This window comes from Malaclemys terrapin, chromosome 10, assembly GCF_027887155.1.
Source record: "Malaclemys terrapin pileata isolate rMalTer1 chromosome 10, rMalTer1.hap1, whole genome shotgun sequence".
Taxonomy (NCBI): domain Eukaryota; kingdom Metazoa; phylum Chordata; order Testudines; family Emydidae; genus Malaclemys; species Malaclemys terrapin.
In genome coordinates, this window is record NC_071514.1 from 71,596,324 (window position 1) to 72,142,944 (window position 546,621).

The window sequence follows — 546,621 nt, forward strand, 5'->3', positions numbered from 1 at the left end:
CTTTTCCACATGACTGGAATCTAATTACAATTTGCAATCTCCCCTCACTCCCCTCCTGGCTCACCCTACACATTACCAGTGTTTATTTAGGACTCTCTCACCACATCATCAACCCATCTGTGAATAAAGCCACTAAAGATGGAACTGCTACATGGAAACCTTTACCACAGAACAGTCATAGGTAATTCTATGCTGATTTGTTGCCTGTTTTGACTGGAGTCTTAGTAGAAATAAATAACCAATCTCTGTACTGTGTTGTACAGTTAAAATATAGCCAACAAGAAATTGGACCAGAGTACATACAATGTAATAGGTAGAAAATGGCTCTTTGTGCCAAAGTTTCAAAGGTATGCAGACTCACCTAAAGATCCAGATAGTCACTTAATGGAATTTTCAGAATCATTTATCTGCATCTTTAGGCACATAAATACCTTTTAAAATCTGACCCTTTGTATTTCCACTTGTAAATCTACTTTATTGATACCAACTTTGAGACTCAGCGACATCTCCTAATGGTGCAGACAGCAAAATCCTATGTGGAGGCTGACTGCCTGGATGCACATGATAAAGTTCCTTCATTTTAAATGATAAACAAAACAAAAAAATATTTCTTGAAGCAATTCCCTTGAAGAACAACATCTTTAATAAGTGGCTCCTACTGTAGAACAGCCCTCTGGCCACCTGTTAATATGCTACAATTGGGAGGGATGCATTTTAGTTCTTCATTTATGAAATCTGCAGTGTCCTTTCCTGAAGCTCTTTCATAAGCAGCTCTCCTTGTTTAAACAAACCCTCTGCCCATTCACAAGTCTATATAGTTGGCCCAAAATTCGACCCATTAGTAATAATGGCCTACATTTATACGGTGCCTTTCATCCAGAAGGATTTTATACACTATGGGTAAAAGCATCCAGTCAAATCTATGCCCGCATAATTATTTGTTGAGCCCCACTGGTGTGCTCAGCCCTGTATAGCATACAGAAGCAGTGGCCACTTCCCCACGGAGCTTACAGTCTGAACTGGACAGGCAGCACCGTGAATACAAAATGTGCTGCATTGCCAGAGACTGGAAAGTCCAGTCTCAAGAGTGAGGCAGAGTTGGCTTGTTTTCTTTTCCCTCAGCCAGGGCCAGCTCCAGGCACCAGCTTCTCAAACAGGTGCTTGGGGCAGCCGCTCCGGAGAGGGGCGGCACGTCCAGGTATTCGGTGGCAATTCGGCGGACGGTCCCTCACTCCGCCTGGGAGCGAAGGACCTCCTGCCGAATTGCCGCCGCAGATCGCGATCGCGTTTTTTTTTGGTTTTTGTTTTGGCTGCTTGGGTCGGCCAAAACCCGGAGCCGGCCCTGCCCTCAGCAAGTAATTTACTACAAGGGACAGCCATGTTGATATTTGCAGTGCTAAAAATCACAGGAAGATGCAGCACAAATTAGATAGAAAAAGTTGTTTTAATTGTCTATAAAAAGAGTTTTAACAAATAAAGGACAATAAAATGAAAGATTACTAAAAATAAAATAGTTTCCCCTTCATTTTAACTTACATGTCTGTTGCACATGATACTCATCCTGAGGTTGTACCTCTGGGATTTGTGAAAGAAGAAAAATATATAGATCTAGGCTGGAATTTTCAAAGGAAGGTAAGGGAGCAAGGCATACAACTCCCCTTGAAGTTCAGTGGGACTGGGCACTAACGTTCCTAGGCTCCTTTGGAAATCCCATCTGAACGTGCTGCAATTTTGCTACAATTAAATGGCCCTCTCAGTCTGGTATTGGAAATGCTAATAGAAAATACAGAGAGAAATGTCAAGTCAGAAAGTGAACCATCTGATACAGCACCTTGATAACAGCCACATTTTGGCAACTATTTAACATAATCCCCAAATGGAAAACGACCAAGAATTATTTTTATTAGAGATGGGAGCAAGCTGTAATGTTCAGATTCAGCTCTGAATGTTTACAAAGTTGGGGGGCATTTGGATCTGGGTATTTAGTTTGGTTTATGAAAACTGGATCCAGAGTTCAATCCAAACTTCCCAAAAGTTTAGAAATGTCCAGTTGTGGAGTTTTGGAGCATGGCTCTGAGCACCTGCTTTTCCCACTGAAGCCAATGGAAGTTCAAGGTGGCCAGGATCAAGTCCTTCGATTGGAGCCATCTCGTTTTTTATTTTCAAACATCAATATAAATCACTGGGCAGTGAGTTAGTGCATAAACTGTTCCACCTTCAGAGAACAAAACACAAAAGGCTGGCTTATTTCACATGTGGAAATGAACCATTTGGTGTTCTCATTTCACTCCCCATTGGTGCCCCACCTCAAAATGTTACTCAGTCTGGCCAGAACTGCAATCCTTGTTCAAGAGAGGCATAGCACTGGGATAGCAGTTTTGCTAGATGGTATTGCTGTTTTGCCAGAGTTATGTGTGGAAACTCGTTCTGGCAGCCCACGTTACACTTGGATCATCCCAGTGTCATTAGTCCGTCACTGCTAAATAAATGCACACATTTCAAAATATTCAGTACATTAAATGTGATTTTTTTCATAACAGAATTTTTAAGGTCACATCATTACAATTTAAAAAAGCAAAGGTTAGGAGGACAAATTCTTCATTCACTTATGCCACTGGAAAGTCAATGGAGTTACTCTGGATTTTGCACCCACGTAAAAGAGAGCATCGTTTGACCCAAAAGATTTAAGGGTTTGTTACCCCTCAATGCTAAATCTATGCAAATTACACTACTATGCAATTTACTCCTATTTTCTGACTAGTTTACAAAAGGCTTGTAACTTACACACACATTATGTCACCTGTGACTTTTGCCCATAATTCTCTTTATAAATTTACTCATGCACCACCTAGAGATTTAACAGTAAATTCTACTGTACCTCCTGTCTATTGCTTCTCTATACTGTACTAGCAGCATTACAAATGACTGTGCTATATACGTTCCCATGGAATGAAGAAATATTTAATTACCTGCATGGTATAAAATGTAGATGCAAGCAATTTTATAAGGCACAAATGCAGCCCCAAGCTTGGGACTCTTTCCCAAGACAAGAGCCATCTATTAACAGATGTGCAATCTATGCAAAACAGTTGGGTTGTTAGCATAGAACAGGAACTTTTCCTTACCTAGCATGTCACCCCTGGCTCCTTTAAAGAAAGAAAGAGAGGCTCCTTTAAAGCAATGCTCATATGGCTAAAAGCATGATTACCAGTCCACTCACCTACTCAAGACACAAACAAACCTCAGCACTGAAAAGGTTTGTCTTCACACTGGGAAGAAGTTTATCCCACTGGAATAAGTCAGCATGGCTCTAACCTAAGAGAGCCTTAGTAGAGAATTTATGAACATATTAAATCAGGAAATCTCCCAATAGAGTATGTGCAATATTATTTATTTATTTTTAAAGAAAAAACTGTTTAACGCTGAAGTTTTGGGTGAATCTCATGACCATCATAAACTGATAATACTAAGTCCCAGCATAGCAAGGCACTGAACATGATTAACTATTTACCCTTTTTGATTAACACACTCTAACTGTAACCTACAGCATTTCTAGCATTCCAGATTCAAACCTTTCTAGAGACCAGATGGATAGATGTCTGAATGATGGCGGTTTCATCATGCTGAGAACTGTCCCACTAGGGTTTAAATGGAGACAGCTATCACTAGTGACATGATACCAGATTTAAACTGCAGTCTCCACACTAGTGCATTTTACCACAATACCAATTAGCTCTCCACAGACATGAAATCTGCACACAGTTTTTCTGCTAGCTGTTACATTAGTGAGCAAAAGTGGTTTATTCCAAAGGATATCAAAATGCACAGAAATACATTTGTTAGTAACTTTACAAAACATTAGATGTCTGACATTAAAGAATAAAAGTAAATGCTGTATATGATGTAATTTTAATATTGGCTATTGAAAGTTATAAAGTACTATATTCCCTATGGAATTACTTCCTTTTCTTATAAAGAAATGGTACAAGAAAACTAAGCATGAACCATTTTCTTTCTATTATTTTGTCCTTCTTAGTATTGCAGGCTCTTGGTTTTAGTTACCAGCTGACCAGGAATCATAAACGAATTTTGCTGCCACAGTGTCTTCAATTGCCATCCCTGAAATATATAACAGAATTAAAATCACCTACAACCAATACTTCGGTTGAATGAAATAATTTAACTTCACAGGGAAACAGAATGACTAGACAATGGATTAGAGAATCTTTCACACCACAATCTAGGACACCAGTCTGGTAATGACAAGAAGTTATCACCATCAGATAGCTGTTAGGTGCCATGTGTAAAAGGAGTTTATTGGTTTCAATCCAATTCCCATTGGACATGTATCCATGCTGTAAAAGCTACCACAACTGGAACCAATGGATCCTTGCTAACAGGTCATTCAACTTCGACCATGGTAATCCAGCCTTCTGATCAGTTCCAATACCATACTTCTTTGTCACATCACCTTCAAATCAAATAGACTTCAGGGGCATCAGAGTAGGACATTCAGGTTGGAGCTATGTTAGTAAACAATGTAGTCATGAGTTGAGTAAATGGAACTTAAAAAAAATGGACAACATATTTTTCTATCATGTTTGCTTTCCTTTCAATTTAGATTTTATGAGTCTTGCTACATTGAGAAAGGAGGGAAAATACACATCTTATATTGTAGCTACTGTCCTCTGTAGAGTGTGTTGGGACAGCAGCTTTGAAGATCATCAACTTTCCCATGCAAGAGGGACTTAATAAATAACAAGGCATTGTTCCTCGTCAGATTTACACATAGGAGGGGGTTATTCTTACCCAGTGATTTGAACACTGTTGTTTTCTCACGCAAGGCTGGTTTTGTCCCTTTCACTACCTCCCCCAGCTCGGCAAAAATCTCTGCCTGTGAAACAAATGCACATTTAGGCTTGATATCCATGACAGCCATCTAGAGAAATAAACTGTTTTTTAAGTGATTTTAAAAGAAAGAAGACAAAAAATTGGAAAGGTTCTGTTACTGGGAAAACAGATCATTGTTAGGTCAAGTAATATAGAAACTAGACAGAAATTTCAGAAGAATAACATGGCTTTCAGAGAAAAATATCTGCCTGAATTTCATTACTCAAAATGATCGACCTGTTACCTTGCTGACAAAGATCAATTGACTTCCAGGTAGTTTACAGTTTGTTGGTTTCGCAGAGGAAACCTTAAAAATGAAAGCCCTGTCTGCTATGTGTGGACATTAAAAAAAAATATTATGGCACTTTGTGTAAGGGCATGACAAAAGGTCCCCTCTCCTCAATTTTGTGCAGTGTGACAGCCATCTGTTTGGCTGCTGGCCTCCACACATTAGAGGCAGTTCCAATTTAATTATGCTGAAACGTCTATCATGGGGATACATAGGTGCAACAGAGCAGAATTTGTCCCATTATGTATAAATTGCTTTGGGATCTTCTGGGATGAAAGTGAAAGATTTGGAATAATTTTTGAAACATTACACATTTTTAAGTGTAGATCTAATAAAGGATGGATCTGAAAGCAATGAGAAATGGCGCAATTCAAAAGTAGCATTCGAGGGGAGAAGCTCTAGCATTTAAGAAAGACTTACCCTTGATAATATAACATCTCCTGATTCATTCAGAGCAGCCTCTCGAGAATCCACATACAGGACAGAATTCTTCATCACTTCATCATTCAGCTCTCTCCAGTCTGGTCTGCTTGCCCCAACAGCTAAAAGATAAAAGTGATTAACTTCAGAGAGAAATATTTCAAATGGATTTAACAGAAACACATTTCTTGTTCAACAGAGGTGAATAATGTCTTTCCACAGCAGTGTCGTCACTTACGCACAAACAGCCTGAAATTAACCTTGAGGACAATTTCACTGATACAGAACAAGAACAGCCTGATTGACTAGGGGAAGTCCTGGGCTTCCGACTGAGCTGTACATTATGCATCTAGGGCTTGATCCTGCTGAGCACCTTCTACTCCCATTGATGTCAAAGCAGGATTGAGCCCTTAGGGTCCAATCCTCCAAAGTGCTGTTCCTGTTATGCCTGCTGAGCACCATCAGCCCTCATTGGGTCTAATCCTGCTCCCACTGAAATCCTTGTATTCAGTGACAACACGACCAAGACCACTGAAATCAATGAGTTCCCTCGTAGTAGGGGTGGCCAACCTGTGGCTCCAGAGCCGCATGAGGCTCTTCAGAAGTTAATATGCGGTTCCTTGCATAGGTGCTGACTCCGGGGCTGGAGCTACAGGTGCCAACTTTCCACTGCTCAACCCCAGGCCCTGCCCCCACTCCACCTCTTACCCCAAGGCCCCTGCCCCTTCCTGCCCCCTCCTCTGAGCCTGCTGCACCCTTGCTCCTCCCCCCTCCATCCCAGAGCCTCCTGTATATTGAGAAACAGCTGATCACGTCGGGCAGGAGGGAGGGGGAGGTGCTGATCGGCAGGGCTGCCGGCGGGCTGGAGGTGGTGGGGGGGGCTGATGTATTACTCTGGCTCTTTGGCAATGTACATTGGTAAATTCTGGCTCCTTCTCAGGCTCAGGTTGGCCACCCCTGCCTTGGAGAATCAGGCTGCTAGCAGTAAAATAAAACTGAGCACTGTGGAAGCAAATCCACAACGGCAGGGTGAACTCACAAGGGGAGCAGGATTCTTTGTTAGCGTTTGTCATTAGACAGCCTTTTCCTCTTAGGCTTGGCCCTCTTGCTTACATCTCTATCCTCTGGAAGGCTTAGCCAAAGAGGAGAGGTCATAGTGGAGGCAGAGAAAGGGAGGTAGTGCTCTGCATATCATTTACAAAGTAATCACAGTGAAATATCTGCCAATAAACCTCAAGCTCTTTGAGCAACATATGTTATTTGTTACAAGGATGCATTCCCCAGTTTGGCCTAAGAGTTTTATCCATGTCCAGCTTGTTCCCATTCTCACAGCAGTCAAAGACATTAACAAACTAATACAAAACCAGACAAGCCAAGTGCTTGGTTAGCACCAAGGACGGATGTACAACAACTACCCTTTCGCCCTTTAGGGCAAGTCTGACAAGGCAAGGCAACACAGGGAAGCTCACCCTGTCACTGCCTACGCTGTATCTCTGCTACAGATAATAAAAGTACTTAGTGCTCATATAGTGCTTTTCATCATAAATCACAGACCTTCAGTCTCAAAGGCTGCCAAGTCCAACCCTTTCTCGAATAACAAGCGTATTTATACAGTTGTTTAACTAACAAACAACCACACTGTACTATAGTTTGGTAGGCTGGCGCTATGCTGCTCTATCATATCCTCTCTTATCTTATCAGCCCCTTCTTCTGTTCTTCACCCTCTTCCTGCTGCTCCTGACAAAGCCCTGCTGGATGTTGTGATTGTAACCTCTTCCTCAGCAGGATGTAGACATCTACGTAAATGACCCAATCACCCCCCTTTTCCTATTATCTCTTGCCCCTCTCCACTTCCCTCTCCTCAATTCATTTGCAAAAGCCTTGAATTTCATAATTCTTTTTTATTAAGTGTTTTTGATCCAGACTGTCTTGATGTTACATGCCTGTAGAGAGAAATGCAATTAAAAGATCCCTCACTTATCCTTATCAGATCAGAACCAAAGAAGCAGTTTGCTGCAGGGAACTGTATGTGCAGACCTACGACTGAACATTATTATCTGGGATTTCTAAACCTGCAGTTTCCATTCTTTTCTTATGACTTTGTAAGCAGTACAATTGGAGCCCATTTACAGATCTTTACTTACCGAAACAGTTTTGTGAACAAAGGCTTATCATTAAAAAAAAAATGTAAAACTCTTGTGTTAGCAACTTCTTTTGTACAGAGAAACACAAATAATATTGAACTGAATGGTAAAACAATTCTTCTATACAACTTTACAGACAGTTGGGTTGTGAGAACTCCAGTGTTGTCTGAATGCCTACTCATGCAATAGGAATGCCTCTGGGGAAAAAAAACAAGGAGAGGTGGTCTTTGTGTATGTGTTGCCTCAGCAAATGAAGACACTAATTGATTCTGGTTGTACACACGGCCTTCATGCTGTGAGACAGCACAGATAACAATGTCACCGGCAAAGAATTAAACTGAGTTTGAAAAATTGGTGGGGTGCTTTTGAAATGTGGGAACTTCCTTTAAATTGTTCCCTCTGACAAGTTGCCTTTGTCTCATTACCAGACCACTTGGAAAGTGCACAAGGTCATCTGAACCAGCTCCAAATTAAATAACGTAAATAAATGCCAAGGAGCTCAGGGACTCCGTATGCTAGGGCAGCAACAACATCACCAGAAAACACAATTTAAAAACAGAACACAGCGAAGGGACCAAACCCTGAGGTTCTCTCAATTTTTACACGGTTCTTAACTCAGGCAAAACTCCCACTGAGATCAAAGGGAGTCAGCCCCAAAAGAAGAAATAAAGGAGTTTGCAAAACAGGGCAGTAGAAAAGATGATAAATATCAGGGAAACAGAAGTGCTACTAAAAAAATCACTGTGGGAACAGGTTTCTAGGGTGTTGTTTAAGTCTAAGACCAAATGGGGACATCAAGGCCACACCTTGTTGGCTACCATAGCAAAGCTGAGATTACCTGCTGCTCAAACATACAATAGCAGAATCCCTGATAGCATTGAATACAGACACCCTGCAGGACCGTGCTCAAAGAGGAGAAGTGATTATTCTGAGAAATCTAGACCATTCTGGGCAGAAACTGTCTTTGTGAGTATTATACAGCACAGCATTGAGCACATCAGAGCTAAATAAAATAATAATACAAATAATAGCAGAGAAACCCCCCTAATCAATGAGAGTCTGGCATACCGTTGATATGGGCACCTGGTTTTATCCACTCTCCAAATAAAATTGGCGTTGTTGCCATGGTGACCGTTATAATCACATCAGCTCCGGTGACAGCCTCCTGAGCAGAGGAGCAAACCTGCACTGGTGGACCCTTAACTGAGCGAGCAAACTTCACAGCATTCTCCTTAGTGCGATTCCATATCCTGACCTGCAAAGCAACATGGAAAGCATGTAGAGATTATATAATATGAGTAACCCGTCCTTGCAAAACGTTTTCTTCATTATCATTACTTATCCTGGCAAAGAACAGGTGAGTAGATTTTGTGTCTGGACTAGTACATCTTCATGATTATCTTGCAATGCTAGTATAACAGTTCATGGCATCTTTATATTTATAAAATACATTTTAAATAGAAAATCTGAACTGATCGAGGCTGCAGGAAACTTGTCCAAGAAACTTATATACGGTAGGATTTTTTCAAACAGAGAAAAGAGTAAGGCTGAAACTTGACTTTGTTTCCAGCATGTGTTATTAAAATGCTTTGAGAAGGGAGGAGGAAAGGCTATAGAAGTGCAATGTCTAGAGACATTTTGTTGAAATTTGCTGAAGCCATTAGATACAGCTTTACTGGTTATTATATACATTATTTGTTATTGGTGTTACTGAAAAAATAATTGAGAAAAATAAATCTTCTCCTTTGAGATGCATTCCTTGGCTTACCTCTTTAAATGAGAACTGCTCTGTGAAGACCTCATAATGGCTATAGGCTTGAACACCAGCTCCTAGAATGCACAGCACTTCTGAATCAGCTGGCATTAAGAACTAAAATATATCAAGTTAGAAAAGAAATCAATGACAGTAGTCATGGAAAAAACACAGTTGTGATGATGGATCCACTATTTAAATTAAAACCCCTCAATCTCAGGCACATTTACACTAGAGTGTTTATTTTTAAATGTTGTACAGAGGGGTCATTGATTCCTAAGAGAAACTTTTGTGGGTTTGATTCAATTTGCACTTTTGCATTTGTATTGATGTAGCTACATGTATGTAGTTACACCAGTATAAAACCCCAGTGCAGAAATGCTGCACTGGAGGTGAAACAGGGCTTACACCAGTGCACTGCATTGGCACGGAGGGATTGCACCTACATCAGGATAACTGTAAGAGTATAAATATCCCCAGGATAGACAGGACCTCATTTACAGGCATGCAATTCCATTGACACCACCATTTGCACTGGTATACTAGGGCAAAATGTAGCCCTATAAGTTACAATCCTTATCCCACAAAATTTTGCAGATTATACATTGTTGTTGCAGACACCACTCAAAGAAAGGATGAAATGCCTTTTATTTAGCAATCCTGTAGGACACAATGTGCATCCCAAAACTGGGGTAATGGGCTTGGAAGAAATGCCATGCCCCCAGACAGTAACCCGCTAATCTAGCCTCAGTCTGAGTGTTTGTTTAAAGAGTTGTTTATCTGCTCTTTAAAAAAAGGAGGAAGAGGAAGAAGAAGAAAAAGACTAGAAATGAAGCTTCCTACTTGTCACTTGTTCATATCCCTTTTTAAGCTGAGTCAAATTGCTGAAAATAGTACCAGTTTGGGACAATTGTTTTTCCTTCTAAACAAGAGAGATTACATTTCAGCCCTGGCCAAGTATGGCCCGTGTCTGACATCCTTGATTTAGAACACTCCAGAGAGATGAACTTCGCTAAGAACAGGATATGTGTCCACCAGTCAATATTTACAAACAAGAGTGGCTTGAGGCTCAAGACTTAAAATTCACTCCTCTGGTAGCTCTGAATTTCCCTGCTTAATCATCCTCTGTGGTTCACCAGGAACTGGGGAGGAAAAAGAAGGGATGTTTGAACCTAGCCCCAGCCACCTGCATTTCTTGTTTGTGCATTTACTATGGCCACTCTTGTACTTGAAGCCTTTGAACTATATGGGCTTTCAACGCCTGGTGAACTGACACTGCTGCAAAGAAATAAAAAAAATCTCATCTAGCAGATTTATCAAAGCTAAGAGCTCATTTTGATTCTTGTTACACTGACTCTGTAGCATTGAGATTTCAAAAGTTCCGTACATAAAAGTACTGGCTTATTGAAGAGGAACTGCCATAAAGAGGACAAGATGACAACTGAAAGCTGGGCTCAAACAGTCCTGAAAATCTCAGAGCAGCAGGTGACAGATAAGGGTCTGATCTGGAAGTTCTAATACAGACAAAGCTCCTTTGAAGTCACTGCATCTGAAGTGAGGTTTTTTTACCCCAAATAAATCTGTTAGTCTTTAAGGTGTCACCGGACTCCTTGTTGTTTTTGTGGAGCTTTGCTTGTGTAAAGTCTTCAGGATCTGGTTTTAAGGTGGGAAGGTCTGAGCTGAGAGCAGTCCAACAGTCTAACATCTCAGGAATTCATTGTGTGACGCATGGCTAGAAAGGGTTAAACATCCTGCAAATAAATAACCCTCAAAAGACATGTAGGGAGATAATGTTTGTGTTTTTGTGTATTTACATATGTATGATTAGGGTCCACAATGTAATCAACAGTCCCTGTCTATGCTGTATTCTGATATCATTTAAATGAATTATGAACATCTCTCTTTGAAATGTACTGTGAATGGTGAAGGAAAAAGCAAATGGCCTTATGTTAATTCGTATAGTTAAGTACCGGTGATGGACCTCCTTCAAAGTCATCCTAATTACCTTTTATTCCTTGAGGAATTCCAACTTGTCAAAAGACAAGAAATTGTACAAAAGATCCTTGGGTCCCGATTCTGTCATCTCAGATCTGCTTAAGCTTCTTCAGGGGAAGTTTGAGTCGCAAGATTGAGGTCCCAGTTATGCTGATATGCCCTGAATGTGATATTTGGACATTGGACTATAAACTAAGAACTATTTCTGAAATGTTTCAGAGTAGCAGCCATGTTAGTCTGTATCCGCAAAAAGAACAGGAGTACTTGTGGCACCTTAGAGACTAGTTTCTAAGGTGCCACAAGTACTCCTGTTCTTATTTCTGAAAGAATTCTTTGCAACTACGAAGCTCACCATCTCTGCTGTGAATCTGCACCTAAATGAATTGAACTCATGTCTGTATGTATATTGACCTTTTAACCATACTCTCTCTCTTCTGTTTTTTAATAAATTTTAGTTTAGTTAATAAGAATTGGCTGTAGCATGTATTTGGGTAAGATCTGAAACATTCATTAACCTGGGAGGTAATGTGTCTGATCCTTTGGGATTGGTGGAATCTTTTCCTTTTCTTTTATATGATGAAATAAGATTTACAGAAATTTTCATCATATTTTACATGGGTCCCTGGATGGAGGCCCGAGGCTGGATCACTTTAAGGGAACTGTGTTGTTTGGACTTCTGAGTAACCAGTAAGGTAATAAAGAAACTGTTCTATGCTGGCTTGGTAAATTTAAGTATTGGAATATCCACCAGCTTTTGGGGGTTTGGCTGCCCCATTCTTTGCAGTTCACCCTAATTGAGTGACCACAGCTGGCTCCCCACTAGGACCCCGGTCACACATTATTCGCCCCTTCTCCACTCCAAATGGAGTGGCTCTTGGGGATAGATACTCCACTTCTGTGTTGGCTGTAACTCCATTGATTTGGGTGGAATTACATCAGCATAAGACTGATGTACCTGAGAAGAGAATCTGGTCGTCAATCTAAAGCAGAAGAGTTAGTGGGCCAGGAAACATAGCACTTATAATGAAGAAGATGGGCAGATTTGATATCATTCTTGCGCTTAGAAGACTAAAACTTTCCTTCAAACTGATGGCCTCAGAAGGGTTATCTGCTTTATTAACAGACCAGTCAAATATTTTTAAATTAGTATTTGAAGATTTATTTGTATTAATATTCCTACTTTGAATTGGAAGTTATGTGGAGTGGCATAGTGGCCAGACTGGGGAAGAGGCTGTGTAGTCTAATCAGTTTTGATTTATCACCGCACTTACCCAAAGCCCCTATAGGTGCATACATAAAGCAACAAAAAAATAACTGAGCAAAACCACTCCAATATATTCTCAGATTCACAGAGTGAATCACTCCCATATCACATACAATACAAGCATGTAAAAAGCAACAGAGAGTCCTGGGGCACCTTTAAGACTAACAGATGTATTGGAGCATAAGCTTTCATGGGTGAATGCCCACTTTGTCAGACACATGTAATGGAAATTTCCAGAGGCAGGTATAAATATGCAGGCAAGAATCAGTCTGGAGATAACGAGGTGAGTTCAATCAGGGAGGGTGAGGTCCTCTGCTAGCAGTTGAGGTGTGAACACCAAGGGAGGAGAAACTGCTTTTGTAGTTGGCAACCCATTCACAGTCTTTGTTTAATCCTGATCTGATGGTGTCAAATTTGCAAATGAACTGAAGCTCAGCAGTTTCTCTTTGGAGTCTGGTCCTGAAGTTTTTTTGCTGTAAGATGGCTACCTTTACATCTGCTATTGTGTGGCCAGGGAAGTTGAAGTGTCCTCCTACAGGTTTTTATATATTGCCATTCCTGATATCTGACTTGTGTCCATTTATCCTTTTACGTAGTGACTGTCCAGTTTGGCCAATGTACATAACAGAGGGGCATTGCTGGCACATGATGGCATATATAACATTGGTGGACGTGCAGGTGAATGAACCGGTGATGTTCTAGCTGATCTGGTTAGGTCCTGTGATGGTGTTGCTGGTGTAGATATGATGTAGCAACACCAAAAAAGAAAAAAAACTTCAGGACCAGACTCCAAAGAGAAACAGCTGAGCTTCAGTTCATTTGCAAATTTGACACCATCAGATCAGGATTGAACAAAGACTGTGAATGGCTACCCAACTACAAAAGCAGTTTCTCCTCCCTTGGTGTTCACACCTTAACTGCTAGCAGAGGACCTCACCCTCCCTGATTGAACTAACCTCGTTATCTCCAGACTGATTCTTGCCTGCATATTTATACCTGCCTCTGGAAATTTCCATTACATGCATCTGATGAAGTGGGCATTCACCCACGAAAGCTTATACTCCAATACATCTGTTAGTCTTAAAGGTGCCACAGGACTCTCTGTTGCTTTTTACAGATCCAGACTAACATGGCTACCCCTCTAATACAAGCATGAATACCTTTTCTTTGATAAAATAACTGATTTTTTAAAATAAGGAAAATGAAGTAGATCTAATCTATCTGGCCTTCAGTAAGGCATTTCATATACACGGGAAATTAGTAATTCAGATGAAGAAGATGGGGATTAGGATAAGAACTGTAAGTAGGTTAAGAAACTGGCAAAAGGGGAGAAGACAAATGGTTGTGGTGAAAGAAGAACAACTGGGCTGAAGGGAGGTTACTAGCAGAGTTCCTAAAGGATCAGACTTGGGACTTATGACTTTGGCACAAAAAGTAGGAAGGTGCTAGTAAAATGTACTGATGACATGAAGTTGGGAGGCATTGTCAATACACAGGAATGGAATTTTATACAGGAAGAATTGGATGACACTGATGACCTGGAGTAATAGAAATGAGATGAAATTTAAAAGTGCAAGGTCATGAACATAAGAACTAATAATAAGAATTTCTGCTATAAACTGGGGACTCATCAGTTGAAAATGACAGAGGAGGAGAGATACCTGGTTGTGTTAGTTGATCACAGGATGACTATGTGCCGTGAATGTGATACAACTGTGAAATAGGCAAATGTGGTCCTAGGATATATCAGGTGAGGCATTTCCAGTCTCTCTCGCAGGCATGTATGGCATCTACAGAGTGACATTTTATAGATGCAGTTGTAGGTCCATAAGCCATTTCCAGGCCTCCTCTGAGACACTGTGGATATCATCCAATTCATCTTTGAATACATATTTGGGACACTATGTTCTGATGTGTTCATTGGTTTGGATGTTCTCATTGCAGTCACATGAAACAGAGTCTTTGATTTTCCACTTGTGCATCAAGTAGCCGCATCTTCCACTATTTCTTTGGATGTGGGTCAATGTGGTCCCAAGTCTGCGTGGCAGGTCGAAACCGAGGAGGCATTTGTTGGTTCAGTAATAATGTGCTTGTTTGGAACAGCAGATGAGGTCCAGACACTTTGCCATTCCCTCGCCAGATCCAGAGACTAGAAGTGATCAAGTGTGGTCTATAGTAGCTTTCACGATTTCAGGCGTGATGGGGGTATGTTATCCATAACCTGCCAGATGGGAGGTTCTGCATAGTCTTCGGCACATTTAAGTTCTTGTGCTGTGGCTATATCTCAACGGACAGCTGGAGGTTCGATGTTTGTCAATACAGAAAGCCACAGTAGAGGTGTTGATTTTAAAGTTTCCGTGATGATTTGCATGGTCTGATTCAGCTGCCTCTCCATACGCTGAGTATAGCAGCTTCTTTTCCACACCAGGGCACAATACTCTGCAACTGAGTACACAAGGGCCAAGGCCAATGTTCCTAGAACCAGGACAGTTGATCCCCAGCTTGTTCCCACTAACTTTTAAATAATGTTGACATGAGTTTTTGTTTTCAAGGCTACTTGCTTGAAGTGGTCATGAAAGGTCAGTGTGCAGTCAAGAATGCCACTGAAATATATTGGCTTTGGGTCGTAATGCACAGTTTCACATGAAACTTGACAGTTATGAGTGTTTTGTGCAATTCTATTGTCAAAGTGGAAAGTAGAGACTACCGATTTGCTTGGATTTGGTCTCAGCTTTTGGAAGTATTTCTCCATGAGCTTAAGGTCAGATCTAAGGGTCACTTCAAGTTCTTTAAAGCTACGGGCCTAAGTGGCGAGTGCCAAACCATCAGCGTACGCAAAGTTCTGCACTATTATTTCAGGCATATCGTTCGTGTATACACTGAAGAGTTATTTCCAGTAACGATAGAGAAGTATTAATGTAATTGTACAAGGCACTAGTAAGACCTAATTTGGAATACTGTGTACAAATCTGATTACTCAAGAAAGATGATCTCAAACTGGAACTGGTGCAGAGAAGAGCTACTAGGTGACCAGGGGCATGGAGGACCTATCTTCTGAGAAGACACTGGAAGAGCATGGCTTGTTTAGCCTAGCAAAATGAAGGATGAGAGAGGATATGATTACTCTCTATGAAGACACTGGGAGATAGACAACAGGTAGGGAGAAGAGCTATTTAGGTTAAAGGAAAATGTTGGCACAAGAATAAATGGTTACAAACTGGCCATGACTGAATTTAGGATGGAAGTTAGAAGAAAGTTTGTAATCATCTGAGGAATGAAGTTTTGGAACAGCCTTCCAATAGACATTGTTCAGATAAACAACCTAATTAGTCTGAAGATAGAGCTTGATAAATTTTTGAGTGGGACTATATGATGGAGTTGCATGCAGTGATGGGGGTTGGCTTGATGGCAAAGGGGGTTCCTTCCAGTCTTATGTCTTATATTCTTAAATCTCATGATGCAGGGCTTCAGTTGGTCACCTGTAGGGGTTAAGAAGGAATTTTTCCCTGTTGTATTCTGGGGAGTGGTTCTCCTTCCTCTAAAGCACTGGAGATGGTCACAGATGGCATCACCAGACGGGGTGGGATCGTGCTCTGATGTGGTACAGAAAAATTCTCTCTCAGATGCTTGGCTGGTGGGTCTTGCTCACATGCTCAGGGTCATACCAACTGCTATTTTAGGTTGGGAAGGAATTTTCCCCAGGTCATATTGGCAGGGACCTTGGGGGTTATTTGCCTTTCTCTGCGACATGCGACTTACTAGGATCATCTTGGATATCTCACCTAATCAATTCCCTGCTATTGCAGAGGGCTAGGTCATTGGTTCACATTGGTCCCTCCTTTTCGCTGTCTATGGTAAACAATAGTTTAATCTATTTCAGGTTATTGGGCTCAATACTGGGTTAACTGGGTGGAGCTAGTGGCCTGTGATATGCAAGAGGTCTGACTAGATGATCTGGTGGTCCCTTCTGGCCTTAAACTATATTACTCTACACAACTCCCTCAGAATTAAAATAGAAACAACCAAGTTTTAGGCTTTTCTTTGAGGACTGAACATTGTCATAAATCTAGTACCTATGATTAAAGAGAACTGGCATGGATTGAAAGCCTCTTAGATCGCATTCGCATCTGACCTCTAAGCTATTTTACATGATACCACGTCACAGGACAACTGGCCCAGCTCTCCTGTTCCAATCCAGATGTGCCCTAGTTTGGTGTAATAAAGAGGGTGGGACTGCCCCTGGGAATTACGAGAGACAGCCCAAAGGCAAGAGAGAGTCCAGAGGCTGAGAGAGAGCTGGCCCTGAAGGAATTAGCTGTGAGTTCTGTGTTGAGCAGTGATCCAGATCAAGCCAGTGAAAGTGGAAGGCAGTTGAGGAATTACATACAAGTTTCCCCAGGCCACAGAACCATGGATAGAGAGGGCTGAAGGCTGAGAGCGGCAGAAGGAGACACCTGCTGGCTAAAAGACCAGAGAGAGATAAAGGCTGGCAGAGGATGTTGCGGTGAGCTTGCTGATGTCTCCAGGTGAGAGCCAGAGCCAGAGACAGACCTGAGAATGAAACAGGGCAGAGAAGTAACCCAGGTTGAGGGGCTGGGATGAGGCCTGGTGAGAGATGCCAGAGCTGTACCCAAGAGCCTGAGCATAGTGAGAGACATCAGAGTGTACTTGGTATGTTCATGGACTGTTGTGACTTGAAAGATTGGATTTGGGAATTTGGACTGTGTTGAGGAATTCTGGATTACAATTTTGGGACTCTTGTAATAAATAAATGCTGGAACGGGTATCGGTACCTGGAAAGATTACCTGGAGTTACTGGGGACTCTGGATGAAAGGGGTAACTGTGGCAGGTTCATGGGTCATGCAGCGGCATTCTGCGGGAGGGCACCGGAGGAAGGGTTGCCTTGTCACACACCAATAATCTACTTCAACCCACTTTATAAAGCATCAGACCTACCTTGGTAGCTATCGCGGAAACTGCAGCAGTTCGTTTTGCTGTAATGACACTGCCATCCATGACCTTTTAAAGAAGAAAATCAAACAGACTGAAATGAACACCGAAAACATAATGCCAGATGCTTTCTCCATGTGTGAATTAGTGCTTAATAACTGATATATCATGTGAAGGGACAAGGAAAACCTGAGAGAAGATTATTATTAATGCAACACTTGCAAATATATTCTACAGAAAATTGGTAGATTCTCTTCCCTGCTCCACTCCTTTCATGACATTCAGGCAGCACAAAGCGAGTGGAAATTTGCCATCATCACAGTGGCATTGACCCAACATAAACATTTCTACACTACACTTCCTGGAGACCCCAGTACCGGGGGTGTTTCAGGGCAATGAAGGCATGTCCAGAACACGCTGCACTCTGGCTAGCACTGGGGACCACTGCAAGCAGGTATATGATGGAGCAGCCCTTAGGCTGCTCTAACCTATGCCAGGGCCCAGGTAGAGCACCATGGAGCCATACTCAGGTATCCCCCTACCTTGTGCTGCACTCTGGGTGGGCACTGGCTCTATATAGATTCTGGCTCTATATAGTCAATTATCATGTGAAAATGGATTGTGGATTCTCACTGAGAAACAGACACTTTCACTGTTCTGGCCCTTCTCAAACTATTATCCGCATTTTTAATTAAGAAAGATAATATCCCAAAATTCCTATTACAGCCCCCCAATCCCAGTCTCACAGAGGCAAACAGTAAAACTTGCATTGCCTTTAACAGTTCAGAATATTTGGCAATTTATTCTTTCCCCCTAAAATATCAGCTAAACATGGTGTCGGGGGAGTTCTTCAAATAAAGAGTTTCACTTCAAATCACCAGTTTCAGAGAACAAAGAAAGAAGGACAGATTAAAGAGAATGAAACAGACAAGCCTGAGGGCCAGATTCTCAGCTGGCACAAATCGCCATAACTCCACTGAAGTGAATGGAGTGATGGTGATTTACACCAGCTATGTCATCTAAAATCGAAGTATCATTTTGACAGACTGTTAACAAAACAGAATGCATCAATGCACGCTGAACTTACAGCTTTTAAAGAGCCATTTCTTGGGTCAAAGAGTAATACAGTTGCTTGGTGAGAGGGAACAGAAGAATCCTTTTTGTGTTCATAGAAGGTTACCAGTTTAGTTGTTAGAGCATCGTCCTTTGCACTGTAAGCAGGCATGACCCCTAAAAATCTTTGAAAGAGAAAAAATATATACATTTAACATGAAATTTTGTAATTTGTTAGCTAACTAGCAAGAAATTAATAAGCAACTGCTTTTGATCTCTAATGTAATAAATAACCCTCTCTATAGCCCTACTTTTTCTCTTCTCCACTTCTAAATTGTGTGACATTTTCTAGGCTATTTAAATATGTGTTTTCTAAAGAAGGATCTAATCTGCCCCCAATGGGAGTTCTGCCATTGACTTCAATGGGCCAGGATTTCACCCCAGCTCTCCAGTACAGTTTAACTTTAATGGTTTGCTCATTGACTTTCCTCCTAACCAGGCACTGTTAATGACTATTCACAGCTTTAGTTCAGAACTAATAGGGTGAAATCTTTGCCCTACTGAAGTCAATGACAAAACCCCCTTTGAACTCAGAGGAGGCCAGGATTCCACCCACAGTCTTCTCCTTTTCCTACTAATTATTATCCCCCTATTATCCTTGAAACACTAGAAGCCCCCACTTTCTTTCTCTCTCTGTGCAGGACACAGCAGTGCTTTATCCTGGTTCTGTAGAGGGCCGGCCCATGGGCACACTTTATAACAGCCTGGATGGCTGATCTTCACCATCGATTTTAAAGGACACAAAGCACTTTCCCCATTCCCTTTGCAGCACGACTTTGGAGCCAGCTCCAGAACTCGTTTGAAGGAAGCATCAGCCAGGGCCATCCTTACCCATACGCAAACTACGCAGCTGCGTAGGGCACCAGGAAATTTGGGGCACCTGCCTGCTGCTCCAGCTTGGTCGGGCACTTCAGAGAATGTAGCGATTTGCACGAGTGCTCGCTAGGAGTAAACGGGTGCAGGGGACATGACAGGAGAGGGGAAAGCTCGCTGCGCTCGGCCTGCCTGGTTGCTCTCATTGCAGTATCCGAGCTGGAAATCTCCCTAACCAGACACAACTGGGGAATATCACGGCAGCTGCACAAGGGCCAGCCAAGGAAGTCCTCACCGTGGGGAGGGACTGAGAAAGGGATCCCCTCCTCCCCCCACTCTGGCTCAGGACGAGAGGGGCGCCCCCCGAGGAGTGTCCGTGATGGGCCTCCCTAGAGCAGGGCCGGCTTTAGGAAGTGCGGGGCCCGATTCGAACAGTTTCGACGGGGCCCTGACAGGGACGACTAAAAAAAAAAAAAAAAAACATGTTAAAAAAAATAACACGTGGGGCTTGTACTCACCGGGCTGCGCTCCTAGTCTTTGGCGGCGGGTCCTTCACTCGCTCCGGGTCTTTGGCGGCACTGAAGGACGTGCCGCCAAAGACCCGGAGCAAGTGAAGGACCCGCTGCCAAAGACCTGGAGCGCCGCCAGGTGAGTAAAAATTAAAAAGGTGCCTCTAGCCAGGGAAGGGATTCTCTGCCACTTGCCCCCCACTCTGGGCAGCCCTGCCTCTGGCACGGGGCCCTCTTAAGCGCAGGGCCCGATTCGGGGGAATTGGTGGAATTGGCCTAAAGCCGGCCCTGCCCTAGAGTGTGCACCCCTCCCTACTTACCCGCTGTACTTCTGCACCGGCACCACGGTGCGCATGGGCTGCACGACGCCTCCCTCCGCGCCGCTGGAGAAATTGGCCAGGGCAGCTTCCAGCGAAGGGATCAGGAGGCTGGCGCGGTGCAAGTGCTTCTCCACCACCTCGGAGCCAAGGAAAACCGGCGGCGCAGCGCTCATGGTGACCAGCGTCCGGGCCGCACGGGCAACACACACTCTCGTGCACCTCCGCTGCAGCCTCTTGTGCCCGCTTGGCTGTAAGTATTGTCCCGGACCCCCGCTGCCACCCCTCTCGCCAGGCTGCTGCAACTGAGCCGTGTGGGGCGCCACCTAGTGGGTCCCCAAGACATTCTGGTGAGCCCATCCTAGCCTGTTGGGGCCGGTATGTGACTCTGTCGCCACGCCCCAATCCCTGTGGCCGTACCTCCTTATCTTGGAAAGGGGGGAATCACCGCGGGGGAATCGCAGAGCTACACGTCACGGGGGGGGGTCCTCATTTTTCTCATTATTCTAAGGAACACATTCTTATGGGGAACTCCTCCCATTGTGCAGCTCTGTCATTATTATCCCTTACTGTGGGGTGTCTCGCTCGTTGCGGAGGGAGGTCACCCGCCACCGGGAGAGGGTAAACCCACGGTGCGTGTGAGCAGAGGGTGACGTAATGCCTCATGGAGGGAGCCTCCGCTGTGGGAACTGCCCCCGTCTGAGCCCAGCCCTGCAGCCTGTTTGTTCCACGCTCTGGGCACAGGCAATGCGTTTCCCACACAGGAGCATAGTTTCCCACGGGATCCCAGTTTTTGCAACGTCTCTTCACTAACCCCACGCCCTGTGCTATGGGGTCACCACTCCTACCCCAGCTACTGAGGGATCCTACGAAAACTCCGGGTAGGCACAGCTATGAAAAGGGAGAATCCGGGCTTTGTGATGGCTATTTATTTAACCGTGGGGGACAGCTCCCGGTCATCCATGCGCCGCACAATCCACCCAAACAAGAACTGATCACTGGGCACAGCCCCGGCCTGCACCCCATAGGGGGCGCGCCTCAAGAGAAGGCGGTGACCGATGGAGAGCCGTGGGAGTTACTAGGAGTGGGAGGGGCTTTGCGCCGCCACGCAGGCGCACGCCGCACACCATTCGGACGCACTGACCGAGCAGTGAAAAAGGACCGTCTAGGCGTCTCGTCCAATCCCGAGCAGGGAGCAGTAGAGGCTGGTCGCCTGCAGCTAGAAGGTCAAAGCGACGCGGTGTATGCTGGGAAGGCAGAGTCGTCCTCCGGTGGCGCCATCTTGTTTCTCTGAGGGGGCACCGGGGCCAGCACGGAGAGGATGAAGGGGATCCCGACTATCGCGCGTTCCCTCTCGGTGAGTGCGGCGGGATGGGGGGCGGGCTCTGTTGGGGGGGGGGCAGAGCGAGGAGTCCTTGCACCTGGAAGGGGGCTGGGCCCGGGCCCGGGCCAGGCGGGGTTAACCCTGGCCTTGCTGTCGGGTAAGGGGACCGAGGACAGCCCCCTCCTCTGCTGAGGCGTGGAGCTGAGACCGAGGCAGGGGCGTGTGGGAGGATGGAGCGGAACCCGCGGCGGTGCCGGGTGTCCGGGGCAGGGAGCGGGGCTGAGCGTCTGAAGGTCACCTCGGCCCCAGCCCGGCACTCGGCCCTCGCTCGGCGGGTGGGAGTCCTCGCCTGTCCCCGGCCAGCGTAGCTTCCTTGGGGCTCCCGTAGGGACCCGCTACCTGCCCTTCTCCCTCCCGGAAACGAGCAGCCTGTTCCCTGCTGGGGGAGGCCGGGCTGGATAGCCTGGGCCCCGCTCCGAGTTCCCGTGGGAGCCGCGTAGTGAGCAGGTGTGGGAGGAGGAATTCCTCGGGGGGCAGGTGGACGGGATCTCCTTCCTTCCCTAGCCAGCGTTATTCCCTTCAGGGCCCTTAAACCTGCAGCCTCCCCTTGTTAGTGCCTTAGCCTGCCCGTTTGCTGTTGGACTTGACTTGTCAGGCATGTACTGGAAAAACTCTAACCATTATTGAGGGCTTACTGGGCAAGGCGCCTTGTCCGTTGCAGATAGTGGCACAGTTAGGCTAATAAATATCTTGGGAGCCCTAGTATTTTTCTGTATAAATTGTAGACATGTCTGTACTACTGACTCAAAGTAGGAAAGAGTCTGGAGATTAAGTAATTATCACCTTTGTGGTGATAAAACCTATATTGAAATACTAGTAGCTTCAAAATATATTAACCAGACCTGTCACTAAGTGAAAAGCATGTAATAGTGTAACTAGAAAGACATGGTAACTAATAGGGTAACTTAAGTTAATGGCCTAAAAATTCTATCAGATCCTCAACATGTCTGATTGGTTCATTTTTTTTATGTCACTTAATTTTTACTTGTTACTCTCAGGTTTTGGGGAGAAAGTGAATCTTTATATGAAAAGTAGACTTAATATGTGAGGAAGTGGGTAATAATGTTTCACACTTGAAGTTTGATTATACTTCTTTGTTTGGGGAGTTTTAGGCTGTGTGGGATGCTCTTCTGTCGTGTCTCTCTTCAGTTTGGAGGCCTTCCATTTTTGACTTTTGACTACTGCTGTAGTTTCTTTGCAGTCCTGAGTCGAACCCAGAGGTGCTCAAGCAGTGGGATGTGCTCCCCGGGGGAGGGGACACCACAAGACTATTAAGGGTGCAAGAACCTGATGGAGTGTGCTGAAGGGCCAGGGTCAGGAGGGGGCTCTGTCTATGGCTTCCTGCTCATCTCGCTGTGCAACAGCAGATATCTTTCTCTGCTGGAGAGGCTGCCAGGCCCCCCACCCTGGACTGCTGACCCCCTGCTGGACAGAACCCTCTCTTGACCAACAGCACAGAGCCCTGTCTGCTTTCCCTACCAGACAGAGCCTGTGCTAGGGAAGCTGTGGGGGCTGACAGGGCCACTGCAGGGAACAGAAGGCTTTCTTGACTGCCACATGGTGACTAGCCCCCCGGATATATGGGGGGGGTGGTAAATATAGGAAACGAATTTCCGAAGGGGGGCTCAGCTAAAAAAGTTTGAGAATGTTTTGTTCAAAGTCGATCTGTCGTCTATGCAGTTATTAGTGAAGGTGGGTCAGTTTGCTGGTAGGTGCTGCTCTAAGGGTAGGGCCACTTGTACCAAGGAGTTAAGAGCATCACTTTCACATGTTATATTAGATTTTAGTTAAATTCCATGTGATTAATTGTTTGGTGAGTTGCAGTAGTGACCACCGAGTTTGTTATATAATTTTCATGTAACTAAATATTTAATACAACAGTGCAATATGGCATCTGTGATAATAATCAAGGTCACAAGTAGTCTGAGACTGTAGTATTAATTTTGTAATTCTTAAATTTGTAGTTCTTCACCTGTGTGATTTTGAATGGGCTCCAACAGGAATGTGAAACTGCTCAGATTAAACCCCCAGGGAGTAAAAGATGTGGTGGCCATTCTGCCATATGGTTTTGAAATACATTAATTGGAAAAGGCGGGTATTAGTATTGGGAGATTCGATCATTAGAAACATAGATAGCTGGGTTTGTGATGGCCGGGAGAACCGTATGGTGACTTGCCTGTCTGGTGCGAAGATTGCGGATCTCTTGAGGCATCTAGACAGACTTATGTGTAGTGCTGGGGAGGAGCCGGTGGTCGTGGTACATGTAGGTACCAATGACATAGGGAAGGGTAGGAGAGATGTCCTGGAGGCCAAATTTAGGCTGCTAGGGAAGAGACTGAAATCCAGGACCTCTATGGTGGCATTCTCAGAAATGCTCCCAGTTCCACGCGCAGGGCCAGGTAGGCAGGCAGAGCTTCTGAGTCTCAATGCGTGGATGAGACGATGGCGTAGAGAGGAGGGGTTTACATTCATTAGGAACTGGGGAAACTTCTGGAATGGGGGGAGCCTATACAGGAAGGATGGGCTCCACCTAAACCAAAGTGGAACCAGACTGCTGGCACTAAACATTAAAAAGGTTGTAGAGCAGTTTTTAAACTAGGAGATGGGGGAAAGCCGACTGCTGCAGAGGAGCATGTGGCTCGGACAGAGACTTCTCTTAGGGGAGAGTCTAATGATAGAGAATCTCCAGGTTATAGTCAGGAGCAGAGGATGGAAAAGGATAAAGTAGGGGCCAGATCAGATGATAAACATTCACATAAAAAAGAATCTGATGCATCAGAAAAGGGCAGACAAATAAACAGTGACAAGTTTTTAAAGTGCTTGTACACAAATGCTAGAAATCTAAATAATAAGATGGGTGAACTAGAGTGCCTTGTGATAAAGGAGAATATTGATATAATAGGCATCACAGAAACCTGGTGGACTGAGAGCAATCAATGGGACACAATCATTCCGAGGTACAAAATATATCGGAAGGACAGAACAGGTCGTAAGGGGTGGGGAGTGGCACTATATGTGAAAGAAAAGGTACAATCAAATGAAGTAAAAATCTTAAGCAAATCTGCGTGTTCCATAGAATCTCTATGGATAGAAATTTCATGCTCTAATAAGAATATAACATTAGGGATCTGTTATCGACCACCTGACCAGGACGGTGATAGTGATGATGAAATGCTATCAAAATTAAGAACTCAATAATAGTGGGGGATTTCAATTATCCCCATATTGACTGGGAACATTTCACTTCAGGACGAAATGCAGAGATAAAATTTCTCGATACTTTAAATGACTGCTACATGGAGCAGCTGGTACGGGAACCCACAAGGGGAGAGGCAACTCTAGATTTAGTCCTGAGTGGAGCGCAGGAGCTGGTCCAAGAGGTAACTATAGCAGGACCGCTTGGAAATAGTGACCATAATACAATAGCGTTCAACATCCCTGTGGTGGGAAAACCATCTCAACAGCCCAACACTGTGGCATTTAATTTCAAAAGGGGCAACTATGCAAAAATGAGGGGGTTAGTTAAACAGAAGTTAAAAGGTACAGTGACTAAAGTGAAATCCCTGCAAGCTGCATGGGCGCTTTTTAAAGACACCATAATAGATGCCCAACTTCAATGTATACCCCATATTAAGAAACACAGTAAAAGAACTAAAAGAGAGCCACCGTGGCTTAACAACCATGTAAGTAAAAGAAGCAGTGAGAGTTAAAGACTTCCTTTAAAAAGTGGAAGTCAAATCCTAGTGAGACAAATAGAAAGGAGCATAAACACTGCCAAATTAAGTGCAAGAATGTAATAAGAAAAGCCAAAGAGGAGTTTGAAGAACGGCTAGCCAAAAACTCCAAAGGTAATAACAAAATGTTTTTTAAGTACATCAGAAGCAGGAAGCCTGCTAAACAACCAGTGGGGCCCCTTGATGATTGAGATACAAAAGGAGCGCTTAAAGACGATAAAGTCATTGCGGAAAAACTAAATGGATTCTTTGCTTCAGTCTTCACGGCTGAGGATGTTAGGGAGATTCCCAAACCTGAGCTGGCTTTTGTAGGTGACAAATCTGAGGAACTGTCACGAATTGAAGTGTCACGAGAGGAGATTTTGGAATTAATTGATAAACTTAACATTAACAAGTCACCGGGACCAGATGGCATTCACCCAAGAGTTCTGAAAGAACTCAAATGTGAAGTTGCGGAACTGTTAACTAAGGTTTGTAACCTGTCCTTTAAATCGGCTTCTGTACCCAATGACTGGAAGTTAGCTAATGTAACGCCAATATTTAAAAAGGGCTCTAGAGGTGATCCCGGCAATTACAGACCGGTAAGTCTAATGTCTGTACCTAGCAAATTAGTCGAAACAATAGTTAAGAATAAAATTGTCCGATACATAGAAAAACATAAACTGTTGAGCAATAGTCAACATGGTTTCTGTAAAGGGAAATCGTGTCTTACTAACCTATTAGAATTCTTTGAAGGGGTCAACAAACATGTGGACAAGGGGGATCCAGTGGACATAGTGTACTTGGATTTCCAGAAAGCCTTTGACAAGGACCCTCACCAAAGGCTCTTATGTAAATTAAGCTGCCATGGGATAAAAGGGAAGGTCCTTTCATGGACTGAGAACTGGTTAAAAGAGAGGGAACAAAGGGTAGGAATAAATGGTAAATTCTCAGAATGGAGAGGGGTAACTAGTGGTGTTCCCCAAGGGTCAGTCCTCGGACCGATCCTATTCAACTTATTCATAAATGATCTGGAGAAAGGGGTAAACAGTGAAGTGGCAAAGTTTGCAGATGATACTAAACTGCTAAAGATAGTTAAGTCCAAAGCAGACTGTGAAGAACTTCAAAAAGATCTCACAAAACTAAGTGATTGGGCAACAAAATGTCAAATGAAATTTAATGTGGATAAATGTAAAGTAATGCACATTGGAAAAAATACAACTATACATACAATATGATGGGGGCTAATTTAGCTACAACAAGTCAGGAAAAAGATCTTGGAGTCATCGTGGATAGTTCTCTGAAAATGTCCAAGCAGTGTGCAGAGGCGGTCAAAAAAGCAAACAGGATGTTAGGGATCATTAAAAAGGGGATAGAGAATGAGACTGAGAATATATTATTGCCCTTATATAAATCAATGGTACGCCCTCATCTCGAATACTGCATACAGATGTGGTCTCCTCATCTCAAAAAAGATATACTGGCACTAGAAAAGGTTCAGAAAAGGGCAACTAAAATGATTAAGGGTTTGGAACGGGTCCCATATGAGGAGAGATTAAAGAGGCTAGGACTCTTCAGCTTGGAAAAGAGGAGACTAAGGGGGGATATGATAGAGGTATATAAAATCATGAGTGATGTGGAGAAAGTGGATAAGGAAAAGTTATTTACTTATTCCCATAATACAAGAACTAGGGGTCATCAAATGAAATTAATAGGCAGCAGGTTTAAAACAAATAAAAGGAAGTTCTTCACGCAGCGCACAGTCAACTTGTGGAACTCCTTACCTGAGAAGGTTGTGAAGGCTAGGACTATAACAGAGTTTAAAAGAGAACTGGATAAATTCATGGTGGTTAAGTCCATTAATGGCTATTAGCCAGGACGGGTAAGGAATGGTGTCCCTAGCCTCTGTCTGTCAGAGGATGGAGATGGATGGCAGGAGAGAGATCACTTGATCATTACCTGTTAGGTTCACTCCCTCTGGGGCACCTGGCATTGGCCACTGTCGGTAGACAGGATACTGGGCTAGATGGACCTTTGGTCTGACCCGGTACGGCCTTTCTTATGTTCTTATTGTATGTTATGAATCATTGCTTAATGTGTTCTGTTAGATACTGTAGTGATATATAATTTGAAAGTAGAAATAAGTACCTCTTGAATCTTGCTTGATGTTATTTTCTGTTTTAGAAGAGGTTTTATTCTCTCAGCGTTGCTCCCAAAGTTGAAGCATCAGCAACTGCAGAGCGAGGAAAGTTACGTCTACAGCCACAGGATCTCGAGGTCAGTGCAAATGAATATTTTTAACTCTTTTTTTTTTTTTTTTTTTTTTTTTTTTTATTGGACTGAATCAGATCACAAAAGAATAGTGTGGTGACTGTATCTTTAATGAACCACTAAACCGTAATAGGTCTTTATTTTTCTTTATAATACAGATCGCAAAATTACCAAATGGTTTAGTGATTGCATCTCTGGAAAACTATTCCCCTGCTTCAAGAATTGGTGTGTTCATTAAAGCAGGTAGCAGATATGAAACCACCAACAATTTGGGAACCTCCCATTTGCTCCGTCTTGCATCAAACTTGGTAGGTATCTTTCCTCTATTTAATTCTTTGAAGATAGGTAAAATGATGAAATGCTTGAGATCTTTTAGAGAAATCCATGTAATTAAAATCTATGGGTACTGGATTGCTTAAGTGAATGATAATGATGTATCATTCCACCTCTGGTTTCTTGGTTCATATAGAACACAGGTGGCTAGTGAAAAAACTGTTGCCATATGATGACATTAGTTGTCTGGGAGAAATGAATTGATGACCCATACTTTCTAGTAGTCAGAAATTTGTCACAAACAGCCACAACCATTGATACATTAATTCAGTGTTGCTCTGTACGAAATTGAGTGATTGCACCAATCTTTTAATGAGGCTACACACAGAATGCAGTAAAAGATAAATTGAATGTTTAATATGTATTTACTATTTAATTGACTTCCAAATAAAGTTTTTCTTACTGATAAGAAAATCTTAAACTCCGGGGTGCCTTATGAGGTCTTACTGAGTTCAGTTTCACTCCCTAGTGAACTGATTAGTGAATAGGCATATCTGTGGTTGTAGATGAAACCATCTTTTTAGAGTACTGACCTGGTTATTAATTATAATTATAGACTTAATACCACTCATGCTGTTTTAGCTATCTCCCGCTGCTTAAGTGTGTTCGATAAAACTAATATCTTGATCTTTTTAACAGCATGTTAATTTTAGTTATTTGGCTAAAAATTCAAGATTATGAAAACGTGTTAGTACACACAAGAAAATGAAAAAAATATTTCTTGGTAAACAGACTGGAAATATCTAATGTTGTACCTAGAATTATATTTAATAACCTGACGCAAATAAAATTGTTCTTGGAGTACCTAAATGTGTAAAAACAACTTCTGTGTTTTTATAGACTACTAAGGGAGCCTCTTCCTTCAAAATTACTCGTGGCATTGAAGCTGTTGGAGGTAACCTAAGGTTTGTGACTATTATTTAAAGATAATCTGTATTGCTGAGAAAACAATGGAAACTGCAGGTAGTATGGCTAAAACTTCCATGTGCAAAATGACCCAAAGTGCCCCAAAAAAATGAATAAACAGACATGCCCAATGAACATTATACTACATGGACAGATCTGTCTGATGTGATTATATGTAAACTTTGATGTATGCATCTTCTTTTCATGCTTCAAAAAAACATGCTTTTTTCATGCTTCAAAAATTATCTGTAATAGACAAAAAATAACTTGTTCTCTATTCCTTTATCATAATAGAGCAAAATATTAAAGATAAATTATTCATATTCTTATAAATGAAAAAATTTGCAAGAGAATACAAGTGTACATGAATTTTAGCAGCTTTTGTAATTGGATGGTGGGGAATTTAAAGTATAAAAACTAACATTTAGAAATACAGAAGACTGCTGATTTTTGAATGCATTCTTGTATGTATTCTATTACAATATATCTTAAAGTTGCTCAGGGGCTATTAAGTTGAAGGCGGCTTGGTTTTTATTGAATATGAACAGAAAGACAAAAGTGAAATACACTTCTCTCTTTTGGCAAGTTTTCTAGGCAATTCTACCTAAATTCTGTTCAGTTTACAATTTAAAAATTTAATGATAAAATGTCAAATTATACCTGAATTACAGATGCCTCATAGCTATTGGCATTTTTCAGAATTTGTGTAGAGGTGGGAGATGTTTTTACATTAGCACTTTTTTTATCCATTTGAATGTTTAAAAGACCAGTACAGTCTTTTTTTAAAATGGAGTTTTTGCATTCTGGTCCAGAATTTGGGCAAGGGAATTTACATCAACAAGGAACATATGTTCAAATCCAGTATTTTCAACATAACTTTCTGAAATGGATCTATATTTCTTCTCATTTAGTGTAACCTCCACAAGAGAAAACATGATTTATTGTGTTGAATGCCTACGTGACTATGTGTAAGTATCCAGCTGTAACAATTGAGTTTACAGTATATTCTGCAAGAAACCACAGTAGTTAAGCTACAGAATACCATTATTTTAAGGGGAAGGCACAACATCACTTCTAACCTATGCCCTTATTGTTTACTTTGTCAGAGTATTAATGGTTTGACACTGTACTTGATTACATACGGTTTTGCAGTGTTCAGGTGGGTGCTTTGTAGCATGAAATTGGACTCTTACTATTGTACACAATGGTCTATCAATACAGTATATCTTGGATATGTTTGGATATTTGCTGCTTTATATTCATTTTTATTTAAAGAAATCTTTAACTAGATTCCTTCATAACTTTGCCTTTTTGTTTCAGTGATACAGTAATGGAGTACCTAATTAATGTCACTACAGCTCCAGAATTCAGACCTTGGGAAGTAACAGAGCTTCAGGCACAACTAAAAGTTGATAAAGCAGTTGCCTTTCAAAATCCACAAGTTAGTAAGTATGCTTTCCAGTGACCAGCTTTGACAGTTTCACAAGAATGTTTACTTACACACATACACTTCTTCTTCACTTAACTTTGAGCAATTTGACCACTCCCGTTAATTTTCCACTTGCCCCTCTGGAGAAAGTCATAGTTGTCTGTCTGTTCCTCCATGAAATCAGAAATGAATAGGGAGAGAGCACAGTAAGCCCATTTTATAAATGAAGCCATTTGCATTATAAAAACTTATCAGAAAGCTATTTAAGATTGAATGGATAAATGGCTTCTTGAAGTTCTATGGAATTTTACTACCTATGCTATATAAAACAACATTTTCATTAAACTAATCTAAATTGCAATCTAGTCTTACATCAGTATGTTTGTAGTAACCCAACTAAGATGTGAGCTTGTTCCAGTGTATCTGCATAACTTAGGGCTCAAGTCTCAAGATCTCTATCATCTAAGTAATACTAGTATTCCTGTATGACACTCATTGTTTTGGATCATTTAGTCATATTGAAGTCTCCAAACTTTCATGCCCTGTTGAATTCTGAAGTTCTGTTCCAGTCTCTGGGAAACTGGTAGCTTATTTTAAAGCACAGCCACTTTTCCTAAAACTCCAGCACATTGAAGAACAGGTGATGTTCAAATAAGTATTTTTTAAATGATAAAATTGAATCGTGTTAGTTTCTTTAAGCTTATCCAAAAATAGGTGGTTTGTCTGCAAGCCATACTTCTGATATTTTGATGAAACTCTTTTCTGGCCAAGATATTGAACTATTAAAAGCTGAGTATTTTTATACAATATTATTCATAAGGAGTAGTTAAGATAATTTATAAAAACATATATGTAATGTTTATTGTGCAAATATACAATTATTACTTTTGAGGAAACATTACAGCTTCTTCTGTAAAAGTACTACACTGCCTAAACACTCCTATTTTTAAAAGGGTTTGATCTACCAAGTCAGTTCTTAAAGAACATCTTTAAAAGAAAAAACAATTGGGTTTAAATAATATGGATATAACACCAAAAGCAAGAAAATATAAAGTTAAAGATGCACTGTTCTTAAACCCATTCTATTTATCATGAAGTCAAAATTCGGAACAGTTAAGCTCTGAAAGGGTTCAGAGAAGTGTGATAAATGATGAAAAAACTGGGATTGTTTGTTTTAGAAAGGAGATGTATGAGAGGGAAACATAAGTACACAAATTATTAGTATTATAAAAGGTAAACAGGAAGTGTCTGTTCTCCATGTCTCAGAACATGAGAACAAGGGACACTCAGTGAAATCAAGTGACAGGAAATCCAAAAGTGATAGAAGGAAATACTTTTTAACACAGAGCATAATGACTTCAGTTTAAATGCCATACTGTGCTGTTCAGGTGAAGAACTGAGATTCAAAGAGGGATTGGATTTCTCTATGGATAATAAGAATATCCAGATTTGTTAAAATTTAATGCTAAATATCCTTTTTTTTTAAAGTGATGCTTTAGGGTTTAAGACCATTTATAATATTTAGGGATAAAGTTGAGACCTCCTCTGGATTATTCCACCTCTGCCGAATACAAAATTTCTTGTGATTTCCTCTGAAGCATCTGATGTTGAATGGGAACTGGAGGAGACAGATCACAATGCTGATCCATTTTCGCAGTTCCTGTGTTCATCCCATCTCCACTCTTCAGTGAAAGTAGCCATTGAACTACATTTTTAGAAAGAGTCTGTTTCTTCTGTTCATTTTTTTTTTTTAGGTGTTCTTGAAAACTTGCATGCTGCAGCTTATCGGAATGCTCTTGCTAACTCCTTGTATTGTCCAGATTATGCAATTGGGAAAATTACACCAGAGCAGGTAGGAATATATCTTTCATATTGTAGCCACAGTATAAAGTCACATGTGAATCTGCCACTCTAGTTTCTTTTGTAAAACTATTCTCCCATGACACTAGCAATCACTTAAAGCAGCATGTTTGGCTTATTCAATTCTCCCAAAGTGAGACTCCTATATAGATTTGTCATGCGTCCCCATCTCAAATGTTAGTCTGCTGCTGAAGTAAATTCAAGTCTTTTTCTGACTGTAAATTCACTTATTGGGTATAAAATTTTCTTGTGACTTTTGAACTGTGATTCCAAAGCCTTTAAAAAGGCTATGTTGTATTATATGTGTCTGGCTTTCTATTACTTATCAATAGGACCCGCACTGAAGTGCAGATATCCATGTACAAAGAGCTAATGACTTCCACATAGTGACAGTAGTGTGCTTCTACCGCTACCGGGGAGAGTGCATAAAACAGTCTCTCCTGTAAGCAACTGCTGTTGGAAGCATCAGGACTTGCTGCATTCAGAATTACAACATTTGAACAATGGATACAGCTACTTACGGAACTGCAGTGAAAATTAACAGTAGTTTAACATCTAAAACTGCAGTTCTCTCAAGGGCACTCAGAATAAATAAACTAAATAAAAAATCAGGTGGGTCTGGCTCTTTCCAGCTTACGATTTGTGTGCATTTATATGTTTGGAGTTGTTTTAAGTTTATGCATTTAAGGAAATATGTTTATAATTTCTCTTGCAGAGATTGATGCACAGAATTTCCCATTAAGATTAGAACATAATTTCCTTTTTTTAAAAAGTATCTGCGCCCCTAAATTCTGTGTGACTGGCAACTGTTGTCACTTTTGCAGTGACAACAAGTGCTACTGCAAGATCAAACTTTATTCAAGGCTTGAGTTTTTCTTTCATGGTTTTTATAAAAATTGAACCAGTTCTGTAGATGACCTGATTCCTGGTAAACTTTGGAAATATTTAAACAGCACTCATTTGAGTCAAGGCAATTGTAGATACCATCTTTTTTTTTAAACTTCCTTATTGACCTAAGACATTGGACATCCAATTCTATTTGTAACAGCTCTTTCATGGTCGTAGCAACACCACCTTTGCTCTGTGAAAGAGCCTTTAAAAGCAGTGGTCACCAACTGGTAGATCGCGATCGACTGGTCAATCACGGAGCCTCTGCCAGTCGATCACAGTCTCCGGCCGCTAAAAGTCTGGTGGTGCAGCGAGACTAAGGCAGGCTCCCTGCCTGCCCTGGCCCCACTCGGCTCCCGGAAGTGGCCAGCACATCCCTGGGGGGGGGGGGATTTCCGCACTGCTCCTGCCTGTAGCCACCACTCCCACAGCTCCCATTGGCCTGGAACTCATTTGAAAAACTTCAAATGAGTAACCTGACACATGGTTATTGCCGCCTTTTTTTTATTTGTGGAAATAACCTAACGCGCACAACATTATTGTTGCAGCTGCACCAGTTTGTACAGAACAACTTCACAAGTGCAAGAATGGCTCTGGTGGGACTAGGTATGTGTGTTTAATTAGTGTATGTCTTATGTATCATACTGTGCATTAAAAGAAAACTATAGAAGTAATCAAACTTCATCTCTACAAGTAGAACTCTTAAAGTACATCTAAAGTACTTGTTAGCCATCTCTAGTTAATTTTCGAATACTGTTAATTTACATGTGATTTTTTTTTTAATAAAAATATTATATTGCAGGTGTAAGCCATTCTGAACTAAAACAAGTTGGAGAGCAATTTCTAAATATCAGGAGCGGGGCTGGTTCTTCTGGTGTTAAGGCCCAATATCGTGGAGGTAAATTCAGTCTGTGTATGTGTGAGGTGGGATTTTTTGGTAACTACAAGTTTTGTGCTGGTCTTCTCTATTAAGACTTAAGTATGACCTAAAGAGTCCAATTGAGATTGATCCTCCATTGTACTGTGTACTTTACAAACACAGGAAGAGAGATGGTTTTCAATGTAAATAGATGGGGCAAGACAAAGATGGGGAATGGTCTGTGGCAAAACTGGGAATTGAATCCAAATCTTCTAACCTCCAGTCCAGTGCCTTAACCACAGGGCCGTCCTTCCACTATACTCCATAAAGTGAAAACACAAAACCTAGTGGCACAATACCAGAATTTGTGTACTTGAAACAGTAAAGTGTCCCAGGGTGTGTGGAAGGTAACAAAGGGATACCTAGGAGTATTGAAAAGCTTACTTTCCAGGAAGGCCACTAACTCTGTCAAATATTTCATAACAAACTTTGAGCATCAGTTTAGGTCTTTTGATGCAGTATCTTGGACTAATATTGATACAGTTTCATTCTGCATAACAATCGGGTTACTTCTGCAACCAGCTGAAAACAGTGTTTAGTCAGAAAATTAGGAGATCGATACCTGGACTACATTTGGGTTGGCTAAAACATGGAATAACTAGTCTTTCCGACAGTCAAAATGTAGCTATTGAGTGAGAAATTGTTACCTTGGGGCAGATATTCAATGGATTTCGTAGCTTTTCTAATAGGGGAATCTAAGGGCTTGTCTATACGGTGATTTAGTGCATAGCAAGCTAGCGTGTAAATCTACAGTGCACTAGCCTGCTGTGTGCTAAATGACTGTATGAACTCTGCAGCCATGCTTTAAATCCATAAGTGCACTTTGACATACTTGTCAAACTTGTAGTGTGCAACAGCATGGTCTCCACAGCTAGTTAGTGCTGTAGACGCATACCCTAGCTTGCCATGCAGTAAATCACCATACAGACAAGCCCTTCTTAGACCATATGCAGACCTGGAATACGCAAGTATATCTCCACTGAATTTGGCTCTTTGTGATTGTGGGAAAGTTGTGAACAAGTAAGGCTTATACCTTTTTTCTGTTTTTATAAAACAAGGGGATGATTTTCCTTGAACAGTCAATGCTGATGTCCACTGTCAGTATTTGCAACAAGATCCTGTGAACTTAAAATTACAACTAAACTACATTAATGGCTTTTCTTATTTACTGACTAGAAATCACTGTTGGAGGTATATGATAGCAACTAATTCACATATTAAGTTTAATACACTATATTTTTAACTATAATTTCTTTGTTCTTATTTTCAGGTGAAATCAGGGAACAGAATGGTGAAAGCCTTGTCCATGCTGCCATAGTAGCAGAAGGAGTTGCTACTGGAAGTGCAGAAGCAAATGCGTTCAGTGTCCTTCAGCATATTCTAGGTGCAGGGCCTCTTATTAAAAGGGGAAGCAATATTTCCAGCAAACTTTTCCAGGCTATCGCTAAGGCAACTAATCAACCATTTGATGTAAGCCTAATGGTTTATTGCAACTTTCCTTCCCAAGAAAAAAAAAATGCAATAGAAAAATATATAGCAAACCATTCTTGTCCTTTGAGAGATTAAAGTCCCCTATGCTAGAATCTTTCTTTTAATCATTAGCACAAGAATTAAAAATATTTCATGGAATGTCTTCTACCCAAATTGGTTTAATTTCAACAGAAGAAACCCATCTTTCTAAACACTAGCATATTGGGTACCACCGGTAGCTGTTTTGTTGAAGGAGAAATTGAGCATCCAATCTTCATTATTGGAACAGTAACTGAAAATGTTGTTTCACAGGCTGCAGCATTTAATGTTAATTACTCTGATTCTGGACTCTTTGGGATTTATACTATATCCCAGGCTTCTGCTGCTGGGGAGGTAAGTTGCTGATTAGAATTTGTTGGTTTGATCAAATACATTGGTTTATTAAATTCTAGTTATTAGTGTAACTATCTAGTAGTTTGAACAAGAGTTTGAAATGTTTCCTTTGACTAGGATTTAAACTAACATTGCATTGATACAAGACTTAACTCCTCAAAGCAGGGAATAGGGCTTGTTTTCAGGAAAGTACAAGTACAAAAATAAAGTAGCAGTAGTGAATGCATTCTTGAGATTGCTGAATATAAGTGGGTAAATGTATCCATTTTTAAGTGGATTCTAATGAACTAGGCTGCTGGCAGGTTAACTGTCAGAAACCTGGCTGAATTGATCATCTCTGAGAACTGGGTTTGAATCTAATGGGGGAAGAGTGTGTGATCACATTTTATTTGGTGTAAGGACTTGGGATCATTTTGGAGGCAATATGAGATTCAAAGCACAGACTAAACTTTTTGGTTAGCTCACCTGACTGAATACAGTGTATAGTAGTTATTGGAGGAGGCTGTTAATATGTGATGAGGTTGAGAAGAATGATGAGCCAATAAAATGGAATGTGAAACAGGTGAAGCAGCCTTTCAAACTTAATGTCCTTTGTTTCTGCTCAGTAAAGAGAAGACGTCTTGTGGGTTGGGAATGATCAAGCCATTCGTGCCAAATTTTAAAAAAACTGCTTAACTTTTGTCCTAGGTCATTAAGGCTGCTTTGAACCAGGTAAAGGCAATTGCTCAGGGCAGTATCACTGATGAAGATGTCACAAGGGCTAAGTAAGTTGGTACAAAAAATGTCTAATAAACACTTTACCTCAGTGATACTCAGACTGGGGCTTTCAAGCTGCAAATGGCTCTTTAATGAATCTCCTGGGGCCCTTTGCTGCAGTTGATATTAAAACACTGATTTAATTGTTAACCAATCAGGATGCTTTCTGTTATTAACCAATTGTAGTTGATAAAATAATACTTGGTCGGTCATTTTTCTGTGAGAATTTATATATATTAATATACTGTTTAAATATGAATATATAGTACTATAGTAAAGGAAACAATGAATTCACACTACTGTAACTCTTTTAGATAATGTTGATCACTAGTTCGGCTCTGAGGTCTGTGCGTCACTGCTTTCATTTGTTATAAAAGTGGAGTTATAACATCACATGCTCAGCTTCCTGTCAGTAAGCATTTATAAAGAGCCTTCTGTAGGGCAACGGTTTCAACTGTGTAGGTGTGCAGTATAACTGCCTAGGTCGAGACTCATTGCTCTGTAATTATACCTAGCAAAAGCATGTAGGGATGGGAATGATATACACTCCCTACCCAATAAATCTTCTTTTTTTAAGTTAAAGTACTACTGTTGCTGTTAGGAAAATTATAGTAAATTCTATGCTAGCCGCAATTCCTATAGAAACTTGTTAAATCAGCAAAAAGTGTTCTTAAAGAATAACTTACTGATAACTACTTCTTCATTAGATATAAATGACAGCTGTCAGCAGAAGCTGAGATTCAATTTTAGCACACAAGAATATGAGATTCCAGTTTAAATACTTCTCTCAACTGCTTTATTTAGGAAATTCCCTACAAGATAACACTGAGATGATTCCCCAACCAGCAATATTTAGTATGCACTTACATCTTTAAAACACTAATAGTGAGGCCTTGCAAATGGTATTTTTAAAATGTTTTGAAAACGTAAAACATTAAATTGGTGGTGTTGCGTTATCCAAGGACATTAAGTATCTAATCTTGAAAGCCCTATAAAGTAGGAAAGTAATATTGCCACTTCTCTGGTGGCAAAACAAACAGTTTTAGAAGTTCCTGATTTGCAGGCCTGCAAACACAATAGCTAGCTAATAATACAGTGGGGTGCAACTGTAATAGTTAAGGTGCAGTTAATCTCTGGGATTGTATTGTGATTTTTCTGTTCTAAATTAAAGCAGTAAGATTTAACTACTATCCTAAATTACAGAGTATAATCTATATTGCAATTAAAAACCTGCAGCTGAACCTGTGCCAGCTGACTTGGGCTAAGGGTCTGTTTCATTGCTGTGTAGATGTTCGGGCTTGGGCTACAGCCCAAGTTCAGGGACCCTCCCAACTGACAGGATCATAGTGCCCAAGATTGAATGTCTATACCACAATTAAACAGCGCCTTTGCCTGAGCCCATGTCTGCTGGCACAAGCCAGCCACGGGTTTCTAATTGCAGTGTAGACATACCCATAGAGTTTAAAGCCAGAAGAAACTACCAGATCATCTAATCTGACCTTCTATATATAATGGCCACCACTACCACCCAGCACCTGCACATTAAACCCAACATCCAAAATTAGGCCCACGTATTACAGCCCACAGGAGATTCAGCTGCAGGCAGCGAATAGGAGTCACCGAGTCTTGCATATATAAAATCTATTTATTATAAGATTGTATGTAGAACTTTAAATTGGTATTACACTTTGCATGATTGCATACAAAACATGATAAACAAATGATTGTATCCTTTCTCATCAGCCAGCTGTTAAATCTTCTACCTGTTAATTTATTTATAGCACTGAATACAAATCTTCCTAATATATATAGATAGATAGATGTCACTACTTTTTTTTCTTCTGCAGTGTTTTTCTCTATATTATCTTCCTTGGAGTATGTTGCTAATTTTTCCTGTAGTTGGGGAATAGTTTAAAAAAAAAAAAAAAGTAATTAGTGTTTGATGCAAGTATTAGTGGCCCTAGCTGAATTCATTCGTAACATTAACTTTCCTTCTCAATTATAGTATGTGCCACAGATCACCATTTTGGATTAAACTGTTCCTATTCTACTTTTAAAATTAAAAAATAAACACTAACTTTCATAAACTAGATCGAGACTAGCAATGGGAATCTGCTTGAGGCAAATAAATAAGGGAACAAAAAGTATTATGCTACAATTCTTTAAACAAAGCACTAACCTATTGTACAGAAAAGTGTGAATTGTTTTTGTTAATTGTTTACACCTTGCCGTAAAACTACTGTCTATACTTTTCTAGATGAGACCTGATAATTTAGTTTTAAACCTAAAACCAGAAATCTCTAATTTTCAAAAAACTGCCAAAGCTAAAACTTGAACATCCATGGCTAGAAAATACTGAAATGATCACATTCTTTAAATTTGTTTGAAAGTAGCCCAACAAAACTTGAAATATTCACATTCCAGCCAGAAGCTTTAATAAAAAACAAACAAACAAAATCCCTAACTACTGGGGAAAAAGGGTACCTTGGGCCCTGCTTGAGAGTTCCATCTTTTGTGCCTGCCTCTAGTTGGTATCTGACCCTTGAAAGTTTTTCCAGAGCTTTCTGATCATTGCAGGGGGTGGGAGGTCTTCTGCCACATTAAAGCAAAAGTGAAGTTAAGAACCCCAAGTTGCACAAAACTGCACAACTGGGAGTTCTAATTTAGTCTATAACTACTGAGTAACATTGGAAGATTTACTTACTCAGATATTCTCAACACTTTGTTTGGCAGAAATCATCTGAAAGCCAGGTACTTGATGTTAGTTGAGACCTCAGACGGATTACTTGATGAAATCGGTTCAGAGGCATTGGCATCTGGTATATATACATCACCAACAGCTGTAATTCAAAACATTGACTCCATAGCCACTGCTGATATTGTGAATGTAAGTAAATGTGTCCATATGCATTGTTTACAGAATGATTCCATATAAGCTTTGCTATGCACAATTAAGACTAGCATACTTTTCTGGGTGTATAAAATATATATACAGGGACTCTGTAAAAAGTGGTTCTATGATGCTTACAAGTCTCTGCTAGCTATGCCTTTTGAGTTGTCTGCTTAGTTTACTGATGGGAACAATCTTTAATATTGTATATGGCAAAGTCATATATAGCTGTGAGAATTTAGCTGAATTCTACCATTACAAGTAAATGTAGAAACAGTTCCAGCTATTTACCTAATCATACAAAACTATGGTTAGGAGTTGTCCCACTGATGTCAGTAGAGAATACTACACCTGATTAAGGTTATGGAGGATTCAACCCTAGGGTGTGATTGTAAGAAGCAAAATGAATACCTCACAGTATTTTATTGAGACGCTGAGTAGTGGTAATGACAATTATAATAATCTTGATTTCTGAACTGAACAAATTCCATCTGAAAATCTAGTGGGGAAAACAAATCTAGAACATTCAAATCTCTTCACAAAGCTGTTATTACTCATTTGAATGACAGTAGTGCCCAGCGGCTCCATTGTGCTCAGAACTGTATAAACATATAGTAAGAGATGGTCCCTGCCTCAAAGAGCTTATAATATAAATAGACAAGACAGACAAACGGTGGGAGGGGCATAGAGTTCATAGAGCACCAAAGTGACTTGCCCGGGTCATACAGGTCGTCATTGGTAGAATTGGGAATAGAACCCAGGTCTCCTGACTCTCACTTCAGTTATTGATACACTGGACCTTTCTGCTGCTTTTTTTTTACCTGAATAGAAAATATTTTCTGTTAGGCATATGTATGACCACTTCAGAGAGCTGGGAAAAGTTGCTACTTTTCTACATTCTTCAGGCTGATATCAATCTGTCAAACTGAGTCAGTTTAGACAGCTTATTAAAAATCATCACTCTAAGAAATGATACCACATTGCTGATTCCATAAATCAGTTGAAGCTGGGACTCTGAAGCAATGAGACAAGCTTGTTCAGTGTGCCTAATGGAATCGAAGTGTGATTGTTTCCTTAATGTCCAATTTTTATTTATTTCTTTTCAGGCTGCAAAGAAGTTTGTTGATGGGAAGAAATCAATGGCAGCTAGCGGGAACTTGGGAAATACCCCTTTTGTTGATGAGTTGTAGTAGGAAACAAAACTGAGGCAGATTCAAAGTGGACTCTTCTCACTGTATGCCAATTATATTATACATAAGTTACAATCAACCTGTTTCTGAATTCAAATGTCAAGAATATGAATCTAGATAATTAACTTGTGGGCTTGCATATATTGAATAAAGTGCTGAATTCATATGCTTAGTTTTTGTTAATATATTTATCTACTGAAAGTAAGGTCTGTATAAGTATGGAAACATTGAACATTATTGATTAAAAATATTTAAATATAGTGAAACAATGAGTTGGCCTTTAGGTGTGTGCCTTACAAAAACTACCAGAGATTAATAATAGGCTAACTACATTCTTGATGCAGATTAAATTTGTAATTGCCACAGTTAATATCCCAGTTATATATCCTTAACACATTCAAGAATAGTTGTTGGTGTAAAATTGCCATTTGCACCATATTACCTTAAGTAAATTATCAGACTTACCTTTAAAAGCTGAAAGCAATATACTGCAGCTCTAGCACTTGCCTGCTGTACCTTGATCACTGGACTCACCGAAGCAGCATGTTTAATGTTCCCTTCACAGGTAGGATTGATGGAGATTTTAGCAGGTTTTTTCTTAAGATCTGGAAGAGTGGCTTTGGATAGCAGCTATCATCTTAGAATCCAGATTTCCAAATATCCTAGGCAGTCAAGGCATGCTATGCTAAATCTTCAAATTACCTAATTTCAAAATCAATATTTTGAAAGTGAACCTTCAGCTGATAAAGTGCTTCAGAAAAATCCCATTTCTGAAGGTTTAAAATTGGATGTGACCATTCAGTTATTCCAAAATACTGGCAAACTCTTCAAGCCAAAATGCATCTGATATAGAGGAAGAAGATGATGTTGATTCGCTGTCGTGTGTTTCCATAGTCCAGTATGAAGATCTAATGCCATCAGTAGCAAAGTCAGAACTATACCATGCATCAGAATCGTTATGAATTATAATGTCACATCCAATATCAGCACCTACAGTAAATGTGTGTTTTTTTCTTTTAAATGCATGCCAAGTTTTCGAAATTGATGGCAATTCTTTGGTAGAATCATAACAAAATGATTGTGTAGTTTTGTATCTAAAACTTCCATCAGAGTCTCCATCTTCATAATCATCACTGCTTGTCCACGTGTCATCTTTTGTCTCACTGTCTTTACTTGAAATGCTAAAAATATACAAGAGTTATGTAGCTTTAATTACAAGTTCTTTACTTGTGATAAGGGTGTCAAAATTGAAATATTATTTTTGTGTGTGTATTCTTCTGCTTGGACTTAACATAATGCTACAACATCTGGGTTTTAAACAACAAAAGGGAATGTCAATTTAAATATCTTTCAGTAAAATGAAAGCTATCCTTGTTTCATTCAGAATACTAAAGAATTTGACTTACTGACTTAGTTGCAACTAGGGCTGTCAAGTGATTAATCTGTTTAATCGCATGATTAAACAATAGAATACCACTTATTTAAATATTTTTGGATGTCTTCTACATTTTAAAATACATTGCTTTTAATTACAACACAGAATACAAAGTGTACAGTGCTCACTTTATTTTTTTATTACAAATATTCGCAGTTAAAATTCACTTAATATAAGTAGTGTAGTGCAATCTCTTTACCGTGAAAGTTGAATTTACAGATGTAGAATTATGTACAAAAAATAACTGCAACTCAAAAATAAAATGAAGTAAAACTTTAGAGCTTACAAGTTCACTCAGTCCTACTTCTTGTTCAGCCAATCACTCAAACAAGTTTAGTTACAATTTGCAGGAGCTAATGCTGCCCGTTTCTTGTTTACAACGAAAGTGAGAAAAGACTATCGTATGGCACTGTTTGTAGCCAGCGTTGCAAGATATTTACATGCCAGGTGTGATAAAGATTCATATGTCCCTTCAGGCTTCAACCACCATTCCAGAGGACGTGCATCCATACTGATGACAAGTTCTGCTCAATAACGATCCATAGCAGAGCAGACCGATGCATGTTCATTTTCATCATCTGAGTCAGATGCCACCAGCACGAGGTTGATTTTCTTTTTTGGCGGTTTGGATTCTGTAGTTTCTTCCACATTAGAGTGTTGCTCTTTTAAGACTTCTGAAAGCATGCTCTCAGATTTTGGACGGCGCTTCAGATACTTAAACGTGGGGTCAAGTATTGTAGCTATTTTTAGAAATCTCACATTAGTACATTCTTTGTGTTTTGGCAAATCTGCTGTGAAAGTGTTCTTAAAATGAACATGTGCTGGGTCATCATCCGAGACTGCTATAACATGAAATATGGCAGAATGCAGGTAAAATAGAGCAGGAAACATACAATTCTACACAAAGGAGTTCAGTCACAAATGTAATTAACACTTTTTTTTTTTAAACAAACATCAGCATGGAAGCATGTCCGCTGGAATGGTGGCCAAAACATTTGTATGCCCCTTCATGCATCAGACACATAAGCACCTTGCAAGGCCGGCTACAAAAGTGCCATGCGAATGCCTGTTCTCACTTTCTGGTGACATTGTAAATAAGAAGCGGGCAGCAGTATCTCCAGTAACTGTAAATAAAGTTGTTTGTCTTAGCAATTGGCTGAACAAGTAGGACTGAGTGGACTTGTAGGCTCTGAAGGGTTTACATTGTTTTTGAGTGTGGTTATGTAACAAAAAGGACAGAGTAGGCCTGTTACTCAATGAGGGGGGGAAAGACAATAATAGAATATGTGGAAATGGGAGAGGTGCTTAATGACTTCTTTGTTTCAGTTTTCACCAAGAAGATTGGTGGTGAGTGGACAGTTAACATAGTGAATGCCAGTGAAAATGAGGTAGGATCAGAACCTAAAATAGGGAAAGAACAAGTCAAAAATTACTTAGACAAGTTAGATGTCTTCAAATCACCAGGGTCTGATGAAATGCATCCTAGAATACTCAAGGAGCTGACTGAGGAGATATGAGCCATTAGCAATTATCTTTGAAAAGTCATAGAAGACAGGAGACACTCCAGAAGAATGAAAAAGGGCAAATATAGTGCCCATTGTGACAGACCCAGACCAGGGGGGTACAGGAGTCTGGTAGAGGGCAAATATACTGGTCACTGGATGAGTAGTTTTCTGTTCCCTGAGTGACCAGAGCAGGGGCTGCACTAGAGTAATCAGGAACCTGCTAGAACCAGGTAAGGCAGGCAGGCTAATTAGAACACCTGGAGCCAATTAAAAAGCTGCTAGAATCAATTAAGGCAGGCTAATCAGGGCACCTGGGTTTTAAAAAGAGCTCACTTCAGTTTGTGGTGGGAGTGAGGAGCACAAGCGTTATCAGACACCAGGAGGAAGGTCCTGTGGTGAGAATAAGGAAGTTGTTTGGAGAAGGCCATGGGGAAGTAGCCCAGGGAGTTGTAGCTGTCATGCAGCTGTTACAGGAGGCACTATAGACAGCTGCAGTCCCCAGGGCCCTGGGCTGGAACCCGGAGTAGAGGGCGGGCTCAGGTTCCCCCCAAACCTCCCAATTGACCTGGACTGTGGGTTCTTCCAGAGGGGAAGGTCTCTAGGCTGTTCCCCAACCCACATGGTGAATCTCTGAGGCAAGAAAATCCGCCAATAAGCGTAGGACCCACCAAGATAGAGGAGGAACTTTGTCACACTATCTATAAAAAGGGAAAGAAGGACAACCCAGGGAACTACAGACCAGTCAGCTTAACTTCTGTACCTGGAAAGATAATGGAGCAAATAATTAAACAATCAATTTGTAAACAACTAGAAGATAAGGTGTTAAATAATAGTCAGAATGGATTTGTCAAGAACAAATTGTGTCAAATCAACCTGATAGCTTTCTTTGACAGGTTAACAAGCCTTGTGGATAGGGAGGAAGCAGTAGATGTGGTATATCTTGACTTTAGTATGGCTTCTGATACTGTCTCACATGACTTTTCTCATAAACAAACTTAGGGAAATACAACCTAGATGGAGCTACTATAAGGTGGGTGCATAACTGGTTGGAAAATCGTTCCCAGAGAGTAGTTATCAGTGATTCACAGTCATGCTGGAAGGGCATAACGAGTGGGGTCCTGCAGGGACTGGTTCTGGGTCCGGTTCTTTTCAATAATTTAGATAATGGCATAGAGAGTACACTAAACTAGGAGGGCTTGCAAGTGCTTTGGAAGATAGGGTTAACATTCAAAATGATCTGGACAAACTGGAGAAATGGTCTGAAGTAAATAGGATGAAATTCAGTAAGGACAAATGCAAAGTACTCCACTTAGAAAGGACCAATCAGTTGCACACATACAAAATGGGAAGTGACTGCCTAAGAAGGAGTACTGCGGAAAGGGGGGTCATAGTGGATCACAAGCTAAATATGAGTTAACAGTATAACACTGTTGCAAAAAAAGCAAACATCATTCTGGGATGTATTAGCAGGAGTACTGTAAGCAAAAAATGAGAAGTAATTCTTCCACTCTACTCCGCACTGATTAGGCCTCAACTGGGTATTGTGTCCAGTTCTGGGCGCCACATTTCAGGAAAGATGTGGACAAATTGGAGAAAGTTCAGAGAAGAGCAACAAAAATGATTAAAGGTCTAGAAAACATGACCTATGAGGGAAGATTGAAAAAATTGGGTTTGTTTAGACTGGAGAAGAGAAGACTGAGAGGGGACGTGATAAGTTTTCCAGTACATAAAAGGTTATAAGGACGGGGGAGGGAAGAATTGTTCTTTTTAACCTCTGCGCATAGGACAAGAAGCAATGGGCTTAAATTGCAGCAAGGGCGGTTTAGGTTGGACATTAGGAAAAACTTCCTAACTGTCAGAGTGGTTAAGCACTGGAATAAATTGCCTAGGGAGGGTGTGAAATCATCATTGTGGATTTTAAGAGTAGGTTGGACAAACACCTGTCAGGGATGGTCTAGATAATACTTATCTGAATGCAGGGGACTGGACTAGATGACCTCTCGAGGTCTGTTCCAGTTCTTTTAAAAAAAAAAATCTACATTTGTAAGTTACATTTTCACAATAAAGAGATTGCACTGCAGTACTTCTATGAGGTGAATTGAAAAATACTATTTTTTGCTTGTTTTTACAGTGCAAATATTTGTAATAAAAAATAACAGTGTGAGCACTGTACACTTTATATTCTGTGTTTTAATAGAAATCAATATATTTGAAAATGTAGGAAAACATCCAAAAATATTTAATAAATTTCAATTGATATTCTATTGTTTAACAGTGCAGTTAATTTTTTTTGAGTTAATCATGTGAGTTAACTGCAATTAATTGACAGCCCTAGTTGATATATACGTTTAAAGAACTAGCTTTCCAGATAGCCCCCTTCTTATTCTTATTGCCTGAACTTCCTCCTTCATTATCACTCTTGTGCCCTAATCAGATGCTTTTGAATTTCCCATTCCCAGCTAACTTCTCCTCTGTAAGCTCCCTCATCTTCTTTCCTGTTCCTGAGCTTTAGTCTTCCCTCCTTACTAGAACATCTGTCCCCATGCCTTAGAAAAACTTTTACTGCCTAGTGTCCCTAGCATCGATTACTACTTGTTGTAGTGAGGCTTATTTTTAGGAGATGAGAACTTACGACCTTTTTTTAAAAAGGGCCTCATAATACTTGTCTTTATAGAAACTGAACATAACACTACACAGCAATATAAACATTTCTAGAAAGGTCAACTAAGAGGTCATGAGGACTAAACATAGTAAGCCATGACCTTATTGTTAATACGGTTGAATGACTAGTGAGCCATTAAACTGTTTATTTGGTTACAGGTCTCTGGTTACCTGCATTTTGTAACATCATATAATAATCTAGGTGCTCAGCTTCTATAAATAGGTGTAACTGCATTTAAATCAAGGAAGCTATGCCAACTTATGCAAGATGAGGTGCTCTCCCTTTGAGGATGGGAAAAGTCTGAAATAGAAATTTGGTGTTTTATCTTAGTACTTTTGAACAATGTATAGGCAACAAACGCTGGAAGACCTGTTGGCTTTTCCAGGGAGGTAAGTTTCTAGGTAGCTGCACTTCCTTCAAGATATTTCTAAGAGTAGGAGATGATTATATTGGAAAGAAGTACATTTTTAAAAGAACTCTACCTTTTATACTTGATTAGTAATGAAACTAAAACCAGAATGCTACCACATCATTGCCCTGTCTTCCTCAGTAGACTAGTATAACTAAACTCTATATTGTGAAAAAACCCATTAAAAATAGCATTTGTTTCTTACTCTGTCTTCACAGGAGGCTTTACTTCAGGAATTAATTCAAGTGCATTTTGCCAGTGCTGAGGTACTTCAACAAAATCTCTGTAAACCCTGATCTGTAGAACTGTTCCTATGGGAATATTGTGCAAAAGTTGCCAAAGCTCTCGCAGTGTCCACCCTAAAACGTTAGCGTGTCCAATTTTAATCAAAATATCACCTGCCAGGGGAAAAATTCAAGAGTATTCAGTATAAAAATCCCAACTCTATACAGTAACTCCTCACTTAAAGTCGTCCCAGTAAACGTTTCATTATTACGTTGCTGAGCAATTAGAGAACATTCTCGTGTAAAGTTGCACAATGCTCCCTTATAACGTTGTTTGGCATCCACCTGCATTGTCCACTGCTTGCAGAAAGAGCAGCCCATTGGAGCTAGCTGGTGGGGGCTTGGAACCAGGGTGGACCACCTCCCCCATCAGCTCCCCGCTCCCCTAAGTTCACTGTGTGGCAGCTGCCCAGCAAGCTATCGATTGCCAGGCAGTTCAGCTGTCCCTCCCCCCACTGCCTTGGAGCTGCTCCTGGGAGCCTCCTGCTTGCTGTGCAGACAGGGAAAAGAGGGGTGCTAATGTCAGGGTGTCCCCCCCTAGTCCCCGCTCCTTTACCCCATCTCCACAGAGCAGTGGAGGGACACAAGAGGGCTCAGGACGGAGGGAGTTTGCTGGCAGCAGCTGCTTTGCAACTTGCTGATTGACTTAAAAAGGTAGTGTACTTAAAGTCGGAACAGCGTACTTAAAGGGGCAATGTGCTTCTCTCTCTCTCATACACGGTGTGTGTGTCTCTGTCTCTCTCTGCCATGCTGTCTCCCCTCCCTCCGTTCGTGCTGCCTTGTAGAGTGTGAGGCTACATTAACAACAATGTGTTAACCCTTGAGGGCTCAGCTGAGTGCTAGTTCATCATTTAGCAGTAAGGCATTCCCTGGGAAATATCCCACCCTCTTCCACCCTGACTTCACCACCTCAACCAAGCTTCACAATCATCACTGCTGTGTACAGTATTAAATTGCTTGTTTAAAACTTATACTATGTGTGTGTGTATATATATATATATATATATAGTCTTTTATCTGGTGAAAAAAATTTCCCTGGAACCTAACTCTCCCTATGTACATTAATTCTTATCGGAAAATTGGATTCGCTTAAACTAGCATTTTTCAGGAACATAACTACAATGTTAAGCGAGGAGTTAATATATATCTTCTGTTCACAGACCATAATTTAAAATGGCTGCATGAATTTGATACCCCTGATTAAATAGTACCCTTATTCTCCTTTTGTCAAACTGTCTTAAGATATTTTCACTTTAGTTAGAAATGTTAACTACAATCAGGCTATTACTCAGATGACTAAAGAACTATTACATTTGTTCCAAGAGGCAGCATATGATGACAATCCTAATTTATGGAGACATGAATTTATTGTTTTGAAAGTCTTATGTCAAGACTTCTGACAACATGAAGAACAATTATTTGTTAAAAGCTGTCAGCTGTGAAAGCACATCCAGTGTCCAGAAAGGAGAAATTTTATCTACAGTAAAAGTGTCATTTTCCCATTCCTGTGCCCAAGCAAATGTTCATTAGAATAGGAGAGGGTCTACTTTTAAAAAAAATAAAATAAAATAAAAATCCCCATTTCAACAGAGGACCTCTCTTCATGAACTTCAGTTAGTGGGGTCCAAGAACCAGGAATAATAATAAAATAAAATATTGAAAGAAGTTCACAAGGGATAAGGACCAGGAGAACTGGAGGCTGCCAAGTTCAACTGCAGTAGTGAGATTACTAACATTTGCTGCACCCTGGTTCTCTTAGTATCCTCAAGGCATCAGGGCAGTAAGAGAGAAAAAAGGTGACTATGCTGAAACATCCAATTTTGTTCACTAAACCACTAGGCAATCCACCCTCTTTTGCCAAGGAAAGTATGGATAACCTACTCTAGGGGAAACAAATGACCTAATACGTATCTTTTCCATTGTTAATTTTTATGACAACCTAAGCTGGGCTTTGAGTGATTTCTTTTTTGATCTTTAATCCTTTCAGATTGCTTTATATTAATTATTTTATAGTAAAACATGTTTATAGATGCATGTGTAAGAAAACTGCACATTACAGCGCAGCTATGAAATATTAGTATGAAACACGAGTAAGAAATTTGTTTTGGTCTTGAATACTTAAAGTAGGATGCATAACACAATGTTCCAATCCCGTTTATATTATATATAAAAGTTTGTGCAATTTAGATATGCCTTTTTCTTAATCTAATTAGGAAATAGTCACCTCTATCAGCCAATTTTAATCAAATTAAGACAATAGGAATTTTAATATAAAACTGGACTGGCTTCATTTATCAGTTGGATATTTCTGTGACATGAGCCTGACTCTCATATTGCTTGTACCAGTTCTATGCCACTATAATTCCACTGATTTAAGTAATATTACTCCTGATTTACATCAGCATAAATTAGGTCAAAAGCAGGGCAACAAAGTATAAACTCTGGAATGAACATACCTATGAAATTCTGAAGATTAGGGTTGTGGTATTTTTTTTTACCTGGTTTGAGTCTTCCATTCTTAGCTGCAGAGCCTTTCTCAACAAGACTTGTCATCTGGAGATATGGTCCATTCTGAATTACTATAAGACCTAATCCTTGTTCTCCCATCTTAATATTGGTCTTTAATGTAGCACTCAAAGTATGTTCAGAGATCTTTTCCAGTGCCGGAAACTGCCCTTTGGAAAGTGAGAGGGACATTTTAATACTTGAAATTATGATATTGTGATTTTCTTACTCCACCATCACAAGCCCTAATTCAGCAAAGCAAGTAAGCAGGTACTTAAATCCATTCCATCAGCAAAGCACTTTACTCTCACATGCTTAAAGTTCAACATATGCTTAAGTGCTTTTCTGAATAGGGTGGGCTGCTGAATTGGTGCCAGAAAACACACCTATGTAAAAGTTACATTGTGTATTCCATAAATGATCTAAAAAGAAATATTTCTAAAATAGCTTTTTCTCAACACACTCAGAAGCCTGTTTCTAAAAGTTCACACACTGTATTGAGCAAAACAAACAAATATTGCTTACATTGTATATTACTTTAGATTCATTTTAAATGGCTGTATGCATTCAGGGAAGGAAGAGAACAAGGTAGAGAAATAACAGCACAGCGAGGCCACCAACTGTTAGAGCTTTCAAGAAAGCTGAAAATTCATATGAGAAAATTAATTTCCTGTGTCAATATTTTTGGATAAGATTCATATCCAAATTGCCAGCGGATGGGTTTTACACACTACTGCTTGCATGAAGGAAGGGACTGGTGCTTGGCAAATGTATTTCATTTCTTTAGATGCTATACCCTGGGCATTCACTAGCCATTAAAATGTGTAATATAAATAGTACACAATAAAGGACAGCTCATTCTAACTCGACTTCACCAGCAAACATAATGAAGATCACAAAATGAATCCTCCAACCTTCAGCTTGCCTCTGGACCAAAAGCCTGGAAAATGATGAGATTGCAGCAAAAGTATATTAAAACAAGCTTTCTGTTTTAAGAAGATGTAAGCTTTGGGCTTCTGTGGCAGAAATACTACTCCTTCTTTAAACTTACGCAGCACTTTCTCTCCAATGATTTCAAAGCACTTTATGAAAGTACCTAAGGATTACCACCATTTTATAGATGGAGGAGGGTAAAGCACAGAAAGATTAAAGGCATAATTTAAAATCCACTGAAGTCAATAGGAGTCTATTCATTGACTTCAGTGGGCTTGTGATCAGGCCTGAAGGGTATGTCTACACCTCAGCTGGGAGAGTGATTCCCAGCCTTGGTAGACAGACTCGCATTAGCTCCACTTGAACTAACACACTAAAATTAATGTTGACATTGTGGCACAGGCTAGCTCTCCAAGTATGAGTCCAACTAGCTCAGGTGGCTAACCTGTGCCGCCACCCATGCCACAATGTCCGCACTGCAATTTTAGTGCGCTATTTCAAGCAGAACTAGCTTATGTCTGCCTACGGAGACATATTCCCAGTTAGTGTAAACATACCCTAAGTGATTTGCCCAAAATCATAGAATATCAGGGTTGGACGGGACCTCAGGAGGTCATCTAGTCCAACCTCCTGCTCAGAGCAGGACCAATCCCCAGGCAGATTTTTGCCCCAGATCCCTAAATGGCCCCCTCAAGGATTGAGCTCACAACCCAAATCACATAGAAAGTCTGTACTATAATGAGGATTAGAATCCAAGTTTCCTGATTTCTGGCTCTGTATTCACTACACTAGATTACCCTGCAGCACATGACAGGAAGAATAAAAGCATAAAATAAGAGGGCCTGAGCCAAAGCCCATTGAAATGAATGGAAAGACCTCCCTATTGACTCCAATGGGCTTTGGATCACGCTCTTGATTCTATCCTCACCTGATATTGACCCATTTCCATAATCTCCAGGGAAAGTGTCTGGATTTCTTTTTTGTTCTGTAGGGAGAGAAAATCGGAAACTTTACAAACCTTACCCTGCAGCACCCTACATTACTCATAAAGCTCTGCAAGGCCAACCCTAAATTCTGCAGGTCTTCTGAATGAAGTAATATCCATCTCTTCCCCTGAAGTGACATTCTCTCCTCTGGCCATCTGCCCTGTATCCCACTCCAGATTTTATGAGAATGCAATATGTATCAAACTACTCAACCGTCCACCCCTCCAAAAGAAGAGGTGTCTCTGGATGCTGAGACGTGGGGTGACAAAGGTCTAGGAAGGAGGCAAGTAATCTGGTCATAGGTATAGGGGTAACAAGAGGATGCCCAAAGCTTGGAACCCCTTCAAATGCAGAGTTTGGGGCTTTCCTGAAGTACTGAGGTGATGGTGGGAAGATGGGAGAACAGGAAAGGACGCAATAGGTTGGGAGGGAATTAAAACTCATTTGGTTTCATTTTCACCGGCTGGTGTATCAGAAGCTTCTGCCCCTTCCATGGATCCCAGACTATAAGAGAAAATCAAATGGACAAATGTCTCAGGCGTGTCTCTTTGAAAGCAGCTGTCTCCCCATGGTGGCCTGTGGGGGAAGAACAGAGCAGCAGGGGAGGAGGAGTTTTCAAACACCCAGTAACTGTTTAGAATCCTAGGGCAGTCAGGTTCTGAGTCTCCCACAGTCCCCAGCTACTGGAGACCATAAAAGCCTCACCATGCAATAGACACACACAGACGCGCTGGCCAGGATTCAAGCTTTCAATATTCCCTTGCTTGGTGACAGATGTGGGGGAAGTTTTCGGTTTGGCTAGGTATGTGTTGCTGATTGCTATATTGGCTGGATTATTTCAGTCTAGCACAGCAACTTTGCCAATGGCTGCAGTTCAGACTCTCTTTCTAAAGTTCCAATCCTGCTAAACTCTTATGCACATATGAGCCACACAGAGTGTCACTTCTGTACCACATTGTTGAATCTTCACATATCCTTAGGCATGTATTCTTCTTCCAATAATCCTCAATTCAAAAATAATAGTCCATTATGATAATTTGTGACCTAAGAAAAGACAGTACTGGGACACAATTTATCTTAAAGATTGCCGAATCACATTGTTAATACATCATTTTAAATCCTTAGCTCTCCCATCTCTGCCACATACCAACTATCCCTACTCAGAAGGAACAATTCCAGGTTGTTGTTTTTTTCCAACAAATATATTACTATTTTCAATCCCTCTTAAATATCTGTCCGGAGCAGGATGTTTCAACAGAAGCTGAAGATAGATCCTATCCTCCTACCCTGGTCTGAAAAAAAACAACAGAAAACAAAACAAACAACCCCCTGTCCCCAATGTATTGCTTTTGAATGCTGTTTAGATGTTTTTTAGTAGTATCTTCTTTGTTATTGCTTGCTACCTCCCATCTGGCAAGTGACTTGAGCACAGTGATTGCTATTATTTTTTGGTTACATAGGAGATTCACATAATAGGCAACTGGATAACCACCTGCTTGGAGTTCGTATGCCAGCTATACTTTGTATAGGCCAGGATTATGGCTTCTCTGTAAAGCTGAGTGGGTGTTTTAAGATAGGCATTGGCAGGAAGGGGTATTTCTAGTATTTTCAGCATTTTTTAAAGCTACCTGTGGATTTTGGGCTGCTAGACTTTAGAATTTACAATAGCAATAATCATACAACATTCTCACATCACTGGGAGCAAGACTAAGGCACAGAGTTATAATTTTGATAACCAGTAGGACCAAGGGTGGGATGAATGCTCAGTTGTTCCAAGCATTCTCTTTTAGATGGAGTTACTTACTGGAAAAAGCATGTAATCAATAGTCACTGTATTTGGATTAGTTTTCCAGATAAGGTTAATTAGATTTGCTTCCAGACACCTACTAATACAGATAATAACAATTAGCACTTTGATAGCGCTTTACATTTTCAAAGTGCTACAGAAACATGAATTAATCAATCCTGACAATGCCCCAATTTTTATCCTTATTTTGCACATGTTGCAACTGTAACACTTTGAAATTAAGCAACTTGCCCAAGATCACAAAGTTTGATAGTGGTCAAAACTTGAATTAGAACCCAGGAGAAAGGGTGGTGGTGTCATTAAAGCACTGGTCTGTGATTCAGCAGATCAGAGTTTGATTTCTGACTTTTCTATTGCCTTCCTATACAACTTGAGCAAGTCACTTACTCTAGTCTCTCTGCACTTTGATTCCCCATGCATAAAATAGAGACAATATTTCTCTTACTTCATAAGGGTGTTGTGAGGATGTCTATTAATGTTGTGAAGTGCTCACATACTACAGTAATGGAGGTCATATAGGTAGACAGACATATAGATTTTCTATCTCATGAGTCAGTAGCTGTGGTAGATCAAAGCTCAATCCCCCCTAGATCACACTGCCTTCAGTTAAGAAGTACTTAACACTTTCGGGACATTACTGCACAGTGGAGCAAGCCAGGCAACAGTGCCTTGATATTTACATATTTAGGATGCCTCCAATTCTTTGATCATTGGGTACCAATCTCCACAGCCAAGCTTAAAGGATTATGACATGCCTGCTGACAGTGGGGAGCAAAAGGGGCAATTGCCCAGAGGCCCGGGCGATTTAAAAGGGCCTGGGGGCCCCCAGCCACCACCACCGGCAGCGCAGCAGGGCTAAGGCAGGCTTCCTGCCCGCCCTCACTCCACACCACTCCCAGAAGCGGCCAGAACGGCCCTACGGGCCCTGGAGGGGAGGGCAGGGGGTCTCCAAGTGCTACCCCTGCCTCGAGCACCAACTCCGCGGCTCCGATTGGCCAGGCAGCAGCGTGCAGAGACGGAGGTCCCCCGCCTAGGAGCCGCTTCCAGAGGGGTTTGCCGGTTGCTTTCGGGAGCTGCCCGAGGTAAACTCCAAACTCCTGACCCTACTCCTGCACCCCAACCCCCGCCTAGAGATAACACCCCACAACCAAACTCCCTCCCAGAGCCCACACCCCGCACTCCCTCCTGCACCCAAACTCTCTCCCAGAGCCTGCACCTCCTCCTGCAGCCCAACCCCCCGCCCCAGTCTGGTGAGAGTGAGTGAGGGTAGGGGAGAGTGAGCAACAGAGGGAGGGGGGATAATGTGAGAAGGGGCAGGGTAGGGGTGTGGCCTCAGGGAAGGGGCAGAGCAGGGGTGGGGCAAGGGTCTTTGGGTTTGTGCAATTAGACAGTTGGCAACCCTACTGGGCAGGCATGTGGAAACCCTGGCAGTGCCAGAAGAACGCGCCCAGCAGCGCAGCCGGCAGCTCACTGGGCACCAGCCAGCGCAGGTGCAGCACTACCCAAACGTCAGGTGGATCACATCCACGCAGGCGCAGCTTGTGCATACATGGGAGCCCATTGACTGTTCTGCCCTGGGGCTGGAAATTGCCCTGCAGGCCTGGATTATGGGGTGCATTGCCTTCATTTCTGCAGCAAATGCCCCAGACCTCCACCCCAAAGGGAGGAACTTGCCCCCTTCAGCACGAGGCCTTCACTCCCAAAACAGGAGGGAGTCTCCCCACCCCAAAATTAGAGACTCTCCCCCCAAAACAGGGAGTCTCCCCGCACAAATAAGAGCCCCCCCAAAAACCCTGTGGGATTCTTCCCTCCCCAAATACGAGCCCCCTTCTAAGAAAGCCGCCTTCCAAATGAGAGCCCTCCCCACACCAAAACTCCTCCATTCCCCAGCATGAATGGACTCTCCCTGCTGCAGCCCCATAATCCCGCCCCTCCTGTGCTACACCACTGGGGGGGAGAGGGAGAGGCAGCCACGCTCCTAAGGGCTGACAGCACCTCTTAGAAAGGCCCCGCCCCTACCTGCCCCAATACCCGTTAGAAACACCTCGTCCCCCCTCTCCATGTCTACCCACCCCTTGGGGAAGCCCTGTCCCTCGCTTGATCCCCGCCCCGCCCATTTTCAAAAGCCACGCCCACTACACTGTCCGTTCCGCCCCTCCCCCTAGAGAAGGCTGGTCTAGTCTCATGGGATCCCCGCCCCGTCTCCGTGGAGGCTCCGCCCCCTCACGGAAGCCCTGCCCCGTCTGGGGAAAATGTGAAGGAGAGTGGGTTTCACTTCCGGAGCACCTTGTCCCCACCCCCGGGTTCACTTCCGGTGTTGTCGGGAAAGGCGGGTCCCCGTTCTTGGTACTGCTGCCGGAGGGAGGGTGGGAGTTGAGGTCTCATGGAGCCGTAGCTGTGAGGAGTCCCCGGCCCGGGCCCGGTGTGGGAGCCGGGCGGAGGCTGGACACGGGAGCCCCCGGAGCCGGAGGAGATGGACAAACTGACCATCATCTCAGGATGCCTCTTTCTGGCCGCCGACATCTTCGCCATCGCGAGCCTGGCGAACCCGGACTGGATCAACACCGGGGAGTCCGCGGGTGAGAGGCTGAGCGGGCCTGGAGCGGATCAACAGCGAGGGGTCAGGGTGCAGCGGTCGGGGGCGGAGTGGATCAAAGCCAGGGCTCCGGGGGGTGGTGAGGGGGCCCGGACTGGGTAAGCAGCAGGTGAAGGGGGCTGGGGGAGCTGGATCGTTCCTTACTGGGGAGTCTGTGGGTGAGGGGCCTGGGGGACTTCGGCTGGAACTGGGAACATGCGGCGGGAGCGGGCGCAGGGCCACTGGGAGTGGGTCAGCACCACAGAGCCTATGGCTGGGAGGCGACGGGCACAGCCTGAATTGACACCAGGAGCCTTCGGATGGGGAAGCTGAGGGACGGGGACTAAGTCACAGGGAGCAGTCAAGGTGGAGTGGGGGGACCCTGCTTAAATGAATATGTGTGGGGAGTTCCCAGGTGAAGGAGGATGGTAGTTCTGAGTATTGGCGAAATCTGGACTAGATAATCTTTGGGGAGTCAGAGATGAGAGGGGCTTGGGTACTGCAGAGTCTGAGCTGAGAAGTTGATACTCTAGCTGGTCGGGACAGGATATATTCTGGTGGAAATCTATAGAAGGGCTCGAGGGACATGGGGCAGGTGAGTCTGGCCAACACGGGTCTGGATCAATGGGAGTAATCTATAGATTGGGTGAGCTATTCTGTGAGAGGAAACTCTGCAGGTGAGAGATTCTAGGGCACTGCCTGGCCAATTTGAACTGGATCAGTATTGGGGGAAATATGTGTGCATAGCTAGGCAACCATATTGGAGTAAAAATGGTGAGAGATGTGGACAAGAAGCCAGTTTGGTTTGGATCAGTGCTGGAATATCTCGTGATGAGATCTGAAGTGGGATCAATCCTGGGTAGTCCACAATAAGAGAGTGCAGATTGTTCAGCCTCACCAGCCCAGACTGGATCAAGACCAGGTTGTGGAGTCACAGAGAATACCAGCCTGGCTGAATTGGACTGGAGTAATAACAGTAAGTTCACACTGAGAAAACCCTGGGATAAGGGGCAAGATGGAGCCTGATCTGTCAACTCAGTCAGAACATAAGAATGGCCATACTGGTTCTGACCAGTGGTCCATCAAGCCCAGTATTCTGTCTTCCAAAAGTGGCCTGTGCCAGATGCTTCAGAGGGAGTGAACAGAAAAGGTCAGTGTATTGAGAGATTCATACCCTGTCCTCCAGTACCAGCTTCTAGCAGTCACAGATTTAGGGACACCCGGAGCATGGGGTTGCATCCCTGATCATCTTGGCTAATAGCTATTGATGAACCAGTCCTCCACGAACTTATCTAATTCACTTTGAACCCACTTATACTTTTGGCCTTCACAAGATCCCATGGCAACAGGTTCCACAAGTTGACTGTGCATTGTATGAAGAAGTACTTCCTTATGTTTGGTTTAATCCTGCTGTTTATTAATTTAATTGGGTGACCCCTGGTTCATGTTTTATGTGAAGGGGTAAATAACATTTCCTTATTCACTTTCTCCACACCATTCATGATTTTATAGACCTCTATCATATCCCCCATCATTTGTCTCTTTTCCAAGCTGAACAGTCCCAGTCTTTTTAATCTCTCTTTATGTGGAAGTTGTTCCCAACCCTTAATCATTTTTGTTGCACTTCTCTCTGCTTTTTCCCATTCTAATATATCTTTTTTTGAAATTGGGCAACCAGAACTGCATACAGTAGTCAAGCTATGGGTGTATTGTGGATTTATATAAAGGCATTATGATATTCTCTGTCTTATTATCTATCCTTTTCCTAATGGTTCCCAACATTCTGCTAGCTTTTTTGACTTCTGCACATTTATCAGATGTTTTCAGAGAACTATCCATGATGACTCCAAGATCTCTTTCTTGAGTGGTAACAGTTAATGTAGACCCCATTATTTTGTATGTATAATTGGGATTATGTTTTCCAACGTGCATTACTGTGCATTTATCAATGATGAATTTCATTTGCCATTTTCTTGCCCAGTCACATAGTTTTGTGAGATCCGTTTGTAACTCTTTGCAGTCTGCTTTGGACTTAACTATTCTGAGTAATTTTGTATTGTCTGCAAACTTTCCCACCTCACTGTTTACCCTTTTTTCCAGATCATTTATGGATAACTTTGAACAGCTCTGGTCCCAGTACAGCTTCTTGCGGGATTCTGCTATTTATCTCTATCCACTATAAAAACTGACCACTTATTCCTAGCTATTGTATCTTTTCCCTAGTTACTGATCCATGAGAGCAGTCATGGGATAAGGTCCTTACTTTGCTTAAGAGCCTTTGGCGAGGAACCTTGTCAAAGGCTTTCTGAAAGACCAAATACACTATGTCCACTGGATCACCTCTGTCCACATGTTTGTTGACAGCTTCAAATAATTCTGATACATTGGTGAGGCATGATTTCCCCTTACAAAAGCTGTGTTGACTCTTCCCAACTTACCGTGTTCATTTACAGTTTCAACCAATTTGTCTAGTACTGAAGTCAGGCTTACTGGCCTGTAATTGACAAGATTGCCTCTGTAGCCTTTTTTAAAGATTAGTGACACATTAGCTATCCACCAGTCATCTGGTACAGATGCTGATTTAAGTGACAGATTATATACCACAAAAACAACACAGTTAGTAGTTTCATATTTGAGTTCCTTCAAAACTCTTGGCTGAATACTATCTGGTCCAATTTATTATTGTTTAAATTAATGTTCTGATCTAATGCTTCTGTGCTGAACTTTGCTGCCATCCTATCTATGATCAGGGGTGGCTGCTGGTTCAGAGATGTTGCTGCATAATGCATAGTGCAGGGACAGCTGGACAGCAGTTTTTGGAAGAAAAGAGGATTTAGAATAGGTTACTATCAGCTTCTGTGTTATAAGTTTGTGCTGAGATTCTCTTTTGATTTCCCCCCTACCCCCACACAACTTTCACATCTTCACTGCTTGATGTTTAGGCCCTGCCAGAGGGTTTAAATAAACTCATTGAAATGTAGACTATTAATGAACAGTGGTGGTTCATAGATTTCTAATTTTGGTGTAGCAAAGCAATTAGAAACAAGTCAGCTTTTAGGGGTTGATTAATGTTTAGCCACAGGAGTGCCCAGTCATTCAATATGGGAGTTGGGGCGGCGTTTTAGGTACCCCTGTCTATTGTTATGGAAACTTTTTGCCCCTTGCTAATGGCACTGAGGAAAACAATAGGGCATTTTCCCCTTCCAGAGTTAAGCATGCAAGGACCTCCTAGCTGACTACATCACTTTTCCTATAGCTAGTTGTGATTATCTCCCTTATGCCTTGTCTGCGGGTCAGTTGTCTTCTGTTATAACTCTGCTACTACGCGGAACTCTAGGTAGTGAGCCATTGTGCAAGGATTTTTAAATCTAATAAAGTTGAATATGTTTAAAATATGTAGATACGTGTTTTTTTTTTTTTGTAAATCACTGCTCATGTTATTCTATCACACAGACCTGGAAGGGCTCAACAGGCTTCTGTTTGTTTCCTATCACACTGGACCCATGTGCTCTTAAGCTTTCCTTGATCTGAGTAGACTGCAGCCCTGTCTTTTTCTTTTGCTTCTCTGACATGCTTCCTTGATACAGGCTCTGTCTGTTACCCCTTCCTGGAGATGGAGCCCCAAGGCCCTGCCGGCTTAGGCCTCCAGGACTAGTGCTCCCAAATAGCTTAAGCATACCCTTTCCCAGAGCTCCAACCTTGTGGGTGCTCTTCAGGGACACATGGTAGTAGGGGGCAGGGTGGATGGGAAACAGACACAGACTTTGTAAGGGATCCCAAAACCCAATCATACTACTTTAGGTAGCACAAAAGATATATAGACCTTGGCAAAACAATAAAACATCTATATGCCTTTCCTTGTCTCAGTTTTCTCACTGCTTTTAGGTGTTCTTTGGCCTCAGGTCAGATTCGTCTAAGGCAATGGTTCTCAACCAGGGGTATGCAGAGATCTTCCAGGGGGTACATCAACTCATCTAGATATTTGCCTAGTTTTACCACAGTCTACATAAAAAGCACTAGCAAAATCAGTACAAACTAAAATTTCATAAATTTCTTTTTTATACTGCTCTATATACTAGACACTGAAATGTAAATACAATATTTATATTCCAATTGCTCTATTTTTGTAATATGGTAACATTATAATTTTCCAGTAATAGTGTGCTTTGACACTTGAATTATTATGTCTGATTTCGTAAGCAAGTAGTTTTTAAGTGAGGTGAAACTTGGGAGTAAGCAAGACAAATCAGCCTCCTGAAAGGGGTACAGTAGTCTGGAAAGGTTGAGAACCACTGCTCTAAGGAGTCTAGGAACAGCCCCCTCCTGCACATGACTTCTCCTCCTAATCACCCAGTTGCCTTCTTCCTCTGCTGCTTTCACAGTTAAACAGGATCCCCTGCTATGAAAGCCTGCCCCTCTCTCCTTCTTCCTCTTCCTTGCTCTGTGAGTTCCTTGAGTTTATAAGGGCTTGTCTGCATGGTGAGTTGCTGCGCAGCAAGCCAGAGTGTGATGCTACAGCACACCAGCTTGCTGTGCAGTAACTCACTGTATAGACATGACTACGGTGGCGTGTGGCTTAGTGTGCTACTACTTCAGAGTGTAGTATGCCAAGCCATGCTCTGGGACTTTCACTGCGCTGTAGCAATTTTATGGCAAATTACTGTGTGGCAACCTGGTGTGCTGAAGATTCACACCTTGTCTTGTGCAGTAACTTGCATGTAAATAAGCCCTTAGTCCTGTTACTAACACCTACTTCGTTTGTTCTGCTGCTGTAGAAATTTTGCTGCTACAAACCCCAGCCCACTTCATGGAATCTGGAGAAAACTGGCTTCCACCAGACTTTAGCCATCTCGTTCTCTCTGGGGCAGGTCTGCTCACTAGTAGGAGGCCCTTAGTTACTGTCTCTTTCAAAGGCAGACTTTGGACAGGGAACATGAGTTAAGAATATGGTAAATGGCTTAAGTATACAGAGTTCATAATATCAAACAAGTTCCTTAATTGCACATACACAGATTCCCTCAAATTGTCACCTCATCACTTTCTGTAGGACCTAAAAATGTTTTCACTTTCTCTGTTCCTGTGGAAACAGGATAACAGACACTGCTTCCAAACTATTCTGAAAACACAAATAAGCAAAGATCATGTGGATATAAAGGTGCTGCATACAGTACACTAAAACTCTTGTTAAAGAAACAAGCTTTATCACATCTCTATATAATGTAAAAATCAGTACTTGAACTGTTCTGCTGGGCAGTCATTAAATATTAGTTATATCACTGTTTATTACTTAAGGATCAGATGCCATTTCCATTCTAAATCTCCTTTTAGAGGTGCAAGTAAAACAGTCTTCATTAAGCGAAAGTTTGGCAAACCTTAGGAGTGCATGGATTTTTCTAACGCACTAGACCATTCAAGTAACGTTTTGACAGACTGAGATTCTTTTGTCGAGTGGTGCCAAAGAAGCTGCTGCGTAGATACAATCTTAAAAGAAAGTGGTTAGTTCTTTTCCTAATAAGAACGTTTCATAGATTTGTATCAACATGAAAAACAATGTATTGTTACAATGTAAAACTTTATTTTTAAAATAATTTTTTGTACTAAAAGAATAAAACATTCCAAAATAAGCATTTCATCTAAACTGATAGCGTAAGGAAAAAAAGAACTAAGGTGCCCATTATATCAAGGACTTATTGGGCTTAGTGCTGCACCTAGTACTTTTTAAGCACTATAATTACACCTGGAGGAATTTTGCACCACTGCGCAAGCGCAGAATTTATGGCCCCCACAAATATCTTTACTTTCCCACAGAAAAATGACTTTCTGACAGGGAAGCAAAGGGAAGCCACAAGAGCGGTCATGCGACCCTCCTCAGCAGTATGTTTCGGGTGCCCAGGGCAGCCAGCAGAGAGGTAAATCACTGTGGGGCAGGTGGCGGGACCGGGGAAGACCCAGCTGGTGGCTCCTACCCTGTGCTGGGCTTAGCTGCTAGTCCCGGCTGGGCTGGGGAGGACGGGACTTCATTTTCCCCTGCATGGCATCCAGGGCTATGTCAGACCCACCCCAGATTTCTCCCACGGCTGTAAGAAGCTCTGCAAACTCCCCTCCCCTGCCCCTCATGCTTCCTGCACCCATCACTCCTCAGCTGCAGGGGGAAGGATCGTTGTACAGGGAGCTGCTCCTCCATCTGCCCAACCTCCATGCATCCAGACCCCCCTCGTACCCAGACCCTCCTGATGAGCCTCCCCCCCCCCCGCACTCAGAACCCCCCCGACAAGCCTCACTTCCCCTGCACCTGGACCACTCTGATGAGCCACCTGCACCCAGATCCCCACCATACTGAGCACCACTCCCCCAGCATCTGGACCCCACCACTGAGTCCCCCATACCCTGATACACACACCCCTGCTGAGCCACAACCAGCTTCACCTGGACCCCCCTGCAGAGTCCCATCACCATTGCACCCAGAACCCCCCAACAAGGCCCTGTGCATCCAGATTTCTCCCCCCCTCCTCCTTCCCCCGCACCCATGTCAGGGTTGGGTGCAGGTCACCGCTGAATCTGTGTCTGGGGGAGAAGCTGCACAATGATCTCCCACCTCTGTTTTAGGGCGCTGTAGTAGTAGTCGTCGTCATCATCATCATCATCATAATAGTAAGGCATAGATGTGATGGAAAGCATTCATTATTTGCTTGTTTGAATTTCTGGTGTTTGGGCATATAGGAAGGACTGTTTTCTACATAGGCAGACTGTCTTAAAGGTAGATACCTGTTTCAGCCTAGTTATTTGACATAGCTAGAGGATGTATGAGAGCTCTGATCATCCTTTTCTGTTTGCTCTTTAGTGGAGACAGTATTAATTCATGTTTTTAAAGTAGCAATATATTTATTGCTGGCACACAAGGGTGCAAAATGTTGTTCCTGTATTTCCACATCTTTGTTAAACTATTCAAACTCTAGTTGGTTTTACAGAATCTGACATCAGGCCATCATTTTTCACTGAACACATATCTAGAAGCCAGTAACTTGAGTTGTTACTCCAGCATTATTTTTAAAGTGCCATAAAGTACTAGTTTGCTTTATTTTCCTGTTCACCAGTCAAATAAGTGGATTTTTCACTTTAGAAGAATCTAGCTACTATTGATACAATATGGTACGGATTAGAGCCTTTCTGATTCTAACAAGTGATTCATTTAGATATATAGTTATTAAAAGTAAAGCTCTTGCTTAATATGTGCCATACAGCTAGGATTCTCTATTAGCAAGGTGGATAAAAATCAATGATTTAAAAAAAAAATCGTTTTTTAATTTAAATCGGATTTTTTTATTTAAATTGGATTTTTTTGATAAAATGTTTTTTCCCTCAAAAAGCATCTAAAGATAAATACATTATAGCTCAAAGGTATCTCATCATGGAATAGGGATTCTAATTCCATAGTATGAGACAATATATTCATGTAATGTTTAAGAAAAGTTTTGTAAACGAGTTCCAATAATTCATGAATTAGGGACCCAATTTTATGGGGTTCCAGGGGCTTCTGTATGGAATATTTAGGTTAATCTTTCTATCTACCCAATGGGACTCAGTGCTCAGTCTAAACAGGGATTCCCAAACGTGGTTCACGGCTTGTTCGGGGTAAGCCCCTGGCGGGCCGTGAGACCCTTTGCTTACTTGAGCGTCCACAGGTACGGCCGCTCGCAGCTCCCAGTGGCTGCAGTTCACTGTTCCTGGCCAATGGGAGCTGTGGGAATGTGATTTTAAAAAACTTGAATGTTTAACTAAATTCAAAAATTCATATGCTTGTTTTGTTAAAATATTATATGTTTGCTGTTGAAGAAAAAAATCCAGAATACATAACGTTGTTGTTTTAGTTAAATAACACAATTTAAATGTCTGTCTGGTGATGTTCTCCTCCTAATACAGCATGGCAAGAAAATCCTCCAAATATTAATGATTAACGAACGTGTTGAATTGGAGATAGTTCACCTCCCAATGACTTTATAAATATCTGCTTCAATTATCTTTGGTAAATGAAATAACCAAACAATCATTCATTTTCTGATATAGCTGTAAAACTAATCTGAAAAGTTTTCAAAATAAATCACTTTAAAAACATATAGTTTGTACCTTCTAAAAATGAAACCTACATCTATCTCTGAGTTGTGAAGAATATGTATTAAGGGTATAACAACCAACAAGAATGCACTTTTATGTAGAAATCCATGATTAAATCGAGTCTTCCTGACTTTAAATCAATATGATTTAAATCAAATTCATCCTGACTATCAGTAATGTGCAAAATGGAATCCTGTTAATGACTTTTATGGCTTATTAAAAACACTTGTACTGTTTCATATTCAGTCAGTACTCACATATGAATAGCATTACATAAACTCAATTTGTATTTTTGCCAAAGTAAATATCAGTAGGTCAAACTTCTAAGCATGACCTACATTTTCACAGGTACTAGATAACTATTCTAGTTTTCTCTACAACTTTTTCTTTTCTGATCTTGGAGCACAGTGATGGGACCCAATTTTATCTTGTCTGTGGCAGAATGTAGGATTTGCTGTAACACATGGAACCACTTGTCCATTGAGTCCTGATATTCTTTTCTGGCAGCAGGTGATCTCTTGATACTTCAAAGAAGGTGACTTAGGTGATTTGTGGAATACAAAATGCTAAATGGAATAGAGGTTAGATGCTCCTATCTGAATTAGTGTCAAATACAAGTGGAGTTGAGGTGCTAGAGAACAGACATAACACTGAAGGGATTTCTATATATATTCTTTTTTAATAAAAAGAAATATGGTATGTGGGATAAGTTACATATGACATCAGTATTATTGTATTTCCATAGTGCTGATGTGCCGTACTCATGGACCAGATCCCATCATGCACGATACGGTACAAACAGAATAAAGAGACAGTGAAACTTCTTTTCATTCCCCTTCCCATGTGTGCCCCCTTCCCAAGTGTGTGAGACCAGCAAAATGGGGATATAGCCAACCAGAGGAGCCATGTGTGACAGGTTGGACCCCCCCCTTCCAGGGTGCCACCTGATGTACTGGGGTTTCACTGAGCCTGCCTGCTCCACTAGCCTGGCCTCCCTCTCCCTGTTTTGCTGAATCCGGCCCTCTGGCAGCACACAGACACAGGTAGGGATGCATCAGCTGTAGAATCACGCAGGGTCTACAAACAGCTCTCTATGGGAAGACTCCGCTAGGAAATTGCCCAGCACTCAAGTGCAGCCCTTCTCTGGAAAGTACACCCAAAATATTGTTTTGTGCTGTAGAGAAATCTGTACAACGTAAGCTCTTAAATTTGCCCCCTCCCTCAGTGTGGAGGAAGATATGCACAACTTCTTGCCCCAGTTATAAATTGCACAAACTGGGTTTTATAATAAACAAAAACAAGTTTATTAACTACAAAAGGCAGATTTTAAGTTGTTATAAGAGATTAGCAAGTAGAACAAAGCAGATTACTAAGCAAATAAAACAAAACACGCAAACTAAGCTTAAGATCTTAAAGAGATGGGAGTCAAGAAGTAATTACTCACCCTAAATGTTGCTTTTGGGCAAGTTGCGGAAATTCTTGAAGGCTAGCTACCCTGCTTGCAGCTTAAATCTTCAGACCCCGTATTCACAGACCAGATACCTTTTCCAGCCTGGGCTCAACTCTTTCTCTCTCCCCCCCCCCTTGTCTTTGTTTCTCAGATCTTTCCAGCTGTCATCTTGGGTGGGGATACAGTGAAGAGTGAACCAAGATCAACTTACTCCCCAGCCTTAAGTAGAATTTACATAAGGTGGCAACCTTTTGTTTCCCAGTCTTGATCTCCCCCTCCTTTTAGTGGAAAATCACTAGAAGTCCAAGATGGTGTTTAGTACCATGTGACATGACCACATGATCTAGTAGTGTCAAAGTAACATCCCAGGACGCTTCTCAGGAAGGAGAGAGATTAGTATCTTCAAAGTCTTATTGTTTCTTCCTAATGGCCCATCAAGGCTGATGGTCTGCTGTCTGGTAGGTGTTTCCCAAGTATACGCACAGTTGTAATTGTTACATAGTCAATATTCCTAACTTTAGATACGGAAAATATACATTTAGTAAATCATAACCTTTCCAATTATATCTCACATGACCCATCTTGCATAAAACATGTTATGCCATATTCATATCCTAACAACATTTCTATGAAGAATATGGGGTGTCACATCACACCATGAATACATGCTTTTGGGAGAAGGAATATGAAAGCAGAAGTTGGACCGGCAAAGCTTTGTGTATGATGAGTTAGGCAAGTATTTACAGAAAAATAAAAGTACTGTACAATTTCTGTGAGAAAGAAAAGAGAGCTAGATACACTTCCTCATTTCTCTTTACACCGAATCTTTTCTTGATGACAGCCTCTTAGTGTAAATGATTTATAATCATTTACATTTTAAATATTAGTCCAGTTGAATAGTGCTCACTTTAGGGCTTGAACCCCAGCACCAACATCTTTTCCTGCAGATGCATGAATGCTGCATTATCAATGCTGGGCTGTCCTAGTGCTTGGCATTTCAAATAGTTTTAGTTAATAATAGTAACATTAGTCACTGACAGCCAAAAGGTATGAACGAGCATGTTTATAGACAGCAAATACAAGGAGTCTAGCTTTGTGACGCACATCATGAAGATGACGGGCTACTTCTCTTCCCATTTTGTTTCATAGTTTTCTTTTTCCAGTGTTTCCCTCTCCTCAATCACTCTGTTCTCCCTCCCCAAGCTTTCTTGCCTTGTTTACTCTCTATACAGTGCTGCTCCACTTGCTGTTGCTGAACAATCCCTGCCCATACTGGTGGTGCACAGCTAGGATGACCATACGTCCTGTTTTGGCCAGGACAGTCCCTTTTTTAAGCCCTGTCCTGGCCCTCCCGACTTTTTTCCTAAAGGAGGCATTTGTCATGTTTGCTCTTGCTGACCTGAGCAGTTGGCAAGAGCAAACAGGACAAATGCCCACTTTTGTGGGTTTTTTTTTAAAGTGGGGTGCAGCTCAGAGGGGGTAAGTGGAGATGCCGTTTCCCTGCAGGGGGGAAGTAGGGCTGGGTGAGAGTGAGCAGCTTTCCAGCATGAGGGACCCCCACAGGGTTCCAGCAACCAGGCAACAGCATGGGGTTGGGGGAAGGCAGGCCCTCTGGCAAGCAGCTGGGGGTGTCCAATTTTCTCTTTGGGAAATATGGTAAATATCCTACGCACTGCACTTTTCTCTTTCTCTTGTTGTAGATGCTGTGAAGAGTATTGTGTAGTTCCATTTAGGGGAGAGGAGGGAGGGAAATGCAGAGGAAAAGGAGGACAGCCGTCAAACAGCCAGCAATGACCCTGCAGCTCTGAGACAGAAAAAGAGGCAGGCATCCTCTTTCCCAAGTGCTCCACTGCCAAGAGGCTGAGAATCCTGGTTTTTGAATGTCAGTAATGGCATTGGGAGTTCACTGATTTGCACACATTCTAAACTATCAGTGGATTACCATCTGACAGCTGCATAGTGGTATCTGTGAAATGAATTGGTGGTATCTGTCTAGTGCTTAGTGGAAAATGTCCACATCATAAACAACCTTCTTCCAGTTGACACTTGTTGGTAGTATCTGGAGCAGTGGTTCTCAACCAGGGGTCTCAGGCCCACTAGGGGGCCATGAGCAGGTTTCAGGGAGGCCACCAAGCAGGGCTGGCATTAGACTTGCTGGGGCCCAGGGCAGAAAACCAAAGCCCCACCATGTGGGGCTGAAGCCAAAGCCTTAGCTTCACAGGGCCCCCTGTGGCATGGGACCCCCGGCAATTGCCCTGCTATGCTGGCCCTGGCTTTTAAATGCAGAAAAACAGTTGCTGTGGCACAGACAGGCTGGGGGATTTTTATAGCATGTTGGGTAGCCTCAGAAAGAAAAAGGTTGAGAACCCCTGATGTAACCTGACCCTGTCTTCTCAGGCCATGGTGAGATGTGTGGACGTGTGCTGTTAGTATTGTGATGGTAAACAGAGACTTCCATATGCAAACTTGCGATACAGAGGAGACTTTCAAAAGCACCAAGGAATTGAGAAGTACAGTTTCCATTGATTTTCAGCGCAGTTTTGGTTGCCCCCTGGAAATAACCTTTCCTTCCTAGGTGTCATCTGTAAGTGCCTGCTGTTCAGTTATTCAAACAAATCATAATGGCTTCCCATGGCATAGGGTTATACGGTAGTTAAATTATTAAAAAGTTATAATGCAGACAGAACCAAGGAATATGCTGGTCCAAGAAAAATATTAATACCATATGTCTTTAAAGTATTATGAAAGTAGTCTTTTGACTAAAATTTAAAAGAATAAAAGCTGCAAAAGGAAATGGTTCTGTTTTTAAAAAGTAGACTTTCTAAGTCCATTGAATTGCACTAGTTACCTTACTTTGAAATATAGCTGGGTGAAATTCACTTTTTTGTGTGTGCAGTTTTTTACTCTTCCTCTTATTCAGTTTTGATAATAAAAGTACTCTCTTCACTCAAAAAGGCCCCATTTTCACTCTGAAATAGGCCTGAGTTTCAGAAACAGGTTAATAGTTATGCTCAGTGTAAACCAACAGCTTTTAAGCATGATCCTCCCTGTGTAGATAGGACCAAAGTGTTATAGCCAGGTAGAAATTGTGCTTTAAACTTGGTAAAGTCCATGTTTAACTGTTCTTGAGAAGTCATTTTCAGAGTATGCATGATCCTTTTTTTAAAAGCCTCCAGATTCTTCCTTCCACTTTTTGCATGTGACCGTTTTGGGAAGGGGAAGGAGGACAGAGAGTGAGTTTCCCTTGAAGGCAGCCTCTGTTGGTAGGCTTTTGAAAACAAGGACTTACCCTGGAGAAAAGGATAACAAAATATGCTCTGAGAGTGAGACCACCCTTAAATTTACTCCCTCATTTGCTCCCCTCCTTTGTCCTTAAGGCTCACCTTTGTTGGCAGCAAACCAGTTGCAAAACATCTGACATTTTAAACTTGCACGAGAAACTTTCAACAACCTTTTATATACTATAGCCAGTTCCCTTTTAAAAATCAAATGGGAAATTATACTAATATATTGTCTGTCCTCAGGGTGAGACACAGCCAATAACATTAATGGGAATTAGGTACATGTCCAAGGAAGAATATGCTCTCTAGTGGTATTGTTTCACATTTTGTAAAATAGATGACAGCCAGCATTGAACTACTTCAACCTATATCATTAATTGCTATAAACAGGTTGTATGCAGCTGTTCATTGACTTTGGTTTTTATTGCTGTTGGCTGTTGTATTCAACTTGAACTCTTACCTTGATTGCTCTGAAATAGGGGAAGCCATATGACCTGAGACACTTTCTTTAATTGGCAGAGGCTTGATGCCTTAAAGCAGTGTTTCCCAAACTTGGGACGCCGCTTGTTTAGGGAAAGCCCCTGGCGGGCCGGGCCGGTTTGTTTACCTGCCGCGTCCGCAGGTCTGGCCGATCGCGGCTCCCATTGGCCGCGGTTCACTGCTCTAGGCCAATGGGAGCTGCTGGAAGCGGCACGGGCCGAGGGACATGCTGGCCGCCGCTTCCAGCAGCCCCCATTGGCGTGTTGTGCTACCATGTGAGTAGACTATGACGTAGGTCAGTGCTTCTCAAAGCCAGGCCGCCGCTTGTTCAGTGAAAGCCCCTGGCGGTCCGGGCCGGTTTGTTTACCTGCCGCGTCCGCAGGTTCGGCCGATCGCAGCTCCCACTGGCCGCGGTTCCCCGTCCCAGGCCAATGGGAGCTGCGGGAAGTGGCACGGGCTGAGGGATGTGCTGGCCGCCGCTTCCCACAGCCCCCGTTGGCCTGGAGCGGTGAACCGTGGCCAGTGGGAGCCGCGATCGGCCGAACCTGCGGACGCAGCAGGTAAACAAACCGGCCTGGACCACCAGGGGCTTTCCCTGAACAAGCGGCAGACCAGCTTTGAGAAGCACTGACGTAGGTCACATAATGTCATTGTCTGATGTAAAAATTGACCAGACTTGAACAGTAACTTAGCAGAAGTGAGACTGAAATAATTAACAGGTCTTCATCATTCTTTCAGAGAAGCCCCCGGTGGTACTTTAATATGTGATCTATTGAGGAGTATCATTTTACGTTCCTGTCTGAAGCCAAATATAACTCATCAGAAGTTAAATGGCAGAACAGCTGTAGTATCATAGCTTCTGGCTTCCCTTCAAAAGTTAGGAACAAAACTGCAGCAGTTGATTAGAAAAATCACTTTAAATATTGGATACTGGTATAGTAAATATATCAATGTAGTTGCATTTAGGCACTTTGCAATCAAGCTTTCAGTTTTCAAGGTGCATGGGTTTGGCTGTTTGCACAAATTTTGTATTAAACGTGCAAGAAGAAAGTTCTTGTCCTTTCAGCCCAGTCACACTTTAAAATTTCTAAAGGTTCTAGTTCTCATTGACATCATCATCTTATTGTGGCAATGCTTATAATGTCAAAATAAACTACCAGAGGATGCACATTTTTAGAGATCCTGATTACGCACATTTTAAATAATGCTGTGCTATAAACTAGGAAAGATTACCCTTAGCATGGGCTGATTTCTTGGCTCTGGTATGTAAGAGCACAGAAGAGTCTTTGTTTTGTTCTTGGGAGAGCTATTTCTGTGTTGTTGCCTGAGGATAACTTTCTCAACGTGTGGTGGTCCATCTTGTCTAAAAATACATACATTAAATAAACTCCAATACCTGTGTGGTACTGGAAACCCAGAATGTTGGAATCAGAAAATAGACTAGCCTTAACTGGATCATATCCTCTTATTTTTAAGCTGAGTTCAATTAAAAATATTTATATGTGGGGCTCATGCATTTAAATGTCTGTTACTTGTAGAGGAGGAGTTTAAAGCTGGTCCTAGTGTCTCAGTAGCAGTGATCATTTATCTTTCTTACTTTTTAGTATGGTTTGGTTTTTTTGGTCTGAATTTAGCACTGATGCAAGGTCCTGCATCAAGAGCTCTTAAGACCTAAGTTGTCATCATAGCCACAGTATAGACACAGCATGGAGAGCAGCAGCAGGGCAAGCTTTCCTGCCTTGCTCTGCTAACATGCATCAATCCTAACTTGGAGGCTGACTTAGAATAGTTCAGTTTCAGGACTCATCAGTTCTTGACACATCTCCTCAGAGTGCCAAGAAGGATCCAGTCAATGCCACTGTGATTGTTTTTGTGATGTGGACTCTGAGATGGTGGTCCATCCAGACAACTTGCTTCATTGACTACTGAATAATAATCTGAATAACAACTTTTGGTCACTATCTTTGTGGACTGAGTTTGAACTAGTGACCTAGTGTCCTATTCTGAGTGTCCTAAGATGTCCTATTCTAATACCACAGACACAGGGTCTTAAGAGTTTTTAAGCATCTCTGTGGGAGGAAGGGGGCATTCTGTCATTAAGGGAAAGAATAGTCTTTATATAGAAGGGAGATAAGATAGTCTCTGTGAATTGGCTTCAGTGGGACAGTGGTTATTTCCTCACCTCCAAAGTCAAAATTCAGAGTGGAGGGGAAACGGTGGGTTTCGTAGCACAGTCAATCTCTCTGTGTAGCTTAATATTGATTTAACATAAGTTATTCTTAAAAAGATGACTTTTCAAGCAAACCTAAAGTCTGTGCCTTATCTGAATCTCTCTTAAAATTCTTTGAATGTTTTTTAAACTATTTTTTTTTCCTTACTCTGTGACTTAGGTGAACATCTTGTTATCTGGCCTTTCTAAAGTCTTAGCTCCACTTTCTTTGCTGGTTTACAGTCTATGTATCCTAATTTTATGGACACTTATAGTTTCTCTTAAGACACAATAGAAATAAAATCAAGCACTACAAGCTCCCGATGTCGTCAGTGGGAGGCTTGTGTGTAACGGTTATAGTCTTGGGCCCTTAGGGTATGTCTGCACTGCAGTTCAACGTCCGTGGCTGACTTGTGTCAGCTGACTCAGGCTCATGGGGCTATGGGGCTATCTAATGAAGATGTAGACCCTCTCCCCTCACAGGGTCCCAGAGCCCGGCTCTGGCCCAACCCTGAACACCTACATCTCAATTAAATAGCCCCATGAGCCAAAGTTGGCTGACATAGGTCAGCTGCATATGTTGAATTGCAGTGTAGACTTACTCTTGGTCAGCCAAATGTTAATTCTAGTTCATTGTTTTTTTTACATAAAATTGAAAGATAAATAGTATAACTATATTGATCACTAAAAACGAGGAGTCCTTGTGGCACCTTAGAGACTAACAAATTTATTTGGGCATAAGCTTTCGTGGGCTAAAACCCACAAAGACTCCTTGTTGTTTTTGCTGATACAGACTAACACGCCTACCACTCTGAAATCTATCTTAATCAGTGGAATTGATGTGATGCATAATGTAGAGTGTTGGCCTAGTTTATTTGAAACTACTTTGCAAAGCTTCCTTCAAAAACTGTGTCTTAGCAGTAGAATGAGATGTGATATCTCAGTGCTTCTCATAATGAGCTCCATGAACTGGAACTTGAAGGGACACTACTTTCTAAAGAGTTCTTCCAGAAAGGAAAATATTATGGGCAAACCCTCTGTAAATATGACATGTTAACAGAAGAATGTAGTCAATTAGAAATCTCTGTTTTTATGACCATAGCGCATTCTTACAGGAACAAATGGGTTCTCAGGCCTTGGGCTTTGTCCCATTAGTGTTAAAGTAAGGGCGGGGAGTGGATCAATATTGCAGCTGGACAGTCCATAGAATACTAGCCTACTTCAAAGGGAGACTGCTAGGCTTTTAGGCCATAGTTACAGTAATTGGCAGATAATTAAGGAGGAAAGACCAGAATGCTAAAAAAAAATTAGAATTTGCATCCTAAAGACAGGAAAGGTAATTATTCTAAACTCATATAAACATCATTTTGAGCTTCTGTACTTTTTTAGCATTTGCAGTAAATGGTTAGCCCTCTGTTTTGCAACACATTTATCACCATCTGAATTCAGCCTTCTGCATTCATAAATCTTATTTCAACAAGTCTGGACTTGTTCACCTTTCAGTCTGCAGACTGAACAACAGGCTTAGTATCTGTGCAGTAGAAAACAAATCTATCATGCTTCTTTCTGAATATTTGGATAAGAAAATTGAAGTCCTTTAGAGGCTTAAACACTAAATTACTCCCGTCGGACCTAACCTGTGAAGAAAATCCTTGTTTAAGAACAATAGAAAATAAACTACCTTGTGCTTTACTGGAAATGTTGTTTGCATCCAGATGACTCTAGCCAGTTTGTTAAATCCGTGTGCTACCTCCCTCTGCCTTACCATAGTGCTAATTATTTGGAGGTAAATTATTGTAGGGCTAAATTGTCACATGGCTTCATAGGTTAATTTCTTCGTTGAAATCCATAGTCGTCTCATCAGACAGCATTTTAATAATTAAAGAGAAGTTCCCACACGTCTTGCATGCTGATATGGGGTTGTGTACAGGGATAAAGTAACAGTGAATGTATGTATGGAAAGAGGAGGAATTGTTATATTGAGGAGACTTATTTTAAACTACTGTGAAATAATTTAGGAGTGGAGGCCTAGAACAGGTTACATATGTCTTTTATCAGTAGACAGAGCCAGGGAAAAATCACTTGCTTGGGAGAAGTGTGTCAGGAATCTTTACGTTGGGAACCTCTCTGTATTAATTACAAATATTTATTCTAACTTGCCTTTTAGGCAAAAAATAGGTCCTTAATTCTACACAACTGTAGATCCATCAATGATAGAAGCTGGACTTACACTGTGGTGGTGTATACATCTCAAATTTTCAATTGTAGGCACTGAAAGCCTCTATACCTTTCTTGTTGCAAAGCCTTCCCCAAAAAGAACATTTGCCCTTTTATATCATCCATACAGAGAAAATCTTCAAGCAGTAATAACAGAAGTGTGAACTGCTGTATACTCCCCCCACACTCTCTACCCGCAGGCTCCTCAATGGTTATATGTATACTAGAATATTTGGACCTGTAACTACTACCAAGTGCAACTTCATTGGCATCATTTGGAAGTGGTAGCATTGTTGTACACTTCAGTGTAGTCAGGGCTTGTGCATTTTTACTGCCAGGTCGTAGAGTATGATGTAGCAAGTCTGATCCCTAAGCTACGAGTAGAGCTGTAGCAGTTGGGAATTACGGATCTGAAAAGCCAGTTGTAGACAAGGCCAATAAGGTTGAACTTCAAAGCTTTCCTGTGAGTAGTTGGTGTTAACACACTTCATGAACCGGCAGGTTATAAAATTATGCTTTAATTGTGCAGGATAACCTATACCGCTCTATCACCTGTAATTTTGTAGGTATAATCCAGGTTTGGTTTTGTTGTCATGCTGTATGTAGTGAAGCAATGAAGTGAGAAAATAGGGGGTTGTCTGGTTTCCTTGTGAATCATTAATTATGTGTGTATATATATGAGTCTTTCTGGAAAATGTCTTGAGATGGCACTGCATATGGCTATGTAAATGTTTTTAAGCTAGGTCTATAACTCAATGGTCTAAGCATCAGATTTGGAATAACTAGATTCCCTTTAACCATAGACTCAAATCCTGATCTTTCTGAGATACAGAAGAATACCATGCAGTTTACTTTACAGGCATCTTTCGGTAAGACCTTAAATACAGATATTCTGCAATCTGAAGATATATAAAAAGTATATTTTGTAAGCAGAAGAGTCTGTCCCAGTACCTTTAATCAAAATTCTTTCCTCCCTTTCCAGTTTTGTGTAGTTCTCTACCATTTGCTCATCACGTTGCTTTCCCTTTGCTACACCCACCCATATATGGCGTCCAAAATGGGTACAAATGCTGCAAAAAATAGGAATACTGCAAAAGCAGGGTTTTACTCTCTATTCTGGCCTCCTCAAAAGCGCTTGCATAATATCCTGCATGGTTTAGCCAGGAGCATGACGAATCCTTTCATGGCAGAGTTTATAGGGTTTGAAGCTTGGGTGGGTTATACACTATAATGCGTGGAACTTGATAATCCCATGCCCAGAAACACCCTCTCTGACTATGGCAGCAGTGGATCTGTAATGTAAATTCCATGGAGTTTTGGGAAAGGCAGGAGTGACACACAAACTGCAGCTTCCTGGCTATGGAATTTTGTTCTTCTGCGTATGTGACACTCATGCCCTGAATATGGCTCCATGTGTGTACATTTATTAAAAGGCAAAGTACACCAAGATATACTTAGAGAAGTAAATGCCTCATTTTACCCTTTTATAGCTGCAGCTGCACCACTTGAAACAGCATATCACGTGAAAATAAATCCTTATAAATAGCATTGGAAGTATCCCGCTAAATAGCTGCCAAAGTCCTTGGACAACTTTGAAATATACTCTTTCAAAACAGCTTCTGCTTATTCCATACTAAGGAGGTTACATTAGAACTACTGTAGTCTAATCTAAAATCTGAATTAGTCCTATTTATCCCCCACCAGAAGTCCTCATCTGTGCATCGACTGGCTGATGGAAGCCTCCATCAGAGGCATGACTGCAGGTGGGAAGCAAGCAGACATGCTTAAAGCTAGGTTGGCTAAAGTAAGACCTATGGTTATCCTTAATGTTTAATAGAGAGCATTAGTCCACACCGAGCTCCATCTTGATTCTTGGGTCTTCACATGGGTCAAATAACATAGAGTGTTGGAACCTGTTACCTCAGCAGGTCACCACTATTAAAAAGAGAATGAGCTGAAATCTGTACCTCCTATAAAGTGGGTCTGGACCTTGTTCCTTTCCAGTTACCAGTTGGGTAGAGTTTAGACACACTTGACTTTCAACATTTACAAGTCAAAGATTTTATTGTGAAATCTGGATATCAGGTGACTCCATCTAGACCTTTAACCACATTTGAGGAGTTGACCCAGGAGCAGGCTGGAACAAAAGGTTTCTAAGATATATACAATTTTGATTGAAAAAGATGTTCATAAGAAAACAACCCAGATGGGAAAGAGATTTGGACAAAAAAAATGGATCTGGTCTCTAAATATAGGAAAGGGACTGTGCATCTTAAGTTTGTGTAGGTCATAAAGTTTTATAAATTGCCATATAGATTACATTTAACTCCAGTTGAGATCATCGTCATTTTTGCTACTAGGAAGGTGCTCTTTTGGTGGGGTTGTAGGGAAAGGAGAACATTATTACCTATGTGGTGGCTGTGTTCAGGATTAAACAGTATTGAGAGGAAACTCTTAGAGATTCATTTTATGACAAAATGCCCACTTCCTGGAGATCTCCGAACTACTTACTTAATGCTCCAGTAAAGGAGCTGCATTTAAACAGAAAGATAAATTTCTTTCTTTCTTTTTGTTAGCAGCTAGACCCTGTATTGCACATTATTGTATACATATGATCCCCTCCTATTGAATTTGGGCATAGTAAAATATGGATTGTTCTTGTAATGAAAGGCTTTCACACTAAGCTCATATACAGGAGAAGCACAAAAAGAAGAGAGATCTAGAAATTTGGTTACTCTTCCCAGTGTATGAAGATGAAGAGAGCTCTCCAGTCACAAGACAGAATTTTTAGCCAGGTTTTTTTAATATTTATTTGTTCGGGATCAAGTAATGTACAATGTAATATGCTAACATTTTATTGTAACTTTGCCTTCATAAAAAGTGCCTTCTCACCCCCAATGAACAACCCTCTGCAGCTCTTTTCTTTTCCTCTGTGTGTGTGAAGGAGGGCAGAAGTCTTAGCTGATCTGTTCCACTATTTATATACAAAAAGCTATCCTGCGTGTGTGGCGTGTGAATGTTAGAAAACCACAATTCTTCCTTTTTCCCTATTTTTATTTAAAGTGCCCAATTAGCCTGGCCTCATCTACTTAGGTTTAGTGTGTTTTAATAATGATTTAAGTGTTTTATATCGATGGCATCTAAGTTATGTTCCACAATCAGCAATAAGCCAAAATTTTACCTACCATCACCCTATTAAGCAAAATCCAGAGTAAACAGAATGGCTCTACACTGAGTCCTGTCGTTGAAGATGTGGGTTCTGTCAGACTGTGGAACCTGCTTCACCTGTTTGTTTATGAAAAATGCTCTGCCAGCTTCCCCCCACCACCCTACTCTCCTGGTGATCAAATCCAGGGACTTTTAGCACAAGTGCGGGGGGGGCAAGCTAAGTATATGTAGAATGTAAATAGGTGACAGTTGGCTATTTTTACCTCCTCTGTAAGGGTAACAGTACTGTGTTTGATGTTAGCAGTGAGCATTCGTGCCAAGGAAGTGGTTGACTTTTGGGAGGTAGGAGTGTAATGAGACTGGAATAGAGGCTGTGGCTAGGGAAGATGTGGTGGATAGAATTTGATGCCTTTAAATAGAGTAGTTTGTTGTTTTTTTAAATAGAAACAGGAAAATGTAACAGGTTCAATAGCAATGGGTGATAGGTGAGGACTGAGGATGGGCAGGTATCGAGGTAAATAGGTAAGAAAGATTTAAGAACAAAGGAAATGTCTCATAAATAGACTTATGGGCCATGTGACCTTTTATTGTACTTCTGACTTGGTATCCCCACTCCACCCTCACCCTCTTTTGTGTCTGTTTCTTATTGGGTTGTAAGCTCTTCAGGGCAGGAACAGTCTTTCTGTAGCCATACATTGCATGGGTAATTTTGGATGCTGCTACAAGCAAATAATGAAGAACAGTAATAATCTGCTGTTATAATGTGCATTTCTTATGCCACTGTGTCTTTCAGTCCTGGTATCATTGTGACACTTTTAATAATTCATAGGTGTTAGGGAGGGAAATAGCTGCAACAATCTTTGTTTCTTTCCATCACTGTATGGATTTCCTTCTTGGTAGCTCTGTTGGTTACCTAGGAAACAGGAGTAGGATGGCATTTGATTGGCTGTGCTGGAAGAGTTGAAGTTGGGTCGTTTTGAGCAGCAGACAGATATATCTACACAAATATGAAATGCTTGATTTTTATGAGACTGGTAAAACTGCATTGAATTATTAGTCAAGCTATGCTCTCAAAAATGTTTGCAAAGGAGTATTTTTGTAAGTGATTCAGGTGGATGTTTTGGCATAAATATGCTGTGTTTAAAAATGACAATATTTCTATTGGACTGGATGACTTGGGGGCAATGCAAGGGTAGGGAAAGGGTTATGAAACCTTTCATCTCTAGGTTACTGGTTTAAATTAAGCCCAAGTCAGTAGAGATTGACTTGTTAACTTCTGAAGGCTATTTGACCTATGTGAAAGGAATTGGCAGTTTGAATCCAGTTCCTAGTGGACCAGATATCTGTATCCTATACTGCTTCCAGGACTGGCACTAGCTGATGCCCGTGCTAGTAGTCTCTGCAGAGAGCCTGGGGTTAGACATGGTGTGGAAACAGAGATTCTTCCCATACTGTCAAGTGGTCCCTCTAGTTCAGGGTCTGTTAGTTACTCCTGGGGGAATTCTGCACCACTGTGTGTGCATAATAAATGAGCCGTGTATATTTTTATTTTTTTGCGCAGAAAAAAGCTTCTGCTGAAAAAGTTGCTGCCCACCAGAGGGCACTGTGGTGATAGAACAGAGCAGCAGCTCCCAGCAGAAAATAACTTTCTGCAGTTCTGCCTTTTGCCCACCAGAGAGCGCCATGGCGATAGACCACAGCAGCTGCTCCCAGCCAGCTAGGGAAGAGAAAGAGCCTGCCTTCTTCGCAGCGCCTGCCAGGCCAGGTCAGGAGACTGGCTTTGGGGAAACAGACAGTGTGGGGTACAGGGGGGGGGTGTCAAACAGGGGCTCATAAGGGCTAGTGGGGGAGGACAGACTGGGGCAGGGGCTGAGAGGAGTGGAGGCACAGAGCCACAGGGGGGAAGGAGGGGCAGGGCCACATGGTGATAGGGGAGGGGGTGCAGAGCTACATAGGGACAGGGGGTGCCTGGGTGGGGGCACAAAGACACATGGGGATGGGGGGAGGAGGTACAGGAACACATAGAGACAGAGAGTGGCTGGGTGGGGACACAGATACATGCGGACAGGGACACATGTGCCTGACTGAATGGGAGAGACTAAGGCTCAGCTAAGGTCTGGTGGGGGAAGCTCCCTAACAGTCTCCCCCTGCCCCTCCCCAAAAAACCTGTTCTTTACTTTTCCCACCCATACCCAACAACCCTCCAAGTTCACACCCAGGCCCCTTCCCAGCAATTTACTTCCCTCTCCCTCAGCTTCTCCGTTACCCCTGACTCCCGCAAAGCTTTGCAGTGCTTCTGGGGCAGTGCAGGAAATGTGACTGTGTATTGTAGTTTTAAATAAATTATTACTCAGAGTTATTTTTGTTACAGACATTCTTGCTGACAGGTATTTTGAAATAAATGATGAAAAATAATTGAAACTGGTGTGATTATATTGTGCTATTTTGACAAAATATGCAGAATTTTGCAGAATTTTAAAATATTGGGTGCAGAATTTTTATTTTTTGTTGCAGATTTTCCCCAGGAGTAGTTGTGTGGGCACTGTAAGGATGGAGGGCCCTGTTCCTGTGCTGTATCCGTTCTGTGACTAAAAAGTGTTTTGTTTCCACAGCTGTTTAATCCAGCACCTTTGAACATTTACTGAATTTCCAGCTATTGTGCTATAATTGTTACTCTCTGAGTGACAAATGCCTTTTCATTCTATACATTAGATAGAACTTGATGACTCCCAAATAGTGAAGCAGTGGCCGTTTTCTAGCTATACGTCGAGTGTCCTGCAGATATTGGTGTAAAACTACATCTGGTCCAGTATTTTTGCCTTGTCTTGTCCCACATCTTGTCAGTGGGCTATGAAAGGCTAATCGAGATTTCCTTTGCTGAGTTAGTGTGTCAGGCAGCGGCCAGGTATCAGTTTGCCTGTTTGCATTAGGCACACGGCTGAAATGATTGAACACAACATGTAGAAATGTTTTTGTGTTGAATTCTTTGACAAATATTTAGTGTTGTCCTTTGGCATGTGCATGCATATGTAAATCAGTTGAAATGGTGATTGCACATGAGATAGAATTTACAAGACTCTAAGGCAGGGGTTCTCAAACTGGGGGTTGGGACCCTTCAGGGGCTCATAAGGTTATTACATGGGGGGGGGTCACAAGCTGCCAGCCTCCACCCCAAACCCCAATTTGCCTCCAGCATTTATAATGGTGTTAAATATATAAAAATGTGTTTTTAATTTACAAGGGGGGTCGCACTCAGAGGCTTGCTGTGTGAAAGGGATCACCAGTACAAATGTTTGAGAACCACTGCTCTAAGGCCTTGGACAATTCACTATGGGCCCAGTTTTGCTCCTGTTGAAATCTGCAATCAACAGGGGTGTTGCCACAATGGGAACAGGATCAGAAGTTTAATACCTCTCTGTTTTGATTTATATATCTCTTTCACAGTGGTGTCAAGGGTTAATGTTTGTAAAGAACTTTGAGGAGAAAGCCACTAAAGAAATGCTCTGTATTTATTATCAAACCCTTAAGTATGAAGCTAGGAAGTCCAATACTCTTCCTCTAAGCAGTTCTTCTAGTGGCTCGCATAGTCCCACTTATGGGATATTGTGCCACCTTGTGGTGCCTTGGGGTAGAATCTTCTTCTAGCAGCGTCAACTTACTAGAGCATTCTTGTGCTCCCAGCCCCTCCCCTCAATGTCACCGATGTTCTGAGGACAAGTCTATATAAAGGACAGAATGCCCTTGCCACCTCTGTTCCTTTCAGCCATATGCCTGGACAGATGTGAACCTCCCCAAGCTCTTTGGAGCTAGCGCTGCTTTTTTCTCAGTTAGTATTAGCCAGGGTGGATTTGATTTAAATCAATTTGAGTTAAATAATTATTTAAATCACTAGTCAAGAAGACTCGATTTTAATTGTGGATTTCTACATAAAAGTGCATTCTTGTTGGTTGTTATAACCTTAATACATATTCTTCGCAACTCAGAGATAGCTGTAGGTTTCATTTTTAGAAGGTACACACTATACATTTTTAAAGTGATTTATTTTGAAAACTTTTCAGATTAGTTTTACAGCTATATCAGAAAATGAATGTTTGGCTATTTCATTTACCAAAGGTAATTGAAGCAGTTATTTATGAAGTCATTGGGAGGTTAATCATTAATATTTGGAGGATTTTCTTGCCATGCTGTATTAGGAGGCGAACATCACCAGACAGACATTTAAATTGTTTTATTTAACTAAAACAACAAAGTTATGTATTCTGGATTTTTTTTCAACAGCAAACATATAATAATTTAACAAAACAAGCATATGAATTTTTGAATTTAGTTAAATATTCAAGTTTTTTAAAATCAGGTTGTTTTTTTTTAAATTGTTTTTAACTAAAATAGTTAAATGAAATAATAATAAAAAAAATTAAATTGACTGTCAGCCAGGTCAACATGAGCCAACTCTTCTGCAGCGAACTCAGTCGTCTTCACCTTCATTTTCCTATTTGTTCATAATCTGGAAAAGAAAAACAAGCTTTCCTGCTTTTTCAGGTGCCAAATGATTTCTCAATTTGGAGTGAATTAGTCTAAAGGAAGAAAATATTCTTTCTACACTGGCAGAAGAAGTTACTGCTGTCAAAAGTGAGATTATCACTTCATCAGTCTTTGAATCCAAGTGCTTAAGTGACTTCCACCGGTTCACTGGTGTGACTTTCTTTAAAACATCATCAGCAAATAATATTTCTTGAATGATTCACCCTTAGCTCTGAAGTTTATTATAGTTGGCATTATGGAGAGATGATTGCTGGATGTCCATGTCATAGCCAACTCCTCTTCTTCAGCAGTTAAGGTTTGACCCTGGTAACAAGTATTGAGAATATTTGCAAGAAAATGAGCTGGAGACCGTGCTTGTCCTATTCGTTTTTTTAATGCTTGTAATTTAACTCTGTCATTGCATATTTCTCTTTTTAAGATCTCACTCAGTTCCTTCCAAATTTCAACAGTGTCAGCAATAAAACAGCTATTTCCCTGCATTTTGTTCCAGGCTACAGAAATAGGCTTCAGGGTACTCAGCATGTGTTCAACATTTCTCTTAAGCCCAATGTTGAGAACTTTGGCTGTGACAGTGCCATCTATTTTTTCACAATTTTGTTCACAAACTGTCATCAGATTAGGCCAGTTCTTGATATAGTGCTCAAAAAAGTCCACTACTGAGTTCCATCGCACGTCTTGTGGGAGAGTTAGCTTGGTTCCTCCCACAGAGCAGCTGCTGCAAGGGGTTGTTATGGAAGTATTTTGCAATTTCAACAACATTAGCCTTTATTTCTGGAACACTGAAGTCTTTGGCTAGGAGGTGCATCAAATGAGCACTGCAACCGTATGTTGTTAATTTGGGACCCTCTTCTAAATAATTTCTTCTCATCTTGGATACATTTGCAGCATTGTCTGTGACCAAGCTGTGTACTAGACATTTGAATTTTTTTTCACAGTTTGTTATAGCTTTTACTACTGCTACTTGTAAGTATTCTGCTGTGTGTGCATTTCCTGATGTAGCAATTGTTTCTGTAAAGAAGAAATTCCTTTCTTCTGTTGTCACACAAGCACATACAACAGGATCATTGTGGACATTGCTGCACCCATCAAGACTCAGTTTAGCAATTTTACCCTCTAGACCTTTTGCACACTGCTTCTTTCATACACTTTACCCAGCAATTTGCCTGCGACATCTGCTCTGTTGGGTGGACTGTATCTTGGTCTTAATGACTGAACCATGTTAATGAAGTGTGGGTTCTCAATCATACGGAAAGGGAGTTTGTTGCATAAACAAATCGGGCAATTTTTTCATCAATTGCCTCTTTTTGTAATCTGCTGGTTCTTATCACAAACTTATCCATGGTTGTTTCTGGATGATGGAGATTTTTTTTCCCCTTTTTGCTACAGGTGTTATACTGTGGCTATGTAACATACATGATGTGACTGAAACGCTATCATTGGCAGATAACTCTGAAACTATAGAAAATGATGGTGATCTTGAAGGTGGATAGTCTTCAGAATCCTGTATGTTGAGGCTGGATTCTCCTAAACAAAATAAGTCAATGCAGTTATTTAATTATTATTCCATATTGCTCATTTAGTATTACTTATTACATTCACTGACACAGAGTACTACTTTAAAGGTGAAATTGTAAAAGGAAGATCTGCCTATTTCAGCTATTTATTTTTTTATCACAACTGCACTTAAAATGATAGTACCATAGAGTAACAACTATATTTTTTGCTCAAACATGAGAATTCAAGAATAAGAGGAAGACAGGCAGGCAGGCAGTCCTTAAGAAAGAAGTATGAAATAAAAAAGTTTACCAACCTGAAGATCCTGCATGTTCAGACACATTCCTTTCATCATTTTCAACATAGCTTCCTCGTGAGAAGGAACATTTCTCATGATGTTGTTTCATTAGGGCAACCAATTTCTTTGTTGCACTGTTTTCATTTTGCACGCATTCCTGTCTTACCCACAGGTAGAGGAACTTCATTAAAATATTCCCAAACTGGGTCTCTCTTATGGCCTGCTGCCATTATAGATTTTCCCTTCTAGTGAGAGAATGGTATGGTAGATTTCAAATCAATGAAGACCACTTAGAAAGACCTCTAGAATTCTGGAATATGCTGCTCAAACCATTCCACTTTTGTTCCTACTGCCTGTCCCTCCCTTCTCACATTTATCTCCAGACTTCTTCTCCTTGTCCAGATCTATTCCGCCCCCAACAATCTTCTATTCATTGAACTTTTTGAAACTTTGCACTTTTAGAGAGAGGTAAGGGATTGACACTGTGTACAGAAATTTGCAGAGGGACAGTAGGGTTGAGGTCTGTTATTTCTTACCTCTCTCTATATATTTATTTATTTAAAAACATTTTTGCTGTTAACAAGCATGTTATCTCTGGAGACGCAAATCCACAGTTTAAGAACTGCAAAACTAAGCATCTCTGATGGTATCTTCTAGACTGAGCACTAGTCCCATTGGGTAGATAGAAAGATTAACCTAAATAATCTATACAGAAGCCTCTGGAACTCCATAAGATCAGGTCCCTAATCCATGAACTATTGAAACTCATTTACAAAACTTTTCTTAAACATTACATTAATATATTGTCTCATACTATAGAATTAGAATTTATAATCCCTATTCCATTATGAGATATCTTTGCGCTATAATGTATCTTAATTAAAACTATCTTTAAATAGGTTTTTTCCTCAAAAAGCATTTTATCCAAAAAAATCTGATTTTATATATATATATTTTAAAAATCAAAAAATCTGATTTTATATATATATATTTTAAAAATCATTGATTTTTATCCACCCTGGCGTTAGCAGTTAGTTTAGTCAGTCGGTGATTCTCTTTCAGTTCTGTGTGATGGCAGACCTGAAAAAGCAGAAGAGCCTGGGGTTAAAATATGCACTTCCTGCCCAGATGTCTTCCCCGCATACTACAGCCACATACGGTGCCTCAAGTGCCTGGAGAAAGACATTCACCTTCTGGGTGTTTGATCTTCTGCATTTGCTCCCAGAACCCACAAGGATAAAGAGACTTTCATGCCAGGGCCAGGGTTAGACTCACTGGGACCCAGGGCAGATACTAAGGAGTGGGCCTCCACCCGCTGAAGCCAAAGCCCCACTGCCCAGGGCTGAAGCCTGAAGTGTTTGGCATTGCCATGCCCCTCCCCAGCATTCCTCTGCGCCCTCTGTGGGGGGGCGCCCCACAGTTTGAAAACCTCTGCTTTAGTGTGATTTATTTCCACTTTTAGAGATTAAATTACTGAAATATTCATATTACATTTACCCACAGTGACTCTGTAGATGTGATGTAACTTACATTTGCAGGGCCCCCTGTGGCTTGGGGCCCCAGGCAATTGCCATGCTTGCTACTCGCTAACGCCAGCCCTGTCTCCTGCAGCTCCTCCTCCTGAAGGGAGCCCTCAAGGTGAGACCCTCTGGAAGATTGCTCAGATCCAGTCCAAGATCTATATGGCCTATATTAGGGTACGTATTCACTACCCGCCGTATCGGCGGGTAGTAATCGCTCTATCGGGGATCGATTTATTGCGTCTCATCTAGACGCGATAAATCGATCCCCGAACGCGCTCCCCGTCGACAACGGAACTCCACCAGAGCGAGAGGCAGAAGCAGATTCAACGGGGGAGCCGCGGCCGTTGATCCCGCGCCGTGAGGACCAGAGCTATTCTCGTAGCTGAAGTTGCATATCTTAGATCGATTTCCCCCCCCCCTCCCAAGTGTAGACCAGCCCTTAGTCCCTGTGGCTCTCAGCAGCAAAAGACTGAGGAGTCCAAGAAGCCATACCCACTGTTGGGGCCGGATCTGGTCTCTGCAGCTTCCTCAGTTAAACTTTTGAGACTAAATATCTTAGCCCCTGTGGCTCTCGGCAACAAAAGACTGAAGAATCCAAAGTTCTTGCAAAGACTAGAGCCATGTCCTACATATGTAGGTACAGTGCAAACTTCCTTGTGTAAATCTGCCAGTATGCTCCTTAATCCTGACCTACATCAATCCTACTGTTACATGTCTCTATATGTTTGAGCGGAAACTACTAATTTTTCCAAGATATGGGATAATCTTGTTGCTGTAACTTCCTTGGTTGTAGGTCTGTTTACAGGGTTGTCTTAAGTCTGTAACAGGAGAGAAGTCAACCTGTCTGAATATTTTTGCTAAAAAAACGTAACTAAAGGGACATATTTGAATAGGGTCCACAACCTGAACAAAGATTCCAGAATTGGTTGAACAAAATTGATTCAGAACTTGCTTATTCCTAATTCTGCTCTTGTTTTTAAAATGTTCCAGCAGAAAGAGAAAATCTGACCTAGTACGCTGTTTTATTACTCAAAAATAACGACCTGTGTTTGTTTTGACTCTGCTGGGCATGAGTGCTGGGAGCATGAGCAGGCACTCTGTGTGCACTCATAAAAGGAGCTTGTGCCTATTTCTGGCCCTGGCATCCTGGAGGGTAGGTGTAAACACCAGCCGTTGTTCCGGTCCGTGAGTTGGGTGTTTTGGTTTGCATATTTTCTCTTTTGGAAAAGCATTAAGAATAAGATACAGAAATCTTTTCTACTCCTGAATGGCTCACAGAACTTCAGTTTCCTAGTTCCATTGTATGTATTTGTCCAACCTCCTTCCCTCTCCATTTTTAAAGTGTCCTTTAAGTATAGCAACACTTGTTTACAGTGTCTAATATTTGTGTATGTGTGTGGGGGGGGGATGTTTATTTTTAACTAATGTAAGATAATACCATGCACTGCTGAGTTTATCTTTGATTTGGCTGTAGGAAATCATCTTTACATGTGAAAAGGATTTGTGAGTAGGGGTGGAATTGATTGTACCACAAAATGCAGGATTCAAGATTTTAGAGACACTGGCAGACTGTCTCTTTGAATCTCATGTTATGTCTGAGCTCAAATTTTCCAGTAAATTAAGTTTTGCAATTGGTATTGGACTATAAAAATTTCTTTGTGCATCTTAAAAGTTGTTGCAATGTCACTGCTTTCATAGTGGGGGGTGCTGAAAGCCATTGAACAAAACTAAATATGATGGAAACCCTGCTGCACCTCCAATACCCCTAATTCCAGCAGCCGTGCTTGAAAGCAGTAAATTTAAACTTAAAATCAAAACTATTTGGGTTTAATGGAAAGTACCTAATCTTGTGCCACTTACAAAACTCTGCGCATTGCATTATTGTCTTTCCTATATTCTGTGTGTTAAATGACTCTTCCATTACTAAACTGGAAGTAAACTATAACTTTTTAATTACCTCAGTTTCTTTTTCCTATAGGTTGCAGGTTGTGGCACAACATTAGAATATTTGTAATAATTAGACCCATTCTCTTGCATCCTGTGTACTGAATGGATTGAAGTGACCTTTAAATCTGGTAACATAGAAATCCTCGTATGTATTTAACTTGCCTATTTAACTATCAAAAGAACCGACCTAGCCCTCTTGGATGAAAGAATTCTGAAAGGGATATTCTCAAGTGCATCCTTCAAAAGACATATTCTAGCTATGATCTAGACACACACATGTGTTGTGCCTTACAGCAGTAAATTTGTATTTACAGGTGTGGAGAAACAATTTACTTGTGTTACCTTTCTGAATAATGTGCTGAGCAAAATGGGTGCAGCGCTAGACCCAGCTGACTAACAGGGGGCTCCTGCTTAGCGGGAGGAAATTAGAGGAATGCCAGAAGAATCTTCCCTGACACTAGAAATCGGGGAAGGGATAGAGCAATGACCTAAATGACCCTCCCTCTTCTTCTCTCTCTCCCCTCCCCCACATCACCACTCCAGATGACATTGAATGACATTTACAGGCTCCATAGGAGGGCCACATCCACCCTCTTTGGCTAGCCTGAGTCTTGGCTTGACACTGAGCCCTTCAATGGGGAAGATGAGGACATCTCAGAATATTACTTTGGAAAAGTAGATCCTGCTAAGACTTACCTCTCTGTATTTTCAGGTGCACTCACAGTTGGCCTTGTGCGACAGTGTCAAACCATCCATGGACGTGACAGGACCTGTATTCCTCCACGGCTGCCTCCTGAGTGGGTCACCACATTATTTTTCATCATTATGGGAATCATTTCACTGACTGTCACATGTGGTTTGCTAGTGGCTTCCCACTGGCGAAGAGAAGCTACTAAATATGCCCGCTGGATAGCATTCACTGGAAGTAAGTGACTTCAGCTACGAAGTAAGCCTGTCTGAAGGATTAACTAGTAGAATTTTTTTTTTTTTCTTTTTTTGTTTTTACCAAATCTGGGTGGGGGTTGTTGCCAGAGACCAGTGGTAAAACTCTGCCCTGATCAGACAGAATGCTTTTCCTTTTAAATTCCTGCTTTGTGGAAATAATCCTCTTCTTTAAAATCAAGGGTTTGGTATCCAGAAGTGGCTGAGAATCAAGGGAAGATCTTTGGGATCCTGGCTTTATAGTCACAGTGCTGATCACCTGCTGCAGCCCCAGGGTAGAGGAAGAAAGAAGTACACCTCCGGACCATGGTAGCTTCCAGCCCCTCTCCCCACAGGGAACGTCACAAAGTGGCCCAAGGAAATGGGTGTGCAGGAGTGGGGATGGTTAGGTTGTTCCTGAGTCATGTGAACTCTTAATTTGGCCAGTGTGGCTGGTACTCACTGGTGGCTGGTACTCACTGGTGGTTGGTACTCACTGGTGGCTGGAATAATGGAATGGTTGAAGCCTTTTTTACCCACATGTGGAGGAGGGTGTTGGTGGACCTTGGTCTCATTATTGCCCTGGAATCAGTCCTGTTGAAGTCTCCTTCTGTAAACATTTGATGCAGGGTTGAGGCTAACTCTGTTTTGTTACAATTCTCATGAAAGTTGTTTTGTCTTATTTGTAATGAAGTCCACAGATCCATGACATTGGTTACATGTACCCCTGAGGGTACACAGAGGTCTTCCAGAGGGCATGTCAACTCATCTAAATATTTTCCTAGTTTTACAGTAGGCTACTTGAAAAGCACTAGCAAAGTCAGTACAAACTAAAATTTTATACAGACAAGTGACTTGTTTATACTGCTCTATATACTATATTAGAGTTTCTCGACCTGGGAATGGTTTTAGGGGGGTGGCAAGTGCAGGAGTGGCAAGCAGGGCCCCCGCAAAGCTAAGATACATGCTGGAGCCAAAGCCCCGCTGCCCGGGGCTGAGATCAGACACCTGAATGGGGTACAGTGGTCTGGAAAGGTTGAGAACCACTGCTCTAGGCAGCCTTGGAGGTAGACCAAACCTGTCAATCAGAGGCAGTGGAGGTGTGGCTTCACTGCTGAGAAACTGCCAGTTTCCATTTGCATTTCCAGCTGCAGGCAGGCAGGCAGACCAGCTCGTCCCTGCTTCAGAGGAAATTTAGGGAGAAAGAAAAGGGAAAAAAATGGCTTAAACTCTCCATGCTGTCGGGATTTTATTGACGGAGAGGATTCCCTTTCTCCTCAGTCACTGGAGGACTCTGTATTCCCTGCGCACCCACCTGTAATGCAGCATGGTAGAGAAGGCCAAGAAGAAAACCTTGCACTAGCCCTCTGATTAGGTGCCTGCATGGAGATCATTGCCTGTTCTGTGAAGATCCAAGCTTCTCACATGCTCAGGAAGGGGCAGGGTTTCCTTCAGTCTCCCTCCCCAAGCAGGAGAGCTTCCTGGAAGCAATGGCAGCAGCTCATCTGCAAAAATCCCTGAACCTGGTACACGTGACAGGAGACAGCATTTGCCCTGGCATTAGCAAGTGGCAATTCCTCCTCCGTTCCCCTCGCCCCCTAAACTTGGGGTGAGTGTAGGTTAAAGCACAATAGCAGAGGGCTAGGGAAGCTTCCCACCCAATCACTGGAGCCCACATTCACAGCCATGTCTGGTGACCATGGAGCAGCTTTGGAACCCCATCCAGCACAAAACCCCTCTTTCTCAAGGCTACTCAAAAGAGCTAACCAGAAGGTTCACGCCCATCCAAACCATCCATCTAAAATGTCTCTCCTCTTCTGATGAGGATTAAGGGTAGGCATAAGAAAGATGGTCGGACCCCTCTAGTCGCCCCAACATCAAACACACAACCCACACCCCTTAATTTTCTAAGAGTCTGATTTAGAGGATTCCTCTAGGAGGCACTCTAAGAGGCATAAAATGAAATCCATTTCCCTCAAACTGCATAAATCTGCAGAATGCAGCAGGACAGATAATCCTTCGTGTCTGGTTCCTCTGCTCGCTTTCATGGAGTACAGCAATGCAGAAATCCTAGGCATTTAGTTCCCCAGATCACCCTCACAGAGCGCATCTCAGGGGATAGTCAGTGTTGGGATCCCCTCTTCACCCTCACAGAGGGCAGCATGGCAAGTCTGCACATTGTGGACATGCGCTGTTTCCTGTAGCCATGCATACACACACCCCACAAAGGGAATTCTCCCTGCTTATGGGAGGAAGGCCAGTACTTCAAGTCCTAGCTAATGACTCAAATAATAAAATTATTAAAATAAAAAACACTCAGAGAATAGACTTTGATTAAAAAATGTACCGAGGATGATGGTCTACAATTATGAGGTTTGCTGATGCCTCAGACAAGCTATAGCTATATATCCCTCCTTATGCATCCTTTGAGTGTGTGATAGTGGGGTAGGGATTTTCCTAACACACCTAAAGACTGGGAAAGTATTTGGCTGTCCTCCTCAGCTCCCTCTGTGAATTTCCATATCTTCCAGAAGGTTCCTTGGTGTACACCAGTCAAAAGTCCTCCTGGTAACACTATCAGAGATAATTGTGCCTTTTTTTTTCTAATGGTCAGGGACTAGATGTTTCTAACTGGGGAAAATGTTTTACCTGAAAGAGTGGCCTCCTCACTATACAGACCCTTCATAGCCAGCCAAATCCACGCAGGCATAATCTTAGCCCCATCCTTTGGCATGAAAACTATCTGGGGGTGTCAGGCCAACAAGAATAAATAAATAAACAAAAGAACTGTCATCTGGGTGGACAGTGTTGCAAGTGTGCTGTCTCTCAGGCTTTTTAAAAAAATAAAATAAAGCACATGTCCTAAGGCTTCTCCCTGAGGAAGAGGAGGAGTCAGGGTTTGCAGAGAGGCATACAAATCTGCTACATCCCATCTGCTACAAATGGGAATAATTTAATCTGTTCATCCTCTTCAGAAGAACCATGACCTTACTCCATGTTGTGCCTTTACTTAAAAAAAAAAAAAAAAAAAAAAAAAAGTCAGAAGGCTACAGAGCATTTCTCAACATCAAGTATCTCAACAGAGCCATTTAAAAAAAAAAAAATCCAAGATAGAGACCGTAACATCCACAGACATCCGTAGATGTGAAGGATGCCTATGTCCAATTTGACAGTCTCACAGATGCTTCCTTAGCTTTATCCTTGGAGCACCACATTACCAATACAGCAGTGGTTTAGCAACAGCACTGCAAGTATTTACAAAAGTGCTGGTAGTGCTAATATCTGCTCTCAGACAGATAGGGTCTATGTCTACCCATTCCTGGGTGACTTCTTTATCCAAGCCTCATTGATTGTAGCAATAATGATGTTTCAGAGCCAAGGTTTTGTGAAAAAATCAGTTAAGTCTCAGTGTATTTCTAGTCTGAGTGGGAACAGTCACTGCCCTCTACAAAGTTGTTTATTGCAGCAAAGATACAAGAAGCAGAGAACTCTTATCAAAATAGTCAACCTCTCAGGGGAAGTACCAATTCATACTCTTTGGGGATCAGTGATCTCTTCTGTGGTTATTCTTAGAGGTCCAATGCTCACATGAGGTTGCTACAGAGCTTTCTCTTATCTCCCAGCTGTCTCTTACCTGCACCGTGAAGGTGTCTCACCCCAGGAGGATTCTCATGGGTTCAAGGACTGCCCAAGGGTCTAGTCCAAAAAAGAGTGAAAGCACAGCATAAAGTGGTGAGAGCTCAGGGCAATCCAGTATGGGTTCAAAGCTCTGCTCCCACATCCGAATTTTCCTAATGGACTGACCATGACAGACAACACCTCAGCCATGTCATACATCAACAGGCAAAAGGAATAAGGACTATTGTCCTTCAAAGAGAAGCTTACCTCCTGATGAGGTGGGCAAAGAAGAATCTGCAATCAACTTGTTACCTTCACATCCAAAGCAATAATTGAATGTTATGCTTGACTAGCTCAGCTGGCAAAACTTAGATCCTCCAGAATGGGACCTACACTCATCTCCTGGTAAAGATATTTAGTATCTCAGTTGTAGATCTCTTTGCTTTCCACCTGAATCACAAGGTTTCAGTATTGTTCTCTTGCCAGTGGGATCACAGAGCCAAGGCAAGAGATGCCTTGTTGCAAAGATAGGCAAAAGGGATTCTTACATGCCTTACCTCCCTTTTTCTCTTCACACCAGAATGCTACAGACCATTAGGAGAGAAGCAGCACTAATAATTCTAATATCCCCATTCTGACCAATCTCCTTGATATGATACAAAGACCTCCCAACTGATTTCCATTCAGAAGGGATATGCTATTACAAGGGCCAGTCAGAATTCAGACAGTCTGAGCCCAGCTGCCTGGTTCTTGAACCAGAGCCTCTTAAGCCAAAGAGATTATTCAGCGATCTAATACTCACAATTTTCGCTTCCAGAAATAAATCTACTAACTCAGCCTATTCAAGTGCCTGGTTGAGTTTTAACCATTGAGGCTAGCACCAGGGTTTCACCCCCACATCTGTATTGGGACCACAGATCCTCTAATTTCTTCAAATGGATTTGGGTTAGGCCTGACAGTTCAGACTCTCAAAGGTCAAGTTGCTATCTGTCTAGCATGGTTAGTGAAATGGACAGGTAGTGAATTTAATCTTATCTAGATATCCAGCATTTTTCTGAGGAGAGCAGCATCTCTTTTACATCTTTCTGGTGTGCATAAAGGGTTTTTTTTTTTTTTTTTTTTTTTTTTTGGCTCTTAGCTGGTTCTCAGTGCCATTAGAAGCCCTCCATTTGGACAATTCATGAAGGTGTCTCATTACTTTCTAACCATTAAAATGGCCTTTTTGGATGACAGTCATTTTTTTGGGTTTCAGAGGGGTAGGCATGTTAGTCTTGGCAAAAAAAATGAGGAGTCCTTGCGGCATCTTAGAAACTAACACATTTATTTGGGCATAAGCTTTTGTGGGCTAAAACTGACTTCCTCAGATGATGAAGTGGGTTATTGCCCACGAAAGCTTATGTCCAAATAAAGTCATGTTTCCGTGCAGCATGTCTGAGTTAGGAGCTCTTTTTTTCTGGAATGTCAATACTGCATGCTCATAAGGCTAAATGGGTATTCAAACTGACCCTGACTTCAGACTAAAGATTAACTTCAGATTCCATAGAACACAGGAAATTGTTTTTCCATCCTTCTGTCAGGATCCATTGCACTCCAGAGAGAAATTGTGGCATACTTTGGATGACTGCAGAGCTCTCAAAGTATATATTTACCACACAGGTCGGGTCAGAAAGACAAATGTGTTGTTTGTACTTTATTCTCCAGTGTCAAAGGGAAAGAGAGCCTCAAAATCATCCATTTCTAGGTGGCTGAGATATTGCATCTCAGAATCGTGCAAGTCAAAAAGCCTAACTTCATCTTCAAATATCAGAGCTAGCTCCCTCAATTCTGTAGCAGCTTCATGGGCAGATAGATCATATGCCTCAGACAAGAAAATCTGTAAAGTAGTCACCTGGGTCATCTGGTCATACCACCTTCAGATGCTGTACACTGGACATCCAGTTGTCATCTGATGCTACCTTCCATAAGTGGGTGCTCCTTGCTGTAGTATTCTAGTTTCTATTAGGAAAGGGTTATCTGTACTTAACTGTATATAGTTCCCCCATGCCACCAAGTGGACAGTGCTATAAAAATCCTAATGTTCTAGATCTGTGGCCCTCATTATGAATAAGAATAGGAAAATGTATCTGTCTTACCTGAAAATTTCCTTTCTTGGGGTCAAGAGGTCCACAGATCCAACCCACCCTGAATGGGCTGTTAATTGGGAAAAGACATTGAATTATTAATTGGTGCTCAGTTGATTATTCATTAATTGCTTGCTCTGCATGAAGATTGTTCTGTTTAGTCTTATGGCTTAAGTTCCCTTATATAGAGTGCTTAGTTTTTCCTAGGCTTTGGAAGAGTTGACTGGTTGTTTCTTAGGCACTGGTCTACACTACAAGTTTAGGTCAAATTTAGCAGTGTTAGATCGATTTTTAACCCTGCACCCACCACATGACAAAGCCATTTTTGTGGACTTAAAAGGCTCTTAAAATCGATTTCTGTACTCCTCGACGAGGAGATTAGCGCTGAAATTGCTGGGTCGAATTTGGGGTAGTGTGGTCACAATTTGACGGTATTGCCCTCCGGGAGCTATCCCAGAGTGCTCCATTGTGACCTCTCTGGACAGCACTCTCAACTCAGTTGCACTGGCCAGGTAGACAGGAAAAGCCCCGCGAACTTTTGAATTTAATTTCCTGTTTGGCCAGCATGGCGAGCTCAGAGGTGACTGTGCAGATCTGATCAGCAGAGGTGACCATGGAGTCCCAGAATTGCAAAAGAGCTCCAGCATGAATCGAACGGGAGGTACTGGATCTGATCGCTGTATGGGGAGAGGAATATGTGCTATCAGAACTCCGTTCCAAAAGATGAAATGCTGGAATATTTGAAAAAATCTCCAAGGGCATGAAGGACAGAGGCTATAACAGCGATCCACAGCAGTGCCATGTGAAACTTAAGGAGCTCAGGCAAGCCTACCAAACAACCAGAGAGGCAAACGGCTTTTAAACATCCAAATGCACATTCTACCACCATTCTGCACTTGCTCAGCCTATAGTTGAACAGCTCCTGACTACTGTCCAGGGTGCCTGTGTATGGCTTCATGAGCCATGACATTAAGGGGTAGGCTGGGTCCCCAAGGATAACTATAGGCATTTCAACATCTTCAACAATTGTCTGCCGTTGCTCTCACGGAGGGAGGGGCAACTGACGACATGGCTTACAGGGTTGGCATACAGGGAATTAAAATCAACAGAAGGGGCGGGTTTGCATCAAGGAGAAACACACACAACTGTCGCACTGAAGCCTGGCCAGTCATGAAACTAGTTTTCAAAGTCTTTGTGATGCGCTCTTCTAATCGCAAACAGCGCCAGCGAGCTTTTAAACATCCAAAGGCACATTCTACCACCATTCTGCACTTGCTCAGCCTATAGTTGAACTGCTCCTTACTACTGTCCAGGCTTCATGAGCCATGAGAGCAAAGGGTAGGCGCGACCGCGCAGTGCTGTCAGCTGGGAGAGCAGCCTGAGGCAGAATCCTCCAGCTTGCATGATATTGCAGGCAGGACTGAATCGCCATGAGACGAAACTTAAAGAAGAGAATGACCTGGAGTCACTCCCATGTCTGACCGAGGTCGGCCAAGAGCACCCAGGAGACGACGATGACAGCTAGCAGTCGTACTGCACTGTCTGCTGCCACGAAGGCAAGGAGCTGCTGCTGTGTAGCAATGCAGTACCACGTCTGCCAGCAGCACCCAAGAGACGTACGGTGACGGTGAGCTGAGCGGGCTCCATGCTTGCCGTGGTATGTCGTCTGCACGGGTAACCCAGGAAAAAAGGCAAGAAACGATTGCTTGCCATTGCTTTCACGGAGGGAGGAAGGAGGGAGGGAGGGAGAGCGGCCTGACGAGATGTACCCAAAACCACCCGCGATAATGTTTTTGCCCCATCAGGCATTGGGAGCTCAACCCAGAATTCCATTGGGCGGTGGAGACTGCAGGAACTGTGGGATAGCTACCCACAGTGCAACGCTCCGAAAGTCGACACTAGCCTCGGTACTGTGGACACACTCTGCTGATTTAATGCGCTTAGTGGGGACACACACAATCGACTGTATAAAATCTATTTCTAAAAAATCAACCTAATTTTGTAGTGTAGACATACCCTTAGCGGTGGAGCCACACCTCTAATATATTTGGTCTGCCTCCAAGGCTGCATAGAGTCCCAGTCTTATGGATCTATGACCCTCATTACTCCAAGAAAGGAAATTTTCAGGTAAAACATGGATAAATTTTTTTAATCTACTTCGTTAAGAAATAGCACAACTACGTCTTAGCAGAAGGCGTGCCCACTGCAGAGCACCTACTCTGGCTCGTAGTGCCAACGCTTTTCCTTTCCTGGTGACCCATAGCAAGTCTCTTAGCAGGAGAGTCAGCAAAGAAACGCTAGTGTTTTCCTTCCTTCTCCTCTCCTGCAGTGTTGAACTGCTCTTTAGTACCCACAGATGGTCAACTCTGCTCATAGTAGCTCATACTGAACCTCCCTTAAGGGACTTTGCAACCTCTTGTTTTTGTGCGGAGAAGCACGTCGCAGGGAGACATTTATGCCTGTCAGTAGGGGTGTGTGTGTCTTTCCCCTTCTGACAGGGCAGGAGGCCGTGCCTCCTTGCTGTTTCTCAAGCAGAGCGTAGCTCCCAGCTGGTGAGTCCACCTGGTGATTAATCCAAGTAGCAGTTAGTCCCTCTGCCCAATCCCTCAATCAGGGCAGTGAGCAGTTAGCAGGCCTGGCTGACAATCAACCCAGGCCTTTAATTAGTCTTTCCGTCCCAGTCCCTCAATCAGGGCAATTCGCACTTTATAGCTCAGGCTGAGTAGTACTCCATAAAGGAATCTCCATAATTAAAGCCATCACCCCTGACTTCTTTAGTATAACACACATTAAATGTAGATGTGGCTCTTGCATACGATGGGCTAATTATTTTATAGTCAACTCCATTTTATTGACTCTTCCATTTCTACAATGAACAGTGTTAAATATCAGAAATCATTACTCTTGCAGTATTGCTGTTTACTCTAGCCCACTCTTCACTAGCTTCTTCCTTTGTCTAGCTGATTGGTCTGTTATTGTATAATATAGACTGTAAACTCTTCAGGGTAGGGATCACGTCTCTCAAAACACAATCTCAAACATTACAAAAGTGTTTGAGCTGGGTTCCAAACTCTAAGATAAAGGATTATCTTTTGGCAAATCAGTTTCATTTATTTGAAGTTCTTTTTTTAACTTCTGTGATTCTGAATAGTCATTCTTCTAAGTCAGCCTTCTAAGTAGTCATTGTTTCAGCTGAAATGTGTGTTGTCCTGAAAGCTGTTTTATCTTTAGATTCCTCTTACCATAAAGCTTGCAGTGTGCCAGTGTTTTTTAAAAAGAGTGACATCAGAAGAGAAATTTCAAAGATATATTCTCCATCCACTCTGACTTGCTGCTGTGTGCTGTTTTTTAAAGTGGAAAGAATATTGATTAAAGATTTGTTTTATTTCAAACCAAACTTATTTGTCATGCTATTAAGATATTATTGAAATTCTTAGGTTTTAGTAACACAACTTCTTGAGATTAAGACCAGGAGCTGGGGGATGAAAGGAAGAGACGGGATTGGGACAGGAACAGGTTTGAGAGGACAGGGCAAAAAGGATCAAGTTTGGGGGCAGAGGTATGCAGAAGAGTGTGTGCCCACTAGAGCACACTGAACACCTCCTAATTTCCTCAACAAATGAGGTAGGGTTTTACAGACAAGTTTCCTTCACTGCACAAAGCTGATTGATTCCCAGATTGATTCTCCATCCAGTGCACTGAATGAGACAGGGTCCTGTGGAAAAATAGCATATGATAGAAGTTTTAATTACATGATCATAATGCATATGAACAAGGGTCCTGAATTAAGGTGATTCTCTGAGTAGCATCTCTATGGGTGCTCCACTTCAGGATGGGATTTTCGTCAGCTGTGTCCATGGGTCTACACTAGGGTTACCATTCGTCCGGATTTACCCGGACATGTCCTCCTTTTGTGTGCTAAAAATAGCGTCCGGGGGGAATTTGTAAAGCACTCACAATGTCCGGGATTTCCCCCTCCCCCGGCAGAGCGAGCGGCTGGGAGGGCTGCAGGAAAGTCCCGGGCTGGACTCCGGAGCAGCTTCCTCCTCCCACCCCCCCCTCCCTGCATTCTGAGCCGGCCGGCAGCTCCTCCTCCTGCAGCCCGCTCCGGCAGCCCTGTGCAGGGCCAGGGACCGGGTTTTGTTGTGCTGGGGAGCTCAGCCATGTGTCCGGCTGGCACAGAGCCCAACACCCTGTTCTGAGCAGCAGGGTAAGGGGGGGCAGGAGAAGGGACAGGGAGGTTCTGGAGGGGGCAGTCAAGAAACGGGGGGGGGGCTTTTGGAGGGGAGTGGAGAAAGTTTTGGGCAGTCAGGGTACAGGTAGGGGGTAGGGTCCTGGGGGGTAGTTGGGGGGGGGTCTTAGGAGGGGGCAGTTAGGGGACAAGGAACAGGGAGTCTTAGGTAGGGGGTGGGGTTCTGGAGGGCAGTTAGGAGCAGGGGTCCCAGGAGGGGGCAGTCAGGGGACAAGGAGCGGGGGGTAGGGGGCTGGGAGTTCTGGGGGGGAGCTGTCAGGGGGCAGGAGTGGGGAGAGGGATCGGAGCAGTCAGGGGACAGGGAGCAGAGGGGTTTAGATGGGTTGGGAGTTCTGGGGGGGCTGTCAGGGGGCAGGAGTGTGGAGAGGGATCGGAGCAGTCAGGGGACAGGGAGCAGAGGGGTTTAGATGGGTTGGGAGTTCTGGGGGGGGCTGTCAGGGGGTGGGGAGTGGTTGGATGGGGCGTGGGAGTCCCAGGGGTCTGTCTGGGGGTGGGGGGGTGGATAAGGGTTGGGGCAGTCAGGGGACAAGAGGCAAGGAGGCTTAGATAGGGAGTGGAGTCCCGGGGGGCAGTTAGGGGCAGGGGTCCCAGGAGGGGGCAGTCAGGGGACAAGGAACGGGGGGAGGGTTGGGGGTTCTGGGGGGGCGGGAAGTGGGAGGGGCAGGGGCGGGGCTAGGGCGGGGCTCCTCCCGTCCTCTTTTTTGCTTGTTGAAATATGGTAACCCTAGTCTACACCTGTGCTCTAGATATCCTCTTGCTCTGGTAGGAAGGTATATATGGAGAGGGAAAGGCAGAGCTGCCGCCAGTTCCTACTCAATTGCCTATGGCTTGAGACGGAACACCAGAGTGTCCTGTGTTCCTTGTAAGCTGTGCGCTTGCATGGCCACCCAGGAGAAATTCAAATGCTGCCCAGCTGATTAACAGACCGCGCACAGCTTGCAGCATGTGTTCAGGTGCCCCTCCCCCCATGTTGCTCCGTCATGCAGGACCCTCCTACTGGCTGGGGGAGGGGGTGTGCTGATGTCAGGGTGTTCCCCTTCCCCTGTACCCCATCTCCGCAGTACAGGAGAGACAGCCTGGCTCAGGACTTGGAGCTGCTACGGTGAACAGTGAGTGAATGAATGCCTACATTGCACTGTTTCTGAGATTTCCCCAGCAGCCAGCTCACACAGTCTCTCTCTCTCACCTCCCAACACATAATACTATTATTGTTGTTGTTATTTCTTGGTACTTCCTGCAATGCACATATATTCTCTGTAATTTTATTCTTTCAAAGTGTTTTAGTGTTTTGGCTGGTCTATGCATTTTATAATTTTCATTTCTCTTACATTTACTTCTTTGAGTAGTGAGTTCTAAAATGCCTAATCTGTACTGGCTGGAGTAATTATCCCTATGGTAACTTTTAAAAAATGTATATTATATCTAGGTTTTTTGTTTCTAAGGTGGCGCACATCCACAAATACCTCGGTGCATATAACAACATTTATTCCGCACATGGATGGAAAAAATTAGAGGGAACAGTGATAGTGTCCATTAGCTAGCCATGGAGCTTGCTACCTCTTGCTTATTTTTTTAGTAATTACTTTTACTTTTATTTTTCTATTGTTTAGCTCAGCTTGTGCTCTGGGGAGAGGGTGTTGCCCCTTCCCTCCTTTCATTTGCCTGATTTAGGCTTTTGTTTTTTCTCCGGCCTCAATCACAGCGTCAAATAACGGGTTATATCCCAGGTCCTGGGCTTCAGACCCTGCCAGACCTGCTATAGGTCTTTTTCCTGTAGCAATGGACACTCAAATTGTCTCTGCTTCTTAGGAGGGACTCATATCCCCTCCAAATGTAAGATCAGCTCAGGATTTAAAAGTAGATCTAAGAAATTGAGAGAGAACAGTCTAAAGCTCCTGTTGATGGAGTATCCGCTGAGACCCACAGAGTCCAAATCATAATCAGGTTAATTTACTCAGAAAGCCCCATTGGCTGTCACCACCGCTGCGGTTAGCAAAGACCGTGGCGACACCTCAGAACTGTCCATACCATAAAAAAAGAAGAGCTTCCGTTCCCCAGAAAATGATAAGAGATGAGAAAGTCACCCTCTCAGTCTATATCTTGGGAGACCTCGCGTGTCAACATCAGAACTGCTGAGGCCCTGTCTCCTCAGTACTGGCAGGTAGTATCGGTACCAACTGATTTCCTGGACTTGACCTATTCTCAAGTCCTACCTACAATGGTGACTTGCCCCCTGGCACTGACGTGGTCACCAGTTTCACACAAACCCATCAAGGGTACTGAAAGGAGCTTCCAACTGGTACCAACATATCCTCTGGTATTGTCTCACCAGCCAACTCTGGCTTCTGGTACCTACTGAACCATGGTACTGGCATTACTTGCCTCTCTAATGCACATGGGGGATGACGTCTCATCTGATTCTGAGGTGTCCTTATACATAAGAACGGCCCTACTGAGTCAGACCAAAGGTCCATCTAGCCCAGTCTCCTGTCTTCCGACAGTGGCCAATGCCAGGTGCTCCAGAGGGAATGAATGGAACAGGTAATCATCAAGTGATTCATCCCCTGTCGCTCATCCCCAGCTTCTGGCAAATAGCTGGACCGCATCCTGGCTAATAGCCATTGATGGACTGTTCTCCATGAATTTCTCTAGTTCTTTTTTTGAACCGTCTTATAGTCTTGGCATTCACAACATCCTCTGGCAAGGAGTTCCACAAGTTGACTGTGTGTCCACGAGTTCTACAAGTTGACTGTGCGTTGTGTGAAAAAATACTTCCTTTTGTTTGTTTTAAACCTGCTGCCTATTTATTTCATTTGGTGGCCCCTAGTTCTTGTGTTATGAGAAGGAGTAAATAACACTTCCTTATTTACTTTCTCCACACCAGTCATGATTTTATAAACCTCTATCAAATCCCCCCTTAGTCTCTTTTCCAAGCTGAAAAGTCCCAGTCTTATTAACCTCTCCTCGTACAGAAGCCGTTCCATACCTCTAATAATTTTTGTTGACCTTTTCTGAGCCTTTTCCAAGTCCACTATATCTTTTTTTTCAGATGGAGCGACCACATCTGCATGCAGTATTCAAGATGTGGGCATACCATGGATTTATATAGAGGCAATATGATATTTTCTGTCTTATCTATCCCTTTCTTAATGATTCCCAACATTCTGTTTGCTTTTTTGACTGCTGCTGCACATTGAATGGATGTTTTCAGAGAACTATCCACAATAACTCCAAGATCTTTCTTGGATGGTAACCCCTAAATTAGACCCCACCATTTTATATGTATAGTTGGGATTATGTTTTCCAATGTGCATTACTTTGCATTTATCAACATTGAATTTCATTTACCATTTTGTTACCCAGTTTTGAGAGATGTTTTGTAGCTCTTCACAGTCTGCCTGGGACTTAAATATCTTGAGTAGTTTTGTATCATCTGCAAATTTTGCCACCTCACTGTTTACCCCTTTTTCCAGATCATTTATGAATATGTTAAATAGGCGTGGGCCCAGTAAAGACCCCTGGAGGACACCACTATTTACCTCTCTCCTTTCTGAAATCTGACCATTTATTCCTACCATTTGTTTCTTATTTTTTAACAAGTTACCAATCCATAAGAGAACCTTCTTTCTTATCCCATGACTGCTTATTTTGCCTAAGAGCCTTTGGTGAGGGACCTTGTCAAAGGCTTTCTGAAAATTTAAATACACTATATCCACTGGCACCCCCTTGTCCACCTTCTTGTTGACCACTTCAAAGAATTCTAGTAGATTGGTGAGGCATGATTTCCCTTTACAAAAAACATGTTGACTATTCCCCAACAAATTATGTTCATCTATGTGTCTGACAATTTTGTTCTTTACTATAGTTTCAGCCAGTTTGCCTGGTACTGAAGTCAGGCTTACCGACCTGTAATTGCCGGGATCTCCTCTGGAGCCCTTTTTAAAAAATTGGCGTCGCATTAGCTATCCTCCGGTCAGAAGCTGATTTAAATTATAGGTTACAGACGACAGTAGTCCTGCAATTTCATATTTGAGTTCCTTCAGAACTCTTGGGTGAATCCCATCTGGTCCTGGGGACTTATTACTGTTTAGTTTATCAGTTTGTTCCAAAACCTCCTCTAATAACACCTCAATCTGGGACAGTTCCTCAGATCTGTCACCTAAAAAGAATGGCTCAGGTTTGGGAATCTTCCTCACCTCCTCAACCATGAAGACCAATGGAAAGAATTCATTTAGTTTCTCCACAATGGCCTTATTATCCTTGAGTGCTCTTTTATCATCTCAATCATCCAGTGGCCCCACTGGTTGTTTAGTAAGCTTCCTGCTTCTGATGTACGTACTTATTGATATTACTTTTTGAGTCTTTGGCTAGCTGTTCTTCAAATTCTTTTTTGGCCTTCCTAATTATATTTTTACACTTAATTTGCCAGAGTTTATGCTCCTTTCTATTTTCCTCATTAGGATTTAACTCCCACTTTTTAAAGGATGTCTTTTTGCCTCTCACTGCTTCTTTTACTTTGTTGTTTAGCCATGGTGGTTCTTTTTTGGTTCTCTTACTATGTTTTTTAATTTGGGGTATACACTTAAGTTGAACCTCTATTATGGTGTCTGTAAAAAGTTTCCATGTAACTTGCAGGGATTTTACTTTTGGTGCTGTACCTTTTAATTTCTGTTTAACTAACCTCTTCATTTTTGGGTAGTTCCCCTTTCTGAAATTAAATGTTCCAGTGTCTGGCTGCTGTGGTATTTTCCCCACCACAGGGACGTTAAATTTTAATTATATTATGGTCACTATTACCAAGTGGTCAGCTATATTCACCTCTTGGACCTGATCCTGTGCTCCACTTAGGACTAAATCAAGAATTGCCTCTCCTCTTGTGGGTTCCAGGACTAGCTGCTCCAAGAAGCAGTCATTTAAGGTGTCAAGAAACTTTATCTCTGCATTCCTTCCTGAGGTGATATGTACCCAGCCAATATGGGGATAGTTGAAATCCCCCATTATTATTGATTTTTTTATTTTAATAGCCTCTCTAATCTCCCTGAGCATTTCACAGTCACTATCACCATCCTGGTCAGGTGGTCTGTAATATATCCCTACTGCTATATTCTTATTATTCAAGCATAGAATTGCTATCCATGGAAATTCTATGGTACAGTTTGGTTCATTTAAGATTTTTACTTCATTTGATTCTACACTTTCTTTCAACCTTATAGATTCTTTCACAAAGGTCTTCTACTTTCCCATTCTAGCCTCCCTCCCTTGAGATGCACTCTGAAGAAGCAGCACCCTGCAGGACATACAGCTGGCAACCCTGTCAAGAGCATCCTGTGGTCCTGCCCCCTTCCTTTATGGCCCACCTCAGTGAGCTTATTGGAACCAATGGGCTCCTTATGGTGACCAGCTCTACCGAGTTTCATAAGAGGACATTTCAAAAGCAACATCTGCTGTTGTTTATCAGGTCTATTCAAACAGCATGTATCCAAGAATCACTTCCATAGTCCAGTTATGGAAAACATACAGCTAAAAATGGGGAACTTGTTCTTGTTTTTTGGGTGAAAGAATCTAAAGGTTCAAAGTCCCTTCCTTCCTATCGCAAAATAGAGTTCTGCCAATTTATTAATAGGAGGTATAGGCTCCCTCTAGTGGCTAATTTGACTTTTGAATATTAAATATTGTCTGTATATATATAATTGAATTCTGTTGAGTCAGTTTTCAGGCTAAGTCTTTCACAGACCACTTAGACATAATCTGCAGACCCCCCAGGGGTCCCAGACCACAGGTTGAGAACCATTGTGATAGTGCATGTCAGTTCTGACATGAAATGCAGCTGCTATTGTAGTCTTAGTCTAAGTATGCTAAATTAGCCTATTGTGTTATGCAAATATACTTGGGCAATAGTTTGAAGTCATTGTACATATGACCTAAACTAGAATTTAAAGGCTATTCTATAAAAAAAAACACTAACAAATCTTTTCTTCAGTGATGCGCCATGAATTTAGCAGTCATAGTTTTATGAAGAGACATTTGAGGTCTAAAGAGATGCAACAAAATGTCTGCCCTGAATACACACAAGGTTCATAGAGAGTGGGGGATTTTTTTCAACATTCAAGAAACAGACAGGAAGCAATAAATCTGGACAAACTGAAGCTTTGTAAGTGTATTAAAGCAGGTATAGATAACTCTCCTCAGTGCTGTAGAAGCCCATCACTGGCTCATCTAGGGAGACTAGAGCTCTTGCCCAGTTGTGGGCTAAGTGGGAAAGGGGAACTGCTGGTTTTGTCTCTGGAGGCTGGGGGAGCAGAGCAGCCATAGCACCTTTTTCAGGAGGGAGCAGAGCAGCTGGAGCCCACACGTTTTTCACAAGATGGGAAGGTGAGGTAAGGAGTAGAGCTTCCCTGGAGCTGCTGCTCTTTCCACCAGCTGGGGGTGGAGTGTGGTATAGAGAACCCTGGTACAGGACTTTCTGTACTCTGCAGAGAAGTAAGGCCCAGCATTAATTGATTGATTGTGGCAGGAGGGAGGAGCCTACATTAATTACTCTTATTCAGATGGAGGCAGAATTGATTGGCGGGTTAAATTGATTTTTGAGGTGGCTACATTTTAGAATTGATTTACGAAGGAAGGAAGATGATTTGGTGTAAGCTAGGCTTAGTTTTTGTGGGAGCAATGCAGGTTTGGGTTGGTTTGTTTTTTTTTTTTTTTTTCCTTCACCCAAAATAGTAGGCTTAGTTGTTGGGTCAGTGGATATTGGAAATTCTTAAAGTTAAGTCAAACAAATAATTGTATTTCAAGATAAAGCATAAAAGTTGATTTGCAGAAGCAAAGAGAGCCTAATAATTGCCTTGTATGACTCTACCACTTAAAATTCTGTATCTGCCCTATACTATTTTTCACCTATTTATATAGTCTTAAATACAGCATCAAAACAATCAACATCTGATCTTTTTATCATGAAGAAAATCGTGTTGCTTCGTAGAAAAGCCATGTCAGGACATCATTTTATGCTTGGTAAAGATCTTAGTATCCTGCAGACTCTCATGGTCAATACTAAATAGATTATTTATGCCATAAGCACTTACAGGAAAACAGAGGATGTCAGCAGAACTAGACTATATTGGATGCTGTGTAGTGGATTTGGGTAGAGTATTAAAATGTATTGCAAGGAATGTCAGCCCATACTAGTGTCTGAAGGAGTGAAATCACTTATGTAATTTTAATAAGTGGCTTTTATAGTGACATTTTTTTGTGTGCACACAATGTGATGTGTGTTGTAAGCAACACCATCTATGCATATTAATATAACTGTGCAAGTGAAATAAAAAAACACAATTGCTTGGTGCTCTGTATTTGTGTAGTCTGAACATGGAGCCTTTTACAGGGGAGGTTAGATTTCAACAGAATGTTTTATTTCTGTTCTAGGCTGAGTGTCTCAGCATTTAGAAAACAATGGTTTATTTTAATTAATCTAAAGGAAACTGTAGTGGCACACAATTGTGTTTTCTATTGTTAGCAAAATGTGTAAAGCATTTGTGTGGCAGAATAGGAGAGGGCAACCACATTTGGGGAAAAAGGCAACTCTTTGATAATGAAAAGTGAGTTTCTTCAATGTTAAACATTAGTCTACATTGACTTTTGGAGGGATGACTACCTGTAAAATGCTCTGAGGCATGATGATGGGATTAGATTCATGAATGGTGGAAGAATGTGTCCTCCAAAATTCATCATCTTTAACAGTGCTTCTTGCTCGTCTGAACATTGTTCAAATGATTAATAAACTGGGGGTGAGGAATGAACTTTGTGCCATTGCATACTGACAGGAACTTGAGTCTTTTTTTCACCTTCCTCTGGAACAGAGAGCAAGGATCTGTTAAGATCAGGGTATGTCCCACATGATTGGTTTCCTGTGAGTTAGACATTGGTGCCCTACAAACTGGCAAACATTTTGACTTTCAACAAGATGCTAACTTTGATTTTGTTTGTTTGTTTTGCAGTGATCCTATTCTGTATGGCAGCCCTAATATTTCCAATAGGATTTTACATCAATGAAGTTGGAGGTCAACCATATAAATTGCCCAACAACACAGTGGTTGGGTCCTCGTATGTACTGTTTGTCTTATCCATTTTCTTTACAATAGTGGGACTTCTATTTGCCGGCAAAGTTTGTTTACCTGGCTGATGAATATCTGAACTGCATGAGTTTGTTTCAGAGGAGAGCAAGATATCAGAGTTGCATTCTCAGGAGAAAGCCTAGATCAGACTATCAAATGCTTACTGAAAAGAGGAATGCTTTGACTTGTTCTCACTATGCACTTTGGATTAAAAAAAAAAAGAGAGCCTTTCCCATAACCAAATACAGACATCGTTGACTAATCTCCTGAGCATATTAATGCAGTCAGGTCTGCACTGTGATAGGGACTAGTGAAGAAGAATGCTTTACACTGAGAAGCATATTGCCCCATGTTACTGTATCTGTTTTTAACGTCTAACAATTTGAAAATCAAAGTATTTATGAATCTTGTGGTAGACCAGAGGGTTGCAAAGGAGTTCAAGTGAGGCTGGCCTCACAATTTAGGAGATTAGCATTTTACATCTTCTTTCTGATGGGCAAAGTCTTTGGCACCAAAATGAATCCATCTTGCATTACTGCACCAAGAAGCCAATAGATCAAAATATGTTCTTTACAATGTGTGTAACAACAAAAATGAATACATCCCCCTTCAGCTGTAGAAAAACACTAAGAAATATTTGGGGGGGGGGGTCTTTATATTTATATACATACACACATATATATATATATTTTTTGCTGATGCAGTATACTGTGTGTGTGTGTATGTATATGTATACGTGTATATATACACACAAACAGTTCCTGGAAGATAACTCAGAATGCTTTGCTAGCAGAACACTGTGGTGTGCAAAACTAGAACTCAATAGAAAAAAGCCATTTCTCTGAAGGCCACATAGCTGAGAGTCTTCAGTTTACCTCATTCTTTGTAGCAGCCCTTGATTTTAACAGGTTTTTGTAATAGGTACAAACAATCCCATGCCTTTCTAGGTGCAATTTTAAGTTAAGCTAAAATTCTTTGTATGGTAATTTATTTGTATATGAGGGTAGAAGGTGAGATCACGTCATACCTTAAAGTTAAAATCCTAATTTTGGGAAACTGACACTATTTAAATTATTAGCAACTGTTGTACAGGGAGTCTCTTTTCTACTGCTTTGTTTGTTACATTAACAATGAATTTATTTATACATGTTCAAGCACAGCAATTTACCATAGGTAAATTTCTCTAATGCATATAACATTCAGTGTTTAGGTCAACCTGTAAAAACACTATTCTGTAGTAAAGTTGGATGAATTTATTTTCACTTGTGAGTATTAAGTTAATTCATCTTCTTTACCAAAAAAGAGCAATATAACTGTTTTTAATGTCCATATGCCTTGTTTACTAAAGTTAAAGATAAAAGTGTGGGCATAAGGACCATCTGAATTCAGAGTGTAAGTTTTCCCCTGAAATCAACATTCTTTAAATACAAGAACTGTATAAACATTGGATCCATGGATAGTGCTGTATAGTTCAATATTCACTTAAAATCTGACCTTTATTAGCACAAAACTTTGATTGATGTGCCAGGAAGCTTGCTTGCAGGATCAAGCCCATATTCCCCAGTTAATATTTAATCTTTTTGTGGGGAAGTATTGACAAAAGTATCTCTTGACAACAAAATGTCTGTCCAAATATACTTATGAAAAGAGCTGCATTACTTAAACTTATGCTTTTATAAGGCATAAGTGAAACTGGTAAGAATGATGATTATATTGCTTCTGAAATGTATTTATAGTTATTTTGGAAAAAAACAGCTATCATGGCAGAAACAAGTGTTAGAAATGAGATACCTTATACAATTATACTGAACTGTGTGCCATTAGAAGTATATCCCTGATTGATGTATTGGATCACTTTCACTTGGTTGTAGAAAAATCTCTTATCAGTTCACTCACAGGCCGAAGGAAGCTTTCACATCAAAGTCTCTCTACATTTTTCTGAAGTATAAGAATATACAGCCAGATTCTCATCTGGAACTGCTAGTTCAGATTTGATTGGTTTTTAATTTAGATCCTAATCTTGCAGTCATAGCTGCACAGGCAATCCAGAGCTTCACTGATATCAATGGAGCTCTGTATATGGATGCAATCTGGGTAGATCCAATTGCAGGACGGGGGTCTAAATGTTTTCAGCAGTGTTATAAGACTGGTGGTATAGCCTGATATCATGTGTTAACAATGAATCATAGCTCACTAATTAATTTGATAAGCTAATAGCTTTTTTTCCCCCTCAGAAATGTCAGTCTTATTGTAAATAGTTCCATAAAATATTTTAACTGGATCACAGACATGGGGGCGGGGGAAGAGTTTCTCAGCTGCTAAGAATTTTCCCCCATGTTTACTTATTTCAGTTAGTGACATCCTGTATAATAATAATTATCATTTAAGCTTATATTTAAAATGTATTACCATTTAATTAAAAAAACAAAACAAAAAAAACACATCATGAAGCATATCCAGTCCATGAATGGCTGGCTGGAACCTTAGTGGGTTAGCCAATCCTATGAATCATTGAAAGACAGCATCGCTTCAGCTAGCAGGCTGTTTTAGTTAATATTTGGGCATTTCAGTCTACAACTAGATGGATCCATTTGCATTAAAAATGTCCCTGTAAGTGAAAAGAGACAGCTGTCAATAGTTGCTTTTTAATAAGGTCACTAAGTACTATATAGTACAGTATTAATTTATAGCAGAAAATCATATCTTGTAAACTGTATATAAAACACTGTTCTATGGTGCAATCATTTGTCAAATTTATGTCTGTTACTTTTGTTTTAAAGTTGTGTGCATTCTTTTCATACCTAAGAGCATCACTGTAAAATCTGCTGAATACTATTTATAGGTTTTATTTGCACAAGGATTAGTTTTTAAACTACAGGAAGTTCCTGTTGAACATGCCTAAACATCTGTAGACTTTCAACTCATTAAAGCAAATGTTTCAGTATGAATCTTCTCCAAAGGTAATAATCCATGTTACATGTTGTTGTTTACGTAAACTTTTCAGACTCTGACAGCCATTTTATATATTTTGAAGGACAGTTTATTCTATTATAGGTCACAGCACACTCTTGTGTAGTCTTCCTTTCATTATCACCTGAAAGGTTTAATGTCACAGCATAATGCAATTTATGTATGCATTTTGTAGTTTTATCTGTTAACCTCAAATCCTAATCAGAAACTTAAAATACTTTCAGAAGGAAAATTGTAAATGTGTCTGTATAACGCTTCTTGAAGACAGAAGGAATAACTCACTAGAAGCTTTTTTAGTTTCTCTGTTGGGCAGTATGATTCTCTGAAAGCATTTACAAACCCATTCACCATTTGACTTTCATTGCTGAGCCTCTAGGCATTTAACAACTGGTCCAAAATGCTGGTATTGTGTAACAACTCTAGACTTAATCCTGCTCCTGCCTTTACTCAAGCAGAACTCTCTTTGGGTTAGTTTCAATGGGCGTTTCTCTTGAGTGACACGCTCAGCTGCAGGATTAGCCCCCCCCCCCCCCCCCCCCGACTCCATGGACCGGTACTGCTGTTTCAGAGCCTCTGTGTAAGCATTGCAGCCCATCCCTGGACATGCCCATTCACCAGGAAGCCTGGCTACACTCCAGGCCGTCTTCTGCAAACGGTGCGAAGGATGGAAAAGATGAAGGCAAGAGGTGTCTGCCACTCGCTCCTGGGCGGCGGGAAAATCTGTGTTGCAGCGGTCTCCTCCCCCAGCCTAGGACACTCTTCAGGCGCTGATGGCCAGGCACCTGCTACTACAGACTGTGCAAACGAACAGACTTTTCTTCACTTGTATTTTTGTTATCGAGCAAGTTTATCAAAATAAATTGTCTACGACAGGCCTGGCCCCGTCTGCATTGATTGCGAGTCGTGCCTGCTGCAGCCCCCGCCGGAGGTGGCCCTGGAGAGCCGCCACCTACCCGCCCCGGCTGGGCTGGGAAGCGGCATGCCAGGCCCCTACACACCCGGCCACCCCGGCCAGCTTGCAGCGCCGCAGCCCTGCCCAACGGACCGTACCACTCCCTGGCATGGGGGGGAGGACACCCAGCCCCTGCCGGGCGGGGAATAGTTCCTCCCGTTTCTGTTAGCGACGCGGTAACACACGGCTGGCGCGGGTGCCCTGTTCTGTCCGGCCCGCTCCAGCCGCGGAAGGAGAGCAGCGGGTGAGGCCGGCGAGCTGCAAGGGGCGGGGGTGGCGGGTTCTGGCAGAAGCCGGGGCGAGCTGAACTCGAACGGGCTCGCGCCGGCCAAGGTTCAAATGCTTCAGCCCCCTGGGGCTGCGCAGCTCCCGACTCCCTTCAGAGGCGCCTGGGTTCCCCCGGGCCGGACCCGGCGCCTTTTGCGCGCCCTCCGCTCCCGCTGACTGCGCTGGGCGCGGAGGGTGTCAGGCCCCTGGGGCTCGGGTCTTTGCTCAGAAGAAGGAAATGTCAGATCAGAGCTAATGCAGATAGTCAGTGGAGTGCATGGCTGTAAAATAACGGACAGTTACATTGTATGCAGGGTGGGTGTAGCTGTGTGGGTCCCAGGATAGGAGAGAGACAAGGGGAGTAAGGGAATAGCTTGTATTGGACCAGCATCTGTTGATGAGAGAGACACAAGCTTTCCAGCTCTTCTTCAGGGCTGGGAAACTTACTCAGAGGTAAATACAAGGTGGAACAGAGACTTTAGCATAAGTAGTTAACACATTTCAAGGGACCATTCAAGGTGAAGTGGCCTGTTAACACCTCTCCCCGGTCATAAGGAGGCAAGGAAGGGGGGAATTAGCTGGTGGGGGTTATTAGTAGGTTATTTTACCCACGAAAGCTTATGCCCAAATAAATCTGTTAGTCTTTAAGGTGCCACTGGACTCCTTGTTGCTTTTATAGATTGTTATAACAAGCCATAAATCCAGTAGCTACTTATGCTTATCAATCTGTTCCATCTTGTATTAAGTTATGACATTCCGAGTAAGTTTCCCAGACCTGAAGAAGAGCTCTGTGTATACTCGAAAATGTGTCTCTCTCACCAACAGAAGTTGGTCAAATAAAAGATATTACCTCACCCAACTTGTCTTGAATAGTTAAATTGCCATTATTATTGAAGTACACGGGACAGTCCAACCAAAAGATAAACCCAAAGTACACATGGCTAGTGTGCTGACGTGTCTGTCTGGTGACATATAAGATGCTTTAAAAATTGCATTTGTGCTTCATACTGGCAGGGTACCCTTGGTGAATGACTTCTAGCAGAATGGTTTCCAAGTATATTATGTAATAATAATCAAAGAATAACGTCCACTTCTTTTTTCAATTTTCTTGGTCACAGGCACTGCACGCAATATAATTAAGTATGTGGTTTCTGTTGATTTTGTATCTATGGGACTATAATCTTAGGAGAGTGATATCTTGTATCAAGCATTTAATATAGCTTTTATTCTTGATATTCTAAACTTCCACTCTTTAATGCTATGTCTCTTTTTTTAAAGAAGGTTAAATCTTTGGTCATAATACAATGGATGCACAAACCAGAAAAATGGCTCAGTTATTGGACAATGATCAGTTCTTGGAAAAAGTAGGGTAAGGATGTTGTTGCAAAATCCTTAGGGGAAATGCTTAAATGGAAATGAAATATACATCTCTGGTGATGCAGACTACATTTTTCCATGCATATGTATATTGGGATGCTTAAAATGGAGCATAAGAATTCTTAGTTGTTCAACAGATACCAGAATGTTTAATTCTTATGGGTAATGATGAACAATTTTATAAATGGACTATTCAACAGTGCAACAGCACTCTCAGTGATACAAACAACTGCCCAGTTTTTGAAATGCCTTATTTTGTAGGGTAAGCATGGGATCTGACGCAGTTCCGATGAAAGGCCGACCATCCTGGCATGATGTTACAATAACAGATTTGGAGCCCGATAATGGATTACTGGTTACACACATCAACCAGACACAAGACCTGCTGGTAAGCAAATATGCAGTAATTCCACAGATGATGCATTACATTTATAGAAGGGAATATATGAGGAGACAGAAAATTAATGTTCTATCACTATCACTTATGCATTCACAAAAAAGAACACAGTAATTGTTATCACCAAAGCCACAATGAATATAGGCAACTTTTCTTGAGAAGATCTGTGTACCAGCAGGTATATCTCTTGAGGCTAAGTTGCCTGAGAGCCTGTAAGCAAGGTAAAATTATAAATGTTTAGATCCATGAACTTTTTGTTTGTTAAATTTTCATCTACTCTCCCCCTTTCCCCGCACCCCAATTCCTCAACTTTTAAATCAATGAATCAGGCTAAGGAAATTTAAGTCTTCCTGTCCTTCTATAAAATACATAATGAACTTCTTCCATATTGAGCTCTTTATTTTCTATCCCCTCTCTGCCCTCTTATCCATTCTCTATCACCATTGACAAAATCATTAACCTTTCCATCGCTCAAGCCCACAATATTGGTGTTTCCAGGACTCCTTCCTCTCACATGTTGCCCCCCACGTCCAAGCTATGTCTGAGTCCTTCTGGCTTTTTTCTCCACAACATCTCTCAAATCTGGCCTTCTCTTTCTATCCCTTATTAAATCTCTCATTGTTTCTAATCTTGCTTACTGCAGCATCTTCTCTAACATCCACATCACTCTTCTCAAATCTGTTCAAAGAGCTGCTGTTAAAATTATTTTCTTTGTCCGTTGTTCTGATCATGTGATGTCCTCACTTCTAAATCCCTCCACTGGTTCCTCTTCTCCCCCCACATGTAAAATGTAAGCTTCTTGTCCAATGTTTCAAAGCCCTGCATAACTAATTATGTACCTTTGTCTTGTTTTGAATTGTCCCCCTAGCAATGCCAGCTTCACTCACCCGTTGTTTAGTTTCTTAGATGGCATGGAGATGTTTATTTTCCACTCTATACCCATGCATGGAATGCCCTTCTTCAGCTCATTGACAAGGGCTCTACCCTCTCTGCGTTAAAATCCCTCCTAAAGACCCAATCTGCTGTGATGTTTATAGAGAAATTGGTAGACTTATAAGTACATTCCAGAAGTAATTAAAACGATCTGCCTTTTTAATTTAAAATCCTGTTAACCTTATTGTGGTGACATGGCCAATCACCACCTTGGCCACTCTACTAATTCGTTGTACTCCTTACTCTTACACCTTCTGATTGTGAGCTCCTTATGGCAGGAACCATTACTTCTTGTCTGACTGCTGTGTTTATCAGCTGTTCCTGTCTTGTCTTAAATTCACAAAATAAGATTTTTCTGACTGCAATTTCCACCTACCTTTATGCTCCGTGATGTGCTTTTTCACGTGTTGCTGGGTATAAATTGAGAAGGAAATGAGAGCAAATTCTATTGAGTATCTAATTTTCTCTATTTTAGGTATCAACTTTCATGAGTATCAGTGCTTTACATCAGCAAATGTATATATTATACACAATAAAATCATCTCCAGTGTCCTTAATGGTTATTCTCTTCTCCATGTAGCAATAGAACTCTTGCATCTTCCTACCTTTTTGTTGGTTATTTCTTAAAAAAAATAATAAAGAAAAGAAAGAGAGGAATAGCTTATGGTTCTTTTTGATTCCATGGATAATTAAGCTATTATGAAACAGGAAAATGAAGAGGGACAGTGACCTCTAGTGGCATCACAGTGATTTATTTGTTGAATTACATGTACAGTAGATGCTTGTTTGCAGCAACACTTTGTAAGTGCAACCACTGCTTACGAGCAACATTTCCCCTGAGAACACTTTCCATACTGTGAATTGTTGACACTCCCAATAACAGCAACAGCCGCTTAGGAGCAACATAGCAAAAGGGCACTAATATGTTGCTACTAATAAGCGTCTAATATATTATGTTCCAAGAGGAAATAACAAACTATAATGCCTGTTGAAACTATGTAGCAGGCATCTTCTTTGGTGTCTGCTATAATACACTCCAGATAGCATTCCTTCTGTTCCAGATCCCAAGGCCTCCTGCTTGCTGCAAGTAGATTTGTATCAGTGGTTTAATTACTAAATAATACCTCTTTCCTGCCATCCCTCAGCACTGGCTACATTTGAACAATACTTGCTGTTCCCTATCACTACCTTTAACTTTTCTCCTGCTTCTGATCTACAGAGAGCGCAAAACAGGAAAATGCGATCCAGTGAGGTGCAAACCACAGAAGAATGGCTAAGAAACCACAGTTTAGAATCCATGCAATTAACATTAGAAGATCTCCTAAAGAAGGGCAATATTGTCTTGTGAGTACAATGCCATCCCTTCTTAATCGATCAGTTTGATTATATTATTCATGTTAAATATATACTTCGTTCTAGGAATGCAAGAAATGCCACAGAACAGATAGAGTTTGCTGCCAAGACAGTTGTTAATTTTGAATCCAAGCTGTCTGAGTAAGTATATAATAATATGTGCTACAGTTTCAAAGTACAAGAGTGATTTCCTTCCTCCAAACTTAGATAGTTGTAAAATGATTTTTTTTCATATCTGATGTTGGGCTGGGTCAACCTTGGAGATGCAACAAATGAAACATAAACAGCAGCTGTGAAAGCTTCCCCCATGCTGCCTTTTTAGTGTACCTCAGTACTGAAAGGCAATCTCTAGGGAATATGGGTTTGCTCAGTGTCCATTAGAACCCCTGATGGTGGTGGCTTTTGTGATGATACCTGTCAAATAGGATCTTAACAATCAACTCATCTCAGATAGCCTCTGAACATCCGTCAGATGGGTAATGATTTTTGTTTGCTGCTGACCTGGATTTGTTTCAAACTGATGACCTGACAGTGAAAGGCTGTATAGCCTCTTATGAGACCTGAGCCACACAGATCCTCGTATGCCAAAAAAGTGTGTGTGTGTTTTGGGGAGGGAGGAAGAAACCTTTTTTCTTTTTTTTTTCCTTTTCTTTTTTTGAGGTTTGAAGCGTGAGCTTTTTCTACATAAACCTCTGCTCATTTACAGTTTATAATCAACAAGAACAGCAATAAAGTCACTAAAATTGTGAGACAAACCCCCAAAATCAAGGAGATTTACATTTAAAGAACAGATCTGATAAATATGCTCAGTATACTGCAGAATAATATTATAGTAATCCTCTCAATCTTCCATAAATACATCTGTCTGCTAGTTCCTAGGTCTACTGCCATGTATCAGATACAGAGACCCAGATTCCTCAGGGTGCTTCTTTTCAGGACTCGCTTTCTGTGTATTGTGAATGAGCTGCCTGCAAAATTTTGGTAAAAATAATTAAAAATAGGCTTGCATTCCGGGGAAGTAAAGAGCTTTTTCATAAAAATCCTCTCTTTTAACCTTTTCTCAGTTCTAAAACCATGAGCATGGTGTTGAAATGCACGTTATTTAAAAATAATTCGGAAACAGTTTGTTCTAGTGCTAAGACAGCAAATGCTAAGTTTCACCCCAATTATAAATCCTTTGAATTTGGTTACGTAATTGAAAAAGAGAGTTGTAATAGAATCACCAAAACATTTTTCAATACTGATAAATTTGCTCCTTTTGTCCCACAATCAAGAGACTTTACCATTTAAAAAAAAAAAATCAGTTTGTACGGTTTGGATTAAATAAATCTCCAGCCAATAAGCTAAATAGATAGGATGAATTGACTTGACTTTTGGCTGAACTTTCCTTCATCCATACACACACACATCACACGTTTTATCCAAACACAACTAATTATAGAGCATTCTGCTGATCTCATTTTTTCAAGGCAATTCGATATTTAAACAATTAAACAAGTTCAGAGGAAGAAGTATTTAACTAATTAATACCACAGCCAATAGTGCTCTATCACAATTGAGAACGTTGTAAATAGAATATTTTGGAAGATGGTTGTGCACGTGATGGAAAACTTGGCCAACGATAAAAACAGATCTGAACTTAAATTGACATACCATTCAAGAGAATGCATTATTTAAATGTGTGCACTGTATTTTGTCAGAGCAATTGAACTTTATCACCAGCGAATTCAGTGGTTGTTGGAGGACAGCAGAAAGGTAATGTTAACATTTTAATATGCTTTTAAAGGGGAACCTGCATATGGTGTTAAAGGATAAATTAACTCTTTAATAGTTGTCTAGAATCCCACCGAGAAAGCTTTTTTGTATTTTTCCCATATTGTGAATAACTAGAGCACAATGGAGCAATGTTTTGTCTTCTCAATTGATTGAGGTTTCATTTAAGATATGTCTTGAGCCTTTATTCAGACAGCTATTTTACTTTTTAAACATAGTCCCTAACTTTCTGACTGTTACCTCCAAAGATTATATAAGCAGGGATTGCATATTGGCAGTATCCAAAAAGCTAGCACCCTTGACTGGTCTGATTGGGGGGGTGAAATCAGATGTCCCGTTTTTAAAGGGACAGTCCCGTTTTTTGGGACTTTTTCTTATATAAGCACCTATTACCCCCCACCCCTTGTCCTGTTTTTTTCACAGTTGCTATCTGGTCACCCTACTGATGGGGTTAGTATGGAACTGAGTAATCCTTCATTTTCTCAAGTAACAAACATGTCATCTTGGGAGTATTGCCCACTTGGAACAGAAGCTAGAATTCAAAATTCCTATCTCTTTTTCCTCTGTCATTGTCTCATTTTTTTTTAATGCTTAAAAAATAACAGTGACAATAAATATGTAATATTTTAAATGAAAATGGCAGCATAAAGAGGTACATACTGAACTTTAAAGTTAGATCAGCACAAACTATTTAAATGAACATTTTATATATTTAGGTGTTCGGCCTTATAAAAGGGAACAAAGTTGGACTCCTGGTTGATGTATCGGATATAAGTTGTGGACCTCGACTATTTGAGTTCCAGAAAGACCTTTTGGTAAATAATTCTGAAAGAGACTCTGACTCTTAAAGTAAGTTAAATAAGACTCTCCGAGTGCAGGGGAGAAAGTAAGTGTAATAATCATTTGCTTACATGTTACTCTAAGTATCAACAGTTAATTTGCTGGAGATGTATAGATTTACCTTAATCACATTTTTAAAATATAAATTATTTGTTTAATATCCAGATTCAAAAATTTTAAGCATCTGCCACAATAATAAAAATTGAAGACCTGACTTCAAATATTAACCAGCCCCAGACATACGTGCTTCAAAAGCATTTGCTAGAGCAGCGGTTCTCAACCAGAGTTCCAGGGGCCCCTAGGGGGCCGCCAAGCAGGGCCAGTGTTAGACTTGCTGGGGCCAAGGTCAGAAGGCTAAAGCCTCGCAGTGTGGAGCTGAAGTCCAGGGCTCCCAGACCTGCTATCTGGAGCTGAAACTGAATCCTGAGCAACTTAGCTTTGTGGGGACCCCTGTGGCATGCGGCCCTGGGCAATTGCCCTGTTTCTTACCCCCTAATTCTGGCCCTAGCTTTTATATGCAGAAAAACAGTTGTTGTGACACTGGTGGACTGCGGAGTTTTTATACATGTTGAGGGGAAGTCTCAGAAAGAGAGAGGTTGAGAACCCCTGTGCTAGAGTAATGTACATAATAGAAAGAAATAGTTCATAGTACCTGAGAGCCAAGTTGTACATGCAGTACTATGCCTATAAAGAATAGGATGCAGTTGCAGTAAAAGTGTGCTTTTTGTTGGGTCAGGACCTTGCTGACTTAGTCTCTTCCCCAACTTCCAAAAGAAACAAAAGTGTGTTTTTCTGTTGTTCTTTATTTTTACAAAGTGTTTCTAGTGAGGATTATTAAAGGTAGACACTATAATGTCACAATAACAATTCTATTTTCTGGTTTTGAAGCTTTCTCTGTACAATCTTTCTTCATATACCAGTGAAGGTTACTTAAAATTGATTGGCGCCTACTTCTTTGTTAATTCGTGTAGCATAAGTAAAGATACTTCAAGAAAATTGTTACTCTCCAGTTGACAAGGGCCTAGAATGCCCTAACTAAGGGATAGCCCTAGAAGTGAAAGCTACTTTTATCTGACATCCTATCATAGCTGCTTCATTCTTTTTCAGTTGCTCATATGATCACAGCCCAATAGGTGAACATGTGCTTTCTGAATCAGTATCATTTCTCTCTCATTTGCTTGCCTTTTAAAGGGTGCTGATGGAATTGACACAGTATGTATTTTCCCCATTTAACCAACTGAATGGGAATACTATGTCAGCATGGTGCACAAGGACTAGGTTAAGTTGCTGTATCTCAGTGAGCCACACTAAAACTAAATCTGTGTCACTTCAGTTCTGAACCTAGTTTTCCTCTATAGTTGCTCAGAATATTACAGTCTGAAGTGACTTTAGCAAATCACAATTTTTTTTCTTGTATATGATAACTCCAGTGATAGCAGGGATATTAACTCACTAACATTTTTTTATTAAGTGTCTAATAGATGAACAGCTGTGTTATAAGAAGCAGTTATATTTCCTCTCCTTTGGTACTGAGATTTCATCTCTATGGGAGAATCCAACAAACGTCAATGTGCGCATGTAAGTATGTTTCCTAGCTTATAACAATGGGTTTTCAAACAGGGCCTCCTTTTAATTAGGAGCAGTTTTGTGCTCATAATGAATTGTAGCTGTAGTTTTGTGCCTTCAGTGATTTGCCAGAAAAAATACCGAAATAAATTGTGAGTACAATGCAAGTGAGTCTGCTCATTCATACAGGTAAATCACACAGGAGATCTTAGCCATCAACCAGGAGGTATGTGATCTTGATGCTGAATAAAAAAGGCCATATACTGCTTAAGTGTACAATAACTTTTTTTAATTTTGTCTTCCTAGCCTAGATGAAGCAAGACAGTGGGTGCAGGAGCTGCAACCCAGTGGAGGCTGCAATTTGCTGAAAGCTTTAAAGAAGGTCCTTACAATGAGGGAACTGAATTCATTGGTTCTTATTGTAGGAAGCTGGTAGGTCCACTATCTAAACTGGCAATAAACGTTAACTTGCATAAAGAATTAAATGCTTCAGACTTATACTTTCCACCTAATTGTAAATTAGGTTAGATTTTTATCTTTTAAAGAGACATTATTGACATCCCCCTTTCTTCAGTTCTTCCCTCATTTACATGTGTGCTATTTTTTTCTATTTTAATCCTTATTAATCCTCTCTGTAACAATGTGAAAATAGTTTTCCTTTCCAAATTTGTCCTCTTGTTGATAAATAGAATGTCTAATGCTAGTATTGTGTCAATAAAAATTCATCAGCATCACTGAGGATTTCAGTGGGAATGTGCATGGCTCTGGAATTGCTCGTTGACCTCTGTAAAGTAGCATTGTGTGTTCATACTAGTCTGCTTTCTGTGATCATGAGCAATGAAACTGATGGAATGGTTTAAAAAATAGAATCCATAATGCTTTGGCCAGCAGCCAGTGTTGAGCTGACACAAATTTTGGACTTAAATTCTGCAGTCTATGGTGTCCATTTTAAAGTTTGCATAATTTAAATGAATGAGTGCAAGAAAAGGATAATATATAAAGGACTCTGGTGAGTGCATAGGTAACCAATATGGACTAATTCCATTATATTTACTTATTAAATTTATTGTAAAGGTTCATTGAGGAGACTGTTGGCTTTGCTAAAGTGATATTTGGGGTAGTCAGGATCCAAATTCCATTTTAACTGAACCACCAACACTTAGGAGATTCAAAGAAAGGTTTCCAGATTTGGCTCAGGTCTGATTTATTATGGTTTTACAGTAGTCCCACAACAGCAGAGAAGGGGTTAAGGAGAACTTCTGGGCCCAGCTAGCGCCACCCTGCTATGCCTGCAGCCAGTGCCAAGCCTGGAGGGGAGTTAAAAGGAGGGATCCTGGCTCAATTCAGGCCTGATTGGCCAGGAAGGAAGATGGAGCTCTCTGCCTGAAGGGAGTTTTGCCTGCATAGAGTTTGCCTGCTAATCGGAGCAGCAGTGGGAGGAGAAGTTAGACTCTAGGGAGTGAACCACACACGAGTAAGGGACTGTTTGGCAACCAAACCCAAAGGAAAGGGCCTGGACACCCCATGGGAAGAATTGTGGATGGCCCAATGTTGAGTTGGATTTGCTTTTTGTTTAAGAACATTTTGGAACTAAACCTCTCCCACCCACCCACTCCCCACCCCAGAAGGGGATAGGACTGAAGGGACAATTTGCCAGTAGGGTTACCATACCTCCGGATTTTCCTGGACATGTCCGGCTTTTTGGTCCTCAAATCCCCGTCCGGGGGGAATTGCCAAAAAACCGAACATGTCCGGGAAAATACTCCCATCTTTGTTTTGCCGGCATCCCTACCCCAGTCCCCTGCTTACCTTAGAGCGGCTCCGGCAGGCTGCGAGCTGCAGGCGGATTCCCCCGCGGCGGCAGCGGCGGCTGCTCCCCCCAGACACCTCGGCTCTGTGTAGCTGAAGAGCCGAGCTGCCCGAGCGCTACCGGCTTCACGGTTTGCCGGGCAGCCCCCAGACCTCCAGACCCTGCGCCACCGGCCGGGCGCTTCCCCAGCGCAGCCAGAGCCCGGGAGGGGAAGCGCCGAGCCGGGGGCGCAGGGTCTGGGGGTCTGGGGGCTGCCCGGCAAACCGTGAAGTCGGTAGCGCTCGGGCAGCTCGACTGTTCAGCTGCACAGAGCTAAGGTGTCTGTGGGGAGCAGCAGCAGCCGCTGCCGCGGGGGAATCCGCCTGCAGCTCCCCTCAGACACCTCAGCTCTGTGCAGCTGAAGAGCAGAGCTGCCCAAGCACTACTGGCTTCACGGTTTGCCGGGCAGCCCCCAGACCTCCAGGCCCTGCGCCCCCGGCCGGGCGCTTCCCCTCCCGGGCTCCGGCTGCACTGGGGAAGCACCCAGCCGGGGGCGCAGGGTCTGGAGGTCTGGGGGCTGCCCGGCAAACCGTGAAGTCGGTAGCGCTCGGGCAGCTGTTTCACGTGACTGGGAGGGAGGAGGGGGAATGCGGGGCGCTCAGGGGAGGGGACGGAGTTGGGGACTTTGGGGAAGGGGCGGGGCCAGGGCCCCGTGGAGTGACCTCTTTTTTTAATGTTTAAATATGGTAACCCTACAGTGGGCCAAAGCCTGCCTCAGTGGGGTGCCTGGAAGTTCCACAGTGGGGTGCTCCCCCACCACACCAGTACACAAAATCAGAGTTATGGTTGCACCGTAATTTTCTGTTCTACAGGGTGTGCATCTCAATGTCTCGCCATTTTTAAAACACTTTTTTTGTAAACATGCTGTGGAGAATTTGAACCAACGGTCAGCCACTAATTCATATGTGTATGGAATGATGATGATTTTTAGGAAATTTGAGGAAACTGGAATACTGGAAAAGCCTGATTCCTTCCCTCTCCCTCTCCCCCATCCCTAACCCCTCCCCCCACCCCTCCCTCCAAACACACACAGAGTACACATAAGTTTCGCCCTGCTGGTGCTTGAGCAGGAACATTATGACATCAGCCATGCATCACTCCAGTTTATTTGGGTTGTCATGACAATGGCTGCCTTGGATAACTGGTTTACCTCAGACTCCTATAATATTCTTACAAAGAAGTGTCCCAGGAGGCGTTGTAAGGAAAGCAGAATGAGTTTGGATAAGCTTCTGGTGTTCCCCTTTCTGGGGAAAGTTGTACTGTTTCTTCTCTTATTGCTTGTTCCTTTCTTCAGAAAGGGTTATATGAAAATAAGATGCAAAATTCATCTCCATTTCATATAGATTTGTTTATCTGCTTCTTATAAATTGCGGGGGGGTATGGCTTTCTGAATGTTTACCTTTAAGAGAGTGAGAAATTGTAGCTGAGAGTCCCTAATCAGTTTTCTGGTACAATTTAGAAGTTTTAGTAAAATTGAAGTTGCATTTATAAAAAGTTATGTTTGAATACAGTTTAATTAAACTACTTTCAATGTCAACATGCTATTGAGTGGTGAAATATGGAGCTTCACAATGATCATTGGCAATAAAAATGGTAGTCTGAGGTAAATTCACTGAAGGCAACCTATGTGTAAGCGCTTTATTAATTAAATAGCACAGGTATAAAAGAATTTTTTTCTATTAAAGAACTAAGGAAATTCAAAGACAAAAAAAATCATTTAAAGTTGCTCTAATAAATAAATTAAACTACAAAAAATTAGGAAATACAAAGTTAAGGCTTAAGAACATTAAAAGTTTTCAAAGTCAAGCACTCTCAAATTAGGAAATGCCAGAATGAATGTGGCCCAAGCAGACCCAGTTTGGCCCCTTTGTGTATATGCATTATGATATAGCCTATAATTATATGTGGAAGTGAATACATGTGGAAAGTTTGTTATATGTGGCTTGCCCAGCATCACACAGGAACTTGTAAACCAAGCAAATTTGTTCCAGAAGTCATTACAGACAAATAGTTTCATAGGATTCCATATTTTAGAACTTGCTTTTCAGAGTAGAACCACACTTGAGGAACTGTTGAAAAGGGAGCAGATACACAAATGTATGAAAAGTTAGAAAATGGCAGGTACCCCTTTTTGCCTAATGCTTAAATTATGTTCCTGCAATTTGGTATTTCTCCTCCACCCCTGCCACATGCACATCAGTTTTATCAGCATGACCTTTTCTACTCTTTGTTTGATGGAATTGTGGATGTCATTTTTCATTAGCCCCGATCAATCTTCGGAAATATTATCTGACTATATTCAGCAGTGTACCGTGGGGAGAAAGCTGCTGATACACACCATTACGTATGAGTGTAGCAATCATGTTCCTCCTGTAAGTAATCATTCTTTGTATGTGTCTTAAAAATGACCTGTCGTTTGTTTCCTTTTAAGCTGTAGTTAAGATGTTTTGTACATTAATAGATTTACAGAAGTGTTAAATTATGTTTTCAAATATTTATTGTGGGACCTCAATCTCCAGTAGTCAGTGCTGTGAAATATTTCCCCTTTAGAAGGCAGAGGTTTAACTGAGGCTTCACCTCTGGATTAAAATGCCAATCTGTGACCAATCTGGTCACCTGTTATCAGTCTCTTCAAGCTATGTTAGTTGTTTTCCTATTCCTAAGTATAACAGCCTAGAAAAGATGACAGCATCTTAAAATTGTTTGCAGCCCTTGCTACACACAGCTAAGGGTGCTACTCTGTTTGTTTTAGAGAACTGATTAGCAACAAGAAATCCTATAAATTGGGATGCCCAAATCTTAAGTAACTTTTCTTCTCTTCGTATACGTAGGCTGTTTTAAAGAACCTTGCGGAAGTTGTTGGAGGCCGTTATCACTGTTATTCTTCAAAGAGTGAGGTAGGTTTAGGCTAGAAGTACACAGAACAACTTTTTCTTTTGTTTGTTTGTTTTTGTTTGTTTATTTTCATGCAGTCACTCTTGGTGAAATAGGTTCTCGTCTTTGTAGCATTTTATAGTAAAAAGAATTGGTAACTAAGGTCTTTGTTCAGGAAAGCACTTAAGAGCTTGCTTAAAATTAAATATATACTTAAATGCTTTCAAGAATCAGGAATGCTCTCCTAAGGGTGCAGGAGTCTTCTGCAGATATTCTGCACATATAGTGGGACTAGGAACAGGGCCATGGCTGCGGGGGGACAACACAGACAGAGGTAAGGGGGCCAAGGCTGGGGCTGCAGCTGGGGGGGGGGGGTCTGGGGCCGGAGCTGGGAGCGTGCCCCCGGCCGGACCGCAATGGGGGCTGGCAGCGGGGTCCAAGGCTGGGGACGGGGCCAGGGTGGAGCGGGGTTGGGTGGCGCTCCTTCCCCGCCCCATGGGGATTGTACTGGCCCTGCTGTGGCCCATGAACGTTCTTCTGTGCCACCCTAGGAGGGCACGCTCCATTGATTGGGGACCACTGGTCTAACTTCTAAGTAGCATGAAAGCTGTGGACTTTATCATTGAAGACTAATTCAAATATTCCATGTTCACTAAATAATGGGAGAAATTTCTGTACACAATCTTAATAGATACAACTACATTTACTCTGTTCTGCGAGGCAGCATCATTGGTAGTGCCCATAAAATAACTGGTAAACCAGTGTCAGAAGAGCTGGCATTTTGCTTGATGTTTTACTATGAAGCATAGAGAGACAAGGTGGATGAGGTAATATCTTTTATTGGACTGACTTCTGTTAGTGAGAGAGACAAGTTTTCAAGCCACACAGAGCTGAAGAAGAGCTCTGTGCATCTCAAAAGCTTGTCTCTCTCACCAACAGAAGGTGGTCCAATAAAAGATATTAACTCACCCATATTGTCGCTCTAAAAACTTGGGACCGACACAGCTACAACTACACTGAATACAACATAGGAATTGTAGAATCCTTTTGACCTTTTTTCCTCTTCTTGTTGCATAACAGAATTACGATAGTAGCGATGTTTATCTACTGCTTTGTGAATCCCAAAAAGCTAAGAATATTCTCAGCAGCATCAAAGAAACTTTCCAGGGAAGGATTGGTGATTCAGTTATTGGTAGAGTACAAGATGTAAGTACAGTATTCGTTTTGTTTTCAGGTAATCTTTGTATAGCACAGACATGCAGAACTCTGTATTAATTATCAGAATAGGGAAAACATACTATACTAACAGAACACAATGATAAATTTAAATGCTATTTACTGGCTGTACTTTGTAAGATCAGATAAATACTAACAAATGATAAGGGAAAGCTTTGAATGGATCCTCAATGGATTCATTCTAGGTACAATTATTTTGGTAAACTGAAATACTTACCAAAAAAGAGAGCAGCAGGGAAAATATTTTTTTAAACACAGGGTGTGGCCATAATGGACAGCAAAACAAATGCTGGACTACCTAAAAGCTAGCCTCGTTCATTATCTTTTATTTCCACTTCCGACCTCCCCATGTCCTTGGTGAAGTTGGGAAAAAGAGCAAGGATATTTTCCTCTGCCTTTCTCTCCTTCCATAAAGCACCTGAAGAATTTGCTAGACTGCTTTATTCAGATGGAAATGCTGCTTGATCACATCTTTCTGTTGGCTTTGACTTGCGTAGAAGAAGCTATGTTGTCTTGTATTCCACATCTTTTTCTTTGCCACATACACTAGTCATCATATACTTGCTGGGGGCCTTACAACCTAGAAACAGCTTAATAACTCATCTGTGCTTACCAACCTTAATGTAAATGAGCTTAACAGCTCTCTTTTTTTTTAATTTAGATTCATGGAAGGTCTTGTTTTTTTTTTTTTTTTAAACGACATACGCTTTTCTGTCTCCCAGGTAAAAGGGGCAATGCTGTGCAGGTGAATGGGTCCTCTCCTCCAGGGGATTTGGAGGCAGTTAAAGAGGACTTCCACCAGGTGTCACTAGGACTTTCTCATGGACTCTAGAAATGCCTGTTTCTAAGGCAAGGGAAAACACAAGCTGATAGGAGCTTCTGCTTGCATTTCTTTCTCTAGATATGTTTAACATCTCCCAGAATAGGATTTTTGACAAAATTTAACTCCCTCCTTTGTAAGGAGATAATTCTTGAGCATTTTATAGGCATAATAAGTGTTCTGACAGCACTAGGGCACAGCAAGTGCGGTACGTATTTCTGCCAGCTCTGTAATTACCAAGTGGAAACAAACCCACACTGTAGTATCTTTGAAGGCTATGCTTCTCCAAACTAGTTCGTGTCAGTCCAGAAACTTGTTGGCCAGACAAGCTACAACAGGGAACCATCTGCATGATCTGTTCTCCATAAGTTCTAGTGTGCTCTGTAAAATTAGGATATTTATCCCTTTTTGAAAATTTATTTATATGTTGGAGAGGCAAGTGGGGTTAAGGGAGGTTGATGAGAGAAAATACATATTTCTGGTGCAAAGGGAATAAACTTAACCTAAATTAAACCTAAAGCCTACTTCTTTTCCGTAGTATAAATAAATGCATGGAGACTCGGTTTAAATGAAATGATGTACTTTGTTTGCAAGAAAGTTTTATCTGGGTGTGTTTTTTAACCACAACCATTTCTGTTTGACCAAAGAGTGTCAGATGTAGCAGTAGTGGAAACGCATCTCAGCGTAGTTGAGAGGAAATCCCTGGTCAGCAGCCAGAGGAGAAGATAATGTTGAGAAATTTAACTGTAATTTTGTTTCAGTTTTTATAAACAGTAATATTTTAATAAGCATACTGGGGCAAAACTCTGTCCCATGGAGAACAAATCCAAATGGCTCCCTATTGTTGTAGGATTGGCCAGCAGGCACACTGGTCCTTGGACTGACATCTGGTCTATTTTGAAGAAGCGTGACTTTCTACACTACTGCACAGTGAGGGGCACCACTTCTGCTCCTTTTATGTATTTTGTACACCCCTTGATAGTTATGGAGTTGTTAAGAACATGTAGAACAGTTTTTGAGCCCTAGTGCTGCAGTAATAATGTGCAATCCCATTGAAGTACACAGGTTTGCAATGTGCCTAACACAATGTATGCAGTGGAATGCTGTACTCCAAAAGCTATTTTAAAAGGGATTATTGGAAATGTTATCTATGTTCAAAATATTTTACAGCATTCTGTCAGTTTTTAGTTAGCTGTGCAACTGGTACTTCACATTTTAGCATATGTAAAACTGATATGGCAAAATTATCTGGATACATTGGAGAATTGGTCTCAAATCAACAAGATTAAATTCAATAAAGAGAAGTGCTACGTTTAGGAAGGAAAAGTCGATACACAAATACAAACTGGGGAAAAAACTGGCTTGGCATTAGTATTGCTGAAAAGGATCTGGGGGTTATAGTGGATCACAAATTGACCATGAGCCAGCAATGTGATACAGTTGTGAAAAAGGCTGTTATTATTCTGGAGTCTATTAACAGGAGCATTGTGTGTAAGACACAAGAGGTAAATGCACCACTTGTACTCTGCACTGGTGAGGCCTTAGCTGGAGTATTGTGTCCAATTTTGGGCACCACACTTTAAGAAAGATGTGGACAAATTGAAGAGAGTCCACAGAAGGGCAACAAAAATAATAAAAGTTAGTTTAAAGTGCAGCAAAGGAGATTTAGGTTAGATATTAGGAAAAGCTTTCTCACTATAAGCATAATTAAGTACTGGAACTGGTTATCAACAGAGGTTGTAGAATCTTCATCACTGGAGGTTTTTAAGAACAGGTTAGAGAAACATCTGTCAGGGATGGTTTAAGTATATTTGGTCCTGCCTTAGTGCAGGGCACTTGGACTAGATGACCTCGTAAGGTCCCTTCCACCCCTACATTTCTATGCTTCTATGTTTTAAAATTGAGAAAATAAATACTGATATTTACATAAAGCATTTTTTAAATCTCTTTAGATTTCCAAAGAATTTATCAAGTTGATGCCTGCTAGTTTCCTACCCAAGCCTCCGAAGCATGAAGAACCTCTTGTTATACAAATGCCAAGCTTCCTGGCCAAAACCTCAGCAGCCTGGTTAAAGACAAATGGATTGAAAGGTATTGCATATAAAAGAGCTTAATATGGTATGAAGCATGGATTACAAAATAAGTGTATATTTCATTTAGCATTTTCCTTGCTTGCTATAGCCAAGAAGTTAAGCCTTTATCAAGTTTTGGCTCCTAATGCTTTTTCACCTGTGGAAGAATTTGTGCCTATTCTTCAGAAAACAGTGTCATCAACTCTGCATGAGGTAAATAATTGGAACCTGTTCCTCCTCCTCCATATTCCTTTATCTATTACACAAGATAGTGATGACTCATTTTAATGTATGTTCGCTTTCACAAAGCTGCAGCTCTTTCCTCTCTGGAGCCCACTTTATTAATCAAGTGCTCTTTGCTTTTTAAATGTCCTTAGGTAAAACCATTGACTGAAAAGTCAGCCTGATGTCTAAGCTATGTTTGTAATTCTTCAAAGAAATATTTAAAATGTTTCTACAGTATTGCTGTGCCGATGCACTGTTTCATGGGCAATTTAGATAAGTAACCACAGTATACTGATTGAAAGTTTCAAAGCAGCCAGATATTATTCACACGTGTGGTAATTTTCCAAACCTCAGACACTGCATTGCGGGAAGAGTTAAGGCAGCTGGCTGAACTAGTGCAATTGCAAGGTTTGTAGCTTCCTGTGCAGACTACGAGTAAATAATTGTAGACTGCACTGGTTCACCCGGATCTGAGCTAAAGACCTCATCCAGGGTGTTGCAACCAACACTTTCATAAAGTGCTTGGTAGACTGTTTCTGTGGAGACAAGTTATTATTCGTGTGTTGCAAACACTGTGTTCCAAACAACATCTTTCCAAGATGGCCTCCGCGTATTCTCATTGTTGGGAAACATGACCTTAGCACTATTTACCTTTTCCAGCATTGTGACTATACAGAGCCAATGCCCCTCAACTACAGTTAATGTTACCTGGAAGCTCTCTTTGCAATATGGGTCAGTCAGTTGCTCCAGCTATATGTGAGAAAGAAGAGCAGACATCTAAGACCATGACTCCGAACCTATTGTTGCGAATTATATCTATAATACGTGCAGTTCGAGTCTAGGCTGAGGCACAAGAACCAAGTCCACAACTGCAGAGAATTACAGAGATAACAGGTTTATTACACTCGAGTGTGGTGCCCCCCTGCTAGTCAGGAGGGGACTCAGAATGCAGGTTACACAGAGATTATATACTTTTTAGCAAAGCATACTGTCCTCGTGCATCGTAAGTCATAGCCAATAAACAAACTTTTCCCTTATCTCCACCTATCCCCTCTAGGCATGCTGCCTAATGCTGCAGCTGCTTAGGCATGCGGCTAGCTTGTTTCTCAACTGCTGCCCTTATCTTCTTGTGTCCAAATGCCTCCCCTTCTCCCTCCTAGTACATGGAATGCTTGCTTCTAACTAATAGTGGGCCTGAAACACAAAATGGAGTTCCATATGCTGTTTTCCCTTAACACTATCACCATCCCCAGTATAATCTAAGAGGAAGTCAAAGAGTTACTATACATCTGACCTGCGCCTCGGTTCTACTCTATCACAAGAGATGCACTTTTCAGCCCTGGCACTACCATTTGAGCTCAGTTGACAACCCTCCTATATCAATACTGACTACAGTGGTTCAGTCAGTTCCAGAAACCTTGGTACCACATAGAGAAACGAGAGCTACATCGATCCCCATAGTATTAGAGCCCTCAATACCGCCTCCTTCAGAGCAATCAACCTCTGCTCTGGCTACATTTGCAACATCTGGATTAACTGTTGCACTGGAACTGGAACCTAACCTTCCAAACACGACACCATTACCAACAACTACAAAGCCTCTGTCAGTACCTGGGGTACTGATAAGGAAGATTTAACTTCGTCCAGCCTCATCAGCACCCAATATCTAGATCTCAGGGAGAATTGTCTAGAACACCCCAAAGTTCGTCAGAGATCAGCTTTTCTCTAGAGGAAGTTTATTCTTCTGAATCTTTTTCATTAGCTTATAGCAGAAGTTCTTCTTTCATAGCAGATACTCCCAGCCTGAGTAAATCCATGAGCGGGAATCAAAAAGGGTCACATCATCTTGCTGTGAGAGACATAGATCGGGCAAAGTGCAGATTCCCTGGATTCCTCCACCATGATCTCATATGCCATATCCTTATGGTATGCCTTCTTGGTCTTATGAAATCCTCAACCTCGTTATTTAGGACCATATTTTTTGAGCACGCCTCCACACCTCATCCAGGAATAGATGGCCTCCTACAGTTGAGCCTCCCAAATCAATGCAACAGTCTCAACAGCCTGGTCTTTGTGATTCCAGACAGGATGTACAGAGTACTGATCATCATCATCTGGAGGAACGTGTGACCCCTTCTGCATCTTTGGCAATTATTTTGTCCTCCCCAGAGGAAGCAGTTAATCCTTCATTACCAGCTAAAGCTGACAGTTTTTTATGACACTCCTGTTAATACACCCCAGTATGATATTATCCTCTTTCGCAACTGCATCACATTGTTGACTCATTCAGCTTGTGATCCATTATAACCCACAGAACCTTTTCAGCAGTACTACCACCGAGCCAGTTACTCTCCATTTTATAGTTGTGCATTTGATTTTTTTTCTTCCTATGTGAAGTATTTTTTCACTTGTCATTATTGAATTTTATCTTATTGAATTCAGACCAATTCTCCAATTTGTCATGGTCATTTTGGATTCTAATCCTGTCCTCCTCAGTGCTTGCAACCCCTCCCAGCTTGCAGTGTTTCTACTAGGCCGTCTGAGTGCCCAGGGTAGTTTATCAGCATATAAGAAGGGCACACTAATGTTTTGTAGTTCTCCTGTATTTGATAAGCTTCTTTGTCATTGTCTGTTAGCCCTCCTGGTTACAGCAGAGGGCTGAGGGTAGAGGTAGGGCATTTTCAGTGAGGGGAAATCAGCTCTGAAACTTCTGTTGGGCTGCCAGAAACTATTTTTTTTAATTGTGTTTTACAATCTGATGACACTGTAAAACTTATTCTCCAAAGTGGGATTTTGGGGGGTGGTTGTTTTTTTGAGGGGGAAAGGTTGTTTGATTGGTTTGATACGGGTTTTTGGGGGGGGTGGAGGAAGGGGTTGTCTCCTTGGGTGAATATAATCAGAATATGTATCCAAATCTCTTTATTATTTTCATATTACCTGAAGTCGTCATACACTGATGGAAAAATGAGGTAAAGTATTTGTTTTCAATTGTGTAGCATTGCTGCCACAGAGAGCAGTATTCCTAGTTGTATGACCCTAAATAACTTCTCTGGACTGGCCTTGTGAGATTCTAAATACTTTCAGCTTCCTTGAACTTCATTGGAGTTGCGAATACTCTTGCAGGAGTACCTTGCAGCACTGGCCCCAAATAAATAACTTTTTAAAAAAAATATAATGCCTCATTGTATGGCCTGCTCAGAAAGCTTTCATCCTGTATAGAACATCCAGTCCAAAGAGGTTGTCTGATAGATTTTTATCTGAAAAAGTAGTATTTATTTGAAAGTGTGATGCCTAATCAGTGCAGGTTTAGATATCCTTCTGTGTTCTGCCTCTTAGGCTCACGGAACCAATTTCAGCCCTGATGTAAGCAGGTGAAACTCCATAGACTTTGAGTTTTCTTACATTTATGGATTTAAATCAGACATATAATGTCATTAACTATCGTCTGTGTATTTCTTCATTAATAAACTCAATGGAAAGAATGTTATGTTTATGTAACTTACAACATACATGTTGCTTTAAACAGCTGAGTGTTTTCTCATCCTTTCAGAAAGCAATGATGCAGTTTGAATGGCATGATGGGACTGTGAAAAATGTTCACGTGGACCCACCAATATTATATGACTATCAGGTGAGTTATTAATATTTGTCTAGTTGGTCCTGCTATCCAGTACTACATGCACACCTAGTTATTCCATCTCAGTCATTATCCTGCTCTGAGAAAAGGCCAGCAACAGAGAGGATTCACAGGCACAGTGGGTTACAAAACGAGATGCTTACAGCTGTCATTACTGTATCTGCAGCATACAGGAGCCAGTAACCTGGTTGGATATATGAACAGATTCATCTAACAATGAAAAATTCTAAACAAGAGGAATAGGTCTGTCAGGAGCACTGCTGGACTAGTGCCAAACATGCTTTGTTGTCCAGCAGCAAGTTATTTTGAACATGTAGTAATTATTCCATTCTATTCTGGTTTTACAGTATTAAAAGCAGTAACTCCCAAACCCACCCTAATACAATCCTCTCCTATAATTTCATACCTTAATTACGAGTATGTCCCCATTCTATTCAGTCTGAGAAGTAAACAAGTCCAATAAAGCAGAATGCCTAGCAGTCATTGGTCAGACAAAAAAATAAAACTAGGGCATATATTGGGCGTTTTAGCAAGCAAAGCACTCACAAAGCTCCAACAACTGCTCTGTGATATGGCTGCAGTCTATGGCAGTAAGACAGAGCACCCTGCTACCATGGCAGGCCCAGACAGTTCACATGCAGAAAGAAGAGACAGGCAAAGAATTCTGAGGTCAAGAATTTGATTCCAGGGCTTCATAAAGCATAGATTAAACAGAAATTGTTGCCCTGCAAAACAGTGCATTGTATAAAGAGCTTCCTCCATGACCATCACCAATGAAGTGACTCTGCCGGGGTTTTCCAACTGAGCAACAGATGATGCACAACACCTGGGGGGAGGAGACTGAGGAGAGTGGTGAAAAACTAATAATACCAGATCAGTGTAGGACACTGAGGGCAACCTGTGGCAGCTTGGAAGCAGAAAGTGACAGAAACATGACAGTCTATATCAAGAGGAAATTTGCAGGAATAAAAAGCGGATGATATGAGTTGTGATGCCACATGGGTCTAGATTTAGAACACCAAATCACTGCTTATTTCTACAACATGGGCTCTGTTCTGAATATGTTTCCACAGCATCCAGCACTGCTGAAATATTTTGGGGTGAGGGATAGCTAAGTGGTTTGAGCATTGGCCTACTAAACCCAGGGTTGTGAGTTCAATTCTTGAGGGGGCCGCTTAGGGATCTGGGGCAAAATCAGTACTTGGTCCTGCTAGTGAAGGCAGGGGGCTGGACTCAATGACCTTTCATGGTCCCTTCCAGTTCTAGGAGATAGGATATCTCCATTAATTTTTTGGAGGTTTTTTTTGTTTTTATTTTTTGTTTTGTTTCAGGTGTACTGCTGTTACACCTAAAAAGAAGCAGTATTGTCAGGTGATAGGAGATTAGACAGACAGGAGTCAGGAGACATAGGCAAAATTCAAAATATAGTCTGATTTGCCATGTGACCTGAAAATTAGTTACCCTTTCTGTGCCTCAGTTTCTCCATCAATTAATCAGGGTAATTCTTACCTACCATTGTGAAGTGGTGTGAGATTAATGAATGAAAAGTTCTGTATAAGTGCTTAGTGTTAATAATCATCAAAGGGCCATCATAGAAATGTTCACTTTATAGTCCTTAGTAGCTCTGCATATCATATTTGTGAGTCGCATTTTAGCTTCAGGTTTGGATGATCATTCCCACAATAGCCTTTCCATATGTTTGGATGAAATGTAATTTATGTAGCCATAAATGCTAGGGCTCACCTCTGAGCAATGTAGCCAGACCTGTTAAAGAATAGAAAACAGGGAACTCTTGTCTCCTGACTATACATCTTCCCCCCGCCCCCTTCCATATATGCACCAGTTTGCCTTGTATGTGCAATTCAGGGTACTGTGTAATTCAGGTTTTAGAATGCCCTAAGGTCTTATCTACTCTAGAAATTTTGAACAGGAAAAGTGTTGCCAGCATAGTGCAATTATTTCAGCAGAGTTCATTCACGCTTTGTTTGTACTGGTCCATCATGTCCATAGAGCATCAGGTTAGACCAGCAAAAGGTATGTTGTACTGTGGATAAGTATTCCAGTGTCCTCCATGCTGCCTTCAGGAACACTGCCTCATGGGAAATTGTCACTGTGCATTATGAGGTAGCTGCTGTATATTGTGGGATACCTCATTCCTCTCAGGAAATTTTGGGAATTTGGGTTAAATGCACACAATTTGTTCTGTTCCACCACATAATCTACCACTCTCGTGCACCATTTTCAAACTCATAACAACATGGATGCGGTACAGAGAAGAAACTTTGTTGTATTTTCAAGGCTGCACCACTCAGGCTCAGCCGAAGATGAGTGGACAGTGAATGTAGTGGCTAGGCTATTACAGCTGTTCATACAACTGCCTGGGGTGCTCCCATTCAGTGAGTACCAAGTGGCACAATTGGAATGTCATGCGAACCTAAGTCAACCAGCACTGGGGTCCAGAACTTTCAGATGCAGAACTCCACATCCCTGCAGTTATGTGCTGAGCTCACCCGAGTCCTGCAGCACAGAAATACCAAGACAAGAGTTGCCCTTACAAGATGAAAATGAATGGCAATCACCATATGGAAACTTGCAACCCTGGAATGCTGTCAAGCAGTGAGGAATCAGTTTGGCATTGGAAAATCAACAATGAAGGCAGTCATAATTGAGGTATGCAAAGCAATAAAGCATGTCCTGCTATACAGGACAATAAGGCAAGGCAACATGCAGGAAATAATAGATGGATTCAACAACATGGGCTTCCTTAATTGCTGAGACAGTAGACTACACATGTCCCCATTCTGTGCCCTCCCGACCACCAGCCTCCAAGTAAATAAAATGGGTGTATCTTGATGGTTTTGTAGTTTGGTGGATCACCAAGAATTGATGTACTGATAACACAAAGTTGTCTTTGGTCTGGTCTGGAAAAATCCATGACACCTGAATTTTTAGAAATACATGACTTTTTGACAAACGGAAAGCTGGGACGCTTTTTCCAGACATCTAATTGACATTAACAGAGTTTCTATGCCAATTGTGATTCTTAGTGACTCTACTTTGCTTCCCTGGTTTATGAAACCAAACACCAGCAACTTGGACATAAGTAAGGGAAGGTTTAATTATCCCCTATGCAGCTACAGAATGAATGTGAGTGTGTCTTTGGAAGACTGAAGGGCAGGTATTTCATGGCAAGACTCAAATTCAGCAAGGAAAATTTTCCTGCAGTTATTGCTGCATGCAGCAGATTGCATAACATCTGTGAGACCAAGGGTGAGACCCTAATGCCAGGGTAGATGAAGTGAGGTGGACAGACAGGCTGTCGGCTAAAATCAAACCGTCTGAAAGTAAACCAGTTAATAGTGCCACCATTATCACTGTGTGGCTGAAGGAAGCTTAAGAGGGTCCTCTGGCGGTGGATAGTAGCCGGACATTGTCTCATGGAGTATGTACACTGACTGAGCCAGTCTTTGGATAATAAGCATGAATATGACTTGTATTAGAAATTTTAATGAGGATTGCATAAAGGCAATTTTTTGTAGTGCACGTGAATTATTAGCGTTAATAGCTTATTGAAATTTTTTATTGTGGTATAGAAGCCTTTCTGGTTATATGAAGTACTTTCTACCATCTCAGACAGCTCTGTAATGCCAAAAAACACAATAAATGTGTGCAGTAACTTTCAACAACCTTGAACTCTTTATTTAAAACACAGTAAGAAGTGCCTCACAAACAACTTTGAATGTACTAACCACACACCATAAACTACATACAAAGAAGTTTCAAATGCAGACTGGATGTCTTGCATCACAGATTGCAGTATGACTAGTCAAAACATTTCTCTTTATTCCCTATGCTGTTTGTCTATTGGAATTGAGTGTAATGGGAACTACTGCAAGAAGGGTGGGTGATTCAGAGGTGGAGAGGTGTATGATCCTTACCAGCAGCCAATATTATTCATGCTTTAGAGTGGGTGGAACTGCTGCAATGTTATCCTTGATATATTCACTGTTCAACAGTGGTGTCTGCTGCTTCAGTAGCAGCAGCATGTTTTCTGTGCCTCCGTCTTTCCGTGTCTCCTCCAGCAGATTTCACACCACTCCCTAGCATTCCTCACATTTGCCTTGATCTCCTGAATAATCTCTGTAAATGTGTCCTCCTTTTTGTGTGTTTCAGAGTAACAGCCGTGTTAGTCTGTATCCGCAAAAAGAAGAACAGGAGTACTTGTGGCACCTTAGAGACTAACAAATTTATTAGACTAGTCCACGAAAGCTTATGCTCTAATAAATTTGTTAGTCTCTAAGGTGCCACAAGTACTCCTGTTCTTCTTTTTGCAGATACAGACTAACACGGCTGTTACTCTGAAACCTGTCATTATGCAAGGCACTGCATTTAGCCGTATGGAATGGAAATCCATCAACCTCATGAAAAAACTCGTACAGAGAAGTGGGCTGTAGTCCACGAAAGCTTATGCTCTAATAAATTTGTTAGTCTCTAAGGTGCCACAAGTACTCCTGTTCTTCTTTTTGTGTGTGTGAGGGGGGAGGGTTTGGATCTGATAGTTAACAGATGTTCTGCAGGTGTTGAAGTTCCCCCCACAAAGGTCACTGATAAACAGATAAAACAAATAGCAGTTGTTAGGTTTGAGGATTTAGCGTTCTATGGTAGGTAACTACGCCAGCTACTCAGAGTCTCCTATTTTGGGCAGTATACATTTGAGGTTAGCATCAGAATTATATGGGGATTGTAAGCATTTTAGACCATACAGGATGGTGAGTATGTGGGGGGTACTTAACCAGGTCCCTTAAATAGGGATGGGGCAGGACATGAGATACATATAAGAATAGTATAGTAAAGACTGCTGAATGAATTTCGGCAGTTGTGAATCCTTGAGGATTTATCCATCGGACGGATAGTAAAGTGGCAGAGAAGGGAGGTGTTTAAGAGGCCCAGAGGCTGCCTGGGAGTGTATGCCACCAAGTTTGTTTTTCCCAGTGATCCACTCACAGAAGTAGTGCCGGAGCGGGAAGGGAATATGCCATACCATTGTGGTCCAAGCAAGGCAACTCAGCCTGACAATAACAGGGGAAAGATTAAATACCACTTGCTAATACGATGTTCTGTAAAATTGTGGCAGCATCCCAAATCTGTGTGGGTAAAGGTTAACCGGCTATTCTGCCAGCAGCCCAAGGAACTGTAACTGTCAGTTGGGGGCGTGCAAGTTCTGGCATGTCAAGTGGAAAAGCATAATAAAGCAAGCCAAAAAAGAATTTGGAGAGCATCTAGCAAAAGACTCAAAAGCTAATAGCAAATATATATATATGTATATGTAAAGTATATCAGAAGCAGAAAGTACCAAAAAATCAGTGGGGCCACTGGATGATCAAGGTGGTAAAGGTGCACTCAAGGAAGACAAGGCTGTTGTGGAGAAGCTAAATTAATTCTTTGCATCAGTCTTCACTACAGAGGATGTAAGTGAGATTCCCACACCTGAGCCATTCTTTTTAGAAGGCAAATCTGAGGAACTGTCCGAGATTGAGGTGTCGGGAGAGGAGGATTTGGAACAAATGGATAAACTAAACAGTAATAAGTCACGAGGACCAGCTGGTAATCACCCAAGAGTTGTGAATGAGCTCAGATATGAAATTGCATAACTACTGTATGTGGTATGTAACCTATAACTTAAATCAGCCTCTGTACCAGATGACTGGCAGATAGCTAAAGTAATGCCAATATTTTTAAACATTTCAGAGGCAGTCCTGGCAATTACAGGCTCATAAGCCTGACTTCAGTACCAGGCAAATAGGTAGAAACTGTAGTAAAGAATAGAATCATCAGACACATAGATGAACAGGATATGTTGGAGAAGATTCAACAGGGCTTTTGAAAAGGGAAATTATGCATTACCAATCTATTAGAATTCTTTGAGAGGATCAACAAACGTGTGGATCCAGTGGTTATAGTGTACTGGGACTTTCAGAAAGCCCTCACTAAATGTTCTTAAGCAAAGTAAGCAGTCATGTGATAAGAGGGAAGTTCCTTTCATGGATCAGTAACTGGTTAAAAGATAGGAAGCAAAAGGAGGAATAAATGGTCAGTTTTCACAGTGTAGAGAGATAAATAGTGGGGTCCCCCAATAATCTGTACTGGGACCAGTGCTGTTCAACATATTCATAAATGATCTGGAAAAGGGAGTAAACAGTGAAGTGGAAAAGTTTGCAGATGATCCAAAATTACTCAAGATAGTTAAGTCCAAAGCAGACTGCAGAGAGTTACAAAGGGATCTCACAAAACTGAGTGACTAGGCAAGAAAATGGCAGATGAAATTCAGTGTGGATAAATGCAAAGTAATCATAGAATGATAAAACTGGAAGGGACCTCGAGAGGTCATAGAACTGGAAGGGACCTCGAGTCCCCTGCACTCAAGGCAGGACTAAGTGTTATCTAGACCAGTGGTTCTCAAAGCTGGTCCACCACTTGTTCAGGGAAAGCCCCTGGCGGGCCGGGCTGGTTTGTTTATCTGCCGCATGCGCAGGTTCGGCTGATCGCGGCTCCCACTGGCCACGGTTCGCCACTCCAGGTCAATGGGGGCTGCGGGAAGCGGTGCAGGCCGAGGGATGTGCTGGCCGCCCTTCCCGCAGCCCCCATTGGCCTGGAGTGGCGAACCTTTCCTCCATAGAAATTCAAAGACCTAAATGCCAGTATCCCTCCCTATGATTAAAATCAAGTATTTTATATACTGTGGAACAGCTTCGCTTCTAATGAGGAAGTTTTAAAGACTATGGAGTTATAGCCAAAATGATTGAAATGTGATTGCATCAAGTGACATTAACAGATGAGGAACTAAAATGCACAAAGGGCAATTATGAGCAAGCTAAACTATCACCTGACGTTCCTGTGGTCAGTGGAGATTATGAGAGTCAGAGAACCACGGAGCCCTTTTAGTTTCTTCATCATTTTCTGTGTATCTTATTTGCAGATGTTTTAACAGAATATATGAACTGTAAGGGTACTGGAAACTTTATCTAATTTACCATAACTGATCATTTCCATCAATTTAAATACTTAGATTTTATTAACTAAAATGTGTATAGTTTTGTAATAGTCAATTATCCTATTTTTAGGTCAACAAATATTTGGAAATACAGATTTAGTCTGAAATAGAAATATGTTAATTTAGATTATTTTAAAAATCACCATTCATCAGTTGTCTATATTTTGTTCACAGAAACAGCTTGATAGAATGGTGAGAACGTATGAGAGGCGAATAGACTGGCTTTCTATCGCTAGTAGAAGAATATGGGGAACTGTTTGTGAACGGAGGTATTAATATTGGGTATTCTGGGTCCCTGTTGCAGAAGTGGTATTGTTGGCAGTGTTAACTTTGTGCCTGTAAATGAGCATAGAGACACAGTACAGAAAATGTACACTCCTAAATGCATCATTTGCAGATAAGTGATGTGTGCATGCAATTTAAGTATCCATTTTTGAAAATTAATATTGTACTGTTCAGCATGTAGGTATATCTTTTTATTATTGATGATGAGGTGTTCATTGGACCATAAAGACACTAAAGTTTAAATATACTAGAAAAGAATCCATAGCTTCAATGAGACCAGTTAAAATACACATTTACATTTGAGGTATCTAGGAAATGACCCTTTGGGAAATGTTCGGTCTTAAATCCCATGTAAACAGAGCCTGATATGTATGGCCATAAAGGCTAAAACATTAAAACCCTTCCTGCAAACCATGTTGGGCCATCTGTACTTAGTGTTAAAGCTTCCTATTGTGAAGGCTCAGACACCAAATCTTCCACCCTGCACCACTCATACACTTAATCCTTTTTTCCCCCAAGAATGTATATGGAGTTATGAACCACAGTTAAAATGGTGGGAGACCACTCTTCTCACCTTTTGAGCTGTATTGCATGGGTCCAGGTCCAGCATTAGGGTTAAACAAAACACACTCAGTGTGGAATAAGTAAGGGCCCAATCCTGGAAACACTTACAGGGACTATTCATGTGATTAAAGTTAGGCATGTGCATTATTGTTTGCTGGATTGGGACCATAATATGGCTCAATCTCATTATGTTAGATAGTGATTATTTAAAATCAAACAGTCACTGACTAACACAATGCTATAGATCAGTGATACTCAGACTGAGATTCCCAAGCCGCAAATGACTCTTTAATATGTCTCCTGTGGCTCTTTGCAGCACATGATATTAAAACACTGTGATTTAATTATTAACCAATCACAATGTTTTTACTATGTTATTAACCAATGGTAGTTGATAAAATAATAATATTTGGTCAGTCATTTTGCTGTGAGAATTATTCCGTGTGTGTGTGTTAGGGCTGTCGATTAATCGCAGTTAACTTGCAATTAACTAAAAAAATTAATTGTGATTTAAAAAAATCTCACGAAAGCTTATGCCCAAATAAATCTTTAAGGTGCCACCAGACTCCTTGTTGTTTTTGTAGATACAGACTAACACGGCTACCCCCTGATACTTGATGATTAATCACACTGTTAAACAATAGAATACCAATTGAAATTTTATTAAATATTTTGGATGTTTTCTACATTTTCAAATATATTGATTTTTATTATAACACAGAATACAACATGTACAGTGCTCACTTTATATTATTTTTTATTACAAATATTTGCACTGTAAAAATGATAAACAAAAGAAATAGTATTTTTCAATTCACCTCATACAAGTACTGTAGTGCGATCTCTTTATTGGGAAAGTGCAACTTACAAATGTAGATTTTTTTGATTGTTACATAACTGCACTCAAAAATAAAACAGTGTAAAACTTTAGGCCCTATAAGTCCATTCAGTCTTAATTCTTGTTCAGCCAATCGCTCAGACAAACAAGTTTGTTTACATTTACAGGAAATAATGCTGCCCGCTTGCTTACAATGGCACCTGAAAGTGAGAACAGGCGTTCGCATGGCACTTTTGTAGCCGGCATTGCAAGATCTTTACATGCCAGATATGCTAATCATTCGTATACCCCTTCATGCTTCTGCCACCATTCCAGAGGACATGCTTCCATGCTGATGATTCTCGTTAAAAAAATAATGCATTAATTAAATTTGTGACTAAACTCCTTGGAGGAGAATTGTATGTCTCCTTTTCTGTTTTACCCACATTCTGCCATATATTTCATGTTATAGCAGTCTCTGATGATGACCCAGCACATGTTGTTCGTTTTAAGAACACTTTCACTGCAGATCCGATAAAATGCAAAGAAAGTACCAATGAGATTTCTAAATATAGCTACAGCACTTGACCCAAGACTCTAAAGTGCCTTCCAAAATCTAAGGGGGACGAGGTGTGGAGAATGCTTTCAAATGTCTTAAAAGAGCAACATTCCGATGCGGAAACTACAGAACCCGAACCACCAAAAAAGAAAATCAGCCTTCCGCTGGTGGCATCTGACTCAGATGATGAAAAGGAACATGCGTCGGTCCGCACTGCTTTGGAGGTTATCGAGCAGAACCCGTTTTCAGCCTGGACACGTCCTCTGAAATGGTGGTTGAAGCATGAAGGGACATATGAAACTTTAGTGTATCTGGCACATAAATATCTTGCAACGCTGGCTACAACAAAACAATGTAAAACTTTAGCGCCTACGTGTCGACTCAGTCCTACTTCTTGTTCAGCCAATTGCTAAGAGAAACAACTTTGTTTACGTTTACAGGAGATAATGATGCCCGCTTCTTATTTACAGTCACCTGAAAGTGAGAACAGGCATTCGCATGTTTTGTTTTTGTTATGTAACAAAAAAAATCGACATTTGTAAGTTGCACTATCCTAAAGAGATCGCACTACAGTACTTGTCTGAGGTGAATTGAAAAATACTTTTCTTTATCTTTTTTACGGTGCAAATATTTGTAATAAAAAATAATATAAAGTGAGCACTGTACACTTTGTATTCTGTGTTGTAAGTGAAATCAATATATTTGAAAATGTAGAAAAACATCAAAATATATTATAATAAATTTCAGTTGGTATTCTGTTGTTGTTCAACAGTGCGATTAAAACTGCGATTAATCACGATAAATTTTTTTACTCGTTTGACAGCCCTATTAGTCACATGAATTGTCCCTGTGTTTCCAGGATGCGGCCCTTGCTTATTCCATACTAAGCGTGTTTTGTTTTACCCTAATACTGCGGGGGTGGGGGGGAAGAGATCTATTACTTCATAGATTTTAAGGCCAAAACTTGAACAATAATTAATTCAGTAGTGATTAAAATATCTAAACAGAGAGACAGAAATATTGTCTGTGATTTGGGTCTTTTTTAATTAAGGCATGTGTTCCTTGTTTAGGGTTGTTATACTTGTTGATATCTCAGTAACAAATTCCTTGTACATCATTCATATCCAACATTCCCTACGACTTTTACTTGAAGAACAAATGTCAAACAAGGATTTCTTCAATATTATAGCGTAAGTAGCTGATCAAAAATATTTTTCTTTAAACGATTACCTATAACACATTGTGGGCAAGCAGTACACTGGTAGCTAAATAGAAAAATGACATGAAAGGTGGCTAACTAGCTATTGAAGATTGTCAATGACTTTTCTGATTTAGATGATATTTTACAGTCTTTTTGTGATTGAATAATTACAAGAATAGCCTATGAAAGCCACCCTAATTTGCCCTTATCATCATTTTAAATAGTTGAAATATACAGTGGCCAGTCTGGTAATTAAGGATCATCATCTACTTTATGATGTTTATGCTGCATGATTTTGGACATTTCAAATAACAGATACTGTGCATATTATAGTATTGAGAACAGTTGCAAAATTCAAGTGTCAAAAACATCACATTTTAAAAAATAATTGGGTTTCTCAGGTCTCTCCACTACAAAATCCCTCTTGCAATTTACAAGAGTCATAAATACAATAGTGTATGAACTCTGAATAGTATTTTTCCTAGTATACAACAATGCTAAAATTCCTTAATACACAGGTAGGTGTGAAATGTTCCATGTTTGAAACAGAAACTGATATCAGATGACAAACATCTGTAATGCTAGATTTTATCTAGGGAATTTACATTGTTCCCTTGTGAGCTATAATTTGAAAATGTAACTGCTGTTTTGTTTTCTCCAAAGATTTGGAAGTGACATCAAGTCTTGGAAACCAGAAATGGTTCCTTCAAATCCAGAAAATTTACAAAGTGCCTGGAGGTATAATCAAATTATAACTTGCTTATATTTATGAATTTAGTGAAAGTACTTATCCTAGAACAAATGTAGCATAGAACCAGGTTTAACCAGAGAAGTGAAACATTTTGCAGATTTAAAAAGTTTAATATGGTGTGCTGTACTATAGTTTGTGAAGTTCTACTCTGAAAAATGACTTGTGAAAACAGCGTGATAGCATTTAATATTTAGTGTGTTGAAATTATTTCCATATCATATGTGCTCCATTTAGAAGTGTACAGGTATTTTTTAAAATAACTGCCAAACCTTCATATTCAACCTGAGAACTGAAAGTCAATCTGGATTCTTTCTTTCCTATATACCGGCACCACTCTGCATGCCAAATTATGCCCTTGTTGACCCTATGCAGTCCCATTGTCTTCAGAAGATCTGCACAAATGTAACTGAATGGAATTTAGTAAACAGTTCTGTTGATGCATGAGTGTAGAATTATGAGTTAACATGGAATCTCATATTACAGCTTTCCTATATAATGTGCATTAATAATCCTTCTGCCTTAAGACTGTGCCTTGACCCTTTTCAGAGTGGCTAGTTTGCTGCTGTGGCTGCAGTATAAAAATTAGGCCAGTCCACTTGGGCCATTGTATCATCGGGCTGTGCTGAATGTCATAATTCAAAAGCTATTTCTATCTTCCAGTGCATCACCATGAGATTTTAGTTTGAGACAGTGGGTTTAGTGACTTTTATTGCTTCTCTGCTTTCTTATTATTAGTAAAACTATCTTTCTAGATGGGTGTTGAGCCTGCAGTGCAAAGGCAGTAGAAATTTCATGAGTGCTCTAAGAAGAGCAGTGGAAGTAGACCTCAAAGATAAAGACAAACATGTATCTCAAGGACTTTATCTGCTTACCACTGGAGTTCCTGACCAGGAGATGGTAGGTATCAATACAAAATTTTGCATGTTCTTTGTAAATATTTATTGCTTATTCAGAATTAATCTCAAACTTTTTTCAGCTACCTCCTGTAGTTTGGTGATAGAACACTTGTCTTCCATATAAGTAAGCCTGTCAACCATACCAGGATCTGTGACTTCACCTCCCGAAATTATTCATTCTTGTATAATTCAAGGCAGGAAATATTGCTGGGTGAATCTCAAAAGGTTCTGGATGTTTTTCTGTGACCCACCCCCCCAACACTCCCTGGCACTGTAGGTCCCTTTTCTAGTGACAGCAGGATCTTCCTTGCCCACTCCTGCCTCTATTTGGCAAATCCTCATCAGCCCCTCCTCCCCCCTCCCATGCCCCATCTGCAGGAGAAGACAACAGTCCACTCCCTCTTCAGCCAGGCCACACATCCTTCTCCAGACAGAAGAGGATTTAAATTATAAGGAGAAATCTCTCATCGGTTCTGTAGCTAACTCTAGAGTACATTTACTTAAAGTTAAGCTCTGAGGGTCAGATCCTTAGTTGGTATGAAGTGATATAGTGACTTCAATTGAATGACATTGATTTACACCAGCTAAGAATCTGGCCCTGCAAGTCAATAAACTAGTCACTCTTCTGAAGTTCATGGTAGTAGCCTTTCTTTTTGTCTTCTAGCATGCAGTTAGTACTTACGTGGCCGATGTCTGTGGAGGTTGTGATTTGCAGCTTCATGTCTGTCTGTTCAGTATAAATGGTTTTGACCCCAATGGCATTATTCCATCTCGTTATGCCAGTCCAAATGAAACCGCCAGCACGTTTAGAGAAATAGCACATGCTGCCAATGGAAGGTTTCATTGGTTTGGAGAAACAGGTATGTTTTTTAACTTCCATCTTAATATGTTCCTCCTCTATTGGGCAAGTCTGTAATGCACTATTACATGCAACTGTTTCCTGAGATAAATATCTTAACACAATGTAAAGGAGAAGCTATTATACTGGCACTGAAATAGACAGAGTACTCATTCTGGTTAAGGCCTCTAGGTGCTACTGCAATATAAAAGTTTAATAATGATGCAGGATTTCTGTACTTTAGTATTTAGTATATAGAACCTACCATATATACTCATTCATAAGCCGATTTTTTTTTTTTTTTTTAGTAAAAAAGGGAAGCACCAGAGAAGGGGGTCAGCTTATGAACGGGTATAGAGAGGGAGAGGTGGGACGCAGCCCCTCCCCCCAACAGAGGGAGCAAGGAGAGGCAGCAGAGCCAGAAGGGAAGAGGCAGGGCCAGAGTCTCTCCGCTTCTGGCCATGTTGCTCTTCCCCCAGCCTCCGAAGCAGCTGCAGCTCCGGGGCTGGCAGGCTGCAGCCTTGCCGCTCGGCCCTGCCCCCCAGAGCAAGCTGGGGCCGTACCGTCCGGCCCAGCCCGCTGGAACATGCTGCAGCCGGGCCACCGGATCTGGCCCGCCAGAGCAGGCTGCAGCCGCGCTGTCCAGCCTGCCGGTGCAGCTCCAGCCAGGCCAGACACATCCTCCCCGGTCCTCCCTAGATAAGGTGGGAAGGGATGGGATGGGGAGAGTGTGGGGTCCCGGGCTAGGGGTGGAGTCATGTGGGAGGTGGTCATAGGGGTTATTCCTCTGACCCCCAGCTTCTCCCCCCAAAAAAATTTCCCCACCAGTTGCTGTCCTGGCCCGTCAGGGTAAGCAGCTGGCACTCCGGGACACTTAGTTTACTTAGGTTTACCTCCGTGCCCGCGGACAATCAAGATAAACAAACCATCTCGGCCCACCAGCAGCTTATCCTGGTGGCCCGGAAGCCAAAGTTTGCTGACCCCTGAATTATAGGGTCGGTTTATGAATGGGTTATAAAAATTTTCCATTTTTACTTATCCATCTTGGGGGGGTCGGCTTATAAACGAACCGGCTTATGATCAAGTATATACTGTAATTAGAAAGTAATGTAATAATAAGTCAACTCCGGATAGGCATTTCTAAAGACAAACATTTTAAAGTTTTTAATTACTTATAAAGTGTGGGCTAAATTATATCTAGTGCTTATGAAGTACACACTTTACTTTTTGTTCTCTTTTTCTGTTGATTTTTTTGTATGCTCTGCAAGTTGCAATATACTTTCTTTAAAATAATTACCTATTGATAAGCATATGTTTAATTACCAGGCATTTATGAAAGTGATGATATCAGTATTATTGTGTCTGAAATGGAAAAAGCAGTCAACTACTCCCAAAAGGTATGCTTTAAAAATACCATTTTAAATTTTCTTTAGAAAATAGCTCTACAATATTTGTTCAGTTGATGGAGTTCAGGCATTAGCTATGAAATCAAAATAATTTATAAGTGCATGATTTAGGATAATATAAAATAATGTTTAAAGTAAAAATAGAGTTCTGCTCTGGAAAGCAACTATAAAACTGGCCTTGTGGTGTTCCATGTTTGTGTTTCAATGATTCCATATCAAATATGATGAGTTTATAAGTAAAAGGATGCTCTTTTTATCTGCCAATCCTGTAAACTCAGCCTGGGCTTTGAGAGTCAAGCTGGGTGGTTCTTGCACATCACCAGTAATAAAGATTCTGCAGCTAAATTATGCCCTTAATTATTTGTGAACAACCCAAATGGAAATGATAAATATAATTGTGGACATAATTTGGCCTGCAGAATCTTTATTACTGGTGAAGGTACACAAAATGGTCAAAACTCTGCTGTGTAGTCTAATCAAGTTGTAGTTCAGTCTAGTGTATAAGGCACTGGGATTGGGAATCATGAGGCCTGGGTTTCCTTCCCCTCTCTGCCTTTGTCCTACTGTGTGATCCATGGGCCAGTCACTCCATCTCTCTACACCTCTGTTTCCACTCCCATCTTTGTCTGTCTTGTACATGTAGATTGTAAACTCTTTGTGGCAGGGACTGACTCTTACTTTGTACAGCACCTAGCGGAATGGGACATCTAGGCACAGCTGTAATACAGGTAATAAAAAATTGATTCTTCATACCCAGGTTGATTTTGCATAGCCATCAGTTTTACTTGTAAACTAAGGTAATATAATATGGAATCATTTATATACAACAAAAATGGACATTTGATTTGTTCTCAAATTACATTCAACGTAATGTCATGCATTTGATGTGCCTGTTTCTTTTGGAAACGGTTCTTCTGACTAATGCTAAAATTAGACACCTTGAGGTAAATGTGCAAAAATCTACCCCTCATCATCTGCCTCCCTTGTTGAAAATCTACCTCATCTACTAAGGAAACATGTAACGTCTGTATGTAGGTTATTTGATTGTTTTTACTATGTTTTTTTCTGTAATGCTCTCTCCTTAAGAATAAAAGTGCTTGCTTAGAAAGGTCTGTGTGGCAACTTATAAATGTTCACACCCTCTGAGGAGAAAACAAAACGTAGATGCACGCCTGTTTAGGCAGTCAGGCTTGCCAAGGAACTCACACTGTTGGCAAGGAACTGTGCAGGCTGGAAAAAAAACAGTTAGGAGGGACAAAGACCTGGGTCTCCCCCACAAGAGATATGATGGCTGAGGAGCCAAGAAGCCTAGAGTAGGCTATACCATGGAGGGGGTTGCAGATGCAGTCGTCCCAAGCTGTTACAGATGTAATAAAGTTACAGTTTAAAAGCTGAGTTTCTAATATATGGAAGATCCTGAGGAAAGTATATTGTATTCTGATATCTTTGATGCTCAGGCAAATGCAGAGGGAAGGAGATTGCATTGACAAAAACTAGGTAGATATTCAGGAGAGTCTTATGATATATGTCTTATTTATTGCTTTTATCATTTTAAATTAACCACCTAGTGTTCACATAGCTAATCTCTGTAAAATATTTCGTTGTTGGCTTTGTCCTCTCTCTTCCACTCAATCCTGTTTGTTACACCAACTTGTCTGTGCCTCGTTTTAAATCAGATTGTGTACTCTTCAGGACAGGAATTTTCTGTGTGTTTGTGCAGTGCATAGCACAGTGGGGCTCCAATCCTGACTGGGACAGGTAGGTGTTGCTGTATTACAAATAAGGAATAGTAAGGTGACTGTTTAAAATGTATACTTAAATTGCCTGCAAAGGAATTGTTAAGCTGAGCACCAATCTGAATTTTCATTTCAGTGTGCCTTGCTGGTGGAATCCTTAAAGCAACGTTCAGGAACTCAGTTGGTTAATCAGTTTATCCCAGAAGAAGATTTAAAGATGCTCTTAAAAAAGGAGAGAACTAGAGCACAGAAATTGCTGCCTCCTAAACCTACAGCTCTCACTCTGGCTAGAATGGTTTGATTTCATTTATTACCCATATTTTAAAGATATACTGTATATACTCATTCATAAGCCGAATATTTTTAGTAAAAAAGGGAAGCACCAGAGAAGGGGGTCAGCTTATGAACGGGTATAGAGAGGGAGAGGTGGGACACAGTCCCTCCCCCCAACAGAAAGAGCAAGGAGAGGCAGCAGAGCCAGAAAGGAAGAGGCGGGGCCAGAGTCTCTCCACTTCTGGCCACGCTGCTCTCCCCGCAGCCTCTGAAGCAGCTGCAGCTCCAGGGCTGGCAGGCTGCAGCCATGCCGCTCGGCCCCGCCCCCCAGAGCAAGCTGTGGCCATGCCGCCCAGACCAACCCGCTGGAACTTGCTGTGGCCGCACCGCCCGGTCTGGCCCACCGTAGCAGGTTGCGGCCGCACTGCCCAGCCTGCCGGAGCAGCTCCAGCCAGGCCAGACACATCCTCCCCAAATAAGGTGGGAAGAGATGGGATGGAGAGAGTGTGGGGGTCCCGGACTAGGGGTGGGGTCATGTGGGAGGTGGTCACAGGGGTTACTCCTCTGACCCCCAGCTTCTCCCCCCAAAAAAATTCCCCAGCAGTTGCTGTCCCGGTCCATCAGGGTAAGCCGCTGGCGTTCCAGGACACTTTGTTTACTTAGGTTTACCGCCATGCCTGCAGACGCTCGAGGTAAACAAACCATCTCGGCCTGCCAGCGGCTTATTCTGATGGCCCGGGAGCCAATGTTTGCTGACCCCTGAATTATAGGGTCGGCTTATGAACGGGTCATAAAAATTTTCCATTTTTACTTCTCCATCTTGGGTGGTGGGGTGTTGACTTATAAACAAACCAGCTTATGATCAAGTATATACGGTAATCTGTTTTAGTGAGTGGCAATACACAAGAGGTCAAATGCTGCCCTTTGGAAGAGAAAAGTGCTTAAGATGGAAATTTTACGGAATATCTTTTTGGTAAAATACCATAATAATACTCAGCAATTATATAGCACTTTATGTTGAGTGCTACATAAACATTATCAGGAAGTAATCCTCTTAACAACCATGTGAGGTAGGCATAGTGATACCTGCTAGGTGGTACAAGAGACCACGCTTGTAATGCAATCTCCTGGTCTAGGAAACTGCACCAAACTATATACAAACATAGCAAGTACAGTTTTGCATTGCCTCTGTTTTTAAAAAAAAAAAAAAAAAAAAAAAAAAAAAAATTCTGAATAGCCAGTTTTGCCAGTCCCTTGAGTGGCAACTTATGAGAGATGCTGCAATATATTATCTCCATTTTATAAGTGAGACTGAAGCAGAGAAGTGGCTTTCCCAAGGCCACACAGTGAGTCAGTATCAGAACCATGATTAGAATTCAGGACTTTTTGCCTCCTGACCTTTTGCTGGAATAGTCTCAGTGGATAATCTCAACAACTGTTCCATGATAAATTATCCAAGACAGTATTTACCAAATATCCCATAAAAAACACATGACAAATGTATAATACAAGACATGATATGAAGCATTGTTGTATACTTAGAGATGTGAAAATCTTCACAGAATTCTCGGTAGAAGTCTAGTGATCCTTTAATGTTCCCTTTATCCGTAGTTAGGGTTCCTCAGCTAGAGGTGATCAGGTTTGTTATGCTGTTTGCTCCAGAACGTCCACTGTACATTCAGTGGTAAAGCAAAGGTCTGACCCTGCTGTTGAAGCCAACGGGATTTCAATGAGAAAATACAGCATAGTGAATTAATTGGGGTGGGATGCTCCTGGAAGTTAGCCTGTGCTAAAACTCATCTGCAAGTTTGTCATTGGTACCAGAGTAAAAGGGAGATAGAAAATAGGCCCTAGTGTATTGAGTGTGAGAATTCTGTAACAAGATGCAGTCAAAAGGAAATGTTTAGAAGATTCACTCATTATCTGTGCTTTTAGAATATCAAAGACAATCATGAGGGGGAAAAGAATGCTGCCTTAAAAGCTCTGACATGGCGTCCAACTAGTGCCAAAGCAGAAATCCCACCACGTATGTATAGATAAAGTTCATTATTTTATATCGAAAGCCACTGGAATAGTTAGATTAGAACAAGTGTGTTTATCTTCGCAAACACTTTCTAGAACCTGATTATACACTTCTTAACCAGACAGCTATGACAATTAGGAAACAGGACAATTGTTTTCAAAGTAAAGCCATTTAGAAAATCAGAATTGATTTGGTTCTAAATTCATATTCCATCATCTCTTGAAGTTTGAGCCAGTGAGGAGTAATATGTATTGTTACTTGCCTTCCCCAATGATTATGGTGTTAATCTCTCAACCTCAGATTCATAAATCTGTTCATTTTACCTCTTTGTAAGTGTCTAAGCTTGTTGATTCCCACTTGTATATGGAGAACCTAAGTGAATTAATAATATTTGACCATTTTTATCTACATGTAAAATCTTTTAGGTATTTCGATCTGTGACCATGTAAAATTATGACATGAATAGTACAATGGAGTAACATTGCAAAAGCAGGCATGATTGTCCTATCTGAAACAATACAATATTTACTATTATATTGTAGCTCAGCCGATAAAAGAATGGACTCAGACTTCTGTGAAGAAGAAACATAAATCAAGAAAACAGTCACAGATCTCCCTCTCGGTATTTTATATTGACAAAGGAAAAAATGTGGGTAAGTGCTCTCAGCATCTGACAGCTAAATTTTGTCTTTTTACTTACAAAACTATTTAGATATTAATTCACTGAACACTAGCAAGCTTTTTACTCTGATTTTTACGCATAGGAGAAATGTATGGAAAATGGTTTGTCAAATGGTGAACAGTACAACCAGTGATTTATTTTATGCTTTCATTGATTTCCTGCATGATCTTGGCCAAATCACTTCTCTCTACGTCATTTCAGTATATGTACACTGAATGGAATGACATTTACCCACCTTTGTAAAGTTCTTTGAAATCATCTGCTCAAAGATATTATAAGTCAGTAGTATTATCGTTGTCGTATGAGCCCATGTGGAAAAGTTTGGATCACAGTGCTCCACCGCAAATACAAGTTTAAAAGGGAAGTGACATTTTTTATATACAAAATGTTTTAGAGAATCTTAGGCACATATATTATGCCAACTACAGAAAAGATCCCATTGACTTAAGCATGGCCATGATTTCACCCAGAGTGTCTAATTTCACTTTTTTTCTTGCTCTGGCTAGGTGCAGTTTACAGAAAGTATCCAAAGAAAAAAAGCATGAGGAGGTCTGTTCCTGTTGCTACACTGCCAAAGGAAGAGGAAATATGTTCAAGCAAAGAGGTATTCAGTTATTTATTAATGTTACCACCATCTTTATTAGACCACTTAAGAGAAATGAACATTGAAAATGAGTATTTGTGACTTAGACAAATATAGTTTTGCATGTGGTTTTAATATTTGCTGTCATAGATCTAGTTAAATTAACAGAGTGCTCTATTTTTTCTCTTAAAAGTGGTTGAACAAGTACAGTATAAAAAAGTTGAAGTTAGAGTTGCCCAGAATTATGTTTGGTCCCAACTGTGTTCACCAGAAGAAAATGGTGGAGTCTTTGCACAAGAAAGTGTCAGCAAAATACTGTACCATCTTCCCCAGTGTGGAAATCAATGTAAGTTGATGCAGATATCATGAATCCTTGTATTTGAGGTGCATATCATAACATGGTTTTGTATTCATTTAACACCGTTCCAGTTAGTCTCTAATTGTGCCAAACCAGTGTTAATAATCTAATCCATAGTGTAAGTTTATCTTTCCCACAGTATACAAAAACAACAGGGTCTATCTGTTAATAAGAAACTGTATATTATTTTAAAATTATTGTGGGTAATATACAGTACACCTGTATGAATATATGTATGCACTTAATATCCCTAGACTAGTTCTAGATTAAGATCTCTTGTGCCCCAGCAATTTGAAAGGAAAAAGACATAAAGGGCTAAATCTATCCGTTCTGACTTGAATAAATTTCCCACTGAAATCAGTAAGAGTTGTGTGTGAGTAGAAGCTGATGGATTTGGTTCAGGCTGTAAACATTTCCATGTAATTAGTTAAAGTACAGATAATTCAACAATCTGAGGGAAACAGCAGTTTACCCTAAGGTATTGATCAATGGTCTGTCACCTAACTAAAGTGACACCGTAAAAATACAAGAAATAAATGTATCCAGTCAAATTCTATCATATGCACCCTCGTTTGACTAGAACCAGGTTTTTCTAATGTGGTTAAACCTACAACAGCCGCCAAAGGTGTAATATGGGAGCTCTCCTACATCACTGCCTTCAGCCACTATATCATGGGTGTTCTAGATGGTAACATTCATGTGCTTGAGCAGCCATTTAGACTGACATGGCAGCATAGTACATGTCTGCTGAAATAAGACATTCTTCTACCAATGGTGTAAATTGTTCTAGGGTATTGTGAAACACCTACAGTTTCAGCCTAAGGAACTAGAAGACTATGTTGAACAAATGGAGAGGGTGTTACGTTGCTATATACGAAGAATACAGTGGCTTCTCTCAGGTAGGCTTTACATTTGGAATAGGGATGAGGTTATAATCCATGATTGTGCAAGTGTAATCCAAGCATGATTAAAATATTTCCTCTTGCCTACTCCTTCTACTGGCATAAAATGTGGACAGAATAGTAAACATTAGGTCTGAATAAGGAGCTAGTGTATCTATTATTCCATGATTATTTGCTGAAGGAACCACTCCACAATTTGCTGAAGGAACCACTCCCTTGTCCTCTCCTTGCTGCAGAATTGTGCTCCAGAATCTAAACTTCGATTTTTTTAAATTAATGTTTATGGTAAAGTCCTCATGGTTGTAAAGAAAACCTTGAAAGATGAACTAAGGTATGTACACTGCAATGAAAAACACACAGTTGGCCCATGCCCTCTGACTTGGGCTCGCGGGGCTCAGGCTGTAGGGCTGTTCCATTGCAGTGTAGACTTCTGGGTTTGGGCTGGAGGACCTTGCAAGGTGGGAGGGTCCCAAAGCTCAGGTTCCATCCTGAGCCCAGAAAGCCTACACTGCAATGGAACAGCCCTACAGCCTGATCCTCCCATCTTGCAGTGTTCCAGAGCCCAGGCTTCAGCTTGACTGTGTACACTGCAATTAAACAGCCCCTAAACCTGAGCCCCACAAGCCAGAGTCAGCTGGCATGGGTCAGCTGCAGATTTTTAATTGCAGTGTAGATATACCATAAATGCCTTTCCCAGACCTGAATAAGAGCTCTGTGTAGCTCAAAAGTTTGTCTCTTTTACCAACAGAAGTTGGTCCAATAAAAGATGTACCTTATCCACCTTCTCTTTCTAATATCCTGGGCCCAACACAACTACAACAATGCTGCAAACAATGGAAAATTGAACTGATAATCTCAGTTGAAATGGTATATTTATAAAATGAGTCTATGAACTGATATTATGCTCTAAATCTCATGTTCTGGACTAGGAAGCCGGCGATTATTTGGCACCATTTTGGAGACAAAAGTATGCATCTTGATTGATACATCTGGTTCCATGGACCCTTATTTGCAACAGGTCACAAAAGAGCTTACCTCCCTCATCTGGGAGCAGCTAAGAAAGAATAATGCTAGGTATGTGTGAAAAGCTGATGACTGAAAGCTGTACAGTACTAAATAGCTAATTAAATGGTATTGAAACACAATAGGAGCAGTTATTAGGAACTAGTACAGAATACATGTTTATTTTTTAAACCAGTAAGTATCAATTAAATCTGACATCTTTTCAAAGGATGTAAAGCAGTACATCCTTGATTATTTGAATCTCATTTATCTGAAATGACCTCTTATCCAAAATAGTTTTGTCCCCCAGCATCTGTTGTTTACAAAGATAACACTGCTCTACAGCCAAAATGCTTCTGAAATAAATGTAGTCAAACTTTACTAATTCTGGGTCACTGAGAACAAAAATTATGCTTAAAATTGTTGATTGGCTCTAGTTTTCAAGATATGCTATTGGGTCAGTATATACGACCCTTGACTTGGGAATGGCGGAGGATAAGTGAGTTATAAAAGGAAGGGATCTCAATTTAAACCAGAAATGACTAAAATACATCTTTGACTGGATCTATGAATAAATCTATGACTGGGTTTGGACAGTGCTTGCTTTTTAGGCAAAACAATGAATGATGCAATCTGAAGTTGGTCATGGATGATGCAATCGTAATGAAGCTTACATTACTCTGCTGAACAAATTGCCCTATATCAGCTCTAGAAATCATACAGTGTCGTGCTCCCTTATTTGTCAGTGTTTGATTTTGCAAAGGGACACATTTCTGTTTAGCCAAAGTGAGCAGAGATGCCTCGTACTTGTGTGAACAGTGCAGATAACTTCTGCTATATTTGTGATGAAGTGACTTTTGCATCACAAAAGCGCAGTATAACCACTATGGTTAAGAAAGCCTATCACCTTTATTTTGGCTGCAAAATTGGAGATCAGGACAAGAGGTGGGCCCCACACGTATGCTGCAACACTTGTGCAACAAATCTTCGCCAGTGGTTGGACAGAAAAAGGAAATCCTATGCCTTTTGCAGTGCCAATGATTTGGAGAGAGCCAACAAATCATACCAGCAATTGTTACTTCTGCATGGTGCCTCCAGTTGGGAAAGGTGTGTCAAAGAAGAAAAAGTGGACTGTGCATTATCCAAACATTCCATCAGCTATACGCCCAGTACCCCACAGAGAAGGACTGCTGGTTCCTGATGCACCAGAATCATTCTCACTTGAGTCAGACGAGGAAGAGGAAGAGGATGAAACTTCTGGTCCTGAACCATCAGTGTCACAGGACCCACATTTTCTCCCGTCCTCCTCCTCTGAACCACACCTCAGAACACAAGGTGAACTAAATGACCTTGTCAGGGATTTGGAACTACCCAAGAGTAAGGCAGAGCTGTTGGGCTCCAGACTACAGTAGTGGAATCTCCTGGCAGGTGATGTTAGGGTTTCCATGTTCCGTGACTGTCAAAAGGATCTTGTCCCATTCTTCTTCATGGAAGGTGATCTTGTAGCCTGCAACAACATCGATGGTGTGATGGCAGCCCTCAACATCGTTCACGATCCAGATGAGTGGAGACTGTTCATTGATTCATCGAAGACAAGTCTTAAAGCTGGTTTACTGCATAATGGCAACGTTTTGCCATCCATTCCAGTTGGTCATGCAGTCCATATGAAGGAAACCTATGACAACATGAAACAACTTTTGAGGTGCATAAACTATGACCAACATCAGTGGCAGCTTTGTGGCGATTTGAAGGTTGTTGCTCTCTTGCTTGGTCTGCAGACTGGATACACAAAGTGCTGCTGTTTTCTCTGTGAATGGGATAGTCGTGCAAGAGATTCCCACTACATCAAGAAAGATTGGCCACTCTGACAGTCATTGGAGTCTGGGAGGAAAAGTGTTCAGCATCCACCACTTGTTGAATCAAGGAAGATTTTGTTACCACCCTTACACATCAAGCTGGGTCTGATGAAGAACTTTGTCAAGGCCATTGACAAAACACAAGCAGCTTTCAAGTACCTCCGTGGAAAATTTCCAAGGTTAAGTGAAGCTAAGATAAAGGAAGGTGTCTTTGTTGGTCCTCAGATTCGTGAACTTCTTCGAGATGATGCATTTGACCATGCACTGCGTGGCAAGGAAAAGACGGCATGGAAAGCCTTCCAGTTAGTGGCAATAAATTTTCTCGGAAACCATAAGGCGGACAACTACAAGTTGTTGGTGGAAAACCTCCTCAAGGCATACAAAAGCCTTGGTTGCAACATGTCACTAAAGATACATTTTTTGCACTCTCATCTAGATTTTTTTCCACCGAACTGCGGAGCAGTGAGCGACGAGCACGGCGAGCGATTTCACCAGGACATTGCAACAATGGAGAAACGCTATCAGGGCAAATGGAGCCCATCAATGCTTGCAGACTGTTGCTGGACAGTGACAAGAGATGCTCCATTTAATGAATACAAGAGACAAGCCAAGAAGCACCAAGTAGACACTGAATAGGACTAAACTATGTACATAATAGTTTTTTGCCTTTTGTTTCATAATAAATTTTATTTATATAACCCTTTTGCTGACTTTTAAAGTGTTTACATAAACAGGAAAGGTGAAATATTATCATATAAAGCAACCATAAACACATGAAAAGACCTAGGTTTACAATTTATTATTAAAACTCTACTATCTACACAATATACATAGACATAAAATGTAAAAACTTAAATATCTTAGAAACAGTGGCCAATCAGTTGTTTTAATTGTCATATTTGAATTCAGCACATCAAAATACATAATAAATAGCACATTTTATCTCTGAAGCAGATGACTTCTCAAAAATTGTAGACCAGTGTAATTTGATCAAAAACCTTGATTAGCCAAACTTTTTTAAAAAATTACCCATTCAGTTAATAGAGGCTGAACAGGTCTCAGTATACAGAACATATATGGGCATTGCTTTTTAAAATAGTGCTAGCATGAGAGGGAGCCTGTGCCTCAGAATAGACTTGGACAGTCCAGTTAGTTTGCAATCTTTCAGATGGCACCATTTGAATAAGTATTGTGAGCTGTTCTCTGATAGAAGGAAAAACACAACTCAGGACTCAGAAGAGAGAGAGAGAAGGGAGTACCCGCCAGGAAACTCAGTGGAAAGCATGCGCATGGGAAGTCCAACTCAATAAAGTGCAGTCCAGATGCTAGCTATCATCAGCTGGGAAACAGTGAAAAGCTGTAGGCCAGCAAGATGGCAGCCATTGGGGACTGAAAGTAACAGTAAAGTATAAGAACCACTCAGGTGGAATGAACTTCCCATTTATTATTATTTATTTATATTACAGTAGCAGCTAGCGGCCCCAAGTGAGTTCAGGGCCCCACTGCGCAAGGTACTTTGCAAACACACTGTAAGAGATGATACCTGCACTAATATGCTGACAATCTAAATAGATTCTGAGAAAGGAATTCTGTAACATATAGTTTGCATAGATACTTTTTGTAGGTGAGGAGAACTAAGGGATAAAGAGATTAAGTAATTTACCCATGGTCACATAGTGAGTCCATGGCAGATATAGGAACTGAACTCAGGTCTCCTCAGTCCTAATCCTGTACCTTGCCCACAAGAGTATTATTCCTCCCAGACTTAACCTAAATATAGAAAATAGAACACATAGGTGCTGACATTTGACACTAAAATATAATTGTATATTAGGATGCTGATATTGGCATTGTCAATAACAGAATTACATCTTTCTTGCCAGGTTTAACCTGCTGAAATTTGCAGAAGATATAGACACTTGGCAGGAGTTTCTTGTAGAGGCTACAGATGAAACCTGTCATGATGCTGTACAATGGGTGTCAAAATTCCAAGCTCATGGCAATACATGTGTCCTTAAGGCTTTGCAGGTTAGTTAACTGTATATCATACTGTGGCAAAATAATGTGTATTATGATAATAAAAACATTGCTCTACATAACTGACATTAACGCTGGAAAATAATTTGGTTAAGTGCTAATTTAGCACAAAACACTTGAAAAATGTGTAATATATTGAACAGATCTGGGATCAAGCCACAATTGGATCCAGTCCTTATCCCAAAATTCAGAGGTGTTTGGAACCATCATTAGTATTGGAGTCAGTAAAAACCTAAAATGTTTCATTCTTTTAGATTAATGCAGCTGTCCACTCACCCTCTGCACATTCAACCAAAGTTTAGAAAAAAGAGAGAACATGCCTGTAACTAGATCTTCAAGATGAGAGCCCTTGTAACGCCACTTGTTTGGGATATTACATGTGCTTGGGGACAAGTTGGAGCCCCCTAGGTCATTGAGGCCATGTGCATGCTCCTTTGTGGATCCAGACTGACACACCTGACAATATATAAAGTGCCGTATCCACTCCACTTCCTTTTTCCACATAATCAAATCTTCACCTAAAGGCTTCAAAGAAGTGGAAAAAGTAGATGAGAAGTGTGAATCTATATGGGCAATCACTTGAAGTACAGTAACTAATAGGTATCCCTTCTTTCTCTTGTGAGAATTGCCAGAATACTATGGAAGATTAACTCTTAAGAGGTGAATATGTAGAGGGCTAACTAGAGATCCTACAATCCCTAATTTGGAATCAGTTCTAGAAAACAAGTCAAGAGAGTATTGCTGGCTAAATGTAAATCTAACTCCAGATAGCCTTACAAAACTCCCAGTTGGAGGCAATTCTTAGGTAAAGGCTGCACTGGATCTAGTGGAATGTGATCTCAGTCTCATCGTCCCAGTACAAGTTTTCTTAGTGTACACAAATCTTTAGATAGTGAAATACCTGCCAAGTCATAATACTCTGATTTTCAGAGGTTGAGTCCCTACAAGTTCAACTGAAGTCAATGAAGTCTTACCTGCCCAGTTCAAGTCAGCAGCTTTCAAAATCAGGACCAACTAGTCTGCCTACCTAGTCTAATTCACTGGGACAGTCTCGGAAGATTATCTTTCCCTGGGTTTATTGTTTTATGAACATTCTCTCAATTTAGAAAAAAGATGTATCCTTTCTAAACAGTAATTAAGATCCTTTTCATATTCAATATAGTCATTTTCTATTCTGTGCATCTTGATATGATTTGTGTGTAGTTACCGAAGTAAATAGGATTTAGAAAACATTACAATAAAGTGAAAATGCTGTTTAAAAGGTACCCCAATGTTTAAATTCATTTTCTGCTTTTTCAGAAAGCTTTCTGTTTTCAAGATCTAGAGGCACTGTATGTTCTGACCGATGGAAAGCCAGATACCAGCTGCAGTCTCATTCTAAAAGAAGTTGAAAAGATTAGAAAGAAACAAACTATTAAAATCCACACCATTTCTTTTAACTGTTCAGACAGGTATATATTACTTTACAGAAGAGTATGAAATTCGTTAAAATACTAGTTTAAGTATTGTCATTGTAATGCTCCCAACGGTAACACAAAAGCATGAGTACCAACATCAGGGTAGACTGTTAAAAACCAGGGAACAAACTCCTAATTGGTTGAGTTCTAAACTTAGATTTCATCAGCCAACTGCAAATTCCTCAGGCACTTTAACAGTCTTAAATGGAGTCACAGACAGACACTCCTTGCAGACTCAGGTCTGTCTTGCCACATAGGTGAGCATAGCTCTGTGGTAGCTGGCCTTTTACACTAAGCACAGTAATATTCAGGTTACTCCTGATCCCAGAGGAATAGTCACCACGGGTCAATTGTGCTTTAGGTCTGACACCCACAGTGCTTGTAACTAATCCTATAGTAAACTATATGAAGATTTATTAGATAGGAAAAGGAAATTGGAGAGCTATTTATAAGCAAGCAAGCAGACACACAAATGAGTTAGTCTTAGGTTTCAAAAAGTAATAAAGACTTCTATAATCAGCAAGCTCTATTTGTCCTTTAGGGCTAACCTAGGCTAAACAGCTAAGGATCTCTTGCTTATGCCTAGAAACACCTTGCACCCCCAGAGTCCAAGCATCATACAGATACCTAGTTCCTTTTGTTTGAATTTTTATCCCCCTCCTGCCATGTGCTCTGAGCTGCCAACTCAGCTAATGGGAGTAGAGCAGAACAGTAATAAGTCTGTAGACGCTACCTATGCTGATGGGAGGGATTCTCTCATCAGTGTAGGTAATACACCTTCCCAAGAGGCGGTAGCTAGGTCAATGGAAGAATTTTTCTATTGACGTAGTGCTGTCTACTCTGATGGTTAGGTCGGTTTAACTATGCACTTAGATGTGTGGATTTTTCACATTCCTGAGCAACATAGTTAAGCCGACTTAATTTTCTAGTGTAGACCAGACTATAATTAGTGCGTAATGATTCACCGTCATAGAGGCTCACAATGGAGTCTAATATATTACATTACAATATGGAACACATATTAACAAGCAAGATTAATGGATGCAGCAATTCAAGCATTCAATAAAGTCCAAATACTAAACTCTCTTATAATTCTAATAACCTATTTTATCAATATTAACCCACAAGTGAGGCAGATAGATTCCAGTTATGTATCTGTTAGTGTCCAGTTGAGACATGGATACCGTAGCGTTAGCTTGTGCCTGGCCTGCCAGCATCACAGTCATGTTTTGCATTCCTTGTTTTCCTGAAACTCTGGATATATGGAACACTGTGTTGTGGTGACTTAACACATACTTTGATTTACAGATTCAGATAATAGGTTAAGGCAGCAATTATGGCTGTTTAAAAACAAACCTTGTGTTGTAAACTGAGCAAGTCTCTTAAAGTGTAACATATACTACTAATAAAGGACACAAATGTCATATTTAATATCACTTTTCTGACCTTAACTTGCACTGAAATTGAATCTCAGTGTCTTCCTTTTTGGTGTAGCTGTAGACTTCAGGGGCCAGCTCCTCAATTTGTGTAAATTGTCATAGCTCCATTGACTTCAATAGAGTTTTGACAATTGACATTCGTGGAGAATCTGGCCCTAGAGATAGATCTCTATTACTTTATTGCCACTGTAAGTCATTTAAGTTACTTATTGTACCTGTGATTTTTTTCTCCAGTATGTAAATCCACATTTCTGCCTAGAAGTCTGGGTTCCAGTGCTTATTGCTATGCTGTCCCTATAACTGTTGGTTAAAAGTAACCAGCCTTTGGAGTTTATGATCACTAAGTATTATTATATAATTTATATATCCCCCATAGCTGGAAAAGACTCTAGAAATGATCTAGATATTTGTAAGCTTACTCCCCAAACTGCATGCTTAGAAATACAAGAGTCCCTGACAGAAAGGCTCTATTAATGCTCAGGAGCAATCATTACTGGTAATTTACTGCTTTATTGTCAACAGAAGAGCTAATGAATTTCTGAAGAAGCTGGCCTCTCAAACAGGAGGACGCTACCATCGCTGCATTGGAGATATGGATGGACAGTTAGCAGCACACAGAATGTTGACAGAAGGATTTGATGATGATGATGTATGTTCAATAGTTGTTTGGATTGTGTTTCTTTATGGAATGTATATTTTTCTCCATATCTAAAGTACGCTTTTAAAAAAATAAAATATAAGACTCCCGAGGTATCTTGCACTGAGATGTTTAGGATCCAAACAACAAAATTTAATGTCTGGCTATACCTATTGCCCAGCCACACTGAAGAGGTGAATGAAGCCATGGAAGGAGTGTAAGATGCAGAAGAATTTGGAAATGAGAGCAAACCAAAACCCTGGATCCTGAGTTGTATCAAAGTTCGGCTGTCCTCCTCACTACCACCTATTTATGTTTTATCCATCTATTATGTCTTGGTTTTAGATTATAAAATATTTGGGACAGGGACTGTCATTTACTATGTTTTTACTGTGCTTAGTATACTGGAGCTTCAACCTGATTGAGGCCTCCAGGCACTATTGCAATAGAAATGTTTAATAAAAATAAAGACCAGATCCATCTCAAGTAGAATTTGGAGTTAAACGGTCTGTTTTATCTCTTCATAAATAGAAGATCTTGTCTGGGCCTGGTGAGTGTGAAGTTCAGAAGTTTGGGTTCAATTATTTACATTTGTTTGCTGCCCTAAGATTTGTAAGTAATTGCTGTAGATTATAGCAACCACGTTTTAATTTTATATTTTAGGATCCAGTTTTTCCTTTCTTCGAAGGAGATGATTTAAAGAAACTTGCTCAAGAAGTAGCAAAAGCCAGAAGCTTTTTAATGCAGGCAAAATCTTTTAGGTGAGTATTTATCCAGGATCTTTCAATAAATACTGCTTTTCTTTCATAGAGGGAGCCAAGGAGGAAGTTACATGGTTAAAGAATATCTGGCTACCAATTTCTGCTTCTTACAAAAGAATCATTTTATCTCCCCTATATTTGTTTCTTGTGCTCATGGCATTATTTTTACGTGTGAGGAAGGGACATCCATGCAGACTGCCTCCTCTAGAGTTTCTGTTCTTATACCACAACCAATCACCAGTATCTGAGCATCTTCTAGACGTGCACTGAGCTACATGACTAATATCTCTGTCTCTTGTGGGTGTGTGTCTCTCTCCCTTTTCCTAAGTGAAAAATTCTGTGAGGTTGATCTTTTTGTTCAGCTCTCCCCTCTTCCCTACCAGAACAAGGTAGTGCTTGGTTCCTATCTTCTTCAAAGAGAAAAGTGACTCTATCTGATGTGAGCTTCCTCCTCCCTTTCACTCTCCGTCAGCCTGATTTCAGAATCTGAAGCATCAGTCCTACTCTTTCTCTGCCAACACCAGTACCTGCTCCCTCGGTCTCATCCTCTTGTGACTTCTGTGACCCTCTACCATCTTCTGCATAGTATCTCTTTCTACTTGCAACATTTCTTTCAGCATCTCCTGTGGCTGCTCCACGTTCTTTGCTTCCACATTCTGTCAGGGTTCCACAGGGTTCAGTGCTGGCCCCTCATCACTTCTCTCTGGGTGCTTTAGTTCAAGGCAGCCTAATCTATCCTCATGGTTTAAGTTATCATCACTATACCAGTGACTCCCAGACAATTTCTCTCTCCTCCCCGTCCTCTTCCCCTTCTGTATTTCCTGCCACCATTAGAAGCTCTTATCACAGAAGGATATGGCACATAGGGAGAAGGGCATTACTCAGACATAAATGATTTAAAAAATTAAACCTAACAAACTTGCATAATTTTACAAACAACCTTATAGTGCTCTGAAAAATATCATCTGTTCTTGTACCCAACAAGTCCACAACAAATCAATTTTAACAAGTACAACTGAACTACAATTGATTCTTATGTTCCTACAATGTCATAGTGATGTCACCCAGGGCCAGTGCTTAAATTGTGCGAGGGCTTATCAGGGCTGAGCCCTGGCACCTCTAGGTTGGCAATTCATAGCCCTGGTACCTCTGGGCTTGCTGCATAAAGTTATGTAAAAAAAAAAATTGTTTGAAGCCCAGCACCTCTTTCATTACAAATTAAGCAATGGCGAGAGCTAATTGGAGAGACATAGTAATAACTATATAACTAGATACCTTCTTTTAGGAAAAAATGCTGTGATCATTTTACATTCCTTATTTTTCCTTTTAAATAGGTTGCTATTAGAAAAATGGAATTTGGACCAAAAGGACAATACTTTTTTTAAAAAAAATCCTCAGGTAACCAGTCAGTACAAAACAAGTCATTGATTGTATATTTTAGGAGGGTGTTATTTCAAATTAGAATCCCGTATTTCCCAACTTTGGAGAGAGTCATTGCTTAATGTAAATAGCTGTTCATGCCAGCTGTTTTAGGGTTTAGCTCAGTTAGCTTAGCAGCAGCAGCACCTAACAAATACATGCACAAGGAAGTTCACAGGTTGTCGTGTGTTTTGGGAGGATGAAAAGTGCTATACAGACGTGTGTTTTATTATTAAGGGCTCCATGCTTCAGAAAGAATTAATAGCAAAGCTCTTTTGGAGGCATAGTGCCCAATATTATGTGTTTTTGCTGGAATAAAAATTTACAAGCGATTCTAGTCCATGTCTGTTGGGAACATGTGACTATCAGGTTATAAAAACTTTGAATAGTAAAGTACAATGTACATGGGTATCATCAGCATCCAGGGATAGCAGGGTTCAGACAAATGGATTCCAAGATAAAAATGAGAGCACTGTTTACCAAAATTTTAAACTTTTTAAAGATGCAGTGTTCAAGCATGTACTACATTAGCTGCTTCAATGCAGCTCTTCCCTGCTTCATTTAATATACTATTTGAATAGGCATGCATTGAGTAAGGAAGCCCTTTTTCACTTGATGTGACTTCAGTGGGACTACTCATATGTTAAAAGTTATGTACTATCTCTGTACTTAATTTGTGCATATGTTTAGGTGCTTTGCTAAGTCAGGGCTTTGACAGAGGTGAAGACTTTCTGCCAGTTGAAGCCTGCAGCCTGGACAGTAAATCAGGCCCAGAATGCACATACAGTTCAACCTTTGTAAGCATGGGGAAATAATAAGTTTGGATAATAAGGGTTTTGAAAAATTAAGCAAATTTGCAATGTAGTTAATAGATAAAACGGGGATACAACGGTTTCTCCTAACTGTATTATTGTAATAAGAATTGCTTCAACTAATTTGCATTGTATGTTGAGCCTCTTATTGGGTGGTTTTTGTTTTTGTTTTTTACCGTTATTTTAACAGACTCCAGATATGATCCTTGATGGGTAAAAGAGATGGACTATCATCCTAAAAAGAAAATAATTCCCAATGTCTTTATATAGTGATGTCAAGAAACAACTGTTTGCACAGAAAAAAAATAAAGCCTAAAGTTGAAGAGAATGCATTTGCCAAAAAGATTTTGCAAATAACCATTTTCACTTCTTGCTCTAAATTTTCTCTTTGCTGCCATCACAAGTAGGAAGGAAAGATGATTCTAAAAATCAGCAGACCCACAAGCAAGCAATACTCTTTCATGCTGATAAAGTCCAGCTGAATTCACTATGGGTCCAATTCAACTGTCAACTACAATCAAGGGAGAGACTGTCACTGACATGAGTGGTAGTTTGTTCAGAATTCTTTGGTAACAGTTCCAGAGAGACTGAACATGTGTTCACAGGAGTCTTGTGAGAAAATGCAATTCCAACTAACTGCATGGTTCTGAGAGATGCAGAATTTTCCAGCAATTGCATAAAATATGCACTTCTAGCTAGCAAACCCAGGCACCAAGGACGGAATCCTGGCCTCACTGAAGTCAATGGGAGTTTTGCCATTGCCTTTGGGCCAAGATTTCATCCCAAAAATTTAACAGCTGTAATAAGTAGAAATGGGCCAGAAATGTAAAGTCCAGATAGTGAGCTGAGATTTCCCGAAGTCCAGGTGTCTATAGATACCAGTGTTTTGTTTGGACCCACCTCAAATACTAACTGTAAATGTATACATCTGGGAAAAATGAATGTGGGACATACTTACAAGACGAAGGACTCTATCCTTGGAAGCAGTGACTGCTCTTTGATTTGGGGGTTCGGGTGGTTAATCAGCTGATCATGAGCGCTCAGTGACAGTGTGATTCTGTGGCCAAAAGAGCTAGTTTGATCCTGGGATGCATGAACAGGGGATTTCCAGTAGGAGTAAAGAGGTTATTTTACCTCTGTATTGGGCACTGGTGTGACCACTGCTGGAATACTGTATCCAGTTCTGGTTTCCACAGTTCAAGAAGGATGCTGATAAATTGGACAGGATTCAGAGAAGAGCTACAAGAATTAGTAAAAAAAAAATTAGAAGATATGCCTTATAGTGATAGACTCAAGGAGCTCAATCTATTTAGCTTAACAAAGAGAAGGTAAGGGGTGACTTGATTACAGTCTATTAATACCTACATGGGGAACAAGTATTTAATAATGGACTCAAAGATATACTATGATCCAATAGCTGGAAGTTGAAGCTAGACAAATTCAGATTGGAAATAAGATGTATATTTTTTTACGGTGAGAGTAATCATTGGAACAAGGGTAATGGTGGATTCTCCATCATTAACAAGATTGAATGTTTTTCTAAAGGATCTGCTCTAGGAATTATTTTGGGGAAGTTCTATGGCCTCTGTTTTCTGGCTTTTGCATCTATGAACTTCACTTTTATGCTAGCAAAGGACTGGAAAGGAGCCAAATTTTTTGACCAGTGCCCACTGAAATAAATTAGGGGGGTTACCTGTAACATGTGGTGTACTCTTACCTCTCCTCACCCTTTATTCCTCTTTCCAAGAGAACTAATGGGAGATCTTATAATACACAGAAAAATAAACAGAAAACTCTCTCCCACTGTCCAAGTGGTGAAAAACTTCAGTTTGATTCCTCTTTTGCAATAAAACAAAAAGTGTTTAATATTTTTATTCTGAGTTTTATATTAATGCTCACATAACAGGTACTGTAATTTTAATCTGGTTAAGTTTTTGCAATAGACAAAACCAAGCAACTCTTCCCATTGATAGTATGAAAATAATTGGTCCATGTCTGTTTGAAATAATCAGAACCCTATGTATGCTTTTTCTTACATTGCCATGTAGTCTGACATAGAATCAGTCACTGCCCCACAATCACTGTTTTCCAGATTCTAAGCTTCCTTTAAAATTCATTTAGTTATACAGAGCCTTACAAACATGACCCAAGACTAGTACAGTACAGTTTTGTCTTCCTGAGTCTGCAGGCAGTCTGAAACAACAACTCTGAGAAGCGTGAATTTGTTTCTGTTCAGCTCAGTGGAGTCTGAACTCTGATACCTGATCACAGGTGACAGCATTGACATTTATTTCATGGCTTATTATTTTATTATAAACCTACCCAGGAGCTTTGAAGTATGAGTTGTCCCCTATGCAACTGGCGAAAGTTCTAACTTCTCTTTGATGCAAATGCACTTACTGCATTTTCAACACAAAATTCTGTGACTGGCCACCCAACCTCATCCCTGATTGTAGGGGCCTGAAAACTGCTGTGACAATGCTGGGCAGTTCCTTCATTTTCAGAGCGCTGCTATTGGTCATCTCTGACTCCCCAATTGTTAGATGACAGAGCATAAAAAAGGAGGGGTATCTTTGGGCATCATTTCTTGTGATTTCACTCATGCTATATGTATATAATTTCTAAAGAACTTTGGGACGAGAGGTGCTATATAACAAATGTATATTGTTGTTATGAATGATTAGGACTAGCTCTGTTAAAATGACAGACTATTTAAATGTTAGATATGACAATTGAAAAAGTGGAAATATTGATTTTTATAGTAATAAACGGTGAACTGGGAATACCACAGTGGGGAGTGGGTTTTTATTGGTTATGTTTTTCTTGGGAGTCAAGGAGTGGCTGGCTTTTAAAGAGAAAAAAGTCTGACAGTTGCCAAAAAGAGGATGTCATTCCTTCTTCACTGGTTTTAAAACAATGGCATTTAAATTATGGGCTAGATTTTGACACCCTTACTAAGGGAGAGTGGAAATTTCCTTAGCAAATGGTCCCATTGAAATCAGTAGGGCTCAAATCTCAAAGTAAGATATTAGGCAGTATGAATAAGGGTGTTTGAATCTGGATCTATATGATGTTGCAAATCCAGACTTCAGCATGTTCTGTGTTAGATGGTGACTGACTCTCTTATTTAAAGATTTAGAAGCATTTTCTCTCCCTTTTAAATGTTTTCTGTGTCATTTTTCAGCAAGACATTTCTTGCATGTTGTTTTTTGTAAGTTTGACTGATTCAAAATGTCCTTTGAGTGACAGCTCTGTCTGTACAGAGTAATCTTTACATTTTTCTGTAAAATTATGGTTATTAATGGTTTACTACATTAAAGCTACTTGTAACTTGGCTCAGTACCCCTTTGTATGGACACCAATACTAAAGATTGCTACTTGGAACATCAGACTATGATAGACAAAGACGATACCTCTTGATTTGAAAGAAGAACAGCTCTCCTTTCAAAAGAGCTAGCCCAGTATGACATTGACATTGCAGCACTCAGTGAAACTAGATTGGCAGACAAGGGCATTATTACAGAATTGGCTGGGAGTTTGGAAGGGGAAAGAACCACACAAAGATAGACTCCATGGAGTGGGAATTGCCATCAAAACCAAACTCCTGCAATATCTTGAAGACTTCCCAATAGGCACCAACGAAAGACTCAAGAAAGTCCAGTTACCGCTAAATAAGTCATGATTTGCTACCATCATCAGTGCATATGTGCCCACCTTCACAAGCCCTGACGATGCTAAGGAATGGTTCTATTCCAGAGGTGGGCAAACTACAGCCCGTGGGACCGTCCTGCCCGGCCCCTGAGCTCCTGGCCCGGGAGGCTAGCCCATGGCCCCTCCCCTGTTGTTCCCCCCTCCCCTGCAGCCTCAGCTCGCCCCGCTGCCGGTGCAATGCTCTGAGTGGTGGGGCTGCGAGCTCCTGGGGAAGTGCAGCTGCAGAGCCTGGCCTGACCCGGTCTCTGTGCTGTGTGGCGGCGGCGGCGTGGCCCAGCTCCAGCCAGGCGGCACGGCTGTAGCGCCACCAGCCACCGGTGCTCCAGGCAGCACGGTAAGGGGGCACGGAACAGGGGGAGTTGGATAGAGGGCAGGGGAGTTTGGGGTGGTGGTCAGGGGGCTGGGGGTGTGGATGGGGTCGGGGTGGTGAGAGGGCGGGGAACGGGTGGTTGAATGGGGGCAGGGGTCCTGGGGGGGCAGTCAGGAAGGGGGGGTTGGATGGGGTGGCAGGGGGCAGTCGGGCAGGGGACAGGGAGAGGGGGGGGTTGGATGGGGCAGGGGTTGTCAGGAATGAGAGGAGGGGTTGGATGGGCTGATGGGAGTATGGGGGTGTTCGGGGAGTAGGGTGTGTGGATGGGGCAGGGTTCGTTAGGGGACAGGGAGGGGGGGGGTTGGATGGGGCAGGGGTTGTCAGGAATGAGAGGAGGGGTTGGATGGGCTGATGGGAGTATGGGGGTGGTCGGGGAGTAGGGTGTGTGGATGGGGCAGGGTTCGTTAGGGAACAGGGAGGGGTGGATGGGGCAGGGGTCGTCAGGGAACAGGGAGGGTTGGATGGGGCAGGAGTCCGGGGGGGTGGGAGAGGTAGGAGGTGGGGGCCGGCCCGCGACCCCCTCCCCTAACCGGCCCTCCATACAATTTACAAAACTCAATGCAGCCCTCAGGCAAAAAAGTTTGCCCGCCCTGGTGTAGACACTTACTACAGCAATGGGAGGGGTTCTCCCAGAGATAAGATTCAGCCCACTTCTTCCTTTCTCTCTCTTTGCCCCACCCTCTCAATGCTCTTTTCACTCACCTGCCATAGGAGTATTGTGCCACAGCTCCTGCTCTCTCACTGAGCCTGATGTGGGAAACCCTAACATGCTTTGTACATTAAATGTGGCCTAATTTTCCAAAGTGCATAGCTCTTTCAGTTGCCATTGATGTCATAGGGTGCTGAAGATGCTCAGCAGTTTTGGGAAACAGTCAGATTTATTTAGGAGCTTTGGCTATGTATTTTTACAAATCTTGACCATAGGCAAAATGTAACTGATCTAGGTGAAGATACTTCCTGAGAAACAGAAAAATGTGGAACATAATGCCTACAAGCAATTTCTTGAACAGAAAAACAAATACATCATCCTTAGGGAGCTAAGGATTATATTCTGAAGTTAATTCCAGCAGACTCACTGAGACACTTCAGCCTTATTGCAGGCTGACTCATTCCTGGAAGTGAAAAAGGCCTTGTTCACAGGCCTGAATTGCCGGCCACCTAGATAGGGTTACCATACGTCCGGATTTTCCCGGACATGTCCGGCTTTTTGGGCCTCAAATCCCCGTCCGGTAGGAAATTCCAAAAAGCCGGACATGTCCGGGAAAATAGGGAGGGAGGGACCAGCGGTGCTCAGCCGGGGGCCGGAGCTGCTGGGGCCGGTGGTACTTGGCTGGGGGCGGCGGTGCGCTCGGCTGGGGGCCGGGGCTGGCGGTGTTCGGCTGGGGGTCGGGCTGGGGCCAGCGGTGCAGGGCCGGGGTGCTCGGCCAGGGCTGGAGCCGGTGGTGCGGGGCCTGGAGCTGGCTGTGTTTGGCTGGGGGCCAGGCTGGGGCCAGACCAGGGGTGCTCGACCAGGAGTGCTGGGCCGGGGCCGGGCGGTGCTCGGCCGGGGGCTGGGCCGGGGCCGGCAATGCTCGGGGCCGGCAGGGCGGGGCCCGAGCCAAGCCAGGCAGGAGAGGCTGGGGCCAGAGCCGTGCCGCCCCACCCCAGCTTGCCTGCTGTTTCAGGCTTTCCGCGAATCAAATGTTCGCGGGAAGCAGGGGAGGGGGAGGGGCAAGGGGCGAAGCGTCCAATGGAGGGGGCGGAGTTGGGGTGGGCCCGGGGGTGGGGCAGGGGCGGAGTTGGGGCAAGGCTGGGGCCTTTGGAGGGTCCTCTTTTTGGACACTTAAAATATGGTAACCCTACACCTAGAGCCAGTTCAGGCTGACGTGGGGGATGAATTAACCTCATAAAAAACAATGCCATTGTATAGATGCACACTCCCCAGCCCCTGTCCTAAAGCTGAGATAGACAGCTAAGCCACCTTACCTGGCAGATGCTACATCTGTATCACCTAAAAGACAAATAACTTTATCTGTACACCATCCTCACAGGAAAGAACAATAAATCAGTGCATGCAGTCATCCTCTCACTTGAGGCACCCCAGCTGCATGAATTCCACAAACTTCTCTGGAAACTTTCTCACTGGGGTGAATATTTAAAAATTTCAGAGCAAATTTTGTAAGCTGAAAAAAATTCATTACCTGCTACGTGAAATGACCCATCTCTCACTTTAAAAATATACCTGAGTTTACAAATGGCATAAATAGGTTTTCATTTCTTTTTAATCAAAGTACAAGCCTAGTTTTGTGCTAAGATGTACCTAACTGGGTGTCATTTTTAAGATCTCCTTGTCCACTGTTGGCTATTATTGGACTTAAATTGAAAAGACCAAATGTTCTTGGATACAGGACTCCTGGGTTAAATACCCTGCTTTACCACAGGCTCCATGATCTCGGGCAGGTCACTTAGGCCGAAATATGGCTTTAATTTCTCTATCTTAGTTTAACTTTTTGGAAAATGGGCCTCAAATGACGCTTTGATACTTAATCAATGAATACCTGAAAAAGCTCTTTGAGATCTTTTTTTCAGAGGATTTTATACAATCAATCAAGTCCTAATGTAAAAGCATGTAGTCTTAGTTTATGAATATCTCCTTTTCCCCATGTGCCATGCACCAGTATGCTGCTGCACTTCATTGATTCTATGTGCACAAAAGCCCCAATCCTGCGAATACTAAAGCACGTGTATTAATTTAATCAATAAGACAATCTGTATGCTTAAATTTAAGCACCTTTGTACATGTTTGCAGTATTAGGGTTGAGACTGTATAAATCAAGATGAAAGTGGTAAGGCATTTACAGCAACAAATGTTGATCTATAAAGATCTGAATACATTTTTTTTAAACTAGCTACTGCCAGCTCCAGGAATTTTTCATTCATTCTTCACTGTGTATTAACTACATGCAAAACAGTGCTGCAAATCTAGGTCCACAGGGAAAATACTTCAGCTAGTCTGTGTGTGTTGGATTAGATGAAACCAAAAAAGTCTCACTCAGTTGGGAGGAAGATATATTCTGTGAAGGGTTCATTTTAAAATACTTTTTCTCACTTTTTTTAAACAAGAGACTTTCCTGTGTGTTTTTCAAAAGGGAATTTAAAATTCCGTATATTTTATTGTTCAGAATTCTCCCTCATTCAAAATACACCCATATGAGACATAGCTTTGCTTGTACCATTTATATGTAGAATTGCAATATTAATAATTAATGTTATATTCATGCTGTCTGTGGACCTCAACAGTGCATAAGCTAAGACCTTGATTCAGTGAGACCTGTCCCTGTTTAGAAGAGGCTGACAGAAGGAAGACTGACAGAGCCCCCTTCTGGGGAGGGAAGTGAAATAAGCCGAGCCCTGCCCTGGCCTGGCTTCCAGCCAGATTCCAACTACCGGTTGAAAGCATTTCTCTCTTTTGAAATTATGGGGCAATATAAAGAACCTGAGCACACTTGGGAACATCGACATGCTGTTCTAAGGATTCCTGCTATCCTGGTGCTAATAAACATCCACAGAAGAGAGTTTTCACCCTCACATTTATAAGGAAGAGCCAGGACAATTACTAACTGTAAGTAGTAAGGTACTTTATAGCTTTTCTGCATCTTTTGTGATCGGGATTGCAGCGGGGAAGCTAAAGATGAACCCACCGTATTTGGACCTTGTTAGACATAACCCTGAGCATATTTACATTGATTATATACAAGTCTTGAGTGAATCACAAATTGAACGAAACAGAAAGAGTGATGTAATAGATGATGGAAACAAATTTCTGACTGGGATTTCCATACAGCACTTAAAATGCAGTGAGCATTTTCTAACACTGTCTGATGGTGATGAATGTCCTGGTGCCAAAAGTGGTTTTAAAAAGAGATTTTATGTAATATCCTGCTTGTGAAAGGACATTTCTTGAGGAACTCTCCAGTTCCTTGGGGAACTGTTGCCCCTTTTGATCCAAGCAGCTAGTCAAAGTCTGGCGCCCTGCGGATGTTCCAGCTGGGCATAGAAATTGGTGGCAGTCAGGTATTTCTTTGGACTAATTTTATTTATTTACAAGGAATGTACAAAACCCTGTGACTCTGAACGCAGAAGGAACCAAGAATGAAATTAGCTTACCAAATGTCATTAGCCAACATCGAACCCAAAAGCGCTCTCAAACTTTTCCCAGGGTCACGCAATGCTTACAGGCTCCTGCTTGGCATTCATGCCTCTCCCTGTTCTTAGTTTCTGTGTGTTCTCTCCTACCCACTGTGACACTACTCCATAGTCTTTGCAGTATTATTATTATGATGTGATTATGACATAAAGGCCATGTGAGATATGATTGGAAAGGTTTCAAGTATCAGGGGGTAGCCGTGTTATCTGTATCTACAAAAACAACAAGGAGTCTGGTGGCATCTTAAAGACTAACAGATTTATTTGGGCATAAGCTTTCGTGGGTAAAAACCTCACTTCTTCAGATGCATAGAGTGAAAGTTACAGATGCAGGCATTATATACTGACACATGGAGAGCAGGGAGTTACTTCACAAGTGGAGACAGGGCCAATTCATTCAGGGTGGATGTAGTCCACTCCCAGTAATAGATGAGGTGGTGTTAATTTCAGGAGAGGAAAAGCTGCTTCTGTAATGAGCCAGCCACTCCCAGTCCCTATTCAAGCCCTGATTAATGGCGTTAAATTTGCAAAGGAATTTTAGTTCTGCTGTTTCTCTTTGAAGTCTGTTTCTGAAGTTTTTTTGTTCAATGATAGTGACTTTTAAATCTGTAATAGAATGACCAGGGAGATTGAAGTGTTCACTTAGTGGTTTTTGTATGTTACCATTCCTGATGTCCGATTTGTGTCCATTTATTCTTTTGCGGAGGGACTGTCCGGTTTGGCCAATGTACATGGCAGAGGGGCATTGCTGGCACATGATGGCATATATAACATTAGTAGATGTGCAGGTGAATGAGCCCTTGATGGTGTGGCTGATGTGGTTGGGTCCTCTGATGGTGTCGCCAGAGTAGATATGGGGACAGCGTAGGCAACGAGATTTGCTACAGGGATTGGTTTCTGTGGTGTGGTGTATAGTTGCTGGTGAGTATTTGCTTCAGGTTCGGGGGTTGTCTGTAAGCGAGGACTGGCCTGCCTCCCAAGGTCTGTGAGAGTGAGGGATCAATTTCCAGGGTAAGTTGTAGATTGTGGATAATGCACTGGAGAGGTTTTAGCTGGGGGCTGTATGTGATGGCCAGTGGTGTTCTGTTATTGTCCTTGTTGGGCCTGTCCTGTAGTAGGTGATTTCTGGATACCCGTTGTTGCGGATTGTGGGGGAGTTAGGGCCCTGCACCCCTCTTCCCGAGATTCACTGCGACTCTCAGCCAGCCAGTAAAGCAGAAGGTTTATTTGGATGACAGGAATACAGTCCAAGACAGGTCTTGCAGGCACAGACAACAGGGCCCCCCCTCAGTTAGGTCCAGCTTGGGGTCCCAGGGCATGCCAGCCCACCCCCCTTTGGGGGGGGTCAGAGCCATCCCTGCCTCCCAGCCATCTCTCCAGCCTCCTTCTCCCTGCTTCCAGCACTCTCCTTTTACCACCCCTCCCACAGCCTTTGTTCAGTTTCCCGGGCTAAGGAGTCGCCTCGCCTTCAACCCCTTCCTGGGTTCTCATGTTACACACTCAGGTATGCGCCCTCGGGCGCCCTCGGGCAGATCCCATTCTGCAATGCAGACTATCCCAGCACACTCCCCTGTCAGCATTCACAGACCACCGTGAGAACAGGCCCAGTTCATCACATCTCTCCCCCCTTCGAGACCAAACTGAGCAGGGTCACTTTAGCCAGTGACCCGGGGAAGTTCGAACCTACCCCCGTTCCCATGGATGCCCCCGCATCCCTCCCATTCCTTGGTGGGAATTACACCAGGCCACTCCAGTTTCACGCTCCCCCTTAGGTTGGGGGTGCTTGATGGCACTCGCAGTTCGCATGTGGGAAGGTTTATGCGGCCTGCGCCCTTTTCCCACCCCCATACCTCTGGGGCTCCAACTGGGCTGTGGTCTTCTCCCAGCGCTCCAGTCTGGAGGTCTGTGCTTTGGGCTCTCTTGGTTTAGAGCCGCCCTTTTTACCTTGGTCACCCTCCGAAAAGGCTCCTCTATGCTGGGCAAGGGTCCTAAAGCTGTTTTCCCCTTGTCCCGGGCCTTCCCCACCCTCTGGCAGGGGTCACAGGATCGGCAGTACTGCCGGACGTTGGTGAAGACCCCGGGCCAGTAAAAGTTCTGTAGCAGCCTCTGCCTGGTGCGCCGGATCCCCTGGTGCCCTGCGAGAGGGATGTCATGGGCCAGGTACAGTAGCTTGTGGCGAAACTTCTGGGGAACCACCAGCTGCCTCCTGATCCCCCACGACTCCACTTCCCCCGGGGGAGCCCACTCTCAGTACAGGAACCCCTTCTCCCACAGGAACCTCTCCTTGCATCCTCTCCTCATGGTCTGTACCACACTGAGGTCAGCCAGGCCCCTTAGCTTCCGCAGGGAGGGGTCCTTCTGCAACTCGGCCTGGAACTCGGCGGCTGGGGAAGGGATGGGGACCTGCTCCCTCTCGTCGGCTGGGTCGGAAGCCCCAGCCACCCCGTGGCCTGTCCTTGGGTGTTCCCTCCCCACCCGGGAAGGGTTCGGTGCCTCCGGTGGGACATCCTTCCCAAGGTCAGGGCGTAGTGCCCCTCGCCGGCTCTGGCTACGGGTCACGACTAAGGCGGTCTGGGGGCTGCTTGGCCAGTCCTCTAGGTCCCCCCCCCATCAACACCTCAGTGGGCAAATGGTGGTGCACTCCCACGTCCTTGGGGCCCTCCTTGGCCCCCCATTTCAGGTGTACCCTCGCTACGGGAACCTTGAATGGGGTCCCGCCCACCCCGGTCAGGGTCAGGAAGGTGTTGGGCACCACCCGATCTGGGGCCACCACCTCGGGCCGGGCCAGTGTCACCTCTGCGCCCGTGTCCCAGTATCCATAAACTTTCTTCCCATCCACCTCCAGGGGAACAAGGCACTCGCTCCGCAGGGACAGCCCCGCGCCAACCCTGTAAACGGAGAACTTTGAATCCGGAGCATCTGGCCCCCCAGAGAAGCTGGCCGGGGGCCCTTCTCTCTCTTGAGCAGTTGATAAGCTGCCAGCCCCTCTCGCGTGGGAAGCCGGCCCCTCGTCCGTCTGGGCCTCTACCAAGTTAACCCGGTGCGGGTTCGGTCTGCTCAGTCTGTCCTTGAGCTTGGGGCACTGGGCCCGAACGTGGCCTCTTCGGCCGCAGTAATAGCAGCTCAGGTCCCGTGGGTCCCCTCGAGCCGGTCGGTTGTCCCTGATGCTGGGCCTTCCCCGTGGGAGGGGATTCCCCATATTCCCCCTTTGGGAGGTCCCAGGGTGACTCTCTCTCTGCATCGCGGCGGGCCTGTTCCTTTGGGGCTCCTCCCTGCCACCCCCTGACCGGCTCTTTACAAACTCATCAGCCAGCTGCCCGGCGTGTCGCGGGTTCTCTGGCTTTCTGTCCACCAACCACAGCCTCAGGTCGGATGGGCACCGCTCATACAGTTGCTCCAGTACCAGCAGTTTAATCAGGTCCTCCTTCGTCTGGGCCCCACCAGCCCACTTGCTGGCGTATCTTTCCATGCGGACGGCTAGTTGCAGATATGAGATCTCAGGGGTTTTATCTTGACTCCGGAACCTTTCCCGGTACATCTCAGGAGTCAGCCCAAATTCTCGTAGCAGGGCCTTTTTGAATAGTTCGTAGTCCCCTTTCTCTGCCTCTCCCAGTTGGCGGTACAATGCCACGGATTTGGGGTCCAGTAAGGGGGTAAGGACCCGGAGTCTGTCCGCGGGCTCCACCCGGTGCAGCTCGCAGGCCGTCTCAAAGGCCTCCAGGAAGTCATCCATGTCCTCCCCCTCCTTGTATGGGGCCATGATGCACTTATCAAAGCTCCGTGCAGTCCTGGGTCCCCCCTCACTCACCGCAGCCGGGGGTTCGCTGCCCTTCAATCTCGCCAGTTCCAGGTCATGCTGACGCTGTCTCTCTTCATGCTGTCTCTGTCTCTCATTCTCCTCCCGTTCCTGCTGACGCTGTCTCTCTTCACACTGATGCTGTCTCTCTTTCTCCTCCCGTTCACGCTGATGCTGTCTCTCTTTCTCCTCCCGTTCATGCTGTCTCTGTCTCTCTTTCTCCTCCCGTTCATGCTGTCTCTGTTGTTCACGATCCTCCAGCTCTCTCAGTTTTAGCTCTTTCTCCCATTCCAGCCAATTCCGCTCCCCGGATGCCGAACGTCGCCGGGAGGATCCTCTGCTGGCCGGCGAGCTTCGCCGGGGGGACCCCCTGCTGGCCGGGGGGGTCACGGCGCCTTCGGTATTTGCTGGGCTCCTCCCCACCCTTCCCCTAGGCATAGGAAGGAGGGGTCTCGGGAAGCCCTCAGCAGCCGGCTGACCACTCCCCGCTGGGACAGACACTGGTGCCTGCGCTGCATTTGCCAGGCTGCTTCCCTGAGACACAGGGATCAGTTCATTCGCGCGATCTTCTGCCTCCAGCTGGTCAATGAGCTGTTCTTTGGTGAGCCTCCCAATGCGCAGCCGCCTCTGCTTGCACAGCTCCACCAGGTCGCTCTTAAGCCGCTTGGCATACATCTTCCTGCTGGCCACTCACCGGCCTGTGTGCTCACAGCTCCCCACAGTTCCCAGGGGGCCCCCTAGTGTGCCAGCCCTTCTCGAGGTCACCACCTCTCTGCCAGGGTCGAGCTGCAGACTCCTCCGCCCCTGGGACCACTCGCTGCGATCCCCTCGGGGGACCCTGTTACTGCAAAAGTCCTTCTCGCTGGTCACACACTCCCAGGGGTAATAACCGTCCCTCTCTCACTCTTCAGCGCGCCTGGTCCCCGTCAATCCCCCTTCGTTTTACTGCTCCCCAGTCACTTACTGCAGGAAGCGCCGTCCACGGGGTGCAGTAGATCCCGCCGCTGCCACCAGTTGTTGCGGATTGTGGGGGAGTTAGGGCCCTGCACCCCTCTTCCCGAGATTCACTGCGACTCTCAGCCAGCCAGTAAAGCAGAAGGTTTATTTGGATGACAGGAATACAGTCCAAGACAGGTCTTGCAGGCACAGACAACAGGGCCCCCCCTCAGTTAGTTCCAGCTTGGGGTCCCAGGGCATGCCAGCCCACCCCCCTTTGGGGGGGGTCAGAGCCATCCCTGCCTCCCAGCCATCTCTCCAGCCTCCTTCTCCCTGCTTCCAGCACTCTCCTTTTACCACCCCTCCCACAGCCTTTGTTCAGTTTCCCGGGCTAAGGAGTCGCCTCGCCTTCAACCCCTTCCTGGGTTCTCATGTTACACACTCAGGTATGCGCCCTCGGGCAGATCCCATTCTGCAATGCAGACTATCCCAGCACACTCCCCTGTCAGCATTCACAGACCACCGTGAGAACAGGCCCAGTTCGTCACACCCGTCTTGCTCTGTCAATCTGTTTCCTCACTTCCACAGGTGGGTATTGTAGTTTTAAGAATGCTTTATAAAGATCTTGTAGGTGTTTGTCTCTGTCTGAGGGGTTGGAGCAAATTCAGTTGTATCTTAGGGCTTGGCTGTAGACAATGGATCGTGTGATGTGTTTTGTATGGAAGCTGGAGATACGTATAGTGGTCAATAGGTTTCAGGTATAGGGTGGTGTTTATGTGTCCATCGCTTATTTGCACTGTAGTGTCCAGGAAGTGGATCTCTTGTGTGGACTGGTCCAGGCTGAGGTTGATGGTGGGGTGGAAATTGTTGAAGTCCAGGTGGAATTCTTCAAGGGCCTCCTTTCCGTGGGTCCATATGATGAAGATGTCATCAATGTAGCACAAGTAAAGGAGGGGCACTAGGGGACGAGAGCTGAGGAAGCATTGTTCTAAGTCACCCATAAAAATGTTAGCATACTGTGGGGCCATGCAGGTACCCATAGCAGTGCCACTGACTTGAAGGTATAAGTTGTCCCCAAATCTGAAGTGATTGTGGGTGAGGACAAAGTCACAAAGCTCAGCCACCAGGCGTGCTGTGGCCTCATCAGGGATACTGTTCCTGACAGCTTGTAGTCCATCCTCATGTGGAATATTGGTGTAAAGTGCTTCTACATCCATGGTGGCCAGGGTGGTGTTTTCAGAAAGATCACCAATGCATTGTAGTTTCCTCAGGAAGTCGGTGGTGTCTCGAAGACAGCTGGGAGTGCTGGTAGCGTAGGGTCTGAGGAGAGAGTCCAAATAGCCAGATAATCCTGCTGTAAGAGTGCCAATGCCTGAGATGATGGGGCATCCAGGGTTTCCGGGTTTATGGACCTTTGGTAGCAGGTAGAATACCCCTGGTCGGGGTTCTGGGCGGGTGTCCATGTAGATTTGTTCCCGTACTGTAGCCGGGAATTTCTTGAGCAGATGGTGTAATTCCTTTTGGTATCCCTCAGTGGGATCAGAGGATAATGGCCTGTAGAATGTGATCTTGGAGAGTTGTCTGGCAACCTCCTGTTCATAATCCGACCTGTTCATTATGACTACAGCACCTCCTTTGTCAGCCCCTTTGATTATAACGTCAGAGTTGTTTCTGAGGCCGTGGATGGCATTGCGTTCTGTACAGCTGAGGTTATGGGACAAGTGATGTTGTTCACAATTTCAGCCTGTGCACGTCTGTGGAAGCACTCTATGTAGAGGTCCAGTCTGTCATTTCGACCTTCAGGAGGAGTCCACGCAGAGTTCTTCTTCTTGTAGTGTTGGTAGGAGGGTTCCTGTGGGTCAGTGCACTGTTCAGTGGTGCGTTGAAAATATTCCTTGAGTTGGAGACGACGAAAGTAGGCTTCCAGATCACCGCAGAACTGTATCGTATTCGTGGGGATGGTGGGACAGAAAGAGAGTCCCCGAGATAGGACAGACTTTTCTGCTGGGCTGAGGACTGGTCTACACTACGACTTTAATTCGGATTTAGCAGTGTTAAATTGAATTAACCCTGCACCCGTCCACACAACGAAGCCATTTAATTTGAAATAAAGGGCTCTTTAAATCAATTTTTGTACTCCACCCCGATGAGCGGAGTAGCGCCAAAATCGATTTTATCATTTCGGATTAGGGTTAGTGTGGCCGCAATTCGATGGTATTGGCCTCCGGGAGCTATCCCACAGTGCACCATTGTGACCGCTCTGCACAGCAATCTGAACTCGGATGCACTGGCCAGGTAGACAGGAAAAGCCCCGCCAACATTTTAATTTCATTTCCTGATTGCCCAGCCTGGAGAGCACAGGTGACCACAGATAGCTCATCAGCACAGGTAACCATGCAGGCCGATAATCGAAAAAGAGCACCAGCATGGAGCGGACGGGAGGTACTGGATCTGATCGCTATATGGGGAGAGGATTCAGTGCTAGCAGAACTTCGTTCAAAAAGATGAAATGCAAAAACTTTTGAAAAAATCTCCAAGGGCATGATGGAAAGAGGCCACAATAGGGACTCAGATCAGTGCCGCATGAAAGTCAAGGAGCTCAGACAAGCCTATCAAAAAACAAAGGAGGCAAACGGTCACTCCAGGTCAGAGCCGCGGACATGCCGCTTCTACGACGAGCTGCATGCAGTTCTAGGGGGGGCCGCCACCACTACCCCACCTCTGACCGTGGATTCCGAGGCGGGGATAATCTCATCAGCTACACCTGAGGATTCTGTGGACGGGGAAGAGGAGGAGGAGGAGGACGAGCTTTCAGAGAGCACCCAGCACTCCGTTCTCCCCAACAGCCAGGATCTTTTTCTCAGCCTGACTGAAGTACCCTCCCAACCCAGTATCCAAGACCACGACCCCATGGAAGATACCTCAGGTGAGTTTACCTTTTAAAATATAAAACTTGTTTTAAAAGCAAGGGTTTTTAATGATTACTTTGCCCTGAGGACTTGGGATGCATTCGCAGCCAGTACAGCTACTGGAAAAGTCTGTTAACGTGTCTGGGGATGGAGCGGAAATCCTCCAGGGACATCTCCATGAAGCTCTCCTGGAGGTACTCCAAAAGCTTTGCCACAAGGTTTCTGGGCAGTGCAGCCTTATTCCGTCCTCCATGGTAGGACACTTGACCACGCCATGCTTGCAGCAAGTAATCTGGTATCATTGCATGACAAAGCCTGGCAGCGTATGGTCCCGGTGTTTGCTGGCATTCAAGCAACATCCATTCTTTATCTTGCTGTGTAATCCTCAGGAGAGTGATATCGCTCATGGTAACCTGGTTGAAATACGGGAATTTAATTAAGGGGACAGAGGTGGCAGTTCCTACTGGGCTGTTTGCCTGTGGCTGAAAAGAAATCCTTCCCTGCAGTTAGCCAAGCGCGAGGGGGGGGGAATTGGCCCAGAGCTTTTCGCATTTGGCTAGCAGGGATCTTCCCTGATACTAGCCACGCGGTGGGGGGAGGGGTAAAGCGATCATCCAGAGAATTGGAATGGGGGGGGTTAGTTTGTTTTCTGCTGCTGCTGAATGTTAACAGGAAAACCGCAGCACTCAACAGGCTTTGCTTGGTATGTGGGAAAGGAGGGCGCAGAAGCCAAAAGACAATGGCTTACCATGGCCGCATGCAAGCCGAATTCTGTTGCCCGGACCTGCGTCTGTGATCTCTAGCAGCAAAGCCACAGGCACTCAATATTAAGAGGCAAAATGCAACCTTGCACAGAAATCACATGTGCTATGTAATGTGAATAGTGTTGGTCACCGTGAAAGAGTATAAGCATTGTTCTGCAAAATGTATCTTTTTAAAAAATTCTCTCCTTTTTTCCCTCCCTCCAGCAGCTGCAAATTCTTCAAGCCTCCCTCCTCTGTCCCAAAGGCTATCACAGATAAGGCATCGGAAAAAGAAGACGCGAGACGAGACGTTCACAGAAATCATGGAATCCACCCACAGTGACAGAGCTCATCTGAATGAGTGGAAGGACATGGTTTCAAAGTATAGGAAAGAAGACAGTGAACGTGAGGACAGGAGGGACCAACGTGAGGACAGGAGAGACGCTCGAGATGAGAGGTGGCGGCAGGAAGATCAGAGGAGGCAGGATGCAACGCTGGGGCTGCTGCGTGAGCAAACAGACATGCTCCGGCGTCTGGTGGAGCTTCAGGAATGGCAGCAGGATCACAGACTGGCGCTACAGCCCCTGTATAACCCCCTCCCCCCTCACCATGTTCCATAGCCTCCTCACCCAGACGTGTAAGAACGTGGGGGTGGGGGGAAGGCTCTGTGCACCCTCCCATTCCACCCCAGTGGACAGCCCAAGCAAAAGGCTGTCATTTTTTGAACCTTTTTTTAGTGGCCTTTTCCTTCCCGCCGATCCTCCTCCCAAACCCCACTCGGGTTCCCTCCCTCTTTTTATAATGTATTAATAAAGAATAAATGATTTTTAAATGATAGTGACTTTATTTGGTTTGAAAGCAAGCTGGGGGAAGGGGGAGGGTGGGTTCCTTACATTGAATGAGTCAATAAAGGGGGCGGGTTTTCATGAAGGAGAAACAAACAGATATTTCACACTGTAGCCTGGCCAGTCATGAAACTGGTTTTCAAAGCTTCTCTGATGCACAGCGCTTCCTGGTGTGCTCTTCTAATCGCCCTGGTGTCTGGCTGCACGTAATCAGCAGCCAGGGATTTGCCTCAGCCTCCCACCCCGCCATCAAGGTCTCGCCCTTACTTTCACAGAGATTGTGGAGCACACAGCAAGCAGCAATAACAATGGGGAGATTGGTTTGGCTGAGGTCTGAGCGAGTCAGTAACGATCGCCAGCGACCTTTTAAATGGCCAAATGCACATTCTACCACCATTCTGCACTTGCTCAGCCTGTAGTTGAACAGCTCCTGACTCCTGTCCAGGCTGCCTGTGTATGGCTTCATGAGCCATGGCATTAAGGGGTAGGCTGGGTCCCCAAGAATAACTATTGGCATTTCAACATCCCCAACGGTTATTTTCTGGTCCGGAAAGTAAGTCCCTTGCTGCAGCCCTTTAAACAGAGTAGTGTTCCTGAAGACGCGAGCGTCATGAACCCTTCCCGGCCAGCCCACGTTGATGTTGGTGAAATGTCCCTTGTGATCCACAAGTGCTTGCAGCACCATTGAAAAGTACCCCTTGCGGCTTATGTACTGGGTACCCTGGTGCTCTGGTGCCAAGATGGGGATATGGGTTCCATCTATTGCCCCACCACAGTTAGGGAATCCCATTGCAGCAAAGCCATCCACTATGACCTGCACATTTCCCAGAGTCACTACCTTTCATAGCAGCACCTGAATGATTGCTTTGGCCACTTGCATCACAGCAGCCCCCACAGTAGATTTGCCCACTCCAAATTGATTCCCGACTGACCGGTAGCTGTCTGGCGTTGCAAGCTTCCACAGGGCTATCGCCACTCGCTTCTCAACTGTGAGGGCTGCTCTCATCTTGGTATTCTGGCGCTTCAGGGCAGGGGACAGCAAGTCACAAAGTTCCATGAAAGTGCCCTTACGCATGCGAAAGTTCCGCAGCCACTGGGAATCGTCCCAGACCTGCAACACTATGCGGTCCCACCAGTCTGTGCTTGTTTCCCTTGCCCAGAATCGGCGTTCCATGGATAGAACCTGCCCCATTAAAAACATGATCTCCAAAGCACTGGGGCCCGCGGTTTGACAGAATTCTGTGTCCGTGTCCATGTCCATGTCCATGTCCTCATCATGCTTGTTGCTGCGCTGCCGCCGCCGCTGCCTTCTTGCCTCGTTTTTCTGGTCCTGGCTCAGCATAAACTCCACGAGAATGCGTGAGGTGTTTACAATGTTCATGACTGCTGTCTTGAGCTGAGCGGGCTCCATGCTTGCCGTGGTATGGAGTCTGCAGTGTTCACCCAGGAAAAAAGGCGCGAAATGGTTGTCTGCTGTCCGTTGCTTTCATGCAGGGAGGGAGGGAGGGAGGGGTGAGGCTGTACCCAGAACCACCTGCGACAATGTTTTTTGTCCCATCAGGCAGTGGGATCTCAACCCAGAATTCCAATGGGCGGGGGAGACTGCGGGAACTATGGGATAGCTACCCACAGTGCAACGCTCCAGAAATCGACGCTAGCACCGGTACATGGACGCACACCGCTGAATTAATGTGCTTAGTGTGGCCGCATACATTCGACTTTATACAATCTGTTTCCCAAATTCGAATTATATAAATTCGGATTAATCCCGTAGTGTAGACATACCCTAAGTGTGTGGTTGGAAAGATTGACAATGTTGTTAGATGAGTTGAGGGGTACCACTGTTGTAGCCCCCTGTGGCAGGTAGGAGTTTAGATAGCTTACTGTCCTTTTTCCTCTGTAGAGAAGTAAAGTGTGCATTGTAAATGGCTTGTCTCATTTTTGTAAAGTCCAGCCACGTGGAAGTTTGTGTGGAAGGTTGGTATTGTATGAGAGTCTCCAGTTCTGAGAGCTCAATCTTGATCTTCTCCTGTCTGCTGTACAGGATGCTGATCAGATGGTTCCTCAGTTTCTTTGAGAGTGTGTGGCACAGTCTCTCACCATAGTCAGTGTAGTACGTCGATTGCAATGGATTTTTTACCTTCAGTCCATTTGGTATGATGTCCATCTGTTTGCATTTGGAGAGGAAGATGATGTCTGTCTGTATCTGTGCAAGTTTTTTGTTGAGGTTGATGGATTTCCACTCCATACAGCTAAATTTAGTGCCTTGCATGGTGTCAAGTATCAAGGGGAAAGGTTATGATTTACTGAATATGATTGTCCCATTCCTATGCATGTTTCATTTTTTGTATCTGAAGGTAGGAATAGTGACTATGTATCTGTATCACAAATGTGTTTACACCTGGGGAAAACCCACTAGGCAAAAGATTGTCAGTCTAGATGGCTGGCTGGGAAGAGCCCATTCAGGTTACAGGGCCATTAGGAGCAAGGCCGGTGCAAGGAAGTTTCGCGCCCTAGGCGAAACTTCCACCTTGCGACCCTCCCCCAGCTAACCCCGCCCACCGCCCCCGTGGCAGCTAACCACACCCACCCGCCCCTCCCACCCGAGGAGTCCCCCCCTCCCCCGCGGCAGCTAACCCCACCCGGGGAGCCCCCCCTCGCAGCAGCTACCCCCCTTGAAAGCCCCCCCTCCTGGGGAGCCCCTCCCCGCGGAAGCTAACCCTGCCCCTCTCCACGGCAGTTAACCCCGCCCGCCATGGCAGCTAACCCTGCCTGGGGAGCCTGCCCCAGCTCTCCTCCGCTGAGCATGCCAGCGCTGCTCTAATTCTCCTCCCCTCCCAGGCTTGCGGTACCGATTGATCTCATCTGGTCACCCTATTAGCAGAAAATAATAGGTCTTAGAAGAAGTTAATCTCCCACCAGGGAGTCTTCCTGAGGATGCTACAAACAGCCTCCAATCAATGGCTGCTGTGGCACTATAGGGGCAATGTGACCAGGTCACCTGATACTGGACTCCATCTTGGAATACCAGTGTTTTTCCACTGACTGGTGTGGGAACGAAGCTTGGAGACAAAGGGCTCCCACTATATGTAAAAGCTATTTAAGGCAGGGGAGCGACATCATCGAGGTTGTTCAATGACTCCCCACCCAAAGAGACTCCTGCAAACAGCTGAGGAACAAAGACTGAAGTGAGGGGAAGTGCTGGACTCAGGCTGAAAAGGAATTTTCCTTTCAGTGTTCTCCTGAGGCATGTCTATTGTTTCTGTGGAACTTGTTGGCTGTGATAGTTCCTGCCCATTCTGTTCGAGAGGGACTGTTTACTGTCACAACTTTCCCAGCATCAGTATCCACAGTTACATGCTCAGATCTGGAGGGCACCCTTTGATATCTCTTTACTTGGTCATTGTGGATAACTGTTGATTTTGTCCTTTGCAGGGCCAGCTCTGGCTTTTTTGCTGCCCCAAGCAAGAAAAAACAAACAAACAAAAAAAATGTGCAGGGCGGCCGGAGCAGCGAAGAAAAAAACAAACCACCATTCAGGGCAGCCGGAGCCAGGGTGCAAACTTTTTCAGTGCCACTTGGCGGCTCGCGGCTGCCTCCCCCGGCCGCACTGACTAGTGGGACTCCCTGCGCTGTGGACGTGCCCTGAGCAGCAGAGTGCACGCCCCAGCTAGTGTGGGGGGAGAGAGAGAAGGGTGGTGGCCAGGGCCTCCTTCAGCCGGGGCGCTCGCCACTCGGCCCCTCCCGCCCCACCGCCTGCCAGGAGGGCTCCACGCCGCTCCTGCCTGCAGGTGAATTGAAGGTCAGAGGGGAGGGAAGGACACGGGCTGCCGGGCTTGCTGCAGACCTGGCACTGGCTGGGGCAGACAGAGTGCGCAGCCCGCTCCCAGCAGGGCGCTCCCCTCCTCCGCGCCACCGCCCCCTACAGGGCAGCCGGAGCGGCAAACGGAAAAAAAAAAGGGCGGCCATGCCACTCTAGGATTGGACGGAATGCCGCCCCTTAGAATCTGCCGCCCAAAGCACAAGCTTGCTCAGCAGGTACATGGAGCCGGCCCTGGTCCTGTGACAAAACAAGGTTGTAGTGTTTCTACATAGTCCAAGTCCCTTTGTCCCTTTTCAGGAACTCCAACCAAGAGGTCTGCTGTGGTCCCTAGCTCATGCCCAAACACGAGGAGCACTGGGTTACGCTTTGTACTCATTGACTGCTGTTTATAAGTCATCAAAAGGAATGGGATGTGCTGGTCATTAAGAACATAAGAATGTCCATATTGGGTCAGACCAAAGGTCCATCTAGCTCAGTATCCTGTCTTCTAGCAGTGGCCAATGCCAGGTGCCCCACAGGGAATGAACAGAACAGAGCATGGTGTTCCATCCATGCTCATCCTGGCTAATAGCCATTGATGGACCTATCCCCCACTAATTTCTTTTTTGAACCCTCTTATAGTTTTGGCCTTCACAACATCCCCGGCAACAAGTTCCACAGATTGACTGTGCATTGTGTGAAGAAGTATTTCCTTTTGTTTGTTTTAAACCTGCTGCCTACTAATGTCATTGGGTGACCCCTAGTTCTTACGCCACATGAAGGAGTAAATAACATTTTCTTATTCACTTTCTCCACTCCATTCATAATTTTATAGACCTCTATCATATCCCCCCCTTAGTCATCTCTTTCCAAGCTGAACAATCCCAGTCATTTTATTCTCTCGTCGTATGGAAGCTGTTCCATACCCCTAATCATTTTTGTTGCCCTTCTCTGTACCTTTTGCAATTATAATACATCTCTTTTGAGATTGGGTGACCAGATCAACATGCAGTATTCAAGATGTGGGAGTATTTATGTCCAGCAGTTTTAAGATCATGACATAATCTCATCCCCCCATTTTCACTGTATTTAGTACAACCAGCTGATACCTTCCATCTCCTATACAATATTTCATCTTTAAATTCAAAGTTTTATCTCTCTATGACCAGAAAGCTTTTACTGGAGTGTTGTGAGGAGGCACTACATTCCAGGGTGTCTGTTTGCCAGTTGATTTTCCAAGGGTAGGACTGGAAGGGATCTCAATAGGTTGTCCAGTCTCCTGCACTCAAGATAAGACTAAGCCCTGGTCTACACTACGAGTTTAGGTCAAATTTAGCAGCGTTAGATCAATTTAACTCTGCACCTGTCCACACAATGAAGCCATTATTTTCGACATAAAGGGCTGTTAAAATCGATTTCTGTAATCTTCCCCCGACGAGGAGATTAGCGCTGAAATCAACCTTGCCGGGTCGAATTTGGGGTAGTGTGATCGCAATTCAACGGTATTGGCCTCTGAGAGCTATCCCAGAGTGCTCCATTGTGACCGCTCTGGACAGCGCTCTCAACTCAGATGCACTGGCCAGGTAGATAGGAAAAGGCCTATAGTTGAACAGCTCCTGACTACTGTCCAGGCTGCATGTGTATGGCTTCATGAGCCATGGCATTAAGGCGTAGGCTGTGTCCCCAAGGATAACTATAGGCATTTCAACATCCCCAATGGTTATTTTCTGGTCTGGGAAGAAAGTCCCTTGCTGCAGCTTTTGAAACAGACCAGAGTTCCTGAAGATGTGAGCGTCAGGTACCTTTCCCGGCCATCCTAGGGGGTTGGGATAGCTCGGAGGTTTTAGCATTGGCCTGCTAAACCCAGGGTTGTGAGTTCAATCCTTGAGGGGGCCACTTAGGGATCTGGGGCAAAAATCAGTACATGGTCCTGCTAGTGAAGGCAGGTGGCTGTACTCGATGACCTTTCAGGGTCTCTTCCAGTTCTATGAGATAGGTATAGGTATATCCCACGTTGATGTTGATGAAACGTCCTTTGTGATCCACCAGTGCTTGCAGCACCATTGAAAAGTACCCCTTTCGGTTTATGTGCTCGCTGCCTTGGTGCTCCAGTGCCAAGATAGAGATATGGGTTCCATCTATCGCCCCACCACAGTTAGGAAATCCCATTGCAGCAAAGCCATCCACTATGACCTGCACATTTCCCAGAGTCACTACCCTTGATATCAGCAGCTCTTTGATTGCATTGGCTACTTGGATCACAGCAGCCTCCACAGTAGATTTGTCCAATCCAAATTGATGCCCGACTGACCGGTAGCTGTCTGGCGTTGCAAGCTTTCACAGAGCTATCGCCACTCGCTTGTGAACTGTGAAGACTGCTCTCATCTTGGTATTCTGGCACTTCAGGGCAGGGGAAAGCAAGTCACAAAGTTTCATGAAAGTGCCCTTACGCATGCGAAAGTTTCGCAGCCACTGGGAATCATCCCAGACATGCAACACTATGCGGTCCCTCCAGTCTGTGCTTGTTTCCCGGGCCCAGAATTGGCGTTCCATGGCATGAACCTGCTCCATTAACACCATGATGTCCACATTGCTGGGGCCCGTACTTTGAGAGAAGTCTGTGTCTATGTCCTCATCACTCTCATCACCGCGCTGCCGTCATCTACTCCTCGTCGCCTGGTTTTGCAGGTTCTGGTTCAGCATAAACTGCATGATAACGCACGAGGTGTTTACATTGTTCATGACTGCTGTCTTGAGCTGAGCGGGCTCCATGCTTGCCGCAGTATGGCATCTGCACTGTTCACCCAGGAAAAAGGCGCGAAACGGTTGTCTGCCATTGCTTTCCAGGAGGGAGGGGACGATGTACCCAGAACCACCCGCGACAATGTTTTTGGCCCCATCAGGCATTGGGATCTCAACCCAGAATTCCAATGGGCGGAGGAGACTATGGGATAGCTATGGGATAGCTACCCACAGTGCAACGCTCCAGAAATCGACACTAGCCCCAGTACATGGACACACACCGCCGAATTAATCTGCTTAGTGTGGCCGCATACATTCGACTTTATACAATCTGTTTTCAAAAAACGGTTTCTGTAAAATCGTAATAATCCCGTAGTGTAGACATACTCTTAGTGTCTCCTCAGAACACACACAGCACAAGCAATAACAATGCAGACCTCCTGTGCCTGCACCATAACCTGGACAGACCACCCTAGAAGTAATGGAATTAGTGTAATCTCCTTGCCCATTCAGTTGTCATTCTGCTGAGGCTGCAAAGGTGCCAAGTGCAGTGGTGAATTTTATAATGAGGACAGATGCTAACAGAAACTGGACAGAGATCCCTAAATTCATTTGCACAGGCAAACAGTCATTAGATGGTAACAACTTTTGATTGTTATTATTAACAGTAAATTTGACACAAAATGGAATAAAGTGATATATGCAAGCAGTTTGGGACATTCTGCTATAGTCTTTCTCTTGATCAAATATAAACTCATCAATTTTTTTTCTTTTATGCTATGCTAATATTTATATAGGACATCAATATACGCAAACATTGTGAACCTTTTCAGGGTACAATATTTTCAATAAACTATTTTTTAAAGTATTTTATAACTGATAAGCTGTTATTGTGCAATGTTTGCAGAATGCCAGCATTTCTTTTCATTTCACATGAAATTTGTGATGAAAAAGAAAACGACTAACACTGAACATATCAATGAGCATTTATATTGGTTACTTTTTATATCTGGAAATCCTGCAACTATTATTATCATTTATCTTTATGCCTTCTAAACAGGTTAGATAAAGAAAACCCTTTGCGGTCATGAATGGAGCTTTGTAATGTGAAACTTAGTGGAATTATCTGCACCCCAGAGCTCTGTGAAGGAGTTTTCAAAATGGACGCTCAATCTGTAAACATGATACAAACTAGGGCTGATGGGGTACTGCCCCACTGGAACCAATCATCTGACTGCAGACTGAATGGACAAGCTGGACCATATCTTAAAAGCGCAAAGGCATTGGTGACAGGAGGTGGAGGCTACTTTGGATACAACCTGGGGTGTGCTCTCACCAAATTAGGAATCACTGTTGTTCTTTTTGATATACAAAAGCCTATATGGGAAGTTCCTAATGGAGCCATGTATTTCCAGGTATGGTAAAATTACATTTTAACAACAATCAAATTAAATGAATTGTTCTACTCTTGTGTACAACAGCAAGTTGTCATCTCAGCAGTTTTCATGGAACACAGGACTGTCATAAGCAATGTCAAAGACCTCATTAGAAAGTATGTGCAAGATTTTCAGCTGGTGTAAATCAGCGTAGTTTCATCAAAATTAATGGAGCACTGCCAGTTTACACCATCTGAGGATCAAGCTGTCAGAATCCACTAAACAAAATTTTTCCCACATTTTAACCAAAAAAAAAAAAATTGCAGCGTATATGTGAACTAATCACGGAAGGGTGATGCTCTCATCTAGTGGTTAGAGTAGCAGATTAGAAGTTGGAATGCCTGGATGGTCTATTCCTGGCACTGGAACTGTTGTGTGATCTTGGGCACTTCACTTCACCACTCTGTGTGTCTACACTTAAACTGTAAACTGGCTAGATCTAATTATTTATCTGACTCATGGGGTGTTGTGAAGCTTAAAAAAAATCATATTTGTGAAATGCGTTGAGAACTTGAGGTGCAAGATATATTATTTTATTAGCTCTATGATAGTAGTCTGAGTCACATCTGATGTTGAAATCTCACCACCCTGCCATAGAACTTTCATGTTTGTTTTTATATCCATCTAGAGGGATATGATCTACCTTGAAACTTTGCACAGAACTAGCATTTATGTCAATTAAATAGCAAATGTCTAACTAGCAGAAACATGTTTAAAATAACCTATTGGAGACCAGATTTTGTATATGTTTTAATAAACTGCAAAAGATGAGATTTGATGTCTGATCTATTATGAATACAGTAAAATTTAACACTCTTATCTCAGGGTGGCAACACTGCAAATCACTGAACCCTCCCACTCATGACTTATTAGAATTGGTCCCTAATCCTGCAGCTCTTAGACACATGTTACTCCAATTCAAGTCAAACTAGTTTTGCTATCATAAGGGCTACAGGACCAGGTGTGAAAAACATAATACCATTCAATCAAACCATAGTATACACATTTTTATTGTCCCAAATGAAATACGCTATCAGGGACTTTTCTGCACAGTTTTGTAAAAGCCTATTGCATATTAGTTAGCAAAGCAATTGTGTGAACGGCAGCAGAATTACTTTTAGATTTTTCTTAACAATAATTATTAGTTATATGAAAAATTATAAATGATACCTTTCTGGCCAAATCTATTGTTTTCTGATTTATCACAGGGTGATGTGAGGGATTGTAAAGCAGTATTCAAGGCTTGTGGAGGGGTTGACTGTGTTTTTCATGTGGCTTCGTATGGAATGTCAGGTCTGGAACACGTGAGTAGTTTTCTTATTGTTTAGCTCTCTGGAACCTTTAAAAGTAGCAGTATATTGTTCACATAAAGGTGGGTAAATGACAGGAAAAAAATATTCACAAACTTTTTTTTAATATTTATTAAAACTTTTATACATGTGAAATTTTATTCATTTAAATGTTTGTGGAAAACAAATGTTGAGCCCACAGCTACAAGTAATTTAAGCTTCTGATTAATGTGATTAAATTAACTTAGTTTAAAGCGTAAGCCAAAGTTATTTATAAAGGTTAAATAATCTAATTAGGGAATGAGGAGGCATTTATTAAATACTAAGCACCAAGTCATTAACCTAGTGCAGAGCCCAAAATAATCAGAATGTTATACTAAAGATTAATTAAAGCAACCCTGAGGCTTCTAGTTTATTGGGCAGGGTGGATGGCGGAGGACAGGACAAGGCCATGGCCAGGCCCCAGAATATGGGAAAGCACATACGTGTATAAATCTCTCATCTCCCAGCTCTCATTTCTATGCCAATCATACCTTGGGCCGAACAGATAATTGAGGCCTTGGGATCTGTTTCACACCCCATCCCCTTTTTTTTAAATTTAAACTTTACTTACATGAACGGACGCAAAAAATAGACGTGAGGTTTGCAAGAAAATAAAACAATAAAATAAGTAGCAAAGCAGATATAACTGCATTCGTTTTTGGCAATTACAAAGCTGTGTGATGAACTGAAATTGTTTAATTAATTAGATATTGTACAACTTCTCTATTTCTAGCTACAAAAGAAAGAAAAGTTTGAATCCATAAATGTCAATGGAACAAAAGTAGTCATTGATGGTATGTACCTAGATTTTCCTTCTTGGGACCTGATCCAAAGCCCATTGAAGTCAGTGGAAAAGACTCCCATTCACTTCAGGTTTTTAGTGTATTGATTTGGCAGACAAAGATCAACTCTTCCATCCTTATTCACAGAGTAAGGCACTGCTCAGCATGAGTAAGGGTGGCAGAATGAAGCCCTAAAGTAACATAATTATGATATATTTAAAGTATTTCTTACTATATTTTATGTGGAAAATTTGCTTTTTGCACTGGCCCGTGAATAGGATACCTGGCTTTTTCCATTATATTTTGTCCATTTAGCAACAATCTCAGGAAAATGACAACAGTTCAGTTTCTGCTGATATGGCTTTTCATACTATATTGTACATATCAAAATTATTTTTGCTTTTGCCCTCACAGCAAAGGCAAAAGCAGGATTAATTTTTACCCACTTTTGTGTTGCCTATTGTCCAGGCACAGTCCCCCTCTTTCACGGCAGATTATGTCTACCTGGAGCAAAAATAGCTGAAGTGAAGTGGTAAGCAAAGCCAAGAATGAATCAAGGAACATATCCATTGAAATATTCCAAATATTTCCTTCTTTAGCCCCAACCAGAAACTATCTCTGGAGCCACAGAATTTGCAGAGTCACGTCTCCATAGGTTTATAATGGAGCAAGAATTGGGGTGGATACATACACGCTGAGATTTCTCATGTGCTGGTTTACCAAGAGTACACATTGCTAAAAGGCAGAGTTTCCCCCCATATATTTGCAACCACGTAACTATTTTCTCAGTCACTATTATGACAGCTGCTCTCCCCGCTGTTGTCACCACAGCCTGTGGGCAGCCAAGCAGTGGTGCTGTTACTAACACAGCTGGACCATGCTTCTGGCTGTTCCTTCCCCACACACTACCTCAGGGGTCGGCAACCTTTCAGAAGTGGTGTGCCGAGTCCTCATTTATTCACTTTAATTTAAGGTTTTGCGTGCCAATAATACATTTTAATGTTTTTAGAAGGTCTCTCTCTATAAGTCTATAATATATAACTAAACTATTGTTCTATGTAAAGTAAATAAGGTTTTTTAAATGTTTAAGAAGCTTCATTTAAAATTAAATTAAAATGCAGAGCCCCCCGGACCGGTGGACAGGACCCGGGCAGTGTGAGTGCCACTGAAAATCAGCTTGCGTGCCGCCTTCGGCATACGTGCCATAGGTTGCCTACCCCTGCACTACCTAGTATACCCATGCATGTGTCTGCATAAGAGTTCCTACATACAAAAATGGAGTGTGGAAACCTCAAACCCAACCAGAACACTGGCACAAGGGATTAATGAGTCAGCTGTAATATTAGGGATGGTGGATTTGAATCCCATTTGGCCAAAGATTTTTTTGTTTTGTTTTCTCTCTCATATTTTGGTGGAGTTTTCCTCCATAGCACTTTGGAAAAGGAAGGTGTGAGGAGCATTCTGTTCTCCTTCATAACACTTGGAAGGCTGTCTCCACCTTTTTTCCTCAATCCCTGAGACGATGGTTTGGGAAACTTTTTTCCACTAAGACATTTGAGAAGACATCTCTGTTTCCTATCACACTTAAGTTCTCAGAAGATGAAAATGGAGATAACCTCATGGAGGTGTGTACAAATAAGCAAGGAGGTGGCAGGGATACAGGCGGCAGCAGCACTACCTGCAAAGCTGCGTACTGCTCAAGCATGGGCTAAGGTGACTTCAGCAGGGAGAGCTACAGTCCGTAAGAAAAGATGATGCCGGTCATTTATAATTCCATATGATCACATGCATGTGCATATTGATCTCCTTTTCTAACTCAATCAGACACAGTAAAAATATATAATGTGATGTTACTGAAATACAGCAGGGCTTTCTATTTCCATCAAATTGTACTCACAGAAATAACTACCCCTCACCAACTAGTGACTGACATTCTGTGGTGATGTGATTGTTGCATGTATGTAGTTTGTAAAGCACTTGGTAATAACAATAGCATTCATATAGCACTTTCCATTTTCAAAGTGTTATATAGACACTAACTAAGAGATATTTTGAATGAAATATTTCTATATGAATAAAAGCTATTATGTTAATTTAAAAATAATGCTAAAACTGAAAGACTGCCCTTCTTATGTTTGCAGTAGTTGCCTTTAACAAGAAAATGTTAGCTGCCAGCTCATGTGGATTTTCATATTCTTCCCTTTTTCTTAAAATAATGTATTTTGTGTATTATTGTAGTTTGCAAACAAAGAAATATCCCAAGGCTGATATATACTAGTACGGTGAATGTGGTGTTTGGAGGGAATCCCATTGAAGAAGGAGATGAGGAAACTGTACCATATTTTCCACTAGAAAAGGTATTTTACTTTGCAACAGACCTTGTCAGCTTGATCCACAGCAAAGCACTGCTGTCCAACTTTATGAAACTGTATTTGTGTTCCAAAGAAGCTTCTATAGAGGGCATTTATTTAAATTATTAGTATCAGTCTGTCTTTGGGTAGAGGTAGCTATTGCTGCCAGAGCTCTGACTTAACCGCTGTGAGATTATTCTAAGAGTGGCCTGCGATCAATTATTCAGTCTTTATCCATAAGTAAATACATTTGGGATCTTGCAAAAATAAACAAACTAAAATATTTGAAATTGAAAATAATGGGAAGATTCTTTATTGCAGTGGGCCGTCAAGGAGTCTTTTGGCTCCCTGATTCTCTACCCAGCCCAAGTATAAGTTAGAGTAGCCTGGGGACTGTTCTAATTTCATCCAACTTGCTATCCTCTCTGAGGGAATGTTCAGCATCTGGAATCTGGAGCTCCTTGAGCCTTAGCCACTCTCACCGCTCGCTCTTCTTCCCTGGCCTCAGAACACCTCATGTGTTTAGGAGTCACCTCTTCTTCTTTGACTGTTTGTTTACACAGATTCCAATCTTAGTGGTGATCATGCTCCCCATGGATGCGAGCATGGCTGGTTCCAGCATTTCTGCCACCCCAAGCAAAAAAATAATTAAAAAAAAAAAAGCCGCGATCGGTGGCGGCAGTTCAGCGGCAGGTCCTTGGCTCCTAGAGGGCGTGAGGGACCGCCCGCCCCCAAATTGCCGCAGGTGCCACCCCTCTCCCTTGGCCTCCCCAAGCACCTGCTTGTTAAGCTGGTGCCTGGAGCCGGCCCTGGATGCGAGATCAGATTCTTCTTGAATAGATGTGTCCACTGGGGCTGTGCCTGAGCCCTGGGATTATTTGTGACCATTGTAGCCAAGGGTATAAAAGGTGGGGCAGCCTCAATTGCCTTTCGGTTCCTTCTTAGCACCCATGGCTATGAGACAGAACCCCACAGAGCCTGTGTCTCTTCACCTACAGAACGATTAGTTATTGTTAGTTACCTAGATTCACTTTGATACATTTTAGTTAACCCATTGGTTTAAAAAAATTATATATATCACCAATCTAGCTGCTTGCGGCGTTGATAGGTTTCCTTGCCACCTCCTGCCTCCCCTCTCTCCCAAGGGCTACATCCCTCTGTTAGGCCCAAAATCTCCAGATTCAAGATTTGTCCATCTTGTGACACAGCAAAGCCCATAAATGATGGGCATGTGATGCCACTTCAGGAGCTTATGCCAGGTTCTCCTTAGAAACAAACTCACTCCCAGGCTTCATCCTAATTTCCAGCCTTGAACTTTCACATCAGCCAAAGCAAAACTTCAAACACCCTGGATTTTGGTGAGAACATTGCCCTTTTATATAGACAAGACTAGATCAATTTGAGCCACACATAAACTATGTGTTGCATTTGTGGAACCAATGAGAGGACAACCAATACCCTCAGAGACTAAATGGGTGTTAGACTGTATATGAACTTGCTATGTACTAACTAACTAAGACAGACATTCCTGGACACATTGTTTCAATCTACTTGAGCCCAGGCAGCTTCTACCACCTCCTTGAACAGTATCCCAATGTCTGAGATATATCTGGTGGCACCATGGATCAGTCCATAATTTTACCATTCACTATGCCTTTGTGCAGGCCTCTAGATTAGATGTTTAGGCAGAACAATCCATCAATCGATCTTTAAGTCGGACTCCTTTTACCCGTCTCTGAGGATGAGATACTGCTTGCGAGTCACCAAGGATATGTCTACACTTCAAATAAAAAGCCACAGCTGGCCCGTGTCAGCTGACTAGAGCTCCCACGGCTCAAGTTGCAGGTCTGTTTCATTGTAGTGTAGACTTCTGGCTCAGGCTACAGCCCGAACTCTGGGACCCTTCCACCTCGCAGAGTTCTACAGCCCAAGCTCCAGCTTGGGCCCAGATGTTTACACTGCAATTAAACAGCCACTTAGTCCAAGCCTCATGAGAAAAGCTGCGATTTAGTCATGAAGGTCATGGAAGTCACGGAATCTGTGACTTCCAAAGACCTCTGTGACTTCAGCCAGTGCCAGCTGGGAGATGCAGGGTCCCCTGCCGCCTACGGAGGCAGGGAGCTGCGGGTACCCCTGCTACCCAAGGCGGCGGGAGCCCCGTGCAGCTCCCAGCCACTGCAGGTGGCAGGCAGACTCCCTGCTGCTCCTGGCCGCCACGGGCACCAGGGGGAACCTCCGGAGTTCTCCACCTCCACTGGCGCCGGGGGAACCCCTGCAGCTTGGAGTCACCAGCAGAGGGGGCCCCTGGAGCTCCCAGCCCACCCGCAGCTGCCCAGGCTCCCCATTTTTTCATGGATATTTTTAGTAAAAGTCAGGAACAGGTCAGGGGCTTCCGTGAATTTTTCATTATTGCCCGTGACCTGTCCGTGACTTTTACTAAAAATATCTGTGATAAATTCTTAGCCTTACTCATGAGCCTGAGTCAACCGGCACAGGCCAGCTGCAGGTGTCAAATTGCGGTGTAGACCTACCCCCAGAGTGGAATCTGTGTAGACAATCACTTGCAGAAGGAAAAAACGGTAACTGTGGTTCTTTGAAATGTATTGTCCACGCTGATTCCACTACCAGCCCTCCATACCTGCTAATTCAGAATCCTGCTATATGGAATTCTTTATTAGCAAAGGAACTGAGAAGCAGTTGGGGCCTCCCTACTTCTTATACCCTTAACTACAGGGTCACAAGGTCTCTCAGGGAGCATGTGTGGCCCCAATGGACACTGCTATTCAAAAAAGAATCCAACCACACCACCAAAAGTGGAATCTATGCAGACAATGTATCTCGAAGAACCATTAAGTAAGTGACCACTCTTTCTGGTTCTATTCATGCTGCAGACTCCTTTGTACCAAAGGAACGCTAAGCAGGGGGCTTATCAGTGGTTTTTCCTCCCTTTGTGCCACCTGATATATTTCAGTGGGAACCTCAGGTCGTGTAGAGACTCTATAGTAGCTCCTACATCAGCCTCTTCCTACCCTACTTGAGCATTTCAAAAGCCTGTGAGCCGCTGAATGTAAAGGACCCCCAGTCACACCCCTTTTTCCCTAGCTATGCCCCTATAATGTCAGCTGTGAGTTGGGACATATAGGAACCACTATGGCAACACTCTGCCACCTTCTGATTTCTCTACATTGGGGCAGTCCTCCAGGAAGCTGATTTTAGGGACACTGTGCAGCCAGACTGCCCCAGAGCTGCCCCAGCACATGGGAGAGTTGAGCCCTTCAAGTCTATACTCTAGTTAAGCAACTTCCATTTTAAGATGAATGAGAAATCTGGCATGTGTAAATGTATAAATGAAAAATCACTTAATCAATATGTATCTACCCTATTGTTTTCACAATCCTGTTATTTATATCACAAATATCTCCCTTGCCAAAGAATTGGAATCATAAACCATATATTTGAAGCACATCATAAGTAAAAATAGAAATTTAAAAGAGAGCTATGCTCAGTTTACTTGTGTAACCAAAAATGCTAACCTGTCTCTTTTATCATAAACAGATTATTTAGGCCTCCAACCCTAAATTATTTCTCCACATTTTATGTTTTGAGAAGATTTTACTGAGGTGATGTTTGCAAGCTGAATAGATGTACAGGTTTACTGAAATGTTATCAGAGGTGTCATTTACCAATGTAGCAATATAGTTAGGCAATTCATTATATTTGCACTCTCTCTTTTCAGCAGGTTAATCATTATTCTAGAACCAAAGCAATGGCAGAGCAAATGATCCTTGCAGCTAATGGAACTCCATTAAAAGGTACATATAAAATTCTACTTTTCTGATATCACTAATGTATGACAAACTATGAACAACATAAAGGGGTCTTTTCTTCCCTCAATTAATGTATCTAATCTCAGTGTCCATATATATTCAGGTGGACAAGAGACACAAAGGGGAAAAGGGATAATCCAAGATTCAGAAAATTAAAACCTTGTTTCTTCAAGTCAATTAAAAATGTTTATAAATTCTACTGCAAATATAGGCTCTGATCCTGCATTCCTTACTCATATACATATATACTCATGCCAGCAGTCCCACTAAGCTTCACTATAGACCCAGTGGCCCCTAAACACTCTCTCCACCAGCTTCATCCTCACGGGTCATTAGGGCTTACAAATGACTTTGCAACAGATAAGGAAGAAGGCAGACAGATGCTTGTTACTTAGATTTTCAATTTCTGAGTTATGTTAGTTTCTCAGATCCTGAGTACGCAGATAGTAGCTGTGGCCAAGAATGCTTTATTCAATCTACACTAGTCAAGCAGGGTATGATCTTTTCTATCAGAGGCAGACCTTGCTACCATTATCCATTGCTGTGAGCTCAGACACACACCACTGTAATGTACTCTACATGGGGTTATGACTTGAACTATTAGTGCAGAAAGTATCTGTTACTTATAAGTAGTTTCATATAGAAAGCACATCATATCTGTTCTCAGTAGAGTGCACAGGCTGCCTATTGATTTCTATGAGATATTTAAAGGTTTAGGACTTTTTAAGGTCAAAACTAACTGATCTGGATGCGGGTTGCTTGAGAAACTGTTTCTAGCTCTTTGATACTGCTACAGCTGTGATCAGAGGAGGTGTTTGAATATAGCTACTTGTATTAGATACTGTGATTTTCAATGTTCTGTGCAAGTTAGGTATGAGGGGTGTATTGGTAGGGAAATTTGTAAGATGCTGTTCATATTGCAGCTATTTTATGGTCAGAGGAGTTCAGTTTTCAGGACTCACAAGCCAGCACATTTCATGAGTATTAAATTCACATTGTAAAAGACAATTAAGAGAATTTACTACAAAGGGACCAGTGTGTTTGGCCCTCTTAGATTTTTCAAAATAAAATATAAACAGCATATGAAGTGTACCTGTCATGTACTGATATGGAAACTATTTGAAAAATCACATTTCATTATATCTCCTAGGAGGCAATAAGCTCCATACATGTGTTCTTCGCCCACCAGGCATCTATGGACCAGAAGAGCAAAAACACCTGCCACGCGTATTAGTATGTATTGTATTATCAGCTCTGGAGTGCATTGCCAATATTAGCGTACCTGTACTGTTTAAGTCTAAACAATTCAAAAGCTCATTTCCTGGTTACTGATCTAAACAGTCCCTCAAGAGCCCTTTGTTGACTAACCACATGATGCAAGCTGACAAATAGCATAACTGGAGGATGATGGGAATGAAAATTATGAACATGTTTTTTTTGATAAAAGACAAAAACTGGGCTAGTGTTGTGGAGAAAGGGCTACGCCTGCATCACTGGTTATTATGCATTATTTGTTTTGTTGAGTAAGCACTTTAACTTCAGTGTAAAATATTATCAGAAAAATCCTGAAATCATATTTTAATCAGACCATAGCCATCACACATAGCTGTAGTTAAATCTTCCTGATGTTAAGATTTAGATGTTGATTTTTTTTTTTAAGAGGCAAACATTTGATTTTTAGGCAATGGCTAATTAAATGAATCACATTGCTTAGCAAATCACACCCTTCCTGCAGTTATTTCATGCATAAGAACGGCCATACAGCATCAGACCAATGGTCCATCGAGCCCAGTATCCTGTCTTATGACTGTGGCCAATGCCAGGTGCTTCAAAGGGAATTAAAAGAACAGGGCAATTATCAAGTAATCTGGTCACATTCTGGGGTGCAGCCCAGACCAGTGAGGGGTTGTATCATCACCTGCCCTGCAGCCTTGGGTGCCTTCAGTGCTTTGCTGCTGTAGCTCTCACCTGGGCCACTCACAGCCTTCCAGCATGAAGATAACACCCTGAGTGTGTACAGCTGAAGCCTGCCAGCACCCTCTAGTCACACTCTGGCTTGCACAAGCCTTGGTTAGCACTTACAGGATGCCCCCAATACACTCCTGGACCCAGATATTCCCCCCAAAACATGTATTCTTCACTGACCAGCTCTCTCCTGGACAGTCCAGATATTGGAGGTTCATTGTCTCTGTCAGTGTACAATACTTTGCTACTTTAAATGGAGTTACCGCTACAGTTCAGTTTGAAAACAACACTGGATTAGTTTTGATTAAAGAATAAAACCAGTTTATTTAACTACAAAGAGAGAAGTTTTAAGAGTACAAGTACAAGACATTAAAGTCAGAAATGGTTACAAGAGAAATCAAGATAAAATGCTTTCTAGTGCTAAAATTTAACAAACTAGACTTGATCTCAGCAACAGGGCTGATGAAATTTCAGGTCAGGATCTCTCCCAAAGTCAAATGGCTGCTTCCTGTGTTGTCTTAGGTAAAAGAGAAAGGGAGATAGATAAGGAGAGATCCCCGGGGGTGTTTTTGCCCCTCATTTGTATAGCCCGATCACCCTTTGAAATGCATTTTCCTGAGAGTTACCCCTAGATAAAATTCATTCCCACTGTGAGGTTGGAGTCATGGAGTCTTGCAGTGAAAGAGATTCCATGTTGTTGTTTGCTAAAATGTAGATTGATCTGTTCCAGACCCCCTTCTTTGCTGAAGAATGGCCGCTTAACAGGTGATTGACCATCAACTTTGATGACAAAGTTGGCTTCGCCTTGTCCTTTGTTTTTGAGAAACAGGTTTAGCTACATGCCAGATTACCTGATAACCACTGTGATGCATTGGACCTCAAAGTAGCACCCTGTAACCCCCATATTCATCAATTGTATATGGTTGTGATATTTCATACAAAGCATGCCATGTCTGAATTTCAGTCTATGTTCATAACTTTACATATAATGTTGCTACATACTTTCATCATATTATTGACCAGTGAGTCATTAGTTTTCATATGATACCTGGTAAGGCATATTTTATACAAAGATTATTACAATAGTGTGTAGGGTGTGAATACAGGGGTGCATTCAGGCACAGATCCATGCCCTGTCGTCCAGTCCCAGCATCTGCCAGTCAGTGGCATAGGGATACACAGAGCATGAGGTTGCATCCCTGACCATCTTGGCTAACAGCATTGATGGACCTATATCATCTTTTTGAACTATAATTTTTTATAGTTTTCACCTTCACAACATCCTCTGGCAATGAGTTCCACAGGTTGACTGCATTATGTGAAGGTACTTCCTTTTGTTTGTTTTAAATCTGCTGCCTTTTAACTTCACTGGGTGACTCCTAGTTCTTGTGTTATGTGAAGGGGTAAATAACATTTCCTTATTTACTTTCTCCACACCTCTGTCATATATCCTCTTGTTCAGTTTAGAAAAGAGATGACAAGTCCCAGGCTTTTTAATCTCTCCTCATATGGAAGCTATTCCATACCCGTAATAATTTTTGTTGCCCTTCATTGTACCTTTTCCATTTCTAATATATCTTTTTGAGATCGAGTGACCAGAACTGCACATAGTATTCAAGGTATGGGTGTATCATGGATTTATATAGTGACATTATGGTATATTCTGTTTTATTATCTATCCATAAGAACATAAGAATGGATGTACTGGGTCAGACCAAAGGTCCATCCAGCCTAGTATCCTGTCTACCGACAGTGGCCAATGCCAGGTACCCCAGAGGGAGTGAACCTAACAGGTAATGATCAAGTGATCTCTCTCCTGCCATCCATCACCACCCTCTGACAAACAGAGGCTAGGGACACCATTCCTTACCCATCCTGACTAATAGCCATTAATGGACTTAACCGCCATGAATTTATCCAGTTCTCTTTCAAACCCTGTTATAGTCCTAGCCTTCACAACCTCCTCAGGCAAGGAGTTCCACAAGTTGACTGTGCGCTGTGTGAAGAAGAACTTCCTTTTATTTGTTTTAAACCTGCTGCCCATTAATTTCATTTGGTGGCCCCTAGTTCTTATATTATGGGAACAAGTAAATAACTTTTCCTTATTCACTTTCTCCACATCACTCATGATTTTATATACCTCTATCAGATCCCCCCCTTAGTTTCCTCTTTTTCAAGCTGAAAAGTCCTAGCCTCTTTAATCTCTCCTCATATGGTTCCTAACTTTATCTTTTTTGATTGCTGCCGTACATTGAGCGGATATTTTCAGAGAACTATCTGCAATGACTTTAAGATCTCTTTCTTGAGTGGTAACCGCTAATTGGAATTATGTGCATTTCCAGTGTGCATTACTTTGCATTTTCCAACATTTGAGTTTCATCTGTCATTTTGTTGCGCAGTCACCCAGTTTTGTGAGATCTCTTTGCAGTCAGCTTTGGACTTAAGTATCCAGAGTAATTTTGTATCAGCTGCAAACTTTGCCACCTCACTGTTTTATCCCTTTTCCCAAATTATTTATAAATAGGTTGAACAGCACTGATCCCAGTACAGAGCTTTGGGGGACACTGCTGTTTACTTCTCTCCATTCTGAAAACTGACCATTTATTCCTACCCTTTATTTCCTGTCTTGTAACCAGTTACTGATCCATGAGAGGACCTTCCCTCTTATCCCATGACTGCTTAGTTTGCTTAAGAGCCTTTGGTGTGGGACCTTGTTAAAGGCTTTCTGAAAGTCTAAGTACCCTATGTCCATTGGATTACCCTTGTCCACATGTTTGTTGATCCCCTCAGAGAATTCTAATAGATTAGTTATGCATGATTTACCCATACAAAAGCCACGTTGAATCTTCCCCAACAAATCGTGTTTATTTATGTCTGTTAATTCTGTTCTTTAACATTGTTTCAACCAATTTTGCCTGATCCTGAAGTTAGGCTTACTGGTCTATAATTGTCAGGATTACCTCTGATCCTTTTTTAAAAATTACTGTCACATTAGCTATCTGCCTGTCATCTGGTACAGAAGATGATTTAAGTGATAGGTTATATACCACAGTTATGATACTGCAGAACTATTTGAATTCCTTCAGAACTCTTGTATGAATTACCATCTGGTCCTGCTGACTTATTATTGTTTAATTTATCAATTTGTTCCAAAACCTCCTCTATTGACACCCTAATCTGGGACAATTCCTCAGATGTTACCTAAAAAGAATGGCTCAGGTGTGGGAATCTCCCTCACATCCTCTGCAGTGAAGCCTGATACAAAGAATTTGTTTAGCTTCTTCACAATGGCCTTGTATTCCTCAAGTGCTCCTTTAGTGCCTCGATCATCCAGTGGCCCCACAATTTGTTTGGCAGGTTTCCAGCATCTAAGTGTAACCCTTCTGCCCGTCAAGTTGGCAGCAACAAGGGCCGGGTTCAGTATCTAGGGGTTCTGTTTCAATAACACAATGCAAAACCGGCTCAAATCCCCACCCAGTGACCTGGGACAATTACTTATCCCCTCCACCCCCTCCCGGGAACCTCTAAGAGGCAATACTTCCCCTCTCACAAACAAGGAGTCTGAGTGTAGCAAAAGCTTTTAATAAAGGAGGGAAAGAATGTGGCATTATATTCGGGAAATACCACAAACAGGATTCATAACACAAACCATGAGCAAAAGACCCACCCCCAAGTAAGTTTGGCAGGTCCTTTTCCCCTCAGGGTCTTAAGTTCAGCAAATCAAGAGTCACCCCACCCACAGTTTCTGACCTTAGTCAGTGTAGCCCCCAGAGTTCAGAAGTTCCTCTGCAGAGTTTACCTCCCAGCCTGGGTGGAAGTGGGGGGATGTGTGGGGGGACATCTTACATGCTCGCTGCTCGGGTTGATGGCCGATTGCCATGCCTCTCCATGGGGCTCTGCTGCAGCCTTCACCGCCAGCCACCCTGCTATCTGCTCCGCCAGCCATCCACTCCGCTAGCCACTCACCAACTTATCTTCAGGGTCTCCCCTCCCCACCCTTTCCCTTAACACAGTTCTTAGTAACTTCAGCTCTTTAGTGACTTCAGCTGGTAGTAGGGAGTCTCAGTGCTAGTGCACCATTAGGCCAAGGTAGGTCTAATACTTAGACCTATGTATCAGTGATTTCAGCTCTGCAGCATGTAATAAGACTCCTAATGGAGTCAAAATTAGCTCTGTTATTGCACAGTGAAGAGAGGAGTAGTAAGTGGTGTTTAGGGTCCTCAGAAGGCACCCACACTACCAAGTATACATACCTATCCCCAGCCTTTATCAATTCACTGAGTTCTGGAACCCATGTCCCTTGCCTAGCATGTGCTACTTAGTTGAGGGCGAGTCCCTCCATCATAAAATGCCAAGTACAGTTCTACTGTCCTTGATTCACATAACCAGGATAATAACCCTTTATTACTCCTGCCCCAATAACAATGAGACTGGGGATCCCACAGTAGCCAAAGTGACCATTTGGGCAAACAGTCCATCATGCTAGGCACGGTGGGTGTGCCCATGCAAACAAGATCAGCCCCTGAAGTCCTTTTCCACAGCTCACCACCACATGTCAGGGGAGAGCTCATTCTGACTCTGCTTATATCAGGTACACCTCTACCCCGATATAACGCTGTCCTCGGGAGCCAAAAAATCTTACTGCATTATAGGTGAAACCGCGTTATATCGAACTTGCTTTGATCCACCGGAGCGCGCAGCCCCACCCCCCTGGAGCACTGCTTTACCGCGTTATATCTGAATTGGTGTTATATCGGGTCATGTTATATTGGGGTAGAGGTGTACTTAAAAAAATTGCTTTTAGTTTTTCAGTCTTTTGCACATGCTGTCTGTTTCCACAGAAGAATATCCAAAGAGGGCTATTTAACTTCCAATTTGGAAATCCCAAAACTCAGATGAACTGGGTTCATGTAGGAAATCTTGTACAAGCTCATCTCTTAGCTGCTGAAGCTCTCACCCCTGAGAAGGGTTATATAGCGGTAAGTAAACAATTTAAAATATGGGTCACTTTCTGTGGCTTTTAGATCAAACTCTGTGTCTAAAAGTCGATTTGCTAAATTCTCAAAAGTACTGCATGTGCAAACTGTACAGTTCCACGTGCAAAATGTCATCTTTGTAAATGCAACTCGCATTCATCTTGTTAATATTTTTGTGTCACATCTTTTTCTTCTTGTAAGCTAGCTTTACAAAGGTAGGGTTTCCTGCCTGTCCAGCTTGAGTAGGAATCTTCCCCAAGTGAATATTGCAATCATCAAATTCTCTAGAATCAAAGTTTTTATGCTTTGATTCTAGATGTGTACATTTTTAATTGACCAATCTGAAACCTTTTGGGCCTAATTTGTACATGCTTAGCATTCACAAAAATGTGGATATTCAACATTAGTGAACACTTCTGAATATTTTTACTTAAATTTCTATCCCTTATAGTTGCGACAAAAATCTTAAGAGCATGAACCATTACACACCTGACAGTGTTGCTGCACTCACACTGCCGGCAGCTCCAGCATCAGTCAGGCTCATAGATTGCACCTCTCCTTCTGACTCAGTTCAGCAGCTGAGCTACTGTAGAAACAGCTGCAGTCACCCCATATGAATTCTCCTGGCTCTTCGGAGTATTCCCTGCCCTGGGCCTATGGTGAAGAGAAGATCAGCAGCTCCTCTAGGCTCCACCTTTCTGGATGAGGTTGTTTTATTCTCACCCCCAGTTAGTTAAGGCCCAGTTCCAGAAAACCCCTGTTCTATTGCCCTCTACCCTCTCCTCCAGTGAGGGGCAGAAATCTCAACAGTGACAGTGGCCACCAAAGTGAGGGAGGCTATAGACATCAACCCTTCAAACCTCCCCAGGTTTTTGGAAGTGATGATGCAAGTGGTGCAACCAGAGGGAGGGAGAGTTTCTTGCCACCAAGGGAAGGCTTGGGGCCCCAGTTTTGGGGAAGTTATTCAGGCAGCTACTTTAGCAATGACAGGGCCCAACTTGGAGGGGCTGAAGTACCTTGTGCAGCTTGGAAGAGACTACTATACAGTGAGGCAAGGAAGAGAACTGATCAATTTGGAGAGAAAGGAGGGAGGAGAGGAGAAAATTGTTGAATTTGGGGAGTATAGATAGACTGTGGAATGTGAGCTAATGAATTTGTGGGGTAAAGAAAATAAAATTATCAGTTTGGTGTGGGTAGAGAACTGATGAGTTAGTAGTAAAAGATTGGAGGGGTTACTGAGGTGCAGCTGGTGGGTGACTGAATGAAGATTGAGTGTTGAGGAGGAAGGGGATGAGATGAGGTATACATCGGGCACATGGAGTGTGGGGCTTGAATAGGGCTGAATAATGGGGAGGTGGTGTTATCTGGTACATGTGTGGTTATATGGGCAAGGAAGGGGGGGAGCATGCGCAGCCTGGCCGAGGGTTTAGCAGTGGGTGTGGGCAAAGGGTCCAGTGACCAGGAGTCAATTACCAGGAATCAGGCTGGGTTGGAAAGCCAGGAGATCAGAATCTAGAGAAGAATGGGAGGTCAGAGATCAAGAATCCGTTACCAAGAGTCAGGCCAAATCAGGATACCAGGAGGTCAGGATCAGGTGAGAGAACCAGAGGTAGGAACAAGGAGTCAGTTACTAACAGTCAGGCCAAGACCGGACACCAGGAGGTCAAGATCAGAAGGCAGGAACGGATAAACACCATACCAGTGGCCCATGGCAGGGTGAAGCTCACTTGTACAAACTTCCTATTTCTTCCTCTGGCTTAAATAGGGGCTGCAGCCCAACAAGGAGCCTTAGACCTCTCTTAGTCAGAGAATAAGGGAAGGGCTTGTGCCCCAGTTGGGCTTCATAGATTCTGGTCCCAACTGCTGTCTGTGAGCTGCCACCGGAGGACTGGAGTGTGATGACTTTCTGGACCCACACAGAACTGGGTTCAGGCCACACAGGACCTGACAGTGTATTGGTGTTTATTTAAGTATGGATTAGTAGATGTTTTTTCTAGGCTGGTTAGTAGGTTCTTGATAATTCTGCAAAGCTGGCATAATAGGGTTTGAGACACTTGACATACACATACGAATAAAAAGAATATTCCTCCCTGAAATTTTTCAAACCTGCATAACTTAGTCAAATCCAACCTAGTTTCATGCTAACACTCAAAAAAACTTCTCACTGACAAATTTCAACTTTTTTACTCTATATCATGTCAGTGCTGAATTTTTTTGGGAAAAAAGTTGTAATCTTTTTATGTGGTGTAGCTAATCAGTCTAATAGGCAGCTGGCCTAGGGGTCAGACACTGGCGCCACAGTTCTTTTGCAGTCTGCTCATTCTGGACAGGGCCCTGCTGGGCCATATACGGTGGGCCTCAGTGCCTCCTGTGTGTCCCCTCTTCTGCCACAACAGTGGTGTAGAAGCAGGGAAGAGGGACCTAGGTCCTCCCACTCCACAGTGTCCTGACCTGGGTCACTTCCTATCCGGCTGTGGCACCTCCCTTTTGGGTGTAGTCACAATCTTAGTAGTAACAGCTTAGTCTGCCAGGGTGGACAATGTCCAGTTCTTTGGGGCCTCTTGTGAGTTCCCAACTCCAACCAGGAGAGGCATATGGATCATCGTTTCCCAAGTGGCCATACCAATTCTGTAGTCACTCATCCCATAGCTCCAGGCATCAGCGTCACTTCCTAGTACAGCCTGTAACTCCTTCTTCTGGCCTACCAGTGCCCGTTTAAACTGGAGCATGCCCTGTAGCTGTTGAGGGGAGGGGCCTCCCTAGCCCAGGCCTTGCTCTGGTATAGAGTAGGACAGGGGTTGGCAACCTTTCAGAAGTGGTGTGCCGAGTCTTCATTTATTCACTATAATTTAAGGTTTTGCGTGCTAGTAATACATTTTAACATTTTTAGAAAGTCACTTCTAAAAGTCTATAATATATAACTAAACTATTGTTGTATGTAAAGTAAATAAGGTTTTTAAAATGTTTAAGAAGCTTCATTTAAAATTAAATTAAAATACAGAGCCCCCCGGACCGGTGGCCAGGACCCGGGCAGTGTAAGTGCCACTGATAATCAGCTTGCTTGCCGTCTTTGGCACGTGTGCCATAGGTTGCCTATCCCCGGAGTAAGATCTGCAAACCACATATGGGGAAAATGTATTTTTCACTCTCTTATTAATTGAGAACAGCAGAAGTGTATTTGTTCAAACTTTCAAAAAAAATTGCCTTTATTCTGAGATGACATCTGGCAAATTTCATCTCACTAAATGAAATATTCAGAATGTTATGGACTGAATATAGGGAGTTCTAATATAAATCCATAGGAAATTTTAATTATAGTGTCACTAATGCACCTAGTATAAAAAAATGATACATAGGTAAAATCATTAAAGAACATGCCATTGTTTTTAAAGCAGGAAGAAGTGCTAAAGAGAACATGAAATCGAGAAGTTGTGTTAACTAACATGTCAGTATTGCCAACTCTGATGAATTCATCATGTCTAATGTGATTTTGGCCCCTACAAAAATATAAAAAAAACCTCAGTGCTATGACAACTAGGTTGATAAAATTCATGGTAGTAGAAGTCCTAAACATAATGAACCTGACTCTGCTCTTTTTTTAAATATATCAGTGTAATAAATCATGAGTAACTCCAGTAATTTAAGTGAATTTACAGATGTGTGAAACTTACATGAGGATCAGAATTAGTTCCAATGGAGGTTGCTTGTTGATTTGTATGTATTTGTATCTGTTTGCTTTTAATTATGTTGCTGTTATTTACAAAATGAATAAAGATAGTCTTAAAAGATAAAAAGAAAATGTCACTCCATGCACAGTATTATGTTTCTAATCTGCCTTTTCTCTGCCTCTTTAACAGAGTGGTCAGGTGTATTACATACATGACGGCGAGAAAGTCATCTTTTCTGAATGGATAACTCCGTTAGTATGTATATACACATGTTTAGTTCTAATACAGTGTATGGGACTTGAGCATATAACTAATCAAGAAAGAACGTATCAGCTAAATGAAGCCAATACTACAGTAATTACCTGAAGAAGCAAAACTTAAAACTTTGATATATTTAAGAAATATATAAATATATTTGATACATTTCAACTTTAGTAAGACTTTTGATACTGTTTCACATGACAATCTAATAAGCAAACTGGATAAATATATCCTAGACCAGAGTTACTCAGACCTCAGTGGCTCAGGAGCCAAATTAGTGATCTTACCTCAAAGAGCCACAATAGTGTGAATTCATAAGATGTGTGTGTATATAGCTAATATAATGTTCTTGCAGCAAAATTGACTGACCAAGTATTATTATTTTATCAACTACAATTGGTTAATAACATAGTAAAAACATCCTGATTGGTTAATAAATCACACAGTGTTTTAATATCATGTGCTGCTAAGAGCTGCAGGGATACATTAAAGAGCCACTTGCAGCTCGCAAGCCTGTCTGAGTATCACTAGCCCAGACGAACCTTCTATTAGGTGGATGGGCAACTGGCTGGAAAAACATACTCAGAGAGTAATTATCAATGGTTCACAATCTATCTGGAAGGGCATATTGAGAGGATCCCACAGGAATCTGTCCTGGGTTGGTTCTATTCAATATCTTCATAAATAAGTTGGATAAGGGCATAGAAAGTATACTTAAACATTTTGCATATGATATCAAGCTGGGAGGGGCTGAAAATGTTTTGGAGAACAGGATTTGAGTTCAAAATGAACTTGACAAACTGGAGAAATGGTCTGATTTAAACAGGGTAAAATTCAGTAAGGACAAATGCAAAGTACTCCACTTAGGAAAGAATAATCAGTTTCACAAATACAAAATGGGAAATGACTGCCAAGGGAGGAGAACTGCATATAAGGATCAAGGGATTATAGTGGATCACAAACTTAATGAGTCAATAATGTAATTCTGTTGCAAAAAAGCATACATCATTCTGGGATGTATTAGCAAGAGTGTTGTAAACAAGTCACAGGAAGTAATTCTTCCACTCTACTCAGCACTGATAAAGGCCTCAACTGAAGTAGTGTGTCCAGTTCTGGGCACCACACTTCGGGAAAGATATGGACTAATTGAAGAAAGTCCAGAGGAGAGCAACAAAATTATTAAAGATCTAGAAAGTATGACCGATAAGGAAAGATTTTAAAAACTGGATTTGTTGTCTGGAAAAGAGAAGACTGAGGGGAAACATAACAATCTTCAAGTATATAAAAGGTTGTTATAAAGAAAAGGGTGATAAATTGTTCTCATTAACAACGGAGGACAGGACAAGAAGTAATGGGACTAAATATGAAGCAAGGAAGGTTTAGGTTAGACATTAGAAAAAACTTACTAGCTCTCAGGGTAGTTAAGGACTAGAACAAATTACCTAGGGAGACTGTGGAATCTCCATCATTGGAGATTTTTCAGAACAGGTTAGACAAACACCTCTCAGAGATGGTCTAGACCAGGGGTAGGCAAACTTTTTGGCCCGAGGGCCACATCGGGGTTGCAAAAAGGGCCGGGTAGAGAAGGCTGTGCCTCCCCAAACAGCCTGCCCCCAGCCCTCTATCCGCCCCCTCCCACTTCCTGCCCCCTGACTGCCCCCATCAGAACTCCCGCCCATCCAATCACCCCTCCCTGTCCCCTGACCGCCCCCTCCTGGGACCCCCCTGCCCCTAACCGCCCCCCCCATCCACCCCTCCCTCAGGAGGAGCAGGGGCAGACGCACAGCCGGAGAGAAGCGGCGGTTTCCCCTTCAAAGCGCCGCTTCTCTCCGGCCAGCTGCACGGCCGCCCGGTGCTCTTCCTGAGTCCTCCAGCCAAATTCCCCACGCTCCTGCCACCCGCACCACCCGCCTGCTCCTCTGCCCCCGCAGTGCAGCCTCTCCCCCCCACGGGGGCTGCAGCAGTGCTAAGCCGCCCGAGTGCCCGGCCCTAGGGCTCCCTGTTGTTGGGGGGGGTCTCATGCCAGGGCACCCTGTGTTCACTGGTAAATCTGCCCGATCCGTGCCGCCTGGCTGGAGCCAGCTGCGCTGCTGGTACGGCGAGCTGAGGCTGCAGGGGAGGGGGGACAGCAGGGGAGGGCCCAGGGCTGGCCGAGAGCTCAGGGGCTGGGCAGAACAACCCCACGGGCTGGATGTGGCCCGCAGGCCGTAGTTTGCCCACCTCTGATCTAGACAACACTTTCCTGCCTCAGTGCCAGGGACTGGACTAGATGACCTATCAAGGTCCCTTCCAGTTCTACATTTCTATTAATCAGATCAGAACCCAATCCTGTATTCTCACAGATTTTAGCAAAATGATAGCTCATAAAGACAAACTCCCATTGGCTTCAATAGGAGTTTTAGATGTGCAGGAATGCAGGGTCAGGCCCTTTATTGTTATGAGCTAATTTAATTAAAAAACTATAAATCCTGATTCTTCACTATCTTGTGTAGTCATTTATCACTGTGCAAAGTTGTCCAAAATGCATGTAAAATGCTACCATTTTTATTTGGTAGCACTATGGTAGAGACTGCTTTGTTGTAAATGACTCCTCAAGATGCAAGCCCATGGGAAATCATGCCCTTAAATTTCATTGTAAACATAAAACAGAAGCATCAGGATATGTTCATAATTAGTAGGCTAGGATTTTAAACCTCCACTAAAGGCCACACCCTGTAGTGCAAGCAAAACTCCCATGAACATCAATGCAATAAACTTCAGGACTGTACTCAAGATATAAAAAATGCACTCCTCTCACGCCCTCTATTGTTTTAAAATAGATATCTCTGCCTATATCATCTGCCTATATCATCTAATTGTGTTGGCAGGCATAGGGATATTCAGCTGAAAAACTTTTTAAAAATAGTAATAGCTGAACTGGGGGAAAAGTTCAGATTTATAATTTGTCAGTAATTATTTATGCATATTCTTGCTGCACTGACCCAATTTAGTATGAATACTTTGTTCTTATTCTCTTTTATTTTAAATCCCTCCCAGTTTGAAAAATTAGGTTACAGTAAGCCGTGGATACCTATGCCAGCTTTCCTCGTTTATATAGCAGGTAAAAAGTAAAACAAGTATTAGATTATTATGCTATTTTATTTTGCATTTCATCTTTTACTTCCACTGTCACGGATAATCTGCACAGCAGTTCTATAAAAGGAATATACAGATTTAAACTTGTGCAATTCCTACAGTAATTGTGCAATTGTACTAGCTGGAATTATGTAATACCTGTAAACGTATAATAAGTACTTCTCTACAAAAGGAGATAAGATATCTTTGGGTTCATCAAATATTCTGTAAATTATATGCTGTTTTCAAAACCTTGGATCCTGCTTCTGTAGCAAACCCAAAGCACCCTCTGCAGTCAGTGGGTGTGCAACAAACACAGGATCTAACCCACAACACCTGTCATCATCATGGGCTTGTCTTCACTGCTAAAAAAGCTAAGTTTTTTACTTCAGGGTAACTAAGATATGTGAGCTATCCTGTGGTAAAAACACAATGAAGACAAGGTGCTTTAGTTAGACTCGCTAAGGTCATCCTATACCGCACATTGGGTTGACCTCAACAAGTTTACTTCACGGTAAAACTAACGTACCTTGTCTTCACTTGTGTTTTTAATCTCTTGAGAACTCATGCCCATTAGTTACCCCCAGGTAAAAAAACATGGCTTTTTTGGCAGCAAAGACAAGCCTTATGTTATGCTCACTTTACTATTGTTCTCTCATTTTAGCAACTTTCTGTTCACAGCCACAGTGATGGAATGCCTTCACCTGGCATTGAAACCAGTTTTTAACTTTACACCTTTCCTGACCAGAAATGAGGTAAAAGTATAAATGCATACATATTCATCTTTATAAAGTCTCTGGCTAAAGTTCTCAAGAAACACTTAATATCAATGGTGGGGAACATCTCCTCTGGATGCATGTGTGGAGGGGATTCTCTGCATATAGATCCCCACTTATCTATGCAGGGGCAGAGAGAGTCTGTCACCTCTGTAACACCATTTTTCTACCCCATCTCAGACCCCTCCCAAGAAGGCCCTCCATACTGTTTTCCTACTTTGAGAGTAGATGGGCCAGAGGGGGCATGTCACGGAGTACAGGAGAGCCAAGTGCATCATCCTGCATGCAACCAGCAGGGAATCCGCATAAGAGATAAAACGGACCATAGGCTGTATTATCATTTCCAATGAGCCACTCCCTGTTATGGAACTGCAAGTTAAAGGGAGGTTCTAGAGGCAGCTGCAGACCAGGAGTCCCTAGCAGTAGGAAAGGGACAGGCAAGATATGGAGACTGTATCCACAGCAGATACCATAACTTAGAGCTGGTCAAAACTCACAATTTCCATTCCAAGAGAAATGCTGACCCTTTGATTTTTTTTTTCCCAAATCGGAACAAAAAGTTGAAAATTTGAAATTTCCCATGAAATGTAATTTCTGAGATTTTTTTTGTTTTAACCTGCTCTAAAAGTTTTGTTTTGACATTATTATTTTCACTATTATTCTATTATAATTTATAATATAAAAGTCTAAATATTTTACTATTATATTATGGCATGGCATGACGTCATAATCTAATAGGATATGAAATATCATATCATGATAGGACAAATCAATGTTTTCTAACCAAAACACATTCCATCAGAAAAAATTTTACCATCTCCGCTGTATCCAGGAGGAGCTTCCAAAAGAAACCCTCTTTTTCTTCTAGGGGAGGCTTTGCATACAATTTTCCTCCCTCCTAGAGGAAACTCCACAGGAGGGGTAGTATCACCAGGGCCAGATTAACTCTCCTGTGGTCCCGAGGCTATTAGATTTTGTGGGGTCCTTGGGGGTTTGGAGTGCAGGAGTGGGATCAGGGCTGGGGTAGGGGGTTGGGTTACAGGCTTCAGCCGGGAGGCGCTTACCTCAGGCAGCTCCTGGTTGGCAGCACAGCGGGTCTAAGGCAGGATCCCTGCCTGCCCAGGCTATGCGCTGCTCTGCTCCCCGAGGTGACGAGCATGTCCTGCCCTGCCCCTAGGCAGAGGGGCCAGGCTGCTCTGCACAGTGGGGCTGGGGGTTGGGGTGCGGCTTCCCACCGGGCAGCACTTACCTCCGATGGCTCCCGATTGGTGGTGCAGCGTGGCTGTCACTAAGGCAGGATCCCTGCCTGCCCCAGTCCCACACCACTCCCAGAAGGGGCCAATGCACCCCTGCAGCCCCTGGGGGAGGGGCGGCCGGCACGTGGCTCCGTGCGCTGCCCCTCTCTGCAAGCACCGCCCCCGCAGCTCCCATTGGCCACAGCTACCCATTCCCGGCCAATGGGAGCTGCGGTGGTGGTGCATGCAGGCAGGAGCAGCACACAGAGGGAGACCCCTGCCCCCCTCCACCTACGAGGCCGCGCTGGCCACTTCCAGGAGCAGTGTGGGGCCGGCAGGGAGCCTGTGTTAGCGACAGCCCCGCTGGAGATCGCAATCGACTGGGAGATCCTCTAGGATCGACCAGTCGATCATGATTGACCGGTTGGTGATCACTCATTTAGTGGGTCTAGTGAAGACCCATTAAATTGACCACAGATCGCTCTCCCTTAGACATAGCGCAGTGTGGACCCTACGGTAAGTAGATCTAAGCTACATCGACTTGAGTTACGCTACTAACGTAACTCAAATTGCGTAGTTTAGATCGACTTTCCCCCATAGTGTGGACCCGCCCTTGGAAGCAAGAGGAGGTTTTCATTTACGCAATAGAAGCCAAGGGCAGAATTTGGCTGCCGTTTTGTAATGTGGAGTTTTGCATTATGTAACATGAACCACTATCCTGAGATCTTTTCAGTACTTGGGCAATGTGAGTGGCTTCAACAGGATATCTTGGTTATTTAAAGCCCATATATAATTTAAATATACTTTTTGCCTTTAAGCACCTTTTTTGGGTAATGACAGTTTAAAAAAAAAAAAAGATGAGCTGAAGCACGTTTCATCAAGATTCATTCTAGCTTGGTCAGTTTCAATCTGTGTCAGTGTCAAAATGCACTGGAATGTGACCTGCTTTACTGCCTTATCTCAACACACCCAGTGAGCACAGCATGAATATTACATACTCCAAAACATTAATGATGCTAAGATGACACATGATAAATGTCTATCTTTTACATTGCTATATATTATGCAATATATAGAGGCAAAGATACACCCATACCCACCCACTCATAGGGCTCAGGGTTTATGATTGATTTTTCAAATCTTAGTATGATAGCTATTTTAAATTTTATAAAATATCACAATGAAGCCATTCTAATTAAACACTTATTTTCCTATACATATGTCCACATAGTATCATCTGAAGTTATGCAGATTGTTGAGGGAGATTGGGCCTGATTCACCACTGTATTATTCCGAGTTTTTTAGCCCGTGTAAATATTGCCAGAGAGCAGGGGATTATGAGAGCAGTGTGGAGGTTCCAATCATTGGAACAACCTACCAACAGTTGGAGGTGGATTCTTCATCACTGACAATTTTTAAATCAATATTGGATGTTTTTTCTAAAAGATATGACCCAAATCCTGTTTAATTTGCTCTCATGACTTCAGTGGGACTATGAGCAAATTAAGCAGGATTTGGCCTTTTAATGTTAAATCTGTTTAAATTTTTTTATTTTGTTTTTTACAAGAGAGACATTTCACTTGACAGAATTAATTACTGATTTATAAACTGCTTAGAAAGAGATTCAAGAATAGAAACAACAATTAAACATCAATATTATTCACAGGCTGGAGAGGGCTGATACTTATTAAAATGAGAGAGGGACTCTGTTAGGTAGGGTGTGTGTGTGTGTGTGTGTGTGTGTGTGTGTGTGTGTGTGTTTTATAATAGTGTCATCTAGTGGATCAATGTGGTATTGCTATGTGGAAAGAAACAAGTAGCCTGATTTTCCACCCTTGCACCCTTGGCTTAAACCTATGTAAAGTGAGTGTAAATTGCTACAGTTCTGATTTGCTGGCATTTTACATTCACTTTGCACCAACTTCTAGCTCCAGTGACACACAGGGGATAGCAAGCTGGCTGAAGTAGCTTTGCATAGGGGGATCCCCAGGTGGTGTAGAGATGGCATACCAGTTCTGTGCCACGCACTCCTGGTTCCCCCAGCCAAAGGCACATGGCAGAACTGGAGGAAGGCATAGCCAGACTGTGCTAGGTTATGGCAATTCTGTTTGGTTTGTATTTATAAAGATTCTGTCTGGTTGAATGCACTGTACTCTCTGTTGCTGTGTTTTGTGTCCACTCAGTCACCCCACCAATTAATTTATATATCTGTTCTAATAGTGGCACCTAAATTAATTCTATATTTGAAGCACTATTAATTGTTCTTTTGCTTTTTAGGTGTGGAACATCACTGTAACTCACACATTCCGAATAGACAAGGCATGTAATCAGCTAGGTTACCGCCCAAAAAAATTTGCACTTGCTGATTCTGTGGATCATTATCTTCAAACTAGACCCAAGTGCCAGGACCATCATAAGTTCCTTAAAATCTGGCTTGTCCTTGGCACCTGTTTATTTTTGATCTTCCTTGTTTTACTTTCTTAAGCATACACCTTTACGTAGTTATTTCAAGGAAAGCCACCATTAATTTGTTTGAGTATTAATAAGCTAATTTTAATCAGTCACAGTGTATTCCTCAGTCCACATGAACGTAACTTATTCAGTGAATAATGATTTGCTCTGATGTATTTTAAGCTGTTTTTGCTATTAAATAAAAAAAAATTGGTCTATCAGTAATTGTTCTTAAAGGTTGTAGCTACTACATTTTAAAAGTATAATAAAGTCGCAAGGCCACAGGAGACCACCATTGACAAATGCAGGAACCAGAGCTGCTATTTCTATTTGCTTGATCTCAAAAGAAGTCCTTCTGAAAATGGTTGCTCAAGTGCAGAAGAAACTGAAGGAGGAGTAGCTATAGTATGTCTGCAGTGCTTTATAAACAAAAGCAAATAGCTATAATAAGGAAAGTATTGACCAGACAACCCTTCTGACAGACCAACAGCCTCTGCATATTACTGTGAGGAATACAGAGGAACCAGGAAATAGAACAAAGACGAAAAATTAATTCATTTACATAATGGGCAGTGATTGCACAGGAAAAGTTACACATACTGTAATTTCTTCTGTGAATTAGCTGTATTCTGAAACTGCACAAGAGGTGAAATAAAAGTACACTTGAACTTCTACATTTATTAAGTCTTTCTTCAGGACACATGCTCACACACAATCTCTTACTTTTATTAACACTGATACATTAAAAATTGGAATGTTATGAATCTTCTGTAAAATGTCATTAAATAACACTAAAGTTAGGGAAATATTTTCTTCCTGTATTGCATTTATGTTTGCTCAGCCAGGTGTGGCGTGGAGTGCTATCAGCAAATCTTTCCAGGTGACCATGCTTCCACACGCCAAGTGAGCCCCAGCATGGAGCAATGGTGAGTTGCTGGACCTCATCAGTGTTTGGGGGGAGGAAGCTGTCCAATCCCAGCTGCGCTCCAGCCGTAGGAATTACGATACCTTCAGGAAGGTATCAAAGGACATGATGGAAAGGGGCCATGACCAGGACACCCTGCAGTGCAGGATTAAAGTGAAGGAGCTGCAGAGTGCCTACCGCAAAGCCCGCGATGCAAACGGCCGCTCAGGTGCTCCCCCCGCGACCTGCCGATTCTACAAAGAGCTGGATGCGATACTTGGGGTTAACCCCACCTCCACTCTGAGCACCACCATGGACACTTCAGAGCCGGGGTGGGAGCAGGAGGAGGAAAACAGGAGTCAGGGTGGTGGGGCGGATGGAGACACCCCGGAATCCCTGGAGGCATGCAGCCAGGAGCTCTTCTCGAGCCAGGAGGAAGGGAGCCAGTCGCAGCGGCCGGTACTTGGTAGAGGACAAACAGAAGAGTCGGTTCCTGGTAAGCGGGTTTTTTTTCTTGAAGGAATTTTTTTGGTGCAGGCTTTTTGGGAGAGGAGGGTTAGGCATGCGTGCCTAGATGCAGAATAGTGCATTGATGTGGTTTATCACATCACGGTAATCGGCCTCGGTAATCTCTTCGAATGTCTCATCCAGAACGTGTGCAATGCGCTTGAGCAGGTTTATCGGGAGAGCCACCATGGTCCTTGTTCCAGCCAGGCTAACGTGTCCGCGCCACTGTGCCACGAGGGGCGATGGGACCATTGCTGCACACAGGCCAGCTGCATATGGGCCAGGGCGGAAGCCGCATTGCAGTAGAAGACCCTCCCTTGCTTCCCAGGTCACCCTCAGCAGCAAGATATTGTCCAGGACGAACTCCTGTGGAAAATGTTGGGACAGTGTTCAGTGTAGGTGCCCCCTGCAGCTGTTGGCTCTCCCCAAGGCACAGAAACCCAGAGGACAGTACAGCCCTGAAACAATCAGTCCCCCTTACTCACCATTTTGAGGCTCCCGTGAGTTGTGTGTGCTCTGTTTGGGACGGGAAAATTATGCTATTGTGTAGACCCTGTGTGTGCCCTCCTTAAGTGTGGGGGAAATCATTATTCTGTCTGGTATAAACAATGCTGCCTCTGTTAAATGTTGCATTTTGCCTATACAACTGCAACAATCTTGAGACCTCAGCCATCCCTCTTATCGCCTGCTCAGAGACTGCAAAGACTCAGGAAGAGACTGTGAAAAACCAAAGAAGACATGCTGCAAGAAGTGATGCGGCAATCTATTTAAAGAGAATGAAAAAGCACAAAACTGGAGGGAGAGAGAAAGCAGGATCCACCAGGAGAACGCAGCGCACCGGCGGCAAAGCATGGAGCACCGGCAGCAAAGCACTGATAGGCTCATAAGCATCCTGGAGCGCCAAGCAGACGCTATCCAGGAGCTCCTAGCCATGCAGAAGGAGCAGTACCGCAAACGCCCGCCCCCCCCCCACAGCCCTTGTCCCAAAACTCTTTCCCTTGTGCCCCACTGTTACCTCCAACCCACTTTCCCCAACTTCCGGGTTCTTCATGCCACCAGCTGCCTCCAACACCAGTATCTTCACCACCCAGCCCTGAAAATCACGACCCTTACCTTCTGCACTCAACCCCCATCACCATGCAGTATAGCTATCCTGAAGTGCAGCACTCACTGCACAGCACACCAGACAGGACATACACGAATCTGTGATTGTACCATTCCCCACTCCATGCCCTTGCCCTTTCTGATTCCCAAGCAGTTGTTTCTTTTCAATAAATGGATTTTTTGGCTTTGAAAACATTCTTTATTATTGCATAAAGTAAAAGATTCCTTCGCCCAGGAAATAAACAGGCACTGCAAGTCTGCTTAGCAAACACTGATTCCTAAAGATTGGAACTACTGCACTTCACTCCCGTGCAGGGCACCAGATATCACTGCTGGTTTTCAGCCCCAAATTGCTCCCTCAAGGCATCCCTAATCCTTACAGCCCTGCGCTGGGCCCCTGTAATAGCCCTACTCTCTGGCTGCGCAAATTCAGCCTCCAGGTGTTCAACCTCAGAGGTCCATGCCTGAGTGAAGCTTTCATCCCTCCCTTCACAAATATTATGGAGGGTACAGCAAGCAGATATAACCGCGGGGATGCTGTGTTCGGCCAAGTCCAGCTTCCCATACAGAGATCACCAGCGGCCCTTTAAACGGCCAAAGGCACACTCCACAGTCATTCAGCACCAGCTCAGCCTGTAGTTGAACTGTTCCTTGCTGCTGTCAAGGCTCCCTGTGTAAGGTTTCATGAGCCACGGCATTAACGGGTAAGCAGGGTCTCCAAGGATCACAATGGGCATTTCAACTTCCCCTACTGTGCTCTTCCGCTCTGGGAAAAAAGGCCCGGCCTGCAGCTTCCTGAACAGCCAAGTGTTCCGAAAGATGCGTGCGTCATGCACCTTTCCTGGCCAGCCTGTGTTAATGTCAATGAAACGCCCATGGTGATCCACAAGCGCCTGGAGAACCATAGAGAAATACCCCTTCCGATTAATGTACTCGGATGCTAGGTGGGGTGATGCCAGAATAGGAAGGTGCGTCCCATCTATCGCCCCTCCACAGTTAGGGAACCCCATTTGTGCAAAGCCATCCACTATTTCCTGCACGTTACCCAGATTCGCGGTTCTTCTGAGTAGGCCTTGCAAACTTAATGGCCTTGCAAACTTGCATCAACACGATTCCAACGGTCGACTTTCCCACTCCAAACTGGTTTGCGACCGACCGGTAGCTGTCTGGAGTTGCCAGCTTCCAGATTGCAATAGCCACCCGCTTCTCTGCTGACAGGCCAGCTTTCAATCTCGTGTCCTTGCGCCGCAGGGTGGGGGCGAGCTCCTCACACAGTCTCATGAAAGTGGCTTTTCTCATCCGAAAGTTCTGCAGCCACTGCTCATCATCCCAGACTTCCATGATGATGTGATCCCACCACTCGGTGCTTGTTTCCCGAGCCCAAAAGCGGTGTTCCACTGTGCTGAGCATGTCCGTGAATGCCACAAGCAATTTTGTGTTGTACGCATTACCCGGCTCGATAGCATCGTCTGACTCCTCACTCTCACTGTCACTTTGGATCTTAAGGAATAGTTCGACAGCCAAACGTGACGTGCTGGCGAGACTCGTCAGCATAGGCCTCAGCAGTTTGGGCTCCATTTCCCGCAGACAGATCGTGCTGCACAGAAACTGTTGAAAGATGGCGCCAAAGGTGGACAGAAACAAAGGGATTTCTGGGATGCAAAGCGATGCATCACGGGGCGCTGGGACAGGACCCAGAATGCCCTGCACCCACGCCCCCTTTCCACAACCCACGGCGCCAGAATGGGAAGAGGTGCTCTGTGGGATAGCTGCCCATAATGCACCGCTCCCAATGGCGCTGCAATTGCCGCAAATGTGGCCACGACAGTGCGCTGGCAGCTGTCAATGTGGACAGACTGCAGCACTTTCCCTGCTTAGCTGTACGAAGACAGGTTTAACTCACAGCGCTGTACAGCTGCAAGTGTAGCCAAGACCTAAACAGAGTCATTAAGCAGGAAGAGAAAACAAAGGAAGCTCAAACAGGTGAAAAAACAGCAGGAAACATCCTTCTACATGGACTTCTTGTCCCCTGGTTCTCAGCTGGAAGTGTTTTTCAAGAGGGGGACTGAAACTATAAAAAGGAGGGGAAAATACCTCAAGCACCCCTAACTCTCTCTCTCATCGCATTCTCTGCACCTGAGAAGACAAAGGAAACAACTATTTCACTCTGGAGGGAGGGGTCCTGACCTGAAGAGTTTAGTGAGTAATGCTGGAAGCATGTGGTCATGTGCTTGAATCTAATATAGTTTGTTAAATTAGATACTAGAAAGCATTTTATCTTTATTTTTCTTTAACCATTTCTGATATTCATGCATCATTACTTGTACTCACTTAAAACCTATCTCTTTGTAGTTAATAAACTTGTTTTATTTAATCCAGTGTGGTTAAGTTGAAGTGTCTGGGTAACTTCATTTAAGGTAATAAGATGGTATGTTATTCCCTTAAAGGAGTGACGGACTAAATATATTTAGACTATCCAGAAAAGGGCTGGGTAGTGCCAGGCATGCCTTTCTGAGGGAAAGTCCAGGACTGGGAGTGTGTTGGGATCACTGTACAGTATAACCAAGACTGGTGTGAGCCAATGTGGGACTGGCACACTGCAGTTACACAAGCACATCTGGAAGTGACCTGCATGCTAGTGGCTGTTTGTGAGCTGTACATGTTGGAGTCTACAGTAGCAAGGTACTGCAAAGTGCCCCAGATTACAGGACAGAGGTGACACAGCCCCCCACTGATCTGGATTGTACCCCAGTATGTCACAGAAGGTAACTTTAAAAAAATGCTCCGAAGGCTAAAACATATTTTTCTGGTTTTTTAGATTGTAAGACATCTTTTTATGCTTCTAAAATTCTTTTCATGCAACAATTGATAACAATTCATCCCACTCCAGTTTTTCCAAAGGGTCCTCCATAAAACCAAGGAAGTGAAGACTTAATATTATTGATATTTCTAAGAGAAAAAGGTGAAAATATAACTTGGAAGAGGAGAGGCCTTTGGGCTCAATCTGAGTAAATCTGAGTCCCCCTGTTGAACAGGAGCAACATCCGGATTGCCTGCATTGCCCTCAAAGTACTTGTAACACTTGCAGCTTTGTATTAAGATAATGACTATAATCAAATCTCATACTTCAAGGCTTCAGCCAGTCATCTGCAAGGGTTGGGAAGGATTTTTCCCCTATGCACAATTGACTAGATCTATTCTGGGGTTTGAGGGTTTTTGTTTTTGCCTTCCTCTGAAGGATGATTGGTCACAGCTAGAAATGGGACACTGGATCAGTGCTCCAAGGTGGTACAGGGAATCCTCTTTTTAGAAGCCTGCCTGGTATTTCTACTCACATGCTCAGGGTCAGACTGCCAGATTGGGTGTTGAGAAGGAATTTTCCCCCCATGTCAGACTGCCTGGGATCTTGGAAGTTTTCACTTTCCTTTGCAGCATGGCGCTTGGGTCACCTAGCTAGTGATCTGCTAGGATCATCTGGGCAAATCAATTCTCTGCCATTGCAGAATATTGCTCTCTTCCTTTCCCTACCTGTAGCACACAGTCTAGTCTCCTGAGTACTGAAATGCTTTGGTCTAACTCGGGTCGGCAAGTGGTGTGCCGAGTCTTCATTTATTCACTCTAATTTAAGGTCTCGCATGCCAGTAATACATTTTAACCTTTTTAGAAGGTCTTTTTCTATAAGTCTATAATATATAACTAAACTATTGTTGTATGTAAAGTAAATAAGGTTTCAAAATGTTTAAGAAGCTTCATTTAAAATTAAATTAAAATGCAGAGTCCCCCTGGATCGGTGACCAGGACCCAGGCAGTGAGTGGGCCACTGAAAATCAGCTTATGTGCCGCCTTCGGCACACATGTCATAGGTTGCCTACCCCTGGTCTAACTAAACCCTCTGAGTTTAATATAGGGTTATCTGGGTGAAAATGTATGGTACGTGATAAAAAAGAGATGAATAGTTCCTCCGTCCTAGCCTTGAACTCTCTGAAACTATGAAATTGTGCCTTGAAGAATCTCCCATTCCGACTGCCCTTTCTTGTAAAGGAAATCAAACTATGAACCTAGAAGGACACACAAAACAGCACTTGATCCTAGCACCATCTGTCCATTTCAGGGAATGGCCCAGTATGAACAGAATGAGTCCCTACCTGATTCTAAGCAGACCACAGAACTTTGAGTTAGTGTCCAAACTCTCACCCTCTTTCTGGGATTTGGCTTTATTGATAACATAAAAAACAAACAAAAACATAAATCTCAGATTAATTTTCCTGCATAAGGTCAACTGTCTCTAGGATTTCTCTCAAGTTGTTCTGCCTAGAGAACAACTCCCTCCTCTCTTAACTCCCAAATACAGCCAATGAGCTGGACCTGCCACAATGAGTCACAGCTTTCTGAAGGGTTCTAGCATATGCTAATAGGGTGGGTCAATAAAAGAACACTGCCATCCAGTTACATCCACCCAGGAAATATTTTTCCCTCTTGTCACATGATGTACTTGTTTTTTTTAGGGCCAAGAAAAATGGATGGAAACCATTCCCTCATGCCTTTTAATTTACCTCCCACACAGGACAACTGACAGCTTCACTGCAACAATAAAACAAAAATACACCCAAGATCATATAAGTGACTAGTAAAGATGGTCCCATGGCCATGTGTACAAAAGCCACTTTAAATAAACATTACCACCCCAGGTTATTCAGGCAAGAGACTGCCTCAGCCACCTATTTCCTTTTTAAATATATATATAAACAAGAGAAAAAGCATAAAATTAATCCACACCACAGACATTCCAACTATGCATAGGCATACTTAACTTGCTTTCTAAAAGAGAGATGATTTGTGCACTACTTACTAATTATTATTAATACATAAATTTATTGCTGCTCTACAATACATTGTAGTTGTATTTCTATATGATTCAGACTTTTTTTTTTTAAATTAAAAGATAGATATGGCAATGCTAGGATGAGGAAGACAAAGGTGGTAAGGCATGTACAAAAATGTGTTGAACTGTAAAGATCAAACAGAAAAATTTTAGGTTTTTCTTTAACCTGAAGAAGTCCTCCATTAATTGTTCATTGTATTTAAAAATACTGGACATTCAAATACATACTTAACACTGTTCTACATGAATTGTATATTAAACTGACAGCCAACAGAATTTCACCCATTTTGGAGGGAGATTTTTTCCCAGTGAGCATTTGTTTCAAATTATTTTCATCCCTCTTGGTATAATGGATTTTGTTGTGCATGATTCAGAGACGTTTAACATCTCTCGCACGTTTCTGAGACTGTTACACTGCCAACCACATTGTCGGTGATTAACCATCTCCCCCGCCCCAACTATCCCTTTTACAAAGCCTCCCAGTGTCAGACACGTATATTAGAGATAATATGGTAGAACTTCATTGTAAAATTATTACTATATCAACAAAAATCCTATAGTCATACGTGTGTAAAATAGTATATTAATGCTCCTCCGTGTCTCATCCTTGCTGCTACGTACACTTAATTGCGTTAGATCAATGAGAGCTGCTCCTTTTTTAGGAGGCGCTGCGAGCAGAAATTAACTGCCCTGCGACTGAGGTAAATACGGCCACGGTGTTACCTGGAGTAGGTAAGCGAAGTGGCCACACGGTACGCTCTGGCAAACGGCTCCCTCGGGATCCTAGGATGAGGGGCAGTTTTAAGAACCCGAAGATCTGAGCTCGTTTGGGGAATACGCTTCACTGGGGAACCCTGCTATGCCGGTGCTAATCGACATCCAGAGACAAGAGCGCTGACCCTCTCCCCAGCTTGCCAATGAGGACTCAGAATAATTAAATTTTAGTCTAACAACGAGGATCCTGCCCAAGGTAATTCCTGTTATCTGGGTATTTAAAATGGCAAATGGTTTGACTGTGACTGTGTGTACTGATGTACTTGATAGCTGTTATGCCTCTATCACCTCTAGATTGCAGTGGGGAAGTTAAAGATGCAGCCACAGTACTTGGACCTAGTCGCACATAGCCCTGAGTTTATTTACACTTATTAAATAGCCAGTCCAAATCCTACAAATTGACAGAAAGAGGAAAAAAGATGTTCTAAGTGCTAGAAGCAACTTTTTTCTGACAGGGAACTTTGCATAGGACTGAAAATTCAGCGAGCACTTTCTAAAAGCCTCTGAAGCTGATGGCTATAGTGATACTGACTTGTTTTGAAATGGATTTTGTGTAACATCTTCCTTGTAGTGAATGGAAGATCCTTGAGGAGCTCTCTAGTTTCTTGGAGATGAGACTAGACACTAGAAAGGCTTATTTGTGCTAGGTGTTAGCACTCAAAGTTGCACCCCTGAAACCATCTGTCCTGTATGTGTTAGGTTTGAAATGTATACAGTTCACCTAACTACATTTCAGATCCCTCCTTTCAGGCTGTCCTTATGCTAGAGGAAAAAATGATCAAAGGACAGCGAAAGGTTTGCTTCAAGATAAACTGTTTAATATGCACTTGTACAACTTAAATGTGTACAAGGGTATTTTGTATTTTCTTTTCTATTTTCAGTCCTTCCAAATAATTTCAGATATTGTCTCAATTTAGCACTTTCTATGTGTAAAATCAACAAATAGAAAATGTAAAGGTTTTCTGTATAATTTAAAAAATATAAAAAATAGTGAAAATAGAATGCACAAAAGCAAACTAATCAAAGGTACTAATGATGTGCAACTTTATATTGTCACAATGTTTCACAAAATTATAAGCAGTTATTTATTGCTGTAGAACTGAATATCAAGATTTATTGCCCCGAGGGAGATATTGACAAAAATGTCGATGAAAGAAGAATTCAAGATTTCTGAAACAAAACCCATTATAATTTAATTGGTGGTATATTCATTCATGTTTTCAGGCCTACAAACAGCTAGCCTAGAATTCCAGTTAACTGCATCAACTGCCAGTAGACTTTTGTGTTTTGAACTGTAACATTCTAAAAGCTAGATGAAGTTCGAACTCAACTGCACCCAATGAGTATGCCATCATTTGCAAATGTGCTGTTATTGGTTAATTTTGCTCCAGACTCCACTATTTTTTACCTCTAAGAAAGGAAATGCTAGAAATTACACTTAGAAAATTAAGTAACATCTAGTCCATCCCCTCAAGCAATGCATGAGTATGCCCTGAAATATAATCTCAAGAGTTTCAACACAGTCCATTTTTAAATGACTTAGGAATGAGGTTCTCACCACCTGTCTAGAAAATTTGTTCTGTCATCAAATAGACCTAGATAAGCAACTTTTCTTGATTTTCAGTTTAAAACATATTTTGCTCAATTTAACTGTACTATTTCTAGAAGCATACCATTTAATCAGTCTGAACCACGCTTCTCCTGCAACGTGCTACACTATTAAACAAGCTAAAATTCTAAGAGGATGGCATCATATGTGGAAGAAATGTTGACTAGCAGTTAGAGCACAGTATTGCTGGTCAGAAGTTCTGAATCTATTCCCTTTTCTTCCATTGACTAGCTGTGTGCATCAATGGTGTTCATCAGATCATTTCACCTTCCTGTTTGTCAGATTCCTGCATGTAAAATGGGTTAACACCTCCCTATCTTTCTGGCTTGCTGTGGGAATTAATTTAATTAATAGTTGTAAAGTACTTTGAAATCCTCAGAAGGAAGAAGTTACCCAAGTGTAAAATATTATGATTAATGTTATTAACTTGTCAAAACAATTCTTCACAAGCACATTGTTGTTTTGGTGGTTGTAGAGTTCTTTATGGTTATGACTTGAATTAAACTGATGTTTTGCTACTTGATTTGTTTGTCCAAGTCATTGGCATCATGTACCCTGCACTTTTGCTGCTAAGGAAACTACACATTTTTATATGATGGTAATTAGTATTTATAGAAATTCTCCCTTGTAAAGTTTCTAACATTTTAAATGAAGGTATACTTCCTTGGCCTCGTGTAGCATTCCCATGCAAATTTGCAAGGATCTCAAATAACTTATATCTTGAATATTTTGTTGAGAGATGGTGGGTTTATATGTGTAAATCCAATAATAATTACTCACAATAATTAAAAATGCTTAGACTCCATATTTTAAAATGCTGTACAAACATCATCTAATAGAACCTATTTATTTATGGATGGGAAAATAGTATCCTTGTTTCATAAACATGATTACTTATTTTACTTTCTAAATAAAAATATGGACACATTTATCTCTCTTTCTCTCTCTCTCTCTCTCTCTCTCTCTGAATTTATTAGTTTCCCTGAAAGGTGATGGATTGGCAGCCTTGTCCTATGTTATCCACAGTACAGCTATACAACAGGCAACAGCATTGCAAACTTCCTCACAGCAGCCCAATAACATGTTTCAACACCGACCACCTCAAGGGTTAAAACTATAAGTGCATTCAATACTTAGCTGTTGATTTTGAGGCATGGGCATCACTTTTCTCAGATTTTTCTGAGTGGAACAGTGCATGCATATTAATGCTTAGTTTACTGAATTGGGGAAGTTTTCTCCTTTAAAAAAAAAATGTAGAAACAAGGTGTTTTCTGTTCTTTCATATTGGACCCTGATAGTTTAAGATTCCAAATCAAGTTACGGGACCCTGGTCATAGGCTATGTGAGCCCCAAAGGGCAGTTTGAGCCTTTGTGATGTAGACATTTGACCACCAGGACCTGAATTGAGGCCAGCAGACACAATTTGAATAGACAACTAAACAGCCATTTATCTCAAAATGACGAAAATGTTGGTATCCACCATTATTCCTAATTTTGACCCAGAATGTGGAACACATCAATCCATACAAGAAATTTTGGACACTTTCTCATGCTCCTTGACTTCATAAAATATTAATATTTTCCTGTCATTCTGTATGCTGCCATCTCTGTAAACGACTGGTCAAATATACGCAAACTCTGTGAGGCCTTTTCATGATACTTTTTTAATTTAGAAAGCACACATGGAAAAGTTTTAACTGTCAAGCAGTAGGTGACAGTATGTCAGGTTTCCCAAATATCACCATTTTAACATCTGTATAATGTTACAAATATGGTAAAAGCAAAGTAAACAGAAGAAAGCTATAAAAATTTAACATAAATAAGCTTTTATATTGATTACCCTTTGACTTGGAAAGACTGGTTAATATTATTTTTCTTTATATCGTCTAAACAGGTTAAGCTAAAGAAAAACATTGCAGCCCTGAATGGAGCTTTTTAACATGAAACTTAGTGGAATTATCTGCACCCCAGAGCACCATGGAGCAATTTTCAACATGGGAAAAAAAATGTTTTGTGTGTCTGGTGATAGAAAATCGTATCGCATGTTGTAGACATGACCCAAAACATATAGCTAATGGGGTAGTGCCCCCCTGGAGCCAAACATCTGACTGTAATCTGAACCGACATGCTGGAGCACTGAATAAAAGAAGCATGAACACAGTAGTGACAGGAGGTGGAGGATACTTTGGATATAATTTGGGGTGTGCTCTTGCCAAATCAGGAGCCTTGGTTGTTCTGTTAGATATACAAGAGCCCATTTGGGAAATTCCTAATGGAGTAGTGTTTATCCAGGTATGATAAAAATACATGTTCACAACAATCAAATTAAGTTAATCTGTTTGATTTTTACGTAGTGTCTCAGCAGGACAGTTTTCACAAAACCCAGAACACTCAATCATAAATAATGTCAAATACCTTTTTAAAAATAAGGGTATGTCTACACTACGGGATTAATCCGAATTTAGATAATTCGGATTTGAGAAACAGGTTGTATAAAGTCGAAATGAGTGCGGCCACACTAGCACAGTAATTCGGTGGTGTGCGTCCAAGTACCGGGGCTAGCGTCGATTTCTGCACCGTTGCACTGTGGGTAGCAATTCCATAGCTATCCCATAGTTCCCGCAGTCTCCTGCGCCCATTGGGATTGTGGGTTAAGATCCCAGTGCCTGATGGGACAAAAAACATCGTCGCAGGTGGTTCTGGGTACAGCCTCACTCCCCCCCTCCCTCCCTCCCTGCATGAAAGCAACGGACGGCAGACAACCATTTTCGCGCCTTTTTTCCTGGGTGGGTGAACACTGCAGACTCCATACCACGGCAAGCATGGAGCCCGCTGAGGTCAAGACAGCACTCATGAATATTGCAAACACCTCGCGCGTTCTTGTGGAGTTTATGCTCAGCCAGGACCAGAAAAACGAGGCGAGGAGGCAGCGGCGGCGGCAGCGCAGCGACAAGCATGATGAGGACATGGACACGGACACGGACACAGAATTCAGTGAAACCACAGGCCCCAGTGCTTTGGAGATCATGTTGTTAATGGGGCAGATTCTATCCATGGAACGCCGATTCTGGGCAAGGGAAACAAGCACAGACTGGTGGGACCGCATAGTGTTGCAGGTCTGGGACGATTCCCAGTGGCTGCGGAACTTTCGCATGCGTAAGGGCACTTTCATGGAACTTTGTGACTTGCTTTCCCCTGCCCTGAAATGCCAGAATACCAAGATGAGAGCAGCCCTCACAGTTGAGAAGCGCGTGGCGATAGCCCTGTGGAAGCTTGCAACGCCAGACAGCTACCGGTCAGTCGGGAATCAATTTGGAGTGGGCAAATCTACGGTGGGGGCTGCTGTGATGCAAGTAGCCAAAGCAATCACTCAGGTGCTGCTACGAAAGTTAGTGACTCTGGGAAATGTGCAGGCTATAGTGGATGGTTTTGCTGCAATGGGATTCCCTAACTGTGGTGGGGCAATAGACGGAACCCATATCCCTATCTTGGCACCGGAGCACCAAGCCACCGAGTACATAAACCGCAAGGGGTACTTTTCAATGGTGCTGCAAGCACTTGTGGATCACAAGGGACGTTTCACCAACATCAACGCGGGCTGGGCGGGAAGGGTTCATGACGCTCGCGTCTTCAGGAACACTACTCTGTTTAAAGGGCTGCAGCAAGGGACTTACTTTCCGGACCAGAAAATAACCGTTGGGGATGTTGAAATGCCCATAGTTATTCTTGGGGACCCAGCCTACCCCTTAATGCCATGGCTTATGAAGCCATACACAGGCAGCCTGGACAGGAGTCAGGAGCTGTTTAACTACAGGCTAAGCAAGTGCAGAATGGTGGTAGAATGTGCATTTGGCCGTTTAAAAGGTCGCTGGCGTTCATTATTGACTCGCTCTGACCTCAGCCAAAGAAATCTCCCCATTGTTATTTCTGCTTGCTGTGTGCTCCACAATCTCTGTGAAAGTAAGGGGGAAACCTTTATGGCGGGGTGGGAGGCTGAGGCAAATCGCCTGGCTGCTGATTACGCGCAGCCAGACACCAGGGCGATTAGAAGATCACACCATGAAGCGCTGTGCATCAGAGAAGCTTTGAAAACCAGTTTCATGGCTGGCCAGGCTACCGTGTGAAATATCTGTTTGTTTCTCCTTCATGAAAACCCTCCCCCTTTACTGACTGATTTTCTGTAAGGAACCCACCCTGCCCCTTCCCCCAGCTTTCTTTCAAACCAAATAAAGTCACTATCATTTAAAAATCATTTATTCTTTATTAATAGATTAGAAAAAGAGGGAGGGAACCCGGGTGGTATTTGGGAGGAGGATTGCTGGGAAGGAAAAAGCCACAAAGAAAAGGTTAAAAAAATGACAGCCTTTTGCTTGGGCTGTCTACTGGGGTGGAATGGGAAGGTGTACGGAGCCTCCCCCCCCGCGTTCTTACACGTCTGGGTGAGGAGGATACGGAACATGGGGAGGGGGGAGGGTGGAACAGGGGCTGAAGCGGCAGTCTATTTTCCAGCAGCCGTTCCTGAACCTCCACCAGACGCCGGAGCAGCCCCAGCGTTGCATCCTTCATCCTCTGGTCTTCCTGCCGCCATCTCTCATCTCGATCGTCTCTCCTCTCCTCACGTTGGTCCCTCCTCTCCTCACGTTGGTCCCTCCTCTCCTCACGTTCACTGACTTCTTTCCTATACTTTGAAACTGTTTCCTTCCACTCATTCAGATGAGCTCTGTCACTCCTGCTGGATTGCATAATTTCAGAAAACATGTCCTCCCGCGTCTTCTTCTTACGACGCCTTATCTGTGATAACCTTCGGGATGGAGGAGGGAGGCTTGAGGAATTTGCAGCTGCTGTAGGGAGGGGAAAAAAGAGAGAATTGTTTTAAAAGCTACATTTTGCAGAACAATGCTTATACTCTTTCACGGTGACCAACACTGTTCACATTACATAGCACATGTGATTTCTGTGCAAGGTCGCATTTTGCCTCTTAATGCTGAGTGCTTGTGGCTTTGCTGCTAGAGATCACAGGTCTGGGCAACAGAATTCGGCTTGCATGCGGCCATGGTAAGCCATTGTTTTACAGCTTCTGCACCCTCCTTTCCCACATACCAAGCATAGCCTGTAGAGTGCTGCAGAAGCCTGGCCAATCTCAGCCAGTTGGGGGGGGGGCAGTGTGGGGGGGGCTTGTCTGGGCCCCTTCAGGCAAGTAGAGTGCTGCGGTTTTTCTGTTAACATTCAGCAGCACCAGAAAACAAACTAACCCCCCCCCCCCCGCCATGAATTCTCTGGGATGATCACGGTACCCCTCCCCCCACCGCATGGCTGGTATCAGGGAAGATCCCTGCAGGCACCAAACTACCCCCCCCCCCCCCGCCGCCGACCCCCCCCCCTCGCCATGAATTCTCTGGGATGATCACGGTACCCTCCCCCCACCGCGTGGCTGGTAACAGGGAAGAACCCTGCTAGCCAAACGCGGAAAACTTCAGGGCCAATTTCCCATCTGCGCTTGGCTAACTGCAGGGAAGGATTTATTTTCCGCCACAGGCAAACAGCCCAGTAGGAACGGCCACCTCTGTCCCCTTAATTAAGTTCCCGTATTTCAACCAGGTTACCAGGAGTGATATCACTCTCCTGAGGATTACACAACAAGATAAAGAACGGATGTTGCTTGAATGCCAGCAAACACCGGGACCATACGCTGCTAGGCTTTGTCAGGCAATGATACCAGATTACTTGCTGCAAGCATGGCGTGGTCAAGTGTCCTACCATGGAGGAGGGAATAAGGATGCACTGCCCAGAAACCTTCTGGCAAGGCTTTCGGAGTACCTCCAGGAGAGCTTCATGGAGATGTCCCTGGAGGATTTCCGCTCCATCCCCAGACACGTTAACAGACTTTTCCAGTAGCTACAGACTTTTCCAGTAGCTGAACTGACCGCGAATGCAAAGTCAGGCAAAGTAATCATTAAAAACCGTTTGCTTTTAAAACAAGTTTTATATTTTAAAAGGTAAACTCACCTGAGGTCCCTTCCATGGGGTCAGAGTCTTGGGTACTGGCTTGGGAGGCTTGGGAGGGTACTTCAGTCAGGGTGAGAAAAAGATCCTGGCTGTTGGGGAGAATGGAGTGCTGTGTGCTCTCTGCAAGCTCATCCTCCTCCTCCTCCTCCTCTACCCCATCGGCAGAATCCTCAGGCGTCGAGACTATCCCCGACCCAGAATCCACGAACAAAGGTGGGGTAGTGGTGGCAGCCCCCCCTAGAATTGCATGCAGCTCGGCGTAGTAGCGGCATGTCCGCGGCTCTGACCCGGAGCGACCGTTTGCCTCCTTTGTTTTTTGATAGGCTTGTCTGAGCTCCTTGACCTTCACGCGGCACTGCTCAGAGTCCCTATTGTGGCCTCTCTCCATCATGCCCTTGGAAATTTTTTCAAAAGTTTTTGCATTTCGTCTTTTAGAACGAAGTTCTGCAAGCACTGAATCCTCTCCCCATACAGCGATCAGATCCAGTACCTCCCTCACGGTCCATGCTGGTGCTCTTTTTCGATTATCAGCCTGCATGGTTACCTGTGCTGATGAGGTATCTGTGGTCACCTGTGCTCTCCACGCTGGGCAAACAGGAAATGAAGTTCAAATGTTCGCGGGGCTTTTCCTGTCTACCTGGCCAGTGCATCCGAGTTCGGATTGCTGTCCAGAGCGGTCACAATGATGCACTGTGGGATAGCTCCCGGAGGCCAATACCATCGAATTGCGGCCACACTAACCCTAATTCGAATTGCTAAAATCGATTTTGGCGCTACTCCGCTCGTTGGGGTGGAGTACAGAAATCGATTTAAAGGGCCCTTTACATCGAATTAAATGGCGTCGTTGTGTGGACGGTTACAGGGTTAATTCGAATTAAAGCTGATAAATCCGAATTAAAGTCGTAGTGTAGACCAGGCCTAAGGGTATGTCTACACTACGGGATTAATCCGAATTTAGATAATTCGGATTTGAGAAACAGGTTGTATAAAGTCGAAATGAGTGCGGCCACACTAGCACAGTAATTCGGTGGTGTGCGTCCAAGTACCGGGGCTAGCGTCGATTTCTGCACCGTTGCACTGTGGGTAGCAATTCCATAGCTATCCCATAGTTCCCGCAGTCTCCTGCGCCCATTGGGATTGTGGGTTAAGATCCCAGTGCCTGATGGGACAAAAAACATCGTCGCAGGTGGTTCTGGGTACAGCCTCACTCCCCCCCTCCCTCCCTCCCTGCATGAAAGCAACGGACGGCAGACAACCATTTTCGCGCCTTTTTTCCTGGGTGGGTGAACACTGCAGACTCCATACCACGGCAAGCATGGAGCCCGCTGAGGTCAAGACAGCACTCATGAATATTGCAAACACCTCGCGCGTTCTTGTGGAGTTTATGCTCAGCCAGGACCAGAAAAACGAGGCGAGGAGGCAGCGGCGGCGGCAGCGCAGCGACAAGCATGATGAGGACATGGACACGGACACGGACACAGAATTCAGTGAAACCACAGGCCCCAGTGCTTTGGAGATCATGTTGTTAATGGGGCAGATTCTATCCATGGAACGCCGATTCTGGGCAAGGGAAACAAGCACAGACTGGTGGGACCGCATAGTGTTGCAGGTCTGGGACGATTCCCAGTGGCTGCGGAACTTTCGCATGCGTAAGGGCACTTTCATGGAACTTTGTGACTTGCTTTCCCCTGCCCTGAAATGCCAGAATACCAAGATGAGAGCAGCCCTCACAGTTGAGAAGCGCGTGGCGATAGCCCTGTGGAAGCTTGCAACGCCAGACAGCTACCGGTCAGTCGGGAATCAATTTGGAGTGGGCAAATCTACGGTGGGGGCTGCTGTGATGCAAGTAGCCAAAGCAATCACTCAGGTGCTGCTACGAAAGTTAGTGACTCTGGGAAATGTGCAGGCTATAGTGGATGGTTTTGCTGCAATGGGATTCCCTAACTGTGGTGGGGCAATAGACGGAACCCATATCCCTATCTTGGCACCGGAGCACCAAGCCACCGAGTACATAAACCGCAAGGGGTACTTTTCAATGGTGCTGCAAGCACTTGTGGATCACAAGGGACGTTTCACCAACATCAACGCGGGCTGGGCGGGAAGGGTTCATGACGCTCGCGTCTTCAGGAACACTACTCTGTTTAAAGGGCTGCAGCAAGGGACTTACTTTCCGGACCAGAAAATAACCGTTGGGGATGTTGAAATGCCCATAGTTATTCTTGGGGACCCAGCCTACCCCTTAATGCCATGGCTTATGAAGCCATACACAGGCAGCCTGGACAGGAGTCAGGAGCTGTTTAACTACAGGCTAAGCAAGTGCAGAATGGTGGTAGAATGTGCATTTGGCCGTTTAAAAGGTCGCTGGCGTTCATTATTGACTCGCTCTGACCTCAGCCAAAGAAATCTCCCCATTGTTATTTCTGCTTGCTGTGTGCTCCACAATCTCTGTGAAAGTAAGGGGGAAACCTTTATGGCGGGGTGGGAGGCTGAGGCAAATCGCCTGGCTGCTGATTACGCGCAGCCAGACACCAGGGCGATTAGAAGATCACACCATGAAGCGCTGTGCATCAGAGAAGCTTTGAAAACCAGTTTCATGGCTGGCCAGGCTACCGTGTGAAATATCTGTTTGTTTCTCCTTCATGAAAACCCTCCCCCTTTACTGACTGATTTTCTGTAAGGAACCCACCCTGCCCCTTCCCCCAGCTTTCTTTCAAACCAAATAAAGTCACTATCATTTAAAAATCATTTATTCTTTATTAATAGATTAGAAAAAGAGGGAGGGAACCCGGGTGGTATTTGGGAGGAGGATTGCTGGGAAGGAAAAAGCCACAAAGAAAAGGTTAAAAAAATGACAGCCTTTTGCTTGGGCTGTCTACTGGGGTGGAATGGGAAGGTGTACGGAGCCTCCCCCCCCGCGTTCTTACACGTCTGGGTGAGGAGGATACGGAACATGGGGAGGGGGGAGGGTGGAACAGGGGCTGAAGCGGCAGTCTATTTTCCAGCAGCCGTTCCTGAACCTCCACCAGACGCCGGAGCAGCCCCAGCGTTGCATCCTTCATCCTCTGGTCTTCCTGCCGCCATCTCTCATCTCGATCGTCTCTCCTCTCCTCACGTTGGTCCCTCCTCTCCTCACGTTGGTCCCTCCTCTCCTCACGTTCACTGACTTCTTTCCTATACTTTGAAACTGTTTCCTTCCACTCATTCAGATGAGCTCTGTCACTCCTGCTGGATTGCATAATTTCAGAAAACATGTCCTCCCGCGTCTTCTTCTTACGACGCCTTATCTGTGATAACCTTCGGGATGGAGGAGGGAGGCTTGAGGAATTTGCAGCTGCTGTAGGGAGGGGAAAAAAGAGAGAATTGTTTTAAAAGCTACATTTTGCAGAACAATGCTTATACTCTTTCACGGTGACCAACACTGTTCACATTACATAGCACATGTGATTTCTGTGCAAGGTCGCATTTTGCCTCTTAATGCTGAGTGCTTGTGGCTTTGCTGCTAGAGATCACAGGTCTGGGCAACAGAATTCGGCTTGCATGCGGCCATGGTAAGCCATTGTTTTACAGCTTCTGCACCCTCCTTTCCCACATACCAAGCATAGCCTGTAGAGTGCTGCAGAAGCCTGGCCAATCTCAGCCAGTTGGGGGGGGGGCAGTGTGGGGGGGGCTTGTCTGGGCCCCTTCAGGCAAGTAGAGTGCTGCGGTTTTTCTGTTAACATTCAGCAGCACCAGAAAACAAACTAACCCCCCCCCCCCGCCATGAATTCTCTGGGATGATCACGGTACCCCTCCCCCCACCGCATGGCTGGTATCAGGGAAGATCCCTGCAGGCACCAAACTACCCCCCCCCCCCCCGCCGCCGACCCCCCCCCCTCGCCATGAATTCTCTGGGATGATCACGGTACCCTCCCCCCACCGCGTGGCTGGTAACAGGGAAGAACCCTGCTAGCCAAACGCGGAAAACTTCAGGGCCAATTTCCCATCTGCGCTTGGCTAACTGCAGGGAAGGATTTATTTTCCGCCACAGGCAAACAGCCCAGTAGGAACGGCCACCTCTGTCCCCTTAATTAAGTTCCCGTATTTCAACCAGGTTACCAGGAGTGATATCACTCTCCTGAGGATTACACAACAAGATAAAGAACGGATGTTGCTTGAATGCCAGCAAACACCGGGACCATACGCTGCTAGGCTTTGTCAGGCAATGATACCAGATTACTTGCTGCAAGCATGGCGTGGTCAAGTGTCCTACCATGGAGGAGGGAATAAGGATGCACTGCCCAGAAACCTTCTGGCAAGGCTTTCGGAGTACCTCCAGGAGAGCTTCATGGAGATGTCCCTGGAGGATTTCCGCTCCATCCCCAGACACGTTAACAGACTTTTCCAGTAGCTACAGACTTTTCCAGTAGCTGAACTGACCGCGAATGCAAAGTCAGGCAAAGTAATCATTAAAAACCGTTTGCTTTTAAAACAAGTTTTATATTTTAAAAGGTAAACTCACCTGAGGTCCCTTCCATGGGGTCAGAGTCTTGGGTACTGGCTTGGGAGGCTTGGGAGGGTACTTCAGTCAGGGTGAGAAAAAGATCCTGGCTGTTGGGGAGAATGGAGTGCTGTGTGCTCTCTGCAAGCTCATCCTCCTCCTCCTCCTCCTCTACCCCATCGGCAGAATCCTCAGGCGTCGAGACTATCCCCGACCCAGAATCCACGAACAAAGGTGGGGTAGTGGTGGCAGCCCCCCCTAGAATTGCATGCAGCTCGGCGTAGTAGCGGCATGTCCGCGGCTCTGACCCGGAGCGACCGTTTGCCTCCTTTGTTTTTTGATAGGCTTGTCTGAGCTCCTTGACCTTCACGCGGCACTGCTCAGAGTCCCTATTGTGGCCTCTCTCCATCATGCCCTTGGAAATTTTTTCAAAAGTTTTTGCATTTCGTCTTTTAGAACGAAGTTCTGCAAGCACTGAATCCTCTCCCCATACAGCGATCAGATCCAGTACCTCCCTCACGGTCCATGCTGGTGCTCTTTTTCGATTATCAGCCTGCATGGTTACCTGTGCTGATGAGGTATCTGTGGTCACCTGTGCTCTCCACGCTGGGCAAACAGGAAATGAAGTTCAAATGTTCGCGGGGCTTTTCCTGTCTACCTGGCCAGTGCATCCGAGTTCGGATTGCTGTCCAGAGCGGTCACAATGATGCACTGTGGGATAGCTCCCGGAGGCCAATACCATCGAATTGCGGCCACACTAACCCTAATTCGAATTGCTAAAATCGATTTTGGCGCTACTCCGCTCGTTGGGGTGGAGTACAGAAATCGATTTAAAGGGCCCTTTACATCGAATTAAATGGCGTCGTTGTGTGGACGGTTACAGGGTTAATTCGAATTAAAGCTGATAAATCCGAATTAAAGTCGTAGTGTAGACCAGGCCTAAGACTCCTCCACAACTTCCATAGCACTTTAATCAATAGACTATACAAAACGTGAACTACTGTATTTACAGTGAGAAAGCAATGAAGTCTGGTGTCTAGAACAGGTTTCTATTCCTGACTCTACAAATAATTCTCCTTGTAACTTTTAGCAAGTCACTTCACCTATCTGTGCTTTGATTTAACCATCTGTAAAATTTGTATGATACTATTTCCCTATTTCACAGGGGTGTTCTAAAGCTAAAGGAATTAATTTTTGTGAAGTGTATTGCTCTCCTCGGAAGAAAGTTGTTATAATATCATTACAAAGTATTAAAATGGGCCTGATTTTCAGCCCCCGGCTTCCACGAGTGTGATAAATGAAGGGGGGTGGGGGTAGCTCCCTTTGATGGACACCCACCCAGCCAGTTAGCTGTAAAATACCTATTGATAGCTGTTCTTTACTTGCTTTACCTGTAAAGGGTTAAAAAGTCCCCCAGGTAAAGAAAAAAAGTGGGCACCTGACCAAAAGAGACAATGGGAAGGCTAGAACTTTTTAAAATGGGAAAAGAAACTTTCCCTTTGTCTGTTGTTCTCTGGGCTGCAGGGACACGGAGCAGCAATGCTATAAGCACTGCAGGAGGAATGCTGTGTAAGGTTTGAACCAGGTATGAAAAAGTATCTTCCATACCTAGAAGAAATAATTTGGATAGGGAATGTTTAGTCAGACGCTATCAGGTTCATTTTTTATTTTGGCTTGTGGATCTCCTCTGTGCTTACACCTAATGCTTTTGTCAGCTACCAAGAGGGATTTTACTACTAACTGGCTGGCTGAGTGTCCATCAAAGGGAGCTATCCCTCCCCCTTTATTTATCACAAGTGTATGCACAATTTCATGCATGCATTTTATGGGTAATAACAGCTCCATGGTAAACTCTAAACTGTAGTTTTGTGATCAGATTCAAAATATCTTTCCATATATATTGCAGGCTGATGTGAGGGATTATGATGCCCTATTTGCAATTTGTGAAGGGGCTGACTGTGTGTTTCATGCAGCTGCATATGGAATGTCAGGAATAGAGCAAGTGAGTACAATTATCTCATGTGTCTTTCTATCTGAATCCTTATTGAATCAACGTTAAGTTAGTATGTGAGATCTGTGGTTATCATAGCACCATATTTCAGATTTCTGAGCACTCCGATGAAAAGAGCAAATTCCTATCCCAGCACTCCGGTCTCCCAATAACCAGGATTTTTACTTAAGTCCATCTTCTTCTCAGGTACACCAATTCACCACCCTCAACACACCTCTTTTCTTATCCTGTGTGCAAGGTGCTTATATTAACGTCTGCTCAGTGCAGAGGATTAAATACTCATGTCCATCTGTAGCTTCCATTCAACCTCTCTCACTGCCTGTTGTGCACAGTTTTAAGAACTCACAGGATCAAGAACACAATATATTGAACATCATAGTTTTAAAGAGCTACCTATCAAAAGTATTTCTTGAAATGTTTGTCTTTTTGTAAATTGCCAGTTATTTATGAATAGATTATCATATTAGTGACCATATCCAGCCTCTATCAATCACTTAAAGTTTTATTTACAGTGATAGTTAAGACATATAACTTTTCTAACTTTGAGTGGTGAAAATTTGAGCTGTGGGTAATAAGAAGAGATTTAAGCCATTGTCTAAAATGGCATTAACCCAGTGTTGTTCAAAAGTGTAAGATTTTAAAACTTCTTTGCATGTTTCATCTCAGATTGATTACTCAGTTTTTCATTGAAAGTTAACATTTGAGTGTTATTTCCTACAGTTGCCTGCTCTTATAATAATCAATTCCACACCTTTCCCTACCCTGTGCTAATAACCAGTGGTCTGTAAACTACTCTGAGGCCTTGATCCTGCAAATCCTTGTACAGTACACAGCCCAGAGCACATACTTAATTGTGCCCTACCACAAGAGAGAACTGTGACTGTGCATGGGTACAAGTAAGTTAAGCACTAGGCTTAGCTGTCCACAATAATTGATAGTGTCAAAGCTTCTGCATATCTTCTTCCTTACTATCAAGAGCACAGGTTTAAAAAGTGCAGGATGGGGAGAGAACAAGCATTTCTGAAGAGATGTGGCTTATATGTGATCCTCAGCATGGAAATGAAGCGCTTAGCATCACACTCCCCAGCTTGGTTCTACTGCTACTATTAGGCAGAGTAACTTGACATTTATTTGGGATTGGATGGCTCTGGACTCTCTGTTCTGTGCATCACATTTAACCTTGCATTTACCTGTGCAACAATCTGCACCTGTGCTGTACAAGATCAAGAAACAAATTATATTTTAGTTTACCCAAATATAAGTAAGAATCAAATGTCAATGCAAATAATTATATATATTCAACACCATCTGCATATCAGAAAAATAGTTCCATCAATGCACATTTAAACAGTAAATTTACTGATTATTGTAATTATTTTTTAAACTTATAAAATGCTCCCTTCTGTAGATCTCAGGACACATACCTGATGTTACTAAAACTTATATCGATACAAATAAATCATCTTCTATCATGCTAGAAAAATAATAATCTCCACAGATAAACAATCTACCTCCCACTCCTTCTTACTCCTTTTTTATTCCACATTATTCATACCTTATCTACCTGCCACATCAGGCAGATGCCTGAATGAAGAGAAGGTCCTTGTATTGTCCCCAAAACACCAAAAGACTCTCAGACTTGCTGATGCTACAAATTCCAACTTCCATCACCTCCCCCAAGAATAACCTCCCACAAGCTCCATCCTATTTAAAGCATGTCTCAGCTGATCCTAACTGTCATGGCAGATGACACGAAGAGAGATAGCCTAGGCACAAAAAATATGGAACTGTATTGATCTAAAACCAAAGCTTTGAATTGTTTACTGTGTAGTGATTAGGAAGCTCAGGAATCTGTTAAATAACAGATGTAATAAGTCCCATTTGCTAATACCAACTCACTTCAAGGACAGCTCATTGTACAGTGCACTGTAGTAATTCAATCTAAAATGATGACTGTAAATCACTGTATCAAGATCCTAAAAAAGGTCACAAACACCTCGTTGAGTGCAGATGGGAGTAGGTACTCCTGGCCACCTGAGTTCCAAGGAGCAAACAGGAATCCAAGGGAACCTCTGCATTGCAAATCTTGAACAAAAATTGAAGAAATCTCCTCAATAAAGGGGATAGGAATCACCCCTGTGATAATCTCAAAATCCTTCAACTAAATCACTATTATCAGTTCCATCTTACCAAGATTGAATGTATCCAGCTTATTCTCCTCTATATCCCGGTCTCAGGCAGCTACTGGGAAATCATAGTTACCACCCCAAGTCCAATACTTATGAAAACAAGACACAGAGAAGTGTTATCTGCAAACTTTTAACACTGCAACTCAAACTGCTTTGTGATTTTTTTCCCCCCATCCCCTTCCCCCCACACACACACACACTCTTTCTTATATACACTGACAAGGAAGACTAATAAAACTGAGCTTTGAAGAACCCCACATAAGTAGCATAAATTGTACACTACTTCCCTTTGCACCCTTCCAGACAGGTAGGAATTAATCCAGTCAGGAACACTACTGTCCTTCCCAGCTAATGTCTTAAAATGAGTTAACAAAACTTCATGTTTAACAGGATAAAAGGCTATTGTCAAAGATAAAAGAATCAGCATGGACCTCTGATTGTTTTCCATTCCCTACAAAATAATCAACCTACAAGACCAGTGCCACCCAGAGGCATTCAAGCTAAATGATTGAAGGGCATCAAAGAAAGCTAAGGACTCTAGATGGCACCAGAGTTGTCTTGCCATAGCCTTCTGGTGTTGACAGTCTTTCCCAGAAAGGGAAGACTAGAGAACACAAACTCAGATAGACTGAAATCCTGCTTATACGAAAGTGTTGTAGAATGAAATTCTCAAGTTGATTCAGTGTGTTGCTGTGTACAAACTGCAGCTCTAGTTATAGTGAATTTGTTCCTTTAGTGTTCTTGTACCGGGGATGGGGAAGTGACTTCACTATCTGAGGCTCCAAAAATAACCTGGGAGCAACCAAGGACTTTCAGCTAGGAAGTGTCAGTGAAGTGCTGTTTAGGGGTTAGAGCACTGCACTGGGAGACAGGAGAGTAGGGTTCACAGCATTGCCACTGACTCAATGTGTGACTTTGGGCAAGTCACTTCACCTATCTGTTCTGCCCTCAGTAAAAGAGGGATAATGATACTTACCTACCTCACAATTTTGTTGTGAGGTTTAACTATTTATGTCCAAATCTCACTGAGTGCATATCATAACCGTAGTTAAGTCTTCCCCACAATCTCTGAACTTACATTTATAAATATAAATATACCTATTAAAAAACAGGAATAATATACTCCAGCTAAGTTGATGGGAAGACTGAAACCTGAATTAAATTATTACAATCGCTGCTGTATTTAAATTCGCAACTGTCCACAATTAGTAGGTAGAATATTGTCAAAGCTAAGAAAACTTCTCCCTGATGTATGATCCTTAGAAAGAAACTGAGGGTTAAAATAATAACGTTAAAAAACCCAAGCCTTCTTGAATAAAATAAAATACTCCCCAACACTTTAATTAAAACAGCAACATAATCATCTTTGCTAGACATTATAGTTTAATTATTTTGTCATTGTACAGCACAAATTCACTGAATAGATACCTCTGAATACAGAGAACTGACCATTGAATTCCTACTGTAACATGTATATTTAAAATCCTCCTTTCTGTATGCTTGTTTTAGGATACATTGTTACATTTTTAAATGAAAAGTTATTTTGAACAGAAAAAACAAAGCGTTTTGTTTCAAAAACATCAAAACAGGATGCAAACCAATTATTCCCAGAAACAATTTTTGTTTTAAAAATTGACAGACCAGCTCTAGGACTGAATGTAAAGTGTGAGATTATTCAGGAACTGTACAATCTCTCTTTTTCTAGCTACAAAAAGAAAAGATTGAATCTATAAATGTTGGTGGGACAAAACTCATAATTGAAGGTATGTATCTAGATGTCTCTTTGTGTATTGGCTATTTGGCATAGTTAAACTATTTCTTAGTATATATTTTATATGGAAAATGTCATTTGTTTCACACAGTACTAAGACAGCACACCTGGGTTCTGTAACTGTCTCTGTCTCAAGACATTCTGTGTAAACTTGGCCAAGACACTAAAGCCAAACAGAAACACTGGGTGCTGGAGAACTGTGCAGGGGCAAGCAGGAGGAATCTATATTCATCCCACCCAAGCTTCAGAGTAGGCTGCTCCATAGGGGCCACTGGACACTGTTTCCCTAGCCATGTTGTCACACAAAACCTCTTTCACAGAATTAAATTAACAGAGGATCCATGTACTGTTGGACTGAGACTCATTTGCTCAGCAGATGGATCTAACAAATCTTTATTAAGGCAAAACCCTCAGCAAGTAATGATCAATTACTCACAAGTAGGAAGCTCCCAGTGCCATCACAGTGGCCTCCAGCACCAGACAACACAGCTTCAACCTCCCTTTTTACATAAACTTATTTATAACTTTTAGTTATCTTTTTTTATACATATGTATTAGTCTCTCATTTCCATGTTAACTCTCCTCCCCCATCAGTACAGGTTTAGTGTCAGTTCAAACTGCTCTTTCCCAGCTTTCTAGTTACTTTATATTTTATTTTTCTCACAAACATGGTTACTCTGCAATTTCTTACACATGCACAACACTAAACATGATCACTAGCCCCAATCCTACATCATCCCAAACCCCCTCACTCGGGAAAAGCTGGGACCATTTCAGAGATGCCATTCCTCACCTCCTGCACCCTCTGCACAAAGCCACCAGCATCCCCTCACATCAGGATGACACTATTAATCTCTCGCCGCTTCTTATCAGTAAAATGGATATAATAATACCTCTCTCCTTCATATGGGTGTTGTGAGATTTGAAACAATTATTCAGTGTATGAAAAAGGCGTTTATATTATCACATAGAAGGTGCTCTGTGAGTGCCAGGATTACTTTTATTATTACTTTACCCTATTAAGACTACAGATATCCACATAAGTGAAAGCTTCCCTTTTATTTTACTTTGTACCTGGAAACTCCTTACCCAAACTCATGTTTGTTTTTATTAAATTTTAGTCTTTTACCAACAATCTCAGGAAAATTATGATAAACAATTTTCAGATTCTCTCATTTCCAGATATGGCTTTTCAAACTGAATTGCATACATTGTGGCTCAGCTTCTGTACCTCTCTTCTTTATTCCCAAAATATAATGACATTTATGCTGCAAAAACATGATTGGTTTGTACCCATATTCTGCCTGTCTGTGACCCCTTGTACAGCTTGTTCCTCTCCCCTCAGAGTATTCTTCTCAAGAGCTGAGTGGAGGTTAGTATTTGGGGCCACAATCAAGGGCATATCTGCTCAAACATGGAGATCATGCCCCTGGATCCCTAAACTCTGCTCCTCAACACCCTCTCCAGCCATGGAGGACTTACAGAACGTTGTGTCTCCAGAGGTTTGTAGGAAAGCCAGAAAAAAGGAGGAACAGTTCTACCCCTTGATTGCAACCTGGCAGTAGCTTTTCATTAGCATGTTTAGTCTGACACAAGAATTAGCATTCATTTATTTGGAAGGAATTAACTATTTTCATAGTTTTATGAGCAGTTCTTCCTGCTATCATCCTACTAGCTTGTGAATATATAGTGGGCTGGCATTAGAGTAGTTGTGCTACTTCTATCGTAGTTAACTGGGGCCCAATCCCCTCTCCTAACAGAAAAGTTCTAGCCTTCTACAAAACCATAATGTTCAATTACAGGATATTCAGTCAGAATGTGATGCCAAATTATAAAGAACTTGGGATCATTTGAAATGCATAGAGTTACAGTATATAAATGTACGATATTATTATAAATTCCCAAACAATCCTAAAATGGAAAGATTACTCTTATAATATATGTGACTGTTGTTTTAGAAAAGGCTTATTTCCTGTTCATGTAGGTTACCTGTTCTGTTCATTCCCTCTGAAGCATCTGGCATTGGCCAATATCGGAAGACAGGAAACTGGGCTAGATGGACCTTTGGTCTGACCCAGTATGGCCATTCTTATGTTCTAGGTTATTTATTTTCTTATTATTCCAATTTCTATTGAAATAATTTACTTTGCATATCACTGCAGTCTGCAAACAACAGAACATCCCCAGATTGATATATACTAGTACAGTGAACGTGGTCTTTGGAGGGAATCCCATTGAAGATGGCGATGAGGAAACTGTGCCATATTTTCCACTAGAAAAGGTATTTTGCCTGTACTTTTTGTTCCATGTTTTCTCTATTTTATTGCTTTGCTCTGTTATTTCTGAACAACATTGGACACAAAAAGATAAGAAAAAAGAAAAATCTTCTGTTTTTTAAAATTGTATATACATTTGAGAACCAATGTAATTATTTTAAGTAACTATTAGTATATACTTTGCCATCAAGGCCCAGACTATAGAAAGGAATCCATGAGGGTGCTTATGCTCATGCAGACTCCCATTGTAGTTAATACAGATCAACAAGGATATAAAGGTCCCCTTGTATGGATTAGGGTGTATCTGAGTCTTTATATTAATTATTTTTATTTATATACCTGTTATCTATTTTCAAAATCAATGCTGAAATGGAAAAACTGCACTTTTTATTATGGGATGGTTGTCTTTAATAAGAAAGCAAACATTGTCAGTTCATGTAAATTTTTATTTTTCCTATCTTCTCTTTCCATTAAAATACTTCTTTTGATATAATGCAGTGCCTAGCTACCACTATGATTCATACACTATAGATGGGCAGACAAAATAGTTTTTAAAAAGGTTATTCTGAATAACTTGCGGGGGGGGGGGGAGTAAACACTTAGTAAATTAAGCTCACACTACAAGAAAAGCAAACACAAGAATTCTCATCTAATCATTAACTCATACAATAAAAAATCATAAATATTTTGAGTGGTTTTTCTACTACTACAGAAACACATTCAAATTTAAAAATATTAAGCAATTAAAATCTGAGTAACACTATTATAACAATATTTTACATTGTTATAAGATTTAAAATATTTCTTCAAATGGACTACAGTTAACTGGATATCCAGATTCGTATAGGCAAACTTGTCTGCTTCACTTATAAAACAATAATTTAGGCATACTAAATTAGTACCCCCACAACTTCTTAATTTTGAGACGCTGTTACAGAGCTGATGACAAGAAACCAGTTTGACAGAAGTTTATTTGTGTCATTTACAGAGTATATTGATGTAATTAAACAAAACCATAATATTTGCTCTTTTTTTTTTTTTTTAGCATATTGACCATTATTCCAAGACCAAATCAATTGCTGACCAAATGGTACTAGCAGCTAATGGAACTCCAGTAGCAGGTACTTTTCAATTAACTTCAGCCATTAACACCATACTGGGATTTATTACTTCTCCTGATGTCATATCTAACTGACATGTATATATGTGTTTTCCTCGAGTTGACAAGATCATTGTGGATATTTCTCTGAAAATATCCACTCAATGTGCAGCAGCAGTCAAAAAGCTAACAGAATGTTGGGAATCATTAAGAAAGGCATAGATAATACGACAGAAAATATCATGTTGCCTCTATAGAAATCCATGGTACGCCAACATCTTGAATACTGAGTTAAGATGTGGTCACCCCATCTGAAAAAAGATACATTGGAATTGGAAAAGGTTTGCAAAAGGGCAACAAAAATGATTAGGGGTATGGAACAGCTTCCGTATGAGGCGAGATGAATAAACTTGTGACTTTTCAGCTTGGAAAAGAGATGACTAAGGGGGGGGATATGATAGAGGTTTATAAAATCATGACAGATGTGGAGAAAGTTAATAAGGAAGTGTTATTTACTCCTTCTCATAACACAAGAACCAGGGGTCACCAAATGAAATTAATAGGCAGCAGGTTTAAAACAAACAAAAGGAAGTATTTCTTCACACAATGCACACTCCACCTGTGGAACTCTTTGCCAGAGGATGTTGTGAAGGCCAAGACTATAACAGGGTTCAAAAAAGAACTAGATAAATTCCTGGAGGATAGGTCCATCAATAGCTATTAGCCAGGATGGGCAGGGATGGTGTCCCTAGCCTCTGTTTGCCAGAGGCTGGGAATGAGCGACAGGTGGTGGATCACTTGATGATTGCCTATTCTGTTTGTTCCCTCTGGGGCATGTGGCATTGGCTGCTATCAGAAGACAGGATACTGCACTTTTGGTCTGACCCACTATGGTCATTCTTATGTTTTATGTTCTTATACTCACAGATTTATAGAAAGATACCAGAAAGCACAATACCAGAAAATTAAAACATTTTCCCTAAAAAATAATGTTTACAACTTCTACAATATATATGATACAACACTTACTTTTGAATACCAGCATTTCTTTAAAGGGATAGAAGAGTTAAAAAAATAAACCTTGTTTAAATGAATCATATTGAAAGTGTTGTATAACATAAGTAATGATGAATACTGATTAAAACATTAGTTCTACAGTTATAAATTAAACTTTGCAGAAGGCATTTGATATTTAGCCTGGAATTATTTATAGGGCTTCCCAGAGTTTTCCATGTTGAGGGAGTCAGTTATACACTTGAACACTTGAGCTCACCTGTGAGATAATATAACTATAAATACCAGTTCAATACAAATCAACGTAAAGAGCAACATGATACCATGTGACCAGATGACATTGAGTCAAATTTAGCTGTGGACAATTTCCAGAAAGGGCTTTTTTCATCTGATACTTGCGAAGTACTACAAGTGGCTAATCTAATACCATAAAAAGCAACACAGAGTCCTGTGGCATCTTTAAGACTAACAGAAAAGTATTGGAGCATAAGCTTTCGTGGGTGAATGCCCACTTCGTCACATGCATCCGATGAAGTGGGCATTCACCCACGAAAGCTTATGCTCCAATACATCTGTTAGTCTTAAAGGTGCCACAGGACTCTCTGTTGCTTTTTACAGATCCAGACTAACACGGCTACCCCTCTGATACTTAGTGCTGGTCCACACTAACCCCCTACTTCGAACTAAGATACGCAACTTCAGCTACGTTATTCACGTAGCTGAAGTCGAACTATCTTAGTTCGAACTTACTGCGGGTCCACACGCGGCAGGCAGGCTCCCCCGTCGACTCCACGTACTCCTCTCGCCGAGCAGGAGTACCGGCGTCGATGGTGAGCACTTCCAGGATCGATCCGGGATCGATTTATCGCATCTAGACAAGACGCGATAAATCGATCCCAGAAGATCGATTGCTTACCGCCGGACCCGGAGGTAAGTATAGATGTATCCTTAATATAATACCATGAATGTTAAAAGATATTACCTCACCCTCCTTGACTCTCTCTAACTTATTCCGTGTCGTATGTATTATAGCCCTAATCTGCTAAATAGCTATATATCTACACTGTGCACCTTACAATGATGCGGCTGTGCCACTGCAGCCGTGCCACTGTAAGGTAAGCAGTGTGGTCTCTCTTTGTTGCCGGTGATGAAATAAAACCACCCCCAACAAGGGGCAGTTGCTTCATCGATGGGAGAGCCTCTCCCACTGACAAAGCACTGGCACTTTTCATTGTTAAAACTTTTGTCATTCAGGGGTGTGTTTTTTTCACACCTCTGAGCGACAAAAGTTTTAATGACAAAAGTGCAGTGTAGACATAACCTAAGATGGTTCAGTCAGTTTTAAATACAGTTAAACATTTCAAACATGAAACAAGGATTTAATGCTATATCAAGATTAGGTACTTCACTTCATCAGAGTCTTGTGATAGTGTATTAAGATTTTAATTATTCTGATATGATGAACTAGATCAGTGGTCTCCAAACTTTTTTGATCGCTCACCCCATCAGTAAAAAAAATTTTGAGCACACACCGCCTGCCGCGCCGAAGCAAAAAAAAAAAAAAATCTCGGACTCCCGCCCAAACTGCCGAAGGAAAAAAAAAAAAGCGCTCCTCCTGCCACACACCCCACTTTGGAGACCACTGAACTAGATCACCAGTGTACTGTGGGAAAATAGGGAGATGGGCCCAATCTTGCTTCCATAAAAGTCAATGATAGTTTTGCCATCAACTTTGATGGAAGCAGGATTGGGCCAAATATTCGAAGCCTTCCATCTATAAATTAATGGTTCAAATCCAGCTCATATCTCTAGTGACTGAAAGCCAGTGCTTCCTGATTGTGGTTCGTGGTCTATGTAAAATTAGTTTGGTGAGCTTATTCCAATTTGTTTTTTATACTAGTTCACATCACAAAAAATATTGTCACAATTGGCATTCTTTTTGGATATCTTAATGCAGAGATCAAAGACTGTATGGACAAGGGATTGAAATACTCAGTAACTGCTAGAGGGAATCCCTCCAAATCAGAGTGTGAAGCACATTGGCAAGACAGTTTGGTGAATTTTTATATTGCTACTGTCTGTTTTGTGGATAAAGAAATAAACTTTGGGGGGCTATCAAGCCAGCACCTTTCACAAGTACTAATTTAATTTCCTTTTTTAAAAGAAGATGAAAATCATTTACTTCAAAGTAAGTTCTGCACATGGAGTGGCTACAGCTTTGGGCCCTCATTTTATATGCATTTGGATATTCATAGCCTATGAAAAGTACCTGTAATGTAGTAATATGAAAGTCATTTGAGAATCACATTTTATCATATATCCTAGGAGGTGATAAGCTCCGTACATGTGTTCTTCGCCCACCAGGCATCTACGGACCAGGAGAGCAAAGACATCTGCCACGAGTAGCAGTATTTATTTTATTTTATTTTATCAATACAACTTTTCATGAATATACAATAGCATTTATTATAATTAATGTCATAGATTAATTGGCTAGTTGTCTGGAAACAGCTATAATCTGCTCTTAGTTTTTTAAAAAGTAACAGAGGGTCCTGTGGCACCTTTAAGACTAACAGAAGTATAAGGAGCATAAGCTTTCGTGGGTAAGAACCTCACTTCTTCAGATGCTTGCTCCCAATACTTCTGTTAGTCTTAAAGGTGCCACAGGACCCTCTGTTACTTTTTACAGATTCAGACTAACACGGCTACCCCTCTGATACTTAGTTTTTTAAGACATTACAATTAATAAAATAGCACATGCTTTACAGAGAAAATATATCTTTAAAGAATATACGGTAGGTACAAAAATAGTCAATAAAGTCATTCTTCATCGCAAGCAAATGTAAACTTAGCAATTGTACATTGATTTGAAATACCGGTAGTTTAGAGCTTGTACTGTAATAGATTCAGATCCAGATATATTTCAGACTTCACTATGCAACTTATACTCATAAGTTTTAAAATATTAATAAAAGATGATACAGCAAAATATCTTATTTCCAGCATCAACCATTAACGACTTTCATTATCCAATGAATCAGGCTAAGGAGTTTGAAATACTTTCTAATTCAGTAGGTTACTAAAGAGCAAACAGAGGTGCCCATGTTTACTTTTTTCCCCTTGCTTTATTTTAGGTGGTTGGCTTACTACAGTGTTAAGAAGACAGAGTGTGCATGATTACAAGTCACTTGTTTTGAGGGCAGATTACTCTTTAAAGTTATGTAGGGCTCTGAATAACTAACATCTGTATTTTTCATAGGAGCAGGGGAGGGTTGTGCTAAAATGTAGAGTTCAGGCATGATGCATGATTGATAGATTTAGAAACTGGGGTGAGAAAGTTATTCCTGTACAGCTGGTCTCATGCTAACTAAGGAACTTGACTTCGGAGATGGAGAGATACAACAAATCATTCCAATAAAATATACAAGATAGCCGTAAAGTAATTTTTCTGTAAAATATATGGCATATAAAATACACATGCTGGTGTGTTGTGGTAAAATAGTTTTATCGATACTCATGTGAGGTGATCTACATAAATCACTTGTGGATTGATCACTCATGAGTAACATAACCATCCCAAAATTATGGTAATAAAACCTTTTTGTGACACCATCCTATTATATACAATTTGTATATGCCACATATTTGACATAAATGATGGGATGGGGTAGTGTATGTAATTTATTTAATTACAGCATTTTCTAATTAAATTTTATATATAATATTATATATATATATAAACTTACTATGGCTTCTTCATTTTGTTGTTCCTTTTTTCCCATTCTCTGTAGTGTGTCTGGTGTATATTTTTTTTCTTTTATGTCTTTTTCAACCTCTGTTTTCCTTCATTCTGTTCAATAATTTTTAAAAGTTCTGTTTATTTTATCTACAGCTTTTCCTGCAGCTCTCCTTTGTCTTCAAGACTCTTTTCTGATTCTTTCATATCAGTTTATTATTTTTCACCATTTTTGCTTTCAGCTGACTCCTCTTTTTCCCTCCTTTCCCCAAGTTCACTTATCCCTTCCCTTTCCCACCTTTCCCTTTCCTCATTTTTCTTTCCTGTGTTCTCCCATCCTTCCCTCCAATCCTTCCTTCTGCCTAAAACCCCTTCACTCTCTTCTCAGTGATTCCAGTTTTCCTCACTTCCCCCTAACTACTTCCAAAACCCCTCATTCTCTCTCCACTTGCCCCCTAACTCTCTCCTTCCTCATGTTCTCCAGCCAACCCACCCACCCTCTCTGAAGGTCTTCAAAGTACCCCAAATCTCTCTTTCTCTTTCAATCTTCTCCTATCTTTAATTTCTGGAAATTCTCTCCTCACAATCATCAGTCCTCTTCACTGATCTGCAGACCTCCTCACTGCTTCCCACATCTCCTCACACTCTCCCCTCATTTGTCCTTACCGTGCCTTACACTCCTTTCCCTGCCACTGTCCAAAAACACTTTCCCAACTCCTATTCATTTCTGCAAAACCTCCTCCTCACTTCCCCCAAACTCCCATCCGCTGCTCCGAAGACCCACTCACACTTTCCCCTCAATCCGCTGTCTATTTAATACATATATTAGTACTTATTTGGCCCGAGAGTTTCTGAGTGCCTCCCAAATACTTATGGATTTATTGCCACCAAACCCTATGAGGTAAAGAAGTATTTGTTCGCATTTTGCATATGGGAAATTAAGGCACAGAGAGATGTAAGTTACTTGCCCTAGGACACAAAGGGGATAAACCCCAGATCTCCTTAGTCCCACTCCAGTGCATTACCCACAAGCACATCCTGTCTCCCTTTCACTATTTCCCAAATCACCTCACTTCCCTTCCATTTGCACTCAAAAATATTTACTCCTCCTTTCCTTCACTGCTACAAAATCCCCTCATTCCCAAATATTATTCCCAACTCCCTCAGATATTCCTTCCCTTCACTCTGTTGCATATCCTCTGTTCCCCTCACTATTCCCTAAATCCCCTTTCTGTCTTCTCTCACAATCTTCCAAGCCCCACCTACTTCCACTTCTCAATGTTATCAAACCTCTCACTCCCCCAGACATTCTCACTCTTCCTTCTTAAAACTCTTCACTGCGCTCTAAACCCTCTCACTCTCCTCTCCATTCCCCACTGCTCCCAAGCTCCACCTCAGTCTCCCTTCACTGACCCTCAAACCGCCTTTCTCCATCCCCTGGCTGAATCCCAAATCTCCTTACTTTCCCCCTTCCATTGACCTACAAGCTCCCTCATTCCCCCACTCCTCCTCCTGTTAAAGCTCTCAGGTTTTAAATGCCCTCCCCTTGTGACATCCTAACTCTGCCTTTCCCAACTCAAAACTGCTACCTCTAACAGGGCCTGTGATATCTCCATGACAACCAGAAGCCAGAGGGAGCCACATTGTGTATAGCAGAGTGGCAGGGGGGCAAGGATCATAGGGTGCAATGGAAGGCTGCTAGCAGTTCCAGGACTTAAAAGGAGCCTGGGGACTGGCATAAAGGAACTGTCAAGGGCATGTGGGCATGGGGAGTGTCACTGAATGTCTCCTCAAATATCAGGCCTGTCACCAGCTGTTTTCCATTTGTAGTTTAAGTGATTTCAGTTGTACTGTCCAGGAGATCTGCCTGAAGCCAATTTAAAAAAAACAACAGAACTTTAGCAGAAGAAACTTCTTTTCTAGTATTTCACTTAGGAGAGTAAAGCAGGTAGCAAATCTGCTGTTCCTTTTGGATGTACATGGAACAAAACCATATGTAATTTATATAAGAATACTAGAGAAAGTAGCATATGTTTAAATAATGCACTGATGTGAGACCATTTATAGATTCATGTAACAGCTGCTATGCAAGTGGCCCCTTTCCTACATATAGCGCGCGCACACACCTGAAACCTATAGAAAATAATAGAAGACATATATGCAGTATGAAATACATATGGCCTTTCCACACATTAATGTGGCACAAGGCCACAAGAAGACAAGAGAGTAGAGAACACTTTAAACAATGTGGGGTTAATTTCTTTAGCCTGTATAATTCTCAGTAAATTCAATTGAATGATTTAGCATTTACAATATAAATAATTCACAATAATTAAAGTGAGATAGCAGCAGGTTTGTGTAAAAGAAGATCCATTTGGGTCTAAAAAAAGGGACAGCCCTCAGAACAAGAGACAATACTTGCATCATAATGAGTTCTTGCAATACAATGAGTTAGGATTATGTACCTATAACACTGTGCTAAAATACACTCACAAATGTCCCAATACCAATAACTTCAACTGGAGAATCAAAGAGCAGTAATTGGCCCTAAATTGGTGATGTTCCTTAACAAAAGACAAATAATAGAAACACAGTAGAGCAAGAAGAAGTATCTTCTAGAAATGAGAGTTTCATAAGCATAAATACGAGAAATAATTCTTCTGCTCTTCTCTGCTCTGATAAGCCCTCAGCTGGAGTAGTGTGTCCGGTTCTAGATGCCACATTTAAGGAAAGATGTGGACAAATTGGAAAAAGTCCAGAGGAGAGCAACAAAAATGGTTAAAGGTCTAGAAAACCTGAACTATGAGAAACGATTGAAAAAACTGTGTTTGTTTAGTCTGGAGAAGAGAAGGCCGAGGGGGACATGATAACAGTTTTCAAGTACATAATAGGTTGTTACAAGGATGAGGGAGAAAAATTGTTCTCATTAACCTGAGAATAGGACAAGAAGCAATGGGCTTAAATTACATCAAGGGAGGTTTAGGTTGGACTTTAGGGAAAACTTCCTAACTGTCTGGGCGGTTAAGCACTGGAATAAATTGCCTCAGGAGGTTGCGGAATCTATGTCATTGGAAATTTTTCAGAGCGGGTTAGACAACACCTGTCAGGGATTGCCTAGATAATACTTAGTCCTGCCTTGAATACAGGGGACTGGACTCAATGACCTTTTGAGGTCCCTTCCAGTCTTAAACTTCTATGATTCTATAATTTCCCATTTTTGTTCAGACTACTAATCCTAGTCCAGTAACTTTCCTAGAAGCTATTAATGCTTCTGAAGAAAGTTACCCCTTTCTCACAATAATACACCTAGCAAATTGCCTAACATTGTAGGTGGGGATGAGGATGTTCCCTCCTGACTGTTTGAAGTGATCGGCTTACTTTCTGGAGCATGATATTTGATTACTTTTAGCTTTGTTTATTAACATGTTATTAAATTATCCAGATCTATTTTTAAAATCTGGCCACAGTATTTGATTCGATTTCTGTTCTAATAAATGACAAAAAGACAATCTAGACTAGAAGTCTCAAGCACAGGATTTGAGTCATACATCCCCTTAGTAAATAGCAACCTTTTTCATTTTTGATTAAGCGTCCAATCCTGGAGGCATGGAAGTTGGTGGTAAAGTTCCCATTGACTTCAGTGGGAGAAGGCTCTGTTTGATGTACTTTTTTTATGTGCAAAATTAAGCCACATCCTGCAAGGATTTCCTGTTTGTATGTTTTTTCAGGTTAATATTCAGAAGGGGCTGTTTCGCTTCAGGTTTGGGGACCCTTCTGCCAAAATGAACTGGGTTCACGTACAGAATCTTGTACAAGCTCATATCTTGGCTGCTGTGGCTCTTACCTCTGAGAGGAACTATATAGCTGTAAGTAAAAAAAAAAAAAAAAAAAAACTGCAACACCCTATCTAGTTTGATATGTTTAAAATGAAAATAGCTATAATCAGAACAGAACCATGGTACTAGCTCTTAACGCTCACATCATGGTCCTCCTGTGCATGGCCTTTGCCCTACTCTATTGCTAGGGTGACCAGATATCCCGATAAAATTGGGACCGTCCCAATATTTAGGGGAATTTTGTCCTGATATCCACCGGCAGAACTGTGGGGGTTTTTTGGTTTGTTTGTTTTTTTGCTCAGCCGAGGCAGGACTCAGCTTTTTTTTTTTTTTTTGCTCTGCCGGCGGGCACCCCCCTCCCCCAATGTGTCCCGATATTTTCTTTCCCTCATCTGGTCACCCTATCTATTGCCATGAAGTACCAGCTACTTTGGTGGCACTAGAGAACATTGAGTGGACTACATAGTGAAGACTCAGTCCACCAGCAGGAAAATTCTCTCCCCAAATTATCTTTATTATTATTTCTCCAACAGGAGCAAAGGAGTAATACACAATTGGAGAATGGAGTTGGGGCTGTTTTACCCCAATCCTCGCTATACACAGAGGCCATTATAGGAGTGGGATTGAGGGTGGAGAAGGTGGTTTGAGATAGTCCCTTCCTCCCCAAGTAGCTGCCAATGGCTGTTGTGAAACTAGCACTCCCAGCTAATATCACAATCCGTGCAGATCAGTTTGCAGAGTCAGGACCTATGTATTTAATTATGGAAAGAAAGTCTTAGACAACCATAACTATATGTGTTGCTGCCGGCTTTTACCTATATATTTGCATATGCAAACTACCAACTCTGTACACTCAATACAAGTGCATTTATTTTAAAAAAATTGTTGCATATCTTTTCTTCCTTGTTAGCACAAATTTTTACCCTGTTTAAAATGATTAATTAAAAAAGAAAAGTACATTGGTAAGACTATCAAAGCATATACTAGTGTTATGGGTTTTATATGTGAAGCTATTAACAGGAAAAAGGTAATAGGCCAAACTTTACTTCCACAAGTACAGTCACTTGGCCTTCAATGGGGTCTCACCAGTGTAACTAAGAACAGAATATAACCCTAATATTTCCTGTGTGTTCCAAGAAGGCACACATTATTAAAGTGTCAATTTAGAATCAATTTCGCTGTGTTTGGGAATCACAGTAAAATAGCATTTTACCAGCAATAAACTTGTAATAAGCAATTTTACAGTGAAGCGGGTTATTAACCAAAATAAAACAATCAGTGTTGTGGCAATCAGTTGTACTTTATACAGAATAGTTGTTAATTGAAACAGAATTTGGGTAACCTGTTGATCTATATATACACTTTTATTTATGTTGCTATATTATTTACAAAATCAGTACAGATATTTAAAGAGAGAATGAAAAAATGTCACTCCATGCACAGTATCAGGTTACTAAGTTGTCCTTTCTCTGTCTCTTTAACAGAGTGGTCAGGCATACTACATAAATGATGGCAAGAATGTCAACCTTTTTGAATGGATAACTCCACTAGTATGTAATACATATATTTATTTCAAATACAATACAATGAATATAGAAAAACTGTAGGCCCACATTTTGAAAACTATATGTGCAAATATGGATGCATATATCAGGGAATTGCATGCGGTCCACCATTCCTTTGTATGTATACAAGTTCAACTTTTGTGTACACATTGGGGGGTTTGCATGCTCATCTCAGGTTCAAGAGCACCTTTCCAAATGTTAGGCTTAATAACTAATTGAAGTCAGGACAATGTGTACCAGAATAAGCAAAAGCCACCTTCTTGGTATATTTATTTTAATCCCTTTCAGTTTGAAAAATTAGGTTGCAGTCCACCATGGATACGTATTCCTACTTGCTTTGTTTACGTAGCAGGTAAAATATTTTTATTTATCTTTCTGTCTATCCTGCTCTCCTATCCATATTATCTGAATGCCATGCATTGGTTAATTTTGCTTTTTTACTTTTTCTCTGAGTTTTTATTTCCATGACACTTTTGTAAAATGCAAGATTGAACAGTTTTAAATTGTGCAATTCCAAAAGTAATTGTTCACTAGCTTTGTGACAATTTAGTTTATATGACACGTACTGATGAAATTCATCCGTATGAAGAAAGCCAACACAAGATTTATCCATCATTTAACTCTCATCTAAAATCTCACTAGGGCTTAAGTGGGAATTAAGGGTTCTATGAGCCTTGTGCAGGCTCCCTGAATAGAGGTAAAGTTCACAATATGAATGTAAAAAATTACAGGTAAAAAACTTTGGCCTCATTGTATACTCTGAAATTGATGTTTTTAGGGCTGTCAATTAATCACAGTCAACTCACGCAATTAACTCAAAAAAATTAATCATGATTAAAAAAATTCATCGCAATTAATTGCAGTTTTAATCACACTGTTAAACAATAGAATACCAATTTAAATTTATTAAATATTTTGGATGTTATTCTACATTTTCAAATGGATTGATTTAAATTACAACACATAATACAAAGTGTACAGCACTCACTTTATATTATTTTTATTACAAATATTTGCACTGTAAAAATAATAAAATAAATTGTATTTTTCAATTCACCTCATACAAATACCATAGTGCAATCTCTTTATCATGAAAGCGCAACTTACAAATGCAGATTTTTTTTGTTACATAACTGCACTCAAAAACAAAACAATGTAAAACTTTAGACCCTATAAGTACACTCAGTCCTACTTCTTGTACAGCCAATCACTAAGAGAAACAAGTTTGTTTAGATTTATGGGAGATAATGGTACCTGCTTCTTATTTACAATGTCACCTGAACGTGAGAACAGATGTTCATATGGCACTTTTGTAGCCAGCATTGCCAAGTATTTACGTGCCAGATATGCTAAACATTCGTATGCCCCTTCATGCTTTGGCCACCATTCCAGAGGACATGCTTCCATGCTGGTGATGCTCATTTACAAAAATAATGTGTTAATTAAATTTGTGACTGAATTCCTTTGGAGAAAATTATATGTCTCCTGTTCTGTATTTTACCTGCACCCTGCCATATATTTAATGTTATAGCAATCTCAGATGATGACCCAGCATATTGTTTGTTTTAAGACCACTTTCACTGCAGATTTGACAAAACGCAAAGCAGGTACCAATGTGAGATTTCTAAAGATAGCTACAGTATTCAACCCAAGATTTAAGAATCTGAACTACCTTCCAAAATCTGAGAGGAACGGGGTGTGGAGCATGCTTTCAGAACAGGGCCGGCTCCAGGCACCAGCTTACCAAGCAGATGCTTGGGGCGGCCACTTTGGAGAGGGGCAGCACGTCCAGCTGTTCGGCGGCAATTCGGCGGATGGTCCCTCACTCCTGCTCGGAGCGAAGGACCTCCCGCCGAACTGTCGCCGCAGATTGCGATGGCGGCTTTTTTTGTTTGTTTGTTTGGCTACTTGGGGCAGCCAAAACCCTGGAGCCGTCCCTGTTTCAGAAGTCTTAAAAGAGCAACACTCTGATGCGGAAACTACAGAACCCAAACCACCAAAAAAGAAAATTAACCTTGTGCTGGTGACATCTGACTCAGATGATGAAAATGAACATGCATTGGTCTGCACTGCTTTGGATCATTATTGAGCAGAATGCATCATCAGCATGGATGCATGTCCTCTGGAATAGTGGTTGAAGCATGAAGGGACATATGAATCTTTAGCACACCTGGCATGTAAATATCTTGTGATGCCAGCTACAACAGTGCCATGCAAATGCCTGTTCTCACTTTCAGGTCCCACTGTAAACAAGAAGCGGGCAGCATTATTTCCCGCAAATGTAAACAAACTTGTTTGTCGGAGCGATTGGCTGAACAAGAAGTAGGACTGAGTAGACTTGTGGGCTCTAAAGTTTTACATTGTTTTATTTTTGAATGAAGTTATTTTTTGTACATAACTCTACATTTTTAAGTTCAACTTTCATGATAAAGAGATTGCACTACAGTACTTGTATTAAGTGAATTGAAAAATACTATTTCTTTTATTTTTACAGTGCAAATATTTATAATAAAAAATAAATATAAAGTGAGCACTGTACACTTTGTATTCTGTGTTGTAATTTAAATCAATATATTTGAAAATGTGGAAAACATCCAAAAATATTTATATAAATGGTATTCTATTATTGTTTAACAGCATGATTAATTGCAATTATTTTTTTAATCATCCAATTAATCATGATTAATGTTTTGAATCGCTTGACAGCCCTAGATGTTTTCCATGCAATGCTGAATTCTGCATCTTGTACATCCCAAACTCCCTCTGACATCTATGAGAATCTCGGGTGTGAAACAAAGAATCCAACCTACAATGGCTTGTTATCACTATGTTTTCCAAAGTCTTGTACTTATTTAATCAATCTACCAGGCCTACATCCAATCATACAAACCCTTTATTCATATAAGTAATCCCAAGTAGGCCCCTACTTTATGGTACAAAAATAGCAACAATCCAACCCATCTTACTGAAGCAAGTAGTGCTACTGATTTCAATTATTTTGTCCACCGTTCTTTAGCAATTTAAATTTTCTTTAACATTACCTACATGAACAGTTATACTAAAATTACAATATTTTAGTGGTTTACTATTGTTATCTCAAATAGTAACTTTCTGTTTCACAGCCACAACAATGGAATATCTGCACTTGGCGTTGAAACCAGTTATTGAATTTACACCTTTGCTGACCAGAAATGAGGTAAAATATGTATCTTTATAAAATATTTAATTAAAATTTGCAGGAAGCATGTTATATTAATACTGGGGGCACAATGTTGCAGTAAGCTCACAAAGAATTCACACAAGTCAAAGAATAAAACTCCCCGTCTGTGCTCTGTCTTTAACCTGCAGTTTTCATGGAAAAAATAAATGCCAGCCACAATTTGGGCCATATGGTATATTCGTTATTAGAAATATGATGCCTGAATAATTGCTGTCCATTTAAACACACTTGTATTATTTATGTTGTTATTTAATAATTCCCAAGAAAATGTAATTAAGTTATTTTTAGAAAACACAAGCAAATAAGAAGCAATGGTTTTAATCTGTACCAGTAATTAAACATTGCTAAATAATTTGCGACAAAAAAGAAACAAATCTCAACAATCTCTTGGTAAAATGACAAGTAATTATTTCACTTCATGTGAGTAGCTAAAAATTGCTATGGGAAGATCATCTTCACTATTTCTGCAAGAGGAAGATCTTCTGATCTGACTTAGGGAGATGTGTGGTGCCAAGAGGCACCACCCCCATCCCATCATTGTCTTCCAATCCATCTTCTCAATGGATTAAGTACAAGGTTGGGACTGCATGGTTTGGACCTGGAGCCAGGACCAAGAGTGGGAGGAACCACTTGCCACAGAAATCTTCCCTTCTGATGCAACAGATCTCCATTAGGGCATCCCAAGCCTACCATAATGCTGCTTACATTTTTAATTTCTCAGCACTTGCCCCTCTCCACCTCTTCAAAAGATGGGAGAGACACTATCACAAGGAAGGATGGTTCAGTGGTCAGAGCACTTGCTGGGGCTTGGGAGATACATGTTCATTTCCATGCTCTGCCACAGACTTCCTGTGTGACTTTGGGTAAGCCAATTTAGGGTCAGATTTTGAAGGTATTTAAGCACCTAAAGATGCAGATAGGCATCTACTGGGATTTTCAAAAGCATCCAGTTGCCAAGGCACTTCTGAAAATCCCACTAGGTGACTATCTGCATCTTTAGATGCCTAAATACCTTTAAAAATCTGGTCATTAGTCTTTCCTCAGTTCCCTATACTCCCCTCAGGTGTAGTGAAGATAAATATTCTAAAGATTGTGGGCACTCAGATATTATGGTAATGTGGGGCCATTGAAGTACAATAGATGGATGGATGGATGTAGGGTGCCTGACCAATAGCACAGCGAGATGCTGCTGGAGAGGGTCTGAGCACCCTGTGTAGAGTCCAAAAGGCTAGAAGATAGCAGCCTCTGCCTTCTCTACAGACTCCCAAGACCCTCCATTTGTGAGGACAATTTGAAGGAGAATGTGAGGTATGTCCATGGGAGTGTACAGTTTGGCCCAAAGTTATTTTTAATTTGAGAATTTGCTTTTCTTTCATATTCTGTTGTGCTACCATTCACATAACAGAGTTTTGTTCACAGTTTGGAATGTATGCAGCTCTTTGACTGTTGGTTCTTTTGCCTCGTAGGTGCGGAACATTGCTGTGACTCACACATTCCGAATAGACAAGGCACGCAACCAGCTAGGTTATTATCCAAAGAAGTTCACGTTTGCCGATTCTGTGGACCATTTTATTAAAACAAGACCAGAAAACCAGAATCATCACATCTTCCTTAAAGTCATATTTTCCTTAATTGGCAGCTTTCTAAGTTTGATGTTTCTTTCTTTTACATTGCAAGACCTTTCAATTATGCATTTTTTCAAAGAAAACCAACATTAACTTACGTTTCCTGAGCATTTCCTGGCTTGTAATCAAAGTATAGTCCTCGGCTCACATGGGCTGCATTACTCTGCACCAGATATTAGCTCCGATGTAATAGGCAGTTATTTTTAGGCTTAAACTAAAAAAAAGACGGCACATCAGTAAACCTTCTTAAAAGGTTAAAATAAAGTATAGTAAGGTCAGAAGGCCAAAGGTGATCACCAATGACAAATGCAGAAGTCAAAGCTGTTGAATCTATTTGTTTCACACCAAAAGGGCTTCTTTCCAAACTGCTTGTTGAAGTGGATGACAAACTGGAAGAGAAGGAACTAGAGTAAATCTGCAATACTGTATCAACAAAGACAAGCACAGCTAGAATAAGGAGAAAGACTGACCAGACCTCTTGCCAATGCATGTTATTGCAAGGAATACAGAGAAGCTGGAAAACAGAACAACAAAAGTGAAAAACAGATTCATGTAAACAATACACAATGCACACAAGCTGTACAGAAAAGATGAATGCAATGTAATTTTTTTTTGTGAATTGGCTGTATTGTGACACTGCATAAGAGGTGAAATAAAAGTGTACTTGAAATTCAGCATGTATTAAGGCTCTCTCACATGCAGTGAGTGACCTTCATTAGCATTCATTCATAATGTCCCACAATACCAGGAGGACTTCAGAAGTAGTGTCCAATTGTTGATGCACTTTGTTCTAGTCCATAGTTAAAGTACCTAATTTCATGGGCCAACAGATACCAGTACAACCTCTGTGTACCTTAATTATATTGAATATTATTAATGAAATAACATTGTTAAGTTAAGGAAATGTCATCATCCTGTACTGCATTTATGCCAGACATTTTTAAGGCTGAAATATGGATGTCCTGTTTGTGTGTATCCTTTGTCTCTTGACAGTGATGCAAATGTTATGTTATTGGACAAATAAGTATATTATAAAAACTATTTAAACAAGAAGGAAACTTTGGGAAAAGCCCACACCCATACACTGTCATTTCCTCCCGCTTTGTTCTACTTTCTGTGAGTTACTAAGGCTTGTGTCTTCCTATGTGACCATACAGGACCTAGCAGAATGGAGACATAATCCTGACTTAAATAATAACAATGGTATTACATTTCCTTTTCTTTTTCAAATGATACTTAATAGTTCATCTATTTTTATTGGTCCTTGGCTGGTGTGTATGAATTTTGAGATCACCTTGTATTTATACATTTAGCCAGCTCATGAAATAGGACTTTTTTCTGCAGCACCTCTTTTAAATTGACTTTTCTCTTAATTATTAAGAGAGGTGATGTGTCAGTTGTTTGGTTATATAGGTCCTTTCAGCTGCTAAAATTAACAACATACTTACTGAAAGATTGTTAGAATGAAATAGGCATCTAAAATGCATATATTTTCAGTTATATATTCTCATCTGAATACAACCAGTTGAAAATATACCACTAGATGGAAATGCAAAAAGTTACATATAGTTTAGCATCATTTTCCAAAGTTCTTCCAAGATAAGGGAAACTGAGCCATTGCTCATCATCAACTTGCACAGCCAGGTAGATTGAGAACACCAGGAAGATTGTTTGGGCTGCTTTCCCAAAAGCAGAGGGTTGTTTGGCTGACCATAAACGTGCTGGATGTGCCAGAATCCATTGATGATCACTGACATCTAAGTGGAAGCCTCCTCCATCTGACCTCATCCTTATCCAATGACTTCCTGGCAATGTGACTTAATTGGAGACTCACTAACTGGGACTCCCCTCTGACCACCGCAGTCCCTGCAACCCTCAGGAAGGCTATGGCTTAAAAGTAGCACGCACAGTCAGTGGCTATATTACCTTTTCCAGGTAAGGTCTGTGGGGATGAAGGGAGTGGGGGAAGTGTGATGTGCATTCTTGCAGTGGCCCACCCAGTCTCCTCCACTTCCCCCAATATGGATCCGTGCCATGCAAAGAATGCTGCTCTCAGGTCTGAGGGGTAGCATGGTATTACCAAAGTGTCTGAAACACCCATTTTGTTGTATGATCTAACAACATACTAGCTGCAATCATGTGTAAAAAAGTTTAGTAAGCACTATTCTCCTTTGAGTGACACGGTAAAGGCGCTATATGTTATCCAGTTCCTAACCCACCCTCCCTGTCCCTTTTCAGGGACCCCTCTCACAAGACCATGTCATTTCAGGAACTATGCTCTCTTCTAGAGTTGGGAGCAATAGAGGAAGTTCCTTACCAACCCAAAGGGAAAAGGCTTTGTTCCTAGTACTTCCTGGTCCCAAAGAAATCTGGTGGCCTCCACTATGTTTTAGATATAAGAAAGAGGAACATATTCATCAATATAATTATGTTTAGGATGGTCTACGATCCCTTCTTTGGAAACTAGAGATTGATATAGGGCCCCCAAGCTACAGAACATGTACTTCCATGTGGCAATACATGCCTCCCACAGGAAGTACCTTTGATTTCTGGTGAGCGCCAATCACTATCCATACACATTGCTCCCCTTCAGTCTATCTTCATTCCTGAGGGTTTTCTCCAAGTGCATGGCGATGGTGGCAGCCCCCCTCTGACATTTGGACATTAAAATTTTTCCCTACGTGTACAATTGGCTAGTCCAAGCAGCATCCAGCAACCAGATCTAGAACAGTGTCCTAGTCCTCAGACAAGTCTTTTCCGAACTAGGCCTGCAATTAAATTTGCAAACGTCCCATTTACTCCCTTCTCAATGCATAATGTTCATAGAGGGAGACCTTTGATGCAACAATAGCCACATCTTACCTCCCAGCTGAAAAATTCCATTCTATAGTTACCCTTTCCAACATGCTCAAATTCAGTCCTGTAACAATAGTGAGAGCCTGCCTTCAGCTCCTAGGCCATATGGCATCATGCATGTCTGTAACCCCACATGCCAGACTTCACCTTCACTGTCTGCAAGCCTGACTTCATTCTGTATACTGTCCTTCCAGTTGCAGGCACCCTCTGACCATGTGGATTTGCATACCTGCTCGAGAGCTCCACTCTCTGACTTGGTGGCTGGACCCTGCAAATGTCTGCAAAGGAGTCCCATTTTTGTCCCCATAACCAGCCTTGACTCTGGTGGTGGCTGCTTCTATCAAAGATTGGGGGGCTCATCTCAGTCAACTTCAGCCTCAAGCCCAGGACAAGGCATCCATGATCTTCATTGCTGTGGCTTGGCTATCAATGTTGGTTCAAACAGACCTTCACCCTCTGTCTGTCCCTGCACCAATAACTCTTTCACTAGTTTCAGCTCATCTGTCCCAGAAGAAGGGCAAATCTCTGCATAAGAACCTGGTATCTGTCCACTTGACCGCTTTCATGATCACTGGCTGAACACTCATGAGAAATCATGCTCCCATAAGGTCCAGACCATTTTGGTGAGCATCAGAAAATTCTCCACCAGAACCATATATGCATTGAAGGGGAAGAGGTTTCTATGGGGAAAGAGACAAATTCACAAACATTAAGAAATACAAAGCAGACACAAAATAGCAGATAAGATGATACCCCCTTCCTTCTAAATTGCCCTCGGGCACACCACTATGCATGATGCCGCGTCAGGCATAAAACTTCTTTCATTAGAAGCACATTTAAAATACTGATAGGAAACGATCAACTGGCCAAATCTGCAAATAAAAGTTTTCTTGGCAGCGGTGGGATTCGAACCCACGCCATCGAAATGACTGGAGCCTAAATCCAGCGCCTTAGACCACTCGGCCACGCTACCACCTGATTACTAGGGTGACCTTGAGGGCTATATAAAGAGGACAAGCGCTGACTCGCTGCTTTTTCTGGACAACTTCCTTCATTTTTGCCACTGAGTTTAAGCCACCAGCTGCTTAGCCAGGCGCCCGGCGGTGTTTGCTCCCCCAGAGAGGAGCCGGAGGGACCAAGTGCAGCGGGTATGTACAGCGACGGGGAGCTCCCGGGGAGCGGGCTGGCTGGTTAGGAAGGCGTGTGGGGGCGGGGAGGGGCTCACACACCGCAGGAGCGTGCACAGCACGGAATAGCCCCTCGGGCCCCTCTGGGGCACCCGGGCGGCGGAGCTGCTGCAGCGCCTGGCGCCATCAGGGCGCCGAGTACGGCAGCGCAGCATTAACCCGCAGGGGCAGCAGGTGGCGCTGCTGCGGCGTCGCTTCCCAGCGCAGCATTAACCCGCAGGGGCAGCAGGTGGCGCTGCTGCGGCGTCGCTTCCCAGCGCAGCATTAACCCGCAGGGGCAGCAGGTGGCGCTGCTGCGGCGTCGCTTCCCAGTGCAGCATTAACCCGCAGGGGCAGCAGGTGGCGCTGCTGCGGCGTCGCTTCCCTGCCGGCTGCACCTGGCTGAAGCCATCATCATCCTGCTGCGTGGCACGTGCCCCTGCCCCGGTACGTGCCGTTCCCAGGCTTCGCTCTGCAACCAGTCAGCCCAGTTCTTATCTGTCGCTCCAGCCTCCACCCGGTGCCTCTCCCGTCCCTGAGGGACTCAGCTCCTCCCCAGCGCCAGCAAAACCCACAGATACGCTGGCACCTGTAACCGCCCTGCCCTGCTGCTGCGGGATGAATTAAAGGGTCCAGCCTGGCTAGGGTGACCAGATGTCCCGATTTTATAGAGACAGTCCCGATATTTGGGGCTTTGTCTTATATAGGCTCCTATTACTCCCCCACCCCCGTCCCGATTTTTCACACTTGCTGTGTGGTCACCCTAAGCCTGGCTGAAGTCCCCTGGGGCCTTTTTGAAGATGTCAGAGCAAATTAGCAGCCAGTCCCCGCCCACCCCAGGCAAAGGATATTTAATTCGTTTTCGGGCAAAGATGCTTTCCCCGAAATAAGGATGATGATGTCTGCAGCCTATGATCCTTTTCTTCTTTGTTGATAATTATGACTACTGCAGCCACCCCAGAGCTATCTTTCGGCTACTTGTGCTTTGAGTTGCTTTTTCTATTTCTCTATAGCCCACCTCATGAGCTAAGCAGATGCTGTATTTTGTTCCAAATTAACAAAAACTTCGCTTCTTACCAGAACCAAAAAAAATCTGATGTGTTCTGACTTCTACCATTTGCCTCTTTTAACTCAAAAATAATTGAAGGATTTTGTTTAATATACAATAAAAAGGTGTTTCCTCTTAGATAATTCTCAGCCAGCAGTGATTAATCAGACAGGCTATAAACCAGGGGTCGGCAACCTTTCAGAAGTCATGTGCCGAGTCTTCATTTATTCACTCTAATTTAAGGTTTTGCGTGCCAGTAATCCATTTTAACATTTTTAGAAGGTCTCTTTCTATGAGTCTATAATATATAACTAGACTATTGTTGTATGTAAAGTAAATAAGGCTTTTTAAATGTTTAAGAAGCTTCATTTAAAATTAAATTAAAATGCAGAGCCCCCCGGACCGGTGGCCAGGACCCAGGCAGTGTGAGTGCCACTGAAAATCAGCTCGTGTGCTGCCTTCGGCACATGTGCCATAGGTTACCTACCTCTGCTATAAACCAACAAAAACTGGTTGTTTATAAGGAAAATAGTTTCTCATCCTTAAATATAGCCTTGTTAGTGATTGCCCCTATACATGCTTGTTCCCTTCAAGGAGGGCTTTCTCTCTCTCCCCACTTCTTTGCTGAACTGAATATTCCTGGGGAAATTCTGCGCCACTGCCCAATGCAGAATTTTGCAGAAATTAACGTTATGCTCACAGAATTTGCTTTCCCCTATGGAAATGGGCTGCAGTGCTGCTAGCCGCTAGTAGGGGCCACTGGACTGGGTTGCGGCATGTCAGGCGCTAGGTCACCTTGCTCTGGTCAGCACTGCTGACTGGGATGTTAAAAGTCCCGATGGCGGTGCTGCCCAGCTAGTGCCTACCTTTTCCGACACTGTGCTGCGCCCCGAAAGCAGGCAGCAGCGGGTCCGGCTTCTAGGCAGGGGGCCATGGGGCTCCGCGTGCTGCCCCTGCCCAGAGCACCGGCTCTGCACTCACATTTGTTGGGAACTGGCCAGTGGAAACTGGGAGGGTGGTGCCTGCGGGGGAGAGTCGCTTGACACCACTTGCACGCCTCCACCTAGGAGGAGCCAGACCTGCTGCTGGCTGCTTCTGGGGCGCAGCATGGGGAGCCTGCCTCTGTACCCCAGCTGTGACGCTAACCGGGAGCTGCCAGAGGTAAGTCTGTGCCCCAACCCCTTGCCCCAGCCCTGAGCCCCCCCAAACCTGGAACCCCTTCCTGCATCCCAAACCCCTCATCCCCAGCCCCATCCCAGAGCCTGCACCCCCAGCCCAGAGCCCTGACCCTCTCCCGCACCCCAACTCCCTGCCCCAGTCCAGAGCCCCCTCCCACACCCTGAACTTCTCATTCCTGGCCCCACCTTGCAGCCCTCACCCCCACCCCCCAACCCTCTGCCCCAGCCCTGAGCCCCTCCCACACACCTGGGGGCCCCTGCAATTGGGCTCTGGAGAGGAGGGGATTCAGGTGTATTGGCTGGGGAGGCCCTGCATGTGGGCTCTGGGGTGGAAGGGTTGTGGGTATCTGGCCCCCCAGCTTGGCTCAGGGTAGAGGGGACAGAGAAACAGGAACTGGGTTCCAATATGTGTTTCTTTCTCTACTCCCAGGTGAATTTTGGGGTATGTCTGCATTGTTGCAGACATATTTGCTGACAGGTATTTTGAAATAAATTACCAAATTGAAACTGGCATAATTATGTAGTGTTATTATGACAAATAAAATTTGCAGAATTTTTAATTTTTTGGCACAGAATGCCCCCAGGAGTAACTGAAGCAAAATATCAGGCTATTGTATGCTGGAAGCTCAGAAATGCTGTTCTTTTTCTCTCCCCCTCATAGCTTTAAAATCCATCTCGTTCCCTCTCAACAAAATAGAAGCCTTTTAAAAATATGTATGTACGTACTTAAAACTTGTATTTTCAGTCTCTCAGATGCATATTCTCATGGCCACTCGTTACTTTGAGACACACTTTTACACATGCTTTATATATAATGTGCAGTTACAACACTTGTTACCCTTTGCTCCTCCTCAGATGTAAATTTCTACCATTCTTTTCATTTCTGTGTAGTGTTTATCCTTTTGGCTTTTCTCTGGAGAATTATGCCACATCTGAAATTGTATAAGATGCACTATAGCATAGTAAATATCCTGGCTACAGCTGGGCAAATTCACAACTAAACTCATGACCAGGTAAAATTCATCAGCTTCCATACCTCTTTACACACTTGAAACTCACACAAGGCTCATCAAAAGATTTGCCAAAGCCCACTACCTTTTGTGTGGTCTAGAGTTGATAGCTTTACATCAAAGTCATGGCAAATTCACAGTTTCACAGTGTTACCCCTGAATTTGGGTGAAAACTGGTGGTTTTGGCTGGGTTTTTTTTTTTTTTTTTTGGTTTGTTTGTTTGTCTGTTTTTAAGATGTGGAATCAAGAAGTTCCAGCTGAAGCTTTGGAGCAACCATTCAGATTGAAACCACTTAAAATGGCAGCATTAACTGCTGTGTTTTATACAGAACAAGATCTGACATTTCGTGGCACCTTGCCAGTTATTGTCTTCACCTGGGGAGCCAATTTAGCCACTGTGTAAGCAGATGCATCTCCCATTGACTTCAGAAAGAGTTTTAGCAAATAGAACCAAAGCTGAATTTGGTTTGTGGATGGAAGTTTCAGTTTCCTTATCAGGGGACATAACATGGGCAGTTGTACCTTTGTGGCTGCTGTGATGCCAGCAGGAATTGATACAACTATTATTTTGTGGTTGGGGGGGGGGGTAAACAATTAACTCAGTAACTAAATGCTATAGTTTTAGAACACTAAATGGATATAGATTATACCAGCTCTCTGTATCCTTCTACCATCTGTCTGTATTCTCAGTGTCTGAATTCCACTACATTAAATGGATGTGGTGTGAAAGAGAGTGAGAGAGAGAAAAATTAATATCAAGTGAAGTTATATGCATGTTCATTATGCTTACCCTATGAATCAAGTGAAATTTATGGACCAGCGTGTTTAACTTAGAAAATTGATGGATACATCCTTAAGGACAGGATGTTTAGGAAACTAAAGAATTTGATGGCAATTTTGTGCCTGGGATTTTAAAATAATGTAGTTTAAAATTGCTCTACAAGTTTGATACTGATTGTAAGGTATTTTCCTTTTTAATGAGTAAAAAATGCTGCCCTCTTAGAAACCAGTTTCTCAACAAAATCTAATTTCACTCGTAACACACTGGATTTCTACAGCTTTCACAGTCACTGGAAAATAGCAAGTTGTGCTTACATTGCTAAACATATTAGATCAAGGAGTAATATGTTAGACTTTCAGGATATTAATTTGCTAGGCTGCCACTAGAAATTAATTTTGAATGTTCTCAAGAAAGAATCAAATAAATTAAATGCAAAGCCCATATGTTGTAGTAGAAAAAATTGTTTTCTAATAACATATTAAGACATTTAAACTGAAAACCAAGAATAAAAATACTGCATATGTGTGCAACAGGGCTAAGTTAAAGATACTTAATTTTTGCATTTTTTACTTTTGAGTATTTTAATTGCTCAGACTTTCACTAAACAAATTTGAGTGATATCCTTTAAAAATAAAAAGCAACAGAGGGTCCTGTGGCACCTTTAAGACTAACAGAAGTATTGAAGCATAAGCTTTCGTGGGTGAATGCCCACTTCATCAGATGCAAGACTAACATGGCTACCCCTCTGATCCTTTAAAAATAAAATATCAATGCTTAGTAAAATTAGAATTTAAAGTGTCCTAATTAGTATTCAGAAGTCACACCTCATTAAGGAGAATGGGGTAGAAGGAAGGGTGAATTTTGTATTTTGCTGCTACAATTAGGTTGGATTGTCCCCCTAGATTCATGCATCCATCCGTGAAGAGATGTTCTCCTCTTTGTGCAGAAGGAAGGCTAAGCTGCCGCTCTATTCTGGAGAGCGTTGGAGAGAAACCGGTCATATCAGGACAGTATTTATCAACTGAGGGTTACAACTTCCCCATCCCTTTCAGGAGTCATGAAATACTATAATGGGGATTGTGAGGCACTGGCAATTTTATTACAATTCTAAAACAAAAAATATAAAATGTCCACCATTACTTTCGGGAGGCCAAAACATTCACTGTTTGTGAAGTTAAATATAGTAGTTGTAGCATACATTTCTACTATTACTTGTATAATGACTGTAAAGAGATCACAACAGTTTACTTTGAATAAGCAGTTAAGCAGAAAAGATTGAGGAAACTGCTTGAATAAACAGAAAAGATTGAGGAAACTCTGGCCTAGTTCATATCTCTCGTGGAGCTATTATTTCAGATTGCAGTCTCAGGAATATATCCTGCATTGGTCACATTCAGGTTATAGCCACACTATATATTTAAAGGAATTCGTAACCAGTTACTAGCATGGTTGTCTCTAAACATGGCTGTGTCCAACATTCAGTTATGTTATTAATTGTTTCATCCTTGCCAATGGTCTAGGCTGGCATCATGTAACCATAGCCCATTATTTTTATTGCAATGAGGACAAGATATTTTTCCTACAACTGTGACTGTATAATCAATTTGACAAGTCCTCCTTCCTCTGAGCATTCTGCAGTAGGACATCCCAGAGTGCATTGCTACACAAAGCTGCTGGTGCTGCTCTCTGTATGTCCTCTAGTCTTTCATTCCCCAGCACTATGGGATTGTTCTTCAGGTTTTCCCAGAAGCCATATGTACAGCTATGCTTCTGCAACAGAGTAGGAGCTGTGCTGTGGCTATGCAAACAATGGTTATAATGGCAGAGGGCCTGACTAGTAAGTGATTAAGGTGTCTGAGTCTCCACATTGTTACAAAATCACAGATGCAGCATAGCGTGAGGGGGGCTTCAGAAGGTTTTCTTCACAAACAAGAAGCATTGGACATTTTTCTGCTTTAATGAAAGGTTATACTCTGCAGGAAATGAGATTGCCAGAGGCTGTAGGAGGGGTGCATCAATTAATGGCACAATGTAGCTGCTGCTGCTTTGGGGTTTTTTATATGAAAAGACATACTCTGCAGCCAAAATTGCAGGGATCCTGAAATCAGAGAACCCATTTCCCCCAAGACACACATACACACACATTTTTTCCCCCTGTCTCCCAGTTAAGGTCGTTTTTTTTTTTAATTAGTTAATTTGTTTTTGGGGGGAGGATTCTGCTCTGCATATTGCAATGAAATATTAGTCTCAGCAGTAGCATTAGAACAGCAAGTGCTGTTTCTCTCAACTCAGCTGCTGGGCCTGTCAGAGAAGAACAGATATATTGTGCAGTTCTCCCAATCTGCACATGACATCACAAAAGGCAGTCAGGACTGATTCTGTAACTTTTACTCATGCTGAGCATTTACTCATATGAGTAATTTTAATAAGCATTATGTATCATGAGTAAGAGTTGCAGAATCTGACCCTTAACAGATGCCTACTGAATATAATGAAGCCAGAATTTGTTTACAGGGAGAAGATTGCATTTTTTGTCATTGGCCCATAACTCATAAATACGATTTTGCTCAAACATTCCACACAATTCAGCTTTGGACAGTAACCAAACATGGAAAATTTCAGCCCAGCAAGCGAATGTTTTAGAAAGTTGTGAGTGAGCATGTACTGGGTGTTATAAGGGAGACTGTTTTGCAACTTTATTTAGAGTGCATAACCCTATATCATTTCTCTTGGATAGATTAAATTAAAAAGCACACACTTTTATTAAATTTTAGAGGTTGAACTAAAGCTAGGGAGAGCAAAGTAATTTTTACAGGCAAAAATTAGTTCAATTAGTAACTTTGTAGTCTGGTGCTGAGAAACCGGTGGTAAAGGGCATGTTATAAATAGTTAGAAAAAAAGAGAGATTATGATGGTTGCTGCATTCAGAAATTGTGTTGGTTACAGAGAAGGCTCGGTAATTTTATTAACCACATAAGCATACAATTTGGACTGGAGTCATCTCAGGATTCTGGGAACACTGGTTTTTCTCTGTAGGCACATTCAGAGGCTTAACATAGGTACTGGCCTAATCATTCCCACTCTAGTCTTTGTACAGGGGGATTAGAATTCCACACATAGGCAGCAAAATTATAACTTTTTGTGCACAGATAATTAGTTATCAATCCTGGTCCTTTTTCCACACATCCTTTTCATACAAATGTGTGGAATGTATGTGGTTAAAGTAGCATATAATATTTGTAACTTCTGAAAAGAAGCAATAATACCTTGCCCTGGGTGTATAAGAAAAACAAATCAAACTGTTTCATAGCATTTAAACTTGCTTAACTGACTAATATAGGTAACTAATGGACAGAAACAAGCACAACAGTGATAAAATCTTAATTGAATCAGGTGAAATTGGCTCACAGAAATTCACACACAAAAGAGCAGATCTACTGCCCTGATATCTGCTGTAATTCATTAGTAATTTACTGCATTACACTACTATACCCTCTGGATGCTATTTAGAATAGGAAGCTACAGGAACATTCCACTAGGGGAAATTATCTTCTGTGTCCAGCAAATTGGATTGCAATATTTGGAAGAGTGCTATGTTAAAATATACCAATATTATTATTCATGTCCATCATTACATTGAAGAGCTGTTGAATTTGAAATACAAAGGAAAGTATTTTCTGGACACTGGTCTCTGTAGACTGTATTGCATTTCACTGACTTTTGTATCAGTTTGTTTTTTCTCCCGTGTGTTCTTGGAAGTAAAGTGGGCAAAGAGAATTAATACATTATTTCACTGTCTCCAATTCAGGTAAGAATTCATCTGCAGTATTCCAGGAATATAAAATATTGTTATTTTCATATTGCATACAAGGATTTACTTTGTGTCTCTCAATTAATTGTCAAGAGTAACTTATACTTTTCTGTTGGGTTTAGTCAAAGCAAAAAGTGAAGCTTTTTGAAACTGCCACATTAGAAACATCCTTATGTAAGCACATGACCTTCCTTTTCATTACTGTTACAATTACAGTGTATTCCTACCTGTTTTTTAGTTGCTATTGTGACTGGTGACTAACATGAAAGTAGATGTTTTGGATTTTTTTCCCTTCCCCCCTTCTATACTGTTTACAATGCTCTTCAAGAACATTTATGGCAAAATGTTGCTTTCAAACAGCATGTACTGTTTGTACATTGTTTTTGCATCTGGGCAGTAATATCTTGCAGACTCACCAAGTGAACCATTATGCAAAGTCAAACTACAGGCTAGAAAATATGTACTCATATATTACCTGTTTGATCTGGCAGCCTTTTCACAAACAGAACTTTCATTTACCTCCATGGCAGTAACATACACCTAAGGACATATGTGAATATCCTATGGTTTAAATTTGTGTGTGTAGCTCCATTATTGTTAATAATGTAAAGAGTGTAAACCCTAGGGCAGTCAGATAATAAGATAAACAGTGGGCATCTAACCGATCATTCTAACCCATTTATCTTGGGTGTTTCAGAACAGGGGTGGGACACAGTGTGTACAGTCCCAGGTTTACAATGGCTCCAGTGGCTCCATGAAGCCGGGCCCATGCTCAGAAGGGGCCCCAGCCTGCTCTGCTTGCACTGAGCCCCTAGACCCCGCTGGCTCCCCCCACCCACCACTTGCTCCTATTGGCCTGCCCAGCTGCTGCCTCCTTGTCCCCACCCCCCTGCTCCTCTCTGCCCCCTGGCTGGACCCCAGTGCACCTCCGGCTCTGGGCAGTTTCTGCTTCCCACCACCTGTGGGACCCCACCTCTCTCTCCAGAGCTGAGCCGCCTGGGACTGGTGCAGAGGCCTGGCCAGTCTCAGCCAGGGTCGGTGGAGGAAGGGGAGAGTGCGGGGAGCTTGGCTGGGCCCCTCCAGGGGAAGTACATCTTGAGGGAGCCGGCCCTGACCTGGCTGATCACACCACTCCCTAGGGACCGGAGTGATTCCCTGCTCCAGGACTAGCTCTGGTTGTGCTGCCAGCTCAGCCTGGCAGACTCAGTTGCCTTCCAGCAGGGCCAGAGAGTGCGGTCGGGAGGCAGGGCATGGGGGAGTGAGTTTCTTGTGCGGGGGGTAGGGGGGTGCTGGGCTGTGAGGGGGCAGGGAAGATGTGTATGTTGGGGCACTAGGGAGTGGGGGTTCTGTGGGGGGTGCTGGGCAGTTGTGATGGGGCTGTGGGCAGGGGGGTGCTGGGCAGGGCGCTATGCATTTGTGTGGAGGGGGTTCGGGGGGTGCTGGGGATAGGGAGTCAGGAGGATGTTGGGTGGGGGGGCTGTGTGGCACAACATGGTCCCACCCCCCGAGGGGAAGGGGCATGTTGGCAGCACAGGGCTGGGCGGGCCACTGTGTGTCTGGCAACTGCCGGTTTGTAAATAGTGCCCTTCCACTGGGCTGCCCCTGCCATGCCTCATTGCCCCTGCCTGGCCCCTCACTCTGGGGACTGACCCCCACACACCATGCTCCATTGCCTCCAGGGGAGCCCACAAATAAGATTGGTGCCAGGCCTACAAAAGTTTAATCTGGCTCTGAATGTGTGCTTTGAACCCTGGTCCTTGTGAGTAGGTCTCCAGTAACTGTCTGGTATCTTTCACTTGCACTATCCACAGGGAAGAAAACTAAAAAATGAGAAGGAAAAGACTCTTGGGGGTCCTGCAGTCGCTTCAGCGGCTGATGACCTGTCCCCCCACTATTCTGCTGGCTGGAATGGAGGAGGCGATGCTGTGAGTTTGGGGGTCCCAAGGCAGTGTCTGTCATGTCCCTCCAAGCACGAGACCAGATGGGAGGGACAATGTTTCCTGGGAGCCACACTCTCCTTTCAACACTCAGGAGCCCCCCCAAATCGTAAGGAGCATGTGCTGAGGCTGGGCTGATGCAACCGGCAACAAGCGGAGGGCATTAGGCGGGGTGGGGGGGCGTTGTAAGGCTCTGGGGCAGCTTTACACCATGTATGGGGACTGAGCTCACACTCCGCGCAGGCTGTAGCTTCTCCTCCCCGTGCAGAGAGCCCCTGTGCATGAGGCACCCCATGCCTGCCTGCTGCAGTACCGCCCTCCGCCAGCCTGCGGAGGGAGGGTGCAGCCGGCCAGCTCCCGCGGGGACTGGGAAGGAGAGCGAGAGAGGCTGATTCCGAGACGAGACGAGACGCGAGCTGTCCGCGTGCGCTCCCCGGGGAAGCAGCTGGCGCGTGACCCTCGGAGGGAAGCGCTGGTCGGAGTTTGTGTGCAGCTGCAGCGGGGAGAAGAGCCTTGCTTCCTTGCCTGCTGCTCCGGGAGCCGTGTGTGTCTGCACAAGGTAGGCCAGGCATTGCACCGTGTGTCTCTCTGCACAGGGTACGCCAGGCTCTACTCTGGAGCCTGCTTCTCCACCTTGGTTTTGCCGGGCTCCCCGGTTAGCAGCATATCTTCTCCGTGCATGGTGGGAGGGGGTCAGGAGGCTGCTTCGCTGGGGAGGGCTGGCAAACGGCTCGGCCTGCAAACCCTGCTCAGTCTGTGTGCCCGCTCTAGCGCTCAGTATGGCACATTACATACGGACACGTTTGTATTTTAACACGCATTTTTTAGTAATAATTGATTCCCCTTATTTAGCATACTAGCGTAGTCACACAGTGGTATCCAGAATATTACAGCTTAGCACAGTATTACTACCTGTCTGGGGACTATTTATGTACCATAGTTGCAGTACTTTTAAGGAAGAGCTACTCTTGTCCTGTTGCATACATGCCAGTTATCCCTGTTTTATTTTACTTTTTCACAGAGCTGTTTATTTTTTTTCCCCGACTTTATCCTTGCAAAAATTTCCCGTTGTAACCCTAAAAGGTCTTTCCCTGTTTTTCTCTGTAGATGCCCCCAACTGACAGCTTTTGAATGTTGGCAAATATGTTGTATTTAGACCAGGGCCATTACTGTAGACTACAATAACCTTCCTTTCTACAGAGGTCATTCCTATATACAGTAGTGTTTTACCAGGGCTGCCTGTTACTGTAGAAGGCGGTGTGGGTGTTAGTTATATACGGATGTCAAGTTCATAAACGTCCAATGGAAATTAAAGGCCTGTGGTGGGGTGGGGTGGGGTTGGATTTGTCAGTGATCAGAGAGTGGTAATTTGCTCTTTGTAAAACCATATTTCTGACACTTTAACCTGTCTGGTCATTCAGTGACAGACCTGCGGGTGGCTATATTACAACAGAAAAACTTCAAAAACAGACTCCAATGAGAGACTGGTGAGCTAGAATTGATATGCAAACTAGACACAATCAACTCCGGTTTGAATAAGGACTGGGAATGGCTGAGCCATTACAAACGTTGACTATCTCCCCTTGTAAGTACTCTCACACTTCTTATCACACTGTCTGTACTCGGCTAGCTTGATTATCACTTCAAAAGTTTTTTTTCTCTTAATTAATTGGCCTCTCAGAGTTGGTAAGACAACTCCCACCTGTTCATGCTCTCTGTATGTGTGTATATATATCTCCTCATTATATGTTCCATTCTATATGCATCCGAAGAAGTGGGCTGTAGTCCACGAAAGCTTATGCTCTAATAAATTTGTTAGTCTCTAAGGTGCCACAAGTACTCCTGTTCTTCTTTTTGCGGATACAGACTAACACGGCTGTTACTCTGAAACATATTTCTGATGACAGTTTCCTCACAAGGAGCTTTTTGCCTGTTTCTAAGCGGAGGATGAGATGTTACCAGACTGTTTTGATTGCAGAGTGTTGATGTAATGACCCTAAAATGTACTAGTCAGCAGATTTTCTTCTCAACAGCCTACATGCTGCTTTGTCCAAATAGCCAAAGGAATACAGTATGTGAGAATCAAACAGATGGAGGGGGGGAAAATTCCCATTGACACATTGGTTTATTGCCAAGATTGAGCTGTGACACGTTGCCTTGCACAAGGGGGAAGAGCGTTGTATGCACAGTGAAATGATTAAACTCATGCTCTGTTAATGTACCAAACTGTCACAAAAAGAAAATGTTACTAAACAGTTCAGATTTTGATGTACACAGAATAAGAAGATTTTTTTTAAATGAAAAAGGATGGATAGAATTACAGATATAATTCAGTTTAATCCAAGTAATGTAATAGCTGGAATCAAATTGAAAAGCACACTTAAAAGTTATGATCTACTTTTTAGAAGGAAACATAACAATGCAGAGAGGGGGTAGTTCTGGGTGCAAGGAGAGAGGTAGTTAGGGGCTGTGTGTGGGCAGGGGGGGTAGCTCAGGGTGCAGGAAGAGGGATAGCTAGGGGCTGTGTGTGGCCCAGGAGTAGCTCAGGGTGCAGGGAGAGGTATCTAGGGGCTGTGTGCAGGCAGAGGGGTAGCTCAGGGTGCAGGGAGAGGGGTAGATAGGGACGGTGTGTGTGGGCAGGGGGGTAGCTCTGGCCAGGTGCACGGAGAGATGTAGGTAGGGGCTGTGTGCCAGGAGGGCTCCCCTATGGTCCCTGTTTCTTGAGGGCTCTGCCAGCCATGGAGCCGGGTCCCACACCCTTGCGGCTCTTACTGGCTGCGTGAGCAAAGGGGGCTCGGAGCTGAGGAGCAGCCTCAACCCCAAATCAGTGTCAGGTTTTGAAAATGTTGTCTGTAACTTCCCTAGGAGAGTTTTCAAAGCTGCCTAAAGGATTTGGACTCGCAGTTCCCATGAGAATAAATGGGAAATTGGCATCTAAATCCCTCAGGTGTCTGATAATCTCCATCCCCTGTGTCTTGCTTTCCAGGTCTATAAAATGGAATACGTAACTCAGAGGTGTTTTAAGGATTTTTTTAACCTAATGTTTATGAAGCGTTTTGAATGAATAAAGAACCACATGGTGTAAGTGCAAACCGTTGTCACTTTCATTACTCTAGTACAGAGGGGGCTTCCAGCTATGGAAGAAGATGAGGGAAGTTGCTCTGTGTATTTCACCTCTGCCTTCTAAATGTGCACAGAACAAGCTGATCATCTGCCTGCCCAGTGTCCTTTCAGCCTATGCTGGAAGAACCTGCCAAAATTCACATTAAACAAATATTTGTCAGTAAATTTGTCAAACTCAGCTAACCCCCTTGTGAACATTTGGAAGCTTGTTCTGCGCTGTTCCAAATCTGTGCATCTTGGGTATCAGCTTTGTCAGTTTCGCTTGGGAGAACAGTTTGAGACCGGATGAGAGCTAGGGTAGAGCAGGAACTAGGGGTGAAATCCTGGCCCCATTAAAGTCAATGAAAAAACTCCTGTTAATTTCACTGGGGCCAGGAAGTAGCTTAGCTCATGGGCAGGGGGAATCTGTTTTAAGTTTAGAAGCAGTATGAAAAAAAGGCAGGAAGTTGAGAGGGGGAGACACACTCGCATATCAGGAGGAAATCTGATCATGTATAATGAGGCGCATGTTCCTAATCTGGGGTTGCTGGGCAACGAATATAGCTGATGGGCCAAATTCAGCCCTAGCAGAAACAGGTGCAATTCCACTACTTCAGTGGAGCTGCCCCGATACCAGGCCTGAAATGTCACTTTCTCTGTTTTAGAAGCTATATTTGTGTGGCCCTTATACACTTTTGGAACTGGCACGCTACTGCAACTAGTGAGTAGGCACAATACCACCCTGAGAGGTGTCCCTGCACTCCCATGAGGGATCCCAGGTCTCACTCTGTCATTCTAGAGCAGGGGTGGGCAAACTTTTTGGCCTAAGGGCCACATCTGGGTATGGAAATTGTATGGCAGGCCATGAATGCTTATGAAATTGGGGGTGGGGTGCGGGAGGGTGTGAGGGCTCCGGCTTGGCGTGCAGGCTCTGGGGTGGGGCCAGAAATGGGGAGTTCAGGGTGTGCGAGGGAGCTCCAGGCTGAGGCAGAGGGTTGGGGTATGGGGGGGAGGGCTCAGGCTGGGGGTGCGAGGTCTGGGGTGGGGCTGGGGATAATGGGTTGGAGAGTGCAGGGGGTGTTCCAGGCTGGGACAGAGGGGTTCAGAAGGTGGGAGGGGGATGAGAGCTAGGGTTGGGGCATGGGAGGGTATCAGAGGTGCAGGCTCCTGGTGGCACTTACCTCAAGCAGCTCCCAGAAGTAGCGACATGTCCCCCCTCTGGCTCCTACGTGGAGGCGTGGCCTGGTGCTTCTGCGTGCCGTCTGCTCCGCAAACACCACCCCTGCAGCTCCTATTGGCTGCAGTTCCTAGCCAATGGGAGCTGCAGGGGCGGCGCTTGGGACGGGGGCAGCACACAGGACCCCGTGGCTGCCCCTACGCATATGAGACAGAGGAGGGATATGCCACTGCTTCCGGGAGCTGTGCAGAGCCATGGCATGCATGGAGAGGGGCAAGCCCCCGATTCCGCTCCCCGGCGGGAGCTCGAGGGCTGGATTAAAACATCTGAAGGGCCGGATGCAGCCCCCGGGCCATAGTTTGCCCACTCCTGTTCTAGAGACGCAAGCAGGGGCTGAGCACCTCACATTGCTCAGAAGTGTGACTGACTTATTGAGGACTGGAGTCAGTGGGCTTTGAAAAGAGTCTTCTGATATGGGATTTTAAGAGTTTGTATGGGGTGTGAGGGGCGTAAAGCCAGGAAAATGTGAAAGATCATCAGGGTATCATCAAGGGTGTGAAAACCTGCCTGGTGCGTTGCTTCTGCACCTAAGAGTGAAATCCACAGCTATCCCAACATGGAGCTGAATTAATAATAACAATGTATCTGTTTGAGTTCTGCTGAATCATCATTAATAGTCTCTCGAGGAAGATCTGCATGGAAATCTCCACCCGTCGCTGTGGGTGGAACCTGAGCCTCGGTAAACATGCTTCCCTTGTTCCACTATTTTATTTCTTAATAGGTTGCTCTGGTGGGTAACGCAGCTGTGAGTGATTCAGTGCTCAGCCGTCCACAATTTCTCTAGAATTGATGTAATTAGATATGTGAAGTTAGTAAGAAAAGAGCCCACATGTAGCTTCTCTTTTTGATGTGCACATGACTTCCATTATTATTTGCTTTAGTAGCAGTTATATGTATAGAAAGCCTCTGTGAAACACTTGTTCTTACTGTCACTTAGGAATTATAGGAAAAGGATTAACTAATTTTAATATAAACATGTGATGTTATTGCATCATGTTGCTGAATTTTTGCTTTCTGCATTGCTGTGTTAGTAGTGGGTACAGAAAGATCCAATTCCTACTTGTTACCTTTAAAATGTTAACAATCATTTACCAACGTTTTAAAAACTGATGAAGTGTCATCTTTTTATTTCATTTTACTAGTCCCATGAAATGAGCTGTAATAAACTAGTTGTGGAATATTTTGAACTGAGATACATACAGTATAGCTTGCAATGGAAGTAGATCAATTGTAATTTTAGCCAGTCACTGACCTATGTAAAAGCAGATGGTGAAATGCTTTAGTGTATCAGATCAGGAAGATTTGTAGCAGGTTGATTCCTAGTCCCAAGAGTAATGGATCATATTGTATCTGCTTTTGTATAACTTTGGAACCAAGTGCCACCTTGTGTCCTTTTCTAGCCCCACTGTTTGCATGGGCTTGGATTGCTTTGAATTAATGCAGTTAATAACCGAGAGAATGATTCAGCGTTGACAATGGCCAGTTTTTCAGGAAGTGTCCCCGCGTTGTGGCAGGGAATTGTAAGGAAGTTGAGAGCATAGGAGTTAAATGGGGAGAGTGACCATGTCATAGTGATGAATTAAATGAACAACAGATACTTTGTTAAAGAGTGCTCTGATTTTTGACCTATTCCAATTGTTGATGACTAAATTATTGTCTACATTTGTCTGCACTTTTAAAATGAATGAAAATATAGCAGGATTCTCTCTACTTTCCAAAAATCAGTGTCTCTTTCTCTCTCTCTCTCTCCTCTCTTCTATTTTCATTTGGAAAGAGACTTCTTAATTTCAGGCTGGATTGTGACATGCCTAATACATTCTAGATAAAATGTCTATTCAGGACAGTTATACCAGTGTAAGTTAATGTGTGAATGTAAACAACTGTAGTTATTGGTATCACTCCTTGTTTGGGCACTCTTATTGCAGTAGGAGATGATCTTTTTTGGGTTTAGCATATGTCACTTTGGAAGGAATCTGCGCTAACTGAAAAATGCCATCAGAGTATCCACACAGGGAGTAATACTAAGGCTAGGTCTACACTACTGGTGGTGGTGGGGGGGGGAGTGTCGACCTAAGATACGCAACTTCAGCTACGTGAATAGCGTAGCTGAAGTTGCGTATTTTAGGTCGACTTACCTGGCTGTGAGGACGGCGGCGAGTCGACCGCTGCCGCGCCGCCGTCGACTCCACTTCCGCCTCTTGCCGCGGTGGATTTCTGGAGTCGATGGCAGAGCCATCGGGGATCGATTTTATCGCTTCTTCACTAGACGCGATAAGTTGATCCCCAATAGATCGATTGCTATCCAGCGGGTAGTGAAGACGTGCCCTAAGTTATATTGGTATATCAATTTAACTATATCAGTGTAATTATACTGGTATAATTGGTAACTGGTAAAACTTTCCCATGTAGACAAGCCCTAAAGGATGATGCATCAGGAGCAATTGTCACAGGCCCAAGGACTCCCTCAGGCAGATTGGTAATAGAAATCTGTCACACAATTGTGCCTGGCTGAACTTCCCAAGGGTAGTTTGGCTTCACACTGCTCCTTACACAGGTCAATTGTTATGTGCCACACTTTGGACCTTTATATTAATTTTAAGGGTGTTTTAAATGTTTCCTCCTGAAGGTTATGTTGTGTGTATCAGTGAGAGAGTTACAATTTCAATCTTTTGCAGCCTGAGAGCTGATGTGGAAAGTATTATGGGACTGACTGTTATTTTCCTCTAGAATAATTACCTTCTGTGAAATTTCTGATGGACATAATTGAAGAGCCCTACTGTTGTTTCAGAATATCAACAATTTGTGTAAGAAGCGACAGAGTCCTGTGGCACCTTATAGACTAACAGACGTATTGAAGCATAAGGTTTCATGGGTGAATACCCACTTCATCAGATGCTTATTTGTGTAAGCTTATTATGAAGAGGAGCAGGCACTGTGATGATGGGTAGTGTTATTAAAAAATGCAGCAAAGTTTAAAAAAGGGGGAGGAGGGCTTGAAATAAGTTTGTTCTTCATGAAAAACACCCCTGGTTGTACAGAAAGCAGGCTAAATTAAGAGCAATGAAGGGAGATGATCTGCCCTTACCCCAAATCCATTGTCAGACTGTGGACAGAAGTAGATCACTGTGTATTCCAGCTCTGCATGTGCTGTTGTGATGTCAGTTCCTGTATTCTGCAGAACTGTGTAAGTAATGAAACTTTGAAACACCAGAGTTTTCCTACTTAGAAGGTAATAAAAATTAACACTAGATTAGATTCATGTTGTATCCCTCACCTTAGAAAAGACATAGTTCCTGTTATGGAGACAAGGCAGAGGAAATTAAATAACTGGAATAATAAAAAAATTTAGTCAGGTGTGGCCAAAATGCATCTCACAGGCCCAGTGTGACACACAGAGTTCTATGATCTATCCTGCCGTCATCCCATCTTTCACATGGGAGTGGAGTCCATGCAAATATGTGATGCTCCATCTTAATCAGAGTGGAGGCTGTTCGGATAAAGATGGCCTATTACATGCTGACACCTGTAGTGGGGTTACACCTGCTCCCAGGAGACTAAGGGTGGTCTGCAGACTATGCCATTTTATGTAAGCTAGCTATACCCCTTGGGATGCTGATAAGTATTCAGGAAGGTTCCTTGGTTTTGCAAAGTTTTTGGACCATTGAGTTTAGTTATGAGGAAAGATCATGGAACTACTAGGGAGAGAAGAAAAATGACTTCATAGTGATCTTCCAGCAGGGTGTCATTTTGTTTTGTTTTTTCTTTAGCTATGAAAGGGCTTGATAATTGTCTCCCAGGCCTATTTATTACAAAAGAATACAAATACAAATTCCCAGGGGCAGGAATTAGGGAATATGAGCTAGATGCTCATGGTTTTGTCACATAATGAACAAATGGAGTAGGTTGCTGAAGCAGGGAGCACCAGGGAGTTGATAGAACTAGCTCAATTTATTATTTATGGTTGAAGTGCCTATTGATGTATAGTGTCTAAACTATAGATAGATAGGTCTGGAGCCTCTGGAACAGCCATCCAATAGGAGTGGGGTGGGGGCAAGAGATTTACTTAATTTTAATCTGGATCTTGATACATTTATGAAGGTGATTATGTGACAGGGTTGCCTGCAATAGGAAGGGCATGGACTCAGTGATGCAGGAAGTCCCTTCCCATCCTCTGTCTCTGTGATAAAATGCACAAACTACCTACAGTGGCTAACAAAGAGAGATTGCTAAAATATACCATTTTATCTACAAACCTCTGAGCTCTGGGGAGAAAACAGAGATTGGCCTTTAAAAGCCATTGGATTAGGAAAGCTTTTTGGGTGGATAGAGGGGAAAAAGTTTGACTGTTTTGATTCAACACAGGGCCTGTCTTTGCCAGATAGAGACATTTAGTATGTGTGAACTAATGTCATCCGAGACCCTGGGCCTATTCCATAGACCACTGAAATCTGCAGGAACCTTTCTGTTGCCTTCAATGAGTTTTGGATAAGGCTCTTTGTCACCAGATGGGAATGAACAAAATCAAGAGTGGAAAGAAAAAATAATGTAAATAAATGTTCTTTCCTGAAGGCTGCCAATTCCAGGCTCTGGTGGATCATCCAAAGAGAAGGGCCTAGCACTGAGCAAGCCAGCCAGTGCTCCTGGAGAGTTCAGTTACTGGCACTGACAGCAAGAGCATCCCTGTTGGGAAGAGGGTCAGAGTGAGATTTGAAGCCAGAGAAGAGCACTGAAGTGTGACTTTCCTGTGCATTCCCTCCTCCCCCCATCTGGACTCCTTTAATTCACTTTAATGGCTAGAGCAGCAGCAACTGTCTGGCAATCTCATTTGTCCTCCCTTCAGAAGACACATATGGCACCCTGGGTGCACACACACAGTGATTTACTTTGGACTGACTAGCCCGTGTGAGCTGGGGGCCAAGTAATATAAAACCTTCCTGGCACAGAAAGTGTTTTCTGGTTTCACCTTTCCCATCCACTCCCAGTAATATTTCGTAGCCCCTTTCCCTGGAGTCTGTTAATCCTATTCTTTGTTTTCATTTGTAAGTGATCCCCTGATGGAAAAGCTGCTTTTGGAAAACAGAGGGCCTGATCCTGCAGTCCTTGGATTGGGCAAAATACACAGAGTTATGGGGAAGTCAATGTGAGTTTTGCCTGAGTAAAAACTGTAGTATCGGGCCCAAAGTTTTTAAACAAGTAAGAGTAGATATGTTCAAAGAGGGAAGTTGATAAATGGAGCCTGGAATGCTACTAAAGGTAAACTAGAGTAATCCAATGTTGCAGTCCCTAAGATTTTATATTAAATTCCTATTCTATTCTGAACCAATTTTTCTCTATCCTGTGACAATTTTAAACTTGTGTATCTAAATTGGGAGCCCAAATCCTGCATTTGGGTGTTGAGAGGCATACTTAGGTGCCCGGATACCCGTTTTACACACCCATGTACAGATTATTGACTAATTTTTGCTAATGCTGGTCAGTATAAATTTTGGCTTCATGCTTTTTTTTTTTTTTTTTTTTTTAAGAACAGGACCTTTGATTTTCTTTAATTTCATTCTTTTTCTCTCCCAGGTTCTTCCTTCATTTCAAATGTGTATTGTAATACTGGCTGCTTTAATCATTGCACGAATTAAACCAACCTCCCACAAACATGGCGGACGAGGACCTTATCTTTTGTATGGAAGGTATTGATAATACCAGGTCAACTAAAGCAGTCTCTGGAAATTATCCTGATGCTGATAGTGAGGATGAGGATAGTTATTACATCTGCCCGATAACAGATGACCCAGTATCTAACAAGGTTGCAAACAACAAAGTCGCCAACTATTACAGCAACTTAGCAAAAGATGAACATTACAGATCTAGCTCTTCTCCTAGAAACTCATTCAGTTTTAAGGTAAGCATTGAGCTCAAGCCTAAATGGGCTTCTAATCTCATTTATCTCTCTAGCTGCTTAATTTCTTGTAAATTTCCATGAAAATTACAGCTTTTATTTTTCCAGACTTGTAGTTAAATCTATTAGACCAATAACCTGATCCTGCCATTGATTCCCTTACACAACTCCACTTGAATTCAGTGGGAACTCCATACATGGAACTCTAGCAGGCTCGAGTCTAAGACTGCACAGCTGTTGTAGTTCAGTTGCTTTAAAAAACCCAAATAAATGGATTTTCAGTTTTAAAAGATGATGATTGTTGTAACTCTAATGCAATATTATTGTCAAAATTTGGGCTATGAGAGTAGACGTTCTTTCATGAATGATATCAAGCAAAGCAATGTGCCTGAATTGAGTATCTTTAATTGAACAAAACCAGTCATAATTTTTGAGACAACAAAAATGAACATCATTTACAGGTTGGGTTGAGATGTGTTTCTTGTGGTGGGCTCTTTACATTTTGATAACAGCTCTGATGTTAAATTTCACAGTAAATTCTACCACCAGCCCCAGACAGTGTGCTCTAGTGGTATCCAACCATTTCAGCCTGAGGGCCAAACATATTACATTGCCCCAAGGTCAAAGTGAGTGCATATTGTGGGGCAGATCTTCTGCCCCATTCTGCTCCCTTTGCACCAATCAGACAATGCAAAGGGAACAAAACCCACCTGTAAGTCTCCTACTGGAGACCCCTCTAATCTGGAGGATCCCTAGCATATGTAGAGTCTGCATAGCTGCCCTCCTGATTGCCCTTGGGATGTGAGGGGAAGTGTCACAGTTTAGAGCAGGGGTCGGCAACCTACGGCACGCGTGCCAAAGGTGGCACGTGAGCCGATTTTTGATGGCACGCGGGGTGGGCTGAACCGCTCAGTCCGCCGCCACTCTGGGGTTCCCGCTGCTGGCCCCTTGCCAACTGGAGTCCCGCCGCCGGTCCTTCTCAGCACCTGCTGCTGGCCTGGGGGAAGGAACCCCAGGCTGGCAGCGGGCTGAGAGCCCAGCTGGCAGGAACCGGTGGCTGAAACCCCAGACGGGGGCTGGCGGAGATGCTCAGCCCATCCCTGAAATCCCAGAGCTGGGCGGGCTGACCTGCTCAGGCCGCTGCCACTCTGGGGTTCCGGCTGCTGGCCCCTTGCCAGCCAGGGTCCCCGCTGCGGTCCCACTCACCTTGCTTCTGGTTGGAGTTCCAGCACAGGCCCCCTGCCAGACAGGGTGCAGGCCTCCGGCTCTGCTCAGCCCTACTAGCCGCCAGCTCCACTCACCTCAGCTGCCGATCTGGGGTTCCAGCCATTGACCTCCTGCCAGCCAGTTATCAACTTATAACTCAGAAGCCTGTGTGCAGCTTAAAGTATCTAAATATGTGCCACCAGACATTGGAAAACTCAGCAAGGAAAAGCAAGGGCAAGGATCACACTAAACTAGTAAGATCAGCATTTTAATTTAATTTTAAATAAAGCTTCTGAAACATTTTGAAAACCTTGTTTACTTTACATATAACAATAGTTTGGTTATATATTATAGACTTAGAGAGAGACCTTCTAAAACAGTGCTACTCAAAGTGGTGGTCCGCGGACCGGTGCCGGGCCATGAGCCATCGGCTGCTGGTCCGCGGTGAGTTTCCAGGAATGTAAGTTCCAGAAGGGTCATGCTTGGCAAAAAAAAAAAAGAGAGAGAGAAAAATAACTTTTTAAATAGTGCGAGCTGAGCGGGGCCAGCCGCTGGTATCCCACTGGCAGCGGGCTGAGCCGCTCAGCCCGCTGCTGGTCTGGGGTTCCGTCTGCCGGCTCCTGCCAGCCGGGGTCTCGGCCTCCTGCCGGCCTGGGTGATCAGAACCGCAGGCCAGCAGCAGGCTCAGTGGCAGCCGGGACCGGCAGCCTGCCATTAAAAAAAAATCGGCTCGCGTACCACCTTATGGTACCAGTCCCTGGCAAATATGATACTGGTCCCTGGCACATTGGAAAAAAAACTGCCGGTCCGCCACATCAGATAGTTTGAGAAGCACTGTTCTAAAAAACATGAAAATGTATTACCGGCACACGAAGCCTTAAATTAGAGTGTATACATGAAGACTTGGGACACCACTGCTGAAAGGTTGCCGACCCCTGGTTTAGAGCCTCGAAAACCACAACTATCCTCAAGTTATAGACCCTCCTAATATACTCGATTTAACTGAGGACTCTGCTAAATTGGGACATTTGTTAGACTGTCTAGACCAGCATTTAAATGTGTATTGTTCACAAGTGTTAGCAAACACCTTCTAAGACCTTGGGTTCACTAGGAAAAAGGGTGTATTTTTAACACACAATAGCTAACAGGTGAGTAGCAGGGTGGCTTGTCCCTACATGGTAGAGGCCTGAAGCCAGTCTACCCTAATTGCCAAGGAGGCATACCTGAGCTGGGATTAGCTGATTCCCCTATAAAGAGGAAGGAAGCTGGGAGGAGGGGAAAATGTTCAGGGAGACGACACTGGAATACAGAGGCTACTGGGGGCAAGTATGCTACAAGAGCGGACCCTGGGACTGGAGAATGAGACTACAGACAAGTGAGATTACAGGCAGGAAAGGCCTGAGAGTGACCAATAAGAGGGTAGACAAATGGACTTGAGAAGACTTTTTATTTCGAACTGTTTTGTCAACAAAACCAGACCCCCAAGGAGAGGCGGTACTGGACAGAAAGCCTGGATGTGGAGTCTATTCGAGAAACCCCTTGAAAGGGGAACAGAAGCAAGGTTCCTACTGATTGACCTTGGGCCATGAAAGGGTGCTTGAGAGGCTGGCACCCAATGACAACGTGTTAAAATCCTAGGTCTGGTCCCCACTAACCCCCCACTTCGGACTAAGGTACGCAAATTCAGCTACGTTAATAACGTAGCTGAATTCGAAGTACCTTAGTCCGAACTTACCGCGGGTCCAGACGCGGCAGGGAGGCTCCCCCGTCGATGCTGTGTACTCCTCTCGCCGAGCTGGAGTACCGGCGTCGACGGCGAGCACTTCCGGGATCGATTTATCGCATCTAAACCAGACGCGATAAATCGATCCCAGAACATCGATTGCCTGCCGCCGGACCCTCCGGTAAGTGAAGACGTACCCTTAGTGTAGATGTTTTTAACATGTTAGCTATTTGACATAATCCCTCAGCTCACCAACACGGTTAACCTCAACCAGCTACAACTGCCTTGTCTACACTAGTATTTTAACATGTGTTAATGTTAAAAATATACTTTTTTTCTAGCGAAGACAAGACCTAAAAGTCTAGTGTGGACAATGCAGCTTAGAATTTAAAGTGTGTTAAACTGGTTGAGTTGAAGCCTAGGAGCGAGCAGAGGTTAAACACTGCCTTGTCTACGGTAGATTTTTAGAACATACAATCATAGAAATCTAGGGCTGAAAGGGACCTTAAGAGTCCATTACATCCAGCCCCCTTTGCTGAGACAGGACCAACTAAACCTAGACCATCCCTGACAGGTGGCCTGTTCTTAAAAACCTCCAATGATGGGGATTCCACAACCTCCTTTGGAAGCCTATTCCAGAGCTTAATTACACTTATAGTTAGAATGTTTTTCCTATATCTAATCTAAATTTTCCTTGCTGCAGGTTAAGCCCACTACTTCTTTCCCTTCCTTCAGTGGACATGGAGAACAATTGAGAACTGTCCTCTGTATAACAACCCTTAACATAATTAAAGATTTGTCAGATCTCCCCCTCAGTTTTCTTTTCTCAAGACTGAACTTGCCCAGTTTAAAAAAAACTTTCCTCCTAGTTCAGGTTTTCTAAACATTTTATCATTTTTGTTGCTCTCCTTTGGATTATCTCTAGTTTATCGACAACTTTCCTAAAGTGTGGTGCCTAGAATAGGAGAGAGTACTCCAGCTGAGGCCTCACAAGTACCAAATAGAGAGGGACAATCCCCTCCTATGTCTTGCATACAATACTCCTGTTAATAAACCCCAGAATGTTATTAGCCCTTTTTTGCAACTGCATCACATTAATTCCTGTTGAAATTTGTGATCCACCATGACTGTACAACCACCTAGCCAGTTATTCCCCATTTTGTAATTGTGCATTTCATTTTTCTTTCCTGGGGGTGGTACTTGCCTTTAATGATTTTCATCTTATCTTGTTGTTTTCAGTTCATTTTTCCAATTTGTCAAGATCATTTTGAATTCTGATTCTGTCCTCCAAAGTGATTGCAACCCCTCCCAGCTTAGTGTCATTCAGAAATTTTATAAGCATACTCTCCTCTACATTATTCAAATCATTAATGAAAATATTGAATAGCACCTGACTCAGGACCTTATTAGACATGCCCTTCCAGTTTGACAGCAAACCATTGATAACTGCTCTTTGAATATGGTCTTTCAACCACTTGTGTGCTCACTTTATAATAATTTAATCCAGACCACATTTCCCTCATTTTCTCATGTAAATGTCATGTGTAACTGTCAAACACCTTAATAAAATCAAGATAGATCACATCTACTGCTTCCCCCCTTCCACTTGTTAGTTAGCACATGTCCGTTAACATATCCTAACCACACACCTTTAAATCGTAGTTTAGACAAAGCCTTCGGTACTCAGTTTAGCCCAGTGGTAGCAAATTGCAATGACTAGTGCTTCAATGAGACAGAATTAGCATAAAATCCATGTAGTGAGGGACCCATTTGTTCAGTGCCAAGTGGTTAAGTGGTGTTTAACCAGGTATTTAATAGGTGAGAGACTTTTAGTTCATATCTGTCAATGAAGAAGTTGCCAAGTGAAGATGAAATGAAATGAGTATAAACTTTATTCAGCACATTTTATAAGTCTCTTCACACTATTTTTAATGGCCTCTTCATCCGGATATTAGGCTGGTGTCCAGTTTAAAAGATTCTACTTGTATTACAGATGGGCTCAGGAATCAGTGTTCAGGTCCACATCCAGAGTAAAATTTGTATGGGATTAGGGCTTGGGTTTTAGGTTTGACAGTGCTGAAATCTCACAGTCTGTTTATGAAAGGTTTCAATCCAAAATGGCAGAAATCGTGCCAGATCAGCTATTATTTTATGCTTCTCACCCCCTGAGGCTGAAATCTTGTGAAATGGCAATTTTTGTAAGAGTTTGGCCTCATCTGAAAAAGAAACTGGATCTGACCTGAAACTAAAACCAGAAGAACCGGTTCAGATTCAGATTGAATGCCCTGATCCCCAAAAATTGAAGGGGGTTGAATTTGAGTTTCTACTTTTACCGATCTTCACTGTATGTATTAAGCATTAAACACCGTATGCAGTAATACAAAATATTCTCTACAGGTAAGGAAGTCAGCTGAAGTTGCTATAGGAACCATAACTTTGAACTTCCTGATTTTTATGCATTTAAAATGCTAGCTGTAATTTTGCATTAATATATTTTTTACATGTGATAAATCACTGGGTGGTGAAAACAGGGCCGTTCAACAAAGCATGTTTTTTTTTTTATTATTTTGCAATAATATTGTCCTTGGGATTTGAAGATAGTTTAATAAACTTGTGGTCAAATAGATATTTACTAAACTATAAGTGATCCTGAGCATGAAAATGTGAAATATATGGGTTAGCTAGTACAAAGAAAGGAAAAAACTGCTTCTTACATTTAGTTGATAGGCTAGCTAGGTATGCAGAGTTGTCCTTCCCAACCTGCTCTAAAACAAATTCCACACACTGTATGGAGTCAAAAACTGACCCGCTTTCTGGGTGCTTAGCTTTATTAGCAAAGTAATTAACAATAATGATGATAATATCAAATTCAGCTCCCCGGGCTTGGTTCCCCCTAGATTCCTACCCCAAAACTGCTCACCGTACACCCTCATGCTCTTTCAATCGAGCCACTCCCAAATCCTGTATAGTTACATGGGCTAACAAGTCATCTGTCTCCAGGAATAAGCAGAAACCACTAGCAGATTCAACATGCCAGCAGATTCAACATTTGCTAATAGTGCGAGGTGTTTCAGGCAAAAGATTATATGTAAAATTCCATTCTGAGGATTTAATCTTGCAAGGAGCTGAATGCCTCCATTGAAGTTCTTACAAGGTGAGGTCACTTAGCACCTCACAAGAGTTACCTACCATCTTCCAGGATCAGGTTCTGAATCTTTAAATCTAGCCTATAAAACAATTGGTTTAGTAACAGAAAATAGCAATATTAGTGGGCTGCATAGATCAAATATTGAAGGTCAAACTGAGTAGGCATTGTAGAATTCTTGGTGCAAATTGTTTTTCAATGGACATTGTTTTGTGACTTTTAAAATTTGCAGTCAGCAACGAACAAAAAAAGTATGCTCTGGCCTTGTGTAACTAGTAGAGCTCTGGATATCGACAGATTTCTGCAGACGATGTTTGTGGATCTGATCCAGATACAAATTTTGTATTTGTGCAGAGCTCTAATAATTAGCTAACAGGGTCTGTATGTACAAATATGCTATGCCTCTGAACATGGTAGACATGTTGACTTTCCCACCACAGTTGATTAACTGTAATGTATTTGACATTCTAATACTGTAGAAATTTTTGCAAGCTATTATCTATTTTAATTCTAGATAGATATCAGTTACTACAAAAATGGCAATAGAATCATGTGCCATTTAGTGATTGAAGAGGGTGAGGGAATTTTAATGCAGCTGTTGTCTCCATGTATATACAATATGTCGAGCCAAATTCTGTTATGATTTTGAGTTTGGTCCTGCAAAGCAACATTAACTCCCATTGGACCTGATTCTGTTTCCACCAAAGTCAGTGGCAGATTCTCATTGACTTAAAATTAATGCAGTTCTTCTCAGGATCAGACCCCTCAATCTTTCTACCAAATAATGTCTCCAGTGCTTTAACCTGTACTTACATATGCACTTCCATTGACTTGAACAGATTTGTGCACAGATACTCTAAAGTTTTATTTTACTCTGAAATGCACATTTTGAAAAACAGCTTATGGGTATGTCTACATTGCAGTTGAAAACCCGTGACTAGCTCATGCCAGCTGATTCGGACTCTGGAGTTTGGGCTAAGGAGCTGTTTAATTGTGGTGTAGACGGTTCAGCTCAGGCTGGAGCCTGGGCTCTAGGACCCTGCAAGGTGGGAGGGTCACAGAGATGGGCTCCAGCCTGAGCCAGAATGTTTACATCACAATTAAACAGCCCATTAGCCTGAGCCCTGCGTCAGCTGGCACAAGCCAGCTGTGGGTGTCTAATTGCAGTGTAGATCTATCCTAAGTGGGAAAGGGACATTTTTCATTTAGCAAAAAAGGAAGCACTTAACTGATCATTTGTCTTGTTAGTCTCTAAGGTGCCACAAGTACTCCTGTTCTTCTTTTTGCGGATACAGACTAACATGGCTGCTACTCTGAATCCTATTTTAATGGTTCTTGTGTATTCTTTAGAATGACACACAGCAACAATCTAAGCATGGCTCTGTGGAGGACCATAGTCGAGTAGGTTAAAATGGAACCTTTCATAGTGGATGCTTTAAGACTTTTTTTAAAAAATGGTATTTTGATTCATTATTTTATTCTTTAGAAGAACTGATGCAGCTCCACCCATAGAAATCACTGAAGCAGAACATCACCTTGAAGAATTTTTTGTTATTTGTAATTTATCTTTTTGTTCACCATCATAAATAGGCATTTACTTTTAAAAATGTGTACATAGTTGTTTTTTTTCACATTATTTCCTGTTGTTAACAAGAACAAAGGGGATGTTAGAGTATTTTTATTTCATTTATATTTTCTAACTTGTCACCCTTGTGTAATCTAAAACAGAAGAAATGTGATGCTTGCATAATTGGTGTTCTTAATGCTGATTCTCTGTTTTGAAAACCAGAAGACAAGTGTAGGGCTCAAACCTATGAGGTGCTGAGCATCTTCAATGCCCATTAATTTCATTCAGTATCTTTCAGGGGCTCTTAGCACCTTCTAGGGTGAAATCCATAGACAGGGATATAAAGCCACTCTCCAAACACCACAAAAAGGCCAGTTTCCTTCATACACCCCATGACCACATGATTCCTTGGAAATTATCCGGTATATTTCAGTGGAGCATAAGGGCGTGTCCCTGTTTTTATTCAACCTGTTCCTATACATAGCTTACAAATGGAGCCTCCCATGTAGCTCATCAGATCATGAAGGAAGGCTGAAAGAACTGGGTTTGTTTAGTTTGGAAAAGAGAAGACTGAGAGGGGACATGATAGCAGTTTTCAGGTATATAAAAGGGTGTCATAAGGAGGAGGGAGAGAACTTGTTCACCTTAGCCTCTAAGGATAGAACCAGAAACAATGGGTTTAAACTGCAGCAAGGGAGGTCTAGATTGGACATTAGGAAAAAGTTCCTAACTGTCAGGGTGGTTAAACACTGGAACAAATTGCCTAGGGAGGTTGTGGAATCTCCGTCTCTGGAGATATTTAAGAGTAGGTTAGATAAATGTCTATTAGGGATGGTCTAGGCAGTATTTGGTCCTGCCATGCGGGCAGGGGACTGGACTCGATGACCTCTCGAGGTCCCTTCCAGTCCTAGAATCTATGAATCTATGAATCATGTGACATCAAGCAGCCCACATTGTCATGTGACAAACAGGGACTATTTTCTAACTGATTTCATTTAATGTATTTTATGTATGGCTGGGTTTTATGGGTGGAGAAAGTGGGGTTTTTTATTTGCTTTTAGAATATGCTGCTTTGCCAATGGAATAGAATGGACCTACTTGTTGAAAATGTAAATTATTTTATAAAGGTCCCTACTATTATACAATATAAAGGTTTGCAAAGTAATTTCAGTGCTGATAGATATTTGTATTGTAATTGTTTAGCTTTTGTTGATAATTAATTTCTAAAAAAAATTAAAACTATTTTTAAATATTGCAAATTCAGTCACAGAAATGATAAACAGTGCTCCAGAAATCAGTATTTTCTGCCACAGATTCAGATAGGAGCTGGCACAAAGTACCCAGGCTGTCAAGGGTGCTGAGTGACTCTGACAAGGTGCTGAGCACTCTCTACTCATTCACATGAGTAGTGATTGAAGGTACTTGGCATCTTGCAGAATGCATTTAACACTGTGGAGGATTGGACTTCCGGGGCTCTGGGCATAGTGTAATGTGAAAATAGGGGGACAGGATAAGTGTTAAGAGAAAAGCATTTAGAGTGGCTTGTGGAAACAACTATTGAATTTTCAACATATGCATTTTCAGAGTTACTGTGACTTGATGAAGACTGAAATAGCTACTTGTCTGGAACTATAATAATCATCCATTTTCCTTACATAACTACTTTCTTCTGCTTTTGCATCTTGTGGTGAGCTCAGTTTTGAGGCCTTGGTTTTTGCAAAGTTTTTTTTTCCTTGATATTATTGTGCAAAGCAGGCTTGTTCTTTACTTGCACTGATAGGACATGTTACTTCCAATTAAAATGTAATTCTCTTTAAGTAAATTTCTCTAACATTAACATTGGCTACTAAATGTGATTGTAGATAGCTGTTCTAAACACTGAAGATTATAAAATTACTGCATTTTATGCAAGTTATGCTCAGTTCATACCTGTATGTATTAGACCAAATTCTCACTTGGATTTACTGTGGTATAAATCAAATCAGAATCTGGTGCTTTACATTTCTGTGCTTTTTATCATTGCACTTGAAACTGTAAAATGTTGAATGGTGTTTTGCACCCAACCAATATAAATTTGAGCAGTGGTCTCCAAGCAGTGGGGTGTGCCCTCCTAGAGGAACATTTGGGAGGCGTGGCCAGGCCACGGCCAGCCCCCATGGCGGGTGGGGAGGAAGCATCACGCAGCCCCACTCTGGCCCCAGCTCCACTCTGGCCCAGCTGCAGCTTGGGCCCCTACTATGGCCCCACTCCCAGCCACGGCTGGGGAGAGGGCACGGACAGGGTCCATTATGGGTAAGGGGGAGCATGGCAGAAAAAGTTTGGGGACCACTGAATTAGAGAAGGGGGAGGGGAATGAAATTAGAAAATATGGCTCTCATCCTTTAAAGCGATGTATGCAAGCTGGTCCGTGCACTCCCCCAGCTCATTGACTCTACATGAACACAGGAGTGTGCCTGCGTATTTTTCTTTACAACACTGAGGTCCAAAGGTACAGTAGATAATGTGATTATAAAGCTTGTAATCATTGGGTGGTTGTTCGATATAAATAACCTGCTAGTTTTTAACTTCTGTAGGAAGCCTGGAAACATGCCATTCAGAAAGCTAAACACATGCCTGATCCCTGGGCAGAATTTCATCTTGAGGACATTGAAACAGAATATGCCACACGTTATAGGTCTGTAGATGTTTCTACTTCTAATAGTGATGTTAAGCAGATTCCCGTGGGTTACATGTGTATATTTCAAAGGATTATGTTCATTTTTTTTTATACAGTCTGCGTAATTATCTAGGTAAATAAGTCCATGGCAAGAATGTATCTAAAATGAAACTAACTAGCATTTATAAAGATTGTACTCGATCAAAAAATAGTGAAACGTTTTAGAATCTCTCCCACTTTAGCCATGTCTAAAAGTCCCAGCATTGCAAGAAGCAGACTGGAAGTAAATGAGAAGGGTGTTGCTGATTGATTGATTTATAAATATTCCTTAGAATTAATCCAATAAGGAAAGAAACAAAATCATTATGGTATTTGAAGCTATAAACAGCTCTGCCTGCTTGTAACACTTCGTGCCTTTCCTGAAATAGCAGTTTCTTTATGTGGACGTGCAGCAGTGCTCCATGAGGCTGGAACATAAAAGGAACAGAATAGCACAGCGTAATGTATGTGTTGAAACCAGTCCTGGTCCCTGACCTGCATATGGTACTTTGGGCACATGCTTTGCCAAAGCATTTACACTGCACAGCCATGAAGCGTTTTGTATGTTTTGAAATTTGAGGCACTGACATTTATTTACTTCTTGTGCATTTTTAATAATGAAAGTGCTGAAATAGCCCAATAAAAAGAGCAGGGTCTGGTTTTGCTTCCCCTGAAAGCTGTGCTGTACAGGCTAGCTAGGGAAGTAACTTGTAGATAGAATGGCTGGGCTGGCATGGTTTTTGAGGGTGGAGGAGGGAATCTATCCAGGCTGGTCAGGAAAGGCAAGCTAGAAACAATCATGTGTTGCAGATACAACGGTCTTGATTCTTAGTTAGTCCATTCCTGTGCTTGGGACAGGAGGGGCAAAGCCACGTTTGTGCTCCCTATATTTTAGGGTTGTGCAGAGGCATGCCCAGCTCCTGGTGTAAGATTTATTAGCCTCAGGGCTACTCTAATTTATGCTTTGCTTCTCAAGGTCCCCTGTGGACCTTGGGAGGCAGAGAATAGCCATAATCCAGTGCACTCAGGTCATACCCCTGTTGTGCCACCAATCCACCCCTGTGCCCGGGCCTGAGAGCAGGGCTGGTGTAGAGATCTTAGGCCAGCTCTGCCCCAGCCAGGGAGGCCCCCTGTGAAGCAGATATTCTCGGAGGACCATTTCCACCCTCTATACCTGGCAAGAGCAGCCTGGTTAACATAACAGCAGATCAGGCCCATTTTGTAGTGTGGACAGGGTCTTAGTTTCAGCTGCAGAGTTTACATGGGCTCTGGAGTAGAGGGCTTTTTGTTGGCCGAGCCACAGGGTGGCCTCAGTGTGGCCCTCTGAGGAGGCCATTTGCTAGTTTTCTTTCCTAAGTTGTATATTGGCAGCCAGTAGATTTGGGGAGTGGAGAGGCTCAGAGTTCTGTAAGATAGAGCAGAGAGAAGAACTTTACATCAACTCCCCAGTCAGCTAGGATCAGCTGTGACACAGGGGAAAGTCTTTGGTTCCTTGTGCATTTTACTAAGAGGTGTGAATTCTAATTGTGCAGGTACAACGCAGTTACTGGGGAGTGGGTCGAAGATGAAGTTCTCATCAAAATGGCTTCACAAGTAAGAGCACATTTGTCTCTGTCTTTTCTATTAATATTAGTAGTAGTGGGGGGTATTTATTAGTTCCTTCTTAATATAGACTAAGCTAGGGGAAGGTGCCTAGCAGAGGTTTTTTAACAGGGGTTTCCAAGCCTCAGGATCATTCTCTTCATTTTATTCCTCTGCTTTTCCTTTAAGGGTCTGTGCACAGTACTCTTCCCTTCACTGGAGTAGAGCAGCATGTAGGGGCAGCTCTTCCCCAGCCCAGCAGCAGCCATGCAGTTGCCAACCAAAGACAAGTGACGTGAGGCAGACACTCCCATCCAGGAGTTCAGCATGCTGCCTCCTCAGCACTCCCCACTCCTGCTGGCATGGGGGTTTTGGGCAGAGCCCAGGACTCTAACCCATAGCCCACTGCCTGGCAGTCTGGCCAGCTTTGTCTTTTTGAGGCTTCCAAATAATTTCTGCTCTTAGGGAAAAAAACTGCCTGGGTTTTCTGCTGATGAGGGTAGGACCACCATCACCTACTGCTTAAAACAAGGAGTCACTTGAGAAGTTTGGGGAGCTGCTTGGTCCATGTTACTGCAGAAGTGCATGTATTTAGAGTGGTGTCAGTCTGCAGGTCACATTGGACACCCAGGGCTAAATTTGGGAATTTTGAAGTCAGCTGTTTTGGGCAGTCACAAAAAAGCTAACTCAAGCCTGGACGGATATTTTGAATCAGACCTTAAAGAGCAAAAACCTGTCTGTCCTGCATAGATATTAAAGATCCAAAAACTGTTAAACCCACTACTTTTCCTTAGAAGAGGGAGATTTTCTCCAGGCGCCTTTCCTCAAATTCCCCTTCCCCTCTACTTTGGGCCAATTGGTTACCACCTTCCATTTCAGAGAAGGATGCATTTCAAGCTGTGTTGTATGTGGGTAATTTGTGAGGTGCTTGGGTATCTTGCAGGAGGAAAGGGGCTGTGGAAATGTCAAATACTGTTAAAGATTAACTTTATGGCAATGACTGTCTTTGGATTTTTTTCAGCCCTTTGGCCGTGGAGCAATGCGGGAGTGCTTCAGAACGTAAGTGTCCACTTGCTTTTTCTTTTTGGCCTCCTTGTAGCATTTCCTGTAGTTGTGAGTGCAGCAGTTTTAATGTAATTGTTCTCTCTGACATGGGGGAAGGGAACCCTGGGGGTTCGCGAAATGTTACAGGGGGTTCTCAGGAAAAAATTCCCTGATGGCGGACAGAGCTGTCCCTAGGGACCCCAAGCAGCACTTTGCCAGCAGCCTGGAGCCCCTGCACTTCCAAGAGCTAACCAGATCAAAGCAAGCATATCTATCACACTGAGGAGATTTAAACTTCAAGACTCCTTATAAGAAATGGAAAGGGAGGTGGATATTTTTTGCTGTTTTTAAAATTAAATAGGCAGCTAGTATTGTTTTTAAAATTATTATCAAGAACAAATTTAAGCTTTGTTGTAACATGGGTTTTTGCGTGGACTGCTCAAGACCTGAATGCTTATGTAGGAGGAACTTTGAGTTGGCTTCTTAAATACCTTCATGCTGTTTCACATCTGATACTTCTTGATGAAACATAGGAGCCTTGTCTTATAACAGGCTTATTCAAAGTGATACGAGCTACAAAAGTGAGATCTTGGAAGAGAGTTGCCATTTTCATAATGTAATACAAATACAGTAATGATAAATAATAATAAATAGTGTGTAATAAGCATGACATAAAAACAAATTTTATATTTCCAAGATCACTACTTTTATTATTTATACTCTGGTGAAGGAGAAAATCCCTGGAAATATTCATTTTTAGGAGGGGGTTCGTGAGACTTGACATTTTAGTGAAAGGGGTTGACAGGTTGTTAAAGTTTGGGAACCACTGCTATAGAATAATCACCATGACTGTGTTCTAAGCAAGGTGGAACTGGAAGAAGAAGAAGAATCATTCTTCCCAGTAAGTGAAATTGCTGGATGGGGAGGGTTTCTCTTTGGTCAGCGAATGTTTGAGGATACAGCTATATGTACCAGCACCTTGCAGTAGATTAGTTTGCACTAGAAAAGAATCCCCTCCCTTTCCAGTCTCCGGATGCTAATGTCTCCTAGAAAGTACACATGTTGATGCTTCAAGCAGCTCCCCCTTCTCTCTGACTGCTGGATCCAGATGATTGGGATTTAACATCTGGTTTCATTTACGGGGAGAGAGAGAAGCTTCCAAATGGTAGCAGCTCAATGTACTGAATATCCAGGTAAACAGGACAAAGTAACTGTTAAACCCACTACTTGGGCCTGAGTGGATTTAGAAGCAGTGCAAACAGTTTCTGTTCATGCAAAACCAGATGCAGTGGAAGCTTTGGAAGCAACAAGTCTTAGTTTGTCCTGTTTGCTTTCAGCTCTTGTTTGTAAATGACCAAATTCCTCTGTGTCCCTGGCCTAAGATACTGTAAATATAAATTGCATCTCACTATTATGTCACTACCTCAAACTTTTGTTCTTAAACAAGTTTCACATGTGTGTTTCTTTAGCTTCCTTTCTCCTGGATTTTAGAGAGTTCATTTACAGTGATATTTCTCATCCATGAGCCTCTTCTTTTATGTCCTTATGACTCAGGGGGCTCTATTCTGATTGCTGTGCACTTGCATGGAGAACTTTCCCCCACAAATTTTCACTCAGCCGAATGGCAGCAAGGTGCTTAGCAAACAGTGGAGAATGCTGGCTGCAGGAGAGCATGAGAGCTGGCTTGTCTTTGGAGGAAGAGATTGATTCCCTGGAGAGCCACGCTGCTCTGAAATCCTTGTTCGAACTCTTAGAATCTTTCATTTTTGCCTGTTTACCCCTTCCTTTGAGGGCCTGTGTCACAGCCACTGTCTGTCTGTCTGCCCCAGCAGGAGTGTGGTGGGCTCCCTTCCTGGGCAGCAGTAGCTCTCCAATATTTTCGCTCTGCACTACTTGCCAAGTAGTGCAATTTTCTCATGGGCTCCCCTCCACTCCCAACGTGTTGGGAAGGAGAGGAGTTTAGCTGGCACTGCTTGGCTCTCAAAAGTGTCATTCTGCAGATCACCAAAAAGGTTCTGTGTACCATCGCTGACCACTGGTCATGGTTTGAGAACCACCAGGAGGTAGCTGGACATGACTTCAGACACTACTTTACCTTCCCGACCTCATCCTCCAGACTGCTGCTGCTCACCCCCAATTTTGCCAGAAGCTTCTGCTTCTGGTCTGTCTTCAGATCTTTTGTCATCACCTCTGTTAAATTAAATCACCCAGCAGAAAGACCATGTGCATCTTCTTTCTTTCTCCCTAAGCCCCATATGAATAGGCATAACACACCCTACTATTGGCCTGCTGGGGAAAGGTGAAAAGAGCGAGTGAGTGGCATAGAGGTCCCCAAACTCAAAAGTATTGCCTGTGAGGTCTAGAAACCTATTGTTTTCTAGTTGACCTGTATTTTGGCATCCCCTGCAGCCTCCCATGCACTTGCATTAGTTGGCATCCAGCAGTCCCTCTGCCGTCAGTCTTTCTTTCTTCACTCTTAAGTGTTTACATCTTAAGGACTTGTATGTTGACAGAGCTTTAGAGGTGCAGCAAAAGGATTCCAATCTGCAACACCTGTTCCTTGCCATAAGGTGACTGAGTAGGTATTCTTGTGTTATATAAGCAGAAGTCTGCCCTTATCAGAGGAGAAAAGGGCTGTTTCCTCTCTGTTAAAGTTTTAAAATCACCTTTAATTTTCTGCAAGACAAAGTGATTGGCTTAGAACAAGTGCTTGAGACAAACACCATTGACTCATTCATTGGTTTGAGATCAGAAGGGAAGTGAGAGGGTAGGGAGCAGTACTACATAACAGCAGCCGAGCCATGTGTTTGTTCTGCTGTGTGCAGGCTGTCTTTTAGCATGTTGCAAAGCATTCATGCAAGATGCTGCTTTCTCCCTCCTCCTTGATATGTGCTCAAACGTCTTTTTCAGCTCGAATATCTGTTCAGACTCATCAGTCAGATCCAGATGTAGGTTGCTGTTGAGGGAAGAATTTGGCACATTGAATTTTGGTGTTTTGGGAGGCGAGGGAATGGGAAATATTGAATCAAAGTTCTCAGTTTCCCTTTTATCTGCAATTGGTTTGCCTTGCAGGAAAAAGTTGTCCAATTTTTTACACACTCAGAACTGGAAAGGTGCATTTAACTATGTTGCCAAGCGATACATCGAGACTGTAGACAGGGATGTATACTTTGAGGATGTCCGACTTCAAATGGAAGCAAAACTTTGGGGAGAGGAGTATAACCGGCACAAGCCACCAAAACAGGTACCACAAAGCACCAAGCGAACCAATGAGCAAGAAATTGTTTTTCTGTTTTAAGGAGTGAGTTTTCAAACCAGTTCCCAGGGATTTATCTGTGCAAATCCCATTAAGGTTAATGCCAATTAATTGCTCAGATAAAGCCGTATGGCCCACGCTGAACATTTTTCATTAATTGTTTTTATGGTAGTTGAATTTTGACAAAGAAAAAGTGCAGAAAGCGTTCATGCTTTCTAAGGGCATTGTATGCAAATACTTAACCTACCAACAGAGAACAGCCAAAAGCAAAGTTAAGGCATTTTAGTCAAGATTTCTAGACACCTGCTCCAGGGATATCCCCGCTGTAGCGAGAACCAGGAATGCTACAAAATGTACTTCCAGCTGCAATACATTTGTGTTTGCCTAGCAAATACTTAATAGATGGTATTTCAGAGGAGGCAAGAACTTCCCAAACATAGATGTCTGAGGAATGGAAAAAGGATCTACCAGCAATGAAAATTAAGAGCCATATTCTGGCTTTGGAATCACATGTATGGCTCTGAATTTACTTTTTGAGGAGCAGACCATGCATATCTGAGGGTGCAATAGCCCTTTATTGCTAAAGAGATCTTTCGCCCATACTTCCAAGTGATCTTCATTTTGAGCGGCAAATGTACTGGCCATCAGGAGGTTCTTCTGCAAATTAATCAGCTAGATCCAATCACTTAAAAAGACAAGTAATGGTTTCTCCTTTGGAGGGTAGGGGTTTCTAAAATCACCCTAAATTTGTGAATGGTAAAAGACAAAGGGCAGGTCTTCACTCCATTGCTGTAGTGCATGCGCTAGTTACTGCAAATTGTATGACACGTCCATCTATGTGTGAGTGTGGGTATACAGATTGTTCATAAGACACTTCAGAAGTCCCCAGTAAAAATCAAAAATCAATGTCTGCTAAAAGCTTTTCTGAAGGATTTGTCTTTTGTTCTTTCAAGCAAAAATAGAAGTGAGTTGGTTTTCAGGGACTGCTGCTGCTTTATGTAATTCTGCCAGCAACCCCAAAAGCACATGACTCTTCACTCTCATTGTTAAATAAACAAGTCTTTGCAACTGTTCATTGCCAAAGTTTGCTTAGCTGCACAATTCACATGCTTTCTTCTTGATTTGAACGGAGTGCTCCTTTGTCAAAGTTTCTTGCTTCCTTTCCCAGGTTGACATAGTGCAGACCAGCATTATTGAAATGAAAAACAGACCTGGAAAGCCCCTCTTTCATTTGGAACACTACATAGAGGGCAAATACATCAAATACAACTCAAACTCTGGATTCGTACGAGATGACAACATTCGCCTTACCCCACAAGTGAGACTTTAGCGCTGCTCGGAGTGCTCCCTGCTTGCTGCAGGGATTTGCTTGGCTTTACTGAGAGATCCACTTGTTTTTGCCAAGAAAAGACATTGCAGATTTTCAAGGATGGTGCAGAATTAATGTATCCAGTTACAGCACAGGCTTTATCATTTAGGGCCTGATCCTGCAAGATTCTGAGTGCTTCCTGAGGATTGCCTAGTATACTCAGGTTACACAGGCTTCAGTGGGAGTTGAGGGTGCTCAGCACCTCGGTGAAAGCATTCAGCACCTTGTAATATTGAGCCTTATTTTAGTTAATATCCAACCTTAGCAGGGGCAGATTTTGCAAACTCAGATTTTAAAAGAAATAAAGGGTTCAAGCTTTAGATTCTGAATGGTATTCTACTAAATCAGTATACTAGATAAGAACAAGGGGGCAGATACTTAGCTGGTGTAACTCAGCATAGCTCAGTTGTCTTTGGCCAATTTACACCTGCTGAGGATCTGGTCCATTAATTCCAGCCTCTGAATAAGTGAACCAGGAGTTGTTTCTGTAGCAATAAAGCGGCTTACTCAAATAAACAAACAACCCATGTGATCCGTGTAAATCTCATGGTTCTAATAAAAGGATTAAAACAAATGGTAGAAAGCGCCACACAAGCAACCTTTTAAAGGTTTCTCATATTCACCTCGTTGCTTAAATGTGGATGGAGGGTTTTATGTCCTCCATTGGCTTTTTGTACATTGTGGAATCAACACTATTCTTTCAGAGGTTGGGAACAAAATGTTTCATAAGATTTCCTGCACTAAAAATGTTTATCTAAACAAAGTGTATTATCCTCAATGAAAAATATTAACTAAAAACAATGGTGTAAGCCTAAAATTAAATACAGAGTCCTTCTGGAGGCCTTCCCAGGAGGTGCCAAATGTCCCAGCTGTATGCAAAAGAGCAGGATTATTTTTGTGCTTGGAACACTTAAAATGCAGTATTTAAAGAGCCCAGTCATACATTTTGCAGTCTTAATTATGTTCCTAGAGCCAGATCACCGCACCTTATAGGACAGCTCACACAAGGGGGCCCTAGAGAAAGGAAAGCTCTGTGAACATGCTTACATTTCCCTTTGGCACTTGGGAAATGGGGTCTGCCTACCCACAGAAGACACAGGGGTCTGCCCCCAAAACTCCATAGCCCTGAGATCCAGAGGTGGAGGGCTGTTTGTGTTGAGCCTCTGTGACTCCACATCCTGCTGCTGCTCTCCTTAGTTCTGTCCTTCGCAACAGCTGTCTCTGAATTCCACTTTTAAAGGGGTAGGGCTCCATCGGGAAAATAGAATTCCCAGTATGGGAGGAGGGAATGATGCTTATCCCCTTCAGTTCGCCCACTTGGCCTTCCCATTCTTGCCTCACAGCCCATCCACTCTCCACTATGTGGGGTCCAGGCTGGAGACATGCCCCCCTTTCCATGTTAGAGATCGGCTTACAAAGGTTCCCCTCCCCATGTTGGTCCTGGGGAACAACCCTCCCTTCCCCAAGTATTTAATTTTAGGCTTACACCATTGTTTTTAGTTAATATTTTTCATTGAGGATAATGCAGCTTCACATACAATCTGCAGAGTAATGTTCAGCCAGACAGTTTGCCAACAATAGACTGTGCTTCTTTCCTGCCTTTGAGTTAAAATTAAAGGCCACATGCCAAATCCTTCTGGCTTACCTACACAAGCTGTCCTATTGACTTCCTATGAGTAAGGCAACCAGGATTTGCCACCAAGTGTGGTCTTGGATTGATTCCCTCTCAGAGGGCTGTACCCTACATTTGCAAGGGATGGACTCTCTTGTAATAGGACTTTTCCATCTCTAGCTATTATCCTTATATTTACACTGGGCCTAATTCACCAGTGGCTCACTCCAACTTTACACTGGTTTATCAGGTTTATCAGTGGTGAATCAGGCTCAGGATGTCATAATGAATTGTCTTTAAGGTGTCAATGAAAAAAATTAAAATAGAAAAATAAAGTCAGGTATCTTGTTGCTCTCAATAAAATGAGGATTAAGTTTCCTCGTTCACATCCTGTTTGCCCATTTATATTGTCTTGATTTCCTTCTCCATCACTTAATTATTTTACAATTCCCTACAGGCCTTTAGCCACTTCACATTTGAGCGTTCAGGACACCAGCTCATTATTGTTGATATCCAGGGAGTTGGCGATCTTTATACAGACCCTCAGATCCACACAGAGAGTGGCACAGACTTTGGAGATGGCAACCTAGGTAAAATCAACAGTGCTAGTTAATATTTTTATGAATGCTTTTTCTCCTTCTGAGCAATCTGCTGAGCAGCACTAACATGGGTATGAGAAGTGCAGGCAAACTTCTGATGAGCAGAATACGAACAACTGGAAAATTTCCACCTCCAGTGCCTGCTAATTTGTGTCATTGTGTATTGGAAGGTACCCCAACAACCATATGTGAAGCTCTGGTGGATTTAGTTGACTCAGGATGGCTGTTTTAAAAAGAAAAACATTTTCTGCATCCTGCCAGCTCCAGTCTTAAACCAGCAAAGTTATGTAATTAACAAGCTTCCTGCAGTTGAGAGCAGTAAATTCCCCGCCAAATCACTAGAATGCATCCAGCAGAGTGGATGGAGGAATAACCTTGTTTACAATTTAAGCTCCAGTTGCTCTCACATTCATATCTGCCTAGAATTTGTGAGAGTCTTTTGTATGGGATTGAATTTTGCCCTGTTTTTTTAATTGTTTATTGCACTATATCTTACATTCATTAGAGCCAGAGCTTCTAAGATTTTAACATTTTTGCAGACATTGATTTAAAGGGATGATAGAGAAAAGCTATCCGAGATTTTAAAATAGAAAGTGTGTGTGTTTGTTTTGGGGGTAGTTCTATTTTAGGCCGGTAGTATTTTAAAATTGAAAGATGATCGAGAATATTGTAGCATAGCTGCATGAATAATTTGAAGGAAGGCATTTAGGGCTTCTAAAATCTAATCTCTTGTTAATAAAATATTCCTTCACTAAATTATTTTATTATCCCCAGGTGTACGGGGTATGGCTTTGTTCTTTCATTCTCATGCCTGTAACAAGATTTGCAAAAGTATGGGACTTACACCTTTTGATCTTTCACCTAAAGAGAAGCATGTCTTGGATCATAGTAACAAACTGCTTGTAAGTTTCTTTGTGCTAAGTGTAAAATATAATAGTTTGATGCTGAGTTATCCACTATTGGTTCCTAAATTGATGCTGTAGAAATGAGCATGAAACCCTATATCATGTTCATAAAATAGATCTTAAAGCACCCAAACCATTAATGGTTTCTGAAGATCATGGTGACAACAGATAATTATGGGAACAAAGACTCAAATTGCTCATTCTTTAATTGAACAAAACTCCAATTGTTTTCTACAGGAATTTTACTTGATTAAGGAATGCAGAATCTGGACTATAATTTTGGGGTGAAATTCTGGCCCCACTGAAATCAATAGCAGAACTCCCATTGACTTCAATGGGGCTAGTATTTCATCTGTTGTGTGTTTTTCATTAATACATACATATATACATATATCTATATGTATGAGCCCATTATTAAATATTTGTGTGTGTTCATATACACACCGTATTCAGAATATAGTGAAGGAAAGCATGAGTGATAGGATTTTCATGTTCCTTTACCAAGGAATCTGCTCAGACAATTGTACGTGGCACAGAGGAAAAATGTGGCAGTAGCCGGGTGAGAACGATCTCCGGTAGTCGGCCTCCTCTGCTTTTCCGCCTGTCTGAAAATTCTGGAGATGAGAGCATGAGTGATGTGGCATTTGACTCCTTACCCTCTTCTCCCTCCTCAGCAACACCACATAAAATGGACATGCTTCGTGAGTGAGCCATCTGCCTTCTCTGTATACAACTTTGTGAAAGTTAGTTTTGGGCTCCTGGGCGTTTCAACAAAAACTGATTTTAATTTTATTGAGTGTCAAGTTTTATTTATTCCAAAAGCTCCTCTTCCACCATCGCCATGTCTAAACACATTTCTGCTAAGTAATAATAGAACCAAAAATATGTCTGTATTTCAACTTAATGAGGTGTTTTCATGAAAACCCTTTAATAGAAGTAAGATTATGTTACCCACAGCTCCTTCCTGACATATCATCATCTATTTCCAGAATAACAAACAAAAATTTATTCTTCTTAGACTGGCCTGTGTTCAGTGAAGTGGATAACTTGGTTCACAAAGACCACGATCATCTTGATAACCAAAGGGTAAGTGGTTTTCTGAAAAAGGATGAGTTTGCAGTTGCTTCAGTAAATGATTCTTTAAAGGACTGCCTGTGGGCATCATTCAGTAAAAACAATAAAAACTGTGTGCCTGTCCTCAGTGCTGTAGAAAGCCACATAAGCTGTATGCACCAGCTGTCCCTAATAAAGGGAGAACATTTCATATTTTAATCAAAAATATGACCGTTTATTCACTCTGTTCCTCTAGAAGTTCATTTATGTCCAACACATTTTAATGCAAAGTAAAGGTGTCTATCCATTTCCTTGCACCAATGTCATCTGTCTGGGGCTTGTGCATGCTTCTGTGGTGTGAAAGCCAGATAACATCCTCATGGATTGTCTCTGTGAATGCCAGTTAGAAAAACTCATTTGAAAGAACAACTACAGGCTCTTTAGGGTATTTTCCTAGTCTAGGCAGAGCCTTCGCAACTGAGACTTCTACTCCTCCTTAACTGGACACAAAGCATCCAAGAGAGGACACACACACACACAAAGTCAACCTTCCTCTTGGCCTTCATTGAAGTTAGTGGCACTTTTGCTTGAGTGAGGGTCTGCAGGATGAGATCCTTACAAGAGAATATACGGATACTCTGATGCTGTGCCTTTATTTGGTGTTCTGTAGGACTCTGAAAATGGTGGAGACAGTGGGTGCCCCAGTGAAAAGAGAAGTGACCTGGAAGATATGGATCATCGAGAAAGGGTAAGGATCTTTATTTTGGATTTAACAAGGCCTCGTGGGGGCCCCACTCCAATTGAAGTCAGTTTAGTAAAAGAGTTGATCTGACCTGTGCAATGAGTGAATGGACAACAATTGGAAAGATGTTCCCATATGTTTTAAAATAGATTGTTCAACTCCAATATGTTATTGCAGTTGCTTGCAGGGAAAGAATATTTCCAATATCGCCTTAAAAATACTCCATGTGATTGCATGTTTCTTGAGGTGCTCTGTATTGTGCTTTACAATCATGCATTGTGAAAGGTTACTTGTTAGAATGAAGATCTATGAGTATGGCTCACTTTCAAAGACCACCACTATCTCACCACCTGCTTTCCAGGTCTGCTGCATGTTATATGACGTGAGTCATCACACAGGTTAATGTTGCAGTCAACTATTAACATACTTGTACAGAATTTCTATGGGGCTGTTGCTTACTCTGATAAATCATAAACTTTTAAAGAAATGTTTCCTGTCTTAAATATTTTAAATAGCTTTTTGGTTGGTGCAGAGCAGAGCAAATACGACTGCTTAAAATTTTGTCAGATCTTTTGCAACAAAAATGTCATCTTTGAGGAGACAGATGACATTTTTGTCTGTCTAATGGAATAATTCAGATTATAGGATTAAAGTTTTGGCACGAAGTTTTATCAATTCAACAGGTTTCTTTCATAGATTGCAACATAATTGGGGGGAAAACAATACAAGTTCTTTTCATCATAGTCTCTGTTAATTTTGCTGGTAAAAAAAATTGTTCCTTAGCAGTGGAAGGAACACACCAGACATAAATTAAATGATACAAATCTTTACATTAACATAGGGCCATTCAAACTACAACCGAAGACGTGAATCTGACGAAGACAGTTTGGGAAGTTCTGCAAGGGTAAATAGAGCAGAAATCTCTGCAGACAATAGTTTACCATTCTGGCCTATTTTTTTTTTATCTGTCACCTAACTTCACATGACTACATCAAAAGTTAATTTTCTTTCCTTTTAATTGCTGATTAAAAGTTTATATTAATAATTTTCACCTATGTTGTTTCCCTTTTCTAAATTTTTCAATGAGAGAAAAACGCTGTTGTAAATAAACCCTCTGTGACCACTGAAAACAGTCCTTTGAGTAAACTAATGATTCTGCATGAATTTCTCACTTACACAATTATTATGTTTTTGTTTCCTTTACATAACAAGATTTGATTTCTTTTCTGTGCTATATTTGTTGCACTGTGCCCTAAACATGGTTGGATGATCTTTTTTGTAAAGCCTGCAGTTCTTGAAGTATGTTGAAATAGCTGTTGGTGCTATGCATTTTCTCTCTGATTTTAAAAAAAGGATCTGTTTCCACATTTTTACAAAATGTAACTTTTATAATAATCTGTTTATTAAAGGTATTCTGTGGTTATAGAAATAAAACCAAGGTCATATATTGAGCAGAAAAAGGAAAAGAGATTTTTGACAAAAGTCAAAAATTACTTTAAAGGTTCTAATTAGAATTTCAGATTTCTTGCAGTGGGTTTAGTTGGAGGAAATTAAAATAACTTTAATGGACTGAAATTCTACATAAAACATGTATTATGAGATTTTCTTTAATAGGGATAATTTTGTATGGTTTTGCATTGTGCTAGTGATTCCCATCCACCCATGGTCGTGAAAAATGCAGTTTATTAAGAGGTATTACAGCTATTTAGTTACAGTTTGAATCAGACCAATCTAGCAAACCCCGGCACACGTTTGCCCGGACTCCATAGCATTTTTATTGAGATGATTTTAATTTTGCCCGATACTGCTGAGCATGAGCCATATCTAAAATGCTATTATTTAAATCCCCAATCCAGCAAAGCACTTAAGCACATGCTTAACTTTAAGCATGAGCAGCCCCATTGACTGCAACAGGACTATTCACATGCTTGAAGTTAAGCACAGGCTTTGCTGGATCAGGCCTAACTGTGGTGCCTTATTTTAGCTGCTGTGATTTTAAGATTGCAAAATGTGAAGGTAATTTTGTTTACTGCCTTAGTGTGCTTAGAAATGGAGAGCTGCTCTGAGATTTTGGTGAGAGAAGTGATTATATTTTTGGGTAACTACTAACATGCCTTTTTAAATCAGTACCCTAAATTAAAAGGTTTGCTAGAAAAACAATAGCTTTAACAGACACTTCAGTTTCTGAGGGGTAACATAGTTAAATGTCTTGATGCCGTTTTATTTCAAATAAAGTTATCATACAAGTTTGTGGGTTTTCTTAGGTCAGTGTGGAGAAGTGGAATCTCTACAACTCTTCCAGAGTCCACGTCCATAGACCGTCCTGTGTTGCAGTGGAAGTTCAGAGACTCAATGCACTGGAATTTGAAAAGAAAATTGGGAAATCCATCCTTGGGAAGGTGGTGATGGTTCTTTTAATTCTGTTCTTTCTGACTTGAGAAGTATAATTTATTATTGTTTATATAGTAACAACCGCCCCCTCGACGAGCTGGCAACTGTACAGACAGGCAAAGAGCAATGTTGATATATTAGGGAGAGTCCATAAGCCATTGGGCAGATGGGGTGGGGGCAGTCTACAAAAAGCCCCAATGCTTGAGATCAGTTCCATGTCCCTTTCCTCATGTGGAGTTTATTACTGAACAAGTATCAGGGGGTAGCTGTGTTAGTCTGTATCTGCAAAAACAACAAGGAGTCTGGTGGCACCTTAAAGACTAACAGATTTATTTGGGCATAAGCTTTCGTGAGTAAAAGCCTCACTTCTTCGGATGCATCCGAAGAAGTGAGGCTTTTACTCACGAAAGCTTATGCCCAAATAAATCTGTTAGTCTTTAAGGTGCCACCAGACTCCTTGTTGTTTTTATTACTGAACAGAAGATTTTAAACAGCTCAAAGTAATAGAAAATACTTGGAGTGGAATCCTTTCCCCATATAAGTCAATGGGAGTTTTGCCGTTCATTTTGGTGGAGCCGGAGTTTCAACCTTGGTAAGAGACCTTTCCCACTTTCTGCAGGTGGGAAGAGGGATGACACATCTCTCTCCTCTGCACTCCCCTCCCCAGATAGACCTTTCTTAGCTACTATAGTGTTCCAAACTAGAGATTCTGTGTGCTAGGGCCTCTCCTGTTTGCTGCCCCTACATACAATGCAAAAAGCCTTATATTTGATTTCCTGTAGGACAGTGCTTTCTCCTAGTCATGTGCCCTGCAAGCACAGCTCTCTGTTTTAAAGGGCCCAAGGGCCGTAATAGGTGCACTGCGACTTGCACATGTGCCCCAGTGCTCTGTTAGAGTCTCACCAGGTCACAGTTAAAGGCACATTGGTGAAGCAAGGTGGTGGAAGCTTGTGTGACAACTGCCTCCTTGCAGACCTGGGTCTTTTAGCTCAGGCAATAGAGACTCCTAAACTGCTATGTGGTCCAACCACTAGAGGAAGACACTGTGTAAGTGAGGTTTACAGTTGCTGCTGGCCAGCCTATGTCTGTTTTATAGACAAAACAGAGTCTGTTTGTCCTGAGGATTATCAAACTGGCTCCCTTCACAAGCACTGTGCGCGAGAGTGAATTTAATAACTTGCTTTCTTCACCTCCTCCCTCCCAGTATACTTGTCTGCAAAGCAGTTAAGCACATGATTAATTTTAAGCCCCAATCCCCTGCCCCAGCACTGAGCCCCCCCAAACCCAGAGCCCCTTCCTGTACCCCAAACCCCTCATCCCCAGCCCCAGAGCCTGAACCCCCAGTTCAGAGCCCTGACCCCTCCTGCACCCCAGCCCCAAGCCTCCCCTCAAACCTGGAGCCCCCTTCTGCACCCCAAACCCCTCATATCTGGCCCCAGCCCAGAGCCTGCACCCCCAGCCCAGACTCCTGACCCCCTCCTGCACCGCAACCCCCTGCCCCAGCCCAGAGCCCCCTCCCACACCCTGAACCCCTCATTCCCAACCCTCACCCCCACACCCCAACCCTCTGCCCCAGCCCTGAGCCCCTCCCAAACCCCTCATCCCTAGCTCTGTTGCGTCACAGGCATCAACAACTTTCTTCAACTGGGTCGCCAGAAAAAAAAAGTTTGAAAACGACTGCATTAGAGCCATAGTTGGTATGTCTGTTTAACTTTTCTAAATAAAATGTCACTCATGCTGTGTTGTAGGTCCATCTGGCCATGGTTCGCTACCACGAAGCTGGACGTTTCTGTGAGAAGGATCAGGAGTGGGATCAGGAATCCGCTCTTTTTCACCTGGTGCATGCTGCTGATTGTGGAGAACTGGAAGCCATCGTAGGGTTAGGACTCATGTATTCCCAGCTGCCACATCACATTCTTTCAGAGGTCACTTCAGAGGTATAGAAATACTGAAAATACCAAAATACAAAGTAAAGCATCCTGGGATTGTTTGTGTCCTGTCTAGTCTAGGAGCAGCAGACCATCCTGCCGAGTGATAATACTAATATTATATTCACTGCGATATCCAACAATCCCAGGCATGCATTTGGAGGGAAGAAGGGTGGTCCCTTTTGATTAAGACCTGGAACTAGGAACAAGATAACCAGCTTCTTTTCCTGTCTTTGCCACAGATTAATTTCATGGTTCTAGATAAGTCATTGAGGCCTATATTTTCAAAACTGGCCTCTGATTTTGGGTCCCTCACTTTTTGGTGCCCAACTTGGACACCTTGGACCTGATTTTTCAAAAAGTGCTGAAGACCTGCAACACCCATTGACTTTGTTGGGGTTGTACCTACAACTAAGGGAACGAATGATGGAATTTTAGATGTATCCATTTTAGTATTTGTTTCTGCTTTTGCCTTCAAAGGACACAGAGGAAAACCGAGGAAAAGGATTTGATTATTTACTGAGAGCAGCAGAAGCTGGAGACCGGCCTTCCATGATTCTGGTAGCAAGAGCATATGACACAGGTGTAAATCTTGGTTCAAACAGGTACTGTGTGTGTGAGCTTGTATGTGTGAATGAATAACTTATTGTAGGTTAGAATGTTTGATTGCCCATGCAGAAGATTTTTTAATTGCAGGCTCTCACTTACATGAGTGCTAATTATTATTATTAGTAGTAGTATTTACTGAATTTTATGGAGATACTTCAAATTTACACAGGTGTAAGTGAGAGCAGAATTTGTACTATAAGATTATATCACCACAGAAGGGAAGAGTTACACAGATTGAGAGACAGATCCTGCTCTTGGATACTTGCGTTGCATGTCCCATTGATGTAATGGGAGCTTTGTGTGCATGTTTGAATTTGGCCCTGATATTCAAGTCACACTGGTTTATATGTGAATAAGGCTAAGAGATTGCTGTCCCCACACCTCAGGGTAGCTGCAGTAACCCTGGGATGCATACCCTCACCCTCCCGGGGCAATGGCTGATGAATGCACATAACAGTCTAATTGTCCCTATACATTGGAACCACACCACTGCTGCTGCTTTATGGGGCACTCCTCACCCCAAAGGAGCAGGCAGGATTTTCCACTAAGGCTTACATAGGGCTTGCACAAGCTTGCTGCACGATAGCGACTTTCCCCCTTACTTATGGTAAGGCCTGAGGCTTTCTCCTCTGAGGTCAATGGTAAAATTGCCATTGGCTTTAATGGGAGTAGGGCCAGGTCCTCAAAAAGTGAGGGTCAGTGAAAAAATGAGTATAAAAACTGTCAGTGTGAAATGTAGTCACTTAAAAATTGAGTCACTTCAGGTGAGTTTTACCATTACATTTTCCTGATTTAAAAAACATTATTGTTCCTTCTTCGTTGCATTGTGAAAGACCCAAACAACCGGGGAAGCAGACAGACTGACACAAGGAAATACTGAAACTACCTGTAAACAATGCTCTAAAATGTACAAAGTAAACACATTGAAAAGATTGAAGAAGAATCATTTTTCTAATCACTTTCAGTCATTGTCATTCTAGTTACTTTTAATAATGATAGCAAAAGATGTCAGAGAAGAGTGTGATTTTTAAGTTGATGTCGTTATTTTAAATCCAGGATGATTTGAAGTTTTAAACTGGCAAATCTCTTTTCATGTGACAAGCACTGTAATTCAGTGGTTCTCAACCTTTCCAGATTACCATACCCCTTTCAGGAGTCTGATTTGTTTTGCATACCACAAGTTTCACCTCACTTAAAACTGCTTGTTTACAAAATCAGACATAAAAATACAAAAATATCACAGCACACTATTACTGAAAAATTGCTGACTTTCTCTTTTTTACCATATAATTATAAAATAAATCAATTGGAATATAAATATTGTACTTACATTTCAGTGAGCTGTATAGAGCAGTATAAATTAGTCATTATCTGTATGAAATGTTAGTTTGTACTGACTTCGCTAGTACTTTTTATGTAGCCTGTTGTAAAACTAGGCAACTCTCTAGATGACTTGATGTACCCCTGGAAGACCTCTACATACCCCAAGCATTACGTGTACCCCTGGTTGAGAACCACTGCTCTAATTATAACTTTAAAATGGCTGGTCTCATTTCGGAGCAGTTTAATAACAATTTTTATAGATAGGCTATTAAGCAAGCCCTGAAATTCAGAGTTTATAATGGAAAAGGCTGATACAGCCAAAATTACAACAGGATGGCTCTGACTCAAAAATACATGCTGTGGTTTGCCACAAACTACACAGCATCTTGTTCACGAATTTTGTATATTTTTAAAATGTCATAATTTTTAAAAAAAATACAATATTAGATTAATTTTCCGATGTACCAAACACACCAGGTGATGGATAAGGGATTACACCCTTCTTCCTTTTGTCTTATTAATAATGCCAACCTTGAATGGGACATATTAATATAGCCATTCAGCTCAGAATCCAGGAAGATTGTGTGTGTGCATTTGTGATTCTCTCCCAAGATTCAACCACAAACCAAACTGTGCCCACTTAAGATGCCAAAACAAGATGCCACTCAGTCAGTTGCACAGATCTTCATAATATGATCATCCCTTTTATTTCTTATATGTTTTGATCAGCAAAGAAACACTTAACAAAACTGATATTAAATTATCATTAGGCTTAAGAATTAACATCATATTGAAATGAATGGGGCAGTTCACACCACAGCTATTTCTTAAGGCTCAGACAGACCTCAGTTTGCACTTGATTTGCAGTTTTAATGTTATCTTTACACGCATACAGGCTAAAGACTTGCTTTTTTTTTCTTTTAAAGAAAGCTGAGATTCTAGAGTATAAGAATGCAGCCGAAAACAATATAAACTTGTCGAGCCATTGCAATCCATCATTTCATCCCTGTGAATCCCAAATGGATGTAAAGTGAATTTAGCCCCATTCATCATTAGGGGGCTGGATCCTGTAATGCATATTCAGTGGGACTAATCACCTGCTTAAATGTAAGCACATGGTTAAGTGCTTTGCTGGATTGGGTCGGTGTGCTCAGCACTTTGCAGGATTGAGCTCTATAGCTCCAAAGTAAAACTTCTTCATTTCCCAGGGTAACCTGTTTTAAAAATTATTTTAAAAATCAGAATCCAAGACTGGAAGGAAGCTCTGCACTGGTACAACGCTGCACTGAACATGACCGATTATGATGAAGGGGGTGAATACGATGGAACTCAGGACGAGCCCCGGTATCTGCTCCTGGCGAGGGAAGCTGAGATGTTAATGACAGGAGGGTTCCACCTGGCCAAGGATCCCCAAAGATCGGGTAGGATGTTGACTTGGTCCATTCCTGTTGGTGTGCCGTGGCAGTGCCGTGTATGTCCGTTTTGCTTAATATTTGAATGAGTCTAGGTACACATTGGGTGATGCTTAACATGCCATTCTAAAGGTCCTTGAAGGGTGGGTTTAGGGGACACGGATTTGCTGTACTAGGCCTTAGAATGCAATATTCGTCCTGAGGCCTCTAAGCTATCTCTCCATCTTAGGTTTTTATGTGTCCTCTACCCCCCCCACTATAATATCTGTATTGAATGTATTTATCCGCCTCAGACCCCTGTGAGGTAGGGCAATGCTATTATCCCCATTTTATAGATGGGTACCTGAGGCACACACAAGAAGTCTGTGGTGGAACAGGAATTGTATCCTGATCTCTCAAGTTCCAGGGTCTTCTGAGTCCTGAGCTGGACATCAAGTCCCTCGCCTCATCTTCATCGTCACGCAGAAGGAATCCCACCTCCCCCTCTCACCTGAATGATCCCTAACCTTGCCTGGTTGAACACTGGTGGATTCCTATGGAGTGGGCCAACTGTCTGCCAGGCCTCACCAAGCAGGCCAGCAGCTTCACACCACCAGCCCGGCAGCCTTTCTCCCTGCATGTAGTTATTCTGTGCTCTAAGCTGGTCCCTCTCCATCTCATTTGTATCCCCTTCTCTAGTAGTGGGAGACCAGGCACAGAAGAAGTGGAAGTCATTGGCAGAGAGAGTGTGCCAGTAATGAGTAGGCAGATTCAGTCAGGACTCACTGCAGGCAAAAATCCTGATTTGGTTCCTGGAGCCAGCAACTTTCTTTCCTCCTACCAGCTCCCCAAAACCACTTAGGAGCTGGCTTATTCTCAACTTATAAAACAGCTGTGTGTTAGCCAATGCTGCAGGACAGTATTCTTCGCAATTTTTGAAGTGGGGCCACTTTGGCAAAAAAACTTCAATGTGAGAGCCACATCAACTCAACACTGACGGTTGAACACTCCGAGTTTTGTTGGTTGATATGGTAATATTACTGTTCTTGGTACTATTGCTTGGGGTGCAGGAGGAGGTATGAGGGGTGGCTCAGGGAGAGGGCTGGGGCAGGGGCATGGGGTGCAGGAGGGGGTGAGGGGTGGAAGGTCTGAGAGGGAGTTTGAGTGCAGGAGGGGACTCTAGGCTGGGGCAGAGTGTTTGGGTGCAGGAGGGACTATGGGGTGCTGGCTCCAGGAGGAGGTACGGGGTGCAGGGGGGATATGGGATGCGGGCTCTGGGAGGGGGCTTGGCTGGGGCAGGGGCTTGGGGTGTAGGAGGCGGTATGCTCTCTGCCTGCCCTGGCCCCATGCTGCTCCCGGAAGTGGCCAGCATGCCCCCGCAGCCCTGGAGGTGTAAGGCAGGGAGCAGAGGTCTCCACACGCTGCTCCTGCCTCCAAGCACCACCTCCACAGCTCCCATCGGCCAGGAATGGGGAACTGTGGCCAATGGGAGTTGTATGGGCAGTGCCTGCAGAGAGGGGCCCAGGGGCCGCAAGGGCGCGTTAGACCCTTCCAGAAGCAGCATGGGGCCGGGGCTGCCCGAAGTAAGTGCTGTCCCCTTCAGTGGGTAGGTTCTGAATAGCTCTTCCACCACCCAACCTGCAGCCTCCCGGAGCCAGCCCCCCAAACCCCTGCCCCAGCCCTGAGCCCCCTCCCAGAGCCAGCCCCCCATATTCCCTCCTGCACCCCAAGCCTGAGCCCCCTCCCAGAGCCTGCACCCCCTGCCTTAGCTGCAGCCCCACTGCCGCTGGAAAGCGTGATCGACAGAGAGCCGTATTTAGGGTCCACTGGCTCGCAGGCCTTGCAGTGAAGAACACTGCTGTAGGATAGGTGAAACTGTAATGGCTCCAGCTAATGTGAGGCAAAACTAGCAAGTGATATTTTGTGGATGCCTTAGACAGTGGACCGAACCAGCTCCAATCCTCCAGTGTGGCAAATCCCTTTTGGCAGTACTGCTCGGCTCCCTCGAAGATCATTGGCTGCAGTGGGAGTTTTGGGTGCCCAGCACCTCGCAGGAGCAGACATTTGACTCTGAGTGCACGACATTCTAATTGGTTCGATGTGATCTTTGTTTGCTAATAACATTCATAAGACTTTGTTTTGCTGGTTACTGGCCTGTTGCATTTATGATCCTTGTAGGGACATCAGAAAATGTCCCTCTGCTGCCATATCAGTAGTTAGCCCTGTCTCTGAATTTTAACATTGTGTGCCAGATTCTTAGCTGGTGTAAATCAGTATAACTCTATTGATGTCAATGAAGCTACCTGGATTTATACCAGCTGAAGGTCTGGCCCTGTAACTTGACCTCCATTTTTTTTTTTCTTTAACTTCCCGCACCTGTACTGTTTGTAGAGAGGAAGAAACTTTTTTTCTTTGGTCTGACATGACTCTCAAACTGCTTTTCCTAGGTGAGTTGTATACAGAAGCAGCAGAAGCGGCAATACAAGCCATGAAGGGCAGATTGGCAAATCAATACTACCAGAAAGCGGAAGAAGCTTGGGCAATGATGGAGGAATGAAACTTCAAATGAGGCAGCTCTTGTATATTAAAAATAATTTTTATAGACTGTTACTTTGCAAAAAAAAAAATGATGTATTTTTATGTGTCGTTACTGATTTGTGTTTTTCATACTTTAATTTTCTAACTTTATTCTGGGGGGGGGGAAATACAAATGTAGGTTGTATTTTGGGGATACTATAAATGTACTTTTACCTATACTTCAAAGCTGCAGTATCTATGAACTCGATCTTTTATAACTTTTAACTGTTAGATGTGAGGAGCCTGATTAATTTCTGAAAAATGAAGCTGATGTCAGCTTGCGTTGCACACTTTTGTTTTACATAGCAGAGTATCAGTGTGTTTATTTCTTTCTACTCCTCCTCCTCCTCCTCTTCCCCTCCTCACAAAAAAACACACATTTCTAAGTTCAAAGCACTTCTACACCAGTATTTGGTTTATTTCAGGTACTTCTTCATTTTCCATGTAAACATACATGCAGAAATTCCCTTTTTTAATTCCCCTTGTGAAATAAATCCAAGAACCGGAGCAATCAGGAATGGAATTATGCTAATAATACTCTTTACAATGCAGTTCTCTGTAAAAATGGTGATATTGGGGGCACCATGTTTATTTTCTTCCTTAAGTGATTCCAGATGCCGTCTTCTCAGTTTGCAAATGAAAAAATGCTTTTTCTAAGTGCTCGCCCTGAAAATCAAGCTGGAACTTGAAAGTCAAGATGGTTTCTCTTTAGGTCGCTCATCACCAACAATACAAATTCCGCAGTCAGAACTTAGCTAACAATTCTCTTCATGAGGCATTCCAGCACCCTCTCCCACATGTGTATGGCCTCTGAAAAGAAGTAAAAACTTATTTCAGTCAGAAAAGTAGCTATAACTCTGAATTCACACAAGGAGAGCAGGTCCATTGAATATAGGAGTGCCATTTTTATGTAGCAAACCTGTACTTTAAAAGTTGTAGGTAAAATCTTGGGTCTATTGAAATCTGTGGCAAAATGCCATTGACTTTTATGGGGCCAAGATTTCACCGAGGGCTAGTCTACACTTGAAATGCTACAGTGGCACAGCTGCTGCTGTAGTGGTTCGTTGTAGACAAAACCTAACCCCTCCCATTGGCATAGATAATCTTAACTACATAAGTGAGGGGTTTGGATTTTTCTTTTTCACACTCCTGACTGATGTAGCTGGGTCGAGCTGATTTCGTTGTGTAGACCAGGCACAATAGTAAATGGAGATTTTTTTGCAACATTTTCTATTGTATCTTATTGTCCTAATACAATAGTCTAAGTTGCATATCGTCCTACTGGACTTATGATGTGCTTCCTATAAGATACTATAAAAAAGTCTGTTGTCTGCTGATTTCTTTATATCATTTAGTTCTTACAGTGAAATCGCCATTCGCAGTGCACTTAACATTAAGAAATACCTTTCCCAACCATTTCTACATAGGGACATTTAAAGAGGTTAGAGAAACTGACATGCCATGTACATTTACTACCCCTCTATTCTAAATAATTTTGTGCTTAGGTTATGTAAAAAGCACTCAGACTTAATTACTGTACAATAGATTTAAGCTGTTTGCTGAATAATCTATTCAGCAGCTCAATAAAATTTGAGTGTACTGATTCACTAAATAATAGCCGTAAAGGTACAAAGTTCATCTTCTGTTGTACTAGTGATTCACAGTCTGTAGTTGCACACCTGAGTTTTGGCCCCTCTGATGTTCACGCTAAGATATACTAAAGGATCTCTGTTTTTCATAAGTCAATAACATATTAAAAAGGCTTTATATACCTATTTGTTAAAGAAAAAACATATTTGTGCTGGTTGCAAAAAAAAAAAATCGCCTCATTAGATACCATTTAAGAGAGAATCTTAGACTAAGTTCATAGTTTTATTTCAAGAGTCCAGTGCCATCTGTATAGCAACTGGATCTATTTATTGGTCTTATTTATTTAGTTCTGATTTTTAGGTGTTTAAGATTGATAGATTACTGTCATCATGGGACATGCAGCTGCAAGGTGGGTCCTTTTACCATCTTCTGAGAGTGTAGGTTGACACACACAAGGGTTAGGATGACAGTGTCATTATTAAGGGAAGAGAGTGTTGAATATTTACTATTGCTCCAGCAAAGCATTTAAGCACATGTTTAAGCACGATTGATTGAAGCCCATTGATTTCAATGGGACGTCTGTGATGCTTGCAGTAAAGCACATGTTTAAATGATTTGATGGAATGGGTCAGTAAAGTGTTACACCTTTCTCTTCTGTGTGTAGAGTGGGTCGTCTCTGGGGTCATCTTGGAAGTATACACTCTGAATCACCAATTGTTATTTAAAGTCAGATAGCTGGGATGTTCTTAATGGGAAACTGCAGTTGAGGTATAAGATTTTGGCGTTTTTACATCTAATTGCAGAGATTAAGGGGCAACTCCTACCCCTTCCTCTGTAGCATGCACACAGCTCCATTTGAAAGGGAACAGGTGCAGTTCTGCTGTACTCCATTGAAAATGGAACGGGTGCACAGAATGTGGTGATACCCATTCATGCTCATAAGCAATACTTCCTTAGTGACTTCATTCCCTCCCGCTGGGAAGCACAGTTGCAAGAAAATGTAAGCTCTGAGAGACAACTGCATCGTTCAATCATGCAAACCGGTAGACTAGTGACAGGCATTTATGTATATCTACGGGGAAAAAATTGGAACAATGTGCATATAGTCTAAACGCTGCTCGCATACTGTAGGCACTATATAAATAAATAATATAGATAGATAAATAATATGTTTTTATTGTAAAGGTATAAAAGCTAATCGTAGTTTTCCTTTACGAAGAAGAGTTGATGTAGCTAACACACACTTGCCCGCTATAGAAAGGGGAGGAGATTTGAGTGTTTAAATTCAAAATATAAACACAGGGCTCAAAGAGGGTAATTATTAACACCTTTTGGCATGCAGATTAATTCACTGAATTGTGTTATTGGTATAATTACAGAAACTTCTTCATAGATTTGAGGCATATGGAGTTATACAACTCAACAGGCAAAATATTGTCATTGTTAATACTTTGTCTACAAAATCTTTTGTTACTGATTTAGTTTACTTCTTGTCACAAACATGGTATCTTACAGATATTTTGGTGTACAACAGACATGACAGTCAATTTTTTAATTAAATTTATGTTTACATAAATATGCACAATTTATTTTATGCAATTCCTTTAAAGAGAAAAGTATGTTTTGACAAACTTTTTGGAATGATCTTGCTGCATACTGTATTTTTAATCTATTCACAATGAACAAATAAAATATATATTTTTAAAAATGTGAAAAAAAATAAATATGGGGCCTAGACATGCAGACTTGAATCAGGCAATAAATTCCATTGACTTCAGTGGGAATTTTGCCTGAGGAAGGACAACAGAATTAGGGCCCTTTTTTTTGCATGTAAGAAATGCAGAAATTGTTCATTTGCATCACTGACTCATGTCATTCAGTTTTATTGGTTTTGCTTTGCTTTGCCAAATAAAGTTTTCTTTTTGTCACATTCTGTAGTAGAACATCATTACATTTTTTGGTTTTGATTTGCCTCAATTATGATTTACTATTGCAAGCTCTGAAATATTCTCTACGTTATTTTTATTATCTAACCCTGATCCCAACTACTTTTGACGGTCAGCAATAAATGAATAGGAAAAAAAACACAGGTGTATATCAAGAAAATTAATGTTTTTGCAAAAGGGATAAATGTATCGTGCAGTCACATTGACATGCAATTACATCTGCATGTGATGTAGATAAAATAATAAGAGACTTAAGACCCAATGCAGAAGGCCTAACTTGAGCAAAATGCCCACTAAGGTATCCTTATGCAGTAATCCAACCTTTGTGCAGCTTTGAAGCCAGTGAGGGTTTTGTCTTAATGAAGAATGCGGGATCTTAGGCCTGGTCTACACACGCATTTTGGACCAGTATAACTATTTTGGATAGGGAAGTAATTTTTTTACTGGTATGGTTACACTGGTATAACCCCTAGTGTGGATGCAGTTATCCAGGTATAAAGGTGCCTTCTACCAATATAACTTATCCCCCTTCTCCTTCAGTAATAAGCTATACCTATATAAGCACTTTTATGCCATTATAACTGCATCCACGTTAGGGGAACTATATCAGTAGAGTTAAAGCAGTACAACTCTGTCCCATGGTGGAGATACTTAAAATAATGGGACTTTGTAGCATAGGAGCCTATATCTGTGTTTCTTCATCAAACAAATTCACTGTCAGCAGGATTTTCCTGGATTAATACGGGTAGAATTCAGTATTAGATGTCTATTCTTTAGTTGAAGCTGGTATCATGTCTTTTTAATGAGCAGTAGGCAAGTGCAACAAGAAAGAGATACGTAGATGTTTTCATTCAGAAACCTTTATTTGTATCTCAGTAATGGCACGCAAAAGTCCAGTTAAGCAATATATATGGAAATACTGCCAATCTCCTAATTACATGGACTGCACAACTCCCTTGGGTCTGATTCTGATCTGTTTACTTTGGTGTAACTCCACTCCTCTCAGTAGAGTTACTCCTGACTGACACCAGTGTTTCTTAGATTAGAGATGGGCCAAAATCAGAATCTCACATTTGAATCTCTTTGGATTTTGGGGAGATGTTAGAATCCCCAGATGAGTGTCTGAACCTGGGCTTTTGGCCGTGAGGTAGATCTGCTCTGTTGTCTAGTTTCAGTTCAGATGTGGCAAGAAGGTCTGGATGGTGGGTATCTCACAGAAAGAGCTGGCCTCACATGAGATTTCCACCGTTTGGGGCCCAAATCTCATGAGATTAGCTCATAAGAGTCCTGACCTGGACCTTAGTCTCAACATAATCTCAATATGAGTTTGTTCAGACCATCTCTGCTTTCACTAGTCATGGAATACTAAAGTGGTCTAACAAAGAAGATAGCTTGATTATAACATCTGAATTTTCCAAGCAAGCTTCTGTATTTAGATCAAAAAGGACTGCATATCTCTCCCCACCATACCCTCTATCAGGGGCGGGAACAGTCACTCCTGTCCATGTTTAACCCCAGAGGTAGAGTCTCTGCTCTGCTGAGCCTATTTGCCATGAATGGTTCATGTGAATACTGTTGGGAGCACTGACTATCCTCTAATGCAGTGGTTCTCAACCTGTTTACTGCTGTGGGCTGCATATGTGGCCCACGATGTGTTATGTGGGCCACTTCCATGCGCCAATGCGGCAATGGGTTGCATGATCTCACTAAAATGTCATTCCAAGTCCTCTTCTTTTTCCGCCTTATCTGACTCGTGTTCCATGGGTGTAGAAGGGGAACCCCTGAAGGACACAACAGCACGCAGCTACAGATAAAACACACTCAGTCACCATTGTCGGTATCGTCACAGCGGAAAGTAAAACTTAAGCTTCGGAATGCCCCTCCCTTGCTCCCCTAAAGTTTCATCAAACAAGACATGCTTGTTGATACTTCTGCTTCAGAGTGCTTGTGCATTGTGCCACTCACAACACCAGCCATGATGAGTATGACCCACCAGAGTGAGGGCAATGAGGAGAGAATTGCTCGGGTGCATGAAACAGTACCAGGCAAAGACACTGGATACTGGCACCTTTTTCCACAAGCAGTGGTGATTTATCTGATATTTCACTCCTGAGTGTGACAAAGGCACAGAGAGCCCAGCTGCTGATGGTGTCCTGAAGCAGCCCGATCCCATATGCTGCTAGCCTGTTTACTGCAATGGTGCCTGCCAAAGTTATCACCGACTTGCGTGGGAAAGGGTCCTACCAGGAAGGAAGAAATAAGGCTGTCATCCCTAGAAACCTTCAGGAGAAGACCGCAGTATACTTCCATGGAAGTTCCATCAAGATCTCACAGGAGGATTCAAGGGACATCCTGTGCACATAAACAAACTGCTCCATGTAGCTCACCCTGCTTAATGCTACAGGGGAATTAAAACAAATAGCAACTCTACCTCTTTGTTGTACTACTACCTCTTCTAGTACGAGTACATTAATGAAAAATCATGTCCTGTTAAGTTGGGATGCCATCAGTACTTCATAGTAATGTGAAATACATTTACATACTTACCAGAGAGATTCCTTCCCCTTCGTCAGGCTCATCCATGCTCAACTGCCAGGACTGACTGGAGTGTGGTGGAGTCTCAAACAGGTCCTGGCTCGTGGCATAGCTGGAAACCTCAGATACATGGCCGCCCTCTTCTTCGCCTCCTCATCCTCGCTGTTCATGCAAGGGCCTGTGACTCAGGCTCCTCAGAGGTATTCATGGTGGTGTGCAGGGTGGTGGTGGAGTCTGCCAAGTATACCATGCAGCTCTTTGTAAAAGCAATAGGTCTGCAGCTTGATACCAGAGTGACTGTTGGCCTCCTGGCCTTTTGGTATGCCTGCTGCAGTTCCTCACTTTCACGTGGTACTGCTGCTGTTCCCTGAAATATCTCCTGTCTACTCCAAGCTGGAGCACGTCTGAAGTATGCAGCCAGGCTGGTGAGCTGGTTAGTAGCACACAACAGTGGAGAGCTGTTAGGTGAGCTCACCAAGCTGGACAATCAGGAACAGGCATTTCAAACATTTGCAGGGCTTTAAAAGTGCGGGGGGAGCGAGGGTGGTGCTTCCGGTTTATGTGAGCTGTGGGCAGCGGAGTTCACAACTGTGACCAGAGCAGTCGGCAGTGGGCATTGTGGGACAGCTGCTGGAGGACTGTTAGAGTGGACATAGGTAACATGGTACATTGATCATGGCTCAGCAACACTCACTGAGGTGGTGTTACTGTGTTGCTGTAACAGGGCACTTACATTGGTGGGAGACAAATCTAAGTATAGATAGATGCACAGCTAGGTCTATGTCAGATCTCCAAGTTGGTCAATGGGTGTGAGTGGTAAAGTAATGTAACTTTAACTGATTTACCACTCGGGCTAATTTGTACACTGATGGTGGCAGATGGGGTCATGATAGGCAAAAAGATAAACTAGGGGCATGAGCTTTACAAGTGAATTTGGTGGTGAACAACCCAAGGAACTAATAGACATGGCTTGACCCAGACATGGATTTATGATGCAAGTTTCTTCAGCATAACTCTACCAGTGTAACCCACACTTCACATCCAGTACTCTATTTTTTTCAGTCACATTTGAGTAAGATTCATAGTAGGTAATTCACAGTAGGCTCTGCTGTGTCTGTGCAAGGAAGGAGAAACTTTGATCACATAACCTTTGTCTGAGAGAATGCGGGGTTTTATATGCCTCTTTGAGCAATAGGTTTGCCTCAGGTACCTATTGTAAAGTACCACTGCACTCAAAAACTGAGGAAATTTCATCCTGAGCTTGCTGTAACCCTAGGAGCACTTCAGGGTTACAGGTCAGATACTCTGGTTTCTCTTCAAATCGCATAAATTTTTCTTCCTGCACTGATTTTCTGACAGCATATCCTCCATTCCACAGGACTGAATAATCCATGCAGGACTATGTGTTCTGTTAAAACTATACTTGATTTGTAACACTTGAAGAGATTCCTTACAGAAAGAAGAGGCAAACAAACTGTAATCTTAGTATGCGCCCCAGGCCTGCCTGCTCCTTCCCCTAGTCCAAACACCTAGGAATTCAGGGAGGCAGAATGTAATTACTCATTTGGCAGGGGAATAGGGCTAACAACTCTACTTGTACAAGAAATCCAGAGATCTGTAATAACAACACAGTCAGGGTCTCAGCTGTACATCTCTTCTGAAGGACAGTATGCGCCCAACACCATGCTGGAATACTGGGGCAGTGTTGAGTCAGTGTGAAGAGTGCCAGTTACGGAATCCCCAGTGCCACTTCCTGGCAAAGGTACAGACCAATCCTTTTTAGTTTGGGAAAGATGATGAGATCACAGTTTAAGTCAATATGGCAATGGTCCCATTTTGCTGTTGGAGTCCCTGGACACTGAGCAGAAACTGCCCCTAGCACTAAAAGCCCAGCCTTCATTGTGATGTGAAATGAAGCTGATTTGCTGATGAATGGCACAACAGGTATAAAATAACAGATAAGTCAGTTTTTCAATATAATGATCCTAAACAAATTGTATGTGTTGATAGTCCTTCCTAGAGGGAGAACAAATCTGATCTGAAATTGTATCTGTTGTTCTGAACTCTTCCAGCCATCTTTGAGAAATATAAATGCATGCTTCATTCAGGTCCTTTATCACAGAAAGGTTAGTAGTCCAGTCTGTCTCAGTATACTCTTTTGCTGGTTTGTTAAGCAGATCAGGGACCTGGTGAATTGCTCTTTACGACCAGTTAAAGCCTGCAGGCCTGATTCTCCTCTCACACGGATATGGAGTAACCTCCCTGAAGTCAGTGTAAGTGAAAGAGGCATCAGCACCTGGGATAAAGGATTCTAAAGAGCACTCAGGAATTAAAAACAGAGTGTATGAGACTGTTGCAGTTTTGAAAACAAATATAACACAATATACATGTGTTCATCTTGGTTAACCCTTCTTTGTCAGAGGATGTTGTGAAGGCCAAGACTATAACACGATTCAAAAAAGAACTAGATAAATTCATGGGGGATAGGTCCATCAATGGATATTAATCAGGATGGGCAGAGATGGTGTCCCTAGCCTCTGTTTGCCAGAAGCTGGGAATGGGCCATAGGGGATGGATCACTTGATGATTACCTGTACTGTTCATTCCCTCGGAAGCACTTGGCATTGGCCACTGTCAGAAGACAAGATACTGGGTTGATGGACCTTTGGTCTGACCCCGTATGGCCATTCTTATGTTGTTCCCGAATATTTTCAGGCAGGTCAGGTGTCTAACTAGGCTGGCAAAAGTCTCAGCAGCCCAGAGCAGGGTAATTTCCAGCTGGGTACACCTGAGGAAGAAAGAAGGCTCCCCAAGCCGGGAGGTAGGCCGGGGTGTAGGGCAAGGAGAAAGCGATCTATGGCAGTGGAGAGGCTGGGCATCCTGGACATTGTGGGAGGGCGCTGAGCAAGGCTCCCAGGTCTACAAGATAAAAAAAGCTGCACTGTTGTTTCACAGCAAGACCAATCCAAGCCAATCCCATTTCAGAGGCACTGCTCACTGCCACCTCTCGCAGCCCAATGCCCTGCCCCAGCCCAGTGAAAGTGAGTGAGGGTGGGGGAGAGCGAGCCACTGAGGGAGGGGGAATGTAGTGAGCGGGGCCAGGGCCTCAGGGAAAGGATAGGACTTGGGTGTTCGGTTTTGTGTGATTAGAAATTTGGCAACGGTAACTCTAGGAGATGGCATATTTCAGGACATTAAAAGGAACGTAAGACTCTGTCAGGTGGACCATGCAATAGGAGAGCTTTGGCAGCTGCATTGTCAAAATGCCACTTAAATGAACTGTCCAAATTAAAGACTTAAATCATGGTGGATTACAATGTAATGGTCTTGCTCCATGCAGACTTCTTTCCAGCCTCCCTTTCCCCAGACAGATTTTCCCTCCCACCCCATTGCCACTGATACGGAAAGAAAGAAAGAAAAATAAATTGTGCTTTTACGTCAAATGTCTCCAGATCCTCCGCGCACTAGCGGGGACACAGAGAACCCTCGGCAGTCACCAACTCAAAGTACCAGTCCTCACCATGCCCCTCTTCTTTTTCTTTCCCCGCATTAGGATCACATTGCTGTAATACTATGAACTTCGGTGAACTACTTACTGCTGTTTTATTGTATAGCAGTGAGAAGAAAAATCACACTCTAAATGCCTAGAGGGTCGGCTTTTCAAATGAACCAGTCTTTGATCTTTTAGCAAGAGTTGGTCAGGAAAGAAAAAACCACACCAAACTATTTTTTATTTGTATAGATTTAACATCCTGGTCAAGAGAGGCCTACAATTTAGGCTTTTTCAGCCATGGTGCACCCTCATCACATTGTGATGTTGCAAAGGCTTGATGTTTGCATTGCAATGTTGCAAAACAGTGGTTTGGTGCTGCATTGTGGCATTGTATCACAATTACGGCTGCATTGTTTCACTGTATTCCAATTATCTGATATGTATTATGACATCACATTACAATGCTGTACCGGGATATTGTTCTGTGAAGGCTTGACAGAATTGTGATGTTCCATTGCCTCAGCTTGGTGCCACATTGGAACAGTGGAATGTCCACATTATTAATGAGATTGGGACATCCCTCCCGAACTTCCATCTGCTTAGGGCTCTGGAATAATTCCTCTAATTAATGCAATGTAAATGCAAAAATACGGATTAACTATACTTAACTGTTAGTACCTATGGCTAATTCATATTATTGTTTACTATCTTAATTGCTTTGAGCTTAACCATGTATCTGACTAGCTTACCCTCTGAAAAAGGATCTTAACGGAAGCAAGGGCTCAGCCCTTCATCGCTGTGTAAAAGACCACTCCATAACTGAGCATGCACCAGATAATTACAAAAAGCAACCAAAAAAAGAAGAAGAGCTGAGATGAATAAAGCATACAAGCCACTTTTGTACATGTAGGTAGCGTGGCCGAGCGGTCTAAGGCGCTGGATTAAGGCTCCAGTCTCTTCGGGGGCGTGGGTTCGAATCCCACCGCTGCCACAACGTTTTTGTGCCTCCGTGTTTTGCAGGGAAAATAGGGATCGCACAGCGCCGCCTGCTGCTAAACTGAGAAGCTTATCCCCGCCTGGGAAGCATTGTGGGTAAGAGGAGGAACTAGTCTCCCCACGTGTCTGCTGCTGGAGTTACATCAACATGGCTGCTGCATGAGAGCCCCCGGGACCTGCACACACATTGCAACACGCCGAAGGGGGGGATCGGTGGCCTCCTCTGCCCCTGGAGTCCGCGCCACGAGGTAGGGGGAGCATGTGTGGTCCACTGTCCCTGCCCCACGCCCTAGGGCTGCACAGGGCGTTGCAGCTGCTGTGGGGCGCGTTCCTCAGCAAGGCCTGGGCTGGGGTGCGCTCTGCCTGCTGCAAATCCTGAGCATGAGCTAAAAACTCTCCGAGGAGTCTGAACTCATTGCACGTAAAAAGCGCCTGGAGAGTGGGCTCTGGGAATAGCTGGTCAGGGCCAGGGGCTGGGTGTGTGCTGCGAAGCCCCCCCGCGGGAGGAGTTTGCCTGATTCGAGGGGTGACTGAACAAATTCACATTGTTTACTTATACTCTTCTTTTTTTCCTGCCTCTCTTCTGTGTGTGGTTTGCAGACTGCTCTCCCTGAGATTGCTGCATGGTTACATCAGCCATCTCAGTCGCAGCCTGACACCAAAGGCTAGTTATGTTCGAAGCAAGGATTAAAAAAAAAGAGTTGGCACCCTCTTTGCCCTCAAAGTATCCCAGAAATATGAGAGAGTCGGATTTAATGTGAGGTTTTGGAATCTCTGCTCCCTGAGGTTATGTGGTTACATCAGCCATCTCGTTGGGGAGGCTTATTCCCCAACCCCCCAAAAGTTAGCAGAGTTTGATAATCCCCACTCCTTCCAACTACTCCCACTATCCTGGTAGAGTGATTGGTGAATTGCAGAAGTACATGCATCTCTTTCTGGCCATCTGTTTTGTGGCTTATTTAGAAAGAGCACTGCATCCTGTCTCATAACAGGTTTCAGAGTGGTAGCCGAGTTAGTCTGTATCAGCAAAAAGAACAGGAGTACTTGTGGCACCTTAAAGAGACTAAAATTTATTTGGGCATAAGCTTTCGTGGGCTAGAACCCACTTCATCGGATGCATGCACTGGAAAATACAGTAGGACGATATATACACAAAAACATGAAAAAATGGGTGTATATATCGTCCTACTGTATTTTCCAGTGCATGCATCCGATGAAGTGGGTTCTAGCCCACGAAAGCTTATGCCCAAATAAATTTGTCTCCTAACAAGTTACCAAGTCATTCTTGCTCAGAGCAGGATTTTTGCAATCAATAATTTGAACCTGTATTTTAAATCCTGGCTGAAGATTTTGAGCTTGCCTTTCCTCCCCTGTTTACTGGTATCATTGTGCTGGGAGGAAGTAGGTTTACAAGTTGCCAAAAATAATAATTAAAAATCCCCTCTATGCCGGGAGAGAGTGGCGGCCTGTATGAGGATCCAGCCTGTCTCAGCAGTTGCTGGGTACTGTGTGCCTGTGACATGGAGCTTTCACTGACTCATTGACCAGGTGACCTACTCTATGTACTGAGTTTGTTTTAATCACTTATGCTGTCGTTAGAGGGAAGTTATTTGCTGATTGTATTCATCCATCTAACCTGATGCTGAAAGAACAGGTTTAACACTTTGTACACAAATGATATTTATGGAAATGTTAAGGTTTTAAAAGGTGATGCATGCATAATGTAGCTTACAGTGCAGCCTCTTTAAATCCTGATTACATTAGCCTGCCTGGCTGTAGTAGCCTAACTGGAAATAGACGTCTTGGAACACAGAAGGTCCCAATGTTTTGGTTAATTAACAGAATGTGGTTTTGTGGAACTATTAATGGATGGGCAAAAGGAGGAAGAGGTGAAGTAAAGAACCTTGTAAACGTTCAGTTCAGTTGTCTTTCTGCAGTTTTCAAACCAGCATAGGCTCTGTGCTGAACAGGGCCGGCTTTAGTCCGATTCCCGGGAATCGGGCCCCGTGCCTAAGAGGGCCCGGAGCTTTTTAATTTTTTTTTTACTCACCCGGCGGTGGTCCGCTCCGGGTCTTCCGCGGCACGTCAGCAGCGGGGGGTACGCTCCGGGTCGTCCGCGGCACTGAAGGACCCCTCCCCCCCCCCCCAGCACTGCCGAAATGCCGCTGAAGACCCGGAGCGGACCCCCCGTCGCCGAAGCCCTGGATCACCGCCGGGTATTCGAATACCAATGCCGGGTATTCGCAGTTCATAAAGCCAGCCCTGGTGCTGAACATAAACTAATCAGGGTCAGGGCCAGTGTTTGAATGAGAGACCTCTAAGAAAAACCTGGGTGCTACAGGATGTGACATTGGTAATTCAGAAAATGTCACACTTCCCTCTTTATTGATAATGAGTCAGAGCTTCAGTACATTATTAGGACAGCGGTTCTCATCCTTGTCCATACCATGACCCCATGATACACCAGAAAAAACTGACTCCACTTGTGGCCATTTAAGATCCCATGGCATTTTTATAAGAATGCGAATAGATGTGTTACCCCGATATCCTGGCTAAACTTGCAGTTTAAATTGGATAGAATATTCTTCAGTTGTTCTAAATTGGGAGGCTGTTAACCAGCTACTTCATTCCATCCCAGTTAGCAGTGTTTCACTGGTAGGCCAAGTTAGAGCTTCGTATGTATTACCTACAGGTGTTTAGGGTGTTTTGAAGCTTAACTAACTAATAACAATGAGCTCTATAGATGGAAGTCCCTTTAGCAATCCAAAAGCTACCTAAAATTATTTGAGCCATCTACTAAATTGTAAGTTGTATGCTTTTTCTCCCAGTGTTTATCTTAATTTCATTCTATTACTCTTTCCACGGTTCATGAACTCTTCTTCTGGGTAATGTATTTCTACTGAAAAGGTCTCTCTCAGACCTGTCTGTATGTCTTCCCATACTAAATGCCTGAATCTAATTCCATTTAATTTCCTTCATTGTAGAAAGTTGTATGAATATTATAAGCTGTATCAGGTAACAATGCCTCCTGTTCATATGCTTGCCATTCTGATACTCTATTTAAAGCAACCCTCTAGACATCTTTTATCCTTAAAGGAATTGGAAAGTTGATGTCTTCATTATCTGTTGTTTTCACTAGTAACTGAGTCACTCCGTGAGCTGGGGTAAGCGGAAAAGAAATATTCATTTCTAATTCTGTAAAATGTACACTCATGCTTATACTTCTCAAAAGAATCCTGTTTCTGATAATCTGATCCAATAGTCACCATTTTAATTTTATACCACATGCTGACAGTTGTGCCAAGAAGACTCCAATTAATTAAGAATACAGTAACTGAGAATACAGAATGATCATGAACATTTTGTATTTCTGTAACATTTGAAAATATGTCAAATATTAAGTAGTAAAGTCTCAAATAGTGTTGAGACAAGTAAGAGATATAGTGGGCTCAAGTATCCTAGGACTGAAATGCAGCCACTTCTGGAGTGGAAAGTGGCAGCCGTTTAACATTGTAGAACTACACTACACAGCAGTTTAGACATGAAGTGAAGAATATAGAATGCTGTATGCAGTTGAAACTGCAGAGGCAATGTAAGTAAACTGAATGTAGTTACCTGAGTTGAATTTTTGCCAGGATGTTGGAGTTAATGCCCAAGCACTATGGGATCTTTAATGACCACAGGTGATCAGGACTCCTGAAACGTTAGGTAAATAATCATACTTATTAATGTGACCTTTTAGGATTATAAACTTCCAGGTAAATTGGAGCATATTAAACCTGCCATTAAAATATATGAACAATGTGTGCCCACATGTAATTGATGAAAATGACTATAGTCATGCACACTCTTAGTATCTTGCTTTTACCCATGGTATATTTGCATGATCAGCAATGTGATCTTGGACACAACCTCTTTCCAGAGGCACAGGATACACAGGAAGTCCCATGGCCTGGGGATTAGAGGGTTGCCAGGGGTGGTAATTCCAATTTGGATAGGATTTTCTTTAAACTTTATTTGTTAATTTTTAAAACTTCCTTTATTGATTTGAGGCTACCATGCGCCCTGTCAGACTGATAGAGGCCGCTGTGGGCTGCCATTTATTGATAACTATTGGATTAATTAAACATGTTCTATTGCGATGGCAGCCTAAATAATTTGTAAACCTTGCTTATTTTGTTTATGGTGTTGGAGAGACAGTCATTGCTCCATTTGAGGGCCCTGATCTACAATGAGACTTGTGCATTTCAATGCACAGCATCGGAGTTGTGAAGAAAATCACAGGAACAGGGCGATCCACAAAGCCTGAGTTAGGGCCAATGAATGGGGAGAGATAAGGGCCTTACAATGGGATCCACAAAAGCCAGCACGGTAGGTGGGGAGCTGCCTAAACTAGCCAGTGGGAGATGCTGATGATGGTGGGCTAAGCCATGCCCCTCTCTGAGATAGGCGCCTATCTCTGCTTAGCAATCCACAAACAGGAACTTGCCACCTGGCAGTTTAGATGCCTATGGGGTGTCTTCTGGGAACGAGTGAGGTGTCTGCTTCACTCTGCACAAAACAGCCGGAGGAGGAGGTAGTGCTGCCCCTCCAACACTATAACTTCTAGCCCAGTGGTTAGAGCACTTGTCTGGGATTTGGGGGCTACAGGTTCAATCCCCACCCTCTCCTTGGTAGAGGGGAAGAAAGGATTGGAACGGGATCTCCTATCTCTCTAACCACTGGGCTGTAGGATAGCTTGATGTGGGGCTTCCTCACTGTCCTGTCCAAGCTGCTCCACTGAGGATGAAGAATGAGTGATTGGAGCAGAGGGACTGGACTCTGGGTCTCTCACCTCCCAAGTGGGTGCCCAGAGCCCTGGACTACAGCGTCTCTCTCTCTCTCTGGCCCAATGACTGATTCACTGTGGATAAATACTTACATAGTCCTTGGGCAAGAGAGTCCACTGTAGTCCAGTGGTTTGGGCATCTAAATCCTTTTGTGGAGCTGGGCCCTGGCTCCTTCCACAGCCCATCAACAGCCCTCCATGACTATGCCAGCCTGGAGATCTCTGCTGAGCTCAAGGTCTTAACTCTGATTCCCCTCAGGTGGCCACCCATAAACATTCATGTTCAGTAAGGGCCAGATGCTACCAGGTGCTGAAGACTTTTTTTAACTTTTGGTAACTTAAACGGGAGCAGAGGGAGCTCAGTATCTTGCAGAATAGGAACTTGAATGATATCTTTGGAAGTGTCATTTTATCATTGCCTCTCTTTTGGGGGGAAGCTTGCTGAGAACACTCATTTTCTGTCCCTGGTCTTGCTTTGCTCCTTTCGACACACACAATTAATTCTCCTTGCACAATTGCATGAGGTACATTTGGGTTGATAAGATCAGAGATGCAAGGTGGTAAGACCTTGGGCTGCAGATATTTTCAGAGGCACAAAAGAGAGGCTGAGAAATGTGTGTCAGACTGAGAATTCTCATTCAAACATGTTAGTTTTTAATTTCCTACCATCTGAAGTGCGGTAAATACATACTGGACATTTATGCAGTGCACTGTCCATGTGCCAGTCAGTTACAATGCATTCATAACCTAAAATTAGGCTTGGCAGAATTCGATATAAATCGAGAGACATCAGTAAATGTCGATTTCAGCTGATGCCCTGAAATAGATGAAAAAAATATCAATCCGTAACAGTTGGTGGGAGGGTAACAGTCATTTGGAGTGCAGCCTCCCCCCCACCTCTTGCACCGGCAGGGCTCTGCTGTCACTTCTCCAGTGGCAGTGCAGGGCACCCTCTGCAGCTCTGCTGTCACAGCCTCAATCCCATGACAGTGGGGCTTCAGCAGGCTCCCTGCATGGCCACAGGGATAATGATACATGATCCTTGGAGGCATAAGTTGTGGGGAACGCTGCAATCCTGGCCTGGTGAAGCAGAGACCATCCCAGGCCAGCACTGTGATGAGGAGGAGTTTGAGCCCTTGGCTGTGGGGGAAGCCACCTTGCTACTGAATGGCTCTGTCCCCAGTCAGGAGCTGTTCCATAGCAGGGTATCCTCCTCTGCAGCCAGGACTTGCCCCCCTCCTCATAGCCCTGGCCAGAGGGTCTCTGCTTTGACCCACCAAGATCAGGGCCGACGAGGGGGTGGGAAGCCAGTACAAATTACCGGGGCCCGATGGTCCGGAAGGGGGCCTGGCTCCCCCCCCGTTGGCCCTGTTTAGCCAGTCCACCCTTGCTGGAGGCCCAAAAATATTTTTTCACCGGGGCCCGAACCCGCTCTTGGCGGCCCTGACCAAGACCACAGCTTCTTCCACACCTTGCACCATCAGAGATCACCAGCCTTGCAGCCATGCTGGGAACCAGTGCAGCTCTGCTGTCATGGTCCCATTCACGCACTCACCAGCCAGGAGTTTAGGAGCTGTCCCTGGACAGGAACTGTTCAGCAGCAACCCGCAGCAAGGGTTTTGTTGTCGCCTTTGTAGTCCTGGCTGTGGGTCTCTGCTGTACAAGGCCAGGACCACAGCCTTCCCCTCACCTTGTGCCCTGGTGTCTTGGGCCCCTTGGCCGTGCAGGGAGCCCCCTGCAGCCCCACTGTCAGTGCTGTCCGAATCCTGGTCCTATCTCCCCCTCATTTCCTGCAACTGTAAAATAAAAATAGTTTAAAAATAAAAAAAAAATCTTAAATAACAATCAATATTAATTGTCAACATTAGGAAAAAAATTGAATTCTGCCAAGCCTAATTAAAATACATACTGTACAAAAGTGTCATAGCCAGCAAAAGAGGAAGGAAGAAATAAGACCACACAAATTTATTCCCCATAATATGCTTTCCAAAAAATAAAATTCCCTTCAATTGAAAGGAACTCAAACAGTGTGAACAAGGAAAGATCCTAGGCTGCACATGGTACACAAGATAGAAATTATGAATGGGGGAACTATAGCTCTTACAAAACCATCCTTGATACAGTACTTTTCCTCTCTTTCAGATTGTGCTAAGGAAGGACCTGAAACATTGCTTTTCCCATTTTAGCATGGCAAATGAAGAAGATGACCCAATTATACAAGAGGTAAATTTACATTGGGTCATTAGTGAGTGTATGGTTTTCTTGAAATTTGTTTTTCTTAGCCTTTTGCACTCTGGAAGAATGTTTCCCTGGGTTTAACTGGCATCTGATGCTCAAAAACCTACAGTACCTGAAGGAAATAGGTGGTCTGAACCCAGGATCAAGTGTACAGGTATCCTCATTGCCAAAATAAATTGGCACTCTTGTGGGCAGACCTGGCATGGAGAACTGTTCTAGCCTTTGACCCCTGGGGTTGTGTTCCAAGTCAGGGATGAGAAACATTGATGGGTCAGCATTTTGAAGCTAGCATCACTGCTTTATCTGTTCCGTGGATAAATACAGGATCAGTCTCCAGATTTATCATCTGGCATCTTTCATGTGCACTAAATTTCACTTTGGAAAGTTAGAACAATTTTAAATAGAATTACTCTTCTGGATTAGAAGCTTATAAAAATGAAATTACTGGTAAATGTGTTCACTGCTCCTGCTAAAACAAACAGTTGAGTTCTGGTTCTACTCTGAAAGGAGTTTTGGTCCATTCTGCTTTTAAAAGGATCATCATAGTGGCTGTGGTGTCCTATTGATTTTTGATGTGAATTCATACATAAGGGCCACTATGAAGGTGCCAGGAAAAGGAAGGTATTCAGGGAGGGGATGTGGCCAGCAGGAGTGGGAGCTGACAGGACCACATAAGTTCCCAAAATGGCTGCCATTCTGTGGCAGTGCCCACTTGTGATATTCATAAAACCTCCATAAATTCTAGGTATTTGTGGCAAAGAGCTGGTAATGGGACAGATATGGTGTTCTGAGCATGTTCATCTCATCTCTCATTTTTAATTTTGCCTTTATGAAATGGTATTAGTTAGATACTCACCTTACATTCACTATTAGCAAAGAGACACATGAGTTTCTTCTAGAGCTGTGTGATACTATGGTATTAGGTTCACACAAACCCCAATGAGAATCATTTTCCCTTGTCCCAGGAGAGGTGTGTTGGCCATGCCCTGAGTTTGCTTTGAGAGACCCCCAACACTCAGCCAAAGCCACTGACCTCTGCCTTGTGTCATGGCAAAAATATACAAAATTGCTGAGTTTCGTGTGGAAAATTAGCAGAGGTTGGGTTTGCCAAAAGATTCATGGTCCTGACTTAGGTTCAGCATTCATAGTGAAACCCTAAACGAGGCAAGTTTCTCCCAGCTCTAGTAACTTGAGAACAGATGGCTGCATTTTCAGTAGTCTGAGGGCATCAGTAATCGTAGCTTTCAGTCTGGTTAAACTTGTTTCTTTTGCTTTGTTAGATTGACGTGTACCTGGCCAAAAGCCTGTCGGAGAAGCTGTATATGTTCCAGGTATTCCAGATGACTTCTTGGATATAATTTTTAAAGAATAATTATTTCATAAAGCAGTAACTTCTCTTAATGTTAACATAGATCCTAACAGCTCCTAGCATGCCCTAGTACAGAGGTGGGCAAACTATGTCCCACGAGCCACATCTGGCCCGCGGGACCGTCCTGCCTGGCCCCCGAGCTCCTAACCAGGGAGGCTCGCCCCCAGCCCCTCCCCTGCTGTCCTCCCTCCCCTGCAGACTCAGCCTGTTTGCTCCGCTGCTGGCACAATGCTCTGGGCGGTGGAGCTCTAGGCTCTGCAGCTGCGCTGCCCCAGGAGCTCAGCCTGACCCGGTCTCTGTGCTGCGTGGTGACGGTGGCGTGGCCCGGCTCCAGCCGGGCGGCGTAGCTGTAGCGCCGCCAGCCACCGGTGCTTCAGGCAGCACAGTAAGGGAGCACGGAGCGGGGGGGTTGGATAGAGGGCAGGAGAGTTTGGGCTGGTGGTCAGGGGCGGAGTGTGGATGGGGTCGGGGGGGACGGACAAGGGGTTGAATGGGGGCAGGGATCCCGGGGGGGCAGTCAGGAAGGAGTGGGGGGGTTGGATGGGGCAGAAGTCCTGGTGGGGCCGTCGGGAATGAGAGGAGGAGTTGGATGGGGTGGCGGTGGTCTAGGGATAGGGAGCGGGGGTGTGTGGATGGGGCAGGGGTCCCAGAGGGGCAGTCAGGGAACAGGGGAGGTTGGATGGGGCAGGAGTGCTGGGGGGGAGGGGTGCAGATAGGAGGTGGGGGCTAGGCCACGACCCCCTTCCCTAACCGGCCCTCCATACAATTTATGAAACCCGATGCGGCCCTCAGGCCAAAAAGTTTGCCCGCCCCTGCCCTAGTATGACTTCTACTGGGTGATACTGGGCAGTTTCACTTGCTATGCTGTTTCCTGTGTGTTAGCACCTATTGGCAGTGCAAGGGTTTGTGACTAGTGTGGCAGCATTTGGTGGATTTCCCAATGTAGTTTCTTGCATGGGGCTGCAGACCTGGCTCAGCGTTGGGTTTAGGTGGGCCTGTTTAGGCCTTGGGCCATTCAAACACATAGTATAGTGCCAAAAGAAGGGATGGCTGGTGAAAGGGCAGAGAAAGAGAAACTGCAGTGGGTAGTAGAGAGAGTTGCTTACCTCCCTGTATTGAAAAGAATTTTGGCTTCTCTGCTTTTGAAATTATTAATTGATACATCTATGAAGCAGTTTAACTCTGTATTGATGCTCCTAAGATTTATGCTCATAATTCCAGTTAATGAGAGCACTCTTTTACCAAAAGAAGTTGGTCCAATAAAAGATATTACCTCATCCAGTTTGTCTCTCTAATATCCTGGGTCTGACTCAGCTACAATAACACTGCAAACATCTCCCGTGTGTTATGGAGGAAGCAGTCACTTAAGCTAGGTCTACACTACCCGCCTGAATCGGCGGGTAGAAATCGATTTCTCGGGGATCGAATTATCGCGTTTCGTCGGGACGCGACAATCGATCCCCGAATCAACGCTCTTACTCCACCAGCGGAGGTGGGAGTAAGTGCCGTCGACAGGGAGCCGCTGAGGTCGATTTTGCCGCCGTCCTCACAGCAGGGTAAGTCGGCTCCGATACGTCGAATTCAGCTACGCTATTCGCGTAGCTGAATTAGCGTATCTTAAATCAACTCCCCCCCCCCCCCCCCCCCCCCGTAGTGAAGACCTGCCCTTAGTGATTAGAGCTGGGAAATGGGAGTTGAGAGACCTGGGTTTGAATTCTTCACTCGGTTACTGAATTCCTAGAAGACCTTGGCCAAGTCACTTAATCTTTCAGTGCCTCATTTTTCATTCTGTGAAATGGGGATATTAATACTCACCCACCTTTTTGTAAAGCACTTTGAGATTCTTGGATAAAAAATTCTATATATCATGGTTCATTGGTAGGGAGTGTTGTGTAGTGGCTAGAGCAAAGGACTGGGAGTTTGGATTTCTGGGCCCTCTTCCCAGCTCTGCCAGTGACTCACCAGACCAATCAAGTCATTCTTCTGTGCCTTGTAATCATCTGGGAAGTAGGTATACATAAGTGGGGTGGGGAAGAGAATAGTTAGTTAGTTAAATTTTTTGTGAAGCATGTTGAGACTTTGCATGAAAGACACTCTGTGAAACATTTTTGTTTTCTAGTATCCTATTCGTCCAGCTTCCATGACGTATGATGATGTGACGCATCTGTCGGCAAAGATAAAACCAAAGCAGCAAAAGGTGGGGCATCATGTAATGCTAGTCATCATGTAATGCTAGTGCTTAGGACATATGAATTGTGCTCTGCTGCTAGGTGCTACCGCTATACATATAATTATTAATAATCAGCTGTTGTGGTGATGCAGCCATTTGTGGTACTGCATCTCTTAGGTTAGTTCTTTGAGTATTTGAGAAATTTTAAAGAGGGCTTTCTCCAGCATGGAGTTTGCTTTGTAGAGAAGTGGGTGAAGCAGTGATGCAGACAGGGCTTTGGAGCAGAGCCCGGAGCTGGAGCGCGGAGCAGCTCCGGAGCAGTAGAGCTGCAGGTTTTTGCCTGGAGCTGGAGCGGAGCCGGAGCACAGCTCCAAAGCCCTGGATGCAGAGGATACTCCTTTAGTATAAAAATACTAAAATCCCACCCCTGAGAGCCATTGTAGCTGAGCATGTGATAATTCTAGTTCAGGTTGGGGATGCTTGTGCTAATAATCCATATTTTAAAGAGCATTTTTCATATGTCTTTATTTCTAGAGCATGTTTGGGTTCTGGTGACGTGCTCTGTATTTTAGTATTAGTGGTAGGGCTTGGTGCTGCTCTCACTTAGGCAAGTGTAAATCAGGAGTAACTCTCGAAATCAATGAGGTTACAGATGTATTGCTAGCGTGAGGTCAGAATCAAGGCTGTAATGTTTAATGGACCTTTCCCAAGGAGAATTCCCCTGTCTGTGTTTCGATAAAGGGCCCTTATTGTGCAGCTCTCTTATTGAAATCTGTGGGAGATCCACATGCCTCTGGAAGCTTGCAGGGTCAGGCCCACGCTCTGCAAGGAGCCATATGCAACCGGATTCTCCTCTCACATAGTTATAAATCAGGAGTAACTCCACTGAAGCCAATGGAATTACACTGACATAAAACCACTGTAAGATCAGAACGGGGCTCTTTTGCCACTAGATGGAACATAGTATGGTGTTTCATTGCCCAAATCTTGCGGAAATGCATTGGGCTTCAGAATTTCTGAATAGACCTGGTGGCAGGAGAGATGGAAGGGGACCAGAGAGAGGGAAGGGGGCCGTGGTATTCTTACACAAAGCTGTCTGACAACCTAGTAATAACACAAACACACACGCAAAAAAAAAAAAAAAATTGTTTTCAAGACTGCCTAAGGGCACTTAGGCTCTCCACTCCCATTAATTGTTCCTCTAAATCCCATTTAAAACCTCAGACATAATGCCCAAATTCTGCCCTCCAGTGGCTATGTATATTTCTATTGATGTCGATGAGAATTATGAGCTGCTTTTGAGAGGCAGAGTTTGACCATTAAACATCCACCTATACTTGGGTATGACGCACTGGAAAGGAGTGTGAGAAGAACACCTAAAGAAGGTGCCTTGTAATAGATTTGCTGACATAACGTTGAGAGCGGCAGGGCTTGGGCAGCTGTAACTCTCAGCGTGTTGTGTGTGCTATTTTCAGAAAAAAAAATTGCTGATGTAAAGGGAGAGTCTTGAATTCAATAACACTCCACCTACAGTGTTAATGATACATCTTCAAAAGCCGTTCCTGAAGTACAGCGCAAATACAGTAGCTTTCGTTGGGCGTCTGCAAATGACACTGATATACAGCATGACAGTCCTGCAGAGACTCAAGCACCTGCTTGATCTTATGTAGGTGATTTGTCCTATTGACTTTAACGGGGCTGCTTGTAGGCATAATGTTAAACATATGTTCGTCTTTGTGAGACAAACCTAAGGTTGGTTGAAGATGGATGAATATTTGGTGATTACGCTATGCTAACTATTGGTGCTTTCTTAATTATTGGTGATTAGGTTGAACTTGAAATGGCCATTGATACTTTGAATCCCAACTACTGTCGCAGCAAAGGAGAACAGATCGCTCTCAATGTGGATGGTACCTGCACAGATGAAACTAGTACCTATTCCTCGTAGGTATCCTCTTTGCTCTGACATTCTTTTCTAGTAGATGGTCAGCTTTCCCACCAAGCTTTTAGGGAAGGGGCAGAGCAAGCAAATATGCAATCTGAAGGCCTGTTGTAATGATTTCAAGGACCAAAAAAGTTAAAGGTGTTTATAAACTCCTTCTCTGTTCAGCATTAAAACAGTGACACTTAGGTTTTGGGTTTTCTCTACAGAGGCCTTGGCTTACTCAGTTTCTAGCAAACACCCAAAACCATGCCTTGTTAATTTGAAAGTTTATTGATCGAACACAAGGAAGAAGAAGAAATTAAAACAGACATTTATATTGAAACTGAAATGGAATGACACTGCAAAACAGACTTAAATAAAACGTATTAAAGTCTCTCTCCTTTTGCAGACAAAATATCAGTCTTATTTTCGTTAATAACCGTTCTTTGATTAAAAGGAAGGTTTAATTTTACTGTCAGTCCTGATGTGCAAAGGATATTCACTTCTCCTGTGTTTAACAAACAGACAGATGCAAGGTGGAGAAGAGGCAGGATAGAAAAGGTGGGGGAAATACAGCTTTTGTTGGTGTTTTTGGAACACCAGCTGACTGGTCAATTGTGAATGGATACTTTGGCTGTAAGGTGACCATGACACCTAGTGCCTGGACCCTGATTCACATTCAGGTCAGGGATGTCGTCTGATTGGGTCATTTCTCCTTAGACAAGACAGGGCTATGGACATCTCATCTCTTTTTTTGCTGATGTAGTGCAGTTTAGGATTCAGTGGAAAACCGCGAGAGATAGGAATTGCGGGCGCAGGCAGAAAGTAACACAAAGAGAAGGGAAACAGAACAGAATCTTAGGTGCCTCTGTGGTGCTGGCAGTTAGGTATCCCCACTGATAGGCTGAGAGCTGGATGTCATGATGATATAATGGCTTTCAGGACTCCCAGGTGAAAAACAAGATTCCTTAAAGGAGGAGTAAGGCCTGCTGGCCTTCCTCTCAGGAAGAATGTCCTTTGGTCTGGTCTGTTGCTTCTGCCCTGGGGTTGGGGAAGGTGAGGTGGGATGAGACTAGCGGAGCTGGGGGATGTTGAGCTGGCATGCACTGGGGAAAGAGATTCCCCCCCCCCCCCCAACATTTCTTTTTTAAGAACCCAAAGGTGAGAAAAATGGGTGGCATAGTTCATCTCATTATTTTGTCCATCAATTAGCTTTATATCCTTCACACCAATTTTGGTCCATTAATTCCTGATCCCATATCTTGGTTTATTAAGTCCAACCTCAGCACAGTCCTTGAATTGTGTCAGTAGAGTGAGTTTGTTTGTTTGGACTAATTTAGTCTCTCTCTGTTTTTTTTGCACTTGTTCATAACACCATTATTGAAAATTTGACCTATTTTCCATGGTAAATTCCCACACAGGCTAAAAAAAGTTATAGGTTATTCTGACATCTTTTTACATTTCAGCTTACAATTAGGGTTAACTTTCACAATAGGCCCTCTTCCAAATATGGAAAAATTGAGACATTTTAAAATATGTTGCCAAGACTTTCAAAAGTAACTAGTGATTGGGGGGAGGGGGAGGGGGTTGGTCAATTTTTGGGTGCCCAACTTAAGACAGCTTTAAGGAGCTTAATTTTCAGGAAATGCTGAACACCCCCCCCCCCCCCCTAAAAATATAGCCACAGTATGGTGTCTAAGGTTGGGCACCCAAAAATCACTAGTCATTTTTTAAAATCTTGGTCTGTACATTTTGCATTTTAAAAGACACTGTCAACTTGAAATTTTCAGTTTTTAAAAAAAGAGTTAAAAGTAGGTTCAGGTATTTCACCTGTCCCTGAGTCTTGCTACTGATTTTTGTGAATTTTTTTACAGTTCCATTTTTCAGAATGTTTTTTGCTCCCCTGTTGCATCATGAAGGATGCACACAAACACCAGGGGAAACTGGCTGACTGGCTATTCAGGGAAATAGCGAATGTGACTATTCGCAAACTACTGTCGAATGTGCGAAAATTAGAGGCATATTTTTTTCTATCTAATCTCTTTTGGTTGCATAGTCTAAGGGTAGCTTATAATGACAGCAGGTAAAAATAAAACTCGGGCAGGTATGCAATTAAACTTGGTGGCACTTTCTGCCATTGGAGAGTGTTATGCCTGAGCCCCTTGGAAAAATGGCAAAACAACATCTAAGCCAAATAAATGTATCTCAATGCTATTTCTAGCCATGAGCCATCAAAACATGGGGGACATATATAAGTCTTGAGCACAAACTTAAATACTTTGCTGAATTATGGCCTCTCTGGGCCATTGGTAGCTGTTAATGTAACCCAGTAGCTCTCCCAGAGGAAGGATCAAGGTAGCAGAGTAGCTGCTCCAGTGCCCCATGCTCTTGAGTGGCTTCTGCTGTGTAATTCCAGCAGGGCCTCTCTGGATAGCTGAGAAGCCACCACTCAGCACTTTCTAAAGAGCCCCTAATTGAATGAGCACATGGGATAGTTAACATTGTAGTTGAGGAGCTGTAACTTCCACAGTACCCGTAGTAAATAATGCTGCAGGGTGGGAGATCAGCAAATATACATATAAATATGTATTTTTAAAAGACCGGCAAGTTTAATTACTTCATTTTAGAGAGCGACAACTCTTTGCTTCTGCCCTTTAACACTTGCATGTTTTGTGGTATCTGTCGACTATAGTCATAAAGGTTTAATTTATTTACAGGAAGCTGATGGACAGACAAACTTTCTGCTCTTCACAGGCTGCGAGTAACGTTTCCCGTTATGCTGCTGCTATCTATAGAAAAGGTTATTTTTTTCTCTTCCCCCAACCTTATGAAACAAATCCAGTTTTTAAATATGCAGGGTGTTTGAAATGAGAAAACTGTGTTCTTTGTCTCTAGCAGCCTCTGTTCCTATTTAGTGGCTGTCAATTCCTTATAAATAAGTTACCATGAGGGAGAACTTAACTACTTGGAGTGTTCTAAAGTCCTTGAGATTCCATCAAGGTGTTCTAATGACATTGTAAACAAGGTAACAGTTAGTCGGGCTTGTAGATGCCACCAGAACTCTACCACTGAATTATAGCCTCAAACCATGTACATTGAAGGGGATATTATGTAATATTGTATATAAATTCACTTCTGGCTCTCTATTGCTGTTCTCCCTTACTCCACACATTCTGCTCCTTCATTTGTTCCCCAAACCCTCTCTTGCTTGATATTCTAAAAACCTCTGGGAATACTGATGTCCCAAGAATTTCCTAAAATTGATATTATATACATTTTTTATGTCACCTTATTCAGAGTTTGCTGTTGTCATAATGATGTAAATACTCATTATTGGTGTGGAAAGCCAGGGGGTGCTGTGGAACCAGCACTGGGTATTGTTCTCCAGTTTGTGGCAGAGATACTTATTTAGAGAAGGGACAAAGAGGCATTACTGATTTCCAGACTCGGTTTAGGCTGTGAGCTTGCGGGTGGGCTTCAAGGCTGAATCACAGGTTGGGATTGGATTAGTACTGATCTTTCGTGAACTGTTCTGACATTTTTGGCCATAAATGGCAGAAATCTTGTCAGATCATCTGACCTTGTGAAATGTGAGTTTGAGCCATATGTTATCCAGAAAATGAGCCTCTTCCAGGCTTGGATCCTACCAAAAAGCAAATTGTAGGGGCAGGTTTGGACCAAGGGGTTCAAATCTGATACCTCTTTGAAATACTAAGCACTGGATTAATCTTCCATTTAAGAGTCTCATCTTACATTTAAATTTAGTAAATCTGTTTCTTAAATTTAAACTGTGACATTACAAAAGGTGATAGGAAAATGAAAATTGCCAACTGTAGGCCTTGGAAAATAACTTGTAATTTTTCAGGTGAACTTCACCTAACTCCACTACATGGCATTCTACAACTGAGGCCAAGTTTCTCCTACTTGGACAAAGCTGATGCCAAACACCGAGAAAGAGAAGCTGCTAATGAAGGTGAACACATTACAAGCTGTGTTTTCTTTGTTATGGAACAATTTGGTTTCTCTTTAGATTTTGTTATACTGACTTTATGGAGTTACTGGAAAGAGCTATTCATAGCTGAAGAAACACTGAGCGTGTTTTAAAATATAACAACATATAATGATTGGCTTAGAGGAAATAATTGTTCCTTTTAACAGTCAGATGAATTAAAGGTCTATAACATGAGACTGTGAACACCTGGATGGTAGAATATAATAATAAACTTAACAGTACTTTTTTCATTGTGCTGCACAAATATTAGCTCATCCTCTCAAGACTCCTGTCAGTTAAGTATTGTAACAAATCTGTAGCCACCTAGGTCTTCACGGTTATCGCTGTCCTGCATTCCATGGGCATTTGGAACATCATAACATCAACAGGAATTGAACCTGGATCTTCTTGCACCAAAAGCACAGGCCCCTATCTCGAGAGCTAAAGGAGAGTCTCCATTATGTATTAGCCTTGTAGAGCCTATGCCAGTGATGCATTTCTGATTGCATCCAGTAGAGGGCAGTGGAACAGATATGCAAACTAACCAGTACATTACCATATTGATTTCCCTCTTTAATAAATGGGGAAACAAGATACATAAGTTAAATAACTTACCCAAAGAAGTAGATTCAATGTCAGAGCAAGTTCAATTCCCAGCTCTGCCACAAACTTCCTGTATGATGTTGCGTCAGCCTCTTCAGGTCTCTGTGCCTCAATTTCCCCTGGTGGTGATAATTTTTCCAAACCTCACAGGAGTGTTTCTTTGTGAGGTGCTCATATAGTGTGGTGGTGAGAGATACAGCTACCAAGGTATTTATATAAATACAGCTGAGGTGGCTGGCTCCTGGTCCTGTGCTTGGACCATGCCTCTCTCCTGGACTAAGTCTCAGAACAGTCATGAACTCTCTTGTGGCTGCTTCATCTTTGATGATATTTTAAATTTCATTTTCCTGGCTTGTTTTTTTGTCAGCGGGCGATTCGTCCCAGGATGAAGCTGAAGAGGACATCAAGCAAATTACTGTATGTCTGAGATTCCTTATTACTGGTAGTTCAAGAAACTGTGCACGGAGTATAACAATCCATACTGAGCTGACAGGGTTTAAACCGCAGTTGGTGCTCAGCAGTTAAACCTCCACTTGGGAATGGGAAAGTTGACTATTTAATCAAGTCAACAAGTGAAATAATAAGGGTGGGGCTGTTGTAAAAGAGCATTTCCAGTTCAGCTAGTTCCTAGCTGTCTACCCCTGGCTTTGCCATTCAATGTATTTTCTTTATATAGCACACACATTTTTGCAGACAATTCCCTGTGCCATTTTAATCTGTATCATTTTGAGAGTTTGGGGCACTGTAGTTAAGAGTGATCAAATCTTGCAGGTAAGATTCTCCCGACCAGAGACCGAACAAGCCCGTCAGCGACGTGTTCAGTCCTATGAATTCTTGCAGAAGAGACAAGCTGAAGAGCATTGGGTCCATCTGCATTATTATGGTTTAAGGGTAGGTATGTTCTGGGTGCTCTGGAGGCCTGAATGCTCACGTACCTCAGTAGGTTCTAGTGTCAGCAACATGCATGGGGGCCTGAGTCTGAGGATCAAACCCAGGCCTTTGCTTGTGGGCTGGGCACCTTAAAGCATTAGATAAGGAGTTGCTCAGGGGAATCCAATCAGTTTAATGCCAGGAGTGGTAATCGACTAACAAAAAGTGTAAATGTGTCAGTGTTTTAAAATAATACAAACTCAAGCTTTCCCATGTTGTATCAGTGTCTATGCAGCTGTATGAAAGTAATGCGTCAGTTACCGAGATGTGATGTTTACATAGTGCAATAGCTGCATGTTAGAACAATGAGTATGGGATTTTAATAATGCCGGAGAGCCTGAGAATGAAGAATTAAACTGTCTGAGATTTGGCACATTTACTGTACATTGCAGTGAGTCTTGCTCTTCCTCCCACACCTTTCTCAGGACAGCCGTTCCGAACATGAGCGCCAGTATTTACTCAGTCAGGGACATGGCATGGCAGAGAATACCGAATTAATTAAATCTCCCAGGTAAAAACTTTGGTCTAGTATCCTATGCAAATTGCAGTAATCTTTAAATATTTGTCAGGTTGTCATATATATTCTTTAAAAGTCTGGCCTGTATTATTAATAACAGTAGTTGTTACAACAGAAAAAATAATTAAAAAAAAAAAAGTGTTTTGTTTTGTTTTTCTTTTCCGTAGTTTGTGGTGGGGGGGGGGGGGGGGGGGGGGTTGGAATTTTTTTGTATTCCACTCAGGCAAGAGAGTGAAACTAGTCATTGCCATTTTTTTAAGTCAGTTTAACTCTAGTTCTTATGCGCTAACACAGTCCTATAATGCAAGGATTACAAACGCAGCTGGGGAAGGTTTAAATCAAAACCAGAAACTATTAAATTAAAAAAAAAAAAAGTCAAGAACTTTTATTAATAAATGAGTTTTACAAAATCTATTTTATGATTTTTAGTAGAGACTTAAAGTACTTGACAGTGACTGTTTTTCAGCTTCAAATTTGCTTTTTGGTAGCTGTATGGGGGAAAAGTTTATATGGTGGTTACAGGAATCTGTCCAGACTGCAATAATTAATGTGGTTTTGCTATAATCTGGGGTAAGCAAGGCCCAATAGTGAGAAAGCAGCAGTACATAGTGTTTTGCACTTACGGTGTTGGTGGGTTATTTTTAAAATTTGGCATCTCGTTGAACTGTCCTGTCTATGAAAAATTCTTAGGGCCAGATTCTGTCCTCAGTCACACTGAAGTGGATGAGTATTGCACAGGTGGAATAGAGGAGAGAATCTGGCCTGTTCTTACTGTAGTACCTGAGTGCCTCGGAGTCTTTAATGTACTACTGTCACAACACTGCTGTGAGGTAGGGAAGTGCTATTATCCCCCATTTTATAAATGGGGAGCTGAGACACAAAGGGCATGTCTACACTACAATTAAAAATCCACGGCTTGTCCATGCCAGCTGACTCGGGCTAAGGGGCTGTTTAATTCTGATACTAGGGCTTGGGTAGCAGCATGAGCACTGGGACCCTTTCACCTTGCAGGGTCCAAAGACTGAGCTGCAGTCTGAGCCTGAACATCTACACTGCAATTAAACAGCCCCTTAGCCTGAGACCCGCAACCCGAGTCAGCTGGCGCAGGCTAGTTGTGGGTGTCTAATTACAGTGTAGACATGCTCAGAGAGGCTAAGTGACTTGCCCAAGGTCAGTAAATGTGTGGCAGAGCAGGGAATGGTCTCCAAAGTCTCAGTCTAGTGCACCAATGACTGCACCATCCTTCCTCACCTTAACTAAATTTAAGGAACGTGATGTAGAAATCTTTATCAGTGGTTACTGGTAACCGAATGAATTTATTGATTTTGATTTCTTGCAAAACGCTAAAAATCGTAGTAAACAGTTGTAAGCAAACGTTCTCAGTGTATATAACTACATTCTTCATACATTTCTCCAGCACTGAATTTCCTTGAAAAGGAAAAAAGGCCTTGGAAGCTAATATTTACTTTGTAGATTTCACATAAATAAGATTGCACTAAGCAGGAGATCATTGTACGTTAGCCTAGAAAATCCTAATACAAGTATTTTAAGGCTGATACATTTTCTTTTCCCTTAGTGAATACTTAATGATGCTGATGCCTCCGAATGTAGAAGAAGAGAAGTAAGTGTTTGCATGGAATGTCCTAACCTCACATTGGCTGGATGTTGTTTTTCATTGGCTACAGTTCTGCTTGTTTATTTCAGAGACAAACCTGTGGCTCCAAGCAATGTGCTTTCTATGGCACAGCTGAGAACTTTACCTCTTGCTGATCAGATTAAGATCCTGATGAAGAATGGTATGTGATATTTTTAAAACATTCCACTTCCTCACGTCCTTTCATGACCTCAGACGTACCCTCCTTTTCCTCAAATAAGTAGCCTTTCCTGGCAGTGTCTGTGCTGTCGTCCTACAGGGCTGAGAGTCTGTGTGGCCCTTTGTTTCTAGGGCTAAGGCTCAGGCTCTGAATAGTATCTCTTTCACTGCCGATCGAGTACGCCATCCCTCTAGAAGGGAAGATAGACACGTTACTGCTTGGAGAGCTGACACCTGCAATTTGGGCATGTGCAGCCAAAGGAGTACTCCTTGGAATAACTTCCACTCTAACACACTCCTGTTGCTTCCAGGACACACCTGTCTCTGTTGATCCACTGCTGGGTAGTGGAGACTAAGCATGAATTTTAGCTCCGATTTTAATGCAGCCACCAGCCACTTTGGCGTTGTCCTTTCCCTGGAAGGTTTTCAGTAATGCGTGCCTCTTGCATGTAGCCTGAGATAGCTTTAGCCCATCTTTCTGGAGTTGTAATGATTTGACAATAGCAAGTGCTAAAGTTTTTGTCTCTGGGTCTTATTGTCTTGTCAGGTGACTCAATGTCTCTCAAAAAATAGAATGGTATAGATGGTTTCTTTTATCTGTGTGTTAATTTGGGATCAGTTAAGCCAATTAACTTGCACACAACGTTCCCTGACATGTTTTCAATGCATATGCAGACTGACTGAAATGGAGTGCTTTTTCTAAAGTGCTTTTATTTTTCGGGAGCTGTGAAATATTTTTGACTTCTGATTTCAGTGTAAATAGATGGGAGTCTTTTATATTAAAAAATAAAATGTATGTATCCATTTTTTTTAAAAAAACAGAAGACCTTCTATGAATCTTTAAATAGAACATTGAAAGCATCTTTAAACAACTGTGTTTCATCTTTTCCTTTAGTGAAGGTCATGCCTTTTGCAAACCTCATGAGTTTATTGGGTTCTGGGACCGATTCTACTGCAGTTTTACGCTGTATACAGCAGGTGGCGATGCTAGTCCAGGGAAACTGGGTGGTAAAAAGGTATGCCTTCTGTTCTTTGTTATCGTCAAATGTTAACGTTCCTGTTAGGAGTGGATCAGAACAATGACTTAGAATCCTCACTAACATTTTCGTGCTGTAATGTAGCTGAAAGGACCAGTGTCTGTGCTCAAAAACCCAAGTTACTGAAATACTTGATTAAATTCAATTCTTGTTACAGTAGTCTGTTGTGCAGGAGACAAAGGACTGTTGTTAAATGATCACAGGGCAGAGGCTGAGCTATCTAAAATTGTATCGAACTGGGATAAGATCTGTTTTCTTTGTGTATTGAGCCACTTCAGTTCTTGGGAATAAAAATCTTTATTCCATCAGCACTAGGGTTACCATACGTCCGGTTTTTCCCGGACATGTCCGGCTTTTTGTTAATCAAACCCCCGTCCGGGGGGAATTGCCAAAAAGCCGAACATGTCCCGGAAAAATACCGGCCGGGCACTTCCTCTCCCGCGGCTGCTCTGCTCCTCCCTTGACTCTTCGGCTCTGTTTAAGAGCCGAGCTGCCCGAGCGCTACCGGCTTCAGGCAGCCCCCATGCCTCCGGACCCCGAGCCGCTGGCTGGGCACTTCCCCTCCTGGGCTCCAGCTGCTCTGCTCCGGCGGCGCAGGGTCCGGAGGCAAGGGGGCTGCCCGAAGCCGGAGCGCTCGGGCAGCTCGGCTCTTAAACAGAGCCGAAGAGTCAGGGGAGGAACACAGCAGCCGGAGCCCAGGAGGGGAAGTGCCTGGCCGGAGGCGCAGGGTCCGGAGGCATGAGGGCTGCCCGAAGCCGGAGTGCTACCTCCTTCACAGTTTGCCTGGCAGCCTCCAGACCCTGCACCCCCGGCTGGGCACTTCCCCTCCCGGGCTCCAGCTGCGCTGGGGAAGCGCCGGCCGGGGGCGCAGGGTCTGGGGGCTGCCCGGCAAACCGTGAAGCGGTAGCGCTCGGGCAGCCCTTTTTGCGTGGTTGGGAGGGAGGAGGGGGAGTTAGGGCGGGGACTTTGGGGAAAGGGCGGCCAGGGCCCGTGGAGTGTCCTTTTTTTTTTTTTTTTTTTTTTTTAAATATGGTAACCCTAATCAGCACAGGATTCATTACTGGTTTATTGCTGTTGTCACTGAGAGCTGGTCTTGGGAAGCGTTTATCCATTTGATAAATCGAGAGTAGATTGCTGGGTGCACCTGATGTTCATAAAATGGATTCTATTGTAGACACCTTAATCTTTAATACAATAGGGCAGGGGTCCCAATTGCAGTGCCCATGGGCGCCGCGGCGCCCGCTGGGACATCCATGTGCGGCCGCCTGCTGGCCGCCGGAAAAGCAGCCGCCAAAATGCCGCCAAGAAGCAGCAACGTCAAGAAGCACTACCGCTGAAATGCCGCCGAATTTCAGCGGTGACGCCTCTTGATGACGCTGCTTCATGGTGGCATTTCGGCAGCGACGCTGCTTGACGTTGCCACTTCACGGCGGCATTTCGGCGGTTGCTTGTCCGGCGGCCACGGTCCTCGGCAGGTAGTCGTCCGGCGCCCGCCCCACGGAAAAGGTTGGGGACCACTGCCGTACGGCATCCCAGTGAGGCTGCAGGTCTCAAGTGCCATATCCTTTTCATCCACATGGGATATTACGTGCTGGGAATTGCAGTCTCATCTTTAGGCCACATCTCTGTAAGAAAGATGAGGGTGAACATTAGTCACACTCACATTCATTGGCAGCCATTAGCCTGTGGACCACGCGCTTTGGCCACCCACGACCTAGGGCTGCAGCTGCTACATGAATAGCCTGTACAGTGACACAGATGCACTCTACCTTAAGTCACTCCAGAAAGGAATGCTGGCAGCCGGCTAATGCTGTATACAAGCTCCCAGAATGATGGCACAAGGGTGTTTGTTGTAGCAGTTGCTAGTACTGTTTTATGTGTGTCCGTGGTTGTTACAATACCGTCATCTTCCAAAAGAAAAAAATGTTGGAAGTGTAAGATTAGCCTAACAGAGCCTTTTATTGTGAGGGTGAAAAACAGCTTTTGCCCTGATCAGCTGTGCGGAGTGAAACTCATGATCAGGAGTGACCTTGGGGCTTTGGAGACAGCAAAGATGGAGACCACTTATGATGATGGATGTAATTTAATTAGTCTCACAATCCGAATGGGATGGGGTGGTAAGTGTCCCAGCTGGTGGAATTTATAGCATCTCTCACTTAAAATCCTTGAGTATTAAATTAAAATAAAAATAAACTAAGTCTGGTAGATAAATGTTTTGGCTCATGTTACCTTTGGGGATGTGTGGGGAAGCCATGTAGCCCAAAGCATTTGATGACACACTTTTGGACATGTGTGCATTAAGGAAATTCACACTGTCGTAGCTAAGCTGGGGCAGACCCCTAACATAGATGTTCTGTACCAGCATACAGTTTACATCTGTGCAGCTTATTTCTGTTTGTTACCAGATTAAACTTCTCTGGTCTAAGCCCCTCTTTGCACTAGTGTGAACTGCAATGATGTAGTCACACCAGTGTGAATTCTCTTGATGCAGACAGGGCTTTAGCTTCATAGGAATTTGTGTAAAGCCTGCGAACTTAACTGGATAAAAGGTGTCTTTTGACCAATGAATGGGTGCTTCAGGGCACATACTCTGTTAAAAATCCTCACTAATAATATTTAGTTGCAATGCATCATAATTAATCATTTCCTCCTTTAATTAACAGTGATGTCCTCTATCCAAAAGATACATCTAGCCCACACAGTGGAGTCCCTGCAGAAGTGCTTTGCAGGGGGAGAGATTTTGTTGTAAGTATAGATTTGCTCTGTTTGTTTTCCTGTGCCAAAACCCAAATAAGATGAAGCTGGCATAACTAACCACATCATTGCTAAACTGTACTGTTCTTCTGTAATCTGACATTTGTTCCAAAGAAATAATCTCCAAATTACTCCTGAAGGTTTTGTTGAAGGAGTTAAGAGAATCAACATGGAAATATTGATATAGATTGTCACTTGCTATTCATGTGATTTGTTGACAGGTGTCAGTCAGATCTAGGTGTCCGATCATCTACCTAATAAAAACAGTTATCACATTTAAAATATATGACAGAGACACCATCACGCAGACCCACTTAATGGCACGCTCAGCAGAGAGGCTGATGGAGGCTGAACAGCCTATCACCCTCAGAGGTGGTCCCTCTAGGGCAGAATTGAAGGACCTTTGCAGGGCAATGCTAGGGACACACTGTACTTGCTATGCGTCCCCTGTTCAGTAAAAGGGCTTCGCTCCCAGAGCTGCTGATCTAGCACCTTTCATGAACAATAAGTGCAAATGTAAATTACGAGTACAAGACTCTCACACACACACACACACACACACACTCTCTCTCTCTCTCTCTCTCTCTAAACCCCAGCAGGGAACAGACTTTTTTACCTAGAGACCGTATTTGTCTTTACAAACAATCTAAGGAGAACTAATCCCTAAATAACTTCAACATTTGCCACGCTCTGTGGCTTCCATCCCTAATGGACAGATACGAGCATGTGATCCTGTCATTTTCCTATTAGAGCCGATCACCCCGATGTTTGCACTCTGCTTAGTTTCATTATTAACTCTCTTGGGCGGTCAGCTGCTGTTAGATTAGTCTCTGTGTGAGCCCAAACGGATGGTAATTAAAATTGACTTTCTGACACCTCTTGAAAGCTGCTCAATGTGCTGCCATATGGGAGACCCAGAATCAGGGGTAACTCTTATTACCGGAGGCCTGGGAATTAGGCAGTGCCCGAGAGTGTCACATTTGAAGTTTGGGGGATTCTGGGGACCACGGCACTTAGCTGAGTAGTGGAGCAGCAGTAACACTAGGCCCAGAGGAGGTGGCATGCTCAGCACTCTGGTTGAATAGTGTGCGCCCTGCAGGAAAGCTGGCAGTTTTGGACCTATGAATAGTTGCAAGACGGGTATGTTCACAATTGTCTCCTTTACTGGAGTCAGTGATAGCTTGTGGTTTTAAAGAAGTGTGTGCTAGTGCATTGAGGGCAGCTGTGTCGATTAGTATGTGGGGGGAGAGAAGCTGAATAAGGTGAAAGTACATACAGAACCAGCTCAGTTGCTCGTGATTTTTTTACACCCTAGGCTGTGACAGGGCAGAGAATGGGGGAGGGGAGGAATTGGTAGCAATGAGGCTTTAAATTCCTGCCCCCAACCCTCCAAAATGTATTAAAACCTCCATAAACTGAATGTGGGGGGGGGGGGGGGCGGCGCGGCGGCAGGAATCTAACTGACTGTAATGTATTGGTGCAGGGCGACTAAGGGAGGAGATGGGAGTCTTGAAGTGGTTGGCCTATAAAAAGGATATAAACTTCACTATTAGTGGCAGCTCATGGAGATTTCCTCTGGGGCAAGTGGCAAAACACATGGTTTTGGAGCAGAACATCCTAAGTTCTACCCCCGCATATGCCTGTAAAGTCCCAGAATGATAACAATGAGCCTCCTCAATGTTCGTTAGGTTTTTGTCGTGTTTGTTTGTTTTTTAAGCCATGTTTAATTTAGATTTCAGAGGATCTAAGTGCAATTCTCACCACAGCTTCACCAAGGCAAATCTTGGATTTCTCTAGACCTTTTGTTTTGTGTCCTTTTCTTATCACTAAAGAAAAATGTCTCCAGGAATAGACCATGCCAGGTCTGTATTTGCCCCAGTTAACCCACTTGCCTGGCCGAGAATTGCCATCCCCTGCATTCTTGAAAGGTTCCTGGTTTCTGGTTATGCCTGTGTCACAACAGTGCGTCTGTTCTTTAGTAGTGCAGCTTCCTAAAATATGTCATTTTTCCCTCCTTTTATTTCCCCCAGATGTGGAAGTTTACACAGGATCGCTGGGTTGTGCGAAAGGAAGTGGCCACTGTCACAAAAGTGAGTGACAATTTTTTCTAAACCAGAGGTGGATGATAAGCAGTGGGTATTGTCAATAGCTGCATTTGTGGCTAATTCACACTGATGCTTGCCTTTCCTCCTAGCACCGCACACTATGGTGACCCATTTTACTGCTGACTTTAGCACTGACACATTTCACTGCTAATTCCCATTATTGCTAACCTAGGACAGTGTTGCTTCAGATGTGTATTGCAGAGTGGAGACCGCGAATGAATGACAGAATCAAAGCATTCAGTGTCCTCAAGGGAGGGAAGTTCTTAATTGCTTAAGAGCAACTCAGACACCTGATCGCTGAATCATCTGCTCAGGCATGTTAGTATCTGTAAAGTAAATGGGATTAAAAGTGAAAAAGCTCTGTAAGGATTTTTTTAAAAAATCACACAAAATAAAATGACAGAATGAGTTAATTTTATGTAGGGATTTAATAATCTTACATTCTGAAATTTTCTAGTGCACTTTGCCAGTGGTGGAGATGGATGTGTACATAGAGGGTTGTTTCACCGATAGCTGAAATGCAGCTACCTCTGGGCTTTTAACAGCAACCAAGAAGTCTAAACTTCAGAGAACGTTTAGATATGTGGAATATAATTATCCACAGTGCAGTTTGTTCAGGATATTGGGGATAACTCCCCTAGTTTTGCAAAAAGTGCCGCGGACTATTTAACTACTGCTTAGCTTTAGGTCCCATATGGTCCCTCCTGGTACTGAGTCAGAGAGAAGACTGTCTCCTGTTGATTTGCCAGTATCTTTTCTTGGCAGTCTCCTACCCAAACCTTAATCCAGCCCAACTCTGCTTAGTTGGTGAAATCACAGCCCAGTTTTGTATGTCTGCAGATGTGGTTTCCCTGACCCGTTACACTCTTTCTTTCTTTCAGCTTTGCCCGGAAGATGTGAAGGACTTCTTAGAGCACATGTCTGTTGCAAGAATAAACAAAGGCTGGGAATTTCTACTCCCTTATGATGAAGACTTTGTTAAAAAGCATCCAGATGTGGTTCAGAGGCAGAATATGCTGTGGATGGGCATTCAGGCCAAGTAAATGATTTGCTCTATAAATTACAGATGTACAAGTACCAGCTATCCCATGACTATAGATTGTAGCATGGTAATATTTTGATCTGCATTTCCTCTACATAAGGTTGTCCCTTTTAAAGGGCAGTTGTATGATGGGACTGTTCCATGGTTCCCAATTTCACTGGACTGTTGACCATCTCCAAATGCTTTAGCTCCTTTGGCATTTTTGAAAGGCTAAAGCCAAAATGTCTGTGTTCGGGTGTGGGAATGCCAAACTAAAAAAAAATACTCTTGTGTATTTTCTCTTTTTAATTTCAGATTAGAAAAGGTCTATAATCTATTAAAGGAACATTTGACACCAAAGAAACAAGATGGACAATCAGGTATATTAATGGTTAAGATCATTATGAAATCTACTCTCCCGTTTGTGTTTCTAGTGTAATTTTTGTGCTTCACTGTTTGAGAAAGAGAGAGAGAGAGAGGTTTGGTTTTTTTTTTTTTTTTTTTTGCATGAGTCTGCAGTTTCCCTTTGATTGTGTGGGGCAGATTCTGGGCTACGTTAAGGTGATCTTAAACCACCAGGGTGGGACAAAGCAACCTTAAAACTGCCGATAGGGGCAACTGAGGATTCCCCAGCACAGAGGAATCCATGCATGTAATGTAAAGCTAGTAGAGCTGACTCTACAAACAAACTTCCTCGCTAAGGGCAGCGCAGTCCTCCGAGTAGGAAATATTTTGGGGGAGGGGGCAGAGCCAGCTCTCTAGTTAGTCTCACCATTGTGATAGCCCCATAGTTTATAAACCAGTGGAAGTTAGCAGTTCCCCTACTCTGTTCTGCCATGACTGATGATTAAACTATTAGTTTAAGAGGGGGTCTAAGGAGGTACAAGGCCTTTTCTTTTCAAGGCAATTCTCCACTGTTGTTGCCAGTGAAAGTTTAAAGCAGCTGTTCTGTAATCATAAGAGGTTGTGAAAACTTGAGATTCCAGGGAGATTGAACTAAGTACTTGGCTAGTAACCAGACCTTGGAGTCCACGGAGACTGCAAGCAGAACTGACAAATGGACACATGAATACATTTCAATACCCTCTATCTTATCTGGTGGGAAGGATTAGGTGTTGGAAAAGAATTAGTAGGCCTAATGGCTTATGTGCTGAGTATGTGTATGCAGTTTACTATAAAACATAGTGTACTTTATCTTACTCCCTTGGTACTGAAGCTTGCAATTCCTCCGTCACATCCCCATTTGCTGAGAATGGATGTACAAAGGTGGCGGGATTAGGGAGGGAGAGCACTCCTCATTTCCAGACCAGGTAGTCACTACAGAAAAGAGGTTCTCAATCTCTTTCATGCTATGGACCAAATCCTAATAGAGAAGGTCTGCTGGATTCACAACCTACCCTCTGATTAGTGATCACTCAAATCACTTTCCCATCCATTCTCCCATTTGCAAGCATGCAATATCTGTGTGGTAGCTATAGCAATTGCTCCAGCTGGTTTTCTCCTTGCAACAGATTCTATCGGCATCCAGCCTCTCCTGAAAAATCTTCTCCTGCAAAGATGTCAGGAGTCTAGGGGCACAGGCAGTAATGTGTGTGCAGTTGCTGCAGTTGTACGTGCAATTCCTGATTCACACAGGGCTTTAGCACTCGCACAAGCATGTTTTCCTGTGGCCCTGGGCTTTAGACTTCTGAAAAGTCAAGCCCTAAGTATCTTGCTAGCAGTTATTGAAATGGGTCTCTGCTTGTTCAATTATTTTAAAAACAAAATCTAGTCTGAAATCAGTTTGGGGTCTTGGATCTCTGGAGTAAACTGTTCAGTGCTGTTAATTCACTAAGGTCTGTTTAATAAATATACTGCAGAATTTATGTCCAAGATTCTCTGTTAACAGTGTTGTATTCTTGTATCTTACTAGCTCACCCACTTCTGGTTTCTGGGGAACAAAGGGTCAATATGGCTAAAGCAAAAGTCAAACAGAACTATGGGCTGCTGGAGAAAGAGTTGCAAAAGCAAAAGGCAGACGGCAAAGCAAATGACTCTCCATCCAAGATGGATATTTCCAACGTCCGCATTAAAGAGGAGCCTGTGAGCGATGAGGAGCCTATGGACGCGTCCGCCTATGAGAGTATGAACAATGGCATGGTCAATGGCATCCATTCGGAGGAGAACTCCATGGACTCATTAAACGGCCACTTGCCAGGCGGGTGCACGGATCGAGTTGCACAGGAACTGAAAGCGTTTGTGATGACGACGTTTAAGAAACAGTTTGTTCTCACTCTGAGTGAGCTTAAACGGTTATTTAATCTTCACTTAGCCAGTCTGCCCCCAGGACACACGTTGTTTAGTGGCATTTCAGACAAAATGTTACAAGACATGGTATTGGACACTGGCTGCAAACAGATTTTGGTGCCTGTAAGTATCCTTTTTATATTGTACAGGTGGGGAAGGGCACAAGTGCTGAGTGGCTGGGGTGCTTTTAAACATACCGTGACCTACACAGTGCCTCCACACTGTGTGGTTGGGGCAGATATCCCTCTGAGCAGCTGCCCCGGTACCTCGGCCCATTGAAACTGGGGCTTTGTCTAGCTGACTTCCTGCTTCCCAAAATCTTTGCTTGAGTGCTGGCCCCCTGCAGTGCTCTCCTAGTCAGCATAAAGGAACTCAGAGGTACAGGTTCCTATGGACTGGACCCCAGTGCTTCACTACTTGTTATCCTCATGATTCCATGAATCAGTCTGAAGTGATCCAAATCCCAGGTCCATTTGCCGTAGCCAGGGCTGTACAAGCTCCCAGTTCTCAGGGCTGCTGTGGAAGGAACAATGGTCTCTGTTATCTCGGGCGCAGGACACACCTGGCAATACAACAAGTGGCTGGGAAAAGTATAGCAGGAGTCCCATGCTGTGCCTGTGCCACATTCCTTTGGTCTCTGGTTGTTAAATTTCCTTTCCTTGCAGGCGTTTCTGTGGCTGCTGTAAAGACGGGGAAATGTTTGTATGTTTGAGAGCTAGGACTTCCTGCAGCACTGCATGAAGATAGCTCAGTTAGTGGAGGGAAGAGAGCTACCATTGTAGTGAATGCAGAGAGAGCCTGAGGGCGAAACCAGTTTACAAGCCAGGTAGCAGTCCTGGTCAGTTTGCAGCTAGGGAGAGAACCTTTAGGGGGAGAGAAAAAGAGAAGGGACAGCTGCTTGAAGGAGGAGGCAGGACAAAGTGCAGGAGGAGGACAGAGTGAGGGGAGCAGGAAATAATTCAGAAGTAGGACTAGAACAGGGGAATTAAGACTCCGCTAAGGAACAAGGCCTGTTGCAGGGAGGTAGGAATACTATAGTATGGTGGCCATGCATGGTAGGAATACAGTGTAGCAGCTGGGAGTTAAGTAATGGACTTGAAATGCTGCTAGAGAGAGTCCCCAATTAAATGATTTATTCTCCCTTCTGCCCGGTGACTTCTAAATCCTGGCTGCAGCCCTGCCCATCCTGGCTGGTTTTCCACCTGGAGCCTCCTCCTGTGGCTGTTGCAGGGTCTCGCTTTCTTTCATGTGCCATGTGATGTGGCTGCATGTACTGCGAATGTTAATTAGCTGAGGCCGCTGCTGGCGGGGTCACTTCAGATTGGGTTGGTTTTGAAACTTTATAAATTCCTTCATTATATTATTACTTAAACTTCGGGGGAAGGAAGGGAACATACTGTTTTTTTAAAACACAACTCTTGAGGAAGCTGGACGGGTGAGAAGGAATTGCCTCTCTGCTGTGGAACATGTAACAGAAGAAGCTTTAAATATAGAACCTGATTCAAAGCCAGACGTTCCATACTGAAGGGACATGTGGAGGCTTTTTAGGCCCATCCAGCCCAGCAGACATAGTGTCTGTTGTCTAACGTTGGCTGCAAGTGCGTTGGTTGTTCCTAAAAGCACACGGCTTATTGTGAGCCTTGTTGCAAATCCCACTGTTTAGATAAAGAGTCGCTGCACTGCTGCAATCAACAGCTTAAATCCTCTCCACCAGGAGCCCCTTCCTCTACCTCTCACAGAGGGGGTTGAGATTAGTTAGGGCATGTTTATACTCGCCAAACACTCCATTGACATAGGGCTTTCTTGGGCCTGGGCTGCTTCCCTTGGTGAATCCTTTGGAACCTAAGACCTTCTTAGCAGTGCAAGGACCTTTCATTTTATCTCTTGATGCAATAATTACATGTTAATTTTCTGAAACGAAGTTGCTCCAGTGATTAAAAACTAATGAACGGAGGTAATGAAAACAATGCCCTCCAGGAGGAGTGCAGTCGAGCTGCCACATCAGAGAAAATGCATTGCTAAAAACTTGGTTAAAGCCTTTACCTGTTCTCTCCCATAGAAATGAAGGACTGACTCTGACCTGATGCATTTAGAGTTCAAGTTAGTCTAATGGTTGCTGTGTTTTTGTACTAGAATCCACTGAGATACCACTTGGCTGCAAACAAGGCCGTTAGGCACCTATTGCGGAGGTACATTGCTTGCACATGCTTGGTAACATCTTCAAGCCAAAAGAAATGCTCCGTCGTTAGTGGTGGGATCCAGAGAGAGAGTCTCGGGTAGGCCTGCACTTGAATGCAATTGGCTATTGTTTACTTTAGCCTAAGCTTCCAGGCAACCTGACAGTCCAGGACAGGCTAGGGCAAGAGAAAGGAAGCCTTGAACAAATACTTTTGCTGCATAGTCATATTCAGCACTCGCACTTGGCGTGAGCCTCTGTTTGAAGTTCCACAGTCCCATGGATTTTCCTTGTGTCCCTCTCACAGGCCTTGACCATAACTCATTTTCCTGTGAGAATCTGATGTGCCTGCTTTTATCTGGGATATGCATACCATAGGAGGCCAGCCTTTATTAGCCAGCATTCCGTTGAGGAGAGAAATGTTTGAAGTGTCAAGAGATTGTAAAGTTTGTTAAAATGTATATGCTGTGTCTCACAGTATTGGAGCAATGCAGGGTTCTGAGCTGCTAATCTCACCAGGTAGCTCCTACCAAACACAGTTTTCCTCTTTACAGTAAGATTACAGATTAAGTGTGAATGTAACGACTAGGATTTCTGGCACAGTCATCTAGGGCTCTCATCTAAGCCTGTGAGGGGTGAGAGAAAAGGTATGTTTCGTACCAGCTAACAGTTAAGTGTGACAAGAAATGGAATGGAACAAATGACCGTCCCTGTGCCATAGGTTAGAGGATCTGAATGGGCTTGTTCGCCTCCGATGGTTGATTTTGAAAATTAGGTTGTCTGGCCAGTTGGCAAGCAATGAATTCTTAGTGACCTAAAGGAGGAAGCGTCAAGAGTGAGAGCATGCTCTGAGGGAAGATGTTGAGGCTAAAAAAGGGTTTTTTTATTTTTCCATATAAGCATTTGTATGGCATGAGAGTGGTAAGGTGGGGGCTGCTGCCTCACTTGTGAGGTGGAGAGCAGCGCAAGGGCACGGCAGCTGAGAAAAAACAAAGGCTTGTTTCCCTGCATGGGTGCTTGAAATGAAGTGTTTCATTTTCTGAGTTTGCAATAAGCAAGTGCCTGGCTTCACAAGCAGTTTACTGCTCGCTCTTGCGGGATTGTGTAACCTGCCCACAGGACAGTGATGAAGGATGTTTCAGCAATGCCATGTTTTTCCTTCACCCTGTGTGGGGTAAAGTTTTTCCATGCTTTTGGGGCTGCAGGAGTGACATTTGAATACCTGTCTAATCTAAGCTGTCTACTGTATCTATCTATTTATTTTTTATTTATAGATATGTATTACTGTAGCACCTAGGAGCCCTAAAAACTTCTAGAAAGAGTGAAATCCTGCTTCGTGCAATAGCAGAGAACAGCTTGGAGAGACTTTTAGCTTGGAAGCAAATGTGTCTGTCAGTTGCTGCTTATAGGAGAGAACTGAATGTTTTGTTGCCATGAAATATCCTTTAACATTCAAGCACTGGAATCGCTCTTTCAGTGTTCAGCAGTTGCATCCAAAGGGTGAAATCCCCCCGCTGCCCTGGCCTCAGTGGCAGAGAGCCTGCACGAGTCCTGTGTGCCAGTTAATTCCCACTTACACCCTCAAAACGAAGTTTAAGCAGTTCATAGGCATTGTGGGTGGATCCTTAGTGCATGAGTGAATTTCACTAATAGGGAATAAAGGTGCCGATCAAACATGACTTTGGCTTAATTGGGGCAATATAAGGCTGCTGAAGTGTTCCTGGAGCTTCCAACATTCACTCATTCAAGATTATTTGTTTTAACAGCCTGTAACTAAAATTAAAGCAACCACCCTGACTGGTGCAAACTGTTCTTAGTTTCCCCCACAGATTCATGCTGTTTCACCGGATGAACTAAAGGTTTATGCACTTTGGGAAGCTGGTGACATTTACGACCAGGTAAAGGCAAACATGGCTGTTAATCTAGCCAAGTAATTCCCAGGTTACTGGTTGCTGGGAGCTTGGTGGTATTTGCATTCTTGCTTTTAAAAGTGATACAACAGGCTGCCTCCCCCTCCCCCATGCTCGCCCTTGGAGTCTGTGATTTCCAGTGCCAAGCTACTCCAAGCTGGGAGGCAGTGCTCGGTCCATGATTGCTTCACTGTGGTGTGGGGGAATGGACAGAAGCAATAACATACGCTGCTCACTAATTAAACGCTAATGTAAATAGCTGTAGACACGAGTAGTACCAGTTCGCTGCTCCATTCAAACCAGGCCTTAGAGCATATTAAACTCTGTTCCTTGCTGTTTAAAAAGTCAGCATTATCCAATAGCTACCCTGTGGCGATACCTGAGAGGTCAGAATTTCCTTATAGCTAGAATGGTAAGTAACTGTGGCACTTGTGGGCATACACTGCCTTTTTAATTGTTACCACTGTAAATTGAGTGTAATGGAAGCAGCAAGTCTGTGCTCACGATATAAAACAGTTTTCACAGGAAAGACCCCCACAGCAGCAAGCTCTAGATCTTCATTATAGAGAGTCTAGTCAAGTGGAGTGAGCAGAAGGCCAGGAACTCCTGAGTTCTAAACTAAGCTCAAATTCTATCTCCATTAATTAAACTTTCTCTGCCTCAGTTTCGCTGTATGAGGGGGATAATACCTTCCGCACAAGGTGTTGCAGGAATTAATTAGCTAACATTTGTACAATGATTTGAATACAGAAATACACTGTACATGCTAAGTATCATTTTTATGCTTGCTATAGTTCTAGCATGCTAGTATGGGACTGTTTGGAGAGGGATTTCCTAAGGAAGATTCTGAATGTGTTGTGCCAAATGATGTACCTAAAAGCTTGTTTGGAGCTGATGGTGGTTTTCTTGTTTCATGTTTAGAAATGTAATGCAGATAATTTTTCTCTCGTGTGTTAAAATAAACTTTTGTTTTAAAGCATCGGCAGGTTTTGCTTAAAATCTTTACCAAAAATTATCGAGTGCGCAGGAACATCATCCAGCATCAGTTGAGCCAAGAATGTGGAGAGGATCTGAATAAACAGGATGTGGATAGAGTGATAAAGGTAATGCATCAGATTTAAAAATCATGTACAAAGCTCTTGTTTAATGGTGATTTTGATATAGTCAGTACCAGAGCTTTTAATATATTGGCTTCACAGAAAGGACCAGATTCTACGTGGAGTTACATATAACGATGGTGTTGCTAGCGTGGTTTCTGTTATCATGTGGATAGGGCCTTATTTTCAATCTGTTTGATGTAAAATATACTTGTTACATTCCCCCTTTTTGCCAAAGGGCATTGACTTTTTTGAACCAATCATCATATGGTGTTAACCCAACAAATCTTTTTCTGACGTGGGCTAACAATTAATACAAAGTGCAATAAATGTACTTTCACGGTTATTATTAAACGGTATTGCGTTAAACATTAAGGGGGAAATTTTCAACATGACCTAATGTGAGCTTAGACATGGGATTCTCATTAACATTAACGAAAGTTGGGAAGCACAGTCCCCACACACATCACATTAAAAATACATCCCCTTACGCTCAAGGGGAGTTTAAAGTTACATAGGCAGCAATCAGCAACAACAACAACCCCCCCTTTATCAGTTAAAACATTTTATGAAAGAATGTTTACCAGTTTAACCCTCTTTGAAAGAGCCACCCATTGTTTCAAGATGTTGCAAAACATACAAGGAACGTCTGGCGGGCCATACAGGCATTGATTAACATGTATTAAAGTGGTATGGTGTTGCTAAATAGAAATCCACCAACTCCTATAACTTTTAAATAATTATTGCTAGGAATTGGGTCATTCTGGCCCTAATTTCAGTAAATATGTGCTTAAATGCTTTCCAGAATCCAGGCCTGTATTGTAGATTAATTGTGCATTAGAAAGATTAGGGTTCTGTTTCTTTGATAATATGCAGTCTGGCTTTATTCAGTGTCCCTGGTCTTGATTAGAAGAATCTGGTCTTAATATTTAAGATGAAACTTAAAGCATGTTGAACCTGCTGGTGCAGGCAGATTTTTAAGAAGATAGGTGTGCCTAAACATTGACTATAACCAGGAGTGCCCAAACAACATATGTGCACATTTTCATGATGCAGCTATTTAACAAGGAGTATATCTGCATAGGAAGTAAATGCTCTTTAAGTCACACAGTTTGTGCATCTGTATCACATGCCCAACACTGGGGTGTGTGTATGTGTCAGTCTTCATTTTCCCCTGTATACAGGTGAGTCAAAGCTGTGCATGAAAGAATCAGAAATAAGTCTTGAACGTATGATTAAAATCTTGATCTGCAGAATAAACTATAGCAAGCTGAAAAGAAGGGTTGCCAGTTTCCTTCATTTAAGGTTGAGTATTTGCAGTGTACTAGGCTTCTGTGGTCTGAAAGGTCTAGTAACTTACAACAAAACAAAAACTCCTTTCCCTTAAAGCTGTGCATTTTCATTCATAAGGGGTAAGTCAGCTGTTGTTGAATTTACCTACTGTAGAGTGGTGGAAAATGAAAATTCAACACAATTGATGCTCACTCAAAACAAAACACTCAGTTCATGTAGATGCCTCAGGTATCCTGAAAATATTTGCAGGTGGGTGGTTAATAAAAATTTGGTCAAAATATAATCCAGTGGTTTAATCGTTTAATCTAATAAATTGCTTACTCTGAAAGGGTCTGATTCTGCGCTGTTGCCTTTGGTGATTGCCTGTTCATTCCAACCCTCTCCGGCTTTTCACCTCAGCTTCACTCTTCAGCTGCCCCTTTGACCCTTTTCCCCTCACTCTCCCTGCCTTTCAAAGACCCCTCTGTCTCCTGTGTGGCTGACATCTCTCTCTCTCTCTCTCTCTCACAGACACACACACACACACACATATATATATATATATTCCCATTATATTGTTCACTCTGCTTCTGTGGTTCTATCCCTTACCCCCACTCTGTGTCTAAGACCATACTGGGTCAGACCAAAGGTCCACCTAGCCCAGTATCCTGACTTCCGATAGTGGCCAATGCCAGGTGCCCCAGAGGGAATGAACAGAACAGGTAATCATCCAGTGATCCATCCCGTTGCCCATTCCCATTCTGGCAAACAGGCTAGGGACACCATCCCTGTCCATCCTGGCTAATAGCCATTGATGGACCTATCCTCCATGAACTTTAGTTCTTTTTTGAACCTGGTTTATAGTCTTGGCCTTCACAACATCCTCTGGCAAGGAGTTCCATGGGTTGACTGTGCATTGTGTGAAAAGTTCATGGAGGATAGGTTCATTTATGGCTATTAGCCAGGATGGTCAGGGATGCAACCCCATGCTCTGGGTGTCCCTAAGCCTCTGATTACCAGATGCTGGGATTGTATGGAAAGGGATGGATCCCTTGCTCATTCCCTCTGAAGCACCTGGCATTGGCCACTGATGGAAGACAGGATACTGGTCTAGATGGACCATTGGTCTGACCCAATATGGCCATTCTTATGTAGGGACTGGCTGCTACTCTGGGTTTGTATAGTACCTAGTACAATGGGACCCTGTTCTTGGTTGGTCTTTAGGGACTATCATAACAATAAATTACAGCTTCAAATGGCCCAGTTCAACAGATGGGCTGCAATCTTGCAACCTTTACTTGTGGAATTAGTCCTATTGCTGGATCCCATCCCATGGTTTAACTAGTCTGCTCTGAACCATGTGAAAAGTTTTTAATTGGTCTAGTACTCCTAGTACCATCATAGTTAAGGTAGGGTTGATGGGCCAAATTCTGCCCTGCTGTAAGTGGGTACAATACATGAGGCAATATTGCCACTATACACTTTTGATTTTTACATTGTCTGCTTCTTGGAATCTATTGTGATTTTGGAGCTTTCTGCCTCTAAGGCTAATCGGTAATACTCTAACGCTAAACTTTTCAGCATTAGTAACTGCTTTTCCCATTCTCCCCAGGACTGCTGTGTAAGCCATGCTGGAATGTGGTACCTTAAAGGGACAGTGCAGTCTTGACAACAGTGGTGTGCTTTTCATTCCATTATCTCCAAGACAGAGGAGGAAAACTGTAGTGGGCATAGACAGAATAATGCCTTTGCTTCAGGGAGCAAGGGGCAGAATCTGACCTACTTGTGGCCACATGGCCACTGCAGAAAGACGGTTAGTGATGTCAACATTCACGCACTTGTTTGCATGGCCGCCTAAACGCAAAGAGCATCGAGGAAGAAAATGTGGGACCCTATCTGCAATTTGATGAATTTGGGATTCCTAATGTATTTTGCTTCTCATTATTTCATTCTAATAAAATAAAAACACATACTGACACAGACATGATGGAAAATCATGGTCTAATATTTTATTTAGTAATTAATGCCAATAAATGGTAAGTCTTGTTTACAAACATCCAACTTTTATTATATGCCTAGAAGGTCATGCTGTAGTTTGCGTGTTAAAGCACTCCCTCTTCCCACTTAACAAACAGACCTATTAATGCTCATGAAAGTTTTATATGCACCTGGGTTGGTGGGGAAAAATCCCTGTGTCTTAAACGTACTAATTATACATAACAAAAACGGTCTCATCAATTGTTTACATGACACAAGTTGTTTTCAAAAGTAATTACATATAAAGCAGATGTAATGTATCCTACTTGATTTTTTTTTGTTGCATACCTAGATGCAGGTAGAGCAAGGTAAGTAACTTTATGCACCATCTGAAAGGTGTCCAACTGTAGTTATCGCACTTGGTGATGTAAAACCTATATTTTATGTAACTTTTTCAAATAAAATTTTATCTTGAAGATCGACTATGCATCAGCCTCTGACCCCCATGTGTTTGTCTGTGAACAGATAAAAGCAATGTAATCTTTTATGGACTAGAGAAAGTTAAGAGAATGACTTAGCTGAGGGAGTGGGGTGGGTAGGGATAAGCTAAGTACTACATATGGTTACAAATCACTTTATTCACTATGGTAGCACCTAGAGGCCCCCCTGAGTAGGAGACCCTGTTGTACAAGGCACTGTTCAAATACAGTAAATAGTATTCTGCCACAAGGATTTTATTATCTAAGATTTAAGTTTAAGAGCAGGTGCAAGAATTGGAAAGGGGACATGGGAACTAACTAATCAATGAGAATGGTGTATTTTTACCATTTCTTGTGTTTAGTCTTCACTGTGCTTGGGCTGAAGATAAGATTTGAGCATGCAGCTGTAGTTTCAGTTTGTCTGGTGAAAACAATTGATAACCATAAGTGAGGTGCTGAGGTAAAGTGAGTTGTTGGCTGAAATAAGTAAGTTTGTTTGAGCAGTTAAACCAAATAGGATTAATTTGGTTAGTTGGCTAAATAATTTACTGCATTTACATAGCATCTCCATCTTCCTATGGACAATATCTTACTGCCCTAATTTTTGAATAACTAAAACTCAACATAAACCTCTTGTGAGTAAACTAGAAAGTATCTAGATGCTGTTTTATGTCCATCAAGAGCAAACTAGCTTCAAACTGATTATTGCCTGTGAAGTTGCATGTATTTTTCTGAATGCTTATAAGGTGATTGCTTGTTTGAGCACAATCAGTATAGCTACAATGACCATTCTATCTATTCCTGTAAGTGTATCCATAAAGTTTTGCCAAATGTAGCAGCATTCATGAATAGATTAGTATTTATATATGTTGTACCTTTTCCAACATATTCCCACTTCAGAATTAAGCTGTAACAAAATATTTTCAAGTACCAGTTACCCAAAAAACAGTCATCTTTGCCTTCCCACTCTGTTGTCTCAACTTTGAATTTGAGTCATGGTGAACTTGTCTTCATCTGTACTGTTAGCACCCTGTAGGTTTTGTGGTGCTGTATAGAACAGCCAATTATTTGAAAGTTAAATGCATACTTTTGAGGAACTGGTAGGTTGAGTGACTTCCCCTTTTAACAAAAAAACCCCAAACAAACAAAAAACCCCAATCACTTATCCAGTGACAGCAGATGCTTTGGTGGTGCAATAGTTCTGTACCACTGATAATTTTGTTGTATATATGAAAGGAGGTTGTTATAGCCATATCTGATAACTGGCTTAGAAAAGGGAGGACTGCAGACAGCAAATGCCTGGTGTATACCAAGCTCTTCATTAAACTGTGAGCCATTTGATTGCTCCTAGTAGTTACCCAGCTGTTGATTGATAGACATGATTGACAAATCAGATACTGAAGTTACTAACCATGTACAGTACAAAATGAGGCTGAAGTGGCAGGAATGCTGGTCATGGCCTTTTTCCTCCTTCCCAACCTGCCTAACCCTTCTTATTCAGTATTGAAATTACTCCCATCCCCAGCTCAGCCTGTGCTTCCATCACCCAGTTGTTAAATTTTCAAACAAGCTCCTTTGTGCTTTTGTCAATGTTGCCCCTCAGTTGTGAGGAGCTTCCCTGTATGTCTGCAAAACTGTTATCCTCTTTCAAAACCCTCCCTTGTGATGCCTGCAGACAGCATCATGGCTGGCTACTGCTGCCACAACATATACTGACCATTAGTGCCCCATTGTTTCCTTATACTCTGTCTCAATCCAGTTGTTGTCAGTCTTAGGCTATGTCTACACTACATCCAGGATCAATGCTCTGAAATTGCTCCACCAGCAGTCGATTTAGCAGGTCTAGTGAAGACCCACCAAATCGACAGCAGATCACTCTCCAGTCGACCCCTGTACTCTACCCCTGACGAGAAGCATAAGGTAAGGTAAGGTGACACAGTAACTTGACCCAAGGTACATAGACGCCAGCAATGTTATTCACATAGCTGGAGTTGCGTAGCATAGGTTGACTTACTGCAGTAGTGTAGACATAGCCTAAAACCTCTTTGAGCTAGGGCTTTTCTTTGTTCCATTTATACATGCACAGCCCAGTCAAGGCCTGCTCTGAGTAGGGTTCCTATTCCCAGGCACTACAGTAACACAAATGAGTGGTGAACCACTTGTGGCAGCAGGTTCCCATCTGCTTCTAGAGTCCTCCAGACTGAAAGTGCGGAACAAGGTGTCAACATTGCTGCCTGCAATGGATGCCCTTGCTACATAATGAGCAGAGAAACAGACCGCCATCTCCAAGGGTACAGAGAAGCCAAGCAACATGCAAGTTAAAGGGAGCTGATACCAGAGGAACAGGTACAGGGAAGCAACTTTCTCACCTAGAGGGAACTGGAATGTGGGAGAGGAAAAGGAGAGATTAGTCTACCCCCCCTCCCAAGTCTTTAATTTAGTTCCCTAATTAGTTTTTTCATCTAAGCAAGGGCGGTATAGGCCAGCAACTCTGAAATCCCTGCTGGGAGCGGGAGGTGAATCTATATATAAATGAAGATGCCATGCACACTTACTTTAAGAACTCCTTCTTTGCATTAGTGGTAGTTTCACACATTTGGACAAAATTAGCAGCACATACCTAGTAACTTTAGCTGTGGGGATTTTTGCCTTTTGGAAAAGTATTTATAATTTAGAATTTTTTTTTTAAATAGGTGTTTATTTCAGTACACAACTGTTTACAGTGTAAGTGTCTAACCTGTAAAACTGAATTCCATCTTACTGAAGGACAAGTATAAAATAACTGGAGACTAACTTACATTGTACACAAGGCAGACAAGAATTTATAATAGCAGCAGCAACTTAATGACAGCTGTAAAGTTTCTTTTAACATCATGTGCCAACAGTTTGATTTATCTAGGCAACTCAAGTAGACAGATGTTTATCCATAGCAAACATTGACTTGAACACTCGACACTTTAAAGAGTTAAGCGCATTGCTACTCTTGTAAAATTATCAGATCACCTTTTAGTGCTGGTTATCTGGCTTCCATTCCTTCTTGGTTTCTCAGCCTTTACCATTCTCCTGCCTTTCCTCCTCCTATTTGATACAGTGGTCATCCATATTCTTCATTTTCATTAGCTGAAGTTGGTCCTGCAATCTTTATTTTATTGGGAAGGAGGGATGGAAAGAGAGGAAGGAGCAAGGAGGGTTTAATTACATCTTGGCCTCATCTCTTACATGTTGTAATCTGGTTCTTAAAGAGGTTTTGGGGTGGTTTTTGTTTTTACTGCTGATACTAAATAGGTCTACACATACTTGAGCTAAAATGGTGTAAAGTGATGAACACCATCATCTGATAAACTTACTTGTCCGGTCTCCTTTAAAACACTTGAGTAGGAGGCTTTATAGACTAAAGAGAGCCATTCCTCCACAACAAAGCTACCACAAATTGTAACATTCCATCTTATCACATGACAAAAATGCACTTTTAGGAGTACCACTAAGGAACAGTAGATCAGTGACAATATACATAGTTCACAGTATCTTGCCTTAAGAGTGCCCTAAACATTGAACTCTCTCAAATATTCATACCTTTACACCTAATCCATTTTTAATATAAAGACATTTATGCTAAGGGGAAAGAGTTTAGTGCATATGAAAACTTGGTATGAAAAACTGGCTTAAATTAAGCCTAATACAGGCTGCTGTGCCAGTTTCCACTCATCTCTGCCAGGGCACATCCGTTTAGACTGACTACTAATTTCAGTCTGAAGCAGAGGTTTCCCACAGGTGGATTTTAATACTCAAAAATAGCCACAAGGCTAAGACTGAACAAAACCTTTTTGGTTTGTGAAGTAAGGAAAAAATTTACTCCAAATTTCCCACAGTGGAAAAAGTATAATACAATCATTTCTCCTTAGGTCTACAGCTTCTGTAGTATACTGGGCATAGTGAGCTAGATTGTCAATTGCTGCTGTAGAGAGGACAAACGTAGTATGCAAAAATTAAGCCAAATTTCTACTTTTAAGACTGCCAACAACTACCACTGAACAATAACTTTTACTGTGTGGTAGGGGTCATTGCGTGCACAGAGAATACAACTGACTAATGGGTTGACCATATCATACATATTTACAAGTAAAGTGAACATACATTAAAGTTGAAGGGAGTACACGTGACAGCAAGATACATACAAACACCAGAGGGACCCTTAACGTTTCCCTTCTGGACTAATACAGAACTTTTCAGTGGGAAAACAGGTCATCAGCATAGTTAATACAAACAAGTGTTAGGGCTGAGAAGAGAAACGCTTATATTTTGTTCTATGTTCATCTATTTCTTGCTTTGTTTTTCTGATACAACTAAAAATTTCCTTAAAGAGAGCTTTATATTCAGGTATAGCATTTGTGGGTGAGCCCGTTAGCTCAACATTTCCATGCTCTTGATCAGTAGCTGAATGGTCAGACTGGATGTTCCCCACACTAGTGTCTTTGGAATACGGTTTTGAGGTTTGTACAGCCTTATGTTTCAAAGAATCTTCATCCATTTGACACTTCTTCAGAAGTTCCTCGTACTTAACCTTCAGAGCATTATACTGAGCGTCCACTTCATTAAGCAAGGAGATGCCTCGCTGCTTCACAGCTTCAGCTCTTCTAATACAGGTTTCTTCATGGCCCTTTAGAAGGTCTCCTCCTGCAGCACTGCTTAGGAACGTCTCACTGTTGCTTCTTTTTAGGGCCCTTTTATCAAGCTGGGGGACAGTCAAGGATGCATCCTCTGAAGGGCTTTGACTAATTTCCCTTTCTAAAGACTCTTTAAATGAAATAAAAAATGATTCTGGAACTAGATTCTCCATGCTGTTGACAAATGTGTTTTCAGACTGAAACATCTGCCGCATTTCAGTCACTTCTAATTCAAGCTCTTCTGCCCGAGCCCGGTATAAGTCTTTATCAACCAGCCTCTGTTCAAGGTCACAGTTCTCCTTTACCATAAGTTGATATTCCTCTTCCATCGTCACTCTTTTCTCCTTTTCCAGATTAAGTTGGGCTTGTAATACAGTCAAAGCCTTTTTTAAGTTCTCATTTTCTTCTTCTATGGGACTCAGCTGACTATCCATTGAAGTAATTTTTTCTGCAAAAATATGATCGTAAACAAAATACCTGCAGAAACAAAAAGCGTCAGAGCTTAGATTTCCTATGATTTTTAGGCTGCCTCTTCTGGATAATACAGAGATTGAATTTAAACTCACTGTTGGAAAAAAATGGTTTCCAAACAGAACCAGGTTGGTCATTAAGGTATCTATTTGTACAAAGTTACAATGCCTCAATAATCAAACAGAATGCTTTTCTACAGGGCTTTAGTAAATTCAGTACCCAGTGATGTATGGTTCCCAGTTCAGGTGGTGTGGCAACTGCTTAATTGCAATATCAAATTGTAGATCTAAAGTCTACTGTACATGGAGACCTCTAATCAGAATTCTTGAGATTTTTTAGAGTATTTCTTTGAGGCCACAAGATATAGTTTTCTACAGGACATTCCTAGTACTGGAAGATGATGTATTGGATTATCATGCAGTCTATTTCCCCCATTTTTAACTTGTACAATTCTCAATGAAATGGATCTGCAAACTATAAGATATCCATACCGTGCAGTTTAAAAGTCTCAGAATTTCCACTACAAAACCTTAATGAATGCCCAGAATGGTCATAAAATCCACTGTCAGAAATCTGACAAAGTTTCATACAAGCAAAAAAATCACCTCTTGAGTATGCACTATAGAAGTGTCAATATTAAAGCTTAAAAGTAGGCTTGTGAAGACTGCTTTGGTCTTAACTCATTTGTCTGGAGTGACACTGACAGATTTTTTAGAAATGCATGTCTGATTTCTCTGCTCTGCTACAAACAAATGGATGAAAGATTAAAAAAATCTGCTTGCACAATAAAATGACGTATCATTGAGTTAGCGTCTTACTTGCGAAGGTCATACAGCTCCTTCAAACATGAGAAGCTGTGCACTGATCGTGGCTGCTCAGATCGCTCATGGTTCATATGACCTCGTCCAGATTTCTTCAATTCCTCCACTTGTCTCTGAAGGTCATCTATATGGGTTTGCAGACCTTCAATAGTCTCTGTCAGGCTGAAGTTCATGAACATATAAAGCTGTTAACATGACTGGCTTTAAGTCAAGGGCATGACCAATAGCATGAGCTCAGTCACTATTCACTCAGTTTTGTGCTTCTTCCTCTGGAAACTGCTCCACAGTTACCAGTAACAAACAAAAATTCACATAACCCAAAAGCCCAGTGATTAGACAACTGGATAACCAGCCACCCAAAAATGCATAAACTAATGCAGTCAGACTAGTATTCCATTCTAATTCCTCTCTCTATATATATATATAAAAAAAGTTGCTCCACAAAACTTTAGTTACCTTAATATCTTTTGTTGTGACACTCTACTATCCACAACTAGTTTTTGATTAGCATCTTCCAGTTCTCTTGCTGTAACATCCAGCTGTTCATAAACCTTTGCATGCTGGTCATTCATCTGACGTAAGAGCTCCACTTGCTTTGTAAGGTACTAGAAGATAATTTGCAGTTACCATCTTCACACTGCTAAAAATGTTTAATCCTACTTAGTGTAAGTTTTAACTTTAAATTCTTAAATCAGGATTTTCAGTTTGTTTCCCATAAATGTCACGAATAATACAATGTACATTAGTTTTGATTGCAGAACCGTGGAAAGACATTGTACCCTTAAATAGCTCAGGAGTGTTTTCCACAAACGAGCCCACTAGCACTTTTAAATCTCAGAGTAAATAGCAAGACACCATGTCACATGTGGTTTCCTTAAATTAGAATAAGGATGATTTAAATTACAACTTCCAGTTTGTAATTATGCAATTTACCAGCGGCAACACTGGGGTTATACTTTGCATGGGCAAACCCTTTCAAATCAGAATAAATTTCTCAGTGTATGAAGCTGCCTTAAGTTTAAGGAAACTGATTTTAGTTTAGTCTTAAAACTGTAAACTGATGATATCTGGGTTACTATTTATCAGGAAGTACAAATTAGAACAAACTTCAATTACCCACAAGGGGCATTCTAGTTTATATAATCCCAATCAAAGGTCTCCTGCTTTTTTAATTCTGTATGAAATGTTCTCAGTGTAATCCTCTTTATTCAAGAAACTTAGCAGGTTGTTTATTTTGTAGTGGTGAAACTGCTTTTAGAAAGCCTAGGATAAAGGTTTCCTACGTAAGAGTAATAAACCATCTTTAAATCCCTTGGTATTAGAAACACCTTAGGCTTTCCCACAGCTGAACACGTCTATATGGATTTTACTACACACAAATACTTCAAAGTTCCAGGTATCCTGCATACAAATATGCATTAAGTCATTCCTGGACCAGAAATACCACAGACTTGTAGGACTGGAAGGGACCTCAGAAGGTCATCTAGTTCAATCCCCTGCACTCACTGCAGGACTAAGTATTATCTAGACTATCCCTGACAGGTGTTTGCCTAACCTGCTCTTAAAAATCTCCAGTGATGGAGATTCCACAACCTCCCTAGGCAATTTATTCCAGTGCTTAACTAGCCAACAGGAAGTTTTTCCTAATGTCCAACCTAAACTGCCCTTACATAAGAACGGTCCTACTGGGTCAGACCAAAGGTCCATCATCCTGTCTTCTAACAGTGGCCAGTGCCAGGTGCCCCAGAGGGAATGACCAGAACAGGTAATCATCAAGTGATCCATCCCCTGTTGCTCATTCCCAGCTTCCTGCAAACAGAGGCTAGGGACACCATTCCTGCCCATCCTGGCTAATAGCCATTGATGGACCTATCCTCCATGAATTTATCTACCGGTAATTCTTTTTTGAACCCTGTTATGGTCTTGGACATCACAACATCCTCTGGCAAAGAAGAGTTAACCAAGATGCACACATGTATATTGTCAACTAAGTGATCAGGCAACAAAATGGCAAATGAAATTTAATGTGGATAAATGTAAAGTAATGCACATTGGAAAAAATAACCCCAACTATACATACAATATGATGGGGGCTAATTTAGCTACAACAAGTCAGGAAAAAGATCTTGGAGTCATCGTGGATAGTTCTCTGAAAATGTCCACGCAGTATGCAGAGGCGGTCAAAAAAGCAAACAGGATGTTAGGAATCATTAAAAAGGGGATAGAGAATAAGACTGAGAATATATTATTGCCCTTATATAAATCAATGGTACGCCCTCATCTCGAATACTGCGTACAGATGTGTTCGCCTCATCTCAAAAAAGATATACTGGCACTAGAAAAGGTTCAGAAAAGGGCAACTAAAATGATTAAGGGTTTGGAATGGGTCCCATATGAGGAGAGATTAAAGACGCTAGGACTCTTCAGCTTGGAAAAGAGGAGACTAAGGGGGGATATGATAGAGGTCTATAAAATCATGAGTGATGTGGAGAAAGTGGATAAGGAAAAGTTATTTACTTATTCCCATAATACAAGAACTAGGGGTCATCAAATGAAATTAATAGGCAGCAGGTTTAAAACAAATAAAAGGAAGTTCTTCTTCACCCAGCACACAGTCAACTTGTGGAACTCCTTACTTGAGGAGGTTGTGAAGGCTAGGACTATAACAGAGTTTAAAAGAGAACTGGATACATTCATGGTGGTTAAGTCCATTAATGGCTATTAGCCAGGACGGGTAAGGAATGGTGTCCCTAGCCTCTGTCTGTCAGAGGGTGGAGATGGATGGCAGGAGAGAGATCACTTGATCATTGGCTGTTAGGTTCACTCCCTCTGGGGCACCTGGCATTGGCCACTGTCGGTAGACAGGATACTGGGCTAGATGGACCTTTGGTCTGACCCGGTACGGCCTTTCTTATGTTATACTTGTTTTCAAAACTGCAACAGTCTCATACACACTAATTCCTGAATGCTCTTTAGAGTTCGACAGGTTGACTGTTCGTTGTGTGAAGAAATACTTCCTTTTATTTGTTTTAAACCTGCTGCCTATTAATTTCATTTGGTGACCCCTAGTTCTTGTGTTATGAGAGAAGTATTATTTACTACTTCTATCTACTTTCTTTACACCAGTCATGATTTTATAGACCTCAATCATATCTCCCCTTAGCCGTCTTTTTTCCTTGCTGCAATTTAAACCCGTTGCTTCTTGTCCTATCCTCAGAGGCTAACAAAAACAATTTTTTCTCCCTCCTTTAACAACCTTTTATGTATTTGAAAAGTGTTATGTCCTGTCTCAGGGCTGGTCCACACTTAGTCCGGACTTCGGAGTAAGGTACGCAAATTCAGCTACGTTAATAACGTAGCTGAATTCGAAGTACCTTACTCCGGACTTACCGCGGTCCAGACGCGACCGGAAGTCTCCCCCCGTCGACGCCGCGTACTCCTCTCGGCGAGCTGGAGTACCGGCGCCGACTGTGAGCACTTCCGGGATCGATCCGGGATCGATTTATCGCGTCTTAACCAGACGCGATAAATCGATCCCAGAACATCGATGGCGTGCCTCCAGACCAGCCGGTAAGTGAAGACTAGGCCTAAGTCTTCTTCTCCAGACTAAACAAACCCAATTTTTTCAATCTTCCCTCAGAGGTCATGTTTTCTAGACCTTTAATCGTTTTTGTTGTTCTTTTCTGGACTCTCTCCAATTTGTCTACATCTTTCCTGAAATGTGGCACCCAGAACCGGCCACAATACTCCAGTTAAGGCCTAATCAGCACATAGCAGAGTGGAAGAATTACTTCTTGTGTCTTGCTTACATCACTCTGGCTAATACATGCCACAACGATGTTTGCTTTTTTTTTTTTTTTGTTTTTTTTGTTTGTGCAACAGTGCTACATGGACTCATTTAGCTTGTGATCCACTATGACCCCCACATGTCTTTCTGCAGTACTCCATCCTAGGCAGTCATTTCCCATTTTGTATATATGCAACGGATTGTTCCTTCCTAAGTGGAGTATTTTGCATTTGTCCTTATTGAATTTCAGCTTATTTACTTCAGACCATTTTGAATTTTACTCTTGTCCTCCAAAGCACTTGCAACCTTTCCTGCTTGGTATCATCCACAAAGATTATAAGTGTACTCTCTATGCCATATTGAACAGAACCAGACTCAGAACTGATCCCTGTGAGACCACACTTGATATGCCCTTCCAGTTTGAATGTGAACCATTGATAACTACTCTCTGGACCGGTTTTCCAATCAGTGGGGTGCTCCTACCTTAAAGTAGCTCCAGCTAGGTTGTATTTGCCTAATTTGTTTATCAGAAGGTCATGCAGCACGGTATCAAGCGCCTTACTAAAGTCAAGATATACCCATCTACTGCTTCCCCCTATCTACTAGGCTTGTTATACTGTCAAAGAAAGCCATTAGGTTGGTTTGACATGATTTGTTCTTGCCAAATCCATGTTGAATGTTACTTATCACCTTATTTTCTAGGTGTTTGCAAATTGATTGCTTAGTTATTTGCTCCATGATCTTTAGAATAAGTTTAAAATCAAGTTCACATTATCATGAACTAGTTTGTCCTAAAGAAGTTGAATATAGAATATTTCTTGAAGTATTAGGTTCTAAATTTAACTACATTTTACACAGTTCGATGTTAAATGTTCAAAATCATCCACATCAAAGTTGTCTGAAAGATTTCTAGATTAGGAGCAATTACTCTTGTAAGTGACCTGCTAATTATGTAATCAAAGCTTCTAATATTCTACTTAACCTTTTACTGCATTAGAAGGTTGATGGCTTTACATTTTAGGTAATTTAAGAAGCGATTACAAGTTAATCTAGGGCTATGCACTGCTACAAACAAACTACTACAAGATCAATCGGATAGCTGTTGGTTAGATCTTTTTGCAACCCACGGGCACGTGACACAGGATTCACACAAGAATAGCATGTGGATTAACCAACAGAATCTCAGTGTGACCCATTTCAGATTAACTTTCCCTATCTGCTAGTCTCAAAGAAATTGGAAACGTTCATGGTTTCTTCAACCGGGAAAGGTGACTAAGCATATAAACATGAAGATTAGAGTTCTGAATTTAGGTGCTTTAATGCATAATAAAGAACCCACTGAATGGTAGCCTATGCTGGCAGGTTATACTTTAGGTGGAATGGAACATGAGGGAGAGAGTAGATTACTCCCTTTCTCAAGGAACTACACTTCATCTCACCTTGCATGGCTGATGTCAGCGAAACTTGAAAATATCATGCAGGAGATGAGAGCAGAAACCCCAAATGCAAACATCAAAGTTTGTACTGGCTTTCCTGATATTTCAGAAATTCACACTAGCATCTACATCAATTGCAAGGGAAATAGGAAAACTTAATATGTAACTGCAAGTGAAACACTGCCAAGCAGGCTTACACTCCACTAGATCATTATGAAAAGGAGAGCTGTAACGCCCCACATTTGGATTTACAAGAGATGCCAAGATTCATGAACAGTCTTGGTTAGTTTTTCTGGCATTGGTTTTAATCTGCTATTGCACCATTTATTACATCCATCATGATTAGTTAGTAGCATACGTGTCAGTGCAAAGGTCAGAGACTAAATACCTAATGATGTCAAGTGTTTAAAACTTTAGTTTTAATCTTCAAAATTAGATTATGAACAGTTCTACATGTTTCAATTCCCTTAACCCTTCCTATGCAGCGAAGACAAGGAAATTGTCTTTTGAAATGAAACATACACAAGTTATATTATGTGCAACGCTAATTGACTGTAATACAGATCAGGTTACATCAGTATTTTTTTAAAATAAGCTCTCAAAAATCTACATGAATAAAGCAGACGCAACAAGGCTCTTTAGATAGCTACTCTCAAGTAACGTGTGTAGGACAGATTTTTTTTTTCAGTTTATTCTTTTGGCAAGATTATAGCATTTCCTCACCGTCTCTTCATAAAATGAGTGCATTACAAGGTGATGGGCATAAGAATGGCCATATGTCAGACCAATGGTCCACCAGTATCCAGTCTCTGATGGTGGCCAGTGCCAGATGCTTCAGAGGAAATGAACACAACTGGGCAATTTCAAGTGATCAATCCCCCATCATCTAGTCCCAGCTTCTGGCAGCTGGAGGTTTAGGGACACCTGGAGCCTGGGATTGCATCCTGAGCACCTTGGCTAGTAGCCATTGACAGATAATTTCATGGAGGATAGAGCTAATTATTTTTTGAACCCAGTGATACTTGTTGGCACAGGTTGATTGTGTGTTCTGTGAAGAAGTACTCCTTTTGTTTGTTTTTAAACTTGCTGCCTATTAATTTCATTGGGTGATTCCCTCTAGTTCAGAGGTTCTCAAACTAGGAGGCGTGGAATATATTCAGGAGGGAGTTGAGAATCTTTTGAGGGAAAAAAAAAGAAAAAAAAAAAAAAAAGAAAGAAAAACATCTTATTGCACACATTTTACCCACAGCAACAAGTAACTAGCAAAGCTGATTCCTCCAGACATATCAGACAGCACTGTGCATTTGGCTCTAGATGGCACTGTGCATGTTGACAGATATCTGTTAAGCTTGCTTAGCATTATACAAAGTCATTGCCATCTGCATGTTAATCCGTTTGCTACGATGCAGTGTGCACATTTATTTAAGTATGGACTACAATCACTGTTTTACTTTTGCTCTTATTACAATGGATCATTGGCTCATTCATGCAGCAGAAAAAAATTCATGTGAAAAACAAAGAAGCAAAAAATGATTCAAGTAAAGCGCTGCTGCGTATATGGGCATATGTACTTGTGTGGCTGGGGGATAGTAGGGGAGAAGAGGGCATAACTACAACATACACGAAGAAGGGGGGGAGGTGATCAAATAAGTTTGAGAACTACTGCCCTAGTTCTTGTGTTATGTGATGGGGTAAACACCATACAACTTTCTCTTTCTCTATACCATTCATGATTGTATAGACCTCTATCATATCCCCTCCTTAGTCATCTCTTTTCTAAAATGAATAATTCCATTCTTTTTAATCTCTCCTGATATAGAAGCTGTTCCATACCTCCCCATCATTTTCATTGCCCTTCCTTGCACCTTAATGTACATCAGAGTGGGAGACCTAATAGTTTGTGTAGTTGCTCTAAGAGTTCACAAATAAGATTGATCCTTAGGGTCTGAAGTATGTAAACCATTTAGACTCAGGAGACATTTCAAGAGCTCTGCATAAACAAATGCAGATAGGTTGGGTTTGTTTGTGGTTGGTAGCTTTAACTCCAGCATTGTTTTACTTTATTGATGTCCTTTATATTACAGAATGAGCTGGATATAGAGACTAGATCTACCATGATTTAATAGGGGGGAAAAAAGTCAAGTAAGTTGTGTGAGGTATGTCAAAAAATCAGCAATACAAAGGTATCCTTAGAAGAGGGCATTTTTTGTCTATACTGTGCACCTGTTGTATGAATTTTCTTAAAAACAAACAAACAAAAAAAACAGCTAACGTGGGACACCTACAAGCATCCTAGAATTTAAAATGCCATGTTACTACCAACACAGTTACTTGCTTCCATATGCAACCTAATACAAATGTTGGATTAAAGCTGTAGCGATTGCCATTATTGTACTGAAAGATCATTTCAACATTCTCTAAATTGCAGGCAGATATATACACTTTACTTTAAACTGATGACTGCTTTAATACTACTTGTATCATGTGGACTATTCAGTTATGTAGATTCTTCTTAATTACCAGTCAGTTCATTTCATTAATTTAAAGGTTTAAAATTAATATCAATGGATGACTGAAATGCTGAAAACACTATTAAATAGAATAAGTTCTTTGCAATTGACTTTAATACTTTTGATCAGACGAAAATATTAAATATGCAGCATGCAAAAATATCACTGCTCTTGTGTAATTACAGGAAGCCTTTTGCGTACGGCATAATAACATTTGTTAAACTTACAATTTTTGTGCATATGAAGATATTTGTGGAAACAGCTAGTCATACTATTTCAAATAATGCAGGCTTTTCAAAAACCTACAGATTTCTTCTACATGTATTTTCTGGATTTGTTAAGAAAAGTAATCCACCCACATCATGTATTTATATAGAGAAACCCTTGTTTTAAACAGTATACATTTCTGAAATAGCTAGTTTATACAAACACAACTGGTACTTATCATTATAGTTATAGAAGTTAAATTTAGTGAAGATACAAAGATACTATTAAGGAGAGGAAACTGTGTCTATGCATGTTATCAAGCTTTAGAAATTTTAGAATCAGACTAAAATTAACTGCAAGAGGCATTCAGAATGTTTTCTTGGAAGATGAAGTTTTGAAGGAGTCCTAATACCATATCAAAATCAAGTTTCATGGTATCCAAATGATTTCAATGTCCACACTTCAAGATTATCAAACTCTGCAATAGAACTCACCCATACGCCTTAAAATTTACCTCTATCTCTTGTAGTTGCTCTTGATTGGTTGCATACATTTGCTGCAAAGATTCCTCCAGTTCTGTGTTACGATCCAATAATGTCTTCCCAAGCTCAGCAGCAAGATGCAGATCTAAATAAATAAATAATCTGCCTGTAAATTTTAAGACCCAGTTTGTGCAATCTGACCATTACTATGTTATTTCAATTAAATTCTCGGAGTTACGGTAGTTATAACTGTGTCCAAGTACAAGCTATTATGCTACAATACAACTTCTTTGAGATTGAGGCTAATTCTCCATTTTTCCCCCTCATTCATTCCATCCTTTTTAGTCTCCTCTCCACCACATTAGTTTTACTTTCCTCACCTGATCACTCTTTGCCTTCTGTCATTCCCCATCTACATCTGCCCATTCACGTTGTCCCCTATGCAGATGAGGATGAATGGGAATGATGCTCTCAACATGGTAGGCAGAGAGCAGCATAAACACACGAGTCCCAGTAGTGTACCACCAAGTAGCTCTTACCCTAGATCCCTCAATTAGCTAACTGCTAAACCCATTCTGAGAGGGGAGTAAACAGCAAGAAGGCCTGTTAAGTACTGGTTAGGCCAGGCCTGGAACAATATTTGATGTCCCCTTGCTCCTCCAACCACCCCAAAAGGCAACCCAGCCCATGCAGCACCAATAGACAATCAGCTGAAGATTTTCAAACAAACACTTTTTCTGATGAAATAGGAAGTTAGATAATGTGCTCAGATATGTATTGTGTGTCTCTTGATTTATAAACAGCACCAGACAATGGTTAGTTTCCTTTTCTCAAAAAAGATTCTAAATGCTATTTGTTCTCTTAGATATTTGAAACTCAGCCTAATCCTCCTCAGCAATCTCCAGAGTTCCTATGAATATTGCAGTTGTTCGTTTGTTTTGTTTTTAAAGAATGAGGAATCCACACATATACAGGGACTACAGCTAAACTTGGATGCCCTCCTTTAACTATAGCCTGGATTAGTAAATTCCAAGCTTATGAAAGAATTATATGCAATAAGTAGCACATTATTAGTCCTTATGTTGCATGCATCTCACACTTTGTGTGACAATGGAGATCAATAATCTAGGTTATTGCTAGAGTAGTAACCCCCCCAAACATGGCATTATATTTCATATAGAAGATAAGTGCAGAATCCAATAGCTACATTGCAATTCCTTATACAAAGTTTGTAATTTTCCACCTCTTTCACATCACTTGGACCATGACCAGATTGTCATATACATGCAAGCTGGCAATACAATCTTGTTAAGTTTTAGATATATAGAACTATCATCATAAACGGCAGAGTGCCAGAATACAAGGAAGGACAAGCCAAGGAGAATTTAGAATTCTTTCCGCCAAGATTTAAAAGCATGTATAATATATATGAGCGGTACAGATAATAGGCTGGAATATGAACTCCCAATATTTCTTTAGGTTGGAAGTTCAAATGCCGTTGTTTTTATCTTGTTTCATTTTAGTTTGATAGCTTATCTCTATCCAGTTGCTGTAATGGAATAAAATCCTGTTAAAAATTGATTTGGGCAGCCTTCACTTAGACAGAATATTCAAATTATCACTACATTCTGATGCATAAACCAAAGAACTTCCCCAACAAATATGCACAGAAACTTGAGATCTTCCAACAGGGTGTTCGGAGAGATATTAAAGTGCTTTAGCAGATCAAATAATCCATGAATTATATATTCTTTACTTGTAACAAAGATGTTCTCAAAGGTGTTATTTCCTACTTTGAGCATAGCAAAGAAAAAATATTCCTTGCAATCTGATTCTTAAAACAAAGGCCACTGATCAATGCTTTGAGCAGGGGGTTGGACTACATGACCTGCTGAGGTCCTTTCCAACCCTGTTATTCTATGATTCTATGAAAGAGAAGGGCAAGATCTGCACCAGTAAGAGTAAGTAAATTTAAACCCCACACCCAATGACTACTAACAGCAGCAAGTCAGAGGCCATATCCACAGTTGGAGGAGAGGGGAGGAAATCTATTAAATACACAATAACATGCCCATGTTTAGAAATTTAATGCATCCAAGTTAAACTTTTTTCCTACTGTAGACAAGGGTCCAAGACTCCACTGTACCATAGTAGTTATTAGTCCCATATCTTGCAAGTTAACTACTAGTTGTAGAAAAGCAGTGCCAGAAAACATGGCATCCAAACATTGTACTGGGATTCTGATACTCCAGCAAGTTTATGTAAATTGTATACATCAAAATACACCATACGATTTAATTGAATAGTGGGGAAATAAACAAGGCATTAACTGATGTACATAAGAAAACAGAAATAAAGTTGTTCTCTGGTGATATACTGCTAAATAGTTCAGCAATTAAAGGTTAGTATATCATTCTATAGTGACATCAATGCAATCTTCTTGCCTCACACTCCTTATGTCATTTTTAGGATTACAGCTAATCTCCTCAAACTAAAAGGTTCATTATCCAGCAAACAGAAGTCCCTCCTCCTGCATCCAAAGGTTATATAAGCCAATATTAAGTTAATTTTGTTTATGAATACAAAGTTTGTATGCTCTAGAATGCACAAAATACATAGGCAATGTAGTGGGTATATCCCTGCACTTTTTATAAAATGGTCATAATAAAGGGAGTATTTTCATCTAACCTCGTAGGAGTTGAAAGAATAATTTTGATCATGAGTCCATTTGTTAAGAAGTGCAAACCCAGCTACAGCTTAATTTTCTGGGCTGTCTACAAATTTCCCAATCCTCACCAACTTTACTTAAGACATTTTGCTTGATGTTTCCTTGCAATCTACAGAGGCAGAAAGTGTAAACTTTCCTTTTGATTAACCAGAGGCAAAGATAAAGTTTAAACTGGCAGTCAGAAACAGCCCCTTTTATTTTTCCACATTTCTTTCTTCGGGGTAACTCCTGCAGTCTAACTTCAGTGAGTCTATAATCCCCTATATAATGTTATACAAATATAATCCTATTTTACAAATTCTAAACCAACACAACACACTAGCCTTGGGTAACCAGCAGTCATGTAATCATTAAAGCCATTCAACAATTTGTAGCAACTTTTTCTGTTACCTCAAATAATACAGTGTTCCAACTTTTACTTTGTCATCACATAAGGCTCTATGCTTTAAATAAGGCACAGAATAAGATTCTGTTAAACAAAGAATATTTATAACTCTTAGAATTACTCAGAACACACAAAGTTAAACATTTTGTCCCAGATCCTCAAAGGTATTTAGCTCCTAACTTTCATTAATTTCAGTGGCAGTTAGGAGCCTAAATATCTTTGTGGATCTGGGCTTGTCTCCTGGATTTGTGTTATGGCTCTAAGCATACTTTACAAAAAGTGTATCTAGAAGTGCAGTTAGAAGAAATTAAACTATGCATATAAACATGAAGTTACATATGCATGAATATCCGTACATATTGTTAGTATTTACCCAGCACTTCAAACATATAAAGTGGTATGCAAGTATTCCTGTCTATATGGAGCACCTAAGTACATGCTGCAGATTTAAACATACTCTTGTTAGTTTGACACAAGATTCACAGAAGCATTGATATTTTCTTATAGGAAATATTCACCATTCTTCTCAGAGAATCTGTTGGCTTTCTCGTGATAGGCAGGAAAACAGGTGGAAAAGACCAAGAAAATGCGTGTAAAAAAACCAAAACAAACCCCATTGTTTAAAAACAGGCAAAGAAGTGAGAGATTTTGTTCTATACTAAAACTCCAGTATTTTTAATCATTACAGAAAGGATCTACTGTCTAATTAAACAATTTTCAGCAAGGTTGAGCACCCATAAACCCCAGTGAAATCAATGGGAGCTACCCGTGTATAACATCTTATAATCAGTCCCATTAGCATGTGTGTTAAAGAGTATTAGCTTTTTTAATTTACTCAACTGATCCTGCAGACTAAGTATGCTGATGTCCAGGGGAGTTTGGCCAGTGAAAGGACTTCTCAGCCAAGTAAGTTCATTAAGTGCGTGGATAATCAAGAAAAATAAGTAAGCAGATATAGGACTTCGATGTCCAGATGAATAAGAAAACAAAGCAATGTAAATTCTTTAAAAGGTTCAGTACAATGAGTGCAGAGGGACAGCAGCTATAAGTTCTTAGCTGTGATCTCAGGTACTGTAAATTTATGCCAATGTATTAATGAAATCCCAACAGATGTGTGGGGAAGGTCACTTTTCGGCTAAAGTTATTGTAAGCCACAGTCATCCATTCTTTACTTAAATAATGCAAATTAAAGTCAGTCACTTTATGAGTTACTCCTCTAGGTAAAATAAGGTGAGTAAGATTTTGGTAGCTCTATCTCTGCCCCTCATCATGTTTAATTATGTCTGGAATGTCCACACTAAAGTGAGACTTAGAAGTTGTTCTTGCTATTGCATTAAACATTTCTCACTTAATTACACTGGAGTACAAACCATGCTGACACCGTTACTATCATTGGGGGAGGTGTCAAGATTTCCGCCTCCCCCAATGTTTTAATAGTCTACATAAGAGGACTTTGTACAGCAAAATGATATTTTCAACAACAGAAGAGACTACTAAGCAGTCCTGGTTTACCATCAGATCCTTGCTTTTAAGCAAACTTTAGAATTGTCACCATGGAATGTATATTATACCCTCCATTCCAGATTGTAATCTGTTCAATCCTTTGTTAGTTTTTGAACAACGGCATTATGATCACTTTCCTTATATGAGAGAAGCCTTTTCAGAAAGTCAATACACTGCAACAAAATACAGTCCTACGAAAGCAGGGAATTGCTCCTCCCATTCTTGAATATTTCAAACATGAAAATTCACTTCAAGCAACATTATGATTTAACAAGAAGTCTGGCCGGATATTAAATTCTCCATTTTTAAAGGTGGAAGTTTCAGGAGTTTATTGTTCATAGCACAATCAAAGGTTTGGTCTGAATTTTGACCTACTTTGAACTTGGGATTTTTCAAATCCTGAGAGTTAAAATTTAACTACTCAACTGCTAAGGGAGTTAGGATTTTTAGTTAATTTTAAGGGATCCTCAAAAACATCCTGATCTCTCTCAGCACAGCAGCAGCATCCAATATTATTCCCAGAGCTGTGCTAATTTTAATTACGCTAATGCAGAGATCTCTTGACATAATGGGTGCTATAAAAATCATTTGCAGATAAAAAACTCATCATTTAGCTTCAGTTCTACTCAATAGACAAAAAGTCAATGTTTGCCAGATTTCAAAGTGTTGGGAAATATTTTCAAACTTCCTAAGAGTATTGCAGACAATAGAGCATTTAAAAAAAGCAGTATGAGGAAAAAATCCCTTTACAGGAAGTTTACCTCCTGCTTTGTGATTTTTTTACTATTATCTTTTTTTGGCAAGGCTAATCATTACTTACACTTAGGGCATTTTCTAATGAGAGAATCTGTATTTAAGTCTATTTGATATATGAGAATCTCTTAACCATCACTGAAATACACTAACTTGTGAGGTGGAACTTATAAATACAACACAAAATTACAGTTTGATACAAGGAATAATAATAAATAAAAAAGGTTAATCCACTTATTTTCCATTCAGATCAGACCAAAAGAACATTATAAGGCAGAAGCGAATCACAGTACACTTCAGGAGGCAGTTTAGGTGATTCACACAGCTATGTTTGGCTTTGAATAGTGACAGCTTTACAATGGATTGGAAAAAAGGTCTAAATCATTAAAGAATCATTTTTTCACCAGTTGTTCTAGGCAACAGCAAACTATTTATGTTTATGTGATCATATTAAGTTACAATCTAAGAAAACTATTGTTTTTGAGTATGAAGCACTCAAATATAGCTATTCGACAGTTAGTAAAGTTGGTCAAAACATATAAAATTCCAGACTTATTCTGACCTTAGAGAGATGGAATTTTTATTGTTAGCTGCTTGACGCTAGTATGAAAACAGTGGTTTTTTTTCCCTACTTTTATTCTTTATAGTGCAATAGTATCTATCAGCCCCAGTCATGGATAAGGACCCCACTGTGCTCAGCACTGTAAAAACAGAACAAAAGAACTGCCCCTACACCAAAGAGTTTATATGAGGAAGAGCTTAGAGAAATCAAGTTTTAATTAAATCTAGTTTTGAGGAAGCCACTTCTCTCAATCTTCCAGTTCTGAGCTGCCCATTTAAGAATGTACATAGGATTTTAAAAGTAAGTCTAAATACCAATTTTAAACATTGTTAAATCCAAAGAAAGTTATTCTACATACATTCCAATTAATGCCTACAAAAAGTTAAGAAAACTGATAATGTCATACATTCAGTCCACTACTGTGCCTCAGTGCCTACTTACCAGCTTTATAAAATACTTAGCGAACTACTGATGAAAAAGCACTATAAGAGGTACATATTTATTAAGATAAGCAAATTCATATTGGAATTATGCAATGAATGTTCACAGTAAGTTCTAAACAGGACATGTGTAAAGAGAAGCTGAGAGCAGTAACTGACCATCTATCCATAATAAAGATATTCCAATATTTACAATGTGACATGTTTCAGAGGTGTAGCCCTATTAGTCTGTATCAGCAAAAACAACAAGGAGTCCTTGTGGCACCTCAGAAACCAACAAATTTATTTGGGCATAAGCTTTCTGATGAAGTGGATTATAGCCCACGAAAGCTTATGCCCAAATAAATTTGTTAGTCTCTAAAGTGCCACACGTACTCATCCTAGTATTTACAATGTAATCAATTGCAAGCCCTTTAATTACAGGTAGGCAGGAGGCGGTGACGGGGTGTGGAAACCCCGAAGTATTATTTACAGCTATTCTATTTTAAGCAAGCACTGCAGCTAAAGCAAAAGCATTCGCTTTACCGAGCGGCTTTATGTAAGAGGTACAGCATTACACAGAGGGGCACAGTCTAACCCCTAAAAAGCGAACAAAGTTAAGGGAAGAACCAGTTCTTAAGCCAGGTACACAAGCCACTCTTTAAATACAGGGTTTGTTTTGCAGAAGTCCGTATTCCTACCCAGTCACACACGGCCCAGAAGCCATGACTGCGAAGGTAGCACGATACCATTGCCCCTTACAGTACTTTGCTATTCTTGGTTAGCCTCCCGTTAAACCCCCGGTCCCCTAAGAAGCTGCATAATGGCAAACGCCCTGCGGCTTCAATTGTTAGAGAAGAGAGCCCTCTCCCTCCTCCTGTGCGCCCCCAGCCTAGAGCTGTCTCCCATTTCCTCCCTCTCCAAGAGAGCCCCCTCCCCTTCTCCGAGTACCCCCCCTGCCACCCTCTCGGGGGCCAACTATACCCTTCTGTCCTCTGCACCCTCCCTCGTCCTTTTCCTCCCCTCCCGCCGCGCGCTCCCGTCCCGTCCGCCCGGGCGCTCACACCCCCTCCTCGCCGCTTTTTGTCCCATCCCTCCCCAGGTCCACGTTTCCCTTCTGCTCTCCTCTCCCCCCCCCCCGCCCCCGACTCACCTGCCCCACCTCATTGAGAGCCCCATCGCGACTTACCTGCCCCCCCCGCTCTGATAGGGAGCCCCTCCCCCCCCGAGACTTACCTGTTCCCCCCCCCCCCCCATCCCCTGAAGCAGCCGCCGCCAGAGAAGGCTCCTCCAGCGCCTTGGTCAGCGGGACCCAGTCCCCTGCGCCCGGAGGGGCGAGACCCCATAAGACGGGCATCCTCCACGCGGAGCCCCGGCCAGGCTGCTCACCTTGCTGCAGGTCCTGCTGATCGTACCAGGGCTCATCATCGCGGATCTCGAACTCCTCCACCAGGCTGTCGGCCAACATCGCGGCCCCCGCCGCGGCTGCACGGACGGGCGGACTAGGCAGCGGCGCCGGCACCCGTAGGCTCCTCGCGCTCACAGCCAACCGAACCGCGGCGCAGGGCGAGCCGGGGATCGCTCAGCTCCTTTAAAGCCGCGGCCGGACTTTGCCGAGTGATTCCGGATTTTGCCGAGTTCCCCCCTCTCCCGGCCGGGCCCGACACCGCAGCCGGCAGCAACGTGGCATCGGCAACCGCCTTCTTACTACCAGGGGAACGATTATTCAAAACAGGCACTCTGACCTGTCCGGCGGATAACCAATCGTATGCCGCCATTCAGGGATCGACCGGAACGCCCACCAATCACGTGCAGAAAGCCTCCACTCAGCTAATTGAGTGGGGGAGAAGGTGGGTTTGGAAGCTAAGTTCCGCCCCCCGAGTGAGCTGCGCAGCCTCCGGCCGGAGGGCGGAGACAACGAGTCGGTTAGTGCTTGTTGTGTGTGGGCAGACTGTGACGGGTTAATTCCCGGGGTGGATGGGGGGAGTGGAGGAGAAATGGGGGTTGGGGGAGGATGGGAACCTGTGGGGGTGATTGGATGGGGGAGCTATCATAGGTGCTGGGACTAGAGGTGTGGAGGGGCTGTAGCACCCCCTGATTTGAAGTGGTTTCCATCATATACAGGGTTTACAGTTTGGTTCAATGGCTCTCAGCACCCCCACTATACAAATTGTTCCAGCACCCCTGGGAGCTGTGGGGGGTGGGAATGGTGGTGAAGTACAGAGAGATAGGAATAGGTGAGTCTAGGGGCCTCATAGGTGTATGCCGTTAAGTGGTCCCTGAAGAGATCTCTGTGTGTATGTATGATCCATAAAGCATCCTGGGGTCCCTAGGGATGAATGCTTGGGTCTGTTCAAATGCTTTCAAACAGAATTGTATTCTGCAGCTCACAGATACCAACCATGTCTTTTTATTGTAAACTTCCCATGGTGCTGTTGTTTGGTGAGGAATCTGTGGCCACACTGCAGCATGGTAGCAGCTGCTACCATGTTTGAAAATAATTATCCATGATAATACCTAGAAATTATATAGTACTTTTCATCCATAAACCTTTAATATTTATAAAGAAGGGTGACCATAATCCCACTTTACAGATGGGGAAGGGCAGGACTGTTGGAGAAAGGAACAGTGACTTGCCCAACTCTACAGAGAACAAAGGTTTCCAAGTTTCTAGTCCAGTGAACTGTCCACTAGACCCTTCTGTCTTCTGGTTATCAAGCACAGTTCTGTAGTGTTAAAAAGGAGCAATGCTTGGCAACCATTAGAATTTGGGTTCTCTAATTTTTTTGTAAAGGTGGATCATATTTAATGTATTCACCTTCCCTCCTATTCAAAATCATGCAGACCTCTTTCCCTTCCATTTGCAATTATATCTCTGTCAATTACAGAAATTGCTTACACTCAACATTAGAAAGTATAATGTATTTGAAGCTACATTTTAATGTGATTTAAAAGATGTAAAAAAGATATGACCAGCCAGTTCTGAGGACCGCTAACAAGTGCCCAATAGACTACAATTCGGGAACCCCTGCAGTAGAGCATGGTATCTGTCAGCTAGCACAGTTTGGTCAGGGCTTATTACCATTTGGAATCCATTTTCGTCTCTCTACCTGTGTACTAGTTTTCTTTTACTCCTGGTCATTGCTTCTTGGAGAGAAGCAAGTTTTATGCAGTATGATTGCTCTCTCTAAATACATCAGAGGGATAAAAACTCCTCTTCCTCTCTGGTAATTCAAATTAAGTGTCAATGTGAACACAAGAACAAATGGCTATCAACTGGCCATCAACAAGGTTAGGCTTGAAATTAGACAAAAAAACATCAGAGGAGTGAAATTCTGGAACAGCCTTCCAAGGGGAATAGTGGGGGTAAAAAACCTAACTGGTTTCAAGACTGAGCTTGATATTTTTATGGAGGGGGTGGTATGATGGGACTGACTACGATGGCATGTGGCCCGTCGGCAACTGCCAGCAACAAAAATCTGCAACTGCTGGAGATGAGACACTAGATGGGGAGGACTCTGAATCGGTACAGAGAATTCTTTCCCAGGTATCTGCCTGGTAGGTCTTGCCCACATGCTCAGGTCTAACTGATCGCCATAGCTGGGGTCAGAAAGGAATTTTTCCCCGGGTCAGATTGGCTGGGATTTTTTTGCCTTCCTTTGCAGCATGGGACATGGATCACTTGCAGGTTTAAACTAAGGTAAATGGTGAATTCTCTGTAACTTGAAGTCTTTAAACCATGATTTGAGGACTTCAGTAACTCAGCCGGAGATTAGGGGTCTATTTCAGGCAGGGATTTGGAGCAATCAAATTTTTGAATTGCTCCGCTCCAGCTCTGGGCAAAAACCTATTGGTCCGCGCTCCAGCTCCGAGCTCCGCTCCAAAGCCCTGATTTCAGGAGTGGGTGAGGTTCTGTGGCCTGCAATGTGCAGGAGGTCAGACTAGATGATCACGATGGTCCCTTCTGACCTTGAAGTCTATAAATCTATTTGAGTGGGAAGGTGGTCAGCTGAATCTGGTGGGACCCATCTGTTACTTGCTTAAATAACAGTCTGTTTTGCTCTGTGGGATCCTCTAGCACACATGTACCAGTACATTAGTAGCCATTAGGAATTTGGAACTTAAACCTACCTGGTTTCCACTTCCTGATTCATACAAAGTCAAATCTAATGATTTAGTATAGATATAGGTTGACCAGGGGAAGGGGAGGTAGAAGGGAATCATCATACATATTTACAGCATTGCACAGTTGGAGAGGTGCACTTCTTGCGAGAGGGAATATGGTACCAACCTTGATATGGAGCACTAGATATATTGGCCAGTTCATTAGGCAATGCACTGGACTAAGTTCAGCCAGTGATTTGAATAGCTATTCCAGATTGCCATTAGGTATGGCCCTAGAGTTTTGTTTGGTTTCTGCAGAAAGGATTTATGAAGGAAGTAATAAGGTTCACAAACTTTCTGAAACCGAGGACCCCATTGTCTAATTGTTTGGGGTAAGCAGTTGCAGACCTTGTGTCAAATCTAATTGTATAGATGAATATAAAATGTACAGGTAAATTTTGGGGGGAAACCAGAAAAAAAGACTTGAAAAAAGTCTGATTTACTAGCACTGTACCAGAGTATGGGTTTGCACTGGTGATTACAGTGCAAGACTGGGGTCTAGATATACAGTTTTTGACAAATGATAAATGTATTCTTTGATACATATGTACCAAAATTTAAATACTCATACTAAATTAAGAAACATAATTGATCTCTTAATACTGTAGCTTATTGACTCAATTTTATAGACATTTTGTTGTACGTTTTAAAAGTTGGAAAGAGACTGAATGATAAAGTTGACCAACATGTACTCTAGGGATCCATTCTTGCAGTCCTAATATAGGCAAATCTCCAATTGCTTTTCATTTTACCAAGTAGTAAAACTAAAATATGTCTCACTGTAACATGGAATTCAGTCGTCCTCTATTAGCAAGGATTATAAATATCAATTGTACTTAGTCAATCAATAAGTAATTATAAGTATTTTTCCTTTTTTATAATTAGAAGAAGAAGAGGCATTCACAATTTGGAAAATGAAGTTTGTTTTAGGAATTCATCCTAATGCCCTGGCATATTCCATGACCACACTAGGTGCTGGAATGATGAACAGTATCTTTAATTTCTACTATGTTAAGCTTTTCTTAAACCAATACAAGATTTCAGAAGTAGCATTTCATCAAGCACAGGTATAGTACATTGGAACATGGTTTTTCATATTGTTGTCCATGGTGTTTGTATCATAACAATGAAATAATTCTGCTTCATTGATGAATCAATTATTGACATACTGCAAATAGAATTAAATATTTGATCCTTAAATTATAGGGGTATTCAAAGTTTATTGTTAATAGTTTTTAGGTTTTAAAAAAATTCCATTGTTGGAAGCATGTTTGTTACCCTGACAAACTTCAAAATAAAGTTTTTCTTTACCAAGGTTATGTCCCTGTTCAGCAAAGATTTATACATGTGTTAAACTGTAATAGCAGTCCGGGACTGCTATTAGTGCTTAAAGTTAAACATGGCCATGATCCTGAAAACCCTTACTTATGTGAGCAACCTTATTCGAGTATGTAGTCCCAATGAATTAAAAGGGTCTACTCATGTTCTCAAAGTTACTAATATGCAACAAGGGTTTACAAGATGAAGGACCATGTGTGTAAGTCTTTGCAGGACTGGGGCTTTAAGGCCAGATTTTTAAAGGTATATAGGTGGCTAACAATGCGGGTAGGCACTTAGTGGGATTTTCATATGCACCTAAGTGCCTAACACCCACTTTTGAAAATCCTACTAGGTGCCAATCTGCATCTTAAAGCACCAAAGTACCTTTAAAAATCTGGCCTTAGTCCATTTCCATTTGGCAAGCTTTCCTTTTTTGTTTTCCAAGTAGAATTGTACATTAAACAAATATGACATGGTGTGCTTCATTGTTTGTGCATCAATATCCTCTGTTAGTAGAGATTTAGAAATAGTTTAATTTAGATGACTTTACATACACATATACATAATGTTTGTTTGAGAGTGTACAACATACAAAATATGTTTAACCTTTCCATCATATAGGTCAGCACTTTTGTTATTCCAGATGTTATGTACGTCTTGATGAATCCTAAAGAAAAATATCACTAATGAGAAATTCTGTATTTTTCTTCTCAGGTAGTTTTTATGATCTGGAATGCCATTAATGACCCTCTCTTTGGGTATATTCAAGACAACTCCAAAGTCCCATGCTGCTCAAGACGTCAGTTTTCAATTTTATATGGAGCACCATTATATGGTTTAGCTTTTCTGCTTCCCTGGTTTCCTTGGAAACATTATGAGGAAGGTGACTGGCTTAATGGTCTTCACCTTATTGTTGCTTTATGTGCTTTTGATGGCTTGCTTACATTTGTGTTGCTAGCACAATGTGCGCTCTTTGCAGAGATTTCAACTAGACATGAAAGTAGACTTCAGCTTATTAAATATAACCAAGTGGCAACATTAGTTGGATCAACCAGCATTCTTTTTTGTGGTCTAATATCAGATAATATGGAAAATTTTGCCTATTTTCAAATCTTTACTGTTTTGGTTGCAGCACTAGCAACTGCTTGTATGTGTTACACTGGCATATATAGCACAAGTCAGTATGAACAGAGAGAAACTGCTGTGGAGAACACTAGCTTAGAAAATAATGATAAAGCTCTCTCCTGGTCCTCTGTAATTTCATTAACCAAACAGATAATGACGCAGAAAAACTTTATACTTTTTGTGACCATGAACTTCTTTCAAGTCTTCCACTTAGCCTTCTGCAACAATTTCATGATGATCTTTGCGGATAATCTCATCCCTAAGGATGTCCTTTCCTCTTTTATAAGAAGCATCATGTATGGGGCTGGCTTTATTTGTCCTCAGGTATGCAACAATGCTTTTAATCTTTTATTTAAAAGTAAAATGCAGTTTACTTTTGTGCTAGTTCTCAGTAATTAAAGTATCTGTTTACACTGCTTGGAGAAACTGCTATATCTGGCAGAAACCTTTTATTAGTCTGAGGAACAAATCTTGTGCACCAACATTATAAAAAGAACTTTAGTCTCGTCTGTGTAGTCTAGCCCAGGGGTCGGCAACGTTCGGCACGCGGCTCGCCAGAGTAAGCACCCTGGTGGGCCGGGCTAGTTTTATTTACCTGCTGACGCGGCAGGTTCAGCCGATCGCGGCCCCCAGTGGCTGCGGTTCGCCGTCCCAGGCCAATGGGGGCGGCGAGAAGTGGCGCGGGCGAGCAATGTGCTGGCCGTGGCTTCTCGCCGCCCCCATTGGCCTGGGATGGCAAACCGCGGCCAGTGGGGGCTGCGGTCAGCCGAACCTGCCGCTTCAGCAGGTAAATAAAACTGGCCTGGCCCGCCAGGATGCTTACCCTGGTGAGCTGCGTGCCGAACGTTGCCGACCCCTGATCTAGCCAAACAATTAGCTTAGAATGGCAGAGAGAGGGAGGGTAGGCAGATAAAATAACAGTCAACAAGAATGGAAAGTAAATGTTTTTGTGTTTCAGGGGCTTAACAACTTAGAATAAGAGAAGGAAAATTGGCTCAGTATCAGGAAAAAATATCCTAAAAGTGAAATGTATTGAAGAACTTGGTGTTAATTTTTCTTATTTTAATGTGTCCGAGTGGTGAGCGAATCCCCAATGCTTTCAGAGATTTAAAATTAGATGGGACAGAACACTGGAAAATAAATGTTAGATATAGCCCCCCTATCCCTCCCACCTCAAATGAACACTCTCTGCATCATCATGGGAATTGATGAAGGGGCTAGATGACCTAACAGAGCAAGGTCTGTCAACTCACCTGCATTTGAGGGAGTGACGCCTTCTAATTGATTTTGTCATTCATTCGTCATCTGCATGTAGAAGGTGAGCAAGATCCCATCCCAAGAGAACCAAATATAGTTTGCACTGGAAGGGAAAGAGGACCAAAAGAGTTAGATGTGAAGGGAAAGATTAGGGCAGCAATGGGAGAGGAGTGAGAGAAAAAATATGCAAAAAGATGCCCCACTGAGAAAACAAGTGTGCTTGTTTTTAGATAAATAAATAAAATCCTCTTACTCATGCCCCCCTAAAAACTTGTATAAAGTTAATCTTCAAAAACTTTCCATAGATTTACTTTAAAGGTTTATGATTTTTCTCAAATAGTGAGCATCTGCAGTAGATTATATATGGGTGTTTTGGGTGCGTAGCACTTCTGAAAATCAGGCCATTCATTCTTAATGTGAACAACTTGTGTTCTTTTTAATAAATACATTAATAAAATATAAAAGGAGACATGGGAAAGTTCTAATTTAATCCTCAGCTAGGAATTTGTTATAGTTTAAGCTTCTGCTGACATACAGCAATGAAATACAACTAATATATTTTCTTTGGTGCAGAACTTATAAATATCTACCATTAAAACTCCCTGACCCTGTCAGAGATTTTACAGGTCTCGTCTATAACTCAAGCAAATACCTAGGTAATAAACTTCTATAGGAATATATCTGACAGAAACTACAGAAATTAGAACAGCCTCAATAACTTTACTCTCAGTATATACCAATCACTGCTGATAAAATCAACATGACATTTGAAATGAACAATCTTTCAGAAAACACATTTCTCTCTGCTTCCCAAAGATTCACTGTCTCGAAGGCCACTGAACGGTATAAAGTTTGCGGTGACCTTATTTTTCTTGGGTTTTGGCCCTTCGAATTCAAGATATAACAAGAGAATTTTCCGACAGCAGTGTCCTGAAGTTCACTTACTGTAAAGTACCCAGCCTACATAAAAGAAAGCTGCTTTGTGGATTATGCGTGTCTGGCCTGTACAAAGCTAGATCACGGTTTCTATTAAGGGATGGCAGTTGGTGTGTAGGATAGGACACATATCCTGAACATGCCATGGTGTTGCAATCAAAGGACTTAAAAATTGAAGCTTAAAGCATCAACTGAGTCAATATTTCTCTGGAAATAGAGAGCTTTATTGAAAGACTCCAATAAAATTTCCGAAGCACTAGAGCTTGAAGCTCCCAGGGCATGTTGATTTTTCTTAATTATGATGAAATGAGATCCAGTTCATTAAAACAGCGTGCATTACACATCTGTTACTATTTCTAAATATGAATATATTTTCACAAAGTGTCAGATAATAGATAATTTTTTTAACATCTAGTTCCAGTCAGATTTGCACTTCTTTGTATTACAGTTACTTGTGTCAATTCCCTTCTTAACCTGCTCATTACTCTGTATGGTTCTCCGTTTTTTAAGCAGAAAGCTTGAATTACCTCATAATATTTGCCATAATCTTTTAAAAAAATTATCCTGTTCATGTGTGGAGCATTCAAAAATTTGTTTGCCTTTTATTTCCTTGTGATGAATCTTCAAACCATTCTGTGACTAATGATGAGGATTGATGCTGTTTAAAGTAATTAAATATGGGAAGAAAAGTGCAAGGGGAGTTTCTTCCTTTTGTTAAATGCTTATTGAGTTTGAAATCATTAATCTTGGTGGCTAATTAGTATTGAAGGAAAGAGAGCATTGTCATCTTGTAACTCATGGAAGGAGCTCAAATCTGACAGTGATGCAAACCATAAACCTGGGAATATAGATAGTGTGTCGTTATATTAGAAAAATAAAAAGCACTACGTACATTCAAAATGCATCTCATTTGAAAATGGAAAGTAAGGGAGCTAAGAGAAAAGAAGAGTTTAATTTTTGTGCATTAAAGCTTGTTATCACTGCAACTTTTTAGTGCATTTTCAGTATTAAATCTTAATCTTAAAACACTGTATTGCTTTGATTATATGTTAGAGCATAATAGAGATTATGAAATCATGTTTTAAGACTGAAACTCTGATTGTATTTAAGGTATGCCTCAATCTGTTTTTATTTGCTAATTTCCTATTGTAACAAAAATATATATAATTTAAGGTATTTAATTGAATTGTTTGTTTTGAGTGTTCAGAAAACAAACAATTATTTCTCAAAAGCAAGGAGGAGAAAATAAGCCAAATGTAATTTCACAATAGGCAAATGTGGGTGAAACAACATCTGAAATATTTTAACCAAAAATAAGTTCAATAAAAAGTTTGTTACCATAAAGTGAAGATGATAATCCTGAGTTCTGAATCAGGAAATGTCATGGCGAAAAATTCAGGTAGAATCATAAACTAGATCTTAAAAATTCTATATACAAATTATGGAGTGCTTTAATCTCTGGTTTTATCCAAAACCATTCTTTTTGCTGTGAGCCTAACCCTAAAGTATCCTTTGTCATACCTTTTTGCAAAAGCAGCATTCTATGTTTTATTAAAATGAAATTACCATATCATCAGAAAAGTGACTCTGTAAAATGATATTGTGGAATTTTGTATTTATTCCCTCACAGTACAGAAGTGTGACTGAAAAACTTGCCATGTGTATCTAAGTTAACTATGTACAATTACCTCAGTATCTGCAAACAGATTTATTATGGGGAATATCTTGAATACTGATAATATTGAATTTAGCTATGTACAAATCTTCCTTAGTTATCTATGGCAATTGGCAAGTTTAAGTACCACCAATATACCCTACATGTTATTCAGTTTGCAGATCAAACAATTATTTTTTCTATATACCAATACTATAAACTCAACCTGGTATTGGAAAGTTGAGCTATGTTCTTTCTACCTCTTATGTCACTAATAATAAAGATTTTGCTTCTAGAATTTGGTTAATAGTTTTGCTAATGTATGAAAGAATGGAATCCAGGTGTACTGGGTTTGCTTTTTAATAGTGATAGACTTTTCCTTTAAGGTGTATCCGTTTTTGATTTTCACCCCTGAGTCTCAGTTTCTTACCTCAGGACATAGAGAACTCCCCAAGCTTTTAAAGGGTTTTGGCATGTAGCGGTAGTATCTTTCTTTGCTGGCACTATTCAGGTTACTTAGGGGCTCAACATCTAAAGGTCATTTTTGGTCTAAATTGTTTCTGTGGGCTTCATGGTGAAACAGTTTTCAGATGGTTTTTATTTTTAAAGTGTTTTAATTAATTCAGACTTTTGTGACATAATGCATGTGTGGATTTCTAATGCCCTAATCTGAAAATATTAAAGTATAATTTTCAATGCTGAATTTATGGATTTGATTCTCTTCTTTAGATTCACATAGCCTTTTGCTCAATGTTTTCAAACTAAAACTTGCTTTAGATTTAAAAGTTAGCACAGTCTGTGACTAAAACATCAGTGTTCTGTAGAAAAAGGACCTCTTATTAAATTAACTTTTCCAGGTTGTGAATTGGGTCTCTTAATTCTTTTCATTAGCGTATGCAGTCAAGAGTGAATTACTGGATGTGACACATCCAAAAAGCTGAAATTTTATTGTTGCTAGCACTTTGTATAGACTGTTGCATGTTGAAATCTGGAAACTTGAAATGGAACTATGAGTACTGTGCATTCAGCATCTACCTTTCTCAATACCTTTTTCTACAATAGAAGCAAAACTGGTAATCTGTTACAATAAGATTTCAGTGAAACTGTTTTATCAACTACAAAAGTGACACTGAGTAATAGTGGTAGTAGAAGTTTACCATATATGTCCATTGATATCAGAGCAATTATGATGTTAATGAAAAATTATAGCTTTAAAAGAAAACCACCCAATTTGTTCAGTCCAGCAATCTAAGTTCAAGTGGTAAGAAACACTTTTCACTATGAACACACTGCAAAATAAATTGCATAAGGGATATCAGACATTATGCTCTAAGATATGAGCTGATTGCTATCGGAAGTGGGAAGCAATATTTACCCCAATATAGAGTAGTGCACAGACTGATTCTGGGAGAAGGGAGAGCATTCTTCTCTGAAGCATCTGTTTTAAAACAGTCAAGAGATGGGACCATCCCACTGGTCCTATAATCTGTTCTGTTTATGCAGTTCCTATGTTCTTAATTTTTGTTAGTGCATTTGAAAATGTTATTGATTCAGATTTCCCCTTTCAGAAAATATGCATGTTTGCTAATCAGTAGAAGTACTGTGTAGCAATAACACATTTATAGCATCCAAAACTCTGTTTTCTTAAAAGAAGTGCTGAAGTACTGTATTAAGTATATACTTAATATGTATCTATTATCTTTTCAGTGCCTTGTGCTTCTCAGTCATACTTTGCTGAAGAAGTTTGGCTATTACAGGATCATCTTGTTTTCCTTTTACTTAGAAGGAATAGCTGCAGCTGTCATGTTTGTTCTCGGACCAGAACACTACTACCTGCTAGCTATTTATCTCACGACAAACATGTAAGTAAATATATACCTTCAAGGATACCATTTAAAAAAAAATTAACAGCTTGCTACGCCTTGTGAAAGGAGTCTGTTAGGTCACTTTGTTTTTACACTTTTTGTCATACCCTTTTGGTAGCTTGAAGAATTTCCGGCTATGAGTTTTGCTCTTCTCCTTTTGTTCTGTTTCATGGGTCTGAAAAGGAGCTGCAATTAAAATGGCAACTCTTGTTTAACAGTGTTTCAACTTTTAGTTACTGCTTTAATTTTCTTTTAAAAATTAACAATCTAATAAATACAATAATTAGAGTTTGCAACATTGTCTCCAGCCACATCAGTTTTAACTTTGTCAATGGAATCTGCCTTTGACTACAGACTTTCCCATTTACCCAGACAGCAGTTTCCCACCACTTCTTCAAGTAGAGTCCCTATCTGTGTTCCCACTGTAAGTGTATCTGAGTCCCTGTGCCTCAGATTGGAGATTTTAAGCAGCAGTGTCTGTTTGGCCCACATATGTGCTCTCCCTGTCTCGTGCCTTGCCTCGAGGCTATCTAGCACTGCACGAACGATCTACACTCAGTGCCTTCTCAACTGCCCTTGGCCTGAGACTGAGTACTAGCAGAGTGCAAGAGAAATTCAGTTGTAAACCTTATTTTGGTTTACAGAGTAGCTAGTAGAGTTTCCGTTATTTAGATTCATACTCTTCCCTCTCCCTTTTCCTTTAATATTGAAAAAATAAAAGATTTTAGATCCCTCCACCCCACGAAAATGCTGGCAATTCAAGTGACTGTTGTCTAAACAACATTAAATTTGTTTTCTTTGGTACTGCTAGAGCATGAAGCCTTGAGTTTATTTCACAGATCAGGTAGATCTGTGAGGTGTGGAAAACCCTCAAAAGAAAATGCTTCATTAAACATTGTTAAAAACAGCCTTCTCAATTAGAATAGTATGGTATTAATTTCATGGTCTTCCCTTCTTACCTTGCCTGTCCTCTTTGTATATATTTTCTTTCTCTTTCTTCTCCCCGCCCCTCAGGATTTCAGTCATGGACTATTGTAACTAAGAACTATGTGACAACTGAGTTACATTATCCAGTAATATATTTTCCTCATTTCAAGTATTCAGGTTTCCTTAGAAAAAAATCTCTCAAGATATGTGAAGGTTATTTAAGTATTAGCTGCTAGCCCAAAAAGGATTTTTGTAATTTGAACCTAATTTTACCAAAACTTAGCAATATATGCAAATCTATCATCCTGTTTATTGTTTCATTTATTGGTCATGTGTTAAATGTATTTTTTTACCTTTATCATTCTAATTGTGTCACTTATTTTAAGTTTGTTTCCTATCTTTTCCTTCCAGTCCTCTGCATGTCCTTTTTCAGATTTCTAGAGGAGAATTTTAGTTCTTTCTTCTGCGATGTTCCTTTTCTCCATTCAAGTCAGTTTAAGTTGGTATTAATAACCTCAATAAGTGTCTGTCATCTTTCACTTCAATGCCAAGCTACTATCTTGAAATTCCAGAAAGAGTTGAGAAAGTTTTAGGTTTGTATACAGGTTTCTAATTCTTGAATAAAATAACAGCTCTAATATTTATTTAGAGAACTGATCTTTAAATAGACCTAACAGCCATTTTTAATTTGAAGTAATAATACTGTGTTAATTTACATGATGAGAGAGTGAGAGTGTGTGTGTGTGAGAGAGAGAGAGAAATACACAGACACTAAACCATCCATTACAGTTTTCTTATTGAGAAAAGTATGTTTAATATCTATCAACATTTTGAAATATTTTGTCTTTTTATAGGGTAATTGTTCAAGCGTCATTCAGTTTGTTTAATCTGCCCTTAGCAGATATTGTTGATGCAGACTTAATAAAACACAAACGGAGGTATGTTGATCTTACTACTGCTCACAAAATGTACTGTAGCTAGTGTCCTCAAATTCTCTATACCAAAGTTAAATTTTCATACACTAAACACTCTGAACATATTAATCTAAAAGGATTCTTAATTCAGTAAAAAAAGTTTTCTGTTTTATTTTAAATTACAACTATTTTTAAGAAGGTTTCAGAGTAGCAGCCGTGTTAGTCTATATCCGCAAAAAGAACAGGAGTACTTGTGGCACCTTAGAGACTAACCAATTTATTTGAGCATAAGCTTTCGTGAGCTACTTTATATTTCACTTTATATTTACTTCTAATATGAGAAGTGAATGGGAATTCATTATTACTGTACATTGCTTTAAATCTTTTGAAATTTTATCCGTTATTTAATAACTTTTTCCTAGATTATGTCCAAATAAATGCAGAAAATATTGTGATATTCTTTGGCTTCAATCCTGCAAATGCTTACATTAAAGGCTTAATTTACACACACAAGTAAAGGTAAGGACATGCATAAATGTCTGCAGGATTAGGCCCTGAGTAACTTTAACAAAGGAATGAATTTAAACAACACACCAGATCACTTCCATTGTGAACTCTATTATATTTATAAGAGCCCAGTCCCACAAACATTCGCATGGTTAGTCCTGTTGACTTCAGTAGAAATACTCCCCTGCCCATTATTACTCAGAGGCTTAAGAGTTGGCAGGATAGGGCCTTTCTAATATAGAGAAGGTATTTGAATGTTTGAACTATACCACTTAACAAGCAAAATTCAAAGTCATTGTAGCTGCCATTCAATTTTTAAATAAAACTTGCTGAGATATGCTGTACTGTGATTCGTGTACCTTTTGGATTTATATCAAAGTGCAACTAACTTCTTGTTGCTCTTACAAATATACTGATTTTTATACCAGTGGAGTTTCTGGTTTCAGTGCTATTTGAGGGGGATAAAGGGAATCAGGCTCCCTCTAAGGCCACAATCCTGCAAAGACTAAAGCACATATATTACTTTATACCTGTGAATAGTTCCATTAGCTTCAGTGAGACTATTACAACACATAACAATGAACCTGGGTATAAATCCTTGCAGGATTGGGGTCAGTGTCTATGTAGACCACATCTCATAAGTGTTACTAAAGAAAATTCAATGTACCTGGAAAGTGCAGTGGTGTAACTTAGAATTTAAACATATTCTTGATACGACGTTTCCCCGACTGCCCTGTCCATAGACAAGACTTGAAATTATTCTGAATAACAATCAGATTGCTTTGTTTGAAGAACACTTAATACAAGAAGAGCAATTGACTAAATTAGGTTGTAGTCCCAAATCACGTCTTTTACAAATGTAAGTTTATCCTATTTTTCTCTTGTTAGTATGTAATTGCAACTCTTGAGTCACCAGACGATGGGCCTGATCCAAAGCCCATTGAAGTCAATGTGAATCCTTCAGTTAGCTTCAGCGGGCTTTGGATTAGGCCCTGTGACACTGTTCTGTTATTTTATTTATGGTCACGTAAGGTAGTTGTGGGGACCTAAGATAGTATAAAAGGTATGTTTATAGATTTAAAAAAAAAAACACTGTACATATCTAACTGGAATGTAGTCATTTCAGTATGATATCTGAACCATTCACTGACTAGAATGTTGATGGTAAGTATGCAGTTTGTATCCTGACCATTAATATTTGAGTCTGAACAGTACTTAAATAATGAACATAATAAGTGCTGTAAGTGATGTATGTTTATATACTGTGTAATATGGATTAATACTTGTCTTGAATATTTCAGATCACCACTTTCCTCCATGGTTTTTGGTACCAATGCTTTATTTACTAAGCCTGCCCAGTCTTTGGCTCCTATGCTTGTGGTTACAATACTAAATCAATTTGGATATGAGAACCTGAATAATAAATTTTCTCAGCCTGATCCAAGGTGAGTTCAAAAGCGAAGTTTTAAGTCACAACAAGTGAAATAATGTTACACAGTTGTTACAAATTACACCTCTACCTTGATATAACGCGGTCATCAGGAGACAAAAAATCTCACCACGTTATAGGTGAGACCGCGTTATATCGAACTTGCTTTGGCCCACCCCGTTCCTTGTTCCTTGACCGCCCCCTCCAGAGACCCCGTTCCTAATCACCCCCAGGACTCCACCCCCTACCCAACCTCCCTGCTGCCTGTCCCCTGCTCTGCTTCCCGCCACCGGTGAGTGCGAGGAGGTTAGGGAAAGGACGCCCCCCTCCCTCCCCCCCCGTACTCAGCTGTGGCGGGAAGCGGAGCGACGCGGCCCCAGCCCACTCTGCTTTCCTTGCCCCAGCCCCAGCCGTGTCGCTGGAGTGGGGGGTTGGGGAAAGGTCCCGCACTCGCCGGCGGGAAGGGAGCTGGCAGAGTGGAGTGGGCTGCGTCTGGGAGCTGGCAGAGTGGAGCGGGCTGGTGCCGGACTGCTCCGCTTCCGCCGCTGCCGGTGAGTGCGGGGGAATCCCTTCCCCCAAACCCCCGAGCGACACGGCTGGGGCTGGGTCGAGGGAAGCGGAGCGGGCTGCTCCTGGCTAATTCCCTGGGCCACTCTGGGACTGCGGGGCCCCCAAAAGTGCCCCCCCCAGCTCCTGCCTCCTAGACCCTGGCGGGGGGAGCCCCTGACCGCTCCCGAGACCCTCTGCCCCTTATCCAACCCCTCGGGCCTGGCTGGGCCCTGCACCCTTAACACGCTGCTCTGTGTGTCAGAGCTTTACCGCCTGGTATGCGAACCCATGTTATATCGAGTCACGTTATATCGGGGTAGAGGTGTAATATGCAGTTAGCTTGTATCAGATGTGTTGCAACTTGGCTTCAACAAATTTTCAATTGGTCCTCATCTACACTGACATAAAAATGCTGTCCAAGTAGATATTTATTCTGAAAAACGGTACTTTTAAAAGAGAGGACATGGGAAAACTTGCCACATGGTAGGTGTGTGTGTGTGCATGGGTGTGTGAAAAATTCATTTCAGTGTATGATTGTTTTTGTCATTCTGTTGTGGAAAATTGAAAAAGAGTCAAACCTGTGATGTTCTAACTTTGACTATAAGTGTTACAAAAACCACAAAAGTGTATTTATTTCATAAATATAGTTACTATACATATTTAGTACAGTAGGACTGTGACTAATGTATTTTGTTTTTGAGAGAAACAATACAATTATAGGAGGAAGAGGGGTTTGGCTCAACTAGGTAAATCACTTTGGTTAGAGTACAGTTTTCTATCCTTATCTTAATGGCCTTATCTTAATTACTTTCTAAAATTTTACTTTAATTAAAGAAAACTCTTTAAAAAACACATAGAGGACAATCATTTATAAAACCTCCTTGGGGAAGGGTCTTTAAGGAAAAGAGACTGGAGATGTGGCCAATGTGTCTGGAACCCTCTTTCTGACCCTAATGGACTGTAGAAGAAAGGCATAGAGATAGGTTTGGAAGGATGACAAGCTGGGGACATTCAGAAAAGCAGCTTCAGCAAAGTGCTTAGGGTACGGGTGAGCAAACTACGGCCCACTAGCTGAATTAATCCGGCCCTCAAAGTCTCACTGGGGAGCAGGGTCTGGGGCTTGCCCTGCTCCCATGCTCCAGCCAGGGAGCCCGGACAGGGACTGCTCCACACGCACATGCCGCGGCTCCCAGAAGCAGCGGCATGTCCCCCCTCCGGTTCCTCCTCCATGTAGAGGCAGCCAGGGGGCTCCGCATGCTGCTCCTGCCCCAAGCGCCACCCCTGCAGCGCACAGAGCCACCTGGCTGCGCCTCCACGTAGGGGCCGGAGTGGGACATGCCGCTGTTTCTGGGAGCTGCTTGAGGTAAGTGCTGCCCGGAGCCTGCACCCCTGAACTCCATCCATGCCCCAACCCCCTGCCCCAGCCCTGATCCCCCTCCTGCCCTCTGAACCCCTCAATCCCAGCCCAGAGCACCCTCCTGCACCCCAAGCCCCTCATCCCCAGCCCCACCCCAGAGTCTGCACACCCAGCCGGAGCCCTCCCTCCTCCCCCCCCCCCCGGTGCTCCAACCCCCTGCCCAGACCTGATCCCCCTCCCGGCCTCCGAACCCCTCGGTCCCAGCCTGGAGCACCCTCCTACACCCCAAACCCCTCATCCTCAGCTCCATCCCACAGCCCACACCTCCAGCCGGAGCCCTCAACTCTCCCCGTACCCCAACCCCCTGCCCCATCCCTGATCCCCTTCCCACCTTCCGAACCCCTCGCTCCCAGCCTGGAGCACCCTCCTACACCCCAAATCCCTCATCCCCAGCCCCACCCAAGAGCCCACACCCCCAGCCAGAGCCCACACCCCAACCCCAATTTCGTGAGCATTTATGGCCCACCATACAATTTCCATACCCAGATGTGGCACTCGGGCCAAAAAGTTTGCCCACCCCTGACTTAGGGGTAGAGGAACAAAAAGGGCGGGGGGGGGGGGGGGAGATTTGAAAAAAAAAGTTGTTAGAACAGGGAGCTTAATTTTGATACAGTAGACCGATAGGGAGCCAGTGAAAGGATTTGAAGAGGGAATGCTGATAGCATCAAAAAATGTGGATGATTTTGGAGTGGAGGATTGGATAGGTTGCGCTGAGCATTGTACGTACCAAAGAGGATAAATATATTTGTTATCTTGGTTCAAGGAAATTCCTGTCTGAAGTACACCTCTACCTCGATATAACGCTGTCCTTGGGAGACAAAAAATCTTACTGCGTTATAGGTGAAACCGCATTATATTGAAATTGCTTTGATCCACCAGAGTGCGCAGCCCCACCCCCCCGGAGCACTGCTTTACCACGTTATATCCGAATTCGTGTTATATTGGGTCGCGTTATATTGAGGTAGAGGTGTACTATAGCAAGAAAACTGAATCGTAATCTCTTCCAAGCTCTCAGAAAAGTGAAAAGGGATGGAGTTCAAGTCATTGGAGTACTTCTAAGAACTTCATATTCCAGAAACTTATAGGCCTTCTGCATAAATGTCTTAAAATTTCCAACACTCTTTATTTAAAAACCCCATAAAATATTTGCTGAAGTGCAAATTATTAGTTTAGAATAAAAAGCTAAACCATGCTAATGAAATGTTGTTACTTAATGTATAGAAGCATTAGTATGTTATCATTCTGACCAGTAGAACAGGAATGATTAACATTTGCTTCTTAGGCCTGCTCTACACTAGCGGGGTGGGAGGGGATTGATCTAAGTTACGCAATTTCAGCTACGTGAATAACGTAGCTGAAGTTGACGTACTTAGATCTACTCACCGTGGTGTCTTCACTGCGGTGAGTGGTCTGCTGCCGCTCCCCCATCGACTCCACCTGCGCCTCTCGCGCCAGTGGAGTACAGGAGTCGATGGGAGAGCGCTCGGGGGTCGATTTATCGCGTCTAGACGCGATAAATCGACCCCCGCTGGATCGATCACTTCCTGCCTATCCGTCAGATAGTATAGACATACCCTTATATATTGAAACTGCCTGTTGTACTAGTTTTCTTACAATGGTTACTTTGTTCCTATTTCAAATCAACAAAACCTTAACATTGACTTGTCTAACTTAGACCAATGGTTTTCAAAAATTTTGAGTAGAGCTGTGGATCCCTTTGGATATATAAGACATAGTCTGTGGACCCAAGGTTGAAAACCACTGACTTAGACAATTCCTGTTTCTTATATGCTAAGGTGGCATGGAATGAATGAATAAAATTATTAGCAAACCAACCCATTCTACTGTGTCTTTACCCTCTCTTGCTTTATGTTCCTCATTAAAACACGTCTTCCTATAAATCCTAGCCCATCGCTCAGGGAAGTGAACAAATGTTGCAAACAAAATAAACAAATTGTGGAACTAAACATCTCTGCTCATTCATGCTGATATTTCATGTGGCTTTTTGTCACCTAATTTTCCTGTCCTTGTGTTTGTATGTTGCCTACCCAGGCCCCAATCTTGTGCACACTTAAGCATTTGTGTAGTTTTACTTACGTGAGTTGTAGCATTGATTCTAGTGGGACTACTCACATCAGTAAAATTATGCCCATGCTTAAGTATACATACGGTAAGAGCCTTAGAATGTAAATTATTTTGGGCAGAGAGCGTCTCTTTTTACATGTCTGTAAAGCACTTAGTACGCTGGTGCTATAACATTAGTAGTAATTACACACACCAGCTACATTAAATGAACACTATTAAGATTGCAGAGTCAAGTCATTCAGTAGTTTAGAAATGCCAGAATTAAGGTTTCCTGTGCCAAAAAAAAAATTATTATTATTTTTGACTCAGGCAGACCTCTGGCATGCACAATTTCAGCTTGAACAGTTAAAGTTTAATAAAGTGATAAGCAACCAAAAGTAATTGGAAGTGTCAAGCAAACTTAATAGTAGGCAATGCTACCAGTCCAATCTCTAATAATAGAAATATCTCAGTTTAACGCTTATTGTTCACAGTTCAGAGTCAGAATGTATACTATGTAGCAGAATAGGAACATTTTTATCAGGGAATAAACATAACTGATATCCTGTTGTTTTTAAAACACTGATAGGCACACAATCAAGCTAAAACACTCACTACTTTCTGATATATTTTACTTACTATTGTTACAAGTAACATCTACAATGACTACTACTAAAAGGTTAGCAAAAAATATTTTTCTTGTTTGTTTGTTTTTTTCCAGTTTGTTTATGCATTTGACAGCACTTGGGAATTAGTCACTTTCACTGTTGCCCCGGTACACATAATCAAATTTGTTTATCTGTGTAAATCTTTCAAACAGCAAGAGGAGAAAGGAAAATTTTAACAAGAAAATGTGAATTTAAACCATAAGCCATTAGCAGATGTAATACCTGAAACCACTTATTACTTTTTTTTCTAAATAACTCTATTTCAAATCACCTGTCCCTTTAAAGAAATAAAATATCCCATATGTAACTTTGTTTTGCATAATTTATGTCTGAAGGCATAATCCTATGAATTTTAACTTTTAGGACGAGTTTTAAAGTAATATCTGCCATATTGTGATACAGTAAACATATTGACTTAGTGCTAAGGGAGGTTTCCATACAGGAAATCAGTATTAGGGTCTGATCTTTCAAACCTTTATTCATACAAAGAATTATACCGAACCCACTGAATTACATGCATGAACAAGGATTGCTCACATCAGCAAGGATTTGTAAAATTGGGTCCAAATTATTATTTATTGAATATTATTAGAGCATACAGGAAAACACAGTCCCTGCCCCAAAGAGCTTCCAGTTGAATACACAGAGAGAACATTCCAAGCACACACTATACTGTACTTGAAGATCAGTGACTGTCAATATTCCTTTTTTTATGTGGATTCATACTGCTGACTACAGTGTATTGTTCTCATTGACAGGCTTGGTGGATGTGTGTTTTAGGGAGGGATTTGAATTACAAGTATAGACATTTTGTACACAAGGATAAGAAGGGAGTTGCACGAAGGAGTGGCATGGAAGAGGCATAGAAATGGAAGGGAAGGTACATACAGGCTATTTAAGGTGGGTGGCTTGGGAGGAGCATAGCAGTTCGAGAAAATGAAGGCTGAAATATAGGCAGTGAAGGTGTACAGAGTCTCGATAGTGCAAGGGAGAAATTTTATTTTATGTAAAAGATGATGATGAAAGACCAGCACAGAGATTTGAGGAGGATAGCTATATAGTGACAAGAATGGGAGGGGAAGATGATTTTGGCAGTAACATTTTGTCTGCTATCAAATGGTGTTTAGCGTTAATGTATCTAATTAAAATCAATTTAAAAGCTAGTCATTCAGACAGGAGACAAATGACTTTTACACATGGCACACTGGAGGAATTCTCTCCTGTTTAAGTCTTTATTGTTACTAATGAAAATGTGGCTGGTAACACTGGTCTACAATTTTTGAGAAGTTGTCTGCTTCAGAGATAAAATGTGCTATTTATTATGTATTTTGATGTGCTGAATTCAAATATGACAATTAAAACAATTGATTGGCTACTGTTTCTAAGATATTTAAGTTTTTACATTTTATGTCTATGTATATTGTGTAGATAGTAGAGTTTTAATCATAAATTGTAAACCTAGGTCTTTTCATGTGTTTATGGTTGCTTTACATGATAATATTTCACCTGTCCTGTTTATGTAACACTTTAAAAATCAGCAAAAGAGTTATATAAATAAAATTTATTATGAAACAAAAGGCAAAAAACTATTATGTACATAGTTTAGTCCTATTCAGTGTCTACTCGGCGCTTCTTGGCTTGTCACTTGTATTCATTAAATGGAGCATCTCTTGTCACTGTCCAGCAATAGTCTGCAAGCATTGATGGGCTCCATTTGCCCTGATAGCGTTTCTCCATTGTTGCAATGTCCTGGTGAAATCGCTCGCCATGCTCGTCGCTCACTGCTCCGCAGTTCGGTGGAAAAAAGTCTAGATGAGAGTGCAAAAAATGTATCTTTAGTGACATGTTGCAACCAAGGCTTTTGTATGCCTTGAGGAGGTTTTCCACCAACAACCTGTAGTTGTCTGCCTTGTTGTTTCCGAGAAAATTTATTGCCACTAACTGGAAGGCTTTCCACGCCATCTTTTCCTTGCCACGCAGTGCATGGTCAAATGCATCATCTCGAAGAAGTTCACGAATCTGAGGACCAACAAAGACACCTTCCTTTATCTTAGCTTCACTTAACCTTGGAAATTTTCCACAGAGGTACTTGAAAACTGCTTATGTTTTGTCAATGGCCTTGACAAAGTTCTTCATCAGACCCAGCTTGATGTGACCTTTTGACGATCACGGAACATGAAAACCCTAACATCACCTGCCAGGAGATTCCACTGCTGTAGTCTGGAGCCCAACAGCTCTGCCTTACTCTTGGGTAGTTCCAAATCCCTGACAAGGTCATTCAGTTCACCTTGTGTTCTGAGGTGTGGTTCAGAGGAGGAGGATGGGAGAAAATGTGGGTCCTGTGACATTGATGGTTCAGGACCAGAAGTTTAATCCTCTTCCTCATCTGACTCAAGTGAGAGTGATTCTAGTGCATCAGGAACCAGCAGTCCTTCTCCGTGGGGTACTGGGCGTATAGCTGATGGAATGTTTGGATAATGCACAGTCCACTTTTTCTTCTTTGACACACCTTTCCCAACTGGAGGCACCATGCAGAAGTAACAATTGCTGGTATGATTTGTTGGCTCTCTCCAAATCATTGGCACTGCAAAAGGCATAGATTTCCTTTCCCTGTTCAACCACTGGCGAAGATTTGTTGCACAAGTGTTGCAGCATATGTGTGGGGCCCACCTCTTGTCCTGATCTCCAATTTTGCAACCAAAATAAATGGTTTCTTAACCATAGTGGTTATACTGCGCTTGTGTGATGCAAAAGTCACTTCACCAGAAACATAGCAGAAGTTAGCTGCACTGTTCACACAAGTACGAGGCATCTCTGCTCACTTTGGCTAAACGGAAATGTGTCCCTTTGCAAAATCAAACACTGATAAAGAAGAGAGCACGACACTGTATGATTTCTAGAGCTGATCTAGGGCAATTTGTTCAGCAGAATGATGTAAGCTTCGTTATGATTGCATCATCCATGACTTCTAGGAATACCGTGATGCAATTCATATCATGTATGACGCAATACCAGCTTCAGATTGCATCATTCATTGTTTTGCCTAAAAAGCAAGTACTGTCCAAACCCAATCATAGATTTATTCATAGATCCAGTCAAAGATGTATTTTAGTCATTTCTGGTTTAAATTGAGATCCCTTCCCTTTATAACTCACTTATCCTCTGCCATTCCCAAGTCAAGGGTCGTATATACTGACCCAATAGCATATCTTGAAAACTAGAGCCAATCAACAATTTTAAGGATCATTTTCATTCTCAGTGACCCAGAATTAGTAACGTTTGTCTATATTTATTTCAAAAGCATTTTGGCTGTAGAGCAGTGTAATTTACAGGATTGGAAGGTCACTTTTTGTTCCTTTTGGTTTATCCTAAACAGTTTTCCCTATAACATTAGATCCCTTTTTCTGATCTATAAGAAATATATAGTTTTAAACCTCCCTCTCCTGGAGATCTGCTGAAACTACAGTCAGTCATACTGTGAAAACACACTGGCAGTAGTTTTTTGCCTTCTTTATTATGTTATTTCCTTGTATTTTGAAACAAATTACCAGATTATAAATAGATGCACAATATATAGATGGTGCACAATAAATAAGCTGTCAGTGCATCTGACAGTTGGAAACATCACGTGGTCTAGTAGCAGGGTTAATAATATTCTGGATATAGTGAGGAACTATATTTTAGCAAGAGTGTGTCTTTGAATATATGCATCTTTGTACTACATGCACAAAATAATAATTATGAAAATAAAGATTTTGAAGGCTTCTTCTCCACCATTGTGATGTAATTTGAGCATTGCTCTTGATTTATCCCAATGCCTCAATAGAATTATATTTAATATTTGTTCATTTTTCTGTATAATACAGTTATTTTACTTTTCATAATTCCTGTAAATGTAGAGTTTTAGAATAAAATATTAATCCATATTCTTTTGTTAAATGAATGCAACTGTATTTAAACCAAACCAGGATTTCACCAGTATAAAGGCAAGGTAGGACTTGGCACAATCTTTTTCTTTTTTTTAGAAAAAGGTAAAATGCTTGTTAAAGGTTGACATTCTTAATACTGAAAATTGCAGTCCTCTGTTAATATACAGAAAGGTAAAATGCCGACAAAAGCAGTGTAGCTTCACTAGAGCACCCTGCCAAATTTGCCTCAGCCCCTTCCTGAAGGAACTTTAGGTAAATTGTTTACCAATTCAGTTCTTGGATTCCGTGCTGGAACTGCCAACAAGAAGACTAATTAATGCCAACCAGGTGGTAGTTTTTGTGATGCATATACTTGCTTACTTGGAAATGGAAAGCACCATTGAACCCAGGCCAGTAAACAACTATCAGATGCTAACTTGTGGTCACTAAACAGTAAATACTGAATATGAACCACTGATCTACCCGTGAAAAGTCCCATCTCCTGTAACCAATTGCCTAAGCACTTAAGTAATTCCCTTAGTACTACTTTAATTTTTAAGCATGTGTCTTTTCTTTCTCACTTGGTATTAACATGTGCACAGTTTATTTAAAACAATTGTTTAACTTGGAATAAACGGTGATTGTATTGTGTTATACATTTAGGACCAAATGGTTCCATTGAAGTCAACGAGACCTAGATTTGGCCTTTTTTGATTGACTCATAGGGGTTTGATCCAAAACCCAGTGAAGTCAATAGGAGTTTTTCCATTGACTTCAATCAGCTATGGGTGAGGCCCATAGTATTCAGCTTTCACAACCATTCTGTTAGTCTCCCATCTTATCTCACAGTGCTAAGGAAAAATAGAAAATAACGTACTCATCTTCTTGGAGACTGAAGAATTTTTTCAGACTGTCTCAGCTTGAGTTCAGTTTCTTGATATTTCTTAATTAGAATCCAATAATTAACTGAATGCCAGTGAATAATTATCACAGCTGCTAGACAAATGCCTAGATGTGTTTCAAGCTGTCAGAAACCAGCCTGTTCATAAAGCAGTTATTTTAATTATATATTATAATTTGTAATACATAGTTGTTGATCTGCTTCTTTACATATTACTCCTTAATGGAGATTTAGATTAGAAAATACCCTTTTACATGCAAGGGTAAGCCAGATAAGCCAGAATCTCAATGTAACTTTAACATGTAATATATGTATGGTTTAAGTCTTTATTTTGCCCTAAAAATAATAAAACAGAATTAATCTTAATATGTTGGTAAATGCATTGAGTTCCATGCATTAATCATGACCTGTTCTTAGCATTTACCAGCCATAAGTACATTATACATAATTAATGTCTCAGATTTTTAACTTTTAAAAATACCAATATGTCCATATTGTTGTATTTTCCACTTTCTCCCATTCTTTTATTCACTCCCTTTAAAAAATGTTTAATCATACAAAACTTTATAGGATTGCCTGCTCTGTAAGGTGATATTGTTTTATACTAATTTTATATAACCTACCACAGCTGTGTAATAGACTACTTAACTGGTCTGTTAGCTTGTCTACAGCATATTACTATGCACTCTATTTATCTTACTCAGCTCATTTCTTAATAGCTTATTTTTTACAAACTACCTTGTTTTGGGGGAGCAGGGGGCATGAATAAGTTTAAGGGAATGATGGAGCAGTACATGGAATCAGTAAATATAGTTGAATGTATTTGGCAATAACTTTTATGTTTCTGAATAGTGAGAAACCATATTCCCACTGTGATGCTGGGGATACAAAAACATTGGGTTAATTTCATCCACAGTCTGTATTTATATGCTACTTTTAATAAAGGTTGTTTAATCAGAATCAAACAAGCTGAATATCTATACATTGAGTTTTTGGTAAAATACAGAAAAAACATGGGGATTTTTATTCCTTACTCACAAGAATCTATATGGTTATTTTCAGGTTTTCCCCTCCAAAGTAAACCTACTATTTACTTCCTTTTAAAATTGACTGTGCTGAATTGTCAGAACTATTTTTTTAATCTATTAAGAGTTGACTATAGGGGGTGAAAACTGCATCTTGGGAAAACTGACATTTTTACCTTCTTTTCCAGTTTGTTCTTAGGTCTTCATGATGCTATGTTCTACTTGATCTGTCTGGTTCCACTTTGCATTGCAGTTATACAGATTCTGACATGGACTCCCTTCTCCATCCAGAACAGTCATATGACAGCCACACATTGAATCTTTAACACTTAGTTTGTACAGGAAGGATCTAGATTTTGTGTTTAAATGTATTAATTCTACTATGTACAATTCAAATGTGAAAAAGCAGAATTGTACTTAATGGACTATTAGACCAAATGCAATCTGAGCCATTAAATTAAAGCAGTCATCTATGGTGGTATAAAACATATCATAAAGCACTCCCAGCCTTAACACAAAACCTATACGTAGCCTTTTCTAGTTCAGTTACCATACATATGGCAATTGTAGGAATGCTGGCAATATCCAGGGGACTCTACCGAGCATACTGAGGAAGTGTCTTTACTCACTCCATTGCTAAAGAGATAAAGGCATGTCTGTGGTGTACAGATATTATTGGATTTTGAGGGGAGTTAGCATGATGTAATGGATATGGCACCAGACTGGAAACCTAGTTCCCAGCACTGCCACTGACATGCTGTGTGACCTTGAAGGAAGTCACAGCAATGCTCTGTGCCTCTGTTCCCATTTTATAAGTGGGGAAACTGATACCCATCTTTGTAAAGTAATTTGAGATCTACAGATGAAAAGCACAGTATAAGAGCTAAATATTATTTAGTGAACATGTGTAGTTGAGGAATCTGAGGACTTAAGTTAAAGTTCAAGAAAACAGAGATATATAATGAAGTCTTAAATTATGGTTAAATTTTTTGAGTCATGCCAGAGAAACAGTTCTATTTACTTGTATTGTACATGCTAATATCAACATGTTTCCAATGTCTTCTTTATTTATATGTCAAAAGAATCCTAACAAAAAATGTTAGTGGGAATTTCATGGGCCTGGATTCTTAAATTGTCTTTTATAATACACCATTGTTTATATACATGGATTTCTGTCTATTGATCATAGTCTGTTTTAAAACACAAATTGTATAACTTGCCTTCCAATTTAGAAGGATTAGGGTTCCTGCTGTTTTGTGGACATAGTTTTTGAGGAGAAAACCTGAAAAAATCTAAATGACTTTTAGCCTGTGATTCACTGTATACAACTAAGTTTTCTTCTTGGTTACTCCTTCCAATTTGGTAATAAAGAAGTTATATTACAAATATACTTTCCTTATACTCTCTTTGGTAGTATTTTGTCTTTTTCTCATGTATTTTCTTTTCTTTTCTTTTTTCTTAAAGGGGATGCTCTTCCTTTCTGTTAGGGGACAATTCCCACTTCAGCTCCTAAATACCTACAGTATGCCATAGATAATTAGCTTTCATTAATTTGTCCTTTCATAATACACCTCTACCCCGATATAACGCGAACTGATATAACACAAATTCGGATATAATGCGGCAAAGCAGTGCTCCGGGGGGGCGGGGCTGCGCACTCCGGCGAATCAAAGCAAGTTTGATATAACGCGGTTTCACCTATAACTGGTAAGATTTTTTGGCTCCCGAGGACAGCATTATATCGAGGTAGAGGTGTATAGAATTGTTAGAACACATTTAGACCATAGGGTTCAAGGGTGGTATGCCATGTGGTACAACAGAAAGGACATTAAGATGTTAAGACCTAAAAAGGGTAGCAAGAATTCATTTAAATGGGCAAAGAAAGATGGACAGTCTTTTGTGGAAGGTGTTTGGCAAATATAGCATTTTACTTACTGAAGTAAAGGAGGATAGAAGGGTATGATATGACTAAAATCTTAGACTGCTATAAGAATAGTAAAGCTAAACTTACATAGCACCTTTTCACTGTTACAACTTCAGCATGAGGATAGATAAACCAAAAATGACAGTATACAAAAGAATTGTAAGCCAACATTCATTCACACACAAGGGGATTAACTGTGAAATAATACAGAAAATGTGTAGCCATAGCCTATAACACTCATACTAAAATACCAAATACATATTTAACAGGAAAAGTTAAAAGGGTGGATAGGGGTCCTTGTTTTCTTTTCAGTCATACCATTCTTCTCATCATAAAGACAGGGCCGGCTCCAACATTTCTGCCGCCCCAAGCAAAAAAAAAAAAAAAAAAGCCGCGATCGTGAGGGACCTGCCGCCCCCGAATTGCCTGCTTGTTAAGCTGGTGCCTGGAGCCGGCCCTGCATAAAGACAGCAAAAGTATCTACTGCCAGTTGGAGTCAGAATAAAAGACCTTGAAAATTGATTACATTCAAGCGGCAATCTCATCACAAGAATCAGCAATAGAAGATTGACCACACTTATGATGGAAATGGGGAATAAAAATGTCACTGCCATGCACCCAACTTTATTATGCTGTGCCAAATTTACATGATTGCTTTGGTTAAGAACCAAGGAAGGGATGACCACATACAAAAGTTTAGTTTCCTACAACAGCTGGTTGATCTGTTCTGACTCTGTTAGCTTAGTGGTGCCTGAGTCTGAAGGTCCCACTGCTGGAAAAAAATGCCACAGTTCAATCTTATATAAAATAGCCTCACATGCATGCACACAAACACAGAAACAGACATTATTTGGAAGCATTACAACAGTTGAACAAAATGACAAGTCTAAATTATATTATTGCACAACTTTCATGACAGCCACATGTTCCTGATCTTGATATAAATTCTTGCAATTCAACTTGTTAGAACAGTAAACTAATTTTATTTATCTAAAACCGATACACAAAACCCCAAGCTAGATTTAAATGGATGATTAAGTGTTAACATCTTTGCTCACCTAATCAGAGAGGTGGTGTACTATGGTGTGGTTAATAGTATAGTCAAAATCAGACTGATCAAATGGCAATAAAAATTATATTGAGATTTTCCTGGGACAAACTCAATTTAAGTATTTTGTGGGGACTACAAGTCTGCTTCAGTTCTCTTATATGATGTAAGCTTCCCCAGGTGCCTGCTGTAATTTATGAATACTGTATGTTGAGCTGGTTAGTGGGATGTTTATTGTCTGAATATATTGGTGTATTTTAATAGGGGACTGTTGGGAAATACAAGCTGGAAGGAAAAGACTTGAGGGTTGTAAAACTACATGTAACTAACCTGGAGCAATTTATTTGGCAGTGTATACCTTGCAAGCTGATGTCTGTTTCAAAAGAAGCAAAGTAAACTTTATTGTCATTTGGAGTTTTGATTGTGAAGCTGTTTTATTCCTCGAAGGAAGACTAGGCTGATGTATTTGTAAATAGCAAAGGGAGAAAAAAATTATCTGGTAAAAAAAAACAAAAAACTGCCACTGGCAAATGTCTAAACCTCTAACATCAAAAACTTTCCTTAGAGGCTAAACATAAATGATAGTGAACTTAACAAAAAGATTGTTTAGCAATGCTTTTGTTGTTATGGTCTTGTTAGAATTTTACAGTGCTAAGCAGGGTTGGACTTGATTGGTACTTGGCTAGGAAACCCTCAGGAAGATCCTAGGATGCAGTGTGAAATGCTAGTGTTGATTTCAGTGAGTGTTATTCTTAACAATGAGTCAGGCTTGAACCCAAACATGGTGTTAGGGGGCACTGGAGAGCTCTTAAAATGAGATCTAAAGTCAAGGTATAAACTACTGGGGTCATTAAAGTTATGGCACGTTCTGCAAGATGAAAGGTGTTAGCCCTGGTGCCACAGTCAGATTCTAGTTTAAGCAATTAGGTGGGCTCTATCTAAATTCTCTTGCTGTTTCAATTAGATAGCAAATTCTTCACTTTCATTCCTAAAATGCTGTCATCAGTAACATTGTATATAGCACCATAGCGGTATGTGATGGTACTAGGCACGTAAAACAGTCCCTGTCCCAAAGAGTTTACAGTCTAAGGCTCTGGTTCTGCAAAGATTTATGCTCATACATGTAAGCCATGAAGGCTCTTGTGCCACCACTCCACATGGAGCAGCTTATGGCCCCATTCCCACAATATTGCCCCACCATTACTTGGAGAGGCAGTGACTGGAGCCTGGCCACCAATACATGAGGCATCTAGTTGACTGGCAGGGGATCTGCTACCACTTCTCTTTGGATAGGTTGGGGCTTTCTCTATCATCAGACCACTATTCTCTGTCTTCAGGCAGGCTGGGACCCCTACCAGAAGAGGGAGGAATCAGCCTCCACCCTCTTAAGCAGAGGACTATGGGTGGGTGCCCTTGCCAACATCACCCCAGAGAGTTATGAGAGGGTGGCAGCAGCAAGGTCCCATGCCACTGGGATAATAACAACTTGCTGACCTTAGTAAGATGAAAGGGGCAGCTCTTGCCTTGTAGAGCTCTTATTTCAGGCTGTCTGCAAACCTAGTCATACATCACTGCATTGGTTAGGTACAGGCCACATTCCATGGGTTTTGTCACAGTTATGAAGGCTAGAAACTATTTTTGCATTAAATCTTAGACTCTGTCACCATATGACTCCAGGAGCCAGGGCCCCAGGTACACATTTATAGTGCTTATGCCTTAATCCAGTCCCTGATCAGTATCATTAGCCCCATTTTGCAGATGAGGAAACAAGGACCGATGGGGAAAGGACTTACCCAAGGTGACACAGCAAGACAGAGTATAAGCTAGGAACAGAAACTAGGAATTCCAGCTCCTAGTCCTTGCTCTAACCTAATAGGGTCCCACTGTATTCCTAGACCCAGGAATAGAACCCAGGAGTCCTGACTCCCAGATTCCTGTACTTTAACACACAAGACCCATCCCATAGTTGCAAGTAGAACCCAAGAGTCCTCCCTCCACATCCTCCCCACTCTAATCACAAAATCATACTCCCATCCTAAGAGCCCTTATTAAAACAAAATCCTACAGAATTCCAAAGTAACAACCCACTATAAAGGTATATTTTGAGCCGTTACCAAAGGGAGATGATGATGATGATGCAAATTTGAGGGCCTTAAGCCTAATCTCATATTTAGCAGAGGTGGAATCTTTAATCTGAAGGCCTGTCTTTGTAACAAGCAAATGCCCTTTTTGAAGAGGCCTGTGATGACCAATCCATTTTAAATATGCCTTTTTCATGGGAATATTCACTGTACCTGTTTACTTTAGACTTCTGTATGCAGGAAGAACTTGCATTCAGATAGGGAAAAGTATCACTTCCCACTTTAATTTTTATCACTACAACAGCAGCTAGGAATTGCTGCAGATGAGGATCAAGCCCCAAAATTCTGAACCTTAACCGGAGCCACAAGAGGCAGTAAGTACAGGGAGTTCCTCTGGATTGATGTTAATCTATTCTGAACCAGTGATTCACTGCATGGTCTTGGGTAAGTCTTGAGTGACATCTCTGTGCCATAGTCAACACAGAACAGATGCCTCATCAAAAAGCAAACACAATATGTCAGTTGAGCTGCCCCGGGGGAACCAGTCAGAAGAACTTTGGTCACAATTGCACAACTGATGCTAAAATTCTCTGTTCCATAAGCAATTTGCCAAATCCTGAGAGGTCAGGACTCCTGGATGAGGTTCCTAGTGAATTAAAATATGTGAATGTGTTTTGTGGGTGGGGAAGGGAGGCTGGATATTAGTGTAACCTCACCCAAATCATGGTGATTGTGTTACTGGTATGTATTTGTATGTTCTTTCGTGAGATGCCATGTATTTAAAATAAAATGGAGCCCCAGTAGTTTCAAGAGAAACTTAGCCAGTTGGCTTCCCTTGCCCTAAACTGGTGGTGAGGCTGAAAGTGAAGCAGTTTAGTAGCTTCAGGCCTAGAAGCTGAGGTGGAACTCAGTGTATTTTGGTGTGGGTGAGCTGCAGTGGTGGATGGCTGTGATGAGGGCATGTTGGATATTAAATGGTAGGGTAAAGCATAGAGGAATTTCTCCTCTTTTGGAAATTTTCCCTATGTTTCCACAAGCCATACACAGCTTGTTTGGAACAGGACTGTCATCTTTTCAGGATGCAGAGGCCTAGACCCCCGTACCCAAAGCTCTCAAGAGCCTCTGTGGACCCTATTGTGTGGAGTAACGAGAAAGGGTTTTGCCCTGTCTGAGCCCCTCTGGGATGTGATTCACCCAGTGTAGGTGGGGGAGATTTGTAGATGGGGAGATAAAAAAGGTGGGGGCATGGGCACCAGGTTTGTATAATTTTTGGTGGTGCCCAGAACGGGTCGCAGAACCGTCCCGTCCATAGGATGGAATGGGGCAACTGCCCCGAACCCCATGCTTTGGGGGGCCCTGCGTTTCAGGGGGATACGGGGTTTAGGGTGGCCCGGGAGATTAGCAGAGGGCCTGGGGCCGGCAGCAGAGAGCAACCCAGCCCCAGTACGCCCCTGCTTCACCCTCTCCCTGCCCCCATTCCATCCCTTCTCCCAAGCTCCCGCCCCGCCTTTTTCCGTCTTTCACCCCTTCCCCGAGCGACGCCAGGAGCCGGTGGAGCAGGGCGGCGGGGTGGGCTGGGGGCATCCTGGTCCCTGCGTCCCCCTGAAGCGCAGGGCCCCCCGAAGCACGGTAAGCCCAAACATTGGTGGAGCCAGGCCCATGTTTCTAAGTACTGGTGGAGCACAGGGCCCATATAATTCGCCGCCTATGGGTGGGGGTGCTAAAGTGAAATGATGGAAAGGGCTTTTGGGGTGAGGTCTTCCTCAGAATCTGGGCTCAAACTATGTTCATCTATGTGGTGCCCTAAATAACATAACTTCTTCTTTCCAAGGACACAATTTTTCTTGTTCAGCATTAGTCCTGTAGACTATATATTACTCAGGACACTTTAAAACCTTTTCTTATGCTCCTGAGCTTTGTACTGGCCTACATCAAAATATCTTCCACATGTACAATCACCTCCTGCAATCCTTACATCTTTGCACTGGAAGATTTCAGAACTGCTAATGACAAAAGATAAATGCTGGAAACAGTATCAGCTAAATTAAGTAATGAATATAGCAGACTAGATTCTGAATTTACTTACACAGGTTTTACATAAATTTCACTACATTGATTTCAGTGGAATTACTCCAGATTTAAATTGGTGCAACTGAGAGCAAAATCAGGTTCCATGAGTTTAGCACTATCTGGATGCAGCAGGATCTGCCAAAATCCACTTGCAGAATTAAGCAGTGAGGAAAATATGTGCACATGTTAATTTGGCAATTATATCCCCTAGTGTGGGAAGAACGTATCTTTTTCTTTTAGCTGATTAAATACAAATCAAATCAACACATATTCTCACACTCTACTCCTTTTTATGACAGGAACTGTAGGTGTGCTCCATTCTCTACGTTCTGTTATAGCTGCAATTATTATTTGCAGGTTTACCATTCTGCCTAGTTCCTCCTTCATTATAGGAAATAATGTGACTGGAATTCTGTGAGCTGTGTTAATGCTATAAGGTATTGCCCCTTCTTTCAGTTTTATCTGCACTGGCTCACACTTCAGAAGGCCCATGCCCCCACATCTAGATAAAATAAAGGTTAATTGCGTGATAGAAAGCTGTCTAATTACATTACTTATATACTGTCACTCTTGGTATAGTCCTGCGTTGTCCCCTAATGCTCTGATTGCCTGGGTAGAATATTGAAGCAAGGTGCATGAGGTAATATCTTTTATTGGACAAACTTCTATGTGGAATACAAAAAAATTATTATTTTCTAATAGCCTGAAGTAACATCCCAACAAATGATGGCCTTCTACCAAATCAGAAATGGACAACTATGCAAGATCGACTAAATAAGACCTCATCATTAATGTGAACCTCTTTGTAGACAGATACCTGTTGGCAACACTTGTATCGAGTACCTTGTCAAGCCGATAAAGATACTGAAATTGTTATAATCTGAAGAACCTCCTGAGGAACCTACTATGACTTCATAAGGGCCTTTCCATCCCCCACTAGATGGGTGTTGCTAAGAGAGGCAGGGGGATGGGAACTGAACAAAGCGTTCTTTTGGTGGGATGGACCTGATGGTTGCCGGCTCTAGGTGAGGCAGGCGCTGCTGTGTAAGGGCTCTGGCTGAGTTAAAATGTGTGGGTTTTTGGCAATGTGGTCTGGTGGCATTCCCTTGGATCCCCCTGAAACAACAGTAGTGTTAGCTGTGGGATGGTGATTAAATAAACCCATGCTATCAAATAGAAGCAGGATATACATAGCGGCCACAGCTATGACCAGAAAGAGCCAAGAAGGAACAAGCTAAGTTACAGGCATGGGAGAAAGGAACAAAGGGGGCTTAAAGAGAGACAAAACTGGCAGAGATGGCATGGATAAATAGGAGGCGGGTCATGTGGAAGGGAATGCAGAACCAGTGAAGGGAGCCATGAGATCAGCATGGTTAGTGAGGAAAATGAGTTTGATAGCAAAATTGGGATCGATTGGAGCAAGGTGGTGTCAAGAAAGCCAAAGACCAATTGGTTACAACAGTCCCTTATCTGTTATGCAGCATTGCTGCATGCTCTTAAATATCTGCTGCATTCCACCCTAGTGGTCCTGATAGGTAAAGTTATTCTCTGTGTATAGTTCGGTTTATAAAGCTCTTTGGGATCCATCAGTAAGACATTATATACAGTACAACTTTCTACCAAGTGTAGCACATTTCATATACACATTGTCCCAAAATTATTTTCAGAAATAAAATTCACAGTTACACAGATTGTATATGTTAAACTATAGAAAAATTGTTGTATATGGTTAAATTATGGTGGTCAGTTACAAAACTAATAACTGAGAGAAATAAGAAGCATAGGCAAAAGATTAAAGATATCTTAAGATCAGATTGTAAAATAGCTGATGAGGCAGAGCAGAGCAGGAAGGCTGTTCTAGATGGTGGGAGATGCAGAGAAAGCGCTGTCACCAATAGTGGACACGTTAGGGAAACCAAGAGAGAAGTTGTACAGTTGTAAGTATATTTTGTTAAAAATAATTTTAGAACTATAAAGCTGGAAGGTCTAAGGATTAAGTCTTGAACTCACTGGCATCATAGGTTCAAAAACTTGGCAGGGCTGACTTACAGTTTTGTCATTCTGAGATAAAGGTCAGTTCCATATTATCCGAAGAAGTGAGGTTTTTACTCACGAAAGCTTATGCCCAAATAAATCTGTTAGTCTTTAAGGTGCCACCAGACTCCTTGTTGTTTTTGTAGATACAGACTAACAAGGCTACCCCCTGATACTTGTCTTTTTGATGCTACTTTAAGAATTGAGAGTCTGTCTGCTCTGTGTAGGCATTAAAGATGTTAATGGCAACAGGGATATGTATGAAAAGAGGAAAGGGGATGATGTCTTGTTTCCCTGCTCAAAGGAGGGGGCAGGGCCCTAACTGTGTATGTGGAAAGCTCTATACAACACTCATAGGTTACCTAGGGAGGTGGTGGAATCTCCATCCTTAGAAATTTTTAAGGCCCAGCTTGACAAAGCCTTGGCTGGGATGATTTAGTTGGGGTTGGTCCAGCTTTGAGCAGGGGGTTGGACTAGATGACCTCCTGAGGTCTCTTCCAACCCTATTCTTCTATGATTCTCATCTCATTTGGGGAAGGGGGCAATGTGTTGCTTGGGTTAGGGAAGCACCCCTGTGCCTGTCGGATAGGAGGGACAGATGGGTCTCTGTGAAGGAAGTAGAGTGGGTTTGAGTGTACAAACACATACACACCACACCTATCCACCATGCTCCATAACAAGTGGCCATGGGGGATATGACCCCAACTGTCTGTGTAAGGGTTACCAGATGTCCCGGTTTTATAGGTCCTGATATTTGGGGCTTTGTTTTATATAGGTGCTAATTACTCCCCACCTCCTGTCCCGATTTTTCATCCTTGCTATCTGGTCACCCTAGTCTGTGTGGGGGAGAGAGATGTCTCTTGATTGGGGGTTGGGGGGGAGAAAGGAAGGTCTGTCTGAGCCTGTGGGTGAGTGACTTATGCCCTTTAGCTGTGGGGCAGAATGGCAGTGGGTCTGCCTGTGTGTGAGTGGCACATGCTCCCACCTGTTCAGGGGAAATGGCCTTTGAGTGGGGAAAAGGAGTGGACCGTGAGGCGGATCTGTCTGCGGACGAGTGCTCCATGCCCCCTTTCTGAGTGGGGTGGAGACACATGCCCTCTGTCTGCTGGGAGGGGCAGTCTGTCTGTCTGCCTGGCGTGGCACATGCCCCGAAGGAGGGGCGGTAGGTAAGTGCCATGTGCCCTCTGGGGGAGGGGTGGGTCTCTGAAGCGGGAGTTCGCAGCCCTTCCCACCGGAAAGAAGGGGGGGGGAGTCGCCGCCTCATTGTGCTCCGCTCTGGTTTGAAAGCAGCGCCCCGCCGGGCGCCCACGCCGCGCTGTGATTGGTCCAGAGGCACGGAGGGGGCTGGTTCGTGCCAGGCCCCGGCGTGTCCCGGCAATGCGGTCCGGCCGGTTCCGCTGCCTCCGCTTTCTGAGTTCCAGTCAGTGTGTGTGCGGGCCCTGAAGGGGAGCTGGCTGGGCTGGGCGAGATCTGTGCTGCCGCCGCCGCCGCTGCTGCTACCGCCGCCGCCGCCATGGAGAGAGGAGGCGGTGGCTGCGGGAGGGGGTGACTCCGTGCACCTTCCCCCGATGAGACTGTGCCTGGCCTGGCTGGGCTGCTACACCCTGTTCCTGTGGGTGCTGAGGAGGAGGATGTGGTCTGGCCCTGCCAGGTACCTGAGGAGCCCTTTATCCAGGTCCCTCTACATGAATATGATGGGCAGCCACAGCCAGCCAGCCCCGGGCACCAAGGAGAACCACCAGGTACAGCCCCGAGAGGCAGCAGCTTCCCCCCTCCCCCAGGGGCAGGGGCTCCCCGCCCCCATCCGGCCCCCGAGAGGCAACACCCCTCCCCCAAGGAACAGGGTGGGGGGACTCTGCTGAGAGCACCATGCACGGGGACTCTTTCCCCATCCAGCTCCTTAGAGGCTGCCCCCCACCCCAGGGAACGGGAGTTGAAGGGTGTGAGAGCACTGGTGAGGGTGGGAGCCTATGGGGGGGGGGGCACAGAGTATAACGGAGACGGGGGCACTGAGCACAGGGAAGTGCACGAGGGTATGCTCTGTGGGGCACAGAGTACAAGGAATAAGACGCTTGTGGAGTGGAGTGAGAAGGACCCAGACCAGAGAGTCCAGGCAAATGTCTGCTGGCGTGAAACAAAGGGAGTGGATAGCTGATTTTTATTGATTAGAAAGTTTGTGTTTGTTCTCTGTGCAAAATATATTTAGGAAATTTTAGTACTGTACATAAGTTGAGAAAAGCAGCATAGAGAGGAAAATTTTTAGTGCAATATATGTGGATTTTACAAAATTGTACAGTGCACTTGAGTACAGTTGTAAATGTTAATTAAAATGATCTAGGATAGCAACGTATGGATTGAAGATTAGCTCAGAGGTTGAAAATAAATAGTAACAATAAATAAAGTCTCAAGTTGCAGAAAGGTGCCTCAAAAAGGATTCATGAGGTTCTACCTCCATGCTAGGCACGGGACTTGATGACTTCTCGAGGTCCCTTCCAGTCCTGCTGTTCTGTGATTCATGGTTGTGATTCATTTTAGGATCTTTATTTCACTTCTTGATGATCTAGATAAGGGAGTAAACAGAACCTTAATGACAGTTGCAGATGGTGTTACATTTGGTGGGGTTGCAAGCACGAAGACAGAGAAATGCCAACTAATATAACTGGGGGAAAATAATCTGAAATATAGTGAAAGTGAGAAACTAGGCAGCAACAAAGTTTAGAGAGACTTGGATTGATGGTGGACAACAAGCTAGGTATGAGTTTGCAATATGATATGACTACAATGAAAGCTTAATTCAATTTTTGGGTTGCATATACATGTATATTGGTCATTTCATGGAGGAAGAAGGGACTATGCCTTTTCAGTCCAGCTCTTCTGTGATATGACTGCACCTGGAATATACTGAAAGCCTGGAGGGAGTTCAAGAAAGAGAAATACAAATTATCATGACACTGAAGGAATTGACTTATTGAGGAAAAACTGAGTAAAATATACATATCTTGAATTATTGGGGGAAATATAGTCTATAAGTACCTGAAGGGTACAAACACACAAGAGGGAGATTAATTGCATAGGCATTGATCCTGCAAGTCCATTCCATTGAGGTGGACACAGAGGTTTTGCAGGATCAGGGTCTTTATGTGACTCATCAGTGTATAACTAGTCTTAGTGATTGGATGAGACTGAGGGATAAAATATAGGCTTAATATCAGAGGAAACTTCCTCACAGTGGAACAAAGGAGACTTTGAAAGCTCCGTAATTTGAAATGTTTAGAACTAATCTGGAAACAACAATAGATCAAGAACATGTACAATACGGAACCATTTGTCATTTTCAGGTAGATGGATTGAATGAACTAATGGGTCTTTTCCATCTCTAATTTTTGGTCTGGGTTTTAGGACTTAGCATGGATTTATTGAGTGTTTAGTGAATCTCCTAAAGAAATTATAATTAATAAAAGCTGACTAATTTCCATAGGCCTACTTGTATGAATAAGTATGATGGGATCCTAAGTACAATGTAAGGCCATGTCTACACTTAAAAGCTTACAGCTGTACTGATACAGTTGCATTGCTGTACGAGCACTAGTGTAGCAGTAAGAAGAACAGGAGTACTTGTGGCACCTTAGAGACTAACAAATTTAGTCTAGCAGTGTTATGCTGATGGGAGAGAGCTCTCCCACTGACATAATAAAACCATCTCAATGAGTGGTGATAGCTATGTCGGTGGGAGAGTGTCTCCTGCCGACATAGCGCTGTGCGCATGAGTGGTTATGTTGGCAAAACTTATGTTGCTTAGTGGTGTACCCCTGACCCACAAAAGTTTTGCCGACATAGCCTTACTTTTACTGTTTGGCTTTTCATCCTTATGTAAAGTACTTAACTCACCAGTCAGGTGTGTTTTGGGTTTTTGTTTGTTGTTGACAAGTTTTGGCAATAATAGTAGTAGAGAGTTTTGAAAGTTTCTTTTGGTAATTATAGTTACTGCTTTTATTATTGTTCCATTACAAACCCTTATTTTTCAGTTGTTTATAAAACATTTGCAAAAACTTGATCCAGGCTGGAACTCAGCTGACATTTCTGTTCATGTGCAAGCAGTTAAAAAAAACAACTTTCAGTTTTGGGGTTTTTTTTTTGAGCTTTGTTAGAAACTCGCATAATGATGTACAGTGTCTTCTACTTGTATTGAAATATCTTCTTAGTTGGATGGAGTAAGGAACTTGGACTTTTTTTTTTTTTTTTCATATAAAATAGCCAATTTGTTGGTTTCTGATGCTTTATTGCTCCCCTACAGATCAAAGGTGATTTGAGCTGCAGTGGTTCTGTATTATAAGTTGATGATATTAGGCTTTGGTCTTACCTCTGAATTTTTGGGGTCAGATGTTAGATAATTTTTCAAGGTAGCAGCTCTGCTAAGACCTTTACATTAATAGATATTAAAGTTTACTGTCAGCTGCATTCATATCCTGTGAAGCTGTCCATGGCTGATCCCTTTAAGGAGCTGGTTGAAATGGAAAGTTATGGATTTTATTGCACCATACTTTGCATGGTCTCTTCTTTTACCCTTTTTCTTTAGAATAATGCTAGAAGGCTTTAAGCTTACAAGAAGGACCTACTATGTTGTATTCTATGACAGGGATCGGCAACCTTTGGTACGCAGCTCGCCAGGGTAAGCACATCCCTCGGCCCGCGCCGCTTCCCGCAGCCCCCATTGGCCTGTAGTGGCGAACCGCGGCTAGTGGGAGCCGCAATCGGCAGAACCTGTGGACGCAGCAGGTAAAGAAGCCGTCTCGTCCCGCCAGGATGTTTACCCTGGCGAGCCGCGTGCCAAAGGTTGCCGATCCCTGTTCTATGATGTGCAGTAATATGTCTGTTGTGATATACTAGATCTCTCCATCTCCTAACTTGATGGCCCAAACTAACATTTCTACAGACAGGAGAAAGGCGAAAATAATACAAGCAGATAATTGTACAAAAAAAAAATTATAGCCTGAAGCTTTCCTTCTTTACTGTTGCTTACAATTTTCCATGTTGTTACCACCAAAGTGCCCGAGTAGATCAGCTGGTGATTGTTTTAACCACTGTCCTCTAATTTGTTTAGGGGGGTAGGAGTTAAAAAGTTGTTGACTGCCAGCAATTTGTCTGCAATAGAGCTCTCACTGTTTCTACCACTGGTGGAACTACACTGGTGGTATCAACAGCAGAAAACTTTAAGATTAAAAAAAGCCTAGTGTAGATAAGAAGTGGAGCTTCAAACCATGCTACCTGCAAACATATTTGAAAGAGCTATTTGAAATATGATTTTTACTAGAACTGTACCTAGCTTATGAACTGTTCTGAAACTACTGTAGAATTTGCTTCTGTATGGAAAGACCCTAAAACACCTCTTTGCTCTGGGTCTTTGTTTTGACGGAGTCAGTACTTGAGAAGCTGGACTATTTGCCTTGTTGCAGCTGTCTGCTCCCCTCTGCTTGCTGGCACTGTTATTGTGAGCCAGCAGGATATTGAAACATAAATCCTGTATCATTATTTGTATTACAGTAGTACCTAGAAGTCTCATTGTGTTAAACACTGTGCAAATATACATTAAGAGACAGTTCCTCTCCCAGCAAGTGAATGTAACAAACAGATGGAGAGGTGGGACAGGATATGTATATGTTTTTGCATAGCATTGCTACCTGCACAATTTTAGGTGTTAGGACAGGTGTTTTTTGTTTTTAAATAAACGTATAAGTGTCAGCTCTCCCAGCTGTCCACTTGCCTAATCCTCATCAATTTGTGCTCCTATGCAGGTTTTTTGTAAGGCCCCATTTACAGTCCCATTTCAGATTTTAAAAAAGAGCCTTGTAAGGCCCCATCTACACTACAAATAGAATCATATTATGGAATTATGTTGCAACATGGTTGCCCTGACACAGTTCAGTTGCAGTTTGGGGATAATTCAAGACTTTAGCAGATTTTGGGGCATGGTTTGTGAGATCTTTGTGGCAGGAACTGTCTCTTTGTTCTGTTTGTACAGCGCCTGATACAGTGGGGTCCTGGTCCATGACTAGAGCTCTTAGGCACCACAATAACATAAATAATAAAGTCCCTTCTACACTGTAATTTGTAATCCCCCTTTAATTGTGTTGTTATATCTCCCAACATGGTTATATTTTTAGTGTAGACAGGGCCTGCGTATCAGTATCCTATAATTCCACCACAGCAGAGCTAGTAAGCAAAACATAAATATGTGAAGTGATATTAGTGTTTTTGCTCATAAAAATGGTATCATGTTTGTTTCTCAGTGGCTTCCATATTAAATTTGCTCAGTTTACAAATCAAAAGATGCTTTTTCTAATTGCGTTCCTGCAGATTCAGTCTGAACTCTGAATTCAACCTAGGTTCTTTCCTTCTGATGCATTAGCAACAGTAGTAAAGATTCTGCATGCCAAATGACCTTTCTACATCTCTGCAACTACACTGTCTTCAAATGAGGCCCTCAGTGACACCGGAGCAATGCCCTTTTTTTCAGTGGGGCAGCACTGATGTAAATGATTGGAACTTAGTAAACAATCTTCTTGATAATGCACAAGATAGGAAAAATATCCTCAACTTTGATGATTAAATTAAAACAACAGAAATTATTCTGCGTGCACACAAAATATCTGAGTCATTGTCACTGTCCCTTTTGAAAGACATACCCCTGTACTTTGAATAAAAAGTGGTAGGACTAATTACAGGCCATCTGCTGCTAGTAAGTTTGCCTTCGTTTTACCTTCATGACCCAGGTTATTGTGAGGCATCTTCTCCGTCATGCCATATTTCCATCAATCTCCCCCACTAAGGAATTTAATAAAGAAGCCAACCAACAATATAACGTCAGAGCGATAACAGGGAATCTCAATTGGTGTAATTTACTCCCATGTCTCTTATGCTAACATAAACATTCTGGCTTGCTTGCTTAGGCACCACTAGATATGTAACCAGATATGCACAGAGCCATGTTGACTTCTGCAGGGGACCACATTGGCACAAGTCTGCACTCATGTCAATTTTATTTCAGGATTGGGACCTTATGTTTGTATCACCTTACCATGGAACTTGTATTCCCCTTTCACATTACTTTTGGACTTGGGCAATTGAATCTAAAAGCTTATCTACATTGGGAGGTTTTCAGGATTTGCTATTTCTGATTAGGTATTCCTGATTAATGAAATGTGTGGATTCTCTTATTCCAGAATTAGGGCCTTATTCCAAATTAGTTTAATCCACTTTGGAAGTGAGTTAAACTAATTTGGAAAAAGACACTCTTACTCTGGCGTAAGAGCATTCACACATTTCGTTAATGAAGAATAATTAATTAACTTTTAATTCATACCCTCCCTTATTCCAGATTAATTTTCATGTGTAAAAAGGCTACACCTTCCATGCTGAAAGGCCAAAAGAGAAGAGTGAAGTAAGAAAATCACTAGTAAGAGGGAGTGAATTACACTTTATTCCAGCTCCTCAGATTGCAAATTACATCAGTTTAGACATGTTGGTAAATTAGTAGATGTAGGCGTAAGAACGACTTACATCATTCTCAAATTTAGCTCATAATGGATAAGAACAGCAGAACTAATTCTGGACATTCTTGGGGTTATACTGTGCTCTCTTTTTTTTTTTTGTCCCCTGCCCAAAATTAGAATATTAAAGCAAACCCTGACCATGAAAAGTCTGAACAATTAGATTTTCTAGCTTTGTGATGGAAACTCTCTGATATGTGCCTACAAATTCTGATTGGTTGATGCCTCAGGAGGTTCTGAAAAGTTCCCTCATAACAGTTTGGTGTATCAGTAGTTCTGAGGTCTTAACAAAAATTTTCATACCAGTAATTGGCTTTGCTGAGGGTTTGCAGTAATTTTTAACAGGAAGATGGCTCTTTATCCCCAGAGACTTGAACTTCTTTAAAAGGGAGACCAAAGCAAAATTCCATCTGAAAACTGCTTATTCTTGGATCTTTTCATAGGCACATCCCGAATGAAAAGTTTAGTGGAAGAGTGCTTTGGTCACAGGGAACAATACTTTGCCCTGGTCTACACTGGGGGGGATCGATCTAAATTACGCAACTTCAGCTACGTGAATAATGTAGCTGAAGTCGACGTACTTGGATCTACTTACCGCAGTGTTTTCGCTACGGTGAGTCAACTGCTGCCGCTCCCCTGTTGACTCTGTCTGTGCCTCTTGCCAAGCTGGAGCACAGGAGTCGACGGGACAGCGCTCAGGGATCAATTTATTGCGTCTAAACTAGATGCGATAAATCAATCCCTGCTGGATCGATCGCTGCCCGCCGATCCGGCCAGTAGTGAAGACAAACCCTAGTCACCGATTCCACAGGTTTTAGAGTTCCTAGATGAATGGCAATCACCAGGCCTTCATGTTAATGCAGTAGGGTGCTGGAAGGTAAAGGTGGTCACCCTGATCAAAGTAAACAAGACCAAAAAGGATCAATGTGTAGAGCAATGTGTCCTAGTGGCAGTGTATTGTAAAGGTTCTGAGTTTGGCAAAATTGTTACAACATCCACATATTAAGAGGTGTGGGATTTAAGTGTTGTGCTGCAAGTTACAGAAGAGCAACCTCTTGAGCTTTTAGAATGCATTCCTGATTGTTGTCATCTCAGGGACAAGAGTTTCAAGCTTGGGTCTGTATCCATAGAAGAGTAGAGTTTTATGTTTGCCAGGGGAAAATGGATTGGAGACTTCTGCTGTAGTTGCAGCCAATGTCCATTTTGTTATAAATTTCAGGATTTCCATATAACTCTTGGGAAGTTTTGGTTGTGGGGTTGAATCTCTATATCTGGCCGTTCCATTAGTAGATTGTGTGAACTATAAATGTGTGCCATCTTGTGTTCTCCCAGCGGTATAATTACCCTCCCAGCCCACTGAGCCCTCTTTCTTGTAGGATGGAGTTCTTCTGTGCAGGCAGGGTTGAGTCATGAAATCGGGGCCCAAGAAAGAACTGGGACAAAGCTGTGTTTTTCAGTCTCTTCTGCCCACCTCCTTTATTTAGTCTCTCCCTGATGCTGCCCTCTTCCTCTGTCACTCCCATCTCCCCATTTTCCCTGGGCTTGTGCAACTGGAATCATGATCAGGCTGAACTGTGCTCTCTTCAGACATAATGCTGATCCTAATTGGCTGGAAGGCGGTGGTGGTGATGGTGATCAGTAAATGAGGTTCACCTTCACATCTGAGAGCACTGTCTTGCAGCGCTGCCTGTTCCTGTTGGCACAAGAAGCTGGACTTAGTTCAGCATTCAAACCCAGGGTTCCCTGGGTTTGGTGGTGCACTACCTCTAAACAACTGCTGTCTTGAGGTCTTTTATTAATGGTTCTACTTTGCTCATAGATTGTGCAACTGACCTGTTTAGCAGGCCTTTATTTTTTTGGCTACATTCATCTTAATAATTAACAGGGAAGTATGAGAAATAAGGTTTAGGGCAAAGACAGCATTGGAGGACTCAAATAGGAATGGAGGACAAAAATAATAATACAAAACGGTTAGTGATGAGGAAGGATGGAATTGCATGGTTAGGTGTAAAGAGCCAATGGATGTGTAGGTGATAAATATTCAATGGCATGGAAGAATGAGCAGAAGTAGTGGGGAAATAAATCAGTGATTGTTAATTTAATAGTGGAAGGCAAAAATCGAGAATACAGTCAGAGGTGCCATTGGAGCCTTCCTGAAACACAGAGAAGCAATGTCCTGGTTGCAAATAGAAATGTCTTATGCAATTTGTGTGGAAATGATTGTTAAATAGCACATGATGAAAGGAGATCTCCTATCCAGATTTCATTTGTCCACCAGGCTGAAAGGATAGTGCTGCCATTTAGCTGATGCTAAGGTTTGCTTTGCATGGCAAAACTTACCTATCTAGTTAGTGTTTTTAATAGTGATGTCAGGAAGAAGTCGTATAGCATAGCAATAGTCATTTAGCAAGATTTGTGGACCAACTTGTTGGTACCTGAATAGCAGGAAACATTGTCTGTCAGTTTTTCAAGGAGTGTTCAAAGGTAATATACAGAGTCAGTGGAGAAAGGAAGGGTGTTGGCTTGCAATATAGATTAGATACTTTATTTTCTTTCCAGGGAAGGTATTGCAGGTGTATTCCTGAATTCCGTTTGGTAGGAGGCCCCATGAAGAGCCGAGTGATTGAGTTAGAAAATGGAAGTTAACTAGTGGAGTCTAACCATTCAGCTGTTTTTATAGAAGATACTTAGTGAAACAACTGTCCACGGTACTATGTAAAACACAGTTTTTAAAACATTATTTCTTCAAGATTAGTCTGCCTGCATTTGATTACAATCCAAACCTAAATTCACCTTGAATTTATTAGTCTATAGAGTTCCTAAATTTATTTGTAGAACAGCTTGATATATTGGTCTTATATGATTTTCATTATTTTTTGAACTACTGTTTTTTATTGCTTAAGTTTTAAAATGTTGTTCCTTTCTTTCTCTGTAGTGGTACATGTGCAACACAGAGCAGTTGTGTGAATCCCTTCAGCCTATCTTTGTCCAGAGTTACCTTGACCAGGGAACACAGATCTTCTTAAACAACAGCATTGAGAAATCAGGCTGGCTCTTTATCCAGCTCTATCACTCTTTCGTGTCCTCAGTTTTTAGCCTGTTTATGTCTAGGACATCTATCAATGGGTAAGTGAAAAGGTGGTACTAGTACAGTTTTTTGTAAACCGAGATAGGATAAGAAAACTCTGGATTTGGATTTCCAGGTGCTCCGTCCTGCCACTTGATGCCCCACCATGCAGAGAGTAATCAGGTCTTTTCCAAGATACACTTAGCTTCGTTTTCTTCATTCTGTCAAATGCATCTAAACTACCTTTATGTAAATCATTTGATCTATATATTCAGTGATATTTTTCCAATTTCAGTTAAGCTGTGATAAAAGAAAAATGTAAATATCTAGAAGGCCAGAAAAGCTCTGCTGTATCTTTTTAAATTATAAAGAATCCTACCTCCTATTAAAAAAAAAAAAAAAAATTGGCAAAAGAAGTTCACGGGACTCTAAATTAGAACATAAAAGCTACTTTTTCTCCCTGTTCCCTCCCAAATTTACCATGGAGTGGGGGTCCCCTCCTTGTGATTCAACAATTATTTCCCCCCCACACACACACACACAATTTTTTTCACTCTTTGCTTTACTTGCCTTCCCATCTCTAGAGAGCACATTGGTGGTGATTGTCCTAGTTGAAGATGGTTGTATGAGCACTGCCCATCAGAATAGCTCCTGCATTTATTGGAGGGATTGCTGCAGAGCATTTGAAAATTCTTCTCCCACTTTCCTTTCAAGGTTGTGTGCATTGCCTCCCTAGTTCTACTAGGGCGACCAGATGTCCCGATTTTATAGGGACAGTCCCGATTTTTGGGTCTTTTTCTTATACAGGCTCCTATTACCCCCAACACACTGTCCCGATTTTTCACATTTGCTGTCTGGTCACCCTAAGTTCTACTGGGAATGGAGCAAGAGACAAGATACAGAAATCTAGCCTAGATTTCCTGCATAATACAATGTGGAACAGTTACCACAGGGCCATGCACTTAGACTCAACCCCCCCCCTCTGGAAATAGTCTTTATGGGTGTCCGCTAGGGCTCAATGGGAAAACATTTTTTCTTCTGTGAGAATTTTTGAGATTTAAAATAATTTTCCTCTCCTGAATTGGGACAAAAGTCAAAATCTAAAACTTTTGTGAATTGATAGTGTAAAAAAACAACACCCAAAAGCCTTCAGATCTAGTCAATTGAAACATTTTGTTTAAATTAATTTTGATTTCCACTTTATTATTTAACATTTTTTATTAACTAACTTTATTATGAAACAAATTCAAACAGAAAAAGGGATGTTTTGATAATTTAATTTTATACACCACATAGGATGCTTGGAGGCCTAAAGCTATGTTAAAGCTTTTGTGGTACGCTTAGGCTTGTAAAATTGGTCCGCACAATATTCAAAGCTGTCTTCTAACCCTTAAAACAGTGATTTTCAAACTTTTGTACTGGTGACCCCTTTCACATAGCGAGCCTCTGAGTGCGACCCCCCCTTTATAAATTAAAAATACTTTGTTATATATTTAACACCATTATAAATTATGTAGGCAAAGCAGGGTTTGGGGTGGAGGCTGGCAGCTCGCAACCCCTCATATAATAACCTCGTGACCCCCTCAGGGGTCCCAACCCCCAGTTTGAGAACCTGCTTTAAAATACAAAAATAGATTTTATATCATTTTGTTTCTGGGCAGTCAGGGAACCCATCCCAAACAAGATATCAAGCTTGACTGGTGGGTATCTTGGTGGGAGGTTGGGGGTGGGAAAGAGAGTGAGTGAGGAGAAGGCTGTTCATTTGGTATCCTCATTTCTGCAGACTGTGCAAAAATTCCCTTACTATTACAATCTCTTCCCCGCCCCACTCCACCACAATCAGGCATATGACCAACTTCACCTCCGGTCTGATGCTTTGTGGAGAATGCATCTTATTATAGCTACATGCTTGACTTTTTTTTTTTTTTTTTTTAATTTTAAACTTCCCTTGCACGGCTACACAGTATGATCTGAGAATAGTATCTGGCTACTATGGCTAGCAAAATTATCTTTCACCTTATTTCACAACCAGATGTTCATGTGAGCTTTCCTGTGGAGTGCTTAGTTCCTTGTAGCTTTATATATAGGTCTCTTTGGTCTCCCCTTTTTCCTTCCTCTCCCATCTTTCTTTTTCTCAAACGCTTTCTAGTGCTTTGAACGACACCTCACAGTGCCTTTTAGGAACAATAGCTATGAGCCAATTATACATTGTAGACTGATATAAATGTACTGCAAGGGGGCTCTGCTTAAATGGGCTATACTCTATATTTAAAATCCCCCCCTCCCCCCTAGCCTCTGTACTAGAAATTTAACTGATGGTTTCTTCTATATCACTTAATTCAGTGTGCATCCGTTACTAATAAATTCTGCCTTTCCTGGGTGACTTCTTTCTCACCCCTCATCCTGTTTCATCATTTTTGCTGCTTATTCTCTTCAATTTCCCTGTCCTTGCTCTTGATCATAAATCTCTTTGCTGCTATGGCCTATTTGTACTAGTCATTGTCTTTCCTAAGTTTGACTTCATACCTCAAGGTAGACTGAAATAATATTCTTTATTCCCCTTGCATCTGTTACTGACCAATTCTTTCTTCCCCTACCTGCTGTCCTAACTCTTTCATCCTCTGAACTTCTGTCACAACAGCTGTAATCTTACACTATATACTCTTCAAACAATCACAGGCGGAGATGTCATTGACCTGATCTGTAGAGAATCCAATTGTCACCTGTAGCCAATTCCTTAATGAATTGCTCATTTTCTATTCCACATCCTTTTCTGTCACATATAGGAACTTCATATAGCAGTCACGACCACTGAAGTTGAGTCACTACATCATACAGTTCTAAAAAATAATCCTTTTTCTCTCCCACTATTCCAAACATGTTACCCTGTCTGCTCTTCACGTTTCTTCACTGGCTTCCTTTCCATTTCCACATCAAATTCCTCATGCTTTGTGCCTACTTACATCTCTGTTTTCACCTCCTATTTCCTCTTACCTCGTCCTTTAGGGCCAAATCCCACTTGCTGTGCTCACATGAGGTCAGTTGCCTGTTGAAGCCAGAGAGTCATCTCATGCAAGTACAAAGAGCAGGATTTGGGCTTTATCTCTTCTTCCCACTCTTGCTTTGTCCCTTTTTTGAATGACCCCTTTCTCTTAGACCTGCATCCCTCTTTCCAGGAACCAAATGACTTCCCTCTGCCCATCAGATTTCTTTGTAAAGCCCACACCAATGCTATCTGCATGCATTTGTTATCTGATCTTTCAACCTGCATATTGCATTTGTCTAAATTAGATTGTAAATTCCTCTGAGCAGGGACCTTATCTGTTACTTGTTTAAAATAATTTACAGAGTGCAATAGGAACATTTAAAGTCTTCCCTGTTTAAGTTTGCACAAAATCAGACACTGCCATCTTTACATTTCAGGTTGCTGGGAAGAGGCTCAATGTTTGTATTTTCATCAGAACAATTTCAGAGACTACTCAAAATAAATCCAGAGTGGAAATCCCACAGACTTCTTGATTTAGGGGCTGGAGATGGAGAGGTCACTAAAGTCATGAGTCCTCACTTTGAAGAAATCTATGCCACTGAGTTGTCTGAAACTATGATATGGCAGCTTCAGAAAAAGAAATACAGGTATTGTACTATATAGGTTGGCTTGATGTAATTCTTGATGTGAAGGGCGTAGCAACTGCCTGTAATATTTTATGAATATTATGTGTTCCATTTATTTTATTATTGTGTTGCTTGCTATATGATTTCAGGGGATGATAGTTGAGGCATGAGCTGACCTGCACATAGACAGGAAGGCAGACAAACACCATTTATCAATACAGTGCAGAGAACAATGGCTTTGAAGTCTATCCTGCCCCCCATGATGGGGTGCATAAGAGATACAGGGTGACAAAAAGAAACAGGTTCAGGAGAGAGAGACTGGCAAAGAGCTTTGGAACTGATAAATGGACAGCTCTGAGACATGAGAGAGACAGGGATTTAAGGGAAACAGACTGAACCCCAATTCTGAGAAGTGGAAGTGTCTGGATAAGTGAGGCACATCTACGCTTTAGGCGAGACAGTTATGCACGTAGACTTTTTGTTGTTTTAAAGACTGTTGTGCTGTGTTTGCTTTTGTTGTTCTTTGTTTGTAGTGTTGAGATTAAACACTATTTTGTTTTGAAAATATTGATTTGTGGCATTGTATTCAAGCACTGATAACAGCTCTTGAAAGGAAGTCTTGCAGGTGTCTAAATCCAATCAGGCCTACTGTAATCAGTTAGTGCACAAGGGACTGTATGCCAAGACCCCATCTAAAGAATGGGGGAAGTGAGAGGTTCCATTCCAGAACAGGTGAATGCAAGAGGCCTAACACCTGAGGGGTTGCACTCTCAGAGACTGAGAGGAGTCAAAGATGTGGATAGTCTTGAACTTGACACTTGAGCTTTGCTATTTCTCCAAATTGTATCAAATTTAATACTAGGATATGGCATTTCTGTAAATATTTTTATGTAGTAATTCCAAAGAAGGTCCAAACTCAGATGTTTGTGTAATGGGATATATAAAGCTGTCTAGTGGCTGGCTGGGAGAATGTTAACTCTGTCTTGCCTAGAGGAGTGGAGAGACCATATCTATAGGCATGTCTACACTAGGGTTTTAGTTTGTACTAACTCGAGTTAGTATGGATTGAAAAAGCTTGCATACACATGATGCAAATGCTTAAAGCGCACTAACTCCCTATGTGGTGTGAATTCTGCAGTCCTCTTTCAAAGTGTACAAAGGGCCAGAATTTGCTCATTTGCTGCTGGATTCAAATATACCAGTATTAATGCGATATTACCCAGAAGCTATACAACATTCCTCAAGCAGCTGCATGTAGCCATGGTGTGGTCCTTGGATCTCCTCGCCATTTGAGGAGAATCAACAGTGCAAGTAGCTCTTGTGACAAGCCACAGCAATAAGAAACTCTTCAAGGAAATCTCCAAACAGGTGGCCAAAAAGGGTCACAACTGGACTGCCTTTCAGTGCTATATAAAAACCAAACAGCTAAAGCAAATGTTACAAAGACAGAACAGACAATCCAGTGCTGTCTCTTCAGTCTGCCTATTTTTTGAGGAACAGGACAAGATTTTTAGTTGTTATGCCACTACAGAGCCCAACGCCTGCCCCCGGTATAGCAGCCTCTAAGTGACCACAGTGCTCTGTCAGCCTCTGGCAAACCTGCAAGTGATGCAGGAAAGACGTCTATGTAGAGGAGTACTAAATCTCCTCAGAAAAAACACAGCTCTAAGAGATCTGCTGTACTGGAGATCCCAAGCCAAGAGCACTAAATTGAAGTCCTCGAGTTCATCTAAATCACCAGGTACCCATTGATGAGTACCAAAGAAGCATGACTGAGGTCCTATGGGCTCTGCACCAACGAAGTCAGTACTGCCTGCAGCATCTTTAATACCTCAACTGACAGACCAGAAAATGTCAGCACCATATGCGCTGCCCTCAGTGCTGCAGGCCTCTACATTATCAGTTCACCAGGTTCCTGTGCAACCTCACCTGATGCTGCAGGAGTTCAGATTTTCCAGGGATTTGTTAATCTCCAGTGAATCTAAATGTCCTTTTATTGAACTCAGGTAGGCAAGGTACCAGAGATAGCAGAAGTCTATCACCCGTACTGCCTAATACCCTTTTAACCATGCGTACGGAGAGACAAACCATCACTCCTTCATCTGCTCATCTACAAAGTCTAAAAGAGGAGAACTATCTGTTCGGGGTTCTTATGATATCTGCCTAGACTAGACTCTCCTGAGCTTGCTCCACCAAGGGATACTTCAAGGCTCATGAGGCCCCAACTTCCTCAGCATCCTCCTTGGTATGGTGAATCCTGGATGCCTTCCCTGTTCCCATATTGCTTCTCAAATGAGCACATTGGGATCTTGGGGCTGCATACTATAATAAAGAACAAAATTGTCAGACACATAGATGAACATAATTTGTTGGGGAGGAGTCAACATGTGCAGCATCTCATAGCTCAGTGGTTTCAGCATTGGCCTGCTAAAACCAGGGGGCCATTTAGGGATCTGGGGCAAAAATCTGTCTGGGGATTGGTCCTGCTTTGAGCAGGAGGTTGGACTAGATGACCTCCTGAGGTCCCTTCCAACCCTGATATTCTGTGAACATGGTTTTTGTAAAACGCCTCACCAATCTATTAGATTTCTTTGAGGGGGTCAACAAGCATGTGGACAAGGGGGATATAGTGTACTTAGATTTTCAGAGAGCCTTTGACAAGATCCCTCACCAAAGGTTCTTAAGCAAAGTAAGCTGCCACGGGATAAGAGGGAAGGTGCTCTCGTGGATTGGTAACTGGTTAAAAGATAGTAAACAAAGGGTAGGAGTAAATGGTCAGTTTTCAGAATGGCGAGAGGTAAATAATGGTGTCCCCCAGGGGTTTGTACTGGGACCAGTCCTATTCAACATATTCATAAACCATCTGGAAAAAGGGGGTAAACAGTGATGTGGCAAAATTTGCAGATGATACAAAACTACTCAAGATAGTTAAATCCCAAGCAGACTGTGAAGAGCTACAAAAGGATCTCATAAATTTGGGTGACTGGGCAACAAAATTGCAAATGAAATTCAATGTTGATAAATGCTAAGTAATGCACATTAGAAAACATGATCCCAACTATACATATAAAACAATGGGGTCTAAATTAGCTGCTATCACTCAAGAAAGAGATCTTGGAGTCATTGTGGATAGTTCCCTGAAAACATCCACTCAATGTGCAGCAGCAGTCAAAAAAGCAATCCGTGTTGGGAATCATTGAGAAAGGGATAGATAATAAGACAGGACAATATCATATTGTCTCTATATAAATCCATGGTACATACACATCTTGAATACTGAGTGCAGATGTGATTACCCCATTTGAAAAAAGATATATTGGAATTGGAAAAGGTTCAGAAAAGGGCAACAAAAATGATTGGGGTATGGAATGGCTTCTGTATGAGGAGCAATTAATAAAACTGACTTTTCAGCTTGGAAAAGAGATGACTAAGGGGGTATGATAGAGGTCTATAAAATCATGACTGGTTGTGGAGATAGTAAGCAAGGAAGTGTTGTTTACTCCTTCTCATAACACAAGAAAACATTCTACAATACATTAGAAGCAAGAGGAAGACCAAGGACAGGGTAGGCTCATTACTCAATTGGGGGGGGGGGGGGGGAGAAACAATAACAGAAAATGTGGAAATGGCAGAGGTGCATGATGACTTCTTTGTTTCAGTTTTCACCAAGAAGATTGGTGGTGATTGGATGTTTAACCTAATGAATGCCAGTGAAAATGAGGTAGGAGCAGAGGCTAAAATAGGGAAAGAACAAGTTAAAAATTACTTAGACAAGTTAGATGTCTTCCAGTCACCAGGGCCTGATGAAATGCATCCTAGAATACTCAAGGAGCTGGCTGAGGAGATATCTGAGCCATTAGCAATTATCTTTGAAAAGTCATGGAAGACTGGAGGGATTCCAGAGGACTGGAAAAGGGCAAATACATTGCTAATCTATAAAAAGGGAAATAAGGACAACCTGGGGAATTACAGACCAGTCAACTTAATTTCTGTACCTGAAAGGATAGTGAAGCAAATAATTAAGCAATCAATTTGCAAACATCTAGAAGATAGTAATAATTAACAGTCAGCTTGGATTTGTCAAGAATAAATCGTGTCAAACAATCCTGATAACTTTCTTTGACCAGGTAACAAGCCTTGTGGATGTGGGGGAAGCAGTAGACATGGTATATCTAGACTTTAGTAAAGTTTTGATACTGTCTCACATGACCTTCTCATAAACGGACTAGGGAAATGCAACCTAGATGGAGCTACTATAAGGTGGGTGCATAACTGGTTGGAAAACCATTCCCAGAGAGTAGTTATCAGTGGTTCACAGTCATGCTGGAAGGGCATAATGAGTGGGGTCCCGCAGGGATCAGTTCTGGGTCCAGTTCTGTTCAATATCTTCATTAATGATTTAGATAATGGCATAGAGAGTATACTTACAAAGTTTGCAGACGATACCAAGCTGAGAGGGGTTGCAAGTGCTTTGGAGGATAGGATTAAAATTCAAAATTATTTGGACAAACTGGAGAAATGGTCTGAAGTAAATAGGATGAAATTCAATAAGGACAAATGCAAAGTATTCCACTTAGGAAGAAACAATCAGTTGCACGCATACCAAATGGGAAATGACTGCCTAGGAAGGAGTACTGCAGAAAGAGATCTGGGGGTCATAGTAGATCACAAGCTAAATATGAGTCAACAGTGTAATGCTGTTGCCAAAAAAGCAAACATCATTCTGGGATGTGTTAGCAGGAGTATTGTAAGCAAGACACGAGAAGTAATTCTTCCGCTCTACTCCACCCTGATTAGGCCTCAACTAGATATTGTCCAGTTCTGGGCTCCACATTTCAGGAAAGATGTGGACAAATTGGAGAAGGTCCAAAGAAGAGCAGCAAAAATTATTAAAGGTCTAGAAAACATGACTTATGAGGGAAGATTGAAAAAATTGGGTTTGTTTAGTCTGGAGAAGAGAAGACTGAGAGGAGACATAACAGTTTTTAAGTACATAAAAGGTTGTTACAAGGAGGAGGGAGAAAAATTGTTCTTCTTAACCTCTGAGGATAGGATAAGAAGCAATGGGCTTAAATTGCAGCAAGGGCGGTTTAAGTTGGACATTAGGAAAAACTTCATAACTGTCAGAGTGGTTAAGCCTTGGGATAAATTGCCTAGGGAGGTTGTGGAATCTCCATCATTGGGGATTTTTAAGAGCAGGTTGGACAAACCTGTCAGGGATGGTCTAGATAATACTTAGTCCTGCCTTGAGTGCAGGGGACTGGACTAGATGACCTCTTGAGGTCCCTTCCAGTTCTATGATTCTAGGATTCTATGAAAAGGAAGTATTTTTTTTTTTTTTCACACAATGCAGTCAGTCTGTGGAATTTCTTGCCAGAGGATGTTGTGAAGATCAAGACTATAACAGGGTTCAAAAAAGAACTAATTAAGTTCATGGAGGATAGGTTCGTCAATGGCTATTAGCCAGGATGGGCAGATATGGTGTCCCTAGCTTCTGTTCATTCCCTGTGGGACACCTAGCATTGGCCACTGTCGGAAGACAGGATACTGGGCTGGATGGACCTTTGGTCTAACCCAGTATGGCTGTTCTTATACTGCCAGCAATTCTCCGAGATACCCAGTGCTCATAGGAATGCCAAGGTCAGTACTCCGCAATTCCCTCTTTCCCCATTTCAAGAGGAGAAGTTTGAAGAGCAAGAGAGGAGGGCTGGTGAGGTTGCTACTGCTTAGACAAATGTTTCTTTATCCTCCCTGGATGAAGCTGTTATGCCCCCTCCATCTACTGTGGATGACTTCAAACTGTCTCAAGACTTGATGAAGAAAGTGGCAGACACTCTTCAAATACTGCTGGAAGAAGTCAGAGACACAGCATAAATTGTTGGACATTCTTTCTACACCATCTTTGGCCATGTGGTTCTCCACATAAACAAGGCGTTGTTCGAATCTGCCAAGACAATTTGGCAGACTTCTGCTGCTGCTCTGCCCCATCTTCCCCCCCTCCCACTCCCCTCGACCAGAGGGCAGACAAAAGTAATATGTTCAGACGAGGGGTTCTGAATTATTTTCCTACCCTACCCCTAACTCCTTGGTTGTGGAGGCAGCACTATTCAAAGGCTACCCCTCATGATAAGGATCACAAGTGCTTAGATCATAAGAGCTATTCCTCTGTCATCCTGCAGTGTAGAATTGGTAATTATCAGGTGTTCTTGGAAAAATACAACTATCTTAATTTATATGAAATTTATTTCCTTTATTGAACACCTTTCACAAGAGCTATTTCAGGCCATTATTGTGGAATGACCGCTCTTAACCAGAACAGCTTGATGGGTCTCACTCTGTCAACACTGACACTGCTGCACCTCTACAGCTGTAGTTATGCGTTGAGTCTCATGACTGCAGTCATCAGGATTTCTGCATGAAGTCCAAAACACTGTAGAGGATCTCCCCTTTGATGGTCTTCAATTATTTAATGAATCCACAGGTGAGTCTGTGCATTTTCTGAAGGATTCCAGGGTGACCCTTCGTTCACTGGGCATATTACATCCTGCAAACAAGAGGAGATTTAGTCTCAGACAGTTGAGATCCCATGCAGCTCAGTTTTCCTTAAAGCCTAGGAGCTGCCTAAAAAGAAACCCAGAAGGCAGAGGGGAAAATTGTCAACAGCTGAACTTGAATCGATTCAACAGCCACCATCTACATAGTGCTTGTTTGATGTCTCAGTCAAGGGCCTCAAACACCTCCGTGATCTGGATTTGATGCTGAACTATCTTGCTCTTTCCTTCCTTCGCCCTTTTGGGGATCATCACTCTCTTTTTTGCACTTCATGGGAGCAGATTACCTCCAACAGATGAGTTTTGAGGTTATAACATCGGGCTACTCCATACCCCCTTGAACCCCTCTTCTCCATCCCTTTTTCAGGGACCCATCTCACAAACCTCTCCTGAGATAAGAGGTTCTCTCCCTCCTGCATAGGGGCCATGGAACCAGTTCCCACTCAGTACAGAGGAAGGGGATTCTATTCAAAGTACTTTCTAATTCCCAAAAAGAAGGGAGGGCATTTCTAGATCTCACTATACCAAATACCTTTGTCAAGATACAGAGGTTAAAGATGGTAACACTCACAGATATCACTCCATCCCTGAATCTGGGGGACTATTTTGCAACCCTTTACCTTCAGGACACATGCTTTCATGTCACAATACATCTCTAAGAAGAGATTCCTACCACTAGTGTCAGGACCACTATCAGTACTGAGTCTTGTCTTTCAGACTCTCTACTACTCCCAGAGTACTTACAAAAATTATGGTGGTAGTCACCACACAGCTTTACCAATGGGAAGTAATTATCTCAACAAACATCTCAAGGGGCATTCCTACATCAAATTTTGAACCACTGTAAAGAAAGCTGTCTCTCTTCTACATGCTCATCCTTCAACTCAGCACTGCAAAGTCTTCCCTCTTACCTCTAAAGTGAATAGAGTTCATAGGGACCACTCTAAATGCCATGACTTCCAGAGCCTAACACAAAGAGGACAGATTTCTCACTCTTACATACTAAATAGCATGAGTCCAAATGAGCCCACAGGTTACTGGCAGATTGTGCCTGCAGCTCCTCTGGCACATGGCAGCATGTACCTTTGTCACATTGCACACAGACTTATATCTATGCTGCTTCCAAGTCTGGCTCAGGACAACTTATATTCCCAACAGAGACAGTCTAAACAAGTTGTTCTCTATTCCCAGCTGTGTGCTAGTCTCTCTCAACTAGTTGAAAAATCTGGACTACATGTGCTCAGGGGTTCCCTTCAGTCATCCTCCCATTGTCACAATGGTTTTGGATGCATCCCTCCTGGGATGGGGAGCTTTTCCATGGGACCACATGATCCAGGGCAGATGGTCTGCCCAGGAGTCTACCCTATATATCAACATTCTGAAGCTCAGAACAATATGATATACTTGCTAGCACCACTTCTCCATGATAAGTCAATCGCTCCATATAATGACAGACAACAAGTCCAGTATGCACTACATAAATTAACAAAGGGGCACTAGATTTTCCCCTTCCTCCCCCTCTGCTCAAAGGCAATCAAGTTATGGAACTAATGAATAGCTCAACATATCTTGACAGTTTTTGCCTAGACTCCAAAACACAATTGCCAACTACCTCAGCAGACCAAGATCATGAGTGGGAACTCAATAGATCCATACTCTGACAGATTTTTGTTACTAGGGGTCTTCCGAATATAAAGCTTTCAGCCACTGCTGCCAACAGCAAATGTGCAAAGCTCTGCAAAGGGGAGGTCTTGGTTGCCATTCCCTGGGGGATGCCTTTCTCCTCTCTTAGTCAGTCTCCTTATATATGCCTTCTCTCCAACACTGATCCTCAGAGTTCTAAACAGAACAAAGCCACAGTAATTTTGATTGCACCAACCTGGTCAAAACTGGTATGGTTTCCTTACCTCATTCACTTCTCATCCCAGCCAGCCATCAATCTCCTGCTAACATTCAGTGTTCTCCCTCAGGATTTGGAAAATGTTCATTATCCCAACCTGGATGTTCTCCAGTTCAAGGCTTGGTACCTAGATAGATTAGAACTCCCTTGCTTCAGAGAGATTCAAGAAGTCTTCAAGATTCAAGAAAGGAATCTACCAGGAAAATTTACCTTCGGAAATGGAAGAGATTTTACCACTGTTACACCTATCTTTGCCCTATCTCTTGTTGACTCACCCATCTTGGAGGTCCTGGAAATCCTGTTCACTCTGAAGAAAGGAGGTCTTTTGTTAAAGCTCCAATAAAGTCCACCTAGTGGTCATCACAACTTTTCATTTTCCTGTGGAAGGTTTTTTGGTCTTTGCTCATTCTGCAACTTCCAGATTCATCAAAGTTATCGAAACTCTTCCTAAATGTCAGAGAGCTCACCCCGACCTGAGATTTGAACTTAGTTCTTAATTCTCTGATGAAAGCTCCCTTTGAGCCACTAGCTACTTGTACATTTCTAAACCTTTCCATGAAAACAGCCGTTCTAGTGGCAATTACCTCAAAGAGTTGGTGAATTAGGGACTTTGATAGCTAATCTGCCTTATATGGTCTTCAAGGAGAACGTATCCCTCCAACCACCCATGGTTCCTACCCAGAATAGTCTCCAATTTACATATCCGACTGTTCATCCACAGTTTTCCATCCTAAATCCCATCAGACTAGGGAAGATGCTGCCCTTCATACTTTAGACATTAGAGGGTGCTAGTTTACTATTTGGAGAGGACCGAGCCTTTTAGAATTTTTCCAAGACTATTCTCTATCACAGATAGAGCTAAAGGAACACCAGTGTCCACCTAGAGACTTTCTAAATTTGGTTTCTGGCTGTATCCTCTTCTGCTGTGCAGCTACTAAGGTGCCATGCCCACCTAGGGTAGTAGCCACTCTGCCACATCTCAGTGTATGTCTTTTTGCCTTGCTGAAAGATGTTCCTATTATGGAAATCTGCAAAGTGGCTACATGGACATCAGTTCACACCTTCTTAAAACTTTATGCCTTCATGCACACCTCTAGAGTAGACGCAGTGTTTGGTTCTTCAGTTCTACAAATAGTTCTAGGTAGGGTTTCAAAGCTCCCACTTCTTTCAGAGGATAGTGCTAGTCACCTGAAATGGAGCACCCATAGGGACATGTGGAGAGGTTACTTACCTTTTATGGTAACTGGAGTTCCTTGAGATGAGCAGCCATAGGGACACACCACTACCTGGTCTCCTTCCCCTCTGCTTTGGAGTTCATGTTCATGGGACTATTGTGATAGAGAAGAAACTGAGAGCAGGTTGTCTCTTGCCGACCTATATATCCTCCGTATGGGCATGAGGATGGCTAGGGCACGTGTGGACTAAACAAGCTGCCGAAAAAACCTGATCAAAGCCACATGAATACCTCAAGTGGAGCATCCATGGGGGGACACATCTCGAAGAACTCATTTACTGTACCAGGTAAGTAACCTCTTCTTCCTCAGTGTCATCATTATCATCATCGTCCTTCTCCACCTGCTGGTGCTACTGCAGGTGCCACCGCTGGCTTCCAAAACTGAAGCCACCTGGCTCTGAGAGTTTAGATGGAGTCTCTGTGTGTTTGCAAATTGCAGCTACGAGCACAGCAATTCACAGCATTCTTGCATTCCTGCTGGCTGACAGCGATTCAAAAATGGTGCTAGCCCACCCAGAAAGAGGGGAAGTATGGAATGGAAGAAGCAAAAGCATGGGATTTTTTGGAGTTTGACCCCCCCCAAGTCCCAGAATTCCCCTGGCTTCTGCTATGCATCTCACAATGCTCAGCAAGAAAAATCCCAGAATGCACACAGCTCAGCATCGAAGCAAAGGATTTTGGGATACCCACCCAGTATACTGCATGCTTAGTGCACATCCAGCTCCTGCTGTGTACACATGATGCAAATTAAAAGAGGGCACAGCAACCCCATCTGCATGCTCTTAGTGTGGCTTATGTATTGCACACCAATCCATGTGTATTCCCTCAGTGGGAACTAAGTCCCCTGTGTAGACAAGCCCTATGTGCTCTCAGTATAAAGGGAGTGTCTGATAAAGGTAAGGTCAGCCTCAGCTGTAGGGAATTCTCTCCTTCTCCTAATTGCTATAGGCAGGCTGTGTACTGAGAACTCTGCACTCAGCCTGCAGTTGTTTACCTGTAACACTTTCCATCTCTCTCTCTCTCTCTCTCTCTCTTTTTTTTTAGAGTGCTGGGTATAAATGAATGGCAGAACACAGGATTCCAGTATGATGTTATCAGCTGCTTGAATTTGCTTGATCGCTGTGATCAGCCACTGACTGTATTAAAAGATATTAGAAGTGTATTGGAGCCAACTAGAGGCAGAGTCATTCTTGCACTAGTTTTGCCCTTTCATCCATATGTGGAAAATGGTAAGTAGACACAGATTAAAAGATACTTGGGGAGATAGCGGAAAGGTGTTTTAGGTTATAGTGTTGTGAATTAATACTGTCCAATATAATTTTATATTTATCAGACTTTTAAAATGTGCTGATCAATATCTCTTAATTGCATGTTCAAAATTCCTAGAATTGTACATAAAACGTATACTGTAAGTAGATGGCCCCACTTGGACTGAAACTGTTCACTGCCCCTCCCCCCTCCATTCACTACCACCAGTGAAAAACTGAAGAAGTGTATGGGTCTTTTACTATATCCTGAAGGCTGCCATGCTTGGGCTCTGTTGGAGCAATGGGGGAAGCAAATTCCAGACAAGGAACCTCCACTGAATTCATGGTACAAGCAATCCCAGATATCCAGATCTAGATACTGTGAACAAGAGCACTTTAACTGATCTTGCTGTGCAGTAGTGCATAGGGTGAGATGTCTCTTGGGCAGCTAGGATCAAACTGTTTACAGTGCTATACTTCAGTGACTTCAGTTGCATCTAGAAATTCATAGGAGTGAGTAGTAATTAAAATAGAATTACTGATATGTATAAATACCTGATTGTGTTTGTTTTACTCTATATATTAAATGATCCAGCACATCTCTTTTGGAGTTCACGTTCGATCATTAACTTTTATCCTCTTGTCTGAGTTTTGGAGAAGAATCTGAGAGCACTTTTCAAATATATCTGATTTCTCCCTCAATGAGTATGAGCATCATGGCCTAAATCTTTAAAAGTTACTAGTGGTTTTACATGCCTTAGTTCTGGGACCTGATTTTTCAGAGAGTGGGTGTTCAGCACTTCTAAAAACCCAACCCCTGTTAGGAGTCCCAATCTGGACACTCAAATCACTCGTCACTTTTAAAAATGAGGCTCATTTATTCGAGAAACTGGTGATAAAATACTATGGAAGTAGAAGTTTAACTATACCTGGGACATCCTGAAGACCATTAGTCCATCAAAATTGACTCTTTTCACCCTTGTAGAATCCTGTCCTAATTTGGATGATTGACTCTCTTGGTATGTCTGAAGCATTCAGAGTGCAAAAAATCACATCAGAGAAAGTATTTACTTCATTATATTAATACAAAAATGTAGTAGTAATGCTACAGTCTTGACAGTGAATTTCCTTTGCTCTATTTTCAAAACTTCTTTAGCAGAGTTTCACATGTATTTTACAAAGCAGTATTTAAGCCTGTAAAGTTTTTTAAAATGTGGTGGTGTTTTTTTTTAAATTAGAGAAAAAAAATGTGGTGGTTTTTTTTTTTTTTAATTTTGGGTAGAGAGGCAACTTTTTGGGGGTGTTTTATTTTTTTTATTAACCTATACAATGTTTCAAACATATCTGGATACAATTTCTTATTCTCTTTAATATGGAAAAGATTTTATTCCTGTCCTAAATGTTCTAACAGATTCCAGGTAATAGTAAAATACAATTCTGCCTGTATAATAGTGCCTTTATATTCTACGTTGAAACAATGTAAGCAAAGTCTGTGATATACAGTGATTGTATATTATCTTGTTTCTTGTGTACCTTCTAATTATACACTTAAATTCAATTTCTCTGTTTTGCAATCACTAATCCATCCAGGACCTGCTTTCCTGCATTTTCCTCTTTGAGTCCTGCATCATGTTTAGGCAACAATATGAAAAAAAAAAATTAATGCAACTTTCTAGCATAGCAGATGATGGAGGAACTGAGAGAGAGAGAGACAAATTTGAGGAATCCACTTTTACTTTCTCATGGTTCAATTCTCTAGTATCTAGTGAAAAGAGAATTGGCTATTGGACTAATAAGCCACTAGGACTTGAAAACATGTTCGCTGCATATGGAACTTCAAGACATTTCTTGTTAGGGGTAGGAATCTTCTGTATGGCATCTTGTAAACCAGAAAGAAGCTTTGCTTGTGCTGGTGACCCGTGGCAAACCAGACATTTTTAATTTCAGACAGCTCCATCTCCCTTGCTTTGTTGTTGCTTCTTTTCTCTAATCTCCGATCAGATCACAGTGCTTTCCCTGATGATCTTGTGTGGCCTGCAGGGTGGTGTGTCATGATAGCTTTGGCAAGCCCTTATCAGTGAAGGCTGCTCCAGTTATGCAGTGTCTATTTCAGGGGTTCTCAAACTTGGTTCGTGGCTTGTTCAGGGTAAGCACCTGGCGGGCTGCCCACTGCTTCCCGCAGCTCCCATTGGCCAGGAACGGCGAACCATGCGGCCACTGGGAGCTGCGAGCAGCTGTACCTGCGGACGCTCAGGTAAACAAAGCGTCTTGCGGCCTGCCTGGGGCTTACCCTGAACAAGCTGCAATCCAAGTTTGGGAACCCTGGTTTATCTCGAAACAGAACCAGCATGTTTATTACCCACTGCTATAGACAGGCTATCAGCAGCACTTTTATATTCCAGTTTTGTCTATCTGAAAGTGGATATCTCCACTGGTGTATATGTACATCTGGATATTTTTAAAGAAGTAATTTTCTGTCTAAGTTTTGAGCGTGCCTGGTTCTCAATGTATTTTAATTGTATTTAAAAGCAATTTTTGATGAGACATTGACCAATAGCAAATAAGTAAAGAGCACTTTTTTTGCTTGAGGGAATGGAGATGCTAATAGTGAAGCAACCATTGCATTTGGTTAATTTTGACCTTTATGTTCTAAAAGTTGAATTTGGTACCTTCAAATTATGCAAACTGCTGGGACAAAACCTATTCCAAGTTGTTACAAACTTCTAACAAGAAATGCCTTCTATCTTTTCAGCAGTTAAATAACCACAAACCTCTTACTAAATCCAGATGAAAGAAGAACCTCTTATGTATGTGGTTTCAGATAATCAAATCAGGCAAGCACCAAGCAGGACCACTAGATTCTTAGGCCTTTTGCAGAGTAGACAAAGAACAATGGCTTTAATGTAAAGCTGATCTTTAAAATAGAATTAGACTTAAATTTCAATTTAACTGTCTATTTTAAGAGGCAAACTAACCATAAACTATATAATCACTTAAATGTCAACCCAATCCCCTGTCCCATCCTGGTCAGGTCAATATTTTGAATCATGTCATTGTACATATTTAGTTGAGTTAAAATGTCAAACACAGAAAAAGAATCTGACTTCCTTAATTGATCTGATTAACTTCATTTCAAATAACATTATTGTTCTGTTTTGATTCACTCAGATGTCTGTGGTTCTGTTTAAAGAGAGATGCCATTATGACAGTCTGGGGTCACCACTATATGTAGTGGTGGTTCCCCACATTCCAAAGATTTTTTTTTTAATTCAATTTTGTAAATCTGGCTGTCCAGAACTCCAGACCCGTACACAACTTTTTATAGAATAATTTAAATCCATATCAACAGAAGATACTCCACTAAAACTCTCCCCGTTGAACCGTCTAAACCTACTCTCCTGGAAAAACTGACATTTGTATCCCATGCAAAAAGCTCTGTGTCAGACCAAGTAGTGTTCTAAGTTTTGTAGTTAAAATATCAAAACTTTTTATTATTTTACAAGATGATATGTAAAAAGAAGCAAAGAATGAATTCACTATATGTACACTGTAAGCAAGAACAAATACTTGGAACATGTGGAAGATCCTAGAAAGCATGTATTTCAATTACTGTACTAAAGAGTTTTAAACCCCCTTTAGAAAAGTCTTTTATTATTTTACAGATGTGAGCTTTGATTCAGAGGAGCAATATGTAAGCACAGGGGTCAGCCTATGTGTGGATCCAACTGCAGGATTGGAGCCTGAAAATAGAATAATTTAACTATACTGTTAATGAGAATTATACTCTGCTATTCTTGACACAGTCTCTGTTTCCTTGTTCTTAATTTTTTTAAATGACCTATACAAATGTTCTTGTAAAACTATGAGAAACAAAACAAATGTTACTTTCAACTGTTTCTGGAATTACAATGACATTTAGAGTCCAAAGCAGCTTATTCATAAGTTATTACCAAAGAGTTTGAGAGAAATACACCTTTTGTTTTTATTTTCCAACGTACAGTAAAACCTCACTAATTCACCCTAACACAATGTTATTGTGGAGTTCCAAATTTTATGAATTGACAAGCAGAAATCTTACTAATAAGTTAATCAAACTGCATTACAAAACATACTCTGTCCATTTGTACTTTATATTTATACTTCACTAGTAGGTATTCTGTATTGAGTGTTTAATATAAAGAACTGCTTTCTCATCTAATTAATCTGTGAAACTCACTATGTGATATCATTGAGGCAAAAAGCTTAGGGTCTAAAAAAGGATTTGATATTTATACAAATAAGAATAACTGTAGTTACGAATAAAAATGTATAAGATACCATGCTTGAAGAGAGAAGCAGCTAGCCATTAATTGCTTGGGATTAGGAAGAAAGTTTGTTAGACATGTTGTTCTATATTTGTCCATTATGTAATGTGGATTTTTGTGCATTTTTATACCTTTCTCTGAAATATTTAGTACTTGCCTATGTAGGCAACACTGGACTAGATAGATCTCTGCTTTGTTCCAGTCTGGCAGTTCTTAAATTGCAAAATGTTAGATGAGGCCTCACTACTGAACACAATTAACTCTTTGCTGAGAGGATGGGTGAGACCAGCAGGTATCTTATAAGACTCTTGAGGTGCGCAGATTAATTAAATGAGAACTAACTGTAGTCCAGCAGTCTGTTTTGCCCAGCTCCGTGCAGATGCACAACGGGAAGGAGGAGAGGGTTCATGGAATCCCCTCCATGCCCGTGTAGAGATTGGGTGTCATTCTAGTGGGAAACAAGGCACTGCTTCTGGCTAGCACTTGGGGATATTGTCTGCATAACACACAAATATAAACATTGAAAGAAGAGTAGTCCTTGGATTGACATGTAGACTAAGCTACCTTCCTAACCCACGATATGGTCCCTCTGGATCAGCTTTGACGTTACATTAGTGTGTATGCTTTTATATTGCCTATTTTTTGTACCTGTTCTGTGTACAGCCAGCCAGATTCTGCTCTTACTCTGATGTAAATCCTGAATTACTATTGACATCAGTGGTAGTTATAGCTGATTTACACCAATGTAAGTAACTGAGAGCAGAATTTGACCTCAAGGCTTCATTTTCTTTATCTGCCTATCACAAACCTTTCAGAAGCATTAAATTCACAAAAGAAATTTAAAAAAAAAATACCATATATGTAGAACTAATCCTAAATATGAAAATGTCCATGAAGTATTAGTAGCTCTTCAATGGAAAATAAAGTCCTTTTCCAATATTTTTATTTTTCAGAGGGAGAGGGTTTGGTAATGTTAATATTCACACTTTAACTGGAATTCTGTCATTTGTGTTTGATAATCTATTTGCAAAACACTTTTTAAAAAAAAGCACTACTCAGTGAGGATTCATCTTTTTTAGCAAGGTAAGACTCTTTCAGAAAATTAATGTTTGAAGTCTCAGACATGTTCAGTTGTATTTCACATAAAGGATCTTGAGTATGTGGTGTACTTTGAATTTTATCATCTGTTTTGATAGATGGTGTCATCTGGTTCCAAACACTCCTGAAAAAAAAAAAAAAAAAAAAAAAAAAATGTAAAAGGCTACAATGTTTGTGTAATAATTTGCTTTGTAAAAAGATTTCCTCAGTGGGACAAAGTTCCTTTCCTTTGCTACTGCTGAAGAATACTTCCCCCTTCCTTCTGTCCGTTATCCAGATGCCTTCATACCTGTGGCATCTGCAGGATTCTTAACCTTTTTCATTCACTGTTGACTATACTGAATAGGGGAGCACAGAGAGCCAGCAGGACAGTCATGTTTATATTATGTCTATGCCCACATCTGCCAGGTCCTGGATTACATCAGTAGGGGTTTGATGGCTTTATGGAGGGCAGTTAAAGAGGGAAAACTGTTAGGGATATGAACATTAAAATACAAGTTTTGTGGGAGGGCAGGCACCTGTCAGTGCTGAATGTCTATTTCATTTTTGTATTTCATCTGGGAAGTATATGTTCTGCTCCCTGATTAGAATAAGAAAGGAGCTGTATTGCTTGTGCGGTGTGGATTCAAGAATAGTTTTCTTAACTTAAAAGTGTGTGTGTGTGTGTGTGTGTGTGTGTTTCTACAATGGTTCTCCTGTAACTTACATGGCATATGTAAAATATATTATGGTTTGGTTAAAAATAATGGTTATAAGTTTGGGAGGATGAAATAACTTTCATTCTTTTATACAATACCATGAAGTATTCTGTATGTGCTGCGTATATTACAATAATTGTTTTAGGAATGTTTGAATTTTTAAAAAACTTTATTGGAACTATTTTTGTAACTCTCTCCACTTGTAAAGCCATGTGCCTTCATTACCATATCCACTGCTCAGAGGGGGAGAGAAATTAAAATGAATGATATGCCTCCAAAAGTGAACTGCAATGCTTTTCTATACCTAAAATATGTCATGGCTTTAAAGCAGAGGTGGGCAAACTACGGCCCGTGGGCCACAGCCATCCTGGCCGGCCCCTGAGCTCATGGCCCAGGAGGCTCACCCCCCAGCCCCTCCCCTGCTGTTCCCCCTCCTCCTCAGCTCTCTCTCTCCACCGCCGGCGCTGTGAGCTCCTGAGGCAGCGCAGCTGCAGAGCCCGGCTTTACCCAGTCTCTGTGCTCCGTGGTGGCGGTGGTGTGGCCCGGCTCCAGCCGGGTGGCGCGGCTGTAGCGCCGCCAGCCACTGGTGCTCCAGGCAGCACGGTAAGGGGGCAGGGAGCGGGGGGGGGGGCGGTGTTGTATAGAGGGCAGTGGAATTTGGGGTGGTGGTCGGGTCGGGGGGGGAACGGGGTTGAATGGGGGCAGGGGTCCTGGGGGGCAGTCAGGAAGGAGGGGGGGGTTGGATGGGGCAGCAGGGGGCAGTCTGGGGCAGGGGTTCTGGGGGCAGTCAGGAATGAGAGGAGAGGTTGGATGGGGCGGCGGGGGTCCAGGGGCGGTCAGGGGACAGGGAGCAGGAGGGTGTGGATGGGGCAGGGAGGGTGTGGATGGGGGGGCCGTCAGGGAACGGGGGTTGGATGGGGCAGGAGTCCCGGGGGGCAGTTAGGCGGTGGGGGCCGGGCCACAACCCCCTCCCCTAACCATCCCACAACCCCCTCCCCTAACCGTCCCTCCGTACAATTTACGAAACTCAATGCGGCCCTCAGCCCAAAAAGTTTGCCTGCCCGTTTTAAAGTCTGGCATTTCAGGCCTTCTCAGACATAAAATGAGTTCAAAATCCCTTTGGAAAGAGGGGTATCTCCACTCCCCAACAGTATGTAGATCCCAGTTTAAGCCTGCTGGGATGCACAGTATTGGACAGTATTGGACTTCTGAAACTTGAAAGTATAGAAAAGCTGTTGCTGGTTCAGGACTGAATCTTGCCAGTCCAGGCGCTCAGACAGTGAAGAAGTCCAGTTGTGTAGAAAATGTAATACAGTTTTTAAATTTGCTTCTCCCTTTTTCCACATACAATGAACTACAATAAATAGCCACAAGATTTTGGAACCCCCCTTTTCATGTTACTCGTTACTCACAGGCTGATGATGGTCTTCAGCATATCTCTTCTTGTACAGTTCTTGTACAATTGCTCGACAAACTGTTCGCCCACTCGTGTTTTTCTGCAGATTAAAATGTGGTTAACAACAATTTTTTATATTCGAGACAGATTTGGAAAAATGCATTTGCCTCTACTTTATATCTTTGATTTTTATTTTATTTTATTTTTTTTAACTTTTTAAAATGTAATCAAGATGTCACCACAACTTCAAAACAGTAAGTTTCGCAGCCAAAAGGGGCCCTGGCTGTAGAACAGTAATGATTTCTTACTGTCAAAGTTAAATTCCTCCTTTAACTTGTGGAATTTTTTTTTCAAGAGGGTGTTGCAGTACATATTCTAAACAGGATTTAAGTATGGTGGAACCCATCTAAAGCCAAAGCCACCAGCCAAGGGACCAGGAATAATCAGTTGCATGACATAAGTTGGCTTTTTAACTATAGTTCAAACATGGCTTACTTGTAATCTCGGTGTTACTGAAAAGCCATTACTTAAGACAGGAAGTTTCCTGTTGGAGGTGGCCCTTAGCATAGCTCTCACTGTCCAATTAGCCAAAAAGGACCGATGAACAGAAACTTTAAAGTTTGGGGCACAGATCACTTGCTAGATCATCTGGGCATATCTCGCTTAATCAATTCCTGCCATTATTGGGGGCTTGGACATTGGTGCACCTTGGTCTCTCCTGTTTTCTGCCTGTGGCACACAACAGTCTAGTCTCCTGAAGTATGTAATACTTTGATATAATTCTAGTTGTTGGGGTTGATGTGGGAGTGGCTAGGTGGTGGTGGTGGCGTGTGAGGTATCCCTTCTCGGCTTTAATCTCTGATTCTAAATTCAGCAAATAGTTTTCTATAAATCTTCAGCACTGGAGCCCTTAATCACTTACATCTACAGTTTGAGCTCTGTATACTTCCAGTCCCCGTAACCTCTTTGTCTGAGACTTCAATTAGCCAATTTAATGTCCCCAGATGTGTTCAAGGTTATATTTAAAAAACAAAAAAAATCTATGACTCAAAGACACCCAAGACAAGTTAAGTGAAAATTAACATACATGGTGCTCTCCTTTCACGTCTCCTTTCCTGGTTTTCTTTACCAGTTTGGATTTTGACTGCAAAACAAAAGTCAACTTTATATACATAACTCTCCATGCCAAATAATAACTGAAGAGGTACTGTAGCAAAATTTATTGCCTGCTCATAACATTTAGGGATATCTCATTATTTATCGTGTTCATTTAAGGGTTCCAAATATTGATGATTGTTCTAAAAACCAAAACACACAAACAACCACCACACTTACTTAATAAAGACCAATGCCAGTGTCTTCAGTAACTGGGCACATTTTAAACATGCATACCTCCTCTCTCTGGTTCTGGGGGAGCTTTTCCAAGTTTAAGATGCCCTGTAACCCTCCTCCAACTCCCTTTTCCATGCATCCTACAATATTTTGAATAGGAATTCACTATGTAAGTAAGAGTATTGCTTGAAATAATTTCATTGCACTTGCATTTAGTGTTATATAAATTTCATTATTAGTTTACCAATGGAAATTAATCCATGGAGCTTGCAATCTGTGTATTTGGTAGTAATGCTCTTTATTCGATAACTATTTTTCTTTCAAAATATTTTAATCTTCTCATCCTTTTTTTGTATTTTTGATAGTCTGAGTCTCGTTTGCAAAGTGACTTCTGGCAATATATACCAAAGTTGCTGTAAATTGTTCCAAGGATAGTTTGGTTTCTGCTGCTTTTCCCTTGAAACTCTCCTTTATTTAAAAAAAAAAAAAAAAAAAAAAAAAAAAACAGTAAGTGATGTGTGTGAGATGTAATGAGTATCTAATCTGAATCTGTGTGTGAGAGTTTGCAGATGCATATGAGATGTAATCATCAACCACATCCTCTGTAAAACTCGTTTGCCATCTGTGATGCAAAAGTAATTAAAATCCACGATGACCCTTGGATCCTGTTGAAAACAAGCTATTGAGATGTCAGGATGAAAACAACCAAATAAGAAAAGTCAAAATTAAACCCACCTTGTAGAATATAAAGATTGCCAATAGGGTAGTGCTGTATAGAAACAGAAAAGATGAGAGGACTATCATGGCGATGTATTCTTCAGTGCTGTACTTCTCAGACCCTTTAGTCATAATAAAAAAAGTTAGAATAATAGGAACCTGTTCTATTTTGATCATATTCTTAGTAAGAATAATATTTGTATTATAACCACTCTCATCTGAGGAACTCAGAGCTACAAACACACACACTCTCTCTCTCTCTTTTATTAGTCATTCCTGGTGTTAATTTCCATCTTGGTTCTTGACTGTAGGAGACCTCTTTTCTCCCCATGAACTGGGATAGTTGTTTAAGGAGGGATAGCTTAGTGGTTTGAGCACTGGCCTGCTAAACCCAGGGTTGTGAATTCAATCCTTGAGGGGGCCATTTAGGGAACTGGGGTAAAAATCTGTCTGGGGGTTGGACTAGATGACCTCCTGAGGTCCCATCCAACTCTGATATTCTATTCTATAATAAGGGTCACTAGATTCAAACAGCTAGGGATTGGAGAGCCTTTGATTTGGGATTTTGTTTTCTTCCCAACATAGCCCTCTACTGGTCTAAAATCTAACTTTTAAGGAACAAGTCTGAAGAAGGCTCATGTGTTTGTTCAGACTTTAGCAGGGTGGGTGGTGGGATGAATGTAGGGAGAATGTGGAACTTGGTTGGGGGAGAAAAGAGTCCATTAGTTAGGCTTTTTTTTAACTTTTGTACATATGTCTAGAGCTTGTTATTGAAGCACATGTAACCAAAAATGTAGTTAATTAAGCCTCCTCATCCCTGTGAATATCTTAATCCCTGTTACATATGTTGAGATACTAAGACACCAAAGTGAAATGATTTGCTCAAGTTCACACAATGAATCAGTGGCAGAGAATCAGCCCAGGATCCTGCTGTGACTGCTAGACACAGTCCCCCCTGAATATGGCAGTTTCTCAACAGAAGCCATTTACTTGTTTTACTTCATGAAGCTTGACATGGAGTATTTGTATGTTCAGTTTTGACAGTTAACAAAAAGGAAAATACAGCATCCAGTCTCCTGGATTACTATAGAACATCTCTGAAGGGTCACTTACATCATATGATAGTACAGCATCTGGTTAGTAAACCATACAAAGATGCTGATTTTTAGCTTTGTTAACAGAGTATCTCCCTAGTTGATCTTCATTCTGCACCTGGAACTCCTGTTGATGTCAGTTTGACTTTCACACACATATCCAGAGTATGACATGGTTCTTATTTGCTTTTCAAATTGATACAAATCAACAAGGTTTCAAGTCAACTCTTAATGTACCATATTTTGCAAGTGTAAATAATTAGAGATATTTAGAAAAGAACATAATGTATTTTTTTATGATTGTTCATAGGAAGTAGTGACTGACCTCTTTTCACCAATATCGTTCCTCCCCCGGTTTGCTTAGATGTGTGTGAATCTGAATTTGAATATGCTATTCCACAGATATAAATGGCACTGTCGTTTACAGTCAGTTTGTTGATTTGAAGTAAAACTTTCTTATCGGACAGTGATCCAATCACTTCGAACTTCTCTATGCATCCAGGTGTACACAAAGCCTCATGTGTAAAATCACGATAGCGAAACCATAGCATTTGAGGGGAGCCTTTACATCCGGAAGCAGAGAAACTGCATGTTATGTTCACAGTGTCGACACTGTAGTCTACTTCCTTAAATGGGTGTTGTCTTATGGTAACTTTGCAGGTGTCTACAGCATGACCTGTTGAGAAAAAACACATACTTGAATGAGAGAGGACTTAAGAGTAAGGGATGTTGCAAATTAAATGTTACCTTGAATTTACAAAGGGGGGGGGGAGGGAAGCAGTGATATTTCAACCATGGGACCTCTTTTGGTTGTTTTCATCGCGTTTCTTCTTAGATGGTCCCAAGATTGCCTCATGGTCCAAATACCTTTCTGAACTTTATTTAATATTTTTCATATACATAGGAAAATATGAATGTGATTGCTTACTGATCATGGGTTTCACAGGTCAGCAGTGCTACTTGCTGATACTGACATTTAAAAATTAAGCAATATACAGAAAAAGGAAGGCAAGGGAAGGTTAAACAGGAAAGAGAACTTAAATTAAGGAACTGAATCACCAGCAACTCACAAGCTTTGTTTACTATAACTGTTATGACAAATGCATTTTTTTTATCAAGACCTTACAGAAATAAATAACTTTAATAAAGTTAAATATGCCAAAATAATTATATCAAAATAATGGTTAAATACACCTCTACCTTGATATAACGCAACCCGATATAACACGAATTCGGCTATAACGCGGTAAAGCAGTGCTCCGGAGGGGTGGGGCTGCGCACTCCGGCGGATCAAAGCAAGTTTGATATAACGCGGTTTCACCTGTAACGTGGTAAGATTTTTTTTTTTTTAGCTCCCAAGGACAGCGTTCTATTGAGGTAGAGGTGTACCTAAAATGTAGATAATTGGAATGGAGACTCTAGAAATGAGATTGCTAAACCAACATTTTTTTTTAAACTTTCTAGAAAGTATTTAGCAAACAAATTACCAAAAAAAAAAAAAAAAATTGAAGTGGACTCCTATCTCTTTGATCAAACCTGGGATTATTACAAATTATGTATTGTATGTAATCAATGCAGTAAAAATGTAAAGTTAGGATAGCATAGAATGTTACTACTTAATATTGTCTGGAGGGATACTTATGTGACTCTTCATCTCTGTACTGTCTGAGCTCCTGGTGGACCAAATGCAGGCAGGTTGAGTGCATGGGGGTGCCACAGGAACAGAGAGAAGGCATTTGCTTTTTTTCTGTGCCACAAAGCAGCAGCAGAGCCATCCTATGGTCATTACTGCTTCCTTGAGGCTGCCGGAGCCCCAGCAGCTGCTGCACTCCCACTCTGTGAAAGGTATTGATTAGCCACTTTGTGGATGTACTGTACCAGCCAATCTCTCTGTCCCTGCCCTGAGCCCACTGTTCACTGGATTGGAGGGTGCCCCTATGGAGCAGAACTCTGTGACATGCAGTTGATGCAGGCACCATGCACTGGATTCCCAAAAACCTCCTCCTACCAACCCGTAGAGCAGAGCTGGAGCCATTTTGCTGCATCTGGGGTCTGCTATGCAAGAGGGCGAGGATTTGGTCTGATGGTCATAGGTTATGAGGGCATTTTGTATAATCCTTTGGAAGAACAATCTTTCATTAATATTCATTTGATTAAGAAACTTTATGAAGACAGCAGAAATTAGCTAACTCCAAAGCAGAATTTTTTTCCTGCCCCTCTTATCATTTTACAGACTTGTTCCAAATGAGAGCACTGCATTTTCAATCTTATTTGTAAGAAATACATATGAATCTTTTAAAGTAGGTGAAGAAGACAGTAAGTTGGAGGAAAAAAAAAAAGTCTTACCAACGTAGTATAGAATCCAGTTGAATTCCAACACTAGCACGACTTTGCATTTATTGAAAGGTGCCATTTCTTTGTGTGTTTATCCAGAAATGTTTCTGCTCAAAAAAAGAGGAAGTTAATTAGGAAACTTTAGGAGTTACACAATGCCCTAAATATCATGCTGAGATCCTTCCTATTTGCATATATTTACAGGAATTAAACATTGTGTTCAGTAAATTTCTTAAAGATACAATATGTATTTAAAATATAATCAATTAAATTTTTCAGTTGGGATCGGTGAAAATCTATTCTTTTGACAACGAGTGATTTTTTTTTTATTTATTTTTTTATTTTAAAACTACTACATTACTCAAATGCTTCTTCTGATTTCATTGGCTATAACAAATGATAATATATTTTCCATTATATAAAGTTATACAGAACTCCATTTCCTCTTTGGGAGGACCCTAAACAAACAATCCTTCTCTTCTCACTTACCAAAATGGCCCTTGAATGAACAGAAGTTCTGCAGACGCTGTTCCACAGGACCCACTTAGGATTTCTTTCCCAGTTTGGCATGGAGTCTCTTGAGGTGGATTTTTTGGGGGAGGTGCTAGAGGATTGATTTTTGGTTTTTATCTAGTACTATGATCACAGTATTCCTGAAGAATTCATAACAAATTATGGTTGTTAGCGTCTGTCTTTATTTATTATAACTAATTTAAGCCAGTTCCAGCAAGGAAGTATGACAGAGAAGTATGAGAAGGCATTTTAATATTGGCCAAGATTTTAGTTTCTCAAGCTACATCTGCCAAATCTTAGTTTCACTAGATGATCTTACTATTCTGGGTCAAATAGTTATTTGGTCGAGTGGGCCTGCACGTAGAACTATTAGTAGAGCATTTAACAAAATCTGAGCTTTGCGGAGGAGGCAACCCCCTCTGTACTCAAACAAGACCCCTGAACATTGTGGTCTTTAGATAAAGCTGTACAAATGCTTTAACCAACATTGGTGTGGATCATAAACTCTGGAATGGAATGTAAGCAGCATAGCATGCTTTCTTTAAGAGACTGCCATACATTGAAAAGGATCCTTTTTAAATTTAAATACAATTGTTTTGTTTTCTCAGTAGGTGGCAAGTGGGAAAAACCCTCAGAAGTTTTGGAAATCAAGGGGCAGACTTGGGAAGAACAGGTGAATAGCCTGCCAGAAGTTTTCAGAAAAGCTGGTTTTGCCATAGAGGCTTTCACCAGACTGCCATACTTATGTGAAGGTGATATGTATAATGACTACTATGTATTAGATGATGCTGTCTTCGTCCTCAAGCCGGTGTAAGCGTATACGAAGTAGAAGTCTCCAGAGTCAAACCCAAGAAGCAGCCTCTGATAGAGGTGTCTGATTTATGATTACTTAATGGGAGGGAATTTTGGGATTGCCATTCTAAATAAATATCATGTAAGAATTTTAAAGGCCAAAATACTAATGTATTTCTTTGTAGTATCTTTAAAAAGGACAGTTTTTTTAAAACAGACTCTTCAGTTGAGAATTTTTACCAACTCTTAGCCCAACAATGCAGTCTGCATTCCAACATTAATGGAAGATATTTTTTATACTTAACTGCAGTAGGGATCATAACCAGACAAAAAAATAGTTATGATGATACATGAACCGATACACAGTATGGATTGTTCTTTAATAGATCAAGTGAAAACTGGCAATAAAGCTGTCCATTCAGTTCAGAACATTGTTGAATATAAAGAGTTGGAATGGATATTCTTCCATGTTAAGAAGTTATTTTATCTCTGACTGTCATTCTTCAGCACATCTTTTTAATCATGCTAATAAACTTTTTTTGAGATGACCTTTGCATTAATGTTTGTGTTCATTTATGTTAACGTAGCCACGCTTGTCTGTACAAACTGTTATGTATATAGATAAAAGAACCTTGTAGCAGTACAACTGAGTTCATTTAACAGGATTTAACTATTGTGTAGAAGACTAATGTAATTTTTTAAAAATCATTTTTGGAGGGGTTCTTCCATGTTCCTCTCAATCTCATAAATTCTCCTTGCTTTTGTACACATCAATTTCCAGCTAAGGAGGGTTAGTCAGGACTTATGGAAGCTGTTCCTTAAACTGATGGATAGGGTCAAGTTGATACATGTCAGACTTCCACAGGTTGAGCAAATTTTCTCCAAAAGATTCCAACTCAAGAACTAAGGTAGGAATTTTCACTTGAGATCCTCCATCACCACACTCCTCCCTCCCCCCCCCCAAACTTGTGCTAGGATTATTACCTTCCCTGCAGCATTGTTGTGGTGTCTGTTTAGAGTCTTCCACATGCCTGATCAAACCATTTAGTTTAAGTTAAACAGTTTAATCTTCCCCTTCAGGGAGTTTCACTGAAGTTTTAATTTAATCTGCCCAAGAAGGGCTCAGCTCCAGTTTTTTGTTTTGTTTTTTACATAGAAGCTCTTCCCAGTAGCTTTGCAATGCTGGCTGCATACATTGGAAGAGTCTCTGAACTGGATTGTGGCATGTAGACATAGCTTCTTGATGAGGGAGGTGCAGATATCCAGCCACCCTGGCAAGAGCTCTGGAAAGCACTGTACCTTCAGTAGCCACAATGCTTCCCTGAGGGGCATAACTACTGTGGCACCCCAGATGAAAGTGTAGTACCCACTGTCCCTGGCTGCCTCTGCTGACCAGTATGGGACCATGGCTCTTCACCCTATCCCCAATGGAGAAGATAGTGACACCAGCCCTATAAAGTCTTTCCACTTCAAAGCTGAGATGTTCAACACTACCTAGGGATTTTCATTAATAGAAATTGGGTGTCTAAAATTTCCAGGTAGCTCACAAAATCTCAGTTTAAGTATACAAGGACTAACACTGACCCCATCACCGATACTGCAGACACTAGAGGTGGCTCCTTGCCAAACAGTGTCTGAGTACAGTTTTGTCCTGTGTCACTACTGGATTTAATGCAGGCCACAGTTTGAAGATGCCTATTCTGCCAGCTTCCTCTTTGTTCTGAAGCATTGTGTGTTTTGTATTTCAACAGTTCAGGTTGATTTTACATTAAACTTATTTATAAATAAAGTTAGTTACTTTAGCAGTAAAAGGATTTTGTAGTTCCAAGCCATTAGAACTGACTCACTGAACATCTGCCATCTCAGGTTTCACACCCTGACTGGGGAAAGCTGAAATAAAAACAAAGCTTTTTTAATTGATTTAGGACCAAATTTTTTTAAGGAAGTTAGGTGCCTAAAGATGCAGAATTTTGGCAGATAACTCCCACAGGTACCATCTGCATCTTTAGGTGCCTAAACACCTTTTAAAATCTGGCCCTAGAGACTGGTTCCTGATGGTCACAGATCATCTTAACTGCACAAGGGAACATCTCCCCTACAGTAGAACCTCATTTATCCAAACCTCTGATTTGAAAACCCCCATTTGCTGAAACTGGGTTATGTTGCCCTGATATTTGTGGGAAAGAACAGTTTGGATAATGGACTATATAGATTGTACTCGTTCATTAATATTCCTAATTATTTGGAATCTGATTGACATATAGGAAGTTTATATATTGAGTTGTGTGCCTGTGTAATGTTAACTAAATGCTAATTGTAATAAATGTGATACAATACCCCTAAAATGTGTAATTGTATCAGAAGGAAACTTCTGTTCCTAAGGTACATGGGACTTCTGGCTCTAACTGGTAGCTGCACTGGAATATAGTAATCCAGATCTGTCTGTTTTCATTGCTGGTAGAGACCAGAACTGCCACATCAGAATACCTCAGAGGAGGATTATCTGAGCCTTTGTTTTAAATGCTAGTTGTTAAGTAGAGGTTTTGTTGTTGTTGTTTAAATTAGAAAAATTGTTTAAAGTATATTGTGTGCTATGGAAAGAGCTAGTGGAGGATTATATAGTTCAGAGGCTTGATAATGAGGCAGCAGCCTTTCACTTCCTAGGTCACAGATTTATGTGTTATAGAACCATAGTGATCTTAATTCTTGAACATCTGATTTTGAGAGCAGCATTGGTGAAAAATGTGACCTCTCAAATAAGGCAATTAAACGTCCCACCTCACTAACTTGGCACAATTCTTGGCTATAATAAAAGGTGAACAAAAAGGCTAGCCACCTACTAAGCCAAGTTCAGGCATTTAGGATTTTGTATTTCATTGCAGCAATTAGCAGCTTCCCCAACACCAATACAGAGACAGCAGCTGCATGTCTTCTGCCTGCAAATGGTGTGTCTAATTCTTGTGAGAGAACACAAAGCTCAAAACTCCGGTATTAGCAAGTAAGTTAAAAGAACTGGTAGAACCTCAGAGTTATGAACACCTGGAGAATGGAGGTTGTTCCTAACTCTGAATGAAACGTTATGGTGGTTCTTTCAAAAGTTTACAAATGAACATTGACTTAATACAGCTTTGAAACTTTATTATGCAGAAGAAAAATGCTGCTGTTAACCATCTTAATTTAAATTAAGCAAGCACAGAAATAGTTTCCTTACCTTGTCAAATATTTTTTTAAAGTGTCCCTTTTTTAGTAGTTTACCTTTAATACAGTACTATACTGTATTTGCTTCCCCCCCTTTTCTTTTTTTCTTTTCTCTGCTGCTGTCTGATTTGTACTTCCATTCCGAATGAGATGGGTGGTTAACAGATCAGTTCCTAACTCTGGTGCTCATTATGCTGAGGTTCTACTGTATTGACTTATCTAGTGGTTTTGTTGTTGTTTTTGAAGTCTAAACAAACTCAATTAGTGATTGGGAATCTTAAGCAGTTTCTGGACATTTCAGCCCACCTTTGTAATCTTTATGTAATTGTTCATTGCCTTCACTTTTCTACCTTCTGCCTTGGAAAGGTTTCATTATACACCCTTAATGGCTATGAATTTTTTCCATGGAATAGCAAATGTTTTGTAACAGTAATGAAGTCTTTTATGAGGCTATGTCTACACCACACAGCTTTTAGCAAAGCAGCTGCTGTTTAAATGTTGGCAGAAAAGTAGTTAACCCCCTTTTCTCCCCCAAAGCTGGTCTATGTACATTTTGGGGTGCAAATATTAAAGTTAAAACTAACAAGTTTCTTTTATGTGTATTAATGTTGTGAGCATGTAGCCCTTAATGTGTAATAAACAGGTGTGCTGTTTATTACACATTACTTCTAAATTGTCTTGGGATCCTTTGGGATAACAGGCACTATATAATAGATTATCATTCTCTCTACCTCTTTATTTTTGGTTCGTGTTCAAATAAGGATTTTTACTGAAGGGTTTTTGAGGGCAAATGAAAACGTGTTAGGACAAGAAAAAGCTGTGAATGGGAAAAGTTTGTAACGCGCGCAGGGGCTATGTTCTCACGCAGTTCTCGGCACTTGGGCCCCAATCCTGCACAGATTTAGACTCCATGTTACAGACGGTCTCCCCCGGACAATGACGACGCTCCAGCTCCGCTTTGCATCCCAGGAACGGGCGCTGCTGCTGGTACCAGGCAGCCCAGCCGCCGGTGCGTAGCCCGAGGTCCCCCGCTCCAGCGGACGGCCCTGGCGCAGGTCGCGGACACCGTGAGCAGCCGGGCGGGGCTCAGCCCGCAGCAGCTCCCCTGCGAGAGACCCGGCGCCAGCCCCCGGCCCGCCAGGCTGCAGCAGAGCGCCCTGACTCCCTCCATCTTCGGCAGGCCGCCTCCTCCCTGCCCTCCTGGGGCGAGCCCCGCGTCCGGGCCGCCTGGGCCAGGCCCTCCCCGGGGGAGCCGCCCGCGGCAGAAACCGGCTGCCCGAGGCTCCCCTGTGAGAGACCCAGCCGCGCCAACCCCCCTCTCCTCGCCCCTCCGTTCCCCTTTCCCCTCCCCCTCAGCCGCCGTCCCGCCCTCTCCCCACGCTCCTTTCCTAGCCGCCCCCGCCAGAGGAGCCGGTCAGCCGGGGCTGGCAGGAGGGAAACCAGGACGTTGGAAGTTCCTCGACGAGCCTGACACCGCAACCGGTCGTTCCTCGGCTGGCGAAGGCTGCCCGGTGCCCCGGGGGTCCTGCGCTGGGGGAGGTGGGGACAGTTCGGGGTGGGGTGACGCGTTGAGGGGTGGGGGAGAGTCTTCATATGGAAACCTGCCCAGATTGGGGGCACCTGTCTCCGGGCTGGGTGTGTTCAGCTGGTATTCTGGTTGGGTAACTGTATTCTGCCCTCCTTTATAATACTTTATAATCGTCCCGTCAGATAAGCAAGGTGTTTCTTCAATTTCATCCTTACCCTGCTGGGTGGTGCCGCCATGCACTGTTTAAATCATGCCACCGTGTTCCCGGCTGGGTCCTGTAGTGATCCCTCTATGTAGTAGCTGCCGCTGGTAATAATTTGCAAAGATTGTTTGGATCAGTGATTCTCAACTAGGGGTAGGTGTACCACTGGGGGCTTGCAGAGGTCTTCCGGGGGTACATCAGCACATCTAGTTATTTGCCTAGTTTTACAACAAGCTATCTAAAAAGCACTAGCAAAGTCAGTACAAACTAAAAGGTCATACAATGACATGTTTATACTGCTCTATATACTATACACTGAAATGTAAGTGCAATAGTTATATTTCAGTTGATTTATTTTATAATTATATGGTAAAAATGAGAAAGTAAGCAAATTTTCAGTAATGTGCTGTGACACTTGTATTTTTATGTCTGATTTTGGAAGCAAGTGGTTTTTAAGTGAGGTGAAACTTCGGGATAAGCAAGATAAATCAGACTCCTTAAAGCACTAGTCTGGAAAGGTTGAGAGCCACTGGTTTGGAGTATTTGGATGAAAGGTGTTATCATTGTGTTTCTGTATCAGTAATCATGCCTGTGGGTATTGAGAATAGCTATTTGAGGTAACACTGACCTACTACAAAGCAAGCAGGCTTCAAGTAGGGCACTGTTTGAGTCAAACAATACAGTGATAAAAAGTCAGGAATTTCTAAACGCTGCCATTTAGAATAAAAAAGGCAAGTAAAGACTATGGCAGGTCCCTGTAACAAAATCATGAAAAGGAAACATTCTAGATCTGAAGACAAAACACATTCTGCAGCATTCTCCGCATGCCTTCCTTTGGAAGGGGGGAATGGCATAGCCATAAAATAAAAAAAAAAAAACTGCTTACAATTTAAGATGAACTATTTTTGCCTGTTTTTGTTTGATAGTTTCAGTGTTTAGCAGAACACTACAAATTGTCATTAAATAAGGCCATTTAATGGCAGTGTTTTCTCATGCAACTGTTAGTTGTCCAGTTCAGTTCAGCCTCCTAAACACTTCATCACCTTATAGGTTTTTTGAACATGCTTTAATTAAAACAAAATCATACACACGTCAGCTCAAGTTAGTTTGAATGACTAAATCAGGATTGAGAATGGTGGAATGATTTGTTAAACTGTGCAGTGTAATTCTAAACCTTTCTCCAAAATTAATAGGGCAAATGCAGAAACTAACACAAGAACGTTCATTGTCTGGGAAACTGGATATGTTTGAATGAGACAGATGTCCTGTAGAACTCCGAGTGGAATAGCTGAAAGGGAAGTGCAGAGAGCTTTTTAGTCTGTGCAAATGAACAGGACTAATAAGACTGTGGCTTCTCAAAAGCAAATGTTTAAGATCTTTCATCATCCAAAATGTTGGTTCATTGTTAATTTTTTAAATCAGTGTTACAGAGTTAATAAATGGAGGCATTTGTAGAAGGCAACTGGAAACTTGTTATGGTAAACAGAAAAATTTAAATCTTTGCACATACACACTATGTAAAGAAATGAAAATGTAGAAGAATGCAATTTAGTAAAGAGATAAATATCTGATTTCAGAATCAGAATACCATTTGCAACAGTGAATTTAACACAGAAGAAAAGACAATGCATCCAAATTCTGTTATAATAAGAATGGACAGGGTGATTGGACATGCATGCAGCTAAAATGCCTATAGCACTACCCAGAAACAAGGCAGGCAAACCCACACAATGATCTCTCACAAAGTTAAGTGCCAGATGGTCCAGTGTGCATGGTCATCTGTATTATTACTTTTAAAATAATAAATGGATCTTTATTTTAATATTCAATATATATGAGAGGGCACCATTTAACATCTCAAACAAAGTTATGTTTTGCATTAATTCTTTTATTTTAGCTGCTAGGAAGGTCAAGTTAGTTCTTGGGCTAGGTGCCAGATTGAGAGTCCTGGAGAAGAAAATCTTCTGATTCTCCAGAGAACAGGTATGACATGGGCTATGGCAGTGAGGGCTTCCCCACATTGCTCAATGAATATGTTCCTACCTTGATCTGGAGGTACTAACTGTGTAGGCGAGAGGATAGTTCACTCACTGTTCCCTTTCAGTCCTTGGTCTTGGTGATGAGGGTGCTAATTGTTGTGATGTGGATACATGTCCGTTGGGAACTGGACTAAGACCAGCAAACCAGTTTCACATAGGATAATTTGTGGGTTACTATTAGTCTTGGCTGCATTAGGAACCAGTGCTATAGCAGGGAAAGACTATTTTCCGTTACCTGGCCCCTGAACCACTTGGTCTTTCAATAATCTTTGTGGCCTGGAGCCCCGTGCATTAGGGATAGTGTAAGCATAGCAAAGTATGTACAGTCTACTCAGTGTACCCCAACTGATGGTAAATAAGGGTTCCCACCCTTCCCCCCCAAAAGGGTCCTGGTCCGCGCCTAGGGCTCCTAGGCAACAGGGTAATACAAATCATCATCATTATCCAGAGACTCAGAATCAGTTTGTGACAGCGAAGTTGCATGTTTCCATTTGCATGGACACCATTTCCAAAAGCTTGTTACCTAACTTACCTATCAAGCAGAGCCCTGTGGTAGCTAAGATGTCCACCTAGTTATGATGCAAGCTAACCCTCCTCCTAGGAGACTGACCGCATCAGAGGTCTGAGGAAAGGGAAGCACCTGCCGCCTCATACTTGCAGCAACGGTCTCCCTCTGATCCGTGCACCGTGCCATGCCCTGCCTGGAGCATCTCTGACTGGAATGCGATCAGCAAGTGCTGTGAAGGGCTTCCATACTGGGGGATTGTGTGAATGCCGAAGATCCTGAAGGGATATTGGAGTAACCATTGGGACAGTCCAACTTTCTAATGCTAGCAACAGGTTTAGGCTCTTTTTACACATTTTTATTGCTCATATTGTTCTAGGGAAGTGTTATAGGACTGATACGTTCTCATTTTTATTTGGGAGCCTAATTACATCAATATGCCTCTCTTTACTTTGCCATAGCTTTAAAAAGAATAAATAAAAATATTACATAATTTCAAAGAAAGATGCATATTTCCTTTTTACTAAACTGGGTTAATCCTTTAGCTGGAATATTGTTTAGAATGTATACCACAGAGAGTAAAATTAAAAGAACTGCCTAATACAAGGGAAGTAAGACTGACTGTGCACATATCAAGTTTGGAGGGTATTATTTTATTTTATTTATTATACTGTAGAGAAGTCTAAACTAAAATCATTGGTCCAAACACTCCTGAATCTCAGAGAAGTTATGATCTCAATCTGAACTTTGCATCTCAGATCCATCTTTAATTTATAGCTGAAACTTTAGGATAAATATTGTCTTTTGACTTTGTCTTTTATTTTCTTTTGCAATCCAAATATCTTCTGACTCTAATAAACAGCAGAAGAAATGCCCAAAAATCTGAAGATATGTTTTTTATTGATATTAATGAATCATGCAGGGACTGCAAGTGGTCAGAAGTCTGATAAAGGTAAGATCAGAAATCTTGTGTCGGGGAAAGAATGTTTTGTGTATTGAAAATGCTATATGTAGTAAAATAGATTCAGTACAACTGAGAAATATGGGATCCATTTCTCTGCTGGAGAATTTGGCTAACATTGTAAATAAAAGTTTTGTTTAAAAGCAGTGACTTTTCATTAAGCAATTTTTATTAGCACTATACATCTGCTGCAGGTACATTTGGTTAAAGGTACTTTTCTTTAAATTAGCTTACTTATGATGCATTTATTTTATGTTTAGACGTTTTTTATTTGAAAAGGTTGTTGAATCTAATTTTAGTAATAGGATAATCTCTTACAGATTTGCCTCCATTATTAAAAAAAGCTGCGGTTAGTATTTTTATTTTATCCATCTTCCAAAATTCTGTAATATAATCTAAAAATGTTTGTGTTATTACACATATTTGTTGTTTATACCCTTTAGGAAGAAGTAATAGCTGGAAAATATCTGAATGGTAATGTATAAAACTGTCCCTACCTATGTGTTGAAAACATTTTCAAATATCATGCAACATATTAATTCTTTTTGTTTTATTTTCTTGTTTAGCTTTCCTTGATATACTCCATTTTCAGGGGTAATGTATGACATCCTGTAATGTAGATAGTATATGTGTATGCACTAGAATAGAACATTATGGATAAAAAGTATAATGGAAGGATATATATTTAGTGTTCACTAATATTAACCTATTATGTACAGTGTGTATATATACACTATTAGCTCTATGACCTGCATTATCACAGGCTTTGCATACAGAATTCTAAACCACCAAATCATTGTATAGTGGATTGGTGCAACTAGTTGTTATGATTCAGAACTACAATGAAAATTGTTAATTCCTCTTAACAAGTATAAAACCATTTCTCATGCCAAAACAGAAATATACATGGTATGAGGCTGGGAATAAATACATGCTACATTATTTCAAAACCTTTTTGATAGTTAACTTTGTTCATTTTTTCCCACTGTAATCATGGGTTTAAGTGTAAATCTGTTTTGGCAAAAAGATTAACTAAATCCTTGCATCACAGTCTTATTAGTAATAGTGCTTGTTTGTCGTATTTATTTTCTCTTGTAAGCAAAAGTAGTTTATTATTTTACCTGTATTTTGCTTTTTCCCCCCTGCTGTAGCACTAATGTATGGACAACAGATATGCCTAAAAAAATCATGGCATATTTCCATGCTCAGAATGTTATATTTACTATTAGCAGCCTACAGGTTAGTACCCTTTTAAGAGACAAAACTTTCTTACTAAAGAGAGAGGGAGAAAATATTCAGAAAACTAGTGTCTGTTGTCTAAGTTGTAGAGTTAAATTATAGAGTTGACCAATAAGTCTGTATAATACTGCAGATCAGTATTAAATTGAGGATAGAGTACTTTGCTTTATGGCCTTCAGAAGTTTGCAAAGGACTAAGACACAAATAATAAAGAAAAGGGCCCTTTTGCTCCTCTTTTGGAGGCAAGGCAGGGCCTGAATGTTTGCACTGTAGGCTTGCATGCGCTCTTTGGTATGGTAACTGCTAGCCAAGTAACTTAGCCACACCATGTTTCTCCATAAAACAGAGGATTTCCCTACCCATGCTTCAGGTCTAGCTGTGCTTTGCATTACTTCTAAGGAATGTGAGATACTAGATTTCCTACAAAACTCTCTCTCCTTTGAAGACTTCACTGAACTCTGTTTTATTAAACAAACAAACAAACAGAAAAACCCTTTTTTGTGGCAGCATAAGTAGTGCAGACAGTACACACCATTCGTTATCCACACACAGTCATTACAAATGATGGTGGCCAAGTTCAGACTTGGAGCAACGTTATCAGTGGAGCTGCACCCTTACACCAGATCTGAATTTTGTCTCCCTGAATAGTAAAAAACATCTAATGTCCAATTTGCATTCTTAATCGTCTCAAAAAGCCCATGGCCATTCAGAAGCACATGATTCAGTATCCCATGATTCCATTTCATCATCATAGCTCTTCCAAACTATAGGGATTCACATTAAGGTTTTGCTTTTAATTTTAGTTTTTGACGCTTTCATGGAGAGCTATGATATAAGTTTAAAGTAGCCTTAGATGACTGTGAATAGTCACAGACATAAGGGTTACTGATTTTAAGTAGAAATAAAAGGATATGAATTAAAGTAGAAATAAAAGTGACAAGGATTTAATGCATAAGGTAATCATCAGTGTAGGGAGCATTTAGAGATCCTGAGCTGATGTCAATAGAGCTATGTAGATTTACACCAGATGAAGTTCTGGTTAAAGTTGTACCTGTAGTTAGGCCTTCAGCTGATTATACTGGTATTTAATATTTAGGAATCTAATCTAGGAATTATTAGTGAATCAATTGGCTAACTGTAAAGCAGTTTGTACATACTGAGTATGAAGGATGCAGTGTTTTAAGGATTTATATTGCATACAGAGCCAGCTGTATTCCAGTAACAGGTACAGGAACAGTGGCTTAAGTAATATTCTGTCATAATATATCATTAGCAACTGAAAAGATTGTGCAATTTAAAAGACAGATAACCAGGTCACTCATATTGCTCTGTTTATAGTGAAGGCTTCTCCCCTCTGTTTCTAATGACTTTAAAATCCACTTATATCGATTAGCTTCATTAACACTTCTAAACAGTGTAGTCAGCCGTAGACTTCCTGGAACGGAAGGTATTTGCAATCTCTAGCATGGTAAAATGTGTTTTGTTTGCAATGTGGATTCTTTTTCACCCTAAGCAAAGACAACAACAAAAATTACAACTTCAAACTAGTTTTGAAATAGTCTTGTTGGAATTCAGTATAGTATTAATTTTTACTCCAGTCCAGGAAAGAGTAAAGGTGAGATAACAGTGCTAATCACACTTATAATGACGGGTTTCAGAGTGGTAGCCATGTTAGTCTGTATCAGCAAAAAGATTGAGGAGGACTTGTGGCACCTTAGAGACTAACAAATTTATTTGGGCATAAGCTTTCGTGGGCTAAAACCCACTTCATTGGATGCATGCAGTGGAAAATACAGTAGGAAAATATATATACACAGAGAACATGAAAAAATTGGTGTTGCCATACTAACTATAATGAGAGTAATCAATTAAGGTGGGCTATTATCAGCAGGAGAAAAAAAAAAGTTTGTAGTGATAAATGCCATCATGTGCCAGCAATGCCCCTCTGCCATGTACATTGGCCAAACTGGACAGTCTCTACACAAAAGAATAAATGGACACAAATCAGACGTCAAGAATTATAACAGTCAAAAACCAGTCGGAGAGCACTTCAGCCTCCCTGGTCACTCAATTACAGACCTCAAAGTCGCAATATTCCAACAAAAAAACTTCAAAACCAGACTCCATCAAGAAACTGCAGAATTGGAATTAATTTGCAAATTGGACACCATTAAATTAGGCTTGAATAAAGACTGGGAGTGGATGGGTCATTACACAAAGTGAAAACTATTTTCCCATGCTAATTCCCCCCCCACCCCCCATTGTTACTCACACCTTCTTGTCAACTGTTGGAAATGGGCCATCCTGGTTACCACTACAATTTTTTTTTCTCCTGCTGATAATAGCCTACCTTAATTGATTACTCTCATTATAGTTGGTATGGCAACACCCATTTTTTCATGTTTTCTGTGTATATATATCTTCCTACTGTATTTTCCACTACATGCATCTGATGAAGTGGGTTTTAGCCCACGAAAGCTTATGCTCAAACAAATTTGTTAATCTCTAAGGTGCCACAAGTACTCCTGTTCTTTTTGCTGATACAGACTGACACGGCTACCTCTCTGACACTTGAAACATTAATGGTTTCTCTTAATGTTATCTGTTCCCTCTGAGTTCCAAAACACATAGGACTTTGTTCACTGGTGGTGGGGTGTGATGTGGCTCATTGACTGAGGACCAGGCATGTACTTTCCTTCCCATTCAGTTGCATGTTTCTTTCGGCTTTGCATTATTATTATTAATAGTGCTTAGTATTCTTAATCTTCAAAGTGATTGAAGGGATTAATCATCGCAGCCCATTGTAAAGTAGAGAAGTATTATTATTCCCCCCCTTTTTTTTTTTTACAAATGGATAAACTGAGGCATAGATGTAAAATGACTTACCCATTGCCACAGAGGGAGTCATTGTCAGAGCCAGGATTAGAACTTGGGAGTTCCTATCCTTTCAGCCTGGAGCGTTTAAACAGGGAGTTTCCGGGAGTAAAAGATTAAGTGTGTGTGTGTATGTGTATATATATATATATATATTTTATTATTCCCCTCCTGTCTGCAGACGTCTATAAAAAACTACCTGGAGAACCTTTTATACCAGCCCAGACAGCTGCTGTCAGATTTTCAACAGCTTAATCATCAGCAGTTTCAAACTGCAGTGAAATATCTCTTCAGGAGCAAAAAGAACCGTTTTGTAAGTCACTTTGCACTCATTGTATGAAAAGTAAGAGCTGCCTTTTGATGTTTAAATAGAAAGAAGGCCAAACTGGGTTTTTTTTGTGAATGTTTCACCCTGTAACACAGCAGACATGGATTAGAGTCCCAGGTTTGGTGTTTTACATCCCTTGTTGATTGAGTGTGGGAATATGAGAACAGTGCACTAAGCAATTATGTGGGGGACAGAGCACTCTCTTCTACCAATATAGGACCTGATACTGTAATTTGATCTGTGCGTCGGACCCTTACACCCACATAGAGTCTTGTTGAAATCAGTGGGGTTTCACATGGGCGTTAGGGGTCCACCCACATGTATCATTTTTCAGGACTGGGGCCATTACATGGTGTTTATGAATAGGGAAGAGAGGGTCTGCTCTGATGGGAGGAAAGGCCTGCAACATAGGTGTCCTGGACATGGGAGAAAGCAAACCAGGAGAAATGGAGGATGCTCCCCTGGAGACATGTGATAAGTGCCCAAATAATACAAGACTTTATTGTATTGTAGAGTCTGTTTTACTCAGACAGTTGCGATTCATATCACATTGTCAGAGCACACAGGTAAGTTCCTAGAACGCTTTGGGAGCTATGTAAATAATACTGATCACAGCTGCAAATGGCATTTTCTCACATGGTATTTACAGGTACCTCCAGGACTGATCGTGATGCCAAATCACCATCCCTAGAACTAGCACTGAAACATCAGTCCTGAAAGTACTGTCTTTGAACCACAGACATTTAAGTTGGGAAATGACCTATTAGTTCTAGTCCATTCCTCTATCGGGTAAGAGTGTTCTTACAATGTGTTTTTAGTGTTTGTCCAGTCTTCTGAAGGATGTGTGTTCGGGTAGGCTTTGCAAGAAATACGGCATGTGGAAAAGGTCCATTCTCGGGGGGTAAGGTGATCATCTATCTACATACATACATACTTTATGCACAGGTTGCCACAAATCTTCACATTTTCCCATGTATCCAGGCAAATACTTCGTAATCTCCAGCCATTAGTAGCCCTTTTCTGCTTTTCACTTTGCTTGAGAGATTCAAGCTGATTTTTGGCCCACAGGAGAAAAGAATAATCTCCAGTAATGCAATCATCCACAGTATTTTATTGCTGCTCTGTTTCGAAATAATGGAATACAGTGTCAACATTGCTTTTTATCAGGCCTCAAATTTAAAAATATATTAAATTGATGAAAGTAAATATATTCTCTTAACTCTTGAATACCTGCAGGAATTGGGAAATATTGTTCTTGATCTGGACAGGATTAGGGAGAGAATTTTCCAAAGCCCAGGAGGAAACAGGACCTTGTTCCTTGTTACATTGGAGAAATGCTTTCCAGCTTTGAGTTCTATGGAATGTGTGGATATACTAAGCCAAGTTCTGCGGGTGTCGTCAGTGAGCTATCTCCAACCTGATGTCATTAGAAGCCTCCCTAAAGATCTTCCACAAGACACTTTCAGAAACTTGTAAGCCATTTATTTCCCAATGCAAACAATCATTTCTATTGTCTTCTGATTAAATATACTTTTTTTAAAAAAGAGTTTGATATAGTGGCTCTATATCTGGCATCAAGATACAACTTTCTATTTAGTTTTCATTCATTCTGATGCTATAAAAGCATGTTTGCTAATCTGTACCATTAAAAGAAATTCCACTTATCAATTAATTTGCATGTGCCATTTTATCATTTAGATCAGCTGTCCTCAAGGACCTCTACGACAAGACAACGGCAAATGCACAAAGAACTCTGTATGACTGGATGAAGCAGATTCTACAAAAATCCTATATCACCAATGGTATGTTGAACATTAAAAGAAAGACTTGCTTATCTATCTGGAAGCATGGCCAGGAAAGGGTTAATCTTTCCTAGTGAACTTTTTTCCTCATTATGAATAGTGCTGTGTTAAGGTTAGCCCTCTTAAATACTGTACATCTGTCCAGCATACAGTAAACATATGTCCTTTGCTAGAGTTTGATATTGCAGATACAATTATAAAATATGCTTATTCTTAAAGGTGAACTCCACCCTTGTACAGAGGGCCATACACAAGGACTGTGTGCCCCTTTGGTCCTGTTTCTAAGGCTTATAGGGGATTTAAGTTGTGTATTATCCTAGTACAGGCTCTCTGCACAGGGGTGAAGTTCACTGTGGTACCCTGTTTAGACTAGGAAAATAGGTGATCTTTGAAAATGTTAGCTACCATGTTTTTAAACACAACAGGAAGCTATAAGGGTTCTACCACTGGGGCACTGGCTAATTCTGAGAAATGACAAAATTAAAAGCAAAGTAAAATAAAGGTACCTCCTTCCCAAAAATACAATAATACCCTCCTCCTGCCTTTCACAGCTGTTTATCTACCCTGGCTGAGGTGCTTATTCCAGGGCGCGACAGTACAGCAAACATTCCACTAGGGGGCACCGGAGCAACAGAAACAAGGCACTTCATTAGCCACTTTAGCAGCCCTTTAGTTGTAATAGTAGCAATTTGCTCTTCCAGGGTTTGATCCTCTTCCCATTGAAATCAATGGCAAAATGCCCAATGACTTCAATGGAGCAGGATCAAGCTTCTGTGCGATCTTCCATCTAAAGATATTAGAGTAATCTGTAAACACTGATAATGAATGAGTCTCAGACACCCCTGAGAGGTAGGTAGATATTAAAACCAGGGGTGAAAAAAAGTTAAAGGACTTACCAGGGCAGCTGGGCTCCTGGGGAAGGCATGTGTGGGGGATGGCTCTGGGCCCCTGGAAGGGGCAGGGCCTCAGGTGGAAGGGATGGGGTTGGGGCCAGACTCCCCCAACCAGCCCTTCAGCGCTGCCCAGCCTGCGCCGCTCGGGGCTCTCGCCACTGCCATGGTAGCAGCAGTGGTGGCTGGGAGCCCCAGGGCCACCCAGAGGATTCAGGGGGCCTGGGGAAAAGTGGGGGAGCTGCGGCGCTTGTACTCACCCGGTGGCGGTCCGGGTCTTAGGTGGCATTTCGGCCGCAGGGGGCCCTTCAGTCACTCCGCGTCTTTGGCAGCACTGAAGGGCCCCCCGCCGCCAAAATGCCGCTGAAGACCCAGAGTGACTGAAGAGCCCCCCGCTGCTGAAATGCCGCCAAGGACCCGGACCGCCACCGGGCCGGGGCTTGCGGGCCCCCTGCGGTGCCTGGGGCAAATTTCCCCCCCCTCCTTTCCCCTGGGCGGCCCTGGGGAGCCCCAGGGCTCCAGCAGCGATTTAAAGGGCCCAGGGCTCCGGTACCAGCTTACTTTCACCTCTGATTAGCACCATTTTACAGACTGAGAAACAGAGGTGTATTACTTGCCCACAGCAAGTCTGAGCCAGAGTTGTAAAGAGTCTAGATCTTCTGACTTCCAGATTTGTGCATTAAGTACAAACACATCCTCCTTTAATTAACAAGTGCATATACAGCCAAGAAGTAACTGAGAGTTCCAGCACTGGCAAATGGTCTTGGTTGTCATGGTCTCTTGCTTGCTCCCAGGACCATTATGGATTAGGAACAGTATGAAGACAACATGAAGCACGGAGCTTTCACACCCCTCTGCAGCAACCCCTCCTTCCACTGCAGCTCAGCAATGCAAGAATCTTGAAACATACCATGTATCTGTGTTATGTAGTAGGCTGCCTTCCCAACATTTTTGCTAGTTTTTGTTACAGATATTTCCTCATTTGTATATTTGTATATTCCTGTGGAATGGCAGAGAGCTGTTTCATAGCAGCATGTCTTCCTGTCCAGTTGTGCCAAGGTCTTAGGATCAACATGAGGTGGCATGTTGTTTTAATGCCTCAAAAACATCTCTCTAGAGCTTTGTTTCTAAGTAACTCAGCTAATTCTCATTTCTTTCCTATTAAAAATACCAACGTCTCCAATGATGAAGAACTCTGGTGGCTTTTACAAAAACAGGTGCTGATGTGTTTTATATTTTCTGCCTGATTTTTAAAGAACCAAAAAAGGCTCCAGGGACCCTAGTCTCCAGTGTTGCCAAAAGCAAGTTTCCTCTTCTATTAAATGCTGCAGTCAGGATCTTTACATTGTGAAAATTCCACCCTCCCTCCCCCCACTCTTTCCTCTTCTCTCTCTCCCTTCCTGTCTCTTAATGTGTTTGGTGGTGGGAGATAGTATGGTCTAATGATGAAAGCAAGGACTTTTGGAGTCTATTCTGAACTCTGTTTCACCATATCAACCATTATAAGGCAGTCACTTAAGATCTGTGTTTTCAAAAATGCCCACTAATTTTGGATGCCTCAGTTTGAGAAACTTGTGACCTGATTTTTTTCAGAGATGTTGAAAACTCCCTGTAGTGTATTCATGACTATTAATAGAAATCACCTAGAGTTGTGGGTGATCAGTATCTCTGCAGATCAGGCTGCAGAGATGTCAAGCTGAGTACCCAAATATTGAGACACCCAAAATTCATAGCCACTTTTAGAAAATTTAAGCCTTAGCTGCTCTGTGCCTCAGTTTTTCCAATTGCTAAATGGGGATAATTATTTCCCAGGGCTGTTGTGATTGTTTATTTGTAAAACATTTTGAGATCCTTGGATTGTGCTATATAAATGCAAATGATTGTTCTTCTTATAATAAGGTACTGTATTTCTTCAGTTTTTATCCTAATTTATGGCTGTACTAAATATTTTTTACTTTCTCTGAGGTGAATATCAGTTCAGTTAACAATGAGAGTGTTCTGTATAATCATAGCATATAATCAGTCCTTCAAAGGGACCCTGTCCGGTTAATAATATACAAATATAAAGTGCTTTACCTATGTTACCAAATAACACATCTGATTATGAAAACTGCTACTTCATACTGCTTTTTACTTTTGCATTTTATTCAGTTTAGGCAGTACAGACAGACTAGTCATTTTCACTTTCTGATTCTCATTATTAGCACGAAGCTGCAATAGAAATGCACAAACCTCAGCGGAAAGTTTTAAAAGCAAACAAAGCTGATTTATTGACATTTAAAATATTAATGAATACATTAATGTTTGCAAAATGTTGGTTATAATTCATCTCCTCCCCACCATTTATGGATTTAAACTATCTGACATTGTCCATATTTAAGAGTAGGACCTAGTAGTGTTATGATTTTAGATATCCTTTGATTATCCAGCAATGCAGATATACAGAGTTTAATGTTTATTTGTAATCACAATGACATTCTTTACATTTGAATGAGTATTTTTGTACAAAACAGAGTTAAATGATTCAACCTCTTGGGTCAGTGCAGAAAATCTATGGATTTTGGGAAGATATATGGTCCATCTTCCATTAGAAGAAATTATGAAAATTAGTCTGAATGAAGTAAGTAGAAAAATGTGTTTGGATGTATCAGTTATCCAATGATGTGATAGAATGATCACAAGCACAAACTTAAAAATGAAAGATTGTGTATGTTTAAAATGACTTAGTTGCAAACTAAATCTAAATGTTCAGTTGATCATTTATTAATGATCCACTCCACTGCCTCTTTTAAAATTGAAAAATGTACAACATCCATAAGTGCTTAATTAGATGCGTATGCTTGTCATTGTCTCTTTCCCACAATCTATCTCCATCAAAACTTCCATAGGCTGCACTGGGAGCTCTTCAGATGAGGCAGGATCAGGTCCCATATTAGATTGCAAATTATTTAGGTATAATCAGGGCCGCCCACAGCGGGTTCGGGCCCCGATGAAAAAAAATTTTTGGGCCCCCCAGCAAGGGCAGACCAGCTAAACAGGGCCGACGAGAGGGGGGGGGAAGCTGGGCCCCAGGCCCCCTTCCGGACCGCCGGGCCCCGGTAATTTGTACCGGCTTTCTCCCCCCCCCCCCATCGGCCCTGGGTATGATACAGAACTACTGTATCTTTGCCTTTTTAAACTTTGTATTATCCAAATTGCTCTTTGTGCCATCTGTGTAATCTGAAAGGAGGCAGATGATAGTTTATAGTATCAAACATGTATTAATGTCTTCAGTTTGTATAGATTCCTGATAATATACTTTTGTTTGTACTAATTAGATGAGACTATTCATAAGCTATGACAATGCAACAAAGCAGCTGGATACAGTGTATGATATCACACCAGAACTCGCGCAAGCTTTTCTAGAAAGAATAAACTCATCAGGATTTGATCTGAGAAACACTTCAACTATCTACAGGCAAGCAAGACTTATTTTCATTTTTAGCTGTCTTTGAAAATGCTTTTCTGGAGCAAAGTGGAGGGAAGGGAAGGGAGAGACTGGATGCTGCATGGAATTGTTAGAACATCATAGTCTTTTACTTTTAAGTTGCTGGTTGAAAACTGCCACTGGTTAGTAATAACCAAGAGTTGTTGCCATCTGATGAATTTTTGAAAGTGCTTCTAAAATAACCTGATGGTCTCACACCAGCTTCCTTGAGCCCAAGAATCAGGGTTCCATTGTGCTGGGCATCATATAGACAAATAAGATAAGATATTCCCTGCCTGAGCGAGCTTGCAACCTATATGTCAGGCATAATTTCACAGGTGGATGAAACACTCAAAAAATGTGTGTGTGTGTGTGTGTGGGGGGGTAGTTTAGGGGGATGAAGTCACAATAAAACAAATTAGTCTTTAGCAGGAAAGAAGACTCAGCTAGCCACCTGCCTAACCATTGTGTGATGGTATTGATCTGTAGGCATTATGGCAGAATAGACTTTGAGGAAGGAATCACACATGCACTAGCCACCACCACCACAAGTGTCATTAATTGATACCCACATTACCAGTTGTAGCAGAGAGGCCAAGGAGGAAATAGGTAAAAAGAATGATCTAGCCTCCCCACTTAAGTGGGCTCTCAGAGGCATAGGCACCAGCTCTGTGGGTGCTCCAAAAAAATAGTGGGTGCTCAGCACCCACCGGCAGCCCCGTGGATCAGCTCCTCCCCCTCCTTCCCAGCACCTCCCGCCTGCCTCAGATCAGCTGTTTAGCAGCATGCAGGAGGCACTGGGGGGAGGGGGAGGAGCAAGGTTGGGGCGCACTTGGGGGAGGGGGCAGTGGAGAGGCGGGGTGAGAGCTTGGGGGAAGGGGTGGAGTGGGGGTTGAGTACCCCCCAACAACTCATAAAGACGGTGTCTATGCCCTGAGTATTGCATTGAGTCACATTTGCATGCATTGCTGACCTTCTTGTGACTGTTCTGTGGGTAAACAGAGGATCTCCATCTTCAGGGCTGTCAAACCAGCACTAAACTCACTTTAACAATAATAGCAATCAGAATGAACATGAACCTTTCTCGTGAATACTCAGTGTGAACCACCTGCAAGAACATTTTGTTCCTTTACATTTTGTCATATAACTGATCCTGTTTAGTCCCAAGACACCACTCTGGAGTTGTTTGCAGCCCCCAGAGGCAATTCCTTGGACTTTTCAAATTTATAAAGAATAGGCTTTATGACTCCAATTATTTTTTCATTACACCAGTGGAACTTTATTCACTTCAGTGGAGTTATTCCTGAATTACACTGATGGTAAGTGAGAGGAGAACCAGGCCCACCATGTATATTTCTGTGTCAAGAATGAGGGGGAAAAGAATCTCACAAATGGTTTTACTTACCCATGCAAGGTGCCAACTTCTTACAAACTGGAGGAATGTCACGCTCCAAAGTCCTTAATATATTCCATTTTACAATACCCTTATTATATTTTACACATTTTAACCCTATTAATGCTCTTTTAAGAAGTAATATTATTTATTGCTGCTGATCCCAAGGGAGATTAGGAGCCTTTGGTGGCAATGCCGTAGTGCATCAGATGGTAACTATTTGTTATAGAAGTGCGGTTATAGATACTTTGTTGTTTTGCCTGTTAGTCTGATGATGATGTGTGCCATGACTTCTGTTGGGCCACTAAAACAGTGGGTTGTTACATTGCTAAGCGATTTGCTGTTGAGGGACTAGAGGAAGTAAAAACCGTCTGAACCCATCTACACTACAGACTTGTACCAAGTTTGTGACTAGGCTGCAGCATAGCTAGCCGCTGGTTCAGTTCATGTCCATAAACCACATAGTTTAGACACCAATCCTGGTGGGCCCATGTTCTGCATATTGATCCTGTCTGTGAGCAGGGCTGTAGCATGAATGTCAAGCTGTAGCTGCACTCTCCTGTTGTTCCAGCCTTATGTAAATGGGATTGCTAACAGGTTGGAAGATTAAATATTGGGGCAAGGCCAATATTGTAGCCTTTTTTGCTCATTTGATGACTAATCATTGACCGTAAGTGCAGTAGAAGTAGAAAATGCTCATCAGAGAGTGCTGATATTTTACCATGACTAGGATATGACCATCAGGTCAAATGTGTCCATGTGGCTGATGCACAAAGGTTCTGTCAACCTGACAGCTGAAATCATGCATTCCACAAATGCCTCTGGAAATAGCTGTTCACAGCGTGTTTTCCTGACCAGTGTGGACAGATTTTTTCTTTCTGTGTTATGAAACTCTGCTATAGACTTAACCAGGAGGGTGCTGAGTGAAATAGTCTGTAGCGAAGCTTTGTAAAACAGCTAAGTTTTACAAGCTTGCGGTAACTGTGTTTGAACTTTGTGTTCTTAACATAGTTTTAGTTACTGGATCGACTAAGCCAGAAGGGTATTAGGCATGTAATCCTCAGCCATACAGACAGTTGTATGCCCTGCCCATGCTAGGAAACAAAGGCATGTTTAATAGAATATCATAGAATATCAGGATTGGAAGGGATCTCAGGAGGTCATCTAGTCCAACCCCCTGCTCACAACAGGACCAATCCCCAACTAAATCATCCCAGCCAGGGCTTTGTCAAGCCTGACCTTAAAAACCTCTAAGGAAGGAGATTCCACCACCTCCCTAGGTAACCCATTCCAGTGCTTCACCACCCTCCTACTGAAAAAGTTTTTCCTAATATCCAACCTAAACCTCCCCCACTGCAACTTGAGACCATTACTCTTTGTTCTGTCATCTGGTACCACTGAGAACATTCTAGATCCATCCTCTTTGGAACCCCCTTTCAGGTAGTTGAAAGAAGCTATCGAATCCCCTCTCATTCTTCTCTTCTGCAGACTAAACAATCCCAGTTCCCTCAGCCTCTCCTCATAAGTCATGTGCTCCAGCCCCCTAATCAAACATAACTTCTGCCTCCCCCTGCCTCTGAAAATGGTTGTCTTGTGAGGGTAAATAGTACAACAGAGCATTGCAAATGGCTATAGTCATTCTGTTGGGTATCAGTTGGATTTTCTTACAACTGCTGTTGAACAAATCTACGTCCAGTGGGGCAGCCACATAACTCTGCCTGTGTGGTGGATAGGAAGCTATGCTAGATGTGAAACATGGTAGATTTTTATTTATTTAGATTTAAAATGATAAAATAAAACCTATCCAAGACTCTAGATCCCCAGCACATTAATTAATTATACAATACAGTGAAATCCCAGCAGTATTAAAATAATAATTCCAATTGGAACTCAGCCTGTCAGACACCTACAGAGCATCCTATCCATCCCCTTCAACCTTTCTAAAGTGGGGATTATACCCAAAATCCTTCCAAAGGGAGCAAATTCCAAAAGTGGACTCCTTCAACTGAGAGAATCCTGCCACAACATATTGAGTCATTAACCTAAGTTCTGACAGCAAACGCTTCCCAACTGATTTTAACAGGGTACAAGAGAGTGTAGGTCTCAGACCATTCAGGGCTATACAGATCGTAATTCAAGGTGTTTGTGACAACTAGAAGTGATCAGGAAGCTAGTTAAAGACTATGAGCACAGGAGCTGCATTCATGTATCTGCAGTTAGCTAACTCGTTTCTGGTCTCCCATACAGGTTAGGCTTGTTGGTTTGTTTTTATGATAATATGGAAGAAATGGATGCCATTGTGGCACGGGTTTTACTTCATCAAATGATGAAATGCAATCAACTGAGAGGCTTCCAGGCTGATGTTTATAAGGTGTGTATTTGTTCACTCTTGTGTGAACTGTCCTAGCTAATCTGTTTCTCACCCTCCCCTTTCTAGGATAAATTTCTTCTTTAGAATCCAACAAGAAAAGAGTGACAAATCACTGACCTGCAAGAAATACATAAAAAAAGTACTTGAATAAGTAATGTAAAAGATAAAAGCCCATTGACGCTTTTAACGGCATTTAGTCCTCTCAGCCTGTTTCCTCACTCTTCATATTTATTTGCAATTTGTGGGTCTACTTCAGGATTTTTGTGAAGTAGGTTCTTGCTAAATGCTTGCTTCTGGTGCGGATGGTTAGTCAGAAAACCCCTGATAATGTTTGGGTAACAACGGAAATTAGATGTTGGCAAACCTCCCTGCTCTTAAATACAACTTCATGCTCTGCATCTGCCTTTTCTTGATGTAGCTCAAAGCTCAACTCCTAGACATTGCAATGCAAAACCAGACCTTGAATGATACCCTTGGGTCTCTGTCAGATGCGGTGGTTGGATTGACTTCAAGTCAGCTGGACTCTTTGTCACCTGAAGCCGTGCATAATGCTATTTCAACATTAAACCAAGTCTCTGGATGGGCAAAAAGCCAAATTATGGTTTTATCCAGCAAATACCTCACCTCCGAAAAGGTACATTTTGGGATTTTTGTGATATAATTTTATCACATTTGATAAAAACAAAGTGCAGCAACCTTTTTTCAACTGCAACTGTTGATTTTGGAAAGTTTGGAATCCAGAGTTTTACTCTATAATTTATTCTGAGTACAAGATTTCTGTAATGCTGTCATTGACAGAGCTGGTCAGAAAATCCGGTTTAAACAATGTTTTAACACAAAATAGGAAAATATAGTGCCTAGGATATAACTTGACATAGGAAGAATGTGCATTTTTAGTACACCATTTTACTCTCAGTTCTGAGTTGCTGCCACAATTAGCTGAACTTTAAGAAATGTTAAAACTGTTACTGGAGGTTCTACATTCCAAAGGTGAATTTTAGACAAGAAACATATTGCACATCTAGTACTAATGGTTCTGAAATTTGACTTTAAAAATTTCTGCTCTACGTGGATTTGAAAACTTCCCCTTTTGTTTCCTCTGATCTCTGTATAGGTTTTATCATTTTATAACATTAGTCAAATGGGTGCTTTGGTGACTGGAATTAGTACTCAATCATTCTACAACATGGACCCAAAGGAGCTCTCTCAAGTTATTAGAGGCACCGTATCCCAGTATGCCTCTGATTTATCACCTGCACAGCAACAAGGTATCCTCACTAAGGTAATAATAAATTCTTAATCCCCCTCTCCATCTGCACCAAAGTACAATGACCTTATATGCAGAACATGATTTTTTTTAAATACTGTCAATTACAGGTGGATTTTGGCTGAATTGTTCACTGAAATAATTACTTCCTATTTGTATTCTGTTTTCCTCTCAAACGCCAGATACACTTAAAAAGTTATGTACTTTACCCTCTGTCATTCAGTAACATGTTAATTCTGAGTAATGAAGTAACTCTTTACCTGCAGTCTCTTAAGGAATATTACATTGAATTGAAAGAATTTAGTCAAATCCTATTAATCTGGAAATAAACTCTAAGTCCCATGTACTGTCTTTTTTCCTCTTTATTAGATGTTTGCATCTAGAGATCTTTCCTCAGCAGTCACAGATATACAAGGAGCTTTTTTTAAAGAAGTATGTCTTTCTGATTTATGGAAGAAAACTGGTTTTAACTCTTCAATAGTAAAAGAAAAAGAATTACGAAAGAGCCAGGTAATGAGTAGTTATAGTATTTCCATTTCCACTGTGACTACTGCCTTTATAAATACAAAAAATAGATTTCCTCTGAAGCACAGTAAAACACTTCAAGACAATTTTTTTAATTTTTAAAGGGGTTCTCTCTTGATTAGGATCCCAGGCCACATTTCTCCAATAGAAAAAAAGTCATCATTACTATTGTTTTCCCTTCCTACTCCATTTTCAGAGGTGTGTTCTGTTGCTTACTGGACAATGGGAAGAGTAGAGATAGAGACGCATAAATTCAGAATGAGATTGGAGAATATGGGTAGAAGGAAGGAATCAATCCAAATATGCTTTGATGAACCCTCAACCAAAGGTCTCACTGACCTGGTCAGCATTATAAGGAATTTTTATATAAGAATAAACTGTTCTTTAATATACTAGGCACAAAGCTTGTCAAGATTCTGCCACATATTTCTTCTTCCTGTATTTTGTGTAATTGCCACTTGCATTTGAAACTAATCCTGTAGTCTATACATAGAGGTATCATGATCATTGTCTAACCTGCATGCCATCACTTAAGTAAGTGATAATGATTATTCCTGTAAATAGGGGTTGCAGGGCTTGGGCCTCACAATCATGTTTAATGCTTTTAAAATTCATACGAAAGATACTACAGTATTTCCTTGAGCTATCATACAAATTACCCAGGATGCACTGTCATGTATTTTTAATTTCAGGCCTTGTTTCTCTATGAATTATTGTCTAAGAAAACAACAGCTCCCGCTGACCTCTTAAGGTATGGGTACTAGACTCACTGTTTCACACCCAGGAGAAATGCGTTTGAAGCCTCATTTTGTTATCAGAGTGGCAATGAAACAAACAGTCTTCTATAACTCTCAAAATATTTTACATTTATATAGCACCTTTCATCTCATGGGACCTCAAGCCCCTTCATCTTTCTCATAAAGAGGAGCCCTTAAGCCCAAAACATATAAGACCCCCAAAGTTCTTGATCAACATTTTTCAGTTTAGGCTCAGCTCTGCTTTCCGATGGCTTTAATGATTCATTATCAGAGAAGGCCACGAAGAGTCGGGGAGGGGAGGTGAAATGAAGAGGAGGGCACAAAGGTGGGGAGGAATGAAGAGGTGTCCACAAGGGGTTCTTTCTTGGGATCTGGTCTGTAGAATGAAAGAGATGAAGATTCTCTGCCCTGGATCATGCTAACAAATTCATGAAATCATGTGGTGTTCTCTCTATCAGTATAGGGCAGTTGGTGAAAGGAGTAACATGCCAGCAGATTGAGCGTATGAGCACCGACTCTTTTCTAAATAATTTCAGATTCTTTGAAAAGAATCTCCAGTTGCTTTCTCCATATCAGGTAAAATTTGAATCATAATAGTGTGTGTATATTTTTCTATATACATAATCTAATACACAAACTGTAAGTGGATTAGAGCAGGGTGAATTCATAAATTTTTTTCAGTGAATTCCAAACCTTCTGTGTGAACTGTCCATTAACAGATTCAATTTTCACTATTTCATTTGTTGTTCAAGAATTAATTGCAGAATTATTTCTGCAGTTCATTCTTGATTTGGAGCTAATTCATGAATAATCTATTTAAAACTCATACAAACCCTGATATGCACCCTACCATGGGCCTTTTCATCTCTGGCACACAGGAAGAGGAAGCTACAAACAATTTTGTAGAAATTGCATGCATGAAAAAACTCTCTGAAGATAAGCATAATTCTACATATGCTAATTTTTTAAAATGTAATAAACACCATATCTGCATTCTTCCTCAGAATTCATAAGTGCTTAAGATTCTAAATATTTTGTTTTCAGGTTAACTGTTTGGCTTGGAAATTTTGGAAAGCCTCCAACACATCTATCCCTCCCTTTCTCTTATCGGTGCTTCCGTAAGTTCTTCTTGTAGTATGCATGGCAATATGTTTCAGTTAATCCTCAACAGCTTTTTTTACTTAACCATTTTAGTGCCAGAGAAGTGGATGACTCAAGCAAATATATGTAAGTCACTGGTTCCAGACAAATCAGTATCAACCAAAAGTTGTTACCATTTGATGTGTGGTCAGTGATTTGTGTGAAACATGTCAATTTTAATCCCTGGTTCCAATCGCTTCATGAGAACCATCACACTTGGAATTTATTGATGCATGTAGAACTGTTATAAAGACTGAATTGCCTTCTCGCCCTTTTGAAGTGGTCTCTCTCCAGGCAAGATTGAGGTACATTGACAGGGTATTGTGTAGAAAGCTTGTGCTCTACCTGCTCTATGAAAGAACAGAGGACTTAATTCTCTAGGCCTTTCCATTCATCACCTTTCATAATTGCTAAATTCACTTACATTTGTTTGTTTATTTTTTGTTTAAAGATACAGACATTTTGTGATGCCTAACTTACCAAGTAGAGCTGTTGAGGGTGGGGGAGTTTAGTATGCCTCATGGAAAAATTTGAAAAATGAATTTTTTAATTTCATTTGAAATTTTCAGGGAAATGGGGTTTTGTAACAAATTTTAAAAAAGATTTTTTTAATTTTTCAAAACATTTCTGTTTGTTCTGCTGGGAACACTCTCTCTCTTTGGGGGATGGGCGGGGAAGAATAGGGTGAAAAAGTCAGTGGTTCATTTCTCCCTTCTTTCCTCCCGCTCATGAAATTTGTAATGAAAAACTAAAATTTCTGACTTAAATGTTAATAATTCCTTTTGGTTGAAAGAGGTTTTTCTATCAGGGAAAAAAACTTTTGATGGAAATGTTTGGATAAACTCTGGTACCAGGCATGTCTGACAGAGACCCGCTTATGTTGCATCATCTTCTATTCCATCAGAAACAGCTGGTATACTCTGATGCTCTTGACTTCACAGGACTGCTCATTGAGAGCACAGAAACATTTGGAGAGCCTGGCTGGCATAGCTTTGGGATTTGATTCAATTCTAAAAGGCTGTCTGCCACTCAGATGGGAAAACCACATAACTTTGGTTTCATTTGGCAGCCCTTCTTAGAGTGACATGTTCCAAAAATTCTTATCAGTAATCCACCCACTGCATCTTGACTCATTAGAGAGATGAGAAATGCTCGCCTCCATTGTAGGTTTTTGAAGCTATATTTGCTTCTGAGTCCTCTAAAAGGTGCCAACTGGAGGATTTATTGTTTTTGTGTTAACTGTTTACAAGAGTGTTTTTTCCCCTATAAAATATTCTGTTCAACTTAGCTGTGCTGGCCATGCCTGCATTGGTAGTTTTATCAAGCTCTGCTATATACTTGCATTTTATTTTATAAAATAAATTAAAAACGACCTTTGAGGAGTTCACTTGCAAAGGGTGACTTTGGAATGTATTCTGACTTTATCACAATGGTCATTATGTAGTAAAGCTTCTTAGTCAGCCCAGTTGTCTAGAGATAGCATAGCACATTGCCATGTGGGAAATCAAAACTGGATGTTGTTTGGTCCTTGCCTCCAGCATAGGGAGAGACTGGGAGCACGGCAGACTAGAGGTTCTCAAACATCTTTCTGTGGCCTGTCAGTAGTCAGCAATTTGAGTCTCTAGAGGTGTCACGAACTACTCCTGACAGGGTGATAGTGGTAGGCTTGCATTGCTCTCTAGCAATCCCTCTGGCCAACCCAGGAGTCTTTTCAGAGCCCGCACCCATTCTTTTACACTATATAATGAATAACCAGTAAAGAGAGCTGCCAGTGCAGAAACCTTCTATAATCTTTATGTTCATGCATTTGTCTTACCCATTTCTAAATAAAATAAAATAAAAATGGGTAGACAAGTCCTTTGACCACAGCAGCTCTCATTCCCCTTAGGATACAGGATGTCTACACTGCAACACCTGCAGCTGGCCCATGATAGCTGATTCAGGCTTGCAGGGCTCTGGCCTTGAGACTATTTCATTGCAGTGTAAACGTTCCAGGCTCAGGTTGCAACCTAAGTTCTGGGACCCTCCTGCCTCGCAGGGTTCTAAAGCCTGCGCTCCAATCTGAGCCCGCACATCTACACCAGGGTTACATATGGATGCTTTGTCTGGCAAGTCAACCACACCTGGAGCTTGGATCCTGGCTCAGATGTCAGATGTCCAGTCAGAGATGTCATCTGGTTGGGCCTTTTCTCCTTAGACAGGGCAGGGTTGTGGTAATTTCATCTAAGTGTGCTGATCCGATGCAGTTGATTTCAGGAGCTAATGAAAAGCCAAGAGAGTGAGAGAGATAATAGGAGAAAATAAGGGTGCAGAAAGTAACACAAAGGGAAGGGAAACAGAACAGGATATTGTATGCACCTCTGCAGTGCAGGTAATTAGGTATCCCCACTGATGGGCTGAGGACTGGGGTCAGGAATCTCAGATGAAAAACGAAGTTCTTAAAACAAGAATAAGGCCTGCTGGCCTTCCTTTCATGAAGAAAGTCTTCTGGTCTGCTCTGGTCTGCTCTTTCTGGCCTGGGATTGGGGAAGATGAGAAGAACTGAGATGGCTAGAGATGAGACTGTGGGGATGTGTTTGGGAGATATGAGGGGTTTTTTCCCCCCAAAAGTGTCTTTTTATTAACTCCCCAAAGGAAAAAGTCTCCTCATTATTTTGCCCACCAGTTAGGCCTAATATCCACCGTACCAATTTTGGTTCATTAATTTCCAGCATCACATCTTCTTACCAAGCATGATTTCAATAGTCCTTGAACCATATCAATAAGCCCTCTTTGTTTGGCCTATTCCAGTTTCTCTATTTGTTTTTCTTGTTCTTAACATTCACTATTAAAAACAACTTGACCTATTTTCCACAGTTAGTTTCCAAGCAGGCAAAAAGTTATAGGCTATTGTGACATCTTATGAATTCCCACATACTTTTTCCATTTGCACTCACAATTGGGATACATTTTTAGGCTCAATAATACCGACAGGGCATATCTATTCTAAATGAAGTCCAATGAAAACCTGTATGAAATATTCTAATATAATTTACTATTTTTGGCACCTCAGAGAACAAGCAGAGACATAGTCCCTCTCCCAGAAAGCACACAATGTAGATTTGACGTGACAACTAGGGAGGGTCAAGCAGACCCAATAAAAAGAGAGGGAGACGGAAGGACAAGACTGGCCAGGAAAAGCTCACATGGTGACTTTGATGTGCACCTTGAGTGTTCCTTTAAAAGTTAATAGTATATTATTTCTCCCTCATCCTCTTCGTTTCTTGTAGGTAAGAAGACAAATTTGAGTTCTGGGGAGGGATTTTTGTTAAAGAAAGTTAATGTTCACAGCCAGTAACTGCTTAACCTGCATCTGACTTTGAGGAGAGGCTTCCAAAATACCTACAGGGATTAATTTACATTATGGAATAATGACCTGCAAAAGTTCAGCTCAGGATAAGATACTGGCATATAGGAACATGCACACACCTACTTTTCGGTTGTGATCTTCCCTGTGTTACTGATGTAACCCCTCAAATGTAAGTGTTCTAATGAGTGGTCCAAATTACAGTGTTCATATTGGGATCCAAACTTCCCCAGGGTGCTCATATCCAGGTGCTCAGATCCATTCTAGAGAACTGGACCAATCACCAAGTACAGATGAGGTCTGAACTTTCCCAGTATTCTGGAGAGCTCCTATCCAGGGTTCTAGTTCAAACTCCTCTCTAGGTGTAATCAAAATATCTCAAAGAACCTACAACACCACTTCATAGAACCTTTACAGAGAAGGACATGAACAGTGCTGCTTGAATGAGGTAATAAGTTTATAATTGTGGGCCAAATTCAGAAGCCACATGTAAGTTAGACCAGTGGTCCGGGGCCCCCTGGGCAAGCAGGTTTTAGGGGGTCTGCAAACCAGAGCCAGCATTAGACTTGCTGGTGCCCAGGGCTGAAAACCGAAGCCCCACCATGCAGGGCTGAAGCCCAGGGCTCCGAGCCCCACCTCCTGGGGCTGAAGCCGAAGCCTGAGCAACTTAGCTTCGCGGGTGCCCCCTATGGCATGAGGTTCCAGGCAAATTGCCCTGCTTACTACCCTCTAACGCAAGTCCTAGCTTTTATATGCAGAAAAACAGTTGTGGCACAGGTGGCACATAGAGTTTTTATTCTATGTTGGGGGGGGTGCCTCAGGAAAAAAAAGGTTGAAAACCCCTGAGTTAGACTCCCTTAAGCTCAGACTGCCTTGACTTACCTGCTGAAGAGCTGGAAGAAGGTATAAGCATAGGTTCTGGAACTAGGGGTGCTGGGGTTGCTGCTGCACCCTCTGGCTTGAAGTGGTTTCCATTATATACAGGGTTTACACTTTGGTTCAATGGCCCTGAGCACCCCCACTATAAAAATTGTTCCAGCACCCCTGAGTGTAAGTGGAGACTACTTTAACTTGCACCTTTTTCTAGCTCCTCAGTATGTAAGTTATGCCAACGTACCCATCTCTGAATGTGGCCCTGTCACTGTGGTCTTCACATGCAGTACTAGGTAGAACTGAAGTCCACCTTTACAAACTAAGAAGTGGTTGTTGTTTTTTTTAACTTCTTCTCCAGTGCTCAGTATCTGGAATCCATTTCAGGCACTTCGTGTGTCCCTTTCCTGATAAGTCTGGGGAAGACTGAACTGGATCTTATCATTGTAAACTTGCACAAAAAGAATACAGTCCTACAGAAGGTACAAGAGTGTCTGGTAAGCATGATACTTTTCTTTTGGGTGGGGAAAAAGTGCAACAAAACAAAAGCCACTTTTGCAATTACCCTCAATTGGGATGGTTTCTGCCTCACAAAGTAAAATAAGTGCTACTTTAACATTGCATAGGAAGTTCTGCATTGTGGCTTTGTCAGATTTGTGTTTTCATTGTTACACAGTACTTGCAATTTCATATTGTGCTTGACCTTATAATCCGTGGACTCTACAAAAATAACCATATTGAGACATGGCTGGGACACATGGTATGGCCAAACCATATTACAATATGGCTTGTTCCTGTCTATGGCCTTGTCTGTACTGGCATCTTTCAGGAAATCTCCCAGTGGTGCAGCTTTACCTGTGGTAGCAGTGGTGGTAGAGCTAGAGTAGACATGGCTTAGGGATGGTCCTCTAGACCTCAGGGTTAGCCAATACAGTGGTATAGACACTAGCAGCTGGTCTAGACTAGTGCTCCCCACATTGCTAGCACTTAGGGAGCTGCATTGGTGTTAACCGTATGGTGGGAGACTTCTTGGACATTCTCAGCATTAGATGCTAAGTGGATAGAAAATAGTGTTATAACCATGTTTGAGAGCCATATCTTATCCTAGGCTTTCTACCATGGTTTAAACATTGTTATCTATAATAAGGTCTCATTGTTTCCTTGTGCTTTCCTATTGGTTTGTATCCACCTGTTTTCTCTTGTCTTATACTTAGATTGCAAGCTGTTTGGGGCAGGGACTGTCTTTTTGTTCTGTGTTTGTACAGTGCCTAGCACAATGGGGTCCTGGGCCATGACTACGGCTTCCTAGACCCTACCATAATACAAACACTTTTTAGTAGTAATAATAACATAACATGTTATTTTTTTCATCCACATGGGTAGAAACAGGACATATGTTATAACAGTGCTGGGCTACAGCTGTTCCATAACCACGTTTACACATGCTTAGCTTTGTAGTGTAGTCAGGATCTTTCTGACTCACACATGAGTAAGGACTGCAGAATTGGGTCCATGTCTACATGTGCTGAAAAAAAGAGGCATTTATATTTAAGGAGTAAGCGAAATTGCCTTGTAGAAATTCCAGTGGAGCCACGCATTAGTCCACTCTAGTCTTAGGACCACGCTAGTGCAAAATATGTCTGATGTTCTGGACCATGTAAGCCCCATAGCAGACTGTAGATACTGGCTTAGCAGCCTGCCTGTTTGTTCAGAACAAAGGTCAAATGGCTGCAAAGGGCCAAAAATTCATGCAACTCCCTGGTTTTGCAGAGTTGTTTTCAGTACAGCTCAGAGGGATTATTGCTAATGCTGCTTTATGGGTTAAAGCTGTTTAGCTCAACAAATACAATTCCTTCACTCTGATTTAAAGCAAAATAAAGCCTCTATTTCCTGCTTGTTCCTCTCTGTTGTAGCTAGTACTGTATTTCTTATAAGCATATCAGTATCTATCCAGCTGTGTTCTCTTCTAAACTGTACAAATACTTAGAATCATAGAATCATAGAATATCAGAGTTGGAAGGGACCTCAAGAGGTCATCTAGTCCAACCCCCTGCTCAAAGCAGGACCAATTCCCAGCTAAATCATCCCAGCCAGGGCTTTGTCAAGCCGGGCCTTAAAAACCTCCAAGGAAGGAGACTCCACCACCTCCCTAGGTAACGCATTCCAGTGTTTCACCACCCTCCTAGTGAAATAGTTTTTCCTGATATCCAACCTGGACCTCCCCCACTGCAACTTGAGACCATTGCTCCTTGTTCTGTCATCTGCCACCACTGAGAACAGCCGAGCTCCATCCTCTTTGGAACCCCCCTTCAGGTAGTTGAAGGCTGCTATCAAATCCCCCCTCATTCTTCTCTTCTGGAGACTAAACAATCCCAGTTCTCTCAGCCTCTCCTCATAAGTCATGTGCTCCAGACCCCTAATCATTTTTGTTGCCCTCCGCTGGACTCTTTCCAATTTTTCCACATCCTTCTTGTAGTGTGGGGCCCAAAACTGGACACAGTATTCCAGATGAGGCCTCACCAATGTCGAATAAAGGGGAACGATCACGTTCCTCGATCTGCTGGCAATGCCCCTACTTATACAGCCCAAAATGCCGTTAGCCTTCTTGGCAACAAGAGCACACTGTTGACTCATATCCAGCTTCTCGTCCACTGTGACCCCTAGGTCCTTTTCAGCAGAACTGCTACCTAGCCATTCGGTCCCTAGTCTGTAGCAGTGCATGGGATTCTTCCGTCCTAAGTGCAGGACTCTGCACTTGTCCTTGTTGAACCTCATCAGGTTTTTTTCTGCCCAATCCTCTAATTTGTCTAGGTCCCTCTGTATCCGATCCCTACCCTCTAGTGTATCTACCACGCCTCCTAGTTTAGTGTCATCTGCAAACTTGCTGAGAGTGCAGTCCACACCATCCTCCAGATCATTAATAAAGATATTAAACAAAACCGGCCCCAGGACTGACCCTTGGGGCACTCCACTTGAAACCGGCTGCCAACTAGACATGGAGCCATTGATCACTACCCGTTGAGCCCGACGATCTAGCCAGCTTTCTATCCACCTTACAGTCCATTCATCCAGCCCATACTTCTTTAACTTGGTGGCAAGAATACTGTGGGAGACCGTATCAAAAGCTTTGCTAAAGTCAAGAAATAACACATCCACTGCTTTCCCCTCATCCACAGAGCCAGTTATCTCATCATAGAAGGCAATTAGGTTAGTCAGGCACGACTTCCCCTTTGTGAATCCATGCTGACTGTTCCTGATCACTTTCCTCTCCTCTAAATGTTTCATAATTGATTCCTTGAGGACCTGCTCCATGATTTTTCCAGGGACTGAGGTGAGGCTGACTGGCCTGTAGTTCCCCGGATCCTCCTTCTTCCCTTTTTTAAAGATGGGCACTACATTAGCCTTTTTCCAGTCATCTGGGACCTCCCCCGATCGCCATGAGTTTTCAAAAATAATGGCTAATGGCTCTGCAATCTTACCCGCCAACTCTTTTAGCACCCTCGGATGCAGCGCATCCGGCCCCATGGACTTGTGCACGTCCAGTTTTTCTAAATAGTCCTGAACCACTTCTTTCTCCACAGAGGGTTGGTCACCTTCTCCCCATGATGTACTGCCCAGTGCAGCAATCTGGGAGCTGACCTTGTGCGTGAAGACAGAGGCAAAAAAATCATTGAGTACATTAGCTTTTTCCACATCCTCTGTCACTAGGTTGCCTCCCTCATTCAGTAAGGGGCCCACACTTTCCTTGATTTTCTTCTTGTTGCTAACATACCTGAAGAAACCCTTCTTGTTACTCTTAACATCTCTTGCTAACTGCAACTCCAAGTGTGATTTGGCCTTCCTGATTTCACTCCTGCACGCCTGAGCAATATTTTTATACTCCTCCCTGGTCATTTGTCCAGTCTTCCACTTCTTATAAGCCTCTTTTTTGCATTTAAGATCAGCAAGGATTTCACTGTTTAGCCAAGCTGGTCGCCTGCCATATTTACTATTCTTTCTACACATCGGGATGGTTTGTTCCTGCAACCTCAATAAGGATTCTTTAAAGTACAGCCAGCTCTCCTGGACCCCTTTGCCCTTCATGTTATTCTCCCAGGGGATCCTGCCCATCTGTTCCCTGAGGGAGTCAAAGTCTGCTTTTCTGAAGTCCAGGGTCCGTATTCTGCTGCTCTCCTTTCTTCCTTGTGTCAGGATCCTGAACTCGACCATGTCATGGTCACTGCCTCCCAGGTTCCCATCCACTTTTGCTTCCCCTACTAGTTCTTCTCTGTTTGTGAGCAGCAGGTCAAGAAAAGCTTTGCCCCTAGTTGGTTCCTCCAGCACTTGCACCAGGAAATTGTCCCCTACACTTTCCAAAAATTTCCTGGATTGCCTGTGCACCGCTGTTTTGCTCTCCCAGCAGATATCAGGGTGATTAAAGTCTCCCATGAGAACCAGGGCCTGCGATCTAGCAATTTCTGCTAGTTGCCAGAAGAAAGCCTCGTCCACCTCATCCCCCTGGTCTGGTGGTCTATAGCAGACTCCAACCACAACATCACCCTTGTTGCTCCCACTTCTCAACTTTATCCAGAGACTCTCAGGTTTTTCTGCAGTATCATACCGGAGCTCTGAGCAGTCATACTCCTCTCTTACATACAACGCAACTCCCCCACCTTTTCTGCCCTGCCTGTCCTTCCTGAACAGTTTATATCCATCCATGACAGTACTCCAGTCATGTGAGTTGTCCCACCAAGTCTCTGTTATTCCAATCACATCATAGTTCCCTGACTGTGCCAGGACTTCCAGTTCTCCCTGCTTGTTTCCCAGGCTTCTTGCATTTGTGTATAGGCACTTAAGATAACTCAATGATCGTCCCTCTTTCTCAGCATGAGACAGGAGTCCTCCCCTCTTGCGCTCTCCTGCTTGTGCTTCCTCCCAGGATCCCATTTCCCCACTTACCTCAGGGCTTTGGTCTCCTTCCCCCGGTGAACCTAGTTTAAAGCCCTCCTCACTAGGTTAGCCAGCCTGCTGGCGAAGATGCTCTTCCCTCTCTTCGTTAGGTGGAGCCCGTCTCTGCCTAGCACTCCTTCTTCTTGGAACACCATCCCATGGTCGAAGAATCCAAAGCCTTCTCTCCGACACCATCTGCGTAGCCATTCGTTGACTTCCACGATTCGACGGTCTCTACCCCGGCCTTTTCCTTGCACAGGGAGGATGGACGAGAACACCACTTGCGCCTCAAACTCCTTTATCCTTCTTCCCAGAGCCACGTAGTCTGCAGTGATCCGCTCAAGGTCATTCTTGGCAGTATCATTGGTGCCCACGTGGAGAAGCAGGAAGGGGTAGCGATCCGAGGGCTTGATGAGTCTCGGCAGTCTCTCCGTCACATCGTGTATCCTAGCTCCTGGCAAGCAGCAGACCTCTCGGTTTTCCCGGTCAGGGCGGCAGATAGATGACTCAGTCCCCCTGAGGAGGGAGTCCCCGACCACCACCACCCTCCTCCTCCTCTTGGGAGTGGTGGTCGTGGAACCCCCATCCCTAGGACAGTGCATCTTTTGCCTTCCAATCGGTGGAGTCTCCTTCTGCTCCCTTCCCTCAGATGGGCCATCTAGTCCACTCTCCGCATTAGCACCTGTAGAGAGAACATGGAAACGATTCCTCACCTGTATCTCCATTGCTGGTGCATGGACGCTCCTCTTTCTTCTTCTGGAGGTCACATGCTGCCAAACCTCCTCACAATCCTTCTGTCCCTGCTCCGCCTGCTCTGAATCTTCAGAACATTGCGGCCGTAGAAGCATCTCCTGACGTCTGTCCAGGAAATCTTCATTTTCCCTTATGCAACGCAGAGTCGATACTCGTTTCTCCAGCCCTCGAACCTTCTCCTCCAGTATGGAGACCAGCTTGCACTTTGTACAGACAAAGTCGCTTCTGTCCTGCGGAAGAAAGACAAACATGGCACAGCCTGTGCAGGTTACAACAGCTGATCGCTCACCTTCCATATCACCGTCCTCTTAGGAGCTTCCTCAACTGTTGCAGGAACTACTCGGAGAAACCTGCAGATGAAAGCCTCAGTGCGCTCTCCCTAGGCGAACTCCCGCTGTTAGCCTCTGCTGTTCGCCGCTCAGCTGGTTCGCTGCTGACTGCCCTTATATACCAGTCAGGCCCACTCAAGGCCCAGCTGGAACAAAGCACTCCCAATTCACACTTTTCAAACAAACAAGCAAGCAATCAAGCACACGGTCAAACTGACCAACTGTCCCAGCAGCAGACACTCAGATACTCCCCAACACAGCCCCCCTAATGCAGCACTTAGCGTACCTCCTCTCGGACAGCTCCCAGGCAAACTCCCGCTGTTAGCCTCTTACGTTCTCTTCTTCCCAATGATTTTTATTGTTCTCCGTCCATGACGTAAACCTTTCTTAAAAGCTATATTCAGTCCCCTGCGTGGTCAAAGTGTTCGCGTGAGAAGCCATTGCCGCATGCATTGAGTTGGTGAGGACAGCACAGACTTGGAAAGTTTTTACACCAAGAAACATATCCTGTTTCTCCAACCTTTGCCGATCCTGAGCAGCTGTACCAGGCACAGGCTATTCCCCAGGAGAGGGAAATGGACGGTCTTTTCTCCCAGTTGCATCAGCACTGTTCTGTGACTGCTGCTGTAAACCTTGAGGCTGTAACAGTCCTGCTGCTATTGCATCCTTGCTGTATGAGGGAAATCGGCTGGTTGATCCATGTAGCAGCAGATGCTCATCCCGTCACATAGTACTGCTCTGCACCATAAACCTCAGTGCAATGACATGCAGGGAGAGACCCTGCAGAGGAAGGCTCTGTGGCACTAGGGTGACCAGATGTCCCGATTTTATAGAGACAGTCCCAATTTCTGGGTCTCTCTCTTTTATATAGGTTCCTATTACCCCCCACCCCCTGTCCTGATTTTTCACACTTGCTCTCTGGTCACCCTATGTGGCACTCAGGGTTTGTGCCCACCCATTCCAGCACAGACTCCAGGAAACCTTGCTCCCTGGTCTCCATATGGCAGAGCTGCACCAGTTTTGCTGCATCGTGGGTGTTCAGTGGATATGGAGGAGGGGGCAGGATTTTGCTCTAATTGAGAACTATGCTTGTTGTTTTGCTTGGTTCAATATTTATTGGACAGAGCTTGCACTCCACACTCCTTCCTGCACCCCAACCCACAGCCCCAGGCTCAGCCCGGAGCCCCCTCCCACACTCCGAACCCCTTGGCCCCAGCCCCAAACCCTCACCCCCTGCCCTAGCCCGGTGAAAGTGACTGAGGGTGGGGGAGAGCGAGCAACAGAGATGGGGGGGATGGAGTGAGCGGGGCAGGGCTTTGGGGAAGGGGTGGGGTAGATCCTGGGTTGCACTTAAATTCAAACAGTGACCTTCTGCGTAAAAAGGTTGTAGACCACTGATCTAGATATTTGCCTACTTTTACAACAAGCTACATAAAAAGCACTAGCAAAGTCAGTACAAATTAAAATTTCATACAGACAATGACTTGTTTATACTGCTCTATATACTATATACTGAAATGTAGGTACAATATTTATATTCCAGTTGATTTATTTAATAATTATGTAACCCTTCTGCCCATCTAAGTTGGCAGCAACAAGGGCCGGGTTCTGTATCTAGGGGTTCCGCTTCAATAACACAGTGCAAAACCAGCTCGAGCCCCCACCCAGTGACCTGGGACAATTACATACCACCCCCTGGGTGCCTCTAAGAGGCAATACTTCCCCTCTCGCAAGCACGGAGTCTGAGTGTAACAGAAAATGTTTAATAACATGAGGTAAACGACATCAGCATTAAATTGGAAAAACACCACAACTAGAGTTCATAGACCAAACCATGAGCGAAGACCCACCCCAGCAAATTGGGCCGTGTCCTCTCCTGTTGGTTCTTGAAACCAGCGACCCCAGAATCACCAAAGTCCCAAAAGTCCGACAACCCCCCAAAGTCTCTGTCCCTGATCAGTGCAGCCCCAGAGTTCAAAAGGGGGGGGGGGTGTGAGCAGGGTGTTAAGGGGCACCTTACGTGATCCGAGGCCAACCGGCTGCTTCTCTGTGGGGTTCCACCCAGCCTTCACCACGAACTGCTCCACTCCACCCGCAGTCCCACTCCTGCCGTCCCACGAACTGCTCTGGCAGCTGCTCCGCTCCGCTCACCGACCTGTGAGCCGTGCCGCTCCGCTCCGCCCTCCTCCGCTCCGCTCACTGACCTGTGAGCCGCCCCGCTCCGCTCCGCTCACCGACCTGTGAGCCGCCCCGCTCCGCTCCGCTCACCGACCTGTGAGCCGTGCCGCGCCGCGCTGCTCCGCTCACCGACCTGTGAGCCGCTCCGCTCCACTCCAGCCGTCCCTTGGGCCGCTCCCACAAGGCTCTGTTCTGTTAGCTGCTCCTCCAGCCGCTCCACTCACCGACCTGTGAGTCGCTCAGCGCCACTCCAACCGTCCCACAAGGCTCCACTCTGCTAGCTGCTCTGCCAGCCGCTTAGCATTATAGCTTCAGGCTCCCCCACTAGTTAACACCGCCTCAGTGATTTCAGCTCTTTTGTGATTTCAGCTCATAGTAGGGGAGCCCCAGTGCTAGTGCACCACTGGCCCAAAGTGAATTCAGTTCAGCAGTCTGTAACTAGACTTCTAATGGAAACTCCCAGGCTGCGCAGTACAATACCTGGTATTAACTTTACCAGTGAGGGAAACACATCAACTTTGGCCTCTTTGTTTCAGAACAGTTCCATCAGTGATGAATATGACGTGGACATTCTTGGAAATCTAATCTGCCATTTACCTCCAGCAATTATACGCGATGGAATATCCCTGCGGGCCATGGCAATAGCCCTTCACCAATTCAGATTCTGCCGACAGCTCAGCCATGAACAAAAGACTGAAATTAAATACAAACTTACTGAGTTATATGGGTAAGATATTAGACATGCAGTTTTTCTTTTGCTGGGGTTAATCCATATAAAAACTCACCATTTGCTTTGTCCAAAACAACCTGCATTTGAAAAATCCTAACCCTAGGTACTTGTCTGAATTTGCAAGGCCCTACACTCAACTGATGACATTTCTCTGTTTGCCTATAATATGATAACTTTTGAATCATGCATCAGTTCCAACATTTCAGAGAATGTTCTAGGAACCAATGGGCAGAACCCTATTGATTTTTGGGGGAAGTGGAAAATTGGAAGGGGGAAAATGGAAGGTGCAGAGAGGCCCTGCCCTCTGTTCATCAGAGTCCCAGCTTCAAGCACCTCTGGAATTGTAAAGATCTGAATTGGTTGATGGCACCAGTTAATGTCTTCTAGAATAACAATATCCCTGCTCATCTCTGCTTATCCTCCCAATAGAGTTGAACATGTTGGCACTGAATGACTTACCTTCTGGACATAAAGAAGAGAAATAAGAAGGGTGGGAGAAGGAGGGGGCACACGGAGTCCCAGGAATGGGAGGGGAGCACAGGGCTCCTGGCATGGGTGGAATGGGGTTTCACACAGAGCCCCTGACATGGGGCGGGAGCATGGAGAGTGGGGGACATACAGATTCCCTGGCGGGGGGAGAATGGAAGACCCTAGTATGGGTGGAAGGAGGGAATGGGGTGCACAGAGTCAGCCTCTGGCATTGGGGGAGAAGGAAACCTTGGAATAGGGAGAGGAGAGAATGGGGGGGGGGGGGCATGCAGAGCTCCTGGTATGAGAGAGGGGTTGGGAGGCTGCAGCAAGTCCCTGATGCCAAATAGAAGGGAACAGAGGGGACCGGGAGGGTAGCACACAGAAAGCTTGTGGGGGAGGGGGAGTAGTGAGATGCAAGGGGAGCCCCAAGTGTGTGCAATTAGTGCAGTTTAAAGAAGCAACAAAGTGTGAGCCCCACTAATGTTAATTCATAGTTGTCATACTAGAAGACTAATTTGAACCTAACTCATATATCAGTTATGCAAAGAAAACTATCCCAAATCCCCACATTATAGGAATACACAATTTCTCTCTTGTGGTCTCTTGTTCCCTTTGGAAGAATCTCATGTTTGAAGGCAGAGCCTGAAGACAAAATCACTGCTCCTTAGTCATCACTTAACTAAGCTTTGCATGCAATCTTTTCCCCTTCTATTCAGTCACTTGAGACTGCTGATTATTTTTTGTTGCTCTTCTTTGAATTTCCTCCAAAATGTTAGTATTTTTCTGGTAATGAAGTGCTTGGAACTGAATATATTAAAGAAAGTATTAAAAATGATTTTATTTTTCAAATGTAAGTTGAATGTCAGTTTTACTGAAAACTGGGTTTTTTCAGCTTTTAAAATATAATGCCAGTGCACTTTTCAATCTTGGCACACATTCAGGCTAATGTACTGTGCCTCATTGCACTAACATGTCTTGGTATATTTCATTGGGTAACATTCTTATATAGTCAAGCATCCTGATAACAGGTCAAATCCTAGACTCCAAAATAAAATACCTTCTATGAACGTCCAAAACATTTGTAATGGATTTGTTAATCAAACTACTGTCGTTTACAAAAAATTTTAGGCTGAACATTAGCAGTGCAGCTATTTTCCTTGCCAACTAGCTGGTTGTGTGGATTAACATCAGTCAGTTTAGTATCTAAGGACACAATCATGCAAGGTACTGAGCACTGCTGTAGTGAGTTGAGGGCACTCAGCATCTCGTAGAATTGAACTTTAACTGCAAAAAGTACCAACGTTCTAATGAATAGTTCAGAACATCATTTCTAGAGATGCAGGATGTACATATTTCTAGAATTCATTTATAGAATTATAAAAACAACAGAGGCTTTCATTGGGCAAGACTTGTCCTAGTGCTCCCTTCCATGCACTCTTAGTACAACAGAGGAGAAAGAAATACAACAACAGAAAAATATGAAGCTAAAATGATGCATAGTTAACTCTACCACTGTTGCCTGCTTTTGTCGCTTTCCGTTCCTCTTTTATAAAGACAGTATTATGAGAAAGAGATTGCCACAATCTCTGGTTAGTTTCCAGGGCCTGTGTATTAATAATCTTTATCTTTCCAGAGTAAGCAAGACACTGCCGTTTGTAATGTATATGGCTTGATGTTCAGAGGAGCTGAGCACCCACTGAAGTCAAAGGAAGTGGCAGATGCTCGTTACCTCTTAAAATCAGGCCTGTGTACTTTTAGGGGCTAATCCTGCCAATATTTAAGCATGTGAGTAAAGTTACTCAGGTAGTTAACTATTTGGAGGCTTGGGTCCTTAGTGTAAGCTCTGTGGGAAAGGAACTGTGTCTATTTTTGTTTATAAAGTTCCTAACTCACTTTTGGTGCTGTGTAATATGATAGACTGTTATAATGAAAAATAACAGAGTTTTTAAAAGGAGGGAGATGCATCCTTCATCAGATATTATGGTAATAGGCATGCAATAAATACTGAGAGAGATGTACAAAGAGGGTGGAAAGCACTCTCTGACTAAGGAGGGAGAGACAGCCAGGGTCGCCCAGAGGATTCAGGGGGCCTGGGACAAAGCAATTTCAGGGGCCCCTTCCATAAAAAAAAGTTGCAATACTATAGAATACTATATTCTTGTGGGGGCCCCTGTGGGGCCTGAAGCAAATTGCCCTACTTGCCCCTCCCCCCCCCCCCCTCCCCGGGTGGCCCTGGAGACAGCTTTGTAGATTCACCATAAATCAAGGAATTCCAGGAAAATGTGATCTGATGTTAAAACCCAAAATGTCACTTCGGTAAAGAGGCATCTATCTTTGCGACTGTATACGCTATAAGACACGCATGCAGATTTAGTACTATTATGAGTCAGGGTGGTATTGCAGGCATTTGGTATTTTGTGTATAATTTTCCAAAAAAAATTCTCAGCATCCCAGAGAACTGGACGGCTCAAACAACACAGGATATTGGACCATTCGTAGCTCTTTTGTCAAAAGATGAATTAACGGTCCTTGCTGAAAAGGTATCTTCTCATTTTAATTTTTAAGATTCTAGAAGATCATTTTAAAGCTTTACTATAGTAAATGTTGTAATTCAATTTAAAATACATGCATTCCAGTACTTAGTGGGTGTTTAATCAGGAGCGCTGCCAGCTTTTCTGCCGCCCTAGGCGGCGGAAGGTCCCGCCCCGAAATGCCGCCCCCCACAGAGACGGCGGAAGGACCCGCTGCTGAAATACCACCGCAGTCGCCGCGCCCCAAATTGTAGTGCCCTAGGCGACCGCCTAGGTCGCCTAATGGGTTGCACTGGTCCAGGTTTAATTCTACTTGCAAGGAACCTTGTAAATATTTTTGCCCAGTCCTGCATTCCTTACTCAGTCAAAACTCCTGGTATTTAGCCCATAATCTAAAGAGTTATCTGTACTTGTACATAGATAAGTGCACATTGTTATACAGGAAGAGATTATATATTTATGGATCTGTACACAACCTGTCATGCTTTCAAAGCTTCATACAGTGCAATGTTCCCTGCTCCCCATCATGCTATCAAAATGTGAAGAGTTACCTTACTTGGATTTAAACACTTCCTAACCCATTATTAACAGTGGGAGCATACTATGAACTATGTATGTAGTGTAGTTGTAGCCTTGTTGGTACCAGGATAGAAGAGAGAGACAGTGGGTGAGGTAATATCTTTTATTGGACCAACTCCTGTTGGTGAGAGAAATTTGTCTTATAAAAGATATTACCTCACCCACCGTGTGAGTTATATAGGCAGATGACGATTTATACCTTTGGGCCTTGGGCTAAAAGCCAGTGTAGTATCAGTAATATCTAATGTGGGACTATATCCTGCTCTCACAGGTGGTGAACTAAGTGGTTTCTTTTCCGTCCCTCATTTTTATAATCTTGTGATCTTTATATATCTGTGTAATCTGATTGATTTATTCTGGAGAAGCCAGACAAGGGTGCAGTCAGGAAGGGGGTTTTCTCAAGGGATAAAGTTTAACCAGAAATCAAAACAAGTTTGAAATCAGCAAGAAGTGTTATTGAAAACTCCCTCCAGCCTGTGGTTCATGCCAGTCATGGGCTTATGTAAAAGGAGCCTCCCCCAAATCATGGTCCTTCTATCTTCAAGGAGCCAATTTACAGTCCTTTCCCCTGAACTCCTGTAACAAAAGAAAAAGGGGTTCTGAGTTGTGGTTAACTGTTTGTTCACTGGAGCCTAGGCAGTGCTCTTGCCCCTTGTCACATCCTAACTGCTTTGTTTCAAATGGGAGGGAGTTCTGAAAATGTCTTATTGCTTTTATCTCTCCTCTTTAAGTTCCCAAATACAATTTTACAAATAGCAAAGATGGCTCGGCCAGCATCTCTACCTGAAGAGTTTCTGTCTGCTATATTTGAATCTATTCGCAACTCCAGTACTAGCATTAGAGCATCTGACCCCACAACTGGTGAGTATTTCACTGGGTACCTGTCCAACGTCAATGTGTTGGATTGACAGTGGTGACATTTTTGACTATGTTGCTGCAACCTGAATGGTCTCTTTGTTGTCAAATGCATTTTGAGAAGCAGTAGAAAAAGCAAAATGCCAAGTATTTTAAAGAGGTTCAGTCTTTTAGAAACATTAGAGCAAAGACTTTCACCATTAACATGCTTATCTTTTTTAATGATCAACTAATGAAATGCTTTACTCCATTAAAAATACACTGCTAAACAAGTGCTGAAACACGTCTGGTTGCCTACAGATTTTGCATCTTAGAATTATTTTGCTTTGCTTGTAGTATAAGTGAAAGTTTCATGAATAGAAAGACAGCAGAGAGCCAAAATGTTGAGCCAAAAGATGCTGCCCAGTTAATCCTTTATCAGACATTAGTATATGTTGACTCAGCTGTTCTAAATGTGACAACAGTGTACTGTGGTCTGTCTAAACTGACTATATGGGTTGCTACAGATGAAAATAAATTTTAGGAAAAACACAATTGTTTGCTTATCAGAAACTCTTCTGCCAAATGAAGTCTATCCCATGTATTTATTACACATACTTTGATTATATGTGAGTATATAGCTACATTGTAGCCTCTGACAATTTAAAAGATCACCCTTGCAATGACCCAGGGAGAATATTTAAACTATGTAGTCTAATGGACTGCAAGACATATCTGCTCCTGCTATTGGGTAGATGTTCAAAGGCATAAATGTGGATTAGGCACCCAGTGTTTTCACTGTGAGTTGGGTGCCTACCTGCCTTTTGCATCTTTGAAAGCTTAACCCTGTGTTCTTTGTTTAATATAGTATAGACCCCAACCTTTCATGGAGCTCTATAGTGTTTTTGAATTACCTAAACTAGCAGGCTGAGGGGAGATATGATTGCTCTCTATAAATACATCAGAGGGATAAATACCAGGGAGGGAGAGGAGTTAGGTGCCATTGTGGACATAAGAACAAATGGCTATAAACTGGACATCAACAAGTTTAGGCTCAAAATTAGGTGAAGGTTTTTAACCATCAGAGGAGTGGAGTTCTGGAACAGCCTCCCAAGGGGAGCAGTGGAGGGCAAAAAACCTAACTGGCTTCAAGACTGATCTTGATAAGATCATGGAATGGATGGTTTGATGGGACTGCTACAACTGCCAGTAGCAAATATCCCCAGCTGCTGGTGATAGGACACTAAATGGGGAGGGCTCTGAGTTACTACAGAGAATTCTTTCCCAGGTATCTGCCTGGTGGGTCTTGCCCACATGCTTAGGATCTAACTGATTGCTGTATTTGGGGTTGGGAAGGAATTTTCCCTGGGATCAGATTGGCAGAGACCCGGGGGGGGGGGGGGGTTTCGCCCTCCTCTGCAGCATGGCGCACAGGTCACTTGCAGGTTTAAACTAGTGTAAATGGTGAATTCTCTGTAACTTGAAGTCTTTAAACCATAATTTGAGGACTTCAGTAACTCAGTCAGAAGTTAGGGGTCTATTACAGAAGTGGATGGGTGAACTTCTGTGGCCTGCAATGTTCAGGAGGTCAGATTAGATCATCATGATGGTCCTTTCTGACCTTAAAGTGTATGAGTAACATGGATCCAGAAGCCACTCTGGCTCACCTCACTGGCTCCCTCTGCATTCACGGGCAACGAGCAGCCAATGCAGAGCCCCCCAGTGCTGCCACGCTCCCCACCAAAGGCCATCTTGGTGCTCCAGTGCTGCAGAGGCCTTTCATTCTTCAACAAGTATGAATAATTTGGCTGGGGGGAGGCTTGAAGTGGAGAGTTTGTGCTGTCATCAGACACCCACAAGAAAGCAAGCCTGAATTAATTTTAATGAAGTTCTGCAACATAATCATACACAGTTTATAGAGAGCTCATATAGCAAGTTTCAGCCAGAAGTGAAGTTTTATGACTGTCACCAGGTCAGCTGCCTCCCTAGTGTCCCCTTTTTGGTCTGAAGTTGTTCTGCAGGCACCTTGCCCCAATTTCCCCCTTCAAGAGGATTCTTAAACACACACAAACTCCTATTAAATTCAGCACACTCCTTCCTATGGCTGGATTTATTAACCTAACATTTCAAAATAAAAGTTCTCAAATCCCCATCAAGCTTCTGCTCCAGTCTTCCTGCTGGGTGCCTTGCAAGCCTTCCCTGCCTAGAGCCCGTTCCCTGAAAACTCAGGGTTCCTTGCTGGAGCCTTCTTGCTCCCAACAGCAACTGATTCTGCTTGTTTCTCCCTGAGCATCCCTCCTCTTGCAGATTCCTACTGCTCTTTAGAGAGCTCAGGAGTGTCTACTTTGTAAGTAGGATTGGTTGGTCCCAGGCCTCCAGCCATTAAAGGGTGAAGCCACCCTGTTACAGTGACTGACTTCTAAATCCCTGAAAAACAGGATTATTATGGAAACACCCTCAGGATTTCACTGATCTAATGTTGCTCCTCAAACTTCAGTAATATTATTTAAAATAAAAGTGAGTGTCCTATGACCACTTTTTACAGAGAGGAGATCCGAGGCAAAGAGATTAAGTGATTCACCCCAGGTCTCTCAGTGAAGCAGTGGCAGAGCTGACTAGGTCTCCTAGCTCAGCGTCATGAAATGCTATTGTGTATGTTCAGATCTAAGCATTTTCACATCTCTGCCCCATTCATGCTTGATCAGTGTGAAATCTGATTATAGCAACAACAAGAATGAAGCAGCATCAGACACAGGAAATGCTGCCAGGATTGTAATGAATACTCACATCTGCAAACTTGCCAGCGGAGCTGGTGTGTTACAAGAAATGAACTCAAGGTTTTTTCCAGGGACCAAAAACATTAGGTTTTCATGACAAGGGCATGGAACTGTATTGTCTCTGCATGGGCAACATTTACATAAGAAAAGCTGACCTTTTGCAGTGGAGGAAAGTGAAACAATCTAGCTTTACAAGAGGCCAGTTTCTACTGTGGACAAAGGGAAAGCAGTGATGTCTCCTGGTACAGCAGAAGCCAAACAGCTTTTCCGTTTGCCCACAGATTCATCCTTCTCAGGGTTCTACCCACTGCCGCAGTTGTATTTTATTCAAATAAATCTTGCCTCTGCTTCCTTTCAAAGTACAAAGCTATTTTGTACCTCCTTGCTTTAATTTGTTTAGCTCAGGAAGCTCAGCTCAGAGGCAGCATCTGTGGAGTTCTGCTTTTTACTGGGGATGGCCAAATCTGAAGATATTCTGAGATTGTTTGGTTTAGATAATGATTGTACAATCGTTTCCTAAATTAGGGGCAGGAGAGTGGCTAATAAGAGACCATGTTAGGATGCTAGGCTCTCCCTTGCATCAGTATCAGAGATATTAAGCCTATAGAGTTTGTCAAAATGCACAATAAAAAAGAAGCAGAATCCGCCCTTGTATCAGATATTTGACCAATACAATTTGGCAGACCAAACATTTCTATTGTAAATAAGCATCCCTTTCTGTGTTTTCCTAATTCTTGGCACTTCAACAACATGCTTGACATAAGTATTGCATTTCTCTCACATTTAAGTTCTGGAAACCAATCTACTTGCCTTGTTTAAATGTCAGGCAAGGCTTACAGGCATACATCTCTGACAGTGCCTTTCAAACTGAGGGCCCACTCAGGCCTGCTACTGTATGTAATAGGTAATGAGCTGGACTCCACCAAGTCTTGTTTGAACAAAGATAGGCAGGTTTATTCAACTGCAATTCGTGTGTGAACAAAAATACCATACAGCCATGTGGAAACTTAAACTGAGGCCAAACTAAAGAACTCAATTGAGTTCTGACTCAAGCAAGACTGCTGAAATCAATTGAAGACTTTATCTCAGGATTTGACTCTTAATAGTATAGGGTGCCATTTTTTTGAGCAGTGCTTAGGACAGTTAGATGCTCTTTCCAGCTGCTGCATGCAAATTCCATTTTATTAAGATACCTTTATATGGTAACTGTTTTAAAAAGAGTGTTTGCTCCTCCTTTCCTTTCCAGCTTGTGCTGCCTTCCAGGGTCGGAGCAAATGTTTACCTAAACTTAGGTAAACACTTGTTTTGTAACAAGAACATTAATTGCATTTGTACTTTTTTAAAATGCATTTTTATTTCATTGCAAAAATATTTTATGCTTAAGTTAATGTCAAGATTGCCCTGGCTTCAGTCAATACATAATACATCAACATCATAACGAGAGAGCATAAGTCTTTGCTGCTTTGCATTTTTGTTAGTTTTCTTCAAGGAGATTACAACAGAAGTCATCTCTTCAGTCTGTGTTTTGATTTCTTCCCAGACTGCACAGGAATCACAGCTCCCTCTTCAGATGAGATTATTAAATTAGCAGAAGCAAATGCCTTTTGGTCAGTTCAGGAACTGCAGTGCCTGGATACAGATACTTTTACCAAAAACGTGGAATTCCTTGGGACCGTGATGAGTTTCAACAGATCCCAGCTTATTGTCTTGAAGGAGAAAGCTAAGCAGGTAGCTATTATGTCTGCAAAAGAAACATAAATACATAATTTAATTTACTGTTATTGAAATGTGCATTTCTAAAGCCATCATAGCTGTAATAATCACTACTGCTGCAGTAATATCCATTGCTTATTGGGGAAATAATCTAAGATTAGTCATAAAACAATATCCTCCATTGTTTGAGTCAACTGGCTAAATAGCTCTGAGCAGGTTGTGTTTTCACTTTTTAAATGCCTATTTTATTTTATTTTATTTTATTTTATTACCAGCTTTTCACTGTTCCTTAAAAAAATAAAAAGCACAAAGCAGGACCCGAGAATATAACAGCCTCCTAAGAATCAAGCTCAGAGTGCTAAACTGTTTCGAAACAGTTAAATCATACAAAAACTGTTTGTAGACAGACCCTAAGTTAGGAGTTGGTCCTTTGTCTTGATTAATTAGCTGGTCATACCTAGTGGAGATCTGTAGTCAAGAAAGAAGTGACCACTACTGGAAGGCTAAATTAGAGACCCAAACTTGAAGAGGGCTTGCTTGTTATGACACCAGGCAAGCTACTAGCCTTTCCCCTACCTTGATGCTCTTCTTTCCTAGTTAATAAATAAGGCTCTTCATTTCCAGTTGTAATTTTGTTTAAAATTTATCAGGAATTTATCTGTGTTTATTTCAAAAATTTAAAAATGGGTGGAAAATCAGTGCAAAAAATTAACTTCAGTTTTCCAAATAATTATTGGTATTAATATTGAGGGATGGGAAGACAGAAGAAAAAAAAGCAACAAAGAGAGATGAAAGAGTTTACAAAACTATTATTATCTCTAATCCATTACAGAAATAAAACTTTTCTTTTTAGTTTAGTGTTGGTGACTTATGCTTGATATTAGGGGCTTCATTGTAAAATCCCAAACCCTGGGTAGCATAGGGGGATGGGGATGCCTGGTACTCATGGGGGGCAGTGAGTGGGCAGGCGGTGCGGGGTGCTCTGTGTGGGAGAGAGTGCCCAGTATCTGTGGTGGGGGCAATGGGTTGGGGTGCCTGCTACTCACCACAATGTAGCAGTGACGAAGTCTTTCCTCCTTGAGAGCCTGTTGCTGCAGCAGTCAGGCAGTCTCAGCTGCCAGGACCCAGCTCCCTGTCCCTCTCACTCCCCCACTGTGAAGCAGCAGCCACCAACTATCCTCGAGCAAGTCAGAAGATTCTGTGAGAGGGAGACCAGGTCACCATCTTTCCTTCTGGAGCAGGGAGCCACATCTGGAGAGTTCCAGCACTTCCAAAATTTGGATGAAAATCAGTAAAATCTGAATAATGGCTTTTTTAAAACCTAGAAATTTGAGAGAAAAAAGTTTAAAACAAAAAACAAACAAACAAAAACAAAGAGCCAGTCATACTCGCTCATTCAACCAATTTATATTCACTAACCAGAAGTCATCTTGTGTGACAGTGTAAGTATTTTTAGATAAACTGAGCGTCACCACCTTAGAAATATGAAGGGCTCAGTTCTCTGCAGTGTCCAACCTCTGTTTACACAGTGAATAATAGGATTAGCAGACCACACAATCCAGCCCATAGAATTTTATCTTTGTTAATTACTACTTTAAAATCGGAAGTAGAGACAGAGGAGCATGTAAGTGAGTGTTCGTTATGAACCAATAGATGCTGTATGTTAATTTATTTTAAAGGTTTGGGGTGCATTGCCGGGCTGGAAGAGTTACCATATTGTTTCCCTTGGACGCATTGCCCTAGCTCTCAATGAGAGTGAAATAGAAGCATTGGATTTAAGTTCTATTGACACCGTTGCTGCACTTAGTCAACAAACAGAATGGACTCTTGTCCAGGTAAATATTTTATTAAATTTACTTCTGGTGAAAAGGCACGGGATGAATGACCCTCCAAGACCTGAAATCACCTACAAAACGAATACAGCTCCCCATGCTGCCCTTCCAGTTTTATTCAGCCAGGATCTCCAGTGCCACCTCTAAGGGTGAGAAGGTAGTTAAAGGTTCATGCCTACTTGGTCCTATGCCTCTCTGGTGAGAGGACCAATGAGGGTGGCAATACTTACCAATTGTGATAATGTTCACTATGCTCCGACCACTTGCCCATTAGGAATTAGAATGAGACCATCAACTCATTTCTCCCAGGCCTCTAAACAGACACAAATTGGTAAAAACAATTAGTCCACCCTAAATTATTCCTGGGGGAATTCTGCGCCAATGCGCAATGCAGAATTTTGCAGAAATTAATGTTGTGCATGCAGAATTTCCTTTCCTCCACAGAAATGGCCTGCAGTGCTGCTAGCCATCACTAGGGGCCGCTGACCCAGCAGAACCCAGCTTGTACACAGAAGATGCTGCTGGGGGGAGGGGGAGAGAGCTAGAGGGTTCATGGCAGCTGCAGTTCCCAGCATGCCCTGCCCCCTGAGGGAAGGAACGCAGGAAACTCCATGCAAGCATGGGACCAAGCATCAGGCTGTTTTCCCCTCTGGATCCCTGGGCTCGGGGGAGGGCATAGGGATGTCTGGGCTGGGAGGGTCCACGGCTGGGCTCTGGAGGGGAAGGGGGTTCGGGTATCTGGACAAGGAAGGGGCCCTGTATCTGGGCTCGGGAGGGTGGGGTACAAGGTGAAGGGAGCAGAGAAACAGGAACTGGGTTGTCATAGGGGTTTCTTTAACTCTGTACTCCTGGGGGAATTTGTATATCCGTATTGTTACAAACATACTTGCTGACAGGTATTTTGAAATAAATTACCAAAATAATTGCACTGGTGTGATCATGTAGTGTTATTTTGACAAATAAAATTTGCATCATTTTAAAATATTATGCACAGAATTTATAATTTTTTGGCACAGAATGCCCCCAGGAGTACTAAATGCATCCAGACACTTGTACAGGTGATCTGTTATTTACAAATTATTCCATTCAGATGCTCGAGTACTCACTCTATTCTCTCGGTATGCCTGAATAACTCCTGTTAATGCCAGTAGAATTTACATAGTGAATAGAAGAAGACTAAAATCCTTTATTTGCATATGCAACTAGCAGCAAATTTCTGTCCATGTGGTCTTGCCATCACTTCTCTTCAGCATATGACATTAAGTTGATGGTAGCTAGCATTGGCAGAGTATCCGGAATCTATGTAACAGATGTTTATGTTGAAGAGGCACTATAAGAAAACAGAAGGAACTGGAGTGTTTTAACACAGTACTTCACTTTTGATATTTCCTGTTGTATTTTAATAAGTGATACTGATTAATCATTAAGCATAGCTTAGCATCTACATAAAACACTTAGTACAGTACAGGAAGGCTCTAATTTTGCAATGCTTCATGCTGACCATTTATGGGAGAGAAAAAATTACCTATCATTTAGTTCTTTTCAGTTAAATTGAAATTGGGAAGTTTTGTTAGATGCTTCAATAGCTGGTTATTCTGGTAAAGTGTTCATTTATGGCCCGGTCCTGGGAGGTGGCAAGTCTTTCGTAAGAGGTGCTAAATGCCTTCAAGTCACATTGATTGTACTGGTAGGCAATGGCACTCAGCACTGCTCAGAAGGCACAGTGCCCATAAGTGGCACTGACATTGCTCCCACTGAAGACAATAGCAAAATTCCCATTGATTTCAGCGGGAGTAGGCTCAGGCCCGGTTGAGTAAAATTACAGATCAGTTCGTAACAGCTGATATCAGTAGCAGCTTCCAATCGTAGAACCCTATATTACATTTATAACCGTTCTTGATCTCATTGCCTCTGCAGGCTAAATCTATCTTACAAGGGTTTCTTGAAGACTCTGGTCAGACAGTCCATGGACTGAAAAGCTTTGATTTAGCAGGATTAGGAGCTAATCTGTGTGCTCTGAACACCACAGACATCAAGACCATAAAGACTACAGAATTCAGGTAGAAATACTTTATTATCAAAATTAAATAGTTTTATTTTTAAGTCTCTGTTAATGGTATTAGTGGTGAAATTTGTCTCCCCTCAAGGATTTCCAGAATCACTATTTCTAAAGAGCTCTTTTCCAACACTTTAAAAGCTTTTGGGCATCTCATAATCTTTGGAAAGATGTCTAACTATAGCCACTGAACTGTGCTCTGTTAACATTTTCTCTGAGGCCATCTCCATTAATGAAAGCCATATATTCAGCAAAATCTGCTTGAAGGGCCACTTGGAATAGGCAACTTTGCCATCTTCAGTGGCCCTTTAAAATATTCCCAGATTTTTACATATAAATTTGTTCAGCCCTTAGTTTAGAAAACACCTGGATCAAGCAACTGATTTTCAGTGGAGCCTTGAGTGGCTGTTTAAGACAGATTCCAATGTGACCCACTATAGCTATTGAAGTGAGAAACTCAAATTTGTTGCTTAAAGCATTTTAGATTTTTTTTTAAAAGGCTGACAGTTCTAACTTCTTTGCAATGCCTGTATGTTCATCTATATTTGGGCCTGAAACTGTGTTTACCACTCTGTTAGCATAGATTCTGCATATTTCAGACATTTTAAACATTGGGTGTAATTACAGTATGTCATCCTAACCCCGTTGCCCTTTTGCAGTGCTGTGATTGCAAGAGTTGGCTTGTTGCCATGTAGCACTCCTGTTCTGGAAGAGTTTAAGAAGGTGGCAGAATCTGTATTTGGAATTGCTGCAGAGTGGAACAGCTCTATTATACATGAGATTGGTACCATAGCAGGTAACGAGACCGACCTCCATCAGTGACGTTTCTGAAACACCATCTTTAAAAGCATTACAGGATAGGTTCAGCCCATATTGTGCTTCTCTGCACCGGCAAAGGACAGGAGTCACCCCTCCAAGGAAGGACAGGCAGCCTTTCCATTAACATCCTTCCCCACTAAAGAAAAATACTGTTAGTCTCCACAGGGTGCTCTGACTTTCTATTGCTGGGGGACATCTGCCAGAGTCTGAATTTGGCCCTGTACATACTTCAGAGAGTTAACCTGGCTAAGCAGGCTGAGTCAAACTGAAATTTCAGGCCCACCCCTCTGGAGAGACTGTTCTTCCTTTCACCCTTAAGTCCTTGATCTTACTTCAAAGTGAGGTGCCTACCAGCTTTCCAGCATACAGTTATCCAGCTGAGCATTGCACTGCCCACAGCTGCTCTGTCTCTCCATTTACAGGGTCCCAGAATCCTACCTTGAGGTTCAGTCCTGCAAGGGACTGAATGTCTCATCTGAAGTTAGTAGGAGTTGAGGGTGTTTAGCTTGTTGGAGGACAGGGCCTTGATCTGCTCCCTGCATGTTCATGGAACCCATTTATAGAGAGCAAGCATGACAAGTCAGTATTAAAGTTCTTCTGCCTACTCCAAGAATGTGGTCAGTTTAATAGTGACATGTTGCATGGCACTAACACAATGTATGTGTGTTGCAGGGATAGCCTTCTGCAAAAGCAGAAGCTTCCCTTGGTGAACAGAGTCCGCATAGTGATTTGTACAGTAACACCTCACATAAAGTTGTCCTGGTTAACGTTATTTTGTTGTTACGTTGCTGATTAATTAGAGAACATGCTCGTTTAAAGTTGCGCAATGCTCCCTTAGAATGTTGTTTGGCAGCTGCCGGCTTTGTCCACCACTTGCAGAAAGAGCAACCCATTGCAGCTGATTGGTGGGGGCTTGAAACCAGGGTGGACCGGCAGCCCACCCCCCCCCCCATCAGCTCCCCACTCCCTTAAGTTCCCTGTGCGGCAACTGCCCAGCAGGCTATCAGTTGGTGGCAGCTGTCCCTCCCCCCCACTGCCATGTGCTGGTCCTGCCCTCTGCCTTGGAGCTGCTCCCGGGAACCTCCTGCTCGCTCTGGGAGGGGGGGAGAGAAGAGGGGTGCTAATGTCAGGGTGTCCCCCTCCCCCCTGCTCCTGCCCCCCGCTTACCCCATCTCCATAGAGCATGGGGGGACAGGACAGGGCTCAGGACGGAGGGAGCTTCCTGGCAGCAGCTGCTGTCTCAACTTGCTGATTTACTTAAAAAGGCAATGTGCTTAGAGTGGGGTCAGCGTACTTAAAGGGGCAATGTGCATCTCTTTCTCTCACAGGGTGTCTCTCTCTGTCTACCATGCTGTCTCCCCTCCCTCCATTTGTGCTGCCTTGTAGAGTGTGAGGCTACATTAACAACAATGTGTTACCCCTTGAGGGCTCAGCCGAGTGGTAGTTCATCATTCAGCACTAAGGCATTCCCTGGGAAATATTCCACCCTCTGACTTCACCACCTCAACCAAGCTTCACAATCATCATTGCTGTGTACAGCATTAAATTGTTTGTTTAAAACTTATATTGTGTGTGTAGATATATCTATATATCTACACACACACACACACACTTTTGTCTGTTGAAAAAAAATTCTCTGGAACCTAACCTAACCCCACCCCATTTACATTAATTCTTATGGGGAAATTGGAGTCGCTTAACATCGTTTCGCTTAAAGTCACATTTTTCAGGAACATAACTACAACGTTAAGCAAGGAGTTACTGTATTTAGGATTTCAGGGGGAGGGAGGTTACCATCTAATTTTGTATTGCAAAGAATACTACTAATTAACTTCAATCTGGTATATTTGTTTTACTGAAAATGTGGTATTTGTTTCTTATGTGCTAGTTGTGTGTAAGCTGGTGGTTGATAGTGGTTACAATGAAAGAAAGCAGGAAATGGAATTGTGTATTTGTCTTTAATTATAACTTAATTACCTCTTAATTTAACTTAAATTAAACTTGAGCATTCATTCAAGTGCACAAAAGGGTCTCTTTTTCCGTTTAATATAGGAGTGTTGATTTCCTCATGTTTTATTGGAACAGAGTTGAGAGACAAATATTGGCCAGATAATGTATTAATTTAAATTAGTCAAAACTTAACATAATGAAAAGGATGTGTGAACTAAGCTTTATTCCTATTTTATCTTAATAATAGCTGGTTTAAATGAGAAAGAGTTTAAAGCTCTTGACAAAGATGTGATGCCATATTTCCAGCCAGCAGCCATAAGACACATACCTGATGAAGTTTTCAAAGTAAGTGCTTGGTTACTGAAGAAGTGTGATATCCTATCACTTTTACTCTATTATAAACAAACTGCAATACTAATTTATGCTTCAATTTGGGTTTCTGCAGGACCCTTTCTGGCTTGATTATTAAGTGAGAGGCAGTTAGGTGTATGAAGCATTAACTCGCAGCTATCTCATCTCTATTTGTGATGCACATAAAATGTCAAACTGTTTATTTTATTTATGCTTAGTGCAAAATGTGTTCCAAGGGAAAAAGCATTAAGAAAGTGTTTTAAAATTGCAGCCTGAGTACATAAGGGCAGATGGCTTAGAGCAAAGTCTGTGTCTCTAGTGGTATTCTGTTGAGGTCTTCCTTTTCTTCTCTTTTATTAAGGACAGTGCACGCATTCATCCATACTATCACAGCTACAAACAGCCCACTTGGTCATATCTGGGCTTTTTTGTTAACCCTAAATTCTGATAACATTCTCCTATGCAGCATTTCTGAAAGAAAGAAAGAAAGAAAGAAAGAAAGAAAGACTGAATTCAGAATTGGTACAAGCAGATGCAACTCTGATTTCACTGGAATTCATCCTGTTTATGTCAGCTCTGAATATGGCCCAGAGATTAGCATGTGGATTTTGAAGTCTTTGACCCAGACATTGTTTGACGTGGAGAGAAGATTAAAATTCTGCCCAACCACCTCTGATTCAGACACTCATGAGGTCAGTCACTCAGTGTAGTGATGGATAGATGAGCCAGACAGCTTAATGGTCAACCTTCATAAAAGGAGAAACTCCTTGACCACAAGCTGCAAAAAAGTGTTCCATACTGCACCTTTGACAGCTCCAATAAGTCTGCAATCTTACTGTATCACACTTTTCAGTGCTGGGGAAAATCCACAGAGCAGAGGGTCGAAGGTATCCTTTAGAGCAGAGGTTCTCAAACTGTAGTCTGCAGCCCACCAGTGGTCCGTGAGCTCCATTCAGGTTGTCTGCGGATAGTTCCCTCTAAGGTGCGTGCCTAGGCAGCCGCACACAAAAGAATGAAGGGCCACCGACCTAATTGAAGTGGCTCCGCTAATTAGGTGCCTGAACCCTGGAGAAGATGCACATGTAAGGTGAGATGATGGCCTTGGTGGGAATAGGGGGTAGGTGGGAGGTGGCAGTGGGGTGAGGGGCATTTGGGACGTGCAGGGCTGTGGCAGCCAGAGAAAGAGGCGACTTTCTCCAGCTCCAGAGCTGCGGCTGCCGGGGAGAGATGGCCCTCCTTCCCAGCCTCAGCTCTGTGGCTGGGGAGAGACCCCCCTTCTTCCCAGTCCCAGCTTGGGGGCTGCCACGGCAGGGGAGAGAGGGCATATCCATCGCATTAGAAAGGTAAGATTACTGATATTAAAATACGAGTCGTGTGCTTTTATTTGTAGAACCAAAAAACGTTAATTTTTAAAGTTTTTTTATATAGCACTTTTATCCAAAATGCTTTACAATAGTTAGCTAATGATATAAACAACGTTTGGAAAGATCATTAAGTGGTCCACCGAGACCCTTAGCAATTTTCAAGTGGTCCACGAAAAAAAAAGTTTGAGAACTACTCCTTTAGAGACTCTCAACAGAAATTCAGCAGATGTACACAAGAAGAGAGAGATGGTCATGTGATGAAATTTCTAGATAGACATGGTTCTTTACAAAAAAAAAAATACAGAATCCTTATTGCTCTTCTTTAGGAATTCAAAGTAGCATTTATTTTTACTGTGGCTTTGTATAGCTACAGCTTTATCTTAAGGCTTTCTACATGAAAAAGTAATACCAGTTTAATTAAAGGTATTGATTATAAGCAGATTTATCACTTTGTGGAAACTTAGTTCAGTTTGAGAGGTTTATTTTAAAAAATTACTGGAGCTTCTATGCAGAGGTTTGCACCAATTTAATTAAATACTTACCCTTTATTTAAACTAATGCAACTGGCTTATGTAGACAATGTCTCAGACAGACAGACAATTATAATTCATATGGAATGAAATTCTGATCTGTCACCTGGCCTACTTTTAAACTAGAATGTAAAATAAAACTTGGATGCATAGCTGCAGCAGCAAAAAGAGCTTGCTCCATGGTGGAGTTAAACATTGAATGTTACTATAATTAAGGTAATACAGCACGCACTGTAGATGCCTGTTTTACAAATTGGTTTAATCATCATGTACTGAAAGATAATTACTGTATGGTTATGATTATCTTGTTCCATTTTTAAAACAAGACAATGTGATTACATTTGGAAGATTTTCAGTCTAGAAGGGAAGATCCAGGAGTGGAACAACATCTTTTCATCTTGTTACTGTATAGATAGCGGAATCCTGTGTCTATATCACGGGCAGGCAAGAATGGGGCAGGCTTGGAAGATGATGCAAGAGGAAAGAAACAAAAATAGTTTGGCAGTTGTAGGGAGTAGACACCCCCCCCCCCCTCCAAAAGAACTAAAACAGAGACTCCAATATCAGAAGGTTGACAAATACACTGGTAGCACAGAAAGTGTCTCCAGAATCTATGTACTGTCACAACCAAAGGAGAAGGCTGAAAGCTAGACGAGTGGCCAGTCAGGTAAACAGATATGCAAATACTTAAAAAAAAAAATACTGAGCACTTTTACAGCAATACAGAGTGTGGTTGTTTTCCTCATTCTAAGTACAAGGCAGTCTGAACCTCTGATTCACCTGTAATATAGTGGATATCCTAAAGCAGGTTTTTTGTTTTGTTTTTTTAACTTATTCCTCAAGGAGCTGTCTCCAGAACAAATAGCAAACCTTGGCCTTGAAAATGCAGCCATGGTTACTGAATCACAGAGAAACCATCTGAATGCATTACAACTACAGAGTCTTCAGATGGCACTAGATGGCGCCAGGACAAGTGTCCAAGAGACACAAACTAGTGCAAGCACTATTGAGTCAACACCTACTCCAGCCTCAAATTGTGAGTAGAACGCTTTGGAGCTGATCCTGAGAGATATTGAGCATTAACGTATCCCACTGAGGTCAGTAGGGATTGCAGAGGCTCACCACCCATCAGGCACAGGCCCTTGTTTTGGAGTTGTACCATAATGAAAATTCTGGGCAACATGTTTGAACATGGGTGCCTAAAATCAAATCCCTAAATACAGTAAGTAGCCTGATTTTTCCCCCTCTCCTTGAGAGATGCCAAATACATACTACTCCAGCCAACTACAATGGGAGTTTTGGGTATCCAGCTGTTTGGGGATGAGGGGAGGGGAAATGGACCATTTCTTCAGTTGTATAAGTTTACATGTAGATGCTTAACTTTAGGCACTTATATTAAGAAATATTGGCCTCCATTTTTATAGTTCTAAAAAGGCATAGTAGCATTTAGTTACCAGAAACCAAGCCAAGCAGACAGATGATAGTTACCATAGACAGTATTAAAGTGTACAGTTTAAACCAGTGGTCTCCAACCTTTTTAAGCACAAGATCACTTTTTGAATTTAAGTGCAACCCAGGATCTACCCCGCCCCACTCACTCCATCCCCCCGTTGCTCGCTCTCCTCCACCCTCACACACTTTTACTGGGCTGGGGCAGGAGGTGAGGGTGCAGGCTCTGGGCATGGGCCGAGGGGTTTGGAGTGTTGGAGAGGGCTCTGGGCTGAACCTGGGGCAGGGGGTTGGGGTGCAGGCTTTGGAAAGGGGCTCAGGGCTGGGGCAGGGGGTTGGGGTGCTGGCTCCGGGAAGGGGCTCAGAGCTGGGGAAGGGGTACGGGGTGCTAGCTCCAGGAGGGAGCTCAGTGCTGGGGCAGGGGGTTGGGATGTGAGAGGGGGTGAGGGGTGCAGGCTCCTGCCAGGCGATACTTACCTCGGTCGGCAGTGCAGTGGGTCTAAGGCAGGCTACCTGCCTGCCACGGCCCAGCATCACTCCCAGAAGCGGCCAGCAGCAGGCCCCTATGGCCCTGGGTGGGGGGGGGCAGCGGCACATGTCTCTGTGCGCTGCCCCTCCCTGCAGGCACCACCCCCGCAGCTCCCATTGGCCGGGAACGGGGAACTGCAGCCAATGGGAGCTGCGGGGGTGGTACCTGTTGGCAGGAGCAGTGTGCAGAGACCCTCTGCCCCCTGCCCCACCAGGGGCCGCAGGAACATGCTGCTTGCTGCTTCCAGGAGCGGCACGGGGCCTGGGCAGGCAGGGAGCCTGCCTTAGCCCTACTGCGCCACTGGACTTTTAGTAGCCGGAGACTGCGATAGACTGGCAGAGGCTCCACCATCGACCAGTTGATTGCGATCTACCGGTTGGTGACCGCTGGTTTAAACTTTGAGAAACTGGTCCAGGTGCATTACCAGGTTTTTTATTTCACCCCTTACAATTCAGTCCCCAGTTGCTCTCACACGAACAAGAGCTGGAGGCAGCATTTCCATCTGAAAAAGTACATTCCTAAGAACTCCTCTTTCCTTTATATGCCTCCTTTGTCTCTATCTCAAGAAATGTGCTTTGGGTGGCCCTGGCCTGACTGCATGCTTCTTCTGTATCTTGCACACAGAGGCAAGGTTAATCTTATCCTCTTCCTTTTCTCTCATATTGCAAGAGTAAATCTTACCCTGTCTCTCTCTCTGAAAAGCAGTACTGTGGGGTGGGATTTCATAAAGACAATCAGGGTGATGCAACATGAATTTTACCAGCAACAGGAGCCAACGGAGGGACAGCACTGGGTGATGTCAGCAGTCAAACTCTGCTGGCCATGTCACACCATGTTAACGAATGGGAACCACTAGCTGCTGTAAAATACAGTCCACAGACCGCGTCAGTGTCAGTTCCCTCTCTGCTTCCTTCTCATACCTCCTCCCTGAAAGATTTAAGCTTAAAGCATGCCTTGCATGCACTGCAGCTCTCTCTCGGCCTCCCCTAAAAAGACATGGAGCCCCAGTGTGCAGAGATTACATGGGTAAGCTTGTCCTGCAGAGCTGGAAGTGAGGAAGGGATGATGCCTGTTGGTTTAGTGACCTTCCTTCAAGGAGAGTTTGGGCCATTTCAGTAGTTTTTCCCGTTTCTGTCTCCTGCATAGGGAAAAAGCCATCCAGGGTATGAGCTTCAGTGTCTGGATTATTAATCCTCAGTATGGAAAGATAATTGATAAAGGTTTTAACAATGCTCACAAACATCTTTCAGTTAGTCATAGGTTGCATTTACCCAAGCTGGTGCAATGGGGTATAAATTACATCTCCAGCCCAGATCTCTGCACTCCTGAGGGAAGTCACTCCAAGAAAAAGCAGGTACTGCTCTTACTGCCACTGCCCATGCTCCCGGGGGCTTTACAGTGAGAAACAGTAGCTGTTATCAGAGCGTGGGGATTCACATGAGCGCTGCAGGGGGGCTAAGAGCTGCTAGGTTGCTTTTGTTGTCATAGGAATTGAATTTCCTAAACCCAATACAATTATTCTCAGCACCACTGCCTTACCTGTGCAATCTGCTCCCTCTGTGGTTCTACCAGAAGCAGGAGTTTCCTGATCATCTCAACATGGCATAAAGCTTACCTGCTTACTCAGGCTTTTCATTCATTTATTGCTATAGCAGCAATGTAGTGGGAGCTACCTGTTTGAGGCTCTTTGTTGAATGTATGGATATTAAATTGAATCTTCCAGCTGCCATAGCAAAGGGAGCATTTTGAGCAACTGAATATTCAGATTCTTGCAGTTTGCTTCAGTGCGAGTGTGGTTGGGGTTTTTCTGCTTGTTTAAGTGTTTGTCATTCTGTTTTAGTGGGTGAAGCTGGGAAAGACAAGACAGCACTGTACACATTCCAGATGACACTAAGACATAACACTTTGTACTTTTCAGGTGCTCACTTTTCCAGTGGCTTCAGCATTTGGTTGTGTGCTCTGTATATCCTTTGTCCCACTTACTGTAAGCATGACCCTTTTACTTAAATGTTCTTGGATAGCACATTTGTGATTGGTATTAAATTAGGATTGATATACTAGGCATCACAGAAACTTGGTGGAATGACGATAATCAATGGGACACCGTAATACAGGGTACAACATATATAGGAATGACAGAGTAGGTCATGCTGGTGGGGGAGTGGCATTACATGTGAAAGAAAGCATAGAGTCAAAAGTAGTGAACATCTTAAATGAATCAAACTGTACCATAGAATCTCTATGATTATTCAAACATGTAATTTCTATCCAAAGTATAGCAGTGGATATATATTGCTAACCACCTGACCAGGGTGGCGACAGTGATTGTGAAATGGTCAGGGAGATTAGAGAACTTACAAAAGCAGAAAACTCAATAATAAATGGGAGATTTCAACTATCCCCATATTTACTGGGTACGTCCCCTCAGGATGTGATGCAGAGATAAAATTTCTAGATACCCTTAATGACTGTTTTTTGGAGCAGCTAATTCTGGAATCCAAAAGGAGAGAGGCAATTCTTGATTTAGTCTTAAGTAGTGCATAACATCTGGTCCAAGAGGTGAATATAGCTGAAGTGCACAGTAAGAGCGACCGTAATGTAATTAACTGTAACATCCTGGTAGGAGGGAAATAGCAAAGAAATCCACCACAGTAGCATTTAACTTGAAAAATGGAAACTACACAAAAATAAGGAAGGTAATTAAATGGAAATTAAAAGGAACAGTCACAAAAGTGAAATACCTGCAAATTGCATGGAAACTTTTTAAAAACACCATCAGAGAAGCTCAAACTAAATGTATACCCCAAATAAAAAAAAAACACACACACAGTAAGAGGATTTAAAAAAAAAAAAGCTACTTTTACTGGTTCAACCAGTAAATGAGGCAGTTGGAGACAAAAAGGCATCCTTAAAAATTCAAAGTCAAATCCTACTGAGGAATTTAGAAAGGAGCATAATCTCTGGCAAGTCAAGTGTAAAAGTATAATTAGGCAGGCCAAAAAAAGAATTTGAAGAGCAACCAGCAAAAGACACAAAAACGAACAGCAAAAAAAATAAAAAACACATAGGAAGCCTGCCAACAGCTTCTGATCAGTGGGTCAACTGGACGACAAAGGTGCTAAAAGAATCATTCAAGGAAGACAAGGGCTGTTGCAGAGAAGCTAAATTAATTCTTTGCATTGGTTTTCACTGCAGAGGATGTGAGGGAAATTTCCACTCCTGAGCCATTCTTTTTAAGTGACAAATCTGAAAAACTGTCCCAGATTGAGGTGTCAGTAGGAGGCGGCTTTGGAACAAATTGATAAATTAAACCCTTATAAGTCACCAGGACCAGATGGTATTCACCCAAGAGTTCTGAAGAAACTCAAATATGAAATTGCGTAAGTACTAACTGTGGTATGCAAGCTATCATTTAAATCAGCCTCTGTACCAGACGACTGGAGGATAGCTAATGTGATGCTGATTTTTTAAAAAGGCTCCATAGGTGATCTTGGCAGCTGCAGGCCAGTAAGCCTGACTTCAGTATCAGGCAAATTGGTTGAAACTATAGCAAAGAACAAAATTATCAGACACAGATAAACACAATATGTTGGGAAAGAGTCAACATGGCTTTTGTAAAAGGAAATCATGCCTCACTAATATATTAGAATACTTTGAGAGTGTCAACAAATGTGTACAAGGTTGATACAGTGGATATAGTGTACTTGGACTTTTAGAAAGCCTTTGACAAGGTCCCTCACCAAAGGCTCTGAAGCAAAGTAAGCAGTCATGGGATGGGGGGAAGGGTCCTCTCATGGATCAGTAACCAGCGGTGCCAAGTTTCTCTGGCATCGGTGGGCCCCCCCGCCCCTGACCCAACTCCACCCTGGTCCCACCCCCATTCCATCCCCAAAGTCCCCGCCCTAACTCCACCCCCCTTCTCCTATTGAATCCCTTCCCCAAATCCCCACCTCGGCCCCACCTCTTCCCCCGGCGCGCGGCGTTCCCCCTCCCTCCCTGCCCCATGAATCAGCTGTGTCACGGCACAAGGGCTGGGAGGGAGGAGAAGCAAGACATGGCGGTGCGCTCATGGTGGAGGCGGAGGTGAGTTGGAGCAGCGGGGCAGGGCCACAGGGCGCTGCCAGTGCGTGCTCAGCACCCATCAATTTTTTTCCATGGGTGCTCCAGCCCCAGAGCACCCACGGAGTCGGCACCTATGTCAGTAAGTGGTGTGACAAAGTTCCTCCTCTATCTTGGTGGGTCCTGCGCTTATTGGCGGATTTTCTTGCCTCAGAGATTCACCATGTGGGTTGGGGAACAGCCCAGAGACCTTCCTCTCTGGAAGAACCCAAGGTCCAGGTCAATTGGGAGGTTTGGGGGGAACCCAGGCCCGCCCTCTACTCCGGGTTCCAGCCCAGGGCCCTGTGGACTGCAGCTGTCTATAGTGCCTGGTGTAACAGCTGCATGACAGCTACAACTCCCTGGGCTACTTCCCCATGGCCTCCTCCAAACACCTTCCTCCTGGTGTCTGATAACGCTTGTGCTCCTCAGTCTTCCAGCAGCACACCCTCTTGCTCCCAGCTCCTCACACTCGCACCACAAACTGAAGTGAGCTCCTTTTTAAAATGCAGGTGCCCTGATTAGCCTGCCTTAATTGATTCTAGCAGCTTCTTCTTAATTGACTCCAGGTGTCCTAATTAGCCTGCCTGCCTTAACTGGTTCTAGCAAGTTCCTGATTACTCTAGTGCAGCCCCTGCTCTGGTCACTCAGGGAACAGAAAACTACTCATCCGGTGACCAGTATATTTGCCCTCGACCAGACTCCTGTACCCCACTGGTCTGGGTCTGTCACCCCACTGGTTAAAAAATAGGAAACAAAGGGTAGGAATAAATGGTCAGTTTTCACAAAGAGTTACAAAGGGATGTCATAAAACTGGGTCACTGGGCAACAAAATGACTTAAGAAATTCAGTGTTGATAAATGCAAAGTAATGCACATTGGAAAACATAATCCCAACTATGCATACAAAATGATGGGGTCTAAATTAGCTGTCACCATTCAAGAAAGATCTTGGAGTTACTGTGGATAGCTCTCTCAAAATATCCACTCACTGTGCAGTGGCAGTCAAACAAGCTAGTAGAATGTTAGAAACCATTAGGAAAGGCATCAATAAGACAGAAAATATAATGCCACCATATAAATCCATGGAACACCCACACCTTGAACAAATGAACATGGTTTCGGTTACCTCATCTCAAAAAAGATATCTTAGAATTGGAAGAAGTAGTGTGGGAAGTTCTGGTCTCCCATGTTTAAAAAAGATGAACTCAAACTGGAACGGGTGCAGAGAAGGGCCACTAGGATGATCAGAGGAATGGAAAACCTGTCGTATGAAAAGAGACTAGAGGAGCTTGGGTTGTTTAGTCTGACAAAGCGAAGGCTGAGGGGGGATATGATTGCTATCTTTAAATATATTAGAGGGATTAATACAAGGGAGGGAGAAGAATTATTCCAGCTTAGTACTAATGTGGATACGAGAACGAATGGATATAAACTGGCCGTGGGGAAGTTCAGGCTTGAAATTAGACGAAGGTTTTTGACCGTCAGAGGGGTGAAATATTGGAACGGCCTTCCGAGGGAAACGGTGGGGGCGACGGACCTGTCTGGTTTTAAGATTAAGTTAGATAAATTTATGGAGGGAATGGTTTAATGGTAAAACATAGTAGTCAAGGAAAACCAAACAATGGTAGGTAAATCGTATAATGGCTGACAGGGGTCAGGCTGGTGACTCTTGCCTATATGCTCGGGGTCTGACTGATCGCCATTTTTGGGGTCGGGAAGGAATTTTCCTCCAGGGCAGATTGGCCGAGCCTCTGGAGGTTTTTCGCCTTCCTCCGCAGCATGGGGCAGGGATCTCTAGCAGGAGGGTCTCTGCCGATTGAAGTCACCTAAAACAGGATTGGGGACTTCAACAGCAGAGTCCAGGGAAGGGGTAGGGACGGTTTTATGGCCTGCAGCATGCAGGGGGTCAGACTAGATGATCATAATGGTCCCTTCTGACCTTAAAGTCTATGAGTCTATGAGAAGTACAGAAAAGGGCAACAAAAATTATTAGGGTTTGGAATGGCTTCCATATCGAGAGAGATTGAAAAGACTGGGACTGTTCAGCTAGGAAAGAGACAAATGAGGGGGATATGATAGAAGTGTATAAAATCATGAATGGTGTGGAGTAAGTGAATAAGGAAGTGTTATTTACTCCTTCATATAAGAACCAAGAATCACCCCCATTAAATTAATAGGCAGCAGGTTTAAAACCAACATAAGGAAGTACTTCTTTACACAACGCAGAGTCAAGTATGAAACTCATTCCCAGGGGATGTTGTGAAGGCCAAAAGTATAACTGGGTTCAAAAAAAGAATTAGACAAGTTCATGGAAGATCGTCATTGAGGGACCTGTTAGCCAAGATGGTCAGGAATGTAACCCCAGGCTCTGACTGCCAGAAGCTGGAACTGGACAACAGGATGGATCACTCAATAATTGCCCTGTTCTGAAGCCTCTGAAGCATCTGGCACAAGCCATTGTTAGAAAAGAGGATATTGGGCTAAGTGGACTATTGGTCTGAGCCAATAGGGCCATTCTGATGTTCTTAATTGAGTCACATAAAGAGTGGGAGAATGACAAAAAATTCTTTGTAGAAGGCTGAGCATATCACTAGGTTTTGTTGGGAGGGGAGCAGTTGTTTTTTTGACACTGCACTGGGCTTTGGAGCTGTGCTCCGGCTCTGCTCCAGTTCCAGGCAAAAACCTGCAGCTCCACTGCTCCAGAGCTGCTCCACGCTCCCGCTCCGGGCTCCGCTCCAAAGCCCTGCACTGCACAGGCCTGTGCATTCAATAGATGGCTCTTTGAAGCAGAGACAGAAATCAATCATGACAGTAATGGTTTTTCCGGGGGGGGGGGGAGAGGGAATTAAAGAACTCCCTAGAGGATAGCAGTTTCTGAGTACTATTACTAATTATCATGATTACTTGTGTCTGTTAGAGGTAGATTAGCTTAGTATCTAAAAGGGGAAAGCATTTTCTTACTCCCATTACTGTAAATATGACCTTTGATAGGATGAATACTTAAGATTTCTCTCTCTCACTCACACACACTCAATTAATTTGTAAGTTAGCAGTAGGCACTATTATCCTGAAGTTAATTTGCTTATATTATAGATATATAATTTGATTTCCACTGCTGCTTTCATATCCTGCCACACAAACTCTTGCTTTAAGTGTTAGTGGTAACATTCATTGTTTTTTCCGTATTATTATTGAACGGGAACAGTGACAGACTAAAATTCAGAGTTGTAGTTTAGCAAAATACCTGCCCTAGTGTCCCATTGTTTAAAAATGCTAACATTCTGTAGCACTAATTTGCTGTTTGTTTGTTTGTTTGTTTGTTTTGTTTTCCAGAAGCGTAGAACTCACATTGGAGTTGATAGAACAGATCATTTAGAAAGCCAATCAAGCTACCAAAATTCAGTGAATAAAGAGCTGCAACTCAGCAAGAATTATGGGGGCTGAGTCTCTCTGGGATTCTTGAGCATAATAGTGGTTAGTGTCTTAAAAAAAGCAACAAACTGCTCCAGCACACAATTTCATGATACAAGTATAGAAAGCAGGTGCTCTTTTGCTGCCATAGATTAAAGAGTTTTTAGGACTCCTCCAACCCTTTCATGACAAGTTGATGTCTCATGAAAACCAGTGAAGGCTTCAGATTTATACACGTTCCAGAGGAGCCTCAATGACTCAGGAGACTGATACAGCGATATAGATTGTTAGACAGCTGGTGTGCTGTGGCCATGGCTTTACTTATTGACCAGTTCTGTCTCATTGCTTCTTTGTACTTCCCTGTCTGTCTTAACCATTTATTGTTTCTTCTAATATTTTGATTAAGCTCTTCAGGGTAGGGACTGATCTTGTACAGTGCCATGGGACCCTAGTTGTTACCACAATATAGAGCCTTTCATCTTTAGGCTGCTGTTTGAATCCTGCCCACATAAGTAGTGACAGGCTGTTACCATTCAATGGCTGAGAACTGAATGGGCCATGGAGACTCAGCTAGCCTCATCCCTAGAAGTGCCACTCCTGACTAGGGTTGAAGCATATGACTGGGGCAGCATAGGGTGCACTTGCTCTGCTGCTTCTCATGCTGTAGTTCTTGTGGGAATAAAGGACTTCAGCTCTCAGAAGAGGCAACTTCCCCATACACTACGTTCACACTTCTTTAAAAAAATTAATCCAGAAAATATTGTGTTTTATCAACATATAGATTGTGTTCAGTATTTAAAATAGGAAGATTTTCATGGCAAGTCCCAAGATTTTAAACAGTGGCAGATACATAAAAATCCTTTACCTCTTCCTTTGCATAATTGCCATGGATTCTTGGCAGCAACACCAGCAAAAGTCATTCAATTTGCAATTGCAAAAGTCTGTCGAATAAGAAGACAATGTTCTGTTTAAGTACATTTAAATAGAGGTAGAATCATAGAATATCAGCGTTGGAAGGGACCTCAGGAGGTCATCTAGTCCAACCCCCTGCTCAAAGCCTGACCAGTCTCCAGGCAGATTTTTGCCCCAGCTCCCTAAATGTTCCCCTCAAGGATTGAACTCACAACCCTGGGTTTAGCAGGCCAATGCTCAAACCACTGAACTATCCCTCCCTCTGCAGAACAATACATAGTCTAGAAAATACTGTTATTCCTGTTAGATTGTACTATAATAAATCATATTTTAAATCTTTGTTCATGTCTTTGTATTTTTTCAAATGTGACAGTGTTATGGGCAATCTTACGTCCTTTGGTATTGCTTTATGAACATATATACCATTGCTAAAGGTTATCTCACACCTATTTCTCTGCTAACGTAGTTAAGATATCAGTTATCCCATTGCATTCATTTTCTGTATGAAAAAAGATTGTTGCATTTATTTAAATATAAAGGATCTTGTTTTTTAATCAACCCCAGCAAATGCACTTAAATTGTGTCAGTGGATCAACTACTATAGTTAAAGATTCAGCTGTTTAGTCTTATTAAAAATTCCTGACTCAATTAGATGTGAAAGCACTAAAAGTTTGTTTGAGCGCCACAGTTTACCTGAGTGAAATTCCACTTGCGTGTCATTTAAAATGCAGAAGAAAATGTTTTTATATTCAAGATGACAGTCGGCACTTCCATTTAGAGGTATTAAGTCACAGAAAGAGTAGCTGCACTACAAACCTCAAATACCTATAGTACTAGCGAAGGACACTGTTCCTCTGCCCAGATGCTTCCATTACATCAGTAGTTGTTCAGCCTTTAACTTTAATCAGAGTGGAACTGGGCACTTTGTTTTGTACAGTCGGTGGAGTAGACTTTTAAATGCAAATGGTTTTAAAACCTTAAGATCCTTGATTCATTTTTATGAAGTTAGTCAGTAGCTGATACCTTCGGTATTACAATAAACACTTGGGCATATACTTTTTAATAGTATCAACTACCGGTATGTAGGTACAGTAATATCTATCTCAAGAGGTGGTCATGAGGCATAATTTTTGTTTGTAAAGTACTTTGGATGAAAGGCTCTGGAGAAATGCAAATTTTTATTCCCAAGTGTACCCCTTTTTTGAGAACACTACTGTAGAACAACAATGAAATACATAGGATTTTCCCATTCAACACTCTAGTAACTTAATCACTGAGTGTAGTGTCCTTTTGGAATGTGACTAAAGTGTGATGATTCTAAGTGTGCTTGTTGACTTGGTATCTGAGAATATTCTTGCTGTGAGCATCAAAGGAAGTGTCACCATCACACTTGCATATGTACAGCCAATCTACCACACACTAGCAGCTACACTGTAAAGCAGTGAGTGTGAGTGAGGTTTTATGGATTAAGCTGAGAAGAAAGGATTTTTTTTCTGTAGCAATCCCTTCCTTTAAGTTGTCATTGTCATTTACACAGCACCCAATGCACTTTTGGAGTTATAAAGAAAGACATAAAAAACAAGAAACATAAGAAGGGCCATACCAGGTCAGACCAAAGGTCCATCTAGCCCAGTATCCTGTCTTCTGGCAGTGGCCAATAACAGGTGCTTCAGAGGGAATGAACAGAACAGGTAATCATCAAGTGATCCATCTCCTGTTGCCCATTCCCAGCTTCTGGCAAACAGAGGCTAGGGTCACCATCCCTGCCTATCCTGGCTAAAGGCTCAAACTACATAGCTCACAAAGTCATTGTACAATAATACATACTTTGAGGAAGCAAACATTTTGAGGACTGCATTGTCAAGACAGGTGCTTCTCCCTTCTCATTACTATACCTAAAAGGTGAGCAATCAACCAGTGCTCAGATAAATTCTGATGAGAATCATGTATTTCACACAGCCAGTGTACTCGTGCTTCTAGGCAGTGCTTAAGCTTTACAATTCATTTTGCAAGATAAAAATGCCAGTGGCAACAAAACATGGGCCAGATTCTGATGTGTTATACTGATGTAAATTCAGAGTAATTCCAGCCATAAAATCAGCATCTGACGCTAAATGCTGCTGCTTCTTCGAGTAGTGTCCCTGTGGGTGCTCCACTTCGGTGTCAGTGGGTCCCTATACCAGAGATCTGAGATTTTAGGTAGCAGTGCTCAGTCGGGGCATGCATGCGCAGCAGCTGTCTCGCGGTGTCATTGGTGCCTCTTGTAGCACACGCATGACCCGACCCCCTCAGTTCCTTCTCTACTGTCCTCAGCTGCAGACAGAGCTCAGTGGCAGTGCTGCCCCTTTGAAAAGCTCTAGAAAAGAAAATAGTTTAAGCTTATTAGCTCTTAGATAGTTTAATTAGACTTTACTTAGCCAGTTATTTAAAAAAAAAGTTGTCTGTTTCTTTCCCTTCAGTCTTCGTTTTCTTAGATTAGCAGTAGAAATGGAGTTTTCTTTTAACCAATTTCTACATTTTTCTTCCCATTTCCCTTCCCAGTTGTGGGAAAAATCATCAAACACAATGCCAGGCTCACCCAGTTTTAAGAGATGCTATGGCTGCTGTTCGTACAGCTGCGTCTGCACCATCCACTGGGGCCTTTAGAGCCATGTGGACTATTATTTGTCCCCCCAGCATGATGGCCTTGAACTGGGGATGTAAGATCCTCTAAGAGTTCCTGCAGTTTTGCCATAATTAGAGAAGTCATAATTTGTCTGCAGCCAAAAGACAGTAGAGAAGGAACTGAGGGGGTCGGGTCATACGCGCACTACAAGAGGCACCAACGACACCGAGAGACAGCTGCTGCGCGCGCACACCCGGACCGAGCACTGCTACCTAAAATCTCTGATCTCTGGCACAGGGATGCACCAACACCAAAAATGGACCACCCACAGGGGGACACATCTCGAAGAACCTTAGTTACTGCACAAGGTGAGTCACTTCTTTCCACTGTTGAGTATTCTTGTAAAAGAGGACACACCCATATAAGTAAAATCGTTAAATCCAGGATGTTAACGGTTAGAAAGTCCCTTTACAACTACCATTTTAATATTTTGCATGAAAGAAGTTAAACCCCATTGCTGATTGAGAGGTGTATGATTTATTAAACCAGGCTTAATGTCATGGCTTCTTAAACTCTGGTTTCATGGCAAATACAGTTTGAAGAGTGGAGAGAGGAGGAGTGGTCCAGTGGTTGGAATGCTAGCCTGGAACAGGAGACCCAATTTCAGTTCCCTTGCTCCATCACAGATAGGGCCCTACCAAATTCACGGCCATGAAAAACGTGTCACAGACAGTGAAATCTGGTCTTTTGTGGGCTTTTACCCTATAATATACAGGTTTCATGGGGGAGACCAGTGTTTCTCTAATTGGGGGGTCCTGAATCAAAAGGGAGTTGCAGGGGATCACAAAGTTATTTTAGGGGGGGTCACAGTATTGCCACCCTCACTTCTGCGCTGACTTCAGAGCTGGGCGGCCGGAGAGTGGTGGCTGTTGGCTGAACACCCAGCTCTGAAGGCAGCGCCCCACCAGAAGCAGTGCAGAAATACCATACCATGCCACCCTTACTTCTAAATACCATACCATGCTACCCTTACTTCTAAATATCCTGAATCCAAATCCAAGTTCAGGCCACAATGTGGCATTAATGCCGGACACAAAAAGAAAAAAAGTAGTGAGCGATGGAGCTCAGAAGGAGAGATTTTGATGGGAATGAGTGGGATCACTCCAAGGGAGCAAGGGCTACAAGAGACTGAAAGTTGTGTTGGTTTTAGTAAATGTGAAAAAATCAAGTTCCAATGTGAATGTTTCCATCAGGTATAACAGGTACATGCATTGGGTCACTTTTCAGTCAGCAGTTACTGGACTACTCCAGTCATCATGCTAGCAAGCTGGGCCCTATGACAAGTAGTAATTAGCCCAGCACCAAAACTGCAGAATGCTCTTAAAATATCAATGAAGGCATTTTAAAACTTAAGAGGTCATCCATCCAGATGGGTATTTTTTTTAGAGTCTGCAGTTAACATCATAAGAAATAAGTCTCCTTCCTCAGTTATGAAACGTTGTGGTGATAAAGGATTTGTCTGGCTATGAATGATTTTAGTCTACTAAAATGTAAGGATTGTTCCCAGACAGGTCATTTCATTTTATTGAAACTGAAAATTAATTTGACTTTATATTAATCATACTTTTACCAAATCTGAAATCCTGACGTTTGTTCCTTCCTTAAATGAGCCAATACCCTTGGACTACAAATTCACAAGGAGTGTAAGGATGGGAAAATACTACTTTGGTTTACTGAAAGCCAGAAGTTTAGTTGCTGTTTCTCTGCTTTGTGAGTTAAGTCTTCTACAAGCATGGGTGAGCTTTGTGTTATTGACAATTCTTCCCTTAATCCACATCTGGAGACAATGGCTCTAAAAGCCCATTTGACGAGCCATGCCCCCTACATTAAGGAACACTGTCAAATTAGTACAGGTTAATACAAGTTAGTAAAACTCTAAGTGATCGTTTAGACCCCTATTTTGCCATTGGCTCTGACCAGGTCCAGTCCATCTATGCAGTTCCAATTGCAGAATTGGGGTCTTAGATTATTAAAATTAGGGATATAGTCCAAAAACTTTAGTTATACCTCTGATTTCCCTCCTCTTCCCATCCCCCCTAGTCAACATTTTGGACAAGTAACCTTTAGTCAATTTTGCTCATTTCTAATTTGTCTAGTATTGGCAGGGTCTTATGCACTATCACAATGCTGCAGTTTTGGGGATGCATACGTTGCAAAGGAATGTTTATTTTTAAGAGGCAAACAGATCTTTAACAAACATTTCTATTGGCCTTAGATTTTGGCAGGTTTTTAACTAAACCTCCATTTAGTATGTCCCTTTAATTCAATCCACTATATTTCAAAGATGCCAAAAACCTGTTGTGATTGGACATGTCACCATACCAAAAGAGCTGCAGCTTTGTTTTCTAAAAGTCACCACTCTGGCCATTGCTAGGAGCTGCAGCATATACTGCAGAATATATATCTAGCAGTCAGTACAGAGGAGGGTCCAACCTCGGAACGTAGACCAAACTTCATAGGCTTCTGGAGTGACTCAACTTACTGAGAACACTGCCCAATAGAAGGAGAGTGGGAAAGTTACTCAGTTTAATTGATTTGGCAGGAGTAAAGTTCATTAATCCCTCTGAGTTAACAAAGCAGAAAAAGTTTGTTGGTACACTATTTCAGTACCTGCTTTAAAACTACTGCACTGTTATTTGGAACTAGATTATGATTAGGAAAAGAAAAAGCCTAGTGCCATCCTAACATCCCTGAGGAGGAGAATATTCCATCAGCCCAGTGCCCAGGAAGTCCCAACTGAGTATTCAGGTATCCTTAAATCCTTGCAAAACACTAACAAGTATCAGAGGTGTCCTTGAGAAAGCAGTTCCATGGCTGTTAATATGCTGGTTTTTATACAAAGCCTGGAATATTTGCCTCTTAATTGTAATGACCTTAAGAAAATAAGAACAGTCATACTGGGTCAGACCAACAGTCCATCTAGCCCAGTATCCTGTCTTCCAACATTGGCCAATGCCAGGTGCTTCAGAGGGAAGGTCTACCTTGACAGAGAAGAACTGGAAAATGTAGAACACTTTGCCTATCTTGGCAGCCATCTCTCACAGAAAGCAGACATAGACATGAAGGCTGGCACAGCGGATTCTGTGCTGAATCTCGCCTTTAGCAGATTGTCTTGCCGGGTGTTCAACAATCACAACATCAGAACACACACTAAACTTTTAGTTTATAAAACAGTGATAATCCCAGCTCTCCTCAACGACTCTGAGACTTGGGTGACCTATAGAAAACACCTGAAAAATCTGGAACGCTAGCACCAGCACTTTCTTCAGATGATCCTCAACATAAAATGGAAGGATTGCCGCACTGTCAGTGTCCTCACAGAGGCCAACTTCTTCAGTGTTGAGGCCCTGATTATCCAGCACCAGGTGAGGTAGAGCAGGCACTGTGAGAGCATGCCTGATGTATACTTACCAAAACAATTACGTATGCCAAAATGTGACTGATTTATGTTACTACTCTGCCTGGGGCTTCAGGTGATTAGGCTGAGGCCGCAGGATTTTTAGGGGAGGAGATGAAGGAGCACATCAAGTGACTAGGTTTAAAGCTTTATTAATAAAATAACAGTGGTGAGTGCTGGGTGCTTCCCACATTACTTAATTCTCCACCAAAAATGTTATGCTTAAATAAATCACACAAGATTTTTTTTTTTATAGGGGAGAAGGCAACACGCCGCATTTATTGAGAATACAGCAGTTAGCATATGCTTTTTAGTTACACACACACACACACACACACACACACACTCTCTCTCTCTCTCTCTCTCCTGCCAGTCGATGTTTATAGTTACCAGTTTAGAGTTTGGATTAATTTAGTAGCTATCCAGCTTGGTCACAGGGGGGGAGCTGGGTTCATCTTGCCACTACTCCAAAAGCATCAAATCGCGACCACCAGAGCCTGGCTCCCCTCTGCGACCAATCTGGCTAGCCACTAAATTAATCCAAACTCTAAACTGGTAACTATGAACTGTGTGTGTGTGTGTGTGTGTGTGTGTGTGTGTGTGTGTGTGTGTGTGTGTGTGTGTGTGTGTGTGTGTGTGTGTGTGTATAACTAAAAAGCATATGCTAACTGCTGTATTCTCAATAAATGCAGCGTGTTGCCTTCTCCCCTATAAAAAAAAATCTTGTGTGATTTAAGCATAACACAACTCACCAAAAAAGAAAGGAAACAGAGAGGCAAAAAACAAACAAACCCGCTTTAAAGACACCCTCAAAATAAACATCAAGAGATGTGGCATCGACACCATACACTGGGAGACAGTAGCCCAAGATAGGGATAACTGGCGAAGATTTGTCAGAGAAGGAATGTCCACTTTTGAGGAAAATTGCCTTGCCCTGGTCACAGGAAAAACGCCATAAAAGAGAGGACAGATGACTGTCACGTAGCAATCATGGCCCAACCCTGACTTCTACCACCACCTGCAATGTCTGCCAACAAGCCTGCGGGTTAAGGTTCGGACTTCTCAGTCACCAAAGGACCCATAAAAAATAAAACCTGTGAAAGAGATCATCCTCGAGGAATCGACGACAATGAGAGGGAATGAACAGAACAGGCAATCATCGAGCGATCCTTCCCATGTCATTCACTCCCCAGTTCTGGCAGTCAGAGGTTATGGACCTCAAAGCATGGGTTTGCATCCCTGACCACCTTGGGTAATAGCCATTGATGGAACTATCCTCCATGAACTTATCTAATTCTTTTGTAAACCCAGTTACAGTTTTGGCCTTCACAACATCCCATGGCAACGAGTTCCACAGGTTGATTGTGCGTTGTATGAAGAAGTGCTTCCTTTTGTTTGTTTTAAACCTGCTGCCTATTAATGTCACTGGGTGATCCCTGATTCTTGTATTATGCGAAGGAGTAAATAACGCTTCCTTATTCATTTTCTCCACACCATTATGATTTTATAGACCTCTATTATATCTCCTATTAATTGTCTCTCTTCCAAACTGAAAAGTCCCAGTCTGTTTAATCTCTCCTCATATGTAAGCTATTCCATAACCTTAATATATTTTGTTGCCCTTCTCAATTCTAATATCTTTTTTGCGATATGGCGCTGGCGACCAGATCTTCACGCAGTATTCCAGATGTGGCCATACCATGAATTTATATAGAGGAGTTATGATATTTTCTGTCTTGTCTATCCCTTTCCTAATAGAAGCATAGAATATCAGGGTTGGAAGGGACCTCAGGAGGTCATCTAGTCCAACCCCCTGCTCAAAGCAGGACTAATCCCCAAACAGATTTTTGCCCCAGATCCCTAAATGGCCTCCTCAAGGACTGAACTCACAACCCTGGGTTTAGCAGGCCAATGCTCAAACCTCTGAGCTCTCCCTCCCTCCCATGTTTCTATCACTGTTAGCTTTTTTGACCGCCCCTTCACATTGAGTGGATGTTTTCAGAGAACGATCCAGAATAACTCCAATACCTTAACTTGCCACTATGACGATGTATCCCATCAGGCTTTATGGAAATATGCTTATGAATATATATGACATAATTGGAATATGTTCTGTGCTACATATGCCATGTAACATATCTATCCAAAGGTTATGATCTACTGAATCTATTAATCCTATTTGTATGCATGTATCATTTTTGTACTCAAACTTATGAATATTGGCCGTGTACTGGCTTGATTTCTAAATAACCTTAGTAGAGCATTTGGTCAGTTCCTGGAGAAAGGAATTTGCAAAATTAAGTGCCCAATCAAGAAGCACTTAAGGAACAATGCATCTTGGAATGCTCCAATCCACATAAGAAGTCGTCCTGGAGACATTCAAGATACCATGTGGGCAATGGTTTCTGCCTGTAAAAAACTGTGAGTCATGCATGGATATGTGATTTTCCCAGGTGACTCCGGAACTCCATCTTGGAACTGGACTTTGCATAGGAGAGAGTAGTGGATCTCCACTCACAAGAGAAAGTCTATTTAAGCCCGTGGGAAACCCCTCCATTTTGTCTTCAGCTGGCTAAAGAGAGAGCCTCTCCACCCCCAAAGATACCTGAAAGAAACTGGAACAAAGGACAGTGACTGCAAGAGGAGTGAGTGATTGCTGGACCCAGACTAAAAGGAGATTAGTCTGTAAAAGGAAGCATTCTGAAACTGATGAGGACCTTATCTGTATTCAGTTTCTTACTGTATTAGACATAGATTTGCGTGTTTTATTTTATTTTACTTAGTAATTCATTTTGTTCTGTCTGTTACTACTTGGAACCACTTAAATCCTACTTTCTGTATTTAATAAAATCACTTTTTACTTATTAATTAACCCAGAGTATGTATTAATATCTGGGGGTGGGGCAAACAGCTGTGCATACCTCTCTATCAGTGTTATATAGGGCGAACAATTAATGAGTTTACCCTGTATAAGCTAATACAGGGTAAAACGGATTTATTTGGGTTTAGACCCCATTGGGAGTTGCGCATCTGAGTGTTAAAGACAAGAACACTTCTGTAAGCTGCTTTCAGTTAAGTCTGCAGCTTCGGGGCAAGTAATTCAGACCCTGGGTCTTTGTTGGAGCAGACGGGCATGTCTGGCTCAGCAAGACAGGGTGCTGGGGTCCCGAGCTGCCAGGAAAAGCAGGGGGCATCAGGTGGCAGCTCCCAAGAGGGTTTCTGTGATCCAACCACCCATCACAGACACTTCATAGCTAACCTACTCCATCTAAGTCTGAGCATCTAATGCAACATTTTTGTTATTAAGGGCATCTCCCTTTGTTTTAAAAAGCAGGAAGTCTTATGTTCCTATGTAAGTTGTGGCATAGTCTGACTTAAGACTTCAGTTGCAGTTATGTACTGCATCCTGACAGATCTGGCTCATTGCATGGAGGCTGCACCTTCCTCAGGATCATTCCCACCTAGTTTGTTTTCAACTGATGCAGCCATTTAGCCTACAGCCCTATTCTCTTAGGATAAGACCTTATTAAATTCCTGTGATATTTCTTCAGGAAAAAAGAGAGTTGAAGCTTCTTTTACAGCCTACTTTCTGTGCCAATTATTGCTGTATGTCTCCCCCCAAACACACACGTTTTGAATCTCCACCCAGGATAAAAGTCAGCAGGGAGAACCCCTTCCAGAGGTGCTGATTTAATACATCTAGAGAGTTGTATAAAAATGTGACTTGATAGAATTATCCTCATTTTGCAGTATATAAATAGGGAAACAAGCCATTTACCAGGATATCCCCTAGACAGAGAACTTATGTCAAGTGTCCTGTCAAGTTCTGCTGCTGTTCTGTTTCTCAAAGCATCTTAGAGAGACAGGAAGTGGCATCCAGAAGCAGAGGCCCGTTATTTCTGCTCGTGTGAATCAAATCATCTCTTCATTTTTGGAAAACCTGATATGTCAGACTGTAACAGTTGTGACCAAGGGCGTCTATCTCAGTGAAACAGGACGGAAACACGATTGAAAAGACAAGCCTTCAAATTAAGCAAACCAAATTCCCAACACAAGTGGAGCTTCTAACCAAACCCACTCAAGCCCAAGAACGTCTTTAAGCTTTCTTCAGAAAAAAAGGCTCTCTTGTGGATCAGTATATACAGCCTCCACTGAAATACAGTATAGAGATAGCCAGCAAACTTTCCCAAGAACAAGGTAAATCTTCTGTACCCTCCAAGTGCTCATAGCTCTGTTTTATTATGCCAAGTGTCCTGTCTGTCATGAATGACTTTAGTATCTCTACTCAGCTCCTACACAGTTAAATCAAGGGTCTTATCTCAAGTACCTCAGTTGACCCCAACTGCCTTACTGGAAACCAGGGACAACAGCTGGCTTGCACCATATAAGGCTTTATCAAAATTAACACCTGGTCCTTTAATTGTACCAGGAAGCAGATTAGTCATTGCAGTTGTCAGAACAAATCTAGTTCCTTACTTTAGCAAACAGGCAATATACATCTGTCTATGTGCTTGCCCCCCCCCTTTTTTTTTGACCATCAGCTGTACTTCAGTTTCAGTCTGCTTTTGTAATCCCGCTTAATGAGGATTTCCTCCTTCTCGTGATTCAGTCCTGGTGTGCAGGGCTTACAATCAGAATGATTGTGCAGTGGTGTACTAAATGTAGAAGCTGCGATTGTCAGATTTCTTGGTTGGCTAGCAATGGTGGCATGCCACATTTACCTTCCAGATTTTAGCGGGTATTAGCTAGCCTTAAGACCTTTGTTTTAACTGCGTCTCACTTATATTCGGAAGTCTCTTTGGGGTTTTTAATTTTTTTTTTTTTTAATCGCCAGAGGAGAAGGTGTAGAACAGAAGAACTAAATACAGCTTCTCATTTTAGGTTTTACCTGATAAACCCTAATACCCCTGAAACAAAACAAAACAAACAAACAAAAACGACAGAAAAACTCTCCTATAAAAACAATTAGGAGTCCAGTGGCACTTTAAAGACTAAAAGATTTATTTGGGCATAAGCTTTCGTGGGTACAAAACACACTTCTTCAGGTGTCAAAAGAAAGTGGGTTAGAAACAAGCTCTCCATACATACTGCATGAACTGAGAATATTTGAGAGAGGAAGGATGTTAGTTCTGTGCCCTTGATACATTTATTATCAGTTTCAGTTATGCCGCCAGTTCCAATTGTTTATTTAAGTATTTTTATTTTACTCATAGCTTTAGAAGCATTTGAACAGATTATTATCCATGCCTAGAATGCCAGATACCATACAATTAATCCTGGATCAAGCAACTTCTCCAGGGATCAACAAAATCTGGTTGCTCAACTAAGTATTCTTCTAAGAAAGAAATAAAATTGTACTTACTGGCCCTGACTCTCTTACATCAGTGTAAAACAGGTGTATGGTGCCACTGAAGACACCAATGGTCTAACTTACATTGTTTTTCTATGGAATGGTTGCTATCACTTAACATGATTGATGTAGTTCCATTTTCATGGGAATTTCAATATAGTTCTTCAAATATTAGATTTGAGTAACCAACACCTGACTTGTGCCCTCAAATGTGGTCCTACTTGCTGCCATCTACACAAATATATTTGATGGTGCCTAAAACATATTTGACCATCTATTTAGGATGGTTGGTTCATCAGAGCTCAAATCCAATAGCTTTCCAAACACTTCTAAGCCCATCTTTCCTGAGGCACTTTACAGGAAGAGTGGGGCTAAGGATATCAAGGAATTTGTCAAGGGCTGTAATGTGGACTTACAAGTTTGGTATTTAGAGCATGATGGCAGTCTTATTTGTCTTGATTATGCATCTTTGAAAATATGTAAAAATGTTCCTGTCATAGCATGGGTGCTTCTTTTAATAAACAATAATAAACTGAATTATAGTTTGACATGAAATCATAATTCTACTGACAGGTGCTAAGTAAACCCTTTAAAGAGTTTAACTACAATTTATTCAGGATAAACATTGAAAAGGAAAAAAGTTGCAGTTAGAATCATTTCACTATTTTTCAAGTGACAAAATAAAAATATTTTGCTTATGAAGAATTTTCTGACTTTTCTCAAGCATGGCAACCCTTTTGTAACAGATATCAGCTTTCTACAATAATAAAGCAGTTATATTATTTTCTCAAAGTGGATGTACTGGAATGCAAAATATGTTTATTGAAAAGCTTCCATGAGTTTAAGACTTAAAAAAAAAAAATTAGCTGGGAGAACCTACTTCCTATTTCTCAGTAGTCTTTAGATGACTTACTCATATGAAAGTGTCCGTAGATTACTTTGCCTAAAGGAACAGTTGTTCTCTGCCTGACTGCCTTATCACAGCAAGAGCTGGAAAGAGTGAAAGTACTCCTTTGGAGTAGATGTATCTTTGATCTGGATATTGGACACATACCATGGTGATGAATGTCACAAGAGCCTAGGTAGGACCTTTCTTCAGGTTTAGGATTTCATTTCTTCAAAAACACTGGGTGAAAGTTTGCAACGTTAAATGTTGCAGGTGACAATATCACTGGTCTACTTGAAAGGCATATATAAGGTTTCTGAGTTTTCTCTTCCTTGCCCCATTAAACTAGAATCAAACCCCAACTTTATCTTCAAGAAGAAAACAAAAGTCACTGTGTAAATACCTATCAAGTACACCATACATTATATTAGAAGTCAGAATATGGACATTTGAACGGGCTTCCTAGAAAGTGAGGAAAGCTGCCCCTATCCCATTTATCCAAATAGAGCTTTTTAAAAAGATTCCTACCTACATATGTTGTCCAACTGTCTGGTAATTACATCACCCCAGCATGACTGGCTTGGTCTTTACCAAAAATGTGAGAGACTAGACACGATAAGGACAAAGCACTAGGAAGCCTACTTCACTCTAAGCTTATTTATAAAGCACCCATGACTGTGGTATCCAATATTGTTAGATTAGTTTGCTGATGCTTAATTAAAAGTTTGTAAAGCACTTTGAAGATGAAAGTGTTATTAGTGCAGGGGATGCATTGGCAAGGGATGGTGTTAGGTGCCCTAAAAGGTCTTTTCCACCTTCAGTTATGATTTCATTAGACCCTATATCAGGGGTTCTCAACCTTTTATTTTCTGAGCCCCCCCCCGCTGTCCCCCGTCCCCAACATACTATAAAAACTCCAGGGACCAGCTGTGCCATAACTGGTTTTCCGCATACAAAAGCCAGGGCCAGCATTAGGGGGTAGCAAGCAGGGCAACTGCCCAGGGCCCCACACCACAGGGGGCTCTGTGAAGCTAAGTTGCTCAAGTTTCAGCTTTGACCTTGAGTGGCAGGGTTCGGGGCCCTGGACTGCAGTCCTATGTGGTGGGGCTTTGGCTTTCTGCCTTGGGTCCTAGCGAGTCTAACATCGGTCATGCTTGGCAGACCCTCTGAAATCTGCTTGCAGCCCTCCTGGGGTCCCAGACTCCTGATTGAGAACCACTGCCCTAGATGATTATTCACCAGTTTCTACAAGGGCAAGATTATCCACCATGTGTTTTCCTCTGAAACCAGGCAAATCATTTTGAGGGACCTTTTATTCTTTGACTTCTGATCCTACTGCTCTGCCTCCCTTCTGTTTAAGTTTAGTCTCTACCATTCTGAGGAAGTAAGATTTAGGGTTGGAATAGCAAGTATTCACATCAAAAACCCAATTCTGGGGCTAGAGTCATCCAAATGCAGATGGGCAACATAACACGTTATCAGTCACAGCTTGAATTTTAAGTACTCACAGGCTTCTGGGCAGTTTGTAAACAAAAAGCAAAAATAATTGTTATCTGCTGTGAATTATTTGTCCACCTCTATTGTCATGCTGAATGTCTAGCCCAGGGGTAGGCAACCTTTCAGAAGTGGTGTGCCGAGTCTTCATTTATTCATAAAAAGAACAGGAGTACTTGTGGCACCTTAGAGACTAACAAATTTATTAGAGCATAAGCTTTCGTGGACTACAGCCCACTTCTTCGGATGCATACAGAGTGGAATAAATATTGAGGAGATATATATACACATATACAGAGAGCATAAACAGGTGGGAGTTGTCTTACCAACTCTGAGAGGTCAATTCAGTAAGAGAAAAAAACCTTTTGAAGTGATAATCAAGCTAGCCCAGTACAGACAGTTTGATAAGAAGTGTGAGAATACTTACAAGGGGAGATAGATTCAATGTTTGTAATGGCTCAGCCATTCCCAGTCCTTATTCAATCCTGAGTTGATTGTGTCTAGTTTGCATATCAATTCCAGCTCAGCAGTCTCTTGTTGGAGTTTGTTTTTGAAGTTTTTCTGTTGTAATATAGCCACCCGCAGGTCTGTCATTGAATGAGCAGACAGGTTAAAGTGTTCTCCCACTGGTTTTTGAGTATTATGATTCCTGATGTCAGATTTGTGTCCATTAGAAAAACTAAGGTGCCACAAGTACTCCTGTTCTTTTTACAGATACAGACTAACATGGCTGCTACTCTGAAACCTTTCATTTATTCAGTTTAATTTAAGGTTTCGCGTGCCAGTAATACATTATAACGTTTTTTAGAAGGTCTCTCTCTATAAGTCTATATTATATAACTAAACTATTGTTGTATGTAAAGTAAACAAGGTTTTCAAAATGTTTAAGAAGCTTCATTTAAAATTAAATTAAAATGCTGATCTTACGCCGCCAGCCTGCTCAGCCCGCTGCCAGCCTGGGGTTCTGTTCACCTAGGCCGGCAGCGGGCTGAGTGGGGCCTGCGGCCGGGACACTGTCTGGCAAGGGGCTGGCAGCTGGGACCCCAGACCTGGGGGGGGGGTTCATGGGTCAGGGCAGAGGGCTGGAGGTGTGTGGGGGTGCAGGGCAGAAGGCTGGGTGTGTGGGGGGGGTTCAGGGGTCAGGGCAGAGGACAGTGGTGGTGTGGGCGGGTTCAGGGGTCAGGGCAGAGGGCCGGGGTGTGTGGGGGGTGCAGGGCAGAAGGCTGGGTGTGGGGGGGAGGTCAGGGCAGAGGGCTGGGGTGCTCGGCTCGTGGGGGTGCTCCCAGCCCCCTGCCCTGAGTGGCTCATGGCAGGGGGCTGGAAGGGATATGCCCTGTTCCACCCCCTTCCCCAAGGCCACGTCCCTACCTCTTCTCTGCCTCCTCTATGGAGCAGCGAGCAGGCTGCCACTCCTCCCCCTCGCAAGGGCCATCAGCTGATCGGCGGCCGGGAGAGGGAGTGGGAGGGGCAGGAAAGCAGCACGCTGGGGGAAGAAGCGGGGGCTGGGGGAAGAGAGGCACAAGTGGCCAGCAAGTTAAAGAAGTATGGGCTGGATGAATGGACTATAAGGTGGATAGAAAGCTGGCTAGATCGTCGGGCTCAACAGGTAGTGACCAATGGCTCCGTGTCTAGTTGGCAGCTGGTATCAAGCAGAGTGCCCCAAGGGTCGGTCCTGGTGCCAGTTTTGTTCAATATCTTCATTAATGATCTGGAGGATGGCGTGGACTGCACCCTCAGGAAGTTTGCAGATGACACTAAACTGGGAAGAGTGGTAGATACACTGGAGGGTAGGGATATCATAGAGGGACCTAGACAAATTAGAGTATTGGGCCAAAAGAAATCTGATGAGGTTCAACTAGGACAAGTGCAGAGTCCTGCACTTAGGATGGAAGAATCCCATGCACTGCTACAGACTAGAGACCGAATGGCTAGGCAGCAGTTCTGCAGAAAAGGACCTAGGGATTACAGTGGATGAGAAGCTGGATATGAGTCGACAGTGTGCCCTTGTTGCCAAGAAGGCTAATGGCATTTTGGGCTGTATAAGTAGGGGCATTGCCAGCAGATCGAGGGACGTGATCATTCCCCTCTATTCGACATTGGTGAGGCCTCATCTGGAGTACTGTGTCCAGTTTTGGGCCCCACACTACAAGAAGGATGTGGAAAAATTGGAAAGAGTCCAGCAGAGGGCAACAAAAATGACTAGGGGGCTGGAGCACATGATTTATGAGGAGAGGCTGAGGGAACTGGGATTGTTTAGTCTGCAGAAAAGACGAATGAGGGGGGATTCGATAGCTGCTTTCAACTACCTGAAAGGGGGTTCCAAAGAGGATGGAGCTCGGCTGTTCTCAGTGGTAGCAGATGACAGAACAAGGAGTAATGGTCTCAAGTTGCAGTGGGGGAGGTTTAGGTTGGATATTAGGAAAAGCTTTTTCAGTAGGAGGGTGGTGAAGCACTGGAATAGGTTACCTAGGGAGATGGTGGAATCTCCTTTCTTAGAGGTTTTTAAGGTCAGGCTTGACAAAGCCCTGGCTGGGATGATTTAGTTGGGGATTGGTGCTGCTTTGAGCAGGGGGTTGGACTAGATGACCTCCTGAGGTCCCTTCCAACCCTGATATTCTATGACTGGCCAAAGGTCACACAGAAGTCTGTGGTGGAGCAGGGAACTGAACAGCCTCCCATGTCCTAGGCTAGTGCCCTAACCATTGGGCCAAGATTAGTTGTAACCTCTCTGCTTTGGAACGTCTTCTCTGCCACAGAGTTCCCCATGTAAGTGGCTAATAGATCAAGCAATCATACATAGCTTGTCTACAAACAAGATTACAGCCTTATACGATGGCAATACCCTTAGCCCGCTGCAGGGAGTGCTAGTGACTATGACAAATGCTGCACTTGCAATTAAATTGACTTGCAAGACTCCGGACTCCAAAAATCAGCATGAAGCTAGCCAGGCCCAAGTCAAAGGAAACCTGCTCCGAGCAAGTCAGCTAGTCCAGTGATGTGACCCATACACTAAGCGAGAAATGAGTGCAGGAGTGCCCCAAGAGGGGCAGGCCCTTTCTGAAACACAGTGGACGACACAGTCCCTGGCCCAAGAGCAGTATGTCCTGTCTGGCACCCCTGGGGATGGGGACAGGAAGGGACAGTCTTCTGCAAACCTCTTGCCCCCCTTACCTGCACCCCGGGGCGCTGAAGCACAGCCCCGAGCTAGTCATGCCCAGAGTGCAGATTAAGCTGCTGGATGAGGGGGTGGGGGGAG

The 546,621-nt window shown here is 42.1% G+C and overlaps 13 protein-coding genes and 2 non-coding genes across 21 annotated transcripts; 10 read left to right on the forward strand and 5 right to left on the reverse strand.

The window, feature by feature from the left end:
- Positions 1-2,506: 2,506 nt before the first annotated feature.
- Positions 2,507-20,795, reverse strand: CRYM (crystallin mu). Its single transcript, XM_054042767.1, has 8 exons — positions 20,462-20,795; positions 18,794-18,944; positions 17,713-17,775; positions 9,512-9,613; positions 8,812-8,998; positions 5,600-5,721; positions 4,810-4,894; positions 2,507-4,119 (listed from the first exon to the last, which is right to left on the reverse strand). The coding sequence occupies exons 1-8, from the start codon at positions 20,632-20,634 to the stop codon at positions 4,055-4,057; spliced, it is 948 nt and encodes a 315-aa protein (XP_053898742.1). The 5' UTR covers positions 20,635-20,795; the 3' UTR covers positions 2,507-4,054.
- A 911-nt stretch (positions 20,796-21,706) lies between these two features.
- On the forward strand, positions 21,707-41,024 carry LOC128844782 (cytochrome b-c1 complex subunit 2, mitochondrial). 2 transcript variants are annotated; one of them, XM_054042765.1, is made up of 14 exons: positions 21,707-21,815; positions 27,740-27,832; positions 27,985-28,134; positions 29,000-29,064; positions 29,977-30,033; positions 30,386-30,510; positions 32,249-32,346; positions 33,791-33,848; positions 34,045-34,140; positions 35,432-35,631; positions 35,944-36,024; positions 36,712-36,788; positions 39,514-39,667; positions 40,777-41,024. In XM_054042765.1, the coding sequence occupies exons 1-14, from the start codon at positions 21,780-21,782 to the stop codon at positions 40,858-40,860; spliced, it is 1,374 nt and encodes a 457-aa protein (XP_053898740.1). In that variant the 5' UTR covers positions 21,707-21,779; the 3' UTR covers positions 40,861-41,024. The 2 variants fall into 2 exon arrangements, with proteins under 2 accessions (XP_053898740.1, XP_053898741.1); XM_054042766.1 differs by having other exon boundaries at positions 21,714-21,815; positions 27,743-27,832.
- A 90-nt stretch (positions 41,025-41,114) lies between these two features.
- PDZD9 (PDZ domain containing 9) lies at positions 41,115-50,291 on the reverse strand. Its single transcript, XM_054042768.1, has 3 exons — positions 49,654-50,291; positions 47,077-47,269; positions 41,115-42,041 (listed from the first exon to the last, which is right to left on the reverse strand). Exons 1-3 carry the CDS (start codon positions 49,850-49,852, stop codon positions 41,663-41,665), a joined length of 771 nt encoding a protein of 256 aa, XP_053898743.1. The 5' UTR covers positions 49,853-50,291; the 3' UTR covers positions 41,115-41,662.
- A 5,400-nt stretch (positions 50,292-55,691) lies between these two features.
- Positions 55,692-166,521, forward strand: MOSMO (modulator of smoothened). Of its 3 annotated transcripts, XM_054041997.1 has the most exons (36): positions 87,542-87,607; positions 87,807-87,933; positions 105,585-105,690; positions 111,169-111,259; positions 111,529-111,655; positions 113,817-113,941; positions 114,017-114,091; positions 115,651-115,705; positions 116,440-116,538; positions 118,035-118,141; positions 118,436-118,561; positions 122,242-122,350; positions 122,810-122,875; positions 123,933-124,058; positions 126,861-126,999; positions 127,090-127,193; positions 130,756-130,836; positions 138,068-138,162; positions 141,189-141,308; positions 141,983-142,057; positions 142,823-142,967; positions 143,631-143,826; positions 145,131-145,201; positions 147,083-147,241; positions 149,155-149,245; positions 149,785-149,895; positions 150,431-150,528; positions 150,701-150,853; positions 151,656-151,764; positions 152,697-152,841; positions 156,509-156,653; positions 157,962-158,113; positions 160,081-160,207; positions 160,859-160,956; positions 162,291-162,354; positions 163,378-166,521. In XM_054041997.1, exons 4-36 carry the CDS (start codon positions 111,195-111,197, stop codon positions 163,402-163,404), a joined length of 3,585 nt encoding a protein of 1,194 aa, XP_053897972.1. In that variant the 5' UTR covers positions 87,542-87,607; positions 87,807-87,933; positions 105,585-105,690; positions 111,169-111,194; the 3' UTR covers positions 163,405-166,521. The 3 variants fall into 3 exon arrangements, with proteins under 3 accessions (XP_053897975.1, XP_053897972.1, XP_053897973.1); XM_054041998.1 differs by lacking the exons at positions 87,542-87,607; positions 87,807-87,933; positions 105,585-105,690; ... (2 more) ...; positions 113,817-113,941; positions 114,017-114,091 and having other exon boundaries at positions 115,628-115,705; positions 162,291-166,521; XM_054042000.1 differs by lacking the exons at positions 87,807-87,933; positions 111,169-111,259; positions 111,529-111,655; ... (29 more) ...; positions 162,291-162,354; positions 163,378-166,521 and adding an exon at positions 55,692-55,965 and having other exon boundaries at positions 87,395-87,607; positions 105,585-109,543.
- Positions 166,522-170,743: 4,222 nt separating this feature from the next.
- LOC128843978 (putative short-chain dehydrogenase/reductase family 42E member 2) lies at positions 170,744-216,085 on the forward strand. The gene is made up of 12 exons (XM_054041172.1): positions 170,744-170,869; positions 188,287-188,641; positions 189,871-189,966; positions 190,727-190,787; positions 193,014-193,132; positions 196,863-196,938; positions 198,104-198,186; positions 203,760-203,897; positions 207,752-207,817; positions 210,860-210,923; positions 211,619-211,692; positions 215,226-216,085. Exons 2-12 carry the CDS (start codon positions 188,318-188,320, stop codon positions 215,430-215,432), a joined length of 1,308 nt encoding a protein of 435 aa, XP_053897147.1. The 5' UTR covers positions 170,744-170,869; positions 188,287-188,317; the 3' UTR covers positions 215,433-216,085.
- Positions 216,086-223,688: 7,603 nt separating this feature from the next.
- Positions 223,689-260,609, forward strand: LOC128844560 (putative short-chain dehydrogenase/reductase family 42E member 2). The gene is given in 13 exon segments (XM_054042395.1): positions 223,689-223,766; positions 227,074-227,218; positions 227,220-227,471; positions 237,569-237,664; positions 241,568-241,625; positions 243,796-243,914; positions 244,955-245,030; positions 248,348-248,430; positions 253,487-253,624; positions 255,079-255,144; positions 255,448-255,511; positions 258,282-258,355; positions 259,846-260,609. Coding segments are annotated over 12 exon segments (1,392 nt in total). The 5' UTR covers positions 223,689-223,766; positions 227,074-227,104; the 3' UTR covers positions 260,098-260,609.
- A 3,142-nt stretch (positions 260,610-263,751) lies between these two features.
- Positions 263,752-263,833, reverse strand: TRNAL-UAG (transfer RNA leucine (anticodon UAG)). The gene has a single exon. It is a non-coding gene; the product is annotated as a tRNA-Leu (tRNA).
- Positions 263,834-274,151: 10,318 nt separating this feature from the next.
- EEF2K (eukaryotic elongation factor 2 kinase) lies at positions 274,152-320,256 on the forward strand. 2 transcript variants are annotated; one of them, XM_054041141.1, is made up of 18 exons: positions 274,152-274,350; positions 283,699-284,023; positions 294,235-294,335; positions 295,889-295,949; positions 296,959-296,996; positions 300,054-300,225; positions 301,406-301,555; positions 303,676-303,808; positions 304,592-304,719; positions 305,228-305,423; positions 305,741-305,808; positions 306,446-306,523; positions 307,359-307,421; positions 308,782-308,916; positions 310,657-310,845; positions 311,317-311,441; positions 314,011-314,189; positions 316,607-320,256. In XM_054041141.1, the coding sequence occupies exons 2-18, from the start codon at positions 283,778-283,780 to the stop codon at positions 316,714-316,716; spliced, it is 2,172 nt and encodes a 723-aa protein (XP_053897116.1). In that variant the 5' UTR covers positions 274,152-274,350; positions 283,699-283,777; the 3' UTR covers positions 316,717-320,256. The 2 variants fall into 2 exon arrangements, with proteins under 2 accessions (XP_053897116.1, XP_053897117.1); XM_054041142.1 differs by lacking the exon at positions 274,152-274,350 and adding an exon at positions 283,181-283,270.
- A 6,953-nt stretch (positions 320,257-327,209) lies between these two features.
- On the forward strand, positions 327,210-327,291 carry TRNAL-AAG (transfer RNA leucine (anticodon AAG)). Its single transcript has one exon. It is a non-coding gene; the product is annotated as a tRNA-Leu (tRNA).
- A 142-nt stretch (positions 327,292-327,433) lies between these two features.
- POLR3E (RNA polymerase III subunit E) lies at positions 327,434-365,801 on the forward strand. Its single transcript, XM_054041193.1, has 21 exons — positions 327,434-327,544; positions 334,267-334,347; positions 335,643-335,693; positions 337,851-337,928; positions 339,730-339,845; positions 342,543-342,625; positions 343,691-343,798; positions 344,787-344,836; positions 345,191-345,310; positions 345,775-345,860; positions 347,443-347,487; positions 347,571-347,662; positions 348,575-348,695; positions 351,380-351,461; positions 353,501-353,560; positions 354,457-354,614; positions 354,912-354,976; positions 356,509-357,005; positions 360,876-360,956; positions 361,946-362,071; positions 364,950-365,801. Exons 2-21 carry the CDS (start codon positions 334,312-334,314, stop codon positions 365,004-365,006), a joined length of 2,112 nt encoding a protein of 703 aa, XP_053897168.1. The 5' UTR covers positions 327,434-327,544; positions 334,267-334,311; the 3' UTR covers positions 365,007-365,801.
- CDR2 (cerebellar degeneration related protein 2) lies at positions 365,322-388,260 on the reverse strand. The gene is made up of 5 exons (XM_054041195.1): positions 387,911-388,260; positions 380,204-380,316; positions 372,206-372,354; positions 371,747-371,911; positions 365,322-370,934 (listed from the first exon to the last, which is right to left on the reverse strand). Exons 1-5 carry the CDS (start codon positions 387,987-387,989, stop codon positions 370,064-370,066), a joined length of 1,377 nt encoding a protein of 458 aa, XP_053897170.1. The 5' UTR covers positions 387,990-388,260; the 3' UTR covers positions 365,322-370,063.
- A 103-nt stretch (positions 388,261-388,363) lies between these two features.
- LOC128843990 (transmembrane protein 180-like) lies at positions 388,364-414,541 on the forward strand. Its single transcript, XM_054041194.1, has 7 exons — positions 388,364-388,446; positions 391,571-391,752; positions 392,720-393,454; positions 398,685-398,839; positions 400,624-400,707; positions 402,492-402,635; positions 413,340-414,541. The coding sequence occupies exons 2-7, from the start codon at positions 391,600-391,602 to the stop codon at positions 413,467-413,469; spliced, it is 1,401 nt and encodes a 466-aa protein (XP_053897169.1). The 5' UTR covers positions 388,364-388,446; positions 391,571-391,599; the 3' UTR covers positions 413,470-414,541.
- A 9,224-nt stretch (positions 414,542-423,765) lies between these two features.
- METTL9 (methyltransferase like 9) lies at positions 423,766-462,292 on the forward strand. Its single transcript, XM_054042153.1, has 5 exons — positions 423,766-424,050; positions 432,791-432,981; positions 436,346-436,555; positions 447,264-447,448; positions 461,561-462,292. The coding sequence occupies exons 1-5, from the start codon at positions 423,877-423,879 to the stop codon at positions 461,764-461,766; spliced, it is 966 nt and encodes a 321-aa protein (XP_053898128.1). The 5' UTR covers positions 423,766-423,876; the 3' UTR covers positions 461,767-462,292.
- Positions 450,971-466,745, reverse strand: IGSF6 (immunoglobulin superfamily member 6). Of its 2 annotated transcripts, none has more exons than XM_054042155.1 (7): positions 466,686-466,745; positions 460,452-460,546; positions 458,431-458,781; positions 457,030-457,133; positions 456,050-456,106; positions 454,979-455,062; positions 450,971-452,992 (listed from the first exon to the last, which is right to left on the reverse strand). In XM_054042155.1, exons 2-7 carry the CDS (start codon positions 460,516-460,518, stop codon positions 452,951-452,953), a joined length of 705 nt encoding a protein of 234 aa, XP_053898130.1. In that variant the 5' UTR covers positions 460,519-460,546; positions 466,686-466,745; the 3' UTR covers positions 450,971-452,950. The 2 variants fall into 2 exon arrangements, with proteins under 2 accessions (XP_053898130.1, XP_053898129.1); XM_054042154.1 differs by lacking the exon at positions 466,686-466,745 and adding an exon at positions 460,929-461,554.
- On the forward strand, positions 466,389-529,912 carry OTOA (otoancorin). 2 transcript variants are annotated; one of them, XM_054042150.1, is made up of 30 exons: positions 466,389-466,453; positions 470,079-470,168; positions 470,498-470,526; positions 470,621-470,651; positions 470,744-470,771; positions 471,329-471,416; positions 474,472-474,603; positions 475,855-476,090; positions 476,317-476,420; positions 479,824-479,930; positions 480,628-480,767; positions 484,417-484,540; positions 484,959-485,174; positions 485,655-485,822; positions 486,177-486,317; positions 487,025-487,083; positions 487,549-487,666; positions 488,135-488,208; positions 492,808-492,943; positions 501,172-501,362; positions 504,283-504,376; positions 505,678-505,807; positions 510,098-510,285; positions 511,950-512,105; positions 514,020-514,162; positions 514,818-514,954; positions 517,175-517,272; positions 520,016-520,208; positions 523,069-523,134; positions 528,584-529,912. In XM_054042150.1, coding segments are annotated over exons 2-30 (3,411 nt in total). In that variant the 5' UTR covers positions 466,389-466,453; positions 470,079-470,086; the 3' UTR covers positions 528,586-529,912. The 2 variants fall into 2 exon arrangements, with proteins under 2 accessions (XP_053898125.1, XP_053898126.1); XM_054042151.1 differs by lacking the exons at positions 466,389-466,453; positions 470,079-470,168; positions 470,498-470,526; positions 523,069-523,134 and having other exon boundaries at positions 470,640-470,651.
- Positions 529,913-546,621: the final 16,709 nt, after the last annotated feature.

Coding starts and splice junctions, on each gene's coding strand:
- LOC128844782 (XM_054042765.1), top strand. CDS start 21,780: ATGAAGGGGATCCCGACTATCGCGCGTTCCCTCTCG. Junction 21,816..27,739: donor CTATCGCGCGTTCCCTCTCG/GTGAGTGCGGCG, acceptor TTTCTGTTTTAG/AAGAGGTTTTATTCTCTCAG. Junction 30,034..30,385: donor GAATGCCTACGTGACTATGT/GTAAGTATCCAG, acceptor TTTTTGTTTCAG/TGATACAGTAATGGAGTACC.
- LOC128843978 (XM_054041172.1), top strand. CDS start 188,318: ATGGAGCTTTGTAATGTGAAACTTAGTGGAATTATCTGCACCCCAGAG. Junction 203,898..207,751: donor CTGAGAAGGGTTATATAGCG/GTAAGTAAACAA, acceptor CCTCTTTAACAG/AGTGGTCAGGTGTATTACAT. Junction 210,924..211,618: donor TTTCCTCGTTTATATAGCAG/GTAAAAAGTAAA, acceptor TTCTGTTCACAG/CCACAGTGATGGAATGCCTT.
- CRYM (XM_054042767.1), bottom strand. CDS start 20,634: ATGAGCGCTGCGCCGCCGGTTTTCCTTGGCTCCGAGGTGGTGGAGAAG. Junction 8,999..9,511: donor AGCAGTTCTCATTTAAAGAG/GTAAGCCAAGGA, acceptor GTTGCTTTGCAG/GTCAGGATATGGAATCGCAC. Junction 4,120..4,809: donor AACAGTGTTCAAATCACTGG/GTAAGAATAACC, acceptor TATATATTTCAG/GGATGGCAATTGAAGACACT.
- OTOA (XM_054042150.1), top strand. CDS start 470,087: ATGCCCAAAAATCTGAAGATATGTTTTTTATTGATATTAATGAATCAT. Junction 474,604..475,854: donor GGAGCAAAAAGAACCGTTTT/GTAAGTCACTTT, acceptor GAATACCTGCAG/GAATTGGGAAATATTGTTCT. Junction 505,808..510,097: donor AGCATCTGACCCCACAACTG/GTGAGTATTTCA, acceptor ATTTCTTCCCAG/ACTGCACAGGAATCACAGCT.
- PDZD9 (XM_054042768.1), bottom strand. CDS start 49,852: ATGTCCCTCTCACTTTCCAAAGGGCAGTTTCCGGCACTGGAAAAGATC. Junction 47,270..49,653: donor GAATGGAAGACTCAAACCAG/GTAAAAAAAAAT, acceptor TTCCCCTGGCAG/GTGATATTTTGATTAAAATT. Junction 42,042..47,076: donor AAGCCTCCTGTGAAGACAGA/GTAAGAAACAAA, acceptor GTATATTTTTAG/CATTTCAAGTAAAGACAGTG.
- POLR3E (XM_054041193.1), top strand. CDS start 334,312: ATGGCAAATGAAGAAGATGACCCAATTATACAAGAG. Junction 345,311..345,774: donor TGCATTATTATGGTTTAAGG/GTAGGTATGTTC, acceptor CACCTTTCTCAG/GACAGCCGTTCCGAACATGA. Junction 347,663..348,574: donor TAAGATCCTGATGAAGAATG/GTATGTGATATT, acceptor CTTTTCCTTTAG/TGAAGGTCATGCCTTTTGCA.
- MOSMO (XM_054041997.1), top strand. CDS start 111,195: ATGGATGCACAAACCAGAAAAATGGCTCAGTTATTGGACAATGATCAG. Junction 111,656..113,816: donor ACCAGACACAAGACCTGCTG/GTAAGCAAATAT, acceptor TCTGATCTACAG/AGAGCGCAAAACAGGAAAAT. Junction 147,242..149,154: donor CTCTCACTCTGGCTAGAATG/GTTTGATTTCAT, acceptor CTGTGCTTTTAG/AATATCAAAGACAATCATGA.
- IGSF6 (XM_054042155.1), bottom strand. CDS start 460,518: ATGGCACCTTTCAATAAATGCAAAGTCGTGCTAGTGTTGGAATTCAAC. Junction 457,134..458,430: donor AACGATATTGGTGAAAAGAG/GTCAGTCACTAC, acceptor TTATGACTAAAG/GGTCTGAGAAGTACAGCACT. Junction 455,063..456,049: donor ACGTGAAAGGAGAGCACCAT/GTATGTTAATTT, acceptor TTTAATCTGCAG/AAAAACACGAGTGGGCGAAC.
- EEF2K (XM_054041141.1), top strand. CDS start 283,778: ATGGCGGACGAGGACCTTATCTTTTGTATGGAAGGTATTGATAATACC. Junction 306,524..307,358: donor ATATGGATCATCGAGAAAGG/GTAAGGATCTTT, acceptor ACATTAACATAG/GGCCATTCAAACTACAACCG. Junction 314,190..316,606: donor CAAGGATCCCCAAAGATCGG/GTAGGATGTTGA, acceptor TGCTTTTCCTAG/GTGAGTTGTATACAGAAGCA.
- METTL9 (XM_054042153.1), top strand. CDS start 423,877: ATGAGACTGTGCCTGGCCTGGCTGGGCTGCTACACCCTGTTCCTGTGG. Junction 432,982..436,345: donor TCTAGGACATCTATCAATGG/GTAAGTGAAAAG, acceptor TTTACATTTCAG/GTTGCTGGGAAGAGGCTCAA. Junction 436,556..447,263: donor CTTCAGAAAAAGAAATACAG/GTATTGTACTAT, acceptor CTTTTTTTTTAG/AGTGCTGGGTATAAATGAAT.
- LOC128843990 (XM_054041194.1), top strand. CDS start 391,600: ATGAAGTTTGTTTTAGGAATTCATCCTAATGCCCTGGCATATTCCATG. Junction 400,708..402,491: donor TTAATAAAACACAAACGGAG/GTATGTTGATCT, acceptor TGAATATTTCAG/ATCACCACTTTCCTCCATGG. Junction 402,636..413,339: donor TTTTCTCAGCCTGATCCAAG/GTGAGTTCAAAA, acceptor CTTCTTTTCCAG/TTTGTTCTTAGGTCTTCATG.
- CDR2 (XM_054041195.1), bottom strand. CDS start 387,989: ATGTTGGCCGACAGCCTGGTGGAGGAGTTCGAGATCCGCGATGATGAG. Junction 372,355..380,203: donor AGCAACTACAAGAGATAGAG/GTAAATTTTAAG, acceptor ATTATCTTCTAG/TACCTTACAAAGCAAGTGGA. Junction 371,912..372,205: donor TCACAACAAAAGATATTAAG/GTAACTAAAGTT, acceptor CATGAACTTCAG/CCTGACAGAGACTATTGAAG.